This window comes from Castor canadensis, chromosome 2, assembly GCF_047511655.1.
Source record: "Castor canadensis chromosome 2, mCasCan1.hap1v2, whole genome shotgun sequence".
Classification (NCBI taxonomy): Eukaryota; Metazoa; Chordata; class Mammalia; order Rodentia; family Castoridae; genus Castor; species Castor canadensis.
This window is the reverse complement of record NC_133387.1, coordinates 86,746,022-87,322,737: the sequence shown is the minus strand read 5'-3', so window position 1 is coordinate 87,322,737 and position 576,716 is coordinate 86,746,022. Positions and strand designations below refer to the sequence as shown.

Sequence of the window (576,716 nt, the reverse complement as noted above, 5' to 3'; positions counted from 1 at the left end):
TAGGAAAATATAGCATGCTCCACTGCTGTTTAATTTTTCTTTAGGACACTTTTCTATTAACATAAATTGCTTGAAGAAAAGCATGGTGTAGGTAATATTTTTTTCCAAACATAAAACCTTATTAAAACTTCAAGGTACTTTTTTTTTTTTAAAGACATTGTCCTGATGCTTCCTATTGCTCTGGGTACCTCAGATGCAATCACAGGCCAAGTGGACTTTGTCTCATTCCACACCAAGGGTCCACAGCAAGCAAGCGAGTTAGGGCTAAAGGGTTTGGCCAACACCTTCTCTGTGCTGCCAAGGTGTGTCAAACAGGTGTGTTGTCATCCTAAGAGGGCAGAAGCCTCCGAGCTCTGTCTTCCGACCATTGGTATGATAGATGGACTGTAGACTTTTCTTTCTCTTGCTAGAAGAATCCAAGCAGTATAAAGCCTGTCAGAATGCAGTAAACCCTCCTGGGTGGGCTCAGAATACTTTCCTTGGGGTGTGTTTGGATGTACTTTTGTTACTTGCTTAACAAGGCATTTGGAGGTAGCTATGCCCCATTGATCTGGAAAATTCATGATGTTGTTAGGGGCCCAGACCCTTTCTATCCTTCTGCCTCTAGGCATCCAACTCAGGTATGTCCCTTCAGGGTCTGAAGATGGCTTTGGATTTCAGGTTTCAACATAGCCTCCTAGATGCTTTCTCCTCTTATCAACAAGCTGAACTCTTCCTCAGAAACCCAAGACAAATCAGTCCATTCTGCTTCCTCTGAGGGGGTTTTCATGAAGATTGTGACCCCTGAAATTGTGACAATCACCTTGTGATCTTGAAGCAAGCCAGCCCAAAGACAAATTCACACAGCACAGCTAAACAAAAAGACAGAAAGAATCCAGGTCCTTCACAATGCCAAAGAAGAAATATACTAGTCCTTCCTGATGCTGGTGGCTCATGCCTGTAATCTCAGCTATTCAGGAGACAGAGATCAGGAGGATCTAGGTTGGAAGCCAGCCCAGGCAAATAGTTTGTGAGATCCTATCTCAAAAAACCCATCACAAAAAAAGGGCTGGTGGAGTGGCTGAAGGTGTAGGCCCTGAGTTCAAACCCCACTACCACACACACAAACAAGAAAGAAATATACCAGTCCTGCTGCCACCCAAACTGTCACCTTTTGTTAAGGGAGACAGTGCATTTCTTTATTACTTAAATCACTTCTAGCTGATTTCTTCTTCAGTTGTAGGTATGAAAAATATCTTGGGTAATACACTCCCTGTGAGGACTATCAGAATGAAAAGAAGCATGGGACGCATGATTCAGCCCAGAAGAAGGCCCGGATACACGATGTCAATCACCGACAGGAAACTCACCATTGAGGAAATTGTTCTCAAAGCAGCACAGGCCAAGGAAGACAGTCGTGGGGGATAAATTCCTTGAAGGAAGGGATCTTGTCTGAGTGAAATGCCGTCATCTCCGTCATTAATTATCTAGACCAATGCTAAAGACTCTATGAAGAAAAATGAGAATAATTTTTATTATACCATGGAAGTTCTGTGCCTGTCAAATAGCACCAGGATATTAAGCCTCAAATTGTGTCTACTTAAAAAAAAAAAAAACCTAAGGTAACTAAAATCAGATTCTTTTAAAACTGGCAATTACAACTACTTGCATGTGGTTACCATGAACGGCCCAGTTTTCTGAACTGTCTGATTTATTTGGGGGATGTTAATTTACATTTGTCTCTTTCACTCATCACTGTCCCTTTATTACCAAACTTTATTACTGTGGACTATAGAGTCCTCCATAACATATGGACCACATAACTTTCTTGGATACCTAATTAACAAGGATTTTTTTTTTCGAAACCGTAATTATAACAAAATATGGTACATTTAGCTTAATTTTCAATTTAATGCTTGAAGGTGCATAGGAAATGTAGCTTCATAGCTCAGAGATGGGGAAAGCTGCCATGTATATGCTCCATTCTCAAGAGCGGGTCTGCAAAACAGATGTTCATAGAAGCAAAGAGAGATGAGGATAATGAAAACGTATATATGAAATGATATCGATGATTAAAGGCCAGGATGTAGTTCGTGCTCATTAATAGATGGAGCAAAAGGAATAGGCATGGGAAATCTCAAAGTTATCAACATAAAAGACACTCCACTCTTGGCATAGGCAACCTGCCTTCCTCCTGGCTCCTTCACAAGTATCTTTTTCCTCCGTTGTGAAGCCCAGCAGTGTGATGGCACCTAGTGTAGGTCCTCAATAGGACCTGTCACTATGAGTAGACAAGAACATGGAGTACTTTGAAAAACCCAGTGTTAATAACTATATGGTCTTACAGTTGTTTTTATGAGAGAATTGTATCATGAAGCTATTCAGGAGAGTGGGAGTTCTTCCAAAAGTCATACATTATAAAAGCATCCAAAATACCTTTTCCACTCACGCATTGGTTCAGTTCTTCCTCTCCCTGCCATCCCAAGCCACTGATGACAGTTGTTAATTTGTATGAACAGAGATGTACATAATCCACCTTTGGAAGGAATTTTACTTCTATTGTTACATAAAGGTATCTGAAGAAGAATGGGGGTATAGCTGCATTGTAGAGTGCTTGCCTAGCATGGGCAAGGCCCTGGGTTCAATCCCCAACACCACAAAACAAAAGCATAAAGGTGTCTGATGGACGTTTATAAGGCACATTGTATAAATGGTAGCTAGGAAGAGCTCAAAATTCAAGGACCCTATTAGGACTCTTTATGTCATAATAACTGATACAAAGCCCAACTCAAACAGGCTTAAGCAAAAAAGGCAATGTGTGCTAAGCATGGTGATGGAGGTCTGTAATGCCAAAATTAGGGATGTGGCTGCAAGAGAATCTGGAATTTGCAACCAGCCTAAGCTACATAGACAGACCTGGTCTCAAAAATCGCCACCCCCCCCCCACAAGGAATGTATTGGCTCACATGATTGGAAATTCCAGAGATAAGGCTTACTTCACATAAAGCTTGGTCTAACAGCTTAAACAGCAATACCAGAGATCTAGCCTTTCTTTTCTCTGTTCTTCTTTCTGCAATTGACTTCATCCTTAAGTCCCTCACAGTGTCTTCTCCTCCTTGCCTCACCCCCGAAGCTTGGGGTTCTTATTGGAATCACAAAAGGAATGACTGGTTTCCATTTTTACACCCCTACCCCACCTCACACCATGAAGTTCCTAGTAGATTACATGGCAGGGAGAGGAATTTCTTTCCTCCAGAAATTTCCTCCATCTCAATGACTCACTGGATTAAGGGATTTTTCCCTAAACCAATCACTATAGCCAGAGGAAACAGATTTGGGACAATAAACAATTATTGTCCACTTCTCTTAAGTCAATTAAGACTCTCCCATGAAGTTTTTTTTCTAGGTTTGGGGGTGGTGTTTTGGGTTGGGTTGTTTTTTTGTTTGTTTGTTTGTTTTTTGAGACAAGGTCTCAAGATGTAGCCCAGGCTGACCTCGAACTCTCCATCCTCCTGTCTCAGCCTCTCCAAGTGCTGGGATTTTAAGGCATGTGCCATCATGCCTGGCAATTTTCCGTGCAGTTTTTTAGTAGGGGAAAACATGACAAAAGTGGAGGAGAGGAACCTGCCCAAAGGGAATTTGAAGAACTATAAACCAGGAGGAGAAAAGAGTGCTGAGCAAAGAACAGGAACACTTCTGCCCCTCAGGAAGTGTTACCCTCAGCTGGCCTCTCCTCCCTCACACGGAACATGGAATGAGGTACTTGGAGGTGTCAGATTCATGACTCTGTTAAATCAATCTAGAGATGCATTTGGATATGGACACAGATATAGATAACGTAGTGTATTCCTTAGATCAGCCTTTCTCATTTTGTCTCTGAGAGACAGAAGTAAGCACTTTGGGCTCCATCCTACCAATACTGGTTAAACAACTCTTATCTTTAGGGGAAATTCAAGGGGTTGGCTTTTCTCTCTAATTACCTGTAGCACCTAGGCTATGACTTTAAAAACTTTGATTAGAATCAAACAGCAATAATTTGATTAACTAGTTTACCTGTAAATAAGAATTGATATTTTCATAATGAGCATCACACACCTACCTTTCCCCAGAGCCACGATGCAGGGAACAAAACTCATAGCAATCTCTCAAGTGTCACATGGAATAAATATGTGAATGAGTGTTAACCTGATTGAATGAGTGAAGAAGATACAAACATAGATGTCAAAGTAAAAACAGAACTACCAACATAGTCACACTTCCCAGTCATACATCATTGTGGTGTCCCTCCATCACTAGAACTAAGGTCACTGATTAAGTAGATGACTATTCTCACTGGCATGACTTTTCAAAAATGAGTTTCAAAGCTGGTTGTGGTGCAGCCATGAAGAAGAACGAAATGTTATCATTCGCTGGTAAATGGATGGAATTGGAGAACATCATTCTGAGTGAGGTTAGCCTGGCTCAAAAGACCAAAAATCGTATGTTCTCCCTCATATGTGGACATTAGATCAAGGGCAAACACAACAAGGGGATTGGACTATGAGCACATGATAAAAGCGAGAGCACACAAGGGAGGGGTGAGGATAGGTAAGACACCTAAAAAACTAGCTAGCATTTGTTGCCCTTAATGCAGAGAAACTAAAGCAGATACCTTAAAGCAACTGAGGCCAATAGGAAAAGGGGAACAGGAACTAGAGAAAAGGTTAGATTAAAAAGAATTAACCTAGAAGGTAACACCCATGCACAGGAAATCAATGTGAGTCAATGCCCTGTATAGCTATCCTTATCTCAACCAGCAAAACCCCTTGTTCCTTCCTATTATTGCTTATACTCTCTCTACAACAAAATTAGAGATAAGGGCAAAATAGTTTCTGCTGGGTATTGAGGGGGGGAGCGGGAGGGGGTGGAGTGGGTGGTAAGGGAGGGGGTGGGGGCAGGGGGGAGAAATGAACCAAGCCTTGTATGCACATATGAATAATAAAAGAAAAATGAAAAAAAAAAAAAAAAAGCTGGTTGTGGGCCTACTTCCTCACTTGGTTCATGGGACATAAGAACTCTGAGTAAAAGCAAAATTATAAAAGTTCACACCTCTCCTATTGGCCCTTTCACCTAAAATAAATGCCAAGGCTTACATCCCCTCTTTCCCTTTTCTGACCATGTAAGGATACTAGATGGGATAGGATGGGGAGATTTTGGGTCAGGAAATCAATGAAGTCCATTACATCTTAATTGTGGGCTAATCTGACTTGGAAACTAAGCAAAACTAAGAATAAAGGTGTGTTCTATCCATCTTAGCTTCTTCAGAGGAAAAGTAAATTAAGATATTAAAGACTGCAGATAGTCATAGACACTCTTTTATATGTTGCTTTAACCTCTGAACAAATGTCTCAAAATATCAAATTACAGAAAGATCAAACCACTCTTCTCTTTCCCGGCTACGGCTGGTGTGCAGTGGATGGTCTTCACTTAGGGTAGCTATTGTCATGCTGAGCCTGGAATTGCAGAGCTGACAATGAACTGACCAGACCCAGTGCCACCACTTTGGTGAGCCTACACCTGGCAACGCTGGTCTGCAAAATTGTTTGCTACACCACATGTCTTTCCCCAGCACTAATACTATCATTTAAGAAATGAGAAGAAGAACTGGGCCAAAGTCAGGTCCATTATTTATGGGTATGCCATAAATAATCCCATGTTCAAGGCAATTTATGCAGCTGCCTGGTGAGCCAGCAGAGAGGCTGGCACACACACCTCTGTACACATGGCCCAGCAGGGAGCATTCTGTGCAAGGAATGTGGCTGTTGGCACAACTTTGTTCTCTACCTGGACCAGCTTGAATTGCTGTCACCTTGCCAGGAAACCTAGCAGACCTTTGGGAACCCTTTAAGAAAAAAGCCATATATTTCATGTGACTTGTGAATGGAAAGATGGATACTGTCAGCAAGCCATTTCACTGCCAGATCGGGCATAAGACATGCATAATGGGAATTTAGATTATACAGAAAGACCCTTTTCATAGACCTCATTTAGTAATAGCTAACAATAACAAGAGCTTCCAGTATTGAGAGGCTGCTATAGGCCAAGGAGTATGCTAGCTTTGATTTGCAGTCTACAGATCTACAGTCATTCCTTCATGTCCAAGGGGGTTGGTTCCAGAATGACGTGGGATACCAAAATCCTAAAAGGCTCAAGATCCTTATATAAAATGATCTCATATTTGCATAGAATCTACAATATTCTCCCATTTATTTTAAATATCTCTAGAGTACTTATAATAGCCAATACAATACAAACACTATTAGATAGTGGCTATACTGAATAGTTTAGGGAATAATGATCAAAAAAGTCTGAGCATGTTTAGTATAGCCATAATTTTTTTGAATAGTTTTGATCCATGGTTGATTGGATCTGTATATTCATAACCCTCAAAAGGAGGGCTGGTTTTATTATCTCTAATTATTACCATCACCCCCGCAAGGGATCTGTGTGTGTGTGTGTGTGTGTGTGTGTGTGTGTGTGTGTCTATTTATCACCATTTTACAACCAAGGAAGCTAATGTTTGGAGAAGTGATGTGACTTGCTTGAGGCTAGCACTGTGCCAGTGATAAGTTGCACACCCATTCTCTTTGGCTCCTAAGCCTATGATTTTCTGCCTGAGTCACATTGTGTACAGCCATGCCCTGAATAAGATGCTAGAGGGATAACTGGTGACCCTACACACAGCAAACCTCTGGCCTGACCAGTGGGGATGAACAACACACAGCATCTCAATACACGAGACTGACTTTCCCTAACCCAGGCAGCATTTCCTCCCTCACCAGGAAATTCCCTTTTCTCACAACTTTACTGGCTGGAGCACCACTTCCAGGAAAGCCTTTCAAATCAAGTGGACAGTTTGGAACACAACAGCCCCTCATGGACTTCAGTCCTCCCCAGCTCAGAATGGAGGGCCCTGCTAACAAATGTTTTAAATTACAGGGAATTTAAATGTGTTCCCTTGTCTTGGACAGAGTGAATGCAATTATGAAATAACCCCATTTTTAAAGTGTGTTGTCCATATGTCACTACAGCTGAGTCTTTTCACGAACAACAGACGTCTGGCCATTTCATGCAGAGTCACACCCCACATGCAAAGCGGATATACATGATCTAGCAAAGGATTCTGAAGAAACATGGAAGTTATTGTACTGAAATGTCAAACTATTGAAACCTAGACTGTCAGGATGATGAGGGGGCAAAGTTAGTATTATTTAGAAAAGAAACAACAGCTGTTTAATGAAATTCTGGGAATTCAAAAAATCTCATAATTTGCCAAGGTGGCCCAAATGTTGTGACATCTTAAATGCTAACATTGAAACATGCTCGAATATGAGTTCCTTGCTGCTTACTCACTTCATTTTTTAAAGGGGAATTTCTGTTGTTGTTTTTTTAATATAAGGATTTCCTATTCCTGAACTTGATCTAAACATTTCCCTTCCTTCCTACCTTCTAAGTGATATTAAATCAAAGACCACTCAGCTTTGTGGTGAGGAGACAGCTTTCTCTAAAAATAAATTAATAAAATCTCCTGCCCTGGTCTCAAAGTGCAAAGTGGCTGGAACAACACACTGCAAATCTTACAATAAAAGAATGTTAACTTAAGTCTAATGGACAAAATTGCTTCAGTGCCCTGAGAAATATTTCCTAAAATTAAAGCTGCATGTTTGTACATGAGTCTATTTGGCTGCTTGAACATTTTTATAGTGTTATAAGGCCCAGGGCCACGATGTACACGATCTGTTAGGATGAACAGGGAGGAATGTCCCACAAATATTTGCAGAGGTTTTATTCCCCTCTGGCTGTCTTTCTCAGTTCCCCACAGCTATAATCACTGATTTCTTAACCTGTGCAAACTCAGCTACCTTTGCCCTTCCCCAACCCCAAGGTCCAGAGCAATTGGTTTCTAAAAAGGGAAGTAAGCAAACTGTCTTGGCCAGTTCCTTCTATTCTCCCCCACCCCCATCTAAGGCCAAATCTATGGGACTTAATATAAGATTATTTCTTCCCTTTTATACTGATTAAAATTCTAAGATCCCAGTTCTATCATTCATGACAAAGGGGAACTCATTTTCCTCAGATTGTAGCTTGTGGAAGATATTGGGATACACTCCCTAAATCCCTTTTCAGGATAGAAGGACTTATTTCCAGCTTCAGGGAACATAACTAGAAGATGGCCCTCAGCTGTTAGTCATTTTGATAATCACTTTTCTTGGAAAAAGTGCTTGGCCCAAAGTCATGCCTGCTTCCACAGATTAATGTGGACGGATGAAGAGAAGGATAAAGGCCTGAAGTCCTCACTGCCCCCCCCAAAACTCAGGACAACTCTCAGAGGTTCTCCAAAGTTTCCTTATGGAGTTGGGGAAGGTCTTTGTTCAGACAGTGCTATGGTCTGAATGTACTCACCAAAAATTCACATGCTAATTGCTAAGATAATGGGTTTAGGGGCCTTTAGGAGGTAATTAGGTCAGGACAGGATGAAGCCCTCATAAATGGAATTAGTGCCCTTGTAGAAGACACCCCAGAGAGCTAGCTAACCCCTTCCACTACGTGGGGACACAGTGAGAAATTACCATTTATGAATTAGAGATCAACTTCTCGCAGACACTGAGTCTGACACCTCAATCTTGGACTTTCCAGCCTCCAGAACTGTGAGAAATAAATGTTTATAAGCCACTCAGTTTATAGTATTTTGTTATACTAACATGTGATAATTAATCTTCATTGTCAACTTGACTAGATGCTTAAGAGCATCTAGTACAGCACACCTCTGGGGGTGTCTGTGATGGTATTTCCAGAGACAACTAGATCATGAGGACTCTGACCTAATGAATGGATTAATCCCTTGATGGATTTATGATATGACATTTTTAAGAGGTGGTGAAAGGTAGGAGGTGGGACCCAGTTGGAGGAAGTATGTCACTTGACTGGACTTTTCCTATATCCCCTTTCCTGTGCTTCCTGGCTGCCGTGATGTACACTGCTCTGTCCCACCACACCAGACCTACCATGATAGACTGAACCCTTCAAAACCATAAGCCAAAAAAAAGTTTTTCCTCCCTTAAGTTTCTTTTCTCTGGCATTTGGTCACAGACATGCAAAAAAACTTGGTTCAAATACAGCCTAAACAGACGAAGACAGCAGCTTAGCATTCTGACTCCTCCCAGCCTGCTTCCCACCACTTCCTTCAGCAAGTGTTGATCCCAACAGCATTCACAAGGACACCTCCTACAATTACATCTCCAAATCTGCTTCCAGGAACCCAACCAGCGCTCTGGTGCCCCCTTCTGGTTTGGATCTAACTCTTAAACAGAGGCTCCACCCTGCAGTCTGTGAGGCTGACCTTCTGCTTGGTCCGCCATGCTAGAATGGTCTGTCCTGTACTGAAGACAAGCCCCTGCTGTGCCGCCTGTCCTCATCACTAGCACTATCTGGGCTCCTTCATATTGTTTGGGCCATATCACTTCTGCACGAGGCCAGCCCTGCATGCTGTGTGAGGATCTGTCAGACTCCTGCTCCAGCCTCTCTTCGCCTGGCATCGGCAGTTCTTATGCTTCTGTGAGGCCTTCGCAAAGGCCAGTACTGACCATGTGCCAGAACAAGCCAAGCTACTGCTGACTCCTGCCTCTTGACTGTGTGCCTTATTCACTCACTGGGCTAAACCTCTGCAATGAACAGGACAACACCTGCCCCTCAACACCTTACTTGCCCTGCCATCGGGGTAAATTAGGACCAAGCCTGGCTCCTCTCAACACACAACAAATCCTGCTAGGCTGCCAGTGACACCAGTAGCTCAGTGGGTGCTCAAAAGTGACAAATGAAACTCAGATATGGTTTTGTTTCACCTGTAACCTGTGCCAAGCAAGAGATAGGACAGAGGGAAGGGAGGCAGATACAGATGGGGTAAAATTCAAAGACACCAAAAGCTCTCCACAATGTTGCAGGACCATGAACACTGAAGATGCGAGCATTTGTTGATTTCAGTGTGGCTTGCTAAACACCTACAAATCCCTTTCTTAAGTAGTCAGTAGTTCAGATTTTGACCTACATCTATCACTACAAATGAGTCTGGTCAATGAGTTATGATTATTTTCTTAGCTATTCCCAGCTCATGATCAGATGAGGATTCTGCACAGTTTGGTCTTCCTCTTCACCCACCTATCCTTCACACTGTGGCCAAGGAAACAGCCACATCCAGGTAGCAAAGTGGAGCAAGAATGATGATGATAAATACATGTCTACATACTGGAGGCTTTCATTTAAGGATCACAGGTGTCATCCATGGAGAGCAGCAGAAGAAGGCAGGACATTCTCTGCTTATCTTATTACTTTCTTTTTTTGCAAGGATGTCCGGTGCTCACTCAGCTGAGATTTCACTAACACAAAACTATGCCTTATGTCTGTGAACAATTCTTTCAATCACATTTACTGAAACTCTGGCTTCCAAATGTCCTCCTTCTCTTCCCTCCACTCACATCACACCTGTCCATCAATGCCAACTCAAAGCCCTCCTTCCTGCCCACAACTTTCCTGGCTGGGCTCCTGACTTTCAGGAAAGAGGTGAAAAGGTAGATGCAATCCTGTGAATTCCAGAATTGATTACTGAATAGATGTTTAAGAGAACTAGCTGATTGCTAAGGATTATGGGGAGCTACCAGGTACAGGTCCTATCTTTGGGGATAATTCAATGTAAACCAGCAAACAGCTATTGGGAACCTTGTGTTGCACAACTGACACTGTATTAAGAATGACAAGGAATGTGAGACAAAGTAGGGTATAAGCCGTTTGTTTCCTAAATGGTCCCAGACAAAAGCCAATATTATCAGATAGAGGTATTATGTATGAGATTAAGACAAAATACTCTCCGAACATTTAGTATAAACCAGAAGGGAGGTATCTTGAGGAAGGGCCAGAGTTCATCTCTCCCCTTGAACTAGTCAACACAGCAATCCCTAACACAGGAGAAAACATAAAATACTTGCCTGTTAGGTGTGAATGATTGGTATGGTGGAGTACAAAGTTTAGTTCCAGAACTATCTCAATAAGTTGAAGTGATCTAGGCACCAGTGGCTCACGTCTGTAATCCTAGCTACTGAAGAGGCAGAGATCAGGAGGATCACAGTTCAAAGCCAGCCCAGGCAAATAGTTTGCGGGATCCTATCTTGAAAAAAAACCCATCATAAAAAAGGAGGGCTGGTAGAATGGCTCAAGTTGTAGGCCCTGAGTTCAAACTCAGGTACCACAAAAAAGAAAACAATAAGTTGAAATTATGACAGAAAACCAATTTTCCCAATAATTTTCCCCCAAATTTCCCAATAATAAGCAAGGATAAATGTAAACTCTCAAAAGTTTAAAGAAAAATCACAACATAGGAAGGATGTTTATGACATAGAGTTAGAGTCAAAGGCAAAAACAAGACCATGCCTAAACTCGTGACAGTTATTTGCCTTTTTCTTGTTTGTTTTGTTTGTTTGTTTGAGTCATGGTCTCACTATGTAGCCCAGGTTGTCCTAGAACTCATTACATAGTCCAGGCTGACCTTGAACTCTTGATCTTCCTATCTCAGCCTCCCAAGTGCTGATATTACAGGCATGTACCATCATGCCCAGTTTTCTGATAGCAGTTATACATATAAAAATCCCACATGACTTCTTTGGAGAATACATATAATCAGCTATTGAAATATAAGTTAGGAGCACCCCCACTGTACAGATGTTTAGATTAAACGATGTAGAATTTAGTTAATGACATGGTCAAAATAAAATAGCAATCTGCTATCAAAAGAAAGCAGCAACTACCTGGCAAAACTAACAAGATCACCAGCCACATTAAAATAAGTGTAGTGTTCAAGTCAAAAGCAATAATAGTCTCACTAGATTGGTGAGGCCAGATTTATGATATCATATGTCAAAATGGCTATTCCATTTTAAGAGGGACATTAGTATCCATCAATAGGGGATTGGTTAAATAAATTACAGTAATCCACACAATGGAAACCAGGTAGCTATTAAAATGATGATGTGTAGCGACATTTATTGACATAGAGAGATGCCTATGACAAGCTATTTAATGCAGAAAGAAAGCAGGCTCCAGAAGAGACTGTACAATACTATCCAGCTTGTACGAAATTATGTCTATGTGTTTTAATATTTGTAACAATTATTTCTGAACATAAAATATAAGATATGGTGACAGTTCAGCAGGCCTAGGAGGAGACTGTTGGGAAGTGTGGGGAGAAGAGAAGGTGTGGGTGGTCACTGTCCTCACTTAGCCAAGGAGGTAGCAAGCTCAGAGTCATTACCTACTCTCTGTTGCTACCATGCAAACACAACTAAGGATATTCTACGTGCTAGACATCGGCCTAAACAATCTATACAGCGGGAATGCATGGGTAAAAAGGATGCTGAGCTCTTAGGAGTCCAGGGAGAGTGGAGGAGAAAGATACTTTATTCCTTTCCTAAGTCTGTCATAATAAATTACTACCAACTTGGTGGCTTCAAACAACAGAAATTTCAATCAAGATTCTGAAGGCCAAGGGTTCACAATCAAGGCCATACTCTTCATTGAGTCGCCAGGGACAACTCTCTCCCGGTGATTTGAGCTGTGGATATTCTGGAGCATTTCATGGTGTTCTTTGTCTTGCAATAGCCTTCCAGTCTCTCCCTCCACCTTCATATCAGCTTCTCCTCTGCGTCTCTTTCAAATCCCCTCTGCCTTTCTTTTACAAGGACACTTGTTCATTGAACTAGGTTATATTTAAATAATCCCAGGTTGATGTCACTCCCAAATTCTTAATTAAATCTGTCATGACCCTTTTTTCATTTAAGTTATGAATGGGTTTGGGTGGACACATGTTCTGGAGGAAACCATTCTATCCACTATAAGTGGCTAAGCAAACAGTTAAAATGAACCGTGATACACTTTCTAGAGGTATGTACCAAGTCTGGTTGTAAGAGAATTGGGGCAGAGAGAGGGGATTTTGGCATACACTCAGGGATTTAGCTATCTGTTCAAGTACGTGTTTCCCACTAGACTCTGCATTAACAGTAGGGGTGCTAACACCCTCAAGGAGAAGAAATTGATTCATGAGGGCCAAAAAAACCCTTTTATGTAAAAAACACAGATACACATCAACACACAGCCAGATATACAGTGTATCTATGGCAGACGTTTTCATGGGATTACGGGGTGATTAGGGAGAAAAAAATTTAAAAAGACTCCTTTAGGGAGCAATAATAAATAGTAAGTGAGGAACACTGAGCATGGCCAGAACCTCCACAAAGCCAAGAACCATGTCACAGTGCTCAATAACTACTAATTCAATAATTGAATAAATAAGGGAAACTTCAGGAAGGCAAAGTGGACCTCAGTGCTGAGGAGAAGCATTCCAACTAGCAGAGCTGACTATTTGTGAACTGGACCTACCCCATACCATAGTAAGCATCCTTCTTCAGAAGCATCCAGCAGAGGTGAAATGAGGGTTTTCATGAGAAATATGCCAGGACTTATATGGAAATATTTGTTAAACTTCATCAGTACATGAGACAAATGTCACAAAACCATGAACAACCTTGGCTGTTTGTCCAGCCATTTTGGCTTTTAGACCAACCAAGTCCAATTATTTGCAGGTCTCAATGCCTCAAATGTAAGCCCTAAACATAATTTAGAATTTCCACCAAAAAAGAAAATTCAGCAACCTAATGAAAATTCAGCACTGTTGCCTTCAGCTTGCCCTTCAGTTCAAAGACTCATTTCATTGTCTCTCTGTAGTTCTATGGTTCCATTTTGCTATTTCCCTTTCACTATCTTGTTTTGCAAAGACCCTAAAATTAAATTAGCTATCAAAGATTGTGAATCTTAATAAGTCACTCTATTACTTTCAATCTGTCACTGGTATCATAGCTACAAAGCACTATGGGATTTAATATTATTAGGAAGAATTGTCCTCACCAATAAAGCACATTCAATAGGCAAAACAGGAGTAAGTCTCCATCTATGGCACATGCTAAAAGACTAGATATTTTTAACTATGTCTGTGTTTATCAAGGAGATAATTAAACCTCTTTCTGATTATCTAGAAATTGGGTAAAATGATGCAATAATTGATCAAAGGGTCTATAAATTTGAATTACTTAGAACAGCTGGTGTTTCCTAGCTGATGTGTGATACCAAGGAAACCTTCAAAACAGGAAATATCAGACTTGACTGAGAGTCTAGCTGTGGTGAATTTGTACTTTTCGATTTTGCACAATGATTTACAGATGTCCTCCAAAATCTATGGCCAAGTGGTTTGGGCAACACTCACCCTTGAGTGGACCTAACCTCACAGGCATCAGAGGGAGGCCCTCTGGACCTGCTCAGCTGCTGCCAACATGGAGAAACTTGGGGAAAGGTGTTTCAAATTATTTTGTCCTTAAGAGAAATAGCTCCACTTAAGGATCTGCTCTTATTGAATGTGTTTGGTTTGATTTTGCTTCTCTGACCAGAGCCACATGGGAGGGTACAGCCATAGCTATGAGCTCAACTCCTGAATTATCATCAGGAGAATTTATGCCCCTCTGTCCTATTAACACCATAAGGTGCCAAGGGCATAAATCATCATATGGGGTTCGGGGGGAGAACTGGGTCTTATCATTATCAAAGAGCAGCCTCCTTCTCATAGCTCAAAGTAGACCCTAAACTTACCAGTCCTGGCGGACTTTTTCCAATGGGAGGAGGGAGGTATTGTCTCTAAAATCTCACCATATTCCAGCCATTCTATTTAGAGACAGAAAGGGAAAGAAAAGAGAAAGAAGGTTAAACGAGCTGGCAGCAGGTCAAAAGTACCGCCATTCTGATTTTTATGAATGTTTAAAATTTGAATCTGGATCTGTTTTCTGAATGCAGGAGCCTTGGGCACAGAGCCAGCCTGAGAGGAGCAGCCTCAATTCAAAGCCTTTTCTCCCCAGTGCTCCCCCACTCTAGTGGGAAAGCCAGCATGAGAGTGAATGCAGGAAACTTCTGGAAATACAATCACAAGCACAGCCCATTCCAGTCTGTGACCCACTAGCAGCACGACTTTAACATCTATAGGGAAGAAGGACAAACAATGCAGGAGAAGGGTGCCTTTGGCTAGTAGACTTGACAATTGTCTTCATCCCATGAGATGAGAATTGTTCCTTTGCTCCTTGCCTCAGCAGAAGAGCAAATAGGACATATGTGCCTCTCAAAAAGAAGATTGTAAGTCATGGCCAACATTCAGCATGCTTCACCATGACAGTATTTTCTCAGAAGATTATTTATGCCACATAGGTGTGCATTGTGACATCCAATAGCCCCCTCCATACTCTAAAAGGTGTTTTTCAAAGGATGGCTGAATCATACCGGGAGCTTATGAGAATTCAAACTTTCTAAACACATAAACCAGTTCTCTAGTGGTGATCTACATTCAAAACACTCTCCCAGGATGGTTAATTCTGATGATATTTAAGAACTGCTTCCCAAAAAGCAGTGCACCTCCCGACAGTATATGACTCTACTTTAAGATGGACTCTGCCGAAACTTGGAAGAGTTATGCATATAAGAAGTGCTCAGCATATATTATTCTTACTGTTATTGTATTTGAAATGAGCACTTTAAAGCCTTTGAAAGTCAGGACATCTTAATAGAAAAAAAAAGAAAGGCCAGATGGAAAGTTGGCCACACCTTACAAATATACTGCACTGTTCATTCATTCATATGCCTTGTTTGAAGGGTTTTCTCTTGCCATGAATATTTGAAACTCTTTGAAAATCAGTTCTGTCCCTCACCAAAAAATGGCAGCTGAGATGCAGTTGGAGCTCTTTTGTGCTTGGGAACATCTCAATTGCTGTGCTTCTCAGTTTTTTCTTATGGGCCAACCATAGGCATGGTGGACAATGAAACTAAAGTTTATAAATTGAATCGTACTGAAAAAGAGAGGCTAAAAGCAAATGCAAGCTTTAGGCTAAGATGAAATACAGTTACGGAAGGTTTCCATCCATATGAAGCAGCTTGTTCCTCACCATTTTTTAGGGTTCACTTGATATAACAGACACCTGACTGGTTTGTAGGAAATCCTAGAAGCAAATAGAAGATTGGCCCACATGTGTGAGGGGTGTTGCAGTTATTTAAACAGTATGCTTCAAAACAGGAATGCTCGTTTTTATATTTTGATCTTTCAGCTAGTAATTTTGATGGATTATGAGAACAGAAGCTAAATGTAATAAGAGGTCTGAACAAAACCAGACTTGTTTTTTTTGAAAAAGGAAATGGAATATAAAGTAACCCATTTATTCCCAAATTAAGTCTCGAAGAAGCTATCTTATCTACCACAAGTCAGGGCTCATAAAGCATTTCTCCTATCTGTATTAGCATTTCCTCTCTCAGGGGGAGGTGTAAAAATTATTTTAGTGAAATTCTAAGATCCTATGTTTACAGATGTTAAAAGTTAAAGAATGCTTTTGCCAAGACTATCCAGTACAATGTGTGGTCACAAAAAATAGAAAAATGAAAGAAAGAAGTAAAAGCTGTCAAGGGATCTGACTGGAAAGGCAACAGAATTGTCAAATCATGGGAGAAGTGAGAAGGGTAGACAAACAAAACTGCTGTTAATAGGGGCCTTAATCAACACGTCCTATGAGGTACATAAATTATATACTAATGAACTTTTAATCCAAATAACCAGTTTTTATCCAACTCCTACCGTGTATAAGGAACATTGTTGACTTTCAGATGACTATTGGGGCTGTAAACTTAAATCTCCTTTCTTTTTGAGCAGCCTGTTGTGTTTTATTACAATGTATAAATCAGGTCATCAAGTCACTCTGAGATACATGACAAAATGCAGATTCAGGGGCTGAATGCATTTCTTGGAACCAAAATTTATAACTTTTGAGTAAGGCTAATGCATCACATACCAGAGAGAAATAAGCATTGCTTCCTTGGTTATGCCTGCTCTGCATTTCAGAATCAGTCAGACAAACTCTACTAAATATGTGTTTATATGTTTATCTGCCTATATCTACATTTGGGCATTCTTTAATTTGAGACTGCATGGAGACAGCAAGAGGGTATATGAGAAGTAACTCAGCTCTAATTTTATAATAAGAATTAAACAAGTTTAATAAAGATGAATTGTCCAGAGCAGAGACACGTGGTATAGCGTAACAACACTGGAAACAGATAATCTGGCTTCCTTATTCATTGGTATATCCACATTTAACATTGTGCCTGACATAAACTAAAAAGATACTTTGTGAATATTTTAGACATGAACGAATGAATGAATGAATGCCTATGGACAGTTATAAATGGTTAATATCTAATAACAGTAGGTCTGGGAGCATGGACTGTCAACAAGCTAAGGCTTGTGTGAATCAACTGTGACAGGGTTGAGGAGACAGTCCATGTGACTAGGAGATGGGCTACATACAGAAAGTGAGAAATCAAGTATATCAAAGATCAGGGTAGATAAGATTCTCACCATTATGGGCGGGGGAGGGGGTGGGAATGAGCTGCAAATATGAAAAGAGGATTAGCTAGAATAAAGTATGTAGGGTTGGATTAGAATTGTATTGGTGTGGGTTTCCTGGTTTGTAAAATAGATTATAGATATAAAGTTAGTTAGATACATACATACATAGGTGTGTGTGTGTGTGTGTGTGTGTATGCATGCATGCATGTGTGTGTCCTAGTTCTGATTTAGTAGGCCAAAAGGCAATGACACCTCAATAGCAATGGGCACATCTAGGATCCATATCTTGGTTACTAAACCCCATTCTTCACTAAAATGAGTTGAAGCTCCTTAAAGAAATAAATGGTTCCACAGAAAATATATAATGAACTTGAAACATCTTTTTTGTGTACAAGCCTAATAAAGGACTTAAAGAATGACAGAGGCATGTCAGAAGGTCACCGGAATCACCTCGAAGCAACTCTTATTAGCAAAGTTTGGACCGATTAGAGCACCAGAGGAATATTGATAGCATAACTCACTAGATAAGTAAAAATTTGTAATTTCATCATAATATAGATAATAAGAGTGAAATTTAAGCCAGCATCTGAACAGGAAGAAGCTGACTTAATGGAGTAGAAGCATGACCATTTGAGGCAATACGAACACTTGCACAGGGTCTTTTGGTTAAGATGACCCTGGCATGTTTGAGGAATGAAGAGAAGGCAAGTATGGCTGAAGTATTTATAGTGGACACAGTAAGAGTCATATGAAATAGATGGAGAAGTTGTCAGGGTCTAGACCAAGTAGAGTTTGTAACCAGTACAAGAAGGTTGGATTTTATGCCTAGTGCCATGGAAAGCTTTTGGAATGGTCTGACATTTATTTTAAAATATCTCTGTAGCTACTGTGTAGAGAAAGAATTATCAGTGTGCAAGAGCAGAAGCAAAGAAATCGGTCAGGAAAGTTATTGTAGCTGTTGAGAAAATAAAAAATGATGGCATGTGATAGACTGATGGTATGGAAAGTGGCAGCTTAGGGATGTGTTCTAAAGAAAGTGTTGGCAGGTCTTGCTGTTTTGACATGGGAAGATAAAGAAAGAAGAAAAGCAGAAGAGTCCTTAGACCTTCAGCTTCAGCAACTAAGTGGATATCAGGGCTGTTTACTGAGATGGAACAATTGGGAGAGAAGAAAATGGTGGTGAAAAGATCAGCAATTCTTTTTGCCCATAGCAAATTTTACCTCTCTATCAAATATCCATGTGAAGATGCTGATATGCAAGTAGAGGACACAGAAAATCTGAAATATGAAGAAAAGGTCAGAGAGCTGGAGACACAGATTTGGGAGTCATTGGTATATCAATCATATTGAAGATCTTAAGGTTGAATGACAGGAATTCCAAGATGGCTGCTAGAGGGAGGAAGCAGAAAGCGAGCCTCCTATAGTGAAATCTTGGAGAGATGCTGGAGACACACTTTGCAGGCATAATCACTGAGAAGAGGCATAACTTTGACCCCTCCACATCTCCAGCCGGTGCAGAGAATCTCCACTTCACGTTAAATGGAGAAACCAGAGGGCCCCCGGGCTGCCAGTTGCCCGCGCCCAGATGGCTTGGGAAGATGCGGACCAGGTGAGCTTTGCTGTACTGTGGTACCCCCACAGACAACCCTGGGCCAGAGCAGCATAGCCCCCTGGACAGACCAACCTCCACCCAGGGAAAAAAAAGAGAAACTGAGTAATAAGCAATAAGAACAAATAAGACACGCAGGAAAGAGGGTGGGGAGCCCTGAGAGCTGAAGATTGGGGGAAGGGAATCCTTCCTGGGACTGTAAATAAACAAGCCGGGCAGGCCGGAGAGCCTCTGGCGGGAGCGGGGGCGCGCACCCAGCAACCAGGAGCGGGAAAGCTGGTGAGAGTGGCGGAGGGAGGAAAACTCCACAGGAGAGGAGGGAAGACCCACTTCCCACGTGAGCTGTAAACAAACATGGTGGCTGGCAGGAGCAGCAGCACTGCACAGTAAGCAGGAGCAGGAAAGCTTGTGAAAGCAGAGGTGGGAGGAGAACTGCACAGGAGAGGAGGAAGACCCACCTCCCACATGAACTGTAAATAAACACACAGGCCTGAGAACATGGGTGCAGTGTCACCTTTCCCAGTGCCTGGAAAGGGGAAAGCTTGTAGCAGAGGCTCACGCACAGGAGAAATCTGAGCAAACAAAGCCTGCGGGGCCAGGTGAGTGCTAAGCTCACCCCAGAGATCTGCATAAATAACGCCTCCAGCAACAGCAGGCGGACAACAGTGGGCAGGCAAGCCACAGTTGCAGAAACCATTCTCAGAACTGTCTCAAGACTCTTTTTTTTTTCTTTGTCTCCCTACCTTTGATGAGAGAACAACCGAATTATACCTGCAAGCTGAAAAACTTACTGAAACTGTATTGCATTTGAACTTGGGACACTTGGTGAGGTTATTTGTGTGTGTGTGTGTAGTTTTGTTCTTCTTTATGCATCCCCTTTGATGAGACAACTACAGAACAACATCTGAGGCACCATCTCTAGGATTGGAGACTGTGACTTCACTGCATTTGAACTTGGAGGTATTTTGGTTTTTTGTTTTTTTTAATTTTCTATTTTTTCATTTTATTTTAATACATTTTTATAAATAGATTTTTCTTTCATTTACTTATTTTTTATTTTTATTCTTACTTTTATTTTTTTATTTTTGATTTTCAATCCTCTGTCTCTCTAATGTCTGTTCAGCTTACTGTCGATTAGTACACTAAAGCTCCCTGTTTATACCTTTGAAATCTTCTTGTCTGACACTTTGTTCTGTTTTCTCCCTCCAGTCTGTGTATTTGTTGTTCCCATTTCTTTAACTTCTTGCTTTCCATCTCAGCTCACCCTTCCATTCTAAATATTACCATTGTTATTATTACAAGCTAGAAAATACTTAATTGCACACAGTACAGGGACAGTAACAACACCAAGGACAATGACGGGAAGACAGAAAAAACAGGGAAACCAGTTTCTCCACAGCAAAAAATTAGTACAGGAACCAGAGGGGAATGAAGAGAACAGAAACTCAGATCCAGACTCCAACAAAATGAAGATAAACTATGCCAAAGGACCCAATGAAGCCCACAAGAATAATTTAAAAGAAGACATACTACAGATACTCAATGAGAATTTTATAGAGATGATACTGGATAGGGTCAACCAAAATGTACAGGAGACACTCAAGAAATTCCAAGACAACAAAAATAGAGAATTTGAAAAAGCAAAAGAAGAAATAAAGGAAACCATAGAAGCACTGTATAAACACCAAAGTGAAAGAGAGAACACAATGAATAAATGGATAAATGAACTCAGGACAAAAATAGACAACATTAAAGAGGAAAACTGCCAGGATATGGAAAACCTCAGAAAAAAGAACGAAACAGAACTGCAAAACAAAACGGAAGGCCAATCCAGCAGAATAGAACAAACAGAAGACAGAATCTCAGAACTTGAAGATGAAATTGTAATTAAAGGAAAAACTGAAGAACTATTAATTAAACAACTCAAGACCTGTGAAAAGAAAATGCAAGAACTCACTGACTCCATCAAAAGACCAAACTTGAGAATCATGGACATCGAAGAAGGAGAAGAGGTGCAAGCGAAGGGAATGCGTAATATATTCAACAAAATAATAACGGAAAATTTCCCAAATCTAGAGAAAGATATTCCCATACAGATGCAAGAGGCCTCCAGGACACCAAACAGACCAGATCAAAATAGAACTACTCCACGACATATCATCATTAAAACAACAAGTTCAGAAACTAAGGAAAGAATATTGAAGGCTGTAAGAGAGAAAAAACAAGTAACATACAAAGGTAAACCCATCAAAATCACAGCAGACTTCTCAACAGAAACATTAAAAGCAAGAAGAGCGTGGGGTGAGATCTTCTGGGCACTGAATGAAAATAACTTCAACCCCAGGATACTCTACCCAGCAAAACTATCATTCAAAATAGATGGAGCAATAAAAGTCTTCCATGATAAGCAGAAACTAAAACAATATGTGACCACAAAGCCACAACTACAAAGGATTCTTCAAGGGATCCTGCACACAGAAAGTGAAACCCAACTTAACCATGAAAAGACAGGCAGCACCAAAGCACAGGAAAAGAAAAAGCAAGAAAGTTGAGAGTAACCTCAACTTAGGTACACACAATCAAACCTTCAAACAACTAAGACAACTGAATGACAGGAATCACCACATACCTATCAGTACTAACGCTTAATGTTAATGGATTTAATTCACCCATCAAAAGGCACCGCTTAATGAAATGGATTAAAAAGGAAGATCCAACAATTTATTGCTTACAGGAGACCCATCTCACTGACAGAAATAAGCATAGGCTTAGGATGAAAGGCTGGAAGAAGATTTACCAAGCCAGTGGCCCCAGAAAACAGGCAGGAGTAGCAATACTTATCTCTGACAAAGTAGACTTCAAACCTACATTGATCAAATGAGATAAAGAAGGACATTCCATACTAATAAAAGGGGAAATAGACCAAAAGGAAATAATAATTATTAACCTGTATGCAACCAATGTCAACTCACCCAATTTCATCAAACATACCCTGAAAGACCTAAAAGCATATATAAACGCCAACACAGTGGTCGTGGGAGACTTTAACACCCCATTATCATCAATAGATAGGTCATCCAAACAAAAAATCAATAAAGAAATCCAAGATCTAAAATATGCAATAGATCAAATGGACCTAGTAGATGTCTACAGAACACTTCATCCAACCTCTACACAATATACATTCTTCTCAGCAGCCCATGGAACCTTCTTCAAAATAGATCATATCCTAGGGCACAAAGCAAGTCTCAGCAAATACAAGAAAATAGAAATAATACCGTGCATACTATCTGACCACAATGCAGTAAAAGTAGAATTCAACAACAAAAGTAAAGACAAAAAACATGCAAACAGCTGGAAACTAAATAACTCATTACTTAATGAAGAATGGATCATCGATGAAATAAAAGAGGAAATTAAAAAGTGCCTGGAAGTCAATGAAAATGAAAACACAACCTACCGGAACCTATGGGACACAGCTAAGGCAGTCCTGAGAGGAAAGTTTATAGCCATGAGTGCATATATTAAAAAGACTGAAAGATCCCAAATCAATGACCTAATGATACATCTCAAACTCCTAGAAAAACAAGAACAAGCAAATCCCAAAACAAATAGAAGGAGAGAAATAATAAAAATAAAAGCTGAAATCAACGAAATAGAAACCAAAAAAACCATACAAAGAATTAATGAAACAAAAAGTTGGTTCTTTGAAAAAATAAACAAGATCAATAGACCCCTGGCAAACCTGACTAAAATGAGGAGAGAAAAAACCCAAATTAGTAGAATCAGGAATGCAAAAGGGGAGATAACAACAAACACCAAAGAAGTCCAGGAAATCATCAGAGACTACTTTGAGAACCTATATTCAAATAAATTTGAAAATTTTAATGAAATGGACAGATTTCTAGATACATATGATCATCCAAAACTGAACCAAGAGGAAATTAATCACCTGAATAGATCTATAACACAAAATGAAATTGAAGCAGCAATCAAGAGTCTCCCCAAAAAGAAAAGTCCAGGACCTGATGGATTCTCTGCTGAATTCTATCAGACCTTTAAAGAAGAACTGATACCAACCCTCCTTAAACTGTTCCACGAAATAGAAAGGGAAGGAAAACTGCCAAACACGTTTTATGAAGCCAGTATTACACTTATCCCAAAACCAGGCAAAGACACCTCCAAAAAGGAGAACTATAGACCAATCTCCTTAATGAACATTGACACAAAAATCCTCAACAAAATAATGGCAAACCGAATTCAACAACACATCAAAAAGATTATTCACCACGACCAAGTAGGCTTCATCCCAGGGATGCAGGAGTGGTTCAACATACGAAAATCAATAAACGTAATAAGCCACATTAACAGAAGCAAAGACAAAAACCACTTGACATCTCAATAGATGCAGAAAAAGCCTTTGATAAGATCCAACACCATTTCATGATAAAAGCTCTAAGAAAACTAGGAATAGAAGGAAAGTACCTCAACATTATAAAAGCTATATATGACAAACCTACAGCCAGCATTATACTTAACGGAGAAAAACTGAAACCATTCCCTCTAAAATCAGGAACCAGACAAGGATGCCCACTATCTCCACTCCTATTCAACATAGTACTGGAATTCCTAGCCAGAGCAATTAGGCAAGAAGAAGAAATAAAAGGAATACAAATAGGTAAAGAAACTGTCAAAATATCCCTATTTGCAGACGACATGATCCTAAACCTTAAAGACCCAAAAAACTCTACTCAGAAGTTTCTAGACATCATCAATAGCTATAGCAAGGTAGCAGGATATAAAATCAACATAGAAAAATCATTAGCATTTCTATACACTAACAATAAGCAAACTGAAAAAGAATACATGAAAATAATTCCATTTACAATAGCCTCAAAAAAAATCAAACACCTAGGTGTAAACCTAACAAAAGATGTGAAAGACCTCTACAAGGAAAACTATAAACTTCTGAAGAAAGAGATTGAAGAAGACTATAGAAAGTGGAGAGATCTCCCAAGCTCATGGATTGGTAGAATCAACATAGTAAAAATGTTGATACTCCCTAAAGTAATCTATATGTTTAATGCAATTCCCATTAAAATTCCAATGACATTCATTAAAGAGATCGAAAAATCTACCGTGAAATTTATATGGAAACATAGGAAGCCACGAATAGCCAAGGCAATACTCAGTCAAAAGAACAATGCTGGAGGTATCACAATACCTGACTTCAAACTATATTACAAAGCAGTAGCAATAAAAACAGCATGGTACCGGCACAAAAATAGACATGAAGACCAGTGGAACAGAATAGAGGATCCAGATATGAAGCCACACAACTATAACCAACTTGTCTTTGACAAAGGAGCTAAAAATATGTGATGGAGAAATAGCAGCCTCTTCAACAAAAACTGCTGGGAAAATTGGTTAGCAGTCTGCAAAAAACTGAAACTAGATCCATGTTTATCACCCTATACCAAGATTAACTCAAAATGGATCAAGGATCTTAATATCAGACCCCAAACTCTAAAGTTGATACAGGAAAGAGTAGGAAATACTCTGGAGTTAGTAGGTATAGGTAAGAACTTTCTCAATGAAACCCCAGCAGCACAGCAACTAAGAGATAGCATAGATAAATGGGACTTCATAAAACTAAAAAGCTTCTGTTCATCAAAAGAAATGGTCTCTAAACTGAAGAGAACACCCATAGAGTGGGAGAAAATATTTGCCAGCTATACATCAGACAAAGGACTGATAACCAGAATATATAGGGAACTTAAAAAACTAAATTCTCCCAAAACTAATGAACCGATAAAGAAATGGGCAAGTGAACTAAACAGAACTTTCTCAAAAGAAGAAATTCAAATGGCCAAAAAGCACATGAAAAAATGCTCACCATCTCTAGCAATAAAGGAAATGCAAATTAAAACCACACTAAGATTCCACCTCACCCCTGTCAGAATAGCCATCATTAGCAACACCACCAACAACAGGTGTTGGTGAGGATGCGGGGAAAAAGGAACCCTCTTACACTGTTGGTGGGAATGTGAACTAGTACAACCACTCTGGAAAAAAATTTGGAGGCTACTTAAAAAGCTGGACATTGATCTACCATTTGATCCAGCAATACCACTCTTGGGGATATACCCAGAATACTGTGACACAGCTTACTCCAGAGGCACCTGCACACCCATGCTTATTGCGGCACTATTCACAATAGCCAAGTTATGGAAACAGCCAAGATGCCCCACCACTGACAAATGGATTAAGAAAATGTGGTATCTATACACAATGGAATTTTATGCAGCCATGAAGAAGAACAAAATGTTATCATTCGCTGGTAAATGGATGGAATTGGAGAACATTATTCTGAGTGAGGTTAGCTTGGCCCAAAAGACCAAAAATCATATGTTCTCCCTTATATGTGGACATTAGATCAAGGGCAAACACAACAAGGGGATTGGACTTTGAGCACATGATAAAAGTGAGAGCACACAAGGGAGGGGTGAGGATAGGTAAGACACCTAAAAAACTAGCTAGCATTTGTTGCCCTTAATGCAGAGAAACTAAAGCAGATACCTTAAAAGCAACTGAGGCCAATAGGAGAAGGGGACCAGGAACTAGAGAAAAGGTTAGATCAAAAAGAATTAACCTAGAAGTTAACACCCACGCACAGGAAATCAATGTGAGTCAACTCCCTGTATAGCTATCCTTATCTCAACCAGCAAAAACCCTTGTTCCTTCCTATTATGGCTTATACTCTCTCTACAACAAGATTAGAAATAAGGGCAAAATAGTTTCTGCTGGGTACTGAGGGGGTGAGGGGGAGGAGGGAGGGGGCGGAGTGGGTGGTAAGGGAGGGGGTGGGGGCAGGGGGGAGAAATGACCCAAGCCTTGTATGCACATATGAATAATAAAAGACAAAAAAAAGGTCGAATGAGATCACCCACAAGAATGAACACTGGTTGAGATTAGAAGCAGTGTTCTTGCTCCAGAACTGGTGGAGTGGCTCAAATAGGAGATTGCCTTTCTAGCAAGTGTGTGGCTCTGAGTTCAAATCCCAAAAATACCAAAAACAAAAAAGGAACATGTTCCATAAACCTCCAGCATTTAGACATCTCTCAGGAAGAAAGAGCCAGCAAAGAAAACAGAGAAGGAGTAGCCAATGAAGTCAGGAGGTAACCAGGAGTGTGGGATCATGGAAGTTAAGTTTTGGAGTTTATCACCAAAAGGAAGTCCACTGGGTTTGGTAGCATGAAGGTAATGGTGCCTTTGACTTGAGCTGTCTCAGAAGGAGTAGTGGGGACAGAAACTCAATTTGAGTTAAGCAGAGAGTATGAGGTAAGGATGTGGAGATAGTGGTTGAGGACAACTCTTTAGGGAGGTTTTCTGTGTAGGGGAGCAGAGAAATGGAACAGAAGCTAGAAGGATAAATGGGGTGGAGTAAACGTTTCTGTTTTTTAGACAGAAAATAGGACATTTTTTCTCTAGCTTTGTATCAGACAGGGTAGGGACCTTGGAGATACAATGAGAGGATATTTGTCAAAGTTAACTAACTGAAAAGTGACGGGACAGGTACAGAGTACAAGCAACTCCTTGACAGGAGGAAGCAGGAATACTTTATGATATAAGGAGGAAAAGGAAAGAGGATAGGTAGATTCACTGGTGAAAAAAATAAGAGAATTATTGTGTACTTGCTTGTGTTTCCTAGTGAAGAATGTAATAGGGTAACAAGATAAGAATAGGGAGGGGTGAGGAGGGGAAGAACTAATAGTGATTTTGAAGAGTGGAGAAGTGAATGTTGTTGCCATGTTGAGTGTCCATTTGAGATTTGAAGGCAAGAATTAAAGTCTGTACAGTTGTGAGTTTTTACTCCAGACATACTTATGTTTGCCTTTCCACTCATAAAACTTTTCTTAATTCAAGGATTGTTTCTGATTTGGTGACCCACAACCAATGGAAGTGCTGAATAATTTTGACTTTCTAGGGGGAAGTGAGAGTTCTGATATTTAAAATGTCTTTGTTTCCATTAGGCAACAAGTGCAGACAAGTATGATTTATTCTCCCACCAATAACTATCTTGGCTGAGGATATGGGCCTGCATTTGGCCTCTGTCATAATGTAGAACAGTCTTCACTGTATTTCTTGGATCCTAAGGCTTCATGCTAGACAGGTTGTTAGGACACAGGCAGGATTGGGAGCTGTAACTCAGCAGGGGGTATGAGCAAGATGGTGACTCTAGACTTTTGACACTGACAGACCTGTTGTATGAGCTTCTTTCAAACTGCCGGCTTTTATCTCTACAGCCATTGGCTTCCTGGGATAGAATCCTCTAACACTGAAGGGCCCTTGGAGTAACTGTTAGTGAATTTTCTCCTCTTCGATTGAACCGACAGCCTTTATAATCTGTGCTGAATTACATGGGTTGGTGTTGTGTCAAGATTGCAGAAGAGGGAAAAAGTAATTTGTAGTTTTAAGAAATTATAAACAGGAATTGTTTCCATGTGAATAAATATTCAAAAAGTTTAACTACCATCCCAACCCCCTGCCGTCCATTGGTTTTTGTGAATTAACACTATCTCCAAATGCATAGGACAACACTTGAAAGAAATTATGGAAATAATAAAGAAGCAAACACTGGAGGTAATCATTCCTGCCTTTATGGTGTTGACTTTGAACTTAAGAGGGAGATTCTGGGACATCCCTGAGGAGAGTGGGTTAGGCAGTGAGGATTCAACCATGTCCACCTTCATCAACCCCAAATGGTCGTCTGAGGGCCCCATGTAGATTAAAGGCCAGAAATGGCATCTTCATGAACGCTTGAAAGTCCGGCTTCTTCAGATCTTTCATTCAGAGAATAGTCACATGAACTCTTTCACTAGGAATCTGGGAATCACAGGATAGCACACCTCTGCTGTCTTTCACCCTAAGCTGCCTTGCATCCAACTTTTGGCTTAAGTTATCATCTGTACATGAGTGATGCAGTAAAAATAAATAAATAAGATATGCAAGGATTAATCTAGAAGACAAACAATCCTTTTTTGCCTCTATTAGGTTGTTCAGTTGCCCTTTGACCCACAAGCCTGATACATAGGCAGACCCATTAGATCTGTGACTTTCTTCCTTTCCTTCTCCTGAGGTTTTCCCCCAAGGCTCTCTGTCCTTCTCAAGATATGGACTGGGTCTTGAGGTATGTTCTAGATCCTGACCTCAAAGAAACAAGAAGAGAGGACAAGAATTCCCCCATGTAGCTATCGCTCAACCAACCAAATTAGCACATTTAACATGCAGATATGCTGGTTTCCTTTAGTTGCATGAATCAAAAGGATTCAACTGAAGCTGGGCATCGTGCTACATGCCTGTAATCCTAGCAGTCATAAGGCTGAGGCAAGAGGGTTATGAGTTTGAGGCCAGCTTGGGCTACCTAGTGAGGCCCTGTCCCAAAACTTAAAAAAAAAAAAAGTAGCAAGAATGTCAGCCAGCCTCAGAATCTGTTGAGCAGATGATGTTTGGGAGAACTTGTCTGATACTTTACATTTTTCTTCCCCACATAATCGTATCGTTTCATGGTGTTATAGTATCAATCTGTAAAAACTTACATGGATTTTGGTGAACCTTGAAATTTCTTCCTTTTCAACATAACAGCTCAGAATTTAGCTGTAGATTAAAGGTCAGAAATGGCGTCCTGTGCCTCTTCTAAGAGTCCAGTGTTTAACTCTGTGTGAGTAGGTGCAGGGCGCTGTCAGTAGTCCTGGATCAGAGACTGGCTCTGCTTCTGCCTCTCCCAAGCTGTAATCATGCCATGGAGTCCAGCCCTTCTCAAAGGTGACTCTGACCAAGAGGCCCTGAAAAGAGTAAGTGAGGTCAAAAATGTGTATTGTTACCCATATTTTTAAAATAAATAATACCTACCTTTCCAGTATAACATATCATGCCAGAAGGGGTATTGTAAGCATATTTGAGACTTAAAAGAAATTCATATACTCTCACAAATAGCATCTATTCATTTTTGCAACACACTTTTGTGTGGAATGGGTATTTCTAGAACATCTGCATCTTATTTGCTGAGTCATCATTATTGCTGCCTGTTCTTGGACCAATACATTGCATATTGGCTACATTAATAATATAACATTCACATATCAAATTGAACCTCTGTAGTAACCTGAACTGAGGGAATGAGCCTCATATCAGAGGATTTATAGAAAAGAAATGTATGTTGTGGTCAATTGGAATGTCAAAATTAAAAGAAAAGTCCTACAGATAAATACTGAAAATGTCTGGTAGGTTTTAAAACTAGATAACTTCATAGATTTGAGAAACAAATGACTAGAAAGATAAGAATTTATCGGAAATTCTGGAATATTGTTATGATATTACTGGAAAATTCCCGAAATGTATTTGCAACTTTAAAAATGACCTAAAGAGCCTTAAGTGGATTCTACGTCCATTCTGCCTCTGCTAATGGTTGACTTTCTCTTGTCATGAGAGACTAATGTTTCAAATATTGAATGACCATCAACAGTGTGTGCTCAGTCAGACCTATGGAAATCCCAGGTGGACCTCAAGAAATAAAGACCTAGTACCTCTAGTCTAGAACTGAAGAAACCAGCCTGAAGTGTGAGGAACAATAAATAACATAAGACATTGTGTATAGTAATACTGATTAACATTTATTGATATTGACCAAAATGCAATGCACTGTACTAAATAATTTTCCCATATTATTTAATTTCATTCTCACAAAAACACAAAGGAGGAAGATGTAGAAATGGGTATCAGAAAACACTCAGGGCATGTGGTAAGTCCTGAGTTCAATCCAAACAAGAAAAAGAAAAAAGAAGTAAACAAATATGCCCCAAGTCACATGATTCTGAGTTTTGAATATTCTTTCTAATAAATATGAGGCCACTGCTTGGAGCTCCTGTGCTTTTCCTCTCAACCCTCTGCCCCAATACAGGTAACACAACATCAGCTTTGCTGCTGTAAGAATCCAGAGAGGCAGGAACTAGAAGGATGCCTCTTCCTCTTCCATCTCAAAGTATGTTTTGAAGCTTGAAGTTTAAAGTGTTTTGGGATGCCCCAGGAGGGATAAAGGAGAAACCAGTTGTTTGCTCTTTTGACATATGGGAATTAAGAGCCAAAATTCCATCTGATTCAAAGGCTGCCACTGCTTGTGCTCAGTCTGCTCTCATGCTGGTGGAGATTTCTCCACATGACACCACCATGGGGTCATCTGAACCTGTGGACAGCATCTCTCAACCTTTTCTGCATGAGATGCCAGTTTATACTTTGTCACAGGGAGAAATCGAAAGAGACACAGGAAGCAGAAAGTGAATCATGGTTAAATAAATCCTGTAAGGGGACAAGGTGGGATGGGTCTCCTTATATAGTCCTGCCAAATACCTATGTGGATGTCAGCCCCATCAGTATGCCAACCAGAGAAGACATCTCTTAAATCAGGGCTTATCTCCTGAGTGAAAAGCTGAAATTTTGGGGGAGACAAAGTCATGTTTACTGTTGACCTAACAGTGAGCCCACTCTCAACAAACTTGCAAGACAAGTAGCATTACCCCCATTTTAAAAACCAGGCTAGTGAAGCATGGAGAGGCCCCAGGCACCCAGCTGTCTTCTACATCAGGCTGATTCATATGAATCAGCACATAAATTTTGAACATATTTTTCAGTGTAACCATGGAAACAGCTATCGTATTAGGCAGCAAAAATGCCTGCTATAAACTAGGAAGTGACAAAGAAAGATGGAACACCCTCATTGATGAAATCTCTGAAGCCCTGTGCTGGGAACTTCCCAGGCCTTGTCCCTCAGCTACAGTCAGGCTGGTGGCAGGAACAATCCAAGATGCCCAATAGACAGCAGACTCTGCCAGGATGCAACAGTGCATTTCTGTAGCTTTCATTTCTTTCTAACAAAAATGTTATTTAATCCCCAAGAAATCCAGATTCTGATTGACTTGTCTCTCTTTTTTTCGCTCTCTACTTTTAAGTGATAAACTATTTATTACTGGACATCCTTTCCCCCTGGCCCACATCTCCGGGGTGAGTTTTTGGCTCAGGCTTTCCCAGATTTGGGCAGGCATTTCCCTGCCTTCAAGTGTTCATGTGTCTGTCTGCAAGTACCCCAGGCAGATGTCTGAAAATCACTCACTGACAGATTTATGTTGGCCAACCTCTGCAACACCCTCCACCCCCACCTCAAACCATATCATACTTGTGGGCAAAAGCACCTGGAGGCCAAGTTCACCAAGTCCTCTCAAGCACATGCAAAGCTAAGAAAGACTTGCAGCATCATCTTGCCTGCCTTGCCTCCCTCGGCTGTGATTCCTTACAAACCCCGGGTTCCTCAGAAACACACTCTCCCTGGCTTGTTTTCTACCCATGATCTGGAATGACTTGGGTCTCCAGGTTTTTGAAATAAGATTAAAAGTTCTCTTTTATAGCACTTGCTGAAAAACTCCTAAGAGGAAACAGGGTTGGCAGGTAGAAAAACCAGGTCCTGTCTTCTTGAAAATCACAGCTGTGTTATCTTTTTCTTTCACTGATCACTTCCAGATTATCACTAGGGCAACCTGCCAACGAGCCAGCCCTCCGGGTCCCAGAACCGGGCCCTGGCAAGAGCTCATTTCCCCCACAGAAGGGAACACATTTGAAGATGCATAGCTAGCGATGTGCAAAGCCCAGGGAGGGAAAACTTACAAGTGAGTTGTGACCCTGCCGCCCAGCAAGTCAGCACAGGGTGGTGAATCAAGAGCTGGTAAGGCAGGAAGTTTACTGAAGCATCGAAGCATTAGGAAGAGGCCAAACACAAAAGATCCCTTTCTGAAAGGAAAGGAAAAACAAAATGAAAACACACCCGTGTGACCCTGGCAATGATAAAACTTTCTGTGGGAAACAGAGTCCTTTATTCAGTATCTCTAACCTGAATTTGCAGAGCAAGATTTCTATAGAGCCCAGCTGACAGCATCTTCATCTTCCCCAGGGTCCTCTGATACCTGCCCATTGCTCAGGTCTGACCAACAGAAGTTAGCAGAAGGCAGCCGCCTTGGCTTTAACAACTGCTACCAAAAGGCATCACTGTGACTTCTTCAGAAAGATGGAGAAGTCTGTCCAATAAAATTCACTCACCTAGCACAATACTTAGAAATAGAGGCTTGTAGAGGAAAGACTTGTGCTGTAGTTCTTATTGATGGTTACAATGCAAACAAATTGTGCCCACAGGAAGTTTTGGGGCAAGAATCATCTGGATGTTGACATATACATTGAGCCATTTATTCAACCAGGCTAGGACAACTCCAAGTATCAAGGACAAAGTATTTTCCCAGAATTTAGAGGGAGAATTTAGATCAGCAACTACCAAATCACGTCTTGAAGAATCTCAGTGACCTACAGGGTACTGATAGTCTCATCAGGAAAATATGTTCCTTTCACTGGACTAAGCCAAGTTGAACAGGTTTTTTTAAAGCAGGGCAGTTCGTAGCCTTTAATATACCACTACGCCAGCATCAGCCAATCTGTTGACACAGGTTCCCTTTGCATAATGTCCTTCCTATGAGCTAATTGGACATCAATGATTCAGGACACACTATTTGGGAAGGACTACTATAGGTTCTCAGTGAAGAGATAGTGGGGACCTGGGACAATATACACATTCAGAAAATACCCATCTGCTTTTCTTTTCCCTGTGGCAGGTATGTAGCTGCTCACTGGCCTTACCCCAAAGTGCATGAAGTATTTCGAGACAGGTGTGGTTCAACAGGCCACTGTGCTGACAGGGCTGTGTATAATATCACACAGTAATCTATAGGACAGCTATTAGTCTTCTGTAGAGAAAGACAATGAAATGAAGCTAAGAAATAGTAAGGTAGGACACAAAGGAGTGGTACTTTATAGAACTAAGATGTACACCCTACAATTGTTAGCAATCAACAAGTGGTGAAGGGTGAAGATGAGTAACAAAAAGTGCCACCTCCAGGGGAAAAGTGCCCAGATGTGTAATACAGTCATGTACCATATAATGACATTTCAATCCCTGATAGACTGCATATTCTGATGGAGGTCCCATAAGATTATATCATCTAGTGACCCAGCTGTCTTAATTGTGTAAGCACATTCTGTTTGCACAATGACAGGGTCACATATGCATCTCCCAGAACATATCCTTGTTGTTAAGTGACAACTGGCTGTACTTTTAAATTTCTAGTCTTTTAGTGTAGAAGAGCACTTCATTTCACCTTGAAGTGTATTTCTAAACTATGTCTTATTTAATGTGGCTATTGTACCTCTAATTGATAATTAGGGTTTTTCATTAAGCTTGAAGCAACACTTGTGATCTTCCTTCATATAGCTACAAGATTCAGCAAGATGGCCTCTCTTCAAAGGCAGAAAATGCCTGAATTTTCCTTGGAAACACAGATTTGTTTCCTTAAAAATGAGACCTGGCTGACTCTCAGGAGAGAGTCAGCCGGCAATAATTCTCTGATTCTTTTCTGAAACATTCTGCAAACTTTTATGGGGGTTGCTTTGGCATGGCCAATATTTTTTCAGTGGTGTCAACGTTTTGTGCTTACCTATTTCTATTAAAATTATATATTTTAGCAGTTCCCAATAAAACTCATTGTATGGTTCGCTAGAATAAATCTTGAAATCTCCCTAAAGTGCTAGAAACTTTTAGATATATGTCTATTAAATTTTTATTTCTTCAGCAAGTGGTTTGTGTGCCAAAATATGCATTTCATTGCTAGAATGGTCATGAGCCCTCAAAGGTATGGTAAAACTCTGGAGGAGTACTGGGTTGTCCATCTCTAGGACATCACTAAAGCCATCTAGTTGGGAGTGGGAGTGGCCACAGGAATTCCTGAAGTGGTTGTTCACCTAAGTATTTCCCACCCCCAAACACCTTGTACACTTAAAATACATTTGTTTGATTGGAGTTGTTATCCCAGGAATAGATCATATTTTTTATTCTCCTTGGAATGTCTAGAAAGAGATTTTCTGCCATATTTTCAGAGCCAGCAGCCTCTTTTTTACTCTGAGAATACTGAATCACTAGCCAATCAAATAAAAAAGGCTTTCTGTTAAAGCTATGATGAATAATTTTTAACTTTATTGTTAAAGGGGCAAGACAAAAAGCCTAGGGGTTCTAAGAGTAGGGAGGCAGAGTTTGGATTAATATGAGAAAGACTTTTCCAGCAGATTAATCATGTTAGTGCATCAGGTGGGCTGAGAGCTTCGGGAGGTAAGGAGTTCTTTAACTGAGGAAACTCAGCACTGTCTAGATCAAAAGTATAGTCCCCAGACAAGCAGCATCAACAAACCTGGGGACATGTTAGAAATGAAAATTCTCGGGATCCACCCTGCCTTTGATTCACAAACTCTGTGACTGAGGCTTAACAGTCTGGGTTTGACCCAGCTCTCCAGGTGATTCTGATGCCTTCTAAAATTTGAGAAACACTGGCCTAAACTACAATTTGGCGAGAATATTGCCCAGAGGATTCAATCAACATAAGAGTGACTGAACGGGATGGCCATCAACCCTGTAATTTCATAAGTCCATTCTTCTGCATTATTTCCTTTTTGGAAATGAGGAACTCAGACCTAACCCTTGGGCAACACTGTGCATTATGTAAAGGCAACTAAAATATATTACCACAACTGTTATAAATCCTAACATTACAAAGCATGAGGAGCTTTTAAAAAAGCAATACTTGAGACTCACCCAAGATTTCTGAAAATGGAGCCTGGACCTACTTTTTACCAGGTACTTTCATGTTAATTACCTCATTCATATCTTATGAAATAGATATTATTATCACCCCTATTTTTACAGGTGAAAAAGGCTTACTGTGGTTGAGTGACTTGTCCAAGTTCACATAGCCTGCAAATGTCTGAACTAGGATTCAAACTCGAGTTTGCAAATACTCAACACCCATGTTCTGACCCCTTCCTGCCATCCATGCCAGAGACTTTCTGGTGCATTTGTTCCCTCCCCCTCTCTGCCAAGGTACAGTGCCACTGTCTGGTTACAGCCCTCTAGCTCCTGCCCAACATACCTATTACCTGTCCATTATTCTGTGCCTTCCCCTCTATGAAGTCTCGAGAGCTGTAGTGATGATTTCATTCTCACATGGATGCTTTCAGTTGACTACCCTCAAAACCTACCATCCATGACCGGAAGAAGAAGCCACCTTCAGGTTGAAACATGAGGGCACCCAGGAAGGCAGGCCCTTATTATCAATTAGGTAAATATTTTCTTCCACTCACAAAATAAAGATGATCCCAAAGGAGGAGCACAGTAAGTTGGTAGCAGCCAATTAGATCTCTGAGTGGGAATGCACTAATAGAATTCACCACTTCATGTTTTCTGGCCTGAAAGTGGGTCACTATGTGAGGCAGAGGAGCAAAGGGGTAGAAAGCCCAGGGGTCTTTCAAACAGGACAAGCTTTGAAGAAGGTGGAAGGAGAAGGGAGAGCAATGGTCCTAACAACCAAGAGCATGGTGGAAAGTACAAAGGGCCTGTGGGAAGGGATCATCAAAAAGAAGAGTATCCCAGAAATGGGGGAATGTGGACAGGGGAGACCTAGCCAGTCATGTGACTTTTTTTTTCCAGCGGCAGAAAGATTCTGGTCAGTTACTCCATGTTCTGATTGTTTCAGTCAGAGTCTTCAGTTACAAGCAGCACAAGTCCTGAGGTGACACGCCTAAGCCAGGCATTGGCAGAGCCAGGACCAGCTCCCAGGGCTTCTCCCTTTCTGATTTCTAAAATAATGTTCCTTAACTTGGAATTAAATCAAAGTCAGCAGGAAACTGGCAAGAATTAAAGAAAAGAGACCCAGTACATCAGTGGCTACACTAATTTACGGGGGTAGAATAGAAAGTGCTTTCTATAGGACCAAGAAACTTTCTAAGTTAGTAAAAGGAGGACAGCTGCAAAGGTCTGTTTCTGATCACTGTTCCACAAAAGGGTGAGGAAGGCATGATGGGGAGATGAATTCAAGGCACCACACAGGGTTTCCACTGCTAAGTTCTCACTGGTTTAGTGAAATAGCCACTGCTAAAGCTCTGCGTATTTCTTGGAAATAGGTCCTAAGGGCCAAGAGTTCAGGAGGGAAGCTGACCAAGAAGGACCTAGTCACAATGATATTTGTCTGCTTAGGTTCATCCTTGTCTGCTTTGAAAAACACATTCACATTTAAAATATCTGTTCTTTAGAAGAGATTAAAGAGACATAGCCAAATGTCACATGTGGACTCTATCTAGACCCTAACTCACACAGAACAACTGTCAACATACATCCTCAAGACAACTAGGAAAATGTGATTATGGTCTGCACAGTAGATGCTACAAAGTTCTTTTCATCAATTGTAATAATGACTTTGTATTTTTTAAGTCTGTATATTTGAGAACACTGAAGGATGTAGAGATAAAGTGACATGTTGGAGCTTTAAAATAATTCAACCAAAATGGGGGGGAGCAATGAATAGATGAAGCAAATGTGGCAAGTTCTTCATACAAACATACTTTTGTGTATGTTTGAAATTTTATAATTAAAAAAATTCTTATCCAACTATATCTATAAATATATAACTCTTCTCTTGTAATTTCCTGAGAGTAACATTTATGTCAAACTCTTAAAGCTGCATAGCTATAAAGAATGTTAGACTTCATCCAATGTACCCTACCAATACCTGTCTCCCAGATAAGGGGTCTGACCCCCCCCCCAAGCTCTTCAAGTTGGCTGACCCAGGACTAGGGTCTTGGTCTCCAGCCAGAGCTCCTACACCAAATAGCCATCAGAAAAGTATAAGATGTGGCTTTGTAATCCTTGTGTTATTAAACCCTTAGGTACCTCACTAGAATTGTCTCACAGAAGCCAAAGGACACCTCATTTGCTCATCCTGAGTAGATATGTGCAGCAAGAGGCTCTCCCCATTCTCTCCAGTCTTGTCCCCTCTTCCCACTTCCCTTCCTTTCTCCATCCCCAAGGATGCCCACCCTCTAGCCTCCTGGAATCCTTGGAAGCTCTTGAGCTTATACCACTGTGAGGTGTCTGTTTCCACTCTCCAATGTTGAGCCCCTCTTGTTGAAGTGCACTTAGCTTCAAAGCTTAGCACAATCAACCATGCAGTCTTTTCCTCTCCTCCAGTAGAAAGCATTCCCTCCCCTTTCTGGACACCCCTAGCCCTTGTTCTGAGACTTATGTAGTCCAGATTTGTCTCCTTTCTTCTTTATAGTTAGACACCTGAATGTCCTGCCTTTCTGATGGTCTCACAGCAAGGATCCTAAGACTCCCCAAAGAGAAGAAAAGGAGGAAGCCATGACCAAAGGGTCCCAAGCAGAACCAGGGCCTATCACCCAGGGGTATGGCTGGCCCTGGTGATCAAGGGAGGTAGAGCTTTGGGCTGAAATCCAAGCATACTTTACAAAGGCTGCAAAAGACACCTGAGCTTTTTCTAGCTGGGAGCACCAAGATCTAAGAGGACTCAGCCTAGGAAGGGAGGGCTGGCAAGTGGTCTTTCCTGATATTGGCAAAATCAAGTCAGGCAGCCCCATGATGAGGGACAGAACAATACCAAGCCAGCCCTTAAATTGGCAAAATGGTGAGGGATAATCATAATGTCAGCCCAGAGGCCTGGGTCTGGGGCAGGCATCTACCCTAGCAGAGGAGAGTGGGCATAAATCAGGAACACAAGCCAGAAAGCCAGGAAAACCAGTCAGGTGTGCTTGATGGGATGAGGAAAAAGGAAGAAGGACATTGTGGGCAGACACCCCAGACTTATTAATTCCACTCAGATTTATTAAGCACATACTCTGAGCCAAATGCTGGGGGCACAAAGGTGTTTTAGCCAGGGCTCTCTAGAGAAAGAAAACCCATAGGATGTATATGTATAGAGGGAGAGGTTATAAGAAATTGGCTGACAGAATTATGGAGGCTGGTAAGTCCAAAACTCCACAGAGCAGGCTGGCAGACTGCAGATCTAGGAAAGCTGATTGGTATTCCAGATTGAGTCCTAAGGAAGTCAGCAATAATGTTCTCTCTTGCTCAGGAGAAGCTGATCCTTCTGTTCTATTCAGGTTTTCAACTGATTGGAAAAGGCCCACTCACATTATGGAAGGCAATTTGTTTTACTCAAAGTCCACCAATTTAAATGTTAATCTCATTCAAAAACGTAATCACAGAAATACTGCTTTAATAAAATTCCTTAAACTGAGACACAAAAAGGGACTATTACCACAGAAAGCCACAGAATAATGTGCATTTGAGAACTCAACAGTCCAGCCTAATTTGACATAAAAAGTTGACCAGAAGAGATGAGCAGGAAAGGTCTCAACTAACTGCAAAAGTAGAAGAGTAATGACAGAGCTTACGCCTAGTGAATAAGATGTCCTGATGGGATTCCTGCAACGGGCAAGAGAGATGGTTCCAGATCTAGTGGAAAAAGATTGAGGAGCTGTGCTGGGACCCTGGCAAGAGACAAACCACTTTGTCAGCTCTTGGAGAAGGAAGAATGGCCTTTCATGCCTATCACTAGAGCCCAGACACTGGAGCCAGACCACCTGAATTTGAGTACAAGGCCAACACTTACGATCTTGGCTAAGCTACTTCACCTCTCTGCACTTCAGTTTCTTCCCTTATAAAATGAAGCCGGTAGCAATATCTAAATCAAATTTAGTTTCTAAAATCCTTGGGTTAAATATTTGTAAAGCCCAGAACAGATGTGGTTAGTGCTATAGAACCATTTGCTGGTATTAGTTGTAAGTACTAGAGCAGCTTAGATATGGTGCTCCCAGCACCCTAGAAAGTTCAATGTGAAACTTCTTCAAATAGTGAAAAATGAGAAGGGACTCATTCACTGAAGCCTCTGCCTGATGTTTTAGTCCATGCTTTTAAAAAGGCAAATCTATTTAAGTGGCCTAATTAAAAGTCATCTAAAGTTTCCTACTGCCTTAGGAAACAAACCCAAATCTCTACCAAGGCCTCTCAGGATACCTAATTTGTTGGGGATGTGTCTTGACATAGATTCACCTCTTACTTCTCTCCTCCAGTATCCCCAGACCCAAACACACCACATTTCCCACATTCCTTGGAAGGTCTTCAGAGCCTCTGTGGGGCCGTTACCTGTGTTGAAGCAACCACTCTTAGGCTCTGCCCTGTCTACTGGCCAACTCCCACTCACCATTCAGAAGATCAGTTTAAGAACAAGTCTTGGGCTTGGTGCTGTAGCTCAGTGGTAGAGCACTGCCCAGCAGGTGCAAGGCCCTAGGTTCATCCCCAGCACCACAAAAACATCTCCCTTACTTGAGCTCCTGTAGCCCATGCTCCTCTCAGTGAAATTATCAGCAGAACTGAAATTAAATGTTCCACTGATGTCTTCCTCCTCACTCAATGAGCCCCTCAGGTCAGGGACAAAGTTTACATTGCTTACAGTTAAACCTTTGGGACCAACACAGTGCCAGATTCACAGAGCTCAACAATGATATGTTGAAAGAACTTAATAAATCTAGATGTGACAGAATTCTAACCCTCAACCAAATTCTGGCTTATAGTGGCCACCAGAAATGCCAGATGAGTAAGTCCTTTTGTTCTGCTTTAATAAAATACCTTAGGCTCAGTAATTTATAAAGAATAGAAATTCATTTCTCACAGGTCTCATGACTGGAAATCCAAGATCAAAATTTGGCATCTGGCAATGGGCCCAGTTTCTCCTTCCAAAATGGCACCTTGTTTGCCACATCCTCTAGATGGAACAAACCCTGTGTCCTCACATGGTGGGAGGCACAGAAGGGATAAGCTCAACTCCATTTTTATAAGGCAGTAATTTATTCATGAGCATGGAGCCTGATCACCTCTGAAAGGCCCCACTTCTTAATACCACCACAGCAAGGGTTAAGTTTCAACACAAATTTTGTGGAACATAATCCAATGATAGTGTTGGGTGAGTGTTATATCAGGAGCATTTGGGGAGGATCAAGAGCACCTGACATCCGTCTATTTGCCTGCTGAGAGTTAACATGTCATGTAAAACTGTGTCAGGCTTAATGCCTAACAGTAAAGTTAAAAGAAAAATATAAGAGGGACTCTTACTGAACAAGACGAAGATCCTGTAGATATACAATAAGAACAAGGAAACCAGTTTGGCATCCATCAGATACATCCTTCCGTCATCATCCTCACACCTCACACGTATCCAGGAATCCTTTTCACTGTCTATGAAACTGAAACTTCATGAATGAACATTGATTGTTTTTACATCTCCCTTTTAGAATCTTGTGCCATCGTGAGAAATAAAGATTTTTAATTTGGGAAACTTCCCTGGAAGACAATAACCCACTGCAGAATTTAGAGCTGCAGAGTTTAGAGCCAGCTTCTACAGAGTTGTGGATGGGCCACAAGTTACAATCTCTTGGGAACTTCAGTGTCCTCTTCTGTGAAATGGGACATAAAACCAGACACATAAAGAGCACTCATCAAATGACAGGTAGTACAGTTAGCATTCAGTTTGGCAATGTGTGGGTTTCTGCCTCCATAAGTGTGAACAGCAAGGGCTACACTTAATAGCTGGCTCTGGCTTTCTAAAACTGGTAGCACAAAGATAGTCATACAGAGATGTCCCTGCAACATTTGTTATAAAGTGAAAAACTGGAATTAACCTAAATTGTTATGATTAGAAGATTGACTAAACAAAAGCAAGTTGTAGAAAAGAATGATCCCATCTTTGGAAATAAATATAATTTTAATAAAAATCTGTGTATATGTCCATACATGCATGCACACACACTGTTTTAGATGTGTAGATAGAAATCTGGATGGGTTCACACATGACATATCAATAGTTGTTACCTTTGAGGACACTACATACTTCTATATTATTGGAAATAACTAACAGGGAAAATGCGTTACTTGAATAAATCAATATGTGAATGAATGAATGAAATATTAAAATAAAATAATGAGGGCTTAGGATGTAGATCAGTGGTAAAGGTCTGAGACCCTCAGTTCAATTCAGTGCTGTAGAAAAGTAAAATAAAATAAAATACTGAAGTTTTTTAATCAATTGAGTCAACAGCTGACATTCATCATGAAAGCCAATACTGACAAGTCTAGGAGAGGGTGGGACATGGGTGAGTCACCACTGACTCAATGAAGTCACTTTAGGAGCCACCAAGTATCAGTTAGCCCCTTCCTATAATCACACTCTTCACTGTGTCCAGCCCAGGATGGCCAAAGGGAAGCCTACAGCAGCAGGTGAAGTACCCACTCCTCAAAAGCTCTGGCACAAGCTCTACCTAGCTACAGAGCGGGAAGTCCTGGGGTGACCAGGTTACTTTGACAGCTGCCTTCATATTCAGGAATAAAGAGCTATCCTCCAGACTTTGCTTAGTAGTGGACAACAGGTCTTCCTGAGATGTAGGGATGTGAGTGAAAGAGAGAGAGAGATTGAGACAGAGACAGAGAAAGAGATTAAGAAGAGAGAGACTGGAGAAGACACACCAGAGAACCAGAGATGAGAAAAACCAAGGGTGGATTCAGAATTTTGTCCTACCTGAAGATTATTGTAAAGTTAGTTTTTCTACCCAAGAAGAGCAGGAGAGACTCTGGGTGCAAACTGTAAGAGAAGGGAATTTGAAGAATTTCATGGAAAGAGAGACGTTAAATATTCCTAGGTGATGTATAGGACAGAATTGTTACCGCAGAGCTTTGTAATTTAAAGCAGGAGGCTGGGAAGATAAATTTTTTTAAAAGGTGTATTTCTTCCTACTTATGAAATTTGACAAACATCTTGCAAATCTGGAAATTGAGACACCTTGGTGAAGAGTCATCCTTCCACGTACTACCTAGAGACCATCACTCTTTTTGATAGTGCTGAGGTTTGAACACAGGGCCCCATGTTTGCTAAATAAGCACTCTATCACTTGAGCCATACCCCAGCTCAGGTCACCATTCTTTTATTACTATGAATATGTATGTGTTTTTCAGCAAAATCAGAGCCACACAGCCTTTACTGTCTTGCTGCCTGGTTCTCCCCACTTCATAGTTAGTATATCAGGAAAATTTCCATTGAATCATCCACACTGCGAGTTTTAATAACTCTAGAGTATGCTATGGTAGAAGGATATTATAATTTTCTAGTTTCTGCTTGTTGTTTATTTTTTTTTAACCTATAAAAATTTTAATCTTTACATATACTTCTCATTGCTTTCTTAGAGATTTCCTAGGTGAAACATATGCACACATTTGCGGGATTCCGTAGCTATTGCTCATCTGTATTTCAGAAAAGCATCAATAAACACTTCTACAGTCAGGCATCAATGGCTCACACCTGTAATACTAGCTACTCAGGATGCAGAGATCAGGAGGATCACAATTTGAGGCCAGCCCAGGGAAACAGTTCACAAGACTCAAAAATATCCAACACAAAAAAGGACTGGTGGTGTTGCTCAGGGGGTCAAGCACCTGCCTAGCAAGCATGAGGCCCTGAATTCAAACCCCAGTACCAAAAAAAAAAAAAGCCAACAACAAACCCACCTACTTCCACCAGTGGGTTAAAAAGTTTGTTTCCTTCTATCCTTCTACATTCATCAAAACTGAGTTGCCACATCTGAGAGGGGAGATGCAGAGAACAATTTAATAGGAAAACAAGAAAATATCTTGCTTAGAAGACTAGACAGACATTATACATACCCCCTGGTGCTGTAATTCTATGTTCGAGACAGAGGCAGATATATTCCTTCACTTTTTTCTTTTATAAATTTTTATCTATTTCCATAATAGGTGGATGCATAATTAAACCAGAAACTTCTTTTGTCTTTTGTTCATATAAAAAATTATCAGGACCCCCACCTATTTTTCCCTTAAGACATGGAGATGTAAATAATAAGGAAGCCTATGTCTGTCATTGCTTTCATTAATTACTGTGATAACAGTATATATTATATATTTGAGCTACATTACAGCATTTTGAATGCCATATAGAAATTATCAAACAGCAGCTGTTCTTTTGAGCTAGCCTCTTAACAAGATTGTCCAATTTTTATTCTAAAAGTGTATTTAATTTCACTTTCATTGCCAATGTAAATTAAATGGGTATTTTCTTTGCATATATTTAAATTTTATTTTTGAACACGTGTGCAAAACTATTATAAAATCCAGTTAACGCTAATCAGATCCACATTTCTTGAATCCTTATTTGCAATAACATTAAGTTAAATATAGATGCATATGTGTATGCTCTGGAGCCTATCCATAAGGTTTCAGAAAGCAAGGAATTGACCAGAGGGAGACAAAACTGGGTATTTCTAACAATCCTATTCTTTCAATGACTCATAGAATTTCCAACACAATATACAATTCCAAGTCATCTTCAGCAACCATGCAAATATTTGTGTCAAATAATCCAACCAGAGGCCATTTATTAGGTGTTGGTATACTTGAACAGAAAGTAAAGCAGAAAGCCAAGGAGAATTGTCTCTCTACATTAAAATGCTTAAGTATTAACTAGATAAAGCCTGGATAATTCCTCCTTCTTGATTTATATTTAAGGTATTTTAAAAGAAGGTCTACTGCTTCTTTCTTATGTAAAATAAAACTATAATCACTTGTTACTTTGTTTTTCTATTGAATTTTAGTTAACTGTGCCAAAATATAAGTGAGGGCCAAAATTTCACCTGGCTTCAAAAACTATGCTTAAGTAATGAACTGGTCAACTATTATATTCTCAAGAGCCAGTAACCCAAACAAATAAGGTTAACAATAGTTCTTCTTACTAAACATATTGTATAAACATTTGGACCTAGATAACTTGCAATTAATTCTTGGGTTAGGACTAGAAATTTAGACCTGTGAACTGACTTTAAAAAGAAAAAAAGCTGGAGGTGGAGGTGGAGGTGGAGGTGGGGGAGAGCTCTATATTCTGCCCTCATCTGGTAGAACAGCATTCTCTTTCAAGTTTGATTTTTATAGTAATTTAATCACCATAATTGGTGGGCAAAAGAAGAGATGATTTCTATAATTCTTATGGGTCCAAAGCCAAACAGATGTGGTTTTCAGTTCTCCTAAAGTGATTTTCCACATCGGTCTTTAAAGGTGGTACTTTAAAACCTTTTATTCTGTGCTGGAGAAAGGACTGGCTCTCCATGGAAGGTGAGAGGTCGCACCCAGGGGACCGCACAGACTCCATAGCAGAACTTTCATGGCTTTGCCTGCTCCTCTTGGCCCTGGCCCATCACACACTAAATCCTGCTCTCTGGGACTCTGGAAGAGACATGAGACTTTTCTGGCTCTCTGTTTCCTCTTCTATAAAATGAAGGGATTGGATTCAACTCTACAATCTCTTCCAGCTCTAAATTCCATGAATTCATTATATCAAAATCCCACAATTCAGATAATTATATTCTATATATTCTAGTTTGCTATTTTAAAAATAAAAACAACAAAAATCCATTAAAGTTTATTGAAGATTTGTTTTAAAATGTGTGAATAATTCAAGTGACAGATTTTAATGTGTGATATTGACTAAAGACAACAGTATAAGTGTTAGTTTTTTAAACAATTTGAAATTGGTATTTCTTCTCAGTAGAAACTGAAACTCAGTTCTCCCAAACCTTCAAGTTATTAATGAAATATTTAATGTGATGTGAAATAATCAGCTTTTTATTTGCTGGCTCAAAACTAGAGGATTAATATTTTAATGTGGTTTATCAGGATACCGAAATTTCACACTTCATTATTTTTAGCTTAAATAATATACCACATTTATTATAAAATAAATTAAATTTTCTAATGATGCATAGGTCATTTAAATATTCATTAAGTATATCTATTTTTTAAAGTTTCCAGTCCAATTGCTTAGTATTTTCTGAAGCAGCTTCAATTTAAAATTCCCTAACAAGTCATTGAAACTCTAACTTCACTAAGTCACTTTACCTATCTAGCAAACCTCTAGAGATTTTTGTCTCAAGGTAAAAACGGTTAAGAACAGATGACAAATCCAAAGAAATCATTTCTTAACAAGTGTGCTGTCACATTAGATCTTAACCCCAGGAAATCTCTGCACCCTCCTCACTGGGTTATACCAAACCAATTTATGCACAACAGAAATTCATATCAAGGCTGCGTCTTCTAGAGGTTAGAATGTTTTCTTTTTTCTTGAGCATAGAGTACCTTTAGATAAAAGGAATCTTATTACAATATAGGTCCTGATTCAGTAGATCTGGGGTTAGACCTGAGTCTTAGTTTCTAACTTACTGTTCGAAGTCCCAGGGTCAATGGCATCAGCATCACTTGAGATCTTGTTGGAAATTCAGAATCTCAATCCCATCCCAAACCCACTGGTTCAAAAGCTGACTTTAACAAGATCCCCAGATGTTGTGTATGAGCATTAGTGCTTGAGTAACACTGGTCTACCTCCATATGGGGATTATCTCCCAGTGAGTTTTGTTCAACTCTAAGTTTTGTTCCGACACATTAGTCTAGAATGAATGAATTCTTTTCCTCATATACATGAAAATCCCTTCCAGACAGTTTGACAACATTCCAAAGACAGCTGAAACAACTGTTTCTCTGATGTCATACCAACCTGAACAGTTCCCAACCAAAAGGAAAGTTGGAGCAACTTTCCCCACAGAGTAGTGGTTCTCAAATCTGTCCACACATTACAATCACCTGGAAAGCCTTTTAAAAGGAACAAAACTTAGACCATACTTCAGATCAATTAAGTCAATACCTCCAGAGCAGTGGTTCTCAAATTTTGTCTGTATCCGAATCACTGAAGGGCTTATTAAAACGCAGACGGAGGGCCTCAAACCTAGGCTCTGATCCAGTGGGTCTAGGACTGGGTCTGAGAATCTGCACCTCCCACACATTCCCAGGTTTTGTTAAATGATGGTTGTCTGTGAACTACATTTTGAGAACCACTATTCAAGGAGTTGGCCCTGAGTGTTAGTGTTTTTTTAAACTCTACAAGAGAATTTAATGTGAAGTCAAATTTGATAACTACTATCCTAGAAAAGGATGAGATGAGTATATAAAATAATGACATTGGTTCCCATCCATTTTGTGAAATCTGCTTCATCACAGTAAATCTTACATACTAACACTCAACCAATTTTAGCCCAGACTATCCAAGTTCTAAAACCTCTTGCAAAATTAAATGTTTGGTAGGGTTTTTATTTACTTACTCACCACTAACACACGGACCCCTCAAAAGCAGGAGCTAGATCTTAAGTACACTTTTATACTCTAGCTTCTAAGCACAGGCCAGCACATATAACAGGTACATTAAGGGTACAACTGAATCTACCTATTGTCCACCCAACCTCAGCCACATGGAGGTAGGCACTCACTCTGTTGAGAAAGGCCATGATTGCCTGAAATTTTCATTTTTCACCAAGCTGCCTTGACAGTATATAAATGTAACCAACTTTCTGAATGTTGCCACAAATATTAGATCAGTAAATTATCTCCTCACAATCTATTCAGTCAACATACAAATGTGATAACCTCAGTGGGAGCCAAAACTTGAGAACTGGCTTCATGCGCAAAGGTGGGAAACAGAGGTCAAGCAGGCTCTAAAGAAATAATGGGGAAGGTGGAGGAAGGTGAGTGTCTTCCCAGGATGACTGAAATGAAACACCTAAGGTTAAAAAAAAGGGGCAGGGTCTATAGAGAACAAAATGGATAGCAGACATGACAGGGATCAAAAAGACAACATAGTACAAATGCATAAATCTAGAAAGTTTAGGAATAACTGAATAATTACATTTAACTACCAAAATCCTGGAGATACAGATTCTAGGCTGATTCTTATAATATGCAATATGATTTTATGATATCTTTGATGTCAACAAATATGTCATCTGATGTGTTTATTAATTTACCCTAGCCCCTAAACATTGGGAATGCAGCACTGCAGGACTGTAAAATTTATCTATTTAACATAGGGTGAGTGGTAAGCAAATGCGTATTGGTTTGAATTGCACAATCAATGCTAGTGAGTAACACTTCCAACGTCTTTAGGTAGCATGACCAAGAACATCTAGTATTTCTTTATTCTTTTGAGGACAAAAGTGAAAGGATACAAGCATCCCTCTCAGACAGGACTTTCTGTGAGGATGAAAATGTTCTATATCTGTATTGTACAATGAGGCAACTACTAGACACTTAAAGCTACTGAGAAATCAAAATGTGGCTAGTGTGACTGTCTAAACTTTAAATTTATTTAATCTTAATTAAATTGAAATAGCTACATGTGGCTGGACCTCCAGAAAGAGAGAATAGTGGCAGAGCATAAATGCTGTAGCTACTTTTTCTGTCCACAAGTTCATAACCATGTGCAAAATCAGCCTCCTGCTCCACTCCATGCATTCTCCAGATCAAAAGGAAGACAAAACCTAAAAACTACTCCAGTTAATTTCATACAGAATAATAGCACAAAGACTTTCAATGTGAAATCCACACTCTTTGAAAAGCCACAGACTTCCTCATTCTTATAAACAGAGCCCCCAAAAAAGCAATCACAAAGAGCAGCAGCTTTAGTGTTTATAAATCCCAGTCCTTTGGATAGAGGGAAAAGGGCTCTTTTAAGGGCCAGACTTCTTTACAGACTTCCAATTGTGCCACCCAGTGGCAGCACGCTTGGTTGAATTTCTGACTGCAACTGGGTCTTTTTGGTCAGGAAAGAAGACTCTGTAGTTAGCGTGCTAAGCAGTGCGATTTAGGGGTTGATGACGAGATGGGAGACCAAAGCTGTTCACTTGCGATATTACCACAATTGTTTCCATGTTCAGTCAGTCCATGCTTTTTCTTCCACTCTTTCTTAGAAATCCAAAGCAGCAATGCCCTTCTTGGTAGATTGTTAATTGCATTTTAGATCTGAGAAGCTGCTCTATGAATTCCTGTAGCCCAATATATTTATATTAGAAGAAATGTATCTCCCACTTGTCAAATTTTGTATGAAGGTGTTGGATGAGTCTTTGCTTTTGATTAAGAGTTTTTAAAAATAGAACATTTGGTGAGCCAGAAACATTTGGTAACATCATTTTCTGAGGATTTAAAAACACTTCAACATAAAATTAAATGCAGATGTATAATTTGAGAGTTCATGAATCATCAGTTTATGTACATTTATAATTACACTAAGCCTAAATATTCCAAGAGCCACATTTCTCTCTGGCTATTGCAGCTAATCCTCTGGTAAAGAATACAGTCATGCTCGCTATCCGTGCAATTGATGATGCTCAAGTCCCTTAAATGAAATGGTGTAGTATTTCCATATAACCTAGGAACATCCTTCTGTGTACTTTAAGCCATTTCTAGATTACTTATAATACCAAAGACGATGTAATGCTATGCAAATCTTTACACTGCATTGTTAGGGGAAAATGATGGGGGTAAAGTCTATATATGTTCACTATGAATGCATTTTTTCCCAAATATTTTCCATCTGTGCTTGGTTGATCTGTGGGTGAGGAACGCAGAGATATGATTCATATTGCATTTTACCTAGAATATACTGCTCCAGAATTGTGTGTTGGATTTGTAGATTTTATTTTCCAATTAAGAATTTCCATGGGAAAAAATGCTCAATGTGAAATATGGGCAAGTGGCTTACAGATGTAGATTCTAAGGAGCAAAACGAAGAGCAAAAAGCTCTTATTGGAACTAAAAATAATGGATGCTGTTCAGTATTCATTGTCATTTTCAGGTGAGCAGATGGTACACCTCTGGTTGCCATGACTCAAGAAGGCAGAGTCTGTACTCATTTTGGCAGAGACATTCCTGGTGCTTAAGATCTTACAAAATGTAACTCCAGGGGACATTTTAAAGTGACAGAAGCTGCAAATCTTCCCTGGAAGAAAAGCAGAGAACACAAGCATAAACATAAGGAAATAACATGACTTTGACATTGGCCCAGTTGGCATGAGTTGACACTTTCGTTGGCAGTTCTAACAGAAAGACAAAGCCTGAAGAAACAGAGGAAGTCTAAAAGCAGACTTTCAGAGCAGCATTTTGTGTACTGAGATCTGCTCTAGATAAGCAATGCAAAGCTGTTTTTCCCTCCTCAGGATTTCCAAGTCTTCCTCAGAAGAGCCTCTCCAGAGGCTGTTCTCAGGACACACTGGGAACTTGGCAAGTTTGTTTTTGACACTGCAACTCAATCCTTCATTGACATCACCACTCACTGCCCTACAGCCTTTGGCAGGCCCCTTATTCTAAGCAGATTGTGTGGGAGGCCAGGACCAGAGGGAAGGCAAAAACCATCCCAGGAAGCTCTTTGGATGGTTTACAACACTTGAACAGGTAGAAGAAAGAGATTTTTTTCTGCTGTGAGTCCACATGCCAGTTCTGAGTTGAAGTAAAAAGCACAGACAGCACAGTCATCCCTCTTTGTCCATAGGTTCTGCATCTCTGGATTCCCTGTTTGTGGATTCCACCAATCTTTGATCAAAAATATTTGAAAAAGTATTGCATCTGCACTGAATACATCGGAGCTTTTCGTGATTCCCTAAACAATGCTGTATAACAACTCTACATAGTATTTACATCATATTAGATATTATGAACAACCTAGGGATGATGTAAAATACACAGGAAGATGTGTGCAGTTCATGCAAATACTACACCATTTTATATAATAGACTTGAGCATGAGAGGGTGGTAGCCTCAGGGAAGTCCTGGAACCAATTCTATGCCAATCCCAAAGGAAAACTGAATTCTAAGAGGCAAGAATTGAGAAGGAGGATTCCATGAGGGCCTCCCTGTGTCCCTTGCTGTGGACCTTGCATTACTTCTTTTGTAGCATTTATCTCAAAGTCTAGTGGTTGCTTATTTATTCTTTTGTTTTCACAAAACAAAAGCCTTATCTTAGTCACACTTTTATTTCCCACAATCCCCTCAACATAGAAGGTAATCAACAAATGTTTCTGAAAAACATTCATACGACATGAAGTCCTGACTTCTGGATTTTTAAATAGTAGCATTATTTGAAAAGCTCACCATCTTTTCTTAGGTTACATTTTTCCTTCAAAATAGATCCTTGAGAATTTTGTGGCTAAGTAGAAATATAGCTGGAATATTCTGGAGAAGTTCGTATAGCTGAATCAGAGTAAAAGAAGGCAGCTATGAAGAAGGATCATGAGAAGAACATTCAAAAAAATGTCTATACTCCCAAAAGTAATCTACATATTTAATGCAGTTCCCACCAAACTCCAATGACATTCATTAAAGAGATTGAAAAATGTACCGTTAAACACCCACTACTGACAAATGGATTAAGAAAATGTGGTATCTATTCACAATGGAATTTTATGCAGCCATGAAGAAGAACGAAATGTTATCATTCGCTGGTAAATGGATGGAATTGGAGAACATCATTCTGAGTGAGGTTAGCCTGGCCCAAAAGACCAAAAATCATATGTTCTCCCTCATACGTGGACATTAGATCAAGGGCAAACACAACAAGGGGATTGGACTTTGAGCACATGATAAAAGCGAGAGCACACAAGAGAGGGGTGAGGATAGGTAAGACACCTAAAAAATTAGCTAGCATTTGTTGCCCTTAATGCAGAGGAACTAAAGCAGATACCTTAAAAGCAACTGAGGCCAATAGGAAAAGGGGACCAGGAACTAGAGAAAAGGTTAGATCAAAAAGAATTAACCTAGAAGGAAACACACACGCACAGGAAATTAATGTGAGTCAACTTCCTGTATATCTATCCTTATCTCAACCAGCAAAAACCGTTGTTCCTTCCTTTTATGGCTTATACTCTCTCTTCAACAAAATTAGAGATAAGGGCAAAATAGTTTCTGCCGGGTATGGAGGGGGTGGGGGGGAGAGGGAGTGGGCAGAGTGGGTGGTAAGGGAGGTGGTGGGGGCAGGGGGGAGAAATGACCCAAGCCTTGTATGCACATATGAATAATAAAACAATAAAAAAAAGAATAGGTAAAAAAAATTTATATGGAAACACAAGAGGCCACGAATAGCCAAGGCAATACTCAGTCAAAAGAACAATGCTGGAGGTATCACAATACCTGACTTCAAACTATATTACAAAGCAGTAACAATAAAAACAGCATGGTACTGGCACAAAAGCAGACATGAAGACCAGTGGAACAGAACAGAGGATCCAGATACGAAGCCACACAACTATAACCAACTTGTCTTTGACAAAGGCACTAAAAATACACGGTGGAGAAAAGACAGCCTCTTCAACAAAAACTGCTGGGAAAAACTGGTTAGCAGTCTGCAAAAAACTGAAACTAGATCCATGTATATCACCCTATACCAATATTAACTCAAAATGGTATATCTTTTGATATACCATTATATCTTTGATCTTAATATCAGACCCCAAACTCTAAAGTTGATACAGGAAAGAGTAGGAAATACTCTGGAGTTAGTAGGTATAGGTAAGAACTTTCTCAATGAAACCCCAGCAGCACAGCAACTAAGAGATAGCATAGATAAATGGGACTTCATAAAACTAAAAAGCTTCTGCTCAACAAAAGAAATGGTCTCTAAACTGAAGAGAATACCCACAGAGTGGGAGAAAATATTTTCCAGCTACACATCAGACAAAGGACTGATAACCAGAATATATAGGGAACTTAAAAAACTAAATTCTCCCAAAATTAATGAACCAATAAAGAAATGGACAAGTGATCTAAACAGAACTTTCTGAAAAGAAGAAATTCAAATGGCCAAAAAACATGAAAAAATACTCACCATCTCTAGCAATAAAGGAAATGCAAATTAAAACCACACTAAGATTCCACCTCACCCCTGTTAGAATAGCCATCATTAGCAACACCACTAACAACAGGTGTTGGCGAGGATGCAGGGAAAAAGGAACCCTCTTACACTGCTGGTAGGAATGCAAACTAGTACAAGCACTCTGGAAAAAAATTTGGAGGCTACTTAAAAAGCTAGACATTGATCTACCATTTGATCCAGCAATACCACTCTTGGGGATGTATCCAAAAGACTGTGACACAGGTTACTCCAGAGGCACCTGCACACCCATGTTTATTGCGGCACTATTCACAATAGCCAAGTTATGGAAACAGCCAAGATGCCCCATTCTGACGAATGGATTAAGAAAATGTGGTATTTATACACAATGGAATTTTATGCAGCCATGAAGAAGAATGAAATGTTATCATTCGCGGGTAAGTGGATGGAATTGGAGAACATTATTCTGAGTGAGGTTAGCTTGGCCCAAAAGACCAAAAATCGTATGTTCTCCCTCATATGGGGACATTAGATCAAAGGCAAACACAACAAGGGGATTGGACTTTGAGCACATGATAAAAACGAAAGCACACAAGGGAGGGGTGAGGATAGATAAGACACCTAAAAAATTAGCTAGCATTTGTTGCCCTCAACGCAGAGAAACCAAAGCAGATACTTTAAAGCAATTGAGGCCAATAGGAGAAAGGGACCAGGAACTAGAGAAAAGGTTAGTTCAAGAAGAATTAACCTAGAAGGTAACACACATGTACAGGAAATCAATGCAAGTCAACTCCCTGTATAGCTATCCTTATCTCAACTAGCAAAAGCCCTTGGTCCTTCTTATTATTGTTTATACTCTCTCTTCAACAAAATTAGAGATAAGGGCAAAATAATTTCTGCTGGGTACCGAGGGGGTGGGGGGAGAGGGAGGGGGTTGAGTGGGTGGTAAGGGAGGGGGTGGGGGGAGGGGGGAGAAATGATCCAAGCATCGTATGCACATATGAACATTCAAGGCCTAGCATAAAAGGAAGGAAGGGAAAAAAGGAGAAAGAGAAAGATAGGAGGGACAGAAGAAGGGGAGAAAGACAGAAAATCACATTTATGAACATCAACTTTTTGAAAACCTGAATATAATATGCAAACAATACCATTTTAAAAGAATTAAGCCAAATCCAGAAGGGGTTAATTTGAGAAAGGCAAGAATGATTCAGTGTTAGATGATCTATTAATTTAATTTATCACACTTTTAGATCAAAGGGAAAACTCATATGATCCTTTCTAGAGATGCTGAAAATATATTTGAGAAAACTTAATATCCATTCCTGTTTTTATTGTGGTAAAATACATAACATAAAATTGAACACTTTAACCATTATAAATACACGTTTCAGTGGTGTTAAGGACACTCCCATCACTGTGTAGCCATTACCATCATCTCTCTCCAGAGCTTTTTTATCTACCCAATCTGAAGCTATGTCCTATTAAATAATAACTCCCCACTCCTTTCAATCCCAGCACCTGGCAACCAATGTGCTACTTCCTGTCTCTATTAATTTAATTTCTCTGGGCACCTCATATAAGTCGGATCATACAGAATGTGCCTTTTCCACTTAGTATGTCTTTTTTTTTCCTTGGCAGACTAGGTATTGAACTCAGGGCCTTGAGCTTGCTAGATAAGTGCTCTACCACTTGAACTATGCCCCAATCCAGTATGTCTTCAGGGTCCATCCATATTGTAGCATGCATCAGAATAGTCTTCCTTTTTAAGGCTGAATAATATTCCATCATCTGTCTATACCATGTTTTGTTTATCTATTCATCCATTCATACATAGTTGGGTTACTTCTACCTTTTAATATTGGAATAATGCCTCTGTGAAGTACAATATTCTCCTTTCAGATTGACAAAAAGAAATCAAAAGGACTCATATAATCAATAGCATACTATATTAGAGTGGGTATAGACTAATAGGCATTCTTACATATTATCAGTGAAAAAGTAAATTTACACAGCCCTGTGGAGAGCTACTTGTCAAAATTTATCAAAATTTAAGATGTATCTACTTTTGGACTTAATGATCCCAATTCTTGTAATTAACCCCATCAATATATCTATACATAAGAAAGACGACATTTATGCAAAATTACCCACTATAAATTGTTGGTAAAACCCAAGGCAAGAAACAAATCCATCAATGAGAAACTGCTGATATGCAAGACTCTCCAAGAAATGGAAGGAGAGAGACAGAGAGACAGAGAGAACAAATAATATATGTTTTGACTTTCATATGCACTTAATTTTTTTTTGAAGGATATACAGTACGGTGGATGCCTGTGAGGACAAGAGTGGGAAAGTGATAGTTTAATACATTCCCTTTGACCTCTCTGGGTTTTAAACATATGACAGCATAGGACCTTCCTTTCTTTCTTCCTTCCTTCTTTCCTGTCTTCCTTCCTTCCCTTCTTCCTTTTTGTGGTGGTGCTGAGAATTGGACCCAGGGCCTTGCGCAGGCTAGCCAAGGACTCTCCCACTGAGCTACATGCCCAGCCCGATGGGTTTTTTTTTTTTGTTTTTTGTTTTTTTTTAATTTTAAGACGTATCTATCCAGATAATGACCTAAATTGCAAAGAGAACTTGCATCCGTAGTCAATTGCTAAGACTAGTTTTGGATTAGATAGATTCTTTTATTTGACTTTTTCCAGACTGTTGTCAAGACAACCTGTTCCTTCTCCACAACATTGAGAGAATTAGGTGTCAACCTGGCATCAAGGCAGAAATAACTGCTGAATTCCAAACATGGATGGGTTATTAGGAAGGCCACAAAGTTATTGTTCTTCTAGGTTCACGTAACACCTTGTAAATAACTTCTTGGCCAGTGGGGACTCAATAAACATTGCTGACTCATCTGTCACAGAGAAGCAGTATTAACTCTGAAGGACTCACTGAAGTCATTAAGTCAGAAAATCAATTTAATTTTCCTTGTCATGGGGAAAATATTTCTGCTAAGTCGAGAAAAATGTAGAAGTAATTATATTGTGTCAAAAATTCAAATGGAAAGCCAGGAGTTAAAATGGTGTGAACAAAACAGATGCAAATCAATTTGCTTTGCATTACTGTTGGTGGTATTGAGCACCCTCGGCCACATATGGAAGCCATGTTTTCTATTTCAAGGGTATCACTACATAATGTTTAGCATTCAAAGTCCTACATTGCATTGCTTTTTAAAAAGTTTTTTTCAAGCAATTTCTGGGTCAATGTTTGGCATTAGGGTTGCTAGAACCCTAGAATAATTGCAAACTTGTTTCCCTCCCCCAGTCCTTCACTTCTTGTGGTCCTAAAACCAATGTATCCAATGTTAATCTATGACCCAACCACCAAATGGATTTTATTGAAGCTGCTGTAATTTCACCACCAGAAAACATGACAAATAGCCAATATGTCACTGAAGATTTATGTTTGGTTTTGAAACCTATTATCTTTTAGGAAATATTGCATAGTATGATTCACTGAGTGGTAGCAGGCTCATATAACCCAAGGTTTTTCTATATTGATTTCACAGAGTCAGTATAACAAATCTGAGTGTCTGCTTTGCTAGGCTTACACGATTAAAACCAAAATCAGCTTCAGGGATCATTAGCAAGAAATAAATGTACTTTGCCATGCTAAGACTCTCAGGCTGAGCTCCCCATGCTGGGAATAACAAAGCCCACATTTCTCCCTTTGCTCAAGGCAAATTCAAGAAGGGAAATGCATTGCTTTGACTGCATTGATTGAAGATCTGGTTGCCATGCTGCTTCTCCCTGCTGGCAAATGAAATGGAACCACTTCAGTCTATACAATATTGAAATCTGAAGGGGCCTTAAAGATCCCCAGTCCCCATCTTTCACGTAACATAAACCAGGCACTCAAAGGGCAGTTGACTCAATGGCAAGGCTTTTCCCTCCACCATGGCTAAGAGCTCTGCCACCCCCACTGTGGCGAGGACCCAATAGAGAAATGAGGCAGTTCAAGCCATTGCTGAGCGAGGCATTTGAGCCTCCTGATCTTTCTCATTTACATTTTCTGAGTTTTGGAATCCAACTTCCATCTCTGCTGTCATCAGACAGTTCCTCCTTCTTAAAATCTTTTCCCTTTTTTGCTTCCCTGACCCTGCAGTCCCTATCTCATGGGCAGCTCATTCTCCATCAGACCTCCTCTCCCTAGCCTCTTCTTTTCTCTCACCTGCTTTCTCCACTTATCTGTTAATAGGTATCTTATACCTAACATCTCCAAAAATAATTTCCATTTATTGTCTCCACCACACACTTCATCCTTACTTTACCCCCATGCTATGACAACACCTCAGGAAACCAAGGTCTAAGCCCCTAAATGTGTCTCATTCCTGACCAAGTGGGAGGGAGAGTGTGCATACAGCTGTCTGGGCCCCCAGTTGGGTGAAGGCTTTGATTCCTCGGGGAGTCGGCATTGACCTTCAAAGATACAGTTCCTGCTGCAATGTCAACTATTTGCTGAGCGTGTCACATTTGTAACACAAACTCAGCCTGGCCTGATGCAGGTCAACAAATAGCTCCAGATCGTAGAGCATAAGCACTCCCAGCACTAAGAAAAGGGACCAAAGAAACTGCTTTTTTTGTTGTTGTTGTTATTGTTAAAGAAAGATTCCTTCTCCCCAAGAAACAATAGCAGAGTAGGGTTTATAACTGCTGAGGAAGCACAGGAAAGCCTCAGTGAAGAAAAGCTATCAAGAAGGAGGGCTGCTCCAGGTTTTCCAGGGCAGCCAGCTGTAATTGATGATAGGGGCCAGGTGCAGAGCAAACTGGTATCAAGAATCAGCAGATACAGAGGAAGAGTAAACACGGCTGGGCAAGGCAAGGTGGGCTCAGTCATCAGTGTTCTGTTAACCTTTAGCACTGCTTGCTGATCTGAATTACAACACTTAATTTCCATCATGATTTGTGCGTGTGTGTGTGTGTGTGTGTGTGTGTGTGTGTGTGTGTGTGTGTATGTGTTACTGGTGATTGAACCCAGGACTGGTGCTTGCTAGACAAGCACTCTCTTGTTTGCATTTTGTTTTTAAGATAGGGTCTCACCAACTTTTGCCCAGGCTGGCCTTGAATGGAGAACAGAGACCCTCCTGTCTCTACCTCCCACATGGCTGGATCATCATCATCCTTATACTTGAAAATAATCATGCTGAAAATATTTCTAATCCAGGCTTTCTCAAACTCAGCACTATTACACTTTGGACCGCAAATCTACTGAGGAGGGCTGTCCTGTGCATTGTGGGATGCTTAGTAGCACCCAGGAGATGCCAGTAACATCCTCCCTATAATACCATCCTACTTGTTACAGCAAAAAAAAACGTTTCTAGACATTACCTAATGTCCCCTGAGTAGAGGGGCAAACTCACTCTCCTTCCCCCATCAAGACCACTGCTCTCAGATTCCTGAAGCTCTTGGGTGATTCTAGAGAAGTGTGTTAGCTCATTCTCTACATAGGAAACCTGTTGGGAAGAAGACAAGCAGTTCCCACAGGGAGTGAAGGAGGCAGGCTGGGCAGACAGAGAGATGAACAGACATGCAATTACAATAAAGATATCAACTGACCCCATGGGGAGTTCTGGAGCTCTTCATGGTTGTTCCAAATCCGGACAATAGCCTAAACCCTCCCTAGACTAGTCACTGGTCTCTGGTCAAGGTATCTCCCTTCCATAAGGACAATTCCTCATGAGAAACTCAGCTGTTAGCAGAGCACTGCAGAATCCACTATCAAAAGAGAAGAACTTTATCTGCTTCAGGACCATGGTCATAAAGATTAAACTTGGCTGTCTGTAGAATAACCTGTTAGAAGGCTTCAATTTCACAATCATGATTTTCTTTCATAATCCAGTGCTATCATAGCCCAAGAAATTAAAAGAACTACTTCTGATCCCAGTCATTTTTGATATGTATATATCTTGAATGTGGCTTTCATAAATTGGTTTTTTACAGGTTAGGTGACAATCAAAGTCTCAGGGAAGGGACTTGGTCAGTTAGCTACTCATTGGTTCAGGTTCTGCCATGCTCAGCCTCTCCCCCACCTGTTCTTTTAGCATGGCTGGAAGATGCTCCCAGGTCATATTCTGGATAAGTCTGTGCTCAATTCCAGTGAGCCAGGGGGCTTTTTCCCCTTCAGGAAAACTCTTTCCAAAATGAATTCAATTTGCAAGGTGGCCAGAAAGTCTTCTTTACCACTGGCCCGATGTTTGGAGACATGTTAACTACTTCAGCGTTTGTTTCTATGGCACCTAAAACTAAATAAATATCATATCAAACTAGAACAGGGTGTAGAAATGTTTACTTTTGGCTTTGCTTTCCACTAATTGCATAAATTGTGCAATGGAAAGAAAACATAGAGAAGTACTTTGTCAGAGGCCACACGACCAGGTAATGGAGCAAGAAACAGAAAGCGGGCCAATCCACTCTGTTGCTTTGAGCCCTGCTGCCCCAGCCTAGAGTGTTCTGACTACAAGATGCAGGCTACTTGAGGTTACAATTATGAAGATTTTGCTCGTGATTTATGACGAAATGCATGGGATTGGGAAGGAGAAGGGTAACTCTTGATGAAATTGTGATGCTCACATAAAAACTATTTCTTTTGTGTTGTTGTTTTGTTTTGTATCAATCCTACTGGCCTCAATCTCATGATCCTCCTGCCTCAGCCTCCCCAGTGCTGTGATTACAGGTGTGAGCCACTATGCCAGGCTCCAGAAACTATTTCAATCACTAAAAGGAGAAAAAGAAAATGGTACAACTTTGAACCTCAAAGATGTGAATGTTGCTATTACAAGCAATAGAGCAAAGTAGGAAGATGTACACACACACACACACACACACACACACACACACACACACCGTGAATGTTAATGCTTCAACAGCCTATAATTTTGGTAACATTATTTTGTTCATGTTATCACACAAGTGAGGAAACTGATATACAAAGAAAATAACTTGACCACGCATGATTTCTAAACTAATAAGCAACAGAGCAGACACATAAGTCCAGATCTCCTGGCTCTAGATCTACACTCTTAACCGCCATCTATACAAAGATGATTTCCTTGCTAGGCACAATACCCACTGCATGGGCCCACCTCATGGGTATATGCCTGGGTAGTTGGCAGAGCCCTGGGCTCAGGAGGGCCTGAACTTGTATCAATGTTCTACTCTCACCGTCTTAAAAGTCTCAATAAGAAGGGACTGTGCATTTTCATTTCACACTGCACCAGACTTTATGTAGCTGGTCTTGTGTAAGTAATGCTGGTTAGCAGTCATTCCTTAAGAACTCAATATTCGAGTTCTTCTGCTTCAATTGTTTGGGATTTCTTTTAATTGAATTCTTCTGCTTTTGTATCTGCCATTGACGCCTTTTGGATGTGGTTGATTTTCCACAAGTATTTTAAAATAATGTAAGCTTATAAGGATTTGTCTTGCCAAAAATTTGAATTCTAATTTGGCAATGGTTTCTCACTCTCAGGCATGAAGTTCTTCTCAGTCCCAGGCAAGGGCATATAATCGCCCAGAAGATAGGCCCTAGACAACCTTTCCAGGTTCACATTAGTCTTAGTAAGGACCAAAGAGGAAGAACTAGAATGGGATTCAAAGGATAGCTTGTCCACACTGTCTAACTTCAAAAATAATCTAGAGGGAAGGAGGGCTTCTAAAACCTGGTCATTCACTAAGAAATCAATGCAGTAAACAATGGTCCCTTCCCAAAGTTCTTGCATGTGTTTTGTGTGTGTTTGAAGGACTGGGGTGATGCCCCATTACGTATGGACAGGAATAAATTTTATATTTGATTAAAGGTAAAAGCTCCTCTCAGCAAAAGTAAAGGGGACTGGGGGTTGCCAGAGGAAAATGTGTCTCTCTCCCATACAACTCATATACCAAGATGGGTCACTGTACTGAGAATAGTCCTACCGACCTGTCTCTTATGAATCCTCCTAGGGATATTTTGGGTGAGCTGTGTCTATATTTCAAAAGGAGAAGGGAGAGATGAAGAACTGAAATAAAAATTCACAAAATCTAAATGCTTTCCTTTATTTAATTGGAAGGAAAATTGGCTGAGCACATGCCAACCACCATCTCTCATTTAACTCTCACAGAACTGTCACTGAGGGCATAGAACCTGGAACATATGTAGAGAGTGCTGGAGGCAGACTTTATCACAGCAACAAGGTGAGTATTGTTAACTACTAACTTGGAGTAAGCACCTTGAGAAGGTACAACAGAGGCCATCCATGGGGGAGGGGCAGTATTAATTTGGTTGGTTTGTTTGAACTTGGGGATATCTCTAAGAATTTTCTCCTTACCCACTCATTCTCATACAGTTCCTCTTTTCTCCTAAATCATTCGTTCCTCCACCCCTAAAATAATAGCAGACAGACTCTGAGGAAGGAGAAAGAAATTGTATAACCAGAAATAAACTGAATTTAGGTTTGGTTTTTAAACAAACTTTTTAGGGTATTTCAGGAAATAAGGATCTAAGATTAGATAGAATTTATCTCTGAGATTTTTCAAATGATAAAACTCATCCATATGTTTACATAAATTTGGTCCAGAGCCCATTTTTCTATGCAGTATTTGGTCAATACAGTAGAATGTGTTGTTTGGATTCCTGCCAAAGTACTCATTCAGCAGAAGAAATTGAAGATTCTTGCCTTCCATTCTTATCCAAAGCCAAAGATAGAAAGCAAGCAAAAAATCTCTTATATAAAAATCAAGAGTTCATCCAAGCCAAGAATGGTGGTACACATCTGTAATCCCAGCACTCAGGAGACTAAGACAAGAGGATCACAAGTTTAAGGCCAGCCTGGGTTATATAGTAACACCCTGTCTCCAGCAAACAAACAAACAAAAGAGTTCATCCAACAAAAAATACAGAATAACCTTTCACCCATGGAAAACAGTGAATGGCCTGCGGTTTAACTGCAGATGGGACTTCTTGCATGGAAGTACCTGACGGTGTCTGAGATCCAATTGGTATTTTCTAATATTGTCCTTCGGACTGTAGCAGTCATTTTTCTTTTTGGTAGGAGTAAGTCAGAAATTCAAATGAAACATTCCAGTTGACTGGAATCCAATAATCATTTGGATTGCTTTTATTCTTCCAAATGTACAAGAAATATCCTTTTTATGGGATGTTTTTTAAACATATACAAGAAAGGGTAAGAGTGTAGCTCAGTGGTACAGCACCTGCCTAGCATGCGCAAGGTCCTGGGTTCCATAAAGAAATAAATTACATATAAGAAAATTTTAGATAAGTTAAAAAGGGAGGAGGGAGTGACTCAAGTGGTAAAAGAGTGCCTGCTTTGCAAGCGTGAGGCCCTGAGTTCAAACCCTAACACCACTAAAAAAAAAAAAGGAACCACAGTTAACATTTTGGTACATTTTTCTAAACTTTCTTCTAAGCATTGCAGAACAATGTAAAAAAATATAAAATAATAAAAATAAGTGAAACAAAAATATATAACTTATTTTAATGTCAGTGAATATATTTCTACAACATTTTGAGAACCTACATGCTATTACTTTGAATGTACAAACCACAATTTATTATACCAGTCATTTTTAGACACTTATTTTTGTTCCAATATGTTGCTACTACCTACTTTGTTGTTATTCATGTCACAAAATGACTAGCCTTGACACGTGACTATAATTATTACTGATTGAAAGGCTTTACACATGTCTGAGCTCGTTGGCCTGTTTTTGCCAAATGAGTATCCATTTATTCAGCCAGCAAACCAACACTGATTGCCTCCTATGTGTTTGGGTCTAGATCTGAACCTGGGCTGCAGTGGTGAGTAAAATATAGTTCTTGCCTTTATGGAGTTAACTATCTAGACAGAGAAAGGACAGTAAGCAAAAACCCACCTGTAATAAATCATGAGGGAAAAGGATGGAGTACCATGAGAAAAAAAGAACACAGGGACCTAACTTAGGCAGGGTGGGAGGAGGTATGAAGCTATACTGATAATTGAAGATGAGACCTGAAAGTGATGAATGAAGGGACAAGCATTTTGAGAGAGGGACTAGCAAAGCATGCAGGCCATGGGACAAGAGCTCTACAAAGGAACTTCAAAAAGCCATGGGTTGGAGCTCAGTGACAGGGAGGGTGGAGACTCAGCCAGTGGCAGGGGCACACAAACAGTAGTGAAAACTGTGATTGAAAAGTTTTTAGCAGAGGAGTCACATGGTCTCATTTATGCTTTTTAAAGATTCCTCTGGCTGCTCTAAGCATAAGTAACAACACCAAGTAGAAGATTAATTCAATTGTCCAGAAGGTCAATATCAGTATCTTGGAAGAAGACAGTTGCAGAAGACAGAATTGAAGCATTTAAACTGCATTTGGGAACCAAATCAACAGCTGAGAGTGGCCCAAGCACAGGAAGGGACCAATTTTGCTAAACTCTCACACTATATTTTATGTAATTAAAAATAACAAATAATAATAAAACAAAAAGATAGCATTTAATGTTACTTCCACTTGTATTGCTTTGATTACAAGCCCTTGAACATTCTTTATGCATGAGCGATTTGCATTTCTTCTGTTCTGCGCTGCATATTGGGCTCTTTGCCCTCTGTGCTACTAAATAGTTCTTCTTGTTGCTTGTGGATTAGCTGCCTAGGGCTGTTGTAACAAAACACCACAAACAAGATGGCTTAAAACCACAGAAATGCATCTCTCACAGTTCTGAGACCAGAAGTCCAAATCAAGGCATTGGGTAAAAGACCTTTGAAATCTCAAAGGCAGGAGCCTACTGTGCTTCTTCCAGCTCTGGCAGCCCAGGGGCTCCTCAGGCTGTGGCAGTAGCTCCATCTACATGTGAGGCTCTCCTGTGCACCAGCTATGTCTCCTTCTCTTACAAAGACACTTGTCAAACTGCATGAAGGGCCCACCCTTCTCCATATGTCACCAACTGATTAGATGTGCAATGCCCCCATTTCCAAATAAAGTCACATTCTGAGGTATTGGGAGCTAGCACTTCAATATGTATTTGAAGGAATGCAATTCAACCCACCCAACTCATAACAGATATTAATATGATACAAATATTTCTCTCCACTTGTCAATTGCACTTTCATCTTATTTATGTTTGGGACAGAGAGTTTTAATTTTGTGAATTTAATCTATCCATTTTCCTTCTATTCAGTAAATATTTGTGGAGTCCCTTCTCACTTTACCAAATACTATTCTAAGTCCTTCATCCCAAAATGAATGAAAGCTGGGCCTCTTATTCCTATGTGTTCGGAATCTAGGAGGCAGATATGTAAACAAATATCATTTGACATGATGACTACATATAAAGACTTGAACTACGTTGAGGTGGCAAAAAGACAAGTGCCTGCTCGGCTAAGCTGAAAGTTGCACAGAACTTTCCTTGGGCTGTAGTTAAGGAACAGCAAATTTCACTAATTATGCATTCAGCATGGAGTTTCCTGCTGGCCATGCATAGAGCATGGTACCCAATATGTGGCCCATGACCACAGCATCTTCATCATCTGAGAGTTTAGGAATACAAAATCTCAGGCCCTACCCACATCTACTGAATTGTAATCTGCATTTCAATGGCGACCCTGGGTGATTTATGCACCTGAGCATCTGAGAAGCACTGCCTGTTCTTTACAAATCTTTTTTTTCGGGTTCATAGTCACCAGCCTCACCAGCCTCAGTCTGTGATTATAAGGACATAATTAGAAAGTGCCCAAGGAGCCTGGCAGTATAAAGGCAAACTTTTGACCTCTCCCTGTGTGTTATGTGAAGATGCTGATTAGAACATCAGAGGAGCAGCCTTCACCAAATAGCTTCACAATCCATGGGGAAAGAGACCTATTTGCACATTTCAGAGTAAGCTCAGTGGAAACCATGGGGACATTTGCTTTAGGGATGACCCTGGAACGACCCTGTGATTCAGACAGAAGATAAGCCTCCAGATCCATGCCCTGGATCAGCTGTTCCAAGAGGACTTGTCTTGTGGTTATAATTGGTCTCCTGCGTGCATACTGAGCAGGTGCTGGGAGAGGAGTGGAGGAAGCTTTGCTTTATTTGTGTAAGCAGTCTAATGAAGTATCTCCTTGGGAAAGGAAATGGGAAGGATTTCTTGCATGGAAATTGGGTAGAGTAAGCTGGAGGAGGTGGGGGTAGAGGACAAAGAGATGGGAAGAGACATGAGAAGCAAGAATTGTGGGAAAAGACAAAGCTCTCTCCAAAGTATACCAGCCATTGGGCCCGAGAGTCCATCTCACTGAATGCTGGAAAAGTATAAAATGAGTATTCAATACAAACATTAGTCTGGGCCAGTATTTACTGCCTGCCTCCTATGCATCTTGACACCCAAAATCTGTCACTGATTTTGATTAAGACAAGATGCCTATGTTGAAGAACTTACTATAAGTAGCTAGGAAAATACATTTAGGAAAACCCCACAAATTTCTTATGACCTCTGAAAATAGGAGCTGAAGACTTGAATTCATCCTCACATAATGCACATAGAAGTTATCTATTATTCATGGACTACTCTTGAATAGAATATATTTTTAGTTGGAAATTTCAAAACTCTGTTATTTGGGGGTTACCATTTTACTTAAAATCTATTACCTAGATTTTTATGATCCTTTTAGCTTTCTTATGAATAAATGAAATTTTCTTAAGGCAAAACACACACAGAACAATCAGAATGGAAGGAATGGAATGCTCTGTGATGTAGAATTCCTCAGGCAGCAGTCATCTGACAGCCCCATCTTATAAACAGAAAAGCCATAAGGAAGAATGAAATTATGTTGTTTGCAGGGAAATGGACAGACTTACCATGTTAAGCAAAGTAAGCCAGTTTCAAAAAGTGAAAGGTCACATGTTTTCCCTCATAGGTGGAAGCCAGACCTGTAAGATAAGTGCGCACATTGGTACATGCGTGGTCTTATGCACACACATGTGTATGTATGCATATGTGTGCACATGCATATGAGCAGGGACGGAAACTTGTCTGCATTATCAGTGGCTCTGTCTGAGGGGACTGTGCAGCGGGAGGCAGGAGAGGGAACGAGAACGATAAAGACTGAAAATTACAGAACTACACCGTGTCTGCATAGGAAGAAAATATAGTACAATGCACTGTGCGCTGTTGAATAATAGGAGAGCAGGGCCATAGAGAAAAAGTAAGTAATGGGAAGTAATGGGGGAGTTGATCCTATTAATTATGATATATACATGTCTGAAATACCAAGGTGAAATCCCCTTGAACCATTAATATACACTTAAAAAGCTTAAGGACAGGAAGGTAAAGCAGGTCCTTTCTGGGGGTGGGTATAAGTGGGAGGCAGAGGGCATAAGAATAAGGTGAAGGAAGGCAAATATGGTGGATGTAGTTGTATTCATATATGAAAATACTGAAACCTTTTGAAGAGGGGGAAGGGGCGATAGAGGGGTTGAATCTAATAGATTGTAAGCACATATGTAAGTGTCACAATGTATTCCCCCATACAACTATTATATACTAATAAAAAATTTTAAAATAGAGGGAAAAATCTCATGTTTTCAGTTTTATTTCTCTAATTCAGTCTAATGATGATCAATTTAAGCTTCTAGCCTATGGACAAATTTTGAAGCAACAGATTTTAGGAGCTTGAAAACTGTTAGTTCATTGTCATTATAGACTTGTTTTCAAAATAGTCTTTAATTTCATTATGAAAAATATCATATGCCTCTATAACATGCAAAATACAAAAACACTAACTCAAAATGGATCATAGATATAAACATGAAAGTTAAAACTGTAAGACATTCCTAGAAGAAAACATGGACATAGATCTTTATAACCATGAATTAAGTGATGATTTCTTAGCTGTAACTACAAAAGCACAAGGACAGAAGATAAATTAATTGGATGTTATTAAAATAAAAAAAGAACTCTCATGCTTCAAAGAACATCAAGAAAATGAGAAGGCAACCCATAGAACGGGAGAAAATATTTCAAAGTATTTACCATACATGGGAATTTTGTCTAGAATATATAAAGAACTTATAGCTCAACAATAGAAAAGTAAGTAACCCAACCCCCCCCTCCAAAAAAAGTGGGCAAAGAATTCAGACATTTCTCCAAAGAAAACATAGAAATAGCCAATAGGCACATGAAGAGTTAACATCAGTTGTCATTATGGAAATGCAAATTCAAATTATGAAACTTCACCTGCATCAGGATGGCTGTAATAAGCCAGCATTAGTAAGGATATGAAAAACCTGGAACACTCTTACAGTGCTGGTGAGAGGATAAAGTAGTACAGTCATGTGGGAAAACAGTCAAGTAGTTTCTCCAAAAGGTTCCTCAGAGTCTGGGGGTATGCTCAAGTGGTAGAGTGCCTGCCTAGGAGTTCAAACCCAGTACTGAAAAAAAAAACCAAAAAACAAGATTTCCTCAAAAGGTTGCACATAGAGTTACCATATGACACTTGTACTACAGATGTAGATACAGAGATTGAGACAGAAATAGAGACAGAGGTAGAGATACACCAGGAGAGATGAAAATATGTCCATGCAAACTGTTCATAGAGGCATTATTCATAATAACCAAGAAGTGAACCGCCCATGTACCCATTAATTCATAAATGAACAAAATAGAATGTATTTATATAATGAATATTTTAACATGAGGTATTGACACATGCTCCAACATGGATGAGCCTGATAGCCATTATGTTAAGTGCAAAAAGCCACACGTGATTCTGTGTCTACAAAATGTCCCAAATAGACAAGACAGAAAGCAGAATCAGGGGCCCCTAGAGACTACAGAGAGGAAAAACTGGAAGATTACTACTAATGGGTAGAGGTCTTTTTGCCATGATGAAAATGTTCTGTAAGTAGGTTGTGGTAACATTTCACAATGTATGAACATACTAAAAACCACTGAATTGTATATACACTTTAAATACATGAATTTTTTTGTTCATATGTACTTACAATGTTTGGGTCATTTCTTCCCCCTTCCCCCCACCCCCTCCCTAAACCACCACACCTCCTCCTGCTCCCCCCTACCCTCTCGCTTCCAGGCAGAAACTATTTTGCCCTTATCTCTAATTTTGTTGAAGAGAGAGTATAAGCAATAATAGGAAGGACCAAGGCTAGTTGAGATAAGGATAGCTATACAGGGAGTTGAGTTGCATTGCTTTCCTGTACATGTGTGTTATCTTCTAAATTAATTCTTCTCAAACTAACCTTTTCTCTAGTTCCTGGTCCCCTTCTCCTATTGGCCTCTGTCACTTTAAAGTATCTGCATTAGTTTCTCTGTGTTGAGGGCAACAAATACTGTCTAGTTTTTTGGGTGTCTTACCTATCCTCATATCTCCCTTGTGTGCTCTCACTTTATCATCTGATCAAAGTCCAATCCCCTTGTTATGTTTGCCCTTGATCTAAATGTCTGCATATGAGGGAGAACATAGGATTTTTGGTCTTTTGGGCCAGGCTAACCTCACTCAGAATAATGTTCTCCAATTCCATCCATTTACCTGCGAATGATAACATTTCATTCTTCTTCATGGCTGAATAAAATTCCATTGTGTATAAATACCACATTTTCTTAATCCATTCGTCAGCAGTGGAGCATCTTGGCTGTTTCCATAACTTAAATAGATGAATTTTATTTTATGTGAACAATATCCCAATAAAGCTGTTGTTTAAAATTTGCTGTGTCCATTTTAGAAAAAGAAAGAATAGACCAGGGAAAATTCATCCCAAGTTCCAAGATTCAAAAACCCCACTATAAATACTTCTCTTTCAGAAAAACAAACTGAAAGGATGTGTAATTGGTCAGTGGTTCAAAAACAATCAAGTAACTCCACAAATAACTCACTCAAGTGAATTCTATGTGGAAATGGGTTGCATCTAGCAGACTCTGAAGTTCTTGCATGAAGCTTCAGGATGCACTCCAAAATGAAGCCCCACAAAGTGCATTTACACACTAAAAGGTTTAGAAGTTAAGAATGATGACATTTATAATATATTCTCAAATTCTTCAACAGTACTAACATAGTCATGAGTGTGAGTAGAAAGATAAAACAAAGGTGGCAATAATTAGTGAATCTAGGTCAAGGGTATACAGTCGCACAGGACTTTTCTCTAAATTGGAGGGGTTTTGTTAATAAAAAGTTTGGAAATGAGAAGGTGGATTAGACCTCTTCCTCAGTGCTGCCTACAAAGGCAAACTGGCAACCCCCAGACCTCTCATGAAGCCCAAGACTGTGAATAGGATTAAGAAGTTTATCTGACACCAGTCAAACCCATGTTTCAAAATAACATGTAAGTGGCAGACACCAGAGGTATTGACAACAGGGTGCATAGAAGATTCAAGGGCCAGACCTTAACACCCAGCATTAGTTATGGAACCAACAAAAAAGCAAAGTGCATGCTGCCCAGTGGCTTCCAGAAGCTCCTGGTTCATATCAAAGAGCTGAAAGTGCTGCTGATGTGCCACCAATGTCCCTGTGCCAAGCTGGCTCACAGTGTTTCCTCTGAGAAGAGTCAGAGTGGCCCAGCTGGTCAGCAGAGTCACCAGTCCCAACACCAGGCTGCTCAGCAAAGAAAATGGATAGACAGCTCATGTGCATATTGTATTTGTGTTTAAATAGAATCATAAAAGCTGCAAAAAAAGGTTGAATAAATGCAGTGACTCTCATTTGGGGGGACCCTAAAGCAAGGTCCCTGTATTTGCTGTGAGCATTCACCTGTTACTTGAGAAATGAATGGGAATGAGGGACAAAGGGCAGTAAAAGGAGTGTTCTCCCCACACCATCTTCCCATGCTTGCTTTCTGATGTGAGTTCTTGGTGATGGGTGGCACTTGAAGAGAATGCATCCTACCCTAACCAGTAACTTGGAGGATCACAGTTTCTCTCTTGCTTTGAGGTGCTAGTTTGGGACTTGGTCATCTGTGCTTGCTTTGGGGGTTCTTCTCCTGTTCCCTTGTCCCCAAATTATTTTTAAGTAGTGAATCTAAGCTATAAAAATTATTTCTATATACATGGGAGACTGACTGAAAAGATATCTACTGAACTGGCAGAGGGCAAGGGAGGGGTAAAGGGAGGGGAAAGGGAGATTTCTACTTCCTAATTTATGTGATAGACATATGGCAGTATTGCACTCTACATTTTTACAATTGCATTTGCATATATTTGAACATTTTTAATAATTTTCTCTCTCGCTTGCTCTCTTTCCCAGTGCTTGGGATCATACCCAGGGTCTCTAGCATGGTAGGCAAGTGCTCTACCACTGAGCTACATCTCCAACCTTATAAGAAATTTTTAAAATAACTATTGGAAAAAGATATTTTTAAGAGCAGGAGAAGAAAAAAGTTGAACCCATTCCACAAAACTATATGAAAACAATTTTGCTGTTGTGTTTTTAAAAGATATTTAAGAGTATTAGAAAATGTTTATTATATACAAAAAACTGACAAGTTTTTTGATAAAGGGAAGACAGCAAATATTTTAAGCATTATAGTCCTATCGTCTTTACCATAACTACTTAATTCTCTGTTTGTGTGTCTGTGTGCATAGACAATTCCTAAATTGACTATACATGACTGTGTTCCAATAAACCTTCACTATGGACAAGGAAACTTGAATTTCATATGGATTTTCACATGTCACTAAATATTAAACTTTGATTTTTTTTTTTCTCACCACTTGAAATGTAAAACCATTCTTAACCCCCAGGCTGTACAGGCCCTCAGACTTGAGCTGAGTTAGGGCCATAGGCGAGGCCTTATCTTGCCAACCTCTGCTCTGCACTACCTGAAAACTCGTACTTTACCATGCATATGATGCAAAAATGTATGTATAACTTCCCTCTATCAGAAAACACTAGGAGGAGTTAGCCTGAAACTTGCATAGTGACTCTCAGGGTGATAGGGTTATGGGTGACTGGTAGTTTCTTCATTATATTTTTCATATGTTCCAAATGTTTTACAGTTTCCATATGTTTTTGATAACTAATGTTTTTAAAGGATCATTTCACTGTCCTTGAGGGTCAACAGGAAGAGAGAGCACAGAGATTAGGATCCTGGCCCATCTGTCCTGGGTGTCTTCTAGAATCCAGATTGGCTAAATAACTTCTGAGGGTTTCCTTCCTGTTCTGAGTCTGCCTCCTCACACAATCAAATGTCTGTAACATAATTCCCTTCAATTTGGAAAGCAATCCTCTCTCTCGATTCACTCTGAAAGTAAATTTCAAAAATAGGTCCCATGGGTTGAGGGATCTCCCACTCCCCCACACTCTCACCCCCTACCTCCCCCACCCCCAATCTCAGCAAATGTGATCAGCAGTCCTGTCTCCTGCTCAGGGAGCCAGGCAACCTTCTGGCTCTCAAACCAGCCTCAAAATGCACAATAGTATTAAACAAAAAAAAAAAGCACCCCCGGGGAACGCCACAAGGGGGCAGAGAATCTACAACCCAAAAAAAATGCAGTTTGGCCTTAGCCAAAAATACTTTTTTGTAAATTGTCCAATTATAGAAATCCCTTTCAGAAACTAATTAAGATTTTTTATAAAGACTTCATTATGGTCACATAAAATGGTAATTCACAAAATTGACCATGCTTTTTTCTTGGAGCCTAGATAACTAGGATCTTTCAAAAGGCCCCAAGCCAAAAGAAAAAAAAAAAAAAAAATCTGCCTCTTCCAAGGTAAAGGTTCTGGAAAGTTTACACATTTTCCTTCCCAAAGAGGGAGGATTTCTTTTACTAGTTCACAAGCAACTATTGATTTACAAAAATAGTCTCAGTTTTTCTAAATATGTGTGTGTGTGTGTGTGTGTGTGTGTGTGTATCACCAAATCAAATTTGAAGGGGGAAATTCCTGCTTATTACAATTCCCCCATGAAAATTCAGGAATAAAATGGAGAAGTAACTAGGCTGTGTAATCATGCAAGTCATTCTAATAAAGTAGCCTATACCATCTCCTAAGTAATTCACAAACTTGAAAGTAATAAAAACTTAACTTTGCCTTTTCCAAGTAGCAGATAATAACTAATAACTGTACCTAACATTTATTCAGCACTAAACACCAAAGAAAGAAAATACTTTTCATGTATTTTTAAATAGTCACCATTAACCTACATGTAGATAATATTATTATTCCATTTTTATAAGGGCAGAAACTAATCTAATGATCTCTCACCTGGACATTCCTAACTCAGGCCTACTGAATAGACACCCAGCTCTCACAATCTTCCCATTAGAAGAGAGGGAATTACCGCCATCTTTCTTATTTGGATAAACATAATTCTTTGTAAATATACACAGACATGCTAGGATCACAAAACAAAACATTCTTGCTCTCACCTCTACCTCCATCTTTCTCCTTTCTTTCACAGGAAAATTCCTTGAATTGAATTGTTCCATACTGCTCCAATCTCATTCTCTCATTCTTTTTTTTTATTTCTTCAATATTAATTGTGATAATTAAACATTTAAAATTTGACATATTGTGTGGGAATACTATCAAAGTCAATTAGGTCTGTCTACAAAGGTGGTATAAGGAAACCCACCAAAAACTGTTAAAAAAAAAAAATAAGGGGAAAGGAGCAGGGGAAAAAATACAAAATGTGTATGCTTGAAAATTCTATAGGTAAAACCCCTTTGTACAATTAATATACACCAATAAAAACTTTTTAAATTTGCCATCTTAATCATTTTAAGTGAATCATTCAGTAGTAAAGTTAACAGCAACAGTGCAATCTCTGATCAGAGATTTCCAAATTCTTTGTGTCCCACGTGGAAGAATCTGTGGCAGGACATGTGGGTAGAATGGAGTTTATTAAAAGTTAGGGAAGGGAATTACAAAAGGGGGCATGATGGGACCAGATGGAAGCTGGAAACGGAGAGAGTATCTTTCTCTTTTCCCTGTGCTTTTTTAAAACCTCTGCTAACCAGTGGGCAGGGACGAACTTGGTGATTCCTAACCACCAATAATAGATGAGAGGAAGGGCATGGGAGTCCCTGGGCAGAGTGAAGGTAGTTAACCACCACACATTTACAGCTGAAAAGAAAGCTCAGAGAAAGAGAAGACTATTCAACCAGAAATACAATATTAAGTCATCTATGTTCTAAGAGACCCAAACTTTCCCAAAGTCCAGCCTGCCTCAACATCAAGTATATTCACATTATAATGCAGCCAGTCTCCAGAACCTTTTCCTCTTGCAAAGTGGAACTCTTGTACCCAGTGAATTATAACTTCTTATTCAATCCTTCTCCCAACCTCTGGCAACCAACATTCTCCTTTTGTCCTTATGAACTGATTACTGTATGTACTTCTCTAAAATGTTCTCTGCAAGTTTATATTTCTCCAAGTTTTCTTTTTCATATGAGGCTGCCTGCCCGAAATAAAATTTAAAATTACTTTTTTGCCACACGACTGATGTTATCTAAATAGTCACTTTTGCTTCTGTTCATCAAAAGAAATAGTCTCTAAACTGAAGAGAACACCCACAGAGTGGGAGAAAATATTTGCCAACTATACATCAGACAAAGGACTGATAACCAGAATATACAGGGAACTTAAAAAACTAAATTCTCCCAAAACTAATGAACCAATAAAGAAATGGGCAGGTGAACTAAACAGAACTTTCTCAAAAGAAGAAATTCAAATGGCCAGAAAACACATGAAAAAATGCTCACCATCTCTAGCAATAAAGGAAATGCAAATTAAAACCACACTAAGATTCCACCTCACCCCTGTTAGAATAGCCATCATCAGCAACACCACCAACAACAGGTGTTGGCGAGGATGCGGGGAAAAAGGAACCCTCTTACACTGTTGGTGGGAATGTAGACTAGTACAATCACTCTGGAAAAAAATTTGGAGGCTACTTAAAAAGCTGGACATCGATCTACCATTTGATCCAGCAATACCACTCTTGGGGATATACCCAAAAGACTGTTACTCCAGAGGCACCTGCACATCCATGTTTATTGCGGCACTATTCACAATAGCCAAGTTATGAAAACAGCCAAGATGCCCCAGCACTGACAAATGGATTAAGAAAATGTGGTATCTATACACAATGGAATTTTATGCAGCCATGAAGAAGAACGAAATGTTATCATTCGCTGGTAAATGGATAGAATTGGAGAACATCATTCTGAGTGAGGTTAGCCTGGCTCAAAAAACCAAAAATCGTATGTTCTCCCTCATATGTGGACATTAGATCAAGGGCAAACACAACAAGGGGATTGGACTATGAGCACATGATAAAAGCGAGAGCACACAAGGGAGGGGTGAGGATAGGTAAGACACCTAAAAAACTAGCTAGCATTTGTTGCCCTTAACGCAGAGAAACTAAAGCAGATACCTTAAAAGCAACTGAGGCCAATAGGAAAAGGGGAACAGGTACTAGAGAAAAGGTTAGATCAAAAAGAATTAACCACACACAGGAAATCAATGTGAGTCAATGCCCTGTATAGCTATCCTTATCTCAACCAGCAAAAACCCTTGTTCCTTCCTATTATTGCTTATACTCTCTCTACAACAAAATTAGAAATAAGGGCAAAATAGTTTCTGCTGGGTATTGAGGGGGGGGAGCGGGAGGGGGTGGAGTGGGTGGTAAGGGAGGGGGTGGGGGCAGGGGGGAGAAATGACCCAAGCCTTGTATGCACATATGAATAATAAAAGAAAAATGAAAAAATAAAAAAAAAATAAATAAATAGTCGCTTTTGTTTTATACTAAAAGGTCAGTCTTTGGAAACCTGTTTAGAATTATAGTATATCTACTGCAATGATCCACTTTTGTAGACATAATCTTATGATGTCTATTGCCACCAGAAAGATAAATAGAAATAACATTCTGTATTTAAACACACAGAATTACCTTAACAATATCAGGCAAAAGTGAGATGGACAATTCCTTCCCAAGAATCCTGAATCTTTGCAAAAGTGAGTGAAACTACTTGGGAACTTCTCTGAAATGTGGTTTGGAAAGTGTATGTTTCAAGGAAGTAATCATAAGAGAAAGCATTGCATTTGCAATATTTAAATATATAAGATGAATTAGAGTTTCCTTTGCCTAGAGGTTATATATAAACAGTGCTGAGAGAGAGAAGAGGAAGACAGCAAAACTCCCCAACAACATGTGGGCAGAATCATGTCAGTCCCTCAAGTTCAAACAAATCAAAATACTCTGGTAAGTTGGCCTTCAATCATGTGTGATATTATTAGGTGCTGGAGTGAGGCAATTGGTTATTTGGCTGTCTTGATCTGATCAAAATTCAAATTCGCCTTATTCGCCTCCCCTTTTTCAAAACAATATTATCTTTGTGAATTGCTATTATCCTTTTACCTTTACTCTTTAAATGCAGGCCTCAGTTTCACGTTTTGTTAATAGCCCACATTCATTGGACCATTGCTCTGGACCAGAAACTACCCTAAGGACTTCTCTGACATCATTTAGCTTGGCTCACAAAGCACTCTTATGAACTGTGAGATGATCCCTTCTTTGCACAAAAGGAATGGAAGATAGGTAAGGAAACTCACCCAAGTTACACTATAGGAAATTGGCATAACCACCATAAGACAAACAAAAAATACTCGTCTTATGCAAAGTTACTGTTCTCGTGCTCTAAACCAGCAATGAACTAACTGTCTGGGAAGAACTTGCAGAGATGAAGTAAGGAGACAATGGAGACTGTAACTCACTTAAAGGGATAAAGATGTTTGAAAGAGCATTACAGTTTCCAGGAAATTGTAGGAAAAGAAAGGAGAAAGAGAGGACTTGTTCTTATAGAATTTCCAGGAACTCCTCAGATCAGTAGAGCAGCAGTTCTCAAAGTGAGGCCCACAGAACAGCAGCAAGGATAGCATCTGAGAATTTGTTATAGAGGGATACTCTAAGGGTTTCCAAGGTTGTTGAATTACAGTCTCTGGAGAGAAGCCAGCAACCTACATCTTAAAACGCCCTCCAGAAGACTGGTGTGCATGCTCCAGGTTGAGAATCTCACTCAAGTTCAAGAACTACCACATTACAGTTTATTTTGTGAACTCCCAGGAAAACTGATCAGTACAACTTACTCCAAACAGTGTTTGCATGATTAAATATTGGACTTGCATGTTTAAATATTGAACACTAATATTAACAAATTTAAGAATACTAATCCAATTCAGCAAATGGTTTTACCTAATCTAATGCTTTGATCCTCTAGGGTGAAAGTAACAGTAGCCAACACATTTCAAAGATATATTTTGTGCCAGGACCTGTTCTAAGTTAATTCATTTCATCTTCATAAGGACCTATGGAATATGTACTATTTTTATCCTCCTTTTGTAAATGAAGATACTGACACTGAGAGAGGTTAAGTCACTTATTCAGGTCATAGAGTGAGTTAAGGATGGTTGGCATTTAATCCAAGCCACGACGAGTCCAGAGTGCCTGTTCCTAATTGCTAGACTAACTTAAACCCAAATTTTTCTTTAAATTCATTTAGGAGAGATTTCTAAGCCCAAAAAAAAAAAGGAAAAAAATTAATTGCCCAGGAAATTTGAATTTTGAGGATTTTTAAACTTACCCATCAAACCAGTCAGCATATTTGAGGCAATAAACTGGGTCCTCCCAATATGTTTTTGTGACCCTTAAAGTGTCTGCAAAAACCTATGTTTGTTTCTTGGGACATTTCAGTTGATTTTTTTAGATCTACTGATTTTAGGATCCCATGGAGGCATTTCTGAAGTAATTTCTTTCTCTTCTTCTATTTCCAAATTATAATCAATTTCATCCTGTAGCAGTGCTTTTACCTCCAAGAATAGTCAAGAACCACATCAGAAATAGATGAAATAGTCCCTCCATTTGCCAGATTTTTGATCTAGCCAAGGAGCATAAGCAGACAGAAAGGTTTTACTACAAGCCTCACAATTTCTATCTTCAAATATTACTTATTGGAGTTGTCAGCCCTTTTCTGGATATCTAGTTTACTGGCTCTATGCCAATAATAGTTTTTGCTTTATTAGCATAGATGTAGTTAACCAAAAACACGAAGTGAGAGTTCTGCCATGACTTCCTGCTTCCTCCATGGAATTTCTGTGGCTCTGCCCAAAAACGAGGGACAAAACTTTCCCAGCATTTTGACCTCACTGATGCTCAGTAGTTCTTAACATGGGGTGCTTAGACAAGCAGCATTAGCATCTCTTAGGAGCCGTAAGAAATACACATGTCTTAAAAACTTTTCATTGCTACTACTTTGCAAAAGGGGTTAGTGTCCTTGTGATTGGGGAAGAGAGGAAAGGCTGGGAAAGAAGATGGGTGCCAAGCAGGACGTAACCAGGTAGTCCCAGGACAACCATCTGTCCACATCAACAAGAAGGAGCTAGAACTTTGCTTAATGGAAAGACATACCAAGAATAAGCTTATTTAAAATAATGTCTTTGCTTTTTTACATGAAAAGAGTATTGACTTTGCAAAATGCCCACCACTGCTACTACTCTATTAGGGACTCCTTGAGACCTAGTTAACAAAGGTATGCAAGACCAGATGAGAAAGAAAGTGGTGATAATGTGCAGCACTCATCAGGATTAGAAAGTAGAGAGGCCTCTGAAGCCATGTGTTTCATCTCTTTCCTTCAGTACACTCTCAGTTCCCTGTCCTTCCTGAGAGTTCAGCTTTCCCACATCCTCTGTAAGGTCTCTGGAGTCTTCTTATTGCAAATGAGGGAAAAAGTTATCTTCCCACATCAGTACCTGTCAATGACTTGCTCTGGTCCCACCTGGAATATACTCGGAGCATGTCACTGTCATAGCCAAAAACATTGCCCACACATCCATTTCCCAAAACACAACCAAATGATGGAGGTCTTGTTGAAGAGTTCCAGAAAGAGGAGAAAGGAATTTCATGGCACAACCTGGGCGAGGGTAGGTTAATGCCGACCTCTTTTAAAGGAGGGCATTTGAGCTGCAGCAAGCCTTCATGTTGAGAAGGAGGCAGGATGAGACCATCTGGAGCACAGGAAATGCAGAAAGAAGAAACAGTGGGTGCAAAACCCTGAGACAGAGAGCAGATCGGTATGTTCGATAACCAGAAAGAAGGTGAGTGTGGCTGAGCAGGTCTGCGCCAAGAGTTGTTCATCTGCAGCAAGGGAAGAAATTGTGCCAACATGTAAATCAGTGTCCTACGCCTTCAGCAAGAATGTCTTGTCAAGAATGGATTAAGAAAACGTGGTATCTATACACAATGGAATTTTATGCAGCCATGAAGAAGAACGAAATGTTATCATTCGCTGGTAAATGGATGGAATTGGAGAACATCATTCTGAGTGAGGTAAGCCTGACCCAAAAGACCAAAAATCGTATGTTCTCCCTCATATGTGGACATTAGATCAAGGGCAAACACAACAATGGGATTGGACTTTGAGCACATGATAAAAGTGAGAGCACACAAGGGAGGGGTGAGGATATGTAAGACACCTAAAAAGTTAGCTAGCATTTGTTGCCCTTAACGCAGAGAAACTAAAGCAGATACCTTAAAAGCAACTGAGGCCAATAGGAAAAGGGGACCAGGAACTACAGAAAAGGTTAGATCAAAAAGAAGTAACCTAGAAGGTAACACCCACGCACAGGAAATCAATGTGTCAATGCCCTGTATAGCTATCCTTATCTCAACCAGCAAAAACCCTTGTTCCTTCCTATTATTGCTTATACTCTCTCTACAACAAAATTAGAAATAAGGGCAAAATAGTTTCTACTGGGTATTGAGGGGGTGGGGGGAAGAGGGAGGGGGCAAAGTGGGTGGTAAGGGAGGGGGTGGGGGCAGGGGGGAGAAATGACCCAAGCCTTGTATGTACATATGAATAATAAAAGAAAAAAAAAAAAGAGAGAAGACCAAAAAAAAAAAAGAATGTCTTGTCAAAAAAAAAAAAAAAACAGCCAAACTGAGTTGTGCACTACTTGGTGCTATGACTACTGATTCTTTTATGGTACATAGTCTTTTGGGAGAGTGGTGGATGATTTTTGGAAATATGTAAAGAATATTAAAGAAGTTTAGTTTTAGATTATATAAATTTGACATAATTTTTATGGTTTGCTAATCTAAAGATGTCTTTAATTTTTAAATCTAATGTCTTTTATAATCAAAAAGAAAACATCGATAAAAATAATTTAATATTTTAAAAATCTGCCATCTAATCACCATTATGCTTCTATTTTTAACGACCTTTCATTCTTGGTGCCTGTGCAAATGTATCTTATGTAGTTTCACTCATTTTGCTTTATAATCAGCAGCAGATCACACAGAGTTTATATATCCATGCATAGAAATAGTGAACAGCATTTGAACAACTGTGTAATAGCCCACCCGATTTTTACTAATTGATTTAGACTCATCTTTTATGAAAAAATTATTTCCTTTTTTACTGTGATAATTAACCATGCACTGGAAATCTAAGTACATACTCCTTTTTCTTCTTTTGGATTATGTCCTTTAAAAATTCCAGAAGTTGAATTACTGTGTAAAAGTGTGAACTTATACTTGCTCTGTATTGCCTTGTTTCTTTCTAAAGGACTGTGGATATTTAATAATTTAAATTTTTATCTGCAGAGCTTTTTATGCAATGCTAACCTATTGGTGCCTATTAAACTTTTTCTTTAGAATTCTCAGTTCTGAAAGACTTGCCCACAAATGAACTTCAGCAAAATATTTTATTATATATTCTTACAATTCAGTTAATAAAATAATCAATACAATTTTCTATTGTGACAATTTCTGAGAAACGCTTTTATTAACAGCTGAACATTTATATATGCAAAAAGTAGATACAAGACCTTAATAGCCACTGGTCCTCTGGAGCCTTTCTGTTACCCTGCCACTTAAAGGCATCCAATCCCACGTGCCAGTTACTAGGACAACCTCAGGTTGTGAATTCACTGCTACAAAAGGGACAAGCTGGTACTTACAGAACTTAGAAATATCTATACATACTTACCTATATATACTCAGGGGGAACCAACCCATCAGATTTTAAAAGAAGATGTATTTACTCAATCCCATCGAGCTTTTCGAGTAACATTTAATTTTTATTTATTTGCTAGATTTTAGTTATTCACAGAACTGAACATAAAAATTCTTCTATTTACCTTTCCTAAGGCCTTAAGATCTTAGCCATTCTTTTCTTTTATTTTTAATTAGCATATTGTTGTTCTACTTGAGGTACATTGTGACATTTACAAAAGAGCTTGCAATATATCCTAGTTAAATTCACCCCTTTCACCATTCTCCTTTATCATCCCTCACCACTTCAAGATCCTTGCATTCTTGTCTTGGCAACAAGAATGCAGTTTCAAAGTGTCTTCTTTCTGTCTTTCTCGTGATTTCTCAGTCTCCCACAGTCATGGGAAGTCCACAGGGGCAGAAGTCAGAAATGTCAATGACCCTGTGTATGGTTCTTGTCCTCTATGGCTTTAAAAATAAGACGTGGTTTACGGAAAGTCAGGCTTGAAGCCAACGTATGATTACACTGGGTTGCCTCTTCAACAGCATAGCAACCCATTTTGACTTTTTCAGGCCTGAAAAGGTCAAGAATTTGGAGCACGTAGCTGGCAGTTTGTGAAGATCCATACTGAGCATTCAATAAAACCTTTGCTCTATGTGTGACTTTCACACTAACTCTTCATTAAATCCAATATGTAGAGGGTAGAAAATATCCCTCTTCCTTCCATTGTTTACTTGTGTGTTGCGTGCCCCTCACCACCTGCAAAGGTGATCATTTCAAATTGCAAGTCATACTGCTTTAAAGAAACTTCCCAGCAAAGGGGGGAGAAATGACCCAAACATTGTATGCACATATGAATAAAAGAAATTTTTAAAAAATGACATGAGTGTTAAAAAAAAGAAACTTCCCAGCAAAAGCTGACTAGAGGGCCAGCTTTGAGAGAGCTAAATGGAGTTGCTGTTTGTAGACCAAGACTTCAGGCTAACATGAGTGTAAGAGGCAGCAGCAGCCAGGGGTCCTTGCATAGCAGCCTGTTCACTGTAGTCACTAAGCAAAGGACTGGCTCCCCTGTACCTAGGAAGTACAAGAGCCTCTCCATTTCCATTAGGTCTTTTCAGGCACATAGCAGCCCATGAATCTTAGTAGCAGGCTTCAAAAGATGAGGGAAAAACTAAGGTCCACCTTCTACATCACTTGGCCTTGCCGTGGACAAACAGATTATCACCAAAAGGAGAAGCTGCCCTGAAAGTTTATATCAAAATGAGTCTTACTACATGTGATACATTATAAGAACCTTTGTAAATGCTACAATGTACCCCCACCCAGCACAACAATTAAAAAAAAAGAAAAAATGAGTCTTGTTATCAAATATCTCACTGGAAGGCATATTTTTTTAAATGCATTCACTGACCAAAAAGGAAGTTTAAGAAAAAGGAGATTAGGAAACCAGTATATCCACTGAAGTATTTAAAATACTGTCTATTTTGTTAGATAGTTTGAGACTCGTATTTTCTACTCAGCAACATAAATGTTATTATATTTATAATCAACATTTTCTCTGTACTTGGAAATATCTGATAATTTGCCTGCCACCAAGGAAATTGGCCAATAGGTGGATTGCTTGATTTGTGTGGTATATATTCTGGTTAAAAAACAACAATAAAATTCAGAAACTTACTTGGGAGAAATAATCCGTATTCTGTCATTTAAGAAGACAAAAACTTCAAGATGTCACTTATCTGTGGAATCTAAAACAGCAGAACTCATGAAAACTGATAGTACAATGGCGCTGACCAAGGCTGGAGGAACAAGGGAGAGGGAAAGGGAGAAATTGTGGGACAAACGGCACAAAGCTCCAATCAGACTGGATTTTAGGAATCTATTGCCCAGCATGGTGACCGCAGCTTTGATCATGCATTATATATTTCAAAACTGCCCAAAGAGTATATTTTAAATATTCTCATCACCACAAAATAGGTAGGTGAGGTGCTGGGTATATTAATTAGCTTGATTTAATCTTCTACAATGTATATTTATATCAAAACATCACTATACCACACAAATGTAGATAGTTGTTGTCAAAAAAAATTAGAAAAATACTGGGTTTATCACCTGTATTTTTAAGAAAAATAAATTTTAAAAGAGCAAAGAAACCAAAAATTTAAATAACTGAGATATATATCCTATGTAAGTAAAAGTAGAATATTTTGTTGCTAAAAAGTTATTTGCTTGATTTCTTACCATATGAAAAAGTTAACTTGTAATGAATCAAAGACCTTATAGCTAAGACTATTAACATCTGGAAGAAAATCTTTGTGAATCTGGGTTAGGAAAGAATTCTTAGATAGGACACAATAAATGCAATCCTTTTTAAAAATTAATAAATTAGATATTATAAAATTAGAAACAGCTACTTTCAGAGTATATGATTAAAAACATTAAAAGGTTAAACCATAGACTAGAACAAAATATTTGTAAACATTTACTAATAATACACAAAGAACTCTTACCATCTAATAATAAGAACACAACCCCTCCAAAAATCCAAAACATTCATTTATAAAGATGAATATTTCATAAAAGAAGAGATATAAATGGTAAATAAATATTCAAAAAGATTCTCGATATTATAACTCCAAAAGAAATGCAAGCCAAAACTCTACCACCACACACCCGTTTCAAGAAGAAACCCTATAAATGAAAATACTAAGTGCTGGTGAGAATGCAGAGCTAGGTAAATCTTTTATATTGCTAATGACTATCACCCAAAACAAAAAGCAACCTAAATATTCTTCAGTGCTTGTAGGGATACAAAAAACTCTGCTACAGCCACACAGTGGAATACTATTCAGCAATAAAAATGAACAGAACTGCTGAGTCATACAACATGGATTAATCTCTCAAATGCATCTTACAGAGTAGAAGAGACCAGATTTAAAATGCCATATATATTTGATTTTGACATTTATAAGACCTTATAGAAGCTGGAGGTATGGCTCAAGTTGAGGCCTTAAGTTCAAGCCTCATTCCTACCCAAAAATAAACAAACAGACAAAAACTAGAAGACCTTATAGTAGAGGAAAAGCTATAGAGACAAAAAGGGATTCTTGGTTTCTTTCCAGGGATTGAGAGCAGGGGGAGAAATTAATCACAAAGGAGCATTAAGGGGACATTTTTAGGATAAAGAAATGGTTCTATCTCCTGGTGATGGTGGTGGCTACCCAGCTGCATTTGTCAAAACTCTTAGAACTCAAAAAGGGGAATTTTACCAGATGTAAATTAAGCCTCAAAAAATTAGATTTCTACTTCATGACATAATAAAATCAATTTCTGGAACATTAGAGATGAAAATATATAATGAAAAATAAAAATTTTAATAAATAATACAGTGAAATATATTTTGAGATCTTACAGTAGCTAAGAGTTTCTTACATAAAACACAATATGGGAAAAGGGAACTATATTTATTATTTCTGTCTTCTCCACATTAAACAATACCAAAAAAAAAGTGAAAAGTCAAGTCACGAATGTTGAGAAGATATTTACCATACATATAATTAGCAAAGGATTCACAGTCAGATCATGTAATTGCTAAAAAAGAACAACAAAATCAAGTATAAAACAGGGAAAATGCCAAGTCAACTGACTTTAGTTATGACTACACACACCTGAATGTTGGGGTCTAAGGACACGGGTGACAAAAGCATTTCTCTGGGGCCCGAATGATGGTGATGACATTAGGAGGAAACAAGAAAATGAACTGAGAATGGCAAAATTTCTACAAGAGAATTGGCTTGTTCTCTCCAAAAATGTGACACCATGGATCAAAAGTCCCAAGGGACTAGATTAGGAAGCCAAAGACATGTATTAACCAAACATACCAGATAAAGCTTGATCTACTCCTGTTTCCAAAAACTAAAATATCCATAGAGGACCTGAGACAATCAGGGAATTTTGAATAGGGATTGGCAATTAGATTATATTATTGCACTGTTGTTGAGGTCCATAGTTTCAATAATGCTTTGGTGGTTACACAGGGGACCGTTCTTGTTTGGTATGCTCAGCTCTTTAAGCATGAGAAGCTGTGATGTCAGCAACCTGCAGATAGCTGAGCAAAATGTTTCTTAACTAAGAGACTGATCAACAGCCACATTCTGGCGGTGAACAGGTTGTAGTGAACAGATACTCATTCATCATTTTATTAGGAGTATAAATTGATAAAAGAGCAAACAATTAAACAATGTCAAATGTGCATACCCAGAAATCTTCCAAAGCAAAAATTCCTCCCCTGGGAATTTATCCTACAGATTTATGGTACATTTGAAAAGTGATTCATGTCCATAAATAGGGAAATGATAAAATCAACGATAATCCACACATGCAATAAAGTACTATTCAGGGAAAGAAACCAGAAAGTTTAAAGATGGTGGTATAAAAATATCTCTGACACTTAACACTAAGATTTTTTTTTAAAGCAAAGCTCTGATCAGTATTGAAGTGTGCTTGTATTTATTTGATTCAAAGATGAGATACATTTATGCATAAATTCTTTTTCTTTTTTTTTTTTTTTTTTTTTTTGGTATTACTATGGAAGGAAAAATTTTCCTCTTCCATTGAAACTGGATTTCTCACATATTTTGTTTTGGCCAATGGAGTATGGCAGGTGTGACCTAGCATCTGAAGAGTGATGACATGTTACCATTCATCCTCTGAGCAGACATGTTCCTTGAAACACTGAACCCAAGACATAAAGTGACACCTGTGGAGCAAACCTAAAGATGGCCTCTTCCCTGAAGCAGGGCTGCCCATGACTTGAGCAAGAAATAACTGCTCACTCTTGTAGGCAACTGAGATCGTTTTGAGCCATTTTTTATGCTGGAAAAGCCAACTGATCAAAGAGGTTATTTCTGGATGGTGGGATTATGAGTGATATTCTCCCTAGATTTGTGCTCCTAAGTATTTTCTAAAGTTAATATTGTTCATAAGATTATAAAAACAACCTAGAATATTTCACACCAAATATTAATCATGTTTTTTCTAGTTACAAACCACATATTTAAAAAATACTTTCCTTGAAATTTGTTTCAAAATGAGTATGTCTTACTTTTATAACCAGGGGGAAAAGAACAGATCTTTTTTCTTTTTTCTTTCTTTCTCTCTCTCTCTCTCTCTTTCTTCTCTTTTTCTCTTTTTTTCTCCTTCTCTTCCCTTTCCTTCCCTTCTCTTCCCTTTACTTTGTATTGATGGCAATGCAAAAAATCCCAAAGGGAACTTCAGGATTTAGTAGTGAATCCAAGTAGAATAAGGATACCATATCTTTCTTTATTGTTGCCTGGGCTGAGAGTAGAGGTAGAAAGTTGTACATTTGTACAACTCTGTAATTTGCTGAAAACCATTGAGTTATATACTTAAAATCAGTGGGTTTTCTAGTATATGAATTGCACCTCTATGAATTTTTTTAGGAAACATTCTTCTTTCACATAATGATTTAAAGAAATAGGCTTTAGTTTCAAGAACTGGAGCCAAAGATAACTCCCCAAATTGAAAAAAAAACAACAATAAAAACAAAAACAAGTACATACACAGACTCTCATTGAAAAGGTAGAATCAGGGTTGAGCCCTCAACCTCAAGTGTAGAGAATTCTCAAGTATAGAGAATCTGCCTAGCAAGTATGAGGCTCTGAGTTCAAACTCCCTTACTACAAAAGGAAAGAAGGAAGGGAAGAAGGAAGGAAGGAAGAAAGGAAGGAAGGAAGGAAATGAAGAATCATTCAGGCAAACCTGAATGAAGCAGTCTCTGAGTGACAAAAGAAAAGCTGCAACCCCATATTTAACAGGAATGTTACCAGATGAGGGGAAAAAAGGCAGCTTCTCAGTTTCCACACAAAATCACAGGAAGTTGAGATTCACAACAAAAAGAATTTCAAAGAATCTCACAAAAAAGGAAAGTCTCACAAGGTAGAAGGTTTACCAAAGGGCTTATTTTAGTATAACAGGATAAAACATGGAGAAATGGAAAAAGGGAGAAATATTAAGACTCCAAATGGCGGATCTTACCTGAGACGTTATACTTTTGAACTGGGGGAATGCTTGTTTCTTGTTTCATGTTTTCTACAGCCCTTAATCTGTAGAGACAGTGGTTCCCAGAGGCCAAGATGGCTGCTGTTTATCATTCTTATTACCATCTAAGGGTACAGGTTCTTTTTCTCTGCCTGGATAAAGAAACAAGAGGCAGGAAAATTGTGAGAGAGTTTAGCAAAAATTTATTGTGCAAACAGAAAGTGAAAGGAAAGCAGGAACTTTTCCAAGGAGAAGGGGACAGAGAAACCAGTAGTTTACTGGTGTCCTCTGGGATTTCTCCCCTTAAGATCCTTCCTTTCGAAATGTAAATCAAAACCACACTAAGATTCCACTTCACTCCTGTTAGAATAGCTATCATCAAAAATACCACCAACACCATGTGTTGGGGAGGATGTGGGAAAAGAGGAACTCTAGTCCACTGCTGATGGGAATGCAAGCTGGTGCAACCACTCTGGAAAAAAATTGGAGACTTCTTAAAAATCTAATCATAGACCTGCCATATGATCCAGCAATCCCAGTCCTGGGGATATACCCAAAGGAATTTGACTCAGGTTACTCCAGAGGCACCTGCACTCCCATGTTTATTGCAGCACTATTCACAATAGCCAAGTTATGGAAATAGCCAAGATGCCCCACTATTGATAAATGGATCAAGAAAATGTGGTACTTGTACACAAACGAATTTTACTCAGCCATGAAGAAGAATGAAATCTTATTATTTGCAGGTAAATGGATGGAACTGGAGAACATCATTCTGAGCGAGGTCAGCCAGGCTCAGAAGACCAAAAATCATATGTTCTCCCTCATATGGGACTTTAGATCTAGGGCAAATACAACAATGTTGTTGGACTTGGATAACATGACAAGGGGAGAGCACACATGGGAGATAAAGGAATAGGTAGAAAACCCAAAACATGAAAGTGTTTGATGTCCCCACTCCAGAGGAACTAATACAGAACCCTTAAAGCAACAGCGGTCAACACGAGAAGGGGATCAGGAACCAGTGCGAAGATCAGTTAGAGATGAATCAACATGGGTTGTAACATATGTGTACACTAAAGCAATGCTAGGAATATTTCTGTGTAGCTATCCTTAACTAGCAAAAATGCTTTGTCTTCCCTATTATGCTTATGTCTTTTCTTCAACAAAATTAGTGATAAGGGCAGAACAGGACTGCCAGGAACTGAGGGGAGGAGGTGGGGGAGGGGGGGCAGAGGGAGAAATGACCCAAACAATGTATGCACATGTGAATAAATGAATAATTTTTTAAAAAAAAGATCCCTCCTTTCCCCTCCCCTAGGTGCATGGGATATACCCTCCATTTCAATTTGCAGGGCTCCCATCACCCTCTGTCCACATGGTCTTTCCCTGTGCCTGATTGGATCCTTGCCTGCGTGTATGAGGGGTGAAGTGTCCTTTTGGTTGGTTCCCCACCTGTGTGCATGAGTAGGGAAGTATAGGGGCCCCCCATTCCCAGGGCATGTGGGGAGGAAGAAGCCCCTGTGCCACTGGTGCCATGTGGAATCTGACATCTTTCTCTAATTGACTATATTCTACTATCTGTCTCTTATTCTGAACCATGGAGAAGTGATCTAGGCCTACCCAGAACACAAGGACATTAGGTGAGTCTCAGGAGTTCCTTTTGCCAGACATGCCTTTCAATTTTCTGTCTCTCTACTTGTTTGTGAAGAATTTGCAGCTTCTTAACATCTCAAAGAAGGCAGATGCAGATAGCCCCTTTGTTCTTCCTATTCTTGTCATTTAAGATCTAAAAGGAGATGGAAAGAGAGGCGCTTGCTGCTCCGGTTATAGTTTACTTCCCAGTTCTAAATTCTGAGTTTGGTCCTTTTAATATTTATTATTTTTAATTTCCCTGTCACCTTATCTATCTGTCCTGCCTCAAGAACACATTTTCACTGAGAAAATTAGGATCTGCTAATCACATTCTTCTTAATAGTGGTCCCAACAGTATGTAAGAGACTGGGTGGGGAGGCGCAGAGGATTAGCAGTGGGATAGACCAATACTTCAGAAGCCAGCACAACTAGATGATGGGTTAAGAAATATGTGAAGTAAAAACACCTGCACCAAGCTTGCTAACAGCTGCAATGTGCAGACAACTTTCACTCTCCCTAGCTTCAACTACTGGCTAACTAGTCAGCTACTAGTTGAAACTTGCAGAATATAAACCACTAAGAGTGGTTTCTTCTAGGGCCTGGGATGCAACCACACATTCCATTGTTGTTCAGAGATGAGCTTACTTGAATCAAAATGATTTTCAAGTTATATAACCTAGTTTAGAGTACAGTAAAAACCCTGTGCCCCAGTGCAAATGTCCTAAATCAGCTGCTCTGTCTGGAAGTCATCTACTTGTCAAACTTGTAGGCTAACATCAAGTTCTTGCAGTATGAAAGTTGCCATGACAACTGAGGGGAAAGTTTTGGTCAACATAATATAATCCAAAACTTTTTTTTTTTTTTTAAGAAAAATAACCCTTTGAGTAGCTTCTCTGAACCAAAGGGGAATCTATTGATGCATACCCCAAAAGAAAAACATGTCACAGTTATAAAGCCCGGGGATCATGGGTCGGAAACAGAAAACTAGATGGTACATTTAAATCAACAAAGCAGGAAACGTGGCTAGCCCAACCATCTCTCTTCCCAAGAAGAGATGCCCGAGAAATGTTTGGTGGTTTGATTTGATTGGGAGAGCTCCAAATTCTTATTTCATGTCCCAAAGAAGAATGAGCTTGTTTCCTCTGAGTTGAGACCCAAGCACACCAGATGGATATAGAGGACCAGAAATCCCAGAAACTTGAAATGATGGAGCTTTTATTGTTAGGCTTTCTCAACCACCCTTGAGTTAGTATTTGCTTTGACATATGTTCAACAAAAAACTGCCTTTGCAAAAATTCAATTAAGATAAAATAGAACATAAAACCTTTTAAAACAGTTTATCTTTGAAGTGTATTTCAGAAGAAATGGTTTCTCCATTTATAATAGGAATTTTCTTATTTTTCTATGTATCATTTATTCTCTGTTTTGTGAACTGGTCCATTTTTAAATATGTAGTTCAGGAAGCTGATTGCATTCCAAGTGTCAGAAGTTGGCTATGACTATGTCTGGCCAATCAGAAGCTTTATACTTCCCTGGTTGCAATGACTGGTTCAGGGTTGTACATAGGATTTAATCAGAATTAACAGGATCAATGCTGGAACACTCACTGAAAGAGTCCTAATATACTGTCATGCCTATTTCTCAGGCTGGAAGGTACTATGGTATATGACAAATAACACTGCACCAGAAGGAATTGTTTTAAACTTGGCCCTGCTTCCTATAAACTGTGTGACCTTAATCCCTTATACTAGCCCTCATTCTGCTCATCTACAAAATTCCTTGGGAGTTTCTGTGAAGCTCTCATAAAGGATGCATATGTGAAGGCACATCCTCAATTATAAAGCGTTATGAAATAGAAGGACTTGCCTTTGGCCATCAACAGCCCAAGCTAGACTAATCATATGGAGATATTGCATCCTATTCAACACCCTCGAAAACAAAGCAACAACAACAATAAAAATGTCCCAGGAGGAAGAGACTCTGAAGCCACAGAACCAAAAAGGACTTAGAGAATATCCAAGTCCCTGATTTCAGAGATGAGGAAACTTGCTCTGTCTACCCTTGAAAGAGAGGAGATGAGATTACGACAACTATTGCAACCATTCAGCTGGGTTCCCCCACATTAAATTAAAGCAATCAGATGATAAACTGTGGCCTTTTCACCCAGAGACTATGCCTGTCTTTTGATAATGTGGTTATTTGTGCCCCATGGTAAACAGGTCCCCCCGCAGAGAAATGGTACCAGTTTACAAACAATATATCTACCTAACAGTTCACCTCCTCCACACAGCTCAGTTCTCTGAGTTCTAAGATGGAAGGAAAAGAACTTTGTAGTTGGAAAAACTGCTGAGCCATGTGTCTGAAATGCTTCATGCATCACAATGGGGACTTTATTTAATTTTTTTCATTTTTCCTGTTGGTGAGAACCACTCTTGCCAAGAAATAATCTGCCAAATGGTGACTTCATTTATGATGCTGGAGATGCAATATTTAACAGCTGACATTTGACAACTTCTAAAAAATCTGTCCTTTGGCTTACATAGCAAAGGAAGTGTGCAAAAATTCAGATATGCTCACGCAGTGTTCAAGAATTTTGTCTCAATTAAGGTTATTGAAAAAAGTCATGTCCGGTCAATATTTTTAAAAGTTATAATAACAAAACCCCATAGCACTTACTAGATACAAAGAGCCCTCTATGTACATTAAATAGCTTAGTCCTCACAATTTCTCTAAAGGTAGGTGCTACTTTTATGATCTACAAGTTTGAAATTAGGCCCAGAGAAGCTGAGTGACTTTCCCAAAGCCTCACAGTAGATAGGCATTTGAGTTGGAATTTGAACCCACAGAGCTTGGCTCTTATAGTATAACTGCTTAACCACTCTGCTTTCCTGACATTTCTGTTCATCTCATGTATAGAATGACTTAGATTTTCTTTAACAAATAACTTGTGCATGAAATGCAAATAAATTGGAATCTCTATTCAAATTGATCTTTCTCCAACACTGTTTGGACCACAGCAGAATGCAGGCTTTGGAGGCAGGCAGTGGAGTCAATTACTGACTCGGAGCAGTTATGATCTTTGATATTGCTTGGGCTTCTCTATGCTAGTTTCTTCCTCTGTAAAATAGGGACAATAATGGTACCTTAATCCCAGAGAGTTTGCTGGGGTGAAGGGTGACAGTTTATGTAAAGAAACAAAAATAACCGAATAAATATCATCCATGGTCACGATCATTACCGATACCATTATCACCCCATGTATCAGATACCACTTCAGTTCTGTTTTGGTTCCTGTCAGCCTTGCCTCCAGCTACCCTCCCTTCCCCACCCTTTAGCCCTGCAGCCACAATTGCACAGGCTGCCATCTGTTTCTCACATCTGCCACCAACCAGGGCTTCATCTTAGGCACAGCTGTGCTTCTGCCACCTCCTGCTCTGGGGCATCTGATGACTCCAATGCGTGAGACTCCAAGGGAAGTCGCTGAACACCCAAGCAAATGTGACTCAGACATGCTGGGCAGTGCCCCTTCCGAGAGTCAAAACTCAGAGTCTTTCTTCTCCTTTGTCAAAGAGTGTATGAGTTTGGTAAACCTGCTATAACAAATCACTACAGACTGGGTGGCTTAAACAACAGAAATTAATTTTCTCACAATTTTGGGAGCTGGAAGTCCAATATCAAGGAGTCAGGAGATTTGTTTTCTCCTAAGCCTCTGTCCTTGGTTTGGCTTTGTCCTTGCAGATGGCACTCTGCTTGCTATGCCCAGACATGGCCTTTCTTCTGTGCATGTGCAGCCTTTGTGCCTTTTGTCCAAGTTCCTCTTTTTCTAAGGGCACAAGTTATATTAGTTTAGGGCCTAGTCCAACAGGTTCATTTTTGCTTAATTATCTCTTTACAGAGCCTAGCTCCAAATACAGTCACAGTATGAGATACTGAGGAGTCTGGGCTTCAACATTTGGATTTTAGGGAGACACATAATATATAAAACACATAGCATACATTTTAGACATAAAATACATAAAAATGTAACACATAATTGTGTCTTAAGGGACCCAATTCAGTCCATAAAAGAGTGTTCCTACTTGATTTTCATTAGGTTCCTTACAAGGTCCTGTGGGATAGAGTAACAAGTAGGTCTTAGTGGTCAACTTGTCCTTCTTTCCTGGCTTAGAGGTCTGTCACTCTTTGGAATCATACTCACCAACAAAGTCTTCACACACCTTAGTTTTGGGCCTTCTTCCTGAGGATTTGAGACTAAGACACACAATGGAAACTGTGGATGGATCCTACTGTAGGGCCAACCAGATCCAGCAAATGTGGCCCCCACTGTGCTTTCAGCCCTCCCTGGGCTGTACTAGCTCTTGCTGTGTGCATGACACAGGGTCCTCATCTATAAACAACTGGGCTGTGTCCCTTCCTCCCCCTCAAATTCTAGAAGAAGGCCCCATTTCACCTTCTAATAAGTAAACTTTCTAATCTTCCTGAGCAGAGTAGACCTTTAAATTGGCAAATATCTTGGGAAAATTGGGTAAGGAAAAATGTACCACCTTAGTACAAAAAGGAGAGTAAAAATCACACAGTACTTCCAAAATTACCTAAATTACTACTCAGATATTATGTATGCAAAAAGTCAACAGATATTCAGCTAGTCAACCCCAGAATTTAATTTCATTTGTCAAAACACGTATGGCAGCCTGGTCAGAAGAGAGAACTTCATTAGCACACACGTGACCTCACACACATGCACACACACACATACTTGGTAACATTCTGTTATTTTCTGCCACGTGGAAGCAGCAGGATGTGGATGGCGGGCTTTTTGTGTATTTCTCTTGGACTTATGGCCATATTTAATGCAACATTCAGGAAAGCAGAAATTTTAATTAAGTTCGTGGCCTGACCATCTGTATTTGCTTGGAATTTCTGTTGCTTCAAAGCAAAAATGTGAACCTGGCTTTAGACCTGGAAATATCTCAGGCTGCAATCAAATGCATCATCAACACACTGTGAATGTGTGGTCTGAAATATAAAATAAGATGGGAACAGACTGATGCCCATTATTCAAATATCATCAAGTATCTGAATGTTAATTACATAGTTACACTTTATGATGGTATACTTCGAGGATGATAAAAGGGAAATTTCATATATTTTCAATGGAAGAAGATGTCTGAGCATCAATAAGCTGCCAATGAATTATTTAAATGCAGTTTGTTTATTTCTTTGGTTTTGTTTTGTTTTTTTCTTTTCTTTATTGGTTTTTGGTTTTTCTTTTTTTTTTTTTTTTTTTAGTACAGGAGTTTGAACTCAGGGCCTCCTGCTTGCTAGGCAGGCAGTGTACCACTTGAGCCATACTCAAACCCATTTCTCTGGGTTTTGGTGATATTTTCCTTTTAGTTTCTTTTGCATTTACAAATGGATATGACCTATGTTTTTAAAACAGTAAAATTCACTAATGTACACCAAATAAGAATAAATGAATGTGGCTAATATAAAATACTATTTGTGTGTATTTCAAAGCAACAAGAAAGTGCTCTTCTAAATATTCTATACTGAAGACATAATTTAGACCTGCAGTCTCTTACTTGCCCTTTGGAGGGTGAATCAAGTTGCCCATAGTTCACCTTTCCATTCCCTCTGCCATGTTTGTCAAATAAATGAAAGGTATAAATAGATGCCCAATTTGAAGTGGCAGATCTAGATGGAAACCCTGAAATAGCATTGCCTGACATCTTGTTAAAATTCACAAAATTCACAATACTGAAAACAAGGGCAATGGGTCTGCTGCTAGAATCTGGTAGGTCTTCCCAGTTCTTTCCCCCGGAAAAGAGAGCATCCAAGCAAAAAGGCATTCATCCTGCATTCATCTTGCCCTACAAAGTCAAATCCAAATACAAATAGAAGTTCCAGGACAAGCAGAAAAAGAGAAACTCTGTCCTATTATAAGACTGCTACTTTTGGTACAGGGTTTTGAACTCAGGGCCTCGTGCATGCTAGGGGTGCTCTACCACTTGAGCCACACTCCAGCTCATTTCCATGAGTTTTGATGTTCTTTTCCTTCTAGTTTTAGGAGTGAAAGGACTCTAAATCAGAGTGAACAACAACACAGACAGCTCTTGTGAAATGTGTTTTTAAGAGGACATCTGTAAGTTTTACATCCATTTAGAGACTGACATTCTGAGGAAACAAGTTGCCAGTGGGTAATAGGAGAAAGAAATAGCACATTACACAATGGGTGATGTTGCCACCATAAGAAAGGGCTGTAGTAGGAACCAAAATCCCAGTTTCTTCATGTACCATCCATTCAGAGTGAAGACCAGGAAGCAGGTGTCGATGCAGTCGCAGGACTAGGAAAAGTCAATGGGACCACAGAGAAGCAAACTCACCCACATCACGTGGGGTAAGTACTGGGGAGAAAAAGGAAGCAGAGTGAGGGGAGCAGGAGTGCTGGGGTGGCATGGGAGTAGGCACAGATGGTCAGGGAAGGGCTTCCTGCAGAGGTGCCACAGAGCACTGTCCTGCAGGGAGGGAGCAGGTGAGTGTGCAAACACATGAAGAAGAGCATCTGTTCCACACCCTGGGATTAGCACAAGGATTCACTGGTGGCCCCTGCTCCTAAAGTGACTCTTTCTTCCCTCTCAGCTGTCAGGGCCCCATTGTTTCTGCCACCAGCTTCTTCCTAACATTTCTGTGCTCTAGAACTTTCTTTAATGCCAATGGCCCCATCCTTGGACAATAGACTTCCTGGCCCAGTCTACATGATAAAAGGCCTACAAGATAAAGGTAAACAGCCTGGAAAATATGGACAAAAATATTCAGAAGTTTATACAAGTAGCAATCACACTACACATAGTCTAGAAAAATTATTAAAGATGAAGAAAAATCCAAAACTTTTTGTTTAGTTAACAAAAAGTTAACCAAAAAAACAACATAAATTGGCTTCTGCAATAGTAAATTCCAGAAGACAATGAAAACGAGATATCTACAGACTGTGGAAAGGGTCATGACATACTTTACACACACACACACACACACACACACACACACACAGGTTGAGTTTAATATCTCATCCAGAAGACTTTTGGATTGTTTATTTCTTTGGATTATGGATATTTGCATATACTTAATAAGATGCCTTGAGGACTGAACCCAAGTCTAAATTCATTTACACTTCATGTATATCTTGTACACGGAGCCTGAAGGAAATTTTATAGCAACCCACCATATGAGGTCAGGTGTGGAATTTTCCACTGCGGTGTCATGTCAGTGCTCGAAAAGTTTCAGATTTAGGAACATTTCAGATTTGGGATTTCAGTCTGATATACTTCACTCATATATGAAAGCAATCATAAGTCATTGTCCCGCATGTGACACCTGTGACATGCATGAGAATATACTCAGACGACCAAGTTATTGAGGAAAATTAACAGCTCCATAAAGAAGATGTTGTAGCTGAAAGGCCAGATGGATCCTCATCTACTCAAGTTGGGACCCGAAATCAACAGCTCCCTCTGAGGACACACATGTCGGGAACAAAGCATGATACTCTTCATGCTTCCTTGGTCTCTTCTGGGGCAGCTCCCTCCACTTTCCAGTGCCCAGAAATGGATCTGTTGAACCATACCGTTCAACTCTCAGTTCAGAGGAAATCTTCTGCATATTTAATGTTCATGCAGAACAGTACTGAATAGTGCTCCCTTCCAGCACTTGCTATTAATAGCTATGCCCGTCACTGCTAAGAAACTGACCCAGAAGAATTGCTTTTCAAAGGTATTTTCCCTGCCTCAAAGCAGAATGACCTAATGTGACATAATGACTCTTTATTTCTGCCATGGAACGTGAATGATGGTTTGCTGCACCTTTAAAAGCCATACCGAAGAGACCTGAGTCATTGAAGTTTAGTTGGGAAATACTGTTTATCCACTAAGTAACACATGTGATCCGGCCAGCCTCTGTGCATGTTTCTGTGCTAACAAAACTTTAATTCACCATATTTGCAGTTATGAAAGAAGAAGAGGAAGAGAAGGAGGAAGAAAAAATATCTGGGAGATGAATTTCTGATACTTTTCCTGTGTCATCTAGTTAACAGATTTTTTAAAGCAGACTTTAAAGAAGCCAGTATATACAATTTTATGAATACCATGTAATTGCAGCAAGACCCCATCTCAACAAACAAGCCAGGCATGGTAGAAACATGCCTGCAATTCCAGCTACATGGAGGCATTAGAAGGAGGATTGTGGTCTGAGGCCAGACCGTGCAAAATGCCTGAGCCCTTATCTGTGGGGGCCTGGGTCAAGTAGTGGAGCACTTTCCCAGCATGTATGACGCCACAAGTTCAAAACCCCAGAACCTCCCAAAATATGAATAAATTAGAAGGAGGGAAATACATTACAATGTATGTGTGAGACTATGAATAAAATTCTCCTTTCTCTTTACTTTTATTTTCTAAATTTTCAGTAGGAGCAGGTATTATATCTATTGTAATGGAGATAATTTTTTCTGAAATTAAAGTAAGATGGTGATGGATGTGAGGTAGCTTAAAGAGAGCAAAAGACTGCTTTGGATACAAAGAAAGTCATTACTAATTATGAACAATTCTCATTTTACCCAAACTGATCAGGTGGTTTCTTCTTAGATTTCCAGTAGAAGCCAATGTTTTTAGCTACAAAGAGCTTAATTTCTTTCATAATATTTTAAAGTTCAACCTGCACATGCAAGTTCTCCAGGGCATTAATAAAAATGTGTACTGAGTGAGTCCTAATTAAAAATGATTTTCCATGGGGGGGTAATAAATCATCAGTTATAACCTCAACATGGATTAAGTACTCAGACCTTTCTAGAGCCAAAAAAATTCCACCAGGTGCTAAGAAAGAGTGCAGACTTTTTTCCTTCTCTCTCTGGGGACTGAACTCAGGGCCTCATGCTTTCTAGGCAAGCATTGTACCACTTGAGTACCTTCCTCACTTTTGCTTTGAGTTTGTTTTTTGGCGTTTCACACTTTTGCCACCACTGGCCTCAGACTGTTATCCTCTTATCTCTGCCTCCTTCCCAAGTGGATGTGATTACATGTGTACAACACCATGCCCAGCTTGTTTTTGAGATTGAGTCTCACTAACTTTGCCCAGGCTGGTCTCGAACCACGATCCTCCTACCTCTGCCTCCTGAGTAGCTGGGACTACTGGTGTGAACCACCACATCTGGCCTCTTGTGCATCTCTCCTTATACAACCCTGTCTTGGATCCAGCTCGTTCCTTAGTTTCCCTTGGACCTCAGAATCTAAAGTTAGAAAGAAGCCCTTGAAGGTAGGTCATTTGTCTACCAAGGTCCCAGACATGTTTTAGAAGGTGGCAGGTACTTAATACCTGTGGAAGTGAAAAATCTCAATGTGCCCATCTTCACTGAAGGATTAGAAATTGCAAAAAGAATCGAGTAAAATCTAACTACTGGCAAATACCTTCAATGCAAGCTGGATGTCACTGCCCACAGAGTCATAAAAAGAACCCCTCCACTGGGGCATGGCCTAGTAGCTCCTTTTCCTTAGTCTCTTGCCAGTGGTTGCCATTTTGAAATGGCTAGTGTTTCTTCCCCAGAAAGAACATCCTAGGCCAGGTTTCTTCTCCCATAACCCAAGTTCCAGCCAACTGTTCAATAAGGATTTTTCAGTTCAGAATCTTCTACCTTCCAAATGGCTGACCATCCAAGAAGCTCTGACCTTCAGGAAGACCCAGCTCCATGGCCAACAAGACAACATCTCAGATCCAACCACAACACTAGCATTTCACTTTATTCTCTACATTTGGGAACACTTGGTCTGAAATGACAACAAGAGGGAGTCAGGCATAGAACTACAGGTGCTGGGTTTTGATCCTCTTAGACCTGCCTGTTGCTGCCTTTACATCAGCCATGAGGAACTGGACTCCTGCTCCTGCTCTTCTGGTGGAACTATTTGGGAACTCTTGGGGAAGCAAATAATGTCCAGATTCGGAGTAATCTAAATCTATATTAAGAACAAAGAAACATTTCTGAAAGGAAGCACACTGCCAAGATTTCACTGCACAGTGAAGACCGGCTTTTATTTTGCCAATCAGTGTCATCGTTCATTGTCTTAAATCTTTCCACCTCTGAAAGGAGTTTTGCTTTGCCTTTGCATTATCAAATAACCAATGACACAGAGACTGTCCCAAGCAGGCTGCTCTAAAAGTGAGAATCAAGGCACTTTTTCTCCAGCCCTGTGTCTCCAAATGACCAAGAGAGCTTTTGAAAAAATGTAGATTTCCCTGGGATCTGCCAAAGATCTCTGAATCAGAATTTCTTAGGAATGTGGCCGAGATTTTACATTTACAAAAAATTTCCTATGCTCACTTTGGCTACTCGTATGCTGAAATCAGAGTGATTCAGAGATTAGCATGACCCCTGAGCAAGGATGGCATGCAAATTTGTGAAGCCTCCATATTTTCAGTGCTTTCCCCACAGTCGTGCTGCTTTTATCATTTTTCTCACTTAATAGAAAGAGTTCGGAAAATTCACAAGTAAATGAATTAATAAATAAAAATATATTTCTGAAGGAAACATATATACAGCTTACAATATGTTTGCAGTTCATAAGTGATGAATGAATGAACAGAGAAGAGGGGTAGGAGTTCCCTGAGTGATTCTGATGCAAACTAAAGAACCTACAGTTTTACTCCAGAAGAGTAAGCTCTAGTTTAAAAAAAAAAAAACTAGTCTACTCTTCCCATCCTTGCTTCCATGTTTTTCCATTAGTATTCTAAATTACTCAGACTCAGCTCTGACAGGTAGAAAAGGGACACAGGAAGTGCTTAATTATGAACTCAGAATTCACTAGAACCTTAGCAATCTGGTCAAAGTCAACCAATATTGATGAACCACTTAACGTGGTCATAGACGTTACACACATTATCATACTTAATTCTCATGAGGCATATATAAAATGTTATATTATAAAACAGATATCATTATTCCCATGATAGAACTGAAGAAACAGAGGCACAGAATTTGAATCAAGGTGCAATAGTTGGATGTTAAATGTTCTCCAATGGTCTGTGTGTTAGTCTTTGTCCCCAGGGTGGTACCTTTGGGAGGTAGGGCTTTGCAAAAGTTTTCTTTGTCATTGGGGCATGTCCCCAGAGGGGATTTGGGAACTTGGTTTAACCAAGTTATTCTCTCAACTGCTTCCTTGCTGGTGAGGTGAGTGGTTTTACTCTGCTACACATCCCTGCTATGATGTGTTGCCTCACCATAGGCCCAAAGCAACAGGGCCTAGACCCTCCAAAACTATAAGCCAAATAAGTGTTTTCTCTTTATAAGTTGATTATCTCAGGCATTTTGTTACAGTGACAGAAAGTTGCCTAACACACCAGGAATGTCTTCTCACCCAGAGCTTGGGCTTTTCCTATTGCATTGATGCCTCTTGCCCCCTCAGGGTTTGTCATTAGTTTTTTCTTATAATTTATTTGTTCCTGATTGTACTGGAGTTTGAACTCAGGGCCTCTGGCTTCCTAGGCAGGTGCTCTACTATTTAGGCCACTCCACCAGCCCTCTTTTTAATCTTGAGTTATTTTATAGATTATATTTATGCATAATCTGTTATGCTCACCAATACCTAAAGTACTTATTTGGAGTTTATCCCTTTCTTTTAAAGCTTTGTTTTCTACCAAATTCATGACTTTGGTTTCTGCTGAAGTTTGCATTATATTATACTCTGGGCACTAACCAGTTTCTGAAAACCTTTGGATAAGGAAAGAATGGCTAGAGTGTGATGCAAGCTGCAGGGGGTCGGAAGGAGGCATTTCTCCACTCCACGGAGACAGCTTGGAGCTGTTACCCTCACAGTGCTACCCAGGACCAGCCAGCCGGGCAAGTCTACGTGACATCTTAAGATCCACAGTCACTTATAGACCTATTATACTGATACACAAGCTTTTCAAAGGATCTCTTACAAAATGGGGGGAAATGTTAACCACCTTGAGAGACGCTAAAAATAACATGTATAAGCCTTCAGTCACTATAATGAAATAACTGACATAATCAACTTAGAAAGAGCAAAGTTTGGTTTTGGCTGTCAGTTTTGAAGGTTCTAGCCCAAGGTCAGGCAGACCCGCCATTTTGAGTCTCTCAGGGGGTGTGACAGATGGTGATGTTGGAGAGCAAGTGGTAGCACAGAGTGCTCACCTCATACTAGGAACTTAAAAAGAGAATGAAGAAGGGGTCAAGTTCCCACAATACCCTTTGAGGGTACACCACAAACAACCCAAGGACTTTCCACCAAGCCCCACCCCTGAAGGTTCCACTAGTTCCCAATAGTGCTACCTTGGGGACCAAGTCTTTAATACATGGGCCTTGGAGGGGGACAAATAATGGTTGACATTGATTAAATTAGGTATGCTTGTTATTTACATTACTTTTTTATTGTTTTTTGCTATAAAAATGAGATGCATTTGGATTGTAATTCAATTTGGTAAATCAATTTTTTGAGCTTTTCCTTAATCATATGCCAGTACCAGGCCCCTCATTGTTCAGAAAGGAAATGACACAAAGAGGTTACCATCTGAGAAGGTGACAGAGACTGGGAAGTCATACAGAAGCTTGGGCATTCATTTCTTTCCTTATTTCTACCACAGTACGATTTTGATTGCAAGTTCTATGAGGATAGGGATGGTGTCTGTCTGGTTAACTGCATTGTCTCTGGAGCCTAGCACCACAACTACAACAGAGAAGGCACTCAGTCAACATTGTTGATGAAAGTCGAACTCGAAGCCTTCAGAAACCCTATGTTGGCTTCATTACAGTGATTTCATATTTTCACATCTCTTACAGAGAAATAAAATTGAATGGCTTAACAATGTTTTATACTTGAATACATATGCTAGATTTAAAACATTCTTTTTTGTCAGTAAATATCTGACTATAAAAATGGAATAAAGCAAAGTAAGATAGATTAGGACAATGTTGAAGAATCAAACAAGCCCAAATTCAAAAATATCACAATGCTTGTTACTATTTTTCTCTTTTCTTTTGTTATAGAATGATATTATTTTGCTCCAAGAACAGCAAGTCATTTGTCATTTGCATTATAATCTCTTCCAAATAAAATAGCTATATAGGATGAATGTATAGACAAAGTCTTCTTGGGCTCAAAGGCATGTGAGGATAATATACTTAAGGCTAGCAATTAATGGCAGTTATAGTATAAAAATATGTCAATCTTCAGTTTACTACAAGTTTCTTCCTATGGATCATAGATATGGGGAAATTGTTATTTATTTGATAGATTAGTTAAAGAAAAAATGGCTTTGTTTTGTTTTCAAAAGTGTGTTCCAGTCAGAGTTATAGTGTATAGAGTCATAAGCACCCTATCTGTTTATTGTCATTTATGTTAATCCTACAAGAATCATTGATAATTCTATATTAGAATGACAGAATTATAGAATAACAAAGTTAGAAAAGACTTCAAAAGGTCAGAAGTTATGGGTTTTGTTGATACACATACGATAAGCTAAGCAACATTTTTAAAAAAGTGTTAAATATATATATATGACCCAGTAATTCCACTTCAAGGAATTTATATATATATATGAAGACATATGTACAAACATTTACATCCTAGCCTTATGTGTAAAAGCATAAAATTGTCAATAGCTTAGGTGTGCTAAGATTAGTAAACTGCTATATGCTGTATCTAATGATTTTCAACCCCTGAAGTGCTATTTTCTGCTATGGAAAATGTTCACCATTTCTTGTCAAGTAAACAAAGAAAAAAGCCAAGGAGAGAACGTATGGTTGGTAAGGTGCCATTTCATAAGTTCAAAGCTGTGATTTTGTGTGTGTGTGCACACACACATGGGAAAGAACTCTCAAAGCATTCATAGTGCTTGGATTGGACACCTGCTGGGCTTCCCATCTCCTCCATCAGCCTTGTTCCTTCAGTCACTGTGTAGAGCCCAACTGCACAGGGGTACCTGACAGAAGGAGGTTGAATTAGCTCTGTGGTTTGTTTGCAGAAACCCCTTCATCTTCTGAGGTCTGTGCAGACTTGGAGGAACAAGGAAGTCTGTGGTCCAATGGGTGACCCTGGACTGTGAAGCATGGGAGAGAGGTAAAAAAACATTGCAAGTAGTGTGCCAGTAAAGTTTTACAATGAGCTGTCTGACATAAATACTCCTAATTTGTAGTGTTCACCAATTTCCATTGAGTAAATATCCCCAGTGTCAATATCAAGCCACCAACCTGATGTTACTGAACACAAAGTTGGTACACACTAGGCTAGGTCACTCTGACCCAAGCAGACTTCAACATCCCACTGGATCATACTCACCTCTTTCATGTCTCACGTGGGCAATCTGAAGTACATGTGAGGAGACCCAAGCAGACTGGGTCTCCTGGTCCTGAGTAGGAAACAATTTCATCAAACACCATCGAATGACTTTTCCTTCCTCTCCTGCTGCCCTTTCTTTCGCCCTTTATTCTCATTTCCTGGGAGGACTTCCCCAAGCAAAAACCTGCACATAAGCAGGGCTTCGGGGTCTTTCTGGAGAAACCCAAAGAAGACAGAGATCACATGGGATATGACCGTTCTGGGTGATTTGGATTTTTTTAATTTGTGCTTTTGAATTTTCTCAATTTCTTACATGTTGCATAAAAGAAATTAAGCAAATACCAAGGTGAAATTCCCTTAAAAAATCAATATACAGTTGAAAAATGAATGACAGGATAACACAACAGGTCCTGTCCAGGGGTGGGTGCCAGTGGGAGGGGGTGGGCATAAGGAAAGGATGAAGGAGGATGAATATGGTGGCTATATTTTGTATTCACGTATGAAAATAAAATGAAACCTGTTGAAATTGTTCTAAGAAGGGGGGAAGAGGAGATAAGGGAGAGAAACAGGGAGTGAATCTAGTTAAGACATATTTTAACTCCATATGTAAATGTCAAGATGTATCCCCATGCACAACTCTTAAATGAATAAAAATATTTTAATAATTTTTTTAAATAATAAAACAATTTTAAGGGAAATAGCATTATTTAAAATTATAGGTGAACTGGGAGCAGTGGTATGCACCTGTAGTCCCAGCTACTTGAGAGGTAGAAGAAGGGAAGGGGATGGCTTGAGCCCAGGAGTTCAGGTCCAGTCTGGGCAACACAGCAAGACCCTGTCTCTTATAAAGTATGAATTCTATATACCATAGTAGGGTCCCTTGACAACTGGAAAACATTGTACAGTTTAGGAAGAGATAGCTGGTCCCAAGGGCACACATGTGTCATTCTCCACACCTGTTGGTTCTGTTACCCTGTACTGCAGATATGAGACTGGAGAGGAATGAAAGAAGAACGGAATCAGAAAATCAAGGATTAAAGGGAAAGGTCAACTTTCCTTTGTTGCTGTCAACTTATTTTTTTCTTTAATCCTGCTCAGGGTCACATGTAGGTATTCACTGAGGGATAGTGAAAATAATGGCTACAGATGAAAAAGTTGGTTTACAAAGTCTAGTGACCAGAAAAAGAATTTTGGCATACTCTTCATATTTAGAGGCAATCATTATATATAACTGAGTTCTAAAACTTGTCAGTTAACAAAGAGTCAATGTCATTATCATTTTCAGGAAATGTTTCATTCTGAGAAAGCCTCCATGGAGAACAAAAACTTATAATTAAGGGAAAAGAACTTAGTTAAGCATCAAGATGCAAAGAAAAAGTATAAAAATCTATCGAAATTAGAAAGACCCAGGAAAGGCTGGGGATTTAGCCATGGTAGAGTACTCACGTAGCATGCATGAGGCCCTGAGTACAATCCCCAGCACTGCAAAAATAAATTAATAAAGTAAAGAAATGGTTGAGCATGGTGGTTCAATCTGTAATCCCAGCTACTCAGAAGGCGGAGATTGGGAGGATCACAGTTCAAGGCCAGCCCAAGCTAAAAGTTAGTGAGACCTCATCTTAACAAACAAGCTGGGCATTTTGCTGTGTGTCTGTGGTTCCAACTATGCATGAAGCATAGGCAGAAGGATTGTGACCTGAGGCCAGCCCAGGCAAAAACTCAAGGCCCTATCTAGAAAATAACTAATGTAAAAAGGGCTGGGGCAGTAAGTTAAGTGGTGGAGCATCTGCCTAGCAAGCTCAAGGTCCTGAGTTCAAACCCCTGTACTGAAAAAAAAAGAAAGGTAAGAAAGGAAGGAATGGCCCAGGAAAAATATAATAAAACAAAAATTTATGTTCAGAATATTTTCAAAAAACATATACAATAGTATTAACTCCATAAGCAATGCATAGAACCCATCTATAGAAAACCTACAAAATTTTACTGAGTGATGTAGGAAAAATGGGAAGATTGCCACATGAAAGGACTTGGAGTCCTTTCCATGATCACATGGATGTGGTCAAAGAGACTCCATTAAACCCCTGCGTCGTACTGAGGGTAGCAGAGAATCTTTTCAGCTTACTTCCTTCTCTTTGGCTTTGTCTGGAGTCTGTCTCTGAATAAATGTATCTGTATACAGAGTGATATAGATATAGATTTGAATAAACACAGATATAGATGGCTATAGATAAATATAGGTGTAGATAGTTATACATATACACACAGCCATGAGCTGCTTAGTGACTGAATGCATTCCCAAAATCCATCAGTAGACTCGATTTCATCGTTGTGTAAGCATCAGTGTAAATTCACACAAACTGAGACGGCTACCTCACTAGGTGATAGAATCCTTTTCTAAAACTTATGTGTTGTTTATTTCTGGAATTTTCCGTTTAATGTGTTCGGACAGCTGTTGACCACAGGTAACTGAAACCATAGAAAGTAAAACCACAGATAAGAGGAGAAACTGTCAAGTCACGTTCATTGGTAGTTAGGACCTGGGCATATGTCATAGGGTAGGGGTCACAGCAGAGACCTAGTCTCCTCAGTGTATGCCTCTATAAATTGGGAACCATAGTGGGTGATAGAATTTGATGGCCACTGTGGTCCGTCATTGACCAAAACATTACAATATGGCACCTGACTACACACATGCATATTAATAATTATTAATGCATTATTATGAAAAGAAATACACTTAAAGGCTTAAAAATTTCTAGTGCAATGACTTTTTTTCTAGTACAGGTTTTTATTTCCTACAAGAAGACTTATATATTACTTTTATAGTCAGAAAAGAAATTTAAAATCAATCAAATTGCATTTTTTAAATTTTTTTACTGTATATTATTGTTGTACTAGGGGTACATTGTGACATTTACACAAGTTCTTACAATATATCATAGTTGAATTCACCCCTCCATCATTCTCCTTTATCCCCCCTCTCCATTCCTGGAACAGTTTCAACATGTTCATGAGTATTTTAGTTACCGTAAAATTTTTTTAATCAAATTCAAATTAAGTACATATTTAGACTCTCAAATATTTAGACCTAATTTCTCTCATCAGGACTATCACCACTTCATAGCAGCAATCAAAACCTAGTCTTCTAGTGAGATGTGCTCTTGGGACCAGATTGATAAACCCAGCTTATTTCAGAGGTGGCACTTGTCACCACAGGGTGCTGAGCAGCCCCAGAGCTGAAATGAAGGCCTGACTTAGCCTTTTCTGAGGGCTCAAGGCAGGACTGAGACAGAAAATGCTGTTCTTCGCCTGGGTGCAAGGTGTGCCTTGTCTGACAGACTCTGCAGCCAGCGCTCATTTTGCTTTCCCTGAAGAAGCTCACAATGAAATGATGTCACACTTTTTCCCAACTCCCTGTGACCTTCCGTATGCCCTTAGGGAGAACTTGATTTGCTTGTTCATCCTTTCTCTTTGACTCAATTGCCTCTTGACTCTCGTGTGTCATGTACTGTGTTTTATATCTCTGTATAACCCACCTGTAATCATTTTTGTAAGAAAAAGGACACAGAAATCATAAACTTAAGTGGAGTCAGGAACACTCCAAGTTCCCTCCTGTCCCTCTCTGAGAAGCACAGCTCCGGATAGTGGAAGAAAGATTCACTGGAAAGGGGACGATGGGTTTTTAAATGCACCCTGCTCTCCAGCAGGGCCTGATCAAGTCACCTCACTTCTCTGGACCTCGGTCTCTGAAAGATTTGATTTCTTCCCTAAATTCTTTGGAACTTCTTCTTGTTCTAGTTTCTCTGTTTTGTAAGAGTCATAAATTTTGCCTACCGTAGTGTATGTATACATGTTGAGGTTCACTCACTATGTGTTTTGGTTTTTTTTTTTTTTTGGTGGTGGTACTGGGCTTGAACTACTCAGGCCTCTGTACTTGCTAGGCAAGTGCTCTACCACTTGAGCCACACACACACACACACACATACATACACTTTTTCTCTTTAGTTGTTTTTCAGAAAGGGTCTCATATGTTTTGCCTGGCACAGGCCTTGAACCACAATCCTCCTACTTATGGAACTATAGAAATGGGGCCTAACTAACTTTTTGCCTAGGCAGGCCTCAAACCTTGATCATCTCAGTCTGTCTCTTGACTAGTATTAACTGGTATTGCAGGCACAAGTCACTGAACCAGCAAGGCTCATTCACTTAACAAACTTTTAATGAGAGTTGACAGAGAATAGAAGACAAAAAAAAAATTGCACAGATCTTAGTACCCAAAAATCTGTTAAACCATAAGTTTTTCATCAATGGATCTAATCACTTGAGAAAACCCCAAGGAAGCTTATTGCCTCCTGAACAACTTTGGACTACTTACAGTTTTAAGGTGTCAGTCTTATTTTGGCTTTAGCAAAATTAAGTTATTTTCCAATGGTTCAATTGCTCCTGCTGTTTATTCTTTATTATAAATCATAATTCTATGTTTTTGGCAAAATAACTATTTCCATAGCAACCAGCTGGGATAGCTGAAGGAGAGGATTAAGACGTCAGGAAAGGAATTAACGGATAATGAAAATAATCATGATTCTTATTCCCAATATGAACAGAAATGATACCTGGATGAGAGTGCATGCTGCAGCTCTTTCAGGACGTTTTCAGTGTTCAAAGCAATTGCTTCAGATCAGTTCTGCTGGAGATCAGTCACTCTCCTACTGCAGACCATTGTGTGCATAAAAGGTGAGGGAGAGTTTAGTTACATCTCCATGACACTCTCCTTGGGTACACCCCAAGCTCACAGAAATACACTGTAATTTATCTGAGCTATTTTGTTTTTTAATATATTTTTCCAAAAAAAAAAGGTCATGGGGATTAGTTTAGTCATGTGAAGAATTAATTTAAATGAAGCATGGATTAATATGTAGAACGCTTTTCCTACCACAAAACATTTCGAACAAGTACGAAATAGGAAAAAGATCAACTGAAGTTGCTGTGTTGCCTGTATTTTAGAGTTAGTATGACATAATAAAGTGAATAACATGGCATGTGGGCAGCCCTGTGTCTATTGCACCCCAGTGTTAGCAATGTGTGTGGCACGTGATTTGCCCTTCTGACCCCATGCTAGACATACCTATGTGGTTAGTCTCAGCTTGCAGAGCAACATGCATTTGGCCAATTCCAAGGAAAGAGCTCAAGGGAAAGTCAGACAATGTTTTTGGAATATTTTTTCACTGTGGTATAACTTACATATGGTAAAATGCACACATCTAAAGCATGCCACTCTAGATTTCTTTCACAAATGTCAAATGTGTATGTCCATATAGCTAACGCCAAAATCGACACAGATGATACCCTAGAAGGTTTCCTCTGACTTCAGTCTTCTCCTCTCAGCCCTACTGATACTGGATCCTGAGTTCGAATCTGGACAAAATTGATTATTGAAGATGCTGCACCAGGAGCAAAGCAAGCACAAGGTTTACTGAAAAGACAGCAAAGCTCCCGCCTGGGAGGGGCTTAGGAAAGCTAAAGTCGTAGCATAGCTGAAGTCTAGGAGTGATATAGGGCTCTGGGTGGCCTGAGTCCAACTACTCTGTCTTGAAATTTACTACTTTTGTGATTGGTTGGCATCAACTTTTTGCTAAACCTGGCCATCTGCCTGTCCCCATCCTTATGGAACAGAAGATTCTAAGAAAGTCAGTCAGCTTGACCTGGTTTTGGGGCCCACCACCTACATCTTGCAACTGCATTCTGTTATCTTGGTAAAAGTCTTGTTATTTCTCCGCGAAGACTGTTGTTTTTCATGTCCCTTCAGATGTCTGCTTCTAAAATGTCTCCCTCATCCAAAATGGAGTCACTACTGTCATTCATTCCCCTCACACTACCAAGGCAATCACTGTTCAGATTTGTTTTCATCTTACATGAATCTTACCTGTGTGAAAACATCATATAAATGGAATCATACAGTAGATATTCTTTTGTGTCTTCTGCTCAATAAATTTTCGAAATTCATTCACACTGTTGCATAGATCAGTAATTTCTTCTTTCCCTTCTGTTGCTGAATAATATTCCAGTGTATGAATAGACTACTATATTTTATGTTTGCTGATGGCTCATTTGCTATCAGTCTGTATAATGTAAATTGTAAATCTTAAGCCAGTTTTTATGAGCTATACCTCCTTTCTCAGCTTATTATCAGTAAATATTTTTGCATTTCTAAGCATGAAAGAAAAGTCAAAATCTTATAATTTTGGGCTAATAGAAAAGACAAAAATGGAGAATTTTTGTCAAAGTAATGAGTTGCATTAATTTCATATCTATACCTGAACTACTGGTCAACCTCAGTCAGTACAAAGTCAAGATTTTCTCTTGGTTGTCTTAATGAATCTACATGGATTTTAGTTAGCACAACATTTATTTCAGGACTACCACAGGGCAAGTTTTGGAGAGCAGGTAAATTTCGATTTGGACCTGCTTCCACCTTGACTCTCCTTTCAAGGCCCCCTTCTCCTTCTCAGGGCCTCGCTCAGGAGAGCTATCCTGCCTACAGTCTCATGTGGCCTTGATCTCAGCTGGCTGTGACAGATGGAAATGGCTCTAATAAGTTAATTCTAGAGGTTGGATAATGAGGGCTTAAGGGTTTTTCCATGCCAGAGGGAATTTACATTTTGAAAGGGGACTCTTAGAAGGCGATACCCAGCATGTAGAAGATAATCAATGAATGTTATCTCCATTCCCGTGAAGAGCCAAAGTTATACGACTTTAAAAGTAAAATTAGAAAATAAGAAAGATCTTTTCAGAACCAGACGGACTTCGTAGCATTCACTGAACTCCACTGACAATGTCATGATAAAACTGCCAGTGTTCATCTTGCCATGAAATAAAGCCAAGCAGGAGAGTCAACTAAGAGAAGGAGCAGGCTGCAAAATTATTCGTATTTAGACACCTCTTGGACTGCCTTACTAAAGTTTCACTAATGGCTAAGTGCAGTCTCTTGTAGAGGGGGAGAAACAGGATTTTGGAATATTAATCTGTGCTTCTTTTCCCCCAGTATGACAAACAGCAAGATACACATGTGGGTGCACACAAATGCAAGGAGATAGAAAAGAGACAATGAATCTGTATTAGTTTGTTCATGCTGCTGTAACAAAATACTACATACTGGCAATTTATAAACCTTAGAAATTTATTTCTCACAGTTCTGGAGTCTGGGAAGCCCAAGATCAAGATGTTAGCACTTAGTTTCTGGTGAGGGCCTTCTTACTGTGTCCTCACATGGCAGAAGAGACAAAAGGACAGAAAGGGACCTAAGCTTGTTCCCTCCTGCACTTTGGAAGGCACTAATCCATTCATAAGGGCAGAGGCCTCATGTCTTAATACCGCAATGGGGATTAAATTTCAACACATGAATTTGGGGAGACAGTCAGATCATAGCAGATCTTCAAAATAGACTTCCATTAATCAACTTTCAGTTACTATAAGAAATACTTGAGAAAACCAACTTGAAAAGAGAGAAGGTTCATTTTGGCTAACAGTTTTGGAGGTTTCATCCATGGTTGGTTAGCCCTGTTCCTTTTGGGCAATGACAAAGCAGCACATCGTGTCAGGGAGTGCGCGACAAAACCAAACTATCTGCCTCATGGCCTGGAGTGAAAGAGACAAGAGGAGGAAGAGAGTGAGGTTCCCAACAGCCCCTTCAATGGCATGTCCCCAGTGACCTAAAATCTCGCAGTAGGATACACCTCCTAAAGTTTCCATCACGGTGCCACAGACTGGGGATCAAACCTTTAATATACAGACCATGGAGACCATTCTTGATCCAAATTATAGCAAGACTTTTGAAACTAGAGACAATAGTTAAAGATTTTTTAAGTGTCAGAAGTCTGGACTATCAGGATCAAAACCAAGGTTCTTAAGTATTAGAAGCATGCAGTCTATATTATTATCCACTAACTTGGAGAAAAAAAATGCTTTCCAAAAGAGATACATGCTGAGGGAGGTGGAGGAGGAGGAAAGCTATTAGGTCACTGAGGAATGTTCCAAAGGAGCAACACCTGTCCCTGGCCAAATCTGGATAGGTAGAACCCCTGAGTAGTTTAGGAATCTGAGAGTAATCAAGGGCTGCCTCACACCTTATATGGGACTACCAGAAGGAACACATTTTACTGCATTGCCCACACAAACACAGCAGAACAACAGCACTAGAGATCAGTGACAGCCTGTCTAGGCACACAGAGCTTTAGGAGGCCTCGCTCTTGTCACTCAGGAGAGTACTGGAAGTCTGTGGCCCACATCCAGCGTCATGAGGGAAATGAACTTGATTCCACGGCAGTCGCCATACTACCAGTACCCTGCCAGGCAAGCTATGCCAGAGGAGCTAGATCAAAAAGTTTCAAAGATTAAATTAAGATAATCAAATCACGTAATTTATTAAATCAACTTAAGATACACAGCAAGCAATAGAGGGGAGTGGGGGAAGAGATGAGATTGAGTAATAAACTTAGGAAAGGGTACAAGCAAGGCTGAAGACCCATACTGTCTGAAGCCTCGATTATGCAGTCAATGCTTATAGGTGTCCCCTTAGCTTTCCTTGTAATGCTGTGGCTGCAAGAACCAAAGATGAGTAAAGAGGTCCAAGGAACAAATTATGCCTAGGACCAACACAGATCCTTGGAGTTTTTTGTAGGAGAAATACAGGATATTAACTAGTACACCTGGCTAGAGCTGTGGCTCACCAATTAGCTTGAAAAGCAGTTAGCCTTAACAGGAACCAGAATGTGTCACCAATGGGTGGCCAATTCCAGACATCATGCATAGAGAGTGCTTCATATGCCTTATGTGTATTTAGTGCCTCATGAAGATTAAGTGCCTCAGCTACCCGGTGTGTAGTTCATGAAAATTAGGTGTCTCTTAGTTCTTCTATTTTTCCCTATCTGTGTATGCACAAGCCCTAGTTACTTTATCTCTGTTTAACATGCCTTGCATGTTACTAACTTCCTTATCTGTATTTAACACATTTTATGAGTGTTACCACCTCAATTATATTTTCTATATTAGAATTAAATATCTTCAGATATTAGGCAAATACACACTTACCCAAAAAAACCCCTTCTCCTAGACATAAACACACCATTAGATCACAAATGATACTCATGGGATGGCCAGAAAAACAGAAGATATGATCACTTGAGAGCCCAATGACCAGAGAATGAAATGAGAACTTGGACATTCAGTAGGTGGTGCTGGAGCACTGAAATCCAGAGACCCTCTGGGAGCTTTCAAAACTTAGATGCAACCTGGGGATAAAGAGAGGCAGTGGGTCCCCTGAAATGACTGGAAAATCCTTGGTCTGACCGAGTTTACCTTACACTGATTCTGTTTTCCTCCACTGAGAGAAATGAGGGCACCATTTACCAAGATGGTGGGTGGCTTCTCTGTTTGACGTTGTAGATAAAGAACATTTCTATCATCACAGGAAGTTCTATAGGATAGCATACCATACTAGATATAACCTGAATTATAAAAAAATAAATAAATCACATCCCTTAGGAATACCTAAGAATATAAACTGACATTGTTACTTGCTATACATCTAAACAGTCATCATTAATGGATATTTTTTCACTTTACCTTTCTTTAGGTTTTTGTTGATTGTTTACAAACAGATTCAGTCACTTACTTTCACCTAATTTTCTCTGTGTTCAGTGGCCTATATTTTCAAGACAGCTAGATGCCAGAGGAGGATTTATCAAAATGGACTGAAACCAACTTTGATGAGGGAAAAGTGAACCATGGCATCGTCTCCTATTTGTGGTTGTACCTCAAGGGAAAATGGGAGACTTAGCTTTTTCTATTAATGAGAAGAGAGTCTCTAAGGGTTTAAACAGGAAACAGCTATAATCCAATGCATCTTTTAAGAGGCTCACTCTGGTTGCTATATGGAGAATTCATTGTAAGGACACAAGGTAGACATGGGAGACCACATTGCAATTATCCAGGTAGAAATGATGGCTGCTTGGCCCAAGGTGGAAGAAATGGAGCAGTTGTGGTGTTCATCTTGAGAATATACCTATGACAGCTGAAGTATTGCTGACAGATTATAACCAGGGTATAAAAGGAAAAAAGGAGTCCATGAGGTTTGGCCTAGGCCAAAGAAGAAAGATGTCTCCCTGTATTGAAGTAGATAAGGATTGGCAGAAGCCATGTTTGGGAACATTTCATTTGAAATGACAATTTCAGCATCCAAGTGATAATTCCAAATACACAACTGGAATTATAAGCTCTGAGTGGAGGGCTGTAGATATATAAGTTTGGGTGTCACTAGCATTTAAAGCCACTAGACTTGGATAATCATTTAGGGAAGGAGTAGGATAGTGAAGCCAGAGAGGAGAGGGGGTCTCAGACTGATCACTGAGGCATGCTAATGTTTGAAGTTGGAATCACTATATATAGTAAAAAGAAGTGATCAGGAAAACATGCAAACCAAACGTGGGGCCCAAGTAAAGACAATGAATGAATAAATGATCTGCTGAGATTGATAGGTGACATAATATGTGCACCAAGAATTGACCTTGCATCTGGAAACACAAAGGTCATTGGGGCATGAAGGGATAGATCTTTGGAGAATAATGGGGTTGGACGTCTGAGTGGAATGTTTCCTACACTCCCTGGGATGTCTGCTCACCTCCATAAAGAATAAGAACTCAAAGGAGTTAGTCCATTGAAAGAACCAAGCAATGTCATTGATTTGGGCAGACCAAATGTAGCAAATCTATTGAGGGACATGTTTTATCCCTGAGAGATAGGACAGCAGAATGATCTGCCTCACTAGAAGGATATTTGGAGGGGGAAGAGGATAATAAACATTCTATTTTGCACGTTTTTTAAAGTACAGAGGATATATAATTAAAAGCCACACCCTGACTACCTCATAAGAGGAAATGTCTTCTATCCAGTTCTGAGTTTTGTTCCTCCTTACATAATAAATTTTTATTTCTTTTCAAAAATTTATTGATCAGTTTAACAGATTATCTTTCAAAAGATTCAAGATCACTCAAGAGATTGACCAAATGGATGAAAACTTAATTAATTTTTATTATTCTTTTTCTGCCTTCCTCCAACATGTTGGTAGTGACCATTACTTTAGTTTGTTTTTAAGTTACTTCATAATACACTCAAGTTTTTCTTCATCAAATCTGGCCCTTCCTGACTCTACTTTGTAAGATAACCATATTAGGACTTATTATCATTTGCATCTTAAATGTCCCCTCAAGTTCCATATGCTAAAGGCTTAGTTGCAGTCTGTTGGGATGTTGTGGAACCTTTAAGGGTTAGGGCCTAGTAGAAGGAAGTTGGAGCCAGGCACCTGCGGCTCACACTTGTAAGCCAACTACTTGGGAGGCTGAGATCAGAAGGATCTCAATAGTTCACAAGACCCCATCTTCAAAATAACCAGAGCAAAATGGACTGGAGATGTGACTCAAATGGTAGGAGGCCCTGAGTTCAAACCCCAGTCCCACCAAGTTGGGTCATTGCAGGTGTACCTTTGAAGAGGATATTGGGACCCCCAATCCCTTCTCATCTCTCCCTTTGTTTCCTGGCTGCCATGAATTGAGCAGTGTCCTCAGTCATGTGTCCCACCATGATATACTGGGCCACCACAGGATCAAGAGAACATAGACTGACAGTTTTGAAACTGTGAGGCAAAATAATCCCTATCTCCTTTTAACTTAATTTATCTTACTTGTCCCAATGACATAAACTTAACACAGGACTTTCTTTTTTTTTCTGAAGTCTTTCCAGTTAAACCAGGTAACTCCCCATCCATCTCTTCATCTCTCCTTCTGTTACCTTATTTCAAGCCACTAAGGCTCACTCTGGCTTGGATTGTTGAAGCAATGTCTCACATACTTTCCCTCCATCTTTCCATGTTCTAATCCAGTAGCTATCAAATTTGAGTGTGCATTAGGATCACCTAGATTTATTTAGACAGATTTCTGGGTTCTGCCTCCAGGGTGGCTAATTCAGTAGGTGTGGAGGAAAACCCAAGAATTCTGCATTTCTAGCAGGTGAGGCTAATACTGCTGGCCCATGATCATGCTTTGAGAATCACTGATCTGAGACATTTTAATTGTGATGCTGAACTCCAAAGCATTGGCTTTATAGGATCCTTCATATTCTGACATAAATTATGTCTTTTTAAACATAGGTTTATTGAGGTGCAATACACATACCATACAATGCCTCATTTGAGTGTACAGTTCAATCATTTTTTGGAATATTCACAGAATTGTGTATACAGCACAATAATTGATTTAGGAATTTTGAAGAAATGTAGCATCCTTTAGTCATCATTCTTCTTTTTTTTATTATTTTGATGATGTTGTATTAGTCCACCTTGTATTGCTACAATGAAATGCCTGGGACAAATAACTTTATAAAGAGAAAAGCTTTGTTTAGCTAACATTTTTAGAAGTTCAAGTCCAAATCAGGCAGCTCCACTTATTTGGTCTCTGGAAAGGGTGGCAGATAGCAATGGGCATGAGAGTGTGTCAGAATAACTAGTCATATGTTGAACTAAAGTAGAAAGAGAAAGAAGAGACCAAGGCCCCATAATTCCCTTTGAAGGCATTCACCTAATCACCAAAGGACTTCCCACTAAGATCCAGCATTTCCTAATACCAAAGATCAAATATTTCTAAATGGACCTTTGGAGGACTCTCAAGTTACATTCAAACCATAGCAGATGTCCTAGTCATATTGTCTTATTAATCTTTGGATCCCTAGCACAAAACACAATGCCTTGCATACAGTAAGCATCAGCCAGTGATTGTTAAGTGGATGCAAAAATGCAACCAATTTAGTGAATAGGCTATAGCTAACATTGTACCATAAAATAAAGAAGCATAGTACAGATTAGAGTAAGGACTGCTAATTATCTCCTGATATTCAGATTCCTTAATAGAATTTGCATTCGGGCAAATTGGCTTCCAGCTAAAAGACCGAATATCTCACTCTCCCTTGAAGCCAAGTTGACCATGTAATTAAGTCTGACCAATGAAATGAAAGTGGAAGTCTGATGTGGAATATCAGAAAAGCCTTCCCAAAGGAAAGAGAATACAGCCCTTTCAACCTTTCTTCCATCCTGCTGCCTGGAACTAGAATGGCAGCTAGAACTCTAGCAGCTATTTTGGACAGTGAGAGAAAAGCTAAAAGAGCCTCTGACCCTGAAGACCAAGGAATTTCATAGCACTCTGTACACAGGAAAGATCAATATATTTCTAATTCTTAAGTCACTCTTTCCAGAATTTTAATTATTTAGAGACTAATCCTCACTGATTTATGAAAGCTTACACTTTTTCCACCACAGCACAGGACTCAAGGCACAAAATGCTTTTTGTCATTATTATTGGTTTTAGAACACTCTTTGTTGTCCCCTGTTAGTGCTCCTTTGGGCATACCTTGGACTTGGAGTTAATACCCAAGTTTTTCAATGTCATATAGTACCACTGATTCATTGAAAGAGAATGGGATCTGGAGTCAGACAGTCTTACAGTTATCCAGGCTCTGTCTCTTAATAGACTTTGCTGAGCTCCAACTTTTTCCATCAAAAGGTAATCACAAAACCCTACATGAAGGCTGGTAGTAAGATAAAAGGTGTGTGACACAGAAATGTTTCTTCCTGCTCACTTGAAGTCTCCCTTCAGAACTCCTGTCAGAAATTAATTAATTTATGACATTTTGATTATTTCATTGAATCCACAGAAACCATGAGCCATCCTGATTTAGATGAATCTGCGCCAGGGAGGGCAGGAGCTATACTTACTGCTAGTGTCTCAAAAGAGTAAGCATTCAAGAGAGAATGAATAAAAACATCCTTAGCACCACCACCTCAAATGCCTCAGTATCAACAGTCCCTGACTGGAACCCAGACTGTGTAGAGACCTGTTACTGGCAAAGTGACCAACCAGACCTTATGAGGCTCTCCCAAGGCGAGTGCCAAACCAACCTCCAAAATATTCAGACAGCTGTTTCAGGTCCTTGAACTCTGCAACCTAAAAGAAAGGACAGTAAGCAGCAGGCAATGGATGCAATGCAGCATAGCAAAACAGAAGCAACCTGTATAAAATCCACGTAATCCCAGGGAAGAGTCAAGTTCCATTCCCAACACACACACATCCTTTTTCCTTAGGGAGAACGTGACCACTTGGTAAACTCTGCCCAGGCCATGGCTTACACATTCGGTTACTATAAAGGAAGTCCTCTCTCTCTATGCAGAGCTCTTATGAGCTAATTACTGAAAATTACGATGAGATAACTTTAGAAATGTAATATCTTTCTTGTGATTCTAACAGATGTCTTAAGGGAAAGCAGTATTCCCTTTCCTGACTATTTTTGTATTTTAAAAGGTTTAATGAAGCACCAGTGTTTCCCAGGAAATTCCCTTCTGTAGTCTGTGAAACAAGCAGGAAACAAATTTCTAAAACTTCAGATTTTCACTTTGAGAAACAAATGCAAGCGCTATGTCCCAGAGATCAAAGACAAGCACCCACACTGATCCACCAACATCTTTAGGAAGCAGATTTTTCAGAGCACCTAAGTTTAGTTTGTCAAAAAAATATTTGGAGTGCAAACCATCAGAAGATATTGGCGCCCCTGCCCAAGACAGGGCAGTTTCTGTCCTGGCTGGGTCTCCTTGTCCTGAGAGGGAGTGTCAAGATGTTCTTCATCATGGCGTTCACAAGTGGAAAGCACGCGATTCCCTTCCTGACAACATACCACTCTGCTTTTGTTCATTCTCATCTTCCTGGTCTTCTGTTGATCTTCCAAACTTTGTTGCTAAAACATGAAGAAATGACAGTTGCAGCAACATGAATCAACCTGGAAACCACCATGCTGAGTGAAAGAAAGCAGTCACAAAAGGTCACCTATTATATGATCCTCTTCATATGAAATTTCTAGAACAAGCAAATCTAAAGAGGCTGAAAATGGGTGGGAAGATGAATAGATGGGGAATAATAGTTAAAGTCATCACCTTTTTTGAGGTGATGACGATCCTCCAAGATTCACTATGGTGATGTTCACACAACTCATTGAATTATACACTTACAATTAGCTTATGGTATGTGAATTATGTCTTTACAAAACTTTTTTAAAACCCATTATGACTAGTTTTAAATCACATTAGGCTTTATGTAAAAGTTTACATAATTCTTATTGTAACTCTTCCAGAGGGACATTGGGTGAGCTGGACAAGTGACTATACTAATTGACATAATTCAGTTTCCTGATGGTCACTCCAAGGCAGAGTAGGTTTTTAGCTGTAACAACTATTATTTTAGGTGTAACAACTATTATTCTTCTTTTTAAAAATATTTTGGTGATACTGGAGTTTGAACTTGTGCTTCCCAGGTAGGAGGTCTACCACAAGAACCATGCCCCTGGTCCTGTGTGCTTTAGTTACTTGTAGAACAAGTTCTTGTGTTTTGTCCAGTCTGACCTGGGCAGTGATCCTCCTACTTACACCTCCTGTGTAGCTGGGTTAACAGGCCTGTACCACCATGCCCAGCTTTTCCCAGGCTTGCCTGAAACTTTTATCTTCCTGATCTCTGCCTCCTGAGTAGCAGGAGTTATAGGCATTAGCCACTGCGCCCAGCTAATAACTACTCTTTTTGGTTTTTTTGGTGGTGCCAGGGTTTGAACTCAGGGCCTCATACTTGGCTAGGCAAGTGCTCTACCACTTGAGCCACTCCAGTAACTATTTTTTTTTTAAAAAGTTTTCACAGTCAAGGAAATTTGGAAGTGAAAAAGTTAAACAAATTGCAAGAGGGTCTCTGCTGTTAGGAGTACTTGGAGTCTTGATAGGGCAGACATGCACTGAGGATCTACAGGACTGGGAGGAGAGCATGTGTTGGATACCAAACTGGGTCATCGTGGGGCATTTTGTCACAGAGCAGCATGCAGAATCAGCCTTTTGTGACATGTATGCTGGTGAATACTGGGATCAGTTTCTAATCTCAACAGGAACCCTGGAGACAACTGTTATCATATAAAAATTAGTAGAAACCCTCACATAGCTGTAATATTTTCACTTATGTGTCTACACCCATTTTGAAAAGTTCAATAACAACCATTGTTTCTGCTTTCTAAATTCTTTTCATTTTTATATAATATTTATAAATGTGAAGAGTGTAATTCAAGAGCACAAATTCCCTTCTTTACTAAATCAGATGTATTTCTGTAGTGTAACTCCTGCTTCTGGGAGGTGGAATTGGTGTGATTTTCCTCCCGAAACAGAAAGACACTGTAGGAACATATAACACAATCCTTAGTAATCATTCTGTCCCTAGCCCATGGATCAAATCATTCTCTCAGAATTCCACTTTCTGCATTTCTCAGCAAAGATGAATTGGCAGACTAAACTAGAAAGATTTCAGATTTTTCAGACTTTATTAATTTTGAAAATGCTTTGAAGTAGTATAATAAATAATTAAAAGTAAACAGCACAGTTGAAATAGTGAGCAAATACTTGCCACCATTAGTCTTCCTTCCCCCCACACACACCATCTTTCCCCCACTTTGAAGCATCACAGGAAATATGGCCATCCAAGTGGCCATCTTTCTCCTGTCACTGCCTCGCTACTTAAGTTCAATGGCCCAGACTTAATTTTTAACATATACTGATTTACTTAAAAATGTTATCACTGACAGAAATGGAGAGATTTAGGGGAAAAATTTCTTGCTTGGGAAAGAAAATTGGCTTTTACTGGGAGATTTGAGATGATAGCTGGATTGACTCTTTTTTTGTATTGCACAAAAGACTGGCTTTCGTTGTGACATTTTCATACATGTATACAGTATCATATTCACCCTCCCTTAACCTTCTGTTGTCTCCCTTCTTTTCCCCTCCCTCTAGTTCTCCCCCAATAGTTCCCCTTTTACATTCATGTCATGTGTGTGTATTTTTGTGTGTTTGATTGTTTTGCAGACCTACATTTCACATGAGAGAAAACACATGATATTTGTCTTTTCAAGTTTCACTTATTTCACATAACATGATGCTATCCACTCCCGTCCATTTTCCTGCAAATTTAATTTCACTCTCCTTTATGACTGAATAACACTCCATTGTGAATATAGGCCACATTTCTTTATCCATTCATTTGTTGATGGGCACCTAGACTCATTCCATAATTGAACTATTGTGAATCGTGCAAACTTATATAGAAATAATGATGCATATGTAACAGAATCCCAAAAATTTATCTGGGGACGATTCACACTAACCTGAGGTTAGTTGCGTGTTGGGGAAGGAAAAGAGAAAAGGCGTGTAGGATAGGGTTTTAGCTGCTCCTGTCTTTAACCATAGCTGTCACATTTTATTTCTTTAAACTACATTGTTCTACATAATTTCAAAATAAATTTAAAAAAAAAAAAAGAAAGAATGCAAGAGTTGTAGTGGAGTGTACCTGTGGTTCCAGCTACTCAGGAAGCTGAGGCTTACTGGAGCCCAGGAGTTCAAGGCCAGCCTCTGAAACATAGTGAGACTCCTCCTCAAAAATTTTTAAAAAATGAAAAAGAAGGAAAGGAATTCAACTAATAGTTTGCTGAGCAAAATAACTGCATAGAAAAATCAGGCATTGTGGCTCATGCTTGTCACCCCAGTTATTTGGGAGGCAGAGATAGGATAATTGTGGTTCAAGGCCAGCCCAGGGGGGAAAACGTTAACAAGACCCTATTATAAAGAACAAGGTAGGTGTGGTGACTCACACCTGTAATCCTACCTACTTGGGAGGCAGAGGTAGAATGACTGCAGTGCAATGTCAGTTTAGGCAAAAGTGCAAGGCTCTACCTGAAAAATAACTAGAGCAAAAGGGCTGGTATATGGCTCAAAAAGTAGATCATATGCCTAGCAAACATGAGGCTCTGAGTCCAAACCCCAGTACCACCAAAAAACCCTACTCTTTTAAATCCTACCCAGGCCATCTACCTACATCTGTTTAGGTCAGGTCCATCAGGCAGTTCTATTTACAACTCTCTCCAGGTGACTCTAATATGTAGCCAGGCTTGAGATTCCCTAATTTATAACTTTACTAAAACAATTTCAGAATGAAAACTATGTAAATTAACTCTAAATTCAGGTTGAAGTCCTACATAAATTCAAAGTAAATGAGTTCCTTAGGGTCTATAATGTGACTCATTTAGTTATCTTATATTTCAAAGACATTTATGGTGAGAGGGAGAGAAACTGTCTTTACAAAAAATTAGATGAATCTGAATAATGTGAATATTCCTAGCTAGCTTAATGTCTAGCTAACAGTTGGGAGAAAAATGCTTTTGTGATACTTTGTTCTCTCATGGTTAGAGTCATTACTCTTCCTTGCTCTATTGAAATGATGAGTAGTTGTGTGACTTTCTTTAACCTGTAAATAGTGAGCAAAAGTAATGTGTCCCTTCCACGAGGAGGTGTTGAAGAGCTGCTCATCTTGTATTATCCCCACCACCATCCTGTGGTCCCTGAAAACTTATGTTGAGATGGTGCCACCCTAAGAGAGAGAGAGAAAATGTGGTCAAACCAGCCAGGAATACTGAGCCACGATGCAGAGTACTCACCTTGAGGAGCCACTCAGAATATGTTGTTGTAAACCAGTAAGATTTAGGGTCTTTATTACCGCAACATAACTTAGCCTCACGGAATAACTACCTTCTCAATCAGGAAAATCCCTGAGTCTTGCATTTTCTCTCCCTGATCCACAGACTTTCTACTCACATAATTTTCCATGATCAGTATTACCATTATTCTTTTATATCATTGTATATATTATTATATATTTTTATATGTTATTATATATTTTATATATTATTATATATTTTATATTCATTATATCATCCTTTCCTTTCTCTTTCACTTTCCTTCCTTCCTTGCACAAGCAAGGACAGCCAGAAAAGAGCTGAGAGGATTTGTTGTATACAGGGCGATTTGAGCAGATTATAGAACCAGGTTTCTTGCTGTCCATAAGAGAGTTTTAAATGTAAAAAGGAGGATTGTGTTTCAACTGAACTAGAGTATGGCTATGAACTCATATATATGTATGAGTATATATATGTATATATATATTTCATGTATATGTATTTCATTTGGTAGATAAATATAAAAATGAAGCTTCTATTCTGCATAGATTCATGCACTGAGACCCTGGAGGCAGCAGTAGTCCAATAACAGTCAGCACGCCAAGCATACAGATTGCTAAGAACTATTTTCCACCAACAAAGGAGACCTTAGAAAACAGTGACTGATTCCAGGGCTAAGGCAGCAAAAGCCCAAATTGCTTATGCTTTTTTATTTTTTTTTTAAGTCTGAAAGACAATTCAATGCTGGCAGATAATGAGGTATTTAAAAATGATGGAGAAATGTCAAAATGACATGAAGACCAGTTTGAACCACTGGACAAATCTCTTGACTACTTGAGCGTTAAAATAAAGAGTGATAGGAACTGATTATAACCCATGAATAAAATATCATTGTGTACATGCAGACTTCAGCAAACCCAAATAAGGATGGAGAAGAAAACTTCTTTCTTACAATAGTATGCCAGCTAGTAAATGCAGAGGAAATAACAGGAACAAAAAATCCCCATTTGGCCACAATCTTATAATAATTAGTTCAGGCAAGAAACATCAAAGGCTTCTAAAATTTGCAGGCAGAAGTTAAAAGACACATGGAATATTTACCTAGTCTCAAGGTATCTTTCGATAAGAGACAAATTCATTATAAAGGGAAAAGAATAGCTTTCTAGTGAAGTAGCGTAACGGAAACCACCTTATTCAAGTATAGCATCAAATGCAACAGCATGAGATTCAAATCTTGTGCTAACTGATAGGATGCTAGAAGAATTTATCATTGTTTTAAATGTTCCTATCAAAAGTGTATGCATAACCTGACTCTATGAGGAAACAGTCTGCAAAGTAATTCTCCTATTATCTTAAAAAATGTTATATTCATGAAAGTCAAGGAAGGACTACGAGACAGTTCTGCATTAAAAGAGACTGAGTGGTGTGACAACAACACAATGCATGATGCTGTATTGGTTTATCTTACTAGAAAGACATTATTGGGACAACTGGTGAAACTTGAATGGGGTCTCTGAGTGATGGATATATGTAGGAATGCTTGCAACTTTTCTATAATTTTGAAGCTGTTTCAAAATTTTTAAAAAACATTGCAGCAATTTGCAAAATTTTTATAGACTCCTACCTCTTTTATAGACTTCTGGTTCTGGTGTATAATGTAAACTGAAAAGATGTGATTGGTTTGAAAGGAATCTTAAGTTATATAGTATCTGCTGGGCCAATAGAATATGACTCGGGCAGCCACTAAATTCAAAATATAAAAGGAAAAGAGGCCCCTGGCACTGAGCTTTTTCCTCATATGCTTATCACAAGTAAATTCCTTTAGCCAGAAGAATATCAAAAGAAGAGTTTTCAAAATCATCCTCAAAAAATGCAAAATGTTCTTTTTCTTATCATAAGCAGCCTGTAAAATAAACAATACAAAATGTTATCAAGCAAAGAAAAGTTACTTTTCTATTTCAACATTTATCAAGTTTGCAGACTATGCTCTTCAGCCTGCTGCTAAACAGGTGTCCTGTGGGCAATCCCAGCATACACCTCCTGACCCCATTTTCAGGGCCAAATTTCACCCTCATCTATGGAAAGAGCCACAGTGGAAGTTCAAAATCTTAGTTTAATAAGTCTAGGGGCTAGTGTCAAAGTAAGCCTTCTGAGAAGGATTTGGGTTCCAGGTCATGTCCTCAACAGAAGCATGTACAATCTGTAACCCAACTATTAATGTTCTAAAATCTAATGACCAACCACAGAGTGAGGCATCCATAATGAATGTCTACCTGTACCAGGACCAAAGGCCAATCTGGACTTTACCTTCCATGATGGAGGAGTCTAGTACACAGAGAAATAGAAGTCCTGCCCTACCTAACTTCCAATCATATTGAATCCCTCATGCTATTTAAATCATATTGCTTTCATAAAAAAAGCATTAATAGGGAAGTATAATAGTTTTAAAAGTTTCACAAGATGTTTTTCATTTATCTCAAAATAGAATGACTTTGTGGACTACTTAAGGACTATATTATTATTATATTATAGTAATATAATAATATTATATTATTTAAGCAGAGATAGCAAGTAAGTTATCAAATAAACTTCTACTCACCATGTTTGCTTCATCCCAAAGCTATAGGGAGTTTAAGTCAGATATTATGAACAATTCCATGACAATCTCCAGCTGTTTTAGTTTGTCATGGCTGCCATTACAAAGTACCACAGAGTGCATAGCTTAAACAACAAAAATTTATTTTCTCACAGTTCTGGAACCTGGAAGTCCAAGACCAAGATGTTGGCAGGACTGAGGTCATCCATGGCCCTTTCCCCTTGGTTTGCAGATAGCTGCCTTCTCCTTTCTTTGTCTTCACATAGCTTTCCTGTGTGTACATCTACATTTTAATCTCTTTTTTAAGGATGGCAGTCACATTGGATTAGGACCAATTCTAATAACCACATTTTACCTTAATTATCCTTAGTGGCTATCTCCAAACACAACTGCATTCTGAGGTATTACAGGTTAGGACCTCATCATATGAATTAAGGGTGGATATAACAGCCCATAACACTAGAGACTGTTTAAGGATTGTTCTTGTTGTCTGTATTGCAGTCTTTATTAATGCTAATATCTATACATTTTTGAAAAGAGCCATATGAGAATTTCTAGAAAAGTTTCAGAGCCGTGTGGACAACTTCAGTACTAGAGAAGTAATCACCTAGCCTACTAATTCAGAAGCTGATCGTGTCTCCCTGTGCCATACCTCTGAAATATTGATACTGTTGTTATGTTCTGTCTTGGTCTCTGTCCTCTATGGATTTCCTTTTTTTCTTTTCTTTTTTAAGTCAAGATACTAGGTGGCACAGGTTACTCCAGAGGCACCTGCACACCCATGTTTATTGCGGCACTATTCACAATAGCCAAGTTATGGAAACAGCCAAGATGCCCCACCACTGATGAATGGATTAAGAAAATGTGGTACCTATACACAATGGAAATTTATGCAGCCATGAAGAAGAATGAAATGTTATCATTTGCTGGTAAATGGGTAGAATTGGAGAAAATCATTCTGAGTGAGGTTAGCCTGGCCCAAAAGACCAAAAATTGTATGTTCTCCCTCATATGTGGACATTAGATCAAGGGCAAACACAACAAGGGGATTGGACTTTCAGCACATGATAAAAGCGAGAGCACACAAGGGAGGGGTGAGGATAGGTAAGACACCTAAAAAATCAGCTAGCATTTGTTGTCCTTAATGCAGAGAAACTAAAGCAGATACCTTAAAAGCAACTGAGGCCAATAGGAAAAGGGGAGCAGGAAGTAGAGAAAAGGTCAGATCAAAAAGAATTAACCTAGAAGGTAACACACACACACACAGGAAATTAATGTGAGTCAACTCCTTGTATAGCTATCCTTATCTCAACCAGCAAAAACCCTTGTTCCTTCCTATTATTGCTTATACTCTCTCTACAACAAAATTAGAAATAAGGGCAAAATAGTTTCTGCTGGGTATTGAGGGGGTAGAGGGGAGAGGGAGGGGGCGGAGTGGGTGGTAAGGGAGGGGGTGGGGGCAGGGGGGAGAAATGACCCAAGCCTTGTATGCACATATGAATAATAATAAAAAAAAGATATTGGTGGCTGAACCTTCTATTAATACTTCTCAATGACAGACCTTAAAAACAACCATGTCAGCCCCACTAGGTCCCAAGTTATCACAAGCCTATGGCCCTAATTTCTAGATAAGCCAAGATAACATTGGAGGACATGGCTTTAAGAACTGTCTTCCCCCCAAATCCAAACTGTTAGGAAGGAAGGCCATGGTGAACTCTAAAACACTGCTGGAGCTTTGGAACGTTACTTGGCCATACTCTCAAAACTACAAAAAAGAAAGAAAGAAAGAAAGAAAAAACAGAGTAGAATACAGTTTGACCTGAGATCTACCATACACAAAAGTTCACTTACCATACCCAAAAAAATATATATATTACTATATTTTATGTAGACATACACACCTATATACATATAAATAACATATATGTGATAGATGTGGAACTCACTCATTATAGTATTATAATAACAAGAAGATTTTAAGAAACAAATGTCTATCATAATAGATTGGTTAGATAGCATTGATATTTGCATATGACAGAAAAGTATGCAGTTGTTCAAAAAACATTGTGCTGCTATTTTTGGTAATGGCAAGTAAGGTTATTCAGACCAACTCTCCCACTGAGAGCAATTTAAAATGCTGGATAAAATATTTTAAAATATGTATCTGAAGAAGATCTGACAAATGAAAAGGCTAGCTGAGCAAAATCAGAACCCAGAGAGATAAGGGAATGTTCAGCCACTCCTATTCTGAGATCATTTGTCAGTCCCAGCAACTTTAAACTTTCTATTTGTTGTGGTGAAAGGAAAGAAGTCAAAACCCATACCAAGTGGAGAATAGAAAATCCCCACCATAACTTTGAGGTACCCCAGGATTAAGATGAACCAGAAATAAAACCAACACTGTCCTAACCTTAGGAGAATACAATGGAAGCTGCCTTGATGCTGGGCTGAGAAGGGGGGAATCCCCATCCTGAGTCTTTGTAACCACAAAGTCACCCTCACAGAGACTTTTACCTCAAATTTACATCATGTGGGTGGTTCAACAGAACCTCAAGCCATGAATTTAGCTTAAAGTGATAAGAAACTAATAGCATAGCTTTTTAATATCGTTATTTATTTGATGTCCTTAATGTCTTAATTTACCTAAGACAAACCCTCTGTAGAGGAGGCCACCCTGGCCATTGGCCTTAAAGCTCACTCAAATATAGTTTTTCAAAAGCCATGAGAGGCACACAGTCAAAAGTAAGCAAGGAAATTGGACACAAAGAGGGAGAACAGCACAAGCAATAGGCAGGCCCAGCAGACCCACAAAGAACTGATATTAGAATTATTACACATAAACTTGAAAGCATGAGTAGATACTGAAAATATAAAAAGTAACCTAACGTATTTGAAAAGGAGCTAAATTGAATGTCTAGAAATGAAGCCAGTTACTCAGATTAAAACTCAATAGAAGAGTTGAACAGTAGCCATAGGCACAGAAAAGAGTACCCACAACACAGCAAGAAAAAGAAAAAAAGGAGGGGTGGGGGAAGATGGAAGAGAGATTAAGAATGAACCATACAGTAATCAGCGCTAACATGCATTTAATAGAAAAGATTTTTTTTTCAAAGTACCTAAAGAAACTACCAATGTAGAACTTTATATATTTGTCAGTGATGACTTTCAGAAATGAGAGCAATAAAGACCTTTATATGGGAAAAAATAACTTATTGCCAGCTTACCCTCACACAAAGAAATTCTCAAGAAGGTACTGCAGTCAGAATGTAGTGAACACAGTTGGGAGGTTAGAGATAAAAGGCAGAGTTAGACGTGAAAAGGAGAGAGAGTGAGAGAGAGAGAGAGAGAGAGAGAGAGAGAGAGAATATAAGCATGATAAGTAGAAGGAGAAGAAGGGTGATGTCATAAGAGAAGGGAAATAGGGCAGTGTTGGACAAAATGTCTGGGTGACCCCAGCCCACACTTATACCATCTTCTTCCCCTGCCCCACACAACTTCCAGAGAAAGATTGTCAGGTATTTCAATGCAGAATTAATCATAACAACAGTAAAACAGATTCCAGTAAACAATGATGTTGATTTGTAGGTATGAGGAAAGGAGGGTGTCAAACATCTTGAACTGATAATACGACGAAGGGAATAAAAATGAAGTAGCTACCAATAATTTTATATAAAAGTGGATGTGAAACTTGACACCAATAAGTTAAAAAATCTTTGTCCTTCATGGAAATAAGAGAGTGAAGAGATGGAATGACAGCCATGCAGAGGTGGCTGGACTTGATGGAGTCACCATCTCTCAGAGTCTCCTCAATTCCACACGTCTCAACACTCAATTTGTCATTGATCCCTGAAGTGAGCAGACTTTTGGTGATTGATTGTTGGCTGACCATTCACTAAAGCAAGACTTTCCTGTGCTTAGAGTGCTAATTTCCACCTTGAAGGTCTCTATGCCAGAGTCAAGGTGAAATAAAAATACATATTGGTATTTTCTAGAATGTGGCTTAAGAAACTTTGGGCCATTAACTTTTATATGCTGAGAATTGGTCAGCTAGACAGGAGTGGATCAGACTTTTATATATATACTGTTCAGAGGGTTTGATAATTTTTGAGTCATGAAAATTACCAAATTCAATTAAAAAGCAATTGTTTCCTCTATTCTGAAAACTCTGAAAGACATACTATTTAAAGGGCAACTTGTTGCCTCACAGAGGTGGACTGTGATGAATCCTCTCTTCTGTTCAAAGCGTTGCCATGAATTTGCACCACATCCACCTTCCTGCTTTTATTACACAACCTGACCCCCTGGCCCTCAGGCATATCCCAAAAAGTAGCCTCTCTTGAGCCAGGAATAAACTTACAATTAATGTCCCACATGAATTAGAGATGAGATGCCACTGGGCTGACCATCTTGTCCCACTACATCCAGGACTTTCCCCAGCATTAGCATCAAAATTCTCATTCCCAGGGAAACTTCTTGGTCCCAAGAAAACAGCAATGGTCTCCTTGTGCTTGTGGTGTGGCTGTTCTGTACTCTTAGAATTCAACTGACTTCCAGTCGATGAAAAAGCTAACCTGGTTGAATAGAATAATAATAACAATAACAATATCAAACAATACATATGGGACAATTACCTTATGCTAGCCACTGTTATAAGAAGCCTATTTAATGTAGACTCATTTAACTTGTCACAATAACTTTGTTAATCCCATTTCATGGATGAGAAGATTGAGGCCCAGGGAAGGTAAGTAAGTTTCCAGGTAGCATGACTTCAGAACACATGCTTAACACCTGCACTCTATTGCCTTTTGTTATATTATGCTCTCCACATAATTTTTATTCTCCAGATTTTGTACCCCCTTCTTCCATTTCTTCTCTCTGCTGTCCCTTTTACTTATATTCTTGTTCTGATATAAGTATCTCCAAGAGGAAATTTATAAGTCACTTTGCTTCTATTCTACTCCTCATTCATTCATTCATTCAACAAACACTTTTGATGTCCTTACTTTGTGCCACCAGCCCTCAGAAGCTTGCAGTCTAGAGGGGATAAACAGACATGTAAATATACAATAGCACAGTGCATAAGTTCCCCAATTCTTTCAGTTTATGGTGCCTTTAACATCTTAATAATCTTTCATATTGTCCCTACATTGAAAGAATGGCTTTAATTATTAGTTTAATTCCAAACAACTTACTAGCAGTAGTTTATGTTGTATCTGAAACATGTATCCTTGTTTCTCTCAAAAATTAAAATATCCTACAGTGCTATTTATTCCCTCTGGTCCTATGGAGCTCCATAGTTTGGGAACCGTGGGTACAGTAGTTAAGTGGTTAGCTCCTAGAGTCAGTTGACTGGGTTCAAATCTAGGCCCTTCCTTTTGCTTAGGCAAGTAATGAAGCCTCTTTGAAATTTAGGGAACTATGATAGTAGCTACTTTGATTTGGATCTGGAATGTCCCCAAAGGCCCATGCGTTAAAGGCTTGGTCCCCAGCCTGTGGTGCTATTGTGAGATGATGGAAACTTTAGGAGGTAGGCCCTAGTGGAAGGATGTTAAGTCATTGGGGGTGCTCACTTAGGGAAGAATTAGGACCCTAGCTCTTTCCTGTCTGTCTCTTTTTTGCTTCCTCTCCACCATGAGATGAGTGGCTTCCTCTGGCATGTGCTCCCACCATGATGTGCTACCCCACTACAGGTCCAAAAGCAACAGGCCAACTTCTAAAACTATGAGCTAAAATAAACCTTCCCCTCTTTTCTTTTTTTTCTTTAATTGTTTTATTATTCATATGTGCATACAAGGCTTGGGTCATTTCTCCCCCCTGCCCCCACCCCCTCCCTTACCACCCACTCCGCCCCCTCCCTCTCCCCCCCACCCCCTCAATACCCAGCAGAAACTATTTTGCCCTTATTTCTAATTTTGTTGAAGAGAGAGTATAAGCAATAATAGGAGGGAACAAGGGTTTTTGCTGGTTGAGATAAGGATAGCTATACAGGGAGTTGACTCACATTAATTTCCTGTGCATGTGTGTTACCTTCTAGGTTAATTCTTTTTGATCTAACCTTTACTCTAGTTTCTGGTCCCCTTTTCCTATTGGCCTCAGTTGCTTTAAGGTATCTGCTTTAGTTTCTCTGCGTTAAGGGCAACAAATGCTAGCTAGTTTTTTAGGTGTCTTACCTATCCTCACCCCTCCCTTGTGTGCTCTCACTTTTATCATGTGCTCAAAGTCCAATTCCATTGTTGTGTTTGCCCTTGATCTAATGTCCACATATGAGAGAAAACATACGATTTTTGGTCTTTTGGGCCAGGCTAACCTCACTCAGAATGATGTTCTCCAATTCCATCCATTTACCAGCAAATGATAACATTTCGTTCTTCTTCATGGCTGCATAAAATTCCATTGTGTATAGGTACCACATTTTCTTAATCCATTCGTCAGTGGTGGGGCATCTTGGCTGTTTCCATAACTTGGCTATTGTGAATAGTGTCACAATAAACATGGGTGTGCAGGTGCCTCTGGAGTAACCTGTGTCACAGTCTTTTGGGTATATCCCCAAGAGTGGTATTGCTGGATCAAATGGTAGATCAATGTTTAGCATTTTAAGTAGCCTCCAAATTTTTTTCCAGAGTGGTTGTACTAGTTTACATTCCCACCAACAGTGTATGAGGGTTCCTTTTTCCCCCCGCATCCTCACCAACACCTGTTGTTGGTGGTATTGCTGATGATGGCTATTCTAACAGGGGTGAGGTGGAATCTTAGTGTGGTTTTAATTTGCATTTCCTTTATTGCTAGAGATGGTGAGCATTTTTTCATGTTTTTTGGCCATTTGAATTTCTTCTTTTCAGAAAGTTCTGATTAGTTCACTTGCCCATTTCTTTATTGGTTCATTAGTTTTGGGAGAATTTAGTTTTTTAAGTTCCCTATATATCCTGGTTATCAGTCCTTTGTCTGATGTGTAGCTGGCAAATATTTTCTCCCACTCTGTGGGTGTTCTCTTCAGTTTAGAGACCATTTCTTTTGATGAACAGAAGCTTTTTAGCTTTATGAAGTCCCATTTATCTATGCTATCTCTTAGTTGCTGTGCTGCTGGGGTTTCGTTGAGAAAGTTCTTACCTATACCTACTAACTCCAGAGTATTTCCTACTCTTTCCTGTATCAACTTTAGAGTTTGTGGTCTGATATTAAGATCCTTGATCCATTTTGAGTTAATATTGGTATAGGGTGATAAACATGAATCTAGTTTCAGTTTTTTGCAGACTGCTAACCAGTTTTCCCAGCAGTTTTTGTTTGAAGAGGCTGCTATTTCTCCATCGTATTTTTTTAGCTCCTTTGTCAAAGACAAGTTGGTTATAGTTGTGTGGCTTCATATCTGGGTCCTCTATTCTGTTCTGGTCTTCATGTCTGTTTTTGTGCCAGTACCATGTTGTTTTTATTGTTATTGCTTTGTAATATAGTTTGAAGTCAGGTATTGTGATACCTCCAGCATTGTTCTTTTGACTGAGTATTGCCTTGGCTATTCGTGGCCTCTTGTATCTCCATATAAATTTCACAGTAGATTTTTCAATCTCTTTAATGAATGTCATTGGAATTTTAATGGGAATTGCATTAAACACGTAGATTACTTTTGGGAATATAGACATTTTTACTATGTTGATTCTACCAATTCATAAGCATGGGAGCTCTCTCCACTTTCTATAGTCTTCCTCAATCTCTTTCTTCAGAAGTTTATAGTTTTCCTTGTAGAGGTCATTCACATCTTTTGTTAGGTTTACACCTAGGTATTTGATTTTTTTTGAGGCTATTGTAAATGGAATTATTTTCATGTATTCTTTTTCAGTTTGCTCATTGTTAGTGCATAGACATTCTAATGATTTTTCTATGTTGATTTTATATCCTGCTACCTTGCTGTAGCTATTGATGATGTCTAGAAGCTTCTGAGTTGAGTTTTTTGGGTCTTTAAGGTATAGGATCATGTCGTCTGCAAATAGGGATATTTTGACAGTTTCTTTACCTATTTGTATTCCTTTTATTCCTTCTTCTTGCCTAATTGCTCTGGCTAGGAATTCTAGTACTATGTTGAATAGGAGTGGAGATAGTGGGCCTTCCCCTCTTTTCTAAGTTGAGTATCTCAGGTATTTCATCACAGTGACAGAAAGCTGGTTTACACAGAAACTATCTCAAAGATATGACAAGAATGTAATGATATCTGTAAAGCTCTCAGAAAAGGAGTTGGTATTCAGCCATTAAAATTTAAGGTCCACACAGGTGGGGATTTGGGTCTTTTCATTTACTGCTGTATCCCCAGCATCAAGAACAGTGGTTGGCACTCTCTCTTTTCTTTTTTCCTATTTTAAATAAACCACAACAAAGGGAATCATAAAATCTTAAATATGATTAGCAGGGAGCAAACCCTGGTGAAAAATGGGAACCAGGTCTACAGGAAACTTTATCTCCATTGTGGGCAGGAGAGAGGTGTAGTGCTTTATGTTGGTGCTCCTGGCACTCGGTGTTTACATCGTACTTGGAAAGCAAGCCTGGTTCTGGGCCTTTTTCTGTAGGTTTTATCAATGATTCCCTCCTGTGCTATCTTAGTTTCATCAGGCTAAATCAGCCCAGACAATGTGGGGGAATTTAAGGGGTGGGACACCCAGAAGTGCCATCGTCTATGATGGACTTGGTGCAGCTGCCATCATAAAATGGAAAAGTAGTCCTCTGACCTCAAGATGAGCTAGGTTGTTGTTTTCCATAGCTTCCGTTCTCCAGAAGGGCCTCTTGATGAAATTCCTATAGTAATTCTGTTTTGCCTCATGATTGACTGAAAGTAGTTTTCTTTTGAACTCCAACTGCACTGTCATTTTTCTAGTTTACTTTTTCAAGTCTACAATTAAGTGGTTTCTGGTATATTCACAAAGTTGTGCAACCATCACTACTATTTCCAGAACATTTCATCACCCCAAAAGAAATCCAATACCCATTAGAAGTCATTCCCCACTATCCTCTCTCTCCAGTCTCCTAATAGCCATGAATCTACTTTCTGGACATGTCATCAAATGAACTCATACAATATCTGATCATGTGTGACTGATTTTTTTCTAGCTGGCATAATGTTTTCAAGGGTCATCCATGTCATGACATATATCAGTACTGCATTACTTTTTCTTGTTCAATGATATTTTATCATTTGGACATGACACAGTATATGAATCCATTCATCAGTTGATGGTCATTTGAGCTGTTTTCATTTATTGTCTATCATGAATAACACTGCTATGAGCATATATGTACAAATTGTGTGGATATATTTTTTCAATTCTCATTCATATTTTTCTTATTCTTATTTCATTTCAATACCTAGGAATAAAAGAGCTGGGCCATTGTAACTGTATAACATTTTGGAAAATCTTCAAAATATTTCCCAAAGTGTCTGCACCATTTTACATTCCTTTCTTATGTAAGGAAGGGTCTAATTTCTCCATATCTTTGCCAACAATTATTATTGTCAGTGTTTTGTTTTTGCTTTTTTAATACCTATCCTAATGGGAATGAGATAGTATCTTCTTGTGGTTTTCATTTGTGTTTTCCTGATAGGTAATGATTCTGGGCATCTTTTCATGTGCTTATTGAGCATTTTAAGGTATTCTTTGGAGAAATGATGACTCAAATCCTTTACTTTAAAAAAAATTGGATTGTTTGACTATCTATTGTTGAATTCTAAAAATTCTTTATGTATTCTGGATACGAATCTTCTATTGACTACATGACTTGCAAACATTTTTGCCCATTTTGCATATTGCTTTCTCATCTTTGATGGTGTCCTTTGAAGTACAAAAAATTTAATTTTGATGATACCCAATTTGCATTTTTTTTTGTTGTTTCTGTTTTGTTGTTTGTTCTTTTGGGATCAAATCTAAGAAACTGCCTAAGCCAAGATCATGAAGATTTATTGTCTTTTATAATTCTTATACTTTTACTTCTTACCTTTAGGTCTTTGGTAACTTTTGAGTTCATTTTTTATATACGGTCATTCTTTTGCATGTGGATATCTAGTTGTCCCAGTACCATTTGTTGAAAAGACTTATTTCCTGCATTCAATTTCCTTAATATCTTAGTGAGAATGACTTGACCATCGATGTGAGCATTAACTTTTGGACTCTCTGTTTCGGAATATCAATCTGTATGTCTTTCTTTTGCCAGTCCCACACCAGCTTGGTTAGCACAATAAAGAGAAATATAATTCCTTCAACTTTGTCCTTCCTTTCCAAGATAGTTTTGATTGTTCTGGGTCATTTTAATTTCTGTGAATTTTGCAATCAACTCATCAATTTCTGTAAAAAATGACAACTGAAATTCTGAGAAATTTAGGGATTATTGCTTTAGATAAATTTGGGGAATATTGTCATCTTAACCATATTAAGTCTTCAGAAGAAGTCTTTTCCTTTAGTTAGCTTTTCCTTAATTTCTTTCAACACTATTTTCCATGTTCAAGCTTTGTACTTCTTTATGTTAAATTTATTCCTAAGCATTTTGTTCTTTTTTTTTTTGGTGCTATTGTAAATGCAGTCACTTTAATTTCATTTTCAATTATTTATTGCTAGTATATAGAAGTACAATTTTTATATATTTATTGATCTTGTATCCTGTGATCTTGCTGGACCCATTTATTAGTTTGAATAGTTGTCTGCATATTCCTTAAGATTTTCTATGTATAAAATAAAAAATCATGTCATGTGTAAATAAACAATTGGTTTTTGAACATTTAACTTGGCGGTCAAAAGTCCTACGAGCTTTAGAGAGAGTGGTAGAAGTCTTGCCTATCGGTAGCAAGATGCTTATTTGGACATGGTTTCTATCTTAGGGTATCTTCAGGAACGTTAGATCAGGCATCAGTTCTTGCACAGAGATTTTGCCTCAGGAACAGCTGATAATATCTGAAGAGATTTTCAGTTGTCACAATTTAAGAGCTGGGGGCAGAGCAATGCTAGAAGTATAAAGAAGCCTGGGATGTTACTAAATTGCTTACAATATGCAGGACACCTCCACCTGAATAATATCTGTCCCTAAATATTAGTAATGATGTGACTGAGAAACTCTGAATTGAGGGAATAGTTTCTCAAAAGTGTCCTCTTCTCTCACAGGCACCTGGGCTGCTCTTCCCTAAGGATTGTGAGAGGTGTGGGATTAAGCTCAGATAACATTTCTCAGCCCACAGAGGCTGTCTGGCAGAGGTGGAGATGTGTCCAAGGCCTGTGACAGCAGCTCCGTGAACAGCTGAACCAAGTAATGTCTAATCTCCAGCACAGCAGAGATGAACACTTGGCACAGAACTCCCTGCAGCTGTCCACAGTACTAGTGGCCATGTGTGGTAATTACTATAGCACCCATGGGGGACATTAGATCTTGTGGCAGTTGATGCTGATATATCTGATGGTGTGAACTCTTTAAGAAAAAAAAAATACAGGGCTGAGGATGTAGGTCAGTGGTAAAGTGCTTACCTATCATGCACCAGGCCTTGGGTTTGATCCCTAGCACCATAAAAGAAAATAAAACAAAAGAAATACAGTATTAGACACAGGGCCTTGGAAGGGACTCAAGCACATGAAGGGCCTAAAATGGGACTAAGGTGATCTCTAATTGCTTCATCTTCTCTGCTTTTCCAAAGAGCATTTTGGCTAATTTGCATGAAGGAAAATATAAGCAGCAAGGTGTGACTTGGTTTTATTCTTTCTTTTTTTAAAAGAAAAAAATTGTCAACTTTTCCTTTAGTGAAAACAATAGAAAGTTCTGCCATTTACCTTTAAGATGGAAATTGGCAGTTTATAAACAATTGTCCAGGTCTCTTAAAAGCAGGTGCTAAGTGTTTATTCCACACAAGTATAATGACTTTCAGAATGTGTTTTTCCAAATGTGTCAGGCTCACATTGCAACTCACATTGTAAAATAGAGAAGCGAAATGTACAGTTTTAAAATTTTTTATCATTGTACTAGGGATATATTGTGACATTTACCAAAGTTCTTACAATGTATCATAGTTGAATTCACCCTCTCCATCATTCTCCTTTATCCCCCTTAAAATATGCATTTTTATAACTGGAGGCATTATTCCATTTTTAGGTAGTCTTTGTATACTCTGAGAGTTTTCCAGCCTTTAATTATTTCTGCTGCTTATCTGATGAGGCCAATCTGGTGGGTGCTATCATGACTGCAAAGGTGGAAGAAAGAGGTAGAGGCTACCAAAAATGATTCAAAGGACAGACTCAAAGAAGCAGAAATATTGGAAGTCAAAGGAAGATATGAGTGAAATGACTGCAAGTTGTGACCCTCATAGAAACCTGAATCTCCAGACTGTGGCAAGGGGGTATCTTTTGGAGCATCAGAGGGAGAGTGTCAGAATCAATAAAGGACTTATTACTGTCTCGCTCAGAAATCGGCATGTGGAACATGACCAGATTTATAAATGACTCACCCATATCTAACTGCTGGGAGAGGCAGAATTCCCTCACTCAACATCAGCCAGGAAACACAGGCTCCTTCTTGCCAGTTCCCTGCTTGCAAATTATCACTGTCTCAAGAGGAGGGCAGGGGACCTGAGGCAGAACTGACAGGCACGTGTCACATCTGTCTCACCAATCTGTCAGCTCTGAGTGGATTTTTGCAAACCACTGAACCCCTGTATCATCAATTCAGAACCAAATGAAACATTATGACTTTCTGGGTGGCAGAAATTTCAACATTGTGGTTCTTCATGTTTAGAAAAATAATGGTGGTCAGCACTGAGTACTCACAAAGTGCCAGGCCCCATCCTAAGTATTTGGAGACGTTAACTCATTTACTCCTCCCAACACACTGTGAGATAAGCCCTTAACTGACAGATGAGGAAACAGAAGCCCAGAGGAGTAAAGCAGCATCACACAACTAATAGAAAGTAGAATCTGGACTTGAACCCTGTGCAGTGTGTCTCCAGAGCCTGTATTATGATTGCTTGTCTATAATGCCATAAGAAACTTTCAAGCATTTTCTCATTGTATTGCTTACATATGAAATGCTAATGAACCTGTCAACATTTCAATAGCATTAGGAAAATGGACAATAAGCAAGCTATTTTTAAAGATGGAAGTAACTTCTATATTTCTGCCTCTAGGATTACCCACACACTATATGTACTTCTTTTGTTCTCCCAAATTGCTTTGGAACTTCTTGTACTTGTTATTTTGTAAGTTATAGTTATTTGACATTCCTGGATCAAGTCCAGCAAACACTGCTGTTGTCTCCATTGACTTGCAACCTGAGACAACGAGCTAAAAAAGAAAATTGTCTTTATGTCACCTGCAAGGCATTTAATACAACGCCTTGGACAAACTAGGGATTTAATATATGTTGGCTGAATTAATGGTGTCTTAGTCTGCCAAGGCTGCTGTAACAGAAGACCAGAGATTGGGTGATTGACAAACAATAAAAATGTATTTCTCACAGTTCTGGACAATGGAAGTAGAAAGTCAAGGCATTGGCAGGCTGGTGTCTGGTAAGGGCCTGCTTCCTGGTTCATAGATGGCACCTTCTTCTTGTGTCTTCATATGGCAGAAGAAAGGGATGAGAGAGTTGTCTGGGGTCTCCTTGATAAGGTCCATCCTCATGAGCTAATTCTCAATGTGATGGTATTATATGAGAATTAGGTTTCAACATGTGAATTTGGGGGGACATAGCATTCAGCCTATAGCAAATGGAATTTAGCTAAATATAGTCCAGGCAATAAATTGGTTCTGATTTGACAGAGGATCAAAAGATCACCCTGCAGCAACACTGTCCAATGGCTCTTTCTGCAATAAGGAACGGTTCTATATCTGTACTGTAGCCATCAGCCATATGTGGCTCTTGGGCACTTAAGTGATTGAGAAGCTCATTGTTTAACTTTACTTAATGATGATTAACTGAAATTTAAATTTAAACAGTCATATCTTTAAAGTATTGAATTCTTAAGCAAATATAGTAATTCAAGACCATGTTTCTAAAACCATAGCCTGGAGACTCAAAGACTTTATGTTTAAGTCAAGAACCAGAACTAGCAATCATAGATGAGAGGCAGAAGAGTAAAATTATGTAAAATTATTCACTTCTGAATAGTTTTATGATATTGTGCATTCAGAATTCCTCAAGTAAAAGGAAGATTTTTAATTGCCATGACTAAGATTCATCAAACTTTAAAATGTACATGCCCTTTTGAACTTGCAATTCATTTTGTAGGAATTTCTTTTACTCCAATGCACACCATAAAGACTATTTACAAGGCTAGTCATCGAACAACTGCTTGTAGTAAAAGACAAACTATAAATTCACAGGAAGGAAGCAGATTAAATAAACTAAGAGACTATATTAGGCAGAATAATGGGCCCCAAAGATGTCCACATCCTAATTTCTGGATTCTCTGAATATGTTACCTTATATGGCGAAAGAGACTTTCCAGATCCTATAAAGTCAAGGATGCTGAGATGGGGAGAGTATCCTGAATTATCCAGGTGGGCCCAATGTAATCACAAGGGAGACAGAGACGCGTAAGAGTGAGGGAGATTGAGTTGGAGTGTAGATACAAAAGTCAGAGTGATACAATTTCCAGCTGGAGACCATGAGCCAAGGAAGGGGACTGGCACTCTAGAAGCTAGAAAAGGCAAGAAAATGGACTTTGCCCCAGAACTGCCAGAAGGAACACAGTCCTGAGAACATCTCGATTTTGGTTGGGATACCAATTTTGGACTTCTGTTACAGAACTGTAGATAATGGTTGTGTTTTTTTAACCCACTAAATTTGTGATAATTTGTTATGAAGCAATGGGAAGTTAATAAAAGTACTCTCATATATAAAATATATAAACAGTGCCATCATTTAAAATGATAAAGATCTTCAAGATACATTATTATTTGAAAAAAATAAAAGCCCAGAGCACTGCATCATGATATTGTGTGGTCATGAGGGATGTATACACAGGCCTCTGTATTTCTGGAAGGTAAAACAAAAAGTTAGCGTAACTTGAGTATCCCTAGTCAGGGAATCCAAAATCCCAAACTTTTTAAAGTGCTGACATGATGTTATAGGTGGAAAATTCCACATCTGACTTTATGTATTTGGTCAATGTCAAAACACAGGTTCATTAAAAATACTGCATAAAATTACCTTGAGGCTACATGTATTGGGGAGATATAAAACGAATTTTGTGTTTGAACTTTTCTCATCCCCATGATAGTACATATCTATCTATCTATCTATACACACACATACACACACACATAAATGTTCCAAAAATCCTGAATCTGAAACACTTCTGGACCCACGCATTTCAGATAAGGGATCCTCACCCTGTCATAGTGATTATCTCTGGGAAGGGGTATACTGGGGAGAGAGTGACCAGTGTTAGAAGGGCGACCCACTTTTTGCAGTGTACTCTCAAAATTATGTTTCTGGAATTGTCTGTGAACAGAAAAATAAGTTTCCACACCAAATTCTTTGGGGGACAAGATAAAGAAACCTTATAGTAAGCCTGAATGGCCTTTTGCAGGTGTGTTGCTCTGAATTTCTGGGGAGAGTAGATAAATAGTATTTCCTGATATAAGCAATGAGCTGCCATGTACGAAAACTGCCAGTGTGGGCCCCAGAGCAGCCACACTTGAAGGTCAGATGGAAGCTGAGAGAAAAGACCCCAAGGTCATTTCAGAAAAACTAGACACTAGCTCCATGCCCAGAATTAGGCCATTCCGAAAAAGAGATAGTGCTTCTGTCCCAGTAGCTTACTGAGAAGGCATGTCAGGGGCAGAGTTTAGTTTTGTGAACAAGAAACCTAGAACAGAAAACCTAAAAGGGTGGTAAGGCAAGAGCTAATTATTAAGTGTGAATGTAGAAGAAAGGGAGCAGCCCAGAGCTACTCCTGCAAATTGGTGCAGTTATCATCCAGGGCAGCCAACTAGCCCTATAGGTGTTGCTCTCAGTAAGGACTGTGTCCTCTTTCTGCGTGGAGCCACAAGGATCTGTGGGAGAACCTGGCATGATTTGGTCCCAGGAAGAGCCTAACTGTGGAGGAATATTAGGAGTTTGCCTGGGAAAAGGTGAAGGGATGCAATTTCCATGCAGGTTTGAGGGGTGAAGAGATGACTTGTAAAGCCCAACATGGAATTGGGAAGTGTGAGTGATATGTTAGTCAGCTTTCTGTTGCTGTGACACAGTGTCTGAGAAAACCACCTTAGGAAGGAAAATTTTGGTTTTGCTCACAGTGTCAAAGGTTTCAGTCCTTGGTAGATTGGCCCATTGCTTCGAGCCTGGGTGAGACCAAACATCATGGCAGGGAGCATGTAGTGGAATAGAGCTAACTTACCTCATGACAGCCAGAAAACAGAGAAAGAGAGAGAGAGAGAGAGGCTAGAGTTCCAATCTCTCCTTCCAGGGCACACTCCCAATGACCTAAAAACTAGATCAACACTAGGCTGAACCTGCTAAAGACCCTGCCACTTCCCAAAATGCTATCTTCTGGCAACCAAGCCTTCAACACATGGTCTGTGGGGGAAAATTAAGATCCAAACCGTAATAGGTGATGACTCCTGACCCACAGAATCCAGAGCTTCTCAAAGCAAAGGAGAAAAAGAGAGAAACTCTCAGGTCCTCAAAAGCACAGTTTCTTGACATTTGAAACATTTAATCTTCCTAAACTTCAGTTTACCTACCTGTAAGAGAGGAATAAATAATAGGACCTGCCTCTGTGGTGGGGACTCACAGAGCTGGTCCCCACGCTCGGCATTCTTTGTCTTACTTGTTGTGGGCTTCTCTGAGTGCTCTGACATGAACTGGTTTCCCTAATCTCTACAACAACCCTTAGGAGTATCCCCATTTTACAAGTGGAAAACTGAGGTATAGAACACTCAAGGTATTTGCCATGGCTACACAGGAATTTGGCAACAGAGGCAGGCTTGACCCCAGGTGATTTGGCATAACAGGTTGTGGGCTTAACAGCTAAGCCACGTTTTCTGTAGTAAATGGGAAAAGTTGGTAGTTGTGGTTGTGGTGATGATAATAACTGTAATATAGAGGTACCATTATTTGTTCCCATCTTACAGACATATAAACTAAGTGACTGCTTTTGTAACCTTATGCGTAAGGCTTAGAGGGATGTAGACAAATGTCACTAGGCTGTCTGCTACGTTGACAGCTCTTGGGGTGTGTGTGTGTGTGTGTGTGTGTGTATCTTTCCTGGTGGGATCCAGAGAAAAGAGACCACCTGAGCATGTTTGGAGCGAGAACAGATCCAGGGGCAGCCCGAGGGGCCCTGTACTTTGGGACCTCTCCCATCCCATGTTCCCAGGGTAGAGGAGGCCAGGTGGGCCTTGTGTGGATCCAGGGCAGGGATCAAAGCAGAGCTTCACTGAGATGGCACAGAAGAGACCCCCAGACTCTCCAGATGGGACTGCCAGGGACATGACATTGACACTTGGCAGGAATGAAAGTGTTACAGAGCCCTCAGCAATCTCCTGCCTTGTTGGGATGAGGAGAAGATTGTGGGAGTGAGACCCGGAATGACAGCTTCATCCCTCATTAACACTCTGAGCTCACACCTAGCACACCAGTGAGAGTTCACTGAAGCCTGTAACCTGACCTTCTACAGAGACTCTCAGAGTTCACTGTCTTTGACAAGCTGCCTCTGGTTCAGCTTAAGAGACCACATGAAGCAGGGCATCAGTAGCTTACATCTGTAATCCTAGCTATTTGGGAGGCTGAGATTGGGAGAATCACTGTTTGAGGCCAGCCCAGGCAAAAAGTTCATGAGACCTCCATTTCAAAGAAGGGGGGGAGGGAAGAAGAGGCATGGTGGCACACACCTGTCGTGCTAACCTACAGCGGGAGGTGTAAAATAGGAGGATCCTGGTTCAAGCTGGCCTAGGCAAAAAGCAAGATCCTATCTCTAAAATAACCAGAGCAAAAGGGGCTGGAGGTGTGGCTCAAGTGGTAGAGCACATACCTAGCAAGTATGAGTTCATATCCCAGCAGCACCAAAAAACACACACACACATACACACGAGAGAGTGCAAAGTGTCTAAACTACACCATTGCTAATATGATGACAGTATTAAGGGATACAGTTCAGAGAATAATTGGCACAGCCCCAAAAAAATGCTTTTTGGAAATGGGCTCATTTATTTGCCAAGCAAGTAAACCCCATTTCCTTCTTTTCTTCTTCTTCTTCTTCTCCTTCTTCTCCTTCTTCTCCTTCTTCTCCTTCTTCTTCTCCTTCTTCTCCTTCTTCTTCTTCTTCTTCTTCTTCTTCTTCTTCTTCTTCTTCTTCTTCTTCTTCTTCTTCTTCTTCTTCTTCTTCTTCTTCTTTCTTCTTCTTTCTTCTTCTCCTTCTCTTTCTCCTTCTCCTCCTTTTCCTCCTCCTTCTTCCTTCTCCTTCTCCTTCTCCTTCTTCTCCCCCTACCTTAATCTTGAGTTGGCTTTAGTTTTGAATGTCTATAAATTACTTTTGGGAAGTTGGTCAAAAATGTTTCAGTATGCAATTGACCTGTTTTGGTTTCCATGAACATTTTCTATTGGTAAGTACTTTGTTTTTATTAATCAAATGACTTGGGAAAACAGAATAAGAAAACAAGATAGCCCTTTCACAGGGGCTGTGGGATTTCTACAGTGTTGGGTAGGGTAGGGAGCTAGATCATCCCCAGTCCAACACCAGGCAGAAAAAAGCAGAGGCAGTGAGAAGGTGTCCATGGGCTGATTATAAGATATTTCACACCTGCTAAAAGATCTCAGCACTTAGATTCTGGGGCTTGGTTAGCTTACTGGGTAGGCCTGCAATCTTTGTTCGAACACACTGCCATAAATTTCTCCTTCCTGGTATGACAACAGGCTGAGAGCTCTGTTATGAGGACCCTTGGGCCTCTACCTTTGATTCTACCTGACATCACCCCAGAGAAAGACTTGCCCATGCTGCCCAGCCCAGGGATCCACAATGGTTTATTTGGCTTAGAGGAAACTTTAAAGCTGAGTTGGTCATGATCCAGGTCAGGGAACTTGAATGAGCTGTACACATCTCTGTTGCATGCACTTCCATTCAAAGACAATTGTAAAATGTTGAACAAATAAAATGGAGGAATATACTTAATGAATACTTAGAATACCAGAAATGCATTCAACTATGAGTAATAGAAACCTGAAAGGCAGTGGTTTAAATAAACAGGAGTTTATTTTTCCTACACAGAATGAAAATTCCAGAGGCAGGCAGTTCAGGACTGATATGGCAGTTCCAGGATATCATCTTAGATATGGTCCTCATTTTCATGTTCATAAACTAGCTACTGTAGCTCCAGCTATCACATAGTGTATTCATAAATGCAAAGGAAGAAGGGCCAAGTGCAAATGGTGCCCAACAGTTGAGTCAGTATGTTTTTAAAGCTGCTTCACCAGAAGCCCCATTCAACAACTCTTATTGACTTTTACTTATAGTTTAGTAATCAGAATTGCTGCAGCTATCTATAAGAAAGACTATAAAAAGTTGGGCTTATTTTGGACCCCTTGTTTCCCTTGACAGAATCTGTTACTAAGGAACAAGATGAGAATAGCTATTGGATAGGCACCTAGAAGTCTCTGACACATATCTGAATGGACAAATACAACATGGCAGGAGCAAGGTGATAGGAGAAACCATAGAAGATGCTTGGAACTCTGAGCTCTGGTCACCAGTTCCCAAAGGCTGGCAGATGACACTGACTGTTAATACCACCACATAACTAGAATGTGACAAACCTACACAATAGAAGGTAAAAGATGTTGCCATTGAGAACATGGAAACTGAATCATGTGACTGCCACTCCCTAGCCCAGGATGGAGCCCACAAAAGGTAGCATAGGGATAGATTAGGTACTAGTTGAAAGAGCATGCATAGTCTAATTTTTAGGAAACTCATATTTAAATGATAATATTAGGTCAAGTAAATCTAATATCAAGTATTTACTTGGCACCTTCAAGTAAGTCTTTCAAACTTAACAAGCTGGGACTACGGGTTGACTAAGTCCAATGGGAGGAATTGTTTAGGTTATGGAAACATTCTTTTAAGCCCCAATGAACAAAATATTAACTAGCAATAGTGGAAATTATACTAAATCTTTCTACTTGTTTCATTATCACATATGAATTTCACCTATGGTATTATCTGTGACTGGCTGGTACTTGTATAGGAAACCACCTTTCTTACTATCTCCCACTCTTTCACTATTACACACACACACACACACACACACACACACACACACACACACACACACTCCTTCTTCCTTCCCATCCCTCACTTTACCATTCCCCAAGGAAGGGAAGTTCTGACAGGGTGCTGAGGTACCCTATGCATGGAGACAAGTTTAGAGCTAACAAGTATCTTGGCACTTGGGTTGTACTTGCAGTTTTAAAGAACTGAAGAGATAATTTAAGTGTACTTACTTCTAAATCATCACCCCAAGCGACAATGTGACTTGAATTCTTGGGGTGTGTGTGTGTGTGTGTTACTCTTGTGGTGTCTTATTCTAGTAGCAGAATTTTCATTTACTATTTGCAAACTGCTCCACTCTGGTAAAGCCACAACCCCTCCTTTATTAGCTTGTAGATGAAATGAAAGTAAAAGTCTCTGGGTCTGCCACACCCTGAAGATGGGTACTTAATTTAGTCCTTCTGCTTTGGAGAAGGGTTTGGCAGCACCCACTTAAACTAAACACAGGTATATTCATGGACTAAACCTGCCTCCATCAACTTAGTGACACAGCTTTACTGCCAGGCTAGGGCCCAGTCCCCCCTTCCTTCCTCTTTGATAAATGCAGGCCTTGTTATGGACACCTCTCTCCTTCAGAGTCCTCCCCAGCAGCGAAGACCCTCAATGGAAAACATTAAGAGACTTGAACAGCTTGTCTGCAAGATCCATGAACACTGCAAACTCTGTACCACTTAAGATGACTTCCACTAGTTCTAGCATGATAAAGCCCAAAACAAATTGGTTTATCCAATAAAGAAGAGGCATTGGCTCATATAACTCCCAAGACCAATGGTGGCTTTGGGTACAGTTCTATGAGAGTTCCAGACTAGTTTCTCTGAGTTCTCTCAACTCTGAACTTTGCCAAGTCAGCTTTTTCCTCAAGCAGAAGTCCTCCTGGTCTGAACATGCCTGCCAACATCTTCCTTGTGCTGGTGAGGAGAAAAGAGCAGGCCTCTGTCCAGACAACCACTGAAAAAAAGTTCTGAGCTGTACTCTGACTGAACCTTTTGGCTACATATCTATCTCTGAAGCAATTATTTTGGCAGCAAGACTCCATCTGCCTGAAGTTCCAAGCCCTAATCAAACAAAATAAAAATAAGCAAACAAACACAACTCCTGTACACTTCTCCTAGAATAAAGGGTGCTTTACTCTAGCTATGCGACTCAGAAGGTTCCACTCAAAGGGCTCATCTCAGAACAGAGAAGGTATGTTATGCTCCCAAATGATCTCACATCTTCATGATGTCTTTTAAACAGTAGTGGGTGGCTATTTGAAATATCAACTTTCTTCCTAACACTTAAAGTTCTACCTCACTGCTGTACCTGACTGTGCACCCACTCCCTCCTCCAAAAATACTAAGATACCTTGGTTAGAAGAGGTGACCCCAGGCTGTAGCACTAGTAGCATTGGATTCAGAAATATAATCACAAAGCCTCACCTTTGTTCAGCTTTGTTTACTTTTTTTACAAGCAACATCTAATTTTATCCTTGGGAGCTAGGTAGGAGCTGTACTGTTATATTCAGTTTGAGATAAGGAAATCTCAAAGAGGTTGCGTGAATTCCTCAAGGTCAATGTCTTGTAAGCAATGGAGTTCATTTTAGGACCTAGGCCTTTTTGATGCTAAACTTCTGCGGTGCTCTCTCTTCTCATTGGTCTTTTGGACCATATATATATATTATATATATATATATAATAAGAAATATATAATATATAATAAGAAAGGTAAGATGCAAACTTGATTGTGGTTCAAAGGGACTAGAGTCTGAGTGTGAAAGAAGAACTCTAAGCAGGACTTTATGCACAGGAGAGAGAAGACAGAAAGATCCTTTCAACCTTTGCTTCTGCTCCCTTCCCCTCTTTTTGTTTTCTTTCCCAATTTCCTTTTACCTATTTCTTTTTCTCAAATGCTCTTATCTGGTGCAAATTTGTTAAACACAATAATACTGAACACTTTCCATACCCAGGTTCCATTTAAGACGTCATCTCGAAAAGGATCCTGGATAGATAAGAGAAGGGAAAGGGAGATTGCATAGGATGGAAAGGGAGAAGAGAATGAGTTTGATGGAGAAAAGAGAAAGGAGAAACTAGAATCATGACTTGGATCTTGTACCAAAGATTAACTGTAATCTAAAATGTTAGATTACCCCATACATTTTAAAGGGAAGTCATATAACTTCAAGGTGATGTGACTTTGAACAATGGACCCAACATTGGAGATATCCAGACTGGACAGCCCAAACCTACCAACTGAAGGGTTTTGTTAATTATTTTAAAGGATATATGGAGACTTCTCAGATACTATGAAACATTATCTCTTAGAGGACTCACTTTAGATCAATTTGGAGTGCTCATGTACTCAGCCTGGTGAAAATTAATTTTCTCATCACTCTGACCTGCATAGGGAAATATAGAATGCTATTGAGAACCAAGATATGTTAGAGCCTGGAAGCTGGAAGATCATCCTTCTCACCTATTTCTCACTCCCCCTTCTCCCCCACCATATGAACATTACCTGAACAGCAGGTATATCAGCTTAGAGATTTGGTTAAGAGGCAAAGGGTCATTTTTGAATTGTTTGCACCAAGAAGTAAATTGCCTCTAATTTCATGACGATGATAATTTGAGAGATAATCTGGGTACTTTTGGGCTATTGTGGCAGTAAAGAGCGATCTAAGTTTTTCACTGTGACATAGGAGACTGAAAACTGGTGAGCTCATAGGACAAATGTAAGCTGCAGGCAGGATTTGCTTGCTTTCCAGTGTTTTAAGAAGAGTTCCAGCAGGCCATGGTGGTGCATATCTGTAATTCTAGCACCCAGGAGACTAAGGCAGGAGGATCACAATTTTAAGGCCAGTTTGGACTGCAGAGCAAGTCCCAGGCCAGCCTGGGTTACACAGCAAGATCCTGGTGCAAAAAAAAAAAAAAAAAGGAAAAAAAAAGACCCCACTGGTCCCAGCCATTCACACAATACATACATATCTACTCACATGCCTCTTTCTCATTACTTCCCCTGCCTGTCCCTTAAGGCTTCTGCATTTGAGGCCTCTAAGATAAGAAAAGTCATTAAATAACATAAGGCAACAGAGATAAGAATGAACCATTTATCTTGTCAAACACATGATAGGATGAAAATTATAGAAAGGTAAATTTAGTTATACAACCAAGGGGAAAGTCCTTCCTAGAGAAACTACTGGAACCTGGACCTGTTTTCAGGAAGGCAAAAGAAGCCTCTTCATAGGTCTAGCTCTAGAAAGGGGAATGGAGTTGTAGAGCCATTTGAGATGGCATTCAGTGCGACCGTTATTTTACAATTCTGGGAACTAAAACTGCAATGGAAAATATAAATATGCTAAGCAATTGGTCAAAAAGCAACATGATTACAGCCATTACAGAACAAGAGACAATGACAAAAGCAAAAAGGGTCACCTTTCCCCAATGATATGTGATGCTTGTGCTCCCACCTTCACCCTAAAAATCAACAGAAAGAGGGCACAGAATGAAGATTACGCCAAGAACTGACTGAACAGCAAAATAAGGGCATCTTTTAAACTTCTCTGTAAAGTTTAAAGTATTTGTTAGCTTTCAGTCACTCTAATGAAAACCTGAGATAATCAACTTCAGAATAGGAAAGGTTTAGGCCTGTTGCTTTTGGACTGTGTTTCGGTAGCATGTCAAGCTGGGCACTCATAGTAGAAAAAGCTCTCAACTTTTAAAATAAAAAGCAAACAGAGAGGAAGAGGAGTGGACAACTCTCTAACATCCCCTTCAAGGGCATGTACCCCCAATGACCTTACTTCCTTTTACTAGGCCCCACCTCCTAAAGGTTCTAGTACCACCCAATAGTGTCATAGGCTGGGGACTAAGCTTTCTAATACATGGGCCTTTGGGAGACATTCAAGATCCAAGCTCCAGCAGTATTTAAGATCAAGAAATAAATCTGGCAACAGCAATGAAAGGACCTCCCAAAGCAGAAGCAGAGGAAAACAGACAAGCCAAAAACCCCAGATCCTGATGGAGGCCACACAACCTATCCATCACCCATAACCCTTCCTGCTCCTTCATAACCTCACCTAAGTGTATTTGGCCAAGTAGAATGCTTTTACTACCCTACTTGGTGTGATATACATGAGCATGGTTCTGTCTATGCAGAGTCCAATTTCTTTCCAGATTTAAGAGAAGAGAAGTAACATGTTCTACGACCTACAAATTCAAGTATGGATAGTAAGTTAAGGGCCAGCTTCTGGAGTCGGACAGAACTGCAATCAAATCCTACTTTCAGCAATTATTAGCTGTAAGGACTCAGAAGTTACCTTATTTTCCTGGGTCTTGTTTTTTCTCATCCATAGTTTGGGCATAATCACATTTGTCTACCTCATAGGGTTATGTTAAGCCATCTAATTTCAGTGGCTGGGGACCAATGCCAGGCACAAGAACAGGTCCTCAGTGCATAACAGTGATTGTTATTTAAAATAATTATTAAAATGACCTTGAGTATCTGTGGAAGAGAATGTTATCCTAGTCAGTGTATAGCAGGGCAGTTGGTGTCAGATTTCACGTCATGGCTGAATGCCTTCCTGCTTAGCTCTGTCCAGTCCAAATACTTTGTCTGCATCAACAGAGACTAGGAAACCAGCACTAACAAAACAAATGAGGTGAACATTTAGTAAATGAGTGTCATACATGTAGCACAGTGACACGGTACTGGACCTTAAAAGAGGTTCTGTCAAAGGTTGGGCTGCAATCACCGGAAAGAATAACTGTTGTAATCTATCCAAGCTAAGAGATGACTAAAGACTATCTTTCATTGATGCCATGTAAGAGAAGAACAGCAACAAATTGTTAGAAATTGCTTGAGCATTGAAAAGTGAAATCTCAGCATACCGCCTTATCACAATGCTGAGTCATACCCCCATGTAACTTTTAGTGAACACCATGATGGGCACAAGTGACAGATAATCTTCTTTCTCAAGGAGGCACGCTCAAGTGCAATGGCCTCTGAGAATGGCTTTGCCCCAGGCAGGCAACACTCTGGCGCATGGGGTGAATATAATAGACCCTCAAGTTCTGTGGTGAATAAAAGTCAACTTTTTAAAGTGTCTGGTTTATTTTTTATCATGCACACACTACATTTGAAAAGTAGTATTTGTATATAATTTATGAATAAAAATATAAATATTTACGAGAGGGTGGTTCAAATTTTCTTATTGATGGGTTTCTTGATCAAAAAGGCTTGGGAACCTCTGATCTGGAGGAGATGAGTTGAGCCAACAGTGAAAATCTAAGGGAATTTGACAGGGATACAGATCACAGCACTTAGTTCAGCAGGGAAGGAGGAGGAGGCAGGACATAGCAAAGGCTTCCTGGAAGAGGTGTCTGGCTAAGTTGCTAGAATGAGTTGGTGGAGGGAAAGGCTGCATAGTATATGGAAAGGCAAGGTGGTTCATGTATGAATAAGTAAGTGCATTTTGAAAATTACAATAATTCAGTACATCTTGAGCTGTCAGCCCATGTGGGAACTGCAGGAGGGAACGCTAGGAGGCTCCTGGAGAGCAGGATATAAAGACCACTGAAGAGAAGGAGGCTTATCTTGAGAATAAGGGTCACTGCTAAGGGATTCAAGCAGGAGAAGTGAGATCATGCAGCAGTGTGCCCAACTTGGTCCTCTGGCCCAGTCTCCACTGGCACCTGAATCCTAGAGGAAATGGATTGTTATAGTGGGAGTTGTGAAACCTCGAAAAGCCAGGCCAAAACCAGTGCTGGCAGCCTCGGAAGGGAAGGGAAGAAATTCCCTTCTGGGAATTGTTGGGTGAGCATCAGTAACAACTATAGATACATCTATGGGCACAAAGGCTTATCTTTGACAAGCATTGGTGCCTACTGTCTCCATTATAGGTGCCTAGTGTCTCCATTATAGTCAAGAGCTTCAGGAGCTAGCACATGAGTGGGGGAAAACTGGAAAAGAGGGAAATGGTAAACACCACAGCAGCCAGGAAGGTAGCACATGGAGTCAACTGAGCCACCCCCAGCAAGCTCCTGGTACTAATTTAAGAGGACCTTTCAAAACACCTGTTCACTCATGTAAAGAGAGGCTGGATTTGTCTTCCTCAAATTATAACCCATTCCCACATGTGCACAAGTCCTGGGGCCACCCTTCATAGAGTTGCCTATAGAAATAAAGGCACTGGAGCTGTGTAGTAGGAACCTTACCTAGAGGTTCAGTTAAGATATGTTAAAGGAACAAATGAAATACCACTTGCTTGGCTGCTCTTATAAACCTTATTTTAAACCTCAGGGTGGGCTGGGTTGCAAGCAGAAGTTCCAATCAGTTTTGGATTCTGAGCCATCATCTGGACATGGTGTGGCAGATGACAGCAAGTGATTGGACTCTGAAACTCAGTTAGAACCGCAGGTATTGGCTGGGTATTCTACTAATTTAGTTCTGGGGAAGTACTGCGAAAACCTGGAAATGAATAGCATCTCGTTGTATCTATGTAGTCAGTTGGGCAGAAGTGGCCAGGTAGAGCCAACGGGTAATGCCCATAAAGACTGTTGACCTGGAGTGACCCACAAGAGAACTCCTGTTACTCATTCTAAAGCCAACCTTTAGTCCTATGCAAAGCAAGACTGGGAGACAAAATGAAAGTGAAATCACCAAATAGCAGATGAAGCTGATTCATTTTTGAGCTGGAATAAGATCAACTTGAGGATTTGGGCATACATATTAAACAAGAAAATCTGGAATAGACATTGTCTTCGTTGGAAGAAGGTGGGGTCAAAAGATAACATCCCATTGAGGCAAAGGTTGCTGTTGGTAGAAGTTCAGCCTTAGTCTTCAAGAGCTGGGGAGCATCAGACCTTGTTATATGTGCCATGGACTTGTGTGATCTGAAGATCTGGACTCATGATCTGTTTCTTCTGGCAGTAAAAGTAATGCCCAAGCCACTTAGGAGACTGTTTATAACTGGCAAACCTATGAGGGGCCTAAGAAAGGACCCAGAGAAAGCTAGAGTCGAAGACAGTATAGACAGTTAGATCAAAATAGAATCCAATGTTCATACAGAGCCTCTTGTAGCACTAACAGATGTCCACATAGGGCACAGAAAGTGCTCAGTTTTGATTATACTGAGTATATTTCAGTATATTTTGTATACTGAAATTAACAGAATCCTGTATGTGGAGACCATACAGCTGCATGAAGCAGGACCCTTAGGTAGCCTCAGGGAGTTGCATTAAACAACTAAATTTATAACTGTCTGGCCGCTGCCTCCATCCTGAGGGTACTGGCCATGCTGTTTTGGGAGACTGCTATTGGATCTCAAGTCATTTGTAACACTAAGTACCATTCTAAGGGACCAATACATATCATATTCTGTTGGCCTACATGCTGAGAGGAAGGTAGCTTTAGTGAGAGCCAAGTGGCTCCCAAGAAAAGCATCTTAAATGCAGGGAATGTTTCCAGTCCAGGATTGCCGTCTTATCTTTCTGACTCCTCAGTTCTCTCAGTGGCATTTTCTTTCAAATATATTTGCTCCCTAAACAAGACAAATAAATGTTCCCCTCCTGCACATACATACAGAGGAACATAAGCCATCACTTTCTCTTGGAAGAAGTAATAGGTTGATGTGTTTGTTTTACATATTTTATAGCCTAGATATATTGACTTATGTAAAGGGACACCCATGAAACAAACATTTTTAAATGTAAGTATACAGAATTAAGCATGTCATTGTAAAGCAAGTTTTTCAAAGTTTGCCTGTGGTTACTCTTTGTCCTTTTACTTTTATGTCTATTAAAAATGTCTTATTGAATACATTGTGAATACAGAGACAAAACTGGCTATTCGCACCTGGGAAGGACTTGAGGCCTCTGGTCTCAGTTTACCACATCTACAAAATCAGTGGGCCTGACGGCAAGAGTGTTTTACATATTTAAGAGATCAGGATCTGATAGAAATGCCAAAAAAAAAAAAATGCTTACTGCACAGATCACAAAAAAAAGGATGAGCAGAATGTCATACAAGCAAAGCTTCAGTCATATATGAAGAGGTAGTAGGGGGAGTTATTTCATGAAAAACAAACTGATTCCTTACAAAATACAATTGTCTAATGTACAGAAAATAATTTGTCTTAAAAATCAAAGTCTTGATTTATTTTGTAAGCTATTTTGGTTCCCTTCATTTAAAAAAATCTATTTATTCAGTTTGGCTTACAAAGCTTTTACTTCAAGAATAAAATTGTGTGCTAGGAGGTAGTGGAGAATGGAGGTAGCAGACAGCTACACATCAGTGAAACCCAGCCAACTTCCTTCATCTTTCACCTGCAAATTTCCTGCACTTCCCTCCCTGAACTCTCTTGCCTGAGCCACCTCAGTGCCTTTCCACAAGCTTACTGGAGTTGACAATTCTGTAATCATAGGTAGTTATTTCTCCTGTGGCCTTCTTCAGAGCTCTCCAGTTACTGCAGAGTGGAGGTGCCTAACACTCCTCTCTAGGGAGCCTCTTTTGGCATCATTTTTGGCTGAAGTTTTTGCATTGCATTTCCATGTCACTCGGTATGGGCCAAATATTCTGCCTGCTCTCTGCTGAAGGCCTTCCCAGACTGGGAAGCTTAATTCACCACACAGCTGCCAAAATTCTAATTCAAGATCTAGAATTCTAACTCCTGCTCTTTAGACCCTTATCTGGCCTTGGCCCCAGTCTCCAGCCAAGAAGGCTTATTATCACGCCCATGGTGGGGACATCCAGATGGGGGTGCTGCCCTCACTCTCACTTGGGCCCAGGAAACCATTCTTGTCAATCAAACACACTGCCCCAGCCCTAACCCAACCCAATGTTCATTTTAGCAAGATTGTTACCCTGTGAGGTAGAAGACAAAATTGATGGGCCAGGAGAGAAAATGACACAGGCGAGGCAACTTAGTCCTAACTGCTGTTATGGTGAGAACACAAAACTTTTTGCAGTGGCAGAAATGCTACAAGTGCCTGTACATACATGTACATGAAAAGCCTTAATAATGCTATTATTAGAAATAATACAGGAGATGCATATAGTTTATAGATAGGGAAATACTATTTTTATATGTATCTGCACCAGAGGGTAAGAGAAATTTGTCCTGAATTTAATGCTAAATTCAGCATGCATATATTAATAAAAAATGCACTCATACTTTATAAGGTGCTTTAGGCACCTGGAAAAGTGCTATTGGAGAATATACACTTTACAGGTGAAAATGTGACTGCAGAAATATGGGGGCGGGAGTTGGAGACAGAAAGTAATTGATTCTTTTTTTTTTGTTTCAAACTGAAAAACTCAGCTTAAGGGTTTAGCTGGTCAACATTATGGTTTGAATGCTCAAGATAATAAATCTTGATTGCAGGAATCTTTACTATTAAGTGAAGACTAAATATGTCCTTGGACACCATTTCCACTCCTTGCCTAAAACCAATGTGCTGTGCTTTCTGCTGTGGCAGAAACATACAGATGGGTTAATTACCAGACTTGAGACTGGGCAGTGGGATGCTGCGACAAAATTTGGGGTAATGAAATTATTTTGAGTTTTTGTTTTCCCAAAAGGGACAGGGAGTAGACCCAACGTGGTACATATGTAAAACAGGCAAATGCACTTGACGACCAAGCACTCTATTTTGAAATTTAAATAAAGTTAAGATTTTCTTCTGGCCTAGAGGGAAGCTTCATTAAAATCAATTAGTACAAACCTCCAGAGAATATGGACTTTTTTTTTTTTTTAAGAGAAGGTTTAAAGAATAAGGTGCACACAATTACCTTTCCTGGGTCCCCTGTGACACCTAGACAGGTGGCCAAATGCAAACAACTGTCCCCTAGAGGGGCCTGATAACTCCCTGAGTGCTCATCGCTGGGAAGTAGGTGTAATTAATAGATGTGTATCTATTAGGAATGTAATATACATAACTAAAGAGTCTCCAAACAGATTGCACGCATGGCAAATGTGAAGGACAGGCCTAGGGAGATAAAGTTGGTGGCAGGCGCTGTCAGGTGAGGCCTCGGTCCGGAGCGGAGGTTGGGGCCGCACAGCTGTAACCGCGCCTGGTCCCTCCTCCCAGCTGCGGCGGCTGGCCCCCCCCACCCCCCTCCCCCCGCGCTCCCGACGCCGCCGCCGCCGCCGCCGCCGCCGCCTCCCCTCCGCCTCCCCTCCGCCTCCCGGTGGCTCCTCGCTCTCCTTCCATCTCTCACCCCCTCTCCCTCCGTCCCGTCCTCTTCGCTCCCCTCACCCCGCCTCTCTCCCCTTCCCCCAGCCCCTCCTCTCCTCACCCCACCCGGCCTCCCTCCCTCCCTCCCTCCCTCCGCCCGCCCGGCGCTCGCAGAGCTGACACCAGGGGGGCTCTCGATGTAGCACCATGACAGGCATCGCCGCCGCCTCCTTCTTCTCCAATACCTGCCGATTCGGGGGCTGCGGACTCCACTTCCCCACCCTGGCCGACCTCATCGAGCACATTGAGGACAACCACATCGGTAAATGACCCGGGGATGGGCGGGGGTGTCGGACGCGCGGAAACTCCTGCCCCGGCGACCAGCCCCAGAATGGCCAGGGGTGGCCGGGAGCGAGGGAGGGAGGGAGGCGGCGGTGGGGCGGGGACGGTGTGTGCGCGACCCGGGGCTGGGGGTGGCGGGATGCAGAGGTGCGGAGGAGGGGGGGGCGAGGAGCGGGGCGGGGTGGGGGAGGGGGTCGCCCCCGAGGTGCGGTGGGCTGGCTGGCCGGGGGACTCAGGGGGCGTGCACGCGGGTTGCGAAGTGGTGGCAGTGCGGGTGCGGCGCGGCGGGCCGGCGGGGATGCGGCGGCCGGCCGGGCGCCGGGGAGGGGGGCGCGGGCGGAGGGCGCGGCGGCCGCGGCGGGCGTGAGGCAGGGGCGCGGAGTTAGTTGGCCCGGTGGACCGAGCGGCCCGGGGCGCCGGGGGCGGGCGCTGCACGCCGCCTGTCGCTTCCGCCCCGGCTCGAGCTGTCAGGGCTCGGCGGCGGCTGCAACTGCGGGGAGGTGGGAGGGGGGGCGGGGGTGGCTCCACCGCGGCAGCCATTCCGCTTCCTCCTCCCACCGCCGCCGCCACTGCGTCCTGTCAGCGCCGGTTGCTAGGTGTGGTGCGTCGGAAGGGGGCCGAGGCCGGCGGAGGACGCTGCGCTGCCCTCTGGTCGGGAGGCGGCAGAGCGGACCGGGGGACACGCGGGACCCAGGCCCTGGGCGCCCCCACTCCTGCCCCGGCCTGGTCGCGGACGCCGGGCGCTGCGGGCTGAGGTTCCGGGTGCGCTCGCGGGCCGCGCCCAACGCCCAGAGCCGGGGCGCAGCGGAGGCCCCCGCGGCTGCGTCCGCTGGAGAGCAGTGTCCCCTCCGGGCCGCGACCGAGCGTCCTCATGCGCCACGGCTCCTCGCTTTGCCATTGGAACGGTGCTAGGCCCGAGGTGCGCCGGCTGCGCTCAGGGATCCGCGGCGGCCTGCGCGGCGCCCCGGCGCGGGGACTTGGGGGAGGGGCTCCCCGCGGGGCGGCCCGCTTCCCTCACACGCAGGACCTAGGGACCTTTGAACAAGTCCTCTGATTCACAGAAGTCCTTGCACACATTTGCACACTTGTATCCCGAGCCTCTGCGAAGGGAGGGAGATGGGTCGGGTTCTCCTGACTTAGGCGATCAGCCACCTGCGGAAGGCGTGGCCGGCTCCCGCAAGCTGTCCTGTGTGGGCTGGAAGGTGAAGGGCACACGTGTCGTCTCCCTCTGGGGCTGTCTAACTTAGAGAACCTGGAAATTGCCCCCAGGAGGTCCAAATGAATGCCTTGGATTCAGCCATGTGGATGCAGCTCACGTTTCTCCAAAGTTGAGAGAATAAATCACGACTGCTGTGTATTTATGCGGGAATAAAATGAGGCTGAGCCTTACGCTCTTTGGCTTCGTTTAATGCTTTCTTTGCACACAGGGTGCTTAATAAGTGTGGAAAGCCTGTTGGGAATGGGGTTTGACGGGTCATCCAGAATGGGAAATAATCATGGAAAATGTCTTTGAAAAAATAATTATGATGAATATATTTGGCCAGGTTTTGCAACTTTCCAAGTTTTAAAATATCCTTCTGTCATCTCTTCTGATAACAATGTGACAGAAGAGCGAGGTGCTTAAGTTTTGGTGGTCTTAAAAGCGGTTTAATGGAGCAAACGAATTTGCTGATTCATATCATGTTTGAATAGTCTTAATTCGAAGTGTGCAGAAGTATAAATCAAGGTTTTCACGATGCTGGTTTAGAATAAAGCTGAAACTCCAGTAATGCAAAGTTCCAGTAGAAATTTTAGTTCATGTTCCTCCCCTTACTCCCAATAACACATGGAAAATAATAAATATAAAGAAGTGCTAGGTAAATATGTGTAAGTAATATAAGTAACTATCTCCTGACCTATGGAAAGCTGTCATTGCGTGTCCCAGCCAGTCTCACTAACAGTTATATCAGGTAAACAATAATTCATGTAAGCTGAGTAATAATTTTATCCAATTGCATGCCTACTTGGACTATACTAACTGATTAAAAGAAAATATACATTACATTTGTTAAAATGTGTTCGAGACAGTTACCCTTTCTGAGGATTTAATTTGTAATCAGATGATCTAAAACATCTTACATCATAAGATATGCTTTAAGTTTGCAGAAATTTTCTCAATATTGTGCAAACATTTTTTAAGAGGGTTAAAAATTTTCTAAAAAATTTTTAAGAGGGTTAAATTTTCTAAAACTCAACTTTTAAGTAATGGTATCTTACCCCCAAAGGGCTAATGTTTTCCTTTTATGATAAAAGTATTTAAAAATTAAATTTATAATAATATTTATGTCTTAGGGCAATTGTGTGGCATGACTAACAGTTACTATACTTTGGACATAGTTTCAAGCAGTGAGCTTTATGAAAAGTAAATGTTAAAATGAACAAACATTTGAAATCCCCAGGTTGAAGAGGCTCACTTAAGCTACTTCATACCTGTGCTGAGGAGAGGCCCCTTGCTTTCAAAGGCAGCCCTGTATGCAAAAGAATTAAGAATTGATCTCATGAAGAATAAAAACATCTTGACTAGCAGGCCATGTCATATTAGTATACTTTTGGTGAAGAAACAAGACTGAAAATATATCTGGCAAAGCATTTAATGAAAGTTCTGTATTTTTATTTAGTATTTATTTTGATTCAGTTATAAATTTTTGTACATAATCAGATGGTTATTTTTAATGATTTACTGATTTCCTGTCTTTGTTAGCCATTAAAAAGATTCATGAAAAGACTACTAAAAAAATGTATGTTGTTCTGCTTTTATTCAAGGGTTTTATCATTTAGCTACCATAAGAGGGTAACAGATATGTTTTTTGGTTTTTTTTTTTTAAGTGATGATAGGGACCAAACCCAGGGCCTTCCAAGTGCTAGCTAAGCACTCTACTCCTGAGCTACATCCTAGCCCCTTTAATGGATTATTACCATTTAAGTACCAGTCAAAATCCTTAAGGAGTGATGAAATGAAGGTTTCCAGTATGTGTGGGAGGGGGGGAATATGGCATCTGTCTTGCTTGACAGATTGCAGTTTTCATTATAATTGTAATGTATCTAATTAAAAGTAAATATATAAAGTTGTGAGTAGTGGTCTTCATCCTCATACATGTGACACTTAACTTTTTTGGGAAGAAGGGGTATTTCTGGGAATCGAACCTGCGGCCTTGCACATACAAAGCAGGAACTCTACCACTGAGCTGTGTCCTCAACCCATGGCTCTTGTTTTTAACTATTTTCCTCTTCTCATAAGGAACAAGGATCTGGGGCTTCAGAGAGAAGGGAAGTGCGATTTTCACCACTGTCTTAGCTGTTTTTCCTCCTTTTGGAAGAGTGATGCATTGGTGTTCCTGTTTGTTTCCTTGCCTCTCACTGCTAGTTCAGTACTGGAGCACCTGTCTCAATGAACGACCCAAATACTCCAGCTGCAACCCTCCCCCAACCCCTACTTAAATTGCCTAGAAATCCCACAGCCCTGCAACTGTCAAGTGCTTCTCTACCAGCTTTGCTATCAATTCATTCATAGCCCTGGTGCTGTTTCCTGGAGACAGGAAAAGCTGGCCTAGTTTGTTTGCTTCTCATTGTGAGCAGACACTTGAGTTTGTAGAAGCACTCTTGGCATGAACATCCTAGATAGGTGAAGTTAAACTGATAACTGGGAATCTTAGAAACACCAAGAGCACTAAATTTAGCACCAAAGGTCATGCCCCAGACTCATGAAATGAATGCCTACATCCTAGTGCTAGGAAATCCTTTAGCTTTGGTCTCAGAAAGCAACTGTGGAATCATTCTTAGCAGACTTGATCTTTTGGTACATTTGTAAAAGGACCTCAGCATTTTGAATTTATTCATGCAATAATGTATATTGAGCATTTGCTATGTGCTAGGCACAGTTCTAAGCCCTTGGTATTACTTGGTGATGGAAATAAAGATCCCAGCCTTTGGGGATCTTAAATTCTAGTGGTGAGAGAGAAAATAAACAATTCAAGTCAATGATGCCTTATGTTGACAGATGGTTCGTGATACAACAAGGTACAATGGAGTGGGAGGAAGAAGTGTTGAAGTTTTCAATAGGTTGGTAAGGATAGGCCTTTTGAGAAGCTGATACTGGAGTCAAAACCTTAAAAGAGGTGATGGAGTTAGCCATGACCACATCTGTGGAGCAGTAAGGTCCAGACAGGGGAAGCAGGCAATGCAAAGGCCCCAAGGCAGGACCGACCTGTGGAACAGAAACACAGAAACCTGACTCCATTAAATTCTCAAGATGGCAGTGAACTAGTAGATAATTTAAAACTTTCTGTAGATGTTCGGGACCTCAGCTTTGCTGTTATCCATGCAGATTTTCCCTTAGGAGATGGAGTCCCATTCATTGGGAGTGGCTCTCCTTACCTAGGACTTAAGTTTCTTGACCCTACATATCACTTGTTAGTTTCTTCGTCTCCAAAACCCACGTAATAAATCATGGTGCTTCATTTCATTGACTGTGTCTGTAAATCATCTAATTAATAAAGGTCGAAGTTTCTGGAAAGAAATATAAGGGTAGTTACTATCAATATTGTGGAACTTAGCTCCAGAGATGATTTAGTAAACATTTGCCTTCTCAAAGAAGCACTAGATGGTAAGCAGGTTGCACACCATCCAGTAGGCCCTTTTTATTCCAGCATTTCAGGTGAGCAAAATGAGGTGGTAAGTGTGAGTCAGATTTGAATTCCACATCCATTTACAGAATTGGGCCTGTGCCAAATTGCCAGAGGTGAAGAATTTGACAGTACCCTCCTTGTGTCCTGTCCACATGCAATTGGTCTGATTCCCCCTTCAGAAAGTAACTGAACTCAAGGATCTTCTGAGAAGCAGCATAGTGAACCTGGGCTGCTTGGGATTGACTGCCTTGCCTGACTACTTAACATGCTGTGCATCCTCTATAAAATGCAGATAATAATGCCTACCTCATGGAGTGGTTAATGAGTACTAAATGAGATTGTATATGTAAAGTACTCATTTAAATATTACATTTTCTGCATTCAATTTCTCACTATTTGTGTATTTACCAAATAAATATGTTTATAATCCTCTTGTGAAGGTTTTGTATTAGGGGCGAACAGAGTATAGCTGTGTCCACCTACTTAGTATGCTGATTTGGGCACTTGACAACTATGTAAAATCCTCAGCCATCCTGAGAATAGGAAACAGGTGTTCCTTCTTAATCCACATTGGTATTGCAACCTCTGGTTACTTTCTCTTCCCTGTGGCCAGAGGCACTTCAGATGCTGGCAAAGACCTTGGCCGCTGTGGACTGGGAAAGTGGTATCAAGGCCAGCTGCTTCCAACTTGGCCTTTCCTTGTGGCCTGAGTTTATTTGAAAAGACTCAGCACCAGAAAGAGGCACTGTGACTGTGCCTGTGGGTATATTCCCCTGAGGACCTTTCCTGTGGGGAGAAGGAATGACTGAATGAGTAAGTGAATGAATGAAAGACTTGTTGCTGTCTGTCCTGCTCTCTGCCTGCACCTTGTGGCTTGGCGGCAAGAACCTGTCCCTCTCCCTCCCCCAAACCAGGATCCTCAGAAGGCCTCAGGTAGAGAGCCAGGGAGTTTGAAATGTTCCCATGTACACACAGACACTCATGCTGCATGCAGTGTAAAGGAACCCTGCGTCTGAAACTTTGCTGCAGTTTCAAAACATTGTCTCCAGGTAGTTTCTCCATTTGCTCATTTCTCATCTGGCAACAGTCAAATCACCCTGTATAAAAGATAACTTTTGAACATGAAGATAGCTTTTTGAACAGTTTCATGAACTTCTGATTGTTTTCCTTTTTTACCCATGTTTTTGACATGTAACTGAAATGTATATGCTCCAAAACTCTGCTTGCAACTGACTGAGAGGCATAAGCTTTCATATTCTTTAAAAATGGTTTCCTATAGAGTTCCTGTGTTCTGGGGACATCTCCTACCTAGAGAGTCCTAGAAATGCAAACTGACAGTTGTTTTCAGAGAATTTGCTTTTCCCATTGATGACAGTGAGGAAGCCTGGAGGCTGAGACTGCTAGAAACGCTCAGAGGGGCATTTGATGGACTGTTTGAAAGCCAGAAACCCTGTGTTTTAGATCAAAGTCTGAGAGACAGGAGGCAATGCCACTGAATCCTTTTAAAAATCCTCCTTTTTCTAGTTTTTGGTCCATACCCTCCATTTCTTTATGTTCTCTCTCACCCCATCCCTGCCTCTGCCTTCAGATCTTGAAGGCATATATCTTGAAGGGTTGCATATATGCATTTTGTTTCATTATAATATAACAGGTAATAGATTTGTTCCATATTGACCTGGTTAAAGTGTTGAATCACAAATGTTGATTATTTGGAATCTGAAAATTAGAAAATACCCGTGTCAGAAATTTAGTGTGTGTTTTTCAAAATGCCCTTTCACTTCATATACTAGGTCAGTTTAAATAAGATTATATTTTCCCCATACAGTAAGCACAAGAATGCTGCAATAGTTTGCATTTTTTAAAGGCCATTTGCAGACAGGGACTGGGTTAGTGGATACTCACTTTAAGGATGAAATCTTTGCAGTAACTCTTTGCACTTGGCAGAAGTCAAAGGGACTCTTCTTGGGTCACTAACTGTAGACTTTCTGCCCAGCATCAAAGAACATTGACAATTTGCTGATGGATAGTTTCCCTTGCCTGGCTCACCAGCTGGCCTCCAAGAGGAAGCTCTATTTGTTGTCTGCCAGGCTACAATAGTGACTTTCTCCTGATACGGACCTTCTTGATGGGATGAAGCCTGGATACCATCATATTAACCTGAAATGCTCTATATTAATATATTAGATATTATTAGATATTAGATATCTAATAATATATCTAATTATATATAATTAGTATATAATTTATAAGGGTAGTAGAGAGGGCCTACTGTATAATACACATATAAGTAGTATATGTATAGTGTATCTGTAAGTGGTATATACGTAGTCCTTCTCTATGTGGGAAATACATTCCAAGACCCCCAGTGAATGCCTGAAACTATGGATAAAACCAATCTTTCTGTCTCTCTTTCTCTCTTTCTCTCTATACACACAGACACACATGTGTACCATGTTTTGTCCTGTACATTGTCAGCAGTCAGAACATATTTTCTGTTCATGTCTTCTACCTTTTCCATCTTAACTAAGCACTTTTTACATCTTGCACACTGTGGCTATTAACTTTTACAGTTTGAGGTGCAACAGTAAAAGTAGCACGAAATTTCTTTTTCCTTCTTCACAATGTCTTAGCGATCTCAGCACTGACTTTTCTTCTTATTAAGTTGAGAACTTTTACTTTTCACTTATAGGTGTCACTGTTTGGCTTCTCTTAGACATGTCTGAATTGCCAGTATCACAACTCTTGGACTTTGGGGCCATTATTAAATAAAATAAGTGAGACCTAGACAATTGATACCAGGCTACGGAGTGACTAATGGGGTAGGTAGTATATACAGAGTGGATATGCTGGACAAGGGGATGACACACGTTCCAGGTGAGACAGCGCATAGCACAAGATTTTGTCACACTCATCGAAGAGTGTGCAACTTAATACTTAAGAACTGTTTGTTTTTATGATTTTCCATTTAGTAATTTCAAACTGCAGTTGACTGAGGGTAACTGAAATTGTAGAAAGGAGGGACTACTGTAAATAATGTATAATACATATATGTAATACATTTAGCTACACATTACATGTATGTATATAATATTTGTTACATATGTGTATGTAATATATACTGTCTAGTTATGCTTGCCCATATACATCTGATTACATGTTCATATATCCATATATCTATATGGTGTACTTGTATGTGTGTAGACACACATTTGTTTCTCTCTCTTGACCACTGTGCATAGTGAGGACTACCACACATATTTTCAAGTGTCCTGTCTCCAAGGAGTTGAAATTTATTTGGAGAGACCATGTGTGTTACAGACAAGATAAATGATGAATAACATTAGGACCACAGATGCAAATTTATTGTAAAACTAATGAAGCTGAAGCCTTGGGGCTACTCCCTGTACAACACATTTTTTTCCAGTATTGAATATATTGCTAGGGCCTATCCAGCCCTTTCCAAGACCCTGGAGGTCAGTATATATAGTAATTCATTCATAGGATCAAAATTGTAAAATTTGAAAAAGATTTTAACAGCAAACACTTCATATTTTTCTTTTCCATTCTAACTTCTGTCACATTTCTCTGTACTCAGTGGCATTGGAGTTGAGAGTGTTTTTGAAATACAGCAAAGGGGAAGTCGAATTGAGTTTGGTGGAGTGGCTTAAGTGGTAGAGCGCCTGTCTAGCTAAGCATAAGGCCCTGAGTTCAAGCCCCAGTATTGCCAATAAATGAATAAATAAAAAATAAACCCACCAACCTCTTTTGGGTTTGGTGGGATGTATTAATGCAGTTCATAGTCATTCCTGTCTCTAGTTACGTTATCCCAGGCCATCTTAGTGTAGGAATTGCCTCCTAAGAATACCTTCCACTGTGTTAGCTCACCTGGGGTCCTTAACATGTGAACTCTGACATCTGTCATGGGAATATGGTTTGAAATGTGTGAAGCCCAAAGCTAACCTGTGGATGCAGAAAATTCTAAGTGGAGGCTGACTGTGGTGGTACACATCTGTAGTTCCAGTTAGGCAGGAAGCAGAGATAGGAGGATTGTAGTCCAGCTTGATCCAAAACATGAGACACTATCCAAAAAGTAACTAAAAAGGGTGGGGGTTGGTAGCATGACTCAAGTGGTTGAATGCCTCCCTAGCAAACGTGAGGCTTTGAGTTCAGATCCCAGTACCACCAAAAAAAAAAAAAAAAGTCTAAGAGGAATATTGCAGTTCTTACTTAAGTGTGGTCATTATAGAAGTTTTCTTCGGTTAGGAATATTCTCAGTAATGCAAATATATAATTACAGAGGCACCATTTTTTAAGGCAACTGCATTTGAGTTTGTTGCTCATTTGACTTGAATTTATATATCTATAACAATAAAAACTGGTGACAATAAACTGGTGAGTATAATCAGTGCAAAGGATGCTTAAAATTAGGCCATGCATAAGAAAACTTGAAATGTCCTGAGTTTTTATGGCTCATATGTGAGAGAAAATTGATAGAGGTATCTACAAATTTGACAATGCTAAAAATTTACCTGATATTACCATGATATATGAAGCTAAAAGAAAATTTTCTGAATCGTCGGTAATTCCAAAGAACATTTGATCACCCATACTTGAGGCAAGACTTATTGCCCTATAGGTGATATTCATACAAATAATTGTCATGTGAGAATTCATCAGTGTACAAGCCCCAAAGAATTACTTAGGATTGTATGTCAGGCAGTCAGTTAACATGTATGTTGGTTGTTTTCGTTATTGCCTGCTTATAAAATTTCTTAGCTTAGATTTCTTTGCTTAGATTTCTTAATCTAAATAAATAATCACTTTTGATAGAATTTTGTGTTTGTAACATTATTTTTTTTTATTATTAAAGAGGAATTAAAGCTGCAGGCCCTACAAAACTTGAGTTAATTCCTCAGACTCCCAGGTAAGGAGTCACTATCTCATGCTGAAGACTCTGCTAAACAGTTTTCATACAGTATTTAATTTACCCTCCCTGCATACTTACGAAGTAGACATTATGACTGTCCTGGAAGTACTGCCTTCTTATTTGGAGTTGAATGTACTACCATACTAATTAAGTAACAGATTTAGTAAAATCTGAACTAGAATGTTTATCTTGGTAAGATTATCTTCTTGTATCTCAATAAACATCATTATTATAATTGAGCCTTCCCTCTGTCCTATAGTGCTTGCCCATGGCTGCACCAGAATGGGTGTGCTCATACTGTGTACACTTGCTTCATTCCCCAGAAACGTGGCTCCTTCCTGAAGGTCAGGGTCTTGCCATTTTCCTCTCCTCTTCCTCGAGAACTATTTTAGAAATGGAATGAAAAAAATCAAGCAGTTTTTGGACTGTGAGAAGAATAAGTTATAACAGTACCTTTGGGCTGTGGATAACATGTTTGAAACTAGTTTCTGGAGGTATATGTATAAGAGAGACACAAACTTATGGGTTTGAGTATTTATGGCATACACACAAGTACCAGTTTGCAGTTAGTCTAAGATACTTTATATTAAGGGAATCTGAAAAAGATTGCTTTAAATGGAGATTTAAAAGGGAAATTGATTCTATTTTTAACATTTGGGAATAGAAATTTGTGCTTTTCAGGTTGAGGCTGTTATGAAGGTGAGTTATTCCTTGCCTTTCCTACAGTGTTTGGCTGTATGGCCAATCTAAACAGTGACAGGACAGAAGTGTGTCTCTTCCTTCTGAATCTTCCTTGTCTGGGCATTTAGCGTAAAGGAGACAGGGGCTGGAAGCAGAAGTATAAACAGAACTGAATTTTGAATCCTGATCCCACCACCTTTCAGATTTTCAAACTTGAGCAGCTCTGACAATCTTTGTGTAAGGTATGACCACAGTTATTATTTATTAAGTACCTGCTGGTGATGCTTCATTGTGTACTGTGCAGTAAGAGTCCCATTTGACACTAGAGGAAACCCAGTCATAAATCAAATAATTAGCCCCACATACAAGCCCCCTTCTGGTCAGTGAGAGGCAGGTATCCCTGTATGTCCAATACTTGCTCTTCTCAGTCGCAGTTGTAATCTTTTACAAAATGCTTGTGATTTTTCTTTTCTTTCTTTTTATACTTTTAGGCACAGAGGCTCACTGTGTAGCCCAGGCTGGTCCTGAACTCCTGGCTTGTGGAAGTCAGGCTCACTGATTCTAAGTCCCACCACAAATGCCAGTGGAGTTTACACCAGTAGTTTTTGGCATAGATTGCCATGAGATCACTGGGGACCTAGAGAAAATTGGAACACCAGGCCTACAACCTTAGACATCCCAAGTAATTGGCCTGGAATGGTCTGGGCCAAGCATCTGTTTTTAACACTTCAAAGTTGAGGCTAATGCATGTTGTCAAGGATGGAACTCATTAGTTTACACTAATGAAATAATTAGCATCATGAAGATTATGGCATTTTTTCAAAAGGAATCAAACTTTTAAAAGGGTGTGACCTTGCATTTCTGTTCTATTGATTGTAGTTTTCCTGGAGGCAAGCATTTAGTATATGGCAAGTTTGAAGATGGGATTCTATCTCACCTATGCAGTCAGATTAGAAATGTTCAAACTGGGGAGCCTGTGGCCTATGCATTATAAACTCACTGTCTCTTAGAAACAATAGATTTGTGACCTGGCCAAATTTAATTTGATTGGCTGGCAAACCAGAGAGCCCTTGCTTGCCTTAAAGAGGCAGCTGTGACTCAGCTTCAGGCCAGTGTTGTTGTGTTGGAGAGTAAGCCTTTGGTTGGCAGATACTTTTGTACTTATCATTATCTGAGAGAGAATAATAATGGGAATTATTATTCTTAGAATAGGGATTATTATTTTTATGTGAAATCTATCTTTAAATGTTACAAAGTAATATTGGTGAGTTTAAGACATTGGGCAAGACAACTATGCCACTCAATCCTGATCACCCTATTGTCTAATAGGAAATATTAATGCTAGGCCATGTGTTGTAAGGAAGCACATATGATGCAGTCATCCTCAAAGACCATGGCTTCCAGCAAAGAGGGGCAATACTGACTATAGAAGGCATAATGGAATGGGTAGTAGTTTATAGTTTTTGAATTTTCCATTGGTCTTTATAAAATGGTTAACTGTTTTTAAAATGAAAACTTTTTGATCAGTTTTTTCTTTTAAACCAGATTGCAAAAAGATGAACCTTACCCCTAAAAGTGTGCAAATGGCCCCCAAATTTGCAATTTTTTGATAATGATGTCTGGAAGCAATACATTTGCAGTAGAAACTTACTTGGGATTTTGAATGTGGATCTGTCCCAAGCTAGCAATATACAGTATGATATTCTCTCGGTTTGATCCTCTCTCACTGTCACAAGGGAAACACCTGACACTCTACAGTGTGCTGTGGGGCTAAGCTAGGCTGTTCCGTGGGCTAGGTGGACTAACTGCATCTTCCTCTTAGGGTATTTTTCCCTCAACAGTGGGTTTATTGGAGGCAACCCCGTCACCAGTCAAGGAGCAGCTGTATTAAAGAGCATCTGTGTCGTTATCAGTTGCATTTCTGTCCTCTGGGAGAAAAGCAGGACACAGAAATTCCCCTGAGTGTTTTCCTCATGGCAAACAACCTTAGGCAGATGAATTGTGCATCCTATTGCTCAAAAGCTAGAATAACACTTCCAGGTGATCTAGCCTTTTGAGCTAATTCCAGGGATAAAGAAGTCAGCCAGGGTGATTGAAAGGTGTGAGTGAGAAGGGAAGGGGACAGCAGTGAGCAGTGGCTCAGCTTGTGGGTCCTGTAGCCATCTTGCCTCATTTGGGATCCTGCCTTTGCTCCTCTGTCAACTTTCATAGCCTCTTAGCACCTCCTTTTCTTCATCTCTAAAATGGAGAAAGAGTCTGTCCTTTCTAGGGGTTTTGTGTGATGTTGGCATGTTAGTGCATTAGCTGGTGAGTTCTGAAAAAAATAATGTTCCTGATTAGTTCCCTCAGTTGTCCTCTGCAGGACTTATGCTGACCCTATTCTATGGATGGTTCTGGGTGGCATATGAACTTGACCAAGCTATTTAATTCCTTTAGGTGTGAACTTCTATTGGATGGGGATGGGAATAGTACTTGAGTGTTTTATGAGGACTAAGTAAAGGCACACATCTGAGGGCCTGGCAACTAGTACCACTCCATAAATGTTATGATACGATTGTGCTGTCTTCTCACCATTGTCCATGGTGTTGCTCTGAACACAACACACTCCTCAGATTCTTCTGTCCTTCTCATCTTTCCATAACCCAGAGAAAGGATAATATTCAAAACAACCTCATACATTTCTTTTTGGGGTTATTTTTACTTGGAGGTCTTTGGTAGGCATTGATTTCCCTGGTAGAGTTTTGGTTTATATTTTGTATAAGTCATACTGAGTGGTCCTAAGAATCCATGGGGTGCTCAGACATTCCATACACAAATTCTTGTTGTTTCAAAATATGCCACCAGCCTTAATTTAGTACTACTTATGCAGATTTAAGTTTTTGAGATATTAGGTCATGTGATTAGAAAAATTACTTCCACATTTAATAAATATAATGGTCTACTTAGGAAAAAAAGGCATTTCAAGAGTCTAGAGAGATTTATTAAACTATGTAAACAGAAAACATATTCTTCATCTTGTAACAACTAAGCAATGGAAAAACAGGAGCTACTTTTATACATATTATTTGTAAAGGTTTATTGTGAAAGGACTTGTTATAGGGTTTTTATGAAAAAAAATCCAAGAACAGACTATAGAACTAAAAAAATTTCATGCTCCTCTCTTTAAGTGCTGTGCACCTCTCTAATAATAGTCTTTGAAATGTCACATACTCAGATGTTGGAAGCTTCTCAGGAAAGCCTCAGGATAGGCCTTATTTGAAAAACTCAAGTAGTTGAGCTGTTTACTTACTATAGAGAATATTTAAAAGCCTTCATTCCTAATGGTACTTAACAACCTTACTTGAAACCATTTTCATTCTTATAGGATATATACCACTGTTTTTCCTCTTTAGAAGGATGTGCTGTGACCCCACAGATAGGCAGCTGGTCCAAGCTTACATGATGTAGCAGTAGTTGGATAAGAAAATGGTTCTAACCTTTTTATTCCTGAGGGCCCTTTTGTTATTTCCCTTCTTCCTTCCCATGGGTTCTGTTTCGAAAGATTTTGTCTAACAGGCTGATTTAATAAGCAATTAAATGCTTTATTTTTCCATTTTCCATGTAGCAACATCTAAAATTTACTATTTATATATTTTGTAAATACTCACTGAGTGCCAACTATTCAGATCCTGTCTAGGATCCGAGGATACAGTAATGAGTTACATAATTAAAGACCCTGTGCTCATGGGAGAAGCAGACAAAACACAAGATAATTTGAAGAGTCATAACGCTGTGAAGAAAAACAAAGCAAGTGAGAAGACAGAGATTGTAAGGCCTGTTTGAGATGAGGTAATCTGGGATGGCCTCTTTGGAGGAAGCCATCTCCAAGGAAACCTGAATGGAGTAGGGGAGCGAATGAGCCATTTGGGTGTGGGGAAGACTATTCCAGGCAGAGGGAGTAGGGTAAGAAGGCAAGAGGGTGATCAGGGCCTGTACATGTGGACCTGTATGTCAGGTACTGTCTCCACATGGAGTGAAAATAATTCCAGGTCCAGCAAGGATGTGGGACAGTGTGTTGTTTCACTAAGGTTAGCTTCCACTAGGCTTTTCTGTAATGTTCTCATAACTTAAAGACCCATTATTGCCTTTGAAGCCCTGAAAGAATTTAGAAAATCCTAATTGACATTCTAGTCCCCTTAAATCTAGTTTGCTTGTTTTTTAACCTCAGAAGTGCTATTTATTTTTGGAAATCATAATGAAATAAAACAATTTTGACTAATATTGTTCATTGCATTAATACAGATCATCAGTGTTTGCTATTTTATTTTGAAGCAGGCGTAAAAACAGTAAAGTCTTATCTGTTATTATGATATATGTAAAATGATGTTTGATACAGTTTCCAAATGCTAGGGACCTATAGATTTCTTGAAAATTTTTCCTTAGTAGTTTTGTAAAACTGCACACAAATGTGATGGATTGTAGAAGGGTAGAAAAGAGAAAGAGGAAGGTCTTGAAAGCAGTAACTTAAAGACAGGTTACTAAGAAGGCTTATGTATACCGCACACCTAAAAATACTGCTTTACCATCATAGTGCTGTTTTCATTCTGAAAGGTAGTATTAATGTAGCCCCCTCATGAAAAATAATCTCTGTTTTTCCTTCTATTTTGCAGTTTTAGGATGCTATACATTAGTGAAGATCAAGGGGGTGATTAAGTATGTGCGACGCATGTATTCCTACCTGCAACCTAATCTTCTCAATTAGTATAAAATAGTGCACTAGTTAACCACTGCCATGATAATGCAGTATCATAAACCATCCCAGACTCTGGCTGTGTTAACTGTCTGTCACTGTGACAAGTACCTGAAATCCTTTAAAGGAGGGACAGTTTATCTTGGCTCACAGTTCAGATGTTTTAGTCCTGGTCACTTGGCCCTGATGCTTTTGGCATGTGGTTATACAGTACATCATGGCAGGAGTGCATGGTGGAGGAGATCTGTTCACCTCATGGAGAGTGGGAAGCTAGGAAAGAGAGAAGAAGGGCCCAGAGTCCCAATCCCCTTTAAGGGCACACCCCCAATGACCCATCTTCCTTTCACTAGTTTTTACCTCCCCAAGGTTCTACCATCTCCCAACAGCACACGGGCAGGCCAACAATTCCTTAACACATGGGCCTTTGTGGGATATTCCATATCCAAACTATAGCAGTGGTTTTCAGCAATACACGTGTATGCTATCTGGTCTACAGGGGACTGTGGCTTGGCTAATTGAGGAGCCTGGTTCAGCTGGGTGGCTCTGCTTAAGGTTGCCAGTCCTCTGGTCAGCTGCAGGTTGGGTCATCTGCTCATGTGTGCATTCTGACATCAGGTCGAAGCAGCTACTGGGGCATGCATGTTTTCCTCATCATGGACCACCAGAACACAAGTGCCAAGCCATGCCTGTCATGCCTATAATAATTCCTTTGACCAAATCAAGTCACATGGCCAAACCCAGAGTTGATAGAGCAAGAAAGTATATTTCTGCCCAAGGGAAAGAGGAAGAGATGAGTGTGAATAATCATCCAATCTGTTACTGATGCCTTTTATCAGAAATGGAGAGTCTAAAATGATATTGCTCTGTAATGCAAAGATACAAGTTTCCCCCTAAAATGATCATAGTTCACTATCAACAGGAGGTTATACCCCTACAATACACCAGAGAGTTTAGAAGTGTACATTTTGACTCCCCACGGAGCAATGAATAAGCATTTTAGATAAGAAAACAGACTTTTAAAGAGGGGGAAAAGCAGTGAAATGATCTCTGCTCAACCACAAAGAACGGGAGAACCTGCTTCTCTGGTTAGGAATGACACCTTTTCTGTCCTTAGGGTACTTAAGAATCCAAAGGCTTTAATTTGGGTTGCCTGATGGCCTGTGCTTATATTCCAAATTCCTGAGCCACTTGGCAAGGCCAAAGGGGTTGGGGACTTTTTCTTTGATGCCCTGTCCTAGCACAGAGTTCTTCAGAAAAGCTTTGGGAGGTAAAGCCTGGCCGATGGATCTGGAGCCCCTTTGCTCCCTCCAGCTTGAGCGGGTGTGAAAGATGGTAAAGGGCTGCCCAACCACTTGAGAACCTCCTTTCCTGTTCTCCTGCTGTGCATCACACGGTCATGGGGCCAAAAGAGCTGTCGCTACTGTCAGAAGCTCAGATCTGAACCCCTCTGTGACCTTGGGCAACTTACTAATGCATAGTTTTCTCATGTGAAAAAATGAGAAATGGGATAACTACCACACAGATCTGATGAGAGAGTTAAGTGAGTTACCTTGTAACAGATCTTAGCAGTGTCTGGCATATGTTAAACTTTTAATGACTGTGAGCTGATATTGCCTTTATTATCATCTGTTATAACAGGCACAACAGATATTCTATTGTTATTCCAGTAATTTCTATTTTCCTCACTCACTTGTAAACCTCCAAAAGACCTGGTTCATGGCTCTGTGTCTCCTCATTGTGATCCCACTCTGTAATCGCAGTACATTTATGAAGAACTTAAATTGATGCCCAGCAAATTATATTCTCATCTGTGTCTTCTACCATAAAGGCTTCACCTCCAAGTACCAGATTAAATAGCTCCTAAAAACAGTTAGTCACGTTCATGTTTTGCCTGAAGTAAAGACTTTAGAAGCCATAATAATTTAAAAGCTTTGAGTTAGTCTTATGTTTTCCTTTTATTCAGACCCTTTTACTCATACAAGGAAGACCTGGCCTCTTTCTGTTACATTCAAAGAATTGGAAGAAATATGGCTGCTAATTTTCATGGTGTGCCTACAAGACTTAAGAGTTATTTAAAGAATATTTACTCTAGTATTTTTCTAACTCCTGTTCTTTGAGTTGCCTCTCAGGTTGTGACTGTGATCTTACCATTTAGCTTGTTCAGAGATACTGTAAATTTTCAGGGATGTCATGGCTCCCAAGGAGCAGTCACTCCAGCATAATAGGTTCAGTATTATAACAAATAGGCCCAACATTGCATGGATTAAAAGTTCAGGAAGTTTATTTCTCTTTCATGTAGAAGTCCAGGCGTTCTACTCAGGTCCAGGTAGTCATTCAGGGCTTCAGGTTCCTTCATTGTGGCTTCTTTCCCTATGCTAGAATGTACTCCTCTTTTCTGTGGTAGAAGCTAGATTCTTTTGGGTCCTTTCCTGAAAATATACCTTTGTATTCATCTTGGGGAAAAGGAAAAGAGTGTGGAGGGGTACATGTAATGTGTTATGACCCAGACCTCCAGTGGTATCATGTCACCTCCACTCCTAGTCCATTAGCAGGAACTGAATCACAGGTCTACCTAAGCTATAAAAGCACTGGCATGCATAGCCCCCAGCAGGCCCTCACTACACTTCTCTTACTGTGCAGGAAGGGAAGGCCTGATATGGATGGACAGTTAGCAAGTTCCTGCCTTGTACCAACAAAAGAGAACTTTGCCTTTCATTGGATAGCTAACATAGCTTAATAAAGAGTGGACGGTTATAATAACAATTTATTGAGCTCCATCAATGTACTAGAGACTATTAAAGAGAGGTGAATGCATTGTCTCACTTGATCCTCTTAGAAAAGCTGCAAAGGAGGTACTGTTGTTACCTATATTTTCTAGATTGAGACACTGAGCCTTCAGGAGGATAGGTAACCTCCTTAAGGTCACACAGCCAGGCCTACTTGACTCCAAAGCCTCCACCATGCCACACTTGGATGGGAGAATGCCTGGGAAGTAAGGAGTGGCATATACTACTTCTGATTCTGGCTTTTGTAACCAGCCAGCAGCAAAGGTTGTCAGGAAGAGCAATAGGTTCTCTGGAGAGTTGAGCAGAGGCTGTGTGACTGTCAGGGATGCCATACAAGAACCTTCTGATTTGCACCATGGGCCATGGTGAGCTCTGTGAAGGTCATGTGCACTGGATGTTACCGGTGACCTCTCATTGCTTTGGCAGTGGAGAGGGGTGGGAGGGTGAGGGGGTAGGCATTAGCAGACATAGTCTGCACTTCTTGATAACAGGCAGCACCTGCTCACAGGGCATGAAGCCAAGAGTTCTCGGTGACCTTGACTGGTTGCTTCAGCCTGAGTCCTCCATCTCTTTGGGAATAAAATAGGTACACCAGGTTTAATTACTGGTTTTTCAGAAAGATTTGTGGGGCTGTAGAGTCTCTATACAATTTTCTTTCCCTACATATAGGACTTTTGAGTAAACTTTTCTTAGATTAAAGGATTTTTAAGTTTTAAAAAGTGTGTAGAAACCAAATGACTGATTAAAGTGATAATGACTAATATTCATTGAATGTCTACCATGTGCTAGAATTCATCATTGCTCTCACTGCTTTTCATGCATTAGTTCATCTGTGGGGTATACCAGTTATTATTCCCAATTTGCAGATGAGGAAGCTGAGCTGCAGAGTGATCAAACACCTTGCCTATTTTCATTCAGTGGAAGGTAATCAGAATTCAGACTTGGACTTTGAGATATAGAGTTACCCTCTTACCAGAATGAATGATTTTTGCTTTCCCTCAGACCTAAAGAATGCTGTTTTTATACCTGTTGCTGTATATAGATAGCTCATAAACTTTTCAGAGATCAAAACCAAATATAAACTCCCAAATAACTCACCACCTCCTCTTTGGCAATTTGAATCTGAGTGTGAGTGGGTCCATATCTTGCCGATGATTTAGAAAGCCTGAAATCTTTTCATCGTCACCTGGGACAGCATAAAGCTCAGTATACCCAAGTATCTGACCTTGGTGCTGCTTTGATAAATACATGGAAGTCTTCCTAAAACACAGCTGGTCCTGGGAGTGGGGGGTTCAAAAGCAGGGTGCCATCTCCTGATGAGATGCTTTTGGTATGCAAGGAATGGCCCCCTGAGAAGGATCTCAAATAGTGCTTTGTAGCTAACCATGGTATAAGGGCCTCTTAGAAAACTAAAATTTTGCAAGGGAAGGAACCTTTGAGAACATTTTACTCAGTAGCTTTCTTTCACACCATGAGCCTCACCTACCGTGTGCCAGGCACTTTGTAAGTGCTGGGGATCCAGCCACAGAAAAAGCTCTCATGGAGTGTATGTTCTAGATAAGAGCGAATAAGCAACAGAGAAGCCATATGACAGGTGCTAGGAAGAAATGGAAAGCAGTGTAAGGGAATAAAAAAGGATCTGGGCTCTATGTTGTGTTTTAGAGGACTATTTGTGCAAATTAGCATTTCTCAACCCTTTTTTCCATTATGTCCCCTTGCTGTACCTTTTTTTTGACATTTTTCCTGTTTCCATCCTTCTCCATGCAATTTTAATACTATTGATCTTTTAATGTACTGTGCTGTATACATAAAGAGTGAAGGGCGCTACCCCTACCTTAGGAACAGTTTTTAACCTCCTTGGGGGCGGCAGCATCACCTCATCATTCTGTTACATTCTGCTTTTTCGCTATTGTGAACAAAATCAAACTCAAAGCACTTTATTTCCTAATTGCCTTTTACTTATGAGGAGTATCAGGGTTTTGAGTGAAAATTTTAAAAATTATTTAGGCATTAGGAGTGAAGCCTGGTACTGTACCATCGCAGTTTTCTGAGCTTAAGGTACTGCAGGCTATATGGACACTCCGAAGAAGGAAATTCATTAGCATGCCATTAATGAGGAGATGGAGACGCTGAAACCACCTTCATCTAATGCTGCAGCCTCCCCCCTGTTCTCCCTACATCATTTCACTTCCTCCTCCACCCCAGAATGTGTCCTCCACAGCAGCAAGAGTGGTCTTTAGGAACTCTCAGCCCAAGCAAACCACACTGCTTCCAAGGGCCTCCATTGTGTCCCACGGCTTGCAAGTCTCAGCACCTGCAAGCTACATCCAGAGGAAGGGAGGGAGGAAAGGAGGGAGGGAGACACAGAGGGAGGAAGGGAGGAAGAGAGATGGGGTCCAGCTTGGGGGTCTATTGGAACTGTACTGGCTGCTAGTAGTTTAAGTAAAGGATTCTGGATGTAGCTTGTTGTTCTTCCTCCTTGGCCAGGATTCATGTGCCAACTGAGATCTCTGCTGTTTTCTTTGTCTTTGTTTCCTGGTTCCAAGAGCTCTAGTTAGCACTCCTGAGACCCAGACTTCCACAGCAAGGGCAGAAAGACCTAAAGGGCTTTCTGGGAAGCCCTTCTGTATTGCTTGCATTCCATTGGCCACCTCTTCATGAGCAGGAGTTCTGCTTTCCTCCTCTCAGTTCCTTTTGAGCTCTGGTTTTGGAGTGAGACCTGGGCAGCACTGGGAACTGTGTGTGTGTGTGTGTGTGTGTGTGTGTGTGTGTGTGTGTGTGTGTACACACATGCACGTGTATGCTAGTCTTTTTCAGCTTAAAACCCGTTTGTGGTTGATCGAAAGCTGTCTTTGTTTCTATGTAGTTTATGAAGTCTGATATAAAATATGGAAAGTGAGTCATATAAAATATGGAAAGTGTGGTATTATGGAAGGGGACTTATTTATCTGCTCATCCATTCGTGCATTCATTTTATAAACATCTAATGAGAGTGATTACACCCTTAGCTTTGGTTCTAGGATCTGACCTTACCTTTCCTAGTTAATGAGGCACTCGTCTTACAGAGCAGAGGTTCTAAAAGTCTGGTCCCCAGACCAGCAGCATCAGCATCTTCTGGGACTGGATTGGAAATGTAGATGCTTAGTACTGTGTGTCCTCTTGCCCTAGATCTACAAAATGAGAAACTAAGGGGTTAAGTCCCAGCAATTTATATTTTAACAAACTTCCAGGCAATTCTGATACACACTTGAGAACCACTGTTACAGAAAATGTAGCATTAATTCATACCTGTCATGAGCAAATGGTCCTTTCCCTTCACTGAATGAACATTTTGTGCTTTCAGGGAAATCAATAAACATTTTCTCTTCTTATCAATAGGCACTTATACTCAGAAAATGTACACAAGTCAAAATGGACAGATCGTATTTTGGATCCAGATTTATTCTAGCAGACAGTGGCAGACTTTGCCAAAGCCACACAGTGACTCCCCATGAAATTGACCAGGCGACCACTACCACCACACAGAGTGTTCTCAGTCCTTGACTGATTCCCCTGTGTGAAAGGGGTCTTTGGCCTTTGACCCAGTGACTCTCAGATCCTGAGAAAAACAGATACTTGATGTCAGTCCAAAGTCAACAAAGCCCAGAGAACCCTTCACAAGTGAGGAGTTGGTTAAGGACCAGCCACTGGACCTTGGCTGGTCCTTAACCAGTGATTTGGTATTTAAGTATCTGGTTACATGGCTCTTGGCAGCCATTAAACACCAATCAGCTTCAATTTGGGTTGAATGAATATGGTATCTATCAAGGGCATGTCTGTATACAGCAGGTACTATGCTTTGGGCATACCCTGTATTCACTTGGATAACCTCAAAGCCACCTTATGAGGTTGGTATCCTTAATATCATTTTACTTGTCAAAAATTCAAGACATCATGAGGTGAATTTGCACAGGGTCTTCTACCCAGGAAGAGACAGTGTTTGAATTTGAACCCAGGTAGTTTGTATTTTTTTGTATTTCCTGTGCACACACACACATACACATGCATATTCTGGGCTGTGAGAACCTAGATGTGGTTATTTCTCTTGGTCTTCTTTGCATGGGTCATTTCTTAGTGTGATAATTCAGAATTTAGGTGGAGGCTCTACCTGCTGCTAGGCCCTCTCTTTCTTCAGCACCTTTCTGATGAACCCTGAAAGGGGAAGAAAGCATTACTTACTTACTGTGGGCCACAGAGCTCTAAGAGATTCCTGTATTACTCATTTCCCTGCTGAATTTCTCCTCTTGCCTCCAAAACTAAGACACACTTTGCAGGAGAAGAAAGAAGACTGTGCAGCTCAGTGGTAACTAATGGACTTGGGCCTCACTCAGAAGAGTGATGCATGCTTCCAGAGGCCTGCAGAATGAGTTAAGCCCAGAGTGAGTTATTTGATTAGACTGATGTGTCCAGTAACTGAAGGCAGCTTATTATTGGGCCAGGTTTCAATCTTCTCTCAAAATGAGTTCTCCTTGTATTCTGCCCAACTGCCCAGTCTCTTTAATGGCCTGAAATTGAGTAAAATGAGAAGGTGCTAAAATAGTTGGAACCAGAGTGAAACCTTCTGTTTCATCATACATTACAGAAAATGTACAGTATATTTTTACTGCAGCCTCTTTTCCATTCCCCCTCCCAATCATTTTTATTAGTGATTGATGTGATTACAGAGTGGTTGGTGGGAAAAGTACTTGTAACCAAATTTAGTAAACTTCAGACCAATTTTATTTTTAGTTTTAGTGAACAAGGGCATCTAGAAGTTACAAATAGATTACTGTATTTGTGGCTAAGCCTTTTCTCTTTTAAATAGTTTGCCTCTTGCTCTCCCTAGTATATCTTATCTATTTTGAATATAATTGATTTGAGGAGAAAAAAACATTATTTTCTTCTACCATAGCGATCCCATTTTTCCAGTATTTAGGCTTCACTATATTTATGATCATTGATGTTACAGAAATTTTGAGGCTGAAAAAGTAAGTATCATAATTAATAAATGCTAGGTATGGGGAATTGTAAATCATGTTTCATATACTTGTAAATATCCTACTGTTGCTCAGGGATAGACTAATCAGATACAAGCAGAATAATAGAGGGTGCAGTTGGACAGGGAATGTGAATGGGTTCACTTTTCACCTGTATGTTAGTGACAGGCATTCAGTAAATATGTTTTGGTTCCTCGGTTGATTGTCGAATGAATGATATAGTATTGGAAATAAGGTTAACTCTGTCCAGATCTTGAAGGAGTGACATAATGATTAGACCTTAAATACTAGAAGGTCATTTGCAAACTACATAATCCTCTCCTGCCCTCCACCTGCTTTCCCTACTTCTACCCCAGAACAATTACAAGAATCTAAAAGAAGTCACCATTGAGAAACTTCACTGAGAAAGTGAAGAACACTGGGAAATGGCAAGAATTCTCAGACTCCCCACTTCTGTAGGGACCCTGACCAGTAGCCTTCTGCCATGTTTGAATATTATAATGACTAGGTTCACATTGACCCCTTTCAAGTCCATTCTGGTTAACTTATTGTTGGACAGCTCTGATTATGGGGTCAATTTGTGGGACTGCAGCAAAAGATTGACTGTGCTTTACAGACTTTCCCTTATACAGGCTTGTTATTTTCATGGCAGGAGGGGAGAGGCATCAAGGGGGACAAAAGTTCCAAAAATCTTGGGAAGCCTGTGTTGGGGTCTGTCGTTTATATACTTCTTTCATCCCTTTTTGAAAGGACTCAGGCTGAGCATTATTGGCATTTCCTAGTGATCTTCACATTCTCAGTGAAGTTTCTCAATGGTGACTTCTTTTAGATTCTCATAATTGTTCTAGGGTAGAAGAAGGGAAAGCAAGTGGAGGGCAGGAGAGGATTATGTGGTTTGCAAAAGGGTTTGGGTGTTTGGTTCCTCATACACTCAGCGTGAGCCCACATTGTTGCAGACACCCACAAAACTCCCTTAAGAGGAGTAGGGTCTCAGCTATAGAGAGTGATAGCTTCCCACCCTCCACCCACCATGGTCATTGCCAGACCACATCAATGCTGATTGTCACATATAATGAAATAAATCTCTGCAGAAGGGCTATCAGGAACTGAAGGCTTCAGAAACCAGAATGAGAAAGAGAAGCGAGACTGACGGTACTTGGCTTGGTGAAGAGAATACAGATGCAGATATGAGGAGACCTGTTTAAGAAAGGGAAATAGATTTGTTTAGTATGGTGCAGAGAGTGAAGGCAGGGTCAGAATGAGTCAGTAGGCCAGGTTTGCCTCACATAGAATTCCCTGGCATCTTCATCTAGAACTCACCAGTCCCTTTTTGTGTTTTTACTTTTTATTATAATTACAGGGAAAATACTGCAAACCAGTTGTTAATGAAAATTTCCCCAATAGAAAAGTTGCTCATTTGTTTGTAAAAATCATGATGTGAATACAGACTGTAGGGAAAGATAATTTATAAAATAAACATCATTACCAATTTTTAGTATAATAGTGATGCTTTTCAATTGCTTGTAAAAGAGCTAGATTCTTCCATTTAATTAATTTTATTTCAATAAACATTTTCTAAGAACCCACCACTTTTTGGTTGATGGTATCAGGAACTGTATGCCGAGTATACCAAGGTGTTTGTGGAGGATACTGGTGGCCAAATGCTGCTCATAGGGCTAAATCATGAGGGGTGGGAACATGGGTGAGAGTTAGTGAAAGAAGGCCAAATCTCAGGGCTGCCTTTGAGCAGGATCTAGGAGGAAGAGTGAAGTCAAAAGGTATAGAAGGGTGGACATTTCCAGTACTGGTGACCATGTGTCATGGCATGGATTTTTGGGAAGGGCAAGATGCATTTGGCTTCCAGGGAATAGCATTGCATGGAGGTGGGTGCATGCCAAGGGGACAGGGAACTAAGGTTTGTGCAAAAGGTGGGCTTCCTTCTCTGTTATGTGGCATGCTGGGAGCTGACCTGGCAACCCCAGCCTACACAATTGAGTTGGAGGGAGACTATCCTCTGCTCAAATATTTTTTTCTCTCTCTTTACTTCTGAATCAAAGAAGAAATCATAACGAACTAAAAATGGCCTCTAAAAGTTGGAAATTACCCAGACAGTTCAACGAACCTTTTTATGATTTATAAATTTTCAAAATCCTTTTAGAAAGTAAGAAACTGTATAATACTGCTCTGTGACTGTTGTTTTGAAAATGCAACCCATATTTTAAATAATTTAGTCATCATAGTCATGAAACTCTTTAAATTCAAATATATCTTTGTGTATCAGCAGCTGAGTTGTTTATCTGTGTATCCTTTTTGTGCATTTTCACTGTTACTTTTCTCACGGTCTCCCCTTTTCAAGCTTTCTACCTTCTTTCTTTTCCTCTCTCTATAATTCTTCCTCCATTCCCTACTCCCTCTGCTGTTCCCTCACTCATTCCTACATTTCCTGAGCAGAGTAAAATTAAGATTCACTTGCTACTTCTGTGGTCTTTCACTTCTGTGGGAGACAATGAAGCTTGCACAAGGCCTTTTAGAGAAGAAGCGTCTCATGAGTTCTAGAAGAAGGCAGTGGGGTTTGGGAGGGAAAGGGATATGCTAGCTGGTGGTTAGTGTGTATGTGTGTGGGGGTGGGTAACAGTAGGTGGGGTATCAGGAGATTGAGAACTAGATTCAGTTTTCATAAGTGGTGAGTCAAGTCCTTTGTTTTGGTTCATGCTTATAGAACTTTTAGGAATTCAGAAACATCTTTGTGAAATTGTTGGAGCAATTAAATATGGGAAAATAGTATATCCAGGAGGTTGAGCAACCCTGTCATAAAACCACCAAATCCAATAACTCAATTTCTTTTTAAACTCACCTATAGCTTCTTTTTTAAGTATAAGAGGCCATCTGACTCTTACAGGTCTAAATGAATTTTACTTCTACCCAATGAAATAATGAAATCAGATTGGAACTCCCACTTCATCATGTCAGAACAAAATTGCAATAATACGTGAACTGCTGATTTGTTTGGGATAATCTATAAATAAAATGATAATATGTGGTAGGTAAATTAAAGCAGGAAAAAAAGTTAAGTATACATCAACATGAGCCACAATTCTTTTTTTTTTTTTTAGTTTTAAAGAGTATTACTGCAAATCTTTACTGAATTATGGCAATTTATAACAATTTTTAAAATTCAGGGTCTTTTCAATTTTTAATTTTATCCCTCAGACTTCTATAAACAAAAAGATTTTATCTTCTAATTTTGAAAGTATTATAGAAAATGTAGAAGATATGGCAAAAATGAAAGTATATTATAGAAAATTTAAAAGACAGAAAAACATAAAGTATATTCATAATCTCCCCATACCCAAGGGCACTGCTATTAATGTTTGGACACATTTCATTTTAGTCTTACTTTATTTACCTTGCTCATTAGACTATTTATATAATTTGTATTATGCTTTTTCCATGAACCTCATAACAAAACATTTTTGCTTCTAGTATGAATTCTTCATATGTGAAATTTTTATGACACTCTCATATTGAATCCACACATTTCAATTTAAAATAATTGATTGTATTTCACATTTGGCTTACAGTTGCCTAAGTAACCGGTGGAATTTTAGACCTCAAGAGCTGGTCTCCTTTGGGAGTCAGGCCATTGAAGGGGGATTGGGGCTTCCTTTTGGGCTCCACCTGAGAAATTCCTGATTTCTCTCCATTGTGAACCTGGGGTAGGTTTCTTGGCATTGGAGGAGATGGATAGCTCTTCCTGTTCTGTAGTAACCAGGCCCCAAAAGATGATCCAGTGCCAGACCATGGCAGCATTTCCCTGGTCTGTAGCATAATGAAAAAAAAAAAAAAAAAAAAAACAAATAGACACACTAGTGATTGTTTCTTCAAGATAGGTGTGTCATTTGTGTTCCTTATTCTGAGATAATGCCTTTTTTGAGTGTGTGTGGTAAACCATTATTTTATGAAATGAAGTTTATGATAGCAGACATCTTTCTTCTGGTCTCTTCCTTGGGTTATTACTTTTCTTTCATATCCTGCTTTGTGAAATCCAAAAATCTAAAGGAAACTTTTCTGCAGGCCAGCTGTGACAAACTATTGGTAATTCCCAACTGTTCCCAGGCATAACTTTGTTCACCCTGTTCATTCTTTCTTTACCCACCTTTTGAGAGGATGACAGACTCTGTCAAGATCCTTAGGGGTCATCCCCTAAGCTTTCTGGACCTTGTTCTTAACCAGATGATGGTCATTTCCCTTTGTGGGACAGGCTCATTTTGCTTAATCGATTCCCCTCAACATCCTAGAAGTTTCCTTGAGAAGTGCAGTCCTCTTTAGAGATCTTCCCCTGGAGGAGCCAGAGAATACTTCTCAAGGTGTTCCTGACAACAGCATGCAGAAAAGTAAAGCCTCTGCAAGCAGAGGCAGCTCACATGAGCACTGTTTGCTTTAGCAAGCGCTGGGAGGTTGCTGCCAAAAGGGACTTTTCCAATCACCATTATAAGACTCTTACAAACTATGTGTTTATTTCATCAGGGCAAGAAAATGTGGCAAAGGCAATGAAAAAAGAAAATGAACAAGGAGAAGAAAATAAGATGACTGCTAAGAACAAGTCAATTGTCTGATGTCATTTAGCTTGTTGCCATGTTATGTGTTTCAGCAGATGCATTCAAATCTCAGGTTTAAAGATAAGTGATCCCTGCCCCATGATTCAAATAGAAGAAAAATGTGTGTTTGCATGGAAATTTATTTGAACCTGTAAGTTTGAGCTTTCCCATCTCTTCTTTTTCTGGCTCTCTTACCAACTAGATTCTTCTTCCTATTTTTTTTCCCATGGTACTAGGATTTGAACTTGGGTCCTACACCTTGAGCCACTGCACCAGCCTTTTTTTGTGATTTTTTTTTTCAAGATAGGGTCTTCAGCACTGTTTGCCCTGGCTGGTTTTGAACTGAGATCCTCCTGATTGCTGCCTTCTGAGTAGTTAGGATTACAGGCATGAGCCACTGGTGCCTAGCTTCTTCCTATTTCTTATACTGAAAAATTCACCATTGAGCGAGGCATGCCAAGGAGGACCTACCATAGCTCCAAAAGGAAAGGCCCCATTTATCTATGAGGAGTGGAATAGTGACCCAGGAGTTTGATTTATACTTTTATGCTTGCCTGCCTTTGCCAGCTTGCTTCTGTTTTGATCTTCAGAAGAAAAAAGAATATGAACTGCCCACCTTTCTTTCCTCATGGACATTTTTCTTGACACTAGAGCTTAATACTTCTTTAGCACTTTTTCCAGTCTGATAGGCATGAAGATAAAAAACAAAAAGAGGCTTTCCAGGCATGTGTTAACAGAAGAAGGAAAGGGATATAGTTGTCTGGTTTAATTGCTAAGATGTGAGAGGTTGGGCTGTGTGAGGAGAAGAAACAGGTTATAGGCTATGTAACCCAGCCAATAGGAGACAGTTCCCTGGTACCCCAAGAAAGGGTCATCTTTGATTTCCCCACTGAAAATGACAGAGCTTAATGCTGGGAAAGAAAAAATTACTATTTTTGCTCTACATAACTTTAGATTAGGAGAAAAGATTTGGGTATTATCTCTTTGTGAGTGTCAGAGTAATATAAATGTGCAGAACAAAGCTTGCCTATTCATAAAATCTCCTCCCTGGCCATTTCTGATTGCATAAGCCCCAAGGATGTTTCCTTCTGCACATGGAGCAGCACAGATCATCAGGTACAATGAATCAGTGCAATGTGCCCTGTTTCCTTGCTGCTGTCTTGTCATTTCCAAGCATAGTGAATTTGTCTCCCAACTAGTTGGTGAGCTTCTTGAGAGTAGGGATAGTGCTTTCCTGTCCTTAATTTGTTTTACTAAAACTAGATCTCTAGTCTTAAGTAAGAATTTGGCAAATGGGTTTTGAATGGATGAAGGACTGAATGAATGAAACCTGTTTTTGGACCTTTGTCTGATGATACCAAACAGCCACTTTCCTTGATAAAGGGAGGATACAGTAGCACTTGGGTATGTCTTCTGAGTAGATTAAAAAATCAAATTAGACTATATGTGTAAGAATATTCTATGAAGTCCATGTACAGTAGAATTGGAAATACCCTAGGTGAGTATGAGGTGAGGTGACTGGTGAGATAATTAGTCCATTTACTTGCTCTACAATGAATCCTCTAAAAAATGATAGTTATGTAGGAGCCTAAAGAAATACATGTGATGGGGTGTTATTATAAAAGTGGCATTCCAAATTATATGTATGCTCACAAAGGTTTGGGAAATGCATTTTCATAGGAAAAAAAGAAAAAAAGGGTATTTCATCAAAATGTAAACCATGGTGTGGTAGATTGTGATTTCTGTGTCATCCAAATGCCTTGAAAGATGGGTAAACTATTTTCATAATGTATAAAAAAAGTTTTGTCCTACTAGAGAAGAACAGTATGTCAAATATGAATAGTTGTTAAATGGGAGGGTCACTTTAACTTGGAATACTTGGATACTTAATTCTTTGGGTTGATGGAATATTTTGTAATTACAAATTTTTAAAGGAAAATCAAGTAGTAGGTTAGAGACAAGAACATATCAAGTATGAACAGTGACTGTCAACATTATAGGAAGAAGATGGGAACTTCTATTTTAAAATGATCATGGAGCCATTTAGAATAGGGAGACAGTAATCTGCCAAATATGGTAAGTAACCCCTGAGGACCTCTCTGTTTAAGAGCTTAGCATAGTACCCAGAATATTTATAATGATTCTGCATCATTAAGTAAATGTTTAGATATTCAGTAGACTCTGTTTATAGGCATATAATTAGCACCTTCTTTTACTGCTTAACTAGAGCGTAAGACATTTAGTAAGTTTGAGTTATTTGAAAATTCACTCATGCAAAACACCTGAAGATCTTGAATCATCAGGTGTCATGGGATAGCTCATGTACCCCATACAGTGGACTGGTGACAAAGTGTGAGGTGTATCACTGTTCCCTATGACAAAAACACTAATCAATTGGTCAGTGGAGAAATGGCCTTCTTGAAGTTAGAGTTGATCCAATCTTTTATAGTCAAGAAATTTCTTTAGAATGTTGGCCTTTTGTTTGCAGGCATTTTTCCTTAGTATGTCTGGTTGTTTACAGTGACTCTTGTTGGCTTCCCTGGCTTGGCTCTCTTAACAAGTGTTGTTTATGTATTTGGCCAAACGATCAAAACCATGGTTGACATTTCTACATAGGACAAAATCAAGGAAAGTCAAGAAATCATATTTGGATTATTAGCACAGAGCTTGTATTAGGGCTTCTACGAGGAATATATAATTGACATGGAGAAATGGAGTACTGCTCTTGGACTCTGCATTGCAACTTGTATGAATCTCAAAACCATAGTACTGAGTTAAAGAAGCTAGATATAGAGGCTATCTGCAGTATGATTTTATTTATATTAAATTCTAGAAAAGGCAAGATTATAAGGACAAAAACTAATTTCTGGTTGTCAGGGTCCTGGAACTGGAAAGGGGGTTTGCCTGCAAAGAGGCACCAGTGATGGGAAGGTTCTGTTTTGTTTGGTTTTTTTAGTTTATTTATTTTTTCTTTGTTATTGTGCTGGGTGGGGGTACATTGTGGCATTTACAAAGGTTCTTATAATGTATCAACTATATCATACTTGAGTTCACCCCCTTTTTTCTGTGGTAGTAGTTACCCAGCTGTGTATATTTGCTAAGACTTATAAAACTGTATACTTAAAAGTGGATAAATTTGATTTTATATGAGTTCTTTTTTTAGTAAAACTAAGTTGATATCCAGAGAGCCTCCAATCACTTCTCTTGTTCCTTTGAATATTTCCAAGCCATTTTCAGTCTTGCTATTATTTATTGGATGCCTACAAGAAACCACAGGGTTGAATGTCTAAAAATGCTTCACCTATGCACGTATGGAACTATCACACACAGTGAAACCCCTTTGTATAATTAATATGCACTAACTAAAAAAAAAAGAAAAAAATGCTTCACCTGACATTTCTTAGGGTTAAGATTAAGTGATTATTAAGCCACAGGTATGCCTTAAGGTATGATTAAGTCAAGGGTGTATGTTATCCTCAGCTTTGGATTTTCCTTGTCTCCATTTCAATGTGTGCTCAGGTGTGTGTTTGTACTTATCTGTAGCATTTTGGGAGTCCTGACCTCCTAATATCATGGCCACAGTGCCCGGAAAAGCAAAGATTAAACACATGAGTCTTATTTCACAGGCCTTTCAGAGCCTAGCACATTTTAGTTACCTTTCCCTTGATCCTTCCACATGCTGGGAGTGTGGATCAGGCTTCAGAGGGATCAAGGAAGGGAACGCTCTCGGGTCCTTCATTCCCTATTCGGCAGTGCAATTTCACTGTGACTTCTGTCCCTCTAACCATATTAATATGTTTTGATGTTTTAGTGGGAAATAATTGTCAAAACAGAAGAGAGTGATCTCATTTCCCAAACTAAGCAAAGGTAAATTGAAAAAGACCAACTAGAATTAATTTCTGACTTCCATCAACATTTACATTTTGTTCTCCCTTCTTGGAATATGAGTAATAATGCTGGGAAATCAACTGTCATTTTCCAGCAAGTTTAATTTTGATTTAGAAAGCCCAAAATAGAAAAATTAGGAATCTTTATCCATCTGTCCATGTTCCTTCTTTAAAAAAAAATTAGTCTCATTTATAACACAGATGAGCACATTTGCTGCTAGATGACTCTAATGTGACTGTGCATTTATTTTTAGTCACTCTTGCTTATTTGGTTTGATTTTTATTACATTAGTGCTTTATTCCCTTTTTCATCTCCAATCTCTCTGAAAGAGCCTGTAGGGACTCTGGCCTTGAGGAGCCCTGGCCTCCTTGACAGAGGCTGTCACTGCTGACTGGCAGGCAGGGCCTGAGACTCTGCAGCAAGATTGCAGCAGCCATTGTTTCCTGCAAATGTCTTCCTCTCAGGGCTGGGAAAACTGATGACTGAATAATGCAGTGTACACACACTGAGAACTTACCATTCCAGACAGAACGGGCTGTTTCTCTTTTGATGCAGTGTGCTAAGAATATACGCAAAGCTTCCTGGTCCCATGCTTTCAACTATTTCATTTCCACTAATATTTCAACCTTTTGGAAATCAGCAGTATCTTTAATCTTATTCTTACTACCAGCAAGAAACTAAAGCATTGAACTTGAAGCTGATTTGCTGCATGACTTTAAGTTTGAGTTCCCTTATCTTAACATTGGGAGGATAGTACTGTCTGTATCCTGGGAATGTGGCTCAGAAAAGCTGATTTGTGATTTTAAAGCAATTTGTAAACATGCTTACCAATTCAGAACCTGTTCCAAGTTCTATCTGTTCTTCTGAGGTGTCCCCCTACCCAGCAACTTTAGTCTCTATGAGCTTATTTGTTATTTCATTCATTCCCTTATTCAACGTTATATAGAGCACCCAGGAGGATCCAGGTACTGCTTTACATGCTGGGAATTCAGCAGTGAATGGAATTGACTCTGGCCTCGTGGAGCTTACATTTTCATAAGAGAGATAGATAATAAATAATATACATGATCTGGCTTTTGTTTTGAAAGGTCAGTCTGGCTGCATTGGTTAGAATATGCCATAAATTCCATTTATGATTAGTACCATCTTTTTCTTTACTTAAAGACTATCTGTAGTCCTGAAGGCTGGGCATAGTAATGTCCCATCTCTTTGATAAGGTGTGACATTTCAGTGACTGCTGGAGGGTAGAACAACAGTCCTCCTCTTACTAATTCCCTTAGTGAATGCTCATCATGCTGTGTACCAGTACTGTGCTGTCAGGGGAAAGCTTGTGGTATCTATAGGATGTGAAAAGACAGACACAGGGCCCAGAATTACCTCTCAGCATTGTACCTGCTCTAAGGAAAGTGCCTATGTTCTAGGTGTGGTGGTTAGAAGCAAGTCCTGAAGGAGTCAGGGAAGACTTCCCAGGAAGGAGTAACCTTGAACTGAAACTTGAAGGACACAGATGAGTCAGCAAGATGCACAGGTGGCAGGAGGAGCTTTCCAAGTGGGGAACAGCACTATAAGTAAGACCAGAGGCATCACAGGGAAAGCCTGGTGACTTCTGCAGGTAGAAGTGTTTCAATCCATTCTGAGGTATGTAAAAGGAGTGGAGCTGTGGGAGATGAGGGTAGACCCAGAGGGTGAGCTAAGATTCTTTGTTGTGTCTCTTGGGGACTGAAGACTGTTCTTTGTGTGAAAATACCTGGGGGGTGCTGAAATCCAGCCTGTTTGTTGGGTCACATTCCTACCCAGAAGAGGAGTCCTGTTTTCTGAAATCCCACAAAGGGCTAAGTGAGCTAGTGGGCTCCTGGAGGACCTGCTGAAATGTGTCCTGGCTCTGAGGGGAAAGTGCAGCGAGCAACTTCAAATCAGCACCAGGGACTTTCTATACCTGGCTTCTCACTGCATTGTCTTCTACAGCTGATGATGGAGGCACCCATTTTGGGAAGGTGCCCCCAGTGGGGAGGCCTGGAGTGTTTGGGAAGTACTTGTAGGTCAATCCTCCAATGCTCACAGAACTTCGGATTCTGGGAGGTTGGTGCTCTGAAGTCTTCATTTTCCATGGAGGCCTTTCAGTGAGCCTCATAAAGTTTGTGCCTATTCACCTGGCTCAAACACATCTCACAGGTGTTGCTATGATGATCGTAGTTATGGTCTAGAACCTGTCACCGAAGTTATAGAAGTGGCTCTCAAAGTGTGGTCCTCAAGCCACCTGTGTTAGAACACATGTGCATGCTCCTGAGGGTGGGAGGTAGGAGCACACATGAAAACACCACATTCTGAGCAACACTAAACCTCCCATGTCAGAGTCTCCGGGGCTGAAGGCCAGGAATGTCATCAAGCTCCCCAGATAATGTTTCAGCAGTAACATTTTGGTAATTTTTTCATGTCCTGTTGGTAAAGAAGGAGAAATGTTGACCATCATTAGAAAGTCAACCTTAATATTTTGAAAATAATTTTCTTTTATGTAATAATCTTTCTTATAAACCATTCTTACCAACAGGAGTAGAACTACCTCGTTCTTTCTAATGGCTAGCTATGGTTTGGATCTTGTATGACCCTGCCTATCAAAGGCCTGTGTGTCCAAGATGGTCCCCAGCCTCTGGCATTATTGGAAGGTGGTGGAACACTTAGGAAGTGGGGCCTACTAGGAGGAAGTTATATCATGGGCACTGTGCCCTTGAAGAGGATCTTAAAAGTCTGATCTCTTCCTGTCTCTTTTACATTGCGTCCTGGCTGCCATAAAGTGAATAGGCCTCCTTTGCCCTGTGTTCTCACTCATGATGTGCTGTGTAACCACAAGCCCAAAGCAACAGGGCCAAGTGACCATGGACTGAAAGCTCTGAAGCTGTGTGTCAAAATAAATCTCTCCTCCCTTTAAGTTACTTATCTCAGGTATTTTGTCACAGTGATAAAAGCTAACACATAGCTACATAGTATTTCACTCTGTAGATGTACTATAATTTAGCTAACTAGTATTTTTTAACTGCAGTCTTTTTTTAACTGTAAACTCAGTAATAGGTTATAAGTAAATATGATCATTAATTTGTAAATTTTTTAATGAAAGAATGGGCTAGGGTATAGCTCAGTAGCAGAGCAGGTACTTAGAAATCTTTAGGACAAAAAAGTAAGGAGGGAAGAAGGGAGGGAGAGAGCAGTGAAGAAGGGAGGAGGGAGGGAAGAAGGGATGGAGAGAGGAAGAGAGGGAAGAAAGAAGGTATGGAGGGAGGAAGGAAAGATGGAAGGAAAAAACAATGTTTTGTGAAGTATATTTTTGGTTTTATTCATGTAGGTTGGCTGAAATAGTAAAAGTTATTTCTTTTTTTAGCATATATTCATTGTACAGGGGGATTCATTGTGACAATTTCAAATAGGCTTGTATTGTACATGGTACATTGTTAGATAGGTTAGATGCACCCTACCATCTCTCCTCCTCAACTCCTCCCTGCCCCATTAAAGCATTTGCAAGAGGTTTTGTTGTTCTATTTTGTGTAAGTATATGAAGTCCATCAACCATATTCCCTCACCTTGATCTCCTTTATTCACTCTCCCTCCTTCCCACAAGTACCCCCCATTGTATCTATTTTACAGTCCCGTCTTTCATTATTAATTGATAAGTCGACGTATCCCTGCTTAAAAATTATTTCTTACTGCAGGTTATGGTCAAAAATATGAAAATTAGGGATGTAGGTGTGGCTCAAGTGGTAGACCACCTGCCTAGCAAGCACAAAGTTCTGTGTTCAGCCCCAGTACCAAAAAAGATCTGAAAGTTACAGATTGAGATAACTGTAATGTGTAAAGTATCTGTCAAGCACCTAACACTGAAATTTTTTTAAGTTTAGTCTGCCTGAACCTTTCAGTTCTTAACACATATTTTTATTGAAGACACCTAGTTTGATCTTGGGACTATGGATAATATAATAGCATAAAAGTTGAATTGACAGTCTTATTGAAATTAACTTGACATTACTCTAAATGGAGCTTTTTGCTGAGGAAACTGGCCAGTTTGAGTCTTGTTGGCTTCTTACCAATACCTTACAGGAATTTTCCAGCATTCTGTCACTTTACCTACAGAACCCACCTCCACAGAGCTCAGAAAGCTGAGTCTTTGAAAAATCCTTTCTGTAAACCTCTCTGGCTGTCAGGACTTCCATGTAGGAGCTGCTTGTTCGTTTTGTTTGTTAACTTAAACTTTCTAGAAGTCACATGTCTCTGAGTTGTGTCAAGATCAACTTTCTATTTAACATTTGGCTTGGGATTTCACTGTAACAGGATATAGGCTGTGGCTACATCTTTTGAGCCTGTGAATTTTTGTTCTACCCCAAATTAAAAGCTAGACCAGCGTAACATAACCAAGAGCTTCCTAACTACAGGCCATGAATGGGTTTCACATGTGACACCAGATAGTCATAGCTGTCAATTTCTTTCTATGTTAAAACACTGGACATTTCTCCAACCATTCACCAAGTTTCAAGAGTTCAAATTGTATTTTAGCATCACTTGTGTGGCTCCCTTTGTAACCCTCTTTAGTTTAGTGATTTCCAAAAGTTGTATTTGGAATATTTATTTAAAAAATCATTGCTTAGCATCTTCCCTAGTATTTTATTTTTCTTATCATAATGATGTGATATAAAGAGTGAAAATTGATGGTTTTTACCAATCCCCACATAGATATTGTAAAGTACTTCTACTTTAATTCACGGTGTTATAGACATATTATCATTTACCATGCCTGCTGTGATCTGAGAAATGTGGGGAGGAGTCAGCAGTATCTGCTGGATCTCTGAATATTAAAATCCCCCATGGAACAAGTAGGGGCATACATGATCTCTCCTCACCCCAGATCTACCAAGTCATAATCCCAGTGGGGTTTGGAGTAAAGGGTGGGAGATACTGATTTCCCAGATGGAGGTAAAAATATTGTGATGAGTATTTTTGTCTCTGTGAGCTTTTGTTAATTTTGACACCTCGATCACTTTGCTTTCTCCTGTGCTCTGGGCTACTAGGACTACAACTTCATTCAGCCTTGCTAGGAGCTGGAACCCTCAAGGTATCATCTTGTCAGAGTAGCACTTTTTTCTGGAACCCTTTTTTGGTTACCTCTGCTACCTTCTTCCCTTTCTGAAAAGAACCAAGCCTCTTTTCTTTTCCCTCTGACACTACTTGGATCAGCATGTGGTATTCTCTTGAGTGCATGACTGTGCTCACATGTCTCTCTTTCATAAGGTTGCCAGGCATATTGGGCTAGGGGTCCACCTTAGTGACCTTGTCTTAACTACATCTGCAGTGAACCTATTTCCAAATAAAGCATATTTTGAGATACTGGGTGTATCTCACCCATACAGACTCCACAGGGAAGCAGTCAACTCATGTTACAGCCTATTCCTTGGCCTTCTAGCTAGTGCAGAGAAGGAGTGGGTCTTGTAGACAGCTTCTTTGGATCTTTTCCTTGAAAGGCTTGGCCACTTTATGGACTAGTGGGTCACTGGTCTTCAGGGCCTCAGAATATAACGGGAGCAATATGCAAAATCAGTGTTCTGTGGCAGATCATGACCAGGGTCACGTATCACTATGGACAGTTGGGAAACTTGTCTCTGATAGTGAAGTAAGAAGATTAGAATCAGGTCCCTGAGAGGTGATCAGAGCTGGGAGCAGGGTAGTGATTTAGTCCTTCTACTTATCTGCCCTGACCTAATTAATCAGTCAGGTAACTGATTCATTCATGCCGATGTGCTGTTAGTTCCAAACAGCCTTCATGTTACCATCTCACTTGAGCCTCCGGCTAACCCTGGGAGAGAGATAGGTGCCTCTATCTTATAGACCTGGAAACTGAGAACAAATTCCCACATCTCATAGCTGTAAGTCTGGGCAATGAGCCTAGGGTTTCAGGACACCTCATTTAGTCCCATTCATGGACTGTCATCTTCACAATTGTGCACACAGCACAACAGTGAAACCAGGACCCTTTGGAGAAGCCAGGAGAGGACTCTTTTTCAGAGACCAGGTTTGGATCACAAGCCTAGTAGGATTTATAAATCAGATTTTTTTTTTTTGTTCTCTTTGGAAAAGTATCATTAGTCTAGTCTGAAAAGCTTGTCATGCCTGTCAAAAGAAGCTGGCGACAGGTGAACAGCAAAACAGTCTGAAAATGAGAATAAAAGGGTGTTTTATTCGGGAAGAAAAGCATAGCAACTTAATAATTACTGTTCAAACAGTCACAGCAATGCTGAAATGTCTCCATAATTTAATCTAACTTAATGCTAACTGCCTCTTCCCTGGTGGCAATACATAAATTAATTAATAGTAGGTTGGATTTGAAGCTGTGTCTCCATATTTAGACCATTATTAACTTGTTCTCTGTTCCTTTCTTACTTAAATGAATCTCTTCATAGGGCCCTAGAAATGAGGGTCGTTTCTGTCTCCTGTTTCCATTATGACTTCTACTAGTATCAGCATTTTGAAACATATGCTCTTATATCACATTATGTAGCTTTCTTGTAATAAACACCTAAGCTCCACAAAGAGGTTACACCTATTTTATAACAGTAGGTTATAAACATCTGGAACACCTCTATTGTTTTTCTCCTGAGTGACACTTAGCAGAGGATAGTAGACTCCCCTATAAGAGGGCTTAGAGTGAGATTACCTGGAACTGAATCCTGGCTCTACTGGTTACCTACCCTGTAACCTTGGGTAAGGGGTATAACCTACCTATAAGTCTCCTTGTTGAGAAAATGGGTAATAATTTTATCTACCCATAGGGTTGTTGTGACAATTGTATCAGTCAGCTTTCCATTATATGTCAAAATACCTGAGAGAACCAATATATAAAGAAGGAAGGTGTATTTTGGTTCACAGTTTCAGTGATTTCAATGCATGTTATTTGGCCCTATGACAACACAGTACATCATGGTTGGAATGTATGTTGGAGGAGGTTTATTTTGCTCCTAGCAGCTGGGAAACAGTGACAAAAAAGGGGCTAGGTTACCACTATCCCCTTCAAGGGCGCACCCCCAGTGACCTCTCCTCCTTTCAGTGGGCCCCACCTTCTAGAAGTTCTACCACCTCCAGTAGTAGGACTGGCTGAATTGGGGACCAAGCCTTTAAGACGTGGACATTTAGGGGACATTCAAGAACCAAACTATAACAACAATTAAGTGAGTTAATATGTGGAAAGTTCTTAAAAAAGTGTCAGATACATTTAAGTATCAAATGTTGGTTAGCACTAATGATAGGACCTTTGAAGGCTCTTCATGCCCAGAGTACTGACAGAATATTCTCTTGCTTGTTGCCAAGTCATTCCCATTGATTAGGTGGTCTCAAAGGATCCTAGTTGACTGTCCTCAATTCCTATCTGCATGGCAGATACCAGTTATGAAGTGACTACTGAAAAACGGCATCAGAGGAGAAGGGGAGGCACCATTGGGAAAGCATTGTCATCTATGTGCTGGGAATGCACACAGGTGACTTGTGCATAGTTCATCAAAAGCTCTTCATCTAGAGGGAGAAAAGGACTTACAAGGAAGCATTTGTGCTCCTGGCGCAGAACAGTGTTGTGATTTGCTGCAGATCACTTTTCCCAAATAGACTTTAGCTGCCTTATTTTGGAAAGCCGGGGGTCTGTGAAGTGGAGGATATGTTCAGCTACAGAGTAGGTGCTGTGTTGCAGCAGTTGGTGTATCTTGTGCCTCTAACCCACCCTTCCCCTTACTTAGTAAACTACTGCAATGGTGGCATTCTAAGACCCACATTGAACTATGTCACAGCTTCAACTCCTTTATGCATTGCTCCTTCTTCCCCTCAGTCACTCACTGTATCTATAAGACCACATAACAGTGGTTCACTGAGGGCTTTGGAGTGGAATGTTATGCATTTCAGGCCCAGGACCACACCTTGGCCACTGAACAACCATGTTCTCTTCACTGTCCTTCCCATGCCTCTGCTGCCACTGTAAGATAGCATCAGGATGCCTGGCTTATATGGGTTTCTGGGAAGTAAGTGCTTTTGTACAGGACTGAGCACAGGGTAAAAACTTAGTGTTAGCTGTTGCCATTTTCTGGCCCTGTGGCTTCATCCCTGCAGACTTCTGGTGGGAATGGCAGTCTTGTCCACTGGCCCCCAACTCACCTGCTTATCATTAAATGCCAGTTCCCTCGGGGCTACTCTGGGAATCCTTCTCACAGGCCCTCTGTCCTCTGGGGAGTTCATACACGCCCATGTGCCTGAGCAAGCAGAACTCTGGTCAGAATTGGATTTTATTATGCAGTGTTTTTATTACTATTCCTACTGGTCTCTTTCCCAAACCCAAATGCAAACTCCATGAGGACAAGGAATTTGTTACTCATTTCTGAAATTTTGGCATAATTTTAAGTGGCAGGTACTCATACGACATTGATGGAGTTGAGCTGTCTAACCATACCATGCTTAGCCCTGTCCACCTCAACTGAGGTGTTGTTTACTAGATTCTAAACACACCACTGTTTCTAGACTCATCCTTGCTGGAGGGGCACAAGCAGTGTCCCTGTGTGTAGCCAGGGAATTTCTATCTTGTCCTCAAGGGAGTTCGGCTTCTCATTTAAGAGACACACAAGAGCAGGAAAAAGTTTCATGTGGTAGTTGCGGGTTTGAGGTTAGAGTTAGAAAGACTGGGACTGAATTCCAAGTCCAACACTTATTTATAGCTATTACTACTTAAACTCTCTATGTCCCAGTTCCCTCATCTGGAAAATAGGAAAAAATATACCTTGTCTGTGGAGTTGTTATGGTTCTCAGAGATCATAAACACAAAATGCTCAGCACAGTGTCAAATGCAGAGAGAACATTCACCTGCTGTGGTCATGCTCAATGTTGTTGTGTTTTTGGCCTCCATGGCTGCATTGGAGATTGCAATGCTATCCATACATTTAGGAACTATATGAGATTTTTTTGTCCCCTGAGGTGAAATGGTGAGAATGGAAAAAGGTGTTCATACAGTTGCCAATCTCAGCAGCTTTCAGAAACTTTACATAGTGTTGCTTAAAATAAGAGGCAGTACAATCGCACAAGACGTTATACAGGAAGCAGACTAGAGATGCATTGGGTGATAACCTCCGCCTACCTAGCATAGTCACAAAGAATGTTATGTTGGTGCCACCTACTTAGCTAGAATATCACCAACTTGTTTATCAGTATTTTGTTCTTAGTATTGCTGTAAATGTCACTTTACCTTACTCCGAAATGAGTTTTTAAGAGGTATTTTATAGTTCATGTTCTTCACTATTGATCAGACTTTAAAAGTAATTGCTTCTTTTGAAGCTGTCTTTTGCCCTTGAAACATCTCCTCCCTGTTATTGCAAAACAGTGCCTCAAAATGCTGTCCCCAGATGTCCATGTGTGGGGGGCGCTTATCAGATAAGATTTTGGCAGAAAGTCCTGAGTAAAGTTATTTTGCTATAAACCCAGGCCAGCTCTTATTAAAATAGCCAGAGAACATGTGAAAGAACATGTGGTTGTGAGCACGTGGTGGGTGCTGTTTGCTCTGATTAGCAATTAGCTGACATAAGAACAATTGTAAAACTCATAAAACTTGCAGCATGCAACAACTCCTTCCATGTTGAACGATATATTTTGTGCTGCAGGGCGAAAGCTTTGTCTCACAGCTGCCTTTTAGCTCATGTTTGTAGTAGCAACATGATCCTGTTGTTAGGTTTGTGGCCTGTTGAGGAGAAAGCACCCTTCAGTTTTGGGGAACACAAACTTTGGGACTAGAACTTTCTGCATTTGAATGGACAGGTTTAATCTTTTATTCAGACCTGTGTCTGGGTGGATGCAGTGTAACATATACATGTTTATGTTTAAAATAGTCTGTATTTCTCAATAGTAATTTAAGATGTTACTGTGTAAGGAAAATATTGCTTTTCTTGAGTTACCCAGATACTTGTAGATGAAATAGTTCATAGTTTGAGTCACTTCAAATAATAGCACACATGTCATTTGTGGGTTCGTTTGAAGTTTTTTGAGCACATTTATCCATAAAACCCAATTCTAGACAACTGGAAGGTAGAAAGATCAGATATGAAACACACCCCTCAAGGAATCTACAATCCAAGAGAGATAATATGAATATAAATAATCATAATACAAAACAGAAGATTACAAGTGATAGTATAAAAAGGATTGAATAATGTGCTATCAGAGTCATAAACCTATATACACATATTTTCAATTTTCTCATATTCTTGGGAAGTCCTTTATCATGTGGCCTGTATTGTCTCTATAGTGTTCTGTTTTTGAAACTAACTTAAATGAGCTCATTTGGGCATTAAAAAAAAAAATCACTTAGACTGAGCTTGCATTGATGCTGCTCAGGAACCAGGGTCCTGTTGTAGTTCTTCAGTAAAAGCTAAAATGCTGATAAATTTAAAATAGTGATAAAGGCCAAACTCAGACTTTAGGGTCACAAATACCTGGTTAGAGATTTTTATTGGCTGTGCCTTTGTTGCTGTTCATAATGGAACAGTCCCCAAGTTTAAAAAAAGGTTGTGTTCCACATAGCAGTAGTTCAGATTCTTTTTTGAACAATCAGTGTCCATGGAGAGTTCGTACCAGCTAGCTGCTTTTTATACAAGGGTAGATTGCAGCAATCAAGAGACTGCAGCCTGCTTTCATGGCATTTGGATTTTAGTGAGGAAGACAGGTGATGCACAAGTAATTAAATAGACAAGATAATGTTTCTGATGGGTTTTTTTAAGAGCTCAGAAGGAAGTAAAACAGGTAATGGAACCCATAGAGTCAGGCAGTTATGTGTGAATATTGGAGTGGCAGGTGGGACAACATTGGTTAGGGTCAGGGAAGTCACATCTGAAGAGGTAAAATCTGTTCTTGAAACCAGAGTGATGTGAGGAACTCTGAAAGAAGACTGTTCTTGGCAGAGGAAGCAGCAAGTGCAAAGACCCTCAGGTAGGAGCAAGTTGGCCTGCTCAAGGAGCAGAAGGCAGATGGCTATTGGCTGAGTCACTGTGAGTGAGCCCACAGTGAGGTTGGAACAGGAGGAGGAGCTAGAGCCCTACTGGGTCACAATAAGGAGTTTTTACAACAGGTGGGTCTCCAGATCTGCACAACAGACATTTATGTTAAGGTGAAGCACAATTCTAGTACTAATCTTAGATTGAATCCTCGATCCTGAAAGTATATGCTACTAAGTAAAGAAGTGAAGAAGAAGTAATACTTTCCTGGATCCTCCTGGCAGATTTTGAAAAGTAAACATAATTTATGCCATGTCTCTCTTTATATCCCTTTATCTAGGCAGACCAGGAGCTTAGAATTCTTTGATTTTCTTACCCCCTTCCCTGCTAAACCCTGTAGTTCTCCATTTTCTAAATTTAAGGTTTGTATTTCCCCCTCTTTTAGTCATTCTGAATCAAAACTCATTTCTTCAAGGCAATCGATTATAGGTGGTGGTTGGAAAATAAATCTGATTCATAGTGTAGATAACTGATATGATCTGGTCCATGTAGAAGATTATTTGCATTTTCAAAGGTTGTTTTTTGTACCAACTGAGTCTTCTGTTTAATGAGTAGGGTGATAAAATAGAGACAGTAAAGCATTTGACAGGTTTGGAGGAGGAACTTTTTTGGAAAGGGAAAGTCCAGCTTTGCTTGCTTGGGAGCATGCCTCAGTGGTCAAAGCAGTTTCTGCTTCCTTCCCTCCACTCCAAGGTTCTCCGGAAGGTTCTATGGACATCCATAATGATTGTTCTGCTGCTACTGCCACGCAGCAGGGAGTTCATATTCAGAAGATAGAGAGAAGGGTCAGAGATGGGATGGGAGTAACAGAGGAGACAGTTTGTAAATTAAAAGCTAACTATATTTGGGTATTTTATTTGGAAAATTTCACCTGCAATTAGAGGATTAAAAAATTATTATGGTGCTTTTTCTTCCATGTCTATGTTTAATTTCCACTGTTTATGCATGTGGATGCAAGGTAATTCTGAATAACAGTAATGATGAAGGGTCATCACTACACGGATCATTCTGTGCTCCTAATTAAAATTAGAGCTGGAAATTGCTTCCTTATGTGTAGCTCAAATTGCCTTTGCAGTAATTTCGCTTTATAACTTCTAGTTAATCCTCTCCTTACCACCCTTAAGAATCCTTCCCTGTCCTTGAAGTTGACTCCTTTGAAATCTTTATGAGCAGTCCTGTTTCCCCCTAAGCTATGGGTATCCTGATACTTTGTTCCCATAAGTCTTTAAGCTTCTAAGCAAAACCTTCTTTGCTCCCTTTTCTCCCACTACACTTTTAATGAGTTCTGGTTCTGGAACATGACTTGATTTCATGTTGCGGTCAATATAAATTAGCTGAGCCTTGCCTCCTCCTCCCTAATGAGTTCATTGCTAACTGTCTTTCATACATACTGTTTACCCTAATTAGTATTCTCGAATGCTAATCAAGTGACCAGTAACTCATGTGTTTTCAAAATGTGCACATTCCATTTCATCAGCTATAGTAGGAAAATTACATATAATGATATTCTCCATGGAATTCCAAGTAAGAAATGTTTTAGCCAAGAGACATCTGGTCATAGGGGCAGTTTGATCAAAAGGACTCTTTTTTTTTAAATCAATACTTTCTGTGGTCAGTCTCTGTCCCATATGTTCCAGGCTTGATAGTTTAGTACAATAAGTTGAAAGATTTGTGCATTGACATTTTCCATTCTATCAAATGTCAAGAATCACATCTGACAGTATATTGAAAGAACTGTTCTGTCAACCTTTCTGCAGCAGAGGAAACTTTTGAGAAAGAATGCTATGGCAGAATGACAGCCCAGTTTCCCAACCCAGAGGTTAGAAAAATAAGGTAATATTTGACTCTAAGACAGTGGTAACAAGATTCTGTGAAAATTGTAGGATGCTGCTCTGGGATAAGCCCTCTAGCTTTGTGGTTGCATTGACAAATGCTTATTTTGGTCATTTGTTGAATGAATAAGAGAATGTCACGTACAGAAACTTAGTCTTATGTTCAAACACCAGGCTGTAAAACCAAACATCAATCTGTTTTGCTAATGCATGTAGAAAAAAAAGAAGAAGAAGAAAGAGATGACATTGTATATGACCTTAAGGGTATTTTTAAAAAATTCTAATTAGTACATGTTATGATTTTACTTAAGTAGGGAGAGTAGGTTGTGGTGAAATACAAATTGTTTTGGAAAGTTATGGGAGTCTTTTATTGCCTTAACCATAAGCAAAAGGACTGGGCTCACATGCAGATTCAGGTAGACTCATTTAGGTAAGTGATGGGCAATAATTTAGGAACCTTCTGTCTTTGTGAATAGTTAGATCATTGACACACAGCTCAGTCATATTTTACTGAAGGTTCTCAGTCTGACTGAAACTAATGCACAGATTTTAATACCCAGAATAATTTGGCCTAGAAACTACGGTGACAGGTTAAGGTGTACAAAAATTTTGCATAAGCTCAAGTTAAAAACCTTAACTAGAATTTAACCAGGGTCTTTATTTCTAAGAAACTTCCTGGGAAAGGGTGATACTGGGCCCAGTTTGGGACCATGCCCTATCATTTACAGAGAATTGTTACACAAAATTCCCCAGAGTACAGACTTGACTTTTCATGAGTGAGGAGTAACTGTGGGTCTAATTCAGTCATAAAGTAGTTCACAGGCCAAATATTAAAAGGTTCTTTGCTCTTTAGGTAACATACATACATTTACTATTCTGTACTATCTGTTGGATTCAGGAAATTGAGGGGTACTGTGGTAGACAATGGACTAGGGAATGGTGAGCCAATCCCATTTCCAGAGAGTGAGTTGCTAGGTGGACTCCTGATGACATTGGGATACTACTTCAGAGTATTTGTGGTACTTCATGTCCCACCCCTGGGCACTCAGAAAGCCCTTTGTAAATAAGCATACAGTTTATTTATTGGCATCCTTGTGTTCCCGAATGGGGAACTGAAACTTAAAAGATTTAAGTGGCTTGTATATGTTCTCATGACAATTAATTGTTGAAGTTGTCTCAAATTTCTGATGCATGCCTTGGTCGGAAGGGTGGTTGTGGGTACTCACCTAAACTTACTTTTTTTTTTTTCTTTTTTTTGGTGGGACTGGGGTTTAAATAAAGGCTTTGCCACTTGAGGCATACCAACAGTCCATCTTGCTCTAGTTAGTTTGAAGATGGGGTCTTGCTAACTAATTACCCAGGCAGGCCTCAAACTACAATCCTCCTGATCTCAGCCTCCCAAGTAGCTAGGAGTACAGGAATGAGCCACTGGTGCCCAACTAAAGTTACATTCTTTATACCTCATTTATAAACATGCAAGAATTCAGCTCTCGAGTTCTGATGAGTGTATTATATGAAATGTACATATGCTTTGACCACTTCCTGGTTGAAAAGAATTAGTTCATAGTCTCTCAGGGCATGTTTAAAAAAATGGGGTGAGTGTCAGTATTATTCCAGTGGTCTTTTGGTTCTCTTTGGATTTAATGAGAAAAATTTCATCTAATAAGTTTGTTAATGTGAATGCTTACATTAGAACACTGTATATGTGTCTATAGAGGCCTCAGGTAACGTCTTACATTCACTAAAATGAGTAATGAACTAGTAAAAGTTACCAATAAACTACATTGTGCTAAATTACTTTTAAAAAAAATAGTAACATTTTTAGCAGATTTATACAAGTGACACGAATATTTGCATTTATGTACTGGCTGCATAAACAGTATTTTAATTCCTTGATTTTTAAAAACTATTATCAGTACAGTTAATATTTAGGCATTCTGTCATTTTATATCTAATGAATCAGGAAGTGGTAAATAGATGTTGCTAATATTAAATGTAAAAAACACATAACATAATAACTGTATATATTCTCATCCCACTGTTTAAAGTGTGTGTGTGTGTGTGTGTGTGTGTGTGTGTGTGTGTAAAAAGCCATTGTGTTATCTGAAAGAATAAAGTTACCACCTTAGTACTGGATGGTGAGATTATAATTATTTTATACTTCTTCCCTTTTACTTTTCTATTTTTTCACAATGATTATGTATAACTTTTGTAATAAAAAGTTACTTATTCAAAATTACTTGAATGAAAGATACATACAAACTTTCTGAAGTACTTTAAAGTGCATTTACAGAAAAAGGAACTTGTAGTTCTTTTGCTATAGTATTGCTTTATTATCTTAAATCAAAAAATACTCTCATTATCCTTTACTAAAGCCCTTTAACAACTGGAGAAGTGACTAAATTGGTAATTTAAATCCCTACATCAAAATCTCCTGGGCATACTTATTTAAAAAAAGCAAATTCTTAGGTTGGAGGCATGGCTCAAGTAGTAGAGCATCTGCCTAGAAAGTGTGAGGTTCTGAGTTCAAACCTCAATACCACCAAAAAAAAAAGAAAGAATCCGCAACTCATGTCAACTGAATTAAAATGTTTGGTAGTGGGCAAAGAAATCTGCATTTTTATTAGGCATTACAAGTGGTTCTCATATGTAATTAAGTCTAAGCTTCACCCTTCTGCTCATAGGTTTCTTCATTCATAGTTATCTTGTAAGGGTTAAAGCATCTTCTCAATTTTTTTCATCTTGAAAGCTTGTAATAACTTTCTGCATAACATCCATTTTATTGTAGGAACACTAAAAGAATAAATGACTCTCTGATTCTCTTTAAAATGGGAGAATTAGAGTCATCCATTCAGCAAGCATTTTGGGGCTATTTATAGTGTCCTCTATTATGAAAACAACTTTCCGTCCATCCCTAGTGAGCTCCTTTTGTTAAGATGGAGTCTTGACAGTGCTGGCCCAGAAGGGTCATGGAAGAGAGTCTAGCATTAGAGCAGAGAACTTAGTGATTCTCAAAGCTTCTCTCAGAAGGCTGCCCCACACCTGAGTTTGCTAAAGAATAATGTTTTTCTTTTTTACTTCTTCCTTAATCAGAACAATCAGTTATCTTAAGGAATCAATAAATCAGTATCTTGTTTTCTGAATGGGTGCCTTCTTTTAAAAAAGTCATGTTAGTGCATTCACACGATTAGTGTGTTTATTTTGAATGAATGCCATAATTCAGAAGATACAGTCCAGCTATCCCTGGTTTCCTGTTGATTGAAATAATTTACAGAAGAGGGTACTGAGTACAAACTCAGAGTCATACCATCTTGCTGTGTTGGCCTTAGAATGGTGCTTCTCAAATTTAGCAGAAGCACCTGGAGGGCTGGTTAAAATAGATTGTTGGGTCTGCTGCCAGATTTGTAATTTAGTAAGTCTGGGACCAGGTCTGGGAATATACTTTTCTAACATGTCCTAGGTATGGCAGAAGCTGCTGGTCCAGGGACAACAGGCTGAGAATCACTGGCCTAGAAGATATGTTTACTTGACTAGGAGTTCAGTCACATGGACAGCCTGTTTGATTTTTAACTCAAGATTTAATGTGGCCTCCTGGAAATCTGACTAAACACTACCAAAAGAGGATTATCCTCTTTCTAATTAAGTGGTAGTCCATGTTTTCTTTCTTTTGGGCATTTACCTCCACTTCGATGAAACCAAACTCTAGCACTATTAATTTTTAGACCCCCAGGTTTAATGAAATGCTAGTGGTGTTTCTAAGAGTTAGCAAGGATTTCATAGGGCAAGCTGATGAGATGTTTGTATCATCCAGTCAGGCATCACAACTCTCCTTCCAAATCATGCCATTGTCTCCATTCCCAAAGCAGGTCCATTCTAGGCCCTAAATAGATAGACTAAGTCCCACCCCACTTCACTGAGTTCCTTGCATTTGTAATGCCCCAAATTAAGCAATCAGCCGCACCATCCTCTGAGAGGACCTATACCTAAGGTGAAGTACATTTCTCAAAAGGGCATTTACCCTTAATAATAATGCACAAAGCCTTCAGAGACACAAGATCTGACTCATCTGACAAGAGTGACATGCTTTGAAGGAAGGAGCTGTCCATTTGCCCTTGACCTAGCCCTCATAAGATTAGTCTGAGGATCCTTAGCCTGGTTATGCAGCTGTAGGTCAACTCTTTTTTTTTTTTCCTTTTTCTTTTATTATTCATATGTGCATACAAGGCTTGGGTCATTTCTCCCCCCTGCCCCCACCCCCTCCCTTACCACCCACTCCGCCCCCTCCCTCCTCCCCCTCACCCCCTCAGTACCCAGCAGAAACTATTTTGCCCTTATTTCTAATTTTGTTGTAGAGAGAGTATAAGCAATAATAGGAGGGAAAAAGGGTTTTTGCTGGTTGAGATAAGGATAGCTATACAGGGAGTTGACTCACATTGATTTCCTGTGTGTGGGTGTTACCTTCTAGGTTAATTCTTTTTGATCTAACCTTTTCTCTAGTACCTGTTCCCCTTTTCCTATTGGCCTCAGTTGCTTTTAAGGTATCTGCTTTAGTTTCTCTGCGTTAAGGGCAACAAATGTAGGTCAACTCTTAATTCTAGACAAAAGCAAGCTTCAGGACTTTCTGAAATATAGGTCCTGAGCTGCTGACTACTGTCTGGGATCTCCTGGTGTCTTAATTTTGTGTCTTGAGCAAATTGTTCATTGATTCTTCAGCCTTTAGAGGCTCATAAGCTTTGGCCAGAAAAGCTGTCCTACCTCCTGCAGGGTAGATCAGTTCAAGAATGTAGTTTCCAACTGGTTCCACAGCTTTTCATGGGGTTGAAGGGCAATGGGCCTTGACATGGAGAAGAAAGGATCTTTAGGGTTCAGTGCATTGACCCCTCTTTTTTCCTCTCTTATATAGCAGGCATTTGTTCAATCTGTAGTCCTACAGTATACCCCTAAATTGGCTCTGGAGACAGTGATGTCTCTGTAATACCTCAAGTCAGGAATGCAGGTGTGTGGTGTTGTTGGAATGGTCTAGGAACTAATCGAAAAGATGCTCTTGGCACATTATTACTCCTTCCTTCCTCCTCTTCTAACTCAGTCCTTCTCATCTCTGCTGGTCCAAGCTCATTCCTGCCTCAGGATGTAGACTTGCTACCCCCCACCTATGCTTCATTTGCTCCTTTTCACTTAGAAGTGTGCAAAAGGCACCCTTATCTAATGTGGCCATGAGCCCTACCCACTACTCTCTCTTCCTTAAGCTATTTTTCTCTTCCTAGCTCTTCTCACTACCTGAAATGTTACTGATCGTGTATTTAGGTATGTATTTGTCACTCCCCTGCATAAAGAGAGGTGAGAATAGAGATTCTTGCTTACTCTCACTGTTATCTCCAGCACCTAGATCATTGCCTGGCAAATAGTAATTGTGCAATAAACATTTGTTGCATGAGCAAGTCAAAGTGTGGCAAGCACATTGCTTTTTATTAGGGTAGCTTTGGCAGCTGATAGTGACTATGAATGGGCTACATCTATTACCAAGCCCAGGTCCAGCTGCTTACCACTTGAGAAGGACAAGTTGTTAGGGCAAAGAAAAAGACTTACTTTGGAGAGCTAACAAACCAAAGAAGATGGGAAGCTATCATCAGCAAAGATCATCTTAGGGCAGTCAGGTATTTACATACCTCCCTTTCCTTTATAGGAAGGCAAAGATGGAGCAGGAAGCAGGAAAGAATTGATGACTTGGAGACCTCTAGGCACTGCCCTATGGCCTAGAATGGAACATTGTCCCATTGTTACTCTTACCTTGGTGTCTTCAGCCTTGAAGGGGATAAGAAGGATTAAGTAAATTTGGGTCAACTTTGTTCTGGAGAAAACATTTCTTAAATGATTACTATATCTACATGCAGAGTTGAGCAGAAATCTGACCCAAAGGTTAAGGCAACAAAGGAGACAGATAGAATATAAAGGTCAAGTTTGGGCCTCCTGTTTTAGTCACCTACTGGACATTCACAAGTCCAAGTACAGAGTCGGTGCTTTCAGCTAAGTGGCCTTCAAGTCCCTAAAAAACAACCTAGGTTAACTGTTATCACAACCCACATGTCAGAGGTGTTATCTGCAACAAATCTAGTAGGAGACTATATTGACTTAGCTGTTTGTCTTCCAAAATTTAAAGTGATTCTTTATTAAGTCAACTAAAAGCAAGTGAAGTTAAAGGATTTTGTTCTGTTTGATTTGATTTTTTGTGGTACTGGGGTATGAACTCGGGGTCTCATGCTTGCTGGGCAGGTGCTCTACCACTTGAGCCATACCCCTAGCCCTTTTTGCTTTAGGTATTTTTCAACTAGGATCGTGCATTTATGCCTGGGACAGCCTGAACCACAATCCTCCTTCTTGTGTAGCTGGGATGGCAGGTATGTGCCACCATACTCAGCTCTTTTTATTGATTTGGTGACTCATAAACTTTTTGCTCAGGCTGACCTCGAACTGCCATCCTCCTGATCTCCGCCTCCCAACTAGGTTTATAAATAGGTATGAGCCACAGTACCCTACTGAAGTTAGAGGTTTGTTTAGATTTTTCCTCAAATATACATTCTGCCTACCTCTAGTCTCTTTTGATACCACCACTGACTATGGAACATGCTACTCTTGAACCACTGAAAAAGGCTGCCTTATTTGGCAGAATTTCACTGCTTGGCCCCTACTCTGATGGATTCACACAAAAGTCTGGATTCATCTGCAAAACTATACCGAGATCAACTTTGGTCTTGGGCTAGCAGTCCCCTTGCATCATTGGATTGAATTCTAAACTGAAAGTATCATCCATCTGTCATGTACCACTAGTGAGAAATCCACAAGACCCAGTAATATCACTTGCTTCACCATCTCTAATGCTCACCCTGGAGTGAGGCAGTGCTGAGACCCGACAGGGAGGACAGGTAAAGGACTATGGCAAACAAGACAGCAGCCAGGCAGCTTGAGGTCTTCCAAGGGAAGGTTCTGGGCTTTGGTGCTAGGAACACCGGAATGATGTTAATCGGGGGATTTTTTTTTTTTTTTTGTATTAGCATTGTCAACATTTACATTCACTTTACACATTGGATTTGCATCTGAAAGGAACAACTATAATCAACATTTAAAGGATAACACTCAAATTTGCATCTGATTGAGCAGACATATTAAGTAATTTTAGCCTGGCTGTTGCTAGGAAACCAATTAATAATGCTCCACATTTCATTAAAAACTGGGATCTGTCTTTGCTTTCATTTATCTTCACAGTTCAGCCACTTATGCTGTATTTTTTCTCCCTCAGTAAATTGTGACAGATAAATTATCGTTTTACTAAATGTATTTCTGTGATTACAATTGTTAGTCATATCTGTCAATACAACTTCAAAGCAGTTTTTAGTGCTTTAGGGTGGGAACTGAATCATTTTTCTTCCTTAATAGCTTATGGGAACTGAAATTGTAATTTGTAAAGGCCTTCCAAATTGTGGGTTAACAACAACAACAAAAAAATTTAAACCAATCTTCCCTGTTCTATAATTGTCCCGTCTCAGTGTAGTGACTAATAATTAGAATATTAGGCACTATTCAGAATGTGACAGACAGCTGGTTAAGCATTCAGCTGCATTTTATTTCTCTGTGCCTTTCATAGTTTGTAGGGTAGACCAGGTTCTGTCCTTTATCCAGTGCAATTAAAAATTTATGAATTTGTTTTACATGATAGATTCCTGCTCTTTTGAAGAAAACAGTACATTTTAGTTACTATTGTACCTCTTTGAGCCAATCATCAGGGCAATTGCAGTTGATAAGAATGACATTATGTAGTTTAGTGTTTTGTAGCATTGATCTGGTTAAAATGTTCATTAAAAAAGCAAAATTCATTCCTATTCTCATCTGTTTCACAGTATTTCACTTTCTTTGGGCAGTGCATACAAACGCATCTGGTTATTCAACTTAGTTACATGCTGATCTCACCCATTTTTTTAAGGGCTAAAATGGCAAAAAGAATATGCTTTTGTATTTTATGGTTTATATCTTTGGTCTTCTGGTTCTGAAGATAAAGAACAAAGGAGTATATAGCTCTATGTCTCCGTGTCCTTACTTATCAAATAAAGAAGATAGGACAGGGACAGCACTGGGGAGATCACAGCTAGAACTGGAAACCAGTGGGTGTCCTTTCCCTTTTGCTCAACAGCAGCTTGGGTACTGTGCTAGTGCATTAGGGCTAGGTATTACCTTAAGCAATCGAAACAGATTTTCTTATGTATGAGAAGTCCAAGGTCAGTTGCTGGCAGTGTTGGTATCCTCTGAGGCTCCCTCTTGCCTTGGCTTGCAGATAGCTGCCTTCTCACTGCATTCGCATGTGGTTGGCCTGTGTGCACGCACAACCATGGTCTCTTTTGAGTCCCCTCTACACTTGCTGTAATTCAAGTTGAATTAGAAACCATGCTAGTGACCTCATTGTAACCCAGTTGCCTCCTTACAGGCTCTATTTCTAAATAGATTTACATTCTGAGGTACTTGGCTTAGGACTTCAACAAATGAATTTTGGGTGAGCAGTCAGCCCGTAATAGGCACATTGCACATTGTTAACTCTCATTCACTCTGTTTGGCTCTTGCTTAGCAGTCAAAACAGCTGAAACATCGGCTGGAAAGAAGGCAGGAAATGGGGTTCTTCAGTTATGACTTTTCTATTAGGTCAGAGTTGATCATAAACACTCAATACTACTCCCCTTAATTTTGGTTATTATTTCAACCTTTTTGGACATATTCTAAGGTCATGTTTTCCTGACTTGAGTAATATTTGAGGAACATCAATCTTAGGATCTGAAAATCCTTATTTTTACCCTTCCTCATTTTTAGATGTGGATATACAAGGTGTAAGTGATAGGGATAAATGCCCACTTCTCTTTTTAAATGAACTTTGGAAAAGTGTTTGGCTCTGATATGGGTAGCATGGTCCAGGCTTTGGGGCCAGTGTACAAATGGGAAACTGAGCTAGAGTAACACAAAACAGTGTGGCAAATGTCCTTAGTTCATTTAGCTAATCCTTACTGAGTGTCTGCTGTATGCCACTGTGCTAGTTACTTTATGGAGCTTACAATCTAGGGAGAAAAGACTTTAATCAAATAATATGGTCTGCCAGTGTGGCTCTGACAATGCAGGGAAGGAGAGGCATATAATGCTATGAGGGAAAATAATGGTGGGTTACCAGGGAGGTTGAAGTAAATTTGGAGGCAATGAGACTTCCATGGAAGAGTGAGCTGTTTGGGGCTGCAGTGTTGAGGCTGGGCATGAGTTGAAATATGGACAGGGGCATTTCACAAGAGTTGATTGCCTATGCACAGGTCCTAAAACAGAGAGGAGCTTAACATGGAAGGAGCAGAGAAAAGGGCAGTCTGGTGAGGAGAGAGTGAGGAGAGAGTGGAGGGAGATGCAGCTAGAAGGTCTTTTTGAGAAGACTGGGGCAGTTGGAAAAGGCTTCCCAGAGAAGTGATATCTGTATGTTTTAGAATAAATAGAACTGATTTCTGCTGGTAGAGGAAAGAGAAGCATTTTTAGGCAGAGAGAATATCAGTAGATTGGTGTGTTCAGGAAATGAGAAGTTCGTTGTGCCTGAAATGTCACTAACATGAAAGAATCCATCATTCCAGGATGGAATTTTTCATACTTCATTGGGTTCTAGCAAACTGGGTGTTTGCCATGTGGAGGTGGAGCTGCCTGCGCTTACACAGGGGCTCATGACATAGAGTAGGAATGAAGAACAAATGAATGCTGTCACTGGCTGATGTTCTAGGATTAACCTACCCTTAGAAGCAATGGCATGTTAGTATTTCATATCTTCAGACCTGGTGTGCTGAGAAAAGGCAGGCTGCATGGACAGCTCTGACCCAGCTGCTCCCCCATCCTGTTTCCTCTTCCTTTACACATCTGGAGAGGGTCCCTTAAATTCTGTTTGCTGGCCCAACCTTACCCCTGGTTGCCTGAACCAATCCCACTTGCAGCAGGAGAGTTCCAAAAGACCTTGGTTGGGGTCAGCAGTTACTGTCAGGCTGACCCAGGTCACAGTGGCCAAGTTCTGGCAAGCAGGGTTCAGATACTCATATGAGCTGTGCTGCAGAACACGTTCCAGACATGGTGGGCTGTCTGGATCCAGTGGAAGATGTCCTGTTCTCAGGGGAGGAAGGAGAAGAGAAGCTGGAACTGGATGTTGCCATTTGGTCTGGACTCAGGCATACTTTCTTTCCCCAATGAAGCTACAGTCAGATGGAAGAAGATTTAAAAATGGGAGCTTAGAATGGTTTTATTTCCCCTTGCTTCTCATAGTTCATTTAATGAAATAGATATAAACAATGCCACTTGCTGGCTGCTGCTAGATAGAAACTCTCTATATTCCAAAGATTTTCATTTAAAAAAAAGTACAAACAATATCAGTTAATAAAAAGAGAAAAAAAGATTTTCATGAATGCAAAGAGTATTCTTTGATCTTGAAGAGTGTTCTGTCCATGTGAAAATTGGCACCAAAGTCTTCTATAAGTCTGAAGCTACCTTGGGAGAGTTTTGACAGCTTCCAAATTTGTGGGACTCAGTTATACCAAAAGACCACAAGATCAAAGTATTATTATAAATTGAGGATACAGGTTTATTTGTGAAAACTGGAACAGCTACCTGAAACAACACCTGCAAGGTATCTGACTCAATGACTGTGGGGTTCATAATCTCTCCCTACTGAATGCTGTAATTTCTTCTCGATCCCACAAAGAAATAGACAAACATGGGATGTTCTTATCTACATTGGCTGTGTGCACAACTACTCCTCTGTTACATTTGACTTTTTTTCAACTGAAGCAAAGGATAACTGGCCTTTCACTTTTAGGAAACTGAAGAAAAACCTCAAGAGACATTATTGATATTATAGATAATCCCAGCACTTGGGAGGCCAAGGCAGGAGGATTGTGAGTTCAAGGGCCAGCCTGGAAGGAAGAAAGAAGGAAGGAAGGAAGGAAAAAAAGGAAGGGAGGAAAGGAAGAAGGGAGGGAGGGAGGGAAGGGAAGGAAAGAGAGGAAGGGAGGGAGGGAGGGAGCATAAGGTGGGAGGTAATGAAAACATGACTATACATTCCTCTTTGAATTTCATATGAGTGATGAGGAAGAAATCACATGGATACAGAAATGTAGCTCATGTTAAAATTTTAACATTTACTCATTGTGCTACATTTCACAGATATGTAGATGACTTCTGGATTCTGCCAGCCCGTTCTTGGTTATATCATAATAAGGTTATTCATACTTGCACTTGCATATATTTTAAATTGCATTTCCATTTTACCTCCACAGGGTGCACTGGCTGCTTCCTTCAGGGAGTTGTGTGGTTTTCAGCGTGGGCATCTCACCAGCCATAGTGGGGTGAGGGAAGCCCTGACTGCATGTGGTAGGAAGTAAAGGGAGCAGGGCAGTTTGGTATCTGGAAAATGTATGGACTTTGGATCTAGCTTGCTGGCACCATAGAAATTTCAAGTACTGCAGGAAGTGAGGCCTGCAAAGAGGGCAGCAGATAGAGCTGGACAAATCTGCCACTTGGCGTGACTTTCCCAGCTTAGTTAGGCCTCAGCTAGGCAGGAGCTATGTGCAATTCATTGGACAGCTTGAGGTCACATGCATGAACACCAGGAGGAAGAACTGCATAGAATTAATTGTTCAGACATCTTTGTCCCTAGGGAAGAGTGCCTGCTAGTCTGCCATTCATATTTCTGTTCACTTCTTTTTAGCACTATTATGATTAAGCTCTCTATGTCTCAAGTTCCTCAGGCAGATGGGTTTGGTATACTGGTTTCAAAGGTTTCCTTTAGTTCTGTCATTATGGGATTCTAGGGGGTGCAAAGAAGAGAACAAGTGTCCTTTAAGACCTCTACTATAATTACAGAGTTTCATTAAACCCATGAGAAGTAAAAAAGCCAAACAAACAAAAGCCATTAACACTTTTTTAAGTGCTATTCCAAGATAGAAAGAGACTGACAGTCCCTGCTATGGGCTTGGGTGTTGGGAAGAGTCTTTGTGGAGGCTGGAGGGTTTGAGCTTTGTATTTACAGTGTCAGGGTTTAGAAGAGTGAGGAAAGGAGTAAGAAGATGAAGGAAGGTCAGAGGTGGGGTGAGCAGAAGAGACTATATCTCTCTTGCTCACTACTTAATACAACATGTTAGGTCTTTGTAGGGCATTGTTGAATATGTTAATTCACTAGAATATAACTGATGATGTAGATGCAGTTAGGGTCTAGTAGAGTGAGGGGCAGAAAAAGGGTAAAGATCAAGATTAAGCAGGAATTTTGGTCAGTTCATTGATTTTCCTCAAAGCCTAAAACAGTGAGTACCTAAGAAATAGTTTTTGAACAAATGAAATTATTAATGGTATGATTTCAGTCACTCACATAAGTAATGGGGAATCATTGAACATTTTTGAGAAAGTACTAGTTAGGAAAGGTAAATGGCAGGCACATGTAGAATGGAGGAAAGAAGAAACAAGAAAGCAGGTAGGAGAAGTAGATACAAGGTCACAAGAAGGACATGAAATAGTGGTAACTAGCAACAGAAGGGGTGGAGGATGGTGGGGGTGGGGTGGGAGGTTGTGGGGGGCGGGTCATTAAGGGGGACTTGGTAAATGGTTATCTTAGGATGTCAAAGGAGGATTGAGTCAGGAATACCCAATGTCTGAGGTGTTAAGGAATCTAGGCAAGCTGCAAAATGCTAATATTATTGACAAGGATAGGGGAAGCAAGCTAGGGCCTTGTTGGAGGAGAGAGGCAGTGCATGTTGGTGGTTAGTGTTAGATACTTAGGTGTGCTAAAAGATGAGTTACCTCCATTAGACTCTTGCAGGCTGAAGAAAGGTCGATATTTAGAAATCATCCAAACATTGGAGAACAGGTTTCTGAGAGGTGTCCTGCAGATAGCCTTGGGAAGCAGCAACTTCTTGGAGGGTGGGAGAGGGTTAGGAGATAGGGCATAGCCCAGGAGTAGCATGGTCTCTTGGTTCACAAGGCTCTTGGCCTCCAATTCAACTCTTGTTTCTTTGAGAAACCTCCTAGGTCTTAGAAGTTATGCTTTGTCCATGACTAGTAAGCTTCTACTCCTGGAATTCTCCATGCCCCTTTCCCATATTTCCTTTATTTCCTATGTCAGATTGTTCTGTTGTCATTGTTATTTATCTGGCACTAGGATTCCCTATGGAAAGTTTCTAGTTTGTGTCTAATTCATGAGTGATCTCTATAGGAACCGATCCCCTTCCTATTTTTGGAGGATATGCTGCTTATAACTCTGTGTGTATGTGTATACATGAGTGATAATCTTCTAAAAAGTAATCTACACTAATTTTATAACCTTTAATGACAATATAACATGTACTTTATGGATTGAATAAAGCTTGAAGGATGCTAAGATAGATGAGAATTAGTGTTGAAGTATAAGGGCATTTGCCATAGAACATTATAGCTTTCACATTTTTACTTTAAAAATTATAGCTTATGAGAACATTTTGAATAAAAATAATTGGGAATGTCAAATCTTTCTTTGAAAAATACCATTATGTGTGCTCACTTTGTAGCATGTATACTAAAATTGGAAGAGAAGATTAGCCTGGCCCTTTTGCAAGGACGACATGCACGTTCATAAAGTGGTTCATCTTTTTATTTATCCTTGTGAAAACCTCAAAAATTGTTTTCTCACTTTTCCAGCTGAGATGGACCATTTTCAGATTCAACTTCCTGTTTTTCTCTCCTTTCTTTCTCACAATTCTTTTTAATACCGTACTGATGATCATATAAAATGAATCTTGGTAAACCAGAATTCTGTCATCAATGAGAGTTTTGCCAGACTTCCTTTTTAAACAAATTAATTGTGAAAAAAGTAATTCAGTATTCTCTAAATTGCAAACCTCTGAATGGTAATTTATGTCTCTGTATCTCTCTTCAAGTCAAGAATCTGCCTAAAAGGTACAATGATATAATGATGATGTAATGAATGCAGTTTCACAAAACTTGGCCATTCCTCTAAATAATTGAATAGTATAGTGGTTTTTACCTCTGTAGTGTCTAGAGTATTAGAACCACCAATTTTTTAAAAATCCAGGTTGCCATTTACACAAATAGAATAGTATTAAAAAGTTACATTCCCACAATTTTAAACATGGAATAATGATGACATTTTTGATGTATGGTATTGGGCCAAGTAGGTAACTAACTGGAGAAATATGAGGTGTGTTCCATTTCTTGTTCCATTCAAATAAACTCCAACTTGATCAATGAATTGTATGGGATTGTCAATGACCATAATTCAAGAGAATTATGACAAAGAAAAAAGGAGGAAGAAATCAGGAAGGCAGTTTAGAAAATGCATGGTCTACCTTAGTTGTAAAAAAAAGGTAAAAATTGATTTGTGTGTGTGTGTGTGTTGCTTGGGATTAAACCTAATATCTCACAAGTGGTATGCACTCTACTGCTGTCCTACACACCCCCAGCCCAAAAAGTTGATTTCAGAATATTAGTATATATTTGTATCTGCTTAAAATAATAAAAGGACTATGAGAAAACATGAGTAAAACTCTTTATAACCTTGAAGTAAGAAGAGCTTTTTAACGGTGACTCAAAATTTAGAAGCCATAAGAGAAAAAAAATAAATTTGACTACATTCAAATAAAATATTTTTATCTTATAAGAAATATGTTAACAAATTCAACACACAAATGACAATCAGAAACAGACTTTGCAGACTAATAGAAAACATAGGTGAAGGACAGGAACAGAATATTCACAGAAGAAATGCATTGTCTTTAAGCCTATGAAAAGATGTTTGACCTCTCACAGAATAAGAGAATGCAAATTTAAACTACACTGAAGTTGTGCTTTTCATTTGATCAGATTGGCAAAATTCTAAAGGGTGACAATTAGGTACTGTTGACCAGGTATGGGAAAATTGGTGCTGCATTTCTTATGAGAGCACAAGATGGCACAACCCTTGTGAAGGTCAGGTTGGCAGTATCTGTCTAGATTACAAAGGCAATTACCCTTTGACCCAGCAATGTGGCGCTGGGAATTTTTCCTCCCAAATACATATAAAATGACGTATATAGGAGTTTTTCCATTGACCATTGTTTATAATAGAAAAAATTGGAAACAATTCAAATATCCATTAGCAGAATACTGGCTAAATACACTGTGATGCATCCATATAATGAATGGAACACTGTGCAGCATTTTAAATAGATCATGGAAATTGTTTATATACTAATGTGGAAAGAGCTCCAAGATATGTTAATAAGTGAAAAAAAGCAAGGTATACAATAGAATATGCTTCCTTTGATGTTGAACAGAAACAAAATTTGAGTATGTTCGTATCTGCTTAGATCTACATGAAGAAACACTGGAGGATGTATTTCATGCAAGTAGGCACTTTAGTTGAAATGCAAACAGAAACTGTCAGTAGAAGTGATTCTTTTAGGGGGTGGTTGGAGGCTGGCATGGAGGGAAGGGGTAGGTTGAAGCAGGATGGGAATAACCATGTTCATTGTACTTTGTTGTATTTGTATTTTTGAACCATATAAGTTATTACCTATTCAAAACAAGTTTCTAAAGTTAACAGGTTTTTAAAATTTCATTTCAGTGACTGTTTATTGTATGTCCAATGTCCAGAAAGACCTGCACAGAGCTTGATCATCTGTTTGGACTGTGAGCTATTGCCTCCTCACTGGGTCATATATTTGGTTTACCTAGAGAAGTACATCTGGCTTTTGAGTACTTGGAGTGTGGCTAGTCCAAATGCACATGTCCTGTGAGTGTGCCTGATTTAGTACTTCATATGAAAAGAAGAATGTAAACTACCTCATTCATAATTTTAAATATATTGATTACATGTTGAATGATAATAGTTTGGGTTTGGGGACTTCAAATATACTATTACATTAATTTTATTTGTTTTTTCCTACCTTAAATGTGGCTACTAGAAAATTTTAAATTACATATGTGGCTTGGCTCTGTGGCTCACATTTTATTTCTTTTGCACAGCACTGATGAGATTCCTGCCCACACTCAGCATGTCTGCCAGAATTGCTTTAAAATATGCAGCCTAAACATGTCATCATTGCCCTGCTTTAAACCCTCCTTCGACTCCTAAAGACCTTTGCAAATGTCTAAGACCCTCCTTTACCCATCCCCATCACCCCTCAGAAACACATATTGCTTCTCCTTAATCCCCGAATTGCAGGCCACTTCATAAATTTGAGTCTTAGAACGCACTGTTCCTCCTGTAAGGAATGTTGTTTCACCTCCATTTCATTGCCTAGAAAACTCCTACTCATCCTGTAAGTCCAGTTCATGTGGCCCATTCTTTGATGAAGTGTCCTACCTTCCCTCTTGTTTCCTTTTTTTCCTCCCTTGTTCCCTCCCTCTGTTCCCCCACTATCCCTCACCTCCTTCACTCCTCCCCCCTGCCTTTTTTTCTTTTGGCAAGTGCTTGGAATTAAACCCAGGGCCTTCTGCATACTGGGCAAGTGCTCTGCCCCTGAGCTACACCCTCTGTCCCCTGTTGCACTTTCTCATAGCCTCTAGTAAACTGTGTTTGCACACTTACTGCCTGATACCGCTGTTACCTTTTGAAGAGTATTCCCTCCCACGCTAGACTTGAACTACTTAAGGGCCGAATACATGTTGTAGTTTTGCATGTCCAGACACTGAAACTTCCCATAGATAATCTCGAAAATATTACTAGGAAAATTAAATTGGTCCTATTTTGCCCAGTATACCTAACTGGCACTTTTGTTTGTCTGATCTCTATGCTGAGGAAAGCAGGAACCCATAGTTCTTTCTTAGTTATGGACAGACCTCTTTAAAACCTTGTAGCTTTTCACAGGCAGCCTTTGCACTAGCAGAAGATGACAGACAAACTGCAGAGATGGCAGGAGCCCCAGAGCCACAGTGGGTTCTGCTTTTCATAGCTGTGTTCACACTGGAAGATGAGAGGTATTTGTGTTCAGTTCAGACAGCAGAATTCTCCAGGCTGGCTGGGTGCCCAAGCTTCCAGAAGGTAAAAGTGGCAGGTGGTTGCCGGAAGGTGAAAACATAGATGGAGACTGGCCAGCTACAGGAAGGCCATAAGCTGCAATAATGGAGTTCTGTACTGTCTTGTGGGCGGCTTCTTGCTCCAGTTACCCTTTCTGTGGAGAGTTCTTCTGCTTGCTAACCTTCCCATCATCTTTCTCTTCTGCTTGTGAGAATTTAAACTTTTGCTCAAAAGAGAAAATAAGAATAGTAAAGAACAAGTAAACTGTACACCCAGATTTTAGAAGCATCGTTCCCACTGCTGAAGATCTGCTTATTTCTTATAAATGATCCAATTAATTTCACCATGCAGTTGCTGCTTGGGAGGCTCTTCTCTTGGTGAGCTGAATAAGGAACTCTTACTTTAGCAATACTTTGAGAGCTAGTAGTAAAGTGGAAACTGCTAGAAAAACTGGCATGAACCTAGGACTGCTAGTGACCTAGTAATGTGAGCTTATGCAAGTTGCTTCAATTCTGTATACTCATGACTCAGTAAAATGGGGTTGTAGGCACATCCTGGCCTTTAATCATTGCAAGGGTGAATAGACACAGAGGCCTAACATGGTGCCTGGTCCTGGTAGGTTTGGAAAATAGGATGTATAGTTCCAGTATGAGTAACATTTTCTTTTGCAGCTATCTGGTGCTGAATCACAAGAAAAGCACATCTAAGCCCAGAGAGGAGCAATGTCCTCCTGTGAGGATGATGGACTCCTGTGAATGCCCTTCAGTGGTCTTTGGTGATGATTCCTTAGAGCCTCATAACATTCCAAAGGAGAAAAGGGGGGAAGTCAGTCAGGATAACTGTGCTGAAGAACGGGCTTTGCTATTAGTGAGTTCCACAAGGATTCACTCTACCTCCTGGGTCCTGTTTGTAAAATGGAGGTGGTGAGCATTTCACATCTAAAAGTCTACAGTTCTGTCTCCATTAAGCAGCAAAAGGCCTGGCAGTTCATGGCATTGTTTGTAGGATAGCAGTTCACTAGTGTAATCTTGGAGCACTTGAAAACTGCACAACATGGCTTTGTCACCTCAGCCAGAGGTGGGGTCCTCTTTCCATTCAGGATTATGTCCAGAGGCCAAAGTTCAAGTTGTCCCTCTGGGCTGCATTCCCTGTGCTCTGCTTACACATTTGCCCAGGATCAACCTGGCTCTATTTCTCACCAGAGATGCTTTGTTTCTTCTGAGGGGCCAGGATCTGCTCCTCATCATTCTCTGACAAGAGAAAGAGAGGAATCATTGGTAAGAGGCTCGTTTTTTTCCAAGTGAGTTTCGTGCTTGATATAAATTTTTATGAACATAGTGTCTAAGCGCTCAAGATCTGTGTGGTCTACCTCCTCTGCCCCATTTGCCCTCTTCCTTCCCCTGCTTCCATAGTATCTGACTGCCAGCCTTCAGTCCTGCTGGAGATGGATGGACAGCACTTTGTGTCCTTTGTGGACAGATCATTTGAGCTGACAGGAATCAAGACTTGAAGCTAATTATCATTAGAAGGTAATTTCGTGCTGCCCATAACTGACCTTGTCTTAAACCCACTATAGCATTTCTTTTGTCTCATGATTTTAAAAATGCTTTAGACAATAAACTTAAAAACAGGCTTCCAACATGCAGTTCTTTTTCAGACCAACTTTACAAACTTCAAAGGTACCTTTATTAATGTGGTAATTTGCCTGTTTTCTAATACTGCATATTCAAAATAAAAGAAAAATGAAACAGTTCATCACGGAAGTGAATGTTACAAAATCAGCATCTGGTTTGAATAATGAGGCTTTTTGTCCAAGTTTTGCTTCAGTGAATGAAGCGAATGACACTGCCCTCCATTGTTGTATCACTGACGTCCCCTTCACTAACTGCTGCTTCCTTTCCATTGCCAGTTGGGAGACCACTAAGGTTTCTTTCACAAAGTCCTTTCCTAATAGTGCTTATCTTCAGTAAATCTCTGACAGCCACTTAGTCACTGCAGGAGGCAGGCATCGACCTGTCATAAAATCATAGGTTTGTGACATTTCTAAAGTCCTTCTTTCTCTACCAGTCAAGCTCTTGAAACAAGAGCAAAGTGCAAAAAGAACTGGAGAGTTAGAGTGATTGAAAATTGGATCTTGGCATAGCACCACAATGTCCACACAATTTAGGGTCAGGTATTTAGGCAGCTGCCCCAAATTTCATTTCGACTTTGAACTCTGATGCTTACAGAAACATAGCTGCACCTGGGTAATGCTAGTACTACCAGAGGAGCACAGAGCCATTCTTGTTGCACTTGATGATAGCACACATGTAGCATGCTTGACACATACACACACCAATAAGAAGTCTTGTGAAGGTAAATGCCTTACTTTTTGCTACTTGGTTTCCCGATGCATAAATATATGCATGCTTATAATTCATCATAATACCCTCTGGCACCAATAAAGCACTTTCAGATTCATCATTTGATTTGGCTTTCAGAATACCTCTTTAAGATGGATAGAGTAAATTTTCTTATCCTTCTTTTATTAATGAGGAGCCTCTTTAAAGAAGTACTTTGACTTCTTCAAAGACATAGTTATCTACATCATGTGGATAACTATGTAGAAAGAAGTGATACTGTATAATGATCTAGTTTCGTATTTTAAATCAAAGGCAAATCCAGTATTACACATTCTATCTCAATTTTAAAAACTCTGTAAATGAATGAATGAATCAACAAATATACTATTAGCAAAACTATGAACAAAATCCTAGCAAATAAAACAAAACCCTAAAGAAAAATGTCTCCAGTAAAAAGGTAAAAAATGGAAGCAAGTATTTTCTTGAAGGGAGGTCAAATAATCCGATCAAAAAATTAATGGAGCTCACACCTATAACCCTGTTTACTTGGGGGGCTAAGATTGGGAGGATCCTGGTTTGAGGCCATCTTGGGCAAATAGTTCCCGTACCTCCATCTCCAAAATAACCAGACAAAATGGACTGGGGTGTGGCTCAAGTGGTAGAGCACCTACTTTGTAAGCACAAAGCCCTGAGTTCAAATCCCAGTCCCACAAAAAAAAAAAAAAGAAAAGAAAGAAATGAGCCTGGATATGACTGTGTCCACTAGGGAAATGTGATAATGAGCACAGTGCCTGGCACAGAGTGTTTGTTGACTGAATAAATGTATGTGACAAAAATGGTATAGAAAACAAGTTACAGAATGGAAGATGTGACTCAGGTGAACTGTCACTCTGCCTCCTGCAAAAGTCTGTCCTCTGAAGAAGAATTATTGCATCCGTGTGCTGGTCCATTCAATGGGCCTCTCCAGCTGGAAGATCATTTTTTTAACCCAAGCATGTGCTTTCCTACCTCCTGGTGCCTGGGTAAGATTCTGTATGCATGCCTTTATGGTATGCCTCTTTGGTTTACTTTACATACCACTGTTAGTTTAATAAGTTATCCTGATGAAAATGTTTTAGTTCTATCTTAGGACCTGGAAAATAGAGTTCTATGTGCATTGTTTGACAGTAAACTAAGTTAGATATGAGTGTCCAATAATGATAATGGTAACTCTGTTTATTCTTTCCTTTGAACCACTATCAAATAACATTTTGTTCTGATAAGGTTGCAGGCTGTGAGGTTATCATGTCCTTAATTTCTGTATCTTGGGCTGTATCTTTTATTTAACCTGCTGGTCTGCCACAGTAGTCTCTGACTTGGACTGCTGTGGGGTAAGTTTTGGCTTGAGAAGCCAAAAGAGACACCAGATCCCTGTATTCCTGGCCATTTGATCATGAGTGAGAGGCTCTGTGATTACAGATACCAAGAACATTTTCAGCCCTCCATGGTATTCTGTTCTAGGTCATATGACACCACAACTGACGCTATTCCTGGTTGTGTTCTCTACAGGTGACTTGGCTCAGCTGCTGCACAGTATGTACAAGATTTTAAAAATACACAAAAGTTATTCAAGAGACTGGTTGTAAAATGGCACGTGATGAGAACACAATGGAAACTTCTCTGGGGGAGGTTTGTGGGTTGGTTGGTATTTGGGAGACAAGTTAAAAAGCACACCTGTAAGATTGGCAGATTTAGGTGACTGATTAATTTTATACTTACAACTTGAGCCATTTGGAACTGCTCAAAGTTTAGATGCTTCTGCTGCAGTTATAAATTTTAGTCACCTTTGTTCCCTCTTCCAAGGATAAAGCAATGGGGTTATAATTTAAATAAATTTCCCCAACTTGGAATCCATCAGGATATAAGGAAGTCCTGCAAGCTCTCAGGTTCCTTTGGACCCAGCTTTATGCTAGTCCCCTAGACCATGGGCCTGCATGGGAGATGAAAGTGTAAACATAAGAACCTGTGTTTCCAAAGTCAGTGGAGTTTTGTGTCTCTTGCTCACTGTATTTTGTATTAGAGTGCCTGGTGTTCAGAGTTGAAAGGAGTATTTATATGCAGTCTGTCAGAGGTATGCTTGGTATGAAAACCATAAGTGATTTGCCTCACTGGTTTGTTTAAAATTCTCAAGCATATTGCTGTACTAACATAGCTTTTATTCACTAAATCTCCTTTACAGTGGGGAGGAAATGACCGTGTGATCAATGAAGTAAGATGCTGGGCTTGATCCTCATCAAGAAAGGCCTATCGTGTTTATGTTAAAAGGTGATTCTGTGTTCTTTCTGCTTGGCTAAGGCCTGGATGTATAGTAAGGTATTAACATGTGTCAGATCCTGTGTCTCCCAAGAACCTGATGTTGTCTTGTAACACCTGAGTTCTGTTTATTGAAATGAAGACATACTGCAGTTGGTGCATTGATGCCAGGTGCATGCCTGCGGGAGAGATTGTAGGAAGAGTGGCTATTGAGCATTAACTCCAGATTTCCTGACTCATCTGTGATGAAAATATCAAACCCAATGTGAAGTTAAATTAATATCAAAAGCAAGTGAAAGGGCTGGAGGAGTGGCTCAAGTGGTAGAGCACCTGCCTAATAAGCATGAAGTCCTGAGCTCAAACCCCAGTACCACCAAAAAACAAAAAGCAAGTGAAAAAAAAAAACCCAAAAACCATGGCTCTTTAGAGGAGAGTATCGTTTGTCATGTGAGCTATTCTAAGGAATTCCGTTGGTAGGCCTTTGGTCTGATGTGGAGTCATTCTCTTTCTCTAGTTCCCCCAGTTCATAGGCTGATGTCAGTGGTAACACACTGCCCACCGTGAACATTAGTCTCTTTTTTATTTTTGCAAGGCTGGGGGTTGAGACTGGGTCTCCCTTTGTTGCCCAGACTGGACTTGGAATTCGCCATCCTCCTGCCTTCTGAATGCTGGGATTACAGGCATCAAAGCCATGTCTAGTGTGAAGATTGTTCTTTATACTTGCTGAAAGCCAGCACATGTGCTTTGGTCGGGTCTTAGCAGAACCTGTCATGAGCTTGTCTTGTGTGTCATCTTTAAAGCAGTTTCCCGTTCTATCTGATCCTTCCTGGGAACATGTTACTACTGGGAGGGAGTCCAAATGCAGAATGACTTCTTATTGGTTTTGGTTTTAATAAAGAAGAAAGAAGCCGGGTTTAAGAGATGTCATACTCTCAGCTAGTCACTCATAGAAGTGGAAAATCAAAGCCTTTCTCAAGATACTTGTGTCATTCTTTTTAGTTGACTCCCCTTCCTCTCATTCCTTGAGACTGCTGTCTCAATGTAGTGATGTGAGAGGAGCTAGTCAGGGTTGGCATGTTGCCAACAATGAAAAAACTCTTTCAATTAAGCTGATTAAGTCTTAACTTGGTCAGTTTTCCAACTTTTATGTTCAGATCTTTAATAGGATATAACTTTATAAAGTGACTTCTTTTCCAAAGGAGCCTAAGGATATGAGGAAGGAAATCCTCTTATAAAAGCCAAAAGGTGAGCTCCACACAACCACCTCACCTCCTCACTGCCAATTCCTCACATTCATTCCCTCTCCAAAGCAGGGTCCCAGGATGCAGTTTTATTCGTTTAAATCCTTATCTGTTCAGCTCAGAGTAATTGCCTTCCTCGCCAGGATTCCCAGTACTTTGCAGTTTATCTGCAGTAACTGCATGCTAATTTTGCAAGTAAAAGGTGCTATTGTTGGCCTGGCAAGAGCTATGGTTTATTTGAACCCATGGAGAAGAACTTTAAACAACCATTTCTAACTAAGATGGAATATGGGATAGCAAAAATGTCTTCAAGATGAGTTTTCTGCTGGCTGTGTGACTTCTGCATTTAGAAGAGAGTGCCCATCTGTCTTCTAACTATGTACCATTTGATTGGTGTCTCTAAAAGTAATTCTAGGGGTGCCATTATATAGCATGCCATTTTCTGTACCTCCTGGAGTTATAGCATATTTTATGTCCTCTTGGTTTCTGGATGGAGGTCATTGAGAGATAGTCTATTGAATTTACACTGAAATCCAGTGGGACTTGCTTGTACAATCATGACCAAGCAAAAGTCAAGGACAGAGTTCTTACCCCCAGCAGCCTTGAGTTGACGTGGTATTTCTGATATACAATAAAGGAACATCAGGCATTCTTTGTAGTCTTTTTTTTTTTTTTTGATGGGACTGGGGTTTCAACTTAAGGCTTCATACTTGCAAAGCAGGTGCTCTACCAACTTGAGCCACACCTCCAGTCCACTTTGCTTTGTTATTTTGGAAATGGAGTCTCAAGAACTATGTACCTGGGCTGGCCTCAACTCATGATTCTCCTGATCTCAGCCTCCCAAGTAGCTAGGATTGCAGGCATGAGCCACTGGCAACCAGCACCGTTTATATTCTTAAGGGATCACACTTAACCTAATCTGTTATCTCCCCTTTATCTTTCTTCTTGGACAGACAAAAAACCCAACTTGTAATTAAGAAAATTATTTATAGGTTAGACATTGAATGGATCTGGGGACCTTATCTTTTCCAGAATCCTAGTGCTCAGGAGTTCTCAGTCACAAACCTTTGTACAGAGATACAGAGGGAAGTGGGGATCATAGTTCAAGCATGACTAATTCAGGCCACATCTGGCAGGGTTGGGACACATCTTCAAAATAAAAATAAAAATATTATCCACATATTTATCTTAAGTGTCAAATTATTTGGTAGTTACTTTCACATTCTTTATTTCATGGACTATAAAGTCATTCCTTATATAACTCTGGGAGGGATAAAGGCAGGTCATTAAATCCTGTTTATTTATTCAGTAAATTTTTTTCTGCATCTGCTCTCTGCCAGGCCCTGTTTTAGGTAATAGGGATATAGTTGAGAACAAAACAACTAAATTTCCCTATTTTTGTACAATGTATGTATTAGCTGTGAGGCGACAGACCATAAATAAATGAAGTGAATGAAATACAAGTTATGCTGGGAAGTGAAACTACCACGGAGGGAAGTAATGCAGGAAAGGGGAGAGGAAGTGAGAAGGTTGTCACAGTTACTAACTAGGGTAGTTGAGGATTTCACCTAAGTGGAGAAGTATTTAAGTAATGACGTGAAGGAGGTGAGAGGGTGGCTGTCTGGGAGAATAGCATTCCAGGCCAAGGAAAGGCTAGAACAGGGGCCAGGAGGTAATGACCTGCTTAGTATAATAGACAAACCACAAGGAGTCCTTGGGCTGGAGTGAAGGAAAAAGAGGGCAGTGGGACATTAGGAGGGATGTGGGTGCATATATCAAGCAGCACAAGGGCTTGGACATTTTATCCATGGGAGATGAGAAGCCATTGGGGATTTGGGCAGAAGAATGATGTCATAGATGGGACTCTATACAGTGTCACTATGGCTTCTGTGTTCAGAATACTCTGAAGGGGACAAGGCTGGAAACAAAACCTGATTTGGAGGTTATTGCAGTAACACAGTGGCAAGATGATAATCCCAATAAGGATGGTGGGAAGTGGTAGCATTCTGGGTGTATTTTAAAGGTAAGGTCAATAGATTTGAGTTTGGGGCATGAGAGAAAGACAGAAGTCATGCATGACTTGACTTGAGTGTTAGACCAAATCAACTAGAATATGGTTATCATTCACTATGATGACAGTGACTGGCAGGAGAAGGTTCTGGAGGAAGAAAGACACCAGGATCTCAGGTTTGGCTATGATAAATTTGAGATGCTTTCTAGGCTTTCAAATAGTTTTCTCCGGTGGGCAACTGTTGGCATTTGAGTTTGGAGTTCAGGAAAAAGGTCAGGACTGAAGATAGGCACTTAGGAATGGTGAGGTTATGGGTGGCATTAAAGAAACAGACTGAATGAGATTTGGATACCAGTAAAGGAGACTGAGATGTGCAGTCTGTGGTGTGCAGTGGGAGGAAGGGGGGCTGGAAGTCAGGTCAAAGTATTCAAAGAAGGGAGAAATCATCTTTGTCATTTTGCCAGTAGGTCAAAAATGGTTATGTGAATTGATCATAAGCTGGGGCCCAAGATAAGTGGGCCTAGTCACCAAAGTCTGTGACTAGGAAATAACTAGGTGAAGACTCAAGTCAAGTTGACTGTCTTTCCACAAAGAGACTCGTCTGGCTGTGCCTGACCTTTGTGTGCTATTTTGTATGTCACCATGTGCTTCTCGTGCTGGACGTAGTATTGTAAATGTATTCTAGTATTTTAACAGCAGTATCTATGCTTTTGATTTTTAACTTGCATGAAAAATTTGGCTTCCTATCTCTTTTATGCAAATAGAGAATATATGTTTATTATAGAAAATTAGTATTGGCAAAAGGAAAAAAATTCACACCTTTAATAATATCACACTACTCAGAAGTGACATACAACAATTTACTTCTAGACTTTTCCAACCATATATATGTATATATATATTTTTTTTTCAAATAATGATTATTAAATATTTTAGAACCTTTTTCACAACAATAGTTCATGAGTATCTCTCACACAATGGAACCAACCCAGAAACGGAAGAGTGATAATCATAGAAACATAGGAACACACACACACACTTTACCGAGCCTTACCATGTGCTAGGTGCTGTTGCATTTTATTCACATTATGACAGTTAATTCTCAGTCCTGTGAGCTAGGTACGTACTATTAATATCTCTGTGTGTGTGTGGTTGAGACCCTAAGAGATGAAGACATTCACTCCTGGTTACAGTGCAGTAAGCATTGGAGCTGGGATGGATTTGGACCCAGTCAGTCCTGCTCCAGGATCTACAGCATTCTCCACTGCCCATCTCTTCTCTCTTACTCTGTACCTGTATTTGAGCTCAGGCTGAACTGTCCCACCAGCTGCCTGCCTCTACAATGCCTTTGCAGGTCCCTCCAGGCAGAATGGTGGCACATGCTGGGATGTGGCTGGTTGGTGCCCTGCTTCCACCCAGGGCAGCACTTCTTGCTGAGGTGCCATTTATTCTTCAGTGGTTCACAAAACGTAGAATAACAGCAACTTAAAATAGCAAATTAGGGTTTTGTTCCTCTAGATTTACTCTCTTAAAAAAAAGTTCTACATGTAAACTGATCATATTGATCCCTTTTGAGCTAAGAAAAAAATGACACTATGTATTTTGATTTTTACAGATTCTTGGGTACACTAGGCACACTCTTGAAGTATGCTTAAGCTTCTGGACCTTTTGTGATTCCCTTCCAGAACTTCCTGTGCATTTTAATCTTATTAGATAGTCTTATTGCGGGATAAACATAGTATGTAGCATATAATATATAAATAACATGATATAACTAAGTGTGCTTAACATGTTGTGCATAGCAGCAATTAAAAGGCTGAAAAGCTGCAGTGGCAGAGATAATCAGGTTCACTGTGTTTGCAATCACAGTTGTGGTGTTTCCAAAATTCATATGACACAGAACAAAATGAGGATTCTTATATTTGCAGTGTCTCTACTGTTATCTGTAAAATTGAAAAAATTAACTGTTTGCTTCATTAAGTCCTTAAACACTATGCTTTGAAGAAATACTGAAAATGCAAACTTCCATACAAATCACTTTGTTATTATTATCTTTTCAGGTGTTTCAATCACATGATTGATGATTGATACCTCATTATTTCTGCCAGCTCACTATGAACTTAAGAGAGAGTTTTGTTTAAACCTAACACAAAAGCTAGTTCTTCCACACAGCTGCCCTAGACCTGTTCTTGGTGGAGATGTGACCACTTCCCACAAATGTGGTCCAGCTGTTCTCCTAACTCCCTTCCTCCAGACTGACCTTTGCTTCACAGAATGTTGGCAGGAGATTTTAAAGCAATGCCTGTTGGCAATGATTTTTTAATTCTGTTTTCTATTCTCACACTGTCTCAAGTTTGTCTAGACTGATCAGAGGGCACTTATGGGGTGAATTTAGTTAAACTAATCCCTTTCCCAGGAAACTAATCATACCGCTTATAGAACTCAAACACACAAAAGAGTAAAGTAAATCTGAAGAATCATCCATAGCATTCACCTGTTGTCTGCAACCCATCTTCCATTCATCTGAAAGTCTCCATTTCTGTCCATAGGGGAAACCTCCTCATTGAATAAGATTACATCTTCTTAGTTATGTGTACATAAATTTGCCCTCAATAATCAAGAGATTCAGAAATAAAGCATTATCTCAATTGTTATTTTACCAAAGCTCTAGGCAAACTCAGAGATACTAATCTAAAACCCAGAGTTTGGGTCTGGGGATAGCTCAGTAATACAGCAGTTGCCTAACATGCATGAGGACCTGGATTCCATCCCTCAAGTACTAAAAAAAAAATTAAAAAACAAAAACATAAAACCTGGCATTCATATAAGGATTTTGGTTTATAATAAAAATATTTGACCCCAATGTATTGTTTTAGAAATCTTGGTTTATAGTTTATTTTAAACTTGATTTATGAGAACTATGGCACTCATTTATTAAAGTTGATGTGTTTCTCTGCTCATCCTGTCTTCAGAACTTGCCTCTTTTTTCCTTTTAATAAGTTGGGAGTGTGGAACACACTGTCCACTTCTACACTTCATTCCAACAGTGGATTTCAGACTAATTAACAGAATAAAGCAAACATCTTTCAAAAACTTGACTTTAAGTACTTGGATGTATATCATCAGAACTATTAAAAAGAACACAATGTTTAGTGCATCTCTCTTCTTAGCACAAAAACTTCCCTTGGCTGTTCCCAAGATCAAGGCCAGCCAAGTATAGCTCTGAGCACTGAAATCTTGGAGACTACAAGGCCAAATCGCTTTGTTGGAAACTGAGGACCTCTTCTTGTTCATCAGTTCTGTTTTTGTCACGGGGAGCTTTTAAAAATATGTTAAAAAGCTGTTCCATCTTGCATACTCTCTTTCCCCCATTTTGGTGGGGTTCCAAAGCTTAGAGGATTTAACCTTTCTAAACTGGAATTTATTAGCTGTAAAAAATGTGTTTTAGTCTTGCTGTAAGTTGTGAATAGACAGTGAAAATTTCATGACTTTTTTCACTCAGTCCAAATACAAGTTTTCTTTTCTTTTTTTTTTAAAAAAGGGTCTGAGCCTTTTAACACTGAAATTTGAGCATGGAGCTACAGCTGACTATAGAATAAGAGATAAGACACTAGACATTTGGACAAAGTACATTATACTCATTGAAAAGAAGAGGAAAGTTTCCATCCCATAATGCAAATAACTCCCCATAGTATTCTAAGTCATGATGTCAACGGTAACAGGAAGTCCAGAGAAAGTGGGCTGGCAGCCCTCAGTTCTCATCCTAACTTTCCTTTTTGCTTATTAGGAAAAGGCAGAACAGCTCATGGATGCCAATAATGGCCTCAGAAGAAGGACACTTGGTTAAGAACATTCTGCTTTGTTCTGTGAATAATTCCACAAGTTTGGCCTGAGTAAAATGGACTTCCCCTAAAGGAGTCTCCGGTTGCACTCTCCAGAGGCTAAGAGTAACTTCCATGGAGTTTTTTTTTGTGATAATTAGATCAAGCACTGTGTGAGATACACTTTGTATAGTATCTGACATGTCAGCTGTTGCCATTGCTGTCATTACTAGTCATCCATTATCATCACAGGTTTAATCATGAATCTAGCATTCTCTTATCCCTAGTGGGAAATAGTACAAGGGATCCCAGTATATGCTTAGTGAAAGGATGCTCAGGAATAAAGAAGCAAACATTGTTCCATTGTAAAGCAGATTTGATACATGAAGAGGGAGATTGTGTTTATTTATTCATAAATAGTTACTGAGCATCTGCTAATAGTCAGGTGCTTTGGTAGGTGATGAAGATACAGTAAGCCTGCCTTATACACGGATTTATTACATAGAGTTTTGACCAATCTTGGTTAAAATTTTTCTTTAAAATCAAAAGAAACTTCAAAAACAAAAATTTGAAATGCCTGTGCACATATTGACACAATTCAGTGGATGCAGAAAAGCTGTCAGTTCTGTGTTATCCTTGGTATTGTTTAAATTGTGGTGTGATCTGCTGAGTGTTTCCCTACCCTTAATTTTGTGAAAATATGCCTCTCAAAAAGAAAATGGTGCCCCAAAAGTAAGATAAAAGTGAATGTGCGTAAGTTTAGTGATAAAGTGAAATACTGAGATGCCTTTAGCAGACATTTAGATGTCTGGGTGGCATTATGGGAACACTGAGCTCTGTGTACTCTGAGCACTCACAGTTTTTCCTCAATGGCATCTCCTTTGATCCATATACCTGCAGATGCCAAGGGTCTACTGTATAAAGATGAGGAAGACAAACCTTGTCCCTGTACCCAGGGGTGTTCCAGGTCAGGCTGCTATAACAAAATATCACAGCCTGGGCAGTTTTTACAACACACATTCTCAAAAGTTTTGGAAGTTGAGAAATCCATGGTCCAGGTGCTGGCAAATTCATCCTTGTTTGCACATGTCTTCCTTCTTGCTTTGTCTGCAATAAGTCATGAGAGAGGAAGGGAGGAAAAAAGTCTCTCTTGAATCACTTATAAGGACACTAATCCGTTATGAGAGTTCCACCTTCATGACCTACTCTCAAAGATTTTACTTCCAAATATGCCCACACGTTGGGGATTATGGCTTCAACATGAATTGTGGAGGGGTTCAGACATCCAGTCCATGGCCAGGAGCTTCAGTTTTCTTGTGGTTGGAGATAAGTGAAGAGGCAGTTGCCATGCTAAATGACTGCAAAATACATTGCTGGCTTTGGTGCAGACTTGGAGGGTTAGGGAAAGCCCACTGGGAGGAGGGTCATTTAAGCTAGGACCTGAGAAATGAGTAGGAGTGAGGCCAGAAAGCAGGGGAATATTCCAGCACAGGGGCAGGATGAGCGTTGGCCTGGAGCAAGGGAACCATGGTGCATTAGACTTAAAGGAATCTGTCGTGGCTGTTGTGTAAGGAGGGAGGCAGGAGCCTGCAAGCCTTGGTGAGGAGAAGGGAAGGAAGCAGCTGTAAGCAAGAGAGGGGCATGGCCAGGTTTATGTTTTAGAAAGACTACCCTGGCCGTGCTGTAGAGGCTGTATTGGAGGGAAGCAAACTGTAGAAAGGGAGGCCAATTGGAAGGGGCTTTGAAAAGGTGAAAAGTGCAAAGGACCCGGGGCCAGGTTAGAAATGATGAATATGATAACACAATGACATCATGTACTATACACAGCATTTACTGTGCCAACCACTGCTCTGAGGGCTTTGCCTATATTGACTCATTTAATCCTCAAAACTATCTTAGGGGTGTACTGTTATTATTTCCATTGAACAGGTAAGGGCAGGAAGATGTGCAGTCTCATAGTTGTAAATGGCAGGGGCAGGATTTAAGCCCAGATAGATTGGTTCTTGACCACCATGCATTTGTGATCCAATCCAAGGCATACTGAGGAAGCAGAATGGATAGGACTTGCTAATCTTGAGGGTTGAAGATGAACCAAGGTGATACCGGGTATTTGGCTTGGGCATCAAGGTGGATGGTAATAACCAGAACTGAAAAGGGGAATACATGATAGGAACAGGCTTCTGGTTGGAAATGCTGAAAGTCCATCTGATTAGTGACATTCTGATGGAAATATATAGGAGTGGGGCTCAATAGAGTGATACAAGATGGGATACAGACTAGATGGCATCACCATATAGGTAGGAATGAAAACTATAGGAGCAGATGAGGTTGCCCAAAGGGAGAAGAGAAGAGGACTGGGAAGGGAATGAAACAAATACCTGCAAAACAGGAAGAAATGGAGCATGAAGGAGACTGAGCCAGAATGGCTGAGATCTAGATGGCAAGGCATATATAACCTCACAGCCATGGGAAAATGTAATTCCAAGAAGCTCATGTACTGCGCTTTCCAGTAGGTTCCAATTGATTCAGGGATCCTGTCAGATCTGAAGTCATTTGTTGATGGCTGAGAGCTGTTTTATTGGACTAGTGAGTGTGAAGTCGAAAGCTCTGTGGGTGTGGGCAGGACTAGGAGGGACTAGGGGAGGAACATCTGGGAGGTCGTGTAAAGCTAGGTGGGAGAGAACTGATTCTGATAGGCAGAAATGGGACTGGGTGGGGCATGATTGAGGCCCCTAAGGAGGCTGGGGAGGGCCAGTCCTGCTGTAGCACAGGGAAGGAGAAGAGCAGGTGTAGATGCTGGAATGTCCAGGTGGGTGAAGAGGTGGGGACCAGGGAATCTGCTGGCTTCTGCTTATGGCTGGTGGGAGTTGGAATGCCTGCTGAGATTGAGCAGAGAGGTAGATCTCTAAGAGGGATTGAAAACACCTGCTGGCTGCCATGGGTCGCAACACCCAGGGATGTGCACAGCATCATTAGGAAGAAGGTGAACTCAAGGAACAACTTATTCTAGGACAGCGTTGATTGATTTGTCAGCCATTTGAATCCCCAAGGTTCTCACTAGCCAATAAGATATTGTTGAACTTTACTTTCTATAGCTCATGTTGTTAAAAGCATAACAAGCAAAAAATTCTTGTTTATTGAAAATGCTTTTTGAAATTGACACCTCTGCCTTGGAGACTGTTAAACATTCCTGTGAGAAACTTTGACTGCTGTTTCTAATTCAGAATCTAAGTGTTTGGGGATTATAGAGCACAAAGAAATATTTTACACAGAGGAACTGGTACTTACCTAGAAAAGTATGTTAGGGATAGGACTGTCTGCATATTTGCCATTTTAGGAGAACTTCCTGTTTACGCTGATCCTCATCTTTGCCACACAGCTAGTACTCCATGTCCAACACATGGTTTAAAAGAAAGAAAAGACCTCCTACTTCCACTTTAACTCCTGACTCTAACTTGGACCTGTCCTTCTTTTATGGTTCTCATCTTCAGTCTTTCCTCCTGGGCTTCCTCCCTGACCAGGATCCTCTGGGGCTAGCTTGTGACTCACTGGATTGCAGTGATTTTGGCCCTTGCTCAAAATTGCTATTCCCAGGCCCATTTCCAGTGGCATCTCATTTAGCAAAAAAGAGTGACCCTATGTGAAAAATAACCTCAAAGCAAAAAGGGATGGGGGTGGGGTGTGTCTCAAAGTGTAGAAGTCTCTTGAGTTCAAACCTCAGTATGGAAGAAAGGAGAAAGGGAGGGAGAGAAGGAAGGAAGGATGGGAGGGAGGGAAAGAAGGCTGGAAGGGAAGGAGAAAGGGAAGGAAGGAAGGATGGGAGGGAAGGAAGGAAGTGGTTTTGACCTGCTGACTTGATTTCATTGTAAAAAGCCAGAAAAATACTGTCTTAACCTTGGTTCTTAACATACTTGTTAAATGGCACAAGAAATTTTGCCTATTTTTAGATAAAAGGAGATTTAAAATACATGAAACAGAGTGGTCCCCGTTCCCATTCAAATGTAAGGTCTAGGTTTGGTAACATTTTTCATTGCTGTGCCATCGGTTTGCTCATGTTTACTGACACCCCACAACACTAGGCACATTTTAAGTTAAGAATAGGTGTGAAAAGGGAGGAGCACAGAGCTAATGGCCAGGGGAGCTGGGCACAGTTCCCAAATGCTTGCAAATTGATTACATGGCCTTGGACAAGTACATGTCATCCCCTAGCATTTCAAATTCTTCCTATAAGATGCAGTGCCTGGACTAGATATTTTGTTTCTATTTTTTCAGTTCTAAGATTTCTTAGTTTGGATTAGGGATGTTACTCAGTGGTAGAGCACTTAGCATTCACAGACCCTGGGTTTTGATCCCCAACACTGAGAACAAAAGACTTATTCATAAAATATCTTGGAGAGTTAAATACACAAACCTAGCACTGCTCAAATATAAATGGTTTCTCAAAATCTGAACCTTTCAAGTATGTTCTTTTCTGGTATTTTTTTTCTAGTTAAAAATTTAAATTTCCCATTCACCTTTTAGAAGTCAGCAGAGAATTATACTCTGACAATGACATTTTATTGAATATTCAAGTGCCAGACCTTTTTTGTGGATCATCAAAATTACATTGTGAAAGTTCTGCTTTCAAGCAACACACAATCATATTTTACTGATAAGTCACTCTATGAAAAATAAAAAAATGTTGGGGCTTAGGTCTAACCTGGGGGTGGGGCAGTGTTGTGGTACAAGGGTTTGGACTCAAGACTTTGCACTTGCTAGTCGGGCACTCAATCACTTGAGCCATGCCCTCAGCCCTTTTTGCTTTGATCATTTTTGAGATAGGATCTCGCATGCCTGGGCTGGCCTGGACCTCAATCCTCCTATTTATGCTTCCAGTGTAGCTAGGATGATAGGTGGATGAAATGGGGTCTTGCAGATGTTTTCCCCAGCTGGTCACAAACCTCAATCCTCCCCTGAACCTTGATCTTCTTGATCTCTGCCTCTTAAATAGCTGGGATTGCAGACTTGAGCCACCACACCTGGCTGGCCTAAGTCTTAATAGACCTATTAATTCAGTGCTTTATAACATGGAGCTGGTGAGACACATTCATAGGACCAGCCTTTGTGTTGGTTTCTTCATGTCCCAAGCATAGGACACCTGTTCTGTACAGCTCTGTCTAGAAAATGTCCTTTTTCTAGGAATCCAGGCTCTGTGCTCCTGCTCGGCCAGAGGCTATCCTAAAGAAAGGAGGATTTATTTCCTTCAAGATGCACATTTCTCTCCTTGTTCTGTTAATCTTTCCCAACTGAGGCCCTCAGCAACCTATTTGGTTGAAGACTTGTATGTTTGTCATCATTGTCAAGTTTCTGAATGTGTGCATGCACGGGCTTCCCAACTTGAGAGAAAGGTTCTACTTAGTGAGTGCTTCTGGAATGGAGGCCCATGTGCATGAATAAGTGGATGCAGCTCCATTGGGTGCCTGGCTCCATTCAAAGCCATTACTGCAAGTAGAAAAGCAATCAACATACGGATACTCTTGAAAGTAGGTATGTGTGTGACAAAAATATGACACTTTTATTATAATTATTACTTCATGTATTTTCCTGATAGTCTTTTGTGGTAGTTTTGCCCAGTACTTCAGTTCTCCCTCCCTTGGCACATAGTAGCCACACACTTCCCAGCCCTTTGGTTGGTGTTGGGTCATATGGTTGGTTTAGATGGCTGACTGTATCAAAAAGGCTGAGTTCATATAATTGGTTTTAGTCAGCCAATTCCAAGTAAGAAATGGCATGTGTCCCTCTTGGCCAGAGTGTGTAATTGATGACATAAGGGTCTCTGGAGTCCACTTGTTCCTTTGGCGTGGGGATTGACAACCTGGTGGCTGATTCATCAGCCTGGATCTCTAAATGATGACAGTAGACCGAGCCCTTGGTTCCCACCAACTTTGAGTGGACAAGTAGGGTGAGAAGGAATAAAGCAGTGTTGCTTCAAGCCTCTGGGGATTGGGGGTTGGTTGTTTTCTCTGAAGGACTTAGCCTATTTTGGCTATCCTTGGGGATTCACTAATAGTATCTACCCAATGGGATGGTTTTAAAAGTTTAATGAGTTAGTAGTATTTGTAAGGAGATTTGGGATATAGTTAAGTGGTTGTCAAGAAAAATAAGTAAATATATCAAAGAGCTACTGACTCAAGGCCTTGCCATCTGCAGGCAGGGAGGTGTGAGCCCTTCAACGTAGCCTGTGAGGCAGGTCCCTGGCTGAGGCCACCTGGACACTGGGAACTGACTGCCCACCTGCATCTGAAATGTTTCCACTTCTTCGTAGCTGAGCAGTCCAGAGCCCAGGCCAGGCTTGCCTGTGCAGAAGCACCGTGTCCTGGGCTTGGGTAATGTATGTTGCTAAGTGGGAAATGGGACTTGTGAATCTCTGAGATCCACTTTCTTCATGGCAATGTCCCATTCCTCCATGCACATGGCCCCCTGGTCGTGGGTGAGGCCTGTGGTACCATGCTTGGTTCCCAGCTCCAGAACCTTCTGCCTCATTCAGCTCCCTGAGTCCCACCTCCTCCTAGAGTCCTTGCTGTCTGGTCATTAGACCACTGTGGTTCCTTCTTGTCTCACTCTTTATAAACACCCAGCTTATAGAACTCCCACACTTATTTTATCTCAGGACAATACATAGGTATACTCACTTAAGTTAATATACCTGTGTGTGTGTTCCGTGGTGCCAATGTGTGAGTCTTTATTTATTTTAGGAAACAGGCTCTGAGGCAGGGATTTGGCTTAGCTCATTTATACAAGGCTTAGTCAGATGGTCTGCGAAATTAGAGACACCTAATAAATGTTTTAGACTTTAGAATGATGCTGTAGTCATTTTGATGGGGCTAATGTTATGTATGTTTAAACAAATGGAGTGTTTTCCAGCAACATTCTGGCAAATTAGCAGCTTCTAAATTAAAAAAAAATCTATGCTTAAAAAATAAATTGTGTAAACTGTGGTAACACACAGCTATTTATTACTGAGTTGATTTAAGCAGAGGCCAAAGTGCAATGGTGGAAGCCAAGATTGAATTTTTTGCTATATTTGTTTCTTTTTTGAAAAGTTAGTTGGCATGGCAGGAGTTGGGTGGGTAAGGGAGGAAAGTTAAAGGCGTTATTGTGAATTTAATGCATATTTTAAAGAGTTAGTTAAAAACCCTCTGTATTAGGTTAGCAGATGTGATTTGGCACCACGTCTTCCCACACATGTGCCCTTTTCATTAGGAATGTGTGCCTGATGTGGTGCAGATGGCATTTAAGATGCTTGGTAATATTTTCCACAACCTGTTTTTAGTAATTAGTCTTGCATTTGCTGATTCAAAATAGTGACTCTTTTGGCAACTTTGTTAGCTAAGGAACTTGAAATGTGCTCCCCATACCAGCAGAGGGCAGTATAAGCCAGTGTTTTATTCCCAGTCAGCCTCCAGCTGCTGTTTCTACAATAGAGAACAAGAAAGTTCCCATCAGTTTGAAATGTGATTTGAGAGGGTTACCTTTTGCTGTTTTTGTTGTTTTGCAATACTGGGAGTTGAACCCAGGGACCTCGTGCATGCTAGGCAAATGCTCAGCCGCTTGAACCATGCCTGCCCTCCTTTTGTTTGTATTTTGTTTATGAGACAAGGTTTTATATGCTATCTTGAGGCCTGGGATTGGCCTGAAATTCATGATAATGAGTTTTTTTAAAAAATTTCATTGAAAATGACAAAGTTTTAAAATGTCTTTTGTTGACCATTGTTTAGTAAGAAAATAAGTTGTCCAGAACAGATTTGAGATGTGGCTTTATTTTAATGGATTCATTTTTTTTCTAGATTCCTCCATCAACAAATCATAAACATGAAGAATGTAAGTCTTTATAAGCCATTTCATTCATGCACTTAAAATATATTTAATATTTTTTAATATTTTACTCAGTTCAGTAGTGGGCAGCTACTTGCTTTTATATTCTTTCTTGATTAAAAAGAAAATACAAATGCCTATTGCCACAGAGAAGATAGAAGTTTGACTTCTATTTCAAAGGCTTACATTGCTGGTTTCTGAATATTACCACACTTCATAGTCTTATCACATTTTTAACACTTATACTTCTTCCTACCTCTAAGACCTGGGGACATTTGTTACTGGCTGAAATGATCCTGTTTATGTGCATACATGTTATTGTCTTTCTTTTGCTTTTGCCACAAAGAATGTAAATTCTGAAGGCCAGAACCCTTGTGAGCACCTCAGCACTTATGTCACGCTTGCAGCATTTGTATACATTTGTGGGAAACTGAAGAGGAAGGTGTGCATTTTACTGAGTTCATTCTCCCTTCTTTGGGCTTCTCCAGCCTTACATTATTGACATTCTAAAAGACAACCATGTTGTCATCTTGCTTGCAGGCATTGCCACAGGGGGCACTAAAACATATGAAAAGTGTACAGTCATCTGTTGGATGCTGTCTGGGCTCAGCACAAAGAAATGCTCTCTTTTTTCCCCCTGAAGGGGCAGTGTCCTGCCAACTCAGTGATATGTCAGCCAAACAACCTACAGAACTCACTGCCTGGTAGACTGACTGGATTTTTAGCAACCTGAAATGACCATATACCAGGATAAATTGTTAACAAATTGAAAAGGAGGTATCTAAATGGCGATTGATCAAAATTTGAATTTTTCAGACAATTAAGTTTGAAGTTATTTACTCAGTAATTTTTGCTTGTTTACAACACCAAATTTACTGATTCTAACTAATGGGAAGTAGAGGGTGATAAATTGGAATGAAGTAAAAATTAAAGATATTTTTTTAAAGATGTACTTTTTTATATTCTTCAAATTCACATTGCTATTCAAACAAGGGCAACACCTAGTAGAAATTCTTTAAGGGACATATTTTAATAAAGAGATTAAAATTACATGAAGTAACATGTCGATCACTTATCTATGAATGGGAATTTCTAAGAGCAGTTCTATGGAGTAGTTTAGGAGTCTCTTCTGCTTTCTGAACAGACAGTAGAACATTGAAGCTCAGTTCTACTGTGTATTTTACTAAGTAGAAGCTAGATTTTCAAAAGTAATTTGAAATCAAAGTTGGTAATTTAAATATTCATTCCTATCCATCAAGTTCCCTTTATAAATATTATAACACAATACTTACATATACATGAGGTCATATCTAATACCTCAAATATGTCCTCAATGAGAAGAAAAAGAAAATAGCAGAGACCTTCCAAATGTTAATGTTGCTATGTATTTGTGTAAATAAGTCATTGCAGCAAATTTTTTTCACAGTAACACACTTGGACTGCATAAAATGTTGTTCAGTTGATTTTACTTATTGACATGCTAAGATAAACACTGTGAACCCTTTAACTTCTATCTATGGGATTCAATGACCCATTATAACAAAACCAGGGAATAGTTTCTGTGTATTTTCATATACACTGACTATTCTGTCAGAGATCTGAATGTTGAAGTATGTTTCTATTTTAAAACTCAAAAAGAATAAACAAATTTAACATTAAGCAAAATTTCTTTTGATCTGGTTATGTATGTATGTTGAAATCTTCATTTAGGGTTCCTTTATTTCAGGTTTGTATTAAGTTGATTTAAATAGCATACAAGAAAGTAAACTCTTATTTCCTTTTCCCTAAAAGTGAATTTAGTGGGAGTAATACCTAGGTAAAAGAATCTAAGCTATTTTAAGAATGTTCTTAGTAGTGAAAATTGTTATTGTAGCACATTAGAAGCAAGGGGAAATGCCTCATAAATACCTCATTTAACAGCGGTGGCTTTTATTAATCATGAAAAATGACATGACTACTAGAGGGAAACATTAAATAGTCACAAAAATATAGACTTCTATTTGAGACATAATGAGAAATTGAAGTACAATGTAATAGAATAAAGTATAATTCTCAAAAGTGTGAAAAATAAGACTAATGCTATTTTACCTATAGAATTAGAAAAAGAGTAATAATTATAATTAATTTTTAAATAAAACAACTAAAAAACCTATTAAATAGAAAAAGTAGGGACTTGAATAGGAAAAGAGGAAGTCAAATAGGGGATGAGGAGACATGGTTAAGAGTCAGGGAACTTGGCTTCAGTACCAGCCCCATCAATCACTAGTCTTGTGGCCTTAGGTAAATTAAGCAGCAATAATACCTGTCACACAGAAGGTTGTGAAGCTCAGAGGAGATGACTCTAACCCAAAATGAGTTCTTACTCTTTATGTAAATGGAATAGGAGGATGTTAAATGCTATGAATGCATTTAACCCTAAAATGGTCTTCCTTTGGTATGTAATTGGCTCAGAATGTATCTATATTAAAAGTTAACTATAGATTTTTATGCCTTGACTTGGTAATGTTTACAGGTCTGAGAAAAAAAACAAAGAATGGACAAACAGTTATTGAGGACAGTGAGGAGAATTCAATACAAAAATTGCATTTTAATGTGACATCAATATCTTTGATGAGCATAGGTTGGTTCATGATGAAGAAGATGATGGTGATAATGACAGTTAACATTCACTGAGTTTATAAGGTATGCTAGGTACTGTAAGTGCTATATAGGTAGTGTCATATCTAATCTTCTCTACAGCCTGATGAGGTAGATTCAGTCACTAAGATGATTTTAAAGTTGAGGAAATGGTGGTCTAGAGAGGTTAGATAACTTGCCAGGATCCACAGTGGATATTAGGTTGAAGGTTTTGGTAGGCTGGCCCTGAGACTTTGACTTGTGGTAGACATAAACACTGTGAAGATAGAGGGTACCTATGATTAGATTCTTGGGGACCCAAATCTAACATGAACTTTTGGACTTGAGTATCATAATCTCACCAGTGAGTTTCTTGTTTCCTTCAGTTTTTCTCTTCTCATATTTTGACTATATGTAATTAGGAAGAACCAAGCTGCTCCTTCAGCACTTTGCTTAGAAATTTCTTCAGAAATGTCCAATCCCATTGCTTGTTAGTTCTACCTTCCTCAGAACATAAGAACATGAACGCAGTTTATTCAAGTTTTTTTTTGCCACTTTATAACAAGGATTGCCTTTTTGCCATTGCTCAATAATGTGTTCCTCACTTCTGTCTGAAATCTTATCAGAATGGCATTATTTATGTATTCTCTAAAAAAGACAGGAGCTTTGTGTATGTGTATATATATACATATATATATGTATATATATATGTGTATATATATATATTCCTTTTCTTTCTGAGCCCTCACCAGAGTTGCTGTTCAAAGTCCACTCATAGCAGTATCAGCTTTTTCTAGCATGTATTTTCTACCCTCTACCTATTAGCCAGTCCCAAAGCCACTTTCACATTTGTATTGGTTAAGACAGCACCCCACTTCTCAGTACCAATTTCTGTCTTAGTTTAGGTTGCTGTAATAGTCCAACAGGAACCCACATGGTTTGTTTGAGTATTTACTTATTTTTCACAGTTGTTGATAGGCAGTCTGAGATAAAATAAATGGGTTCTGGTGAGGGTCCTTTTCCTGGTTGCAGATGGCAGTGTTTTTCCTTTGTCCTTACATGGAGGGAGACAGAGAGGAAACACACTCTCTCTCGTGTCTCTTCTTAAATGGGTACTAATCCTGTATGAGTGAGGACTCTGTTCTCATAATGACCTCCCAAAAGCCACATCTCCAGATTTTACCACATTGGAGATTTAAGGATCCAACATCTGTGTTTTGAAGAGATTCAAACATTTAATCTGTAAGACCTCACCTCTTCTTTTTATTTCACATAGGCATGGTTTTGACAAACTGTGGGTAGTATATATGTAAGCAGCAAGAAGCTATAGCTGCTTATGTTTATTTCAGGTTCCCTTAAACATCCAATACTAGTTATTGCTTTATTCACAGTTTTTATTATTTTCCCCCCTCCATTGCTCACTGGAATGTAATCTGATAACTGGGGATAGACAAATTATGTCAGATCATGGGAGATTATGTCATGGGTAGCATTTTTCTTGTTGAAAACTAGTGGTGGCTGAAAATATGATAAATATGTGCAGTTCTAACAATGTGACTAATGTCCTAGGTTGGATATGTTAATAAAATAAAATTAGGAAAGAATAGATATAAAAATCAATCCCCTTATTAATTTAAGAATTAATTAATACTTAGAGAAACTATATAAGCTCACGTAAACAACCACCCCTCCATTAAAAAGGAAGGAAGGAAGAAGAGGGAGGGAAGGAGGGAGGGAGGAAGGAAGGAAGGAAAAGATATAAGACAACAGAATGCAAATAGTGATTAGTGGAATAATGATACTTTGGCGAGTGGAGATAACAGAGTTCCAACAAAGGAGGACCAGACACCAGAAACAAAGACAAACCCCCTTCCTCTTGGGGGATAACAGGACAAAATTTAGAAGCAGAAGGGCTAGGAGACAGTCCTTAAACAAACCTGGCTAGACTTCCTCACACTCACCACACTTTGATCGTTGTGGCGGAAGTACTACCATTAAAGTAGGGACTTACTGAGGATTCTTTGTGTAATTAGGAAAAAGAAAGATGTGTTCAACAGTGCAGGCTTTGGGTTTAATTACCTACAACTTGTGCCTTCATGGCAAAAAGGGAGTCACCAATAGCATTTATTAGTGTTCTGCTGAATTGCTTTATAGAACGTAGGGAACCAGTAGGGAAGCTAGATCCTAACAGCAAAATATGTCAGAATCCAAAAGAGATTAAGCAAGATGGAAGAGAGAGCTACAGAAAATGGAGAAGTTGGAATTTAAAAAGTGATGAAACTTTTGGAACCTAATACAGTGGCATCTCCTCTTGGTTCCATTCCCTGCATTACTGTCCCTTTCACAGAAAAGTGTAGCCATAAAGATGTTAACCCTGCATAACTATAAGGCTCCATTAAAGGACATGTTTTCAGAACTCCACCCCTTGTTTTCCAAGAATCTGTCTGCCAACATAGGGCATCTAATCTCTAGATTAGTGGAGGCTACAGGTGTAGTTCAAAGGCTGGCAGGGAGATATCCAGTGAGAGGAGGGATTTGTCTGGGTAATTACTTGCAGGAAATAAATGACACTTGGTCAAACCCCTGCCTTTATACCACCTCCACCCCCTGCACATTCATATTTCCACCAGGAAAAAAAAAAACAAGAAAGAGAAAGAGAAGATGGGTTGTGACTATGTTTCCCCCTTTAGGTCTGACATTTAAAAGTCAGGAGGATAGTCATTGATCACGGGAAACAAACAAAAGGAAACATGACAAAGACAAGTAGGCTAGATCTTCCTATTCTATGTTTCATATCAACAAAGGCCTCTTCCCTGCATTCTTCCTGATCAGTAACTTTGAAAAACCATGTGTCAAATGGTTACATTCTGAAGCGTGTTACCCTATGAACAAGTCCCCATTAAATTTTTCTCTGCTTAGAAGGGAGACATGATTATCTGTATGCAAAGGGTCTTCATTTTATGTAACTTTTTCCTCAGAAAATGGGGAGATTGGTTATTAATGGTAACTAATGTTGCATTTCTGAACCATGATGTTTGCTGAAGTAATACTGTACAACTCCAGCTTCTATTGTGGTTAAGTGTACATTTTCTTCACAACCACACACAAAAACAGCAAACAAAAGGGAAAACATAGAAATGAAAGAAAATTAGGTATCACGTTTGGGAGCTGTTCTTATAGATCTGATCGTATATGTTTTACCTTCTAAAGTACAATGAAAAAAGAGTGACCAAGTCACATCTCCAGGTTTACTTCCCAGGATGGTTCTGGCTAGTGTGAGCTTGAATCCAAAATGAGACTGTCAATAACATGATTTATCCAGCTTCTGAGGATGCTGGTCCATGTAACTTTTTAAAAAACAAAACACAAACCTAGGTAAGTTCATCTTTTGGTATCACAAAACTAATTGTAACATTCAACTGTTTTTTAAAAACTGAACTAAGTCAAATTGATTAGTGTGAATTATAGAGTAAAAAACATAATAGGTTGAATAAAAGGATCTGTGATTGCTGAAATATAGGAAAATTGCCCAGGGTCCATCACCCTTATAATACTACCATGGGGAAGTTGTTAACTCTTTTTAAAATTCTACTTCTCAGGGTATTTGTCATCATCAGAGGTAACCTTTTCTCTTGCTTCAGATGTGTTAAGTCTTTACACTTATTAATTCTTTTATGTAGTGCTTGTAGTTTGTAGAAGGAAATTGATTTTCTTGTAATGGGAAAATCATCGCTCCTATTATGACATAAAACTTTAATTTGATGTCTCCTCTATTGACCCAAACTAATTACAACAAAAACATGTTAACAAAGTGAGTAAAGTTCTTTCTTTCATGCATCAATTTTACTACTCAAGGCCGCCCCCAGAAAGTCTTAAATGAAGGTGCAGCTCTGTTTCCCTGGGAGAGAGAGAGAGAGAGAGAGAGAGAGAGAGAGAGTGTGTGTATGTGTGTGTGTGTGTGTTAGCCATTGTGACAGGCTGTAAAATATGAATGCTCTTGGTAAAACTTAAAATCCTCAGATCATCAGCTTCTAAGGAGCAAAGAAATATTAAAGGGGTTTTATCAGTAATGGTCAAAACACAAAACAGCTGAAAACACAGACGTAGCTTCCTCTTTAATTTGGGCGGATTGGAATGCACCTCCCCAAATCAAACGGAAATAGTAAAATTTAAAAACTTTTATGAGTACCTAGCTCAGCTGCACCTGGCTTCCCTAATTGCCTTCAACCAGGTCATTACTGGGGAGGCAAGATGTTTAGCCACCAACAGCCCTTATGAATGTATAATAGGAATTTACTTGTAAAACAGAATTATTGGGATGGCATGATGTCATAAAGACAGAGTGCTGACATTTTAGATTGTTTTATATGGAGATGTTGAATTATAATTTAAGGGTGGAATATTCTTTTGGTAATTAATCACAATTTGGTACAACCTCAATGTGGGCGAGATTATGGATTCATAAAAGCTATTACTGTAGTGCTTCTGTATTAAAGGCTGTGTTTGTGCAAATGTGTATAATTCTCACGAATTATCCATGGGAAATAAAAATCGCCAGTAGTTTGCAGATGTGCAAAATGTGACCACAACAGGTAGAAATAAATGAAATGTTTCAACAAGGCTGCTTCCCTATTTCTGTAAAACAAAACAAACAAAAAACAAAATGCTGAAACCCTAAAATTATAGTTTTTAAAAAGGCCCACAAATTTTCTTCTTGGTAACAATGATTCAATAAATGGACTACATTTTAATTTTAGTGGACCTCAAACTTAGAAACTGTCAATATGGCTGTGTGATTAATGGGTACAGACTTTTACCTGCCTCATAAATATAATGAGCCTTGATTGCTGGGCTCAGTTTGTAGAGCAATAGTTAACGTGATGTCAACACTTCCATTGTAAACCCTCTTTTTGGAGGGGTTTATAACTTGGTCATAAAAAAATCACTCGGGATGACACTTTGAATATAAGGCCTTAGTCTGGAGGAGCAAAGATGTTTTAGGGAATAGATTTAAGTGTTCCATTGACCTATTTCTAGGTTTATGAAGCCCTAAGCTACAATATAAAAATGCAAGTTGTATGTGCTTTAAGTATAAAAATTTTAAATCATAAGTGTGGTTTCTTATTACTCATTTTTTTTAGTTATTCTAAAGACATACCCTATAGTTAGATGTTAGATCATTCATTTTAAATCAGAAGAGAACATTTTAAAACATGATTGTTGTACATTTTAGGAGACATTTAAGAAAAAACATTCAGTATTAAATTCATTGGGATTGTATGCCAGTTAACAACAGAAAGTCATATGTTTAGTTCCTAATCAATAAGAATTCCAGGACAAGCAGGTCACAATGGTGTGTACGTGTGATCTCAGCTACTTGGGAAACTGAAATTTGAGGCTATTCTGGCAGCAGAGTGAGATCCCATCTCTTAAACTTAAAAATAATTTAATTGAAAGAAGTACAGGGATAGAGGGGTGAATTCAAGTATGATACATTTGATACGTTGTAAAAACATTTGTAAATGCCACAATGTACCCCACCCAGCACAACAATAAGAAAATTTTTTAAAAAAGAAGAAGTACAGGACAAAGGTTAATATATGCAAGTGTTAGAAAGTATAGTAGTACCAAGCATGGACCACCTTGGGTAAGATGACAAACATCCTTTCTGGGAATGTCACTAAGTTCAGGACATGTCCTCCCTGGCCATGTCATGGAAGGACTAAAGGATCCTTTATGGTTTTAGTGGGCAAAACTTCTTCAAGTTTATGAGTGCAAAGACCAAAGAAGCCAAGATTAACTGTTGGGATTTGAAGGAGGATAAATGAGAAGCCATGGTGAGAACCCAGGCTTTTGAAGTGGGGTGTCCAACTGCCACTGGATACGTTGGTCAGCTAAAGAGCTTTAATTTTAAAAGTCATTTTAATGTACTTTGCAGTGTTTGAAGCCACCAGTTGACCTGATTGAAAAGAGGTGGGTTTTTGTTTGTTCGTTTGTTTTTGCCTTTCTGGGGGTATCGGAATACTCAGTTATACCATAAAATTAGTAAAGCAAGACTCTGGTCTTTTTTATTATTGTTTTTATTTGGGGAAAGGTTTTTGTTGGTTTTTTTGGTTGGTTGATTGGATTTTTAAAAAAATTTGTATGCTTATTTTGAGACAGGGGTCTTGCTATATAGTGGAGGCTGGCCTCAAACTCAAAGGCCACCTGCCTTAGCTTCCCAAGTGCTAGTATTGCAGGTGTGTACCACCACATGCAATAAGACTCTATTATAAAGTCCACAGTGAAACTGGCATATTTTAGGTTTTTCTTGCGCCTCCCTCCTCCCCTTTATAGACAGTATATTCCCTTTAATTAGCAGTAACAAACTATTAAAAGGATAAAAATAATCTTGTAGCACCCAGCAGCACGAGGAAGGCAGCAGAAAATGTTGTGGTGTGGTAGTTACAAGACTGGCATATATTTCAGACTGTAATGCCTGAAATATTTATCAAAGCACACACATAATTACTTTCCATCCTCATGCAATAATCCTGGGAAGGAAGAAACTTCTTTACATTGTTAGACTTGGTGCCATAAAATGTAAAATGTAGAAACCATACCCATAATCCTTAGGTTGACAGGCATTGTCAGCAGGTACCTGAGTAATGCTCACATAAAGAAATTCAGAAATGTCTTGGAGGGCTTGAAGGTTAAGGCATCAATACTAATTGATACTGTGATACATAAGTTTGTGGTACTGAATATTGAAAAATACAAAATAACCCAGTACACTTCATGTGTCGTGTGTTATTTTAGTGTTCACAACAACCCTATAAAGAAATGGTTTATTGTGCTCTCGCATCTTTGGAAACCAGCCCATTCATTTTCTAGGTTCCCATAGCTTGTGGGCTCTTTAACTGGCATGGGAGCCTAGGCTTGACTCATTCTAAAACCCACAATGTTTCCATTTTGTATCTGAGGTCAAGTGCTCCTTAGTAAAATATTCATAATTATCAATTCATTATTTATTGAGCACTTCTCATATGGTGGGCCTTGTGCAGATTTGGGGGTAACAATATGCACAAGACAGCCTTTAAGAGTTTGAGTGGGGCGGGGTACTAGGAAGTAACTGGAAGTTACTGTCTAGCTTGAGGGTGACACTGGGAGACATAAAGAGAGCCAAAGGGATCCCAGGGAAGGGGCAGCTGTTCTAGATTCAGGGGTTCAGATAAAGCTTTCCAGGAACGTACTCAGATAAGTGGAGGGGATTGGAGTGTGTATGTGGCGGGGGGAGAGTGGGGAAGGTGTCCAGCAAATGCCAAGAAAATGAGGAGAAGTATTGAGCCTGGAGTGCTGGGCAATGGTCAAGACTTGGAATGGCTTTGTGCACTGAGCTTGAGGAATTCCAACTTCTTAGGCCTGGGAGGCAGGAGTTTTGAGTTGGAACTAATGTGATCAGATTAGCATTTGAAGCTTGCAGTAGCAATGGGGACACTGAAGGTGAAGGCCCAGGTGCCTTGCTGTGGCTAGGGTTGGGAATGGAATCTAGCAGTGTTCACAGGTATATTCACCATCCTTGGTGATTTATGGACTAGGAGGTTTAAGGCCCCAGGGAGGAGTCAAGGACCAACAATGGCTGATGGGAAAATATGTGTCTCTCACCCTGGAGAAAATCAGAGGAGGGAGACCAGGTGCTGTAGCCTAGAGAGCTATCAGTTCTTTAAGTCCTAGAGTCATTGGGAGTCAGAGGAAGAGATTTGTGATTCATCACTAAAACCACAGAAAGGTAAGAACTGATGGAAAAGAACATACAGGAAAATCCCCTAGGACAAGGACCTTCTAAGGCTAGGCAGCAGAAGGAGCCAGCAAAAGAACAAAACAAATGGGCAGAAGTGAGAGAACAATGGGAATCTAAGGGAGGTGGGTTCCAGTGAGTAACACTGGCCAGACCAGCCATATATTGCAGAGAAGCCAAGTATATAGGGAGTGCAGTGGTCAATGGCATCCATTCCTACCCTTACATACACACACACACTTTACTATTTTGAAGGAGGTGATCCTCTGAGATGATCTATCTAAAGAAAATACCAAATCTTGTAATTTGTCAGAGGGGACCTAAGGAATTTTAGCAGTCCTTAAAATTTTAAGTCTCCATGTACTTTCTCATAAACATCAAATATACTTTATTCAAATAACCTGGGGCTTTTAGATAATAAACTTATTTCAATCTCAAAAATATAGTGTTTTTACATTAGAAGAATTTTTTAGATCAACTTGTCAAGTCCCTTTATATAACTTTGGTCATTTACTCAATAAACATTTACTACTCTGCTATTGGCCAAGTGTGTAGATTACTAGGATCCTTGCTATGTTGACCTTATTAAGAAAGTTTAAGAGTGCAGTTTTGTTGTTATGAGAATATCATAATATAGGAATCTATAGAAATTAAGAAAATTCAGTCTATTAATGTTTTTCCTACCTGAGAAGAAGGAAAATAATGGTTTTGAGTATCTCAAGCCCCTTGACCTTTGCATTTTCTAAGTTCCCACGTGTTGTGTTGTCTTAGGTTTTGCCCCACATCCTGTCTTGGGGTGAAGGGCTTCTGGCCATGGTTAAGGGGCTAAGGGGTATAACAAATAAGCCACTCTTAAGTATTCCAGGTGCCACCAGCTTACCCAAGTACATGGACATCATGTTCTGTAGCCCCAAGTCCCTTCTAAGTCCCTAAAACACTGACTAAGTAGTATGGATGAGCCAAGTAAGTAGTGGAGTTACTTGCCTCATTGATTCCAGTCATGATCAGCTCTTGAAAGAAAGCTCTGGTCTTCAGTAGCTCTTGCTGCTTTCCCTCCTGCTCATGCTCTGCAGGTATAGACCTCTCCAAGGCTTTCTCCCGGTTGGAGCTCATTCCTCCAAGTTGGTGGCACTGTCTTCCACTTACTGCTTATCTGCATTGTATTCCCCATCATAGTGTGGTCATCATGGGCGGGGGGAGGGGGTCCCCAAGCCACATTTACCTAGGATACTCTGCTTAATCTGTCTAAAACCTTAACTTGACCAGGTCACATCCCACCTGCTGTCCTGAGGTCACAAGAATGCAAAGCACCTCCCTCTCTGCCAGCTGCTTCTCCCAACAGGTTTTCAACCACTTGTTCGGTTTCTTCTGAGGATCCTTTGTATGTTCCAAAGGATCATTGCTCTGACCCATGGTGCAAGCTGAACAATGAGTGTAGCCTGTTGCAGTCAGTGAAGGCAATTAACAACATGTTGGGTGTTTCTAAGATTATAGGAGCAATGCATGTAAAACAGGGTCTTTCACATAGCAAGTATAAGCAAACATGTCTGAATTAAAATTTTTAGTGAGGAGCCAAGTTCTTGAATTCCTTCTCAATCCATAAATGGTCATTCATTGATTTGCTTTGTTACTTTAATATTTGCTAGCCCATGGGTAACTTCTTAAGTCATTTTTTGTTTTGGAGACTTACAGTTCATAATTTCTCATAAAAAGTTCTTTTAAGGGTTGTTAATATTTTGATTTGCTCCCTGTGGCTTAGTTTTCCAGCATTGCTTATTGCTCTGCACCAGCATTTGAGAGAAAAGGAATGAAGGTGTGTTTTGAGCAGTGGGCCAGGATGGGTAAAAGCAGAAGCAGAAGGCAGCTTGGTGTGATGGTGGGGGAGGGGAGGGAGGTAATGGGATTGGTCATCTGAGGCCAAATTAGGCAAGTCTTGTGAATGATCGGGATCTGAGATTTTTTTTCTACAAAGGATGTGGAACAGGGTGTCGTGGGTACGTACTAGTTCTAAGGTTCTATTATTCTAATTTTAGAGTACAGGAAAATTTATGGATGGCTTTTGGATCCTGTAATTCATGAGCAATCTCACTGGCTTTTGAATATCTATGTTCAAAGTAGAGGAGAGGGTGGGACTTTCCACCAACACTCAACAGATCTCTTTCTTTTCCTCTTGTCTAATACTTTCCATTTCCCCCAGATTTTCATCATTGTCTAGTCCTTCAATAAAATGGGCAGGACTATAGCATCTGGATCCTCTGTTCATAAATTTAGGACTTCTTCTCTAAACTTACTCTCTGTTCTATCCCAAAATGCAGACTCTCAAATGGCATGAAGGAAAAACCCCTGTCAGATCCTTTGCATTGTATATCCCATAACCCTTTCTCTATTAACCTGACAGTTAAGAGTTGGTTATGTAAAATAGTTTTCCTTGCCTTTTGAGTAGCATTGCAGCTTGCTTGCCGCAAGAGGGCAGCACGGACAATCGCATGAAGGATGGAGTCCATGACTTTATTGACACTTAAAATTTGTGACACTAGTTTCCAGCTCACTAAGCATTTTCACATGTATATGTGATGGTTTCAGCTGTTCACCTTGAGAGGCAAAGCAGGCATGATTATTCCCATTTTGTATATGGATAAGTGAATGCTAGAAAGGCTTAATGATGACTTGCATAGAGTTACACAGCTAGTAAACGACAGCCAGTGTTTAAATCTGGGTATTTTCCACTATAGTGCCCTGTCCATAAATGGTACATTATCATGGTCCTAGTGACATCCCAAAGTAGCTGTAAAAATCTAGAAAGCCATCTGTTCTGTGGCAGCAGTTTCCTTTGTTTTACATTTGACACAGCAACTTGTGAGATCCCTATGTTTTCTTCTATTCCAGAAAGATGGGAAAGGCTAGGAATCGCTTGCCTCTTAAGTACTACCATGTAAGCCTTCATTGCAGCCTCAGTTGTTTTGAGGTAGACTATATAGTAGATATTAAATAGTTAAGAGATAGGGAGAATAAGGAGAGGGATCAAGGTGAAAGAGAAAGCAGGACCTGGCTCTATGTAATCCAAAAGACCGTTTCTCAAATTTCATGGTGAACTTGGAAATTCTTTATGGGTCCTCAGATCTCCCACTCTCAAGTGGTTTCAAAGGAGACAGAAGAATGTAATAATGGTACAAGCAAGACAAAATTGTTGCAATACAAGATACCCTGTGATTTAACACCCAGATGAAGATTTTTCTAAACTCCCCAACTCCAAGACCTATGACGGGGTGGCCAGCAGGCAGTCAGACAAGTGGTCACTTTGCCGGGCAATTTACATATAGAATTTATTCCAATGGAATTTTGCTACTGTTTTTGTAGTTGAGGTAATTCTATTAGGTAATTAATTTTAAGAATGTTTATTCATTTGTTGAAAGAAAGGAAAAAGATTCAAGTAGCAGCCTGTGGTTATACCAGTTGTCCCATGACTCATGAATTCAGATCTGAAACCAGAGTTGGTACAATCAATATGTGAAAAATAGGTGCTGTCTAATTGCCTTTTTTTAAATCATTAAAATAATTAAAGCCTTTACAGTTTGCCCAGTTAAGGTATTGCACATCTGTATGGTTGGCTTAGTAAGAAAAATGCTTCGGAAAGATAAAATTCTAATACTAAAAACAACTAATAGCTGAAAAAGGTCTGTGCAGTGATTAATTGTCCTCCTTTTCTCTGAGGAGACTAAACTTACTAAATCCTCCAGGTCCTCATATTTCCGGTTCCTCAGCATTCCCATTGTAAAATGCCAATGTTAGAATTTTTCATTCATCAGTTTCTTAGAGTCCAACGTAAGAGTCATTGTTGTGTTTAGTTGAAGAATACAAATATTTATTTTAGACGTTTCTTTAAACAAATTCTTAGTGGAGGGCAGAGCTCTCTAATGCTCCACAGCTGGGTTGCAGGGCTTTAAAATCGGTGTCGTCTGCATACAAAGTCCTCTGCAAATACTCAGACACAGAGAGCAAAATCCCACTTGACATGAAGTCTCCAGATATGAATTTATGCCGTAGGATTTAATGTTTACTTTGGACCTATCATCTACCTGGGAAAATTTCCCTGTTACATATTTACAGAAGTCCTAAATACATATTTGTGTAATTTTTTTATGGAAACATCTGTGTAAAGATTCATTCACTTATTTATTTCCATAAGGGAATTTTTAAGTGCAAGAAAGACAGAAACAAGGAACCCAGAGAAAAGATGAGCAGAAGACCTTTAGAGTGCTCTGAATTTGGCTTGAATTTCCTTTCATTTTCATGTTGGAGCATTGAGATCACATAATTGTTATCCTAAGCAGAGTTTAGAATCCATATCTCACTCTGATTTTCTTAAACATTTCTGGAATTTCATAGTAATTTTAGTTAACCCTGTCACAGGAGGAGTTAGGTATTGGCTTTTTTCTCCTTTTTCTTTCTGGTTAGCCTTTGGCCTTACCCCAAGTGTATGGGTGGTATATGTTTTTAAATTGATATATTAATGTTGAATTTTTATTGTCACAGTTTCTGTTCATGCTCCTTTCAAACCTTCCATTTATTTGTTTCTGAACCTTGGATATCTCATAAAAATGTCACCATTGTGGTTGAACATTAAGCACCTTCCCATTTTGCTTGGGGCCGTTGAAATAAATTTGGACCAGGTGCTCTGCTCATAATGGAGTCCCTTGAAGTGCTCTGATAATGAGCCGGGAGCGGAAGCTGTCAGCCTTCAGCTGGCCTGAAGAATGCAATTAGAGCAGTTTTAATACTGCTGCAGGACCCCTGCAATCAAGGCCATTTGACTTAAACCAAGTCTAGAACCCTAAACATGTACTTCACGCATGTCAGTTTTGTCTCTGTCCCAAGAATAGGGAGATGCATTCCGGTACAATTGATCCACTTGGAGCCAGAGAGGAAAAGATGTTCTGATGTCAGTGGCGTTCTCTCTTATCGCTCCTATTAATGATGTCATCATGATCTCATTTATTATCTCCTGTCACTGTGATCAAAATGACCAGTGTCAAATTAAGTTTCAAATCAATCAATGACATAGCAAGGCCATTTCTAGAAAGCCATGCAACAGCAATAGTAGCACAACCTTTTTTTTAATGGCAAAAAAAATTAGATTCACCGAAATATCCATTAATATGGGGAGTGCTTAAATGAAGTATATTCACCATAGGAAACACTATGCAGCCACTAAAAAGAATAATATTGTCTATTTAATATTGTTAAGTTAAGCAAGTTGTTTACAAAACAGTTTGTATAGCATGCTATATTTTTTGGGAAAACCAGCCAACTACAATATACATGTATAGGTACAGAAAAGGTTGGGAAGAAAGCACAGCAAATTGTGAATATAAAAATAAGGAAAAGTGAGGATGGGGAGGTTACATTGTTGTCTCTATATAGGTTTTTAATTTTTTTCTGATACTCATACATCAGTAATTTATGTATTCTCAGCATGGGTTGGTTCACCATCAGGTAAATGAGTTACTGTAAGTAAATAAAGGAACTTGGTGGACCAGGAGAAGTGGGAGGAGTTTTTGCTACCAGCAGTGCTGGGCACAGTGGTGATGGGGTCATTCCTGAGTGGTAGCTTTTTATTCTTCATTTCAAAAAATCCTTCAAATGTTCCTACTCAGTAGATGCTGCTGTATGCACTTCATGCCTGAAGACATGCGGGTTTAGAGAGTCTTGTTAATTTATCAGGACTCTGCTTTGAAGTGAGAAATCAGGATGTGAACCCAGGCCATCATGGCCCCAAAGGCTGAACCCTTAACCATCATCCCTGCTGGGTTCTGAGGAGAGTTCCTAAAAGCAGATTTTATTTTGAGAGCCACATTGTCTTTCACCCTTAATTTCTTTCCAGAAAATGAGAATATAATTCAGGAATAGTTGTTGTTTTTATAAACATTTCTTATACATGCTTGGAGTAGTCCTTAAGAAGTCTCACTCTGTGACTGTGGGATTCACAGCAGATTCTCCAGTGAGTAGACACCTTTGTCCTCAAGTGATACTGTGTATAATGACGTCAATTCAATCTCATTTAAATTTTCCACAGCAGGCAAGGCAAGGGATGTCTTCATTAATGAAAAATAGTGTACAAAATTTTAAGATCAAAATAATTGCAAAAGTATTATTTTATAAATTCCCAAATGCTGAGCAGTAGCTTACTCATCTTTTAACATCCTTCCCCCGACACCTCCATCTTTAGTTTGGATTGCTGCCTCCTACAGGATAATGCTTTCCTGTTGGCCTTTTAAAATGTTACACACAATATTAAAATTTTGTTTCAAGTTTCACCTCTATTCCACATGTCAGGTTTTAGAATTATTGCTATAAAAATGATTAATATTATCCACTTACTTTAATAAGCCTCATCCAGTAATCTAAACTAACATTTCATGGCCCTTCCGACATTGTGACACTGACTTGCTATCATATTTAGGGGAAAGTACTGAATTTACACCAGACGATTTAGATATCCTTGATCTGGAGAAACGGCAGTGCACAGGCAAACATGAGGCACTTAGAAAGTTTTGCTGTGGCTCTTTGTGTAATACTTTATGTAGCTGTATTTTTCAAGTGCAGAGGAGTTAAAAACTAAAGTGAACTTTTCCTTTCTGAGCACCTAGATCAACTTCCGTGATCACATTTACTTGGCACTTAAGTTCTTTTCTCTTATACAATTTCTTTCTTATTTTGATTTTAAATTTTATTATGCCATGCTTTTTATCAACCCTTTAACTATATAATCAGGAGACTGAACCTTTCCTTCCTTTGCTGCAAAGAAGAATTCAGGAATCCAGGAACTTCTGTCCTAACAGAGGGGTCAGCCCTCCTGGGGCCGCCAACCAGCATTCCCCAGGCAGGGAGGACAATCCAGACTGAAGTCACAGACATAGACAGGTACATTCAAGGAGATGAGACTTGAGGGACCCCTATTCCGCCAAAGGGAGTATGCCTGTGTGGTTTTAAGTGTGGCTTGCGAAATTGTCTAAGGGTAGAATGCTTTTTGCAAAATCATTAAGAGGCTCGGCCCAACTAACTGCTTTGATTTAAAGTGAAAATAAAGTAAGATGCAAAGGTTCATGCCCAGAGAGTCAGGTTAGGAGTAAGATGGTCCTGCCTAGTGTGTGAAGCTTGGGTACTTCCTTTCTGGAGACAAGAGGGTGGGGAGGCAGCTTGAAGTCACCACACTCTGCTCCTAGCAAAGCTGAGGACTCACCCTGCCTCAGAAGGGAAGCAGCTAGAAAGGAGCCCAAGGCAGGAATTCCGCAGTCCAAGGCCAGGCTGTAGTCAAGAGCCAGCATTGCTCCTTGTGCTGACTCAGGCCCTGTGTATCCTCTCTGGATGGTGGATGACTGTTTAAAAATGTTGGGGATTGCAGTTTCCTTACCCACTCTCATGAGCGAAATCTAGAAAATAGTAGTATTGTAATTTGTGAGAGAAAAACACTGTGGTCACACCTTGCCCGCTGCTCTCACCTATAGTTAGCACTGGTTATTAGTCACTTGCCTTCATACTGATGAAAGCAGGAGGTTGGGGAGGATGGGCACAGGTGAGAAGTTGTCTTTGTATTTTTCCTAAATGTAACTATTTTTATGTTGATCACACAGTGTAATCACAATTTCAGGTTTTAAAAATACATGCTGAGAATAATGTCTGGATGGTGTGTGGATGAATAATCATAAACTAGTTTTATAATCTAGTTTATAAAAAACTTAAAATCATAATATGTGCACAAGATCAGTAAAATTTAAATAGTACAAAAAAGGTAAACTCATATGTTCTTCTTTCCTCTAAACCCATTCCAACTTTTTGAAACCTCTATCAAATATTTTTATCTTTACTTCTGAAATGTTAACCATAGATTTTTTTTGGAGTGTGAAAGAGAACTGAATTATGGGTGATTTATATTTTTTGTGTGTATCTATATTTTCTGATTTTTCCAGTTATTTATAGCTTTTAAGAAAGTTTTGTCTGGAGATATTTATCTCAATGACAATTCATATCAAAGGCCTCACTTTAGGACTTGTTTATGCTGTGTAAGTGTAGAGTGGCATGTAATCACAATCCATACAGAAATCTGGCAGCTATTATTCTCAATGAACTTTACTCTTCATCTTGGACAGCTTACACTATCATGGGCTCATGCCATTTCCTTAATTGCATTAATTATTTATTACATACTGCCCTTTTGTACAGTTCAGTGGGTTGGAAGAAGTTGATTATAGCCATTCGTTTCAAGTCAGTTTTACACCCAGGGTTGACAACATCATCACACGTTCTCACTGAAATGAAAGAGCTGGAACAGTGCTTGGGGCTAGTGAGCAGATGCAGGTGAGGGTTTCAGCGGCCACCACCATATTTGCACTGTGACCCAGTTTATGCAAGCAATCTGTACTTCCTCCAGTTGTCTGCCCAGAAGTCCTCCACGTTGGTATATTTTAGAACAGAAGATTGATTTAATTCAGGAGTTTTGTTCCCTCCTATACTTCAGACTGTGACATTAAATTCACAGCATGAGGAATTCCTTCTATAATCTAAATTTTCTATCTTCTGACCAAAACATTAAAACATTAAAAAGGTTAAAATCAGCTCCTTTTTATTGTTAGTAATTTTATTCTATATTTTTGAAATAAGCATTAAGGACCTCAGAAGGCTGACTCGTGCGACCACTTGGAGTAGCACTGTTCTCTCCCTGCCGCCGAGCCTGGGCAGTAGTGGTGCAAATCGAAAGCAGCTTCCTCCTCTGCACGTTTGTGCCTTTTTTGATCCCAGATGTGCCCTTCCATTCCATGTTTCCTGTTTTTGTAAACCAAGCATATTTTTGTCATCACCTCCGAGCCCTATAATCAGCTGCGAGTGCCCTCACTGATGGAAGGTCCACTCATGGGTCTGTGTGTGGGTGGCAAATGGTGAGTGAAGGGTTCTCCTGACATCTTGGCAGGTTGAGAGCTGGGTTAAAAATACTTTTATGGAAAGTATTAACTTTTGTGTGTTAATATGTTTATTAAAATACCAAAACCTTTCCAAGTGTTTCTGTGAGAAAGAAAAGCAAGAGTTTAATTGTAAGAGTTTGGGAGGAGGATTAAGATTTTTGAGGGGCAGTTGAGACAGGACTTTCAGAAGAATTCAAACTTAGCTATTAAATAGTTGATGGAAGGGTATCCACTAATGGTATTATGTCTTTGTCCTGGAGAGTGAAAGTGGAGTGATCTAAAGTGTGATCTGAACTCCTTCCATGACATGTAGGAGCCTTTGCCTGACCTGTGTCTTGTAATGTTCTGTAAGTGTCTGTTGGGTCACCCTGCACTGCTGTATAGAGGGGTGCTGGTCCTCCAGACCTGAGTCCTTATTAGGCAGCTGCATTTGCCCAGCAGGAGCTCTCTGTTTATCTTTCTTTTACCTGGCAGCCAGTTCCAGTCAAGATGCCTGCTGGTCATGGCCCTGTTCCCACAAAGGTATTCGGAGCTTTCATTCCAGTCAATCAAATTTATGGAGTGGCTGCTCTGTGCGTGCAGTATGCTAGTGCTGGGGTTGCAAAGATGAATAAGAACACAGTCTGTGCCCTCGGAGAGCTCGTGTTTTAATAGGGGATTTTGGTTGACCTACATGCTTCAGGACATAAGTAAGAAATAAACCTTGTACTTGTGAAATTGCAAGCCTTCTGGGTGCATGTGGTGGAGAGAATTTGGTCTCTTCCCGTTCTCCTCACACTTTGCCCTGGCCCTTTCTGCTGCTGGAATGCCAGAGTGTCCTCTTAGCAGTCTTCCTGCTACTGCTATGAGGCCCTCCATGTAACCTCCCTACATGGTGGGGGGGTGCGGGATCTTGTTCTAAAGTTCTAGGAGGGTTAGATGATTTGGGAAACTTTCTTCAGACCAACTGCCAGTGACAGCCTGCCCAAGAGCCAGACACTGGGCAGAATCACACTGGGACTGCAGGGACTGCATGGTGGAAAGTTTTGCAAAAACATCTGTTCTATTTGGATGGTCCAAATATCTTCAAAAACATTTGCTTAGCCAAAGCTCGTATTTCATAAAACCTTTGCAAATATCTTGAAGCATTTTTTCTACTTTTCCATGTGGACATGGAAGCAAAGGAGAGGAAAATGTGGCCGCATGTATGTTTTCAACTTCGCATTTCCAAGTATTTGGGTTTTTTAGGCATGAAAACAAATAAGTCACTTTCCTGAAGTATGTGGTGTATCTAGATGGTTCTCTCTCTTTTGGATAAAGAGGTGAAGTCTTAAAGAAGGAACAATTCCACTACATACATTGTAGAGAGATTACAGTAATGATATCAAGCTGTAATTTTAATTTCTTGAAAATAAGAAAAATGTTCAAAGCTGGGCCCTGTGGCCCAAACCTATAATCCTAGCTACTCGGGAGGCAAAGATCTAGAAGATTGTGGGTCTAGGCCAGCCCTGGCAAAAGGTTTGAGATATCCCATTTCAACCAAAGGCTGAGCATGGTGGTACCTGCCTGTCATCCCAGCTGTGCAGGGAAGCACAAATAGGAGGATTGAGGATTAGACCAACCCAGGTATCAAATAAGACCCTATGTTAAAATGATCAGTGAAAAAATGATTGGCTACATGGCTCAAGTGGTAGAGTGCCTGCCTAACTAGCATTGGGCCCCTAATACTGTTCAACCCCTAATACTGCCAAAAAAAGAGAAAGGTTCACAGCTGTTTGAGAGTGAGGCTCAATCAAGGGCACCACAACCAAAAAAAGCTCCCCTTTCCCGGGATTGCTGGCAGGGTGCCTCTCACTTCTGAAGAGACTTTTACAAAAGTGCACTTTTGTAAAAGTACAAGCAGCGGGGAAGGGAGGCCATCCAGAGTAAGCATAGGGCAACTGGGAGATGCCTTGGCTCTGGCCTTATTTCAGGTTGTAGGCCCCTAGGTCAGGTGTGTAAAGCTCATGGCCAGGTAGACTGTGACTTCAGGTACTTCTCTGGGGACAAATGTGAGTTGAAACTTGGGAGGATGAGGTTTTGTGAAAACTACTCACATGGCAGCATGGTGCGTACTGTGAACTGAGCACAGAGTGCCTCTGGAGAAAGATGTGCCCAGAGTCTAACACGGGTTACCTCTGCCCTCTGCCCATGATTGGCTCTAAACCAGGGGAGTTGAACACAAGCTTATTTCACCCTTGTGAGTGTCTCAGAGATGTACAAAAGATGAAAACAAGGACTGGGAAAAGATCCTGGGATGAACTGTAAGAGTGTATGACTTTGGATCCCACTGACTGGCTTGAATTTAAGGTGATCCAGATACCCAGAACTTTGCCCCACCTCCCCATGATGGTCATCAGATTGCTGGGTCATTTGGGAGGTGGGTGGAACCATGATATTTGCAGTCTTTGAGTAGTCTCTTAAAGAATCTGTGAACTGGGAACTTTATGTCCGGAGCCCTGGGATCATCTTAAAAATGGGATAAATCCCATGGAATTTCCCAGTGGAGGACTTGATCACATTTTGTGCGACACTTATTCATGTGCAGTTGCCATGATATCATGCAGCATTTTTGAAACCTTACACGGGGATGACTCAGGCCATCTGTCTTTACTATTAGAGCCAATGTTTCTTCAGTTCCATGGAGAAGTATCCAAAATTTTAACTGCTATGTTTTCTGTATTTATCCTGCTCATGAGATTTTCATGTGGCTCTGGTTAAAATTTTAATCATCTGTAGAGTCCAATTGTATGAATAGCATTTCAACAAGTGGGCACTGGTCTCAGTGGCAAGGTCTGTGGGGAAGTTTGACTTTGCATAATTTAGGAAAGATTTTAATCGAATGAATGGCATAATTAATATGACAAGGGGAACGTTTAACCTCTCCCTAGACAATACTCATGAGGCAGGGAAACAATTTCAATGACGATTACATTTATTCTAATTTAGTTTTGTTCAAACCCAGCCTTTCCTTCCCTCATCTTCCCCAGCCTGGGAAGTGACAAGCTCTGCTTGGTTTGCCGGCTGACACAGATGCTGGAGTTTTCTCTACTGCTTGTTATCTAGGTGTTTCCAACAGCTGACCATGGTTGGCTGCAGCTTAGCAAAGACCTGTTCAAAGGTGAGGCAAGTGCAAGGGGGTTAACCAGCAGGAGCATCAGTCTAGAATAGGACCTGGCCATGTGCAAAGATTTCATAGGTACTTGCTGGTTCTCTGTGGTTCTGGATGAGCCAAAGCCAGTTTTGGATGGATTTTGTAGGGTTTTTTTTGGAAATCATTTGTTTAAAAGGCATTCATCTCCTTAAAGAAAAAAATGGAATTATAAAGTGATTTTCTCAATCAGAATTCAACAAAAACAAAATCAGCAACAGTAGCTGTCCTCTGTAGAGTGTGCTCTTTGTGTGGGTAGGTAGTGACAGTGAACAGTGTGGGGAACACGGATGTTGCCATACTTGTTAGTTGAGCATCATGATTTGGTTTGCTGTTTGCTGCCATCTTCCAGCCCTGACATGCCTGTGGCTGAGCCTTTTCAGTGCTCTTTTTAGAGAGCATCTAGTAAGTTTTGAAATGACCTCTGGTGAAATTCTATAGCCCTGAGGCCGGCTACAAAAAAGAAAAGTTTGGGGCTCATTTAGGTTGCCCAGGGATGGCCCAAACCACCCTCACCTGGTCAGGAACCACCCATGCCCCTCCCAATCATCAATTATTGGCTGGGAATCTCCTCCCCTTCCCATAGGTTATCATAGGTTTTAAAAGTACCTAAAGGGCTTCCACCTGGGCCCCACCATGCTTCCCTTTGTATTTCTTGTCCCGAACTTTTAATAAACTCCCATTACACCCACGTGTCCTGCCATGAATTCTTTCTGGCAGAATATGAAGTATTTGGAATTCTTGTGATCACAGACTGAACCAGCGCTGTTAACAGCCCTAGAGATTTGTTTCTGTAATTGTTAGAAGTCAGCACAACTAGATGGTAATGCTCAGGAAAGGTGCTAATCTAATATTGAAATCTGCCACAGGGTGATTGTCTTAGCCTTTCTAAACTCTTGGTTCCAGATGAGATAAAAGTAAAAACAGGGATGGAAGAGCCAGCAAGTTCCATGATTGCATTACTAGTCCTCCAATGAACATTTCTATGTGTTCTTGGCAAGTTTTGTCATCCACCTCGTCACAAATAAAAATTTGCTTGATGGAGCTCAACTTTCTTCTTCCACCACACCCTCCCCTTTCTGTCAGATAAGAAAGGAACGTTGTTTAGAAAAGGCAAAGAAAGGAAAAATAGCCCCTGGCTGTATATCTAACAGATATACACACAAAAAAAGTTGTCATTTTATTTTCTCTCCCTTTTCCCATTTAGAAAGAAGGATAAATGTGAGACACATATAACTTGAAATTTTCTAGGAAAGAAAAAAGGTATGAGATGGTGATATTTTTTCTTTTTCTTTAGTTATCACATTAACCCATTTGATTTTACCACCAAGCTAACAAGATTTTCAGCAGAATTAAAACATTGTTGGACATTTTTCTGAATAGTGACAATTTCCAGGGCATAATGCATGTTGGGGTAGGATAGTGACATTCACAGCCTGCTGATTGACAGGGAAGGTCTATGAAACAAGGTGTTTCTTCCCTTTGCTCCCTCACCTTGCCTTCCAGAATGCTCTCTGGGGACTCCTTCATCCCTTACCCACCCACTCCCCTATTTCTCTACCAGAGTGATTTTTTTGTTGTTGTTGTTCTCTCTCTGTACTGGAGTTTTGTTCAGGTCTTAGATAGGATATAGGATCTCACTTCCCCCCTCTCCTGGCCCCTCCAGGGTAGCCTCAAACCTAGAGCCTCCCAAGTAGCTGGATTACAGTCATGAGCCACTGCACTCAGCTGTACTCTGCTTTTTTTTTTTTTTTAAAGCAATAATTTTGTCAAGAATTCCGCACTATTTCTCTCTGATCCAAGTCTGGCTTCTTTCTGGTGTCTCCTCCTATCCAAAATGTACTCTCAAAAAAATTATGAATCAGCACCCAGGGAGAAAGTCCTCTAGCTGATGACTTGACCATTTTTACCAACATTTTGCTTTGTGGGTTGTTCTCTATCAGGCTTTTGGACCACAGATGTAAGGGAGAGTTGAATATTTCCCTAAAAGGAGCTAACCTACATGTAATTTAGATGTGCTCTTGAGTGAGATTCTCACATACATAATCCCATAAAATGAATATCAAATGGTGGAACTTGAGATATCCTGTTAGGCTGGTCAAGACATTTGAAATGCAGTGTGATGTCCTTCCTAGTCCCACTTCCCATAAGATCAGTAATGGACATTTTTAGAGGAAAAAAGAAACTTCTAGAAGATTCTCCATTCCTAATCTGTGAAAAGAGACTGAGTTGGATCATAATAACATCTCTTTCTGCTTTATCCCAGATTCATAACATTTTGTTTGGTAAATACAAGGTGTGGGGGAAGCTCTTTGATGGTTTGAGTGTTGTGGGAGGTTTGTTTTCTCAACTGTCATTGTATTAGGTTGAAAATTTATAGAAATTTTATAACCACATTTTAGAATGCATTGGTTAGGTTTTCAGTGTCAAAACTAGTTTTTGCTCAGTGGGCAGTTCAATAGGTCTGTATCTCTTTTCCTTTACTTCTAGTTCATAATCAATTTCCAGAAGTGTTTTCTGCTTACTGGATAGAGTTGAAAAAGCATTTGCTTATATAAGATTTTTACGTACTTTCCTTCTCTTAAATTTTATGTTGGTTTCCTGCTGGCTGCTTGACATAGAAAGTGCTGAGGTTTGAATGTATTTCTATTTTTATGAGAAATAAACTTACTTAAAATTAAAAGATGGAAATATATAGCCAGATTTTTTGTTAGTTCCCTATCTTTGGTTTTTCTCGATATCCATAAATTTTGCCTACCTCATTCATTTGTACTTCTAAAGGATTATAATTTCTAAAGTGCCTAAGATTTTTTAACTCTTGACAGTTACATATCATCACTAGACCACTCTGACCTTTTTATTTGGGGGAGAAAGAATAGAGCATTTCCTGTAGTCCTGCTAAAACTCTGTGCTTAGATATGATATGCAACTCATTACATTTAAAATTCCATTATGATAACTTTCAAATGGTGACATTTTTGAAGCCTCCCTCATGTCAAAGAGACTCTAGAAACTGGAAACTATTTACTCAGAGACTCTCAAATGCTTCTGAAAATATATTCGTAAAATGTCAAATTACTTGGAATCTGTGGAATCAGGTGTCCTAAAAAAATTGGTAACACAAGGTGTTTGCTTGCTTACGTTATCAATTAATAAGAGATAATACTTAACGTGAAGCCTGCGGCATATTCTTTTTGTTTCTTTTGGTTTTGTATAGTATCTGCTATATTATTGGTGGTCTTATGTTTTAATTTAATTCAGCTTCTACATTTAAGAACTTAAGTCCAAATGGATATGATATGAAACTTCTTTATTTTATTCTTGAAGATACTTGATTATTTCTTTTTCCTCTGTATATATGAGTTTAAAAAGGTGTTTAATATATTGGTTGGTGATTACAGGGGTGGGTCTAAAGAGGAATTTTTTTCTTGTCTTTTGCTACCAAGTCTCCCTTCTTTTCTCCTCTCCCCCTCCCCCACCATATTCTTGTCCTCTTCCAGTTTGTGGAAGATGCCTCTTTAATCTTTTTATGCCACAGTTCCTAATCTAGGATCTGTCTAATTCTGGGCCCTCAAGGATCACTGAATAAGTAGATAAATAAACCATATTCATAAATATGTTTTTAGTGTCTTAGTTGTACGTTATTACCCTGGCAGTAATTAGAATCTGCAAATTCCTAGGAAATAAAATTATTTAGCATAAGGCATGGTGAAATATTCAATTATTATTTTGAAGTTATGAACTTAAAGACTAGTTCTTCTTTGTTGAAGGAAGAAAAAACAGGGTGTGAAAAGAGGGTGAAATAATTAAATTGACTTTAAATCCTTGGGTAGGTGAAGTGTCTAGCTTAGAATTAGCTCATGTGATATGATATAAGAAAAAAATAAAATAAGCTGACCAAGACACCCCGGCATCATTCAAAGCTTTTCAAAGCATGTGAGGACCAGGGCATTTGGCCAATATTTCAGCTGAAAGGACTCCATTTTTTCATTGATAGAGTCATTGGTATGTGATGAGGGAAGTCCTCATGACTATGAGTTCAGAAGTGAAGAGTTAGCCACAATATCAGTCTTTGGGTCATACCAAAAGACAGGAAGCACACAGGAATTTAAACAAGGGAGGTTTAATATAAAGAATCTCTGGCTATATATTCCTTATCCAAAATGCTTAGAACCAGTCATTTAAAAATATTTTGGATTTCTTGGATATTGGAATATTTGCATATACATAAGTCTAAGCATGAATTTCATTTGTGTTTCATACATACTTTTATAAATTGAAGGAAATGTTATACAACATTTTTAGTAATTTTGTACATGAAATTTTCCACTTGTGATGGTCGTGTTGATACTTAAAACTTTCAGATTTTGGAGCTTTTCAGATGAGGGGTGCTCAATCTGTGATAAGCTAAGACAGGAAGGTAACTATTAAGAAGAGCACTAGCTGCAAAGGATACTTAAGTATTAAGAAGACTATCCAAGAAGGTGTTGCTCCCCAAATCTGGGGTTCAGGTTGCTTTGGAAGGGGTGTGGACAGAGCATACTGGGGATGACAGGGAAGTTTCCTGGCCCACAGCTGGTTCACAGTTGCTAGGCTAGCAGGAAACAGTCCTCTGGGGCACGGGCACTCTAAGGCTGTTGGGCAGTTGGGATACCACTGTGGGCCAGGTCTGAGGCTTTCAGGGTAGGTGTGGGAGTCCCATGGAGAAGAGGTTATTGGGCCAAAGACAGAGCCATGCTATCACTAACAGACTGAGTGCTCTGAATGCGTGGCCAAAGCAGAGTGTCACCATATGTACTTAAACACATGGACTGTTTAGGGACCCAGAAACAGGAGCAAGAAAATGTGAAAACACAGTACACGGCAACCACTGCCATGTCTCTGCAGCACCCTCTACTGGCAAAGACTAACATGGTGCTCATTGTAAAGATAAATGGTTTGGCATCCAGTCCATTATCACAAAGCAGCTATAAAAAGGTGAATCTGGAATTGAGCAATCATAAGCCAATAATTGACACAACCCCAAATATCAATTTACCCAAATATTTTCCTTTTTATTGTTGTTAAGAAAAATTATAAACAAATCAAAAGGACCTCATTTTTCTTGCAAGGCTTGCTCTCTACCTTATAAATGAAGAATCCATTAACTCTGGTATAAAAATTGAGTACTGAATTTAAAAATGTGTTCACGATAGTGAGATTGATTTACTGCTAAAATATGCCACATTAAAATCAAGAAATACCAACTCATCTTACTAAAATGATCTCTGCTTCTGATTGTATGGATGATACGTGTCTTTTTACATTATTTGTAATATACTGGCTTTTTACCTCTCTAACACAGACACTCTGGGCCTGAAAATTCTAATACCTCTTATTTGTCTATATCTAGCTCATATGGTTTAGTAAGAACAAGGGACAATGACATTCAGTAGACCCCATAATATGCCACATAACTTGTTTACCTTCACACTTGAGGACAACAGCTGACTCCTTCCACCTGATGCTAAAATGACTTTTTGGGTTATTTTGATTTGTGTTCTTTAATTTCATTGTGCCCCCTCTTGGTTGTAAATTATAAGAGTGGATAAGTAGTAGCATTTGGTAGAGTGTATCTACTATTCTTCATTATACATACATTTGTGTTTAGTGTGATTTCTTAAATAGAAGATTCGTAAAAAGTAAATGCATTAGCAGAAATGTTAATGTAAAGTTCAGTTTTACAGAGCTAGGGTTTACAGCATGATAATACAAGACAGCAGTATTATGAAGCAGAAAGTCAGCATTTTAAGGTCTCTGGATGGCTCCATAATCTAACAGTAATGGTACTAATAACACTTTTTGCGTGCTGACAAGTTCAAAGTGCCTTACATATATTTACTCATTTAATCCTCATAAAGCCCAATAGATAAAGCAAGTACTATTCTTATTTCCATTTTTCAGTTAGAAATACTAAAGCAGATTTAAAACAACTTCTCAAGACTGTGAGGTCTATGCAGGGATTTGAAGTTTGGTTTCAAAGCCTACATTCTGAACCACTTCCTGAAGAAACAATGAAACGGGTTCTTTTTCAGTGCACTGTCATTTCATCAGAGAGGAAGAAAGACTCAGATGCTAAATACCAGAGAGATAAGCTGAGGGCAGGAGACTGACTTTCACCCTGAACTTGCTCTTAGGTTTTTACAACCTCCAGACCCACAGAAGGTGAGAACCCTGGGCCCACCCAAGTTGGACTGTATAATTAGCAAACTCCTCTTTGCCATGGATCTGGTAATTCTAAACTATAGCCTCTTGGTAATAGCAAGCTAGGAAAAAAACAGAGGCTCCTGCAAGGAAAATTTTCTGTCTTGAACCTTAAAGCTGTGTGGAGGAGCAAAGAGTAACTTTCCTTAGAAAACTTGTAACCTCAAAGCAGCTCATGGATTTACAGTTAGAATTCCTACTAGCTGAGTGGTCAGCAAAACATTTGGCTAAGAATCTTGGCACCTAGAAGAAGTAAATACAGATTCTTTGTGGAGAAACCCACCTTACTTTGGCATAAAGAACCCTCACAGAAAGTTTCTCAAATGTATTAGCTCCCATTCAGAAATCTCAAAACATAAGAAAACAAGTCATCATGAAAGACAGTTGACAGAATTAACCTGCTAAGATATCAGATACCCAACTTATCCGTAAAATAAGTGTACCTACCATGTTTGAAAAATGGAAGAAGAGATTGAAAATATGACTAAGGAGAAAGACTATCAAAATTTTCAAAGAAAATTTGAAAAAGAGCCAATATAACCTACATAAACAAAAAATACAGAAATTAAAGCTCTAAAGTTAATGACAGATTAGACAGAACTGAAGAAGGAATAAGCTAAAAGTAAAATTGAATAAACTATTCAGAATGTAGTATCAAAGGACACAAAATAAGGAAAATATATGAGAGCTGCATGACAATTTATGGAGCATATATGAAAGACAGAAGAATAGTGAAATTTCCAGAAATGATTATACAGATTTTCCCGCAGATTCAGGACACACAGCAAATTTCAAACAAGATTAAATTTTAAGCTGGCAGAGTGGTTCTAGTGGCAGAGTGCCTGAGCCCCTGAGTTCAAACCCTGGTGCCTCCAAGAAAAAAAAAATCCCCAAAGATTATATACAGGTTAAGATTAAATTTTAAAAAGTGATCTATACCTTCATATGACATAATCAGACCACAGAGCACTCTCACAAAAATAAGAACTTAAACAGCCAGAAAAAAAAGACAAGGGAACTGTTAAGCAGGCATCAGCAGTGACAAAAGCAGAAAACAGTGAGGAGGTCTTTCTTCAGCATGCCAGGAGGAAACAAGTCAAGCTATGGTTATGTGTCTAGGTAAACCTGTCTTTTAAACTTGAGGGTGAGATCGAGCCATGTTCAGACCAGAGGAAGCATCAACAGACCCTCATGAGGGGTTTGTACAATCTTTTCTTTAGAAAGAAAGAGATCTCAACTAAAAATACTACAGCCAAACAAAGGAATAAAAATAAAGAGGGAAATATGTGGGCAAATCTAAGTTGACATTAATGGCTCTGTGAGTTTACACCAGCCCCCCCAAATGTATCAACACTAATGTATCAGGAGGTGGTCAGATTTAACATGTAATTTGGGAAATATAGTAAAGAAATTGACAAAATTTAGGCTTCAATATGTATACATTTCATTATTTCTAGAATAATCACTAAATTATATTTGGGTTAAGTGGTCAAACTGTTCCAATTAAGAGACAAAGATTGTTAGATTTGATATTTTTAAATTCTAGCAATGTGGTGTTTACAAGAATCATGTCAATAACAAAAAAGTAGAGAAAAATTGAAGTTAAAGGTATGATAAAATTACATTTCCCACCAAAAGAAAGCTGGTATGATAACAGTGGAACTTAAGGCAAATAATACTATTAGTGATAAAGAAGGTTCTAATAAATTCCTTTTACCAGAAACATAACCAATTCTAAACTTTTATACCTTTATTACATTAATACTATGACCTCAAAATAAATAAAGTAAAAATTATTGACTACACAAAGAATAAAACAGTTCATTTTCATTGGAGAGATTTTACACACACACTCACGCACACACACACAACACTGTAATTTGATAAAAAAAAAAAGCAGACAAAAAATTAGTAACACAATTAACTCAGTTAGTGCTAATCTTAATACAGAAGAAATATAAAGAACCCTGCATCTGGCCAAGAGCAGTGCTTCACAACTGTGATCCCAGCTACTCAGGAGGCAGAGATTGGGAGGATTGTGGTTCATGGCCAGCCCAGGCAAAAAGTTAGCAAGACCCCATTTCAATAAATAAGCTGGTGTGGTGATTTGCTCCTGTGATCCCAGCTACAAGAGAGGCCATAGGTAGGAGTATCTTGTCAGGATGCCCTGGGCAGAATACAAGATGCTACCTGCAAAAAAAGGGCTAAGGTCACACATACTTCTTAAGGACACAAGAAATACTTACGAAAATTTACTACAATGAGAATGTTTAAGAAAATTGGACTATAAAGCCATTTCATCAAATTTTAAAGGACTGGTGTGATAAAGACCAAATTCTCTGCAAATTGAAACTCAGCAACAAAAACTAACTGGGAAAAAAACCCTACATGTTCAGAAATTATGAAGCATGTTTTCATTTGAATACAGTGAATACATTCATTTGTCTCAGGACAAACTAGATATTATGGAATTTATACAACATCTAGAAATAAATAATAACAATATTACATAGAAAAACTTATGGGATGCAGCTGAACAGGACTTAGAAATGTATAGTGTTACAGGCTTATTTTACAACAGATGAAGGCTGGGAATTTTTTAAAAAGCATCAGTGCTAAGTTGTTCTTTTGTTACCTTGGTGAAACTGGGAACTGCATTTCCCAGAATCACCTTCCTTGTATTGTTCCAGATAGGTGGGGGCCAAAAGAGGAGATTGTAGGAGACTCTAAGGTGGAGGGAGTAATGCAGCTGTCTTTATTCTCAAAAGACTTCTGTTCAGTGATGGACAGGAGCAGAGACCCTGTGGCAGTTCTGACCTGTCTTCACTTTACTCCCTCTGTATCCAGTGCTCTCTCTTCCCTTGGCTGGCCACCCTCAGACTCTTGACTGTGGACCCTCATCGGCAGCTTTCTGTAGACCTCTAAGAGGGTCCTTATGGGCCCTCTTAAGGACTACACAAACTAAGCTTATGCAAACTCTGGCTGGGGCTTCAGGATGACTGACCAGCACCCCACAGGGCAGCACTGCCCACTTCATTCCCCCCACAGGTGAGGCCCCATCCCTGTACCATTTCCTCCTGGCCTCCTTTCTCACAGTGTCTCTACTTCCCTGACCAGCACAGTGTCCAACCTGTGGGAACTACATAATTAACCTGCAGAAATCAAAAGGAAGGAAACAGTGAAATAAGAGCCAAAATTAAGGAGGAAATTAAAATTTTTCACTAGATAAGATCAAGAAACCCAGAAGTTGGTTCTTTGAAAAGATTAATGAAGTTGACAAAGCAATCCTAAGATTGATCAAGGAAAACAAAAAGAGAGAAGGCACAAATAATGTTAGTAAAGAAAACCCTTCATGTCTATAGCCAGGTCAGAGATTTAAATCTTATCAGAGAGTATCTTGAACAAACTAAGACTAGTTCATTTTAAATCTTAGATGAAAGTTAGGACAGACCCCTGACTTACCAAAAACATAGCTATGAAGCTATGTGAGATTTGGATATCCCTTAAAAAGGAAGTTGGAAATATCCTCATAGAGATAACTCCACATAGTTCTACTGCACAGGATGGCTGACGGTGAAATGAGATAACACAGAGTGCTTAGATTTGCTTGGTATGTATGTAAGTGCTCAGTAAATGTAAGCTGTTATCAATCCTTGGGCTTTTTGGGGTCTCTTTTGAGCCTGTGCTGATGACTAAAGGTAGGGTGTAGAGTGCAAAAATCTCTGAAAAAAAGTCATACAGGTGGACACATAGGCTAGAGTCATGAAAACATATTTTATGTACATCTAACTAGGCCACAATTTTCCTTATACTATAATTCATTTATTTAGTAAAATGTTTCCCAACACCTGGATCAAAGAAACAAGTCAGTTTACCCCTGTCCTTGGTAACCACTCATTAACGTACAGTAATTGCCACACTTTCTAGTTACTCAGTGATGAGGGCCGTGTAGCATAAGGGCTCCATGCTTTAACTCACTTTCTATTCTTGAGAAATTAAGAAAAAGAGCCAAATTGCTGTCATTTTTTACACATTACAGAATGCACTTAGTGAACTAACATTTTAACATGCACTAGAAAAACAATTCAAAAATCTTTTCCCCCTCCAAGGCACAAGCATTTTGATATGTATGTATTCATAAAGAACACTAGAAGCAGTCTCCAACTTACAGAGGGGTATGTTTGGAAATGCCATCGTACACTAGTTCTTGAGTCAAGGGACTTGGGACAAGAGTGTGTACAAGGAGCAGTTAGAATAAGAAAGACTCAAAGTAGGGTCAGACTCAGCCACTGTGTTATAAAATAGAAAACCTCACCCACATTTAAAGCTGGAGGACTCTCCTGGCTCTGTGAGCCATGTTTGCTCATAGTTTAATCCACCAGCTGAGCACTTGTGATATGAGGACAAGATTCTTAGGGAAGAAACCATTTGGAATGACTTTTTCTGTGAAATTTCATGCTCATTCTGATAATACATTCAGTCCTCTTTTTTTTTTAAACAGTTCAAGAAATGAAGCTGACTTCAATGTAGCATTGCCCTTTGAGTCTTACAGTTAATTTTTATATGCTAAAGACCTGTACTCCCAGGAGCCCTGTCTGACAGAGGGCCATTTAGTACTGTCATGTATGTGTGGGGTGAACTGCTTCCTTTTACTCATTAACTTGCCTCTCTTATTAATTAGTGCTCATTGACGCTTTGGTTTACTGCATACTCCAGGTTCTTTTTAAAGAGATGTTCTCTAAATCATATCCCTCCATCCCTTTATTGCCTACCCTTTGGTGACTCACTGGGTATCTAAGGAGCCCCAACCTGTGAAACTCCAAGTGGGGCTTTAGAGGATACCATGATGGGAAAACCTTTCCCTGTTCACAAAGAGTGGAAACTAGAGGAGTGAACAGGCTTGTATACAACTTTAGCGTTAGACAGAAAGTGAGCTGCACCATAGTGGTGTATTTTCTGAGACTTCAAAGGAGGAGGAGATCAAATATTAACTGTCCTGAGCTGCAGGGCCTTAGACACCTTACTTAACATTTCTGAGCTGCAGTTTCCTGATGCTTGACTTTTTGTATAAATTTTGCAGTGGTACTTTCAGGGATAGAAATGACTTGTACAAAGAATGTTGTATAGAAAACAAGCTCTCATTCATGAAAGTTGGCATTTAATCAGCAAATATGTGGCACCTGCTGTGTGCCAGGCACTGTTTCAAGCCCATAGGATACATCAGTGAATAAAACATGAGCTGTGCCTTTGTGGAGCTTATATTCTACATAATAAATAGTATCAAAACATTACTTATCAGTAAATTCACGATCAGTAAGTATTTGTTGCTGCTCATATTACATTAATCCATGTGGAGGAATCTAGAAAGATACAGATAAGGCTTTAACAGTCTGAGGTGGAAAATCAGGGATAGGTAGAGAGAGGGGAGAGCGAATAATACACACCAAAGTGTGAAGTAGGAGATCTTCATGGGACAGACTTAGCAGTGGCCATCAAGGGGTGCGTTGGGTCAGTTGCACTGCTGACCCTAGAGAGGTCTGAGTGCCAGGCACTCAGAGACAGTGACAAACTGTGGAGAGCCATCAGGGATTTTTATTCAGGGAGCTGCACTTTAGGGGTTTTAGTGTGTCAGTGATACAAAAGGGAGTGAGACTGTAAGTTAACACCAGACCATTACCTGAGAAAAACAACATCACATGTTCTCGCTCATATGCAGAATCTAGACCAAAAAAAAAAAAAATGAAGAGTGTAAAATGGGTGGATTGTTCGGGGGTGGGAGCCAGCAGGAAGGGGGATGGTGAAAGGGGAGGGTATAGGGGGCAGGGTGAATATGGTCATTTCATACATATGTATGAAAACAGAATCATGAAACCTATTAAAATTGTTTCAAAAGTGGGGATAAGAGAGTAATAGTGCAGGTGAATTTGATCAAAATACATTATATGCATGCATAGAACCATCACAATGAAACAACTTTGAACAATTAATATATGCCAATAAAAAAATCAGGTCATTACAGAAGATAAGCAAAGGAAAACCCCAAAGGATTTTGAAGCAATCCTCTGTTATTTATTAAGTCTATATTGGGAACTTTTATTACTTAATTGTTCCAAGTCTTATAAGATGTATGTGTCTTATAAGAAAGATATGCAAATTCTAAGTTTACTGAGCTAATTCTTTTAATTGTGTGTTTTACAAATACTCTTGGGTAAACATAATACAGAATGTTGCCAACACTGATACTGGGGACTTTTAACTGAAAATGCAAGGAGTGTGTCATTCATGGCAGCTTATTTAGGGAAGGATGGTACCCAAATCCACTGGGTAAATCCGCCCAGTGCCAGCAGTCTTCAGGCCTTCCGGCTCTGAGCTCTCAGACCATCTCCCTCCCCTTCCTCGCCCGGCAGCCAGTTGCTACATTAACCAGACAGCAGGAAGAAAGGCAGACAGTGTCTAGAGTCTGCACCTCTTCCTGCATTCCCTTTTTAAGTGGGATGCACGGGGCACATTTACCCGAATGGCCTCAAGCATGAGAGGCACATTTTACACCAAGCCTGGCTTCCTAAGGGGAGAAGGTAGAAATATTTACAAGTACCTTTAGTGTGCCCAGAACAAACCGCTAGGAGAGTGCCTTCATCAGTGCACAAGGGGAGGCTTCCCTGGGCCAGGGCACCATCAGGGAGCAGGCCCCTGAGGGCAGCGTACTCACCATTTTCCCTCTGGTGGAGTTGTGCACTGATCTCTTCCTACATAGAAAGACCCATCTTTGTTCCATTGCTGGGAATTGCATTGCCATCCACTATTACATACCTGTGTATCATTGCTATAAAATTCACCAAGGATTGGTCACATTTAGATCATAGTGTGTTCCTTCAACTCCTGTAATTACTGCGGAGTTGGTTTCATGCCATAGCAAATGGGGAAGGCATTCTAGAAAAATGGTGTTGATTGAGCAAGTCAGACAACTGAAAGTAGCATTTTGTATATTTAAATATATAGAGGAATGTGTACTCTGGAAAACAATTTGAAACTTTTATTCTGCTTGATTAACTGGTTTATGGATCATTTACTTTTCAAAATGAAGATGGAGGATTATTTGAGGGGCTCATATGCAAAGTCAGAGAGGAAGAGACACAGAACTACTCTGATTTCTACCCTAATTGAAAAAATTCCATTTTAATCCTTGGAAGAGAAAAAGAGGTTTTCCTTTCTCCTTTTTATTTTTGCTTTATTCAATAGATTGCAAAAATTAAGATGAATGTGGAGTTGCCCAGCTTGAGGGGTGGGTGGGAAAGCCAAAGATGATAGGGTCCCCTCAGGCACCCTAGCATCTTCCCAGTATGCAGGCATTCAGCCATGTCTTGTCTTTCTTCTCCAGTCCTTTCCACAGAAACCAGGTGGAAGTTCAGAAAGCTGTTTCCTTTCAAACTCTAAGCAGTTGAAATCTGTCTTTGAAATCACAACATATTTTGGGTCTTTGGGATACTTTTTGCCAATAAATATTAGGAAAGCACTGTTTTATGTATCACTTTCTTTTGCTATCTAGAAGAATAGATTATCTTTGATTATTTCCTGAATGTATCCCTTAAAAAAAAAAAGGATTCTTCCTTCTAACTGTGTAATTGGCATAGTCTTGCCCAAATCGGTTCACTTAATTGTGAACCTTGAAGTTGATAGTGTAATGAATGTCAAATGCAGTAAATTCATTTCCTCAGCAAGTGTTCCAGCATTGCACAGATAATTTCAGTTTTTGAGGAATTGTAATGTTTTATCTACATTTAAAATAACTCACGAGCTAGGGCTATAGCTCAGTGACAGAGGTTTGATCCTCAGCATGAGGTGGAAGGGGGCACTTCAAAATGGATTTAAGACCTGAAAACAGGAAGTTTTAAGGCATTGAATTTGGCAAAGTCTTCTTGGATATGCATCAAAAACATGGCAAGAAAAGAAAAAAAAATAGACAAATGGGACTACATCAAATTTTAAAACTGCACAGCAAAAGAAACAATCAATGGAATGAAAAGGCAACCCATGAAATGAGAGAAATATTCTCAAATCCACATATTTGATAAAGGCTTAATATCCAGAATATAGAAAGAACTTCAATTAAACAGTGAATAACCTGATTTTAAAAATGGGCAAAGAACTTGGATAGAAAATTCTCTAAAGAAAGCTAAACAAATGATCAACAAGCACATAAAAAGATGTTTATCATCAATAATCATAGAAAATACAAACCTCTAGTAGAGGCCAGATATAGTGGCTCTTGCCTGTAATCCCAGCTACTCAGGAGGAGATTAGAAGGATTGCAGGTCTAACGTGGGCAAAAAGTTAACAAGACCGCATGTCAACCAACAAATAAGGCAGGGTGCTGCATATCTGTAATCCCAACTACACAGGAGGCATAGGTAGGAAAATTGAGGTCCATGGCCAGCCTCAGGCAAAAATATGAGTTCCTATCTGAAAAATAACTAAAGCAAAAAAAAAAAGTCAGGGGCATGGTTCAAGTGGTAGAGCACCTTCCTAGCATGTTTGAAGCCCCAAGTTCAAACTCTAGTACCCTCATAATCGAAACAAAGCCAAACATTATCAGATGTTACCTCATACTCATTAGGATGGCCACTGTCAAAAGAACAGAAAAAAACAAGGGTTGGCAAGAATGCAGAGAAATTGGAGCCCTTGTACACTGTTGGTAGGAATTAAATGCTGTAGCCATTATGGAAAACACTTCTTTACAAAACATTGTGGAAAGCAAGTTCCTTAGAAAAAAATTAATATTGTAGTGCCATATGATTCAGCCATCCCACTTCTGGGCTTATATCCCAAAGAATTCCAACCAGGATTTCTAAGATATAGCTGTACCCGTATTCCTTGCAACATCGATCATAATAGCTAAGGGGTAGAAGCAAATCAAATATCTATGAACAGATGACTAGTGGAATCTGATACATAAAATATAGCAGAATAGAATTCAGGCTCTAAAAAGAATGCCATTACTACAGCATTGTGAAACCTCAAGGACCTTATGCCGAGTGACATAAGCCAGTCACAGAAATACACGTACTCTAAGATGCCGCTCATGGGAAGAATCAAAAGTAGCCAAAATCACAGAAACTGAAGGTAGAAAGGTGCTAACAAAGAGCTGGGGGGAGGGAGAATTTGTACTTAATGGGTACAGGTTTTACTGTTGCTAGATAGAAAACTCTGGAAACTACTGCACAACAATGTGAACATAGGTAACACTGTTGGACTGTGCACTTCAAAATGGTTAAGATAGTAAATTTTATGCTGTGACATTGTGGTTTTATATCACAATTAAAACAAAACGACCAGTCATTCTCCTCTCACTGTTTCTTTGGCTGATAATTCCTCATCTTTGTGAGTCTCCTACATTCTAAAACTAGTGTTCTTAGCATGGTTTTTTTCAGGTTTGATTTTAATATCCTGGCTGATCCAGAAACACAAAACTATATACAATTTTGCTCTGCTTGTGAAGGTGGAGAGACTGAAGGTTTTTGTTTGTTTGTTTTAATTTGTGAAACATGCCTCTACTTCTTGTTCTCCTGATGGTTTCATCTTTCTCACAGGTGAAAGGAGAAACCTCTTGCAGGTGAGGGCTTGTAGATTATTTCTGTCTCCTTCACACTGAGCTAAAATGACAGGGTCAAGAGGGATTGCATTCTTCCAGAAGTTTTTATAAGAGATTTTTATGCCTCAATATCAATTATCAAATTATCAAATTGATTCCAGAAGCTCAAATAAAAGACCAGTGAAATAGAAACGAAAGGCATGTTGTTTCCTTGGTGCTGTTCATTCTAAGAGCTGGAGCACACAATTTTTAATACGAGCAGTTTATAGCCTCTCGTTGTTAAATGGTTTATAGGATCCTTTGTAACAAAAGGTGGTCCAGTTACCAAGAGAAGAGAATATGTAGCCAGGTTATTTACAATGTGTGACTTGCTTAAATTATGATCCTGTTAACTATACAAAAATGACAGAAAGCAGAAACATCAGAGCAAATTAAACATTTTTGCTTTTTCATTAATGATCTTGAATATAGGAGGTGTGCACAAGGTTAATTTTTTTCCCTTTAAACATTACATGAGGGCTGCCCTCAGGGTGAACCTGCAGTTTCAGAGATTCAGTGCATGGGCTTCTAAACAGGAAAAAAAAAGACAGTATTTTTTCTTTTCTGCTAGGCCACACTAGCATGTTTAGTTCCTGTCAGTAAATCACATGGTAGGGTTTCTAATGCGCATCTAAATCAATTTTAGGTGTGATTTCTTTCCTTGTGATTTTTGTTTTACTCTGAGTTACTAGTTGATTTTAATTGTTATTATTTGCAGGCCTTAAATATTGATGGACTATGTCACTTACAGCACCCTTTGGTGGCACTGACCTTTGCAGGGAGTTGGCATCTGAACCCCAGAACATTTGGGGGAATGTGAGGTTTCTTGGGGAGATGCATTGGTTTTAAGTGAAACAGATGAAACAGTGAACAGGAGCTGGAAATGTAGGTTTCTGAAGTCATTTTGCAGAAAACAACATTTCACTGGGTGAGAAACATTTTTTATAATAAGTGTATTATATTCACTTGAAATACAACAAGCATTTTTAATTGTCCCAGTGGACTTTAACATGTCTGTCAAAGACGTTGATGAGAGAATTGGTAAGATACAAAAGCATACAAAAGGTATCAATAATTCAGCTAACAAGCATGACTTAATGAGAGTATTTGGAATTCTTTTTTTACCCATCAATAAAAAAAACACGTATTTTTTTCAAGTACTCATTTGGCATTTACAAAATCAGTTATGGGCTAGGCCCCAAAGAAAATCTCTGTATGTTTCAAAAGTACCACACCACACTAGGCTATGTTCTCCAAACAAGACAGTAAATACTAGACATTAGCAGCAAAGACAGTCTTTCCCAAGTCTAATAACTTGGAAATTTAAAAATACTCCCTTTAACTGTTGCTGCTGTTCGAGAAATACTTCATATAACATCAAATTCATCCATTTAAGTGTTTAGATCAATGTTATTGTATATTTAGAGTTGTGCAGTCATCAACTTTATCTTGTTTCAGACATGTTTATCATCCCCAAAAGAAACCTCATGCCCAGCAGCAGTCACTCTCCACACTCCCTCTTCACCCATCCCTGGCAGCTACTAACCTATTTTCTGTCTCTTTGGATTTTCCTTGAACATCATACATGCACACATGGGTAAATTGCATGTGTGTTTATGTATATATGCATGTGTGTATACATGTACAGTAGACCTTGTGACCACCACTGAGGAATCCTCGCATGCACAGGATGTGTAGAGTTCAGTGCTGCACTGCAGATGTTTGGTTCATTTTTCCCACAGTGCCACCAAGCTTCCACTAAACATGCCATCTTTCAGCAAAACTCAGATATTCACTTGATTGCTTAAATTAAGAACATTCACTTTTACCTTGCTTTTGAGGCACATATTTGGTGTCTGCTGAAAAATGGGAAATTGCTTAGCACGGGGAAATTGTGCATACATCCGGTATCAGAAGTAGAGTATCGAGAGCAGCAGTAGAGAGGAAATGAAAACACCAGACTATTAAGAAGTCAATGAGATGAGAGTACTCTATATAGAACCCATAGGCTGTAGCCAAAGCAGTTCCCAAAGGACAAATTACAACCTTAAAGTCATTAATAAGAAACTTGGATCATTTATTTCTAGCAATTCTAAGTAGTCAAGTTAATATTTATGAAAAAAAGCAGCAAAATAAACCAAAATGTCAGTTAACATAGAGAATAACTATAAATCCTGAAATTATTAAAAACAAAAACCTAATGGATTTCATAGATAAAATTTTAAAAACATTTCTTTGGGGCCGGGTACATAGCTCAGTGGCAGAACATACATATGCCACATGCAAGGCCCTTGGTTCCATCCCTGGCACAAACAAACAAAAATTGATGAAATAGGAATACCTCTGGCAAGCTTAGTTAGAGGAAAGAGAGGTATACTACCAAATATTCACAAGAATTTTCTATGCATTGGTCATTTTAATGATGAATTTGAAATTTTAAACAATTATAAATTATCATTATAAACATTTTATAAATATGTTATAAACTATAAATGGGCTCGAGAAGGATGCTATGAGTAGAAAATAGCCATAGAATAGTTACTCTTCCATTGTGTCTGTCCGTCTATCTATTGTAACCAACTATCTAATTCTTTTTTTAAAGTAGTCACATCTCTTACCTCCTGAGGGCACAAATTTTGTTTCTGGCAATTTGTATGCCTTTCAAGCATAAAGAAAGATAAGAAACTCCCAGGCCTATTTTACAACCATCTTAACTCTTTTTACCTAAACCAGAATAGGAAAACATGGAACCTTCTCACTTATCAACATAGGTGCAAGTCAAGTACAGCAAAACACACAAAAAAATCATATATCATGATATTTTAAGTTTAGTCTAGGAAGACAGGAATAGTTCAATATTAGAAAATCAGTGTAATTAACTAAATTAATAGCATAAAAGTTTAAAATCCATCTGTTTATCTCCCTACAAATATCAGAAGCAATGGTATATTAGTCTGTTTTCTGTTGCTTCCACAAAATGCCCAACACTGGGTACTTTGTAAAGAAAATAGGATTATTTAGCTCATTGTTTGGGGAGGCTAAAAGTCCAAGATTGGGCAGCTTCATCTGATTGGCCTCTTGAGGCCTTTGCAGCTGCTGAAATCACAGAGTGTAGGAGTACATACAGAAGAGGTTACATTGGTGAGAGAGGAAGTCAGAGAAATTCAGGGGTCAGTTTTGCTCTTCTTATTAGAATTTGCCTTTGTGGGAATAAAAGATTAATCCTTTTCAAGGTTGGCATTCCAGTGGCCTAATAATCTTTCATTAGGCTCCATCTCTTCAAGGATTCACCATCTCAGTGCTGCCACACTGGGAACCAGCTTCCAGCCCTTGAACCTTTGGGATACACACGTATTCAAACCATATCCACTAGAGCAAATGGGTTAGAAACAGTAAAGCGTCAGTAAACTTCACTGGTCATTACAATATGAATCTACAAAAATGAGTATTTTCCCATATGATAGCTTTAGCCATATATACAATATTATAGGAAAAAATACTTTTTACAATTGAATCACAATCTAGAAAAACATAAAATTAACATGTGAGACAAGTGACAGAACTTTACTGAAGCATGTGAAAAGAGATATTGATAAACAGAGAGAGATAACATTTCACCTCTGGCTAGGAACTCAGTGTTGTGAAGTAAACTCTTGTCAAATTAATGGAACACTTCTGTGCAATTCCAGGAAAATCCTCATAGAACTTTTTAAAGCATGAAAGGTTGTTTCTAAAGTTTACACAGGAGAGTAAATCACTAAAATGCCAAAGATATATTTTTAAGAAGAGAAATAATCAAGGGGTATTTGCCTTACCAGGTTTTAAAACATGTTATGGAAAATCCATAAGTAGATCCATGTGTACATGTGAATTTAATATATGATAAAGGCAACTTTCAGATCAATAAGAAAGGATGGGCTAAGTAATATAGTGTTGAGTCGACTGGCGATCCTTTGGGAAAATAAACATTAGGTCCCTAATTCATACCACATACTACATTTCAATCTATAAAATATTAAAAGAAAATAAAGCAATATATTTTTATAGTCAAGGAGAAGGCCTTTAAAAGCATAACAAGAAGCCCTGAAGTCTTAAAATGTTCAACAAATTCAGTTCCATAAACTTATGGTAAAAGAAACTATAAACAAAATTAAAAGTATGGAGGCCAACTGGGAGAAAATACATGAAACATGAGTAACAGATAAAGGGTTAATACTCAAAACTCATAGACTGCTCCCACAAATCAGTAAAGAAAAGAGGACACAACAGAAAACTGTGGTAATCACAAAAATACAAATGACTAATAAATATATCAAATATCTTCTACTTCAATTATGATCAGGGAAAACAACCATCAGGTGCAGTTTCATCCTATCAGATTGCCAGAAATGAGAGTGATTGGTAATGTCCAGAGCTTGGGAAGGGCCACTCTCACTGGAAGTTTAGATTTACAGAGGCCATTTAGGAGGCCAGCACCCATCAACACTGAAATCATGTTGCTTTTGATGGACTAATTCTACTGCTATATCATGGGAATTCATCATAGCAATATTTATAATAGAGAAAATTGGGGACAGGCTAATATTCCCTCAATAAGGTATGAAGTTAAGTGAAATTTGGAGTATTCTTTGTATATAATACCATGCAGCCTTGAAAAGGAACAACCTAGTTATCCATGCTTTTGACATGGGCTGATCCATATGTCAGCATAATGGTTAGCAGCCTACGTCTGAAAACAGGCCTGTCATCAAGTTATCTTGATGACTTCTCCAAGCCTCAATTTTGTCATGTATAAAAATGAAGCCATCATAGTACTTGCCTCCCGGGGGCTTTGATGTTAGCCTTAAGGCCCAGTAGGATTTTTGGGGGGAGGGGCATGGGAACTAAATAGGATAATTCTGGCATTATGCTGGGCACAGTAGGAAGCATTCAATAAGAAACAGATATAAAATGCAGCAGAAGCAGCTCCATATTTACTTGTGCTTTGAGATGATAGGCATCCAGAAGGATGCCTATCATAGTGCTTATAGCACTTAACCTAGGGGAGGTCGTGGGAACTGATGGATGCTCACTTTTTAACTTGACATCTCTGGATAATTTTGTTTAAAAATTGCATAGTGGTTCTCTACTTTTTAAAAATTAGCAAATGTCTTGTAGTTTTTTCAGTTAATAAGATGTTTCTTTTTAAAGCAAAAACACTTTCTGTGAAGTGTTCCTGACACCACCACAATCATTATTCTCACTCTGCTTTTAGCACCGTCTATACCATATGCACTGAAGTCATAGGTGTTTCCTGTCATGGCTATAATCACACTCCTGAGTTTGGAATGATCAGAATGCAGGCAGAGTGGTGGAGTAATAGCTTAATTCCAACTCAGCAAATCTTTTCCTCAAGTGTCCCTTATACAATCCTTCTGTTCCCAGCAGCTTCCTGTTGGTGTGTGATTCAGCACAGGTTGCCTCTGTGAGGAGGAAGGGAAACAGCCAGAGACTGTTAGGAGAAAGTGTATTTAGGGTTTTAAGAAAACTGGGTTTCTGTAGCCACATTCCTGTCTCCTGTCTACCTCCTGTGCCTGGCCTTCTTTGAAGAAGAAGAAAAGCAAATGACTTTCATTTATGTCTAATTTTCACCTTCCTCCAGCCTTTCCCCTTCCTTCCTTCCTGCCCCTCAGGCTAGGCACTAGTCTCACCTCATTGTAAGCTGGTGACCCCGGTGTCAGAATTGTGTTTCTCTTAGGGCTGAATTCCATCCCACTTGCTAGAAGCATTCAAGGAAAAGCTGAGATTAAAGTGTCCAGAGTACCCACTCCAAATGGGTTTCAAGGCTGGGCTGGTCATTTGCTCAAGTGTGATTATAATGTCTGTTAATCTGTGTGCGCCCCATCCCCTTCCCAGCAATTAAGTGGTAATATTTAGACCTACGAATTCCACGATGATTATAACCTTTTTCATTGTTCTGTCACACTGTTAGTACCACTAGTAAATGACATCGTTTTTCATTACTATAGCTGCCTCCAGCCATTGATTCAGAAAGGTCAATTTTAATTAAAAACTAAAGAAAAATACATTTTGTGGGCTTTTTACCCCGTTAGAAGAGTAGGTTATTAGCTTTCTTTGTAACTCCTGGTATCTTGCTGAACTTTCAGAGAACAAGGACAGACTGTTAAAATCATTTGGCATCTCACCTCATCAGCAAGGATAGGAGATGGGGAATGCTTATCCCTAAACCCTCCCTTCTGTGGGGTATGTGGGTGTCCTGTCCACAGGACCTGCTGCCCCTCCCCCCCGCCAATAATTATTAATCCTTACGTGTTAGAGCAGACAAAATTGTAAAATAACTACCTTGGTCAGATGAATTCGAGGACTGAAAGGTTTACTTGGCTGGCCTGAGATTTCCAGAGAGCTGGGATTAGAGAGAGAAATGAGGAAGAGAAGAGTACTGGAGGAGAGAAAGGAGAGGAAGGCAGGATTTATGGATCCCCAGCATGCTAAGAAGCTTCACTTATTTTTGGTCTTTTTGGGGCCTCTTGCTCTACCACTTGAGCTATGCCCCCAGCCTTTTTTACTTAATTTTTTCAGATAGGGTCTTGCAGTTTTTGCCTAAGGACCACAATCCTCCTATTTATACCTCCTGTGTAGCTGGGATGACAGACACATACCAGCATGCCCAGATTGTTGGTTGAGATAGGGTCTCACTAGCTTTTTGTCCCGCCTCAAATTGTAATCCTCCCAATCTCCATCTCCCAAGTAGCTGGGATTACAGATATTAGCCACTTTGTCTCGCCCAGAAAATGTGTCCTTTTTTAATTGAGGTAATAACATTACAGGGTGATCACCTTTTTAACCACTTTAAAGGATGCAATTAAGTGGTTTTTAGTATGCTCACAATGTTGTACACCCATCCCCACTATTTTACTCCAGAACATTTTCAAAGAAACCTCACCCATTAAACAGTAGCTCTCTCTTTCCCACCCACTGCACACCCTGCTCCTGGCAACCAGTCGTGTTCTGTCTATAAATGTGCTTATGCTCGGTTTTCATATAAGTGGCATTTTGTGTTGTTTCTTTCACTTCACATTATGTGTTCAAGGTCCATCACGTTGTGGCGTGCATTCAGGCATTTATGTACTCGAATAATATTCCATCAAATGATTATGCCACATTTTGCCTATTGGTCAGTGGACACTTGGGTTCTCTCCACTCTTTCTGTTGCAGATGGAGATGCTTTGAATACTTGTGTACAAGTCTTTCTTTGAACAACCATTTTCAGTTCTCTTGGGTATACACCTATAAGTAGAATTGTTCAGTGTTCAGTAATTATATACTTAACTCCTGAAGATCTGCCAGACTGTTTTCCACAATGCTTTAATACTTTTAACACAACATTTAACTCACAATGTTTCTTAAAACAAACACCAAGCTACATGCCAGGCACTTGACTAGTCCATGAGAACAGAAAGCTGAATAAAAAGCAGCCCCCATGCACAGGCAAGGAAGTATAGGGACTGGATGTGGAGGTCCAGAGCACAGAGGCAGGTAAGTCATGCTCTGGCCCTTGGAAGAGGTGGCACTTGAGCCATAAGATGTTGGTGGTTAGGTCCCACAGGAAGAAACAGACCCACAACACTCAGGGTTCTCACATCCAATTAGCACATATCATCGGGTGAAGAGACATGATGGTCTGCCTTCGACAGGTGGCTATTTGCTGGCCAGGCTGTTGGTATCCTAGTTGTCCTATCACCACCTTCATTGCTTAGCTTCTTTAGTATTCCAATATACTTCCTGGTGCTCTCAGGTCTTTGCTTCTTTTGCAGCAATTTCCCACCCGTCTTCTATTTTTGCAGGGTCGCAGTTCCCCAGAGAACCCTTTCATGTGGGGTGCAGGCAGAGCACACATACTTAATAGAATTCATTACAGTGCAGGGGAGACAGCAAAACAATAATGTTTAAAAACAACCCCTGCTGCCAAACAGCAGTATGAAGTTGATTGTTTGGTTTTGTAACTCAAATTAATTAGAATTACTTTATCTTTCTACTTTGGTTCCAGTCTTGGCACCTTCCCCAGCTGTACTTTAATCCATGCTTCAACTGCTACCATTTAAAGTGTTCTTTTTAACATCATTCTGAGTAAGGTTAGCCTGGCCCAAAAGACCAAAAATCGTATGTTCTCCCTCATATGTGGACATTAGATCAAGGGCAAACACAACAATGGGATTGGACTTTGAGCACATGATAAAAGCAAGAGCACACAAGGGAGGGGTGAGGATAGGTAAGACACCTAAAAAACTAGCTAGCATTCGTTGCCCTTAACGCAGAGAAACTAAAGCAAATACCTTAAAAGCAACTGAGGCCAATAGGAAAAGGGGACCAGGAACTAGAGAAAAGGTGAGATCAAAAAGAATTAACCTAGAAGGTAACACCCACGCACAAGAAATCAATGTGAGTCAATGCCCTGTATAGCTATCCTTATCTCAACCAGCAAAAACCCTTGTTCCTTCCTATTATTGCTTATACTCTCTCTACAACAAAATTAGAAATAAGGGCAAAATAGTTTCTGCTGGGTATTGAGGGGGTGGGGGGGAAAGAGAGGGGGCGGAATGGGTGGTAAGGAAGGGGGTGGGGGCAGGGGGGAGAAATGACCCAAGCCTTGTATGCACATATAAATAATGAAAGAAAAAAAAAATGAAAGGCAGTTATTGCCAAGCCCACCATTTGAACTTTAAAAAAAAATAAAGTGTTCTTTTTAATTTTCCAATGGAAGAAGTACAAATGAACAAAAAACATATGAAGAAATGCTCAGCATTCTGAATATAAAGCAAATGTAAATCAAAAACCACTTTAAGATTCCACCTCACTCCTGTTAGAATGGCTACCATCAAGAATATAAACAACAAATGTTGGCGAGGGTGTGGGGAAAAAGTAACACTCATACACTGTTGGTGGGAATTAGTACAACCACTATGGAAAACAGTGTGGATCCTGAAGCTCTTCCTGACTTACCCTCACTACTCCACACTGTAAGCAGATGGGGATACTTGTTTTCTATCACACTTTCAACCTTGTCTCCTGTGTTGGCTTCTTCTCCAAAATGCTGTCTGCATCTCCCAGGCAACCTAACCTCTATTCATCCTTTAAAACCTGCCCTGTGTGTCCTCAGTACATTCCTCCCTTTTGTAATGATTGTTAACTTTCTTGCTTCTCCAATAGGACTATATCTTTCAGGTACCCAGACCTTTATTCTCTTTCATTGACCCCACCATCTTGGACTGGGCTAGAGAACATGCTTGAGGACAGGACTTCACAGAGTGAGCTTAACCCTATCACCCAGTTAGAAAGACTCTGTCTTCCTGTAGGACAAGAGGCAAACCATTGCTCAGAATTCAAACAGTTGTTAGGGTGACTCGTTAGTGGTCTCTCAGATAGAACAGTCAATAGTAGCATTTATGGGTTTAAGAATACTGTTTCTGGCGTACTCAAGATGAGCTGTGAGGCTGTGTCTGTCATCAGACAGCAATGTTACAGGGGAATTCTCTGCTCAGAAATCCAGTTAATAAGGAGTAAGACAGCCCTTTCCTAAATGCTAGCAAGGAGACTTAGAATCAAAACTCTAGATCCTGGTATGTATTATAGTCATACTCTGTAAATTCAAATCATCTGAAGTATGTACGTCTTTCGTTCCAGGCTGATGAAGTTTAGGCACAAAAATTTCTTGGAAAGTAAAGAGGCACAAGAAGCACTGGTGTTTTATGGACTTCTGGAGGGCTGGATCTTGGGGAGGAGATATGGGTGGAATTCTGTACTGCCCCAGAATTTTGCACTTTGCTAAAATGTCTAGTTTTTTCTCCACATCTGCGTCACCTTTTTAAAAATAGTTTATACCAAATCCATCTAAATTCAAGCTCAAACAATCCCAAGTAAGGAAGTGTAAGCATTTGGGGCAATCTGACTTGGAAAGAAGGTATACTCCACTCCTCTCACCATCAGCCTGCAACCAACTTGTTACACGTCCATGCCACACACACACACACAAATGTGCTCCAATGGATGCTGACATTTGCCAGCCATGTAAGAGTTCTTTGTGTTGTGATCCACTACTAAAGTTCTCTTGCTTTTAATTTCTCCAACCCAACTTCTATTGCACACATTTTAATTTTCAAAATCTTTCTCCGCATATGTCTAAGGACACCCATTTATTGGTATCCCATGAAAGGATTCGTGTGTTTTAGAGCATGCTGTGTGAGCTATACAGTAGATATAATCTGTATGGGTTTTAAAGGGATTTTCTTTAATAAATAAATGTTTAATATATATATTAGTATATATACTATATATGTTCACTCTATTGAAGTTGAGGAATTTTAAATATTACGTGTGTAAGCTGACTATCTAGAGTGACTCATGGAATCAAACTCATTACAGAACTACAAAGCATTCACTCCTGAATTCCTCCCTTCTTTATGGGGAATTATGTCATTGCTATAATTTATTACTTTATCAAACCCATTCTTTTAAGTAGGCATCTATAATTCAACATATCCAAAATACAACTCTTGAACCCCCACACATCCACACTACACCCTCCCACTTCCTCCCAGGCTTCCCTTTCTCAGCAAAGGGCACCCCCACTAGGGTAAGGTTCAGATTCTGTGGTTTTTTCCTGCTCAAAACTGCTGAGCTGTTCTTGCCTCAGCATTGAGACACTAGAGGCTCAGCTGTCACAGATGTTTGCCCCAGGATCTCCAGGTAGCCACATCCTTATCATGTCAGATCTGACCTAAGTTCTTCCTCCTCCCAGAGGAAAGTATCACTTCCATACGTTCTTGTTTATTTGTTGTTTGTCAGTTTTTCATCTAGACTATAAGCTGCACAAGAACAGGACCTTGCTGGCACTACTCAGAGCAGACCCTGGTACATATTTGGTATTTATAAATACTGGAACAAGTGAATGAGTGAAGAAAGAAATGAAACTGGCTCTAGATGGTGGTTTTTTTTTTTTGGCAGCACTGGGGCTTGAACTCAGGGCCTCATGGTTGCTAGGCAGGCACTCTACCATTTGAGCCACTCCATCAGCCTAGATAGTGTTTTTTAAGTGGAGTTCAGAGGACCCAAATACAAAATAAAATGGAAGCCTTCGTAACAGCTGAATTTGTTTTTAATGAAATTAACGTTTTTGCTTTCATGTGTAAAGAATACCCTTTAGTAATACTTTAGATTTGCATTTATCTGGACTCTCAGCATTTTTTAATGTGTTGGAATCTTCAGTTCGAGGACTTTCTGAAAGGCTAACTTTAATAACATCAGATCTGCCATTTCCACAGGGCTTAGAATAGATTCCAAAATGCCAGAGAAAATTAAATGCAAAAAAAGCTCCAGTTAATTAATGTTTCAGAATAAATTAATGCATTCTGTCTGACTTTAACGGGCAAGGATAGTGAGTTTCAAAGTTAAAACTGCTACCCTTTTCCATGTCTGTATTTTGTGCGGTGTTCAGTCATTCCCATTATTTATTTCCTGAGGGGAAGAAAAGGACACATATACACATTGAATATTAAATTAAAATAAGAAACATAATTGCAGTGGTTATTCTTGGTGGAGTGGATTTAGAATAACATATAACTTAAAAGTTTCCCAATAGTTATTTAGAATAACTTATAACTCCCAAATTTTCGTAGTTGGAAACCAGTCCTAAATATCCTTGTCCTGGGGATGCTGGAAAGAGAGAAAGTTAATATTTAGGTATATACTGTGCTCTAGGAACTGCATTGCCCTACTGTGTACCTCTCAGTAGGTCAGTTCCAGATACTGATGGCATGGGGGAGGAGAGGCACATTTTCATCCTATCTGGCCAATTTCTTTATCCTTGCATCTTCATCCCTAGAAAAGAATTTGTAAAATCTTGTGATACTGCTTGTTCACTTTTTCTTCTTTTTTTTTTCTGTCATTTTCTGAGCCTTGGTTTCATCAATTACAAGACAAATATATCTATTTTATAGTGACTATTAATGAGATAATGACATGAGCATAAATGTGTATGTCCCTACTAGACTAATGATATCAATGCATTTTTAAAAGCACCAGAATGTTCATGGAGAATTCTTGCACCAAGGAGAACTAGATAAATATCTAAGGTCCTTTTCTCATTTTTTTGGTTTTTTGGTGGTACTGGAATTTGAACTCAGGACTTTGAGTTTACTAAGCAGACACTCTACTGCTTAAGCCACATCTCCAGGCCTTTTTGTTCTGGTTATTTTTCTGGATATTTTTGCCTAGGCAAAGAGATTTTATGCTTCCTGCCATACCTGGGATGACAGGTGTGCACCACTACACCCAGCTTTTTTTTTTTTCCATTGAGATGGGGTCTTGCAAACTTTTTTGCACAGGCTGGCCTAGAACAGCAATCCTCCCAATCTCACCCATGGAACTGGGATGACAAATGTGGACCACCATGCCCAGCTATTGGTTAAGATAGGATCTTGTGAATTTTTTGCCAGGACTGGCCTAGATCTGTGATCCCTCAGATCTCAGCCTCCCAAGTAGCTAGGATTATAGGCATGAACCACCAGTGCCTGACTGTAACCTTAAGATTCTGTGATCTTTGAACTGAAGGTGCACCTCAGTGGTACACAGGTTCAATTCCCAGAACCACAAAAGAAAAAGAAGAAGAAGAGGAAGAGGAAGAGAAGAACTAGAAGAAGAAGAAGAAGAAGAGTCTGTGATCTTACATCACCATCACAAATGTTTTAAAATTTAGTTTGTTCTACCTCCGTTGTACTACAGTTTATTAATTTGTTCACACAAATATTTCAGTGTGGTCTAATCGATGTGCTAAACAGTAGAGTTATGGATAAAAGATACTATCTATTTATATTCTATTTTGTTCAGCAAAAGAATTGAGGTAGAGATAAAAAGTACAGTAGTTTACCTTCCATCACAAACGTGTCTTTGGGTTTTGGTTTTTGATTTTGTTTTTTGTATACTACTTTAAGTGAACCAAGTATAGACATGCTGAATGTGTACTGACATGTAGATAAGTTCAGCAAGTCTTTTGCTTTAACTACATTTTTCTTTTTGTAGTTTCCTACTTTTTTATAAAAGTCATGTGGGGAGGACAAGCTCCAGATAGTCTGGAACTCTGTTTGAGTTCTGGCCTTCAGTTAATTGTGGATTTCTTGGAGCTATGGAGTATGTGCATGGTTTGTTGTTTTTTTTTATTTTATTTTATTTTAGTTATGTAATATATGCAAGTAATTCTTGGGAACAAGGGTTTCAAATGCTGAGTGTTCTTAAGAAATAGCATATTGTAAAAAGCAGATGTTAAACAATTTTGGGTTTTCTTTTTTAAAAGAAAGATTATCTCCATTATTTATAAGTGATTGAAAAAGCCCCAACAAATTCAATAGTAGAATTTTTATCTTTTCCTCTCTTCTGTCCTTTATTTAGTCCAGTTATGTAAACAAAATTATATGAATCATTTGCTTAACAAGTTCATGTCTACATTAGATTTATAGTGTCAGAACCATAAAACCTTGAAAAATGAGCTTGTTTCTACTTGTTGTCCTAATCCAAGCACAGGAAGAAGCTATTTGCTAGGCACTGTGTAGCTAGGATTCTTACTTATGTTAGGCCTGTTGATCTGATCTTTGTAAGAACAGCTGCAAATCCTTGGTGAGCCTGTTTTTGGCTAAGTAAATGAAACATGGACACAAACAGTATTAGAGTAATTCAACTGAAAGAAAACATGCTACATATAAACTTGGGAGGTGGGGTGGGGTTGGGAGAATGATTGTGGCCAGCTATGAAGGTACATAATCTCACTGTGTGGAAAACTTCCATTCTTCTTTGTTCTTTTTGGGGTGTTACATTGGTATATTGGTTTGGGGTTCTTTCCTTCTTTGTTTCTTATTATTTATGAGAATTATCAACTGAGTTTCAGGCCTTTTCTACTGGAAGGATAAAAACTTTTATTTTTTTCCTTTTTAAAATTGAGACATTAGAAGTGAAAATCCCAAAATCTCCTTGCATGTTCACAGTGAAGCCCATTCAAGTACACATGTGACTATAGGAGAGACTGAGCTGTGGGTGGAAGATGTAGGAGGTTATGAGAGGCGCCTTGTCAAGGAGAAGTCTTAGAGTTATCCAAACATGGAGTGACCTACTTCAGCAGAAGATTCTGCATCACAGGAAGTGTCCCAGATGGAGTTCCTTTCTAAGCTGTGAACTAGGTTAACCTCCCCATCCCACCCAACTCGGTACAGTGAGATCCGGTGAATCGCAATTTAGAAAAAGGGTTGGTCTTTTAACTGAGTGTGGGCCTAGTTTTTAATGGAATTTAGATAAAAGGAATCAAGGCATGCAATTACAGCTGGAAAACTCCTTCCCCTTCTTCTAGATGAGGAGACTGAGGCACTGGGAAGTGAAGTGACCCATCCAAAGCCATAAGCCAGTCACATGACTTAACCCTCTACTTTATCTCTCTGTGGACCCTCTCTTTCCCTGAGTCATTTTCAGAATGTTTTCTACGAAGCATAAGATTCACCCAAGGTTAAAATGGGGTCTGCAAAATTCATACAATGTGCACAGACCAATCATCAAAGGACTGCTTGAGAATTATATTAAAATAGACTTAATTGATCCTGCCTAGAAAACTGAAAAAGAAAACAAAGTAACTGACTTTTCTGACCGTGTGGATCTCTTGGATGTGTTCTTCAGATTCCTCTGCTCTGTACCTCATTGCTGATTACGCTTGCAAGAAAGCATAACATTTACTGTGCTTGAGTACGTGTAGCCTTGCTGTTTTTTCTTGTCCTGCAGTTATAATTATGTTTCCAGGCAGAGGGAGACAGAGGCCTACGTGTACCCAAATAAACCTTAAAGAGGTTGGTTCCCGCTGTACCCCAGTTAGGATTTGTTCAGCCATCTGTCCATGTCCCAAAGGTCCAGAATCTTCCTACAGTGCCCTGGGCCACTGAACTGTGCAAACTGGAGAATGGGAACATAGACATTGTGTGTGCCTTGGCATCAGTGTGCCTATGGGGAGCTCATGGTTAGCTGCAGATGCTCTAAGGGTTGCTGATACACTTGCTCTCTGCCGTCTCGCCATGTGTATTCTTTCCAGGTGCTTCTCTCCGTTCCTGACCACACTTCCTTCTCCTTTCCAAGATCCCAGCCTCACCCCAGCACCCCGCACCACAGAGTGCCAAGGCAGGGTTAGAAATCTTCAGACGCATCTAATAAAGAATGGTAAAAGCCACTGGCCAATGTCAGCAAGGCAGCTTTCCTTTCTTTCCTGTGTTTGCCACAAGATATATTCTTGGGCAGGCCCACAGAGTATCCTGTGTGCCAGGAGGGAGCCCCACTACCCTCCAGAGGTGATCCTACCTCTCCAACTGATGTTCCCCATTTCCAAAGCCATCTGCAGAATTGGGCTGCATTCACCCACCACTTGTACATGCATGCTAGTAATTTCCACAAAATTTGAGTGGGGACTGTGGCACCAGATGCACCAGATGAAGGACAAGAAAGAAAACCAATTTAATGCTACCAGTATTCTTGACAAATGTTAATGTCCCTATAACAGTATGAAACCTAAGAAAAAAATTCACTACAGATATTAGATAGGCTTTAGTTTGTTACTGTGTCAGCTGACTTTAACCTGATTCATTCCAATAGGGCAGGGTTGCCCTCCCAGCAGACTTTAATATGTAGTAGATTCTTAATTATTGCAAAGAGCCATGTGTTCAAATGACTGGTTTGAAGAAGGTGTTACTTAGTTTTATTTTCTCCCACAGTTATTACACACTAGTGCAACAAGACAAAGATTAGGCATTGTAATTTAGTGAGTAGAGTTACCAGGGTCCTCAGCCATCCTCTCACATGCATTTACTTACAGAGGTGAAAGCTGCTCCATTTGGCTTTATATTCTTAGGAGAAAAGATGGCCTTTTCTGAATTGTCGCAGAGACACCATTCCCAGTTACAGATGTCATCTGTGACAGCTGCATTTGCTTTTTTTTTTCTTCTTAGTTTATTTCCGTGTTTATTGTTGTAATATCTGTGGTGTATTCTCAGGGTTTCAGTTTTTGTTACTTTAAGAATTGAAACAGAATTGCTCAGAAAGCTTTGTGGGTTTTGAAAACTCAGGAGGAAACTATGAGATATAAAATTTCTGATCTATTTCCTTTCTATTCTGCATGTTTACTGATGAGTACATGTTGATAATTTCTGAGCATGAAGAAATTATTTTTGATAATACTTTTTTAACCCTTTAAATTCTTAAATTTCTCCAATTTTTCCATGCTTTTTTACTTACTTGAGATTAATACCATGCTACTGTCTTTTGACCTGTCAGCAGGAAAATTGGGTCTTTCTCCTTATATGTACATACAACATTGCAATAGAAGACAGCCATGTTTCCACCTCCATGTCCCGAGCTTCCCTTTGCCTGTCCTTCCTCATTGGCTGAGGTTATGTTTCATAACCACACTGTTTACAGAGGCTGTAGAATGTTTACTCTTCATTCAATAACAGATTTCTTCCTGAGCAAACAGGGAAACCAGCTTTCCTCTTTTGATATTTCATTCAATTTCACATTTTTCCTTAAGGAAGATGATGATGTGGTTTGTATTTAAAAAGATAATGGCATTTGAATTTAAATGACCTTGGTTCAGAGTCCAATAGCCATACACCTGTCACCTATACGTAAGTGTTTTCCCACCTGTGAGCTAAAGGCAAGTCAGTCTCTTTTGTAAATCCTTTTTGGAAGGAGACAGGATTAGGTATAATGAGATTGTCTTCCATTTGATGTTTCTGTAAATGTGATATTGTGAGTATTAAATGTTACACTATATAAATACACCGTGTGTATATATGTTATCTTCTTTCAAGCATCATTTTTCATTTGTAATTGATCACCTCAAGGCTGCCAGCTCATATTCAAAATAACAAGTCAAAGAAAGGTTCTCTATGTTTTAGAAAATTCTTCTTCCTGTTGCTTGTGTTGAAGATGTTGGGGGTCCCAAGTAGATAGAGTCTTTTAGGTGTGGGCCAAGGGGAGCAGAAACCACCGTAACCTTGCAGGTCCTCAAGTTCACTGAATCATGTCACTTGAAGAAAGTTCTATATAAATTTCATGTGCAAGTATGTGTGTATATGTGTGTGTGTGGTGTGTGTGCATGTGCATGCACGCAAGTTGTCTTGGAGTAATACATAAAATAATTTGAAATAAATATGTATGATGTTTTATTTTAGCAAGTCAAATAAAAGAATCTTTTTTGGAAGAGAATCTTTTTTGGAAAGGTTTTGCTATTCTTTATAGGTTAAGATTAACCAATTTGAGAAAAAAAAATTAAAAGATCCTGTAGAGTGCCATAGTTTTAAGCTCAGAAATTAGGGCTCTTTCAAAAATCAGGGAAGAGGGAAATTGCTGTAGTAGTTCTCTAAAAGCAAGAGTTGTTTCTGCAACACCTGCAGGACAGCATTGACAAAGATAGCCAATACACTTTGGCTTCCACCAGCTGGGAGATACCCTGTGTCACATGGCATTAGTTCCTCATGTCTCAAGTCCTGAGCCCTCAGTGCTCATTAGTGGGATGTCCCGTCCTTTCCAGAGCTCCACCTCCCAGGTACTACAGAGCCTGGACAGGCATACAGATTCAACCCCTGTGTCCAACCAGTTTGGGGTTCTGGAGTGTCTCATGTATCATCAGAGCCACCATCTGCTACCCTTTCAGCCCTGCTGCCATTGTCCTCTGCTCCACATCGCTGGTTTTCCTTTTCCACTCTTTGGAAATGTTTTCACTTTTGTGAACTTTTGACCATCATAATAGATGGTCAGTGCCAATGACTGCACTGTCTCCTCACGTTTTCATGACTCTTAGTTCACTACCAGACCAGCATTTCATTAGTTCGCTACCAGTAAAGATAAAAAAGAGGCACCCACCATCTAGACTGCTTGTCTTTGTTATATTCAACTTGCAAGGTGCTGTAGTAACATCTTGAGAAAATAAAGATGCACAAGTCAAGGACTGAGAAATGCTGGGACATATACCTGTCTCAAAGCTGCCTGAGCATCCTGGCGGGTAGCTGAGGAGGGGGAAGGCAGAGCATGCAGTGGAACAACAGAGACATAGAAAAGGAGACAAATGGGCTTAATTATGGGTTGCAGGTCAAAGGACAGACCTTTTGTGATAATGCTGCCTCTGTGCCAGTTCTGACCCCTGCCTGGTCACACTTACCAATCTCCAGCATGTGAAGCTGCCAATCTTCTTGTGTGAATCCCAGCCCTGGCTTGAAGGCATGAAGCCCTGCCTATATTCTGTGGGACAGATTCTTGTTAAACTGAGATAAGGTTTCACCTCTCACAAACATAGGAGGCAACCTGATCTAGCAAGTGAGGCAGTGGGCCTAATTCTCTTAAGCTGTCACTCCCACCAGCAGGGTGAAATACGCTCTTTACCCAGAGCAGAGCAGGGGAAGCCTCCAGAGGCACAGTGGGACTTCACTGCTTTTTTCTCTAATTCCCCAACCGTAAGATGCACTTGTATGTGATTCCTACAAAGAATGCCGAGTAACTTTTAAAAATTACTAACTTCCAAATTGCAGGGCCTATTTATTTAGCTCTTGCTCCAATTCCTTTAGAGAGTACATATTTTCTTTCTTTGGTTTGTATCTAAAATGTGGAGAGTCTGTACATACAGAGAATTCACAGTGCTCATTTGGAGATTAAAGTAGAGGAAAAGTAGAAGGAAAACATGAAAACAAGAATAAAACTGTTGTAACTAATAATGCTTTATGTATACTATTTTTACATATCCAGGATAAACTTCTACAAACTTAGGCTATGCTACTTCTAGAACTTGCTTTTAGATTTGTCTTAAACATTAGAAACAGAACCGGCCCCTTTTCTTCCCCTCTGGTTATGTGAATCCTTTTGCATGTTCTTAGAAAAGCAGAGCCTCCATGTACAGAAAGAATAAGGTCTTCATTCTGTCCCACTGCAACTTCTGTGTGAGGAAGTGGAGATGTCTCCCTCTCCCCACAGCATGGAAATGGTCCATATCTTCCAGTCCCACCTTCCCCATATCTACTTCTGAAGACACTTTTTTCATGAGGTCTGAGAAGACCAAAGGTAACTTCTGTATCGAGTGAATGTAGGTGAAAGAGAGGAGGTAGAACTGGAGTCGGTGGGATGTCCGGATAGCCATGGGGGATGAACACCCATCCCACAACAGGAGTTTTAGGAAATGTTTCTAAGTTGATATAAAAACACTTCACATATAGCAACCAAGCTTTGCCAAGATATTATAGGTAGTTGAATAATTGATGATGTGCCTGTGAACTCTAGCTTCTTTTAATGGCAACTGTACCCTTGTTGGTGTGAATTATAATGCAAGAATGAAAATGATGGATATATTCATCTGAATAGATCATGAGAAGGTTTGTATTTTCTTCATGCTAGGGCAGTTAGGTCAGGCTTAACAATTTTCTTAGTAAATTGTTTATGAAATACTTTTAGTGAGGACCAAAATAGAAATCAAAATTTTTATTATCCTTTTCCCCTAAACCAAAGACACAAAGACATTATTTAAAGTTTAAGTTTTAAACCAACACAAAGAGAAATAAAAACTATTTTAAAGTCAAGTTGGTAACTGACGACCTGTACTTAACATTATAAATAGTAGAGAGGTTCATAGTAACTCATGCATTTTTTTTTAGTGGCACAAGTCTGAATCTGACAAATAGATAAAGCAAAGTTTACCAGATCTTCCCTACTCCCTTCCAAAGGGAATGAAGCCAAAACTTGAAAGGATCACCACCCCTTATTTCTGCAGAGTTATCCATAACAAGTAACACTTACCTGGGTGGCTTACCTGCATAAGGCCTCATTGCTTTTCTCAGCTAAGGAACTGCTGAACTTGTATGGTTTCAGAAAGCTCTATAATTGGAATAGCCAAACCAAAATTTTCCAAGTCTCCCCTTTTGGCAGTGAACCTGACTACAGAACCATTTTAGTTGAACAAGACATTTAAAACTGTTTATCTCTTACTCCTGTCCACATTGATTTGTTTGTATTCCATGCCTGCTTTCCACAAGTCTATAAACTTGGCTGTACTCATCAGAGCTGAGGCTCCCTTCTGGATCTGTATGTTTAAGCTGAATACTCCTTTTTAGTTCTTTAGAAACACCCTATCCTGCACCAGCCCCGCCAAGGGCTCTCACTCCTTCTGTTTTCTCAGATGTACAGCTGGAGGCATGCAGACTTCAGAGCTCTTGTCCTTATTCTCTGAATCTCATCAGCTCACACGCTTGTACATTCGTATAATGTAGTCAAGCTGTGTTACTAACTCTTGCCATTCTTTGGTTTTGAAAGTAAGGATGCTTTAATCTAATATTTCTGAGACTTACGCTTCTTCCTAAAAATTCTCTATTCAACACAACACAACTACCTGACTTTGTGTGTGTGTGTGTGTGTGTGTGTGTGTGTGTGTGTGTGTGTGTGTGTGATACTGGGGTTTGAACTCAGAGCCTCCACTTGCTAGACAACTATTCTACCACTTGAGACATAACCCAAACCTTTTATGCTTTAGTTATTTTTGAATTAGGGTCCTGCATTTTGGCCAAGTCAGTCTGGACCCAATTCTCCTATTTACCTCTGGCATAGCTAGTATGACAGGCACACACCACCATGCCCAGCTTTTTAGTTGAGATGAGAGTCTCATTCACTAACTTTTCACCTGGGCTGACCTCTAACTGCAATCCTTCTAGTCTCTACCTCCTCAGTAGCTGGTACTATAGGCAGAAGCCACCATACCCTGCCCAACCCCCTTACTTTCAAGAGTCGTGTAGCACTTCTACTGTACTCCTTGTATCTGCTTTCCAACTAGAAGTGAACTGCCATCACTACTTGGGTACTGACCTTATCATTCCTCAACTTGCCAGCAAACTTGGTTCTAACTATTTCAAGTGAAAAGAAACCATGTGTGGTGACTCATACTTATAATCCAGCACTCAGAAGGCTAAGGCAGGAAGGTTGTGAGTTCAAGGCCAGCCTGGGCTACATAGTGAAACTGTCTCCAAAAAAACCCACGTGAAAATAACAAAAGTAATATTGCTTTCTTTTTAAAAGCTTCAAGAAATATTTAGCTGATAAAATGTAAGAAAAGATCTCAACATAAGTTGAAACTTTTTTATATATTTCAGTTGCCTCAAATATTTAAAACAGTTATTTTATGCAGTACATCATTTCCTAAGAATTCCAGAGATTTCCCCACTGCAGTCTATCACTCTGTACTTGGGTCTCTATGTTCTACAGCCGTTTTTACCCACCAAACATCTGTTCAGGGTAATGAAAGTTAGCAGTTGCCTTTGTAGTAACTTCCCATATGATTTCAGTATGTTCTGTTGCATGTGTTTGATAACTGATTATTCAAGAGGGGAGTTTTAAAGAACTTGCTTTTCATCTGTTAGCAATTCCTTACAACAAACACAGTGAGATGTGTCAGTTGCTCACTCTTGATTACATTGCCTCATCCCACTTTTCTTTTTTCATTCCTAAGATAGTTCATGAGCTTCCACCACAGTTTTCTTAGTAAAGCATTACCATATTATTTAATGGTCCGGCATAAAAGTGAATTGTGGGATTTTTAGGAGGTTTGTTGGAAATTGTTGGGTTTTTGATTTGGCAGAGCATTTCAAGAGAGAATCTGTGCTGGGAACCATTCTTCTCCCTGGAGCCATCTTCTACAAAGGACTTGGCAGAGCCCTTGAATCCCTCTAGCCCTGGAAGTGAAAAAAAAGCAAGGAAGATATGTGAGGAACGTGAATATTAACAAAAGATGTCTGCATGGTTTTGCTTTAAGTTAGGTATATTGCACTAAGTCTTTTTGCAGAATAATTTTCTCCTAGTATGAAGAAATAAAGAAATTTTAAAAATTCATATGTGGGTTCTATTTTCAAATGGGAAATTAGTCCTTTTAAATTTAAAATTTCCACAGAGGACAGGAAAGTAAAATTGGTTCTGAGTGGGGGTTGGTACCACTAGGAGGGGGAAGATGTAAGGAAAGGGTAAATATGGTGGAAATGTTATGTATGCATGTATAAAAATGGAAAAATGAGCAATGTTGAAACTATTCTAAGAATGGGGAGAGGGGATAAAGGAGAATGATGGGGAGGGGGTGAATTTAACCAGCATATATTGTAAGCATTTTCGTAAACGTCATGATGTACCTCCAGTACAACAATAATATGATAATAATTTTTTTAAGTTTCGATTTTAATTTTAATAAGTAAAGCTTCTATTGTTTATTATCACTCTATTCCCAACTAGACAGAAACCTTCATAATGGTGAAGACTTTAATCTGCATTTTTAATTCACTTTTGTGTCCCCATCACCCTGAATAGTGACTAACATTTAATAGAAACTCTGTACCTATTTCTGAATGAGTGAAGGATTGTCTAACAGAGTAGTTAAGGCAAAGGAGACATTCCAGTGATAAGCAAAGTCCAGTAATTATTCATTACAGTTAAATGCTAATACCTGGGGGTCTTTGATCCTTATTTGTATGTGTTGTTGATGGATGCATTGTTGATACAGCTTGGAGTAAATTACTTGCTTTGCGTCCAAAAGCTGGAATAGGCAAGATAGATAGGTGGGAGAGAAGATTTCGCAACATCTCTCTAAATATTGCATTTAGTAAATTAGATAGATACAAGAGGATTGTAGATTTAGTACTGAATGCTATTTAAGAATGCAGCCAGCGTGTAGTTTGTGCCATTTTGAGAAGTAGCAACATGGTTAAATTAAATCCACAGATAATATTCAGGTGACTTCCTTAGTCTTGGTATTTTTCAAAGTCCTCTCATTTAAGCCTTTTGAAGTTTTAATGAACAGTTGATTTAGTCCATCCTAACCTATTTCGGAGTGGCAATAAACAATAGAAGGTCTCGAGGAAAAGGCAGATAATGACTACTTGGGTATTTTGGATTTGGCTGAATTATGTTACTTTGCATCAACATTATTTTTATGAAATAAACATTGTGATTTATTTTGTATTGAACTTGGGCCTATTTTGATGAAGATACTTTCAGAACCTTTGTAGTACCTGAGACCATGTTTTCAAATAAAACAACTACAGAGAGAAAACAAAATTCCTCTGTAGTATCTTCACGAACACTTAGTGATTGGCTCAGTTCAGAAACAAATCCCCTCCACAACTGGTTAACTAATTCAGAATCTCTGTTGGGCTTGTTCAGTAAAGGGGTGAGAGTCCTGTCTTCCCATTTCTACTCTACAGTCAGGGAAAGAAAAGCCACACGGAGTTGAGGCCCTTTCTCCCACTAACTGTGTGTTACCTTGGACAAGTGCTTTGCATCAGTATACCCGTTTCATTGGCTGTCTTTGTAGGGTGGTTATGAGATCTAACTGAGGTGACCAAATGCAGAGCCTGAATAGATCAAGAGCTGAAGATATCTTTGTCTTTGTCCACTTTTCTTGTTAATTTAGTGTTTATGTTGTACCAGAGATTGGGGGTCTCAGGTGAGTGTGGTCTATCTGTGCTCTCTATCCACATTTCCCTCTCTACTCTTCAGAAGCCATGGGAAGGAGCCTGCTGAACCATTTTCCATAAGTTGGCATTTCACAAGACACTGAAATTTTACCAAAAAAACCTTTATCAATGTACTGAGGCTCTTTATCTCACCAATTAAAGACTTAAAATAAGTCACCTCCTGTTAAAAATCACTTCACAAAAGGAAGGATATTTTGAAAGCCAAATGAGAACATATCTTGCAAGTAAAAGACCATCCTTATCAGTGTATCATCTCCTGTCAAATCAAAAACAGGCCAGAGAGGCCCATTCTTTCCAACAGCAGACACAAAGAAGGATGATTTCCTTCTTCAAGGTAGAATCAACAAGCACACTGCCCCCAAGCGAGCCCCTTTCTTTTGGGCAGTCCCCAAAACAGTTATGGGGCTGGAGCGGGGGACCTGGGCCTCACCCCTCCTGACAGGCGGCTCAGCTGTTACCATTTAGGGGCCTACTCTGTGGTGAGGCTAGAGCTTGGAGTCCTAAATGCCCATAAATTAAAGAGCCTGTTTTTAAACATGGGTAATGGAAAAAGACACACTGGCGAATAGGAGGAAAGGTGTGAAGCCCACTCGGGGCAGCAAATCAAATCTGTGCTGACCTGATGCAGTGGAAAACCGAGGTAAGGAACAGAATAAGTTATGTGCCTTAAATGGCTCAGTAGACCCTGCTTTTAACATTCCCCATCCAGCAAGGAGCCTCTTGCTCCCATCTCCAGGACTAGTGACTGCAGGAATACTTAATTTGATTCTATTCAGCTGAAAGCATTTACTAAGTGACTACTATGTATAGTGTTGTGAGTTGGGGCCAAGTATGGAGTCTCTAAACTCTGGTGGCTCCAGTCTCTGGGTGGAGCCAATGGTTGGGAGGAAAAGTTGCTGATACAGGTTCAAAAGTAGGGTATTATTGGGCCACCAGTGTCACAGACTGTCCATTTGGCGTCTAAACAGTTAAGAGTTCTTATAACTGCACTACATTCTCTTTCTTTCTTTCTTTTGGTTGTTGTTGTTGTTATGTATGTGTTCCTCTTTGTGGAGGATACTCTCGAGACCTACAAGTAAAAGACAAACAGGCTATCTCCATGATAACCCACCCACTCCAAGGTTTAATAGGGCAGGTGTTTTGGGGTTAGCTCTACACTTTAGAGAATACTTTTATGGTTTTCTTCCCTCCCATCAATTTTCCTTACATTCATCTTTAGAAGCCACTTTTTGTAAGCCTGGTGGGGCTAGACCCAGCAAGGCCCAGTAAAATGTACAGTAGTCTAGGCCTCAAACTCTAGAGTAAGGGGGCTCTTGCTGACCTGGGTGCCCTGACCCAGCCTGGTCTGCACATTTGTCTTTGTGTAATTATAATAGCACCACTTTTCACTCTTAGAGGTGTCCTAATGGTTTGGACAATAAATTATGTGGTCATGCTACTAGGATTCACTGGCATCTAATCCACCCATTTTCCCAGAACCTTGGCTAAATATGAGCCAAGCCTCAGAATGCTAGCAGAATGCATTTGGCTAGAGTAATCTAGGACCACCCCATTGTTCGTGGACCTGTGGCCAATGTAGAAGGCTGATATAGAACCTGGGGCTTTAGAAACCTGGCCAGAGATCTGTCCATTTCTCAGCTGTCCAATGTGCAAGGCCATACTGATACACCCAAACACATGGCCAGGCCAGAAATGAAGGGTTAGGGGTTGTGGGGTATAATTTCAAAAGTACAAATGCTCTTTGACCAATTATGTAGATTATGGCTTTTTTCCTCTCATGACTATGTAGCTGACTAGGAGCTGTGGTTCACTACAGGATCATATCACATGTCATGAGCCCAGGAAAAGATCCACATTCAAAATTCAAAGTATTGTTTCTACTGAATACTTCTTGCTTTCATACAATGCTAAAGTTGGAGACCACCTGCAGAATCCTAAACCCCTCACTGGTCTCTTAACCAATCTCCTCCAGCAAACACATGATCTTTCAACTTGAAAAAGGGTCTTTTCAAATGACCTGTTTTTCTTTCTGAATAGTTCAGTGAGACAGTAGAATGAGGCTGGACTTGGAGTCAGAATTGGGTTTGAAGCTTAGCCATGTAGGGTAAAGCAAGCCAATTGACCTTTTCCAGTGTTTTCATCTGTTTTATGAGGATGAGCATATTTTTTTTCTTGGTGGTTCTTGTAAAGCTTTAGATATGGTGTTGCTGTTTGTAACCCATTAGGTACACTGGAAAGCTTGGCTTAACTTCTATTCCTCAGAGCTTGAAGAAAAAGAGAATAAAGCATTAACTGGATTAAGAATGAAAATTAGTCTCTTTTAAATAGTATCATTGGTAAGTGGCAATTCTTCAGCAAAGAGGTGATGAAGTAGCTAGCCTCCAAGAGGCGAGGAGAGAAGTCAAGCCAGGAACAGCCTTGGACAGTTGCAGTATTACATGAACAACATTGATAGGAGACCAGGTGAGGACAGGGGTTGCAGGAAGGTATGATGGGACAACTGCACAAGTCCTGAGTGTCAGAGAAGTGCTGGAGCTCTAGCTGTGGTCAGTGTTGCCCTGTGGACAAGGTTTCCTCTTCTTGGAAGAACGTTGGCCACCATGCAAGGAAGGAACCCTATCCCATGATTCAGTTGGACGTGGACGTGGTGCTTTAGTTGGCCTACAGGATCCTTGTCAAGCAGTAGAGAAATCTTCTGGTGCCAGCATGCATGTTGCTTCTGGTAGATTATAAACTCACTATCTTACATGTCACATGATCTCTCAGCTTGCAGACTCAGACGTTGGTGGGAAGGGGGAATAAAGGAGAGAGAGCAAAAGCTCTTTAATCTCTCTAGGAAGTTTGGTGAAAATTTGATCCTCACCTCCTAACAGACCTCCCAGCTTCCACTATGGACCCCTCCAGAGCATCTCTACACTGTGTCAGCAGTGCTTTTCCAGCCATGAGAAATATGTCATGTTTCTGTCCTTGACTTCAGGATCCTTGGCTGCTTATTGTTTCTCAGCAGCTGGTGCTCTTATGCCTCAGTTGCCATGTCTCTAAAGCAGTGTTGTTTTGAGATCTACATGAGTGTGTGTGTGTGTGTGTGTGTGTGTGTGTGTGTGCACGTACGTGTGTCCCTTTGTATGTATATACACATACACATCTCTCACTAAAATCCTACTTTGACCACTCTCTGACCCCGCCATTCTGAATGTCTCTTCCTTCACTCTGGACAGCCTGTCCTGTAGAACTTCTAACATGCTGTTCCTGCTTCCTAGTCATCTCTTTTACTGTCTCACCTGACTATCTGCTTTCTTCCTTCAACTTCAATATCATCACTGCTGAGAAGCCTTGCCTAACTCTCCAGGCCTAGGCTAATCTAGTGCCCCTTCCTGGTGCTCATTCCTTAACATAGCATTTATCCATAGTGCGTGTATTCCTTCAGGAAACTTAATTTATCCATAGCATTATTCACATTGCATTATAATTGTCTGTTACTTAGTCCCTTTCCTACTAAATTGTCCATTCTATGGGGCAGGAATATTGTCCACCTGGTTCACTTCATATTTGTGTCTCCAGCACTCACTCCAAATATTTTCTGAATGAATGGATGGATGGATATAAGCCTTCTAGTTTATTTTAAGATGTCTATAGCGAAATACCTGGGTCTGGAACTTTATAATGAAAAGAGATTTGTTTATTAGTGCATAGTTTTGGAGGCTGAAAGCCAAAGAATTGGGCATCCTTATGTGTTCAGCAAAAACCGAACAGCTGCCTTAGCTGTGTCACAACATGACAGAGAAATGAGAAGAGAAACATACAGAAAAGATCAAGCTTGTGAGATGACCTTGCTTGATTCCAACTCAGTTTCCTGTGAATAACTGGGGTCCTGAGAACTATATTAATCTCTTCTGAACGTGATGTCTCCATGAGCTAATTACCTCCAATGAGGCCCCACCTGAAGACCAAGATTCTAGCACATGAACCTTTGGGGACAAACCACATCCAAGCCATAGCACAGGCTAAGCAGAAAATTCTTTCCCCAAGCAGTAAGCTTGAAAGATAAGTGGTTCCAGTCATCCAGATCACATGTGGAGTAGACTCTCACTAACTCTCGCATTAGGTGTTACTTAGACCTGGAGTGTGGAGTTTCAGAATTTACTTCTAATTCTTCAGAATACTTTTTTTTAACTTTCATCCAAAGCCCTGGTTTTCATCAGGAATTAAAACACAATTGAAAATTTGCTTTGAGTTACTTTTGGGGTCACTTATGGTATTTTGAAAAACAGCTTTGGCAGGAGCTCAGTTTGGTTCCTGATAGCAAAGGTAGAGCAGTGGGAATGAATGACTTCAGCAATGACATGTATCGTTCTGCACATGGAAAAGGAGAGGCTAAGTAGTATAGCCATCAGCAATTTGACCCTGTCTGTAGAATTATGCTGCTGTTTGGTGGGACTCATCTTGTCATTCATGAAGTCCTCTCAAGACCAGGGTGGGCTGTAGGAGTCTCATCTAGATCTTGAGTTCCTTGGAGACGTTTTTGTCTGCACTACCCATCTTCAGTCGGCACTTTAGACGCTTACGTATTTCTCCAGCGTGTTTGTCACAGATCCTCAGTTAAGCCACAAGCCTCCAGAGGACAGAGACTTCAGCTCACATCTTTCAAGTCCTCTGAGTGTCAAGCACAGCTTTACTTACTAAATGGGTGCTCAGTAATGTTTTATGAGTAATGAAATATAAAACAAAATCTTTAGGTTATAATTAGTGAAAGTATAAAACTGACCCAGTTTTTTTGAAATATGCAGAGAAGACTACAAAGAAATACCGCAAAAAGCACAAGAAGATTTTTGAATTATTGATTCTGGGCATTTTTTTTTCTATAATTTTCTGATTTCTCCATAGCCATCTTTGTGTGTGTGTGTGTGTGTGTGTGTGTGTATGGTGTTAGAGTTTGAACTCATGGCTTTGTGCTTTCTAGGCAGGCACTCTACCACTTGAGCCACATCCCAGCCCTTTTTGCTTTAGTTATTTTTTGAATGGTTCCAAGGCCCCTGGCTGGCCTGGACCTCAATCCTCGTATTTATGCCTCCTGCGTGGCTGGGATGACAAGTGGGAACCACCACACCCTGCTTTATTGGTTGAGATGGGGTCTTGCTGACTTTTTGCTTGGGATAGACTTGAACTGCACACCTCCTGATCTCTCCCTTCTGAGCTGAGATTACAGGTATGAGCCACCATGCCAAACTCCATTCATTATTTTTTATCAACCAAAAAACTAAATGTTGTTTTTTTGAAAAAGGTATTTTTGTGGTCTTCTTAGTGTCAGAAACCACAAGCCACACTGCCCCCTGTTGTTTGGCAGCAGCAGATGTTGGGCTAATCTGTCTCATTGCAGCACTGGTACTGAGTGAGTCATTCTTACAGTGGAAATTTGAAAAGTTTTGGCTAGAAAAGCAGATAAAGACAGTGCTCCCATAGAGTGCTTTTAGAAACTGTGTTTGAGATCTGGGAAGTTAAATGATGCTGAGAAATTAAGACGGTAACCAATTAATACCTTAGAAAATACTTTTTGTGGCAGAGTTGGGCAGAACCCTTTCATTTATGTTAAGCATGCACTGAGTCTTTGAGACTAAATTTCAGTGACTGTTGTGTAAAGTTGGACAGATAGAATGTTAACTACTGCAGCTCTGATAGCAGTTTTCTTTTGTGACCCTTTCCCATGTCACTGGCTTGCTTTATCTCATTTAATCATCACAGCAAACAAAGGAGGAAGGTACAGTAAGCCTGTCTTATTTGAAGGTTTATTGCACACATGTTTGACCACAAAAAATAAACACAATCAGCAAGCATTTGGCCTGATCCCTTAACATGTGCTGGGTTACTTTTGGCAAGTGAATTAACCTTTGTTGGTAGGCAGGGGTCTACCACTGAGGAAGAACTGCACATGCTCAGAGTTCAGTGCTGTGCCATGGATACAATTAAACATGTTCAATTTTACCTTGCTTTTTTGGGCACCATTTGCTTTGAGGGGGGCAGGAGGGGGGAAGGTGGCCCAAACAATGTATACACATGGGTAAATGTAAAAATAATAAATTAAAAAAAAATTATGTATGCTTTTGTATTCTTTTATGTGTTGATTAACTTGAAATTTAAAATTAAATAAATCATGTGTTTCTCTTAAAAAAAGAAAAAATGCAAAAGAAATTTCAAAAACAAAAATTGTTCATTTCCGCCTGCAGCTCAGTGGACACAAAGAAGCTCTCACTCAGTCCCACATTGTTGTCAATTGTGTTAAAATCTTTGTATGATCTGCTGAGTGTTTCCCTGCTCTTAATTTTGTGAAAGTCTTCCTCACCCAAAGCAAGTGGTGCCCACAAAAGCAAGGTAAAATTGAACATGCTTAACTGAAGTAATAAAGTGAAAATCTGAGATTTGTTGAAAGGCTAAATGTCTTTAGCAGAAATTGGGCAACACTGTGGGAAAAATGAACCAATCATCCATGGCACAGCACTGAACTCTGTGCACCCTGAGCATGTGCAGTTCTTCCTCAGGGGCAGACCCCTGCCTACCAACAAAGGTTAATTCACTTGCTAAAAGTAACCCAGCACATGTTAAGTGATCAGGCCAAATGCTTGCTGAGTGTCTGTGGGTACCTGGCCATCTGCTGGGCACATGCCCATGGATGTGGCCTGTGCCTTCATGAAGTCAAAATAACCTCTTTGGAGAGAGAGGATGTAAAGAGGAGAAACAAAAGCCCTAAGTGATGAATAGTCAGGTGAGGCTTTGAGGTCACAGTAGAAGCAAGACCTGGCCAAAGGCCTCTGCCTGGCATTCTCCTGCCCTCATCTCCATGTGTTGCCTTAAATCCAGCAGGCTTCCTGGCTCCTGTTGTCAGCCAGTGGCAGCAACCTGTGCTGCACTCTTCCTGCCCCATCTAGCTTTGAAGATCCATCATTTGTGTGTTCCCAGTGCATGCCCAGTCAGCACTAAACTACATCCCTCACTCCTCACAACTACCATAGACGACTGGAATTATCATCCCTGCTTTTCAGGTGAAGGAATGAGGAGCTCAGGGAGCATGTGCAGATAGATGGATAGACAGGAAGTGACAGGCCTAAGAATCAAATCCTCATGAGGATGAGTTTACCTTGCTCAAAACACCTTTGTGAACATCTTTATTTGCCCCAAACTACTTGTACCAAAAGATCAAATGCTGCACTCCCACCGGAACCTTTCCTAGCATCTCTCCCACCAGCATTGCCTCAGCATGGGTCAGCCTCTCTCCACTTCTTTGCTGTGTGGTGACAGAGCCCTGTCCCCTCTGGCATGCACCAGTGTTCCCCCAGTGCTTTCAATGCAGTAGGCACTCACTGCCATATGGGATCCTGCAAGATGGAGGATTGCTGGCCTACATCCATTCCTGAGTAGCTTCAGGGTATATTGTGAAGAAAAATTTAATTTTGAAATTCCAAAGACCCAAGTTCTGTTTCTGTTTCCTCCTTTCTTCTCTTAGAACTCATGAGCGGGGAAATTAGGTTGGTATTTGAAAGCTCCAGCTGCAGTTTTCATTTCACTTTTAAAACAACCAATAAGTTTTAGTAACTCTCCTGCCCGGAGTCTCAGGTGCCAGATAAGAAAAGTGCAGCCAAGAGTTGCAAGTGCTTGGAAATTGTGGCTCTGATTAGAAGCACCAGCATGGAGGCAATTGAAGTACAAATGCCAGAGCCACCATTAAGCAGCAACCACCTTCCCTCACTTCTGCTTTCATGGTGTGAAAACAGTGAACTTGTGGTTGAGAAAGCGTGTTAAGTTTTTTAAATGCTGTAAAATTAAGAGACTTGGGAATATTCATGTGCATCTGTGTCTGCTTTGGGGCAGCCAAAGTGTCATGAAACTTGTAACCACAAGATGTCAGTATGGTATCAGTCCTGGCTGCCAGAATTAAAATTGTGCCTCCCTCAATTTCTAAATCCTAAGAGGGTGACATAGTGGGGGCTGCTGGCAGGCCTGCCTATTTCCTTCTGCCACAGTATCATCTCTTCACTGGCTGTATTTTCTCTTAATTTTGCCTATGCACTTCTCCATTGGCTCACAGCTCATCAGAAGGCTTTTCTTCTCTCTAAATTTAGTTTCCTAACTCCTACTTACGTCACAAATAACCAGAAATTCCCCCATTTGGTGATATCTCAGTGCTCTACTTTAAAAATTTGCAAGAAGTTATAACAGTTTTATCTCTTATCTAGTATTTTAATGGTTTAAGATGTTTGGTAAGAACCACCAGGGATTTAATTCTTTCTTTTTTTTTCTTTTTTCTTTCTCTTTCTCTCTTTTTTTTCTTTCCCTCCTTCTTTCTTTTCTTCTTTTTCTTCTTCTAAATAGTAAAAACTTAGCCTATAGGGGAAAAAACTGAAAGTTATATTAATCAAGAATAGCAGTGGTGCTCAGGGAAGAACTTGTACCTGCTGAGGCCTCCTGAGCAGCATGTGTTAAGTGCATTCAATCCTCGTAGAGAGAACAAGTGTATTCTAACCATTTTTCTGATGAGGAAATGCCATGCTCTCCCACATCAGTTGACTAACAAACTAGTGGCAGATTCTGGACTTGGATTTGAGTGTTTTTCCCTAGGGCCTGTGACCATCTGAAGCCTAGTGGCATTACTCTAATTTGGGTATCTGTATCATAAAACTAACCAATGGGAACCTTAAGAGCCCATTCGGGCATTTGCTGAACGGATATCTCCACAGAGTTCTGCTTACAAGAAGACACCATGTTGTAAATAACACAATGACCTACTAATATGTTTTCTGCCCTCAAAAAGCTAAATAAGTCAAGGGAGTGAAAAAAGACATGTATGTTCAAGTTGATATGAGGCAGCAGCTTTTCTTAGAGTGGATGGAGGGGTCTCAGCAGAGAGGAAGGCTCTGATGTAGGTGAGCTCCAGCTTTCCTGGGTGCTGTTCATTAGACCTTCAATAAATCTACTGAATCAGGAGAGTATTGCTAAGGTCACTTCTACTCTGACGTTCTGTGATTCTGAGATGGAATATGAGAAGGAGGTATAATCCAAGCCGACAGAGGTTGCCACCCCTGTGTGCCTGTGGAGCCCAGACATGCAAAATTATGCATAATCCTCTCTTTAGGTGGTCTGGGCTGAGGAGGACAGGTGGAAGCGACCCGGAGGAATAGCATGGTTTGTCAGGGCTGTTTCCGGTTTCCCAGTCCCTGGCTTAGTAGAAGCAGAGAACAGATCAGAAGCTTCTGGAAACATTCTGAGGGGAGCATAGCAAAGGGCTTCTGAACTATGACTTGAGAAGTACTGTGTCGATGTGAGGAGCTTGGCAGGGAGCAGTGGAGGAGCCACAAGGATGACTGCACATTTGAAAAACAAGACCTGAGAGGAGAGGTTAGGGAAACAGAGGTTATATAACCTGGAGCTCCTCAGAGGGACATTGGCAAGCTTCTGCGAGAACAGACTCTCAGTATCTCAGCATCTCGAGCAATGATTGACCCTTTTTGTCTGTATCAAGCAAGGATAGACTCCAACTGAACCATGAAAATTTTAGATTTGATCTGTAGAAAAGTTTCTCCCCTACAGCAGCTGCAAAATGTGGAATACATCCTAGAGAAAAGTTGATAGAATTTTCTCTTCTTCCTTTCTTAAAAAAAAAAAAAAAAGAATACAGTAGAACCTTTGTATAATTAGGATGTAGGAGGATAGGCTTAACATACTACAGGATAGGTGGAATCAGTTTCTGCTCCATGTATTTGGGAGGACATGATTAACCCAGACAACATCAATTTTCACAGAACAGAGACTCATATAGTGATAATAATGGGTTCTGAACAAAGTGACCATGTAATTTTTCTTTTAATCTGCAACACTTTGGGGAGTGAGTGGGGTGCTATTAATAATTATGCTGGGATAGCAGACATAAAATGGCTTTGTCCCTGTCAAACTGCAACATGTTTCTGGGGCTGTCTTGTTAAAGCAATCTACTTAAAATACAAATCTCATGTTCTCTCCTGCTTAGAACAGCCTGTGGCTTCCCATTGCAGTTAGAATGGAACCTGTGCTCTGGTGGAGAGACAGCCTGTGTTCCCCTCTCAGTCTCCTATGCATGCTGATGTGGCTCCTTACCACGCCCAGCATGTGCCACCTCCCGGCCTTTGCCCCACAACCTCCTTCCTATACAAGAACCTTCATGTGGTCCCAGCTCGTTCCTTCCTTGCCCTTTGTCCAGCTAGCTCCTTCTTGTTTATTAGGTCATAGCTGAAATATTGCCTTCTGAGAAAGGCCTTCCCAGCTCAACCTCCTTATTATCTTTTCATCTCCCTTCTTATCTCCTTCATAGAAATGATCATGGATCATTTAGTGGATTTTGTGGTCCTTTTCATCAAAATGTCCACATTATGAGGACATGATTTCACTGGCTTTGTTAACCCATTTTGAAATACTTGAGGCAGGCTAACTTTATAAAGAAACAGGTTTATTTAACTCAAACTTCTGAAGGCTCAGGGGCATGGTGCTGACATCAGCTCAGCTCTGGTGAAGCTTGCAACTGATGGTCCATGCAAGGGTGTGTGTGGAAGGAAGAGATTGCATCTCAAGATAGGAAGCCAGAGAGCAGTTCAGGGGTGGGATTCACTTTTATAACAACTCACTATATAAAGATCCCACAAGAAATTACCTTAATCCTTTCAGTGACAGCACCCACAATGACCTAAGGACCTTCCACTAGGCCCATCTGTTACAGGTTCACACCACCTCCTATATCACCACTCTGAGGACAAAGCACCTAACACAAGAACACCCAGGGGACACACAGCACTGCCTCTTTGCTTGCATCTTGTCCATGCTGTACCCAGTATTCGGGACACAACTCTGTGATAAATAGATACAGAATGAAAGGCTTGGTATACATAGCTCAGGGTAGACTAATCCATCTCTTTCCCTTCTACCCAAAAGGTATAAGGTAACGTGTGAGTCGGCTGCATAATATGAGTTCTTTTGTTAAGCATAACTGGTTGAACATCTACTGTGTGCATAATCCTATGCTAGAAGCCTAAAATAGTCCCTATCCTTCGAGAACAGAGTAGCTAGCTAAAGAGGCAACATGGAAACTTTAACTGAGTTAAGTAATATCCTGTGTTAAGTGCCAATGAAGGAACCAGACAGCTGTTACTCTCTGTCTCCCTTTCCCTGTTCTGTTTTTCTTCCTAGAAGTTACACCTGGCATAATAGTATATATTTAGTTATGTCTGTATTGGCTCTTTCCCCTCCCAGAATGTTAAACCCCATGATAGAAGAAATTTTCTTCTCTTGGTTCACTGCTATATTTCTAGTGCCTAAGTAGAATCTGGCATATACTAAGTGATCAAGAAATATTGGTTGAATGAAAGATGAGTGATGCAGAAAAAAGCAGAGACCCTACTCCCACGCTACATTTAGGATTTCCATGGGCCTTTTAGTGAAGAGTTGGGTTTGATTCCGCTGAGGGGTGGAGGGAAAACAATAGAAAGTAAGATAGTGGCATTGACAAGGCCAGGAGGAGCCAGAAGGTATGTGCTGTTGAAGTGTTTGGTCCAGAAAGCAAACCATTGAGCTTTTGGTTTTGTTTCTTGAACTCAAAAAATAATGTCCCCTCAGCCCCTCTCCTCTCACTCCTTTGGTCTGGGTGACTGCCAAGGCAAAGGTGTTGGGGGAAGGCTGACTGCTGTACACATTCCTTGGTGTTGGCATTAAAACAGCAGAGGCAAAAAATAGCCAGTCTTAGGAACGTGTGGGCAGCTGTGAAACCATCCCACTAGTCCAGGGTTTTAAATTCAGTTTATGGGTCATCCAGGCTTCTTAGCCCTCCTTCCCCTACATCCCCATTCTGGCAATTTAACTGCCTGTTTTTTAAGTTCCTCAGACACTGGAAAATGTAAGATAGCAATAGATAAATGACTTGACATGGGAACCAAGAGCCCGGGGCCAGCCTCAGAAGCACTGTTCAGTCAGAGAGGCTACTGGGGCGTGGGTTTACCTCTGACCCAAAAGAGTCCAGTTGGCAGCAGAGAACAGGGATCGGTAGATGGCCATGTTACTTAGCCTGAAGTTGCAGGGGGCCATCAACCACACAGTTTGCGTTTGCAGGACTTGGAGGCTATATACTGTCCTCATTAAAATGCCATTGGTGCCTAGAGAGGCAGCATCTGGCCATCAGCCACCATTCAAAGAGGCCTGGCTGAGATGCAGGCCCCATGAGAATAAATCCACTTGTGATGAAAAGTCCAGGCCTGTGATGTGTTTGGGGAGCAGTGAGCCTGGGTGCCTAGGGAGGAGGGGGGTCAAGTTCATCTCCTCCACAGTTTTCCTTCAGGGAGAACAGTGGCTCCCCCTGAAAGGATCCACAGCCATGGTTGGATGACATACATTTCAGGCCTGCTGGGAACTTAACATCCTTGTCTACACGACTCATCTCTTTCTGGCAAAAAAGAGAAAAATGTATGTACATTTATAATTTTTATTACTCAATTACAAAATATTTTAAATTATAAAAATTTCCAAAATATTTTAAACATACAGAAAGTAATGCATCTGTGCATCTACCCTCTTGCTTTTAATAAGTGTCTCTGCACCTAGGTTTCCTAATTTTTAAACAATCTTTTTAAAATTTTAGAATAGTTATAAATTTACAGAAAAATTATAGGTAGTACAGCTTTTATATATTTCCACACCCAGTTTTCCCTGTTATTCACATTGTACATTAGTATATTTATCACAATTAATGAACCAAGTTGATACATTATTAATTGCAGTTCATTCTCTTTTTTTTGGTGGTGCTGGGGTTTGAACTCAGGGCTTCACACTTGCTGGGCAGACACTCTGCCACTTAAGCCACTCCCCCGGCCATACGTTCTTTATTAAGATTGCTGCAGTTTTTACCTGATGTCCTTTCTTTGTTCCAGGACCAGATTTACATTTAGCCATTATTCCTCCTTAGACTTCTTGGCTGTCTCTGTTTAGTTCCGTAATTTTTAAAATGAGATGATACTCTCATCCTTACATGATTGTCAGAATTGCCCAGGAAAAGGTATGCCAAAGTACTTTGAGGACTCCAAAGCCCTGTGTCAGTAGCTCTGAAACTTTAGCTCCATCAGAATTTTAAGTGTAAGATTCATTAAAATGGTTGCAGTGTCACCCCCACCCCATGCATAGTTTGTGCTTTAGAGATGTCTTAAGAGTGGGGAGATGTGGGATATTTAACAGGCTGACATCACTGCCTGTGGGCAATCCCTCCATCTTCATGCCAGTCTCTTCCTAGTAACAGAGCTTTTTCAGAGGTCATGATTTCCTGTTTACTTCTGCTCCAGAAACTCCTCAAAGATAAACTGTCACACAACCCAAAAGTATTCAGTTTTCTGACACTTAGATTTATCACTACTGGCTGGAGTCCACAGGACAGATCACCAGCAATGCAGAGAGAAGGGCTGCCTGGGTTACGTTGTGACTCTGTGTCACTGGTCAGTGGCTTGTGCAGTTGAAGGGTTACTGAGAACCAGAAAGCATTGTCCTCTTGGGAAAATCTAACGCACCTGGCCTCTTCCTTATTCCTTTCCTTTGTCTCTTAGGGAAAAAAAATCTCTCAAACTGACAGTAGTTGAAAAAAAAAATGTACATTTTCCCCTATGTAGTTTTAGTATAGCATCTATTTGGGTGGCTATTAGAAACTTAGATTTTAACCCACTGTATTTTTACAGCTGTAGAGTCTAGTGCTTGAGTTGATTTAACAAGCAGCCTTGGGTTTGTTTTCTGGCTTGTATCTGCCACTGGTTGCTTTTGGAAAAATTGATCTTGGGCCTGTTTCTTGGAAAGTATGCTGTGATCTTCATTTAAATATTAGTGGCAGTCCGCTGCTCTTCCTAGCCAGACCTTAGTCCTGACCAGTAGTGGACACATGATGAATGAATGACTCACATACTGAAGCCTTGAAAATTAAAGACTGTTGATTGAACAGGAGTCAGAATCCAATGGCCCTGGTTGCTGTGGCTGGAAATCAGATAAGAGTAAAGACTTGTACATTCAGTCACCCCTTGGCTGTATTTCTGTCCATGGACACCCAATTGGAGAAGCTGGAGTCCCTGGTTATGTTGCTACGAGTCACCTAATAATTTTGGTACAGTGGTTCTGGAAACTCTCCTGAGGTCAGCAGGATCAGCATCACTCGGGATCTTATTAGAAATGCAAATGCAGGCCACACCCCAGCCCTGCTGCATCAGAAACCCTGGAGTGGGGGCCAAGAAGCCTGAGCTGGAACAGTGACTGGAATTCACACTCTAGCTTGAGAAGCTCTTTATTACTCTTCCAGTGCATAACCCATCCTGAATGGTCCTTCTGTCTTTCCTCCACTGTCTTCTTCAGTCACTGAACAACAGTTTGATTCATTCAATTATTATTTAGGCAATAGGCTCTGTGCTAGATGCTGGGTCAAAAATGAGTAGCCAGAAGCTTGTCCTCAAGTCTAGCTACATGTGCACATTAGAATCAACTGGGATGCACTACAGGTGCATCCATTGGTGGGTCTTTCATCCCAGATCAGTTAAGACAGAGTTGCTGGGCCTGTGCTGAGTTGTAACTACTTTATAAAACTCCCAGGTTGAGAACTGCTGGGCTAGTAAGGGAGAAAGTGAACTGGGATGGCTTCCAGCAATGTGGAGATAAAGATGGGGCAGACAGGTTTGTGGTGGGTGATTCACTTTACCCAGGACTGGGTTTGGGGTGGCAGGGATTAAGAGAGAGGAAGTACCTCCAAAGCTTTTCTTCAGTTTTATTTAAGGGAAACTAACCAGAAGATCAAAACATGGCTTAAATGTGGATTCATAAGTGATTGCAAAGCAAGTGGTGGGGAGAATCTCAGGAGATGCAAAATCTCTACTTGTATCTCAACTTGCAGTGGCAGTGCATAGCCAAGGGCCAGATGTGTCACACCTGAAGAGCTGTCATGCCCTCAGATCCACTGGAATGCCTATCTGGGCTTTATCCTTAGGACCACCAAGACACATGATTTTGGGTCTTACTTTCTTTTCACGCTTTGACTGAGAGGGCTTTTGTTTTGTGTGTGTGTGTGTGTGTGTGTGTGTATGTGTTTTTAGGAAGAGACTATTTACTTAAAAATAATTCCTTATTCATGAGTTTCTCCATCTTTGACTCAGAAGGTCAGGTGGGGAGATTTAATGTGAAATATTAGCTGTCTTTGCCAATTGCTGTACTCTGTTACCAGACCATAAGCCAGAAATAGAAGTGACCTGTTTTCAATGACAGATGAAAATTTAGTGCTGTGTTGATGGTCCAGAATGAAGATTTTTGACACAGTGAGTGAAATACATACCAGTCCATTTCTGGTTGTGATTTAGCTGACCAAGTAGTTCAGTTATAATTATATTATTTTTACTCCTGGAGATCATTACTCTGAATGAAAAATGCTTCAGCATCCAGACCTAAAGATGTGGATAGTGAACAGTATGTAAAAAATTATTTTTTCTGGACTGTGAAACCGCGTTATGGGCAAGTAGAGGCTAGTATATGGTTGTTAGCATTGAAAATCAAATGGAAATGTTTAGGAGGCTTAAAAAACTGACAGTTAACTGTATGCTGCCTTCTGTGACCCATCTCCTGTCCCTTAAGCGCCTTATAATGTAGCAGGGAGACACGTCAAACAAATAATACAGTCGACATAAATCTGAGGACATGAATATTAGAAAAGGGCATTGAGCAGAAGGGCTGTGGGAATCAGGCTGGAGGGGTTTGTTTATCATTTTTTATGAGGGGCAATGTTCTCTGGGATTGAAGTGTCTTTTAATACGAGGTGTAAGTGTGATCTGATCTCTGGAGCACTGTGTTGTTTTCTGCAAATATTTTCCTGGGCTCTGATTAGCAAGGTGCCGCAGACATCCTCCTACTCTTAGGTTTGAAAAGCTGAAAAGGGATGAATGCAATCCACCAAACTGAATTCACTTTCTTCCTCCCTGCCTTTAGTAAATAAAGCAGAGGCTAATGTGCATAGCATTCAAAAGTCCTGAAGTGAAGAAACATTTTAAAGAGACTGAGTATGAGATCCAACATTATCTCCTAATGATCAACTACCTTTTGTGCAATAAAATTATTAAATAATCCTGTGCAATGCATTTTTGGGGGACAGTACTGGGGTTTGAACTCAGGGCTTCACTCTTGCTAGACAACGCTCTACCACTTGAGCCACTCCACCAGCCTTGCAACATGTTTTAAAACCTGAAAGTTTTAAACCAAGACTTGAACTGAATGGGAAATGTAAACTTTCAAGAGACTGTAATTGAATAGACTTAACCTATACTTGTGAAAAGGAGAAATCTCTAGGTGATTATCTTCTGTCCTCTCTGAGGACCTTTTTCCTAAACTCTGGAGGTCTCTTGATATAGACTTGATTAATGAATATTTTGCCCACTAAAATTGGCCATTAATTATTTCCTTGGGTTGCAACAATGATTACATCTTTCAAGTAAAGTACAATTAGCATAATAAGCAGAAAACACCCTGCCAGGTGATGTGGGATTGTGAGGAAGTAGCTAGTTACCAAAGAGATAGCTGGTTCACCATGCCCTCATCAGCAATTGTTTCCAGCTGGATCCCAGTAGTTTCATTTCCAGAAAATAGACTGGATCAGCCCAGAATGGGAATTTAGATGAAGTAGCTCTGTGGACACTTGTTAGAAAATACTACCTACTGTCATATAACTGTGATGCCATTTAATAACTAATAGTCCTATTACCGGGATCCCACTTACTAGTTCTTTGAGTGATCCACAGTTACTTCCCACATCTGTTAAATGCTCAAAACAGAAGAGAAATAGGGTGCTTGCTTTGGAGAAGCTGGATCTTTTGGGAACAGAGGCTCTTTAAAATGAAATTCATCTCTTTGCTAGATGGGTATACTAAGGCAGATTTTACTATGTAAGGTCATGGAATGATGGCTTTTGGAAGGTGAATCTAAGGATGACCACAGAAGGAAGTGAGAAGTGTTCCAGGTAGTGGAAACAGTATACATCACAAAGGTGTCTCACTCAGCAGCAGAAGAGAGGTAAATAGAGGCTACTTATGGGAATGTGGCAGGCTAAGGGAGCCTGAAGTCTAAGGCACCCAGGACCCAGCAGCAGGAGGATGCAGAGAGGACAGGGAAGGTAACACTATTACCAGAACCTAGAGAGAATGGCAGTTTGGAAGAGGGATCACGGCCAGAACTATGGCTCTAAGTGGAGCATTGCAGTCATTGTCCAAACCATGCCTGGCCAGAAGGGGTTGGACAGATGCCCAATTACCTGCTCCTTTCACCCTGCGATACTCTCCTGGTGCTACCTGTGCAGAGCTTAGCTAAAAACCAGTGTCAAGAGAATCCTGCTAGCTGGGTGCCAGTGGCTCTTGCCTATAATCCTAGCCAGTCAGGAGGCAGAGATCAGGAAGATCACAGTTCGAAGCCAGCCCAGGCAAATAGTTCAAGAGACCCTACCTCGAATACTCAACACAAAAAAGGAGCCAGTGGAGTGGCTCAAGTGGTAGAGTGTCTGACTAGTAAGCGTGAGGCCCTGAGTTCAAACCCCAGTGTCCCCCACACTCAAAAAGAGTCCTGCTAAAACAGCACTTGGGGTTCAGAACAGTTCAGAAGGACAGATAGGGTAATCAGAACAAGAGGTATGGAACACAGTGCACAGAAGACAAGAGGAAGTTAGGAGTTGCTGTGCTGCAGGGGCCAGGTGGAGAGCTATTGAAAGATGAGCCTGAGGAATTTGATGGAGCCAACTTATAAATGATGTTCTGTATTTTTCACCTGTTTTTTTTTAATCACATAAGTAATAAAGATCCACGTGTGGGTATGGGCTTAATGCGTGACATCACTGATTTGTAATTTAGTAAAATTGCCATTTTAAAATTACCAGTTGGGACTCATTAGTAGGCCATAAAATCAGTTTAATGAGTTGCCCCGATATATCTTTTAATGGAATGATGTTGTCAGGGTGCATTGCATGTAGTGAAGTCGAATAAGGTTTTCTGAAACTTTTGTGGGGGCAGTGGGCTAGTTATCATTTAAAATGTATATCTAGGTTGCAGGGAAAATGTTGAAAAACAGATCTGTGGCTAAAGTATGAAGGTGGGCTGAGAGAAGAGAGAATGATGGTAGAGCGGTTGTAGACATTCACCAACATTTTTTTAAGTGTATATATGTTATCTCTACATTCCTTTTTAAAGCCAAGCCACAAAAAAAAGAGGATTGAATATCTTTATGATATTGGGTTCACATCTAGAGTATTAAAACTCATCTCAAGTAAGCTGAGAAAATCCGTTAGTCTCTGCCTTCTATTTTCTGAGGCTCAACTGATAGTAATGCTTCCAAATCCCCAAGGTCTACTGAAAACCTCTGAGGAATCTGAAATCTTGTGATTTCTTTGATAATGTCTATTTTACTTAAACATTTTTCACATTTGGTTCAAGTGTGTGATAAAATTATTTAAATGTGCCTTGATTTATAAGTTGAAAGGCTTCCCTTTTATGTAGAAAGCAAGTTAGTTGATGACACAGTTCTTCACAAGTCAGATGCCTTTTAATAACCTCAACTGAAAGGTAGCCAGCAAGTATTTTCTCTCCACCAAAAAGATATGTGGCTCTTTTGGAGAACTTTCTGGTGAAGGTCCATTCTCTTTCAAGAGAAAAATCTTAACCGATGTGTGTGTGCACGTCTCGTCCCCCAATCTGGAGCAAAGAGATGTAAAGGAAATTGAAATCTAAGTTCCTTATACAAATAATACAGGTCTCTATTGTAAAAAGTTTAAAATCTTCTTTCTCACAGATTATTTGCCAGAAAGACTGAAGCTGCTTGGTGTTATTCCTGGAGAGATAACTGGGAAGCCACCTTATTTTGGCAGTTGAAAGTAGGGCTGTAGCGTTCACACTGAGATTGTGTGGTTAAAATGTGTGATTCCCACTGGAAAGCTGAGATCAAGAGGATCATGGTTTGAGGCTAGCCCAGGCAAATAATTCTTGAGACCCCATCTCCAAAATAACCAGAGCAAAATTAACTGGAGGTGTGGCTCAAGTGATAGAGCCCCACCTTTGTAAAAACAAAGCTCTGAGTTCAATCATCAGTCCCCATCCACCCCCCAAAAGTGATTGGGAACAGCTTGACCTACCACCCTAGCCCAGGGACCATCCAAACCCCTCCCTACTCTGATTATTGGTGACCAAGCTATGGGGCAGCTGAGTCCTATCGTTAAGGTTGACTAGCACTCAAAGAATAGCAGGTGTGGAAGGCAGGAATTCCTAGAAGACCTCAATGTGTTTCTGTGATGTATGAGATGATTCCAAGCCATACAAGAACAAACTTTTTATATGTTAATAGTTACATAGTGCTTATTTTAATTTTGCTATAAAAATTTGTGTTCATTTATGAAAGAGATTTAATAAAATCATCATTGAATAGTATCATAAGACTCAATGCTGTGACACAATAAGTTATTTCCACTTAGAGGAGGTAGCAGGAATTGCCAAAGAGTTTGCACTTGGAAGTCAGATAAACCTGAATTTGAGACCTTATCTCCTAGTTGTGGGATTGGGGCCTTTTCTGAGCTTTGTATTTTCCTTTGGGAATGGAAGTGCAAGGTGGATGAGGACTGCACATGGAGAGCAACTCATTCAGTTCTGACTCAGAGTAGGCACTCAGGGATGTAATAATATCATTATAATCTGTTTCATTACTGCTGCTTAAGAATTATTGATTGTTCACAAATATAATCCCACAATGTAAGCACTGACTGGCTGAAATAATAGTAATTGAGATTTATTAGGTATTTACCATGTACCAACCTCTGCTCTTTGCTGTATGTGTGTTCTCTCTCTTATTCCCCTTAAGAACTCCATAATGTAGAAGAGCTATGAGTCACTGGCTTCCATATCAGAAAATTGAGTCTTGGGCTGAGAAACTTGCTTAGGTCACACAGTAGGTAGGAGACTACACCGGTAACTACAATATAATGTTGTCTATCTAAAGAAAATTGAAGCTTTATTTTAAAAAATGTATTAGAAAGCCCAGACTTCCCCAAAGTCCTTCCACAGAAGCCAACATCACCAGGAGCCATCTGCGAGATGCCAGATAACTAAGAGGGCCATTCCCAATTCCCAAATTCACACCATTGGCAAGATCACTCAGAGTTACAGCTCAGCACACACCTGTGCTCATTAGCCAGTAGAGTGAATGCAACCTGCACGGAATCCGAAGCCACAAATCCCCAGTCAGTGCATAGCCTCTGAGGCTTGTGAACTTGAACACTGTGGTCCTCACTACCATCTGAGCACAGAGACAGCATGTGTGATGCCATGGAGGGGCAGCCAGAGCCCCTCAGACCCAACTTGGACACAGAAAGCTATAATAGATATGCACTAGGTCTGATGACTTATAGACAGAGCCATCACCTAAATCTGTGTTCAGATGTTCAGCTCTTTCTCTATGTGGCTTTACTTTTTTTAAAGCAATAATTTTGCTCCCTGGGAGACAGGAAGTAATGAAGGCAATTTCTCTTGACAAACCCTATCTAAAACTGGCTTCCAAAATGCAAAACTAACATGGATGGTTATGGCCTGATTTGTTAGTGAGGTACATAATAGCCCAGGAACACCACATTGGTTCAGGCCAATCTTACAAAAAAAATTCTGAGCCCCAGGACTCAAATGATACAGTCTTATTAATTTTAGGCCACAGTGAAAAGAATCAATGACTAAAAAAATAAATGGTTTCTGTGATTACAAAACTTAGCATTTTTTGTATAGTAAATGAAAGAGGATAAGGCTGAATAAAAGGAAGCCTGAATTTAAAAGATTTCACTAGTCATTGGATGTTTTATAAAATCTTAAAAGCAGTGCCAGGCACCAGTGGCTTATGACTGTAATCCTAGCTACTCAGGAGGCAGAGATCAGGAAAACTGGTTCAAAGCCAGCCCAGGCAAATAATTCATGAGACCCTATCTCAAAAATACCCATTGCAAAACAAAGGGCTGAATTAGGCCCTGGGTTCAAACTCCAGTACTGCAAAAAAAAAAAAAATCTTGAAAGAACTTTCAATAGTTTCCAGTGTTACAATTGCCTTTTTAATTTGGGGAGAAAACATAAGCTGTTTGGTTTAATAACTTTCCCAACCAGTTCTCTATCTCTTTCAGTTTCTAAGCCTTCTCAGAGTCTGTAGAAATTGTCAACTCTGGTTGCCTAGAAGAATCTTTGCTGAGACATGTGATACTAACCTGAAGTTCTAGCTGAGAACTACTGGTCTCTAGGTACTTGGTGATGTAGGAATAACTGAAACCAAAGGAGACAAGCTTGCTGATAGGATTCACAGGGGTTGGACTCTAGAACAGCAGTCTTTTCTCAGCTTGGGCGACCTTTTCTAGCTGGCTCATCAGGCAGCAGTCTCCGTTGGTTATTCCTGGCATTTCTCTAAAGTTCTTTTAGGTTCTAAAAAATCACAAAACATGAATACAGTGAGCAATTCCTGCATGTGGAAAAGCAAGTATTTTTAATATTAGCTCATCATGCTTTCATATCAATATGTCACGTCTTCTAGAGTCTGGTCTAATTGAGGAAACTTTTTTGGAGGGGAAGGGGATGTTCAATACCTAGCACCCATTACTTGACATATATATTTGACCTTCTATGAATATCTGTTATTGTTGGTTATTTTCATCTTGATTATTTTGTGTATCCCTGAGATTTACTTCTTTCTCAACTTTTCTCCTCTAGAATCCACGCTTATCCTAAATTTATATTTTGGCCAAGGGAAAGGGAAGGAAATTTCTTTCAATGCATATAGGAAAGATGTTTCAGTGTATGTAGATTTCAGGTAAATGCAATTCATAGTGTCAGAGCTGCCCTTTAAAGAAAAAAAAATTGGCATGTGGGGGTAGGTTGAGTTACAAGAAAAGAAGAAGAACAAATGGGAACAGATCTGCATTAATAAATATTCAGACTGAGCCCACTCCAATGTCAGTGTTTGTAGGTGGTGTTAGTACATGTAGTTTGGGGTGATAGAAGTTGTGCATACTCTCATTTTTCACTTTAATTGCCTGCCTGAAAAGATCCTGACAGCTTCAAAGGTTACTGCTGGTTGCATTGTTCATAACTCAGAGGCAATATACATGTGCGATTTGCTTCATTATTGCTCACTAATAACCAGTTCTGGAGAAAGTCTTAAAGGGACCAGAGGAGCCATAATTTGACATGATGGTTTTCTCCTCCTCTTTCTCCCATTCATTAACCATCCCACTGTAGAGTTAGCCACAAATGGCATAGTGTGATTTTTTTTTACTCTGATTTTCATTCCATGAGCTTAGCATGATCAGTTCCCAGAATTTTTTTTAATCCAAAAACATAAAGCAAACATGAACTATTTCATGATTTTTATCAGAGCTTTGGGTCCAATAAAATAAACTAGCGTTCTGGCTTTAGGTTTTGATTAAGATTTGGTTTGACTTCACATAACTAAGAAGCCCTCAAATAACAATGGCTTAAGTGGAAGAGAATTTATTTCTCTTACTTTCAAAAAGCCTGGAAGTAGTCAGTCCAGGCACAGTGTGGGACTTCATCTGGTTAGCAGTATTGCTATGCTATAGATGACTTCCATTCCCAAGATTATCTCCTACCCAGAGTAGACCCAGGAGCTCTAGTCAGTCTTCCAGTCACCTCAATGGAAAATTATCATAGAGAAAGGCACTTGTCTTTAAAAAGGTTTCTTATTCAAAGCCCTGCACCCTACTGGCCAGGATGTAATCACTTGGATGCACCTGATTCAAGGAATGCTGGGAAATGTAGTCTTGTGCCAGCCAGCCATGTTTCTAAGCATTATGGAGAAAAAAGGGGAAATGATTATTGAACAGCAACCAGCAGTCCCTGCCACACTTAATTAGGTGATAAGTTTTTATATTTTTTTCCTTTGGAGTGTGGGGGAGTGGGAAGATGTGGTACTTGGGACTGAGCTCAGGGCCTAGCACTTGGTAGGCAAGTGCTGTACCACTTGAGCCACATGGTAAGTCTTTTTTGCTTTTAGTTTGTTTTTCAGATAGGGTCTTGTGTTTTTGCCTGGGCTAACCCTGAACTTTAATCCTCCTACTTCCACCTTCCAAGTAGTTGATATTACAAGTGTGGACCACCACATCCAGCTTATTTTTGAGGTAGGGGCTCATTAGCTTTTGTGTAGGTTGGCCTCAAACTGTGATGCTCCTATCACTGCCTCCCAAGTAGTTGGAATTACAGCCATGTGCTATCACACAAGACTGAGTTTTTTAGATTTTCTGTGCATTGTTATGCCATTGACCTAAAAGTGGAGATAGTCCACAACAGTATAGATCTTCATTTCAAAACACTTTACGGGCTAAAAAAAGAAAAAAAACTGAGTAATTACCTATACCTCACACATTGCTGATTTAGTCCTCATTTCTACCCTATGATGAAAATACTATGCTTATTAATATTTTTCAGGTTAAAAAACCCCTAAGACGTGAAGAAGTTTCACAGCTAGTATTGAACTGAGGCGGGTCAACTTGTGTGGAGTGACATTGTTATCCTAACCAAGACCAATAAGTGGGTAACAAGGGTTCCAGTGAGAGTGATTCCCATAGTGAGCCTTGGTGGTTCAGGTATCAGATCAACTAAAACACTGAACTGAGGGCCCATTTTACTCAGTTCTTCCCCATCTGCAACCTTTTATATTCACTTCCTTAGGACATCTATCAGTCACTTGGTTTCAAATGAAGTACAACTCAGGCTTTTCCTTTTCCGTGCTTGATCTACTAGGTTCTCAGCAGATAGTTGGCCAAGTTACATGATAACCAAGTCTTTAATCAGGGTGGTTGGGTTTTTGCTATGTATCACTGTCTTGAGGGCCTAGCTTTGGTCCAGTTGCCTGTTGGAATGCATGGTGTTGAGATTCTTTAGTGCTTCTGTCCTATCTGTATCATGAGTCCCTTATCTCTCCAAAGCTCTGACTTCTTGGTTCTGCATAATGTCTTGCCACACATCAGAAGCATGCCTCACTTTGTCTATCAAACCATTTCCACTTTTTACTTTCTTTTTTTTCGGTATTGAGACACTCAGATCTATAATGTAAGAAATACTTGTATTTCCATTTCTACTTTCATCAAATCTTATATTTCTGTATCCCATCTTCTCCTCTATCCTCCACACCACTTCCAGTTATTTTCTAAAACATGGACCATCTCAGTTTATATTTCCTGGGGCTCTGCAATGTCTGCAATTCTGCAGAATGCCTGCAGAATTAAAGCTGAACTCTCAGAGCAATTCTCCCAGGAGGAGGCCAGCTCTTTGTTGTAGGCTGTTACAAACAAGCCACACTGGACTACTTGCTAGTCCCTGTTCTATTTCTGTTTACCTGATCAAACTATTTTCTATTCAGACTCATCATTTCTTCACCTTTCCTGACTGTGAATGAAATTTAAGACTCTTGTAAATTCTTCTTTCAAGAAGTTTCCTTGATTCTCATAGAATCACGTTTTATTTTTGGAGTAGTTAGTGTATTTATGTTGATACACATCATAGTCTGTCTTGGATTTACCAGGAATTTTTGTTGATACCGGGAATTACATTCATCTTGTTCAGTTGTGAACCTACTGGAAGAATTTCTCCTAAACAATGAGAATGTGGCAGGAACTCAGGACATCTTTTCAGAAATGAATTTAATTTCTTTGTTTCCAGTAAGAATGTACTCTTCTCTAGGTTCTAGCAACCTCTGTGTCATTGTGTTTTTGTTTCCTTCTAGCCTCTTGCTTTGAACCACAGAAAAGAACAGAAATCATAATGTAGAAGCAATCGCTCCATTTCTTCATAGTCATGAAGCTCTTCCACCAGCTTTCTCAGCTTTGGCACTACTGACCTTCTAAGACAGATGATTGTTGTAGTTGGGTATACATTGGATGATGTTTAGTGGCATCTTACCATGGGATTGCCTACGGTTCAGAACCACTCTCCTGAAATCTCTTTACAAATATCCTATAACTAATGAGTTTTGACTGTTTTCATACTACCCACAGACTTTAAACCTGTGCTTCTGCCTCAAACATAATGCCACACTTAGGTCTCCAGCCCTTGCCTCTGAATGGTTCCTTATTCTTACTCCCTTCAAAACCTGCCTAAGGTCTCGTTCATCAGTAAAACCTTCCTAATTAGCCCTATCTGCCTCTCTTCCCTAGTATTCTGAATTTTATGTCATTTTTTAGTGCTTCCTGAACATCTGTGCTAGATTGTCTTTATTTTTCATCTTAGCATATATGCTAATACAGTCACTTACACTTGAATATATGCTCCTCTCCTGGCTCTCTGACTGTCTTAGTCAGAGTTGTCTGCACTGGATGATTATCTTTGTGTCCTTTGTGTTTCATCCAGCACATCCATTCAGTTATTCAGAATCCATCAGAGTGAATACTGATTTTTAACAGAACCCTGTACTTAGATTTGTGGCTTTTAAGACCAAGTTCTTTAAAGAGCTACCATTTTAGTGGGATAAGACAGATTTGCATATATAGTACAACATAGAAATAATAAATATGGGCAAATTCTTAGAGGATGGATTTCCCTGGGCAAATAATGCTAGGCAGAAGGAAAGTCTCCTTTCCAGAAACCCTTAATCCCTGCCATCCTTGAAGAGTAATTCCAGAGCCTTGTTTTCCTGCTGTTTCTTCTGTCACTGAGCCTCACTCACTAGCAGCCCTCTTTTCCTACACATGCCTGCTTATAGGCTTCTCAATGGACATGGGTGACACAGGATGCTGCTTGATGTTCTTTGGAATTGCATGATACATGGATGAGCATGGGGTTTGTTTCTAGAGAAAGCAAGAGTATATATCCATTTGTGTATGAGTCTGTGTGCATGTGTGAACATGCTTATAGGATTGAATGGAGCTGAGTTTGGGCCATCCTCCAGTTCAAAAGGATTTTGTTGTTTACTCCCAGCACCCCAGTCTCCAGGGCTACCATATGCAAATATGCAGGCAGTGTACCTCCAAGCACACTTGGCAGTCATGGTTCTCTCTGGCAACCTCTTTTCTCACAGGTAACCAGGATGGGTCAATAATACCCCATCTCCACTGAGGAGTATGAACTACTAGTGTCATTTTTATAGGCTTAAGGCTATACCACTTATACAAGGGGAAAATTCAAGCAGTCACTCAGTGACCATAGGCGTTTGATGGGTTGAGAAAAAGTTGGAAAGAAATTCTTCTTAGAACAGTCTATTGCTAAGAACTCTCTGGCCATGCCAGAAATAGGGAAGGCTTCAACTACTGTGTTTGTTTATAAGTCATCTCCTAGAGCATTATCCAAACAGTTCTTGGTTGAATTGTGTTTATTTATTCACTTGTAGCAGGAAAACTCAGGCTACAAATGTGAACATGAAAGCTTTTTTAATAGATTGTGTTATTGTATTGCACAGTGTCCCCAACTTTTAGATTTTTAGCTCATAAAGTTTACAGCAACACTTAACTGCATCTGGATTTCACATTGAATTTGGAAAGGCGGGGATCTCAATATAATTTGCACTGACTTCCCTGTAATAGAAATTATGGCTTGGGAAAAGTTTCAAATGACGTGTCTATAAACTAAGGAAAAGTTGATCCATTCAAAAGCTGGTCACATGCAATTGTAAGGTTTTTTAAAAAGACTATTGCCAACAAGAAATATTTATTTCAGCAGATGAAGTAAACTAGTCATGAATTAAAAGCTGGTCCTTGTAAATTGTTGGTTCAGTCTTGAAAGTAGAGTGAAAGTTGCAGCAAAACTATGCTGGCTTTTAAGAAAGCCATAAAGATTATATGGAGTCCACTGTTACAACTGGACAGTAGCAACGAACTTACTTCAAAGAATGAAGTAGCTTTTTGGTGGTCAGAATACTAGCCCAGCAGGACTCAGGACACAGGGCTTCTGGTTCTAGTACAGGATTTATGTAAGAAGGCATGTCATGTAACCTCCCAGGCCTCCATTTGTTTGCCCTTTGACTTGTCTGCCTGCCTCCTTTCTTTCTTCTTCTTCCCCTCCTTCCTTTCCTCTCTCCCTTCTTTCCTGCCTTCTCCATTTGTTTTGGTCTCTCTCATTCATGTTCAAGACATTCTCTCCATTGCCTAGCAGTAATTCCTTGACTGTTCTTGGCTCAGTAGAACTTGTTGACCATGTTCTTAACTACAGGAAGAGCATTTAATTGGGAAGTTACCAGATGTCAGCATCTGGTGGTCTTTTCTCTGCACCCATTTAATGGAATCAAAGAATCCTTCTGATTGTCAGCCAGTGTTCTTGGGAGCAATGAGATGAGTACATTTCCACCATAACCCTCTGTTTGTACTCTCCCCTCTCTCTTCACTCTGTTCCTTTCTTTATTCCTCCACTAGGCTTGGTGTCCTGCTTCGGTGTTCCTAGATAATTCACCTTTTTGACCACCCTCCTGTTTTCAGCCCTGAACCACTCCTTGTTTTTTATTTTTGTTTTTGCCATAACTGGCACCTCCCAAGTCCAAGGCCTCTCAGGGGCTCAGCTCCTGGCTCTTGGTGTTCCCCACGACTGGCACTAGAAATAGTAACTTCATTCATACTTGAGGTTTCTTTCTGGTCCTGTATGACTTTTCCATGTTACAAACAACAGATCAAAACAACTTGTTTGTTATGTCTGTTCTCCCTTTTTTCTATCCCTTGCTTTCCACCTTAGTGGGCCATGCAATGGTGAAGAATACAAATGCTCTTGACTATCCTACCATGTTTAATCCAAAGTCTTCCATGTTCTCATTATAAAATTAACTGATCTGTGTTTCCACTCAACAATTATTTTGCATCTCCTACAATGCCAGACACTGGAGAACCAAGTGCTGGAGAGATTTTTTAAAAGTTGAGACATATTCCTGATCTCTGGAGAATGTGGGAAAGAAAAAGGATATTCCCAGGCAACATGCATTCACCCTTCAGTGGTGTAAGCACAGTGGTGGTGCAAGGAAGGAAGCGGGGTGAGCAAGGAGGAGGATGTGACAAACCCCACCCAGGATGCAGTAGGAAGCTATGCTGAACAAACTCTGACTCTATCTGGCTTTGTAAATTCAACAGCTGGGGGAAAGCTGAGAACAGACTACACCCGCTAATTAGTAAGAAAAGTGGTAAATCCAGCCCTGATCTTCAAAATCACTCATCTGACTGGGTGGGTGTTTGCCTCTCCAAGGTCTTCCAGTGCTGCAATCCCCCCATGCTTTCCCACCCACATCCTCTCAGGCTCCCCACAGTTGCTATACACACTTAGAAAAGAAGTAGTCTTGGGGAATATAGAATTTGAAGGCCTCTCGAGGGGTGTGACAGTCTTCCCCTCACTGCTGCCTCCCAACCTACAGATCGCTCACTGCTCATGTACAGAGAGGCCTTAATAGTTTAGTGGCAAGGCAGCACGGCTGGTTTCTAACCTTAAGTTATAAGCACTTCCAAGTATACAGAGCCCTAGAAAAATAGACTAGCTAGAGCCTAGCCAAAACCTATGAGTTTGTTAGTCTTGATTGACCCAGAAAATAACTCTGGTGACAGTGTTTGGATAGACTTGAAGATAGCACTACAAAGGACTATTTATTAGAAGTATCACAAATCCATACCCTTGCTTGCCATCCTATGCTAGAGACAGCATGTACATGGCCCTTACAGAATGAACAAAGTGGGCTTTGGTGTTGGCTCTTAACTGGGTTTCACTTCCAGTTCCTACTGGAAAAGGTCTGAAGGCTCCTTTCCTGGTTTCTGCCATCTCCTTCCTTCCTTTTACTGTTGCTTGAAAAGCAATGGAAGCTAGTGCTATGGCAATGAGCCCTTTGCAATTCAGTTGAGCTTATAAAACTATGAGTGGCTAGGATCAAGTGACCTGCAAAGGCTTCCACTTTGTACCTGGGTGTGGTGTTAAACAGCAAAGTGTTTATCATAGAGCTGTATGCACAAAATATTACCAAGATAACAGAAGACACACATTGCCAGCCACTTTAGAGGATGTGCTCTTAGAAACTTTGAGGTAATCTGATAGATTTATTACTTGAGTACTTTTAAATACATTTTAAAATTTGAATTTTTCCATCAACTTGAACTCTGAGTGTGCAAGGGAAAGAGAGCATACAAAGGGTGGCCTGAGGATGAAACAGTATCATAATTTTTGTCAGTGCTGTGTTGGACTCTGCCCTCTCCTGCTGAAAAAGTTTGGATTTATCTTTCTGTCACTGCTTAGTGATATAGAAGCAGCAGAGCTGTTATGTGTGGCTACATTGTAGAAATTGCCCAAGTTGCTAGCTTAAGGAACATCACGTGGCCCTGAAAAATTCAAGTGTTTCTACCCACAAACCACTTTCTGAAGTGTAGTGTATCTCTGGGCAACTGTAGTCAATGTTCCAGTTTCACATTTTATTGGCACTTTGAACAAACAAGTCAGAGAAATATTTGGCAGATGGTATGCTGTGGCCATTTCATTTCTTATTAGATTCCTTATTATAGCAATTCATATGCGAAACTATTTCTGAATTATTTGACACATAGTATAAGGAAGTTTTTAATTGAATTCAGCAATATCCAATGGACACTGAAACTCTTTCTAGTTCAAGGTGATAATGTTCCTTCTGTCTTCATAATCCTGAAAAGGAGAATGTCACCATGCAGTATCTGGAGAGAACCACCTGACTGTGAAAATCCCAGGCTCCTGTCTCTAGAGTCCTTTCCTATAGAGAGTGTTTAGCATCAGACAGTTATGTTTCTGTCAGGGAGGGAGAAATAATGAAGGCAGCTATTGTACTTTTACTGAATGTGAAGTGCTCAGCAGCATAATTAAATCCATAAAATGGTGAGTCATGATCACCACACAGCAGCCAGCCAGGAAGCAACTGACAGACCAGTGTTTATTTGGGACCAGCAGCTGATGTGGTTCCTCCATTAGCACTTCTGCAGGCCTCTTCTGGTTTGTGGCCACCAAGTGCATCATTTCATTTTAAGAACTCAAAACTTTGATGTATGTTCTAAAGGTTGTCTGAGGAAACAATCTAAAAAAAAGGATTTAGGCCTGGGAGATGTCTTTCCAGAAGTTTTGCTGTCTTGTTGGTTATCAGGGTCTGCAATCTAACAAAAATGAAGAATTCTGTCTAAGGCAGAAGTGGTCTCTTTTTGTCACAGAAAAGGTGGCATTTGGAAGCTTGTAAAAGTCTGTCTCCCACTTATAATTTGAGGATATGTTACTGTCAGGCATAGGTTATAGAATGTGGTGAAGCAAAGTAATCAAAATTTTAAAATCTTTCTTTGCAAATAGAGTGCTGAACATTCTTGATTCTTTGAGAAACAAGATTATAATGTAGTTTGTTTGAGTGTCAGGGCCAACACCATTTTTTTTGAGCATGAAAGAACTGCAGAATTTAATATAAGGTACTTTCTGCCCCTTTGCCAAAGAGATTCTGCATGAATCAGCTTTCTGTTACCGTGAGAAAATACATGAGCTATCAACTCAAAAAGAGGAAAGGTTTATTTTAGCTCAGTTTCAAATGTCTTAGTCTGTGGCTGGTAGGCTCCATTGCTTTTGGGCCTGTGGCAAGGCAGAAAATCATGGCTTTTGGAGCATATGGTAAAGAAGCAGCTCACCTCATGGTGGCCAGGAAGTAAAGAGAAAGAGGAAGGAGCCAGGATCCCAATCTCCCATTCAGGGACATATTCCCAGTAACCTAACTTCTACTAGGCCCCACGTCCTAAAGGTTTCACCATCTTCCCATAGAACCACAGTCTAGGTACCAAGCCTTTAACACAGGCTTTTGGGTGACATTCAAGATCCAGACTATAACAACTTTGAAGTAGAAAAGAATATGCTTGTGTGTACAAGCATACACACATGCACAGTAATAAAAGAGAAAAAAAAATAAGGATAGCTTGGAAAGGTAACATTTAAAATTAGTTTAGAAATTAACATAATGTGAGAATAAAGGGAAGCTTTAGAAGATGGTTTGTGGGAAAAACTCTTAGGTTGGATTCCAGTTACAGAAACAAAGACAAAAATAAAGGATCTAATAAGCGTCCACTGGCATCTTAACTCTCTACCCCTTTGTACACAAATTTTAGACTTGAAATGGTGCTTTTTTCCTTCAAAATTAACTTATGTAATCATATACCATATATCCCTTTGTAAAAAATACATACAGTGAATCGAAGACCCTAGCTCAAAGGCAAAACTCCTCCATTAATAACTAAACTTGATGTAGAATTGTTTTGTGAGCACATGAGAAATTTTCCACAGGGACATTTGCAATCATTGCCTTGTTCTTTCTTCTCTTCCTCCTTTCTTCTCATTTTCTTGGATTTTTGTCTCCAATCTCAGGTCTTGCCTTGTTAAGCACTTAGGCCTCGCAGGATTGCTGTGTCACTCGCCATTTTCCCCCATGGCCACCCAGCATGCCAACGGATTGTATCTCTAGACAAGACACCATTCGCTTTTAAACATAGCTCTGCAGACTCCTCCCCAGTGAGTGCCTTCCTCTCAGAAATGCAGAGTTACATTGGGATTATAGGAAATTTTAATGAGTGTTAGGATTATATTTGAAAAACGGTTTCCCCTCAAAAGTGGTTTCCTTGTATTTAGAGAGTCACTAACTTTATCTCTGTAGACCAAAGAGCAGCCTTGGTTGCATAAGTAATCATTGTGGTAGGAAGATAAAATGTTAAATTACAGATCTGTTCTCATCTGTGCTGATAAAACCATGAGACCCAACTCCACAGAGTTTTTGTCTCTTGTTTCAGAATTCAGCCTTTCAAGGACTTGCAATGGCAGAGACCTAAGGAAGAAGGATTTCTGAATAGTGTACGCCTGGAATTCTTAGCTTAGGAAAAACAAAAAGTTAACATGAAATTCTTAAATAGATTATCCTGTTATCATTTTTGCCACCCATATTCTCTGATGCTGTGTCTGCTCCTGTCCCCCATCCCCTATTAATGCATGTTGAAGTTAGTGTGTATATCTCACATCTACCACATGCAGTAAACACTTCCTGTACAAAGGTGCTTGAAACAACATCTGTCATGACATCAAAGGAGGTGTTATGGCCAAGTGCAGCTGGGAGACTCTTAATAATGCAGTGGTTTATAGATGAAGCTGTAAGGGAAAGAAATCTGTGTGATGTCTGAACCTTTTCCCAAGAAAACACATTTCCTTCCTTTCTGTTTTTATAACAGTGTTTTGCATATATTTATGCAATTTCTGCACATCAGAAGCTTGAGAACGTTTCATAAGAAGTATAGTTTTGGTTCTGTGCTTAGAGAAGTGCCATTATAGTGTGTTGCTATGGTGTTAAATTCCGCCTCTTTGATGGGAAACCCTTCTGTGAATGTGCTGTTTGTTGACTCTGAACCAGTATGACAATTTCTGATTGAGGGTCTAGAAAAGTTATAATAAACTCATTACACATTTAAAAAGGAGAAGCTCTGCCTCCAGAATATGAATCCAAACTCAGAAAAGTGTTCAGTGAACAAGAACAATACTCGGTAGAGTTTCAAATTGATAGAGCTTTCCAATAGAAACTAATTTGTTCCAGCATTGAAGTGAACATAATTAACAGAGACTTTCTTTCTTAGGCCTATTAACCACTGAAAACCATGCCAACATTGTAACTGTAAGCAGTGAAAACCAATATTTATGAGGGGGATTGTGCAAGAGTTTGTGTGACAGATGGGCATTTTATCACTGTTGATGTTTGGAATTCCCCTGAAAAGTAATGCAATATCTTGTTATTTATGAATGAATGAACAAATGATTGTGCCTTGCTGACCACATTTTCTTTAAAAAGGGGTCTAAATTAATCTTTCTCTGTTTAGCCTCTGTGACTGTTAGGTAGCCTCACATATTCTGATGCAAAATCTGAAAAGTCATAATTGTTTTTATTGCAGATACAGATCCACGTGTTTTAGAAAAGCAAGAATTACAGCAGCCAACATATGTTGCCCTCAGTTACATTAATAGGTAAGTCATTTTCAGAAATCTAGCAACCTCATTTGCCACTTATTTACTTTCTACATGTATCTTTTTAGAAGTCTTAAAATTTGTTTGTATGAGATTATCTTGAAGCAATCTTTATATGGAATTTTCTGGTGTCTGTTGGAGAGATGTAGAATTGTAGTCCTCTATGCGGCTAACTGTGATTTGGGTAAAAACTGTCATCTGTTAACATACAAATTCATGTAATACTAAGCCTTACTGCCTTAAACATATTCTTTATAGCTGGTTTGTCTAGGTCAGTGTCCCATCCAGAACATAGCATTGGACCTGGGTGTTTTGTTTTTGTCTCTCATGTCTCCATTAATTTGATACCATTCTTTTGATTGAAAATGACTTCTTTTGCATATAATAGTTGTACAAGAGGGTGCATTGTGATATTTACATATGTGATTACAATATATCTTAGATTTACCCCATCCATCATTCTGCCTCTTCTCCCCCTCTTCTTAGAACAATTTCAACAAGTATCATGGTTCTATTTTCATATATGGTTACAAAACACATCCATCATATACACCCTCAGCCCCCCTTTCCTCATGCCCACCTCAATCCCACTGGTACCCACTCCTGCCCTTCATTTAAATTAAGTGTATATTGATAGTCTGAGGGGGTTTTGCCTTGGTACTTGCAGTCTATATATATATATATATATATATATCATGCTTTTATCAAATTAAACCCCTCGCCTCCATTACTTACTCATTCTCTATCAACGTGCTCCCCTAATATTCAGCAGTTTACTATACAGTGCATTATATTCATATAGAGATGGGCTGTTTCAATATTTTTCATTCTCTAACATTTTTTTACTCTCACCTACCTCTGTAGCCCCCTCAGACTAATACAGTTTTGTTCTCTCTGTCACAATATATATATAGATATATGATCATATGTTTCTATATATGCATTTAACTTATCTAGCTCCACATATGAAAGAAAACATGTGACCTTTGATTTTTTGAGCTTGGCTTACTTCGCTTAACATGACGTTCTCCAGTTCCACCCCTCTACCTGCAGACAACATAATTTCATTCTTCTTTATGGCTGAATGAAACTCCATTGTGTTTATATACCACATTGAAAATGACTTCTTGATGAGATGGGCCAGTTGTCTCACTAAATGCTCCCACCCTCTCGATTTTCTCTTGATTGTTTCCCCTCAGTGCCTTTTAATGGGTTCCTCTGTCTTCTTTACGTGCTGTAAACTAAAAGTCAGACTTTGAGAAGATGGGTATTGAACTGGACACCTCATTATAGTTGGAGGCCTGAGAAAATAACAAATCTGACAGATCAAGTCCTAGCTGGTAGAGAATATGTACTTGACCATATGGTCCATATGTACTGAACCAGTAAGTTTACTAATGATCTTTCTGTGAAGAAAAGGACTGTGAAAGGTTGCCAGGTTACTCCTTATGCACAGGATACCTTTGTGGGGATGGTGCCACATTCAGAGCACCATACTTAACACACAATGAACCCCAGATATTTGTTTATTGTTGGTAAGTAAAAATCTAGTGAGCAGAAGAGAAGGCCATGAAACCAAGGACTATCAGCCTGTCCATATTGAAAATATAATGCAAGAGCAGTCTTGAGGACCTTTGATAAGAGAAAAGAAACATTGCAGCATCAAAATTAAGATGAAGTCAGTCCAGAGTCAAGAAGAGAGAATTAGGGTTAGGTGATGTGAAAAATCCAGCTTGACAACAATATCCTGAGTATAGCAGAAGAGTATTGTTTTTAAAAATAATATTGAACAAATATGAGGCTTCTTTTTCCTTAAACCTCAGAGGGACATAAACTCAAATTGTGCTGAATAGTGGAGACGTGAGAGTTAATGTTTCCCTGTTCATATATGTTAAGGCAACCCTGAACATTTAGGCATCTAAAATTTGAGATGAAACTTTCTTTGGCAATGACATTGACTGATCAATCAACAGTGTTATGGACCTTAACATGGAGCTTGCTTTGGGGGTTTCTTTTTTAAAGGAAGAAGATAATTGAGTAGAAAACATTGCCTTTATTTAACCTATTTCAAATTGTTCTACACTACTGACATAATGTGTTGAACACAATAAGTATTTATAGATAGAAAGAGAAAATCTTCAATTCCCTTAAAAGTGGATCTATCTGGGGTTGGGGGTTTGATAGTACAGTGCTTGCACAAGGCCCTGGCTTAGGTCCCCAGTACCAAAAGTGTGGCAGAGAGGCAGGTTTATTTAATGAATGGCTTTATGGCTTTTGGATTTTGCATTCAACCTGCTGCAATACTGTGTGTTATATATAGCTTCCAGAAAACCTCACAGCATACTTGTGAGAAAACAAGAAAGAAAAAAGCAAATGATGGAATTGAAGGGCATTAGGTTCAAACCCACAGGTAGATTCCTCCCAAATCTAACCACTGTCCAGCCAGACTTGTTGGTATCAGAGAGTTAAGAACTTGTTAAGAAAGAGGGCTTGCTCTGGCAGCACATATACCAAAATTGGAGCAATACAGAGATTAGCATGGCCCCGGCACAAGGATGGGTGAAAATATGGAATGTGAAGTGTTCCATATTTTAAAAAAGCATTTGGAAAACTAACATTGGGAAAACAAGATAGGACAACTAAACAGAGGGGACAAAAACATTAAAAAATGCAGAATAATTATCATGCCCTAGATAATTGGAGGTTAGCAACCTAGTAAGATAAAACAGTAGGATACTACAGAAAGTAAAAACCCTGGAAGAGAGGTGAGTAGGAACTCCTTCATAATATATTGCTACCATGGAGTTGGAGGCCATGTGCAAAGTGAATCCCAGCATAGCAGGCTCCAGAGACAGTGGGAAAGGACACCCTAGCATCTACAGTCAATAGGAAAGAAAGGCAGAATACAGTGAGCCTGCAGGAAAACTACCTCTACTATGACTCATCCATGAATCTGCATCAAATGCTTGCTGAGAAAGCATGGGCTTCCTCTGGGTATTTTCTTCAAGCTATTATCCAAGTAATTCAGGTAGCTGCCTTGAGGTGACAAGTTAGCTTGTTAATAAGTGACTCTCCAGAAAAAGAGGAGTTAGGTAGCTTAAAGACATGATAACATGCATGGCCAAAGTTCTTAATCATACTACATCCTCTACAAAATATTTTTACTAAAATAACATAAATTAGAATTTCCAAATTAACTTTAATTTTAAAAATATATTTAGCATTTGGCATAAGATGTAAAGAGTTACCCTTTGTAGGTACAAATTGGTATTTTTTCATGTTCAATCCTTATCATTTACTGCTTAATGAAAATTTAGTATTTCCCTATGATTATAGAATAGCTCTAATTCTTTTTACAGGACTCCCTGCACTGCTTGGTGTATTAGTTGTAGGTTTGACCTCCAGAAATGTTTTTTTCTTAGCTTAATATTTGCTCTGAAGGTTAAACACAAATTTTATAATGTGTTCATAGATCAGTAATTCTGAGAGATTCAGCAATCCTCCCCCATCCACCCACCCACAACTCATTTACTTGCAGTAAGATACTGTGGTAATTAAGACTGGGAAATCATGAGTAAAGTAAAATAGATTTCTAAGCTGGGCACAGTGGTACAATCCTGTAGTCCCAGCTACTTGAGACACTGAGGGAGAATGATCTCCAGTTTGTTTTTTCCCATACTTCTGACGTATTTCTCTCCTCCCTTTCTTTGAGATGTAGAACTCTTAAGTGGTTGAGAGTATGAGAAGCAGAGTCAGACTGTTGAGGTTAGAGTCCATCTGCTGCTCACGAGTCATGTGATAGAGTTGGCAGCTCTCTACTTCTGTTTTCTCATCTCTAATAATGCCTCTGAGTATTAAATCAATTAGTGCTAACTGTAAAGTACTCAAGCCAGCACCTGTGACATAAGGCTATCTAAGTAAAAGACTTTTTATTTCTCTGTGAAGTCAATAGTGAGAGGAAGAACTGCAGAGAAGCACTGCTTTGGAATGGAACCAGAACATTTTCCACAGGTAATAATCTCCATGAAGGCAGGACATCTTCTGCCCCCACCGTTCCCCACAACTGGGGAGCCTCCAGAACACTGTCTTGCACATTGCAGACTCTCAATAAATATTTATTTAGGAAATGGGCAAATTTGGTTTTTGAGAAAGTAAGTGAATGAACAATTCCAGAATGGCTAGGAGTGTGGCTCAGGGGTAGAGTGATTGCCTAGAAAGTACAAGGCCCTGAGTTCAAACCCCAATACCATACACACACCCCAAAAAATAAATAAAATGGTTTCAAAAACTACAGAAACACTTCTAAGAGAAATCAGGACCCTTTCCTGCCCATGCACATAGAAGGACCTATGGACAAAAATCAAAGTTGTGTATTTTTTTTCAGCAGTCATCTGGCTTGCAGCATAAAAAACATTAAATGACGGCTGTTACTAATTGTCCCCCATAAATACTAGACACATGTACATGATAATGGCTTTGAGGCTCTAGACGATAGGTAGTACAAGACTGCAATCCCTGAGATGGAGCTTAGGAGGCAAGTTCCATGGTCACCTGGCTCTCACTGAGGATGGCGTAGTATAATGAGCTGTAGCCAAACCACAGCCCAACAACCCCACTGAGCTGAGAAGGCAAATTCAGAAATACAGGTGCTGTAATCTATGTATTAGAGTGGAGGAGAAGATGACCTGGGATGAGAGAGCTGTGCAGGCCTTCCAGAAGTCTCCACAAGTGTCCTCCATGAGCACATGGCTGAGGGTAGGTAGGCTGCCCATGATCAAGGTAAGTGAACATGATCTTGGTGAATTTCATCTGAGAGCAGCCGCTATAGGGTGGGGATGGAATAGAGAGACCATATAGCATCCTGGCCAGCCTGGAAACAACTAATAATACCCTAGTCATGCAATTAAGATAACAAATAAGACCTCAGATTATAAACAGGGACATTGCTCTAGATTATGGTTTGGTCTAGACTTACCCCCAACAGTGCCTAAAGCCAGACCTCTGTAAGACCCTCTGAGGAGAGTTTGGAGGTAAGTCCTGACATGTTAGAGGGTTTTAGGGAACATCTGAGGTTTCTAGAGGTTTGGCCTAATGAAGTATAAATAAGGCCTGCACAAGTTCAGCATGAACAGTTTGAGATTGAACTGCCTGCTAGGACAAAACCCAGTAGTCTTTTATAGTAATGAGTCAGACATCACAATATCTAATATACAGTGAAAATTATTAAACATGAAAGAAACAGGAAAATGTTCCCTTTGACAAGGAAAGCAAAGTGGTCACTAGAGACCTTTCCTGAGATAGCCTAGATGTTGGATTTAAGGAACAAATACTTGAAAGCAGCCATTACGCATATGTCCAAGGATTTTAAATAAAAATATTGAATAAGAGATTGTTTTGAATGACAATAAAATAAGTCTGGTTTCTTTTTTTTTTAATTCCTCCTCACCAGAATGTGAACTTTTTAACAAAAGCTTTCTTCCTCTTTCTTCCTTTTCTTCCCACTCCAAACCTCACCTAATCCTCCCAAACTCTCACTCTTGCTGTTTCAGTTGGACTCATTTTGACCAGATTATAATCAGTCATATCCTCATAAAAAATGCTGTAATTAGCAAAGCTTGGGCTGGGCTTCTATTTATTTCATACAAACAAGCCTGAAGTATTTGATTTTTTTTAAATCTAAAAGCAGTGATTTTCACGAAACCACCTGTTTATGGTCCTCTAAGAGCAGTCGTATTTATTACAATACAAAACATGCTTTTCTATTTCCTTTCTTTGTCTACCATATCTGTAGCTCTGTTGTGTGCCCCAGTCCCAGACCAAAGTTTGGGGCCTGATGCATGCCATAAACATGGTGCATGCTGTTAGGTCTCAAACACCAGACATCGTGCTACTATTTTCTTGGCCTGTTTTTATGGCTGTCTGCCAGATTTTTTCCTCGGAATATCTTTGACCTGATTTAGCCTACTAATTGTATTCTGCAAAGACCATATATATATATATGTATATATATATATTTTTATATATATATACATATATATATAAATATATTAAAAATATATATATATATATATTTTTATATATATATACATATATATATAAATATATTAAAAATATATATATATATTTTTTTTTTTTTTTTTTTTTGGTGCTAGTACTAGGGCCTCATACTTAATAAGCACCACTTGAGCACTTGAGTCACACCTCCAGCCCTAAAGACTGGGAAACACAAGGGAGCCCTTATGTGACATGTTGGCTTTCCCCAACAGATTAGGTTAAATTGCTGGCACAAAACACATTGTAGGAAAGGTGAATGTTGTCAGTATTGTTGATATGATTCATTTGCTAGGCACCAGAACCTAGATGTCTTTATAGTCTATGGTTTGTTCCTGGGGTAATTAGTGTTTTAAATGGGTTGCTCATACAACTCAGAACCCCTCAGTTGACTTTATTTTTAGTCTTTCTTGTGTTGACTCATTATCTATGATTGATCTTATGTTGTATCTTTGAACCCAGTTCAAAGTTGCATTACATCTTTTCAAAATCTTCAAAATTCGTTAATTACTGTCAATAACACTTCAGTGATACTGATGAAACCATTTAGAAATACATGGGTTTCCACATAGAAGAAACCCATTTCCTACACTATGTCCTAAGCAAGAGCTGCTATACTTTCATTATCTTAAACCATGAGATTTCCCATTGGCCATGGTCTCTGCTGCCCCTTCTTGTGTCCTTTCCCTAGAGCCACATTGGCCTTATAACTTCTAGGGTCTGAGTTCTTCCTGTCTGACTTGTCTCTGCACCCAGGCTGACTGCTGGACAGTGACTTTGAATTTACCAGTTAATTCTCTTGTCCTCATGACCTTGCCCATCATTATCTTCAGTCCTTAGCCTTAGATAAATCTCACATGCACCTCTATCCTGCAACTGCTAAGAGTTCCACCAGAAAAGTAGATGGCAGTGTGACTCATCCCAGTGCAAACACAAGCTTCCAACCTCAGCTGGAACCTCAGGATTGTTCCATAATCCTTTCTTCTCAAGTTGAAACCTTGCTAAGCTTATCATAGTCCATTTTCAAGTGTTTCCCACTATGCTCTAGTTCCCAGAGGAATTCTTCATCCCCCCTTCAACAGCAGAAACTCAGTTTCTGAACTAAGAACACAAGGCCAGTTCTGTGTCTTGTCTCAACTTTCCTCTTTTTCACCTCTAGATTCATCTGGATCTTTTATGCATGTTCTTTTCATTCTCCTTTGTTCAAAGCCATCACCACAGCCATCATGCCACATCTATTTTTCATCTCTGTGGCTTCAATCCATCCTCTCTCAAGCTCCCTTCAGTCACACAAAGGTCTCATCTATCCTAAGAATTCCCTTCCTGTTTCTATTTTCTTTTCATAGATAACTGGTATCTTCCTTAAGACTTTGACCTACCTTCATTGATGTGGTTGGCTACTTTCTGTTACTGAAGCTCTTTCCTTCCTTGGATCCTTTAACTTGTTCTATCCTGGCTCTTCTCCCACCTCTTTACCACACAAATAGTGACAGTACAGGCTGGACTCATCCAATGATCCAGAATGGATTCTTATTTTAAGATTCATGAGGCTTAATGGTATCCATCTATTCATGAGTCTAAGAAGCATGAAGTTAATTATCTTCCAATTTTCTCTCTCTTTTACCACCATTTTTGAATTCTCAGGTACCAAATCCGTAATCTATATCCTCACTACCTTTCAAAGGCTTTCTTTGCTGATGTTCTCACCTGAGGCTCCAACTTCCTATTTTGGATTTTCCTAAGAGTTTCCTAATCTCCTTTCCTATTTCCATTCTCTCCACTGCAACCCTGTTGATCACTTGCCATCCAGACATCTGTCAAAAGAACTCCTACGTCAGCTCCATGTGCAAACGCTTTTCAGCCTGTGGTATCCTTCCTTTTACCCCCACTCTTTTCTGACTGTGATAATCCTGTTGTATATATTGACATTAACACTATGTACTTTATGAAAGTTCCCCAATCTCCAGGAATTACTTAAATTTTTAGCTAAGTTCTTTTTTCAAAATCATAGCATCAATACAATTTGGTATAAATATTAAATTATATAAATTTTTAATTGTGTATTGTATATTTAAGAGCAATAGCTCTTCTCCCAACCTCCAACAAGCCCTGTACATCAAGATTATAAATGTTACTGCCATGGTCAGTATCTCTCCACATTCTTCCCATGGGCAGACATGTGGACAGGGACTTGATTGTCACTAAAATTTGCTTTTATGAAAATGGGAGCATATACACATGTATATTTCTCTCTTGTTTTTCATTTAACATCCTTCCAGATCAACAGAGGTAAATGTAATGCATTCTAAGTCAAAATTCTAAGATATGGACTATGATGTATACCACCATTCCACTATTAACTACTGGATATTCAGATTGATTCTAGTTTTGTTTGCATGTGTTTGAGTTCTTCACCACTAAAAACAATGCTGCAAGGTAGATCAATTCTTATTCTACAGATCAATATGTCTTTGCTTATATTTCTACTTCAGTAAAATCTGATTCTGATAGCCTCCCTCTCCCACCAGTGTTTTCCTATTATACTTAGAATAAAAGCAAAACTGCTTACTATAGCCAACAGAGCTTTTGTGATTAAGCATCCATTTCCCTTCCCATCCAACCTAACCCCTTCACCACTGGCCTCAGCAAGAGCTCCAGTTCCATGGTTTATTTAATTGGTGTGTTGCGTAGCTTTCTCCCCTTCTGGCTTATGAGTTCCACTGGGGCGGAGGCTTTGTCCATCTTCCTCATCACTATATCCTCAGCTTCTAGAATCCTGTCTGTTACACAGCAGATAGTCAATAAATACATTTTAAATAAGTGCATGAATATCAATCACAGCCTTGTGTGTGTGTAATCCTGTCTCTCTTCCATTATGTGATTTTACTCATCTATTTCCTGCCTCTTCACACCTGGCTGAATGGTAAATTCTTTGCACATGGTATAAAATTAAATCACAAAGTGGCAAATTATATCATGAGAGGGCCTTGGCGATCCTCCCCCTCCACCCGTACCATACCCATTTACAAAATGACTCAAGGCGCTACACCTCTCTTATTTCATTTGGAAATTCAGATTGCTGGCAGTAATCTACTTGATTTATCATTTTCCCCTTATGTGCGGGCACCTTGGAGTTAATTAGGAAGACCATGAATCTTCCCTCTGTAGCTGTTTTGCAGTCCCATTTGCAGGATACTCTCATATTGCTGAGACTGTTGATTTGGGACTCAGGTTGAAACATTACTTAATTTTCTCACAATTGAGGTTCATTATGCTGAGTCTAAAGACTCAATCTGCCTTTGAAGGCCCTCTCACTTGCAAGTTTTTAAATAACCTTCGTGTTCCCAGTTTCTAAATAATTTGTTCTCATTTCCTTCACCATGGCCAAGACCTTGGTCACTGGCTCAGAGGAGTGCAGACAAGTCACCCACACTGAAAGACCTCAGCCATAGTGAAGCCTCTTCCCTGAAGTGTCTCACCTTTGGCCTGCGCAAAGGTGACCTCCACCAATAGCAGCCTAGACTTAGAAAGAGAGAACATCCACATAGATTTGTTGTGCCCAAACAACACACACATCATCTAGCAGATGAGAACAGTTGAGTAATAAGATAGCATTAGCTTAAAATCCTTGGAAGACCAAGATCCATTTTATTGACTCTGTCAAGCTAAAGAGGTTAAAAAAGTATTCTACAGATAATCACTTCCCTAGTCCCATGGTTTTCAGCAGATGAGTGTCAGTTGAACACCTACTATGTGCAGGGCACTAGGTGACGTGCTTTACTATGCCCTTAGTCCTCACAATGGCCCTGCATCACACCCCTCCTCTCCCTCATACCTAAGGAAATAAGTTCCCAGGGAGGTTGCAGGACCTCTTACCCTTCTTTTCCCCTTTGGGAAGTTGGTAATATTTGGATTACTTCTCAAAATAATGTTTCTAAATTTATGAACTAAAATATGTAGGATTACAAAGAAAATCAGTTCATTAAATGCAGTTGTCAAAATGTTAAAATGATGAATTTGTGATATAATAACATATATGCTTCTTGACTAAAGTCTCAAATGAGAAAGCTTAGGTACTGAGTTAATAGCTTCCATAATTTCATGTTAATGAGTACAAATGTCTTGAGATATCTACTGCTGTTACACTGTGATATCAAAATATCTGACTTCTGCAGTTGCGAAATACTGTAGATATTGTGGAAAAAACTGATTAGTTCCATATACACAGAATTGAAAAAAATCAAATGCTGCATTTGTTAGAGGTTCAAAATGCTTGTGAGGTGTCACAGGTTTTAAGTAGTCATGCCTTTAGAGGTGGGTTCCAACACAAAGTTGTATGTTCTCAACATCATTGTTTTTAATAGGATGTCATGGTGCCTCTACATACTAATACCTTGTTCTCTATAAGATTTTTCCATGTATTTTACACGTCATCAAATACCAACTCAAACCCTTTTAGGGTAGGTCAAGGCAGAAGCAATAATAACCCCTAATATGTGTATAATACTTTCCGTTTTGCAAAGACCTTTCACAGATACTTTCAGGTGCCTGGTTTCTTCTGAAATAACACATTTTCTCAAGTGAGCTATGATTCTACTTTAAAAAATTGCTCTTACCCATTTTTTTTTACAAGGATCTGAGTCAGTGACTTGCCCAAGTTTGCATGGCAAGTAAATAACAGATTTGAACTCTCAAATCTTTGATTGTATGTATAGCTGTTCTTATCATTATTCTGGATCACCCAAAGACTTAAGTAAAAAGAAGTTAGGCGATTTCTCTCAATTCTGTGCCAAATAGAGACATGGCTGAGACAAGGCCCAAATCTCCTAATCTCCAACTCCATAGTCATGCCTAATACATTTGCCCCTAAAAAGTATGGCTCAGATCTTACATGCACATAGTTCTCTAATGGACATGTGCAGACCATGTGGAATTACTAGACTTGAATAATTTAAGCACAGGTTATATTTTTTGTCATTGTCTTCCTTGCTGATAAAATCAAACCAAACAATGAGCAAGGAGGAGGATCTTTCATTCTACCCTAAGCAGGTGGCAATTTAGTCTCTGGTCTTTGCACTCATGTCAGCCCTATCCCAGGGGCTTTCTTTCCTTGCTTGATTTCAAGTTAGTGCATTTTCCTTGACAGTTAATTCACTCTGCACCATTGCTAAGGCCATAAACAGACTGTTCAACAAGGAGAAGGATTCCCAGAGAAGCCTTCCCAGTGGCTTCTATCTTTTGTGATTGAATATCCCTGAATATTTAGACGACAACATGGACCCATGTAACTTACAGATGGTGGGGTCAGCATGGAATCAGTTCCTGCCAACTCCCTCTCGCCCCTAATGAGATTACCTTGGTAGGCCAAGACCAGAAATGGAACTGGCTTTTGGAGCTGGCCCTGTAGCTCCTTGGCAGTATTTGCATACATCTTTTCTTGATTGTGCCAGGCTTTTGAAGTCTCAGTCTTTCATTTCAAGTTGACAGAGTTTAGCAATGGCCAATAGTTGTTCTCCTCAGGAAGCACAGTATCACTGGGGCAAATTGTATGCTTTACTTCTGTATAGCAGATGATGTCCACATTTGCCTTTTGCCCAGACTAAGTGGTGTCATCCTCCCCTCTTCCAGAGAAACAGTGCTGTGGTATCTGTGGGCCATACCAAGAAGCCTCCATAATGAAAACTATCAGAAAAATTAAAGTCCATCACTGATACAAAAAGGATTGATTGTCTTTTCATCTTCACTGTTGGGATGGATGCATTTGGAGCAAATTGTCTGACAAGTTGCTTAGCTTTGTTCTTCATTGTGCCATACGAATATTCCTACTTTTTTATTGCCTATTTTATCACTGGGTTTGGCACCAATGAGATTTACTGATATACAATTCTCCTGGGCCAAAAAATATTGCATTAATCTTTGTTAGGCAGTAGACATATTTTTGAAACCTCAAAGCCAGAAAGCTTTTAATAATAAAGGCATATTATGCTCTTAGCTCATTTACCTTTTTTGCAAAAAGCAATTTCTAGTCTTGGCATAGATTTTTCTTAAGGGCTAAGACATCAAGGTCTTCTTTTTGTAGAGGAGTTCACACATATTTGTGTATAATATGAAAGTAAAATTAAATTGAAAAATTATTGTAAGCCCTCCAATTCCTAATTCCCTAGGCGCAAAACACCCTTGTAGCCACTAAGAGATTCGGAACGCAAACAGATCAAGTTCTGGCTCCAGGGTCTGCCATGTAGCAGCCTTTTTTTTTTCATCTCAAAATAACAGTGTTTCACCCATTCCTGGCACCTCTCCCATTTGTTAATAAGTGTGTTACATGAACTGTGAATTATGGGACAAGTTTTATTTCGTATAGAATAATTCTAGTTACGGCAAAGCAAATTAATCTGAAATTTCAGGTGGTCTGCTATTTAATTTCAATTTGTGTCTGATTTATTTTTTCAGCATGTTTTTTACAAACTGTAATTTTTGTTAGAACTTCAACATATAAGAATTGTACAAATTAATGGCATTCACTATGATATTTCCATACATCATGTGTTGACCATATCCATCCATCCATCCTTCCTCTACCTTCTCCTTCCCTCCCCTCTCCCCTAGCATCCTCTCTAATCCCTAGTAATCCTTGTACTTTCAGGTCATTTTTTTTTTTTTTGCAGTTTCCACATACAAGAGAAAACATGTGACACTTTGTCGGTGTTGGCTTATTTCACTTTAAATGATCTTCAGTTCTATGCATGTTGTCACAGATGCTGGGATTTCATTCTTTATGACCACATAATCCTCTGGTGTGAACATGTTTTTCAGACTCACCCATATTATTGCAGTGTTAATACATATTTTGTTTTTGTTAGAAGGTATCCCATTATATGAATTACAGTTGCTACAGTAGAGAAGCCTTGAATATCCTGATGCCACTTTTTGTGTGCCCATAGCACTCACTTCTAATATATTAACAGAAGTGGAATTAGAAGTAGCACTCACTTCTAATATATTAACAGTAGTTGTGTGTTTGACTCTTAAAAACAGCCAGTGTTTCAGAGTGCTTGAACCACATTATTCTCCTACTAGTAAGGTGTGAGACTTCCCATTGTTTTGCCTACTCACCAACATTTATATTATCAGTCATTTTAATTCTAGTCATTCTGGTGGTCATATAGTAGTGTGTGTATATATATATATATATAGATAGATAGATGTACATATATACATCTATCTATATATATATAAATTTCTTTTTGAACCATCTTACCTCTTTAAACTTTTATATAAAAATACTAGCATAACAATAACAGGAATAAAGATGGAAAGAAATGACACCCAGATTTAATCAACAAATGTGTGTTTACATTTCCCTTCAAATATTAATTCACACGTGAAAAAATAGCAACAAGCTTAAATTTTGCTTTCTTTTTACATTGCTGATCAGTAGTGATATCATTTTAACAACCTTGACCAATTTGAATTCACAAATTTGACTGGTAAGAAGATGTTGTTCCATCTTTGTACAGATTAAAGAGTGAGTCTGTGGACTCTCTACCTTTTCCCATGAGAAGGTATGGACAGTCAGGAAGCTGAGGCTTGCTCTATTCTGTTTTCTCTTCCTGCAGGGAGGTCCATCCAGAGGACACCACAGGTGTCCCTGAGCTGGTTCTGCTCATGTCAGAACTGGGTACAGGCAGGACTATAATGTCTGCTCCGTAGCTGTCAGATGCCCTTATACTCAGCTTGGCTGCTGGTGGCCCTAAACTATTTCCCAAAGCCATCTTGAGGCAAGCACAGCTCAGTTAGATTTTTTTCTTTCCCCGCCCCAAAAATGAGAGCATCTTTATTTTTTTCTGAGACTAAAAACAATGTGCCTATATGTGTAATAAAGAAGTGCATAGAATGGAGAAATGTAAAATTCAGAACTATGGTTCTCCCCAGAGTGAATGTATGTGTACATAGGAAGTAGAACAGAGGACCTTTACTTACCTGTGTTGGTAGCACTTTGTTTCTTAAACTGGTCCTATGTCACAAGTTTCTGTTGCAGTATTTTTAAAATCACTTTTAAAAATCTTGAATTCTACAATGATACAGTCTCATTATTAGTGATTCATATATCAATGAAATATATAAATAAAAATGAAAAGCACTTGTATTTCTAACTCTATACACAGATAATATCACTTTGTCCTTCCAGGATTTTGCAGTTGCACATATATTTTTAACTTTATATCTATAAATGGGTCATACACTATACTACCTTTTTATACCCCCCCACCTTTTGAAAAAAATTTCATTGTGAAATATTTGCACATTACTAAATACAGCTATATGTTATCATTATACTAGGTACATATATATTCCATTGTTGTAATATTTGCCTATTTGATTCAATCTTATTAAACTATTTATACAAGTCTCTTTATACAAGTCACATTTAATCATTATGGAAATTTGGCAAAATGAAGGTGATAAATACTTAAATATTTCTATCCACATTTAAACATGGTTAATATTTCTGTGTTATTTCTTTCTATCTAATTGTGGGGTTTTATTCCCTGTGCATATTTTTTCCTCAAAATTAGGATTATGCCTGATACAGAATTTTGTCATCTGCTTTTTGGAACTATATTATAAACATTTTAAATCTCTAAATTTTTTTAATCACCATTTGGCAGTGTTAATGACTAGCACATGCTTAACAATTTCCTGTTATTTCATTGAAATGTTTTCCATTTTTAGAAATGATAGTATAATTTCTTTCTAAGAACATTGCCTGAGAATTTCAAGAGTATGACACTTTAGTTCTGTTTGATACAGATTGTGAAGTTATTTCCATGAAGGACAGGGTCACTTGTTTTCTTACAATGATGACTAGGAATAGTGTTTCACTATGTCCTTGCTGCTGTCGAGGATTATTTAAAATTTTTGGCCAGTGCAACACTAAGCAAAACTTCAGTGCATAACATTCATGAATCACTAGTGTGAACTTCAGTTTTACATGTAGTTGGGCCATGAAGGTAGGGAATAATTTCCAAACTGTCTTCTGGAATTCTTTCCAAAGGTAGCTGACTATAAGATCCAAATTGAAACCAAGGCCTATAGTCCAGTCCCTTAAAACAGTGTGCAGTGAGTCACATAAAATTAGTTCTTTATTTGAAAATGAATGGCTAGGTAAAAGTGTGTATGATTCTTGAGGAATGAAGATCATCTTGTGTTTAGATTTGTCCTTTCATCTTTCCATTTGTGGTCAGTCTATGAAAATACAAAGGCCCTAAGAGACTAGAGAGTCAGATGTAAAAAGGTAGAAAGAGAGAAGTGTGCAGACTAATTTCTGTTCCCCTGTCTTTTCAGTAACCCCCACTCTAGCCCCTCACTTTCCCTCTCATCCTCCCAAATAAGCAGAAGTCTAAGGTGAAAGGACCATAGTAAGAATGACAGTTGGGCCTTTTAAAACCTCTTGGTTAGAATTGACATAGATCCTGACTAGCCTAGTTCCTCAAATCTTTGAGATCTGTTCCTTCTCACCAGTTGACCTGGCTGCCAGAGTCAGTTCCATTTTCTTGTCCGAATTTGAGCAGCTGGCAAAGCCACTGCCTCATCCTTGATTCTTACGCTGCTTCTTTGCAAGTTCCCAGGTCAGAATGCCAGATCTCTAAAGAAATTAAGAAAGAACTTTCCAGGCAGAGTACCATGGGACTGTCAGACAGGCAAGATCATCCCTTGAGAGTTTCCTAAGAATTTTGTTTATTCAAAAGCTTCAAGTAATACAAAAGCATGGAAATAAACCTGCCTTTCCCACCAGAGAAGTTTGGCTACCAATTACAGTTGCGGCACTGTTACCCTGCTTTTCCTCCACACTTACAAAGGCTCAGAAAATGGGAAAACAGTGTATGGACTTTATCTCTTTCTGGGCATGACCACATACATACACCATCAGTCCCCTTCCTTTCCCAGGAGGACCTGTGAACTTGGCTCTGTCTGGGGTCAACCTTGAATTGTGTTTTTCTCACTTGCATGTCACTCTCCACCTCCACCCATTACCAAACCATCCATTCCTTCATCACCACTTCAGTCCACACAAAGTGAGATTTCATTACTGTATTTGTAATAAAAAGACTATAAATCATATGAGGCTGGTGTCAATAGAGTGGGTGGGGATAAAAGAAAAACAGCACTCTTCCCAGGCTAGCGTCAGATCCAGCATCCATGGCAAGCTGCTCCTTGGGAGACAACAAAGTCTTGCCCCTCAACAGAGGACTATTGATGTACTGTAGTGCTAATGTATCGAATACTTCTTTCTTTAGAGAGTCTTCTAGCACTGGAAAATGATGCCAGCATGTGGCTCACAAAGCATTAGCTTTTCCCACTTCCAGCACCATGCTTTGCAATTGCAGGGGAAAGAGAATTCTGATACTTCCAGTAGCTTTCAGGTTGAACATCCATGACAAAATACAGAAACATGTGCATCCAAGTGATATGTCACTTGACAGTTAATATTTTCCTGTCTCGTCTTGTTTTTGTATGTGCAGTGGCTGCATTACTCATGTGTTTTTATTCATGTAGTCATATCTCTATACCCTGTCGCCTGACTTGTTCTAGAGATGGAACAAGACAAACTTCAGAAGTTAAATTCAAACAAGATGTGCAGGAATGAGGTTCTTTTAGGGATAAGGGAGGAATTCCTCTGGTCAGGAAGGATTTATGGGTTTTGGCTTTGTTTTTCTCTTTCGTTTTTCATTAGTCTTAGGCTTTCCAAAATCTAATGTCCTTGAGATTTATAAAATATAAGGATCTACCATCTCTCATCAGGAGTAAAGATCAAGAAGGGTTAATTGGCTCTCTACCAAATACACTCAAATGCTTTCTAAAAAGATGCATCACATGGAAATGCAACATTTTTTAAACAGGGATATGATTGCCAGTTTTCTTCATGGAGTCAAATTTGGGGAGATTTAAGGATGTTGGGGTCCACAGCCCTTATTCATCTCAAGGAGCAATTGCAGGATGTCAGGAGGCATTAGTGATAGACATTTATGTGTGTTAATATTAGCTGTAAGAAAAACATGTGTATCAGTGAGACAACCTGTCTATAAAATAAACATGTTCAGATCTTCCTTTAATACTTTTCACTAGTTCTTCTTTTTCTTAGACTTTGCATAAGTGGATGTATATTTATTAGATGCTTGAGCTTTTGTTTGCTCATCTGTGTTATAAAAATATCAAGGAACAAAGTTATGTTGGGAATAAAATAAGAAATGCAACATTTTGGTACTGTCAAGAGTTATATCTTCAGCTCGATTGTGTGCTGAAGAACAGTATGTACATATTTTAACCTTTGTGTCTAATATGTACTGAAATGTGCAGTGTCAGTGTCTAGAAACGAAACCTTGTAGCTGTCACAGCTGTCTTAACTTCTGAAAAATCCACAGCTCTCTTCTAGTCTTTCTCATGCTGATAATGTTAGAAAGAAGAAACCCATGCGAATGTGCTCACACTCACGGACGCAGATACTGCAATAAATTCCAGACCTCAACCCACATTGGGAATGCCTCTCACTTGCTCTCCTTTTTTAATGACTTTTCTGTAGATTAGCTTCATCATCCCAACCAGTATTTTAAGGACTAACAGATTGATGAGTTACCCAACCAACCTTCCCTAAGATGTATGGCTACTAGAATAGACTGGTTCCTTTTTCTTTTGGCTCCCTTAGCTATTTTTTTGCTTAGGTCCCTTTATAAAACTTAATACATTGTATAAGTCATTAAAAAACCCATTTCTAAATTATTATGGAAATAGTAAAATTTTTAAATGATGGAATATGGGTGGGTCATTTATATTATTCTATTCTTGCACAATTTTATGTGCATTCCTTCAATAGTTTGAGTCCCATTCTAATTTTATAAACATTTGTATACTGTTAGAATTGGGACGTTTAGCTGTTATTTCACGAGCATTTTCCATGTTGCTATTTTTCAAGATTACTATTTTTAATGGCCACACAGTATACCATAATATAGAGGTGACTGAAATATACCCCTCATTCTGTCATGCTGTCTGCTTACCCGCCTTTTCATTATTATAAATTGCACTGGAACATACACACTGGAAATCTTTCATTCGGCCAATAGTTTTTTCCATTTAGATTATTTTCATAAGGCCTTTTCTCAGAAGTGCTTTGACGAAAATGAATATAGATGTTTTAATGCTATTTCCTGTGAGTCTCCGACTTTCTCTGCCACAATGTGCATTTTGGATGATAATGTTGATTACACATTCCCAAGGGAAAACATTGAGGAGCAGCAGTAGAAGCAGTGTATAGGTGAAGTACTAGAGAAACTCTCAGTGGCCATCAATGTGCCATCAGTGACTGGCATGGCCCCCCCATGCAAGGAATTCCATTAAAAAGAGAGAAGTGCTGCTGGGATAGTTGACCTTCAGACCACCTCAGTTTAGACAGTCATCAACTTGTTCTCATCTGGACAAAGCAGAGCAGTGTGCTGGACTCCAGAATTGATAGCTGTCCCCACTCAACTGCCTTAATGTAATGAATGACCCCAGGGAACAGACATGGTCAAGTCAGAGTTTGGAACAAAATAAAGATCAACTTTTTTTTCTAATCCGGAAGTTAACTCTGAACCTCTCAATAAGTGGAAATAAATCCCAAAAGTTACATTGTTTCCAGCTTGGAGCTAACTGAAATGTATCTGTGATTGGAAGAAAAAGACTATTCTCGGAATTCTACACTTGTCATTGACTTACATAGAGTAAGTTTGCAGAATATGTATGCCAGACTCTTCATAGTATATAGTAGAACATGTTCCCCTGAAAATTCTGTCTGATTATTTGTCCACCTACATTCATAGAAGATCAATCCAAAGAATTCCACTTTGATGCTCAATGGAATTTGGAATTTGGATTCTCTAATTCTGAAGGCTCCCTCTGATCAGTTCATGGGTTCATTAAGGAAGTGAATACTAAACCTGTACTGTGATTTTGAGAAGGAACAATGGTGGAGAACTTTAGCCTGATAATTAAAAGGGGACAAAAAGAAAAAAATTTTTTTAAAAAAAGGATTTGCAGTTTATTTTAGATACAAATATGTAAGATCATTCCACAGCAAGGGCCAAAGGTCAAATTCCCTGGGATTGGAGTCGTGGAAATTCTCCGTTGAACATGTTACCGTTTTAAAAACAACTGCCCCTGTGGCTGATTAGGAGTGATTTTAACACTAGTGCTAAATACCAAAATGAAAGCCACAGATAGGGAAGCTTTTACATGTCTACTTGCTTTTACCCAAAGCCTGACCAATAAAGGTAATTAATTTATGGCCTGGCAAAGCCTGTCTTCTTCTTCTATGGATTTGTCAGTTCTGCATTTGATATGGGATTCCAAAAGGTGGAGTCCCATGTATAAAACTCAAGAATCTGATCCCTTTGGCTTCTGTGGTCCTCAGAGATTCTAGGATGAATGTGAAAACTTTCTGTTTTTAAAAGAACAAACCCTGGCTCTGTGGATTGGGGTGTACTGAATCACCAATCTGCAGAGCCAGTTGGTTAAAGTTTTCGTTAGGGATGCATGTGAACCGTGATGCTTGGCCTTCTTAACACTTAACAACTATGGGCCTCAGTCATTTTCCAAATACTACTGATCACTTCATCCTTCAACCAAGGTTCAGCCAAGTCACATACATTCTATAATCAGAAACTTTTGAAAATTAAAAATGACTATCCACATGTGTTTCCTTCTCCATCTTGTATCTGACAAATTCTCAGTAAGGTGGGTAAAAACATCCACTTTGTAATGAATGTTGTCACCCACAGTGATTTGTCAAGAATTCATATCCACCAAAAGTTGATATGAAGAGAATGCTATACAGTTGCTTAGGTAACCTGTCATTATGGCAGAGATACCATCTCCATTTGATAGATGAGGAAACAGACTAGCAGAGGTCACTCACTCATCAGCCATTGAGCTAGGATTTGAACTTGAGTCTTTTGGGTTCAAAGCACTGGACCAAAATAGTCTTGATGGCTAGTGGGTAACAGTGAGTTTTTGACATCCTTAATGAAAGGATCAGGGTGCTCTCAGAAGAGTCTAACCTGCCCCCTTAAAATGTAGCATTTCCCTGGCTAGGGCTCCTCCTGAAACTATTTAATGGGGATGTTTTCTTATTAGACGAGTGTGCAGTGGCCAACCTAGGTAGCACCAAAGTCGACATTCCATTCTTTAACCAAAACCAAAATTTTTCTATAAAATGGCAAAAAAACTATCACTTTTTCCTTCTTTCCTGCCATCACTGGCTCTCGTGGTCAGCTTTACTTGAGGAGAATATTTCCTAAAAAATAAACTCTTTAATGTCTTCCCCAGACAAATGCTGGTGTAAGTGTGGTAACAGCAGGAACCAACTTCTCCTGGTTGTGCTGTGATCTGAGCAGTCAGCAGGGCTGAGGTGATGCCTGTGTCCCTCACTCCCACACACCAGCCTTGGTAAGGGGTCTCAGATGAGAAGCCTGCCTTGAGCAATTGCATATCATAGGCAAATAGTATATCTTACATTATAATTCCAGCAAGGATCTATGGTAGATGGTAAACTTACTGAGGAAAAACAAAGTCTCTGGAGACAGACTACTTTAGTTCAAATATCATGCTTCCTTCTGATTAGCTGTGTGGCCTTGGGCAAATTAGTTGACCTCTCTGTTCCTTAGTTTTTCTATCTGTAAAAAGGGGGTAATAATAGCTACCCATAGAATACTATACTAAATAAGGCAATCCTCCCAAAGCACTCAGAATGATGCCTGGCCCTTTGTAAGAACTTTATAATCAATAGCTATTATTGTCCATCTCAGCATCTTATTCCTTCTGAGCGTGGCTATGCTCAGGTCTAGTCGGGAGGAAAGAGCATTCTGATAGTGTTGTATGATTTAGCTATTAACATCCCCATTTTGTAGATGGGAAAATGAAAGCAAAATTCAAAGCTATAATATTGAACCTTAACTTTATTTCTAAGTTACAATGAGTAAAGAGGAGCTACAGGGAACTAGACTTTCGAGTTAGCGACAAGGTTGAGTCAGAGCTGGCCTGGACTTCGTGCGTGTTCAGCAGAGCCATTGTGGGCATCTCTGAGATGGCCAGCCAAACTGTGGCTGGCAGAGTGGTACCACCCAGTTTGCCAGGTGGGTCTGGTGGAGCAGCAGCTCCCAGTACTTGGACTAGGTTGGCCCATAGCTCTGTGATCCTCCTTCCCCTTAACTTAGCACTGGTCATGGAACTTTTTTATTTTTTAAAAAGAAAATGCTTTCTGTCTATTTGCTTTAAAAGGTATTCATTTCCTTCCTCACAAGGTTTAATCTGCTCTTCCATGGAAACTTGTGTCTATGACCTGAATGGGGCACATTTTCAGCATTTTCTTACAGAGCCCCCCTGAACATCAAAGCCTCCCTTAAGGGCAGGAAAATATGTCAAAATATACAAAGTTGGTGAGACTCATGTAATGTCTTTTAAATATGCCTGTATGCCATCACAGAGACATAGATCTATAAGGGAGTAGTGGGCATAATAAATGTGAGTGTAAATTAATACAGGTGACCCCCATTCCTTGCACCTGATCTCTGTGTGATAAATAATAATTTGCAGTTCTCACTTACGTTATATTAGGCCATGCTCAAGGTTTCCATGGGCTGACCTATTACCTCATTCTTATTTTGCTTATCAAGGTCTCCTAGTGCATAGATAATGAGAATGTATCTGGTGGGCACGTTAGATATGTGTTTTATTGCTGTATTTGGAGGTCTGGAATATTTTACATGCTATTCTTAGAATTTTCAATTAGCCAATTTTAATTAACTAATTGAGGCTTCTTATTAAGAAGCTTTTATGATTTGTCATAGTAGTCTAGCTGTGTGTGCACCCAGTTCTATTAAGAAGTCATTAAATCCTTAGAGTCTGCCTGTGAATTCATTAATTTTGTCATGTAACTGCAGTAGTTTGGGTACAGAGCAGTAGCATTTGTAAGTTAGTGTCTTAGAGTACAAGGTCTTCCAGATGACAGAATGGCACAGCCATGGAGTTGGGCCAGGCAGGAGGCTAGAACATTCTCGGTCCCACAGAGCACCCCATTTGGATTTAGTTGTGAGTCCATTTTTTACTTATCCCTTTATTAAAATGTTTCTGGTGTTCTGGACATTTCCAATACTTCATGCCAGCTGCACCATTTGAAATCGAACAGATAAGACCAGGTCTGGGTCTTACTGGGGAGGTACTTGCTAGTGGTATGCAGGAGCCTCAGGTTCATTTCCAACACAAGGAAGGAAGAAAAGGACAAAGAAAGGAATCCTGCAGAAACATCCCCAGGGAGGTGAATCAGCTGAAGATGTTGCTTCCTCCTTGAATGGCCCCCTTGTGTGACCCTCTTCCAGAAAATGAAAAGCAAAAACTATACCTCTATTCCATACTCCGAAAAACCACTCCTTAAGTGCCAGACAAGTCTAATATTAAGGACACAAAGGCTAGAATTTTCAGGAATAAAGATGGCCAGGTAACATCAGGGTCCAATTGCTGTCCCCAGAGGTGCACAGGAGGAGGCATGCTTTGAGAATTTAAATACAGTCCACTTGCCTGGGGAGAAGCAAGGGAGATCCAAATAGGCCTTTGTCCCTAGGGGAACTTCCAAATTCAAAGCAGAATGGAACTGAATTCAACTTCCCATCCATGAACAGCTGCAGTAGTTAACCCACTGAATTTTTCTGTTGAAACCCAGAAGCAAGATTTGCTGTTATTCCCATACAGAATTCCCTGGTGTGAGCTCAGATAAATCCTCCCTCATTTGCAGCATCACAGCAAAGTTTGCCACCCTTTGGGACTTCCAGTCCCCAGGGGGTTGAATTTACATTATGTACATTTTCTCCTCACACCAGTCCTGTGTCAGCAGCTAGGCCCTAGCCAAAACAATGCAGTGTCGTTTGGGAAGGTTAACATCACTGTGCATTCACTAGTGTCCTGTGTAGGCCCTTCCTCCCAAAAAGCTCTGTTTGTGAGGAGAAAAGAGCTTTCTCCTCAGTCATTTTGAGAGGCTGTTGCGGGGGTGGGGTGGGGTAGAGAACGGGCATTAAGTACAGATGCTGAGTAGATGAATATTAAATGATAATAAGCCACTCAGGAGATTCAAGGGCATTAGCCAATCACAGCTTAGTGGTGTTGCCTTCCCTGATAACATTCCCATTTTAAAATCTTTGGGGGGCTCAGCAGTGGATTGTGTGTTTAGCATACATGAAACCCTGGGTTCCTATCCAGCACTCACAAAAAAAAAAGTCTATTTTGAAAGCCTAGGTCACAATCTCCAAGAGCCCAAAGAACATGGTCTCCGCAGGGTTCTGCCATATTGGCAGAATCAGTGAAAGAAATGATGGAGTGGGAGGACCCCTGGTTTATATGACTAGATGGTCACTTGCTTCCGTGGAAACATGGAGGATAAAGGGTAGATCCAAAGTGCTAAGTTCCTCTTATCACACCCTTCTCTGTCCTTCTCCATGGTAGCTCTCAGTAGAACAAAGGTTTAACCCTTGTGAGTGCACCCTCCCCAAAGGTTTCCTTGACCCCTCACCACTATGTCATTCCTGCTACCCTGACCCACCCCCATCAGAACACAGGGCATCTGCTCCTCCCCCCACACTGTTAGTTCCATAAATGAAAGTGAGTTCTTCAGTACCTCCACCCTGCGAGATGCCCTCCAGAAGAGGGGTTCCATGATTAAGTAGGTCTGAGAAGTGCCATATGTACCTACTTACAGTGCAAATTTAAAAGGTTCACAGTACAAATTTTCATCTCTGAGACTTTCTTCAGTGAAGAAAGTTTAACCCTGGCATTCTCCCACTTTTTGACCACAGAACCCTTTCAGAAGTGCTGCATCAGGTCCAGGTTATGCCTAATTGCAGCCTCATGTATTCTTACATTCTCAGCTGGCATTTCTGTATAAAAACATGCCTTTAGTGATATCCTCACAATCTGTTGTAAAAATAAAAATGTAGTCCAATCACTCATCAAGTTGGGGACTGAGCTGAGAGGTCCACATGACTTCGAGGTAGTTTCATGAAACACCAGGTTGGACCCACAGAAAACCTAGAATTCAAAGAATCCCTGAGAACTTCTTGCTCTGTTTCAGAAGTCAGGAAATGTACAAGGCTTTAGGGAAGCAATGTCCAACAGGAAAATACTCTAGAAGCTAATTAAAAGGACTTGAGTACAGAAAGTGTCTCAGAGAGACAAATCATTGCAGTGTGATCAGTAAGGCCCTGCCACAAGCAGCCAAGAGCACTAACTCAGTGCCATTGTAAATGAAGTGACATAAATTATGCCTCTTTTTCTAAACACACTCAATTTAGGAAATGCATGTTGGCATCATTTTCATGACTTACAAAGGATGTGTTTCACTGGTGACCATGCTTTTTGTACACAAGTCTGGCAGAAACCAATGTTGAATATGCAAAAGGCTAACATATATTTGAAGAGTATAGGCCAAACCACAGGAATGTATTGGCTAGGTTCCTTAATTATTATTGAGTTAGAAGTACAGCTGAAAGTCAAGTGTGAGACTTAGAGAGTGATTGTGGGGGAAGCTGCCTCGACTCCACTTGTGATTGTCAGTCACCTTGTTGGCCATATTACCAGTCAATATGCTAAGCCACTTTTCTTTGAGTTGCTGAATTTGGCATTCGTGGATGGACTGACCCCATATAATATGGGGAAATTGGTGGAATATAAGGCTGGGCTTCTTTTTAATGGAGTGAGGGACAGAGCTGATACTGCAGATGGACAGCCATACTCGCTGCCCACCATGCCCTGCTGCAGTCAGTGTTCCTCTGCAGGGGTGGGCAGCACCAAGCTTCCTGAAAGCCATCTTGTTACTAGTACTCAGTGGGGCTTCACTAAGCTCAGCTAAATGGGCAGAGTAGAGGAGGTAGGGGGAGGAGGTTAGATCCAGTCAATAGAAGCAGAACAGAAACATTGTGTTTCTGTTCTATCCCCACAACCCAGGATACTCAGCTATAAGAACTAGACTGGTGTGGTCCCCTGAGGTGACAACTTCTGAGGGGTCAAAATTGTGCCGAGGCCTCAGGCCATCTGCAGTGAGAAATGTAGAGACTCTTGCTGCTTCTTTAAAAGACTGACTGGGAAAGCTGTGGAGGGACTAGTGGAGCAGGGGAGGAGAAGTTCTGTGCGTTGCTACTTCAAGACGTGCAACTCCAAGTTGTGCATGTTGATTCGCCACACTGGGTGGTGGAATGAGGCACAGTTGCTCCCCTGTGAAACCACCAGCAAGAATCTGCCTGTGTTGGGATCATCCAGGACAAACAGCCTACCTGTGCTCTACATTGTGGGAGCAGAACTTCACCTTCTGTGGACTCAGCTCCTGACTTATGATGGGTCTGTATTTCACAAATGATCTGACCTGCCAAGGAGGTTAAATATCAGTTCCAACCTACTTATTTTCCAGTTCAACTTTTTATTTTTCTGGCCCTGGTTGATTCTGAGGTCAAGTACCCCAGCCAAACCACAGGACCTTTGAAAGCCTCTACCCTCCCCCTTCACAAAGCTGAGCTTGCAGAAAACTGCAAACATTTCAGCTAAGTGCCACGTCAGAGGGCTGGATTTGTCATTTGTCATCATGACTGAAATGGCACATTTCACAGCATAAAGTTTGTCAATCCTTTCTATACACAAAAATTTTAATCTCTAATGTCATCTTCCAAATGACTGCCAGAATTGGGTTTGGACCTTTTCTACCCTTTGACTCTAGTTAACAAAAAGCCCACCCCTTAAAATGTTGTCCAGGCTTAAAATTTATCCAGTTATGCATAAAATTAGAGCAACTTGAACATCACTGCCGCTGGCTGGGGATTTTTTTGTCCATGGGGCTATATAGCCTTATATGACTTTCCAGACTATGGTTTGCCAGCTGCAAAAACTTGAATTTGGTAAAATCTGAGGTATCATCAAATATTTGTTCCATGCTTTTAAAATAAAGTCAGCTCAGGTTGTGTTAATGCTGTAATTGAATATCTCATGCCTACTGCCATTTGAGCAACCAGAGAAAACTGCCCTTTTCTCTCTTCTAAAGATGATTTTGTTTAACATTATGAAACTCTTTGTTGATCAGGATATGGCTCCATTTGGTAACATTTAAAGGATCAAGTAGGTAAGACTTTTTATATTGAATATTGATAGCAGGTGCCTTCAAATCCCTACCATGCTTGTACTCTCATAAGAATAAAAATATCTTAATGTGTTTTTTCCTGAACATGTTTCAAACATGTTTTAAATGCATTTCTGTGTCTGTGCTTATAAAGAGAAGAAAAGAGTATAGTTGATAACATCTGATTTTAATAGAAAAGGAACATGCTTGTCATTTGGCTCCCCCAGCCCTGTAGCTGGTTATAGTTTGCCCCAGTCCCTTTTCCCTCAGTGATTCATGGCCCAGAGAGACAGCTCCACTCCCAGCTAAAGCTCAGCCACTTTGGGAAGGCCTAAAGGGATTTGCCTTCTTTTAACTGGTCTTTATTTCAGCTGTTGGTTTACTTGTGGGACCCATGAAAGAATGCAGGAGAGAATTGGTGGATTAGAATGTAATTGTGTGCTTATGGGCTGCATCTGTGTTGGCACAGCTCTCATGGGAAGTGAGGAGGAGTCCCCTCTTGGAATGGGTGGCACAGATGAAGAGTAGGAACCATTTTACTGGGTGCCAAGATCAATCCCTAATCCCTTTTTCTGGCTGATAAACTCCAGTTGATCCTCCCAAAACCTGCCTCTTCCAGAAAAAAATTTCCCTGGCCCTTCCCCACTCTTTCTACTTCATTTCCCTCTGTGCAAAGCACTGCCTCCACTTTGTGCAAAGAGCTCAGGTTTCTCTGACTCTGTGAACCATCTTCCCTAACAGACTTTGGGCGCCTTGCAGGCAAGGTCTGTTTCTGAAGACAGAAATTCATGATAATGAATTGAATTGCTGGTGACACAACTGCTTTGAGCACTCAGCCCAGTTGTTGCTTAATTGTTACTAGTTTTTTTATCCTGCAAGTATTTATTGAGCATGTATTTTATGTAAGGAACATTCCGTGTTGGGTGTGTTCCCCAAAGAGCAGGGTTTTGTAGCAGTCTACAGGAGGGAACAGAGTAAACATGGAAGGAGGCAGAACTTACTGCCCAGCTCAGTGGTTTAACCTGAAGACCTCAGGAAAAGGTGGGAGGAGGCTGAGAACATCAGCAGTGTGCACTATAAACCATCGGTCCTTATACCAGAGGTCTTTCCTGATGTATTGATTCCAAAACTAGGGACTACCAGGCAGCATTTTTTTCTTCCTCCGATAGGGTGCAACTACTATTCTGCTCTCCTCCTTGATTGATTTTTTTCTGCCATTTGGAAGAATTATCAAGTGTAGGCAGCAATAGTAGGTCCTAAGTACTCTAGTGAACTTGTAAAAGGATTGAGAATTCTGAATGTTTGCTAAGTGAACTAATTCATTTCACAACAATGGGCACACCTAGATCTTGCAGGTGTCAGGCAAGGATGATTGCCCAGGAAAGATGACCACAAGCAGAAAACCCAGCGTAAGAATACTGGTTTAATATCTAAAACGCATTATTTTGCTTCTTATTTACATTCACTATGGTGGTAAATATCTTAGAGACTGATAAGAAATCACATTATTAAATAGTGAGACCTACACATTTTATTAAGATAATACTTCTCTTTTGGTTTAGCCAAGCTAATGCCATTAGGAATGCCAAGGTAAGGACCATTATTGAACAAGGGATCTGGTGTGAACCAGTGTAGTATATATATCAGGGAAGTTATCATACCCAGAAGACAATGAAAGAGCATTTTTAAATAGGGAAAATACACTTAGTAATAACAACTGTCTGTTGAGCCCTTCTATGTGCCAGGCACTGGGCTAAGTCTGCTGAGTAAGGTGGGGTAATAAGAGTCAGTTCAGGTGGCTTTACTGTCATAAAAGAATGGGCAAGGTTGTGCAACACATACATTTATTTACATGCCACTCAAAATGGAAAATGTAGTTGCCTCATTTTGCATTTGTAGAAAATTAAACAAGAAAGGGTAAATCATCTTGGATCAGGGGTTGTCTCTTTTGTCATTGAAATTCATACTGTTCTAGCCATCAGTGCATTTCTGGTAGAAGCCTGTATCTGAGTTGTAAGTATTTTGTCTTACATGGAGCCTTCAGATGAACATTAACCTACCAATGCTGTAAGCAATCACTTAATGTAGTTTAGCACAGGGCAGGCAAATTATTGGATTAAATAAAATATATGTCATAGCACATGATGAATACTCAGTAGGTCCCAGGGAAAATAACAAAATTCAAGTTTTGTTAACTTGAATTGGTTCAAGGTTAGACTATTATCATAAATACCAACCCAACATTTGAGCTATAGTTTTTCAGTTACTGTAGGTGAAGATTGTTGGGGCCAGTGTCACCAATCCAGTTCTTAGGAAAATGATTGCCTACCTAGACTTACTTAAAGGTCTCATGGACATGATAGTTGTTCATCATGGAGAGTCTTCATAGATGTGTTTTCATCATGCCAGCTAGGATCAATGGGAAATACATTCCCTCTTTGGGATGGATGGAATTCCAAGAGGACACCGGGCCATCTTGAAGATGGAGTAGCATTGCATATTTAGCTCCTCAAATGATTCACTGTGAACTGTCCAGGATGGCAGCTGAAGGTCCTATATGTGTGTAGAGAGGAGCTTCAACAGCTCTGTACAGATAAAAAGAAATCTCACACTAGAGATGGCTGACCAGGTGACCACTTCTGTAGCACTGTACAGATTACAAGGCATACTAATGTCATTTGCTGTGTTCATGATGGTACTATGAAGGCTTGAACCTTAGAAACCATAACAGATGCAGAGCTCTAGTTGCCTCCAACAAGAAGAGGTACAGTATGGGTCAGGCTTGTGTCAAAGCATCATGATGAGAAGGAAAATTCCCTCTTAATCTAGGTCTGAAGCTGTGAGTCCAGAGGCAACAGGGAGAGAATTTTGGCCCCTATTGGAGGAGTTAACTTGAGATTCCTGACATACATTCTGTGAGGCTGGCAGCCTTCTTAAAGTCTGACACTGGCCATGAGGTCAAGTTCTAAATGCATACAAGAGCCCATATTGTGGGTCAGGCCTCACATGGTAAAGGTAGATGTCACACCACACATGGAGTTTTGGAGTGCTGGAATTAGATGTGCATGCTGAAGACCAACAATGTGAGACCTCACCTACCAAAAGGGAAAGCACTGTGCAGACACATGGACATGACTATGCAAAGAATCATAGAAGTCCAAGAAGCTAGAGGAGAAGTGAAATCAGCCAGCATACTCCTGCCAGGAACTGGCTCATATCACAAGCCCTTCCCTTCCCTGTCTTCCCAAATCTCTAGGTCTCCTAAAATCCAGGTGTGGAGTGGCATTGTTGTTCTGCAGAATTTATCTGATTGCCTATTGATCTTGGGGATTCCATAAAATAGCATCTAGATAGTGACAGGAAAGACATGATGGAAACAGTGAGTAGCTTTTGCATGATGTGTGTGTGTGTGTGTGTGTGTGTGTGTGTGTGTGTGTGTGTGTGTCTTGATAAGTGCGGGGGCCTTTGAACTTGTCCTCTCATGCAGACTTGTTAGTTGTGAATGCCCATTTTGGTATACATCAGGATCTCCTGGGTTTCAGAAATGGGTATCTTCTAAGGACAAATAGCAGTCCATGAAGCTAATTGCCCCTTTTCTAATTGCTGACATAGGGTGGAACTCTGACACAATTGGGCTGTGGGTCTGAGTGAGAAAGCTCCAGAACTTAGCCACTGCCTTCAAGTGTGGCATTTTAAATCCAGGATGCCCCCTTCTCCTTTCAATCTCAAAACAGTGGGGTGGAAATCTATCTGCAAACCCTGTGGATTGTCAGCATACAGACTGTTACCACAATCCTGTTCTGGACCCCTTGGCTGTAAATGCTCCCATGTGCCTCAAGGTGGTCCTCAGCATGTGGACTGCTGGGGTTACCAGAGCTGCTACAAAATACAGGATGCACAAATGCTAAGTCATTACTGCATGGTCATTAGAGACCACTAAGTTTTTGGTTATTTTTTTTTGTTTTGTCTTGTTTTTTTGAGACAGGTTCTCACTAAGTAACCCATACTGACCTCAAATTCACCATCCTCTTGTCTCAGTCTCCTGAGTCCTACAGTTACAGGTGTGCACACCACATCATAATTGATTTGGTTTCTTTTTCTAGAAGCATTTTGGTATAGTGGGAAAAGGTGGTATAGGAAAAAGCAATTTTTCATTTGGACCTTAAAGTTGGTAATATTTATAGCCAGATTCATTTGATTAGATAAGACTCGGGTGGGGGTGGGTAAAACAGCTGCCCCTTGTATAAATTTTATCAAATACCAGCATGTAGTTTTTATTTGACCATCTTTGGGGCATAAGCTCAAGAGCCGTGGCATGAAGCAGTCAGGAAAATGCTCAGAACTCAGCACAGATGTAAACACCCCTGGGTCTGATAAATCTCCCACATTAAGCCCCTCAGTTTTTTCTGCCCAGTCACTGATTTTTCAGCCTCTCTGGGTCCCCTCAGTGTCCAGCTATCCTTGTCTGTGATGCAACACCATCCATCATCCTGGTACTGCACATAAGCCATCTGCAGCCACACTTTGTCCCCAACATCCTCTTGGGCTTTCCAACATTGTTGGTGGCCTCTGCTACAAAGGGACCAAAGACCTAGGTACAATGAGGAAAGAAAAACAGGAAAGCCAGTGGAGGCCTGCCATGGAGGCTACAGGCATAGATGGCTGGTGGAGACACCCAGCTGTTAATGATCAGTGTCTGTCTCCAAGGCCAAAAAGACTGAGCAGCCAGGTGGGAATCAGTGGGCAGAGCGTAATAAATTTTCATCCAGCATCCCAAGGCTTTGATCCATAGTGAGTGTGGATGGTGCTGGCAATTTATGACCATATGTCACTAGCAATGTAAATAGCCAAACAGAAGGGAGGGGGAGTAAATTCCCCTACATTTAGAATTTTATAATTTTTTGTTTGGTTGGTTTACAGATGATCATGGATGAAAGGGAAGAAATTAAGGAGTGTTGACTAAATTACATGAAATGTCAAGAAATGAATGCTGTCCTAAAGCAGATTCATTTGAAAGGAATAGCAGAATATCTCAGGAGCACAAATACCAAAAACAGAAGACAGAATGATTGTGAGGGGCAGATTCTTAGTAAACCAATTGTTCCTATTATTCTTTATGAATGGCTCCTATTACAGTGGTTATAAATCCATGAGAGAAAGAGTACATCCAGAGATGAAATGAAATTGAACTGTCAACACAGAACTAAATAACTCAAGACAGTCATTTTAATCTTGGAAGTATTTGAAAGTATTCAAAACTATTTTGCAAGTATGTGACATGATGAGCATCTGTCCTACTCAAAAACAACAAAAGCGTATACTCTCTGAAGATAATCAAAATGCATTCTGTCAACTACCTTATTCAGCACAAAAACAGATAGATGCACATCACCAACATAAGGCTTTTTACTTTCACTTCAGAGAAGGAAAACAAATTGCTTTTCAGTTCCACTCTGAAATGATCTAGACTCTAACCAAGTTTGCCTGAAAACAAAGAATACAGAACCACTTTTAATTGAATGCAGTGAGTATAGCATAGCCACCCAAAATATTTTGAATTATTTTTCCTCCTTAGGGCAGTAGCATGTGTTAGTAGAAAATATTGAGTGTTATTCTGCCCTCAACTTACTGAATTAATGAATAGATCAACAGAGTACTAACCATCTAGGCATAGTTTCAAGCACTGACACATAGCCAGCAAAACCCTTCTTCTCCCAGGGATTCACAACCCTACTTCCCATAAATTTCTGTGTATAAATCTGAGCTCATGCATGTTAAGTAGCAATGATAGTATTCAAGTCACCTTTGGAGCCACTTCAATGTTCTAAAATAATGATTCTCCTTTATGACCCTTCCACAGTGTCACTTAGGGAGACCTTAAAACCACAAATCCTTAACCCCAATGTATAGAGATCCTGGTCTTTTTGGGATGACAAGTGGCCCAGAACTCTATTTATAACCTTCCAAGTTGGCTTCTAGAAGCTACTCACAACCTTGTGATTATTGAGTAGGCCACAACCAAAGGACACTTAGTTGGTCTTTGAGGGAAACATGAAGACTCCTGGAATCTTTTCCAGTAGAACTTAAGGTAAAACAGACTATGTCATCTCTCACCCATTAGCTGATGCTGACTATGAGTCATTCCAAGATCCCAGAGCACCTTCAGAATGGCATGGTAGGCAGAGCTGCTTTAGGTTCTTTTAGCATATGTATGGGTGTGTGTGTATTCCTATTTGATATATGTGAATATTTATTTTCCTTTCTAAACAAATTTACTGCAAATGTAGACATATCTCCTGGATATCAGAGTAGAATGAATGTTCCACCTGTGATTTAGAAGGTAACTGGTTTTCAGTATTCTGAGGACTGTCCCAAATTCCTATATTACTCATGAGCTCTCAGAAATTACTTTTAATAAAGCCCTACCAGTTTTGACCAGTGCTTCCCAAGCTTCAAGTGCAGTGTGGGGTGGAGTCCAGGAGTATGCATTCCTAGTGAGTGCTGGGCAGTGCTAACATAGAGAACCCCTAGCAAGAGGTACAGTAAACCAGAGTCCCTGGTGAGTGTTGCTTAGTGGTCTGGAGGGAATCAGATAACCATAAAAAACTGACAGGTGTAACCAGACCTGGATAGGGAAGTGGTGCTACGTTTCAGAGTCAGAGGAAGAGGAAAAACTGAAAAGATTGAACTTCTAGGCCTCAGGAGGCCTGAGGCTGAGTGAGAAGGTGCAGTGTTGCTGCTGGTTTACCTGGAGAGCAGGAGGCCACAGAGGTGGTGGGGGAGGGGGAATGATAAGAAATGCTCTTCACAACACAGGAAACATTACTGGGCATAGCTCACCCCAGAGGCCTGCATTGGATATTTTATACACAAGCACTGTTACAATTCTGTGTGAAGCTGACCCAGACACAGAGCAGTTTGAAAGCATGTCATCTGATTTTACTTTGGTTTCTTATGTGTGCCTAGCAACTGTGTGTTTAACCTATGACCCTGAAACAAAGATTTTTTTAAATGCTTTTTTTTCCCCTCAATGTAGTACCCCCAGAAATACCAAGTGAGTTCTCTTCCAAAGATCCCAGATTACAGAACTATTTTTTATAGGCTTAGTGATAGTTTTAAGATGATAATGCATGGAGGGGAGATGTCAAAGATTATTTTTCAAAATCAAAATGTATAAAGGTCATCCCATTGCTGATGATAGTTACAAAAGGGTATGGTTTAAAGAAACAGAAATTAGGCAAAGGATTTCCTGCAGGCCCAAATGATCCAAATTCTTTTTCTGCCCCTTGGAAGACCAGAGAGGCCCCAAAATAGAAGTGAAGCTCCCCAGGGCTGGCTTTGCTCACACTGCTGGAGTGCCGACTGCTGACATGTGTTTTTAGGAATATCGTTGCTAATGGAAACAGCTTCAGGCAAGGGGCAGCGCCCAGGATTCTCATGTGACCCTTGCATGATTTTTAGAACATGACTTTACCAAAAGTCATCCATATGTTTCGTTCACATTCAAGGAATTATTTTGTTGGCCTGAGACCAGAACTGTGAAATTAATAGCAGGCATAATTAATTTTTAAGATGTGGTCAACAATATAAAAATTTTTGAAAAGTAGGTAATAGCTATTCAAATCTGGCAGCTACATACAAAACAAATTATAGTCTACCACTTAAGTCACAATTTGTGTTACAGAGTATTTGAGTTTTCAGTAGAGATGCGTCGCCAGGCATCATCTTCAAAATAGTGTGCCAAAGGGAAATGGTTGCCTAACCAGAAAATGAAGGGATCGATCTAGTCTTCAAGCAAGCAAGGGCCCATTAAAACCTCATGCCTTGTAGACACAGCCTTTTGCCACATTTTTTGCTGAACTGGACTCGTGTTTAGATTAATTTGCAATATAGGGAATGCAAGTATGACTAACAGCACACTGGGCACACGTATTTGTTCCTTATTACTAAAGTGTTTGGAAATATTTAATTCCCTTTGTAGTGTTCAGAGGGAGTTAAATAGGATCAGGCCATCGGGCTCTTCTCAGTGGGGCAATAACTTTCATGCTAAACTTGTCTGTAGAAGATGTGTTTCCATAGTTCCTGCAAAACCTTATGTGGAATTTGAATGGGTGTTTAAGGACGCGCCAAGGAGGGATGTGGAACATTAGTGATTTCCACATCAGCTTTGTGTTGTGTCATAGGGATCAAAGGAAGTGTGAAAATAAGGAGATAGACTTCAACCCACAGGGTTTTATTCCCAGCAGAAAGGTGGGTTCACCTTGACAGAGTAAGACAATGAGATGCTTCAAGCTGCCTCAAAGGGGACCCCACATATCTCTCTGGAATGCATTAACTCTCATCAGTACCCTAAAGAGAAAGCTTTGTACCTCACTCAAAAAGACAATTAGTAGCACTCATCAAAGAGTTGCAGGCATGCTTACTTTATGGAGAACAGTGAACGCTCATGAAGAAAAGATGACTGACTGGAGAACCACTGGAAAGACAATTAGCCCCCACAGTGTTTATGATTTACACTCTCATTGTACTAATTTTGCATCATATTGAGTGGAGAGATTGGCTTTCTCACTTGGGATCATATGTGGAGGAAGTTGTGAAGCGGTCTTGAAGTGTCAGGGAAGAGAGGCACATCATTTCAGACGGAAATGATCACATTCCACTCTTACATCTCCCCGGATCTGTCGGGAACCACATCTGGGCCTCATTAGCCGTCAGCCTCCCAGCCTCCAGCTATAGCTGAGGCATCTAGACTGTTTGGCTTTCCCTGATTTTTTTTCCCACAATCTGAATTCTTTCCACAAGTCATCAGGGTATGACCATTGGGGAATCACCATTTTGCTCCTCACAGAGCAGTTTGATTCTCATCTTCTCTGCAATAGCTGGGCAATCCAGATGTAAGTGATGGGATGTATCTGTATTTTAATACGGGTCCACTTGAGGCCGTGCCCTTCTAATTGAGGAAAATTCAGAATGTATCTGCGGAAGCTGCCTCAAGGTATGCTGAGAACCGCTACTGTACTGTGGGCTCTTGTCATGTTGGCCTGGGAAGGGTGGGCAGTGAGGTAAGATGTAACAGATTTAAGCAGCAATAGTGTCTCAACTTGAAAAAGCAAGGCTGTGTGGAGTCATAAGAGCCACAGGAGTTTTGTGCCCCCAGTATAACTATCTGAGGCTGAAAAACACTTGAGGTCATGTAGTCAAGTCAATCTCTTCTCTCTTCCCTCCCCTTCACCCCTGCTCTTATGAAAAGGCTGAGGCTTCTGTTTCAGGCTTGCTTCCTGCTCTGCTACTTCATGGCTTGTTACTGCAGATAGCCAAACTGGTACATATTATTTATTGTTCCACATAACTAGAATGCTCCATAATCATGTAGTGCAACATTCCAAGGCCACTGTCACCCTCCCTTCCTTTGTACTAAAAGCATGTGTGGAGGCAAATGAAATACCTCTAGTGTCCATCCTTTTATAGAAAGTAGTTGCTGTGGTTCTTGGCCCTCTACTCAGCCTGGGCTCTGAAGCTTACTAGCCGTAGATTTTGGGCTGTCATTTAACCTCTCCTCACCTGTTTTTTCTTCTCCAGCGGGAAGTGATAAGAGTAGCCACTTCATGGGGTGCTGTGTGGATTAGACACACAAGCTGTGCCCACGGTGGCTGGCACACTGTGAGTGCCCAATTCAGTAAATGCTGCTCCTTTTGTTATTGCCAAGGTTGATTATAAGCCTTTTGACTTGTGTCCCTTTAAGAGTCCCCTTGCTTTTGAATAGTGTAAGGCATTTATACTACAAGTAGTAAACACTGTGGGTTAAAGAGGATGGTTGAATGACAGGCTCCATGGATGGCATTGTGCAGGGCACATGCAGGAGCTTTATAAATGGCACTGGTGACTGCTGTTGTTATCGTTCATCTTGATTGTTGCTTAAGGAAAGGGGCCAGTGAGGGGAAAGTAGACAGATACTCAGCATCTGTAAGTAACAGCACTATGGGAGATATTTGTCCACTTGTGACCTTGGTCCTCACTCACCTGAGCCCCCATACTGTGAGCTTCATTGTTCAGATGAAATGACTCATTAAAAAAAAATCACAAAGTGAATATTGATTGAGCTGAAATTTAAACTTAGATTTGATTCTATATCCCCTAAAAAACTGTAGATATGTATGATTCCTTGCCTCTACCCCTCCAGACCCCCCACTTTCCAATAGGATCTCTCCTGTGGGCCATGCTTAAGCTGGCATAAATTTCAAAAACAGCTAATTCTTCCTGCTGGACAGGCCATAAGTAAGATGCATCATAATTAGCTATGTCTGATTGCCCTCCTGTTGTCCTAAGCTGTAGCCCCTAATTGTATGGTGGTGGGGGTTTTACTATGGCTAGTTTTATCATTTTGACAGTTTGCTAATAAAAGGTCACCACAGGTACAGAGCGCTCTGATTTACATATGGCAAGTAAAAGGGCATTATGGGAAGTCAGCGTCTAAGGTAAGCCTGTGCATTTTGTTGCTATTGACACGCATGCTGAGATTCCATAATTGACAAGAAATGCTATTATTAAGCAGGTCTGTTGAGATAATTAGCACTTGGGGTTGCATTTTTAATCGGACTTGAGTCAGATAATTTATCACAGTAGTAGCAAGCTGTCAGGGTCACACAATAAATACTCATTAAGGCTGAATAAAGATTAACTGCGGGCTGAAAGAAAATTAGGCCAAGTAGTAACATTTGATTTCAATATTTACCGTGCTAATTTGAACTGATATTGGCAAAAAGATCAGATCCTCAAATGGAGCTCATTTATGAAGGAAAAAGGAAAGAGGATGCTCTGTTGAGGTGCCTGAGTGGGAATCTTTTTAAAGCTTAAAAAAGTTTTATTCCTAATTGATTGCCAAAAATATTAATTTTGAAACGTTCATTTGGTGCTGCTGTTCTAGGAACCCTGGCATCTCTGCATTAATAAGATGACAACTCCAAACAGAGAAATTGTGCATCTTGAAGGCATGACCATGTTAGCATTGGTCAGATACTGCACTTTTCATTTAGTACAACTCACTTGTCTTTGGTTCATACATGGGCAGTTTATGGCACTTCAAGTTAATTAAAAACACCTACCATTAAAACATGCAACATCCTTAAAGGAAAAAGGAAGTCATTTCAGGCCACTATATTACCAGGCCAAGACATTTATGTACTTGCTTATAATTTACAGTACACTAAAGATAGGGAACCAAATGAGAACATTAGTATTTATGAATACAGTAAATTTTGTTGACAAAACCAGTGTAAAAGGTCAGATACAGAATCCACAGTAAATGTGCAGTTTGTTTATCAGACTGAGAAGCTTAGATTTTAATAGAAAATTAATTTCAAGGGCTGTTGCATTGGTGTAAAAGTATTCTAAAACCCAGGAGACCATTTCTGCCCAAGCACCCCCACCCACCCAAGAGAAACTGCCTCTCATAGACTGTGGCATCTCTCTGCCTTTGTCAGACTTAAGGGATTTCAGCCAAATAACTATCATCAGAGAGCTTTTGTTGGAAACCTAATTATGCTGTAGTCAAGTTCTATAAAAAAATGAAGCCTACCTCCTAATACAGAGGACTTTTGTTTGTGTGTGTGTGTATGTGTGTGTGTGTGGCAGAGAGAGAGAGACCAGAGAGAGAGAGAGAATACATGTGGGTATTAGAAATGCCAGCTATAGTGATCAAATGATTTACAGAGGCAGAAGGGCTAGTTGGTCTGGACTACAGAGCCTGGGGCCAGGCTGAGAGTGTCAGGCCATGGAAGAGGTCAGGAACAGTGATGAGGAGCTTAACTGGAAAGGGAGGTGGAGAGAGCACCATCCAGTCCCAGGACCCAGCCCTATGAAGGCTGAGAGCATTCGGTAGCCACAGCCAAAAGGTGTTGCCTTTTCCACCAGCCTTTCCAAGGGACTAACCAAAAATTAACATGAAGAGGCTCTGTGTTCCAGGCTCACTTTGAAGGGCACAACTGAGCTATAGGGAGCAGGTGAAAGTTAATGGGTGACAGGAACCAGGTTCTATTCTTCCTACGAGATAGGGACCCATTCTCAGCCATGTTCAGGGCTCCTGGTCCACACCTCAGTCTAACCCCACTGTCTGCCCTCATCCTCAGATCCTCCTCACTGGTCAAAACAGCCATGGAAAAGCTCTCAATTGCTGTTAGGAAGCAGCAAGTTTAGTTACATGCAAATAGGGAAAGAGCTACCAATGCCAGCACATTCATTCACTACAGTTATACATATGTGTAGACCCCTTGGTGGGAATACAGGAAGAAAACCAATCAAACCCTGATGAAGTTGGGAAACAGATCATTGAGTAAACAGTAAACCAGTCTTCAGGTGGTGAGTGCCAAACATAACAGCAACAGGTCCAAGTCACTGATGACAAGATGGCATTGGCCTGGGGCCTTGCACATGGGTCATCACACCTCTGAGGCCTCTGAGGCTTCCTGTCTAATCCTGCTCAGTGCTGCAGCTGCCTGAAGAGGGATGTGGAGGAGGAAATAAGCTGAGGCCATAGCTGGCAGGAGGACAGGCACAGAACCATCTCATCCAAGGGACACACAGCTCCTTGCCTTCTCTTTAGGTCCAGAAGCCTCTCATCCTTGCTTGGTGTTCTCAGAGTCCTGTGGGTAGGGTAGGACCTGTGAGCTCCCCTAGAAGGCATAAGGGATTTCTCCTTCTCCCTTCCCCCCATGCTATTTTTCACCCTGGTACTCAGTCCTCTCCTACCCCAAGCCATTATTTCCACACCTTTTGGCATTGCTTCTTGCCAGCTCATCTTTGCTAAGCTGTGAGCTGGTGACTGAAGATTTTCTTCCTTCCAGGACTCTTGGTATTTTGGTATTTTAAGCAGTGAATGAATTCCTGATAACCAAATAGCTTCCAAGGTTTAATGAATTTCTAACTGTAGTGTTTTGTTAGTATATTTCAGAACAGAAAAGTCTGCTCTGAGTGCCTCAAACCACATTACATAGCTAGCTACTCTGCATATGGACCAAGTTTCTGGTTTCTAGCTAAAACAGTCATGGCAGCAAATGAGGCAGAGTGCAGCTAGGAAATCAAGAGGGGGCAGAGATCAGTATTTTCAGGCCCTTTAAGAAACATTAACAGTAGGGCTTGTAAAATAGTTTAAGTGGTAGAGTGCCTGCCTAGCAAGTGTGAGGCCCTGAGTTCAAACTCCAGTGCCACCAAAAAAAAAAAAATTAAAGAAATATTAAAAGCAACAGTGTAACTTTCTAGCTGCTATTTATTGAATATCCCTATTACCAAGCAGAGCTTAAAGCAGTTTACATTGTATTAATTCACTTAATTCTCCCAATGTATTACCCCACTTCACAGATGAGGTAACTGGAATGAGAAGCAGTTTGCCACAGGTTGTAGCACCAGCCAGTGGGGAAGCTGAGACTGCTGTGGGACTGCCATGGGAATTGCTGCAGAGCAAAGAGGGATGGGAAAGAGAAACGGGCTTTAAAAGGATTTTAACATAAACACTGATGTTTTGTTTTGTTGTTTTGGGTTTTTTCAGGGAGGAATCAATGTTGGAAAGTTAAAAACAAAACAAGTGAGGCTCTTATATACAACATAATCTAAACTTCCCAAAGAGAAAAAGACATAAAATAGAAGTGCTCACTTGAGGATGAATGTTATCATTCATTCCCATGGATGAGAACCTTTCTTAAACATCTAGAGACTGAGTAAGATTGTGAACTGTTAAGAATTTGGTCCTGTTATAGAAAAAAACAAACAGGAAATAACTAAAATTTTCTTCAAGATAGGTTCAGTAAATTAAGCATATCATTCTTCTTAAGATTGTGTACTGGCCTGAAAGATGTCCACAATACATTACAGATAAAGCAGTTTTTTAAAAGTAAAGAAATGCACAGAAAATGCAATTCAGAGTTTTCCCCAGGAACTGACAGTAATTGCAATGGGACTGTGAGAACTTTCCCTTTTTATGTTATGAATAATTCTATAATGTTTTGATTTTTATAGAAAGATCTTGCTTTCAAATTCTAAAGAAACAAAGAGATAGAAAACAAGTTTTAATGGACAGTCCTATTTAGTTAGGTATATGATATTTCCTAATGGAATATAAAGCTTTTTTACCATATTGATTCTCTTGTTATACATCCATAAAAGCAAGAGAGAACACTGATTGCTTAATTTTTTCCCTTATGTATAAGCAATAAACCTACTCTACAGATTTTGGTGTTTTCATATCAGCAGTGTTTTCTTTTCCAATTAGTATGTGTGCTCTAGAAGGAGAAGGATTATATTTTGGTTACCTTTGAGCAAACTAGAAGAAGAAGATGTCATGGGAACATCCTAAAGGCAAAAATTCACTAGTAATAACAACTGCTTCACTGAGTAACTGGTATGTACTTGCTTTAATCCTCACAGCAGCCTCATGAAGGAGGTATTATGTTGGTCTCAGGTTTTCAGTTAAGGAAAACAAGCAGAGACTAGGGTAAAAAATACACACAAAGCTAGGAAGTAGTAGAGTGGGTTTCAAACCTTGTCTGCATTTTGTGGAGTCCTGGTCAACCATTGAGTTTATCTGCTTCCTTGGGGAGCAAGTGGGTTGTGAGAGCTTCATTCCTAATGCAAAATCTCTCTGGAAGGTAAACCCAGAAAATCAAGTTGGCAAGGCTTCGCCAATTCTAGGTGACACCAAGCAACATAAGTGCGTGAAAAGAGTCCAGTTCTGTTGCAAAGCATCATGTGAAGATTTGGGCATAATCAAAATGTTTGGGGAATAAATAGAGCAAAACTAACCACAGAGCTGTAAAACCCAAACACCTGTTTAACTTGATGGGTAAAGGGGTACTTCAACTTGTAGATAGCAAACATGTCCATGATTTCAAATATTTGGCTATGATTAAAGAAGGAAATGGTATGAAAATATGTAGAGCTCATTCTGGAGGGGATAATAAACAGGAGATATTTGACAACAATAAATAAATCAGAACACATAAATAGAAAGACTGACCTTATGAGCCGTTTTACACCATCCACAGGCAAGATAGGTTATCAGGAGAGACATTCGTTTTAATCTTGAACCACTATCATCAGTTGTCAAAATCATGTAGAAGTAAACAAATGAACCAAATAAAGCTGAAAGCTTATGTATTCTTTCAGGAACACTTTGTCCCTGAGGTTTTGTGTTGGATGTAAACCAAGCAACATGCAGAGTATGTGCTGAGCATATCTTAGAAAGACTGCATTGATGTGTAAATAGGAAAATACAAGATTGTCAAGTAGCAGGAAGTCTACACTTTTATCATAGCAGTTACACCATGTTCACTGTGCTGACTCAAGGAGGCTGGCAAATATTGGTTGAGCTTATGCAGCCAAAGACCATGCCAGACAAAACACTTAAAATGAGTGATGTTCTGACTTCCGGTCACCGGAGGAAATGTGTCCTCCTGGCAAGCATGTCATTTTTCTCACTTGGTTTTCTTTCCAAGCTCAACTTAATCTCTCCTTCTTTGGGTCATCTCTCTTTTCCCTAAAGTAAAAGAAAAGGAAAAACTTTTAGTTTTCTTTAATGACATTTTTAGGAAAAACAAATGAGGAATTATGGTTGAAGCTTTAACAATTGTGTTCCTACTCACAGATGGCCTGACCTTCCCAGGGAGGTAAGTGGAAAAAGAGAACAAGGGCTAGGACCAGAGCCAAGCCAGCAAGGCCCCAAGTGAGCTCCTCCTTCCATGTGTGCCAGTGTCCTGCTTGCTTCACCTGAGTCCTGGCCCTGCATGCAGCTTGGCAGCCAGGGTCTGGTCCCACCTCTGCTTCTGTGTGCCCTTACCATCTCATAACTGTTTCCCCTTTGGAACATGCTAGATGCATTGGAACTACATGAGCACAGGCAGGTGGGGGTAGCAATTGAAAACTATTCAACCGAAGTTTTTAACAACTTCATTGAGATATAATTCACATTATTATACGTTTCACCTTCTTGAAGAATATAATTTAATGGTTTAGTGTATTCACAGAGTTACACAGCTATCACCACTATCTAATTTTAGAGTACTTTCCCAAAGAAACCACATACACAGGAGTTGTCACTGCACATTCTCCCACTTTCCCAACCCCTGGCAACCACTAATCCACTTTCTATCTATATAGATTTGCCTGTTCTGGACATATCATGTAAACGGAGTCATAACAATGTGTTTTGTGTCTCACTTTTCACTTAGCATGATGGATGGCGTGCGTGGAACTTTGTTTTTATTGCCAAATAATGTTCCAGTATGTGGATATGCCACATGTTGTTTATCCATTCATCCGTTGAAGTACAGCTCCAGTTTTGAGGGTCTGCCACACTATTTTCTAAAATAGCTGCCCATTTTACATTCCCCCAGCAGTGTATGAAGGTTCCAATATCTCCACATCCTCACTGTTTGACTTCAGCGGTCCTAGTGGATAGGATGTGGAATGTCCTTGTGATGAAGTTCGTATTTCCCTAATGATTGATAGATGAGTATCTTTTCAAATGTTTATTGGTCACTTGTATATCATCTTTGAAGGAATCTCTTTTCAAATCCTTTGCCCACTGTTTTAATTGGGTTGTCTATACTTTTGACAATTGAGGAGTTTTAAAAAGTTCTTTATGTGTTCTGGATACAAATCCCTTATCAGATACATGATCTGTAAATATTTTCTCCCATTCTGTGGGTTGTCTTCACTGATGGTATTGTTTGCATCACAAAGGCTGTAGTTTTAAGGCAGTTCAATCAATTTTTTTCTTTTGTCATTTGTGCTTTTGGTGTCATAGCTGAAGAACTGTGGCTAACCCAAGGTCAGGAGGACTTACTCCTGTGTTTCTTCTAAGAGTTTTACAGTCTCTGACCTTGCAGTTAAATCTGATCGCCTTGCTGTTTGAGTTTATTCAGCTGAATTTGATAACAAATGATCTTTTCTGTAAAATGGATTGGTTTTTGGTTTTTGGGTTTTTTTTTTTCAGATGGGTTTTGGAATCAGAATATAACCACGACAGAGATCACCCCACAGTGTGCCATCTGGCAAGCTGCATTTATCCTAACAGTCTGATAGACTGTTATTTATAGCTTATGTATATGTGGTGTGGGTGTGTGTGCCTGTGCCTGCAGCAAAATGAAATCACTTTGCTTAGTTTTTATTGCTGTTAAAATGGCCTTTAGGTGGCGCTATTGCATTTCCTCTTTTTTTTCTTCCTTGGCTTTACAAATTAAAGAATTTACATACTGCTTTGGAAAGCCAGTAATTTACGAGAGAAAATCATTACACCAAAGTCAAAAGCTAAAATATCATATTTAAATGAAATTTACCTGATAGGCCTTTTCCACTTGAAAGTCTGAAACCATGACCCAGTGAATAAATGCACTTCTGCAGCTGGGTGATTCGGAATGTGCACTTTACTGTCAACTGTGCATGCCAGCTTCTGAGAACCTGCTGCTAACTGGTGAGGGCTCCATGTGGCATTAATGATGCTCTCCAGCTCATGCTTTTTCAACTTGCATGCAGCTAATTAAAAAGTAAAACTTTCAAGTGGTTGACTTCCTAAAGAGAAATGCATTCTTGATGTTGGCTGTTTGCAAAATGCCTCTTCTGTGAGGGAACCTGTGTACAGTTTTTACATCTCATTTCCTGGATTATCTTTCCTGTGCCAACTCACAGTGTGGGACATTAGGAAACGGTATGCCTTTTCTTTCTTTTTTTTTTTAAACCACTTAAAAAATTCCCAGGAAGGTTTTTTTCCACTCCAACTGCCTTCACATTATGTTCTACAGTCTGCCAAGCTTGCCAGAACTCAGCAGGTAGCCCACATGGTATGCGTGTCTGTGTGAGAAAGCTCCCCTGATGTGGACAAGATGTTAGTTGTAAAATGAAGCCAACATCTTGTCCACAAGTGTGCAAAAATACAGTGTATCCACAAGCACAGAGGCCATAAAGAGCAGTTAGCCAAATATAGCTTGCTTAAGTGACTCTTGTTGTAAATGTGACTCAGAGATCAAAACTTCTAGATCCATAGCCAGACTACTTGTTTTTATTTTTACTTTTTCCTAAATACAGAGCATCATAATATTCTTGTGTGTTGCCTTTTTTTCTTTTTTTAGTAAACTGGAGGGTCCCAAAGGAGGGCTGGGAAAGATTTTACTGTATATTTTCTGCTATAGAAGCAGCTCTGCTTGTTTTCTGGAGTTTGCATTTCAGTTGGTTCTTCTCAGAGCTTGAGTATTGTTTTAAAAGAATGTCTGGTTATTATTATCATTATTGGTGTTGTCTTCTGCTTTTTTCTGTTTACATTCATGATTATTATTACAGGTAGTACAGGTAGGCTCAGCGGTAGAGCACTTGTCCAGTAAGCACAAAGCCTGGGTTCACCGTAACACCGCACACACATTATGCTGTGGCACATGTCTGCTTGGACCAGTGGTTGAAAGTTATCCTAGTTCAGCTTTTAACCACTGATTTCAGAGTATTATTCCGAGTAAACAAAGTCTTTAATCCTCTTTGACCTACTTTTACCAGGAACATTTTGAGCCACATATAAACAAAATCTTAAGAGTGACAGTTTCAGTATGTGTGCTACAAAGAACATTAGAATTTCAAAAGTGAAGCATTCAAAGGGAGCATGTAACAGTCTTGCTGTACTTATGTTTGCCTTGACTTTTGGTCTCTCCCCCAGTGCCTTGAAGTGAGAGACCCCAATTTAGTTCAGTGTCTCACCTAAGATGCCCCAGCAGCAGCCTGAGGAGGTACGTGGTACTGTTTGTGGGATTGGATTATTTTCAGTTGTCCTGGAACAGAAGCCATAGCTAGGAACAGACAGACCAGAAAGGACTGCAGTGACTTTTCATTTAGTCCATTACTTAGGAACTTATGTGAAGGAGTGTTCTCATTGAGGTTCTTCAACCTGAAAGTCATCTTTGGAATTATAACAGTCTTTTTGAAATGGAATTCAGATGTGAAGTGAAAGGGAGGGGAGTGAGGGTGGAATTGTACTATGGGTCTCTGTTCTGCTGCTGTAATCCTGCTTTTTACCAACCTAAAACGGAAGTATAAATTTCTGTTGGCCCCTTGACCCTGTCTCCGACTTTCCTCTCCACCACTTATTGGCCTGGTCTGCACAGCACTGGGAGGTGTCCTTCATTAGTGTATGGGAACAATACCAAGAGTGCACTGCTAACTTGCAACTGGCCTTGTGCAAAGTCTTTGAATGGCATAACCACAGAATGCTAAACCAACCCAAAATGCCAACTTCTACTTTTTGCACTTCTAACTTACAGATAGGCTGGGTTCCAAAAGTCCATTTATAAATCAGTGTGTTGGAAAACAGTGCACTTTCCTTGCAGCGTTACACTTGTGTCCACAGTCTGGATTGCTCCAGAAGCTTATCCAACTGGGTGTAGCCAGGACATTATACAAATGAAGAGAGCAAGGCCATATTAATGATCAATGTGAACCTGAGTGTAAGTGTACATTGTTTATTATGTTGAATGTTATCAAAGGTCTAAAACATTTTAATTAGAAAGGATAGAGAAGTAAATGGAAATGGAGATTTTATAAATAAGCTCTAGAAATATTAAGAAAATACTAAGGGAATAAAATAAGAGATTCTGAATAGTAGAGAGTGGGAAACAAGAGGAAAAGCAGTAAGTAACAGGTATATAAATCTAGACATGGAGGACAAAAAAGGACTCAGGAGGTTTCTGAGCTTCAAGGAATAAGCCAATGCAGGGAAGAATTTCTTAAGCATTCTCTGGTGACAAATGAATAGAGTGCTTACTGAAATTTCCAAGGCTCCCACACCATTTTTTTCTTTTTATTCTAATTTATTCTTGTTCAAGAATTGGGGTGAGAGCTTGTGAGGCTGCTATGTGTGAAAAGTATAGTATTTTGAACTTAGAAAAAATTTTAAGTGCAGATTGGATGTTTATGGCACATGTATTTCTTAAGCTGGTACTCGCTCACTTAAGAAAAAAAACCATATTTGTAATAGGAGGAAGTGTTGTTCAATGAACTTTGAAGTCAGGCAGGCCCAGGTTTGAATCCTAGATCACTATAGAGGACCTGGATTGCTGTGAACATCTTTACATCACTGAGCCCACCTTCCTTGATTCAAAAATGAAAGTAATGATGCTGAGGTCACAGAATCAATGGGAGTGTCCATCCTGGAGGCATTGTAAAGTGCCTGTAGCATGCTTGGTGAGTGATAGCCATCCTTACAGGTTTAACACATATGTCAGATTTGTACATGCTATGTACAACCCTTTTATGATCATATGGAATAACAAAAGCATTGTCCGCATAAATTTCTTTAATGTATGTAAGTGTATGAACTCCAAAGCCAGAAGAAAAGGATCATTGTTTTCAGTAGCCTACCTGATCACCACACAGTGAAATTGTTCCAAATCCATTTAGTTTGTAGGTTTACAGAAGACTAAGCGAAGCATCTTTGAATATATCATCACTGAGCTCATTTTCACATCTCAAAGACTTTGCTTTTTTTTTTGTCTTTGGTCTTAATTTAGTTCCAGCTGTAGTTATTTAAAGAAAAGATGAGTTTTCAATAAATGAATACATATTAAAATGATTTGGGATAAGGCATGTATAACTAAAACCTTTACTCAAAGTCTTCCTTTAAGTCTGTTCATGTTGAGAATCACAAGTTTCATTTAGTGTTTCCAGCTGATTGAGAGCATAAGATGTGCCCTCTCTTGCCTCATGCCCAGTTGATAGTTGGCAGTATCGTTGATTTTATATAGTGATAGTCTTTATAAGGTACTACATTATGATGTGGGAACACCTATTAAACCCCAAAGTTTTCTCCAACCATGTTGGCTGTACAGCAAAGATTACTATACTTCAAGCAGCATTCTAAGTAGACATGACTGACATACTCCATACATCATTTTTGCCCATGATTGAACTCAAGAACAATTGGGAAGGTGCCTTAGATAATAACTAACTGCCTTAGTACCCTCCAACTGCAATGCCCTCCTCAACTTTTGATTTTCTTTTTCCCTTCTGACTCTCCATACACATAAAACTCTTCTCCTTATTCCCTTTTCCTTTGGCCTATTGCTCCCCCTTCTCTCTGCCAAAATCTCCTTAAAAATAAAAGTGGTGCACGGCAGTAATCTCAGCCACAACTATTTGGGATGTGGAGGCAAGAGGACAATGAGTTAGCTCAAGGCCAGTTCCAGAAAAGTTAGTGCTACCCTTTCTGAAAAATGGAATGAATGAATAATGAATAAGTGCAAGCAAGCATAAAAGGGCTAGGGGCGTTTTGCCTGGCATGCATAAGGTCCCAGGTTCAGTCCTCAGTGTCATGCTGTTAGTGCATCAAATAGGTTTCTGCTCATGACTCAGCCATGGGTCAAGGAAAACTCCTCCTAAGCACTTCCCAAAAGTCACCCAGTGTCCACTATTGTGTGCTGCACAAAAATATCCCAACTCTCACATGCAGAGTTTTTTCTCATAATGGGTGTCATGTGTTTTTCCTTTTGGGGATACAGATTTTAAAGAATGGTTTTATAATTTGGCATTTTGGTTCTTCGACACTAAGGACTGGTAAAACTATGACTTGTGAGCCAACTCTGGCCCTCCATCTGTTTTTGTAAGTAAAGTTTTATTGTAACACAGCTACACCCATTTATTTGCAAATTGTCTATGACTGCTTTCACACTATTACAGCAAAGTAAAGTCAATGTAATGGAGACTGTGTGGCCCACAAAGCCTAAAATTTTACTCTCCAACCCTTTACAGAAAAGGTTTGGCCACCCTTGCTGTACATCTAATCTCACTATAACGACCTTCCAGATGTAGTGCTGCACTAAGGCGTTCTCCTTTGCCACAGACTGACGGAAGGGACTTAGACAAGTCACTTAATCTCCTTAGATCTGGTTTCACATTCTGTAAAGATGTAACTGTTAACACCTGCTTTGTTTTTCTGAGAGCAAAGTGACAGAAAAACTTTCACTTACTGTTCACATTCAATTTGAAGATTTTGAGATGCTTGTATTGGATGTACAGCCACTTCCCTGGCTACAAATGTGACCATACTTAGTATATACTCTTTCCAACACTTGGCTTTTCTTTTTTTTTTTTTTAATTTATTGTCAATTTTTAGGAGAAATTTTGTTGGAATATTTGTGTTGCAGTGGTCCAGTATGAATACTTTGTTTTAAAAGAATAAACACAGAACTTAAACTATATGAACATTTTCTTTGTAATAGAGCAAATATTTGCCATTTCAAGTTCTTATGAAAGCATCTAAAACATAGTATTTAAACCATGTTATTTTTCTCAAAGAAAAACTTGATTTTCTCCTTTTCTTTAAATATATCTCAAAGCCCACAGAATTATTAAAAAACATTGTCATGACATTTTTGTACTGATATAAATGTACCTTTTTGCATTAACATCAGTGTGAGCACTTGCAATGTTTTTCTTGAGAGAAAAGGAGGAAGATGTTGGAATATTTCAGCAATAGTGCTGGGAAGACAGTGGTCAGGTTGTAATAAACATTTTCCCACTTTGTTCTTCATAGTCATGTTCTTTATATTTTATATAGGACAGATTTAGTGTTAAAATAATTTTTTTTTTTTTGGTGATGCTGGGGTTTGAACTCAGGCCTCATGCTTGCTAGGAAGACACTCTACCACTTGAGCCATGTGCTCCACCCAGCCCTAGTATTGTAATAACTTTATTCTGATCAAAAATACATCACTCTGGAAAATATATTTAAAAAATACAGAAAACGGCCCAGATAAGGGGAAAAAAAAAAAAATCTCCTGGAATTTCACCACCCAGAGATATACACCAAAATATCAACAGTGGTTATCTTCCCAGGCTTTTCTTCATATGCAGTCTATGTATTTTTTAAATTGCTGCTACACTTTCTTAAGAATAATAATGCTACCATTTATTATTTGGTTTGTCAGCTTTTTGTGTATGACATCATATGCAGATGTAATAAGTCTCAGTTTTCCTATGACAAGCTAAGACCTAGCAGGTCAAGTCACTTGCCCAAACTCACACGGCTCATGCTTAAGCTGTCTCAGAGGCACTGTCACCTCCTACCTACCAACTTTTCCTCACAGTCAGTAAGCCAAAGAATGCAGCCAAGTAGGTAGCCTCTTTGTGGTTGGGGTATTATTTAGTAAAAGTAGGTCTTCTGCAGTGTGTGTTTTCGTTGATGATTCCAGACTGGCCCTCCCTTCCTACTGGGGACCTGAATCTCCTTCACAGGGTCACTGGACGCACTCCATGGCATATAGGCCACCAGGGCAGATGCCACTTGGGCTCCCTCTTCCTGCTGCCCACAGCACACAATGTGCTGGCCATGCCACAGGCCCCCGGAGCTGCTCTACCCTAAGTCACAGGAAAATATTTTAACCGCTCACTAAATCACAAACCCAAATGGAGCAGCTTCTCTGAAAGAGTTGCTTCTGGAAGCCTGCTTTATTTGTAAGTTGGGAAGTGGAGTTCAAAGGCCTAGGCTACCTAGAATGCTTTCTGTTGCAAGGAAACTGAACTGCAGATTTAAATCCAGTTTTGAACACAGCCCTGGCCCTGCTTAGATAAGGCCTTCAGGTGATTGTGGTCCCCCTCTCCTGCATCTAGCTGCCTTGTGCTTGGTTAAATGACAGAAGCTGCCAGATGGTTGAGGGAGGTAGCTGTTCAGTATTTAGGGAATGCACTACAAAGCACACAGGAAAGAGTGAGTGTCCTTTGGAGCATTCTGAATTAGAACTTAACAAAAGCAAGTTTTTCATAATTATGTTTTCCTCTGGGTTAGAAAGTAAATCTAAGATTGGCCACAACTTTCTGGAATGAGAGTCATAAAGGGCCTTGCCTGCAACTGGGGAAGCCTAATAAAAATTTGTTAATGCAATGTGATTCAAAATTACTATGAAAGTTAAGAATAATAAAGCTGAACCTAAATAAAGTGCATTAAATGTGTTTATATCTGCATTAGACTTAAGCTGTCCTGGCAATGAAAAGTTTTTACTTCTCATTGTTCAACAGTTTCAAATGTACCAGAAAATGCAGCCCAAAGACTGTTGCCTAACTGAAACCAGATAGGGTCAGACTTCCAAAAGCCATGAGAAAGAAATAAATCCCTCTGTTCAAAATAATCTGAACATTTTAAGTATAGAAATCACATGCCATTTGGCGCAATTTAGTATGACTCTGTGTTACTTTTCAGTAAATACATAAATAAATACAAATGAGCTATTCAAATAATATACAAACATGTTGACGCAAAGTTATATGACCTTGGGTTGCATATGGGTCTTGTAGATTCAATTATTACTTCATTTTATCACGAACATGTAACACAAGAGGTTTACATTGTAGGGTCCCTGAAAATTGATTCAAGGGTAGAAAATCTGCCTTCCAGAATTGGACCTGACCTTCTCATAGAATATAAATTAGCCTTTGGAATGATTTAAGGGTGCTGAGAAGCCCTTACCCAAGCCGTGTTCCCAGTTCCTCCATTATGAATTAGTCCCTTTTGTAACTGCTCTCCATTGTTTTCGTGTAGGTGTTCTTGTGAGACTATTACTCACACAAGAAGTACATACTAATGGCTCTGAGATCCTGTTCACAGAGGGCTTATGGTTTGCTTGAAAAAGGAAAAGGGCATTAAAATGTCATCACTTGTGGCAGGCTATATGTGGTGGTATACTATGACATCATCATTATCACATTTGCTACGTACTGTATGCCAGACACTATTATAAGCACTTCATTGTACCATTTAATGTTTATACTGTCTTATAAGGAAAATACTGTCATTTCCATTTTACAGATAAAGAGACTAAGGCACAGAGATGTTAAGAAACATGTCCATAATCACACAGAGAGTGGATAGATGGTCCTGCTGGGATTTAAAACACAGCAGAATGGTTCTAGAGCACATCTCTTAGACCTGTCTCTCAGGGACATTCCCAACAGTGAGAGTTTCTTTGTTCATTTCTGTAGTAAATACTATAAATACAAGTTCAGGGGAGACATTGGGATAGGGAACTCCAAAGGGAATCTCATTTAAGCCAGAGAAAGCTACAGCTGCTGCCCCTGGGAATCTTGGGAGCGCTGGAGAAGGAGATGGGACATCCTGTACATCCTCAGCTACTCACCAGAGACCCCTACACCTTGGGGTATGGGGACCAGACTCCTAGTTTCTCCCTTTCCCCTGTCTCCCTCAGCTTTGAGAAGATACTATCTGAATCAGTTGACAGAAAAACTCACCCAAGTCTTTGCCTCATGAAAATGAAGCAAATGAAATGAATGAAAGACAGGAGTAAATCTGTCCATTATAAAATGAAGACCTCTCTGGGGGACATCCTGATGCCTGAGAACCCACCAGGATGTGGTCTAATCCCCCAAAGAAGACAGCAAGGCTGCTATTCCTATGTGAGTGCTAGCAATACATAATCTGTGGTAAAAACCCTTCCTCTCTGTTGCCTCCTGCCTGTAAACCTGGACCTGGGTGAATCTCCAATCACTAGCATGGACTGGACTGAAAAGAATACCCAGCTGAAAGGATTCTTGAACTCCTTGTCCTATGGGCAGCCTCCTAGCCATGCAGTGCCTTAGGCCTCAGAGTCCTTATCTGTAAAATGGGTCTTATAACACTTCTCCTGTTGTCATTTCTGGCCATATTGTAAGCATCATGAGCATTTCATCTGTATTAACAAATACTTGCAGAATGTGCGTCATGTACAGGGGAAAGAAAGAGATGATGATAGACTAGTGAATGAATCAGGGGTTCTGAATATGGTGACATTTCCCAGTATTTCCAGTTAAAACATTACCAACATCTTCTTAGCAAAAAGTCTCATCTCTTTGTGACATAAACAAATTACCCAAGAACCCAGAGGCTGCTCAGCCAAAAAGTTAGCCTCCCTTTCTAGATAGCAGGAGGAAATGAGAAGGCCAGGATCTGAGTGGTTCTCTTTTGCCACCTTTCTTGCACAGTACTGCCACTGAAGGTGTGTCCCACCAGCCTGAGGTTAGCACCCCTTTAGGGTAAGCTTGCTCAGAATCATGCTTTCAGCCATCATCCCTTAAACCCAGTGCGGTATCCCAGAGGCTGGGCACAAAGGAGCTTCCAACACATCACATCCTGTTCCTAAACCAGCCTTTCTCCATCTTGAGCCTGGACTGCCTGTCCATACCCTTCCTGTCCTGCTGATGACCTCACTCACTTTTTTGGGACTCTCCCCACCCTGGATGAATGGTTCACTTCTTCCCTAGCATTCAGCTTTACACAACCTGGGAGACTGGCCAGGCTGACCATGGTGAGGTTTCCAAGGCTTTTGGTATACCCTTCCTTGTCATGAGGTGTCACTTATGTGTCTCTCCAGAATAAAGTGTTCTGCCTCCAGGTGACCTCAGTGGAGACTCCTACATGTAGAAGTTGCCAAGACTTTTAAGGACTCCTCTGGTGGGCATTTTGCTATTGTCCACGAAAGACATATACACACACATACGAGAGTCTATACATCCAGTGATGCTGCACAGTGGGAGACGTGCACAGACTTATTTCAGTGATTCTACTGTGTCTCAAAATATGTTTCAGTTGTTACTCTTTTTTCTTTTTTCTTTTTTTTTTTTTTGGTGCTGGGATTGAACCCAGGGCCTCGAGCATGCTAGGCAAGCGCTGTACCACTGAGCTACATCCCAGCCCAGTTGTTACTCTTTTGAAGTTGTCTCCAGTGGCAATTTCCATTCCACTTGGATGAGTAAGACTCATATTTAGCTCACCTTATTTGGTTTTGGTGAGTTTTGCCATGTAATGTTTACGGGATTCTGGGGCTGAATTATCTATTTTTCAAACTTGGCCCTTGACTCCTCAGTGAGAATTACTTTAGTGGTGGGGCATAGTTCATGCCTGTAATCCCAGCTACTCAGGAGGCAGAGGTGGAAGAATAAAAAGTCCAGGCCAGCCTGGGCAAAAATTAGATCCTAACTCAAAAGTAAAATATGGACAAAAGTGCTGGGAGCATGGCTCAAATGGTAGAGCATTTGTCTAGCATGTGCATGGCCCTGGGTTCAATCCTTAATAAAGAAAAGAAAAAAAAGTTAGTGATAGTCCAGAGAATTGCAGGCATTTCCCAAATACTCATTTTCCTATTTGCAGAAGTCTATTCTGAGTAATAAATTGGCAGTATGGTAGATTAAATACATCCAGCCACCTCAGATAGCAGCATTAAAGAAAAAAGCCCTGTACTTTTATGTATGTTGTGGCATTTGTCATTTGAGTACTTTGCTTACTTTCTAGTTAAACATCCTATAACGTTCCTGTGTTTATGATGAATGGCATTGTTTTTGTCCTAAGCAGTTCTAGGCTTGTGTCTGAGAGGAACTCATCATTGTTTTAGTGAAAAAACAACTAAAGCAACTTATGCAGATTTGCCCAAAGAACACACCCAGGACCTTGCTGAATTTGGGAGAAACTTATAATGATATCCATTTTTATAGGTACCTCTGTATGACAGCAAATTGAAGTAACATTGTCTCCTACCTTCTTGCCTCTGCTAATTATAACATAACCATGTTGTCTAAATACTTGCTTAAAAAAAAAAATCCCCTTCCTTCTTGGCTTTCCTGAAGGCAGCAGCTCTAGAAAGAAGGAGGTAACCACACAGGCTCCAATTCAGTCTTTTCTCATTCACTTTTGTGAGAGATGTTGGAAATGTCTCAGTTTATGCTCTTTATAATGTTTAGTTTTGTACTCGTATGTTCAGTTTCTGAAATAACCTAATTATCAGACCATTTCTGAAACTGAATGAAATAAACAGAGTGTGATCCGGGACTATTCAGCCATGACAGAGCTCCCTGAAAAGGTGAGGATGACAGAGACAGTCCCACCACTGCCAGCCCCACCTAGCAAGAGTGAGGCCAAGGTAGCCTTCCTTGTGCCCAAGTCTAAAGCCTGTTCATGATTTGTGGGTGAATTTTAAACAACCAAACTCATTCATGTCTTTCCATTTCTTCCACCAACCCTGGACTCGCCCATCCCTGCCATATGTGTTGTATTTTACATCTTCCTTGGTCTCCTGGTACTCAAAATGGTCTAGGACTTTCTTTTTTTTTTTTATTTCTTTTATTCATATGTGCATACAATGTTTGGGTCATTTCTCCCCCCTTCTCCCTGCCTCCTCCTTTTTCCCGCCCCTTCCCTCCCCCCCCTACTCCCTTGCTACCAGGGAGAAGCTATTTTGCCCTTATCTCTGATTTTGTTGAAGAGAGAGTGTAAGCAATAATAGGAAGGACCAAGGATTTTTGTTAGTTGAGATAAGGATAGCTATACAGGGAGTTTACTTGCATTGCTTTCCTGTACATATGTGTTACATTCTAAATTACTTCTTCTTGAACTAACCTTTTCTCTAGTTCCTGGTCCCCTTCTCCTATTGGCCTCTGTAGGACTTCCTTAAGTTTAAGTTTAGCCACTAAATCATGTCACTGTGGTGTTAATTTCCTTCCCTGTGCTGAGGATATGCAAATATGCTTGGCTTAATCCTCATCACCTGTCTCTCCTGTGGCCGGGGGAAGGAGCCAGAGGAATGACCATAAATGTAGCACGGCGCCAGGCCCTTGGTGGTGCCCCCATTTCTTGGCAGCCCCACATCTGCTGGGAAGCGAGCACTTCCATCCTGGCGGCCTCAGCCTCTCAGTGGGAGATAAGCCGAGTGAGGGGGCTGAGTCTGGCAGCCGGATTCCAGGCCTGGTAGAACGATGTCTGACATTGGACTCAGGAAGGCTGGGATGGGCTGTACGGAGCGCACAGAGCAGCAGCCAGCAGCTGCCCTCTGTTAACTTGGGCTGTTGACAGTTCATGCTGAGAGCACTTGTTTCTGAAATCAACAAATCTGGAAGCTAGACATTTTAATTTGGGGTTTTCATTTGGAAGTATCATTTTACTGGAACCAAAACCTTTGCTGGCATCACCCTGGGGATGTGCTGGTCTTGTCTAGAGCACTGAGTAAAGAAGACTAGGAAAACCTCCCATGTAGAAGGCTGTCCTTGGGAAAGTAGTGTCAGATATGCCAGGTAATCAGAGCAGGACATGCGGATGCTGCCAGGATCCTCAGGGAGCCACTGAAAATCCTGTGTAGAGGCTGCAAACACCCCAGCCTGGGTTCTCACCCCCTACCCAATGCCTCCTCTGTAATCCCTACTAGCCTCTAAGATCTGTGAAATGATCATAGTGCCATGAGGAAGTGGTAATGTACACTGTAGAAGACTATTCCACAGCTCTTCCCAGCTACTCTAGGCAAGTGTTGGCTAGCATGTTACTACCAGGCTGAGGGACTCTGCCAAGACAGACCCTTCCTTTGTGGATTATTAGAAGTATGTGTCTCTGGGGGCTCCCCTAGGTTTGTAAATTACCTGGCGTAGATTAACCTCAATAAGAGGAAAGATTGTAGTGAACTGTTTCCTCTTTTAATTGAATACTCTCAACTAGTCTGAACAGAAAGTCACCCACTATTAAGTTGTTAAGTACTTCTGTTGACTTGAGAATATCATGAAACAATTCCTATTAAAAGTTGTTGGTTATTTGCTGGCTTTAAGTAGACTTTATAACTAATATAAAATGGATTGGAAAAGCACTGTCAAAATGAAAATAAGACCTTGTTTTATTCTGTTTATTTTTGACACACTTCCTCGTTTTTATCTTTACATAAGGATTCTTTCAGTAATGATTTATATCTATTCCATCCAAAAAGTTTAAAAGAACATAAAATGCTCTGTAAAAATGTATATTAAGTTCCCTAAAATACTTGAGAAATTCACTGCATTTTGCTAGATATATACTTTATTAGAATGAAAAGTTTGCCAAAGAAATCATAGTGTGTCTATATAAATAACTTCTAGATTCTTCCCCAGATTCAGGCCTCTAAACATCAGGAATTGCATTTTTAAATCCTGTTTTTTTAAGAGAGCCCTATATTCTACATGAGTAATCTTTTTTTTTTTTAAGAAAAAAATGATAGAAAAGTTTATTAGGACAGGTGCATACTTTCAACAGGCTGAAAACGGGGTCATCTCTAGAGTGAGAAAGATACCTGTGAATAATCTAAGAATGATAGTGATAATGAAAATAATATGGTCCCTAACATTCTACTGTGTGCTATGAAGACATCCCAGGGGCCTACAGAAATGTTGCTATCCTAAACAAGTTAGCAAAGGTATTCTTTCCTAGGGGGTCTTGTGGAAGATTCAGTGTCAGCCTGCCCTCAGAACAAACATCTTTCCAGTGAGATCTGATTTGTGCAGTTTTGATGGTCATGATTTTCCCCCTTCTCTTCCTAGTGAGAAACAGTGCTGTTAAGCAACTGTCAAACTTCTGACCTGCAGAGGGCGCTAGAACACCGTATTTTCTGAGGCCACACTTGTAAAAACTGGGAACTTGCTGGAAGGGGGAAGGGGACACTCCCAGGCTTCATAATGCTTCTAGCAGTCGGTCTGCTTGCAGTCTGGTAAACAGACTAGGAATTGTGGCAAAGGCCTTTTCCTTGAGTTTTGTACCAAGCATGAGATCAGATGACTCTGTCCGGACTCATTACTTTCATAGCCTAGAGCAAGTTCACACAGCAGCAGGAGTCCACCAAAAAGGCATTTAATTATTGAAACTGAAACTGGTGCTTGTAACTGCCGATTAGTAGTAGTCAGATTTTTTTTTTCAGTATTTCAAGTAATTTATAAAGCGCTTACACACATAAATAGAAAGCTTTAAATGCTGATATTCCATAAAAAGTAAATAAAATCTATTTTTCTGCATTAAGACTTAATTAAGTGGCATGATTTCATGTTACAAATTTAAGACGGGGCAGGTGAGACTTGCCAACATTACTACAGCTGTGTTTTACATTAGGAAATTAATTAAAATGGTCATTTATGCTTTTTTCCACTTACAGGTATTTAGGGCTCTCTGTATCACACCATATATTTTCCCTCCAATCATGTCATTACAATTTATCTTACCAGGCAATAGTTTAGTCTGGTGTTGGTGGAAGAATAAGGGGGAAAGTGAGTCAAATGAAAAAGTTGTCCTGTGTTAACTGAGACAGATCAAATTTGGCTGAAGATTCTTCCTGCTGGCTGGGAAAGAGGGTGTTGCATCACATTTTTTCAAAGGCACCCCGCAACACCACCCCATCAACAGAATTTCAGTTTTTGTTTCACAAGAATGAAGTTTTTTTCTGGTGTCAGGAAGGAAAGCAGGAAAATAGTTGAGACCCCATGTGACACATCTTCATTTAGACTTAGCTAAATTTGTGACATGTTGTGTGAGATCTTATTTTTGAAGCTGACCTGCTTACATAGTTCAGTTATGGGAAGTGCTAAATCTAAAGCGAATGAAAAATGCCCAAGTGAATACCTGATCTGCAGATTGCAGTACAAATACTGTCCTGCTTTTCTATGTCAGAGCTAAATAGTGGCTCCCTTGAGATAGCAAGAACAAATTGATCACTCTGTACTTATTTTCTGCAGTTATTTATGTTAACAATTATAGTAAAATTATTACTTGATGAAGTTTTAACGATGTAAGTAATTTTGCTCTCCCAGAGGCATGAGTTGCCAAATGAGGCTGAAGTTTTGACAAAAGCTAAGGAGGTCTCAGTGTCCTAAAATGTCACATTCATATGTTTACTATTGGATGTAATTTACAATACGGGGATCAGCCTTCAATCGGGGACAGGGGTTTTTGGGTTCTTCCAACACCAAAAAGACTTCCCTTGAGGCATTAACACCTGTGAGACAATCCCAGTGCTCAGATTTTAGGGGTGCTAGACAAGGATGCCAAGGTACAAACAGTTACACAGGTGTACATGGGAGATTCGGAGGGGGAAACACTGCCACAATCTTTATTAATCTCCTGTTGGAAATAAGGAGTGAATTTTCCTCTATGTGGTCTTTCAGGAGTTAAGAATCTGCTTCCAACTGGTTCTGCTTGAAATTATTGGCTAATAATTTAATAAACAACAAGATAAATTGGACTGCTGATCACCTGAATCTTCCTTGGCTCTCTGGAACACTTCTATAGTCAAACAGCACCAAATTGAGCCCACTCTTTCCTTTTGTAACCTTAAGTTACCCTCTTCCCTAAGATATCACCCAAGCCTGACATATACTTTCCACACATTGGGCATTACTTCAGTTACTATAAAGTTGTTATTTGGTGATGTTGTCTTGTAATCACAGCACATACTCTCATGCTTGCTCTGTTCCCTCTAGCCCTGATAGCTACATTATTACAACAGAATATGTCACTCAGTACTTTATGGCATTACAGGCATGCTTGCATTTTCCAATTGCCTTTGAAAATTTAAGTGATAGATTTTTTTTAAACTCTCATCACAGGTTTGAGCATGAGTGACTTATGATTTTTATTACTTACTACTTTATCTCCCAAAGTTTCTCATTTTAGTTCCTATTTACAACTTCAGCCCAGTTCCAAAATATTTCCCTCTGCTGAGAGCTCAAAAGCTGTAATTCTACAAAATACAGTTTTACAACCTGTCCCAGTGAGATAGTCCACCCACCTACATTGAGCGTTTAAAGTTGCCTGTTACTGGACCTGTGTGTCAGTGCCACCCCCATCACTTACTAAGCAGGCAATCTTTAGTCAGCTCTGCTGCTTTTAAGAATCACAACACTTTTAGTGTTTGAGAACAAAAATCTAAAGACAGAGAGTGAACCAGATGACTTGATAAGAACCCATGTTCAGGCTATTTTAACTAGTTTCATTAAACTTGAAATTGACCTGAGCATTCCTTCTTAGCAATCTGTCATTTTCCACACTTTAATATCAGGTCACCAGATTAAGCTTTAAATTCCACTAGCTGATTTCTCCCCCCAAGTTATCACCCCTGTGTTCCCTTCTACTCCTTGGTTCATGTTGGAAAGCTGTAGTCAACAGGCCATATAGACTCACATTGTTTAGGAAAATGGAAGTTTGCATAGGTGGTACCCATTGTGCAGCAGCCACATGGATGCTTCCAAGTCTGCTCTGCTCTCAATTTTCCAGGAGGGCTCCAGGCAGGCAGTGTGTGCACAATGCTTGCTGATTGTGTGCAAATATTGCATGGGAGAGATCAAATAGTACAATATATTGACAGCTCCACTCTTCAGTTCCATGCTATCTGGAACCTGCTAACTTCCTTTCTTGGCTGGTGACAATTCAAAGATGCCTGCATTATGCTCTCTGCCCTCCAAAATTCTCTCATCCAGTCAGAGGCATTTATTAATATATACAGGCAATTATAAAATAACCAGGTACTGAATTCTGTGATTTTCTTTTTATAGTTGGAATTGGTGTTCACAAAAGAGATAAATGTTGGCTGGAGTGATGCTGAATGTATAAATTGAATCAGTTTGAAGGATCAGTAGAATTTTTATTTTAAAAAGTATATGAACTAGAAGTTTGAAAAATTAAAATGCAGTATAAAAACTTTACATCTTTTATAGTAGTCAGGATGGGTTTAATTATATTGCTGTAACAAATAATTTCCAAATACCAATGACAGCACAATAAGAATTTGTTTATTCATTCCTCATGTTCACCTTGGCTCATTAGGATGCTCTACTTTTTATAGTCACTCAAGTACCTTGTCTGATGGAGACTTTATCTTGACCCATGGTCTAGAATGACTCCATCAGGAGGAAGTACCAATATGAATCATCACTGTCATATCCAACCTCAAGAGGATCAAAGAAAGCCAGGAGCTGGTGACTTGCACCTATAATCCTAGCTACTTGAAAGGCTGAGATCAAGGTCAGGATGATTGCAATTAGTTTGGGAGACCCTCATCTCCAAAATAACCAGAGCAAAATGGACTGGAGGTGTGACTCAAGTGGTAGAGTTCTGCTTTGTAAGCTGGAAGCCCTGAGTTCAAATCCACTAGAAAAACAGAAAAAGAGAGAGAAAAACAAAGAACTATATTCCTATAATGTGCCAAAAATGTAGAGAGCCAGAAATACTTGGAGAACAATATCAGTGACCACATCTTTCTGTGCAACTTTTAAAGGGATAAAATGTTTGGTATACTCAGTAAATCATCTTTATGCTAGATGATCATGGCTTGAATATCTCTAATTTACTTTGTAAGAATCTCAAAATAATTTGCTTGGCTTCATCTTCCATTTAGAAACTGGGAATATATGTTGCTAGTCTTACGTGAGTTCCCCAAGTACCCCAACCAGCAGTAACCCTGCAAGTGCCCTAATCAGTGTCTCAACAGACATGCTGTGTCTGTAAAAAGCTTATATCATAGCCCCATGGCTAGTGTCCACCCTAAACTCTTTACCTCCTTCCTCTTTTCTGGAAGGGCTATAAAGGTATTCAGGTAGTAAGCTCAGTGGTTCTCATCATCCTTTACCCAACACTTTTATAGTAATAAATTCTGTCTGAATGAGGTTATTTGCAGCAAAAAGTATCCCAGCTGTGGAACAAGTTCCATTCTTCTCTCTGCTTTGCCATAATTCTCAGGAGAAGTATCTTCCTTTTAGGGGACATAGAAGACCCAAATCACTACTAGTTTGCTACAAGTTCCCCTTTCTTCTAAATGATTTTCCAGTTCTTTACAACTCATATCAAAATCTTTGCTTGAAAGCTTTACTTTTTTGTACTCTACACAGTCACCTCTGTGTTAAGGAGAGCTCCATATTCAAAACAGAACATTTAACAAATGTCCCACTGTGTCAAGTCCATGGCATCAGACTTCTCTGCTTATAGCCCTACTTACATCCAGGCTGTCCTTAAACAGGCTTAGGAACATATCGGTAGGTTTTGGTCCTCATTCCATTGTCATCTGTGAAGTCTGGAACAAATAACACTGGCATTAGTTCAGAGATGTCCCCATTGCCGGAGGATATAAACATGTTCCAAATGCAGGTAAGTTTGAAGAACCAGTCAAGACTATTCAAAACTCACTGCAGTATATTTTAAAAGAAAGAATGTGACAAAATAAGGGTCCCTCTGTGTAACTAGCAATATGAGAAAGTCTCTTCCCCAAATAAATTACTTCTTCCTATCCAAGTAATTAAACTGACAATCTTACAATCAATGCATCCTAAGCACACATCTACCCCAACACTCAACTCCCTTGCTGCACAGTTTCTACACAGGAGAACCTGACTGTTATCATCCCTTGCTGACCTATATTCTCTTAGAGCATTTTGAAATCTCATCCCTTGGGCTGGTGGAATGACTCAAGTGGTAGAGCGCTGGCCTAGCAAGTGTGAGACTGTGAGTCCAAACCCCAGTACCACCAAAAAAAACAATCCCTCATCCCATCCGTAGTTGCTTTTTTTTTTTTTTTTGGTGGGTTGTTTTTTGGTTGTTGTTTGTTTTGTTTTTGTTGTTTTCTGCCCATTTCAGGTTCTCCAAATTGGATCCAGGCCTGTTTGGCTATTCTTGGATAGCCTGACTACCTAGCATATAGTAGGTATCTTAAGAACCATTTGTGAAAGTGGCTAGGAGTATCAGGCAAGTGCCTTAATGAGTGGAGTTGGATGGATTCTAGAAAAATAGGGAGAGAGTTTGAGAGCCTGTGGCCCTTTTATAGAATCAAGTTTCTTCTCTGCTTTCAGTTCGTTGTTGCTAAGTAGGAATTTAGGCCCAGTGATACCAGAGCTGCTGACTCTGACAAGAATGTGGAAGTCTGGATTGTTATGTAAGATCTAATGTTTTCATTCTTGGATCTGCACCTGCGGGTCATCTGTTTGTGATCTCTGGCTCAGCTCCTAATGTGGCCAGTAAATGATTTTAAGTAAATTGAACCTTTCCTAGGTAGAAATGTTACACACTACTCATAAGGAGAGGGTCTGAATACCCTTCCTGTGAAGGTAACAGGCAAGAAATCTTCTATATCATAAATTTGATTGAGGATTTGGAGGTATGCTATGATTAAATAAACTCAGGCTGTTACTGCCCTTCAGTTAAATGAAGTCCTTCTCCAAAATATGCAAATAAGAAAATGTTGAAACATTTCTTGAAATGTCCCCAAAATGTGTATTACTAGAAGCTTCAATTACTATTGCAGTTCTTGTAGAAGTCAGTAATTTCCAGAAATTAATTTCAAGCTTTACTAAATAATGAGTGTATATTCTGGCCCTTCCTATGAAATGAAGGGCTGAGATTACCTGTAGGTGAGAAAGAATTACAGTAGATAAGCAAATATGCATGAGCAAATGAATAGTAAGAGCCTATAATATAGACCATAGTCAATACTCATTATTCAAAGATTAGGTATTTGCAAGTTTGCCTTCTCAAGACTTGCATGTAACCCCAGAATCAACACAGACCACACTTTCACTGTCGCCCCCAACTGAGGTCAAAGAAGGCAATGCCCTGCCTTCTTGTTTCAGCTCTCCTACTATCACAGCTCTCCTACTATCCCTTTTCACAGTCTTGGTGCCACATTTTTTGCATTTTTGTGCTTTTTGTTGGCTTTTTAAAAAAAATGACCTCCCAAGCATAGTCCCAAAGTGCTGTCCAGTATCTGTGAACACAAAAAGACTGTGAAGTGCCTTATGGAGAAAATACAAGTGTTAGATCAGCTTTCTCCAGACATGACTCATGGTGCTGTTGGCCTAAAGTTCAGTGAATCAACAATGTATGTCACATAAAGAGACTTAAACAGAAACATACATAAAACACCATTATGTTGATTGGGTGATGAAAACGTGACCAGAGGCTCACAGAACCCTAATCTTGTGTTTCCTTCGGAGTAGTCAATTTTCTGTCATTCGGTGTTCACAGCATCCCAGTGCTATGCATAACAAGAATCAACTATAATCCTATTTGAAAGAGGGAGAAAGAAAAACATTTTGCTAATTCCTTGTATACTTAATGAGTTTTTTTTTTCCTGTCTCAGAACCATCACTAACATGTGTCTGCTAGTTAGACTATGGACCTTCTTTTAGGCATAACCAATGCCCTTTTGGTATTTTATTTATTATCTGCCTCTTTTGGATAGAGAGTAAGATGATCAAAATAATACTGCTTCCGAGAGAGAATTCCAGTTTTAGATGGCACAAAGTGATACAAAATAAGGCCTCTCATAGGTGTTCTACACACAAACACTGGGTGTGAGTGCACAGACACACAATTTAAATTCTTTAAGCAACATGTGAGATACAGGGATAAGAAGTATAAGATCAGATAGTTCTCAGTAAGAACTGAAATTTCATTGGAATTCTAGTTAATTTTTCAGAATCAAATATTCTCTTGTAAGAGCTACAGTACTTACTAGACAATATTTCACCATTATCTTGAATAAGTCAATAAATCAGGTCCATCATGTTTCAAATTTAATAGCTGTCTTATTAACCAAAATTGAGTATTAATAATAAAGTCAACATATTTACTGCCCTTTTTTCTGTGGAATGATTTTCATTATTCATTACTCAATTACTTTTTGCAGTAAAAAGAAATGAGTTATGATTTGTTTTGAATGAGCATGTTATTAAATTAATGGCTTGTTTCAGATGTTTTAACCTAAACGTTGTAGTTGAAAAGCATCAGTAAAATTTTGCACTTCACCTTATCCAGAACAACAAACCTGTTCTAATTAAAACATTAGAACTCACTCCAGTTTTAATTACTCTACAATAATATCATATTGTTACATTCAGGAATATGAAAATTTTTAAGAAGTGGTAGTGATCAAATCATGCACCTCAATTAATTAGGCAATAACCCTTGAAAGATCTATTGTTACCAGTGGTAAAGACTAGTTTGCTATTTAATGACCCAGGCTGAAGGCAGGCTGAGCTAAGCTGAAAGAAGATACTCGTTAACCACAGGAAGGATGAATTTTGAGAATTATAATTACCATAGTAAGTGGAATTGGGTGGTTTATTACAGCCCTCTTTTGAAACATAGCATTAAAAAGAATTCCTGCCTTCAGCAGGGCAGGAAGCTTGATGCCCTCCCCTGTTTAAATTATAATCATGCAATAAAATCCAGGCGAAATTAGTTGTTACCTGTAATTAATGGCCAGTTTAATAAAAAAGAAGGGAGTCTAACAGATGGTGATTATTTTTAATGGGGTCTGCGTGAAGACAGCATCCTGATAGTGAACTCTTACAGCAACTTGTAGCTAACATGGCTGGCGGTTGCCATCTTCCTGGTTACTGAGGCTGGGTCTAAGCTTGCTTAAGGGCTAGGTCTTGCTTCTTAACCTGTTAAAATTCTTTAGATAAATAGTGCTCTGGTTATACCACAAATAAAATCTATTAAGATTCCAGAACAGGGATTCTGTAAACCAGGAGCACCGTGCATGTCCTCAGGGCCTCTTTCTATAGGGATTTGAGCAAGAGCTGAAGTCAATGATGAACGGATAGGTGACATTCTGAAAAGACCCTGCAAGAAAGTGAAAGTTCACTCAGACTGAGGAAGAACTGCAGGGTAAACGCTGGCCACAGGCCCCTCTCCTCCTTGGCTGGCAAGCAAGATTTTCCATTTTTAGTGGAGGGAAGTAAAGGCTGCTTTCCCATCAGTTGTGCATAAAATGTGAGAAAGTCAGAAATGCAGTCAGACAGCACAAAGGTGCCTAGAATTTCAGTAGTCATAAACGTAGCAGAAACTGGGAGTAGTAGGCACACATATACATAATGTCCAGGACTGACGTATATCCCTCCGGCCCAACCTTTGTCATCCTCTGCTTTGAGCCTCCTCCTGTTCATAGCATACTCCTGCCATGTGCTCTGTAACCCACTGTACCTCCCTTAGGCACCCTTGCCAGACAGGATATGAAAGTAGAGTTCTGTCTGACTCACATCCATGTCCCTCCGCCTTGGCTTAGTGAGCCCTCTGTGGACACTTGGTATATTGAGTTATAGCTCACAGTAGTCCCACTCTCAGTGACATCTCAATAGCTGCTGAAAATCTAGAACTTTCCAATTTACAAGTATTTTCAGGTACTTCCAATCCACAAAGCAGTTCCATAATGGGCATTTCTTACCCATGTGTAGTTTCAGCCTAAGCCTGCCTAGATGCCTTGTCCCAGCCTGGTTTTATCTCTTATGCCTCTTATCACTCATTCTACTTTATTGTACCTTATCCTAATAATGACTTTATCTTCTTTCAGAATTGGTGAAAATAAGTGAATAAATAACCCCTCATTTTACAGATAAAACTGAAGCCCAAAGAGGATAAAACTTTGGTCACAGACATATAAACTGGCATGTGGCAGAGCTAGATGCTGGCTCTCTCTTGGCAGCAGATACACCTCTGTGCTGCACTTCCCTGGGAATGAGTGAGAGAAATGAGCCTTCAGTCCTAGGGAGGGGAGGAGAGGTCAGAAATAACCATCCAAAGTGTGTCTTTGCATTATAATATAAGGGAAAGGAAGCATCTGGAAGGCTTCCACAGGTGGGCTGAACTCCTTCAGGAGATGGAAGGCAAGAATGGATTCAAGCTGCACACTGACTCATCCTGGGAAGTAGCCATGGCCCAGCCCACCCAACTCTGTTTATAGGTGGAGTCTCCTTCCCAACTCCCCCTCTGCCTGCACCCTCAGAACAGATATCAGCCAGGCCTAAGGAAAGCCTCTCTCCTCACTGTTTGACTTGTCCAGAAATGTGGACTTCTCCACTATTGAGCATTTTCCCTTTTCTTAACATGTTGCAGAATTAGAAAAAGTCAAATATAAAAAGAAGAAAATCTGAGCTGTTCTGTAATGACCTCCCCTCTGTCTCGTTAGGCCTGATGAGGAGGCAGATTCTCAGGCCCTCAGGAGGTGAATTAACTCTTCCAAGACACTGGGGTTCCATTTGGTGAATTACCCACTAAATGTCTCCCCATATCCTGCAAGATAAAATGTCTCCGTACAAATTCCTCATGTTCTCCCAGGGAGTGATGGAGACAGGAGAAAGTGTGGTTAATTGCACAGATGAGGCCAAAGCCAGCTGTGTAATTGAGCAGTGTGATTGGAAACACTGCCCTCACCCATCATGCACCAGGATGGGCCATGGGGGCTTAACTGCAGCCATCCCTAGCCTTCCCCCCAGTTTTATTAGGCTGGAGTTCTGTTTGCACGCTTTGTGCATTTCAAGTCCCAGAATTCTTTCCCAAATCTTCCATTCTGTCCTTAGGGCCACATGTGCTGTGAATAGTCACCAAACTCCCATTGCAAATTATAAAGAGGGAAAAAGTTGAGAATGTCTTCATTAGTTTTTCATAATTCTAAATTCCAAGTTTGTTGTTGTTTTAACTTGCACCTTGTTCTAAGCAGCACATTTACCACCACCTTCTCTTCCTCCTTGCCTCTTCCTCTCCACATCACCCACCTCCATTTACAGGGGTGAGTGAGAAATTTCCTTTTGAAGTCAGGGGATGTTGGAGCCTCCGATCATCCCATAAGATACAGAGGACCAGAGAAACTGGCCCAAGATTCTTCTCACCCTTTTCAAGGGAAAACAAGAGCTTGGTCTTGTTTGTATGGGAAAAGGTATTGTGAGCAGGCTTTTCATTCCTAGTAAGGAAAAGGATTGAACTTTTTCTGGGTGGCTTTGGTTTCACAGTAAGAAATACAGGGTCAGATAGAAGAATCCCCCAGGCCACTGAACGGGAGGTGTAAGGAAAAATTCTTCATAAAGTTCCCTTGATAGGAGGAACCTATGTCAGTTTTACTTTAACACATTGTTAGGCATATTATTTAAGGTGGGGGCGGGTGTTGTGGCAGTTCGAAATTGAATTTGAACTACTTCCTTCTTGTTACATCAAAGCTCATGAGCCTATGTTTTATTTTAACATTTTTCATCACCTAGTGTACCCTAACTTGAGCTGGAAGATATACAGGCTTTTAAATGACAGCCTTTGAATGTGCCTCTGAAAGAAAACATATCTTTGCACAAACAGCTGAGCAGATAAATACATTGTTCATTACAAAAGGTAGCTCTTCTAATCTTTGAACAACATATGTGTGCCAAAAATCCTCATCTAAAAACCTAAGAGGAAAAAATAAGATATTAAATCTAAAAAAAAAAAATAAAAGGTATAAGAACCCTTTTTTGTTGTTGTTTTTGTTTTTGAGACAGGGTTTTACTGTGTAATCCAGGCTGGCCTCAAACTCACAATCCTCCTGTCTCAGCCTCCCAAATGCTGGGGTTACAGATGTGTGACACCATGTTGTTGTTTGTGATGCTGGGGCTCAAACTCAGGGCCTTGTGCAGAGCTGTTTCTCCAAATTTCTCTTCTCAATCTCCACCAACCCTTTCTTGCTTGCTCTTCTTGGTCTCCTTGGGTGGGCAATTCCCAAATCTGATTGCTGACCTGTTTGTTTAACCTTTTGGAGATCCCACCACCATTTCAAACGCAGCACATCCAATTGAACTCTTCCTATTGACTAAAACAGTACTGCCAAAAGAACTTTCTGTGAAGATGAAAGTGATCTGTTTCTGGCTATTCACTATGGAAGCTGTTAGCCACATGTGGCTATTTAAATTGAAATGAATTAAAATGAGAAATCCAGCTCCTTGGTAGCACTAACCACATTTCAAGTGCTCATAGTCTCAGCTGACTAATGGCTACATACTGAATGGCACAGATCTCCAGCATTTTTGTTTGTCCCTTTCCTGTGACATTTTGTTAGCTGTGGGTCTGTGGGCAAACTAATGTCTCTGAGGCTGTTTTCTCATCTGTGATTGGGATTAGTAATAGCCCCTTACAAAGCCGTTAGGATTAAATAAGGAGTAGTGATCAGACACCTAGCATAGTGTTTACTGAAAAGACTTCTTCAAAATCCTACATCCTTTTCCCTTCTTCCTTCTGTAATATTAACTTCCCATATATCCACCTGAAGTTTAGATAATGCAGGCATTCCCTGGGGCCATTTTTAAAAATAGGTCAGCTTGCACATTGCAGGAAACACCTAAGAAAATTATTTAAATTGTAGACCTTGGGGTTGGTTACTGGGAAAGTTCTGAACTATTTTCTGCAATAGGGTTAATACAAGAATGTTTGCAGGTTCCAACAAGATGCTCCTGGGTGGTTTGGAATGGAATTATTTGAGTTAGGTTATGTGTCTTGCTTCCCAGGGTTAATGACCACAGGGAGGAAAATCTCCACTAGACGATCATCTGTTGGAGTGTTAAGAGGTATCCTCAACTGGGATCCTGTGGCTTATGCCTGTAAATCCTAGCTACTTAGGAGGCAGAAATCAGGAGGATCACCATTCAAAGCCAGCCTGGTCTAATGGTGCATGAGACACTATCTCGACAAAAAAAACCTTCACAAAAAAGGACTGGACGAGTGGCTCAAGATATAAGCCCTGAGTTCAGAAAAAGAGAGAGAGAGAAAATAAAAGAGGTGTCCCTATCTGAAAATGCCCATGGCTTCAGTAGACATTTTGGGGTTGGGGCAGGCAGCTTGGTTTGTATGTGGGAGCCTGATAGAAGAGGCTCCCTGGTCACCAGAAATGGCCTGGGCATTGGATGCAGAGGTGTCTATGGCCTTCAGTCACCCAACAACAAGCCTTTGGCCTGGGCCCATTTCTGCACATTCAAGAAGCAATAGGTTTTAAAGCGGTTGCATGGTTTATATCCCTGCTGCAATCCATTAAGCTTTAATTACACTAATTAGGGATTTGGGATAATCAGGTTGGCCTGAAATGGGGCCCTGTACTCTCTGTGAAGAACAGCTTTGCTAAATAAACCAGCAGGATGGATAGGATTGCTGGCACTGGTGTTTCTGGGAGCCAGCTGATGCTGGGGATTAGTGCATGCCTTTGGCATGCAAATGAAGGCTGCTTGCTGTAAACAGAGAGGAGATGGAGGCCCCTCCAAAAAACACTTCATTAGCAGTTAAATATGGGGACATTCTTGAAAAGTTTAAACACATAACCTATAAATTCCCAGTTTGTGGAGCCTATGCATGGGGTGAAGCATGTGGGAGTAAGGTGGCTGGGGAGCTTGTGAAATACAAATTCGTTTTAAAGCATTACCAAATAGCAGGAATGACATTCTTTTTTTATCCCCTTCCCCAGCAGAAGTACCACTATTTGACATTATAACGGGGTCCCCATACCAAAAGAGCTGGGGACCATTGGCTCAGGCCTTCCAAAATAATAACCCTTGAGTGTCATTTCTTGGTATATACTGTATTCAGTATATCAGGAGTCCATCTTTGCAAGTGTTGTCATTTAGCTGTGTGCATACATTGTGTGGGTCCCTGGGAATGATGCTACTAACTAAACATCTCATTCAGCTTTGCATCTGTGTTAAGTATTTCTCAGGGCCTGTGTTGAAAATTGTTCCTTTCTTCTCCCTTTTTTTTTCCCCTTCCCCCTCTTTCATTATTCCTACAAATTTTTCAAGTGGTTATGTGAACACAGGATGAAAAGCATTTGACTGATCACTGGTCACTAATCCTGGTCTAAAAAGGGAGAAGGAAGGGAGAAAGTTAGCAAACAAGATGCACCTAATGTGCAGTTCATCCTACTGATCTCATGTTGTTGAAATTATTTCTAATGTTTAAACCTTCACCATTACCAGCATCCTCACACTCTTGTGCCCAACATTTACACGGGCTTACAGTCTTAGCACTTCTAGAACTACTGTGGTCAACTCTGAAAGCAGGAAGAGGAGAGGGGACACTCACATTTATTTGATTTTTTTAAAAATAATATTTAAGTGTATACTTAGCTGAATAACCAAATACCTGAACACATTTGTCAGGTACCAACCTCCTGGAAAGAAAGCCAAACTCTTGCAAAAGGCTAAACTATGACCAATTTAGTTTAAAGATCTAATTCGTTTTTATCAACAGTTCCTGAATTGGGCAACAACTCAATAGAATTGAGTGTTCCAATGAGCTGAGCCGAGAAGTTGGCTTTATAGGCAAAAAAGGACTGAAGAAAGCAGAAATAGAACAAAAAGCAGATTGGTCATTTTATTTTTTTGGTACCACTGGGATTTGGACTCAGGACCTCACACTTGCTGGGCAGGTGCTCTTACCACTTGAGCCACTCCACCAACCTCAGATTAGTCACTTTAAAGTTACTTTCCTTGTAGGATTAAAACATAGGAGACTCCTTGGCTCTGGTAATCTGGCCCCTCCTGATTGGTTGCAGTGAATCTTCTATTTTTTCAAAAACTGTCCTGTTTCAAGCAAGGTTCAGTTAGCTTACGGGGCACCCAACACCTAAGTAACTACATTCTGGTTTGGTCAGTCTATTGGAGCCTAGTGCAGAGTCTTAGTCCAAAACAATGGCCTCCCATGGATTTGACTGAACTTTAGCAGAACTTTTGCAACAAAAGGAAAAAAAATCAGTTGGAGAAAAACCAGCTCCCAAGGCCCATGAAAGTAGAGGTCTGTAAGCTTGAGAGGGCCACCTGTGTGTACTTTTTGTCTAGGAAGAGCGCATGGATGGAGCTGACTTTGCCCACAAAATAGTTTCACTGACTAAATTGATTAATCCATTTTTTTTAAGAAAAAATGCTGTTAACTCCACTCTTGTTCCTAAACAGTGCCAATCTAATGACTACTGCTATGTGCATAAGAGAGCAGATATACATAAAAATAGCTTTGAGTGAGCAGCTGGCCTTATGAGTCATGAATAGATGCTAGCTTAATATCCTTGCTGCTTTGAGGACAGCTCTGTCTGGTCTTAGGCATACTCAGCTTTCTGTCTCAGATATCAACAACCATATTTAGTACCTGCTTCTCTGGAGAGGCTCAACTATGTCCACTGAGTTATGCCCAAGCTGACAGTCAGTAGAAATATCAGGGGGTAGAAAGGAAAATACATGTCAGATATGACACCAACTTTCAACTGTGTGTCCTGTCATTGATTTGTGATGGCTAACTAAGGCATGGCACTGAGGAAAATTCTAATGAGGAACCCAAAGGCAGCCCAAGCCATGGTTCCGTGGTCCATTATTGCTACATCTCTCAACATAGTACATTAAAAGCAGCAGCAGAGTCATCGGATGTATGTAAACAAAACCTGCCTATTTGAGACCTCCCTGTACATTGAGGGTCATCTACCATCTCATTTGCTTCCCCTCGCCTGCTTTCTCAAGCCAGTGTTTCACTATCAAGAGGCCCCTGATGCATTCTACCCCTGGTGCTAGATTCACAGGGAGTCACTGGTTCTCAGCTGAGTGTTGAATGGCACCCATCCCACCCCATAAGAAGCCAGGTGGCATACACCATTCAGAGAAGTACTTTTCTTTGAAAATAGACACTTTGGATCCCACACTTAGATACTTATCTCAAAATGACCTCTTCTGTAGGAATTCTCCAACCAAGTGGCTGTTGTAACATAATATATTACGGTTTCTCATAATTCCTGGGTGAGCCAATACCCATAGAAATGCCAAAACCAAATGACTTCCTAATGTGTATTGAGTGTTATGGGCCAAGTGCTTTTTGTTCATTTATCTCACAAGGTCTCAACAAAAATTCCCATGAGTGTTAGGATCACCTCTGTTTTATAATGAGGGCCCCAAGTCTAGAAAGGGTAAACAATCTGTCCACATGTGAACACCTAGTAAATTAAATTAGGAGCCTGCCTCCAGACCCTTGATTTGCAGCCACCAGGCGATGTTCCCTACCACACACTACAGCTAACACTCTAAAAGACCCCAACTCTAATTTTTTTCTTTCAGCTTTTACACTTCTTCCAGTTTACAGGGGAGAATTATGCATCTCATTAGCCATTTACACTGAAACCTCAGTAAGTCATTTAATTTACTTTCAGAGGGGGCAAAATTTTAAAAACTGAAAAGCTATTTGTAGTTTTATACCACAAAACCTCATAAAATGCAACTTCTTTGTTTTGTTCATTGGTTTTTACACAGATGTCAAATTAGCAATGAAAACCATGTGTGAGAAATGCCATAGTTACTCGAAATTCAGTGAAGGTAGAAAAGGAAAGAAAGGATGATGGAATTGCTCAGAAAGGATCTGGCTTCCAAACCAAAGGCCGTGGTGTAGCTTTTAGAAGTGTTTTTTTATTATTTTTATTCTTTATTTGGACTAAAGTAAATAAAAATTAATTATTCATTGATAATTTACACTGACCCATGGCTTAAAAAAGAGGGGTTGCTGGACCCAGAGCTACTAAGCTCACTCAGATGGGCTGATTCTGTTACTCCACTGTGGGGAAGAAAATACCTAATGATTTTTGAGAATGTTCAAAGTGATATGTCTTCAGGGATGGGATTCTGTTTATTTCAGTTGCTTGATTTTGGTGCATGGATTTCAATTGAGTGCTAAAATTCAGGAAGATATTTAAATAAATAAATAAAAGTGGTCCCTAATTACTGTTTGCAGAACAGCTGGGCTGTTTATGAGGCTGTGTCTATGCTGTGAGTTGCCTGGGTGAGCTGGCCAGGGAGCAGGGGAGTCCTGCACCCACTGCCCTCCATTTGTCACAGGACACTCAGTCTTGCCCTCCTGGAGGAAGCTCCTAGAGCTGTTTGTCACTCGGACTTTTTGTCATCTTTCCATTTTCCCAGTGCATTACATTTGATTTCACCTAAATGTAAGTATTCCTCCTTGGTCCATATTCCTTGAACTGAATTTTTGCAGTACTAGGTATTGAACTCAGGACCTTGCACTTGCTAGGCAGGTGGCTCCACCACTTGAGTCCTGCTTCCACTGCAACTGAATTTTAACTATGATAGAAAACTGCTGTATATTTTTAATTCCTTGTATCTAGAGAGTAATTAAAAGCAATATATTATTAAAAATGATGTATCACAATATACATATGCAATTATAAAACAATGATGAAATGAAATTTTATACTATAGCCTCTCCGCATAAAAAATTTAAGTGAAGTTTTCCTATGTTCTATTATTATCTCAGAACAAAGAAGAGCGAGAAAGAATCCTTATAAAAGGACTATTTTAGAAGTTGGAAGGCTAACTAGCTCAGTGGTAGAGGGCTTGCCTAGAATGTCTGGGGCCCTGAGTTCAATCCTTAGCACCACACCACACACACATACACACACACACACACCAACTAGAAATAAAGAAAATATGATTGTCAGAGACAGTAGACAGAGGTGGGAGCAATGTAAATAATGTACAATATGAGTCTAATTGGAATTATCTATGAATCCCCCCTTTCAATAAATATATCCTAATATATTCATTACATTTTATTTTATATTCCTAATAAAAAATTTATAAAAAATTTTTAAAAGACAGTAGACAAGAGAAAGATCACCTCTTGTCTTTTTATCTTTATACCCACCGCCTTCTCTTTTTTTTCTCTCTCTTGAAAACGAAAGTGAACATTTATAAGCAAAATTAGCTATGAGCTCTGATAAGAAATTGGCTTGTCCCCATGTTCATATATTAAGTGCAAATTAGATTGAAACTACTCAAAAACCGGGATTATATCTTTCCACATATGTCAGTAAAGAAAAGTAGAAGGAAAACAGTGTCTCTTACTATAGCTAGTCCCACAGCTTTGGTGTGGTATCTAAGAACAGACCCTGACCCACTGGCAGGTCCTTCAGCTGGTGTGCATATCGGGTGAAAATCACACATCTACAAAACCCGCTTGCAAGTGCAGATCTGATCCAATCAGATGGAGAGGCTTTTTCCTGGTGCTGCCTTTAGTTTTATTATTTTGCATTAACATTTTTATAGCAGCATGTTAAAAGAGGCTTCAAGTTTTGGTGATACTGCAAAAAGTTTTATGAAGCTTCAGAATCCATCCCAGGGACCTCAGATTGTCAAGTCAAAAATAGCTCTAGGATGAGCAGTGACACATAGAATTATTCAAAACGTTACTAGAAACTTTCTGAAATTACTTTTATTTATTGTCCATTGAGAAGAAGAATCCTTATTAAGTTCTCAGGTCATGAGAAAAAGGCATTCTGTTATTGAAGGAACACTGGCAAATGCTTATTCCACTTACTGGTTTCAAGGTCATGTTTCACTGGCCAGCTGTTTTAACCAAATACTCCTTCAAGGGCACTGTGGATTCAAGTTGCTGCTAAAACGAGAAGACCCGCCCATGAATTTATTAGCAGATGTGCATTCTGAAAGCAATCATTACATCGAGACCTAGAGCGGCCAGATCTTTGATATGTGGGCCACACATGAGCACATGCTGAAATGTACCCATTATTCCAAAGCATTTCCCATGGTCTCTGCTCCAATGTCCCATGGATTGATTTGCTGACTTAATGGCTCTCTGGCCATCAGTGTTCTGGATGGCACATAGTACTAGCCAGAGAAAAATCCAGAATCTCTAGGTTGGACTTCCCACTGAAAGGGTAAATGGTGTCCATGGCATATGAGAAATCTCATTGTTTAGAGACGAGTTTCCAGATTTAGGAGTGCTGGGAATTTCATAATCTGTCCGCCAGCTCCGTGGCTTCTCTGAGGCTTTCTGGGTTTCATGAACTTGCTTTGACTGAAAAATGGCAATGCCAAAGAAAAAGGCAGAATGAATGAAGTTTTGGGTTTTGGTTCTTTTGGTTTTTTTTGTTTTTTTTTTTGGTGGGACTGGGGTTTGAAGCCCTAGTGGAACTAGGTCTTCATGCTTGCAAAGCAGGCACTCTACCACTTGAGCCACACCTCTATCCATTTTTGCCTTGGTTATTTCGGAGATGGGGTTTTGCTAACTACTTGCCCAGGGCTAGCCTCAAACCACATTCTCCCAATGTCAGCCTCCCAAGTAGTAAGGATTACAGGCATGAACCACCGGCACTCAGGACAGAATGAAGCCTTAGAACCCCAAAGGAAGTGGAGTTGGCTGTGGTGCTTTCTGCAGTGGGTCTGATAGCTGATTGCCCAGAGCCTTGTGCAATGTGTTACCCTCCACAGCAAGACCTGCCCTCACGGGATTGGGAGATGTCCTTCCAGATGCTGGCTGTGTGAAGGCCCTTCTCCAGCTGGAAGGGCCCCCCATACTTCAGTTCTTCCAGAATCAAGGCAGGGAAGTGAAGAAGAGGAGATGATGCATTTCTAGATGGTCTCTAATGAGAGGATCCATCATCTCTTTGGATTCCAGCCCCAGGACCTCTTCCTGAATCTGCCATGATTGTAGTAGGTCAGTCAGGAGGCGCCTTGCTTTCAGCATCAGCAGAACTGAAGATGGCAGTCCTGATCCTGGTACTCAGCATCTCAGCTCAGAAGTAGCCAGATTGCTGGTGTTGATGTCCAAGATGAAAGAGTAGAGATTTGTGCACATCTGCTGTAAACCAGAAACCTGACCCTTGTCGAGCACAGTATCAGGGCCCTCACCTAACTCACACCACCCTAGAGGGAAGACCCTGCCCGTTACTGTCACCGTTTACAGGGGAGAAAACAGAGGCACAGAGAGGTTAGGTAAGTTGCTCAGATCACACAGCTAGAAAGCATAGATCAGGCATTAGAATCCAGATAGCCCACCTCTAAAGCCTACCCTCTTACATGCCACAGTAATATTTTAGGCCATGACTTGTTAGTATGTCAAGAAATCAATGTAGTGACCAAAATATAACTAGTGTTATTTTGTTAAAATGAAGAAAATAGGAGAATATCACATGTAGTAAAGACTGTTTCAAGAAATTTCTATTTCAGATGTTCACATAAAAATTTCTTATCCATGACTCCCAGTATATTTCATAACTCATAAGTTTTCAGATTTCATAAAGGTAATATGGCACAAATACTCATGCTGTGGTTATAGGATACTCCCAGAGGGTCTGAGGCCGCATCACTTAACCCAGCACATTCATATTTATGCCATGAAGCAAATGAATATTTAAACCAACTACAATAAATTATATAAGTAGCCTAGCAGCAGTTCAGGTCAGGGTTTGTCTTCCGGTGAGTTTTGGTACCAAATTTGCTTAAAAATTTTCAGTTTTCAGAGCTTTGGAGATTTCAAAATTGCAGGTTGTGGGCCTGTTTATACCTATGTGTGTAGCAAATCCTAAAGTAAGATACAGTTCTGATGTTGGATTGAGAGCATAACAAGGCATGAGGAACACCACACTGTGCTATCACTGGAATTCCCCCACTGTGAGAGTGAGAACTGAGAAGATGGTAGCAGCCATAAATTCCATGTACCCCAGACGAAAGGCCTTGGATTTGACAAGTGGGAAACCCAGAGCCAGAGAGGAGAGTGCCATGACTTCTGGAGAGAGGCCTCAGAGCCAGGCTCCTGACAACACACAGCTCAGACCTCTGGACCACATGTCCCCTTGAGAGTCACATAGCAATCCAGCCACACTGCACATCCCAGATGTTGGATTCTTTTCAGGCTTCTCCAAGAGACCCTGAAGTTTCGAGCACTTGTTTCCCTTTCTGGGTCCTCTGGTGCTGCTGAAAGCCAAGTGAGTTTTTTTTTCCCCAGAACACTTGGACTCAGGTGTTTTGGCCATGGAGCGAGGTTCCAGCAAACACTGTAAATTTCCTGAGTTTGTGGTTGGAGCTGGTCTCCCTGGACCAGCAGCTGACATTTTCCCCCTGTGGCGTTACATTCATGTTTCCACGTTTAGCATGTCAGACTGAATGAACATTGTGGTCTAAGGATTTAAAAGATTTATAATGGAGTCTTGAACATTTACTTAAGGAATATGTGCTTCCCCCTAGCAATAACAAATATTCCTACAAATGACCATATTAAATTAAAGTCACTTAGGCATTTCTGATTTGTAGGAAAGTTAAAATTAATCTTACTGCAGTTTCAGTTTCAAAACGAAAACATTGCTTTGCCTGACCGCAGATTTCCAGGCTGTTAGTCAACAGTGAATGGAGTCTCCAGTGACCATTTTTTTCTTTAAGAAACATTTAATTTTCTCTATATGTAAAAAAATAATGTTAGAAGGAAAAACCCTGAAAACTCAACCACAATTTTATCTGGGTGATACTTCTCTTACTGGGGGGAAAAAAAGTTTTAACACAAGAAACTTCAAGGCTGGATGTGGTGGTATACCCATATTATCCTAACTACCTGGGAGGCAGAGACAGGAGGATTGCAGTTAGAAGCCAGCCTGGGCAAAAAGTTAGCTGAAACCCTATCTGAAAAACAAGCCAGGTATGGTGGCGCACAGTTGTAATCCCAGCTATGCAGGAGGCCTAGGTAGGAGGATCACTGCTGAGGCTAGCCCTCGGTAAAAAGCACAAGACCCTAACCAAAATATTACTAAAGCAAGAAAGGGCTGGGGGAGTGCCTCAAGTGGTAGAGCACCTGCCTAATAAGTGTGAAACCCTGAGCTCAAACCCCAGTACTGCTTCAAAAAACAAATTGACTGAATCTTTAAACTGTGCATGCAAATACATACACCCATTTGCATATGCAGTCCATAATTTTTAAAGCACAGTCATAAACTCATAGAAATTTTTCTGTAAGTGTTCTTTGATGAGATGTATTGCTTTTTATAATTACAAAAAGGAAAATAATGGCCAGATATGCTGGTGCACACCTATAATCCCAGCACCAGGGAGGCAGACAGGAGAATGTAGAATTCAAGGCCAGTCTGGGCTAATTTCAAGACTGCCTCAACAGCAAACAAAGAAACAAAAAAGCAAAAGCAGCTTTCTTATCTATACTTCAGCCCTTCCCTGATTAGTTCTTTTAGTCAGCAAGGAGCCTGATTCACCTGTGTTTCTTCCCACACTAGCTCCAAAGTGGACTGGCCAATATTTAACGGCTCTTTTCAGTAGTCTTCAATTTCCATGACGTCATGAGCCCACCATGACGTTACTGAGCACAGAGTAGCAGCACATGGTGACATAGTCGTTCTGCCCAACAGAGACAATATTAAGGTAAAGAACCTCATAAATGTAGGTTATAGTAAAATGCAGTGAAATAGAGGTGACAGACCTTGATCTAAACACCTTTGTTTTTAATATACTTGATTTAATTATAAGTTTACATAATTTAATTGTTAATGGCTATGTTTAACGGGCAGTTTATAAGTTATATGGTCAGCTCTCACAAGCCAGTAGGAGCCAACTTGGTGCTGCCATGGACAGATCTGAGCAGGATGGGTAAAGCAGAGAGAATTGGGGGAGGCCAGCACAGTCAGCCTTTCCCACAGCACACCCCACTGGGGCCTCAAATTCTGGGACATCCAAGAGCCAAGCAGCCCACATATCAGAGCTTGGTGACACTGGGAGCCTCCTGCATTGCCTGCCGTGCTCCCTGCACCACCCCACTTAAGCCTATAACCTCCAGAAGGGTTCTTGATGCGCCCCTGTCTCCTCAAACCCTCCTACCTTGAGAACTATGGCCTGGTTCTGAACACAAACAAGGAAGCCGAGGCTTCTAATTCTGTCCTTTAATTCAGAGTCCTAACAATTCTTGTGCCAACTTTGCCACTAGCCAGCCATGTGACCTTGCACAGGTCACCCCACCTCAAAAGATACCATGAAAAACCAGGGAGAAGACTGGATGATACAACATAACCAGGGTTCCTCCAGCTCCGAGTCCCACATCCCCTGTGGGTACCACAGGCCTCAGAGACCACTGGTAATGGAGCCCTCTTTAGAGGCTCCCCAGACCAGAGGACAGATGTGGCGTCCTAAGCCTGAACCCCTCCTCCCTTCCTGGCTACAGGAATACAGAGAACATTTTCAGCTTGATCATGGAAAAGTCTGGGCTGTGGACTTGCAAACAAGCAGGTCACAGCATGTGACCGCACTGGAGCTGGAAGATGGCTTTGTCTGGTTCCCCTGCTCAGAGCCACTGAGTCCCCAGATTTACCTAGGCTTATCGCCATGTCTACATAGTCATCTTCCCGTACAGGTCCTTACTGTGGGAATCTGTCCACCTTTTGGCCAAAAGCTGTTTTGAACATTAAACTTGACTTAAACACTGAGTCTTAATAAGCCTCCAAAAATAGGTAAACCCAGAAGACTGATGCAGGAGGATGGTGAATTTGTGGCCAACCTGAATTACAAAGTGAGATACTCTCAAAAACAAAAAAAGTGAAGTCATAGCCAATAAGGAGAAATGGAAGACTAGTGCAGCTAGCTGTGTGGGGGAGACAGGAGCCCATTTCAGCCAGCACTTCCACAGCAGTGGGGTGGCACTTCACGTGCGTGCATGTATGTTTTGTCACTAGGAGTAGGTTGTGCAGCTATGTCTTGGTGTGGCAAGCCTGCCATGATTTATGGCTGAATGTCCGAGTTCATCCTCACCAATCCCAGAGAGGAGAAAGGACAGGCTTCTGGCGGGGCTTTATGAATGTTTCATGTTTAATGCTTTTAATGTGGATGCCTTGTTCCCACATCTAGAAAGCTCTTAGACAATGTAAACCAAGATGGCTTGCCATCTGTAGCCAGCCTAACCCATGTGCAGGTAAAGGTGGCTGGGGTGTGTTGGGGTGTGTGTTCTATGGTCGTTTACAGTTGTTTTATATCTGAGCCATAGGAGGGTAACTATTTTTAAAACTAAGCATAAATTAATATTTTTCAACCCCAGAGAAAATGGAAATACTGCTCTTATTTTGACAAGAGTTTCTAACACTAGGCTGGGCTCAGTGGCTCATGCCTGCAATCCCAGCTACTTGGGAGGCAGAGATTGGGAAAATCTCAGTTTGAGGCCAGCCTGGGCAAAAAGTTGGTGAGACCCCTTCTCAGTAAAAAAGCTGAATATGGTGGGGGCATGCCTGTCATATCAGCTATGCAGGAAGTCTAGGTAGGAGGACTGAGATCCAGGCTGATCCTGAGCAAAAATGCAAAAGTCTATTTGAAAAATAACTAAAGCAAAAAGATCTGGGGGTGTGGCTCAAGTGATAGAGCAATTACCTAGCAAGCATGAGGCCCTGAGTTCACATTTTAGTACCACAAAAAAAATTTTTTTCTGACATTAGACACGCACTCTCTGGGCCCACTCCTAGTCACTCAAGAGGTGGAATTTCTATTCTACATGAGGCTTATACAGGTGCTTTCAGAACCATAGACAGGCAGTGTATCCTCAAAGAACATGGAGTTGAGTAGACATTATAGTGCTTTATATAACAATAACAGCTCACACATACACACACTGCCACTTTCTATATAATGGGCAAGTTACCACACTTAGTCTTCAAACAGAACTCTGAAGAAGGCACTGATGGCTTATCTACCAGTAGTCATCATCCTAGTGAATAGACTCACAAGGTGACCAGGGACCACAGAAGACACTGGATTCATTCAGAAGGTTGGAGGACAGAGACACAGCTTGCCAGGAGGGCAGCACCAGCTGCTCTAGTGCAGAGTCAGATTCTGTCCTCAAATAAGGCCCCCTCCCCAGGAGTCCAAGCTTCTGTAACACTCACAGGCATGAGGGACATGCCCAGTTACAAGGCCTAAGTTAGGACACCTAGCTTCCTATCAGTTCCTCCCAGTCCACGTAGGGCTCATTGTTATCACCTAAGTAGTGTCAGCTAGTAACATAGGTGACATGCCATCTCTTAGCAGGTTGCCAAAGTTAACCAAAGACCAAATTCTCATGCAGTCAGTACAGGTTAAGCATCCTAATACAAATGCTCCAAAATCTATAATTTAAACTTGTGATTTTCAGATTAAGGGTGTCCAACTGCTAAAGTCTATGTAAACATTCCAAAATCTAAAAACTCCTGAAATCCAAAATACTCCTGGTCCCAAACACTTCGGATAAGAGATGCTCAACCATAATAAAGCTGAGGTTTAGAAAGGTTTATCAACTTGCCTCAAACATAGTAAGTACTTCAGCCAAGGTTTAAGTCCTGGCCTGTCAGACTGTAAATTCCATGCTCTGAACTAAAATGCAAGGTATAGTTTTTCTTTCTACTGCATAACAGATCTGTGTTTATTTTACTGCTTGAATCAGACACCACCGAGGACAGTTGGTCTTTCTGCGTGTTTAGCTTTTGCTCTGCCCACTCCCTGGTCCACAGCATACCCTGACTTGTGCAATTCAGCAGTTAGTGGGGCATTTGGAATAATGAAAGCAAGCACTCATTACTGCCTTGTTTCTGAGACTCCAGCTTTTGAGTAGAGGTTTATGAGGAGGTAAGTAAGAGTTGTAGAAGCTGTGAATAAATGAGTACCTAGCTCCCAGGTGAAGGCAGTTCTTTTTTGCATTGACATTCCTTTCTCTTTTTGGAATCATCACCATCTTGTAGCACAAAACCTGAGAGTTCAAGGCAAAGCCTGTATCTTTGTAACAGTTCAGTTCCACATATAAAACCCAGTTTATGTATCTGCCTTGTGTTACAGAGGTCATTAAGAAGTGTGCATTTGCTTCAGGTATACAAGTAGGACTTTACAGACGCTGTAGCAGTATTACTGTTGTTTTTTAGGGTGTCTAAGCCACTCTAAGCTTGCACCAGACAGAAGAGCTATCTGATGGCTTCCAAAACTTCATATTGTAGTGAAGAAGAATATTGAGGAATTTTTTTAGGTACCATGTGAAATAGGTTGGGTAGAATACCATGATTAAGTGCAGTGGATTCATTTTTGATGAATTGTATTGAACTAGTCAGGAGTCAGGTAATGGGGGAGGTGTAGCGAAGATTTGAGCGGTGGGTTAACATTCTGCCTCTCAGCCTAGGTGAACACTTTCACATACACTGTGTTCTCCATCCAGTGCCCAAAATGCAGCTGACAGAGTCTGCCAGCCAATAATATAAAAAGATATATGCTCTTTTGGTAAGAGCTACTGTTTCATAGATTGTTGTTTTTCATCTCATATTACATGAATTTATAAGATATTAGATTATACAGGGAGCAAACTTTGTGAATATTACTAGCATAAGAAAAGTGTTGAGACAATAACCTTGGGTTTATTTACTTACTTTTGAGACAAGGTCTCACTGTGTAGCCCGGGCTGGTCTCTCAAGTGCTGGAATCACAGGCCTACACCACCACACCCAACCGGGAAGAATCACTTTGATCTTTCCAAAGTGAAACTAGCAAGAGACATGACCTTCTCTTTCTGAGTAAGAAAGTTGGAACATGAACAGGTCTTTGGCAATGGTCTTCCTCCTTATACTGCTCATGTCTCCTCTTCTTCACTCTGCTTGAGCAGTTGTACACAGCCGTTCTGCTGGTATGTTTACCAAGGTGGGCTTGCCATGTGCTTGGCAAGATCTCAAGCAGCCAAGAAAAGGTTTAAAATTCAAATCACAATCTGAGAATGTAGAGAAACACAAGTTAAGATCAAAGTGTTCATGAGGCTGTGTATGTTAAGTGTCAGGTAAGTGGTTCAAGCACTGCTACTACAAAGAAAGGAAGTGTCTCACTCTGGAGTGGCCAGGGGCTTAAGGACAGGTGAGAAGAGAGAGGGGACCTTCCAAGAGAGAGGCAGTCTTGGAAATGAAGGCATTGAGGTAGGTACAGATCTATTTTGTTATTTGGTATGTAGAAGTTTCCTGGAAGGAAGATTTATTTGCCTAGAGAAAAAATGGGCCCAACTTTGAGGAACCTAAAAACAACACTGAAGATCACTTCATGGCATAGGAAAAGGGACCCTGTTGCGAGATTTCAGATGGGGACTGGTCTGCCACCGAGCTCCTTTCCCACAGGGCTGGCCAAGCATCTTTCAGACTCGGCTGACTTCAGGCCTCCTCTCACTCTACAAAGGCCCAGGCAGCTGACATGTGCCATTGTTGTTTCAGATTCATGACAGATGCTGCCCGCCGGGAGCAGGAGTCCCTGAAGAAGAAGATTCAGCCAAAGCTCTCGCTGACCTTGTCCAGCTCTGTGTCTCGAGGGAGTGTGTCCACTCCGCCACGCCACAGCAGTGGAAGCCTTACTCCCCCTGTGACCCCGCCCATCACCCCCTCCTCTTCATTCCGCAGCAGCACTCCAACAGGTGAGTGGCCTGGCCCCAAGAGACAAGGAAACAGAGGGAGACAGAGAGCAAGGTGTTGGGGACAGAAGATGACTCAGACTCGCCACTTCTTTGACCCTTTACTGATTTCTGCAGTGTGTGGATTTGTTCTTCTATTTATTATTGAAGAAATAGTTATAGATTATCAACATGTGTGTGATCATGGTTTTATAGATATTTTAAGGCCTTACCGTTACAGATGGATGGAGTGATGTGATGTCTTGGCTTTGCTTTGATCCGGTAAAGGAATAGATGAAAGAATATTGACGTGTTGGGTATTGCTATGTTGAAGCTGAGTGGTGGGCACATGGAGGTTCATTATATCATTTTCCCTGATTTCGTTTATTTTTTAAAGTTTTCATAATAAAATGATTAAGACCAAACCACATTTGTAATGTCCCACTTGTGCCAGACACTGAGCTACAAGAGTGAGCAGAGGGGCCTCTCCCTGTCTTATACCTGGTGGAGGATGTTGGTGTCTTCCCAAATATGAATGTGATTAAAAACTGAAGTAGGGAATCACAGGTGAAGATCAAAATACCAACTCAGTTACTGCATAAAGCTGAATTGCAGGATGGAGCTTGGATCTGTAACCCTTGGGCTTCTTAGTGTGTCTTCCCTGAATTCAAGGTATTACCCATACTGACCTTCTAAGGTCTCCCTAGACAGGAGCAGACCAGAGGGTACCTGGGCCCTGAACTGAGCGTGTTGCATGCTTCATAACAAGAGTGTAAAGATGGGAGAAGAGGCTGGGAAGGTCCTTCTTCGTCCTGTCTGAGAAGCAGAAAATAGATTTCCCTTCCCCGAAATAGGTATATAAGCAGTCACTTACCAAATAAATACACAAATAAATTTAACATTGTCATCATGACTTTGTAGAAGAACTCAGTGACATGCACACCTCCAGAGAGATGCTGCACTGGATCAGAAAGGCTCCATGGAAAGATGCAGAGGAATCAGTAAGCAAGGAAAGGAAGGAGGAGCAACACAGTGGGAGGGAGGGAAAGAAGGTACACTCCAGCCAAGAGACTAACACTGTGCAAAGGCCCTGTGGCAGGGGGAAGCCTGCAAGTCCCAGAGCAGACCAAGTAGGCTGCAGATGACCAGGCCCAGGTGGTTCAGGCCTATAATCCTAGCTACATTGGAGGCTGAGACTGGGAGGATCATGGTTTGAGACAGCTTAGGCAAATAGTTCATAAGGCCCCATCTCCAAAATAACCAGAGCAAAATGGGTTGGAGGTGTGGCTCAAGTGGTAGAGCATCTGCTTTGTAAGCACGAAGCCCTGAGTTCAAATCCCAGTCCCATAAAAAAAAAAGTAGGCCACAAAGGTATAGGGCCTAGGGCCTGGTCTTATTAGAGATTTTGGTCGATTCTAACAGCAAAGAGAAGCCACTTAAGATCACACCAGCATCTCTTCAACATTACCATCTCTGTGAGTAAAACTTTTTCTCACAAAACTCTTTGCAATTTATATATTTCCTTTTTACCTATCTCCCATCAAGGGAGGTGACCGCAGATAGTTCTCAAAATGTGTTTCAGAATATTAATTTCAAGAACTGGGGGGCGTGACTCAAGTAGTAGAGTGCCTGCCTACCAAGCACAAGACTCTGAGTTCACACCCAGTACTGCAAAAAAAATCCCAGAATATTAGAGTAAAAGGATTCCCTAATATGTTTGGGAAATGTTGGTTCAAACTTCTTCAATGCAGGGGTGTTATTTTTCATAAGAAAGATTTGGTACGTTTCCCAATTTAGTTGCCCTGATAAGAGGCCTCATTTCCTGTGGGGTCACAGGAACTCATGATTACACCCTGAATTCAATGAGGACCGAGCACTTTGAAGACAGGATAGGTGTGAGAGGCAGAGGATCAGAGTTCCCACCTGAGCTCCTTCCTTTACAGATGGTGTTATCTTGAGCTACTCACTAATTGTTATAGTTTATATCTGGATTGTCCGAAGGCTTCAGTGTTAAAGTCATGGTCCCCGACTTGGTGTTATTGGGAAGTGGTAAGGCCTAGAGGAAAGTCTTAGGTCATTAGGGTGTGCCCTCAAAGGGGATAGTGGGACCTCAGTCTCTTCCTCTTTCTCTTTGGTGTCCTAGCCATGATGAAAATGGCTGTGTGCTACACCATGTTCTCACTGTGAGGTGCTGACCAGTGCCAGAGGCCTAAAAGTAATTGGCCCACCCATTCATAAACTGAACCCCTGAACCCAAATTAACTTTTTCTCTTTATAAGTTGATTATCTCAGGTATTTGTTACAGTAACCGCAAGTTGGGTAGCACACTACACACACTATATAGAGAATTTTGTGTAAGCATTAACTATAGTAGCATGTGTATGCACCTAGCATTCAATAAACGTTCATCTCTTTGTTGGGAGTTTCAGCTAGCTACCTCAGGAACAAATCAGGTCATTGTCCTAGAGAATAAATTGCTTTATTTGTGTTGATCCTTTTTCCATTTCCATAGACTGGCCATCATGTGCCCCTTATATTTTATTTGTGAAGACAAACTAAGTAGAATCTTTGTGTAGCATCGATGTAAATCTAAGGCATGAAAAAGAATACAACTTTGAGCATGTAATGTAATGCTCTTTTCTGGGTATTTCTATAATATTTATTCATATGGGATATGAATTGTGGGGGCCAACAGTCTCCAACTGGGTGTGTTTCACACCTGAGGTAATGTGACTGACTCATGTCCAACACCAGATAAACAGGATCCAATTAGTGATGGGGGCCTCAGAGCCCCATGAAAATAAGGACATTTTAAAGTGAGAGTTTATTATTTTTCATGTAAGAATGTTTGGAAGAAATGGAATCATTTCCTTTCCTTCAGACATAAAGAAATCTTTATGACACCCTACCTATTTTAGCAATTTCCCACTGAGAGAATTAATTTATATTGCGGTAAAGGTGTATCATTTTCAGTCTGTCAAGATCATTGGTAAGCTATTTGATGCATGAAGAACGTTCCATGTAGACATCAAAAATTAGCAGGGGAAATAGTTTCTTAAAACTCTACCCTGCACAGTTTTGATTGTGTGCATTTCTCAATGTTCGGAATGTTATTTTACCTGTAGTTAGAGAGATCAGCTTATTTTGCTTGACTAATGTGGTTCCAGTCACTTTCTTTGCCAGGCTATAAATAATAGTCCACATTTCTGCCTCCTAAATTCATGCTTCCAAATTCCATATCCAAGGTGCATTCCTGGGTCAGAAGTAACAGTCACCTTGTAGGAAAATTAATTTATGAAATATTCTTTAAAACATGCTTTCTTGACTAGACTGATTTGTAGGTCAGCTTCATCCTAGAGTTTCAACTATCTCTTAGGTATTCCTGGAATTAACCTTTGTTTTACAATTTATGAGAGAATCTACTTTTCTTACCTTTTTCATTACGTACCATTACTTGTTTTGTTTTCTTTCAACATAGTAAAAAGAAAAATATTCACTGAAGAAAAGCTTAGAATGATGTAAATGATGGATACACAAACTTTTCCTGTAAGGAACCAAATAATACATGCTTCAAGCTGTGCAGGTCTTGGGATCTCTATGGCAACAAACTTTATCACTGTCATGTGAAAGCAGCCTAGCTCCATGTCAACATTGAGCATGGGGTGTCCCATTAAAAGTAAAGGTTTCCGTGTGAGACATTATTTACAAAACCACGCCAGACTAGGCCCACAGGCTATAGTTTGCAAAGCTCTGATTTAAATAATAAAGACGAAATTTAAAGATAAACATGACTGAATTACCTGAAAATAGTGTTGGAACATTTCCTGTTCACTTTAGGAGTAATATTATCTAGGGTATGATTTCTAAGGGGAAAGGCAGCTAGCATTTGTGAAGTGTTTATTGTGTTTATACTGTATTCGTTCTGTGTAATACATTTAATCTTAACATCAGCCCCACAGAGACAGCATCATTATTGCATGGAAAGGGGTAGAGCCTTAATAGGGTCTCGGGGACCGGTCTGTATCTGTCTCTTCAAAGATGTCTTTCTAGTGTGCTCACTCCTCATTAACTATTATTACATTAATATCTTTCTAAAACTTCTTATTAAACCTTCTGCAGTCCCAATGACTGTTAACTTGGCACCCCAAACTCAAAATGCAGACATACATGAGGGTGCTGGAAGGGCTTGCTGACTTAACTCGCAGTACTCCACTTCTGCCCCACTCCGCTGTTCACCAAGCTTATTATGATGGCAGGATTTACCAGCTTAGTTGAGCCAACGTTTTCTCTAAGGGTGAGCTGACTCCAGAAAGCCAATAGTTAAATATTCATGTTTGTGAGGCAGTTGTTACATTGGTATCTTGAAATTGGCATGGACAGTATTTACAACAATGAAATAGGCAAACACTGCATATCAGGAATGTCCTCACTCTTCGTCTTACCAGTGTACCATTGTTTTACCTTTCCAACACTTACCAGATTAACATTAGTTTATAGTTCAAGGAATCATGGTCTGAACTGAGTCTATGAAAAACCTAAAGTAGACCTCAGCCACTAATAAGTAAATAATGACCATTTCAGACAGTGGCGTGCTTGGCAGTCACTCACAACAGTGTGGTGGGTCATTATGCAATGGCATGGAAGGTTTCCACATTATATTAAATGAAAACACCAGGTTTCAAAACTGTATGTGCAGTCTGATCTCAATTATATTTGTGTACTCCCCAGAAGTTAACCATGGTTACCTCAATACCATAGGGAGTTAATGATTATTAATTCTCTCCTTTCTCTTTTTTCATATTTTCTAAAATAAGTCTATATTACTTTTAAACATTACAGCAACTTGGTTTAGTACATATAATGTGAAGATATACCACTGCTAGTCAAAAGAGTTTAATGAATTTTGATTTTTTTTTTTTTTTTTTTGCTGTACTGGGAACTATTTCCTGGGCTGGCTTCAAATCATGATCCTCCTGATCTCTGCCTCCTGAGTAGCTAGGATTACAGGCATGAGCTACTTGTCCCCAGTCCTTCAAATTAATTGAATTGATCTTTCTGGGGAGAGGGCTGAGATCATCCTACAGGAAGTACCTCCTTGGCTTTTGCATCCATCCCCTAAAAAGCAGGTCATCTTGGTTATTAATGCTTATAGCCTAGTCAAGAAAGTAACTTCAGGGCTGGAGCAGTGGCGTAAGTACTAGAAAGGCTGCCTAGCAAGCAGGAGGCCCTGAGTTCAAACCCCAGTACTGACAAAAAGAAAGGAAAAAGGAAGAAAAGAAAGTAGCTTCTTTTGTCTCTACCCCATATATCCATTGAACTAGAACTTTCAATCAGGCTGAACATTAAAATCACCTGGAAAAAATTTAAACTCTATCTACCTGGGCCCTGCCCTCAGAACCTGAGATTCAGGGACTTGAGTTTAGGGAGTTTTTCAGAGCCCTCTTGGGTAAGTGATTATAACCTATAGCCAGAGTGGAGAAACCACCCTTGTACAATGTGACCCACATAGTTGCAGCACCTGTGTCTGTCTAGAGAAAGATTTGCAGTGCATTTACTTGGACTCCAGAGACAAGTCCAGTAGGACTGAACTGATGGTCACGTGTGTTGTGATGGAAAAGCCAGGGAAAGCCATGGCCGTATTACTGGTTATAATAGCACTGCACAGTTTCTCCTGGAAAATAGTTATGTTATATACTTTGACACACCTGGTGGGAGGGGAGAATTCAGAGGAAAACCAGAGAAAGGCACCTAACAAAATTAACCAATGTTTTTGTTTTCTTATTTATAATCTGAATGTAAACTAGTTTCTACACGATTTCATTTTACTTCCTATTCCTCATTATAGGCTCTCTAATATTTCTTTATGACTTTTACAATAAGTTCTAATCATAAAGATTTTAAAAATTTCAGAAGTCACTAATATACAGCCAATCATTTTAAAAAGTAAAGTACTAATTTTTCCCTGAGGGTGAGAATTATTCTGCCACACAGACTTACAGAGCAAATAGAACATTTCGGACCTCTTTCTGAATGGAATTTAAAGTGGACTCTGCCCGCATGCCTTTACTTTTAGAAAGCAAAATAAACCACCAGGAAAAAAAAGTAAGTTCTAAGCTAATATACCTCCCACACCCATCCATAAGAGGAGAAGGCAACAGAAGGGGAAACCACAAACAGAGAAGACTTATCCCCTTAATAGTGGAAAATGAGAAGAGAAAAATGAAAATACTTCAACCAAGTCAGGCTGTGGTCTCCCTGCAAATTCCTGAGGCTGTGGTTTGGTTTTTCTAACAGGTTCTGCCCTAAAGAATTGACTGTCTGGATGGTGCCTAAGAAACAGTCCCTAAAATCTTCATATTGCAAGAATGGACTTGTTGTATATCATATATTTTCATTTTCATGTAAATGTACGGTCTTGTACCTAGAGAATGACAAGAGGGTGCTCTCTCTTCAGGGTCACTGTGGACCCTTTCCTGACCTAGCTGCTGTTTGCTTCTTTGTTGATACACTACTTTGTTCTAATCCTCATCTTTTCATCTACTCTTTTGTTTGAAAAGGAAAACCTTTACGGTGCTGCCTGAGAGTCATGTCTAGTCTTATGGCTAATTCCCCTCCCCCCAGAATCTTCTGTGACTTTTGTTGTTACTGTTTTAGTTTTTTCCATGGTGAGAATGGAACCCAGGGCCTCTGGCATATTAGGCAAGTGAGCTATCACTGAGTTACCCTTCCATCACATGGCTACTTGTTTTTAACCTCTTGTTACTCAAAGTGTTGATGGCATGAGTGTGGCAACAAGGAGGTAGTATCTTCTTTATTTCACTACTGATACCACTTATAAGAAACCTTCCCAAACAATACTGTACTTAACTTGAAAACCATTATCAAATCAGTAGTGATCTGTAATAATAATAGATTGTATCTATCTAGGTTATCTCTACAAAATCATTCTTCAAGTAGGTGAAGGATCTCGAGTCTGAGGCCAGCCCAGGCAAAAGTTAGCAAGACTATCTCAAAGGACTGGGAGCATGGCTCAAGTGGTAGAACACTTGCTAGTGAGAGGCCCTGAGTTCAATTCCCAGTATCAAGAGAAAAAACAAAGCATTCTCCTTCACCATGTAATTTGTTCCTTGTTAACACATGATAGGACACAGGACAAGCATTATTAATCCCACTCTGAAGACAAGGAAGCTGAGAAGTTAAGGCTGACTTAAATAACTTGCTCAGTCAGCTGTTTCCAAGAGGAGTAGCCACTGTTTTCCACAGGATCTTTTTATTGGTTGTAATTTACTGCACCTCTATTCTGTTTATAAAGCACTGTTCCAAGTATTATTGGGCATACAGAAAAGCATGAAGCAGAGCCCTTGTGGGTTACACCCCTTAATAAAAGCAGGTTAAACACATGTAGAGAGACAATGAATGCTGTATATGCACACAAGGGCTACCTTACCAGCATGATTAGTGAGACATGGTAGAGCGGCACTCAGGGTTCTTCTCTCCCTGTTGTTTTAGTGTGATAGGTAATAAACTGTACCTTCACCTCCATGAAACATCTTAGATAATTATAAGTCAAAAATGAGTTCCAAAGGAGTTGAAATAAGGTGAGATTGGAGAAAAAGTGATTTGGGTGATTTTATAGCCCAGGCTCCTTGTGGAATGTCAGTTTAGGGCATAGGTGAGCAGACCTGGATGTATTGACAAAAAGTGGCATGTGAATCTGAAATTTTTGGGGTGGCTCCTACCCTGGTAGTATGGAGGTAATATGGCAAAAGCCCTTGACATCAGAGGAGTCTATATTCAAATCTTGATTCTGCTACTGGGGAGGTAGATGGCTTTATACTTTTCTAAGCCTTAGTTTCCTCATCTGTACAGTGGTGGCAATCCCTACCTACCTCATTGTGAGGACAAATGAATTGAAGACAGGGCCAGGAACAACTGCCTATGTTAACATCCTCTGTATTTAAAGGACATCAGCTTAGGCAGGGCCTGCTCTGCTCCCAGACAACCAGCACTAGTAAATAAGCCTGTGTATCCAGGAACCTTTGGCTGGCAGTGTGGACATAGCTGCCATTGTCACACTGCTTAGGACTTCTTGAAGTAGCTATGCAGTACTTTCAAAACAAAGAGGACATTTTTTGCTCCTAACTGAATCCTGCCCTTTTAGGCAGACAGCATTTCTCCAGCATGGCCAGAACTGCTTGAGTATGTTTATTTTTGGTCTGCAGTAACTTCAGAGAGGGGCTGATTCCAGAATGTACAGTACAGGTGGGTTCTGCTAATGACCTGCTCTGGCATGGGCACTTTTCAAGGGAAGGAGGACCAAACCCTTTTCTTGTCAGAATGGATACAGATGCTATATCTAAAGAGTCTATGGAACCAAAGGGAAACAGAGACAATTTGTACTTCATCAAAACTACAAAAAAAAATTGTACTTAAAAGGACACTATCAAGCAATTATAGAAATATTTGCAAACCATGTATCTGATAATGTTCTTGTATCTAGATTACAGAAAGAATTCTTAGAACTCTACAGTAAAAAGACAACTCAAAGTGGGGGAAATGACAGTTTATTCTAATTAATATGGGAGCATTTAAGATAACAATTTTATAACCAAGATGGTAGAAGTAAAGATTTAGTAGGTTTACAGATGATGTTTTATTATTTTGGTAAAGATAGCAGTTATCCCCCTTCATTGTGGAACACTGAGCGTTTCCAGGAGATATAAACACACATGTGTTCTTTTGCCTCTAATTGAAGGATGTGCCCACATAAGCCAGGTTGCTACCACAGAAAGTGAGTGTTACCCACTTTGTGGTCCTTTTACATGTCAGATGCCCTTTAAGATGTGGCAGAGCTGAACATCTCACTCATTAAATTTATATTGAGGTCAGGGCCATGTGAACAGCTTCTCAAGATCTTTAGGGTTCCACAGGATCTCCAAAAGTCCCCATCCTCCTAACTGGAAAGAGTAGAGAATGTCTTCCAAGCTACTCTGAAGGAGAGACAGCCAATGTCATTGTCCCTCTACTCTATTGAGGAGGGTGAGGCCAACAGAAAATATGTAGTTTCTTCAAGGTCACAGAACTGCATGATGTTGACCTAGCAAATCCACTGGAGGCACTTACCCAAGAAGAATGGATATAAGTATCCACAAAAGGATGTACAGAGCAACTTTATTCACAATGACCCCAAACTATTAAGTAGTCGTTTCTCAGATAAATGGATAAGTAGACTGTGATATATTCAGACAATGCAATACTGTTTTGTGTTAAGAAGGAACAAAGTACTGATATACAAGAAAACAAGATCAAGTCTCAAAACCATGATGCTGACCAAAAGGAAGGCATACACAAAAGAGTGCATATGAAGTTCAAGTACAGACAAACCCATCTATGGAGACAGAAATCACTACAGTAGTTGACTCGGGTAGGGGCCATACACAAGAGCTTTCTGAAGTGATGCGTATATTTTATATCTTGATTACAGTGTTGGTTACACAAATGTACACGTTTGTCAGGCTCACCAGATTATACACTTAAGAGCTGTACATCTCACCATAGGTAAATTTTACTCAAATTAAAAAATAAATAAAGCTGGAGATATGGCTCAAGTGTTAGAGTGCTGCCTCCCAAGTGCAAAGCCCTGAGTTCAAGCGTCAGTACCACCAATAAATAAATAAATGTATGTGGTAGCTCAGGCAGAAATTAGGAACAGAGGCCCACAGCTTCAACTGGTTCCTTGAACCAGCAAATAGCATTTCCTTTGCCATAAACAATCCATTTAGGAACAAAGGAAGTAAATGTAGGTAGTAGTTTGAGTGGTAAAATCTCTGGAATTTCCTCTCCATTGAAGAAAGATAGTAACTAAGCAGAATCCATTATCCTTGGCTTTCAGAGCTTAGGAACATTAAGGAAGCAGTAGTATGGACAAATAAAACCATTACAATGCATATTAAATAAAGAGAGAGAAAGGAAAAGAGAAAAGGAAAAGGAGGAAAGTAGAAAGATCAAAGCTAAGTTCCAATGCTCTTTTGACACAGTTAAGAATTGGTGAATGACTTAAAGTGTTTCATAGAATGTTGTAGCACTTAGATCTACTAACCAAAGTATTTTGCTTCTTGTGAGATACTGAGCACTTGAGAATTTTATAAGACAATTCAAGCTGTCCATTTCTGCCCATGTTCAGCACATCCTCTGACACTAAGTGAACACAAAAACCTGGGATGGGCAGCCGGGTGTAGGCTTATCCTCAGCGTTACTCTTGCAGTCACAGAACGTGTCAATGATTTAATTTGTAATAAAAGTGTTTCTGAGGCCTACCATTTTAGCAGTGCTTTTTAATATTCATGCTAAGTAATGCTCCCGAACTTAACAGTTTGTTAAACCTAAATTCTTCTCTACTACGAACTATGTTATTATTTAAACAAACCCAATAAAGGTAGTATGTCCACCATTAAGAATTCCTACCAGAAATCTGGAAGGTCTTTACAGTCATATTTCACCCATGCTAAAAACACAGTCAGGGCTTTGGCTTGAGATCCTCATTGCTTTTTCTTTGTCCCAGCAGGGGTCTGTGCTCTGGCCAGAAAAATGTGCAGAAAGATCAGAAGGTAAAGTTGCTTGAAAGGGCACATGTCGAGGCTGTGCTGCTCATACCCACTCCCTGAAAAGAGAATGCCATACTTTAAGCCAAGGTTCCCCAGTTCACTCGTGCCTGCATCCATCCGCACATGCTTCCCAGCACATTTCCTTTGGAACCAAGTGCCAGGCCTGAGCTACTCACAGTCGAGGCCTGGGAAATGGTGTGCTCAGAGAAAACACGAATAAGCAAGCAGACCCTCAATGCTCCCACACACCTCCAAAGTGAGCTGAAGTGGGTTTAGCACCTGCCAAACACGCTTCCAAAGAACCCTCCTCCCACACCACACCCCAACTGTCTAAAGCACAGCACATTAAAATCAAAGAAGCCCTTTCATCTTTGTGGGTATCATGGCTGCAAACCTATTTTAATGTCTTTCCCATGTGTAGCTCCAGTTTTAACAATAAAATGATCCCCAGGCACACCCAGCTGCACAGCATTAAAGAAAAACTCTGCAGGGAGGGAAAAGAGTTTTAGCTAATTTGGTGTTGCTAAAAAGACAATCAAGATACAGAATGTCATTGCTCCTGTCCCAGGACTTTGTTTAGACTTCTTGGAAATGTATTCAAAAGGAGGTGGAACCTTCCTGGTGCCAGAGACAAAAAGGTTGTGCACTTTTAGCACCTTGCTAACATAGTTCCTCCTTGGAAAATTGGGGACTGGTGTTAATTTATGTTCATCAGTTGGGTTGATCTTACCATATCAAAGGTGTATTTCATACTCCACTCTGCTGAATAAGTATTTCTTTTAAAAAATCAAGCCAATTCTGGTTCTATTTGCATGAAAGTATATAAAATCAACCATGAGAAACTGAAGTTGCTTGAGGGGCAACTATGTGAACTTGACATTTACTAATGTCATAAATGTACTGTTTTCTGTCTTGATACCCCAATTGTGAAGTTTGGTTTTTTTTTTTTTTTAAGACCTCCAAGCTGTGGTGAGTGTCATAAGGCTCCAGAACAAGTCACTCCCAGGGAAACTGAATAATTTGAGTAAAGTAGCTAGGTATCCCCTGCCATCTGCCAGCTAAGACATATCCTGATAGCTTGAATTTGGGTGATTTAGTTTTCAAAATAGATAACATATTTCAATATTACCATAATTTTCTAATAAAAAGAAGAAACAAGAGTAAAACAGATTTCTCTTCTGGCAAGTAGTGAAAATGATGCTTTCCATGCAATAGAGTCTGAGCTCTCTAAGATAAGCCATGTAGTTAAGATTCTCATCAGATAGCTGGGCTTGGTGCTACACACCCATAATTCCAGCTACTAGGAAGGCTGAAACAAGAGGATCACTTGAGCACAGGAGTTGGAAGCCAGTTGATTGACATAGCAAGATCCCATCTTAAAAAAAAAATGATTATCAGAATGTTACAAGTATGATGTTCTTGCATAGAATCTTAAGTTTGGGGTGGAATAGGCTTTGGACATGTGTTTCTATTGGCTCCTCCCTGGGTCCCTTTCTCCAAGCAGAATCATCTGGTGTTATCTGGGTTGAACCACAAGGCACTAGCCATTAAGGGGACTGAGGCCAGGCAGGCAGTTTAGGATGATGTTTTGGTGACATGATCGTAATCCCATATTTTGGACAGGTACCCCACCTGCTTAAGTGGTTATTAATATTCCATGAATTCTAGACCATTATTATGTTGAAAGCCCTACAATGCTACAGTCCCCCTCAGTGAAGTTAGTTTGAGTTGATCACTATGAACAACATTTCACTGCCACCCCAAAGGAAATAGTCTTTGAAAAAAATGTTTAATTTTAATTAAGTGGCTTTAGCCACTTGATTTCTAGAACATCATAATTTAGAATATGCTGTGTTGTGTGTGAAAGAAAAATATTTTCTTAAGTCTAACAAAATTTAATAAATGCTTAACATACAAAAGCAAAAGATTAAAATGTCCCAAGCAGGTTATGGCTGACCTGCTAAGGTGGATCTTGCTCGGAGTTGGTCATGGAGGGCTGGGTGACTTCCTACCACCTGTACTATCCCACCTGGAGGGATGGTTCTTCTGGGAGGTGAAAAAGTCCTTTCTGAAAATGAAAATCATAAAATTAAAGTTATAAAGTAACTACAAATATAAAAATTTGGGTTTTTTAACAAAAAAAACAATGAAAGTTTCTGGAATAACTGTATAATAATTATCCATTACAGAAACATAAATACACTGTTGGTAACTAATACATGATTCCTGGCAAATAAATAGTAAATTAAAATCTTAGTAGAATATAGCTAAAACACACATGTAAATGCAGTCTGCCCTCCATATCTGGACTGTGGGTTCTGCATCTGTGGAGTAAACTAACCTCAGACTAAAAATATTCAGGAAAAAATGTTGCATCTGTACTTAACATGTACAGAATTTTTTCCACTTGTCACATTATTCCATAAACAATAGTTGTTATGCTGATAACAACTATTTGCATAGCATTAACACTGTATTGGGTGGTATAAGTAATCTGGAGAAGATTTAGAGTATACAGAAGGATGTGCATAGGTTATATGCAAATATGGCACCATTTTATATAAGTGTTCTGGAAAAATCCCCCACAGATACTGAGGTAGGATTATAATCTATAGAGTCCTGTTTCCTAAGATAAATAAGTGATATATAATCTAAAGGATTTTTCTTCTCCCTGTTTTGCATTTCAACAAAGTTCTATTTCTTGGCATCGTCAAAAGAAAAAGGTTGGCCAAGACTAGAAGCGGTCCTTTCTCATGTGGGAGACCTTCAGCTAAAGTTATAAATGTTGCAATACAAATGAACATTGCCATGTGAATTCTGTCAAGTAAGGAGGGCAAACTGGAAAATTAGTTATGTTATATATAAACTTCAAAGTAACTCTGGCTTCGTGGAAGCTGTGCCTCTTAAAAAATAGCAGTTTACAACCTCCTAGAATTTATTTACTTTGTGTTATCTGTTAGGTACTAGTGTATTTTGGAGAAATGACAGGGCTGAGAAGTGAATGAGTATTTCCTCAGTGCATTTTCTCTCTTTTATCCTTTTCCTGAAGATGGCAGCTTGTAGCTTCTTCTGTCTCCAAGAAGTCACTGTAGGACAGGTATGGCCTCTGGGGTTCTTAGAGAAGGTCACCTCCTGCCAGAACTCACTTTGCTGTTGGATGAGAGGCCTCCATTCCCCTCAGAGGCTGTTGGTAGGCTGACTAGAATCCAAGGCTCTCTAGGCAGGCATGGGCCTGAGGTAGATGAAAATTATTCTTCCAAGTACTGAAAGAGCTCCTGAACTCTCCTAGCTCTGCTGCCCATAAAGCTGAGGTGAGAATAGTTGCAAGTTATTCTGGGTTTTCCCACTAACATTTTGGGAGGAGTTTTACCCACACCTGGTTTAGACCATGACATGCTTGCTTCTAAGGACCAGAAATATGTAGCAGAGAAATGGTTGGCATTTCCCTGTTTCTCAGAGAAGGCCTGGCCCTCAGTCAGAGCCATGAGCAGCCTTTAGTTTTTATACTCCCTGTTAACCTGGAGTTGGATTTTCTTGCTGGCACTCTCCTTCCCCTTTCCTGTCCTTGTTTTGACAGGGAAGAAAATAAACCTAACTGGTGATAAAGCCGGGAGTGCTGGCTGTTGACCACAGCCTCTCCCCAAGTCTAGCACCCGCTCAGTAGCAGCCGGCCCTTCTGATTGGTAATTAGTTGGATGGGAGTTTTCACAGGAACCTCCCCAGGGAGCCATTTCACCAAAGAGTAACCTCTTGTCTAGACCATACACACCATAAAGTCATTGCTAGCTGGGATTTCCACATGACAAAGCAGCCATAGAAACGACAGCCTCTAGTCTTCAAAGGCCTGAGTATAGAGTGCCCATTGTGGAACCCTACCACTGCACCCAAACAGACCTCTCTCCAGGACCGAGGGAAACTCTCCCACCAGATCCAGCATCCAAGAGTAGACACTTTGCTCATGATTTCTAAGTTTACATCAGTCTAAACAGCCTCGTCATCTCCTTGCATTTAACCCCCATTCCCTACCTGGCATTTCACTCTTACAACTAAGCTTTAAGAAAGATCCAGCTTTGCTTGGCAAAGCTAATTATTAATTAATGAGATAAAAGCAATTTAATACTTGACATTTTTTTAAAAACTAAGCTGGCAAAACTTACCTAAAGAGAGATTAAAAGGATTCAGATTTCTAATCCAGTGCGCTTTCTGCAGTAGGTACTTTAGCAGAATCCTGACAGTTGTCGTGATGACAGTGTTATTGGGTCTGGAAAATGAAAGTGGGTGCACTTCAGAAGACGAAAGGCAAAAAGAGGGGGCGTGGCCCTTGAAGCCCTGGTCAGGTGCTCTCCTGAGCATAGGGACAGAATCACATGTCCAAAGCCAGGCCACAGGCCAGTAGGTAGAGCTGACTTTTCAGAAGTGCTGTTAAAAAAAACAAGGTGGCCCACAGAAGAAAATAATCAGGAGTTATGATTCATTGAATAAGACAGTCACAGCAGCAGGTTGAAGCAAGACCCTCTGGTCCTTCTACCCACTGTAGCAAGTGGCATTAGTGAGCAAGCCACTGGAGTTGTAAGAACAGCAGTAGTCACGATGTGAGGCTTCCAGAATGTGTGAGGCACTTTGCTAAGCAGATTGAGCATCATTTGATCCATAATAGAGACAGGAAGATGAGTGATGTAAGTATTTAGCTCCACGTCACACTGCCAGTACGTTCTGGTGAGTGGGTCTTAACCCAGATCTGCCTTGCTCCAGAGCAGCTCCTGGGGTCTCTCCACCCCCGCCCCTCAGAACTTAGGAGGGCCATAACTAGGAGTGTGATTCTTTGGTGTGGCCTTCCATGGCACCAGTTCATCCTCTACCCATTGCTGGTTTTCAGGTGTAACTTAGAAGTATTTGAGCAGACATTTGAGTTCCTACTATGTGCCCAATATATGTACAGACAGGGGTAATGGACAGAGAGACAGAGTAGCCCAGAGACATGTGGAGGAGACCCATGGTAAGATCCATGCGGGGGACTGAGCTTTCTGATAAAGACCATCTCCGTGGACTTTCTTTAGAATCAAGATGTGGACCACCTCTGCCATGGCATATGGTGTTTCAAACGGAGTTCCCAAACTCTTCCCAGTGACCTGGGGGCATCTGAAAACTGTGGCTCCTTGGGACCCAAGACCCCAGATCTAGCGGGTCAAACCCAGAGCTAGCCTGGGAGTTCAAGCCTCCCACAGCACCTGGTGCCCCAGCGCTGCCTGTCAACACTAGGCCATCTACTTGCCAAGTCCTGCTTGTTCAGGTTTCCAAGGCAAGTCTTAATGACCTGCCTCAGAAACCAGTTTCCTGCCCAGGGGCAGAGTCAGTCCTACATCCAGCCATCTCTTGCAGGTATCACTGTGCAGGATGCTCTCATACAGTCAGACTGAGCGAATGAATGAGAATATGAAGCACTGGCACAGGCCGTGCTTCTCTGGTGTTTTTCCCTAAATGGCAGGCGTGTCCTCCTAAGCAGGGAACCTTGAAAGAAGAACATTTCCTGAAGTGACAGGAGCATTCCCATAAATCAGTGTTCTTCACAGGACCTAAAGCTCGGATGTCTGTCCAAATGGTCCTGTCCTCATAAATCGGTGGGTTGGTTCTGGAAATCCCACGAGTCTGGGCTTTCTGGAGAGATTTATAGCACTTCCTGCTCGCACTGAGGCCAGGAAAAGCATCGCGGCTCCCTCGGTACTTCTGGGTTTTGTTCCTGTGGGGGTGGTGAGGGAGGGAGAGGTGTGCTGAACCAACACCCCTTTGAAAGAAAACTGGCCAGACTGATTTTCCAAAAAGCCTCATGTTCTACAAAGAGTATAACAGCTTTCTGTCCTCTGCCCATCTCTCTTTGGGGAGTTTCCTGGACTCAGCCCCTTCACCCCAGTGGATCCTGTGGTGTGGGAACAGGGCCAGAGCTGGCAGGAGCTCCCAGGCCCGTTCCAAGGCAGACCCAGCCTCCACGGCAGTTAGCCTTAGACCTCTAGCAGCAATGTCCTGTGCTAAACTCAAGATTAATTCATCAACACTGAGTTGTACAAGTTCTTCTAAACTGTTAACAAGTGGCAAATTAATTACCTCTTAGCCTGACCAAGAAAAGGGAATAATTAAGATGACCATTCCAGTTAGAACCCATGGCTGGCAAATCTGTTTGACCAAATTGCATGTTACAATATATTGATAGAGTTGCATATGATTAATTTTAGTCATAATAATTGCATCAAAGTGTCTGCAGCTACTTAGCAACCGCATATCAGACAAGAGTTAGAAAATGTCTGACCAACTCTCTGGAAGACAGAAAAGCAACTGACAATAATATTAAGGGAAGGCCCAGTGTTGAGAGCTATAGTGCAGAGATGAGTGGAAAAGAATGGCTGCCCACAGCAGGTGGGAATATGGCTAGGAGGAGAGTCCTCAGAAGACCAGGCCAAAGAGCATTAAGTGCTATCATGGTCAAAAAAGGCAGTGACATCTACTTGGGAACAATTCCATTAGCAATTACCTGAGGAAAGTAGCATTTGAGAGAGGTTTGCCAGGATGAGTACAGGGAATGGTGGGCATTGTGGGTTCCAAGCCAGAAAACCTAGCCAGATAGCTTAGCACAAAGACGGCTGGGGTCCTGTGTTGGTGTAGACACCAGTGAATTAGTATATTAGATTCATAAAGCATACATAGAGATATAAGACTTACATGCCACATTAGGAATTTGTGTTTTGTGGAGTTGGAGAGGAGGGCCATTTTTAATATGAGAAGTAGCTAGTGCTACCAAAGAAGCAATATGAGGATTATGGCTATTTGTGGGAATGTTAGCATGGCAGCTAGAGGACACAGAGCCTGGAGCCTAGTTTATCAGTTAGGAGGTTATTTCGATAGCCAGAGTGAAGACCTTGTAGGAAATGGATTTGACTTTCCTGATGAAGTTTCTGCACTGGTGACGGGAAATGACTTGATGTGGAAGGCTTTTCAGTGCTGTTATGCATAACACACAGATCCCTCCCAGTTGATAGAAACCTGCCCAGTCTCTCAATATAAGTAAACCTCGTAGACGCTGGAATGTTTATGTTTGGCCCAAAATGGCTCTGGTTTTTTACACAGCTGTAAAATGTATTTAACTCCCAAATATAAAGCACTTCTTGACTACTGTTTCATAGCTTCATAAAAAGAGGCTGGGTTGCGTAGGTACTTTTTGTTGTCATCCCCTATCTTTTTACACAAATCTGTTTCCTGATATTGTTATTCCAGCAGAAAATAATTGAACCCAGTGTAAATACCTTTTTTTTACAAGCAGCCATAAGAAGAAAGCCCCTAAAGACAATAAGGAGCCTCTGCGTTTATATTTTTAACCCAAGATCACAGATCTCACTAACAGGGAAGCAAAATTGCTTTAATTATGAATGTTTTTCATTGTGGTTGTGAGTGTCAGTCAGTAACAGATGTTCATTTTCCCTAGCTCAACTGTTTTTAATTCTTTCTCAAACATGGAGAGAGAAATCTTTAAACATTTGCCAAAGTTCAATTAACATCCCCTAGCTAAAGGTGGAAAATGCCCTACTTTGTTTTTTCTCGGCCGTATACCTGCTCCGACTGCCTGTGCCACGGAGCCCAGGGAATGATTCCAGCTGGCATCAGTTTATGACTGCAAAGTTAATTTGCAGAGAAAGCTTTTGGCGGGAGGGGTCTGCTCGCCTTTTATATATTTACTTATTTACTTTTTTCAGTTATAAATAAAATTGCACTATAAAACATTGCAGCTTAATTGCAGGAAACCCAGTGCATTTGGGGGGAGGGGATTGTTGTTCTGCAAGTGGTTAATAGCTTGTTTTTGTGTATTTGGAGTTGTAGGAATCATGTGTAAGAATATATTTACAGCCCAGGCTCTGTGACTTGGTTTATCATGTTTTTTCTGTGCCATGTGGAACAGACGGCTGTTCGTTATTGAAAGGCCTTTTTCTGTAGAGAACAGGTTGGGGAGGGGTAGTTGATACAAGAATACCTGAGGACTTCAGACACCCTGTGGGTATAAAGCTTGAGCAGCAACAGTTTGCCTTAGTGCCTCGGAAGTATTTGAGCTGCATTTGCTGAATTGAGTCCTGTGTGTGGAGAACATGCAAAGATAGGTAGCTCCGGTCCTCTAAGGCAGAAGAAGGTCACCCACCAAACCACACACTCTTCATACACTTCTAATTCTAGAACCCATCCCTCAAAAATTGGGGCACCATATAATTTACATTGGGGGTTTGGCTTCCTAAACCATCACTCTTTAGGAAAATGTAGTCATGAAAAACTTTTTTCTTGGATACCCAAACTTGTAAGTGATGTCTCTGAAGCAATTGGATGTGACCACTTACAAACGCCTACTGTGGAGTCCTCTGTAGTCTCTGAGGATGCAGTCCAGTCGGAGATCTCTTGTCTCCATAAAGACTTGCTGATTATCTGTTCATTAAATCTCATGTGGGTAACTGGAAAATACCTCCTACATAGGCTGTCACACATTAAATCTGTGGGACAATGACTTAAAGAACTTGCAAAGACTTGATGGTTTGTCTTGAGACAAAAAGGAGCTCTCTGCATACAGAACAAAACAAAGCATGGGGCCAAGTAGCCAATGGACCTGAGCTGATGGACAGGAGGTTGCTTAAGGTGCTTGGAATGTCTGTCACCTTACAGATGTCATGACCCCATTGTCACACAGGGCTGCCTTTGCTTCCCCAAAGTCAACCTGCATGTTTCTGAGCCTGGACCAACTTGAAAAATGAACCATTTAGATTTAGTGCTGGTCACAAATCAATAAAACTCTAAGCCATTGTTGAGGACAAGGATGAAGCAGTATTCAGTTTGCAATGATGTGAGAATTTAGAATTGGAAAACTTTGCCCTTTTTTTTTTTTTTTTTATTTCCCTTGGGACCCAACTTCCACCTTCACATTGGAAGGACCGTTTACATGAAGGGTGTAAACCTCCCTTACTTATGTATTCATGGAGCTCCATCTACATGCATAAGATTATCACTGGGAGCTTCATGAACTTGGTCAAAGTTATCTAGGAAGCTTTGCTGACTACTCCGCAGTTTTCAAAAGCACTTACCATTTGAACCTCACATTCAAAAAAATAAAGTGGTGCTGTCTGCATAGACAAAAATTCTGGGCAACTGGGTGAGTTTGGAACAGCTCACGAGCAGCCTCTGTGACATGGGGAAGGCTGGTCACCTGACTGGCAAGTGCTGGTTTCCCATTTGTGTGACCTGGGCAGCCACTGGCTAGACCTTGAAGGGCACTGGTGAGCCAGTACTGGACCTCCACCCCTGCCTAGGCCTTTGATGAGTATATGACAGGGATAGACCTCTCTAGACCTGACTTGATTTCCGTAAAAGGGGAGGTTGGCACAAAAGACCTGAGGTCCTTTTGGGCCTTGGGTATGACCCACTGGTGATACCACGTACAGTTGAGCATGGATGCCTTGACCACAAGAGGTGGGCTGATGGCAGTCTTGGGATCACAAGTATAGGAAGGATGCACACAACAGAGTCCAGGCCCTCTTGGAACTTAAACCTGATGTGGAGGACTTACCTGATGTGAAAGGCCACATTGTGACGAGAGTAAAGGTAAAAGGCTAGGAGCAAGGGAGACACGCATGCCTTGGGCCAGAGGAGAACAGAGCGGGGAGGACAGACCAGCAAGAACCCAAAGAACAGTGTTGCTGCAGAGGCTTTATAAATATGGTTAGGGAGACAGGGCCAGATAGCAGAGGGACTAGAGAGTGAGACACAGAAATCCAAAAAATCCACAAAATTTCCCTTCACTTAGCTTGGAGGGTCAGACTTGGTAGAAGCACCACTTCCTAACTGCAGAGGGGAAAAAAATGGCAGGTCAGTGAGATATCCTTTGTTGCTGTGGTTCTATTTCTGTTTTTCCTGGACAAAGCCTACTTCCTACCACAGGCTGAAGGTGCTGGGTGTATGTCTTCCTGGCCTGCCCTCTCTTGTGTGATTCCCAAAAACAAGTCAAAAACAGCCCCTTAGGTCTTCCGTGGGATTGCCACACAGGGAAATGACCCACACAGAGGGCCCTACTTGGGCTCAGTGATCTGACTGTAAACAGGGGGAGGAAATGGTGGGGAGGTGCAGAGCTGATGCCATGGCTATTTACTCTCCAACTCAGGGCCAGGGAGACCAACTGTCTAGGATTGCCAAAGTATCTGGTCTAGCCTTGTCTGTTATAATAAAAATTGTTATCTAAACTGGCCACAAGTACTTTGGGCAGATGAGAATTTAGGCAGTGGATAGCTTTAGAGTCCTACTTCTAAATATGGCATCCATCACACTTCACCTAAGTCTTTGGATGGAGTAGGTCTTCCCTTATTTTAATTGTCACTTGGGAACTGGTAGGTGTGGTTTATTTTCAGATTTTAATAGATATCTAATAATAAACACTTAGTCTTATTATTAAGCCATGGGAAACCTTGCTTATCACTGTGTGGCATTTATGTGGCATCCTCTATTTATCAAGAGACTGTGTAAACAGTCTGTGGATTTGCAGGTTGATGGTGCATGTGTCCAGAGCAACCCTGAAGGTGAAGAAAGGTGAAAGTGGAGGAATGGGACCTGTAGTCTGGGGAAGAAGAAAAGCTGTTGTGCTAGAGGCACAATGTAGACCTCAGCCCAGGTCTACATTGAGCCCCTCCCTCTGCCAGACTCCGAGAAAGGCTGTTCTGTGCATTAGCTCTGTCCTTGTCATGTTTAGCCACTGTCGTAGCAATCACCTTTCATGTGTGCTGACTGTGGTTTGAAGGAAGCCAGTACATCTCAGGTTTCACTGTTGGCAGTCTGAGTCCAGGGCTCCTGCTCTGATCCCAAGCCCACTTCTCTGCTACAGGTAATGTTTGTAAGTCACTGCAATAGGGACATCTCAGAGCCACTTTTGAAATCAGATGGGTCCAGCATAAAGAAGAATCCAGTCTTCTGAGAAAGAGGCATCATTCCCTTGTCACAGAACACATGCCATGGCTTGGCAGGGAAGTCGATGGAGCCACTGACCAGGCCTGAGCAAGCAGCCTACATGGGGTTGGACAGCAGGAAACACCTGTGAGGCTGACCAAGCGCATCAAGAGAGGGCAAATGGATCTGGAGGTAGTGCAGGTGGCAGGGTTAGAGCAAGCTCCAGTTTAGACACAGCACAAGTAGGCCAGCACAAGCCTGGAGGGAATGGGGAAAGCCAACAGGAGCCAACCCCAAGTGGGGCACAGCCACCGCATGAGAGCTTAGGTGAGAGCCTGGCAATTCACAGCTGTGGGAGCAGAAACAGCCATGCCCATGACAGCGGGCAGGGGAAGTTGGTCTGTGGTGCCAACTCCATGGTTCCTGGGGCTCTGCCACTGATCTCAAAAAAGCCACTGAGTAGCGTCCATCATCCCACCTGACTTAGTGTGAGAACAAACAGGTTCAGTAAAGAGGCTCACATACAGAGCCAAATGTGAAGCAGTAACTGGTCTGTGCACTTAGGTCCCTCACTGACTCTTTGGATGGGGATCTTTAGCAAGAAAAGAAACAGGGAAATGTCTAAGATCACTGAGCCAAGCTACTGAAAGAGCCAGCCTTGGAACCTGACAGTCAGGCCCCAAAGTGTATTCTCTTGACTGCGTGAGATCCTGCCAAGGACATAGAAATGCAAGGAAAAGAGAAGCACCATCACAGTAGCAGGCACTCATACTAAGACCTTGACCTTCCAAAGCCTGACTGACACTGTGCATAAGAGACACTGGTACAGGAAGAAGGAGCACGTTTGAGAAGAGCACCATGCATGGGGCAGGCAGCATTGTCTGCCTCTTGCCTGGCCTGTGTTTTCACCCTCCCAGTTTCTCCCAATCACTCTTATGAAAGTTGGCCACCCATGTGACATTTGACCAGATTTAAAAGCAGCCCTGATGATCATGAAATCTGCCTGGTATGAGCAATATGTAAAAATGACATTGCAGTTGCTCTTAGGAAGTTGCCTGTTACAAAGCCAAATAGCCTTCTTAAAAATCAGAAGCACTCTCATAAAATTCATTTTTCACACGGCCCCTGCTGTAGCTTCCACATGGAACCAAGTGTGAAACTTGGCTTTTATGGCAGACCTCTGAGATCTGCATGAACTTCCAGTGACTCTCACAACATCATTCCCCTGTTGTGGTACATTTTCATGTTGTGTGCTGTGTCTGGGAAGAGACAGTTACTTGGATGCAGTTGAAACTGGTGTCTGTTGGCAGGCCCTAATTCTTTCTCATTGTGCCCTTTGTCACAGTTTTTCAATATCCTCCGTTCTCCCCTTGCCAACCCTCCTTTTGAACTTTCTTTCACTATAAAGATACTCACCTTATCTGGAGGGATGAGCCCTACAAGTACAGAAGTGTTTTTTTTTTTTTTTTCTTTTTTCACAATTAGGACGGGAAACACCATACCAATAACAAGCCCCAGAAGGTGCTTTGGCTGCAGAGAAAAGACCCAGAACTCTGACAAAGACAGCATGCGTTCTGCTTGCATTGTGCTCAGATTTCCTGTCATTAAAAGTGGGCATTCCTCTTGGATCTGGGCCCCCTCTGACCTCCCATTGCCTCCACAGTGTGTTAACAAACTGTCTGGGTGCCCAAGTCTTGCATTGCACACCTCAAGGCCAGAGAGACAGCATGTCTTATTCATCCCCAGGTCTCCAGTATTGTGAGTGAATTAAGGAAAATATATTTGGCAATATTAACCTAAATTTGCATTTTATTTTCCAACAGCTTTCAAAGTGAGGATCCTAAACTGCTGTATTAGAAATGTAAACTTGTCTTAGGCATTTTGTTTTGTTTATTTTATGCAGATTATTTCTTTTTGGGGGGCAGGGGTGGTTTCTGGGTACTGAACCCAAGGCCTCGTACTTGTGAGCATGTGCTCTACCACTAAGCAACACTCCCAACCTCCTAGCCAGATTATTTCTTGTTAGCTTTGTTGTTGATCATTTCTTTTAGTCCCAGATAATTTTAAATAGTGGTTGAGATAATAATGCCAACCAATGCAAATAGAATAGATACCTATGTGCCAGAAAGCAGTCTGAACACCTTAATCATACTACATCATAGTCTTCGTAGCTGCCCAGGGAGGTTAACTCCAGTATCATTCGCACTTGCAGATGAGGAAACATAGCATAAAGAGCAGTCTGAGGCTGCTGGGTGGCCAGAAGGAGCCAGAATCCTCACACTGGCAGCTAGCCCAAGGTCCTGCCCTCAGCACCTGCTCTCAGCCCCCTCACCACAGCCTCTGGAAGGTTTGGGGTTTTTTTTGCAACTGTCTTGTATTGTGGTTGGCAGATTGTGATCTCCGATCTCATCATCAATGCAGTGATCCCTTTCATTTTATCATATAGAAATAGCAGTATCTATTAAATTAGCATAATTAGACTAAGCTAGCCTTGTTCACAGATTTATTACAAGTAATTTTGACCACATGCAGTCAAGAAATAAAATCAAAACAAATTTCAAAAACAAAAATCTTAAATTCCCACACATTCTACAGCTCAATTGATATGGAGAAGCTCTCAGTCAGTCCTGTGTTACCGTCCGTTATGTTAAAATCATTGTGTGATCTGAGCATTTCTCTGTCCTTAACTTTGTAAAAAATCCATCTCTCCAAAAGCAAAAGCAAGGTAAAGTAAATGTGGGTAATTCAAGTGATTTTAGTTTTGTTGAAAGGCCTCATGTTTTTAGAAGAAGTTGGGCATCATGATAGGAAAAATGAACCAACCATCTGCAGCACTGAACTTTATGCATCCTGACCATGCGTGGTTTTTCCTCAGCAGGGGTCTCCTTGAAGCCATATGCCAGCAGATATCAAGGGTCTGTTTGTACCAAGAACAAAATAAGACATTTTGTATATAAATACCTAAATGTGCTGCACCATGCAGCACCATTGTTCCATGCCTCAGGCTCTGCAATGGATTTCTGCCACTCCACAAAGATGAGCTGAGGGTCTGCTTGGGCCAGGCACTGGGCTAGGAAAATGGAAATAAGTACTTCCCTGTGGAGATTCCCTGTGAGTAAGAGGAAGATGGAGAAGAGAAGTCCGCCTGCCTCCCTGGTGCTCAGCCAGCCACATCTCTCCTCCTATGAAGACTCCAACTCCTTCACCGTTAGGGCTGGGCGCTGTGGTTCCCCCAGTGGGCCTGGAACTCTGGCTCTGGGAGACCACTCATCTTTCATGGGCACAGCCTGGGCCTCAAGGTCTGAGAAGGGTTTCCAGGACAAATGACAACAGACATCAGGTTAAAGAGGACAGAGGAAGGCCAAAGAAAGAGTGACAATGCATGGAGAGGAGAAATAAAGACAAACCATGATGTCTCTTCAGAGGGGTGACAATGATAACAAGAAGTCCTAGGACATCTCATAGCAGAAATGAAGACCTCTGTAGATAAGTCAAAAAAGATTTTAGAAAAGTCACCCAGAAGGAGAAAAAAAGGAAAATCAGAAATAAAAAAAATTGTAAATGAGAAAATCTGCAACCAAAGAAATGACAGAAAATATTCAGACACATGGAGGCTGAACAACACATTGTTAAATGATGAGTGGGTCATTGAAGAAATAAGGAGAAAATAAAAATTCCTAAAATCGAATAAAAATGAAAATACAACTACTTGCCAGGAACTTTGGGACATAGCAAAGGCAGTGCAATGCTAAGAGAAAAGTTTATAGCTATGAGTTACCTTAATTAAAATGTCAGGTTGGGTGTGGTGGCCTATGTCTATAATCCCAGCTACTCAGGCAGCAGACATTAGGAGGATCACAATTCAGCAAAAATTAGCAAGACCCCATCTCAACCAATAAATTAGCTGGGTGTGGTGGTCCACTCCTGTCATCCCACCTATATGGTAGGCATAAATATGAGGCCAACCCTGGGCAAAAAATGTGAGGCCATATCTGAAACTAAAGCAAAAAAGGGTTGTGGTGTGGCCCAAGTGATAGAGTATCTGCCTTAGCAAGCATGAGGCCCTGAGTTGAAGCCGTAGTACAGAAAAAAAAAAAATCACACAGATCTTAAATAACCTAATGATGTACCTCAAACTCAGAAAAACAAGAACAAGCCAAACCTAAATGCAGTAGATGGAAAAAAAATCATACAGATAAGGGCAGAAATCAATAAAATGGAGACAAAAAGAATGATGCAAAGAATCATTTAAACAGAATTGTTTCTTTGAAAATATAAACAAGATTGACAAATCCTTAGCCAAGCTAATCAAAAGAAAGAAGAGAACACCCAAATTAATAAAAGCAGAGATGAAAAAGAAGATACAACAAATGCCAACAAAATTATAATCTCATTAGGGAATTCTTCAAAACTTTACATTCTAATAAATTGGAAAATCTAGAAGAAAAGGATAAATTTCTGTATACAGATGATCTGCCAAAATGGAGCTAAGAAAATATAAACTGCTTAACAGATCTATAACAAGCAGTGAAATTGAAGCAATAATAGTCTCCCAACAAAGAAAAGCCCAGGACTGGATGGATTCACTGCCAAATTCTACCAGACCCTTAGAGAACTAACACCAATGCTCCTCAAGTCACTCCATAAAATAGAAAGGGAAGGAACATTACAAACTCACTCTGTGAAAACCTGATATCAAAACCCAATGAGGACACACAAAAATTATGGACCACTTTCTTTGATGAACATAGATACACCAATTCACAATAAAATACTTGCAGACTGAATTCAACAACACATTAAAAAGATCATACACCATGATCAAGCTGGTTTCATTCTAGGGATATAAAATGGCTCAACACATGCAAATCAACAAACATAATACAGCACATACACAGAATAAAGAAAAAAATCACATCATCTCAATAGATGCAGAAAGAGCCTTGAACAAATTCAACATCCCTTCATGACAAAAGACCTGAAGAAACTAGGAATAGAAGAAATCATCTCAACATAATGAGATTATATATATATATATAATATATATATATAATAAACTATAGCTAACATTGTACTAAATAGGGAAACAATATAACCATTCCTTGTAAAGTCAGGAATGAGACAAGATTATTCACTGTCTCCATTCTTGTGCAATATTGAGCAATAAAACAAGAAAAAAATAAGAGGAATACAAATAGAAAAGGAAGAAGTCAAATTATTCCTATTTGCAGATGATATGATTCTGTACTTAAAAGACCCTAAAGACTTCACCAAAAAGCTCTTAGATCTGATAAACACTTACCAGAGTACCAAGATACAAAATCAACATACAAAACTAAGTAGCTTTTCTATATAACAACAGTGAATAGGCTGAGAAAGAAATCAGGGGAAAATCCCACTTACAATAGCACCCCTCAAAATTAAATACCTGGGAATAAACCTAACAAGGAGGTGAGAGACCTCTACAATGAAAAGTATAAAGCATTAAAAAAACAAATTGAGAAAGACAATAGAAGATGGACAAACTTCACATATTCATGGATTGAAAAAATCTGTATTACCAAAAGCAATCTACAGGCTCAATACATTCCCCATTTAAAAATCCTAATGTCATTCTTCACGAAAATAGAAAAATCAATCCTAAAGTTCATCTGGAAGCATAAAAGAGCACGAATAGCCAAAGCAATCCTGAGCAAAAGGAGCAATGCTGGAGGTATCACAATACCTGAGTTCAAATTATTCTACAGAGTAGCAAAAACAGCATGGTACTGGTACAAAATCAGATATGAAGACCAATGTAATAGATCAGAAGACACAGAAATAAACCCACACATCTACAGCTGTCTGATTTTTGGCAAAGGAACCAAAAATACACACTGAAAAAAAGGCAGCCTCTTCAACAAATGGTGCTGGGAAAACTGGTTTTCTGCATGCAAAAGACTGAACTAGAGCCTTACCTTTCCCCTGTACAAAAATCAATTCCAAATAGATCAAATATCTTGATTAAGACCTGAAAATTTGAAACTTCTAGAGGAAAATATTTGAAAATATAGACATAGGCAATGATTTTTCTGAGTAGGACTCCAATTGCTCAGGAAAGAAGAGCAAGCATCGACAAATGGGATTGCATCAAACTAAAAAGCTTCTGTACATCAAAGGAAATAATCAACAAGATGAAGAGACTGCCCACAAAACTAAGAAAATCCTTGCAAACTGTTCATCAGACAAAGTATTAATATCCAGAATATAGGAAGAGCTAAAAAAACAAAACCCACAAAAGATGAAATAATCCAGTTAATGAATAGGCAAATGAATTGAATAGATGGTTCTTAAAGGAAGTACAATTGGCAAATAAAGAAATGTCCAGCATCCTTATTTATAAAGGAAATGCAAATCGAGATGACACTGAAATTCCGTCTCACTTCAACTAGAATGGCAGTCATCAAGAAGACAAACAACAAATGCTGGCAAGGACTCGGAGGAGGGGAAAGAGCTCTTACGGCGGGTGCTATGTGGTGAGTCCTCAAAAACTAAAAGTAGACGTAGCATACGATCTGCCATACCATTCTTGGACATGTATCCAAAGGAGTGTAAGTGAGCACACAAGTGATACCTGCACACCCACGAATAACACTATTCACAACAACCAAGTGTGTAATCACCTAAGCTCCAGACAATGAATGGAAAGAGAAAATGTGGTATAGATACACCATAAAGTATTGTGCAGTCACAAAGAAGAATGAAATTATGTTGCTTGTAGGAAAATGAATGGGAGTGGAGATCACCATTCTGAGTGAGATAAGCCAAGCTCAGAAAGACAAATACCACGTTTTCACTCATGTGGGATCAAGACCTAAAAAAATAAGAATATGACATGATTGCAAAAGGGGGAGTGTTTGAGGGCAGAAAAAGGGGGATGGATATGATCCAAGTACATGATATCTATGTATGAAAATGGCATAATGGAACCCACTAAAAACCGTTTAAAAGGAGGGAGGAGAGAAGGGAGTTAAAAAAAAAATGTACTAGCAGGGGTGAAGTTAATCAAAGCACGTATTATTATGCATGTGTGGAACTATCACAATGAAACTCCTTTGTACAATTAACTTATGCCAATAAAAACTTACATGATTTAAATTTCAGTATCGGCCTTCATAGCTTTATTGGAACACACACACACAAATAAGGTCTGGTCCCCCCTTTATCAAGTTTATCATCTCTATCATAAGGATGTAGTTGTATTTTAGTGTGCATTAATGACTTAATTGGCAATCGAATAATAAACTAAACTGGGAACTTTAGGGAAAAAATTACTAAGTGCAGGCTGGGGGTGTAGCTCAGTAGTGAAGCACTTGCCTAGCATGAGTGAGACCCTGGGTTGGAGCCCTAGCACTGCAAAAAAAAAAAAAAAAGGAAGTGATAAAAATATTGGAGGATAATCCAAACTTCTTTGAATAATCAAACCTCTTTGAAAAAGCAGTTCCACAAATGAAAGAGAGGAAATTATGTACATATTTTTTTAAATCAAAGAAATCCCTAGTACTAAAGGGCATGAGTTGCAGTGAATGAGTCCCCAGGACTACATGGCAAGGAGGGTGACAAGGAGAAGAGAAGCTACTGGGCCTCCCAAGTTAGGAGTGTGGCATGGGACTCCTAGCAGCCCCCAGATGGGAGACTTGGAGCCACACCTGGACCCCAGGGGCAAGGAGCATGGCCTCCCAGGCATCAAGCAACCAGAGTGAGGGGAAGACAACGACTCCCAGACATTCCAGGTGGCGATTTGCCTCCCATTCCCTAGGCAAGAGCAAACAAAGAAGAAGACCTCCGGAAAACAGTCAGGCTTGGGGAAGAGGGCAAGGGAGGCCCCAGAATGGTGATAAAACTGAACCCTAGGACACCAGTTAGGATTGGAGCAGAGAGCATGGAGGATTCCAGGAAAGAGTCTTTAAGGGAAAACATAAGGGAAGGAAGGAAAGGGAGTTTAAACATAAGGACCGTTTGGAATGAGTTCCAGGAAGCAGTGCAGTGCACTGGATAGAAACCCAGGCTCAGAGCCAAACAGCAGGCTCCTCAGTCTGTCGTGGAGAGCTTTGTGACCTTAGATAAGTTACTTTGCCTCTCTAAGCCTCTGTTTGTCACATGAAGAGAGTCTTGCTAGATGTGATGATGCATGCCTGTAATCCCAGCATTTGGGAAACTGAGGTAGGAGGATCACAAATTCAAGGTCAGCCTGGTCCATGGTAAGACCTCTCAAAAAACAAATAAAATTCCTGTTGATGAAGCAAGCAAACTTTGACAAAAATACCCCAAGTTCAGCCCAGACAATAAACAAAGGCTCCGTTTGAATCATTTTGTTCTGACTGACCTGACCAAGAATGAAAACCTCCATTTTCTGCTGGCCCAAGATCAGCTCTTCTTTCTTTCCTTCCTTCCTTCCTCCCTCCCTCCCTTCCTCCCTTCCTTCCTTTTTCTTTTTAAAAATTATTGATTGATTGATTTTTATTGATTATTTTTGTTCTTGAGATAGGGTCTCTATGTGTAGCCAAGACAGCCTCCCTCCCACACCAGGGGGAGCACTGGGATTATACATGTGCACAACCACACTGGCCTCCTCTTTCATTTAGGTCTCACCAGGTTCTTTAATCCCAGGAAGATAAAAGCTAAGTATTGAAATAATGAAAAAACATGTTGGATTGCTAGAACCGATGTGTGTAATAGTACAGATTTTGTAGTCATTGTGATCACTTGTTTGACTTGTCTATTTTTAAGATATTTTAAAGCATAGCTACTAAAATGTAAAGTTGGTATCATTTTGTTGAAATTTATAAAATTTGACTCAGGTTGTAATTAACATTTAAATGTATTAGCATTTTATTTTAAAATTATATTTTGACTTGATCATTTAATAATATCTGAATATTTAGAAATATTTGTTAAATAAATAGGTAGAAACATTTAGCATTAAGCCAAGTACAAATAGTTCTTAACTTTTCTTATTTAAAAGCACAGTCCTTCAGTCATTAAAGATATAGGTGTTAGGTTGCTTCTTGCAGTGAGAAGTCATTTGGGGTGCTTAAGCAGGCAAGTGAAATAACTTAAGATCGAAGGGGGTCAAGAGTGGAGGCTGTATAATCTTGGGTCCTCTTCTACTTCTAAGCATATTTACTCACTATTCATTCAATACACACATGACAGTTGGCTCCTTATGGTGCAGGTACAGCCCTGGGCACTGTGAGAGAATCAAAGACAACGACCAATAGCCTGCAAACACTGCAAGAAACTAGCATAGGGTCTAGCAATCAGAAAGTGTGAAGCCCTGTTCTGACTTGGAGAACTGGGACCAATTCCTCAGCTAAGGAGGAGACAGGGAGAACAGCATTCCAGGATTGAGCTGAAGCCCAATCCTCACCTCCTTGAGGAAGTGAAGAATTTTCCAGGCATGGCAGAGCCATTAATGTATCATTCATCATAATCATCTGTTGGCAATTCATTTAGACTATTGTTGCTTCAGCTCTGATAAAGTGGGTCAGTATCAATAAACCTAAGTTACAGTGACGAATCTGTAAGCAGCCAGGCAAATGGATTTGCCTGAATTTGACACCCCAGGAGAGTTGTAATTTGCTGTCACTGCAGTTCTCACTTTGGCATGAATATTAATGATCTGCATTATGAGAAAAAATGTGGCATATTGGATTTCCAGAAAGAGTTGACTTATTTACATCTACATGTCACCATCTCATGTTTAGAACAACAAAGAATAAGAACAGAGTTGAGCCATCCGCAGAGACAAAGGCTTCAGCAAAGGGAAGCATGGGCAGAGGTTGGAGGAGGGCATGACACTTGAAGTCACACTTGTGGCAAGAGTGCAAGTGGCAGAAGCAATGACAGGGCTCAGGAACAGTGCTGTGATTCCAGATGGGCAGCCACCAACAGGTGTGCATAGCTGTGTATGGTGGTTCCAGGCCTCCTTGGTTTTTCATGCAACTCACAAAACTGATGGTTTTTTCTTTTTGCCTCCTTTGCAACAACCACTAGAAGTTTCCCAGCTGCCTGTGGAAGGTTTTGTCTTATCCCAGAGTCTTCTCTACTAGTCCTGCTCATTTCCCAAACTGAAATGCCTACTGGTCAACTGGACCTCCCTAAGGCCTCTCAGCTGCCTTGTTCCCAACTCAGTCCTCAGTGGGGGCTATGAGATGTGGTGTGGGTACAAAAGTGGAATATTTAATACAAGAAAGATTAGTGGCTGCTAATTTTTACACAACATGCCACATTAAGTCACTTTTCCTGTAGTACCTCTAACATTAGTGTGGCCCTGTGCGACTCCACACACTGTACTCATTTTTCTCACCCTAGGGCATCTCCAGTCTTGCTTTATCTGTCACGTTGTTGTCCCCCTCTTACAGACTATGCAATCTGAAAATAAATCAAAGGAACACAAACTTTGGAACCAAAGACTGAGAAACAGTCTGAGTTGGGCCTGTGTCCAGCCAGTGACATTAGGTGCATCCCAGCTTTTCTGTTTGGTCAGGGCAACAGAGGCTGACAACCTGGGAAGCCACCCCTCCCAGATACAGGCTCAAGGTAACACCCTGGACCTAAATAACAAAGGCATCTCTCAACTCCCTCTGTTTCAACAAATTCACAAAATTTCCTCATTCTTAATCAGCTACAATTTTAATTTAGTAAAACAAGTAAGAGCAAGTAAATTGAAGTTCAAAGGAACAATTTAAGGAGCAAATGGTTTAAGCAAAAAGTGGACAAAAAAACCCAAAACAGCCCAAAGGTCATTGTGCTCTAAGCACATGCCTAAAACCTTCACATAAAGTCCGTTTGTGCATTAAAAACTAGCAGGGAATATAGGAGAACTAGGTCAGACCCTCAAAACCATGGAACTTTGTAATCAGCTCTCTGGCTTCCAGAAGAAATAGCTGCTTCAGGCTGTGGGACAGTTCTCTTTGATGAAAGGGTAGCATTTGGGTACAGTAGGACAAGTAAGAGGAGTGACCCCCCACATGCACCTCTATTTTAAAAATGAGACTGCCCTGGAGAGCAAGACAGAAAACTGCTCATGTGATGTTTTGTTTCTTTACCAAATACTCCTTTTAATGTTCACCATATGCATGCATAAGCACTTCTGAAAACAGGAGCTCAGTGATCTGAGGGGAGGAGGTACCCTTATTGGCCCATTTCATAGATAGGAATCTGAACCTCAGAGAGCTGGTGTCGCTTCCCTGGGCCCACACAGCTTGTCAGTGGCAGCACCAGGGCTCCCTCGGGCACTTAGGCCTCAGCCAGTGTCCCCAGCCTCCCTGGAGATGGGAGTTGGGGACATACTTTGCTCTACCTTACTGAAGAAGAGCCAAGGCAGATGGGGCTGGTCTTCACAGGCAGTCCGTCCTGTATTCTTCTAGTAAGGATTCCCAACCATTTTAGAAGTATTTTTTAATTTCAAAACAAGGTTTTTCCTTTTTTGGTGATAATGTTGGTTTGAACCCAGGGCTCACTTTAGCAAGTGCTCTCCTACTTGATCCACCCCCCAGCCTCTTTTTTGCTTAAGCTATTTTAGAGATAGGGTCTCACTTTTTGACCAGGATGGCTTACACCACAATCCTCCTATTTTATGCTTCCTGCTGTCACTGGGAGGACATGTGCCTGGCACCATGTGCCATCGAGGTGGAGTCTTGCAAACTTTTCTTTTTTCCTCAGGTTGACCTTGAACCATGATCTTCCTGATCTTAGCCTCCCAAGTAGCTAGGATTATGGGTGTGAGCCACCAGCACCTGGCTTTAAAACAGGTTTTTATAAAAACATTATTTTAGGACCACATGCAATGTTTCACACCTGTAATCCCAGCTACTCAGGAGATGGAAGTAGGAGAAACAGAGTCTGAGACCAGCCTGGGCAAAAGTGTGAGACCCCAGCTAAAAAAATAAAACAAAGGCTTTAGAGGTGTGGCTCAAATGGTAGAGCACTTGCTAGGCAAGCATGAATCTCTGCTTCATACCACCAAAAAAAAAAAAAAGCCACTTTATTTTATATGTGATATGTATTTATGTTACTACAAGACTGATTTTCTTACATGGTCTTTTATTTTGCGAGCACTTACTACACGTCAGTCCTCTTATGCAGGAGTTCTATAGACATGAATTCTAATCTTGCACCAATTTCATGGAAGAAAAAACAAAAGCCAAGTAGCCTGTCCCTCAGCTAAAGGCCAGCATGTGAACCCAGGGCTGTGGTGGCTCGTCTTTGTTCTAGGACAGAATGAAGTATAAACAGGTCCATCCTAGGGAGGCGATCTGTTTCACCTAAGGGCCTCGTAGTGTGCCATGACTGGGGGTGCGCGTCACAGTTGGCTGGGTCAGTATCCATTTCTGCCTGCTGTCCTTGAGCCGTAAGTTCTGTGGTCCCTGCCTGCCCTGCTTGGGACTGGAGGCCATATGGTTTCCAGGCAACTGTGTACACAGGTCAGTCCTCAGGGCTTGGTTCTTTTTGATCCAGTGGAGTTTTGAAGTTTATCTTCTGCCGGGCTTCATTAAACCTCAGTTGTTGGAGGTCCCCCAACCTGTAAGCTGTAAATGTTGCATGGCTCTTGGTATTTCAGGTTAACAAATTAGCCCAATTAGATGGGAAATTAGTCACTCTGACTTTCTGAAGTCACAGTGCAGGAGATTTGCAAACTAGCATTTATAGTTTTCTAACAAGCAATTTAAAGGACACCGGCATGTGGCACTTGTTTAAGAATAAAATGTCTTCACCAGTGCCCTACTCAGAAACAGATTTTGAGATTTGCTTGCGGACAGACTGGAGAGCCATGGCAGATCCCACCTCTTGTTGTCTGGCACCAGCATTTCCAAGCCTGGTCTGCACTTGGGGACTGTCCATCAAGTACAGCAGGGTGACTGAAACCCACATCTAATTCTAAAGCCTTATATTTGCCAAAACATTGTTTCTGCACCCAACCATGCTCCTGTGTGTAGGCTTTAAAACAGACTGAATTCCACAAGTGGTAAATGGTAAGAACCAGCAACTTGGAGGAAGTTGAGAGGGATTCAAGGAGGCTGGCAGGCTGCTAACTTTAGGGACAGAGAAGCAATGTGGGAAAAAAAAATGGCATCCCTAAATAGCTAATTGAGGACGTAGCAGTGTCTTAGGCTCACGGGGCTGTTCCCTCGTGTGTGGATCAGTGATGGTAATCCCCACCTTGTAATGCACATAGCGTGCCTAAAACATAATAGCCACTCAATAAGCATGAGGCCCCTTCCTTCCTGGATCCTTTCAACTTCTAGCCTCAGATGCCAGCATCACTGTTCCTGGCTCAACTGCTCTTCAAACAATCTTATTAATGCCTATTAAAATGAAACCCAATAAAAGTGCCAATATTTGGTGTTGAAATAATTAATGTAGCAGAGTGAGCCCATGAAGCACCCAGGCAGGCTCCTGGTGCAATTTAGCCTCACACCTGGGGGATGAATTTCACAACTGTAATTGCTACCATATAATTCTTATTAACGTCGTGCCATAATTCCTATTTATTCCACGGGGCTTGTAAATGCATTAGGACTTGTCAACATATTATTTTACACTGTTTATGATCGGTAGAGTTATGTCCTTTGGGGCTGGATTGTGCAAAAGCACAAAGTAAATGGCTTTGGGTCTCATTAAAGAGCACAAAGTGGCTGCTTGTTGAAGTGGTTCTTGTCTCTGCTGTCCTGGACAGAAGTCAGTAAAGTCGGTTCCTAATGGAATTCTGAGCAGAGCCCTCCACCTTTCTGAGTACAGAGAATCTGTCTTCTTGTCAGAGCTGCATGGCTGTGATGGCTCAGCCCTGCCATGTAGGTGACAGGAAGGTGAAGGAGACAGGTGCATAAGGAAATGTGTCCCCCTCAGAAGCCCGACCTGCCTCCTGGCACTACAGCTTGACCTCTGCCCCCCTTGTTCCATTAGAGTATCCCCCTTTTGATTCCAAAATACTTCATAGACTTCCCAGCTTATAGAGCAAAAGATCCACAGTTTATCTCCAGTTAAATGTAAGTACCTAAAAAGTACAGAATGTCATTCCCTCAGAGCTATTTGCATTTCAAGGCTAGGAAAGCATAGAACTAAGGGGACAGAATGTGGATTGGGACATCAGGCACTGGATGAGTGTAGAGAGGGGTCTGATGTCGCTGGTCGTCTGTGGTCGGGGCATCCCCGGCCATCCGACCCAGAACTGAGTTGAAGGCAGTCCTTGCTCAGCTGGGAAGCCTTGAACCTGCTCTCTTCCCCCTGGGGCTGTCTGAGGAAGAACTGCAGTCACTCAGAGCCTGGATGCCCTGTCCATGCCCTGCCATTGCTGGTCCTCCCATCCTGGGGCAGCAGGGGAACGTGTGGGATGGCCACCAGTCCTGACAGCCCCGGTGCTTCTCTCTGCTCCTGCAGGCAGCGAGTATGACGAGGAGGAGGTGGATTATGAGGAGTCAGACAGTGATGAGTCCTGGACAACCGAGAGTGCCATCAGCTCCGAAGCCATCCTCAGCTCTATGTGCATGAATGGAGGAGAAGAGAAGCCTTTTGCCTGCCCGGTTCCCGGATGTAAAAAGAGATACAAGGTAAAAGAGGGCCACTTGGTTGGCATAACCTCGTGGAAAAAGGGCAAGTTTTTGTAGGAGAGCCACCCCTCTTAGTTCTAAAGAGAACTCATGGGCAGCAGGCCCTCACACACATGCACCTGGTACGGCCCTCAGGGGAATGCTGGCTTGGGGTGAGGTATTTGGTGGGGTTTTCTTTTGTTGGCCTGGGTGGGAGTTGAAAGTCAAAGACATCATTTGTTGAAGGACCATGTCTTTGACATTCTTCAAGTTCATGTCATATTGGGAACCTGTCAATATATTAATGTGGTGCTAGGCGCATAGCTCAGTGGTCCAGCCTGTGCTTAGCAAGCATGAGGTCCTAGGTCTGATCCCCAGCACAGCAGAAAAAGAATATCAGATGTGCCAACCTGCTTATTTGCCAAACACCCTCCCCAGTAGATAGCTGTCCAGGTGGTTCACAGACCACTTTGAAGTCACAAAAGCCCCTGCGGCTCACAGATTTCTTTGGAAAACATGGTAAGGTGCTTCCTTCCCTCACTGACATGAAGGGGATCAGGAGAAAAAAATGGTTTGGTTTTTCCTCCAGACTACCCACTTCCACTTCCACTCTACCCACCCGTGTCTCTGTCTACAGCCATAACTCTGCAAGTCCTAACAGTTGGGGTGCTGTTTTCTATTAAGAAAACTCCTAACAACAAAACAAATGCCACCATATTCAAAGTGGGGGCATTTTAAAAAACACAATTGCAGGGCTGGGGAGTGGCTCAAGTGGTAGTGCGTCTGCCTGGCAAGCATGAGGCCCTGAGTTCAAGATCCAGAACCACCAAAAAAAATAATTAAAATTGCAAGCTTTTCCCACAAGGTGTTAGCAACTCTAAATTTAAACTCCAATCCTGAGATAGAAGTATAAAAAAATCACAAACATTCCTGGTACTCAGTTTGGAGAAGAGAGCCTGAAAATCTCTTCTCCAAACTGAGTTTCCCAGCCGTCCTTCACAGCTGGGAAGACGTTTCAAAGCCCACCAGCTGGTTGTTTTAATTACCGAGTACCTAGCAGTTTAGGAAGTTATGTGAGGAAATGAGAACAGGATTGGCTCTCTCTGGGTTCTTGTTCCAGTTCTGTCATTCAGCAGTTGTGAGATCTTAGGCAAGTCACTCATGAGTTTAATCAGCTGACACAAAGTACCCAGTAAAAGTTCTTGGTAAATGTTAGCATCCTTCCCTGCCCTTTCAAAGCTCAATTCCCTTTTCAAAGACCAGAGGAATGAGGACCAGAGCTAGGCTGGGGGTACGGCTCAAGTGGTAGAGCACAAGCTCCACGCAGAGTTTAGCCTCTAGTGAAAAAACAAGACTTGATACATGTTGCTTGCCATTATGTCTTTGATATTTTTGGAAGGTCAAACTCATTTCAGGATTGATGCGGTCGTAAACTTCAGGGCCTCTTTCTAGGGCTCTGCCTGCGTTCCCATTGCTTACACGTGAACCATCTGAATTGACTTTGGGCTAATCACTGTGATAAGGGTACCCTGTGACACTTGGGAACATACTCAGCCTGAGCACCAGAGAAAGGAGTGATGACGGTGTGGCAGGTTCTTTGGCCAGATGTGCACCTGGCTTCCCATTTTTTCCAGAGTAATAAAGCTGATGTGTGAGTTGCCGTTTTCCTGTCTCACAGTCAGACACCAAACACAATGTTCACATTCAAGCTGGGAACAGGCCGCAGTCTACTGGACTCGCCTCCACTCAGCCTTGTCCCACACCTGCTGAACTCTGGCTCTGGTTGCACATTGGCCTGGCTTTAGCAATGTCTGGTTTCAAACCTCCCCTGACCTAATTAGTAATAAAAGCTCAGGCCTGGATGGAGTTATCTAAGCTCCGATGCTGTTGCAGTCACTCTGCCTTGTTGCATCTTGGTAAATGCTTATTTTGGCTTTCTCTATTTTGACAAGGTGAGCAGTAGCAGGCATGGGGCTAAGTGTATTTACGATGATCCATCTTGCAACACAGTCCCCATGAAAACAAGGACATGGGATGTTCAGGACCCTTTCCCCACTGAAAAGTGCCCTACTCCGTGCTGAGTGACAGTCAACAGGCAGATGCACATTTCTAGCATTTGGAAGCCAGGGAATGACTTTCCGCCATGTGACTCCCTTCCCAAACACGCTGCACAACTAACAGCAGTTATCTTCCACAGTCCTTGGAGCTGACCAGCCAAGCAAGCTAGTTCTTACCTGGATGCACATGCTTTAAGCTGGCGGCTGATGGCCCAGGTGAGCTGGGTACAGAGGCTGTCCTCCTCACCTGGGCCTCGGCTGGATTGACGGGAACAGCTCAGGGCTGCAGCATATCTGCCCCTCAGTGTGGGTCTGATCCTGCCTCTCTGCCTCCCCTCCCCACATCTGAGAAAGGATGGACGCAAGGAGGACAAGGGCTCACGGTGCAGAAGGCCAGAGGGTGTCTATGCTTCTGCTCTGGCTTACCTGGACAACCGTGGGGCAGGAAGCAGAGCCATCTGGTGGCTATTCGGCATCACTGGGTTTACCAGTCAAGCAGGGTCTCCACCACAGGAGAGCACTGCGATCTAAGGGAAAGTAATACGAAAACCCAGAGAATGCATCTTTTTCATAGGAACCCTCTCAGCTTCCTCCTGAACAGTGAGCCACGCATCGGGAGACACCTCGCTAACAAATTCCTTCTCCCCCAGACACTTGCTGGACATGTGTGTGCCAGGCACTGTGCTGTGAAGCAGCAGCAACGGGAACACCGACCCGCACCCATCCTACCAAGTGGGCAAGACTGCTGGGACTGGATTTAGGTAGTAGAGGAAACAGCTGACTCTTTCTAGTGATCTGTGCTCAACAACTTAAGTCTCAAGCTGTTTCCTGTTTCTTTATTCCCTTATCTGGCAATTGCTGACTTGAAAATTAAGATTTCTGCTGAAATATCTCTGCCATTTCTTTCTCCAACTGTCCATCAGTTAAAGCCCTGCGCCTGCTTCCTCTTGTTTAATGGGACAAGCAGTATCAACTGTTTAACTTGTTAAATCCATACAGTCTAAATTTAGGAATGGAATCTCACATAGAAGATGCTAGTGAACCAGCAAAACCCAATAGAAATCAAGAAAGGCTGGATGTGGTGGTACGTGTCTACAATCCCAGAATTTAGGAGGCTGAGTTCAGAGGATTGTGAATTCAAGGCTTGCTTCAAGGGCTAGCTATATAGCAATACCCTGCATCAAAACAAAACTGACAGAGTGGCTCAGTGTTTGTTTAGTAAGAGCCAGGTCCCAAGTTCAAATCCTAATACCACAAAAACAAACAAAACCCCCACAAAGCTAGAAAATCTAGAAATCATTTTCATAATCCAGATTCTTATCATTAGGATATTAAGAAATCCAGTCAGCATCTTGTTGCCAAGACTAACATCATATAAATAATCTTTTTTTTAAAGCACATTGAATGTTTGGGATGCAGAACACTGATAAAGGCAGGGTGTGGTGTCTCCACTGGCTCTTAACACCAGGCTGTGCTGGGTTAGGACAGGATTTGGGCAACAGGTAGCTAGTTCCCAGTGGACCAGAGACGGGCTCACATGTAGAAAATGGACAAAAGTTCCAGGTAAGGAATAGTGAGAACTCTTATCACAGTAGTCTCAAGTTTCTAAATTGAAAAACTTGAGATTCAAGTCTTGCACTGTTAAGATTTGCACTGACCTGTTTTTCTTTCTCTAGAAAGGTATTTTGTTGATCCTGAGAATATTTTTATAGTCATCTATTATTAACTCTCTTCAGAGTGGAAAAATGACGCACACAGAAGTTCCAGGCTGAGGGAACCATGCCTATTTTCTTAGAGTTTGTGAGTCTGAAGTGGGAAAATTACGTACAATTTGGAGAAAGCAGTACTTTTTCAGAGTAACTGGAGCGCACCTGAAAAGCCCTTCCATTACCTTTGAGACCCGTGTGCACAGCCCACGGTGAACACACCAGACTCTTTAAAGGGTCCCGGTGACTAGGAAAGCCCCCCCACAGGTGCCGTCTGGACCCCAGTGGAGGTTTGCCCCAGTTTGACAGACATCCTGTGACTCCATCTGATTGGTAACACTGTGTCCTCTCCACAGAACGTGAATGGCATAAAATACCATGCGAAGAACGGCCACCGAACACAGATTCGAGTCCGCAAGCCATTCAAATGCCGGTGTGGGAAGAGTTACAAGACAGCTCAGGGCCTGCGGCACCACACAATCAATTTCCACCCCCCGGTGTCGGCTGAGATGATCAGGAAGATGCAGCAATAATACGCTGGTCATAACTGTGCCAAGAAATCCTCACCAGCAGTTGCTGATTTTGAAAACAGCCACCTTTTTTCAGGGGAAGCATTCAGCAACCCTTTCAAGAATTAAATGCATGCTTTAAAGTTTTCTGTAATTTTGGAATGATGTATCTTTGTAGAGTTAATGATTTTGTACATTTGCACATGTAATCATCATACCCATTTTCATTACTTTGATATAAGGTGCTAAACAAAAAAGCGCTAGGTTCTTCAGCACATTTCCCCCAAAACAAACTAAACCGGAGGGCATGTTGCATATTGTTTAATTGTATTGCAGTGGCATCAGCGGGGGAGGAGGGCTGGCATGGAGGTGTTTTCCAGGTTGTAATGTGATTGAAATTTTTCAACACATCAACTCACATATGTTCAAAACCAAAATACCTTCGTCATCAAACTGGTTACCATGCCTTACATAATGGAGTATTTGTGAGTAGAAAGAGTTTAGGTAATGGAGATATAAAGGAGAATGTTTAACATAATATGCTAAAATATTTTCATATTTAAATAACATGCATAAAAGGTGTGCTTTTTGTGTTTTATATTACCTTGCAAATCCTTTTGCCCTTTAAAAAGCTGAAAACCTTGCCATCTGACTTACCAATCACTTTAGTGTTACAAATGGCATTGCTGTATTAAAAATATTCTATTCAGTTCACTTGTTAATTTAACACACGCCCATTGAGTGCCTGTGGGGTGCAAGGGATTCAATTTATACCTACTGTTATTTGTGGACCAAGATACCAGTTTAGTAAAAATACTTTTCCCTGAAATCTATTAGGAAACACTTTGAAATACAAAGTGCAAATTCTGCATGTGAAGTTTAGCAGTAGCTTCGTCCTCACGTGAGGTTCTAAAGCACTTTGCAGTTCTCTATTGCCAACAATTTAATGCTTATGTGTTGCCAATCCTTGCAACCACACTGTCCTAACGTACCTGTAGGTTGCAAATCCTGTGGGTTAAAAATTCTAAGCACGTTTTAAAGACATTTTTGTGAAGACCCCACTGCCTCCTCTTCATGCTCACTGTTTTTTGAAACTTCTTTTAAAAGCACTTTTCTCACCACACTGTACATGTCTGCATATCATTGGAAATGTCTGTTTAGCTTTATAAAAACATTTTGCTGAAATATGAAAATGAGCCTTATTGACATTTAAGTGCTTCTTGCAGCAGGTGGTCAAAGAAAAGTGACTAAGATGACCTGATGAAAGCGACCTGCATCTGGACCATTCCTGGCGTTCTGCTCACCGACAGTACCATCATGCCTTGCGTGTTGTTTTCTCCCAAGTGCTATTCCTTAAACACGAGTTTACCAGTTGCCTAATTATGCAATAAAATCGCTCCGAGACAGCTAACTGCCCATAGTACAAACTGGTGAAAAGCAAACTCGAATTTCCTATGAAATAACTTGCTTCCTGTGTTCCCATTTGATGAAAAGTCTTACACATGGCTGGGAAGCAGGGAGTCCCTCCTCATTTTTTCAGACATTTTGAAATGGTGACAGTTAAACAGATGGGTAAGCTTCTTTATTCTTAAGTTGTGGATTCCTCACAGTGAGGGATTTTTTAGGTACTTATAAAGACACTGCCTGCTAACTTTCCTCAGATCTGTGAAGAGTGGTCTTGGTCCTGAATTTATGTTTAAAAGGGTGATCCAGACTTAAGCCTAAGTCTAGTTGGTGCATAAGGAGGCCCTACTTGGCTATCTCATATTTACCTTCAGTTGACCAAAAAAGTTTTAGGCCAGCAATTATTATTTAGCTTTGCTCCTTCTAGTGCAAGAAACTGCAGGCTGGATCAGTAGTTGAACAGCTAAACAGTCATAAAATAGTCATTGTGCATGTTAAATTTCTTTCAATGATAATAAAACAAATTCCAATTTCTATTTACTTACTTATTCATTGTAACAGTATTACTAAACAGGTATGGATGGGAATATTTTGTTATACCGTGTATAGTGAATGTATCGTACCGTGTCTGTGAAAATTGTGCTTTAAATTATATTTTCATATGTTTTGTTGGGGACAGAGCACATTAAGTTTGGAAGAAACAGATTTTAGAACTGAAGGCAAGTTAATCAAAATCCTGTCAAGAAAAGCTGCTTAAATAAGTGTAAATGAAATCACATTTAAAATAAACTGCCTCTGACCCGAAAGAAACATGGCTCTTTCATTAGTGTTCATTTTGAAAACCAGTATCAAGTTTACCATGGGAACTAACATATCCATTCAACGCTGCCTTGTTCTGTCTTAGGCTCTGTGTTATCTTCCAGGAATTCAGATGATGCATACAGATTTTATTCCCTTAATATTTTGCTTACATTAGACTATATTACTTTCCTGTCTATAATAAATTACTTTTTATAAGCTTGGGCAAAGCACTATTTAAAAGTAAAGTCTAGAGATGAATAGTTTTTCATAATCGTAAGCAGTATTCTAATCATCAAAGTGTGCTTTTAGGTTAAAACAGTCCCTAATTGTTAACCCTAACAAACATGCTCACAGCGTGGAGCGTATTTCACCTGCATATGCTCACAGGAAGCTGACACACGGAGTCTTCAATGCTGCTGCTGCCGGGACTGCCAGAGCCTAACAGCTGGCATCTGAATGCCTAATACTTGTTTGCACTAGGCTCAAAAATCTTTTCAAGAATTCCACTAATACAAAGTATTCCATAATACAAAGTTCTGTTCCTACAAACACAAGTGACATATACATATGCAGTTCACGTACAGCACACCGGAATGCCAAGTCTGAATATTAAGTTAACATCTTAAAAAGCTAATTTGCTCAGCATGAACCTGAACATTTTGATAATTACCCAGAAACAGGAGTGGGTGTGTGTGTGGGGGGGGGGAACAATGTATACACATGTGACTAAATGTAAAAACAATAAAATAAAAAAAAAAACATTTTGACAATTAACAAAGCAGCAAAATAATAAAATTCTTTCATATTATAAAAAAGAAAGGAATAAACTTCAGAAGTTTTTTTTTTTTTTCCCCCTAAGGCACTAAGAAACGATCCCTAAGATGGTGGGTTAACAAATTATTGCAAATAAATTTGACAACAATGGCATTCCGGACCTCTACCTATGCACTTCTTTAATGTTAGTGAGTACTATACAGAGAGATAACTAAAGAAACACACTACTTTGATTTAGGATTATGCATTCCGTTTTTAATCACTGAGAATGTTATTTCAAATTTATATTCTTATCAGGAAAATGTGAAAAAGATACTGCTACATATTCTGATTTTATGCCACAATCACCACTTATGAGCTCATTTAATATGAAAACAAACTGTACTGACTTATCTTGTTCCACTTTCTCATGTTATAAATACAAATTCAATAGTTTAAAAAATCAGATTATTCTAAAAGTTTTGTCAGAAAATTTGTAAAATATGCCTTAATTCCTGAAGCCACCATTTCGCATATAAAAAGGATACAAGCAAGCATGTCCAGCTCCATTTCTAATGCAGATTTAAAAACTACCATCTCAATGGGCCAAATTAAGGACTTTCAAAGAATTACCTCGCAGAACTGTTATGATCAATGCCTTTTATTACATAATATTTAGTAGCCATGCTCAATCAACAAGGTCAACAGAAACTTGTAAATATTCTGCTAAGTAATCTGGTACACTATTACAGGTAAGAGTTTTCAGTGCAGTAACATTAAAATAATTTCTGCATCCTTTTATTCATACAATTTTGCAAACTGGGGAATAAATAAAGATACAAACACACAAGAACTACTTTTCTAAGAGCGGGTAAGATTAACAGAAGTTAAAACTGTATTTATTGATAAGCTAAAGACTGACCCTGACACCAGTTAACACCAAACTAAAAGTAGCTCCTGGTCAGAAGAGTGCAACAGAAGGTGCATGAAAGTGAATGTGTGGTCTCCTTAGTGGTCTGAGTGACTTTAACTGCTAAACTGCATTAGCTCAAGTAAAAGCTAACTAGTCAAAGTTCAGAACATTCTGATCAAAATGTGTCTGGACATGCCTTTCAAACCCCTGCTGGTCGTAGTCAGGAGGGAACTGCTCGCTGCACATTGGGCACACCTTCCAATGACTTTCAACATGTTCTTCGAATTTGCTCTGATCATAGTTGGGAGGGAACATTAATTCACAGAGGGGACACTTCTTGTGAACATCAAAGCTTAAAGAAAGAGGGAAATGAAAGAATTATACTTTCTCAAATTTATAACGGCAGTAATTGTCAGTTTATGACAAGGTCACATGACTTTAGCTAGCTGACATTCACACCAAACAACACATCTTGCAAGTCTATTTAGTTACTCCAGAAACCTCTTTTTGTACTAAAGAAAAATGTTTGCTGTAGATAATTGTTGGTAACGAAAGTCTCTATAAAGCCTCTAAATTTAGTTTTACAATTAGATTGAAAAAGAAAATACTTTCTTGTTAAAAGCCACAAGAATCTAATGCATGAAATGAGATTTAATAGCGAAAATTCTTTCATTTTTAATTAATAGGAAATGTCTTTATAAAACTACAATGATGAACACAACTCACAATTTCCAAGTGTTCATTTGGTTTAGTAGCTAGGAGTTTTTATGACATTGGTTCTCAAAAGAATTACACACATCACAATCATTCAGAGGGCAGGTTAAGATACAAACTTCTGGGCCCTACATCTGGAATTTCTGGTTCAATATGCCAGGCTCCTGAGTATTTACATTTCTAACAAGTTCCTTGGAACCAATAGTCTTAAATAATCCTGTATTAATCCTATAAATGAAAGAAAAAAATTTACCTGGAATCAAAGCAAAAGCCTGTTCCATGCACACGTAAATGCTGACTTGGCGGGTCAGAAGCAGTGAGCACATTCTCCTCTTCCTAGGCAAGAAAATAAATAAAAATTTAAAAGTTGCAGCTTTTTGAGAAAAGCAAAGCCAAATATAAAGTCTTTAATTCAATTAGGCACATACATAATATAAAGGAAGTAAAATTACCCAATTAAAACTGTCACACAGATATATGTTTGAAAGCAAATTTTTATAGATTATGTCACTATGGACTAGCAGTTTGGCCTTTTCAAATATGGTACACCCTCTAACCTATGGGACATTCATTCCAAGATTCATTTGGATACTGAAGATAGTATCCAAATGGCACACATTCAACATGTTTAATGTTCTCTCCTATACATCCACATCTATGATAAAGTTTAATTTATAAGTCAGGCACGGTAAGAGATTAACAATAAAGTAAAATAAAACAATATAATGTAACAAAAGTTATGTAAATATGGCCTCTGTTCCTCTCAAAATATCTTATACTTTTACTTTTTTACTTACAGGAAGCTCTTTATGGCTTTCTCTTTGGCATATCCAAATGGCCAGCATAATTTCTGTAGTACTTTTACTAAAGAAAATATGGTTATTTTCCTTAGTGCTTATTGAACATAAGCACTACGATATGTGGCAGTCTGAACACCAAGACTACTAAGTGAGTAACAGGCAGGTAGTGTATACAGGGTGAATACACTAGAAAGAGATGATGTCTCATGAGATTTCAACACACTGCCTAAACTGACATGCAACTTAAAATTTATAAATTGTTTATTTCTAGAATTTTCCATTTAATATTTGTAGACCACAGTTGTGTGTAACTGAAACCACAGAAAACATTCATGGTTTGGGGGTGCTACTATAAAAAGCAGTGCTCAGTGAAATGCAGTATTTGTGAATGACGCTGAGACAAGTAGAACTTCTCAAGCCTATATATGTAGGTAGTTTTACTATTTTTATCATTCTAGAGACTGGGTGACCACTTTCATAAGCATCTTAAGCCTGCACTGTATTTATTTCAATTCCCAATAATTGTAAATTTTCAATTTTCAATTGAATTTCAATTTCAATTTCTAGGGCAGAAAATAATCTAGTACTCTATTTAAAAAAGATTTCTACCCAAAGTTATTAATTTCAGAACTGAAAATTGCAAATCCAAAAGGCTTAATACTATCAATGGCTAGTATTTAAGCTAAAGTGCTAATATAATCTTGTAAGCAAAGTTTACTTGGAATTCCATACTGCAATCTATTTAGGAACACTTAAAAATTAAGAATTTCTTCTTTAGGGGGGAGGGGAAAAAGGAGAATGATGGAGGGGGTAAATTCTCAAGTATGATATATTTGATATATTGTAAGAACTTTTGTAAATGCCACAATGTACCCCCAACCAGCACAACAATAAAAAAAAGAATTTTTTCTTTAGAAAAAACTTTGTATTAACAGTATTTTAATCCCTTCACAGGTCTAAGTCTCTTACTGTTCATCTGCCTTTAGACCAACTCATCAGCATAATACTGTTTCTATTATGAGTTGGTTTTTAAGCAAAGGAAAGAAGTAAATATAGTTGTATTTGAAACCCAAAACTTCTCAAACTCAAAACACACTCTACTCACACACACACAAAAATATTTTTATATAAAATATGTAACAAGCTTGGACACTTGAAGTAGTATTAAAATAGGTTACTCTTAAATAATAAAAAGTTACTTTACACTGTATGGTGGTTCCTCAAAAATTAAAAATAGAATGCCTACACTATCTATCAATTCTACTTCTACATATACACCCCGAAGAGTTGAAAGCAGGGAAGTAGACAGGTATTTGCATGCTCATAGTAACATTATTCACAACAAGCAAAATGTGGAAACCACCCAAATCAAATCCCTAGCGATGAATGCATGAGAAGCCCGGTGTGCTGGCTCAAACCAGTAATCTCAGCACTCAAGAGGCTTAAGCAGTAGATTTAAGAGTTCAATGCCAACCTGGACTATATTAAGACCCTACCTCAAAAAAGAATTAAAAAAAAAAGGGAGAAGGAAATTTTGACACTTCACAACATGGATAACCTTGAAGACATTATGCTATGTGAAATAAACCAGTTATAAAAAGAAATACTATATGATTCCACTTACAGAGGTACCTAGAGTAGTCAAATTCAAAGAGATCAAGCAGAAGGGTGGTTTTTCAGAGGCTAGAAGCTGAGGAAGGGCTGTTTAATGGATGTGAAATTTCAGCTTTAGCAAGAGGAAGTTTCTGGAGACTGGTTGCACAACAATGTGAGTGCACCTACTATCAAACTGTTCACTTAAAGTAGATAAAATTGTAAACTTTATGTTATATGCGCTCTACCACAATTTTTTTTTTAAAAAGCTATCATAAAATCAAATTCTAGTCATATATATTCAGAGTATAACAACTGAGTTATACTATCTGAATCATTAGTAACCAGTCTATGGGAATATATCTACACAGTATTTCCCAAACTATGCTGAAATTCCACTTTGCTAGAAATTATCAATTGAAATATTTAAGTACATTAAAAAATTAGTAATGACAGCACTTGAGAGGCTGAGGCAGGAGGATTCTGAGTTGGAGGCCAGCATGTGCTACACAGCAAGACCAGCATCAAAAATCCAACCTCCCTCCCCTCAAAAATAAGAACTAGCAATGAATATAAAGGAAGAAAGGCTTTCCAGTTATAAAACTTTTACTAAACTGGTATTTATAACTCTAATTCAAAAAGCATGCATTAAGACATTCATATTCACATATCTGCAAAGACTGGATAACATTTTTTAAAAACCTTTGTCATGACTGAGCGCTAATAGCTCATGCCTGTAATCCTAGCTACTCAGGAGGCAGAGATCAGGAGGACTGTGGTTCAAAACCAGCCAGAGCAAATAGTTCGAGAGACCCAATCTCGAAAATACCCAACACAAAAAAGGGCTGGTGGAGTGGCTCAAGAGGTAGTGTGCCAGCCTTGCAAGTGTGAGGCCCTGAGTTCAAACCCCAGAACTGCCAAACAACAACAACAAAAAAAACCCAGCAAAAACAAACAAAAAGTGAAGGCCCACAAAATGGGGGAAACTCTTTCAGATAATGTAATGGACCTAACTGAAAAAGAACCAAAGGATCTGAATAAACATTTCTGCAAAACAGATAAATGAAAAGATGCTTAATAAGGAAAATGTAATCAAAACCACAACAATATACCATCTCATACTCGATATTAATCTAACCCCTTTCCCAAAAGAACAAAAGGTGTTCAAACAAAAATGTGACACAAATGCTCAAAAGAGCACTATTCACAGTAGCCAAAAGGTAAAAAACAATTCGAATGTCCATCAACAGATGAATGCATAAACCAAAATGGTATATTCAAAAAATGGAGCATTATTCAGCAATAAAAAGGAACAAAGTATATTTTCATGCTAAATATGCATACATGCATGCTGAAATCATGGATAACTTTGAAAATATTACATTAAATGGCCGAGAAGACTATGCATTATGTGATTTGATTTATATAACTGAATGTTTACACCTATGATTAAAGTAGATGAAGGCTAGGGGGTAAGAAGAGAAAGATGACCACTAAAGGAGGTAAGATTACTTGTGAGAAAAAATTTCCAAAATTGATTGTGGTGATTGCACAAGTGTGTGACTATATTAAAAAAACACCAAATTCTATCCTTCTGGTAGTGAACTATATCTCAAAAATACTACTTTTCTAAGTGACCTGAATTTTAAACAATTTAGTAGGCAAAAAATAGAAACAAAAATTTTATTTAAACTTAATCACAAACACTGTATATTATGTGAATTTCACTTAACTTTGCTGTACTGTATATTGTGTACATACTGGAAAAATGAGTCTTAATTTTATAATATCTAGTCTCAAGATATTAAAGAGGTTGCTGATGTATGACAAAAAAAAAAAAATCCCACAAACACTTACACAGCCCTCACTATATGAAAGCTATCACATGGCTATAGAAAGGGGAAAGTCAACATTAGAAGATGCCAATCAAGGTGGCTGGAAATATAGTTCAGCTGCACTTTCCTAGCATGAATGAGGCTCTAGGCTTAATCACGATCACAGCTCTAAGAAAGAAAAAAAAAAAAGACTGGCGATGTGGCACAAGTGGTAAGAGAGCCTGCTTTGAGAGTTTGAGGCCCTGAGTTCAAACCCCAGTCTCACCAAAAACAAAAAAAATTTTAAAAGAGATAAAATAGTAAAAAACCAAAAAAATAAAGGACACCAATCTCATATTTAATACCAATTAGAAATAATTCTATTAAAAAGATGCTAAAGGAACAGCACCGAATTCATTTAATCCTTACATAATGTCCAATTATCTATTATCTATTTTTTGATATGTTACTTATGTTTTTGGTGTCATATCTAAGAAACCACTGACTAATTCCAGATAACAAAAGAAAACATATGTTTTCCCATTTAGGCCCAATTTGAGTTAATCTTTGTATATGGTGTGAGGTAGGGATATTAAGTTTTCCCAGCAACCATTTGTTACAAAGATTCTTTCCCCATTGAACTATGATATTCCCAATAAAGATTAATTGGCTATAATTATATGCTACTTTCATAAACAAAAAAAAATTTTAAATGGTAAAATCTGAGAAAAGCAAAACTCAAAACAATGCCCCGTGACAGATGGGAAATGGCTATGATTCCTTCAAGATGTGATTCTCAACCATTTTGGAATCCTAGACCCTGTGAGAACCACAGACCTTTTCTGAGAATAAATGCTAAAAATGTGCCACAAAAAATATTTTATCAATAAAAACAACCTTTAGTTTGGGGGTTCATTGTGAAGGACTTACATGGAAAGCTACAAGTAAGCAGCATATTAACAGAGCATGTGAAGAGGAAAAGAAGGGAAACCATCAACAAAGGTGTGGAAAATAGACTACACATTCAGGGAGGGTTTTAACCAGTGCAACTCAAAACTTTCCCATCACATGACCACCTAAGGATTTTGTTAAATGCTGCAGTATGAGTCTCAGAAGGTCTGGTGTAGGAGATTCTGCACAGCTGTCTCCTAGAAGATAACAATACTATTCGTAAACAAACCACATTTTTTGAGTAGCAAGGGATATTAGTTTTCTAGGGGTATTAAGTGCACAAAAATACACAGAAATTCGGTATTTGTCAAATATGGTGTGAATAACCAATTCACGACACCTGTTTCAATGCTAGACAGTACTACATTCTTTTCAATAACATCCTACCTTTGAGAAGTTGGATCTTTGACAGTTGCTGTGATATAAAGCAAGTGCCATGAAAAAATCAACAGGAAACAAGAAACAAAGGTAGCTTGTCCAACATGATTTCAAAGCTTGAGAAGGTGCATGATGGCCAATGGTCACACACATCCATTAATAACTGTGGTTATTTTTTAAATGAAATAAAATCTTAATTTTTAACTTAGGTTACCAAATTTGTTAGGAAATAAAATACTTGTTAGGTATTTCTTTTGGCCTATGAGGTACTATGAAAAAACAAAAATAATTACTAAAATGCTAAGGGTCCCATGAACTGCAAAAGTATGGGAACCTGTGGTATAGCCTTATCCAATAGATTTTTAGGACTATAGCTTCCACAGACAAACTGACAAGATTCAGTCCTATCTCTACTTTTACCAGCTGTGTGATTTGGCACCATCTATTTAATATGTAACTCACTTTCCTGCACTACAAACTAGTGACAGCGATATCTCCCAACTCTGAGCACTACTATGAGAACAAATAAGTTACTCTAAGTAAAGAGCTTATCATTAGCTGGCTTATCATTAATTATTGCAATTATTATGTAAATGGGAGTTATAAAAGGATTTTGAAAGCTGACCAGTTTCTAGCGCAAAAGAGAGAAGGTATGTCAGGTGTAGGAACTGAGGTAGGTTGAAATAGTAGGGCAACTCTGATCAAAGGTGCCTAGTGGTGCCTATGGCTATTAATCGCTCCCAAGGCAAAGAAACAGGGAGAAGAACAGGTCAACTAAAATTTGCTTTCCACATTCTTACTTAATTTGCAAGTATTCTTTTCTGTTATAATGACAAGAATTTAAAAGGTTTTGAATGTACAAAAAGCTTCTGTTTATGTGAAAAATCTTTGATAACAAAATACAATTACTACAGGTGTGCACATTAAGAGTCTTTCTAACTCATTACCAAGTCAAAGCATGTCAGCAAATGAGCACAAGATTCTAACACTGCTTCTCATGGGTTTGCAGGAGGGCAAAGCACACAGATCAGAAAGAACATTCTGCTAATTAAACTGAAGCAGATGACTATGGAAGAGAAGGGCTTGTCACATGTAACATCTGTGCCAAGAATGATCACATTAAATATGCAAAATGTAAAGTAAAGGTGTGAAAAACTAGTCAGATGATACTCTAGACCTTAAATAGGCTACAAAAGTTCTGACAGTTTTCCTAATTATTCCCAGTAATGGACACAGGAGGCCAAAAGGCAGGAGGGAGAAATACATTTTTCTCCATTATGGGTGTTGAACACTAGGGCTAAAATCATGCCTGTCTGAACACTGATCAGTTTCTGCAAAGGTTAATAGCAATTAAATGCAGCAAACTAGACTAAATGAGAAACAGGTCATGATACCACTGTACATGCAAAGAGCACAATAAAGCATTTCTTTTAAATTTATCTTAATGCATAGGAAATCCAAAAAGAGCTGCTATGAAGAAAAGAATCTATTTTCCAAAAAAGGGCTGTTCTAAAGAAACGAACCTATTTAGTGAAAAAAGTCTCTTAAATAACAAAAATTTTAATGACATGCTATATAAACAAATTCAATTATCAGTATTATGTTGTTGTCACAGAGTAAGAAATCGTACATGAATAATACAGGTATCTAAAAGAATACTTCTCAAAAAAGAAACATAATGAAGATAGTAGAGACCACCTTAAAATTTAAACTAGGACATAAAATACTAAATCAAAAATGGCATATTATGCTTCAACATATACTGTAACATTTTGCTTCTTCCATTTATTACATCTACAATACAAAATGTAGTTATTTAGTAAGTGATAATTAAGGTTAAAGTGATACCTACAATATCCTGAGGTCGTTCTCTGAACTTAATTTTCTGCCTTAGTATGTAAGTCTGAAGCATATCATTTGAGTTTTCAAATTTAAATATAAGGAAGCTTTTCCAAAAGTGAAGTAGACAAACAAACATGGACAAATACAAATGTATGCCATTTCCACATACACACATACTCTTTGTCCTCCACGTAAGACAGAAAACAAAAAGGGACAGGGTCAGACAATGGCAATTCAATTTACTTTGCTATCCTCAGGGTCTTCCAAACCATCAGGGCGACTAAGGTTTCGAGCAGGCTGGCTACAAACAACATTGTCTTCCCAAGAGGGGACTCTGACAGGTGGCCTTTGGATTTCATCTGGGTAAAAAGCACCATCTGCTCCATCTGTAATGAAATTTTGGAAGAAAGTTAAAAAAAAAAAAAAAAAAGGAAAGGAAAATTTGGGGAAGGGCAGGGTGAACCAGTTACTAAAATTAAAATCTCTTTATATACATATGATGAACAGGATGTAAAGAATGGTATTAGGGGACAGGAGTGTGGCTCAGTGGTAGAGCAAATGCCTAGTGTGCAAAAAGGCCCTGTGGGTCGATCCCCAGCACCTCAAAATGAACACAAAACAAAAAAGAATGGTATCTGCATTAAAAAAAAAAAAGCAGCAGCCAGACATGGTAACATAAGCCAACAATCCCAGCACTCAGGAAGCAGAGGCAGGAGGATCATGAGTTCGAGACCAAACCTGGGTTACTAGATCCCGCCTCAAGGAAAAAAAATAAACTTTTTACTTTTAACCCACATGATTCAAACAACTGATCCATGTGTAATAAGCAAAAAGAATACACACTCATGCCGGCTGCCAGTGGCTCACAACTGCAATCCTAGCTACTGGGAAGGCAGAGATTAGGACTGTGGTTTAAAGCCAGCCCAGGGAAATATTGTGCAAGACCTTATCTCAAAAACACCCAACATAAAACAGTGCTGGCAGAGTGGCTCAAGTGGTAGAGCATCTGCAAGCATGAGGCCCTGAGTTTACACTCCAGTGCCACCAAAAAAACCCCCCCCCAAAAAAAACACTACACATTCATGATACATCACTTGTACATGGTCCCAGGAACAGTATTAAGACATTAAAACTGCAAGTTATACAAATAAAATATTTCTGTTAGAGTAGATTATACCAGCAATTCTCTAATCCCATGAATATAAGCAAAACAATCTCCAAATTCAGCAAACCACAAGCCAAAAATACTTTAATAACCTCTTGTTTCCTGTGTTGCATAAGGATTACCAAACTGCAGAACTGGTTGAGCATTTGGGAGTGTAGGAACGTGCCCATTTGGCTCTGACCGTGTGCTGCGACACTGTGAGACCTGATGGGGACTCTGACCTTCCGTTTTTCTTTCCATTTGATGTTCTAAATTCCTTTTAAGTTCCTAAAATTAACAGAAAGATGAATAAGCAAAGCAATCAAAGATTTTACAAAAGCAGCATTCAACATTTGGTCAAAATATAGCCACATTTTTATTTCCCTATTATATTTCAGGCATGCAAATGGAAAGACTGGTTCTCAGCTTCTCATTAATGACCCTTCACATTTACCAAAATGTATTATTTTAAAACATATTTTTAAATTTTTTTGTGCCAAAAGTACCCTTGTTATTCAACTAATTTAGGGAAAACTGTGAAACTTTTACTACTTAGCTATTAACAACATATAAGAGTCTTTTAAAAAACTCTTCACTTCCCTAGTGAATTCTACCAACATTTAAGATTAAAAAAAAAAATCCTACATATATATGTATATGTTTTATACATATATATATATAAAACCTTTTTCAAAATATAGACAAAGAAACATTTCCCAACTTATTTTACAAGGTAAATATTATTCTATCAAAACCAAATAACATTTTAAGAAAATTATAAACCTCATCCCTCACAGAAGTAGATGCAGAAGTACTTATTCACAAATTAAACCCAACAATACTAAAAAATGAAACATCAAGACCAAATGAGTTTTATCACAAGTATGCAAAGCTAAACACAGAAAAACCAATCAATGTAATTCACCGTATTAACAGAATGAAGGGTTGAAAACCATAGAATCATTAACAGATGCACAAAAATTTTTTTTTACAAAATTCAAGTCATTCAAGTTTTTCTAAGTCTCAGCAACCTAGCTCTTTTTTAATCTGATAAAGGACTCTTAACAAAACCTATAGAAAACCTTAATGGTGAGAAACTAAATGATTCTACTGAACCTCGAATTTAAGGAAAGGATGTATGCTGTCACCATTTTTGGGGAAAAAAAAACAGTAAATTAAGGCAGACTGACAAAAATGAAGAAGTAAAACTTTGTATTCACAAATGACATAATTATGTATGTAGAAAAGTATTATGGCATTTGCAAAACTAAGAAAATGGTGAACTACAAGGTTGCAGTTCTACTTAGAGCACAATCAATAGCTAAGATCAAACAAAAATAAACTTAACAAAAGATGTAAAAGATCTATACACTAAGAACAACAAAGCAACACTTAGTGAAATTAAAGACAGCATAAACAAATGGTCTGGAAAACAGTTTTATGCTATGAATTCCCACAAAACACTGTATCTCTAATGCAATCCCAATGGAAATCCCAGAAGGCTTCTCTGTAAATTGACAAGATGGTTCTAAAACGGAAATGCAAACTCCCCAAATGAGCCACATTTAAAAAGCAGAACATCTAAGCTCTGGAGAGGTGGAGGCAGGAGGACTGTGAGTTTGAAGCTAGCCTTGAGCTCAAAGCAAATTTGAAGCCCCTGTCTCAAAACCTCCCCACCCCTGCTCCCAAAAAGCAGAGCGAATGACTCAAAAATATCTTAATCAAGTTCTCTGTCAATATACAGAAGTATCTAGTGTTAAAGAACACTTTCTCAATAGTTTTTTCTCTAGAAAGTTAATAAACAATTATAATCTTTTTAAAAACATTATTTGCTATGTTGCTTTATTTTCCTTCCTCTACCCTTTTCAAATTTCTAGTAAGGGGGTTATGCAGAATTAGCTGAAGTAATATGGACATAAGAAAATGATAATTCTAAAGGTGCTTTTAAAGTAGCATGTGAAAATTAAAAGGTACTTTACTATCCCAGTTCTAAATTTAAGTTGATAGGACCTTTAACCCTACAGTATGTACTAAATTACTTCATAATGCTAAAAATTATTTTTTAAAAACAAATTATGCTTTAAAAGTACCAGTGAAGCCAATTATGGTGCAATGAAGAAGTTACCTATCAACAAAATAGTACGTATAATCTGGATTACAACACTCTGAATAAAACCGGGACTCATGAATCTATACTAACAAAAATCAATGCACAAACAAATGAGCTCTTTTTTTAAAAAAAAATTCTTAGAAGTCAATATAAAAAAAAAAAAAAGATGAGTTAGAAGATCATTAAGGATCCTAAAAATACTGGTGAAAGTTTGATGACAAACACAATGTTTACATAGTCTCAGATCATCTCCATACAAATTATTAGTATCAAAAAGGAAAGTATCAATTTTACATTAGCAAAATCTGGTGGATACTACCTTTACCAAGTGATCAAAGTTAAAAAGGATGCACAAATTCTGTGGATACCATTTCTCACCTATCACGTATGCAAAAAGCAAGCATGCCTGATTCCACAGGGAAACAGATACACTTCTCATACACTACTGTACAAACATAAAATGGAAGGGAATTTGGCGATAATTAACACAGTACACATATATTTTCCCTCCTGTTCAACAATCACACTTCAAGGAATTTATCCTGAACACAAAACCCTTCCAAACAATAGAAAACTACATATGCATAAAATTATTCATGGTAACATTATTTATAAAATATTGTAAAACTATCGAATGTCCAAACACAGTTTATTGAATAAATTATATGTACAAACAATGGAATATTCTTCAGCTGCAAAAAAATTTTAAGACTATTTAAAAAGATCTATGAGGCTCGTATACAATTTTTTCAGAATATATTGAGAAAAAAAGCAAGAATTAGGCAAAAACTTCAGAGAACAAAAAGAGAAATAAGAAAACATACATATGCTTATTGTGAAAAAGAAACAAAAGGATAAAATAGATTGGGGAAGACAGAATGGAAGGGGGTATGAAAAAGAGTACACCCTTTTGTATACTTTGGACTTTGGGAAAACACATTAGTGTCTTACATATTCAAATAATAATCACCAAGGATGGGGAGAACATCTGAAACCAAATCCAATCAAAAACAAATGTACCCATAATACGTACTTCAAATGGGGGGCAGGGATGTAGAGAGGAGGAAAGAGAGAGAATACAAATAAACACAAGTTAACATTTGGGAGCAGGAAAAGACTTGAAAACAACCTTCAACTCTCTTCTTAATAGGCTTCCTTCTCATAGTAATATGACTAACAATTCAGAAAAGCTTTATGTGGTCTATTAGGTTTTACAAATGTATAAATGTGTTGATTTATGTAATTGGAAACAAGCAATCTCACTGTAGACAGATGCCCAAATAGGAAGTAAGCTATACAAGGAAGAATTTCATGGGGTTGGACCAGAACTTATGACACCTAAAAAATAGAAATTTTTCCTAGCTCTGTCCATAGAAAGTATGTAGAAGCAATGAGCATCAGCAATATTAAGCATAACTAGAGCCCCACAACTTTGGTGCCTAAATTCACTCTCCACTGAAAAGAAACCAAGACTCCTTAGAGTCAACTGATTCCAAAGTTGGACAAGAATTTCTTTCTCACAGAAATGACTGATTCCAACAAAAGGAAAAGAAAAACAGAAGATGACCCTGGAACATCTTATCTTGAAGTGTTTTTGATACCTGACATATCAGGAATCTGAAGGTGCTCCCATTGATCAAATGTGAAACTATATGAATGTGAAACTGAGGATGGCAATAAATTATTATCCACTGTCTAAAAAGTTTCAGACTGATGATTGTCAAGACAGATGACTGGTAGGTAGACAGAAGGATAGATATCGTAGATAGTGGATGAATAGACAGACATAAACAATGAAATAAAATTTACAACATACATAGTGGTATAAATAAATACATATGTGCATGATCATGTATGTACGTTTGATCTTTGTCCTGGCTCCTGACATACAGTGCAAACCTTTGAAATTTCCTAAGTAGTAATTTTAGCCCATATTGAAGGTTATGATAATAGTGTGAACTTGGCAGTAAGCTCTTAGTTTTAAGGGAGCGGCTAGTCACCAGAAGGATCAAGAACATAACGTAATTATAAGGCTGGAAATGTCTGGACATTCCCCCACTCCCTCACCTCCTGACTGACTACAAGGTAAAGAGAGTGGCTAGAGATTAAATCACTTGGTCAATGACAATTTAATCAATTACGTCTACATAAGGAAACTCCGCATAATAACTCTAAGGGCTTGAGGAACTTCCTGGTTGGTGAACATATCAATGTCTAGGGCAATGATAACACCTGGAAAAAACATGCAAGCAGCTCAGTATCATCACCACCTTGCCCTCTGTATTTCTTTAAATTGGCTGTCTCTGGGTTATATACATTATGGTAAAACTATAATCGTAAGTACTATGATACTATACACTGTTTAATACCTTCTCCTTGGAGAGGTTTTCCAAATGTGAAGACAGACTACTTATTTCTTTGTCTTTCTCTGCCAATTGAAGCTGAAATTAAAAAAAAAATTATAAGTAAATTTTTTTATTTGTTTTTTGTTTTGAGACAGGGTCTTGCTATACAGCCCAGGCTGATTTCAAGTTTACAATTTTCCTGGATCTACCACCCAAATACTGGAAGGAATTACAGACACAAACCATTCCTAACTTAGTATTTTTCATTGTCTATTTTCTCATACCTTGAGATCTATTTTATACTACTCTATCAAAATAATTCCTATTATACAATCAAGTGTTTGCCTTAGTTCTTAGTCTTTGACTTCTCTGAATTACTTGTCATTACTGACCAACTTCTCTTATTAAAACTATTCCATTAGCTTATGTAAAACTGTATCATTATGGTTATTCTCCAGTCCCTTTTTTTTTTTAGCATATACTTTTTCTTCGCAAACAAAAATATGAGTTTCTTTTCTTGGCTTTTTCGCTCCACATTCTCTTTGAAAAACTCTCTTCCATACCTTCAACTATCAGTTTCATGGAAATAAATCACAAATATTAATTTACATATCACTCTTTCTCAATTTCCAAATCTGCCTTTTTAACTGGTGGCTATACATGGTTTCATTGCTACCTTTCCCATATCAAAGAGCAAAATGTCCCAAGTCTACTTTCCTACATTTCTTAACAGATTTCACCAAAATCAGAGCATACTGTGCCTAAAGCTTACTATATGTTAAAATACTTGTTCCTTCTCCTTTTCCATCACTCACCAACACTTTGACCTAGAGAAATCATTTATTCATTTAATAATTACCATAACCTATTAGATTTATAAGTATTAATGGGTACAAATACAAATAAAACTATTCTTCAATAGTTCCTCCCTAAAGATGTATTTCAGAATTTCTTTTCTAGACTTATATCCTTTCGAAGGAATAGTATCCAAAAGGAGGTGGCCTTTTATTTTTAAGAATATTTTTACTGATTTTCTCACCTTCAAACCCCTCCCACCTATGAATCCTCTTCACTACCTAATTATTTTCAAAGGGACCCATTCCTGTTGGGATATTAAAGCCTATTAATCAAGACTGCTCATAATTCCCAAGCTCTGCTCTGTACTTCTGATTTCCAGGCCTGTATTAATGCTTTCCATCTACTTAGTGCTAGTGCTTCTTTTTCCTAGTTCTGTATCTCTTCCCAGCCCCTCCAGTTAAGTCTTTCAAAGGTTTAGTTTCTCCATAATGCCTTCCTCTTAGTATCTGACTGGAAACCCCAATCCTAGGGAACTTAAAATGTTTCATGTGGGAACTTTATCACATTTTACCTTACCTTATAAGTCTGTGTTAAAACAGGGCAAAATAGAGGAAAGGGCACCAAGCAGTCTTCAATAAATATTTACTAAGTCATTTTCTCAGCAATATGCCAATTTTTAATATATTCATTATTCACACTTTACAAATAATAGGAAAAACTGCCAACCAGTGAAAACAATATCTACAAGGGTACCAGAAACATTAAGAACCTCATGAATCTTCATTCAGACAATAAAAGATAAAAAAGGACCACCAGCAAAATTATCTTAGCCAGCTTCTCCAGCTCCCACAAGGGAAACCTAAAGTAATTCTAATTGAAGAATTAGATTGTAGATGAAATTAGCTATGTGTAACAATGTTTAATCACTTGAAACTTCCTGGTTTTCAGTCACAAAAACAGGTAAATTGTTTATATATAATATATATCACATTACACTTTATTCCTTAGAAAAAATATTTTTCTACTTATTAATTAGGCAGGCATCCTGCTATTTCTTTTTTCCTCTAACATTCGTACTGATATCACTCACCATTTGGATTTGTCTGTTGCTAAAGTTGCACTGGCAAATATAACTTTCATGTAAAGCTCTGATTCCAAACACCAATCCCATCAAAAAAAAAATATATATATATACATATTTATATATATATAAAAATTTTTGGATGAGAGGCATGGAGGATAACTTGCCTAGCAAGTACAAGGTCCTGAGTTCAAACCCCAGTACTTTAAAAAAAATAAAAATAAAAAAGATGTAATTTTAAAAGCCATCTGAACTTACAGAATTAAACCACAATACCAGTGAATGTGAGTATTCGTTTCCTCAGTTCATAGTGAATAAACTATATTCAAATACATGTTATATTTTAATTTAAAGAAGAAAATTCTACTTTAATTCAAGTATTTTTATTCAAGTCAGGTGTGGTGGTACATGCTTACAATCCCAACACTAAGAGGCTAAGCTAAAGCAAGAGGATCTCAGGCTCCAGGTCAGCCTGGGCTACACAGCCCAAATATTTGTTGAGTAATACATTAATTTAACATTAAATATTATTTGCTCACTGTAGCCAAAATCCATATTCAAAACGTACATTAGACTGATAAACTTAGAAAACCCATCTTCAAAAATCCCAGGTACAATTAAGTGTTATGCCTCATGTTTGCACACAATGAGTGCTAAACTTACTTTATAATTGTCCTCTACTTCAGCTAGCTCAAGTTTCACATTTTCAGCAATTTTTACTTGTTCCTTCCACTTCAGCTCCATTTTTGCAAGTTCATCAGCATATTTACTGCATTTGGTCTTCTCATCCTAAATGAAATTAGTATAATTACCAAAAGATTTTAAATCCAAAGAAAGCAAGCCATCTATATAAACACATTTAGATGTGTGCTGAATGTTTAGTATAATACTTTTGCTATAGACTCAAAATTGAACTGACCAAATGTCTATGAACAGAAGACTGGATACATCATTTTATATCCACACAATTTAACAGTATGTATCTATTTAAAAGAATGATATATGCATAAGTTGACAAGAAAAAAATGTCAAGCTATTTTACTGAAAATAACATGTTGCAAAAACAATATATAGTATAGCCTCATTTTTTTTAATAAGTTGTTTTACACAATTATATATGATGTCTATATGGCCATGTGTAGAAAAAATATAAACCAAAATACTAATAGCTCTTGTATTTGGGGATCAGGAACATGGAAGTACTTTTTACCACCTCTACTCTGTATCTGAAATGCCATAACATTTCATCACAAGGGTATATTACTTTTGCATAAGGAGGAAATAAAAATTATGTATTTTTAATGACCATTTTTTCCTTACAACCTTAAACATTGTAAGAAGTAACAAATCATGACAAAAAGATAAATAAGCCAATTTCATTTTGAATTGGTTTTTCCAAGGTGAAGTTCAGAAATGTACTTTGAGCAATTAAACAGGAAAAGAAATGCCTTTTAAACAAAAATGCTACATCAACTTCATACCATACCCCATACCATACACAAAACTTAACTCAAAATGGTATATAGACCTAATTATAAAATCTGACTATAAAACTTCTAGATGGGCTTGGAGTGTAGCTCAGTGGTAGAACACTTGCCTAGTGTGTGTGAAGCTCTGGGTTTCATGCCCACTACCACAAAAATAAAACAAAAATTGCCCAGAAGATAATACAGGAGAAAAATTTTACCACCTTGGAGTAGGCAAATGTTTTTAAACATAAAAAAGCACAAAACATACAAGAATAAACTGATCAACTATATTTATCAAATTAAAATTTTTGATTTTGTAAATACTGACCATTAAAGATATGAAAAGGCAAGCCACAGATTAGGAGAAAACATTCACATGGGTATCAGAGAAAAGAACATGTATATAAAAATAAAAACAGTTTACATGGCAAGTTAACTCAAATTTTAAATACGATTTGAATACACACAAAATGTTAAGATGGCCAATAAGCATTAAGAAGGGAAACTCAGTACTGTCATTATAAAAATGCAAATTAAATTTAAAAAACAAAAAAATGCAAATTAAAACCACAATGACATCATCATTACATACTCACTACACTGGTTATGTAAATGAAGTAACAGTACTATTCAAAACAATTTGGAATTTTCAGAATTAAACATTCACCTCCATATCACCTCAGTATTTTAATCTCAGATATTTACCCAAGAGAAACAAAACCTTGTATACAAATGTTCATAGCAACTTTATCTGTAGCAATCAAAAATGAACCAGACTTGATGGCTCAAGTCTGTAATCCTAGCAACTCAGGAGTCTGAGATCAGAAGGTCTCCTTTCCAGGTGGGTTCACCAGACCCCATCTCAAAAAACATTGTGCACCTGTCATTCCAACTATAAAAGGAAGCATAAATGGAAGGCATAAAGCAAAACCCTTTATCAAAAATTACCATTGCAAAAAGTGCTGTTGGAGTAACTCAAGTGGTAGCATAAACTGCCTAGCAAGCATGAGGCCCTGAGTTCAACCCCCACTACCGCCCCCTCCACACAAACCCAACCCCAGTTCTCATCCCTAGTAAATGAACAAATTATGATATATCATCCATACAATGGGTTACACATTCTCAGTAATAAAAAGGAACAAACTAACAACATAAGCAACAATATGTAAGTCTCAAAATAATTATGCTTAAAGAGCAGGAAAAGAGTACATACTATAATGACTCCATTTTAAAGTTGTAGAAAAAGTAGGTTAATTGGTAATGGCAGAAAATAGGCCAATAAACTTCCTGAGGATGGGGACAGAAGAAGAGACAAGTGGCAAATGGGCACTTAAAAAAAGGTGGATGTGATGAAAATATGTTTGTGGTAATATTGTTGTCAAAACACTTCAAATATGTGCAGTTTATGTGATTTCAATTGTATGTCAATACTGGTATGTAATAAATTTTTTAAAATATTCAGAGTTTTTTCATTCCTAATAATAGTTTAGTGCCTCATAAACTAGTCATGTGTTGCTTAATAACAGGAATACATTCTGAGAAATGGGAACCTGTGTTTGTGTAAACAGGTTTCATTTATACTGAAGATTTGCTCTGGGAAGTAATTTTCTTCCATAATCAGTTCATCTTCAGTTTCCAAAAATTCTTTAGCTATCTTCACATCAACAGTTGCAGATTCACAGCTCACTTTCACATTATGCAACGAAAATGATTTCTAAATTATTTAATCCACCCAGAGCTAGCGGTAAATTCAACTTAGTTGGGTCTGGCCTTTTCTTTCAACTTTTGCTTTAACCATGATCACTGTGCTGACAGGATATGCTTCTGTATTGGGTCTTCTAGAAGATTATTAAATCTTTCTTCAAGTTGATGTACAACCTCCTTGAAATATACATGTCTTGTTGACTTCAATGAAACAGATCCTTCAGCAGCTTCTGTCTCTTTGCTCTTGAAGCTGTGGCGAGCAGTAACAATGACTTTTTACCTTCCTAGTCTTTTTTTATTTGTTTTATGTGGCCTCTTACTAATAGTATTAGCAGGAGATTGGGTGCACTTAGGGTCCATGATGAACAAATGGACAGAAGTTGAGCATAAAAGAATATGATGCAACCAAGAGATTCAGTAAACACAAGATGTGAGGCTGCTTCTGGCATCACATGGCATATTGTTTCACGGCACAGATTTTTTTGTGTAAATAGAATATACTCTAAAATAATGGTAATATGGTAAACACAGTATAATAAACCAAAAACAGTCTTGTATTATCAAGTACCATGTACTAGATATGTATGTGCTACGCTTTATGACTGACAGATCAGTGTATTTCTTTACAACATCACCACAAACATGAGAGTGAAGCATTCTGCTAGGTTAGTACTGTTCTAATCAGCTCTTCTCCAGGGACACTCTCAAACAAAAAAGGTAGGTGTGGACGTTCACATCTGTAATCCCAGCTAAACAGGCAGACTGCAATTCAAAGCCAGTCCAAGCAAACAATTAGCAACACTTCTATCTCAATCAACAGATTGAGTGTGGCAGAGCACGTCTATGATCCCAGCTATGAGGGAGAGCAGAGGTAGAAGGATCGTGATCTGAGGGCAGACCCAGGCAAAATTGGGAGATCCTACCTGAAAAATAACTAAAGCAAAAAAGGGGCTGGGGGTGTGGCTCAAATGGCAAAGCTTTTGCCTAGCAAACACAAGGCCCTGAGTTCAAATCCCAGTATTGCCAAAACGTTTTTAAAATGTATGAAAGTTTGATTAAAAGATTTTAATAAATTTAAGCAAGTAGCAAACGATATTTTAAGTTACTATGGTAACACTAAGCTATAAACCTCATTCTGCACATGAAGTACCTTCACCTCCCCATATGCAAACACAGACACACGATACACGAACACAAAACATCTTTCTTCTCTACCTCAAATCAGATACAAATGAAAAGAATTTCACTTATCCTTCAAATACTTCAAGAGTGGAATGAATATTACCAAGTTTGCAAAACTGAAAAATCTGAATGATGCTGGGTTTTTTTTGAGGCAGAATCTCACTCTATAGCCCAGGCTGCAATTTCAGCCTCCTTTATTGCTGGGATTACAGGCGTGTGTCACCACACCAGAACAATGCTACTTAAAGATAATCAAAATAATATCATAAGAGACAGCAACTCATTTAGTTAATATTCCCTTTTTCTATTATGCAAATCTGATCACTTTAAGATATGTTAAAATTCTTTGTGATTATTAGAGTAAATTTAAGAACACTTCCATTTATTATAAAGTTCAAATATTTTCCATTTATCTTTATAATAAGACAGATAAAAATTTCCAATCTTCATTATTTACTTATTATACAAAGAAAGACATGTTATATGAACAGAAATTAGTGACTTTAAGATACTGATTTTTGCAGCCTGGTGCTGGTGGCTCACACTTGCAATCCAAGCTACTCAGGAAGCAGAGATGAGGAAGATTGGGGTTTGAAGCCAGCCAAGGCAAATAGTTTGTGAGACCCTATCTCAAAAATACCCAACACAAAACAGGGCTGGAGGAGTGACTCAAGCAGTAGAACAAGTAAGCATGAAGCCCTGAGTTCAAACCCCCCTGCCGCGCGCACACACACACACACACACACACACACACACACAAAAAAGATGATTTTTATACACAGGCCTATATGCACAAGTACCCAAACGCGCCACCTCCCCTCCATCATTTCAAAGGCAAAAGTGAAATTAAATACCAGTATATGAGAATGAAAAAGAAACCCTAGGATATAAATAAACACAAACAACAAAGGTAAGCTAAGACATTTACATTTGATAAATCTTTCACTCAAAAAGGAGCTAACTTACCTGCAAGAGTTGTTTACACCTATTATACTTTTCTGTTTTGTCGGCAATTTCTTTGGTCATTTCACAGACTTGACCCTTTGTAAGCATGTCAAAATCTGTCTCTGCTATAATGAGGCAAAAAAAAAGACTGTTAAAAAGTATTATACCTATATATTATGCTCCTACCCAGAAAAACTTAAGAGTCAGTAGATTGTGATATACAAAAAACAGAAGACTGAGGAAACATATTCATATCCTAAATAAACAAAAAAGATACATAAACTATGTAAAATTTTTAGATGCCAGTTTTGGCCAGAACCAAGTTCACATTCAATAATGAAAATGTCTTTTTTTTTTTTAATAATTTGCTGAAAATAGTTCTAAGATGACACAAAATCTGTTCTCCTTATATAACTGAATGGCCAGGATAACAAAGCCATCCTCATGAGAATACATTTTATATCATTTTCCCAGTCCTTCATTGCCATTCACTAAGTCTTTATTAAGTAAGTACTCTACTCTATACTGTGCCACGCTGAAGATTACAGATCCTAAAATCTGAAATTAAAAATGCACTATAAACAAACTGCTCCAAAATCTGAAACTTTTTGAGCACTGGCATGATCCTAAAAAAGCTTCAGATTGTAGAGTATTTCAGATTAGGGCCAATCAACAGTAAAGTCTATGCAAATATTCCAACATCTGACAAACTAGGAAATTGAAACCATTTCTGATCCTGACCATTTCAGAAAACGGATATTCAAACTATGTAGAGGGCAAAGAAATGGAAGGCTGGATTCTGTCCTTCAGAGGCTGAACGAAATTATTATCTACGGCATATTTATGTTTTTTAAAACTATCCACACACTAAATGAGAAAATGTATTCTCTCTAGCACTGGATTTCTTTGTTATTCAATCTTTGATTTATATAAAAGTGAAAAAAAATTAGAGTTAGTGAAAACCTAGAGTTAATTCAAATTTTCATTTAATCATGTGGTAAGAATTATATGTCTATGATTGTTTCTATAAGGAATGGACAAGTAAAAGTTTTAACTCAGCAGCCAACAGGTATATTAATGAGAGAAGTATCCTAGTGATCCAAAGCAGCCAGCAAAAAAGGAAATGGGTGAGGGATGAGAACAGGTACTTTTTCCACTATAGAATTATAAAATTAAAAGACTACAAATCAAATGCCTCAAAATTGCAGACATTTAGAGGAACATAAAATACACACTCAATTTTAAGCAATAGCAATTCTTCAGTTTCATTATATGGGCCACTGTGTCCCATGGCTCAAGAGAGTCCTCGCAGCACCTTTTTTATTTGTAACACTTGTGAATATTCTCATGAAGGTAAGTTTACACTCACACTATGTATATTCACCACATGCACAACATGTTACATTTATACCTTTATTCTCCCCTTTGCCTCAATTCCCTCACTCGTAAGGATTTTATAAGGACCCTGAAATTCTCCCGTATGGAGAAAGGCAGTGTAAAATAGTATCAATACTTTATAATGCAGGACACCCTACAGAAAAAGTAAATTTTTACCTGCAGACTGTAGTGATTGCTTTACATCTATAGCAGAGGCAGAAGTGCCTGGGTCTGTGTTTATTGAAGCATCACTGACTTTCTGCTGATTCCCAATCTTCTTTGTGAACATGCTACTGTTATTGGCCTGTTCAAAATGTCAGCAAAAAATGGTTTTTAAATGATTCACTAAATGAGTCATATTTCTTTCCTTTAGTAAATATGTAAATAATAATAAAAAGAAATCCTGAAAGTTCACAAAGTTACTCTTGTTTTAAAAGCCAACAAAAACTAAGTTACAACATCATTTTCTTAATTGATCTAAATGCTGCAAAAGAAAACTACTTTGCTTTTTCTTATGAAATCACCGAAGTTTGCCATTCATAGACATCTCACAGTCTCTCAAGTTTTCAACTACAAAGTCAAAAAGCCACAGACCAAAATCTGGACATGTGAACAGCAATTAAACAACAACGTTTTTTCATAAAAGCCTTCCTACTTTACTATATACATTTCTAGGTCAATAACCTAAACTCAAAAGGTAAATTATACCCAAAAGGTTGATATTCAAAATATTATAAATTTTATTTACAAACAAAAAAATATGTAAGAATGCAATGATACTTACTGACTGGTCAGAAAGTTTGTTTATTTGTTTTTGGAGTCTCTGGCATTCCTTAAATTTTTCTTTATAATGATCTGCAGCCATTTGAAGACGGAGTTTCAGGTCTTCAACTTCTCTTCTTAATTCATGTTCCAGTGTATCAGTCTTTTCCTAAAAAAGAAAGAAACACTAACAGAGAAAAACCCAATACCTCATAATGTAATAGTAAATTCCAACTTCATTTTCACATTTTTCTTTCTGGCTTTTTATTTTTATTTGTTTTGTGGTTTTGGCTACAGAACCACAATAACTTTCCTAATAAATTCAGCTTTATATTCTTAGACTAAGATTCATTTTTAAACTAAAGAAAACTAATCCACCTCCTGAGGAGCAATGATTGCTCTCATAAATAGCCGTAACACCATTTTATATAGGTAGTAAATAAGAAATTCCAAACAAAGCAATATGTACCTTAATATTTAATACAGCAGCTTGTACTAGCATTAAGAATTATGCTTATAGAAGTTTTTCTTGATACTTACATTAACTTCACCCAAGAAGTTACATTTGCTAAGTAAAATGAATAGAAATTTAAAACAATCTAATCAGGAATCTGACCTGACTTATTTAAACATACAGATTTCTTTTTCATGGGCTTAGAGTGGTTTTTGGATCAACACAGAAATTTAAAATGAACTTGCTTTACCTGTTCTTTTTTCACAGCATTTAGTTTAAGTTCTGCCAGTGCATCAGCTAATTGCTTTTTCACTTTCTCATTTTCCAAGCGTGCAGTATGTAGATCTGCCATTGTTTTATCTCGAACATTTACAGCATCACTAAGTTCTTTAGCCAGAAACGCAACTTCTTGTCGAGTTGCCTGAACCTGTTCCTCTGCTTTCCGAAGTTGCTCCTTTAAAAAAAAAGTATCTTCCTAAAGAAAGATCATTACAGTGTAATTAAACCATTCAAATAAAAAAGCAACAGAAACAATTTTACATTATTTCAACAGGTCCAAAGTTTTAAATAATGCTATTCTATTCAGGACTAGATGAAGTACATGTCAATAAAAACTTAAAATGAGACTTGACTTTAGATTCCCCATGTAACTACTGGGTACACTGCTGCTACTTTATAAATGAAGACACTGAAGGAGAGGTAGTCAGCTGACAACACCCAGTGATTAAAGACCTAGCTGAAATATGACTCAAATGAAGAGCTGGCGGAGTGGCTCAAGTGGCTGAGTGGCTACCTAACAAGAGTAAGGCCCTGAATTCAAACCCCAGTACTGCCCCTCTAACTCCCAAAACAAACAAACAAAAAAGACTCAAATGAATGCCATTCACCCCTAATCTCTCCATCTGAAACTACCGAGTGTCCTATTTTAGGATTACATTAAAAATTATTCAAAAACTTCTTTGTAACACCAAGAATTACAGTTAAAAGATGTTTCTAAGGGGTCAGGCATGATGGTGCATACCTTTAATACCAGATACTCTGGAGGTGGGGTAGGAGGGTTGCAGTCTAAGGCCAACTCCAGATAAAAGTGTGAGACCCTATCTGAAAAACAAACTAAAAGCAAAAGGACTCAGGTATGACTCAAGTGGTGGAGTGCTTGCCTAGCAAGTGTGAGGTCCTGAGTTTAATCCTCAGTACCTCAAAAGAAAAAAAAAAAGTTGTTTCCAACCTTCCAACCTATGTCATATCATTATGAAAACACAAAACCGATTTAGAATTTATTTTAAAAGTTTTAAACCCAAAATATTGTTATGCAAATAGTAAAATGAGGTAGTAAGAAAATGGAAGCCCTTGCCACTAGTGGGTAAAAAGCTATTGGAGAACAGGATGCTCATGTGATCTTAAAGTGTTATCCCACAAATTACTTAATAATCAAAAACTTTCAGAGAAAGAAAAGGCACCTCTATAATAATAGGCAAAAATACCTTTAAAGAAATTATCAAACCTATCATCATCGAAATGAAACAAACCAGCTGGGAGAGGTGGTACATGCCTGTAATCCTAGCACTCGGGAGGCTGAGGCAGTAGTACTGCAAGTTTGAGACCAGCCTGGGCTATATAACATGAGACTATGTCTCAAAAAAAAAAAAAAAAAAAAAAAAAAAGGCAAAATGTTTTACAGTATATAGCTTTACTGTTCTGTTCTTCCAACTTTTTGTAGCTTAAACTTTTTCAAAACAACTGGCAAGGAAGAATTTAAAATAAAACAATCAAATAAATAAGGGCAATCATATTACATACACTTTAGAGATATATTTTATAATCTTCAAATACATATTGCAGAAGGACTTACTTTATTTGAGGTAAGCAGGAAAGCCCTTTGCAGATTTTCCTTTTCGGTCAAACACGATTGTAGTCTGCCAACTTCTTCCTTGAAATGAGTAATCATGCTTTCTTTGTTTCCATCTAAATTCTTTAAAGTCTGGACTTCTGATATCAGCTTGGTATTTTCTATTTCTGTATTCTTCAAATGCACCTGTAACAGTGTTTGAAAATGTCAAGAATATATGCATTCCACTGCCATACCTATGTTTGTCAAAGTTGAAAATGCCATTATTTGTTTCTAATTCAAAAATGATAAAGTTGCTGGGCAGGTGGCTCATGCCTGTAATGCCAGCACTCAGGAAGCTGAGGCAAAAGGTTCTCAAATTCAAGGCCAGCTTGAGCTACATAGGAAGTTCCAAGCCAGTCCAGCCTGGGCTATATAGAAAGACCCTGCCTACAAAAAAAAAAAAAAAAAAAAGTAAAATTAAAATAAAGGAAGGGACAAGGTGTCAGGAGGCCCAACTTCTCCAAGTGACTACATAAGCATACAGGTACCAAACTCAGCTTTTCTAAGATTTTTTTATTTACCAGAGAGATTAAATCCAAAGTCTAACCTGATCTCTAAAAACTTTTAATTTAATGACTGTAGATTCTCTTTCAAAATGTATATGGATGTGGTTGGTTGCTAGAGAAACATTATCTTATAGGTATATTTACATATAACAGCATGACCAAATTCCAGGAAACTAGAAGGTGTACATTCAAAAACAAATCTCAAGCAATTCAATTTTTTGCTTGTTTAACTTTCCATGTGTCTACAGACATATTTATTAATTAATTAACCCAACTGCATATATATACATACATATATATAGGTAGATTTTTCCCATAAACTTTGGGGGCTGATGATTTGCTCCTAACAGATACACAAATCAAATTCAATAATTAGAATTTTAAAGAACATAGACAACTAATGTCCACCAAACGGGTATCTTGCCTTAAGGGTACTAGAGAGGAATGAATTGTTTCTTGCATGTTACTCTTTAAAATGTCAAGAAAGTTGAAAACTAATTCATGTTCCTAAGGATAGAAGGTAATGGATTTTTGAAGGCGTCAGTAGCCAACACCTTTGCAGCATCACTTTTAAAACTACCTACTTTTCATAATCGTCAGTTCATGACAGTGACTTTTTTTTTTTTCTTTCTGCTTTTTTTTTTGGCAGTACTGGGGTTTGAACTCAGGGCCTCATACTTGCTACAAAGGTGCTCTTACTGCTTGAGCCACTCCGCCAGACCTCATCAAAGTGACCTGACATGAAGCTGACAACTCATAATGTCCTTGAAATTCTTCATCTGGAACTTCCTACATGAAATGCATACTAGCTACTTAACAAAATCTGTTTCAATTTTCACCCATAACATTATTGACAATTAAGTTAACTTACTCTCTATTGCCAGAATGCTTAAAAAAGAAAATCTTCAGAGGCTAGAGGTATGACTCAGGTGACAGAATGCTTGCCCAACAAGCACAAGGCCCTGAGTTCAACTCCAGTACCACACACACACACACAAACCCAGGATGGAGGGAAAGAATGAGGGAGGGAGGAAGGGAGGGAGGAAGGGAGGGAGGGAGGGAGGAAGGAAAACTTCAGAAGGTGAAGATTAATTAGCAGCGGCAATATTTTTGTAAAATGACAATCTCTAAAGATTATTCCAAAATCCAACAGGGTGCTGGTGGCTCAAACCTGTGATCCTAGCTACTCAGGAGGCAGAGGTCAGGAGGGTTGCAGTTCAAAGCCAGCCTTGGGCAAAACAGTTCAGGAAACCCTATCTCAAAAATGCCCAACACACAAAAAAGGGCTACCAGAGTGGCTCAATTGGTAAAGCACCTGCCTAGCAAGCATGAGGCCCTGAGTTCAAATCCCAGTGCTGTCAAAAGAAAAAAAATTATTCCAAAAGCCAAACTCTAAAATACGATCACTGAAGACACTAAGTATTCAAAATTTGGTTATGTAAATTTTGATTAACAAGTATCTTATTATCATTAAACCTCTCACTTGTTGTACAGTACCTGCTATATATCTAAAATACCAGCAAATTACTTCCCTAAAAATTAATTTTAGGAGCAATTCCCTTCCCCTCTTGGACTGCTCACTCAGAAGGAAATTGGCTGCCATATTGTGAGGACATTCAAAGAGACTTGCAGACAGCTAAAGGGACTCCTGCCAAAAGCTACGTTAGCGAGCCATCATGAAACCAGTTTCCCAGTCTCAAGCAAGCCTTTAGCTGACTGGTACCCTTGCAACATCCTGACTGCAATTATATGAGACCAAGAGCTCAGTTAAGTTATTCTCAAATCTTGACCCACAGCATCTTGGAGTAATTTGTTACAAAACTGCAATAATAGAAATGGAAGGAATTACCTTGTAAAGTTCCTTCTCATCCTTTTCTGTCTTCAACTGACATTCAAGTTGTTCTCTTTCATGTTGTGCCTTTCTGAGTTTATCCTTTAAACTGTAAGATGAAGTAACATTAATACAAACCAAAAAATTTTATTAATCATTGAAATTATTTATCAAAAGCATCAGAAATACCTGTCTAATTCTGTTTCTTTTTCAATTGCTTTATGTGTCACTGAAACAATATCTTCCTCAAGCTGGAGAGCTTTACATGTAGCATCACTGTATCTCTTCTTAAAGTCTTCATTTTCCATTTTTAAACTTTGTGATATTTCAATAAGACCCTTGGAAACAACAAGGTATTTTCAGTAACATAATCAGTAAAGCAAATTCTCACATCTTTAAGAAACCTCTATATTCTTTTTGTTTTTAACTTTTTTAAGATACAGGGTCTTCAGGATGCCCCAAACTCCTGGGCCCAAATAATACTGCTGCCTCAGCTTCCCTATTGCTGGAACTACAGACTTACACTACCATGCCTGGTTTTTGTATTCTTAAATTTTTAATGCCACATTTATTCCCTACAAAATGTTAAGCCAAGACTATAAAAATCTAAAGCCCTAACACACAATTAAATTTCCATATACTGAACTATAAATAAATCAGTAATACATATATCCCTCCCAGACTTTTCATAGACCCTGTGTGTTGATTTCACTAACTTCTCCACCAGAGGGCAGGCACAGAAGTGAGACAAAAATTTAAAACAAGTCATTTTTGGTTTTCAGTTTATTTTCCATTTTCATCGTTAACCCAATGACAATTCAGGTCACAAATGACACTGTCAATGTTCACCCACTTCTGGGATAAGTGCTAGAAAAGCACTACAATAAATACCTAAAGCATTCTTCCTAATGTTTTTGCCAGTGTGACTGAAAAAGTCTAAATATCCAAATATACTGCAACAAATATCAAAGAAATAAATGGCTTTTATTTAAAATAGAATGTTCTACTTTCAAAAGATAATTTAAAATTAGGGTAAAATATTTACCACATCAATTAAGACAAGTAACTTGTAAGACTTTGAGCAAACACCTCCCGAAGCTTCTATAATAAGGTCTGGCTACTTTATAAAATCTTGAGACTCAAGTGTAACTATGTATACACAGATGCTGTTATAGAAAATTATACATCAAAAGAATTGATGAACTAAGTCAAATTATTTTCGTTAAAAATAATTTTTAAAAAGCTGGACATGGTGATACACCAACCTCACCATTCAGAAGGCTAAGGCAAGAGGATCATGAATTCAAGGGTACCTAATCTACAAAGCAAAATCATGCCTCAAAAGAAAAATTTTAAAAATCCCCCACCTAACAACAATAAAAATATCACAATCCTATCAATTTAAAAATCAAACAGACAGTATTTTTAAGTCATTTAAAAGTAACGTAGCCAATTATTTTTACTCACAGGTGCAGTGTCACTTTAAATATCTTGCTAGAATATGAAAACTGCTACACTGCATCTATACTTGATTGAAAAGTGTATCACAATAATGGTAGAATGACACCCTACCAGTTTTATTTTAGTTCAAAGCAAATGTTTGCCTTTCTAAATTTGCAACAATAACAGAACGCTTTTCTGGCTCCAGTGCCTTAATACCAGAGAAAGCCAGTAATACTTACAATATCTCTGCTATAATTTTTGTCAATAAACAGTTCTTACAAAATCAGACATTTTCAATGTCTTGTTAGTTTATAAAGACAAAGAATTTTCTAAGTAGATTTTCATAATTTTTATTTTCAGTTTTACCAAATAGTCTCTTGGTACTGTAAATAGGCTGTAGATGTGATCCAGGTATTTCTTCCCAGGACAAAGACTAGTTTGCCCAGAAGCAAAAACTAATTTTTGATTCTATACATAATGGAGTTCTATACTGCATAAACAGCATTCTAAGAAATGTATAGAGAAAGAATCAGAAAAAAAATCATAGGCAACTGAATGGAGAATAAATTAATGGCTTCATTTCTGAGTCAGCTAACTTTGTATTGAATCACAAACAAATTCTGACTATAATTATCTTGAGAGTCAGAATTTTTCTCTGATACCTGTAAAGACACCTGATAGCTTCTCAGCATCTCAGCATATTTTCAAAAGGCATGGAAAAAAATACAGATTATTTCTTCAGGCCTCTAGTTTTCATGTCTTAGCTAAACATAAGCACCGTCACTGTGGCTAAGTCTTCCTTAGCATGAAAATTTCAAAGGACAGAAACTCACGCTTTTTTCTTTAAAAAAAAAAAATTTAAGAGAACAAAATCTATAATATAATTATTGAGGAACTGAATTTTGTGATGCTAACTTGGTAACCATTTATAAATCATACCAAAAGGATATAATTATTCTAATATTAAAAAAGAAAAATTTCAACAAATAATTAAGTCAACTACATTTATACCAAAATAAGAATAATCACAAAAACTGGGGTAAAGGAAGATTCAGAGATTTAGGCATTTCAGATTCAAGCAGGGGATTTCTCTCCTATTTTCCTAAACTTAAAAAAATCACTATTCCCATAAGCCACTATTACAAATTCCCACAAGTCTAAATTGCTAATCCTCAGACATGAATAACTAGATAAAACGATTGTGAACAACTCATCTGGCTAGATACAACACACTAAACATAGTTAAAATAAAAGTACATCTATTCCTATGTTTAAGAAAAGAAAGTATTAATTTTGATTATAAACAAATACGTTAAGTAGAAACCAAATACAGTATAGCAATAATCTAGAAACAATTATAGCATTCTAATTAGTACCAGGATACTTAAAGTAAAAAAATTGTTGTCAAAAGAATTGTCATTTACGGAAAATGCTAGCCAGATTGTAAATTCAATCATACTCATTTAACTTAACTGAACTATTCTCAAACACTTTGCTTCTTTTTCTATTATTATAATTAATGTATTTTAACCAAAAATGGGCTTTGTGATACTTTCATAGACATATATCGATATCGAGCTTTGACTATATCCCTCTACCCTTTATTCCCTTCCCTCTTTCCCACTTTCCCACAATACCCTGCTTCTTGAAATCAACTAAAATAAAAAGCTATGTAGATAGCTACATACAATACAAATGCATCTTCTCTGATTCCAGAAATTTACCAGGCAAAAATATAACTGACAATATATAATAAACTGATCTTTTAAAAATCACTCCAATGGAGTGATTCTTGCAATGGAGCATATGCTCCATTTTTAGAATACCAGCAGAGAGAAGCAGTCTCTGCCAAGACTAGTGACTATCATTAAGACTTAAGCTGGCCATAGTGGTATACACCTGTAATCACAGCAACTTGGGAAGCAGAGGGAGGAGGATCAGAATTCTTCCTGCCCAGCCTCGGAAAAATTTAACAAGACCCTATCTCACAAACAAACCAAGAGACTGGTAGAATGGCTCAAGTGGTAGAGCATTTGCCTAGCAAGCTGAGGCCCTGGGTTCAATCCCCAGTACAACAACAACAACAAAAATCAAGCCAGGCATGGTAGTACATGCCTGTAATCATAGCTACTTGAGAGGCAGAGATAGGAAGCTCTTGATCTGAGGCCAGCCTAAGAAAAACAACCTAAAAGCAAAAGAAACTGGAGGAGTGGCTCAAGTAGTAAGAGTGCTTGCCTAGCAAACACAAGGCTGTGAGTTCAATTTCTAGTACTGTCAAAAAAAACAAAACACTTCTTTTAAAGAGTTGCCATAGAAACTACTAAAAACCTCTCCTGCTATCAAGACCACAAACTCCCTCAAGTTTTGCTTCATTAATCCTCAGGCCTCAGTCTACCATTTTCTCAACCTCATTCTGTTAAAATTCAGCCTTGTCTGAGTATTACCTGGACAGAGAGAACCTGAAACTGTTTAGAGCTCAGTTAATACACAACTATTATGTCCTGATAATCTGAGTACTTTCACACAAATGAAAGCCTATCATTCTGCCATTCCTATTCCCCAATCATCCTTTCTTCCCTTGAATTTCAAGTGACCTCAAAGGCCACATACTACATACCAGAGTATTCTTGATTTCATGGGGTTAAGACATGTTGAAATGGGTCTTTCCCATGGGTCACTTTCTATCTTACCCCTACCCCTGTGATTTGTAATAGACTGAAAGAAAAAAGACTGGCATTCTACTTTGGAAAACTGCCAAATCTAGATACAATTAATGGGAGAAATATGTACAGAATGGAGAAGAGTAATAACTACACAAAAATAGCAAGGGAGCTAGACATGCTGGCCTATAAATTCAGCACTCAAGAAGCAGAAGCAACAGGATCAAAAGTTCAAAGCCACCATGGACTACATACTGCATTTCAGGCTAATCTGGGACACGCAGTGAGACCCTTTATCAAGAAACAACAACAACAATAAATAGCAAGAGAGTTACAAGGAAAAGGTAAAAATTTTAGCTAAATGTCCTAAAAGTAAATACATTTTGGTAAATCTGTTTTAAAAGTTCAAATGAAAGAAGTGGTTCCTTTAGCAAATAAAAAACCCTACTTCCTATAGCCTACTACAAGACGCTAAATGTTCCCCCAAGAATAAGTGGGACACGGGGAGACATATTTAACTAAAAAGGCTAACAGAGGACTGGAGGTATGGCTCAAGTGATAGAGCACATTCTTGTCAAGCATGAAGCCCAGAGTTCAAATCCCACTAAAAGAAAAATTAGAAAGTCTAAGAGTATTAAGGGCAGAGTGAAAACTTTCAGACATTTATAAAGAAATCTGTAAACATACACATCACCTGATGTTGTGCTTACCCTCTAATTCTTACCCTCTATTTGAGCAATCCTCAAATAGAACAGAGCAAGAGAAATCTTTTCAGAATGTACCTATTTGAACATCACCTCTACTCTGGTATATAATATATAACCACTCTACTGGAGTATAAAAATGTAAATCAAAAGTCAGGCGTCAGTGGCTCATGCCTGTAATCCTAGCTACTCAGGAGGCAGAGATCAGGAGGATCACAGTTTGAAGCCAGGCCGGGCTTCAAGAAGATAGAGTCGAGAGACCCTATCTCAAAATACCCATCACAAAAAGGGCTGGTGGAGTGGCTCAAGGTGAAGACTTGAGTTCAAGCCCTAATACCACCAAAGAAAAAAAAAATATGAAAATCACTACACTAAAAGTTCAATTAACAATTATTAGCCAATTGCTCTAGGGTCAAGACCTTGTTAGACAAAAGAACAATAGAAAAGACCTTCACTTCAGAGAACAATAGTTCAATCCTGTCACTAGACATATGGATATCCAACTAGCTATAATATATATGATATTGTGAAGATATAATAGATATAATCACAACCTGTATAAGGTTTGTCAGAGTAAACCATTCTTCTGGTGAAAATACTAAATAAACAAATTAATGGCTAAGTACTTTTTTTTTTTTTGTTTCCAGTTTCAAACTCAAATTCATTTGTATTTCAACTGAAGCCACACAATTTTCTATTTATACTTCTTTTTCTTTGCTAAAGAAATGATGCCAATTTTAAGTAGGTTTCTTTAAAAAGATAATGTATAATATTTCTCACATGAAGAACTACAAATTTTCAAAGCTTGGACTGTTTTCCTACAGCTCCACCCACACAAGACTCTCTGCTTTTCTCCTCTGTTTTCCTTTCCTAATAAAACTGCTGTTGCATCTCAAAAAAAAAAAAAAAATTCAAATTCTGCCTAATACTATGTTTTAGACACTAAATTCTGTTTTGAAAAGCAATTTTAATTTACTCTATCTTCTTTTCATTCAGTTTATTGTTTCCAATTGTATTTTCAGTGGAACCCCATCCCCTAAAAGAATCCAACAAATATCCTAGAATTAGATGTAAAATATCTCGAAATAGTTGTCAGGGACTCCTTCATTAAACCTGGTACCAAGAGTCTAAAAGTATTTTAACCATCTTCAAACACAAAAGAAGCTGTGGCAAAAGGTTAATAGAAACTGACTTATTCTTCCATAAATATCTTTTAAATGCTATTTTTTGTAATACCTGTTTTTCTCTTCCTTTAATTGGTTCAGTTCTTGGAAAAGGTGTGTTTTTTGGGTAACATACTATCAATTCTGATCAGTTACATAGGACACAACTAACCTTTTGCTCTGCTTGCAGGTGCTCACATCTTTCTTTCTCGTGGTTAAGTTCTATTTCCATTCTTCCAACTTGTTCCCGAAGTTGTGCCGTTTCTTTTTCCAGAACAGCAATTAACTTTAATAATTCTTCTTTTTCTTTCAGGGTTTTCTCAATTTTCAACTGTAAAGCAACAACAGAAAAGTAACCTCGAAAAAAATTGCTTTTTTTTTTTTTCTTAATCATGATACTACAAATTTAGTTTTCCATTTCAAAAAAAAAAAAAAGAGAAGATATTCACTAGAAAAAAATTTATATTATACTTACTTATATCAATCAGTTTTCAGTTAAAAAAAAAATTCATGAATCATAAATCTGAACATTTATTTGGTTGGCCAAGGAGGAAATATTAAAAGAAGGCATAAAATAAATGAAATACATTATAAAGATGCCTGCTAATCACTTTTCAAATCAATACTGAAACTAAGGCATATAAATTTCCTAAATGACTTAATTACTGGGATTTCTTATCCACAGTAATAATTAAACACATAAAAAGAAAAATGTGTATCTTTTTTTTTGTGGGACTGGGGTTTGAACTCAGGGCTTTGTGCTTGCAAAGCAGGTATTCTACCACTTGAGCCTCACCTCTAGTCCTGTACCTCTTCATGAATGCAAACCTATAGGAAATCTTGGAATACTGAAGAATTTACAATCAATGTTATGTAAGAAATCTATGGCATTACCATTAAAAGTTTTGGTTCTTAAAATATTATGTCAAAGGGTAAACTTCATATATAATATATATTTTGCATAATTTATAGATTCAATATACAAATAAAATGGCTACCATTTGGCTAAACAAAACAATCATTGTAGGTAAAAATGTAGATTTTAGAATATAGATTACAACTATAATGTATTAACAATATAATTGGCTCTTATGGAAGCACTAATAATCACTCAGTTCAGGAAAATCTGCACTTCTGAAGTTCAAAAAAATTACTAAATTAAAAGAGCTAAGATGGTAGAAAACAAAATGGTTAGTATTTCTCTTGCAATAAGAAGTCTTTGCTTTTAACCAGGGGAAGAAGGGAAACTCAGAGAGAAGACTTTGCAAAGAAACCATTATAAACTTATCTGGTAAAATAAAATGTTTTTCCCCAGTACACCACAAATTTAGTTGTGGCTCAGTGGTAGAATGCTTGCCTAGCATGCACAAGACCTTTGGTTTGATTCCCAGCACCACACCAAAAAAAAAAAAAAAACTTTTCCAGGGTCATAGAATCATAGATCAAAGTGATTAAAATGGCTTATATGAAAGCTGAATAGCTGAAAACTTTTAGAATGATCCTTAAATATCTGTACCAACATACCAATCAAACTGCCAGGAGAAATACTCTCAAAAGGGAAAAGTTTATTTATTTAATCATTAAACTTCTTTAATGCCTTACCTATTTAAAAAATGATTTATGGTAGATTACAATAAATGACATTCCATAAAGTCAAAAGAAAATTAGGACCATCCAAGTATATTAACCCTTAAGGTTAATAGCATTGTTAATTTTGCATTAAATCTGGCTCAAAAACTTTCTGGCAGATTTAAAATGAAGATTAAGTCTTGGCCTAGTACAACAAACATTATCAAGAAACACTTTTTTCTAGTGTTTTATTTAATTCACAATGCTTTCTACAAGGAATAAGCAGGAAATTTTTAAAAGAATTTAAGTTATGTAACGATGAACACAAATCCAGGCCTGGAGATATAACTGAGTGAAAACGCCTTGCCTAGCATGCGCAAGGCCATGGATTCAATTCCCAGCACTACAGAAATATATATATATAAGTAATCTAATTTCTGCCCACACATTTGTATTCTGAAATAAGTCATACAAAAAAGTTAAAATTTTACAATGAACACACATATACTAATTATTATTTTGCCATGTTTATTTCGTCTCTCATGTATTGCTTATTTATGCAATTTTTTTGTTTTGTTTGTTTTGTTTTACTAAACCATGTGAAACACAACTACAGAAATTTTATCCCTAAGTACTTCAAGATAAGGGCAGTCTCCTTTTCGACCACTGCTACTACCATAGCTAAGAAAACACTAATAATGGTTTTTATATCACCCAAGAGATACATACACCATAGTCAACCATCTCTTACTATTCCTAAAATGTCTTTTTTAATCTATTGCCCATTCATGTTCACAAACTGCAGGATTATGTTTCATTAAACACTTTTAGTATCAGCAGGAACCCAGATAGTATCTCACAGTTGTATTAATTTTGTAGAGTATTAGACAAAATTACTGATGATTTTAATGAATGTGAAAATTTTAAAAACTTTTACCTCAGAATATTTATCTGAAAAAAGACAACAATTTAAATTTTCTTTATATCCTTTGTGTGGAAGGAGGAAGTTAAATAGATTTGTGCTATGTCCCAATTTACTTGGTAAAAAAGCACTACAGAGATATGGGTGCCAAATTGGAGTGCTTGAAATCAGGGTGGTCTAACAAGTATTCAAAAAACTGCAATATAAATGCTAGTTGCATTCTTCTTAAGACCAGGGCTTGTTTCAGAATCTTTGACTAGCATTCAAATACCAGGCTAGAAACACTGATAGTCAGGCAATTGTCACTACAAAATGTTTTAGTCACCCTATAAAAGTTACATTTCTTTATTTAAGATAAGAGAGGAATTTCTGGAAAGAGGAAGGAAAGATATGGGAGAATTCACAGTAAAAAATGATTGGTTCCTTCTAACCTTCTAGTTCAACTGTCTTATAAAAGTAGTATAGTATAACCTCTTGTCATTTGTTCTCTGGTCTCAGTTCTTAAAGGTAAACAAAGTAAAATTAAAGGCATGAAGTATTTACATGTTTAAAAAGATCCATCTGACTATAAAGAAAAAGCAATGATCTACAACAGACAAAATGATGCAAATTGGCAAAAAATATATAGTAAACCAATCTAAAAGGCTATTTTTCTAATTATTGCAACAAAAGGACTAACTGTAATTAATCACAATAATTCAAAATATAGCATTCTAGTTTTTCAGGTATAGGATAAATATGTCAGAAAATGTGACCTTAAAAATGAGAAAAAAATGTTATTTTCTTTTCTTTTCATGGCTACTAAAAATTAAAATGTAAAGCATTATTAGATTAGCCAGTGACTTCATAATATCAATTACAAAAAAAAAAAACACCAAATAGTGAAAGATCTTTCACCTTTTCTTTTCAAATTATTATTACTCTAAGTTTACTCATTTAAATCAGATGAAAAAGGAAAAGAATCACTCTAAAGCTGTTTAACCTAAGTTAAGAGACGGGTATTCTTCCTGACTTGTTGCCATGCTGATAGAGAGCGAGCATGCTCACAGTGTAACGAAACACAGTTTACATCCAATTACTGCACATGCTACTCTTCCAACCAGCTTGATCCCTCAAATCTGTACTATTCGACAACCAGCACATTAGGAAAGATAACAAAAGCGTTAGGTCTAAATTCTCTAGACAGGTATTTACTGCACAAAATACCCTTAGGCCAAGGACAGTCCCTATCCCAATGGTAACCAAGAAAATAATTATGACCAAAATTAACTTTTAAAGTATTTTTAAGAGATACTCTAGGTTTCTTAATTTAGTTTAAAAACATTTGATTTTGACACTCTTTTATAATTCAAATATCAGCGAATATGAGCTTTATCTCACTGTTGGTACCAACCTCAAGAAGGCCAGCTTTTGTGGTCACCACCAACATGTCAGAATTTCCTTCATCTTCCATAGTAAGCAACTCTTCAACTGGAGAAGAAGCTCGAAATTGGAATGGTGTACTTGCTCCACGAATTTCACCCTTATGGGTAACGTAACAGAACTGATAAAACTCCCCATCATCATTTGGAAGATAATACCCTAAGACGTGGTTAACAAACAAAAATTATTAAACTAGTATAAAATGTTATTTCAATTTAATTACAATACTTTCCATCTCTCATTCCTCACACTGTTTAAGCACAAATCTGGAATATGTCTTTCCTCCTGGGTTTCACAAACTTATCTGACAAAACTAGACTCTTTCCTTCCCCCTCAAACATACTCAAAAATTTCAACTCCTAGTTCTAAATATTTTTATCTAGAATATGCTTTCCCCTCCATCTTAACTCAGGCAAAACCAACTCATGTGGGAGGCACAAATACTTCAAAATGGGAAACAGGCTATAGGAGGAATAAGGGAAGACTCAATATAAAAATCTGAGGTAGACTGGGAGTGATGGGGGTAGAAATATGTTATTTAAAAAAAGATTTCTCTCCAATTTGACATTCATTACATGTAAAAAAGGAAACATTAACTACAGGAATATGCTGCACAAATTAACTATATAAGGGGAGAAAAGAGGATGAGGCCTACTAGTGTAATACAACAAAAATAAGCTTTGGAACCACACAGATCTATTCAAGAAATCCAACTCAACAACTCTTTATTAACCTCCCTGAGACATATGTTCTTATCTGTATAAATAAATAGGTCATTTATCTCAGAATTACTAAGTAAACAGATAATGTACACAAAACATTTGACAAATAGTATGTGTTCAATATTTGTTTCCTTCTTTCTTCAATTGTTACCCACCCTTTTAAATTTTGCTGGATTGTACTTACTCAAAGTTAATCATTATCTCCTCTCCAAATTTCACACAAAAATACCTCAATAGTATATTCTGCATTACTATTCATTATACACATGCCTTTGCAAGGGGTAGGGTGCTGGAGAGTGAATCCAAGGCCTCACATACAGTAGGTAAGTGCTCTACCACTGAACTACCTCCCTAGTCCTTTTCCTATTTTTCTTTTTTGAGACAGGGTCTCATGAAATGGTCCAAGCTGGCCTCAAACTCTTGATCCTCCCAACCTTGGCCTCTCTAGTAGCTGAGATTACGTGCTACAGGCATGTGCTACCACAGCCAGCTTTTGGTACATGTTTATATCCTACAACAGGCCTCAAAACTACTGAGGGCAGATATAGATACACATAACTGAGTGCAGATGCATGCACCTGCATGTGTGTGTGTGTATGCATGAGTAAATTCCAGAGAGTGTGTGTGTGTGTGTGTGTGTGTGTGTGTGTGTGTGTACATGCATGAGTAAATTCCAGGGGGTGTGTGTGTATGCATGAGTAAATTCCAGAATCACTCACAATGCCTTGTAAAAAGGAAGCCTCCAACTATGCATAAACAAAGATGAAAACATTCACCTAATTAATATCTACTCCCAAATCTACTCTCAATATGCCTATTCTTCCCTGTCCTAAAATTTTCAGCCTCTTTTATTATAATAACTACACTTCATTCTTTAAAAAACAGTTGGTTTTGTGCTTAGAAACAGAGGACAGACAGAGAATACACAAAACAAGTCAGAAACTTCTTGTGGTGCTTGAAAGCAAATAGTAAGTCCTCAAAAACAAATTTGAAAGGGGAAGGGGCATACCAAAAAGTACTGGAGCCCATCTGAAGGAGCTCCCAATGGCCAAAGCCAGAAAAATTCAAGCAACAAAAATTAAAGAGTATCAGGCTTTATTTCACAGAAGAAAATGAGATCATGGAGAAAAGGGCAACTCTTCCTAACATTGTAATTCCAACTAATGCACAAGTAATGTTGTTAGACAAGTACCATGATTGCTGTGGCTGAAAAGATGAAGAAAAACAATTTTTCTAGTTTCAAAGTAGCTTCCCCATAATATTCATTACAAAGAGAAAACTAACTTTATTTATGGTGGAAAAACCAGATGATACCACCTAACTAATGATCCAAGATTATTAGCGTAAGTAGTAAGATATGCGGACATCAAGTACAATGCACTAAGAAAGGTACATCCCTTCAACAACTCTCTTCAAAATTATACATTAATCTAACCATGAGAAAATAGCAAACAAATCCAAAATAAGAGACATGCTAAAAAAAAAAAAAATCAAAGATAACCACAAACCAAGGAAACTAAACAGATATGACAAAGAAATGTAACATACCGCATTGGAACTAGATACAAGAACAGAAAAAACAATGGTGGAAACATTGGTGAAACTTGAATTAAAATTTGTACTTTATTTAGTCAAGAGTATTGTGTCAATGTCAAATTACTATTTTTAAAAATAAATGTACTATGATCATGCAAGACGTTAACACTAGAAAAGGCCAGGCAAAATGGTATATACGGTATAAATGAGTTATTGAAAATTTTGTTTCTAAAAGTTATTTCAAAATATAAAAAAAATTTAAGTGTCACAGGTGTACATCTTGCAATTAAAAAAAAAAAGTCTATACCTAGCATCTATTGCTAAATTCATTAATGCAAAGCAAAGTAAAATTCCTCATACCCACTAAACTTATTTTTAAAACTTAAACAGGAAACAAAAATAGTCTGGTTAATTAGCTCTCATATCATGACATTAGAAATTCTATAAATTAGCTGATCATGGTGGTATACATCTATAGTCCCTACACTCAGGAAACTGAGGCAGGAAGATCACTTTCTAGGCCACTGTGCATTGCATAGTGAGACCCTCTCTCCAAAAAAAGAGATTTTATAGACATTCAAGATCTAATAATTTAGAAAACAAAAATCTCATTACAATAACCTGCTTAAAAAATAGTTCAAATACTATTTGAGAGAAATGTGATGATTCAGAGGTGCATGTTAAAATTATTTGTCTAAAAAATAAAAGAAAAAGTAAAAATCAAATGAGTCAAGTTGTATAACCTATGACATTAGCACTCAGTAAAATAAACAAAGGAGTCCACTGAGAAACCCCACTGTTTTTATGGGGTTTAACTCAGGTCCTTGTGCTTGGTAGGCAGGTACTCTACCACCTGAACCTCTGCAACAGTGCCTTTTGCTTCAAGCTGTTTTTCAGGTAGGATCTTGGCCAGGGCCACGAGGCCTCCCACACAGCACAAGCACGCACCATCATGTTCAGCTTATTAAGATGCTAACTCTTTATCCAGGCTGCCCTCAAACCTTGACCCTCCCAATCTCCACATTTATGTATTTTTGTTACCTATTTTGAGTTCTGCATTTCTGGAATCACGAGACACATTCAAAATGAGCAAGATTTAGACTGTATTTGATAGCTCTGCTAGCTCTAATAGTCTATGACCAAGTTTTCCCATGACTCTACCCTGACTTCTTTATCTGACAAACAAAAGATTTCTAGGCAGACAAAAGCTTTTTTGGGTGCGGGAAGGAGAGGTGGGAGGGAGCCTCTTGAATGCTGGGTATGTTTACCATTGAGCTACATGTGTAGCCCAAGGTAGAGGCTTTTATTTCTGGATTTCAAAATTCAAAATAAAAAATAGTAAATTTAAAAACTTTATAAATTTCTTACATTTATGCTTAACTCCCACGAAAATGTTTTTAAGGTATAAACAAACTGGATGCTTTTTTTTTTCCTTTTTGTTAGCTTTTAAACTTCTTTACCATTCTGCAAAAATTGTGGCATCTTTCTAATAGGGTATTTTTTTCTATTTTTTAAATTATGAAAAACACAGAACATAAAATTTATTTTAATCATTTTAAATTATATAACTCAGTGCTGAGTGCATTTATTCACACTGTTGTGTAACCACTTGCACTATCCATCTCCAGAACTCTCTTTGCCTTACAAAACTGAAATTCCCAGTCCATTAAATAATAACCCCATATTGCACTCTTCCCTTAGGCCTTGGCAATCACCGTCTTACTTTCTAACTCCACAAGCTTGTCTACTCTGGGGATTTCATATAAGTGGAATTATGCAGCATTTGTCTTTCTTGACTGGCTGATTTAACTTGGCATAATGTCCTCAAGATTCATCCATATTGTGAGCTTATGACAAAAATACCTACATAACAATACCTTTAAAAAATCTGTATATAATGCTAAGCTAAGAGTGAATTCTCCATTACTCATTTGTATCCATTTTACAGGAACCTTCAGATGGCAATATAACTACTCAAAATTCTGTTTATCATCTGTGATTTTCATCTGGATTACTTTCCTCACCTATAATTTGCTACATTCTTGGCTTTTTTTTAATGAGTCCATTTTTCTATTAAATTCATTTTTTAACTGATACATAAAAATTGTACATATTAATAAGGTGCCATATGATGTTTTGATGTATCCACTGTGAGATAAGATTAAGTACTTGTATCTCCTCAAAATTCATCACTTTTTTATGGCAAAAAACATTCAAAATTCTTTTTCCTAGCTTTTGGGACATAAAATACACAATTGTTATTTATAGTCATTCTACTGTGCAATAATAGCATAACAAAACTTTTCACTTCCATTTAACTGCAACTTAGTACCCAATGATCAACCTTTCCCCATGCCTCCCTCCCCTAATATTAGTAATAGCATTATATTTTCTCATTTGACAAAATTTTTTAAAAAGTGAAGATCTGGAAAGAAACCCAGTATCTTTAATCAAAGTTAAACAAAAAAAAAACCTTTCTAAAACTATTAAAAATACCATGTGACCTACACTTGGTATTTACATTATGACTTCTGCTCAACAGTTCCCAGAATATGCCTAAACAGATCATTACAATTGGGTGCAACATTTTAACAGCAATAAGACATCTAGTTTTGTTAAGTTCTACAGTTTTCAGTCTTTACCTTGAAATGCCAGCACACAATTGACTGTTGATCCTTCTACATAATGTTCAGGCATAGGAGACCACAAAAATGTGTAATAATCACGGGCAGTACTCCATCCAACCTAAAGAACAACAAAATGGGGTGAAAGGATTAAGCCAGGTGTGATGTTCTCAGTTTACATGAAGTTAGCCATCAATAACACATGTGACAGACAAAAGGTTTTTATGTAAATATTTTCAAATCAAGAAAAATACAAACTGCTGAGAATGGAAGATCATGCCTCTAAGTCCAGCTCTCGGGATGCTGAGGCAGGAGGATTGAGAATTTGAGGCCAGACTGGGCTACACAACAAGACCTTGTCTCAAAAATGTTGGGGGGGCGGGGAGGGGAAGAATCTAAGCAAATAGTGTAATATTATTAGCCAGGTATGTTATAACATGCTGGGTTTTTTTTTTATTATTATATCCTAGAGTTAAAACATGGCAAACGTATTCATTTATAAATCATGAGTGTTTTAACTAGCATGTCTACTTATGAGTTTTTATTAAGCTATGGGATACAGCTGTAACAGTCTACATAAATCAAAAAAGTTTCTACTATGTATTCAAATGCAATTTGCTATCTAATTTAAGGATAATCTGTACATAATTATGATCCAATATAAAAACTTCTGTTTTGCTTAAACCTGACTATTACACAGTGAATTATCAGACATACTATTTTTTACCTCAAAATTTAAATTTTGGGGATTTTTTTTGGGGGGGGAGCTGGTGTTTGAACTCAGGGCCTTGTGGTTGGTAGGCAAGCACTTCACCACTTGAACCACACTTCCAGCTCAAATTTAAGCTTTTTGTTTTGTTTAGTTTTATATAGGCACCCTCCTCCTCCTCCTTAAAGCCAGTAGCTAAATTCACTTATCTCTCAGCTCTGGCAAGTCTTGCCTATAGCCAGGTCATAAACTCCGTAAAAAGGTCTATAGCACTTATATATACATCAACCCTATTGCTAAAATAGTTGAGCCTAAAGCAAATACATATATATATATCATATCTTAATCTATACAGTCCAGACATATTATACTGTATTAAATACTGCATATTACAGATGCTTAAAACAGGTACTAGATATCCTTTTGCTATTATAAGAAATACCACAGAGTGTAATTAGATATGTTCTATGATTCTGATTGGCCTAAGATTATAGACAACAGAAAAATGAAGCCAGTGTGCCATTTATTTGTGAAAGATAACACATAAAACTGTTAACATGAAGACTAGGAGTGTACCTCAAATGGTAGAGTACTTACCTAGCAAGTAAGAAGCCCTAAGTTCAAGACCCAGTACCCCCACCAATAAAAAAATTATAAATGGCAGTAAGAATTTGAGCCTAAAATTCAAGTTGTTAACCACCAAAACACCACTCACTCCTATTCTAGCAGAATAAAAAATACTCTTCAAATTTTCTGAAACACCACCTCTTTCCTTCTAACTCTGACACTATGAATCTATAATTGTTCACATGTAACTAAATGTAAAAATGATAAAATTTAAAAAAAGAACATCAGTGTTTAAAAAAAAAATCAACAAAATTCAAAAAAGTAGCAAAAGAGAAAAACAGATACAATATACCTTAAAAGACATATCGAAAACAATTAACAGGGCCTAGTGGTAGCTCAAGTCTGTAATCCTACCTATTTGAGAGGCAGAGATAAAAAGGACTGACTTTGGGGCCAGTATCAGCAAAAGGTTCAGGAGACCCCATTTCAGTAACCAATGGCTGGGCACGAGTGGTACATGCCTGTCACACTCAGCTACACAGGGAAGCACAAACAGGAGGACAGCAGTCCAGACCAGTGCAGACACAAAGCAAGACCCTATCTCAAAAAAAAGGGGGGGGGGTGGAGTAGCCAAAGAGGGATAGGCAGAGTGGCTCAAAAGCACTGAAGAGCCTGCCTTACAAGCATGAATCTCTGAGCTCAAAGTTCAACCTCCAGTACTAAGAGAGAACAATTAACAAAATGGCAATGGTAAATCCTCCTTAATTAGCAATGAATTTTAAAGTAAATGCATTAAACTTCCCAATCAAAGGCCCAGAGTAACTCAATGAATTGTAAAAAATAAACAAAATCAAGGTACAACTACATTCCGTCACAAGAGACCCTACTTTAGACATAAGGACAAAGGCTGAAAGTCAAAGAATGTAAAATGCTATTCCTTGTAAGTGGTGACCAAACATACATCACATGAAATAATTTAGCTCAAAAACTGTCAGAAGAGACAATAAGAACATTATATAATGATAAAAATGTGAATTCAACAGGAATATGTAACAATTATATGCACCACACAGCAGACCACCCAAATACAGAAGGCAAACACTGACAGAATTAAAGGAGATAGAAATAATAAAACGGTAATAGAAAATTTCAACACCTCAGTTTTAATACTGGACACATCAACCACCAAACAGAGTATCAGTAAGGAAACAGAAGACTTGAACACTACAGACCAACTGGATCTAATAGATATATACATGACACTCCATCCAATAACAGAATATACATTCTTCTCAAGCACACCATGAGACACTCTAAGACAAATCACATTAGGCTACAAAACAAGTCTTATCAGGAGTCAGCAGTTTTAGCTCAGTGATACAGCACTTGCCTAGCATGCATGAAACCATGTTGGGGGCGGGAACATGGGACAAATCTTTTAGGGAGCAGGAAAGTATTACTGGGGTTTGAACTCAGGGCCTTGCACTTGCTAGACTGTAGTGCTACCACTTGAGTCACACCCCCAGACCTGAGAGAAAACAAGTCTTAACAAGAACTTATTTTTTCCAACCACAACAGAACGAAACTAGAAATCTAATCTATAGAAATATTGGAAAATTCACAAATATGCAGAAAATTAAGTAACACACTACTGAACAAATATGCCAAGTAAGAAATAACAAGAAATAAAATTTAAAAAGGAAATCAAAAAAGAAATTAAAAAATCTGCAGGTAAGTTAAAACAAAAACACACCAAAATTTATTAGATGCATCAAAAAGCAATACCAAAGAGTTTAGAGCAGTAAATGCCTACTTTAGGGGTGAAAAACAATCTCAAAGCAACCATCAAACTTTACATCTCAAGAAACTAGAAACATAATTTAAATCCAAAATTAATAGAAGGAAGGACAAAGGAACTAATAAAGATTAGAGCAGAGATAAGAAGATATAAAAACAAAGGAAAAATCAACAAAACTAAGAGATTTTTTTTTAATAGGTCAACCCTTTAGCAAGATGAACTAAGAAAAAAAGACTAACAAAAAATAAGATATGAAAAAGAAGACAATATGATTGGTGCCAAGGAAATAAAAAGAATAAGAAACTACATACAATTGTACACCAGGAAACTGGAAAACATAGAAACATTGGATAAATTTCTATAACTGGATGGCCCATTAACCATGAAGAAATGAAAAATACCTGAACAGACCTATAACTGGTAAGAAGATTGAATCAGTAATTAAAAATCTTCCAACAAATAAAAGCCTACGGCCAGATAGCTTCCTCAGAGAATTCTACTAAACACTTAAAGAAGAAGTAACATCAATGTTTCTCAAATTCATCCAAAAAGTTTAAGAGGAGGAAACTTTTTTTTTTGGGGGGGGGTGCCAATACTGGGGTTGAACTCAGGACCTCATGTGTGTTAGGCAGACACTCTACCACTTGAACCACTCTGCCAGCCCTTTTTTGAGTTGAGTATTTTGAGACAGGGTCTATAGAACTCTTGGCCCAGGGATGTCTCAAACCTCAATCCTCCTGATCTCTACCTCCTGAGTAGCTAGTGAGCCACCAGCACCCTGCTAGGAGGAAACATATTCCTAAATTCACAGTATGAGGGCAATATTACCATCATACCAAAACGAGACAAAGATACTCTAAGAATATTACAAACCAAAACCTCTGGGGAATACTGATACAAAAATTCTCCACAAAATACTAGTAAACAAAATTCAACAACTTATTAAAATTATTATGCACCATGACCAAGTGGAATTTATTCCTGGAATGAAAGAATTGTTCAATATATGAAAATCTATCAATATGCTACATTAACAGAAGAGGAGGAAACTCTACATGATCATCTCAACTGATGCAAAAAAAAAAAAGGGGGGGGGGACAAAATTCAAAGCCAAAAATAAAACAAAAAACACTGAACTAATTAGGTTTAGAAGGAAATGACCTCAATTTGAAAAGTCCACATTTAACATCAACTCAGTGGTGAAAAAAACTGAAAGCTTTCCCTCTAGGATCACAAATAGGGCAAGACCTTTACACAGTAGTAGAAGTTTTAGCCAGAGAATTTAAGCAAGAAAACTAAATAAAAAATTTCCAAAACCAGAAATGAAGTAAAATTACCTGTTCATAAATGACATCAATGTCATATATAGAAATTTCTAGAACTGGCAGAGTGGCTAAAGTGGTAGAGCATCTGCCCAAAAGCGTGAGGCCCTGAGGTCAAAACTCCCTCCCCACCCCACACATACAGAATCCACTGTTAGAATAAATAAAGTCAGTGAAATGGCAAAATACAAAAAAATCAACACTCAAAAATCAGTTGCATTTCTATATACTAGCAATGAGCAATCCATAAAGGAAATTGAGAAAACAGTTTCATTTATACTAGCATTAAAAAGAATAAAATACTTAGGAATAAATTTAATCAGAGATAAAGGCCTGCACAATGAACACTGTAAAACAATGAAATTTAAAATGTCAATGCTACCCAAACTGATCTACAGATTCAATATAATCCCAATAATTAAGTTCCAGTGGCCTTTTTTGCAGAAATAGAAAAATAACTGTAAAATCCTTAGGCAATCTTAAAGGACCCCAAATAGCAAAACAATCCTGCAAAGAAAAACTGTAACTAGAGACTCTGTACTTCCTGATTGGGAAACATGCTACAGAAAGCAACAGTAAACAAAACAGTATGACACTGGCTTAACAGCAGACATGATGTCTAACAGAATAAAAGGTCCACAAATTAACCTTGACAAATAAAGCCGAATTATCTTTGAGAAGGGTGCCAAGGCTACCCAATAAGAAAAGGATAGTCTCTTCAACAAAAGGTATTGAGAAACAAGCTTGAAACAAAATCTTCAATTGTAGTTTAGTCTACTTTCCACACCAGTTAACTTAGTTTTTGATCTGGTTGGCAGCATGAAGCAGTTAGAACAGTACTATACACAGAGGTTTTGTTTCCTAATCCACAATATACTATCACCAATTAGCTATGTGATTCTGGACCCATAACCACTTTCCTTTCCCAATTTCAACTCTGAAACATGAGAACTGTTTTTTACTTTTTAAAAATAAAATACTCAGGGACTTTTAGTGTTATTATAAATTATTTTAATTCTAAGGTAAATTAATCTGTATAAACAATATAATAAAGAAACTTCTTATGCTTATGTATTTATATAAATAAGACTAAATCAACTTCATGAATGAAACTCAAAAACGTGACGTTTGACTACACTAATATTGGATTTAATGATAAAGATATGCCCATCAGGTACAGTTCTTAATCATTTCCTGTACTTTTAATTCTATCACTGCAGAAAATGCATGTTGAACTTATTAGCAACTCTGCTGCTTATTTTGTTTCATTACATCTCTTGCTCAAGCAAACAGAACTTATTTTTCCCCCAGTACTGGAGTATAAACTCAGGGCCTGAACTTCTACTACTTTGGCCATCCCCCAGCCCAGAGACAATGTAGGTAAATTTACATTTTTTCTTTGTTTTTTTTTTTTTTTTTTGGAGGGGGAAGGTGGGGAGCACAGTACTGGGGTTTGAACTCAGCCTTGAGCTTGGCAGTCACTCTGCAACTTGAGCCATGCCCAAACTGAGAGAACAATTCTCAAATGTCGAATTATATGACATTCAGATCTCCAACATTAAAAGGATCATCTTGAACAAGTCATTTTTCTCTCTGGACTTTTTCTCTCCCACTGTAAAATGGAGGGTTAACACTCAGATAAGAGATTTCTGTAAAATACAAAATAAGGGCTGGAGGCCCTACTCAAGTGGTAGAGTGCCTGCCTAGCAAACATGAAGCCCTAAATTCAAACTTCAGTACTACCACCCTTCCCCCCCAACTATATATATTTAAAAAAATTATATATATATATATTTATGTATAAATATAAAATAATAAACACATTGCAGATTTGTTTTACTTAAAATTAATCAACATTAGAGAACAGTTAAAAAAAAAACTAGGTATATGGTGCTAGGGATTGAACCCAGGGCCTTGAGATTCCAAGAAGTGCCCTACCAATGACCTACACATCCCCAGCCCTCAGAAAAAACATTTAAAATCTGCAAATCACTCTATATCTCCTGTCCAGCTTTACGCATTTTTTTACCTAACTTGGATTTCACAGTCAGTAAATCATTCTAATAATGTACTCCAAATCACCATTACATCCCTTGTATACGTGACTTCCCTTCCCATTCGCACTTTACTCCAAGGCCCAATCTGAAATGATAACCACTTTCAGCACTCTTCATTCAAATCTGGGTGCTGAACCTCTCTGGAGAAAATGATAAAACTCTCCTCAGTAATCTCCTGGTTACCTACTCCAGTTTCCTATGCAATCTTCCACAGTCGCAAGGCCAAATCTCTGTACTCAAGCCCACCAACTCTCAGCACATGACCTTGCTCTTCCTTACTGAGATACCATGGAATGAGTTCCAGTCCCTATTCAACTGACTGTTGACAGGTATTCAACTTACGAATTATTACCTGCAATTAATTCCTCTTTCTATGTTAGTTCCTTCGTTATTTCACAAAGAAAATTTTAATAGTATAAATGTTCACTTTACCTGCATCTCTTCAAACTCCAATTTATCATATCCTGCAGTCCAAGATTAAAGTTCACCTCAGACTTTATTGCTCCTTATTTAAAAACTATTATACACAGGTTGTGGTTGTAGTTTAGTGGTAGAGTACTTGCCTAGTATTCACATACAAGGGCCCTGGGTTTGATTCCAGCACTGCAAAAAATAAACTCTTTAGTGTGTGTGCGTGATACTGGGGTTTGAACTCAGGGCCTCATGTTTACTAGGCAGGCACTCTACCATGGTTTTTTTTTTTTTTTTAATTATTCTTCAGCTGGGTACCAGTTCTCATGCCTATAATCCTAGCTAGACTGAGATCAGATGATTCGAACTTTGAGGTCAGCTGCGGCAGGGAGCTCTCAAGACCCCATCTCAACCAAGAGTTGGGCATAGTCCAACTATGCCCTTGGGATGCACCAGTCATCCCAAGCTACAGGGGAGGCTGAGACTGAGAGGATCACAGTTCCAGACCACCCTTGGCAAATCAGCTTGTGAAACCCCATCTTCACAGAAAAAACCTGGGTGTGGTAGTTCTCGCCTATCATCCCAGCTATAGCAGGAAGCTTAAAATAGGAAAATTCAGTCCAGGCTTGCCTGCGCAAAAAAGCAAGACCTTATCTTCAAAATCATCAGAGCATAAAGGGCTAAAGGCATAGTTCAACTGGTAGAGCACCTGCCTAGCAAGGGTGAAGCCCTGAGTTCAAACCCAAGTACCGTGAAAACATAAAGATTCTTCAGTTAAACATTAAGACAATACACAATGTGATCTAAATTAACCTTTCCCACTCATGTTCTAAAATTGACTCTCTGCCTCAGGCAAATCAAATTCCTTAACTCTTTCTCAAGCATACCACACATTTTCCAACTTCACTACTTTCCCCTCACCTGAGTACTTTCTACCTGCCTATTAATATGCTAATAAAATATTATGAAGGACAATTTGCAGTACACATATAGTATTTAAAAGTATGCAATGTCCATAAGCATGGCAATTCCACTTCCAAGAACTGAGCCTATGTAGTAGTACACAAATGGACAAAATAAAATTAAGTACAGAGATCCTCAACATTAAGAACATAGAACTCCTAGTTATTTTCACCTCTGTGTCTTTGTTTATACCATCCTTTTGCTGGGAATGCCCTTGTTTTCCTTCAGTTGCATTTCCCTGTTCTCATCTTTCTGACTCATTCTTGCAGAAAACTCCAATTCTCATTTAACATCTTTAACTTGATAGTAATATCTCACATAAAATCAAAACAAGATTTCATAAAATGCTTACAATGAATGTATCTCCATTTTGGAACTTGACAAGCCTAAAAAACAGGCACAAAAAGTAAGCAGGGGCAGGAGGTATGGCTCAAGTGGTACAGCACCTGTGAGTTCAAACCCCAGTACACTCCCCCCACCAAAAAAATTAGTAAACAGCAAATGCTCATCTATTCATGAGCACCAAAGAATGAAGGATTCAGTAAAAGGAACTGAAATACCATTAAATGCCAAAACCCTGTTTTGTCCAAATATAGTTCTGCTGCCTTCTATCAGTGGACTTTCACTCCTAGAGATTTTCAATGTGCCTGATTTGTCTAGCTTATTTCTTATTTCTTTCTACTTCGCTGCTTAACTTATACAGCAAAGCCTACTGAAATTTGGACATTCATAACATTACTTTCACTGCTCAAAGGATAGTAATGTTCTCTACTACATTCTGAAGAGCTAAAATTTCTAGCAAACCTCTAGCAGAGTTAGGTACCACTGTTACAATGACCATTTCAACACAATTTTTAAGCAAAAATTACGAAAAAGATTGATAAACCACAGGACTGGCTATCAAAGAATTTGCTATTCAGTCAAATGAAATAGAGTAACAGTATGACACAACATGAACAGTATTTAAGCAATATTGAACAACAGAAGAAATAATACATGGCTATAGCACTGTGAACAAAATAAGTCACAAATGCCCGGAAAAGAGAGCAAATAATTTAGGAACCTAAAGAAAACTATTTTTCTTTTTTAAGTAGAAAATGGAAAAAAAAAGAGGGAAAGAAAGATTCTGAAACAATTTTCACAAAACCTTAGCCAAATTGGACCTTCTGATTATGCAGAAGAAAATCTAGTGAAATGAAGCTCTCAACATTTGTTTTATATTACTGTGAAATAATTTTATGGCAACGTTTACAAAACTCAACCTTACTGCAGACTTAAGACAAAACTAGTATAAGCTTACCAATCTGTTAAATGATAAAAAGTATAAGCTTACCAATCTGTTAAATGATAAAAAGTACCAACATGAAAGATATATTCAGAAAGTTTTCTTACCTTGAATATACCAACCCAATCTTTTGGATGTGGATGGATATATGGAGTTAAGGTGTAATGACATTCCAGATGTGTATTAGGAAGATAACTCTTAGCCACATTTTGAAAGATGACATGGGCAAAATTGGAAGTCTGCAATGGAACTTCTTGAAAGGATGTCATTGTGAATCTGAAACAAGTAATACATACAAGTTCAATAGCTAAGAATAAACTTACACCTTCAAAAATATATAACTTTTAATGCAAATTTCATGGTTATTCACATATCACAATTATTGAGAAGATACATATTTTTTTAAATATTGGAACTTCTTAAAAATTAATATAAAATAAAATTAAGAAATAACTAGAGCCAATATAGCTCAGAAAGTTACATGGGGGTTAAAAAGTCAAAAATAAAGCCAGGTATAAGGCAAACACCTGTAATCCCAGCACCCAGAAGGCTGAGGTGGGAAAACCATGAATTCAAGGCCAGACTAGGCTGCATAGGCGAGTCTCTGTCTTTAAAAACGAAAACTTCAACTCTCCTGCAGAATCTAGACTCTGCTTCTATTCTAACCAAAAACAAATGAACCAGAGTATTTTAACATACATGCTGCCATATAAACCTGCTGGCATCTAGTAACAGCCACTAAGAAACAGAAATCAGGACAGTTAAACATCAGATTTCATTGGTTAACTTTGTGTAGTCCCTTTGAACCTCATCATTTTCCTCCTGAATCAAACCCACTCCATCTCTCTGCCTAGGTTCTAGTCTGTTACAACCAAACCTAAGCTAATCTCTCTGCCTGCATTCTCAACCCATGATGTGATTCCCTGGACTAACATTTCTCAATCCTAGTTTCACATTAGAATCAAAAGGAACCTTCTAAAGAAAAAAAAGATATGACTTTCTTAGAGTGGATATGTGTGTATTTACATTTCTCTCCCCAGTCTCTCCAAATAACCTCAATCATATTTGCAGCCAAGACATCCAATACTTTGCCTCTAATTCAGCTCAACAACATAAGTCTCCACTACCAGCTCTCACTCATTTCCATAGATTTCAGACCCCGCATGTCTTTTTGAGCTTGATACAAGCTTTTCAAATCTCTTAAACCAGGCGCCCATGATTCACACCTGTAATCCTAGCTACATGGGAGGGAGAGACTGGAAGGATTGCAGTTTGAAGCCAGCCCAGGCAGATAGATCTCAAGACCCTATCTCGGAAATACCCAACACAAAACAGGGCTCAAGTGGAGTGGCTCATGTGACAGAATGCTTGCCTAGCAAGCATGAGGCCCTGAATTCAAACCCCAGTACTGCCAAGGGGGAAAAAAAAAAAAAAAGTCTCTTAAACTATGTAAAACTCTCTATTTGAAACAGCTCTATTTGTTCCTCTCAACCTGTATCAATTCTACCCTTTCATTTTGGGTTTAATGATCCTATCCTGGCTTCTAGTACTCATGTATCCTCTATTCATGTATTTACTGATCAAGAATAAAACGGATAGTAAAAATAAAAGTATACTGTCAAGAAATACATATTGCTGCTGAAAATCTATTAGAGATTCAGTGAATGCTCATTAGCTTAGTAAACATCAAGCACTAGGTAGCAGATGAGTGGTAAAGATGGATTATAAAACCTGCAAAGTCCTAATTCTCTCCTATTTTGTGCTCTACTTTTGAGAAAAGGAAACTGGGGATTTACCCAAAAAAAAGCAACCTACAGAGTATTTCACAGGTTCAGTACAAAGACTAATTTTGCAGTACAAAAAAAGAAACTATGACTGGCTTTCTGGCACTTGCTTCTGAGTCATTAAACGAGAGCTCCTGTAATAATGGGAAAAACCGAGACAGTATTTTTGCTAACCAAAGTAAACCTAATTTACTTCAAAGCTCAATGAAGTTTCTACAGAGCAAACACAGCAGTACTCTACTTATGTTTTAACAAACCTTATTGTTAAACAAGGTGCAGTACTCACACCTGCAATCCCAGCTACTCCGGAGGCAGAGATCAGGAGAATCAAAGTTCAAAGCCAATGCAGGTAAAAAGTGAGGGGAGACCCCATCTCAACCAGTAAGCTGAGTGTGGTGGTATATGCTTGTCATCCCAGTAATGCAGAAGGAATAAATATGAAGATCTGAGGATTGTCATTCAGGCCAGCCTGAGCAAAATCACAGACTCTATTTGAAAAATAACTAAAGCAAAAAGGGCTGGGACATGGTAGAACACCTGCCTAGAAAGTGCAAGGTCCTAAGTTCAAAGCCCCAATATCGCCAAAAAAATAAATAAATAAAATCCATAATCCAACCTTACACTTCTACTTCACTGATATTTTATAGGTACAGAAAGGCTTTCAGGTATAGACATGTGTGTGTGCCAATTAAATGCTGCATCAAAAGGGATTCAAAGTATACACCATACAGTCTTTAGTTATGAGGGATGTGTATGAAAAGAAACTTTAGCAGGCAGGTGTGGTGGCACACACCTATTAATTCCAGCACTGAGAGGCTGAGGCAAGAGGATCACAAGATTGAGGTCAGCTACACATAGATGCTGTCTCAAAAAAAAAAAAAAAACAGAAGTGGACTATTAACTCAGCACCATTAATGTTAACCATTTATTGCTTGAATTTTTAGATAGATACACACATTATTTTTGTTTTACATAACTATGTATTAGCATAAAATCTCATTTTAATCTCTCCTCCAAAATTCAAGTTTTTAATAGAAAACACTAACATTGCACTTTAAAATATTCATGATGCTTGTAAGTCAAAGAGTAAGAAAACTTGTGATCATTCTTTTAATAACCTTCATGAATCTTTCATCAATACTTCAATCTTTTCAATGCTATTTGTAACTATAGAGTTATTTTACAAAATGAGACCCATTGAAACTACTCTAAGAATAACGGGAAAGGAATAAAGGAGAATGATGAACTAAGACATATTACAAGCACTTTTGTAAATATCCCAATGTACTCCCAGAATAGTAATATAATAAAAAAATTAAAATAAAAAATATTTTATAAGTCATTCCACTATCCTTGTTGTTTCTCACTTTTATTAACCTACAAATAGCTTCTAGTTATTTAAAAAGTTAACATGAATGACTGCAATCTAAAAATTACATCATGAATCAACCCATTTTAAATTAATAAAATTTCTACTTCCCACACCATTGTTCTGCTTCACTTCTCCCACAGATAAGAAATACAACAAAGTGATGGAAAAGCTTATAAAAATGTTGGAATGCAATGAGAGTGCCAAAGCTGCACCAGCAGTGGCCCAGTGGAGAAGTAATATGCAAAGGTACTGCATCACCTTGTGGTAATGGTGGGGAAGTGTAGCTTCACTAACACCCTGAGAAAAAGTATAAGCACTGCCTCAGCTGGAAAGATGAAAAAACAGCCCCTGCACATACAGGGAAGTAAAAGCAAGCAACCATAAAGCTACCATACCAAATTCTGCTTCCCATTCTCCACAGTACATCTCCAGAAACAGGAGTATAGCAAGATCGTAAGCCAAGGACAAGGAAAATTTTTCCAGTCAACAATTAAAGGCCAGACACATTTGTCTAGGAAACAATATATGAAATGCATATACATGCTGGTATATACATGTAATACAAATGCACATACATGTTCCCTTTTCCAGGTTTCCTACTGCATTTCCTAAAGTTCTACTACATCTAGAATTCCTTTATGTCATGTTGCAAACTACATTATAAAGTCTTTGACCTAAATTCCAATGTTATTTTGGGAATTCATTAGTATCTAAAGAAAAGTAGTATGTAGTGGGCACTCAGTTAAGTATATGGCTAAAATAATCTTAGGAGGGAAAAAGCATTTCAATGTTATCTTTACTTTCTCCTCATGGACTTTTGTATGCCCAAAACAGATCTGCCTTTTGTGGTAATATTTTTTCCAGTGGCCCGATACTGGTTGTACTTAACTAACTCAAGAATGTAAGCCTTGGGGCACCCTCTCTCAGGACCCCTCCCAGCTCTACAAGCTCTACTCTTTGTTACTTACTCTTCTATTTCAATAAACTCTCCCACTTTACTAGAAAACGAAAGAATGTAAGCCTTTGCCAGGAAGGGGTGGCTCACAACCTGTAATCCTAGCTATTCAGGAGGCACAGATCAGAAAGATCTTGGTTCAAGGCCAGCCCAGGCAAACAGTTCACCAGACACTATCTTGAAAAACCTCAACACACACACACACACAAAAAAGATAATAAGCCTTAATCAACTTAATAAAAAATAGATCATACTAAGAACATGATAAACATGATTTTTTTTTTTTTCTGCAGTACTAGGGTTTGAATTCAGGGCCTACACCTTGAGCCATTCCACCAGCCCTTTTTTGTAGTGGGTTTTTTTTCGAGATAGGGTCTCATGGACTATTTGCCGGGGCTGGTTTCAAACCACAATCCTGCTGACATGTGTCTCCAAAGTGGCTAGATTATAGGCATGAGCCACCGGCACACGACAAACATGATATAATCTAAATATTTAATATATTTTGCCAATCCCAACAACAGAATTCAAAAAGAAGTGGTTTTGTTATGTGTGATAATAATTATGATTTTTAAGTCCTTATCAGTTAGGGATACTAATTATAGGTGAAATATATTGAATTCTGGGATTTGCTTTGAAAAATCTAGGAGGAGAAAATTAGATGTGCTGATGTGAAACAAGAATGGCAAAAATCTTAGTTCACTTTATTGTTCCTTTTCCTGTTGTGTATGGCTGAGATTTTCCATAATAAAATAAGACAAAGCAAATAAAGAAACAGACTAGTAGTAAGAACTTCTGTGTATCACCTACTGCAATAGAAACACACTGTTTTTTGTTTTGTTTTAGTTTGTGTTTCTTTTGCCAGTACTGGGGTTTGAACTCAGGGTCTCATGCTAGCAAGGCAGTCTCTCTACCACTTGAGTCACTCCACCAGTATTTTTGAGACAGGGTCTGCTGGCCTCGAACCTTAAGCCTCCTGATCCCTGCCTCCTCAGGGATTACAGGCTTGAGTCACCAACACCTAGCTTCATTTCTTAATATAAACATTTTGTGTCCTTAAAAGTGCCATAATTCAGGTAGTGGCTGACAGCAAAAAGTGCTTTTAAAAAATCTTCATTTAAAAAAAATGAGACTTTAAAATTGTCTCCAAACTCTGGTCCTATAGGACATAAATGTTTGAAGAAAAAAAAAACCTGACATTCAAATAGTTCACAACTACTCACTCATCAGCTGGAAGACTCTCATGCAGACATTTACTCCAGAAGAAAGTTACTGGCAGTCTTTCTGGGAGGAAGAAGCCAAGCCCCAAGTCCATTCATTTGCACTCTTGCAGACATCCCTATTTCCATAATCCTTTAAAGCTGAGCATCCCTACACTCTACCCAGTTGTATCCCACTCCACTTTACTTTTCAGATTTTTTTATAACTTAGTTTCTAAAATGCTATGCTCTTGTCCCATCAATTACAGAGAGAATTTTTTATCTGCTTCTAAAGATTTGGGGGCAAAATAAATTTTAAAAAGCCAGAAATACACAAAGCCCAAACTTTACATAGTAATATCCATGCCAAAAGAACACAATCCAATAAACTTTATTCTTGAGATACTTCCTCCAAAGAAGAATAAGAACATAAACAGGATCTCTCAAATAGAATCTTAAAAGATTGAAACTTAGAATTCCAAAATACCTATTATTTTTGCTTAGGAAAAGGTATTTACTGGCTAAATTTTACACACCTGCTTGCACTCTTAAGTGTAAAAAGATGTGCGGCCGAAGAATATGGTGACTAGAAACAAATACAATAAGGTTTTATTTGAAGTTTAACAGACTGCAAAAAAAAAAAAAAAAAACTAGCATAACCAAATAATCCTTCAAGAAGCTCAGCCAGCATGGTGGTTCACACCTGTAAATCCTAGCACCAGAGGCTGAAGGGAGAAGGCTCACAAAACCACTGGTTAATTGACTGTCTCAGGGGGGGAAAAAAAAAAGAATCAAATTTCCCTTTAAGAAGAAGAGAACCAACAGGGTTTCTCCTCAGCCCCTTCTTTTCATCTTGAGGATAAGCAGCCCACGTCAGATTAATATATTATTCAAAGGATCTTAAACACTTTTGAAATTATAACTGTTCCTGCACAATTCGAAGAAATTTTACCACTAGCAGAATACGTAGTTGAAAAGTTAAGATGTTCTCCTCTAAATCCCTAACTTATCAATATAAGCTACTCTATAAAACCGAAAATCCACGTACAGTCAAACGGCACACAAAGGAGACAGACACACACACACACATTTCTTAATAGAGAAATAGGCAGGGACACACCAGCTAAGCAGTAACCGTACAATTCCGGAACCACCTGGGGGAGCGGGCGGAGTTGTGAAATCAAAGTTGACCAAACAAAAACAATACCTGACTGTCCTCCGAGACTTCTTAAACACTTCTCAAGCAGCAGGGGCAGAACCGAAGCCCAGGAGGAGGCGATCCGGCCCAACAGCTAACTCCGCCCGCCGCCCTCTGAGGCAGGCGACGCAGGAGGCCCCGCCTCCCTCACCGCTGGCGACTTAAACCAAAACAGTCGGTCTCTCAGGGCACAGGCAGACCCAAGCGTCCTTCCCGACTCCACCTAGACGTTTTCCCCAGCTCACCTACGCGGATAACACTCACGCTATCCTCAAAACGGTCACCTGAAGTTAAGCCTCGGACACGAGTGACCCCAGCTCCGGTCACTCGTCCCCAGCCAAAAGGCCCGAGTCACACACGCCTCCCCTAAACCGCAAAGGCCTCTCCGCAGTGCCAAGCGGTCACCCTACTCCAGGACTAACCCGCGCCGCCTACGCACCCGTCACAATCTCAGTCCAGGAGGGAAGGTTTGTCCTCGGGAAGGAAAACATCGTCATACGGCAGCGGCGTCACCAAACCCAAAACCCTCCAGACACCTAGATTCTAGGGACTGAGGGGCGTACCACGAGTCTCTGAACAACTCCGGCTAGGGTCAGCCCTGCGCAAGGCTATAGGACCGACCGGAAAGACGTCTTACCCAGTGAGAGACTCCCGAATCGAGGGGAATGTTAAACAAGTTTCCAATTCTGAGCCGCCATCAGCCGCCTAACCTCTTCCGCCACCTCCACCGACCGGCTAAACCTTCCCTCAGCCGGCGCCACGTCACTTCCGCCCATGGGGCGGGTCTTTCCGCCGCCGCGCATGCTCGGCATGCCCGGTCGGGTCAACACATACCCTCCACACACACTTCCGCCCGGCCCTTTGCTCCTCTAGTGGCTGTTTCTCCCTTCTACGGCCTTGACGTTTTCGCCCCGCCGCGTGGTCGCAACAAACAGGATCCCTTTGATACTTAAGTAACTTATCAGCGAGGTGGAAAGGGTTGCCTAGAGGCATATAGGCCATTATCTTGTCACTGCCTGGATCGTAAATACCTGTCTAAACTAATTCACCTATTTTATAGATAAGGAAATAGATGCTGGCAGAGTAGCTCAAGCGGTAGAGCGCCTACTTAGCAAGCGTGAGGCCCTGAGTTCAAACCCCACGCCGCAAAATATAATTCTAACAATAATATAGATAAGGAAATAGAAAAGCAGGGGAGTGCAGGGAGCGACCCCACGGTTGGGCTGCAACCCTTAAACCTCAAGGCTTTTTCCCAACCCTTAGTCCAGTCCTGTGCTGCTTTGAACTATGAAGTTTTGTTCCCTGTAAAATCCTGTTTCTCCTAGGAGCTTTTCAGTTCTAACGCTCCCACAGTGACCCGTTTCCACACACATTTCTTTTGAGTTGTTAATTGCTTTTAATATCTGTAGTATTTCGTGTGTGTGAATTTTGTCCTGTGTTTCTGTTCATTTATAATTTCTAAAATCGCTTTTGACTGTTCTGTAGCTTACCTTTCTGTACTAGGCATTCGGTTGGAATCCTACCTCCCCAGAAGCAAGTGTGTTCTATTCAAATCCATCTTATTCCTGTGTTGCCATAAAACCCTGATAAAATTTGCAATACCACCAGTGAAGAAAGGGCAATAAATTAGATCACATTAAACCTGGGAATGAGTTGAGGTGGTAGCTCAGTACAGCACTAACCTTGCAAAAAAAACCTTGTGTTCTATCCCCAGCACTATTGGGGGTGGGGGAAGTTTGGAATGAAACCTTGAAACACCCAAAAAGCACATGCAAAATCCTCTTTCACATACTTCCACATATTCAAACTGACAGCTTCCATAAAATAGGCTCTCAATATTTTCTGACTGATTCGTTTCCTATATTTTGAAATCTTTGAATTTGGTCTTAGGCTGTGTGATGTACTTGATCCTAGAATTCCAGGAGAACCTTAACACATGGTTTAGTACCAGTCCCAGATCATGAGTTTGACGTTGAAAATAGGAGTTTTGAGCTGGGAACCAGTAGCTCACACCTGTAATCCTAGCTACTCAGGAGAATCATGTTTGAAGCCAGCCCAAGCAAATAGTTCACAAGACCCTATCTCAAAAAGCCCTTCACAAAAATAGGGATGGTGGAATGGCTCAAGGAGAAGGCCTTGAGTTTCAACTCCAGTACCACAAAAAAAAAAAAGAAGAAGAAGAAGAAAGAAAAAAATAGGAGTTTTGAACCCAAGGCCCAAACTCCTGGGATTCCATATGCCAGTTCAGGCCACTTGTACCTATACACCAAATAAACAGGAATGGTGAAGGGCAGAGAAAGGAGATCTATTACACAGCTCCAGACACACCATGGGACTACACGGGAAGAGGCAGAGTGAGAACTTGGCCCATCTTTGGGGTGTAGACATGAGTTATTAGTTTAAGCAGACAAAAGAACTGGAGGCAGGGGACAAAAGGTATGCATAAACAGTCCCAGTCACAGATGTGGTCTGGTTGGTCATCTCAGTTCTTGTTCAGGAAGAGGTTTCGGAGTTGTTATCTGGAATCATTTTCAACTGGCAGGTGGTCCATCCTTAGGAGGCTTTACTCTTGGGAGTAGTTGACATACTTGTCATGAAGATATTATCCAAGGTGATTGCAAAGTAACTGCAAAGAGCATGGCTTAGAGCAAAGACAGATACAAAATGGAGAGCTGCCCCACTTTTCTCCTGCTTTTAGTTATATGTGGGCATGAGCAGGGAGTCCATGCTTTTCAGAAAGAGATTATCACCTTCAAAACCAAGCATCCTGCCCAACCTCCTTTTCTTCTAACATGCTTATAAGTTAAGTAGGCTAGGCAGTTAGCTAAAATTAGATCGTGTAGCTAGGACAGAAGGGCCCCTGGAAACCTCTATTATGACTTCCCTGTGTGAGAAATACAGTTTGAGTTCAAACTCAAAGAATGGACTCAGAGACACGTTGAGTACAGTGAATGTGAGACTTTAATGGCAGTCTTGCAAGATGGGGTGCCTGGTGAACAGACACACCCAAAGCCATTGCAAGAAGCATTATGTTCTCTGATGTGCAAGTCCCTTCCCCAGTTCTTCATTGGCTGAATACTATGGGGCATACATTCCTCCTCCCTCCCCCACATCATCTAAATTTCCTGTTGGTTTATTTTAAAATATGCCTGTCTCCGGATTGGCCAAATTTTAGAAGCGGGGTTTAAGTGGCATCCGCCTTCCTTTATGGCAGGAAGGTCTCCCTTGATATGTGCTTTCTGGCATATACACAGTTTTTACCCATTTCCTCATTCTATCATGTTTTACCCCTCCCAGTTTAAGCTCCCTTATCAGTTGGCCTCCCCCAACATCTGCAAGCTGATATGCAAGCCTTGCCTTGAAAATGGACCACCACTGACTATTTCTAACACCTGTGACCTTAAAGGGTGGAAAGAAGGAAAAGCAGGACAGACAAGAACGAAGACTAGGGCATGACCAATCAGAATGTTGCAGGCACAGACTACAGGAGTACTGCTTTCTACACATCTAATTAGCATAGAGATTGAGCAACACTGAGGTAAATGGATAAAAACCTTAGACCGGTCACTTCTCTAATAACCCTCTCTTGGAACCCTCCCAAGGGGCTCTCCTCTTTGCTATTTTTCTCTCAATAAACTCTCCTGCTTTACTCTCTCTTGTTCTCTGTGATTTTCATTCTTTGAAATTGCAAGACTAAGACCTCAGGCTCAGACCAGCAAGTCTGGTGACACTTATTCAAATATACTTACTAAAGCTATTTTTCAAACTCATCAAGAGCTCTAATCCTTTAAGCTTACTTCTTTTAATACTTCCCTCATTATTCAATTTAGAGGCCTGTGTACTGTCATCTCATTACCCATACCCTATCCTATAGCCATACATTTCCAGTACCCATGGCTTCCTTTGTTGCACATTAAGTACAGCTTCCTCTATCATCTCATGCTTTACCGCCAAAGCATTACCTCTGGGAATACTAGGCAAAATTTTTGAAGTTAAAATTGAGTGTCTTGGTAAGTTTCTTGCACTCTCAAAGAGAGAAACTGTGATTTATGGAGAAACAGAGTCTGCAGAGATTCAAACTTCAGTAAGACCTTCGCCCACCTAGCTCGTAACAGTGTTCTTTGTTCCTGGTGTAACTGAAATGTCACTCCAATGTAAATATTCTCTAACCTCTCTTCTTTGTCGTACTGGAATAGCCAACATAGTACTTTGTATTCTTACAGTCCTTTGGTCAACAAGTTTCTTTCCTCTAGGTGTTTCTTACTAAATTTCTTTACTCTGTGAGTCACTTGGGTATCAATGGTATTCAATAATAATAAACACATTTTAAGAAACATCGTCAAGGTAATCTTAAGGTTTGATTTTAACAAAAGCTCTAGCAAAGTTTTAAGTTGAAAAGTGTTTTTATTTATGCAGGTCCCAAGTCCTCCCACTGTCTTGGAATCTCTCCAACTCCATTATCTTTTGAACATTCTCAAGTCTTTTTCACTTTTTTTAACTTCCCCAGTTCAGCATTTCCCTCCAGCTCTATCTTTTTCTTCACTTTCACAAACTTCTCATTTCTAGAAAGAACTGTCCATATCGCACTCCATCATTTCTCACCCATTTCACCCCACTTCCTTTTGGATGCTTCACCCCATCAAAACAAACCAGCTTGCATTGATGTCATCATGTGCACCATGTGCTCCAGACAGACAAAGCCATTGAATACTCAGGCACATCCCATGGATACTCACCTGAAGCCTGACCACATCTCATGATTTCTTCAGGAGTCAGGGATCCATGAAAAGGACTGTGAATTTTATCCATGACTGGAGAGCTCAGTCATCTACCTGACTGATTGCCAGCCTACTTCTAAAAACATTCTTGAGTGCCTAAAAATTGCAGCAGAGAGAGGGAGTTGGGGAATTATGGTTGCAACAATTATCAGTGCCTTCCAGTTCTAAATCCATCCATTATGCCTGTTCTATGAAAATGCATATTGGTCTTTTAAATATTTGTTCTTTGCCAACTGGCACAATGTTAAGCTTTGTCAGTGAAAAGTGTTGGAGAGATTGCAAAGGGAAAGGATTCTGGTTCCTGGTTCCTTTGTACTCAGTCAACAGACTCCCATTGTATAGGTGGGTTGTCAAGTGTCCAGCTTCTATACCCACTCAGCTTTCCCAGTGTCCAGCTCCTTCAGTTCTGGGGACTTCTTCAGGTACCGATTCCTGTAGTGCACAGAAGCTAGCAGCACCCAGCAACTCACACTCACCATTCCCACTCTCCTCATCACTCATATTCTCCTCTGTGCCCTTTTTTTAATGTGCCCTCCAAAAAGATACAGCTCTGTGAACAACTTCCCCAGAGCCCTAGAGGGCATATTTCCAACAAGTTCCAGATGATGCAGAGGGCAAATTATCAACAAGATGCAGGGAGTAGATTTTCAGCAAATTCCAAATAGAGGAAGTTCCAGGTGATGGATTTCTGGCAAATCCACCAGTTCAGTGACACAAGAATTTCTCTGTAGAACTTCTTCATTCAGTTCACACACACACATGTGCACATGTACCCCAGCCATGTCTCTCCAAGACTTAGATCTCAACCCTTATTGGGCATTCTATCTCAGCTCCCGAAGGTAGTGTTTGCTCTTTATACCTGCCATTGTTACATTCCTTTGAGCTCCCTTTATACCTACTAACCTGAGCCTGATATAATTAATTCTTTATATTAAATTTTCCCTGTTCAAATCACTATGTGGTTTCTCCTTTTGCTTGGACCCAGACTGATGCAACATTCCTTTTACTTCATTGGTAGAATCTGTCTTGATCATTTTTCTTCCTTCCACTTAAGCTCGGTGAATTAATATAGTTCTAATCAATTGGAGTTACTGCTATGTAGCCCTTTGTTACACTGCTATTTTGCATGGTTATTTGATGCTAATTATGATGCATAAGGGCTTCAATTTCTTTTGTAACATACAGCTTAGGTTGTAAAATTCAGTGAATGATGATTTATTGCCATTTAGCATTGGGTTTAGCAAATGAAAGAAATGCCTTTGTTCTCAAAAGACACCATGGGATATTAATCTTGCCACAAGGACAAAAGGAAATATGAAATTATTACTAAGAAATTAAGCTGAGTATCTTTAGAAGGGAGTTTATAATATCTTTTATAGTAAATTGTGCAAATTAACTTTTGATATTGTTTAGTGTGATACAGCAAATTCTAATGCAAGCTGTGAGGAGACAAAATTTCCCCTCTTGAATCTTTCCCTATCTACACCTTTCCTTCCCTTTCAGGTCTCATCCCAGATTCAACAGCTCCTATCTCATCAATTCCAGGGAATCTTATCCAGGGGAAAAAGAAAACTCATTCGCAACCATAGCCTCTGTAACTCTGAGGTTTAATGAGAGTATGATTATCTCAAAATGAGATGGACCAGCATGAAGCAACATCACTGTCATCTAGACTTGCTTTAGCAGTGGGGGAGATCTCTTCAGGTAAAGGACCCCAGGTGCTGTCATTGCCAGAGAACCTTCTTTCCTGCTATATCCTCTTCCAACTTGCATTCTAGTTTCTTCCTCCTTTCCCAATTGAACTTTAAAGACCAATCCATGTGTCATGATAATATATTTGATATAGCAATCTATTTTTTTCTTGGTATTTTTTCCATCTATATTTTGCTACTTCCCCAACCTTCCCAACTTTTGCCCCTAGAAACCAGTATGATTGCTGACTTGGTGAAGGGACATAGAAAGAAAAATCTTTCTGGCTTTATTTTCCAAAATCTCAAGTACCACAACAGGGCGAGATTTAGGTATATAGAAAATGGATTGAATGCTGGAGGCATGGTTCAAGTGGTAGAGCGTCTGCTTTGTAAGCATGAAGCCCTGAGTTCAAAACCCAGATCAGAAGAAGAAGGAGAAGAAGGAGGAGGAGGAAGAGAATATCTTGAAAGGAACCCAGAGCAGAAGCTTACAGATGGAGAGGGAACATACAGCTCCTCCTTCCACCAACTCTAGCAATCACTTTCTCTGTGCTGGAAAGGTTTGGAGAGACAGTTCATCTAGGTAGATAGAAGCTAGTCTAATTTTCACGAGTCTCCAAATATTTCCTACCCCATTTTAATATTGAGTAATACTCCAAAATCCTGAAAAAACTAGAATTGGGGTTCTCAAAATAGAAATTGAGAGGTGGGAGCATGGCTCAAGTGGTAAAGTACCTGCCAAGCAAGCACAAGGCCCTAAGTTCAAATCCTGGCACCATTTAAAAAAAGAAATTGAACTGGTAGATTGCATTAAAGTATATGTTTCTTTACAGGCTTTAGCTGTAGGCTAAAATTTATAATGCTACATGTTTAGTAACTTAGCCTCCCCCCCCCTTTTCCTTGACTATTTTTGACTATTTTGACTATTTTTTCAGACAGGGTCTCTCTATGTAGCCCAGTGTAGACTCCTGCCTCAGCCTCCCAAGGGCTGGGATTACAGCTGTGACAGGCAAGAACAGCTTAAAATACGTCACTTCTTTTTTGAAAAATACATTTATTAAAGTGACTTTGCCATTCTTCCCTCACCTTGTACCCCCCTTTCACTGGTATTCATCTTCTATGCCAATGGAGGTCCTGACTAGAAACAGAGTAAGTAACTAATGAGAGGTTATTCAAGAAATCCAACCTTTTCTAGCAACAGAGAGACTAGCAAGAGAGGGGAAGCTTGAAAGGGCCAAGTGGATGAACTTATGACCTAAATGTGGCAGAAACTCTGACTATAACCATTAACAAACTCTGGCCTCCATCAATTTTTTTTTTTTTTGCACTACTGGTCAGAGCCTTGCACCACTTGCTAGGCTACCACTTGAGTCATTCTGCCAGCTGTGTGTGTGTGTGTGTGTGTGTGTGTGTGTGTGTGTAGAGCCTGTGAGAACTGGACAAAAGCAAGGTGAGATGCAGTGCAACTGCTTTTCCTAAGATTATCTGTAGGCTGAGATTGGCACAGCCTCAGCCACAGAAGAGGAAAATGCAGAAGAGCTATTCCTAAGTTTTTTACTTTCAGAGAAGCAGTAACACAAGTTTCTCCTGTTACAATGTCACACCCCTCCCCGAGAACTGCTGCTCCACCCTGTTTATCATTGGGTATAAAAGACACTGAAGGAGGATGCCAGGCTTTTGTTTTGGGGCTTTTGGCCTTTGCTTTGAGGCTTTTGCTTTTTGGCTTTTTGGTTTTGGAAGGGAAAAGAATTGCTAAAGGGAGAAGATTGCTGAAGGGAAATTGCTAAAGGGAAATTGCTAGCAAGCCTGAAGACCAAGACTTTAAGAAAGCTAAAGAGAGAACATGGGACTGTGCAAGTCTGTACTAAGTAAGAACTTTATAGATAGGCTTTAGAAAAGCTAAGCTAAAGAAAAGCTAACCAGTGCAAGTCTAAGGACCAAGACTTTAAGAGTTATGCATACGCAGATTTTAGGCATGGCTGTTGTTGTTTGCAAGTCTGAGCACCGAGGCTTTAAGAAAGCTAAAGAGGCAGTGCAAGTCTAGGGGCAGAGACTTTGAGAAATTATGCTAAAGAACAGCTAAGAGAAATCATGGGACAGAGCAAGTCTAAGGAAAGAGCTTTTAAGCAAGGTTTTAAATAAGACTTAGAAGCAAGGTTTTAAAGAACTGTAAAGAGTAAGCCCTTAAAGAATAAACATAGAGAAAAGAAGCAATGAGTGTTGTGCATCTCCACCCAAGTGCCCAACACACCTGATTCTGCTTTCTGTCTGTCTGTCTATCCTGTGTCTTTTCTGCATCTCCAGAATCCCAGTTAGCCCCAGTTAGGTTCAGTAATAACCAGGAATGAGAGAAAGCTTGCTGTAACAAGGGAGAGAGAAAAAAGCTCCCTCCGTGTGTGTGTGTGTGTGTGTGTGTGTGTGTGTGTGTGTGTGTGTGATTGTGGTGTTGGATATTTTTGAGATAGGAGCTCTCCAACTGTTTGCTAGGTCTGGCTTCAAACCATGATCCTCATGACCTCTGCCTCCTGAGTAGCTAGGATTACAGGCCTGAGCCACTGGCATCAGCTTCTCCATGATTTCTTGCTGATATCATCCATTGACCAAACCCAACCTGAAAGCATAGATCTAAGGAGCCCAGGGATTCATTCAGAAATGTCAGCTTCCTGGGGCAGAAAGTAGTGAGGTAAAGGGTGAGACTAGATGGGAGTGGGGGTAGAGGAGATAGAGAATGACCAGCCTATGGCCTCAGTAAGCTATAACACCAAGGACCTAGTTTCCCTAACCAGGAACCTTGGGATTATTCTTAACAATTCTCTCTTGCTCCACTATATCCAGTCACTTAACAATCTGCACTTGCTACGCTCTGATGTTCCTCACATGAGGATCTGCCTGCCAGGTCCTGATTTTGTCTCAGCTTGGTGAATATGCACAATTCTTCTCTAGTCTCTCAGCTTCTAGTGTCAAACCATCACTCCACCATCCCTCCATGTTGCTACTGAACATCTTTTTAAAAGGCTAAGTACTAACAACTTTAATATGAGAACCACTTCTTTTCTCCCAATGTTTTGTTCTTTAAATTTTAAAATTAATCACCAAATAAATCAAATAACATAATTCCAAGGAAAGCCAAGCTATGTTGAAGGGTTTTAAATAAAACATGAAATTCTCTAAAGATGTAACCATTGTCAGCAATTTCATTATATTTTTCCAGCTAGTTTTTTTCAACTTTTTATTTGTATAGGCTCACAGAAAGTAACAAAAAAATAAAAATAGTACATAAAATAGTACAAAAGCCCCATACCCTTCACCCAGTGTTGTGAACTGAATTGTGCCCTCTGCCTAAAAAAGATAGACTACAGCCCTAATTTCAAGTGCCTGTGAATGTGCCCTTATCTTTTTGGGTGTGATCAAGTTGAGATAAAGTCATACTAGATTAGGGTGGGCTGATCCCTTGTAAGGAGAGTAAATTGTGGGCACAGACAAACAGAGAATGAAAGCCATGTGACCTCAGAGACACACATTGGAGTGCTAAATTTACCAGTCCTGGAGCACCAAGGACTGCTAGCATCTGGGAAGAGGAAAGGAAGGATCCTCCTTTAGATCTTCACAGGATATCCCTGGCAACACCTTGACTTTGGACTTCTTACCTCCAAGACTGTGAGGAAGTACATTTCTGTTGTTTTGAGTCCGTCAACCTGTGGAAGTTAATCACAGCAGCCCTAGGAAATTGATATACAGAGCTTCCCCCATGGGAACATTTTGTTAAATTATAGTACAATACCAGAGAAGAAAATGAGGAAATTGACATCTGTACAATGCTGCTAACTGGACTATAGGCTTTGCCAAGATTCTACCCCAGAATAAGTTTTTAAATACTCAGAAGTGCACACTCATACATACAGACAACATTTCCAGGGAGTGTGTGTGTGTGTGTGTGTGTGTGTGTGTGTGTGTGTGTGTGCGTGAGTGTTTGGTACTAGGGATTAAACCAGAATCTCATGAATGCCAAGAAAGCCAGCCATGTACCTCTGAGCTGCACCCTCAGCTCCTCCATTGCTTTTTCTCCTCCTCCTCCTTCTCCTCTTCCTCCTCCTTCTTCTTCTTCTTCTATAATTATTATTATCATCATCATCATCATCATCATTATTCTCTATTAGTTGCATAGGGAAGATTTATTGTGACATTATTGTATATGCTTATATTGATTGTATCTTGGTTAGGTTCACCCATCCCATCTCTTTCCTTCATCACCCTCCTCCACACACAATTCAAATTATTGCAAAAGATTTCATTGTTCTATTCTCCATTGCTTTCAAAATTGCTTACTTCTCAATAACATACGTGACAGACAAATGGTTTTTTATATAAAGAAAACCCTCAAATCAAGAGCAATACTAACTGCCAAGTGTGGTAGCACACACCGGTAATCCCAGCACTCAGGTGAATGAGGCAGAAGGATCTCAAATTTGAGGCCAGCATGGGCTACGTGGCAAGAATCCTTTTCAAAACAAACAAACAAACAAAAACTAACCAATGGAGGAGATAGATTTGGAAAAAGAAATAGATCAGGGGTGAATTCAACTATGATAAATTTTAAGAACTTCTATAAATGTCACACTGTACCCCTAGTACAACAATAATAAAAATTTTTATTTAAAATTTTTTAAAAGAAATAGATCACTTGTCTAACAAATACAAGCACAAGTCCCTAAGTTCAAAACACAGTACTACAAAAAGAAAAAAAAAGGAGATTCATAATTCATAGAAAAAGCCATAAGTGGCCAGGGAACATATAAAAAGATGCTAAGCTGGACTAATGATCATGGAATAATCACAATGAAACTTTTTTTCATCTTTAAATTGATGCAAATATAGAGACTGATGAGAAAAAGAAACACTTATACTTTGTTAGAAGGATGAGTTACAAATTGCTACAAAATTTTTTACAAGACAGTTTAGGAGTATACATAAAATTTAACATGTTCTATTTGATCCAACAATTGCACTTTTAGAGCTCCTGGACATGTCGTATATGTGCTGAAATATAATATCTAAGATGATTTTTTGAATAGGGAAAAATTGGGCAAGACACATGTTGGATAAGATTGTGAAGTGCCCTTATTATACAGTCTTTAAAGGAATGAAGTAGACAAATAATCATATTGTTAAGTGAATGAACAAAATAATAGGACAATAGGTATTAAAAGAGGATGTGGTGGCCTGGTATAGTGGCTCATACCTGTAATCTTAGCTACTCAGGAGCCAGACATTAGGAGGATTACAGTTCGAGGCCTGCTCAGGCAAAAAGTTACCAAGAAGACCCCATCCCAAAACCACAGAATCACCAAATAGTAATAACTATAATAAGCTGGGCATGGTATTGCACTGTTGTGCAGGAGGCCATAGGTAGGAGGATCCTGGTCTGAGTACAGTTTGGGCAAAAACACAAGACCCATCCAAAAAAATAACTACCGTGCAAAAAGACTGGGGGTATGACTCAAGTGGTAGAGAAACTGCTTAGCAAGTGCAAGGCCCTGAGTTGAAACGTCAGTACCACCAAAAGAGAGAGAGAGAAAGAGACAGAAAAGCTCTGTATATAAGGAGCATAAACTCTACTTGGATTAATAATCCTGGCTCTGCCATTTACTGCCTCTGGGAACTTGGATCCTTTAAATACTTACTTAACCTTTGGAATGTCAGTTTCCTCATAGCAAATGAAAATGGTAGCATTAGTATCTATCTCAAATCAGTGTTGTCAGCATTAAATGAGTTCATTCATATGAGCATATTTTAAAATGATATCTGGTACATAATTATTACTCAGTAAATGTTAGCTGCTACCACTATTCTTGTCTATGTAAAAAAAATCTATATATTCTTACCAATACTTACATATTTATTCATTTGTATGTGTATATGTATGAAAGGATACATATGTATATATCAACATGTGCCATCCTCTGGAAAGGAGCTAGCTTTCATCCTCAAAAATACACACTTCTACATCAGTTGCAGAAGGAGTCAACCTTTGTTATTGTTCTAGCCAATCAACATCTGAACCACCTTGCTAGGTTTGGAGAATATCCTACCTTATGAAGTAGACTATGAGTTCCCCTACAGAAGTGGAAAATGTAAGATAAGTGTTTTCCTGGACTCCTGTGTCATCAAGGCATGGGCTCTACCAGTCACCTGCTCACACAATTCATCCTAACCCACCAGAGGCAGCAGCATGGTGGCAGCTAATGTTGGCTCTCCAGAGAGAGACACAGCAACAATAGAAGGATCAGTGGTGTCAGCAGAACCAGCCCTGTAGTCCATGGGGACAGGGTAACTTGCTCTTCACAGGACTTGCCCCACTGTGGGATTTTCAAGGCTTGCCTGGGACCTGTGAGCTACCAACTCACTGTCTTTTCAATAAAGACTGATTACTTTCTTTACTAGATGCTAAAGCATGCTGATAGTTTTTGAAACGAAAAACCTGTCCAACCTTTTATTATGAACAATTTCAAACACACAGAAAAGCTAAAGGACTAATAGAATGAATATCTGCATAGCATCCATCCAAACTCAGCAAGGATTAATGGGGTTTTTAAATTTGTTTTTGTGTACATGTTTACATGGTTGTGTTTTTGTTTTGTTTTGCACTTTTTTTTTTTTTTTTGAGAAAGGGTCTAGCTATGTAGCCCAGCCTGGCTTCAAACACACCATCTACTTGCCTCAGCCTCTGGAATGCTAAGAGTATATACAGGCATGTGCCACCACACTCAGCTAGTAATGTTTTGATACATTTGCTTTATCTTTATGTGTAGGAATGTATTTTTTCCTGAATGTTTGGAAGCTACTTGCAAACTCATCAAAAAATGAACAATAATTCCCAGATATCTTCATATATCTGGGCCATATTCAGATTTCCCCAAATATCCCAAGAATACCTTTTGTACCTTTTTTTTCAAGCAAGGTCCAGTAAAACACATTGTAGCTGGTAGTGTCTATTTAGTGCTTTTTTTTTTTTTGTAACTAAAAGCAACTTTTATTTGGCAGAACTGGAGTTTGAACTTGCCCAGGGCTGGGCAGATGCTCTACTGCATGGGCCACACCAACAATGCTAATTTCTTTTTTTTTAAGTAAAGGATTTGGATTTTTTTAAGTATAAGTAATTTCTTTTTTTAATTTAAGTAATTTCTTTTTTTTTAAGTATAGGATTTGGATTTCCTAGTGATTGAGAAAACAAATATGAGAACTAACAGCTGTTCAACTTAGGTGCTGTGCCTGTTGCATCAATATAAGTAGGACAAGGTCACCAACCTCGAGAATGTTGCTCTTCTATGTCTGTGTTTATTTAATTGCACACAATTTTCTGGTCTCACTTTTAACCAACATAAAGAACAAACAGGGACAGGGGATGTCAGAATTAATCATTTCCTTGGCTCTGAGCTACATTACCGGGAGAACTGAGTAGAGCTGATGCATACATTCATTAATTGTCTTTCACTACAGTCAGGCACCAGCACGAATGTCTCAGCATGACAGTCAAAGACTGTCACAGCCTGATTTTAATCTAATTGTCCAGCCTCAATTCTCACCACTTCCTCTTACTAGACCCACATTTTCTAGAATATGTTTCTTATTTACCCATCCCTCCATTTTATTGAAATGCTTTTGCTTCTGTGCCTGTCTTTAAACTCCCATTCATACTGCAAGGCCCAAAATGTATGCCACAAATTCAGGGTAAATGTTCTAGAATCTACTTCTAAAAGAAGAATGATTTCCTTCTTTTGTGTTCTAGTTTATATATCTCTTTTGCTTATCAAATTTTGTTTTATAGTATCATATCGGCTTTTCTCCTCTACTAAGTAAACTCATTAAAGGCAAGAGCTTTAATTATTTTGGTACTTTCCCACCCTGTCCGTCACATAGTGGGTACTCAATCAATTTTTATGAATGAATCATACAGTTTTGAGAGTAACTAGGGAGAAATTTCAGTAAAATACTGGTTATTAAGAGAAATTCTAATGAAAATGAGTTTCAAATGGTTAATTCTATACACCTGTCTTTCCTCAAAAGAACTATATTATCGCTTCCTCAAGGAAGATTCCTGAGACCCTGTCTAAGTAAGACAATCCCCCCATTATACCCTTTTGACACTAATACTTTTCCTTTGTTCACATTTTATATTATTAATTAATTTTGTGATTATTTCATCAATATCTTTATCACTAAACCGAATTGTCTAGGAGGTAATAGATTATATTTAGTTTTATCCATCATGATAGTCCCAGAACCTAACAGACGAATGAATAAATGAATGGATATAACACCGTCATGGTACCTAAAAGTCAAGAGTTTATAAAGGGAAATGCTAATGACTGCAAAGGAAATACCCCAGAAGAGTGACCAGACCCTTAAGCTACCAAATGACACAAGCATATTATGTTCTGTGCAATGTGCCATTCTTTAATCATGATCATAATTATAAAGAAATTACTTGTGAATTAATCTACCACAAAACCACTTCAACAAGTCTGTTTTGATAAACCTGCTGCTACATATTCAAAGCCTAGTAGGCAGTGTTTTAAAAATACATTTTCCATATATGTATGTATACCAATATGTAAACACACACAGCCTTCTTTAATTGCTTTATTAAAAGTTATTTTTTGGCCAGGTGTGGTGGTACATCTGTAATCCTAACTACTAGGGAGACAGAGACAGCAGGATTGAAGTTCCAGAATGGCCTAGGTAAAAAGTCACGAAATTCTGTCTCAAAAATAAGCCGACATGGTGGGATATGCCTGTAATCCCAGCTACTCGAGAGGTGAAGGTAGGAGGATCTTGGTCCAAGGCTAGCCAGGCAAAACCTCAAGAACCCTATCTGAAAAATGCTTTTTTAAAAAAAGAAAGAAAAAAAAAAAAGAAAAGAAAGAAGGACTGAAAATATGCCTCAAGTGGTAGAGCAAGTGGGAGGCCCTGAGATCAGGCCCCAGAACCACAAAAAAAAGTTACTTTTTAATTTTCAAGAAAATTACCTTGTAGTTTGGATCAATTATTGACACTGTGTCTAGTCTAATTTGGGGAAAGCTAAAATGGAGATACAGCAGTTATCTGATTCATGTGATTAAAGAAAACATTCAATTGCCAATATAAAGCAAAAATGACAGGTGTCAAAATCACCAGTTTATTTACACTAATCATATCTTCTAGATGATTTATAAATCTTCATTTCCATTGTTAGAAAAGCAAGCATAATTTTTTATTTTCTAAAACTTATTACTGGGGCACCAGCAGCTCAGGTAATCCTAGCTACTCAGGAGGCAGAGATCAGGAGGATCATGGTGTGAAGCCAGGCCAGGCAAATAGTACTCAAGAAACCCTATCTCGAAAATACCCAACACAAAACAGGGCTGGCAGAGTGGGTCCAGTGGCAGAGCTACTGCCTAGCAAGCATGAAGCCCTGAGTTTAAACAACAGTACTACAAAAAAAAAAAAAAAAAAAACTTATTTAAAAGAGTGAAAAGACTTCTTTTTAATACTCTCCAAAACAGCCTGACACCTTGGGCTCCTGCTAGAAAACTGTCTCTGCCGCACAACTAAGATCAGATGTTGTTAATATCCCTTATTAAGGAAAGGCCTCTCTGTATGTTCTTAATGTTCACTTCTGACACTTAATTTAGAATTAATGAAGTTACTCACTTGCAGATGGCAAGAGCTGCCAGGACTCCTGAAACTGAACTAGAAAGATTGACGAAATTTGTGACTTTTCTCACGAGGCCAAGTGAGATCAGACACTTTAAAAAAAATTTTTTTTAATTTATTTTGAAACGGGTCTCACTATGTAGCTCAGGCTGGTCTTGAACTCCATCTATAGGCCAAGCTGGCAAGACCAGATACTTCAATTCTACGCGTGTTGTTGAGATGTGTGCGTCTCCGTGTCAGTGTGAATGGCGTAAAGTGAACCCAAGGCGTGATCTCTGGCAGCTTTATGCAACACGATGCGCATGGAGAAAAATGTTTACAAAAGGCACATTTGAATCCCTTCTACCTCCCGATGGGATCATTGCGTGGTCAAACTGTAAAGGAATGTTTAAATACACATAAATTACGCTTTTCCTGAATGGAGTCTACTCTCTGGTGCCTAGTTACTGGATGTGAACTTGGGAGTTCCAAGTTTGAGCGAGTGTTTCATTTCTCATTTATGGGAGTCAGTTCACCTCTTGGCACCCATGATGCAGTAAACAACAGCATTCAGATGTCAAAGCACAGTCCTGCCAGCAGCCAGCAGATGGCTGCATGGATGGCAGGCACGACGCCTTCACATAGCTCCAACCGGGCTGGCTGCCTTGTTTTGTTTACTTGATATTTGACACATACAAAAGAAACCACATAATTTATATCTGATCTTTCAAGTGCTATAATAAAATAAACAGCCAAGCACATATCACTCAAACTTAAGGGACACTAGAATATTAACCTATGCATTGTTTTTTTTCCCTCTATTTTATTTGTCTGCCTCTTCTTCAGAGGTAACTGGCACTTTAAATTTTTTGTGTTTCCTTTTCTATGCTGTTTTTGTCGTTGTTGTTGTTTTGTTTTGGTGTAGTGCTAGGGATCAATTCTAGGCACATGGTAGGATAACACTTTACCACTGAGCTACATCTCTAGCCCTTATTTTTTGAGTCAGTCTATGTAGCCAACGCCAGTCTTATGACCCTTCACTCTCCTCCTCCCAAGAACTGGGATTACAGATGTGCACAATTTCTTTTCACCCTAGGGTATGTCGCTAAGATTCATCTGTTGTTGCTTGTAGTGTAATTCACACTTCATTTCCACTGCTGTATAAAGTTCCATTGAATGATGACAGAGAGCACGTCTTAGGAACACATTCTGTTCTTGGATATTAAGGTTGCTTACATTTGAGATCTTTTTCTTTGTCTGTTTGTTTTAGTATACTGAATGATGCTGCTGTGAAAAATGTCTCCTGGTGAACAGGTGCAAAATTTTTCTAGGAATTAGTGAGTAAAGCAGGAGAGTTCAAGATAGAAAAGTAGCAAAGAGTAGAGCTCCCAGAGCTAGGGATCCAAAGAGAGGGTGCCAGAAAAGTGACGTGGTCTAAGGTTTTTACCCATTTTCTCCAGGGCATTTCTCAATCTATATGCTAATTAGGAGTAGTAGAAATGAAATTTTTAAATTTTAGAATATGTGTACAGTCAACTTTATAAGGTAATGCCAGACTTTTGGAGTATTTTTGGTGGTACTGAGGTTTGAACTCAGGGCCTCATGCAGGCGCTCTACCACTTGAGCCATTTCTGCCAGCTCTTTTTTTGTGTTGAGTATTTTCAAGGTAAGGGCTCATGAATGATTTGCTCATGCTGGCTTTAAACAGAGATCCTCCTGATCTCTGCCTCTCGAGTAGCTAGAATTACAGGCAAGAGCCACCAGTGCCCAGCTCTTCAGAAAACTATTCTAAAATGGTTGGCTCCATTCACATTTATACCAGCAATATATAAGAGTTCTTATTAATCCACACCTTCATCAACAATTGACATTATTAGACTTTACTGTTTACTAACATAGGAGGTGTAAAACAGTGTCTTATTTGGAGTCATTCCTTGCCTATCTTCATTATGCCCAACCCTGGGTGGCATTCCAAGTTATCTGAAAATTGTGGATCTAAAGGAAAAAGGGTCAGACAGAGCAGAGAGTTTCATATTGAACCACAGAAATGCTAAATTGTGTATTGTGGATCCTTGCAAAAGCATTTCCTGTGAGACATGATGTCATAACATGTACATTCATTCCTTGAATCAGTACTTTGGGTTTCTCCTCTGTATGTGCCAGCCACTTTTCTAGACTCAGGAATATCAGAGTGAACGAAACAGACAAGGTCCTTTCATTTCTGATGAAGGAGGAAACAGATAATAAACAATGAATGTAGGTCACAATATCTGAATGTGAAGGTAAGTTTTGGATCCAGATAAACAAGTGTGCTCAAATCCATTCTTCACACCATACCAGACACTTGACCTCTCTCAGCTGGTTTCATCTTTTATAAATACTTGCAGGGTTCTTGTGAGAATTTGGAAGAGGAATTTGGAATTTTGAAGACTGGTATGCTCTCCTGTCTGGCTACTTTAAGATGTGTCTGGGGGAAAGAGGATGCAAGGATCTCAAAGGTAGGGCAATGTCATCTCCTCAATGGCTTCTCCTGGGACTGGACCACAGGGTCATAGAGACAGAAGCCTGTACACCCCTGACAACCAACACTAGCCTGTTCATTGCATCCTGATAACCACTGTTCACCTTCTCTTACTTGTCAAACTGATATCTTAACTCTGACCCTGCTATTGTTCTCCTGTATGAGGCTGTGAGCCTTGGTATGGAGCTGTGTTCTTTCTAGCCATGCTATATCCTCCTTGCTATTTTTCAAATGTTGTAGACAACCTTATTTAAATATTCACTTGAACAAACCAACCGGCAAAAATGTAGTCATCCTTTGGCATTCATGGGGAATTGGTCCCAGGACCCATTGAGGATACCAAATTCCTCAGATGCTCAAGTTGCTTATATAAAATGGCATAGCATTTGCATAGAACCTATGCATACCCTCCCAAATTACTTATTTGTTTACTCACTTACCTACCTATTTTTTGAGAAAATGTCTCACTGTGTAAAGCCCAGGCTGGCCTCAAATTCATAATCTTCCTGCCTCAGCCTCCCAAGTGCTTGGATTACAGGAATGTGCTAACACTCTTGGCATCTCTTATATAATCTGACTCTAGATTGCTTATAATAATTAATAATGTAAATGCTATGACAAGAAAAAAGAATCTGGGCTGGCAGAGTGGCTCAAGCGGTAAGAGCGCCTACCTAGCAAGTGTGAGGTCCTGAGTTCAAACCCCAGTGCTGGAAAAAAAAACAGTCTGTATATTTTCAGTACAGACAATTGTTTTTCCTAAATATATTGGATTATTGGTTGGTTGAATATGTGAACATAGAGCCTGGGGATATTAAGGACAGATTGTGTATGAACCAATCTGGGAAAGTTGAATTATTAGATAATTATTAAATAATTAAAGATTTTTTGTGGTACTAGGATTTGAACTCAGGGCCTCATGCTTGCTAGGCATGGTGGCTCACATCTGTAATCCCAGCTAATCAGGATGCAGAGATAGGAGGATCACAGTTAGAGGCCATCTGTACAAAAATCAGAAAGACTCCATCTCATCTTGCATCTCTGTAATTTCAACTACCTGGGAGGCAGAGGTAAGATGCCTGTGGTCTGAGGCCGGCCCAAGCAAAAGCACAAGACCCTATCTGAAAACAAACTAAAAACCAAAGGTCTGCGGACATGACTCAAGTGGTAGAGTCTTGTTTAGCAAGAATGAGACTCTGAGTTCAAGCCCTAATACTGTAAAATAAAAACAAAGCAAAACAAAAAACCAGAATCATTGAAAATTTTTCAAGTATGATAATGATATTGTATCAGTTCAAAGAAAATTGTTCTTATCTTTAGAAATACATACTAAATATCTGGATGAAATTATAAGATGCCTTGATTTGCTTTAAAATAATTTAGTGGGTAGGAGGGGTTTGTGGATAGGTTGGAGGCATAGCAGCAGAACAATGTGATACAATTCTATCTACTTTTGTACATGTTTACAATTTTTCATAAGATGCAAATATGCTGCCATTGCCAGGAATGTTGGTTTTCCAGATAGCCACATAACTTACTTGATTTATTCTTGTCTCTGTTTAAATATTATCTCCTGAGTGGGGCCTTCTCTGACTACCTTGTACCAAACAGTATTCTTCTTTGTTTTTGGTGGGACTGGGGTTTGAACTCAGGGCTTCACGCAAGTGCTCTATTGGTTGAGCCACACTTCCAGCTCATTTTGCTCTGATTATTTTGGAGATGGGGGTCTTGAGATCTGTTTGCCCAGGCTGACTTTGAACTACAATCCCAGCCTCTCAAGTAGCTAAGATTACAGGTGTGTGCCGGTGGTGCCTAGTTCAGCATTCCTCTTATGCTTTAATTTACAGAATTTTGTTTTGTTTTCTATGGGTCTTGCTATGTAGCCCAGGCTGTCCTTGCACTTTTTTTCCTTATACATAGAGCCTTTCTGTCTCTTTCTCTCTCTCACTCTTTTGGTGGTACTGAAGTTTCAACTCAGGGCCTTGCACTTACTAGGTAGGTGCTCTACCACTTGAGCCATACCCCCAGCTTTAGTTATTTTTTTGGATGGGTCTTGTGCTTTTTGCCCAAACCAGTCTCAAACCAGGATCCTCTTACCTATGGCCTCCTGCACAGGAGTACAAGACCATGCCCAGCTAATTATTATCATTATCATTATTATTATTAGTGGTGGTGGTATTGGGGTTTTGAGATGGGGTCTTCTCACTAACTTTTTTACCTGGGCTGGTCTCAAACTGTAATCCTCCTGATCTGGCTCCTAAGTAGCTAGAATTACAGGTGTGAGCCACTCTACCAGGCCAACACAGCCTCTTTTAATACCTATTGCTTATTATTGTTCTATTCATTCACTTAAAAATATGACTATTTGTCTACTTCATTCTTTTAAAGATGCATAACAAGGGCACATCACAGTCTTGTCCAACGTGTATCTTGTCCAATTTTTTCAGTTGTCCAATATTATCTTAGATACTACTCAGCACATGTGCAATATTTCCAGGAGTCCTAAAAGCATAAAGCATAATTGCTGGATCACATCGTACTACAGCTCAATATTTTTTTTTTTTTTGATGGTGGTACTGGAGTTTGAACTCAGAGTCTCACATTTGCTAGGCAGGAACTTTTACCACTTGAGCTACTCCACCAGCCCTTTTTTTTTTTTTTTTGTGATAGGTTTTTTCAAGATAGGGTCTCAGGAACTCTTTGCCTGGGACTGGCTTCAAACTGTGATCTTCCTGATCTCTGCCTCCTGAGTAACTAGGATTATAGTCGTGAGCCACCAATGCCCAACTCCAAGTGCTAGAATTATAGGTGGGTGGTACCATGTCTGGCTTTCTTTTCCAGCCCTTTATCCTGCTTTCTCTTTCTTTATAGCACTTCTCACTTTCTGATATTTGTCATATTTTCATTTGTAAAAATATAGTCTTCATCAGGGCAGGGACTTTGCTTTATTCACTGCATTGTCCACATGCCTGGATCAGTGCCTGATTCATAAAAGAAACTCAAAAAATTTAATTAAATGACTACATGAAATATTTTACAACTTAGAGTCCACATCAAAGCCTGACCAATTATCCTGCTATATTGAGTTCCTTTACCTACCACCAACTAGTTCTCTGTCTAGAGTTCTACTTACGCAATTAAGGGTGTGAGAAAACACTTTGAAATGCCAAGGCCCTGTACAAATTAGTTATTATTCCCAATCAAGTTTGGAGGGACTAAAAATGAACTGCTGGGTTACTTCACTGAGGTCACCAAAACTAAAATATTTTAGAAAGTTTTCCATTTTGTACTCAGCTCTTCTCAAAGCTTCTTCCTAGAATGTACAAATGTACCCTAGATAAGTTAACCCTTAGAAACATAGATCATTGTGGTATTCCACATGAGAACATAAGTTCCTACTTTTCCTAAGTTAACTGCTCCATTCTTTGAAGGATTTAATTGTGACTTGCTCCTCTGACAGTAGTGAATTTATTCTGGGTATCTTACAGCAGTAGACTGTACACATTCCCACAAGACTGAACAGATCTCTGCCCATGGAACCAGTGTCCAGCTTCAATTGTCAAATCACAGAAAGGATGCATGCCCTAGTTCTCCTTCTGTATCTTTCTTACCCTGTTTAATGTGACAATAGTGATTTCTGTATACTTTTGGGAGACTTTGACTTCCTGGACCTTGGTTCTGCTTCTGGTACTCCCCACATGTCTTTTTTGGGGGAAAGGGATTAATGGAAACAGCTACTGAGCCAGCTCCCCATTCCTCAAAGATTGACCCAACATCAACAAAATGTTGTCTTTTATGAAGCAACAAATTTTGAAAATCATGAGTTTATTTAAGGATTTCAGATTTGACCCATTTTACTTCAGAGAAACAAGCAAAACTTCTCCAAGATTCTATGAGTACTCACATTGGAATCATTATACACAGTGCACATGTAGCCATCAAATATGTGACATCAAAGACTTTTCTTATCTGAACTACAGTTGTGCTGGATGTTACATAATTATTGAAATAATATCTAAAATTTTGGAGAACAAAATTTTAGTATGAGAAACTGTTCAGTGTACTAAAATTTGTGTAAAACAGTGATAGATAAGCATTTGTAATGTTGCTTTAATATTTGCCTTTGAAGAGATTTTCTTATTTGTTTTGAGAAGAACCGTGATTAATTTCTCACATCTTGTTAAGGCTAATCAATGTGGACTCTAGCCTTTTTTGCACATACTTTTTTTTATGGAAAAGAGCCTTGGACTCTGCGAAGGGTCACTCCCATGTAATAACAATGCCACATTAACAATAGCACCTATGAGAAAAGAAGCATAGAACAACAACTATAACAAAAATGCAGACAGCATGACCAATTTCTGCTTTGTTCAAAGGTAAGGCTAGGAGGGAATACACAGATGTTGAGTAAGAGGACAGAAATGTTAACCACAGTGGACCTTGGGAGAGACCAGGAGATCCTACCTTGTTTTTTAGCAACTTCTAAGAATAAAATGTCCCACTTCATGTTCAAATGAGATCATTTCACATGAGAGTTTGTGTGGAAAGCATTTCTCCTCATCTAATAATTAATTCCTAAAATTCTGAGCATAGGTGACAGTGATCAAGAAACATTGGAGGACCCAAGAAGCAAATGCAAGGAAGGATGCCTGATTAAATAGTTCATCGTTACTAAGATCTATGATGTAGAAGGGTATTTTGAGCTTCATTTGCCCTGGCTAAATGAACTCATGGAAATTATATGTACATATTTAATTTATCATGAAATATTTCAGATATCCAAAGAAGTATAAAGAATAATAAACCCTCATGTACTCTTAAAGCAGCATAAAGAACAAAACCTAATCAATATATAGTTGGGAGCCTCTGTGCATCTCCCAGAAATTGTTACCCCTCCACACAGAGGTGTTACTATTCATCTCATGTATTTCTTGGGAATTGTAGTTCATGCCAACCTCATGGAACTTAAGAACATACTCTTTCAATTCTGAAGCTGCAGGGTCCTCTTTAAATTATGCTAAAAATATCTGTTATTGCTCTAATAAGTTAATATTAAAAATATTTTTAGCATAACATGAAACTTTCTACAGTACATTATTTTAAATGAGTCAACTAATTGGTAGTAAATATCCCAAGTTGAATAATAATTGCAAGTAATCTGGGGACTCTGTGGATTAAATTTATAGTTTTTATTCTACCTTTTTTTAAACTAAAAAGTAAAAAAAGCAATCATTCAAAAGTAAAAGGAACCCTTGATTACCTGGAGCTGTGCCTATGTTCATGGTGTGTTTAGCCACCTGACAGTAGCCAGATGGAACACTTTAAAGGGACTAATGCCTAAGAGGTATACTCTGTACTCTTCAAGGTGGGCAAAATTCCCAGTGAACTCAGCCTTGTGCCTGACCTTTTCTGGTTGCAATTTAGGCACATTTCAGAGTTGTGTATAAACTTATTAATAGCAGAGCACCATTAAATAAATCTCTGTGCTATTATAGTCATCTAAGAGGCCTTGTCTGCTAGACACCAACCACTTTTGCCAGAGTGGTAGAACAATAGATGCATTTAGAGTGTTGTTTTAGTCTGCCTCAGGAAAACATGAATGGGTCAAATGAAGCACACTTTATTTTGTAAAGGGCCATAGCAACGATGGATTGGTAGAAACCAGTAGTGAATGATAGCTATTGTTTAGTGACTTGGTTTTTGGCACCTAACACAAAGACAGTATTATTAATACAAGTCTATAATCTTTAATCTGAAATTCTGAAATCTAAGCAACTCCGAACATTGACAATTTGCTTCAACTCATTTCATCCAAAACCTTAGATGACTCTAAACTCATTTGGTGACAAAGCATCATGTGAACTGACATTAGACTATCTGAATCACTTACTGTGACTATGTTTCACGGCAGAAGTATTAATGTTTTTAATTAGAAGGTTTTGCTCCAGACTCCCTGGGTAGGGGTGCAACATAATGTATCAAATTGCCATTCTAAAATTTATAACCTTCTGAATTCTAGAACGTTGGCCCTATGAGATGGAAAAACAATGGCTACCACTGATTTAATGGATACTGTGGGCTGAGGCTATTCACTTGTTTACCATCCCATTTCAGTCTCATATAGAGATGATTACGATGGATGTATTTCCCCACAATTGCTGTTGCATTAGTGTACACATAATTGAATGTTAAATCTGATTTTTCCTGTTGCCTCTGAATAGCTGGGGAAACCCCAAAGCTGAGAAGCTAAAATCAAGGAAAATAAATACTTGTTCTTCCCACCATCAATTCTCTAGAAAGTCTTAAGATATGTGGCATTTGAGTTGCTAAAAGCAAAGCTAGATTTTCTCCCTCAACCATCACCTCTATCACCAGAAACTTTCATATGAACACAAAAATTCCAAGAGAAGTACTAAGGGTGTGAGTTCCCTTCCTTCACACTTTTTCTTTCCCCAACTTGAAAGCAAGCCAAGTGAAAAAGACACTAAAACAGCTGCTAGTAAACTGGGAATTTGAGAAGGATCTGTAAGAAGAGAGTCATTCTCTGGCTGAAGTTACACTTATGCCTGAAATTGTGGACTTATTCTCTATACTCATGTGAGCAGAGAGAAAAGGAGTTGGGGAGTGAAGGCAAGGAGGACACAACATGGCATCAAGTACTGGCCTGCCTTTTTGTCCTAACCTTATCCCTAGTATAACAATTGAGGCTCTGGGAGATAGCACTATTTTAGGCTTAAATGGTAAAACACAAATGGGTCCATTGAGATACAGTTATGTGTTTTCTGTTTTTGTTTTCTTATAAGCGTAATTGGTCAGATTATTGTTGGGCATAGCAAGAATGTAAAAGTCTCTTTTTGGCCAAGTTGTTAATAAGGATGATAGGCAGGTTTGAGCCATCTTGGAGGAACCCCATCCAAAAAGGCTTCTTGGAAGGCACAAAGACCCAAGATCAAGGGGCAGGAGAGTGAGGGAAAGGAGAGGAAGTTGGTAGATTTTATAAGATGTCAGGCTAGCTTCTTCCTAGTCAAAGAACAAACAGTTCTTTTTTGAGGTTCCCAATAGGGGACCTCAAAAAATCCATATATGCTCCACCAGAAGCCTGTTTCACAGAGGGCATTTACAATAAGAGAGGACAAGCACAGGAGGTAAGTAAAAAAGATGTTTTCCCCATTTTCATTGCCACAACATATGGAGAAGCAACAGACCCAGAAGCTTGCATGTGCATATGGGTTACTCTTTTAGACTCTCACTTTGATACCCACTGTTACCTCCCCTATACCTACCCCATCCTATTCCATCTTTTCTCTCACCCTTGACAAAGAAATTATTGTTCCTTCCTGGCTCCAGCATGAGCAACAGAACATTGTTTCCCTTCACACAGCAAAACAAGTGGAATTTTCCATAAGAACTTGATTGAAGACAAAGGGACATACTCAAAGTAAACATGAACTTCAAAAGTACCATGATGCCAACACAGTACAGGTTTCCAAGCCTCCAATAGCTAAACAACATCAGGCTCTGTTAGGATTTGTCCAGTGGAACTATTGAGATAATCCACAAACTCTGTCCCAGTTGTCTCCATGCCTTCTTAAAGATGGCTTCAAGGAACATCCTAGTTGGATAATATGTGACACATACATGGATAAAGAAATAGTACACTTTCTTAGCTTTGGAGTCCAACAGACCTGTGTAACATTATGGAAGCTACTTAACTTTCGTGAGCCTTAATTTTTCTCATCTATGAAGCATTTATTCATAGAGTTATGAAGTACATACATGCCTGCATGTATGTGAGTACTTAAAATAGTTTGCTTTTATAATAGACTGAATGCTTGAATTCCCTGAAAAGTCATATATTAAAATCCTAACCCTGAGCCAGGCTCCAGTAGCTCATGCCTGTAATCCTAGCTACTTGAGAGGCAGAGATCAAGAGGACTGAGGTTCAAAACCAGCCCGGGCAAATAGTTCAAGAGACCCTATCTCAAAAATACTCAACACAAAAAGGGCTGGCAGAGTGGCTCAAGTGGTAGAGTGCCTGCCTACCAAGCATGAGGTCCTGAGTTCAAAAACTCCACCTCTGCTACCAGCACCCAGTTCCACACCTTTGCCTCCAACATCAGAAGGGGAAGGGCCCTAGGAACCTATGGTCCAAATAAGGATGGGGGCCATTCCATTGATCTCATGGTGGACATGGATGCAGAACATTCAGTTGTGACCCAACCGGTGGGCCCCCTTTCACAAAAGCATACAACTATTATTGGGGCAAAAGGGGACTGGGCCCACTGCCCCTTCTTAGCATCCAGATGATGCAATCTCAGGAGTCATGAAGTAAGGCATCAGTTCCTTTATCTTCCCATTTTGCCCTGTGGGCCTGATGGGCAGGGACTTATTATGCAAACTGAGGGCACAGATAACTTTGATTTGGATGGCATGGCAGCCTTAAAGTTGAGAGGACCTGAGGCAAAGACTAATCCTCATGGTTGCATTAGAAGAGGAATGGGGGCTTTATGCCCCTGAGGGAAGGCCTCCTGAGATGCCCTTCAAGATTCCAGGTATATGGGCTAAAGATAACCCCCTAGGTTTGGCCTGAAACTTGCCCCTAGCAGTGGTGGAACTAAAGCCAGAAGCCACCCCTATCAGCCAAAAACAGTACTTCCTGCTGGCTGAACCCACTTGGGAAGACTGTTTGGAGGGGACTCACCTCCTTCTCTCTCCTTTATGGGAAGCAGGATACAAAGTCTCTCAGAAAAAGGCCCACAATTGCCAAAACACTGTCAAATATGTCTGCTTTCACCTATCCCAGGGGCAATGCAGGCTTAGCTCTGAGAGGAAACAGGCTGTCTGTTCCATCCCAGTCCCTAAGACCCACCAGCAAATCAGAGAGTTTTAGGGAGCCACAGGTTTCTGATGAATCTGGATCCCTAACTACTCCCTCTTGGCCAAACCCCTTTATGAAGCCATAAAGGGGGGACAATGGGAACCCTTAGTATGGGAAGAGAAACAAGAGAAAGCCTTTAAAGAAATCAAGAGGGCACTCACAAATGCCTCTGCTCTAGGTCTGCCAGATGAGATAAAGCCTTTTACCTGTATGTCCATTAGCTAACGGGGAAAGCTATTGGGGTCCTGATTCAGCTACTAGGCTCCTGGCACCATCAGGTGCTTACTTGTCAAAATAACTTGATGCCTTTTCCTGAGGCTGGCCACCTTGCCTTTGTGCCCTAGCAACCACCGCTGACCTGGTGGCAGAGGCAGACAAACTTACCCTAGGGCCAGAACTCACAGACTCCCCACTCTGTCCTGACTCTCATGGAATATAAGAGACAATATTGGTTGACCAACTCTTGAATGGTCAAATACCAGAGTATGTGATGTAAAAACCCATGCATCTGGCTGGAGGTTGCAAAGACTCTAAACCCAGCCACCCTATTGCTGGTAGATTCAGTCCCCCTTTGAGCATGACTGCTTAGAGCCTATGGATGAGGTTTTCTCAAGCTGGTCAGATCTAACCGATCAGCCTATTGGCCATCTGGACATTGAATATTTCATAGATGGCAGCAGCTTTCTCTGGGATGGCATACGCCTTGCTGGGTATGCAATAGTAATTTTGGACTCACTCATTAAGGCCTGCCCATTGCCAGTTGGAACTTCTGCACAAAAAGCCGAACTTGTCGCCCTCAAGAGGCACTCAAGCTCGCTATAGAAATAAAACATCTACACTGACTCTAAATACGCCTTCACAACCATTCATGTCCATGGGGGCCTTATATAAAGAGAGGAGACTCATTAACTCGGGAGGAAAAGTTACCAACTATGAGCAGGAAATCCTTAAACTGCTAGACACAATATGGGCCCCTAAATTGGTGGCAGTTATACACTGCCAAGAGCACCAAAAGGGAAATACAACAATTGCTGCAGGGAAACCAGAAAGCTGACAGAGAGGCTGAACAAGTGGCCCTCACAAGGGGACCAACCCCAACTATCCTGATGGCTGCCTTGTTTCCATGCCACTTAGCTGAATGGGCTCCACATTACACACCACAAGAACAGGCTTGGTTCAAGACTGAGGAGGGAAATTTTCTACTGGATGGATGGTGGAAGTTTGCTGATGGCTGCATTGCCATTCATGAGTCATGGTTCCTACATTTGTCAAGCAATTCCATGAAGGAACTCATTCAGGGCAAACAGCCCTCAAGACTACCCTGGTCCAGCACTTTTATGTCTCCAAACTCTCCAGCATAAGTAAGGTAGTATGTAAAAGATGTAGCCTATGTTCCAAAAACAACCCCCTGGCAAGGGCCAAGGGTGCCTCCCCAGATGCAGAGCATTGGTGGAACTCCTCTTGAAAACTTGATTGTGGTCTTCACTGAAATGCTGCAAGCTCGAGGATGCAAGTATCTGTTGGTGTTTGTCTGCACCTTCTCAGGATGGGTGGAAGCCTTCCCCATGCAGACTGAAAAGGCCTGGGAGGTGACCAGATGTCTGTGAAAGGAAATCATCCCTCAGTTTAGAATACTTGTGTCTATTGGGTCGGATAATGGGCCAACATTTGTGGCTGACGTGGTGCAGCTGGTAGCTAAAGGCTTAGGAATCACATGGAAGTTACATACGGCCTACTGCCCCAAAGGCCAGGAAAAGTGAAAAGTATGAATAGAATTGTGAAATTACAGTTGGGAAGCTATGTCAGGCGACCCATTTGCAGTGGGATCAATTATTACCCTTAGCATTACTGAGGATTAGGTCTAGTCCCATGAAGCAGACAGGACTTTCACCCTTTGAAGTCCTTAATCAAGGGCAAATGGGGGGACCTCAAAGAAACAGGTGACCTCACCTAGAGGCAACAGATGCAAGCCCTTGGGTTGACACTCTCACAAACCAATGACTGGGTCAGGGAGAGACTTCCCATTAGCCTGACAACTCTCACACACCCTTATAGACCAGGAGATGCCATCTGGGTGAAAGAATGGAATGTCCAACCACTAAAACCTCATTGGAGAGGCCCTTTTGTTATTATTTTGTCTCCCTCCACAGCAGTTAAAGTAGCAGAGATTGTTCCTTGGATCTACCACAGTTGAGTAAAGCCAGCCTCTCTCTAGTGGGAATGCATCCTTGATCCAGCCTCACAGTGCAAGATCACCTTCCCAAACACCCTTGCCCTTCTCCGGTAGGACTCTGCTCCCCAGGAAACAACAGAGGACCACAGATGATGGGACAACAACCCTGCTCTAGTCACTCTGGAAGCTGACTAGTCTACATACAGTGGAAAGTTAAGGAATCATCTCCTTCTCTTTTCAAGGATGAGTTCCTTCCATATTTTCCTTCTGTTAAACTTCATTAATTTTCTGCTCAGGGATCCCCAAATTTCTAAATCAGGATGATTCTCTTTGACCCTAGGTGGGTCTGAGCATCAAAGTGGGGAATAATGTAGCAGGGAGGAGGGCCAGAAAAGAAGCAAGCAAGTCTATGTTCTGATAATGTAGCAGGGAGGAGGAGATGACATAGCAGGGAGATAAAACTTAAAGAATCTAAACATGAAGAAGGTCACATAACACTGGGGGCAAAATAGCCAATAGAGCTGCATACAACCATATATAGGCTATACCTTGCTTCTTGCTTCTGTAACCTGCTTGCTACAGTATATAAGGTAAGGCCCCTTTGTTCTTGGGGCTCAGCCTTTGGACACGAGTCCACTGAGTCTGTGCTGGCACAATAAAACGTTGCTTTCTGCTGAACTGCCTCCATGTCCTGTTTCCCTGTCCTTGAGTATCCTGTAAAAATATCACAATGAATTTAAGCAACCAATTAAATGGACAATTTATATCAAAAGAGAAAAGGCTCTCACTTTACATAGTCTCTCACCTACATAGAACCTACTCAATAAACCACTGTTTCTCCATCTGGACCAACGTAAGAGTTACCCATTTACCTCTGAATCTTGATAAATGTCCTGCTCACCTGAGATGGAAGAACAAACAGAGCATTTATGGTTCTGGGCATTATTGGTCTGTCTTTATTGCCAACTCCCATTACATAAGGGCACAGTTCTCTGCGTTTACTGCTCCTGGAAGCCTGTTGGTTAAAGGTAAAGATTTTGATTGACTACCGATGTGCTTACTTTTCACACACATTTACTAGATGAGGCTGTGTGTCCCAGTCTCTGCAAACTTCTCCCTGCAAAGGGTAATCATTTTTGTTCCATAATAGGAGCTAAAGTGGCTAAAGTGTTTGTTCACCAATTCAGAGATGGATTCTTTTTGGGCAGAAAATGGCTAAATGTCTCTTGTTGACAAGAGACATCTGGGATGAACAGTAAGTAGTTTATGGATGGGAGGCATGACATACTTTCTTTGACTTTTTTTTCTTTTGTGGAAGTTCTAGGGTTCTAGCCCAGGGATTTGTGCATCCTATGCAAGTGCTCTCCCACTGAACTACACCCCCCAACTCCTTTTCTTTGAAACAGATTGGTAGAAGGAAGTGCAACGAACTTGTGAGTCAGAAACGTCTGGAATCGAGGTTTGGCTCTGTGTCATGCTGGAAAGAACAATTAACCTCTCAGAGCCTTTGTAAAGATGAACACAGTGGCAGTAACCTGCTCCATAATGGTGGTTGGAGGGTTAAACAAGTCCATCAATGAGAAGCAAACAGCTTTTAAGAGAACATCTCCTGCCGGGTGCCTGTAGCTCACGCCTATAATCCTAGCTACTCAGGAGGCAGAGATCAGGAGGACTGCAGTTTGAACCCAGCCCTTGCAAATAGTTGGAAGACCCTATCTCGAAAAAAACCCATCACAATAAAGGGCTAGTGGAGTGGCTCAAGGTGTAGGCCCTGAGTTCAAACCCCAGTACCGCAAAACAAGAGACCATCTCCTTAGTGCTGACCTCACATTTCTCTGTCTTGTTTTTTTTTTTTTTTTTTTTTTGGTCGGGGGAGGTAGTACTGAAACTCAGGGCCTCATGCTTGCTGAGCAGACACTCTGCCTCTAAAGCCACATCACCAGCCCTTTTCTGCTTTGTTATTTTTCAGTAGGGTCTCATGTTTTTGCCCAGGGTCACCTCAGAACATGATCCTCTTATCTCTGCCTTCTGTATAACTGAGATTCTATACAGATGTATACCACCATGCCCAGCTTGTTATTTGAGATGGGGTCTTGTTAACTTTTTGCCCAGGTTGGCCAAATCATGGTACTCACAATCTCTACCTCCTGAGTAACTGGTGTGAGCCACCATGCTAGGCCTCCCTCTTTTTCTCATTTTCATTCATCTGGGTTCTGACCAGGGATCTGCCCTGGCCAGATTGTATCTTGAGAATCCTGTTTATTTCTGGGCACTTAAGGATATCTTTGAGGGGCTAGCAGAGTGTTTTAAGCAGTAAGAGCACCTGCCTAACAAGCATGAGGCCCTGAGTTCAAACCCCAGTGCCACCAAAAATATAAATGACCTAAAAGATACAGATGGCTTTGGCTAGGATTATAAAAGTCAGAAAACTGTCATGTGAAAAATGAACTTTTAAATACTAGGTAAAAACTAAGGCAACATGAATAAAATAAGGACTTTAGTTAGTAATATTGACCTGTTAGTCATAGGCTGGTGACTTAGCCTTTCACAAATGTGCCTTTGTAGGGCCGGTTTCCGTAGTGTAGTGGTTATCACGTTCGCCTCACACAAATGTGCCTTTGTAGGACATTTCCAAACCATAGCATGCTACTATTAAAAAATAACAATGTCAATACTCTGAAAAATGAAAATTTATATGTATGCTTATAATTTATTCTTTTACATACATAATAAGAAATTATTGTGATAAAATAAAAAGAAAAAATTAAGTAGACACTTAGCCAGGAATAAGGAGCATTTTGGGATCTCTATTGCATGGAAGAAAAGATATATTCCATAGCAACCAGGCTTGGTGGTGCATGAGTATAATCCAGCACTTGGGAGGCTGAAGCAAGAGGATCAAGAGTTTCAGGCCAGCCTGGGCTATAGAATGAATTCCAGGTTAGCTTGGGCTATGTAATAAAATGTCTCAAAAGAATATAACAAAGCAAAAATATATGCTGTATAGTTCTCAAGGCAGAAATAATGAAAAAAAATTACAGAAGATCCAGTTTTACCTCAAGTAATGAGTAAAAGAAAAAAAGTACATTGAGTCAATGGTTCATGCCTGCAACCCTAGCTACTTAGTAGACTGAGATCGGGTGGATCCAGGTTCAATGCCAGCCGAGGCAAATAGTTTGTGAGACCCCCATCTCTAAAATAACCAGAGCAAAATGGACAGGGCACATGACTCAAGTAGTAGAGCACTAGTGCAAAGTCCTGAGTTGAAACACCAGTCTCATTAAAAAAAAAAAAAAGGACATTGTTGTACACACACACACACACACACACACACACGCATGCACACACACTCACACATACACACATGTTTCCTTGCCCTTTTCTACCTTCAGCCATTTGGCACATTAAGTTTTGCATTTGGAAAGGACTTCAGAGACCATCTAGCTCTTATCTGATATGTGGGTTTTCTGAGTCTTCTTGGCCTCTGGTCTTATATGCAAGTATGTCACTAGGAATCCACTTGTTCAGCATAAGCGACTAGTCTTTGTTCTTTCTAACTCTGGCTGCATATCCTCGTCTCAGACTTTGTTTACTCTGACAATCCATTCGGACACACTTCTCTAGCTCTGACATCTGAATGCTCACAGATTTGCTCTTGACCTCCTACCACACAACTGAAGCAATGGCTGGAACCACTACCCAAAATGTCCCATGCACCCACTTGGCAACAAGAAACAGAAACACATCTGCCATGGCTCACTGCCCTGGCCCTGGGGCTGACTTCCAGTCTCAGTGGTTATTTTCATGAAACACTTATAACTTGGACCATGACCTTTCAGGCTCTTGTCCAATTTGCACAAATAGCTTCTAGAAATGAAACAGAATGCAACTTGAAAAACTCATCATGACTCACAAAACAGATAACAGCAGCAAACCTTAATGCACCACAAACACTATCTAGGACCAAATTGACTTACCCTACCTCCTTCTGAATCACATTTTCCATGTAAGGCCACAGATAAACTGACTTAACTGTGACTCTGCAGACTCACGTATTCTATAGATAGGACACTGACTTTCTTAAAAGCTGCCTCATTTCTGACCAATACCTATATAAGACACACTTATCAGCTGCCACCTAAATTACTTCATGATTCACAGAAGCCCCTATCTAGATAACCTTCTCTAACTCCTCCCTTTGGGGGCACCATCATAGCTGCACAGCTTTGGAGCCAGCTGGCCACCACTGTGGACAGAGCTGTTTGCAGCTGGCCAGGGTCACCAAGGTGTCAGACAGAATCTGCTCAGAGAGACAATGCACAAAAGATGCGTGTAGAATTTATAAACTGCTGCTGCAACATCCACAGCACAAAAGGCCCCAAGGTGAAAGGAGATGTGTTGATCCTATTACAGTCAGAGGAAGAGGCCCTGAGGATAGGTAAAACTTGCTCCCAGGTGCTGGATGTCAGGGTAGACCAGTTGGCCCATGTGGATGATCTGCAACTATCAAACAACATATGCATATTGCCTGTAAGAATTAAAAATAAATCCAGCTTTGGGTAACCAATCGGGTCTCCTAGAGATCTTAGATTAATGAGTTTGATCCTTCTTTTTCCTGGTTATGCTCATTTTCTTCTTGCTTGTTTAGCATACTGTTATTCTTCTTTAAGAATCCATTGAAAAATTTCTGTGAGTCTTCCCTGGTTCCTTGCTCACCTCTCTCCTTAGTATGTTAGTTACCCCATCCTCTGTGTTCTGGTGCTCTTAGCCCAGGTTCCCATTATCTTTCTTCTCTTTTATTTATGCTTTCTTTAAGTGCTCAAGATCACGTTTAGGCATTTTTGTTGTTGAGGCGATTGAACCCAGGACCTCATGCGTATTAGGCAAGACTCTACCACTGAGTAAGGTCCCCATCCCTCCTCTTGGAATCTTTGTGTGTCCAGCCTTTAGCTTGGTCCTAGGCATAGAACAGGTACCGAATATGTGTTAATTAATCCTCAATTATTGTTCATGCCAAACACTAAGAAGAGCTTTTAGGGATACAAGTGTTCATTATTTTTTCCCAGTCATCACATATATATGTAGGAGCCTCATGTAAAGTAAATCTCCACAGTGTCTATTTTTTTTTTTAGTGACAGGTGTCTGTTTAACTGTGCACTGGGTGGCCAGGGTCACAGGGGTGATAGGATTATTGGAACCCAGGTAATAGACAATAGCAAATACTGTCTGCAATTCTATCTTGCAAAGAGGAAAACCAACCCCCTTAAGCATTTTCATTTGAAAAAATTATTATAATTATTAACACACAAATTTGATTTCTTAGAAATATGTATATAGGTTATATACCTTATAATACTACCTCCATTCTGATCCTGTCACTACTTTTCCAAACGCCTTCACTGTCTTCAGTTAACCATGCATCTTTCAAGATTATTTCCCATACAAAGGCAAAAGGTAGTACTGTTTTGTATACATGTTCGTTTTAAATTTAATCTTCAGGAACTAACCTTAGACCTTCATCATTACAAAATTTTGCATGTGAGATAATGGCAGATTGTATAAAAGATACCCATTTACTTTGTCCTGTTATTTAACCTGTGTTTTAGTAAAAATGTTAATTCAGTATATAACATTTAAATACTTACATTAATAAATATATACTAACCTTCTGTTCCTCAAATACCATGAATGATTCTCAACATATCTTAGAAGAGTGTTTTGAAGATTAAAGAGATAATTCATAAAATTACTTCAGCTGTTTAGAATGCAAAGGCTAAAAATAAAGCAATAATCTTTAAGTGATCAAAACATGTAAGTGAATGAACGCCAAAGGTCGTTTACAGAGCAAAAATAATAATCACCTTTTATTCAAAAGTCCTGTGGACAGTAGTATCCCTTATGAGCAATTTCACTTTTGATGGTTTCAGTTACATGCAGTCAACTGTGGTCTGAAAATATTAAATAAAAAAATTTAGAAATAAACAATAATTTTTAAATTGCTCATATTCTGAGTAGTGTGATGAGACCTGTGCTGTCCCACTTGTAATGCGAATCATTCCTTTTGTCCAGAGTATCTATTCTATACATGCTACCCACCTGTTAGTCACTTAGTAGCTGTCTTGGTTACCATACATTGTCATGAGTATTGCAGTGCTTAGCTTTTCTTTTACTCAACAAAGGCTCCAGAGAAAAAGGAGAGATTCTGGCATTGTGGCCAAAAAGAAATCCAAAAGTGCTTCCTTTAGGTGAGTAGGCAAAAGTGTAATAAAGTATTTTGAGAGACAGAAAAAGAGAGCACATTTATATAAAACTTTTATTGCAGTATATTACTATAATTGTTCTGTTGCTAAGTATTGTTTTTAATCTCTTACTATGCTTAACTTATAAATTAAACTTTATCATAGGTAGGTGTATATATAGGAAAAAACAGTATATGAAGTGTTTGTTATTGTATGTGGTTTCAGGGAGTTCTTGTCAAACAGTAGTAAAATCGTGAATGTGAATATCACTTCTTTTTCATTTACTTATTTGCCTGTGTAAATGGGCCATCACTCCATGTAGAATTTGTATTTTTATAATAATAATTATAATTATTATTTATCAGTACTGGGTTTTGAACTCAGGGCTTTGCTCTTGCTAGGAAGGTGCTCTCCCACTTGAGCCATGACTCTCGCCATTTTTGCTCTGGTATTTTAGAGATAAAGTCTCACTTTTTGCCTAGGCTGGCCTGGACCACAATCCTCCTATTTTATGCTTTCCACCACCACTGGTATGACAGGTACATATCACCATACCTAGCTTTTTTCTGGTAAGATGGAGTCTCTCAAACATTTTTGCTCAGGCTGACTTAGAACCAAGATCCTCCCAATCTCACCCTCCAAAGTAGCTAGAATTGCCACTGGTGCTCTGCTTATTTTGCTTTTTTGAGACTATTGTAGCTCTTGATTTGGAAACAACTTTAGATTTATAGAAAAGTTACAAATACAGTACAAAGAGTTCCGAAACCTTGAAAACTTTGTGCTGAGCAAAAGACACCAATCACAAAAGGCTGCATAGTGTGTTAGTATTCCACCACTGTGACAAAATATCTGAGATAATCAACCTAAAAAGAGGATAGTCAGCTTATTTATTTTGCCATACTGTTTCTGTGCATGACTAGTTGGCCCACTGCTTTAGGGTCTGTGGCATACTGCTCTAGGGGAGGAATCTGCTCACTTCATGGTGGCTGGAAGGGACTGGGGTCACAATACCTCTTCAAGAATACACCCCAATGACCTAATTCCTTTCACTCGGTCCCACTTCCTAAAGGTTCCCCTAGCTTTCAATAGCACCACAGGATGGGACTAAGCTTTCAACACATGGGCCTTTGGGAGAGTTCAATGTCTAGACTCTAATATATTATATGATTCCTCTTATGTGAAATATCCTCAATTTTTATCCCTATGAAGCAAGTTCATAGGGATAAAAAGTAGATTAGTATTTGTCATTCCCTAGGGGGAGGAGGGGGATATATGGTTTCCTTTTGGGGTGATGTAAATATTCTGAAATGAGATGATGATGGCCTCAAAACACTGTGAGTGACAAAATGCCACTGAGTTACTGAATTATACACTTAGTTATTACTAAATTAAATTTAACTTTTTATAGAGCTGTTACCCAGGCTGGCCTTGAACTCCGGGGCACAACAGATCCACCTGCCTCAGCCCTCTAATTAGTTGGAATTATAGAAGTGCATCACAATGCCCAGCTTGGATTGTGTACTTTAAAATGGTTAAAGTGGTGAATTTTATCTTTCATGAATTTTACCACAATAAAAGAAAAGTTCCCATACCTTTCAACCAGCTTGCCCTTGTTAATATCTTATCTAGCCAATATATGGACTTCAAAATATTTGAAGCAACATTAGAACAGCACTAGCAACTAAAGATTTCTTCACTGCTGTACATTTCACATTGTCCTCTTTTCTGAAAAGCTGCTTTGATTGCAGTTATTCTATCTATTCCACCCTAATATTATGGCAAGGGTGGTTGAGGGCAGATAATTTGTCCTTTAGTTTCTAAGACCGTAAAGAGCCACTCCCAGGTGTGATGGGGGAAGTGGGCTGCCTGCATCTAGAGATCCTGGAATTTTATTGAATATGATAACCAAAGAAAACTTTGTGGAAAGGGTCAGTATATTCTGTGTACCTGGAGAATAATGTTTAGAAATTGGATCACAGAAGGAATAGATGGTACCAGAGACCACTAACTTCATACCCACTCTCCATACTTGCCCTATTCCCAGATATAGGACTCTGATTTAATTTGGGATGCCCCAGTGTGTAAAATTACAGGACTTCCTTTTCCATGTTGTCTTGTAGTTAGATGTGTGGTTTGTCAAAGTTCTGGCCAATAAGATGTAAGCAGATGTTCTTAGATGGGACTCCCTCACTGCAGAGCTCCTTAAAATAAGGGCAAACAGCTGGTTTGCGCCCTTTCCCCATCCCATTCCTCTCTTCCTTCTTCCTGCTAGAAGGCAAACATGATGGCTGGGATATGAAAGGGAGCCGTCCACCAACAACAATGGCAGTGCTTGGGTCCCTGATGATTTTAGACTGCTATGATGTTAGTACTTTTTTGTTTTGGTGGGACTGGGTTTGAACTCTGGGCTTTGGACTTGCAAGAAGGCACTCTATATGAGTGCCTAAATGGCACTGAGTTACTGAATTGTATACTTTTAGTGTAATTTTTTATAGAGATGTTGCTGTCAATAATACAGTCTCCATATTGGGCTATGAATGGAGAGACATTAGGATGAGACTTAGTCAAATTTTTGTAGTTGAGCTCCAATTGATTCAGTGATAGCCTTGGGATAGTCAGGTTTGATTCTGAAGCTAGTTTCCAAATAGATTTAATATCCTTTCCATATTTTATACTTCTGAATCCTTTTTTTTTGGCAGCACTGGGGCTTGAACTCAAGGCCTCATGCAGGCAGGTGCTCCACCAGCCCTTTTTTGTGTGTTGAGTGTTTTTGAGATAGAGTCTCCAGAACTATGTGCCTGGGCTAGCTTCAAACCATGATTCTCCTGATCTCTGCTTCCTGCTTCTTGAGTAGCTAGGATTACAGACATGAGCTACCTGCAAGCAGCTTAACTTTTTTTTTTTTGACTGGGGTTTGAACTCAGGGCCTCAAGCTTGCTAGGCAGGTGCTCTTACCAGTTGAACCACTCTTCCAGCCCTTTCACAGACTCTTGCTCAACAAATTACAAGAATACCTTTTAACTGAGAACTGTTCTTTAATAGCACCAAAGAAATTGAATTGAGAAATGACCTGATGGATATTATAAACTGTATAAAGGAACTTTAATTACCACGGAATCAATCTATGCTGGGAAGCTATATTGATTCAGGGTACATATTATTCAAAATGCTTTTGGGTGCAAGCAAAAAAAAAAAAGATGACAAGTACCTTTTAAAATAGCTGATTTTTCCACACAACAAAACTTCAGAAGCTTCTGAGTTAGCTCTTCTACAATTATCTTGACCTTGGCCTCCTGCTATGGGATGGAGCATCACACTTTCTTCATACAATCACATTAGAAGCAGAAAGTCAATTCCTAGAAAATGTCTCCTAACATTAAAGGGAGACATCTGGGAATGGAAACACTTGGCGTTTTCTACTCTACTGTGTAATATAGATAGCCCTACCTGCAAGGAAGTGGTGTGACTGGGTGGAGAAATGACTCTGAGAAGGCAGCCGTGGAGTCTGGGAGGGTGGTGCCGGCGCGGGGCTTGTAGCTATGGTCACTGCAAAATGCTCAGTATGCTTCTATGGCCAATAAACTAAAACATGAAGGGTGTGACTGTCACACAGGAAATGAGGACCAGAAGAGTGGAAAACATGAATCTGCAGCCTGCAAGAGTCAGAGGAGCTGTAAACTATCTTTAATCTGCAAAACTATTCAAGTGGGTGGGACAAAACTCCCAGCTTAATCAGCTGAATGTTGAACATGAAATGTACTGAGAATTCCCTCAGAAATCATCGCTAGCTCTTTTTCACATATATTGAAAGTGATTTTTCTGTTAGCATTTTCCCGGTTAATGGCTTGACTAGACGTTCACTTCATATCTATTTGTTGATAATTGTTGTTCAATGGCTCTTTTGCACTGCCCTGGGATCAGCGTAATTAAGTAGCTAGGAATTCATGGTTAAAAACCTGGAAGTCAATGGGTGGGGCATTGTTTCAGCTGTTTTCTAAAGGTAATATGATCTCTTATTTGCATTTGTTAACGAGGACCCCACCCCCTCCCCCTCACAAAATCTAACCCACATGCCATGCCAGATTTGGGGTTCAGTTAGAATTCCACTTTCCCTGCAGTCTCCCAAGAGTGACTTTCAGTATTTTCCTCAGAACAAACGAGGGTGTTGACTGGTCATTGTATATTGTAAAGTGTAGACAAACATCTTTTGTTTTATTGTTGTTTTAAATAAAAACATGATAATACATTTCTTAATCAGATTTATTTTTATATTGTTATGCTGGAGGTACATTGTGGCATTTACAATATATCAACTATATCATACTTGAATTTACCCCCTCCATCATTCTCCTTTATCCTCCCTCCCCCATTCCTGAAATAGTTTCAACAGGTCTCACTTTTCTATATACACAACATTGGCACCATATACATCCTCCTACACCCTTTCCACACATTCTCCCCCCTCCCACTGGTGCCAACCCCCCCAGACAGGACCTATTCTGCCCTCCTGTTCTCCAACATCTTAATCAAATTTAAAAGGTGGGCATTTGAATATTTTTAATTAGAAGAACCAGTGCATAGTGGCACATTTAGTCAAATCTAGCCTTCCAATTTCAGGCTTAAATCATAAATGTGGGTATTATTGCCTTTTACAATACACCATTGATAGAGCACCAACTTTAAAGCCAATTAAAGGTTGGCAATCTTCCTACCATTGGCAAAGTAACACTTGTTAACAATTCCCCTTGTGACACGTTTCAGCATAATCACTGATTTCTGGAAACCTTATTTAGCACTTACGGATATTTTGAAATCTCTAATGAATTTCTTTTTATAGACATTTTTACGTTTTACTCTAATTTTTTAAAGGTGTTCAAGTAGTTTAATTTTATACACTCAGATGGTGCATGTACCCAGATATTTATATGTGAAAGACAAAATGTTAGTGTATGTAGAACTATACTCTATAAATAATAAATAGTTTGCTCATAATACTCAAATTTTAATGGTTCCATTTTTGAAATCTAAATGTGCTTAATTTCATTCAAAAAATTTTCATGGTAGAATCTAAATATGCTGATACTATTCTGGTTCAAAAAATAAGTTCTTGTAATTTAAAAAAAAACTTGTTAGAAAAAAACTGGCTAAAATAAGTAAATTCTTTCACAGTTATTTACATCAAATAAAAATGTTTTGGAGGCTAGTAAAGTCTTTTTTAATTTCATATGGAAATAATTTGATAAGCTTGGCAAAGATGTGAGAAACATAAAAATGAGCTTAGAACATTCAAGTTATTTTGGTCTTGAGTTACTAACACCAAAGAGAGAACTAGTTTCCACCAAGTAAAACAACTTGATTATATGCTATGCAAAATGCTAATCAGAAGTGGCCAATAGCTAGTTCTCACTTCAGGTTTGTATTCTGGCATGCTTCAAGTAGATCACATAAATTCAAGATGAGACAAAGTATCTAGTTCCTCAATATTAGAAATTAGGTAAGATTAAATGAAGATTATAGAAGACACCCAGATGGGCAATATTAGACACAGATAATATTAATACAAGGTGACACAATGTATCAAGATGTTAGCAGAAGATCCATTGACATAGATATAAGCAAGCTTCAAAAAAAATCAGCAACCTTTCACAAACTTCTGACATGTTTGCTTTGTGCAATCTGGTCACATGCAAGTTGAAAGTAACGGGTAAGAAGATGAGAAAGCCACATAATTTAGTATGTATTCATTGTAACAATCTATTCCTCCTCTTACACTGTGTTTACCTCAAGACTAAATATCAATATAAACATTTAGTTGCCCCTAGTTTACTTTTTTTTTATTTACTTATTTTTGAGCTCAAGAGATCCTCCTGCCTCAGCCTCCCAAGTGGATGGGACTATAAGCATGTGCCACCATGCCTATCATGCCTGTTTTCAAAAAGAACTCTACTATTGTTAACATTACAAGTTTAATTAAGCATATTTTCTTTAGCTTAGTTTAATAAACAGAAAAAATTTTCCAAAGAAGCATACTATCTTTAAAACAGGGACACATTTTTTAAAAGATTTGGAGTAGCCAGGCACCAGTGGCTCATACCTAAAATCCTAGCTACTTGAAAGGCTGAGATTGGTAGGATTGAGATTTGAGTCCAGCCTGAGCAAATTGTTCTGGTCAAGACCCCATCTCCAAAATAAACAGAGCAAAATAGATTGGAAGTGTGGCTCAAGTTGTAGAATGGCTGCTTTGCAGGTTCGAAGCTCTGAGTTCAAAACCCAGTCCCATAAAAACTAAATAAATAAATAATAAAAGATTCAGAGCAAAGTCAGGTATGGTGGTACACACCTGTAATCCCAGCACTCAGAAGTCTGAGGCAGCAGTATCTGGAGTTCTGGGCCATCTGGGTAACAAAGTGAGTTGAAGGCTAGCCTGGGCAACATAGCGAGAAGAAAAATTAGAGCAAGACACAATTTAAAAATGTATAAATGATGCTGAAAATGGCAAAAAATTAACGACAGTCCAAGTAAATAAAACTTAAGGTTTACTTTATAGAAATTATCTCTTTAGGTTGATGTGGCAGAGACTGGGGCTGTCTAACCATGTCTATTTGCCTTCTTTATTTCTTAATGACATCCTCATCCACTGGAGGTGGCAATGTATCCAGCAAAAGCTCTGTATTTTCCCTGTCCTTCAAATATGTGTAGCCTGCAAGTAAGCTCTTGGTATTGGGACAGAGCCCTGCTGGGCTTTTGAGAAGGCTTTTTCCTGGGGAGCTGATTCAGTCACCATAGGAGGCTCCATTGTACTTTTCCTCTCCTCCTTTTTGCTAATGTTGGATTCTAGCAGTGAACTTGGATCATGAAATGACCGTGAGGATCCAAGCCCCATGGAGGGTAAAAGAGCTAAAAGACAAAGGACTCCAAGTCCTTGAAGACCGCTAAAGCATGCCGGCTTCATGGGCAGGCAAACTACTGTCACAGTGCAGCGCTCAGAAGGGCCCACACATGGTTTACGGCTCTATCATTATTATCCTGAAATTCTTAATAATTTTATTTTCAAAATGATGTTTCATAAGTGAAGTTTGGTAGAATGGCACATGTGCATGTCTTCTGTTCTGTTGCCTCATTTGCATTTAGCTCAGCTCTGGATTCTGGCGCCCCATGATGAACCACCCTGAGTTCAGCAAGACTCAAATGAGCCACAGTGAGCTCAGCGGGATTCAGAGAAGGATGAGGGAAATGTGCTACTGATTAATCAGGACCCTGACAGCCCCAAGAACACAAGATCTCCATTTGAACCAGAACTTGACGTACAGGAAGAAGGCAATGGCATTTCTAGAAGCACAAGCAATCCCGGATTTCTCCAGGAATCTTTATGTTACTTCCCTGTAGTAGTCAACAAATTATTCTGAAAATGATGACATAGAAGGAAAAGGGGTGACAGACAACCCACAGTTCCTTTTATTTCAGTCCTTCCTTACTCACTAGTAACCAAAGGTAAAGAATGTGGGCAGGTGTGTGTATCAAGAAGTGTGATTATTGGTTTCCCTTTGTGCAGCATTTTCATTCTGCTGATAAGAACAAAGTACAAATGCATGCACATGCTATAATATAGTAATACATGGTTTCAGTGACTCCATGTATACATTAAATGTCTTTACATTTTGCATTCAAAATTGGTATTACTAATAATTTTTATTTTTTTGTTATTTGGAACATTAGCTAGAAGATAAAAAGAAAAATGAAAAACATTATGACAAATCAAGAGAGGAACTTCAGAAGAAAAGATCTTTTTCACTTTTTTTTTCTAGTCCTAGGGATTGAACCCAGGGCCTTGCACATGCTAGGTAAATGCTCTCCCACAGAGCTACACCCCAGCCTATGGTCTAGTACTTTTAGTAAATATTTTTTTCCTACTTTTTAGACAAGGAGCCTCACATTTTCAGTTTGCCCTGGGCTTTAAGGAACCACCACACCCTCTGTGAAGTGCCTTATTTATTTATTTATTTATTATTTATTGCAGTACTAGAGATTGAACCCAGGCTGCACACATGCTAGGCAAGTGCTCTACTTCTTGAGCCACACCTCCAGCCCCTAATTTTGTGTTTAAATCAGTTTAAATGTGTGTAGTTTTCAGTATTGCCACTAAATCACTGCCTAAGAAGGATGGTTAATTATGTGGAAATTTTTGTTAGGTTAAAAAATGAGTTATGGATAGCATTTTTTAAAGTACATGGATATATAGATACAGAAAACAAAAGACCAGAGGTAATTATATCAAAATGATCAAATTGTTCATCTCTAAGAGTTGAAATTACTGAAGTTTATCTATCTATCTATTGATCTATCTATCAATCTATCTATCTATCTATTGTTTTTTCCTGTGGCATTAAACTCAAGTTCTCCCTGATGCTAAGCACACATTCAACTGATGGGCTATGCCCTCAATCCTTATTTTCTTTTTTGTGTGTATTTTTCAATCTTTCTAAAGTGAATATTTATTACTTTTATAGTTAGACAAAATTTAGAAAATTTACAAATGCACCCTTAACCAGTATGAAATTTACTTTTGTTTAAGACTCCTTTAATAACATTTATTTATTTACTTATTTATTTTTGTGGTACTGGCATCAAACACAGGGCTTCATAATTACTAGGCAAGCACTCTACCACTGAGCTATACCATCAGCCCATGAAATTTAATATTGAATCTAAAAACTATATAAAATTCAGCCTCATGTAATTTTTTAAAGGTTTTTTAATTTGGGGCTTTTCAAATTATAAATATGATTTATAAGCTAGTTATGACAACTTAAACTATACAAAGTTATATGAAGAGAAACCAATGTTAGCTCTCTGTTCTATCTATGCCATCTAAGATAAACATGTTAAAGAATGAACATGTATTTTTTCACAAATTACGTAATGTAATCAGACCTGTATAATTTGTTCATTGCACACACACACACAAACACACACAAATGCACACACGGATGAAGAAAGAGATTGATTTTGGGATTTGTTTTCTGTGAGGAAGAATTCTCCACTTTTTCGCATAGTATGTAATAAATAAAAGAATAGACAAAATACATAAATTTATAATTTGTTATTTCTCTGTGCATATCACTTCAGTCAGGCTTGTAAACCTTCTGTGTTCATTTATGCATTTCCTTCTAAAATCCAGTTTTAGCAACCCTCCCACCCCCACCCTGATAGCTGATCAGATTCTTCATCCTCCGGTGTCACTCAGGTCAATCTGATCACCCTGACCTGTCTAACAAGAATCCTGTCAGGTCATTTTACTCAGAACTCCCCTCACTCTTAAGACATCCTTTTAGTGATTTTTCCCTCCACTGATCCTGCCCTGTTCCTTGGCTATAAATTTCCTCTGACCCAGGCTGCCTTTGCAGTTGAGCCCCATCTCAGTGCAAAATCCCATAGCCATGGTCCCATATACTGATCTTAATAAAATCTCCCTTACCATGTTTTAATAGGTATCACTGAGTATTTTCTCTTTAATTCTTTAAAATATACATTTATTAAACTTTCTATCTCTTGTGCTGTGGAAGGTGGAGGGTGGCTTGTATGGGTGGAAAGTCACTTCTGATGAGCTCACTCTACAGTGCTCAGAAGACATGGGAAGACTTTATGTTTGTATTTCTCATTCATGGCTTTCACCTTGCCTCCACTTCCTTATGCCATGTCATTTTTTCTCATATCCTACTAAAGCCTAGTCAGTCCTCTGATTTGCAATTTGCTTATGGATCCATTATCCTGTTCCTCTTAAGGCAAAATAGACTTGGTGCCTTGAAGAAGAAAGCCAGTATATAATTTAACAATTACTAGTTGAACCTTAGAAGGATAGAGAAATCAGGAACCATATGTATAACATAACCTGTTGAGGAATTGTGGGATTCGTTACTAGGCTGCAGATGTTATAAGGCAGGGCAGGGGATTAGCTCAGTGGTAGCACATATGCTTACCATGCAGGAGGCTCTGGATTCAATCCCCACCCCGCCCCACCAAAAAAAAAGGGTTTTAAAGGAGACTATGTTGACAGAAAATTATGACTATTCCTACATGATATTGAAAAAAATTTTTGCTTTTTTTTTTTCTATGTCCTTGTGCCTCTACCTTCTGAATACTGGGATTACAGGTATGTACCACCACATCTGGCTCCTGAACACAGATTTGTGAAGCATTATCTGAGAACTGATTGGTCTTGGGTTTTCTATAGATTGATTTCCTCAATGACCTTGTGTCCCTATTAGTATGAGACAGTTGGCAAGAAGGTTCTGTCTGCTCTTGAGTGCATTTAAATCTTCATTTCATCCAAGCTGGAGAAGAGTTACTTTACAAAGGAATTTTTTTGTTTTTGTTTTTGTGTTATCATTTTAAAACACGAGTCAATAAGTTGTTTCTTCTTGGTAGCAAGTTCACCTTTGTGTCATCTCTTTATAGTGAATCATACTTCAGTTTCACATATCTGTGGCTTTATTGTCATTAACAGTTATTCATTGTGCACTGACTATGGTTAGCTTCTCTGCTGAGGAGACTAGAACGGATTCTCACTCCCACAACATGTAATTACTGCTTTGGAATTCTTTAAAAAAAAATTTGGTGGAGTTTTTACTCCCCAAATGTGTCAACAACAAAAAAAAAAACTTTAAGGATGCAAATACAAGGTATAGAAGAAATAGCTACCACATTGGAAATATCATGAAAATAAAAGAAAAACAGGAGAAATCCTTCAATTTCTATAGCTAGAATATCTTTCCAGAAGCTTGATGTTTGTACCAATAGGTATGGTGGGGGCTAATTTGTTATTTTAAGGGCTTTGCCCACAATGTAGATGGGAAATAGAAATTAAATGCAGAAATCTAAATTAAAATTAACCCTGTGCTCCTAATATATATGTTATATAGATATAACATATATATACACACACACATACGTATATATATAGGTATATATACATATATATATACATGCATATATATAAATGTATATACATGCATATATCAAGAACTTACTATTCCTCCCTAAGCCAAGGTCATCCCAGGCCAAATGTGACAATTGAAGAGAGCCTTGTCCTCAAGGCTGGCATGGCCTGACCAAGCTTGTGCAATAGCACGTTTGCATACTCATGTCTCCAAACAGCTGCCTTGACCCCTTGTAGTCACCTCTCCTCCTCCTTCCCTCTAACTCTCAGGGGTCTCCCTGTCCCTGGCTAAAGTTTGCTCTCAGCTAGCAGCTAATTAATGGGCAAGAAGGTACTGTTTGTGTAGAAAGCTGTGCTATTTAGTATTTACAACATTTTTATATGTTTCGACATTTTTCAGTTATTAGAAACAGGGAGGAAAATTCTGGTAGTAGAAAAACCAGTTGGCTCTGGGTCAGTAAACCCGTCTGGCAATTTAATACAACTAAACCTCAGTCATTAATTTGGCGCTGTATTGTGTGAAATGACTCGAAGGTATCCGAGCAGCAGAGGTGGAAGAGGGAATGTAAAAGTTGGTAGTACTTTAGCAGTTTTCTTTTTCACAGGGTAGAAACAGTCATGTGATCTACCAGAGACTGGAAAATTCACTGTTTTCTTCTTCTTTGATACTTAGTGGAGGGGGAAAAACACCAGCAGGAGAACTTTATTCAGAAAATTTTGCTTCTGTTGGAGTTCAAATACAGGCTTACTAGGCTTAAATACTGGAAAAACAGTTTGGATACTAACTGCTTCCCATCTACAGCATAAACAAACAGGCAGAAAGGTGGTGAGACCGAGGGCTTCAGGATGTCCTCTAGCCACATTCTATATTTAACAGGGAGAAAACTACATTTGATTGGACTCAAGAGTTAAATAAATAAATAAACCTGAGAAAAATGTTAGCTTAGTTAAGCATGCATTTTTTACTGAGATGTTATGTTCTTTTACATTCTTTTTCATAGTTAATTGTAGCTGTAAATCATAGAGTTGTATTTCTTAACGAAGAGTTTAAATTGCTTCGAGTTATTTCCTGAAGACAGAGGTCTTCAAATTCTTTGCATATGTAATCCCAAAAGAATTTTGAAAATCATAGGATCCCTTGAACATTTTACATGGATCCCTAAACATGTTTTGTGTCAAAATTTAAATCATTTCAAAGAATGTATTTCCTGGTATATTATCATTTAACTGTGTACTTTAACTTTTTATCAAATCCTTGGAACCGTAGGTATAGCTCATTCAGTTTATGAATAAATCACTGTCAAATCTATCAGCTAAATTGGACTTTATTGCCTATCACTTTAAAGATTAAACAAATGGGACATATCCTTTCAAATCTGAATTCTACAGGAAAGAGACGGAGGAGAGATAGAAGACATGGAGTCTTGCCAAGTGCTCACTGTCTGGATAAAGTGAGGCATTAGTTTTTGCTAAGACCTGCTAGGCAGGTGCTCTACCAGTTGAACCACTCCACCAGCCCTTGCTAAGTGTGCTTTTGTGGGAAGGAAGCCCCTTTGGAGGCAGTTCCCTTTAAGGTATTCCTTTATGGGTTGTCCCTGATTTTTTTATATTCCAGAGCAATGCACCAAGGTAAGTTTCAGGTTGGGAGAGAAACAGACTTGTCTTTTGTGAAATGGAGGAAGGAGGATTGTGGAAAGGTAAATGATGGCAGTCTCAGGAGGCAGGTCTTCAGGAATCAGACATAGAAGTTCAGAATATGGACACGAGTGCCTTACCACTCTTTACGGCCATGTGTTTTTGGAAAGTCTTCATGAATATGAGTGCCCAGTTTGAAGTCTGCTATTCTAAATCCTTTTCAGAAGGAAAGCACATGCACTATAAAGATGTAAGATACAAGATAAATTTCCATTTGTGACAGCAGAAAACCAGGGCAAAGGGAACTGCTTTCTTAATGCTTCCCACTGCAGAACAGTTCACCTTCCAAGGCCTAATTTTTTCTTTTATTTTGATGCATATCTATTGAATTTTTAGAGATGAAGAAACACCTATAAGACACAAAAATGAAAACCTAAACTAGTGGAATAAATAACAAAGAGATTATTTTGCATTTTTGACTTTACTAAGTGGTATAAAGCAGGCTCTGATATAATGTTTTCATTGATGTGCCTAACTTAAGTTACAATGACACCAGCCTTAAGTGAGCATTGAAAGTAATACCATGTGTCAGAAGGTTCAAACAGCATGCAAAAATTGTACCTTAGCAACTGTATGAGATCTAAATTTCATAATAGATAAACTAATAAAGGTTGGGTCTCTCATTTGAAATGCTTGGGACTAAAATTGTTTCAGATTTCAATTTTTTTCTGATTTTGGAATATTTGAATATACACAATGAGATATCTTGTGGATGGGATCTAGGTCTGAACATGAAATTTATATTTTGTATGTTGCATAGATATACATATGCACATATCACCTATGCAAATTTTGTATATAGGCTGAAGGTAACACATACAACATTTTAAGTAAATTTGTGACAAAACAAAGCTTCGTGGTGTGGAATTTTCCAATTGTGGTATCATATTTTGGATTTTAGAGTATTTTGGATTTCAGATATTCAGATTGCAGATTCTCAACCTGTATTTCAAAGGGATGCTTCGAAGAACATCCTTCAACACTGCATTACGTTATGTTAAACATGTTTTCATTTTACCATTCTTTCCCACAAAGTATATGGTTCTCTGTTTTCTCCAGGAGTTATAAAACATCAAGGGGGGAGGGAGGGAGGAGTGAGAGAAAGAGAAAGAGAAAGGGAGAGAGAAAGGAAGAGAGAAAGGGAGAGACTGAAAGAGGGCATTTGTTGCTTTGTTCTTTTATCATTTCTATCTCCCATCTTCAGATATTTTCCTACTTTCTTTGGGTTATTTCTCTTTCCTCACTCCATGCTGTTTCAGACAGCCATTCATACTTAGTCCTCCTACCATAGAAACTGACACGTGGGACAGGTTTAATCATTTTAGTAGCCCGTCCCACTGATCATACACTGGTCCAGAGGTGAGCATATGGCCCAAACTGGGGCAATTAGAGTCCTTCCCTGGGATATTTACACGAAACTCAGGACATTTCAATGAAATTGCCCGAACACAAAAATGCTATTTTGTTGGATGTTTATGGAAGATGATAAACAATGGAGTTTTCCCACTGGAGTCTAGTGCTTTACACTAGACCACACAGATAAAGTGAGCAGTGAAAGATAGAAAGACACAAATAAGTAAAGACACACCAATTATATGAAGAACTTAAATTTCCCTAGACCCTGGACTGTTATTCAGAAAAAGATTTACATGCATCATTGAAAGGTGAGGAGCTTCTGGTGGCTTGTAGGTGACAGAGTCTAAAAACCGGATTTTAAAAAGTAGAAGTTGCCAGAACAGTTTCAGCAGGAAGAATCTGTTTATGTAACTTTTAGACATGCAGAATACCCATTGGCTTTTTGAACCGATGGCATTTCCTGTATTGAAAAGAATCTGTGTGTAAAAAAGGACAGGGAAGCTAAGTTTTTAGAGGAGATGTATGCGGTTCATTGTAAAGTTTTGAAGGACTGGGGACTAGAAGAGCATAGCAGCAGTGGTAGAAGTTGGGGGGGGCGGTTCCTGAAGCAGCTGAAATACCCATGTCTCTATAGTGCCACCATGTGGTTGTGGCACCTGCAACAGTTTTGCGTTAGCCCAATGTGCCATTTTGGTTGACAGCTGAATTTCTGGTTGTTCTTTTCTGGAGGTGATAACGAGCAGTGTTAACCACCTAGTCCCTGAGGTGTATGGATTTTTTAGAGTGGGAGACAGTGGAGGGGGAGTGATTAGAAAGGAGATTACAGACAAGAAAGTGATGTTCATGATATCGGAGAATTATTGTTTGAGTAACAAAGTAGGTGAGTCTTCATTCTGTCCCCCAGGTTGGTGGAGTAGAGTTTATAGGTATGCTGGAGTTGGCTTGTGAGTTACTAGTTTGTGAGAGTTGATTACAAATTTTCAGGAATTTATTGAGATAGTTGTTAAACAAAAGCATTATGAAAAATGAAATACACATGTCAGATTTAATGACAATAGGTTTATTGGGAAAAGAGTTAGATTAGGATGCAGCTCCTTTTGTCAACTCATACTTCAGTTGCAACCATATGTTGGCTATAGAAACAAAAGTTTAGCAAAAGTCAACAAACACATTCTGTAAGAATCTAATGGCTATATGGGTGTTATAACAAAGTATTGCATGCTTTATTATTATTTATAAATTGTGTGCCACACATACTTTACATGATAAAGTTTTGAATAAACTTATATAAATATATAAACATATGCACATAAATATATATGTGAATATATGCATCCTTTTCCTCCTGGAGAGTTCATTGTTAAGCATTTACTACCACACCACTACATCAGGGTTATATGTTCATTATGAATTGTTGATAATAACAAACTATGAATAATGTATCATTTCATTCCACTTGCACTTAGCTCCAGATTAACCTCCACCCTGAGTCATACTCTAACAATGCTACAAAAAGTTCAGGCTGAGGGTGGGAACGGTGGTTCACACCGCGATCCCAGAACTCAGGAGGCTGAGAAAGGAGCATTATGAGTCGAGGGCAGCCTGGATGTAAGAGCCTGTCTCAACACTCCTCTTTCCCTCACCATAAAAGTTCAGACTGTTACCAGTGCCTACTGGGAATTCCCATTCAGTTGGTTCCTTAAATGAATTGGAGACACATCAACTAGTGAGCTCCTATAGGTCTCTGGTGATACTTTAAAACCATCCCAAGGTACAATGTTCCTAAGATTTCTAGAAGGTGACATCTTATTCCCATAATATTATTCAACTTCATATACTTGTTTAAAAGGTTAGATCTCACCACAAGCTTTTTTTTTTTTTTTCACAGAAAAAGTAGGCAAGTGGGTTCTTAGGTATAACAACAACCAACAGAATCTTTTGAGATTCAAAAAAATAAGAAGGGTAAAGGAGAAGTTTCCATTCTGAATGGCAAACTGAATACAGGTGCTGGATACAGGCACTATTAAGATGATAGTAACGGAGCAAAAAAAAGAAATAAAAATCACAAGCATGAAGAGAATTGAGTATGAATTACCAACTAATGAAAATTTTAATTTATGAAAGTCAGAAAAGAGATAGAACCATGTGATGGATTAATCAAACAGGAAGCCATAAGTCAGTACAATCAGGAGAGTCGATAGTAGCAATAGGAGTGAATCTGCCCAGTAGAAGTTCAGAGAAGTTCTGAAGTAGGAAAACTTGTGATCAAACCATCAAGTATGGGACAAAGATAAAGACATTTGAAGACTCAGATACTCCTTTTCTTAGGAAATTACTTGACCTACTCAAGGCAAAAAGAAGAGGGCAGGAAATCAGAAAGAAAATGACCTGGAATACAAAAAATATGGAACTAACTAGGAGTTTGATGAAATAAATCCCAAATACCTACCAGTGCTACAAGCCTAGAAAAAAAGTCTTTCCAAATTGGAATAAGAATTCAGAGAGAACCAAAAAGAATGTCTTCAGTAAAAAAGGGAATGGTTCCCATGCTATGCAGGTACTGCCACTTCAGCAACTTCTCCAGCCCTTTGGGCTTTAGTTATTTTTCACGTTAGAGTCTCCTCGTTTTACCCAGGCTGGCCTCCTACCTAAGGTCTCTGGCATAACTGGGATGATAGGCACATGGTACCTTGCCTGGTTTTTTGACTGAGATGGAATCTCATTAACTTTTTGCCTAGACTGGCCTCCAACTGTGATCCTGTTGATCTCTCCTACCTAGTAGCTGGGAATTTAGGTGTGAGCTACCACATGCAGGGGTTCCTAGATTCTTTTCTGGTTTTTTTGAGACAGAGTCTTGCTATGTAGCCCAGGTTGGCTTCAAACTCTTGATCTTCCTGCTTTTGCCTACGGAGTGCTAGGATTACCGATTATTTGTTACCATACCTTTCTGTATTCTTTGTTTTGAGTTAGGGTCTTGTCAGCCCTGGCTCACTTCCAACTCTTGATCCTCTTGACTCATCCACCCCAGTGTTGGTATTATAGGTATGAAGCACTACACCTAGCAATTCATGGATGGGATGATGGAAAGTAGACTTGGACCTGTATTTGAAATGAGGAGGGTCCCCTGCCCCATATGATAATAGAAACCAACTTGGAGGTCTGTACTGTTCTACCATACCTTGCAGGTACACAGTTGAGTGTCCAGTGTTAAGTATGGTTAGCCACAGGTAATAAATATCTTTATCAATAGCCCTATCATCACTGAGATCGACCCAGAAAAAAGGAAAATTTACAATCAAAATGCATGACATTGTTTCCTAGCAGGCTTAGGGAGCAGAAAAAGGAATAATAGCTCCTCAGAAACCAGGGATTTATCTTTGGGTCAAGAGTACCCTTCACGTTTGCCTGACTAATGAAAGAAGTTATGTTACACATGGGACCCTTAGAGTCCCTAATGAGTCAAATTAGTTTTCCTGAAAGGGCCCCAGTGGTCCTCTCAATTGCATTCTGGCACAGCAGGAAGACCTGGATCCAGGCCTTGTCTTCTGGGACATGTAAATTACTTACTCCCAGTAAGACTTCCTTATTCCCAGTCCACAAGCTGACAGACATGGTATGCCCTCAGCCTTATAAGCATGGACAGACCTAGGAATTTTGTTGTGGTGGTATTGGATGAGGTTTGCCAGTTGTAGGATCATGATTGTTTTCGAGTGGGTGGTATAGGATGGGGGTAGCTTTCTGACTTCTTCATTCCCAAGAACATTATAACCCGAAATTAATCTTTAAAAAGTGGTTAATTAGCCGACTGGCTTTAATTTCTAGAGACCCACATCTTCTCAGGGCTTCATTTAAGAGTACTGGGGGTTTGTTGTTATTGTCCTTGTATTTTTTTTTTTCTTAAGGTTGGGCCTTTAGGAGTTGAGGAGCTGTTTTTCTACCTAGTAGTTAAGCTCATCTGCTGTCCATATGTGTGAAACTACTGAGCACATGCCAAAGCACCTGCCCAGGTGTTTCTTTGGAACAATAATCGGAGGCATCAGTCTCTATTGTACATGAACACCAGGCAGGGTGTAGAGTACATTGCAGGGTCTCCAATTTCCTGACTCTACAGCTACTGCTATGGCAGTGGCTAGATTCTGAGAGAGCTCTTGGTCTTTCTCTAGAAATGTGTTGTACAATGTAATAGCCACTGGCAGCGTGTGGCTATTGAATGGTGAAATGTGACTGATCTGATTTGAGATGTACTTTTTTTTTTGGGTGGGACTGGAGTTTGAATTCAGGGCTTTGCACTTACAAAATAGGTGCTCTGCCACTTGAACCATATCTTCAGTCCCTTTTGCTCTGTTATTTTGGAGGTGAGGGGGTCTCATGATCAATTTTCCCAGGCTGGCCTTGAGCCTTGATCCTCCCAATCTCAGCCTCCCAGGAAGCTAGGATTATAGGCTTGAGCCACTGGTGCCTGGAAGACATGCACTTTAAGAATAAAATAAACTCCAGATCTTGAAGATGTAATATGACAAAATGAATATAAACTATCCCGTTAATAATTTATAGTATTGATCATATGAAGAAATGTTTTAAATATCGGGTTAAACAAAATATTGAAATAATTTCATTTGTTTCTCTAGATTCTTTTAAACTGTGACCCTTGGAAAAATTTAAAAGACATGCTGTCATATCAAGTTTCTTTTGCACGGTGCTGCACCAGAAGATAATTAGTTGGTGGGACAGTTAGGCTGGTGAATATGTGGCCAGAAGCTACAAAATCTAAAATCTATAAATAATCCTCACATATCTTTACATTCAGGCATTCAAAACTGAATTTTTCTGGGTTGGCCCAGAACGGGACAACCACATCTATTTTAGTCCAGGACTTTCTGCACTAGAGGTACATGAGAGACAAAGCCCAGTCATCCAATAAGTCTGGCAATTCAGAGTCAGAAACACATTGTTAATTAGTTGCTAGGAAACAGTAGTACTACTGAGAGCCCGTACGCAAACAGCTGAAATGGGTTTGGAAAAATTGTTTTCTTTCCTGAGAGGTACACTCAAGGCTTTAGCCTTAGTAGAGATCTCTCTACTGAGCACATCAGTGTTAGAAGTGGCTGGGGAAGAGGCTTGTGAATAACAGTATCCTAGGGTCACTGTGTACAGGCCACAGTATTTCTGACAGACAGCCTCACTCTTCTCAAGGAGCCTGAGGCCCTGCCATCCTGGTTTGAAGTGAGGAGAGAATTTTTCTCCAAGAACAGTTTGGCCACGTGTTGTGGTGATACTCTCCACATAAGTCAGCATCTGCCACTAATGCACCTTAGGTATGGTCCATGTCAGAAACTATGGAGACATTAGAACATTTCTTGTTTGGCTGGCAACAAGGAAGTCAGGAAAGTGGGAAAAGTGAGGCCCAGAAAACAATCATGACACTGGCTTCCTAATACAAGCACTCACCTCAGTAACAAGTCTCACCCACCCTTTCTTCCTAGAGGTCACCGTGCCAGGTTGGAGGGAGGGAGCAATCTGGAGAGTATTTGCCAATCTTGGCTATATGCCTTTAAGCAGCTTGATTCAGCTATGCAAGTGGAAGGGTACCGTCCAGCACCCAGAAGCACTGGGATCTGCTATGGTTTGGATGTTTAATGTCCCACAAAGTGTCATGAGTTAAAGGCTTTGTCCCTAGAGTGGTACCACAGGGAGGTGGTGGGATCTTTAGGAGATGGGGCCCAGAGGGAGGTGCTTAGGTCATGGGGGTGTGTCCTCAAAAGGGATTGTGTGACCCTGCCCATCATCTCTCTGCTCCAAGTTGGATGTGTGACTGATCACTCTAACATATGCTCCTGCCAGTCCCATTGGCTATCCTCACTAGAGGCCAAACAAATGGGGCTGGACTGATCTTGGACCAAGGTCCAATCTCCTAAACTCTGAGATAAACAAACCTTTTCTCTTTATAAAGTTAGTTCCCTCAGATATTTCATTGTAGTAGCATGAAGCTGACTAATACAGGACCAGTCACCTCTGACCAAAACAGTCAGTGGGCTTTGGGCTTTCCTTCAGTTTTTGACTGTCTTTCCCATCCACTGTCTAGCTGTAGACCTTTAGACATGACAATTATGGCTAGTAGCTCCAGCTTCAGACTCTTGGCTTCCCTCAAGGACTTGCCTCAGAACAGATCTCCTTTATTTATACTTTCTAAAATATTAAATAATAATAACAATAGGAACAAAGAATTTACATAGCGGTCCTGACTGCTACCTTTTAAAAGGCCTCCTTGCAAGGATGATTCTTGGCTGGTATCTAGGAAGTTGGATTTGGTAGAGTTTCTTACAACCCTGATTGATAAAAATGGCTAACTGTACCTAAACTCTGTGCAAACAATGTGCTTTATGCTAAACACCTGTTTTCCCTCTAGGAGTCTGGGATTCTGTGGTAAGCAGAGGGTGGTCTGTGTGATCAGCACTAAAAACTCTGGTTGCTGAATTTTTTTTGTGGTAGTGGGATTTGAATTCAGAGCCTTGTACTTGCTAGGTAAGCACTCTACCACTCAAGCCATGCCCCCAGATTTTTTTTTGCAGTAGTTGTTTTTTCAGATAGGATCTTGTGCTTTTTTACCAGGCCAGCCTTAGACTGCGATCATCCTCTTTATGCTTCTCTTGTAGTTGGGACAACAGGCACACACCACCATATCCAGCTTATTTGTTTAGATGGGGGGGGGTCTCAGTAATTTTTAACCTAGGTTAGTCTCAAAATTCGATCCTCCTGATCTCTACCTCCTGAGTAGCTAGGATTGCAAGCATGAGACACCAACCAGCCTAGATACTAAATCTATAATGAGCTCTGATAGACAATATTTGACGTGCTGCCACGACTCTTTGCTGAGGAATTAAGTGTGTCCTGTGTAACTCCACTGGGAACAGATAATTAAAATCTTACGTTTGGTTTCCTCGAGACTTTGCCCCATGTGCTTTTTATATGTACAACTTTGCTTTGTACCCTTTTGTGGTAATAAATCATAGCCATGAGTATCCTGAGTCCTCCCAGTGACTAACCTTGGGAGTGGTCTTGGGGACCCTTCAAGATACAGAACCCGCTGAAGAAAGACTTGAAGGCAAGTAATTTTTGGTTTGATTGTCCTTCTGAAAGAGTTAAGAGTTGGAGACTGGAGGTGTGTGGCTCAAGTAGTAGAGTGTCTGCTTTGTAAGTACAAAGCCCTGAGTTCAAATCCCAGTTCCAGCTGGGGTAGAAAAAGAGAGTTAAGAGTTAGGCCAGATATAGAGGCATGAGCTTGTAATTCCAGCATTCTGAAAGTAGAGGCAGGAAGATTTTGAGTTTGAAGTCAGCCTGGACTACATACTACAATCCTGTCTCAGAAAAAAAAAAAAGTCAATAAAATGATTAGGATTTGGAATCCTTGGATACATTGGGTGGTATAGAATGTAGTTGGGAGGCCCAAAGTACTAAAGCCGAGGTGAAGGGTATGTGGAAAATTGGAAGAGGATGTAGACTTCTCAAAAGACACCTGTCAGGAAAGGCTACACAGGGTACAGTCTAAAGAGATCAGTGACAAAGACTAAGAGAAATTTGAAATGAAAGAAGGACATTTTCTTAAACAGAATCCAAGGCCAGATCCCAGAAAAGGCAATAAAGAGACAAAGGCTGATCTTGTCTCAGTCACATTGGCTGACTAGGCTAAAACCAGGAAATTTGTTGAAACAAACTATTTTTGTTGAACAAAACCACACCCCCCAAAACAACCAAAACAACTCCCCCTAGTATCAGAACAAGGACCAACTTCTTTCTTAAAGAATACTACTTATTTTTTTTTTCTTTGCAGTACTGAGATTTGAACTCAGGACTGCATACTTGCTAGCCAGGTATTCTACCACTTGAGCCATGCCACCAGTCCAAGAATATTACTCTTGATAAAGCTGTGTCATTTTTGAGACAAAAAGTTCACACATGGAGAGTGAAAAATGGATGGTATTTTTGAGAAGTATTTTCATTATTCTACCCTAGAAAATGCAAACTGTTGTTGATACATGGGGTAAATTAGATTTAGCACTGAATATTTTTCATACACCTAATATTTAAAAAGTCTTAAACACCATCCTGCTAGGGCTCATTAGTTTTATCATCTCACTGAAAACTAGGGCTCAAATTACCAATAAAAAGGCAGCCCCTCAGTTTCTGAAAGACATACACAGTGGTTATGAGTATGGACAGTGGAATCAGATGGCTTGTTTTAGTTTGTGTGGTTTTGAGATGGGATCTGTCTGTGTAGCCCAGGCTGGCCTCAAACTCAAGATTCTCATGCCTCAGCTTCCCAAGTGCTGGGATTACAGTCATAAATCACCATGTCTGGTGTGATGCCTGGTTTTGAGTTTTAGTGCTAGTTACTAGCTACAGGAGCTTGGCCAAGTTAATATCTTCTTTATGCTCTAATTGTCTCACCTTAAAATGCAAATAACAACAATTACTTCATAGGGTTTCTAAAAAAGACAACTTGGATTAATCCATGTAAAGAACTTATATAGTTCCTGCCATATAGCATGTACTTGAGAAATAGTAGCAATTATTATTATTACTGTTATAAGATGTTGATTCCTGTGTTCTTAGCAAGTACATCATAGAATATTGTAAAAACTTGAGAGCTATGGAATGCCTTGGAAACTTGTAAATAAGATAAAATAAAACTGCCCTGTATTTGTTAGTCGAGTTTGTTAGTTATTGTATACAACTAACAAAAAGGAACCACCCAAAGGATAGCTTGAAGGCCCAGAAATGTCAAGGTAGCCAGTTTGAAGAAGAATATTATCAATTAAAAAAACCTCATTACTTAACTGTGGCAGGATAAGACAGTAGTTCTAGGACTCAGAGTTTTATAACCTAGTTTTTTAAAAAAAGGAATACCAAATGAAGTGTTGTCAACTTTCTAACTTATGAAGGACTGACATGAAAAAGATCCAACAGTCTATGGCCACCATCGTGCCCCAAAAGAAAAGATGTTTGCCACCAAAAAAGAAAAAAAAAACCCAAAGAAAAGACAAAGAAAAGTAATAGCATATTATTAGAACAAGGTAGTCCTTCACCAAAAGTCTACTAATCTAGGGAGCCATTTTTCTAAGAACCAAAAAAAAAAAAAGGACAAAACAAATAAAACAGGTGAAAATCTCCTGAAAGATAAGTGACATTCTCTGATCCAGTCATTGGGATGAGAAAAATCACAGAGGCAATCTTTGGTGGTGCCCATTGTCCAAGGAAAAGGAAACTGAATCATTTATGGTTTCTAGTTGCAAAAACATTTCTAAGATGAAGAGAAACATGGGAAATTTAGTCACTGATTTTGAGAACTTCCAGTTCTTAGGATCATCAAAGATACAGCATGTTCACTAGACATATGATTTGCCTGTTTCCCCTTGTTTTGATTTTATGTTCATGAAGCAACCTTCTAATTCTGCCTACAGGGAGAGAATGGGCTAACCACACGAGCTTAAAATATTTCTGGTAGATCATTGGCTTCTGAGTATGGCTTAGTTTCTCAAGTAGCTTCATTTTAGGAGACAGAATGTGCTGCTGATGCCCATGGGGGTGGGGGTATTGCGATTTTATTCCTCCTAGTATATTAGTACATTTCCATTTCAGTGACTATTTTGGTCTCTTGCAATTTTTAGCCAACTAGTCCCATTCTGTCAGGGCCTAATTACTTCTAGCACTGAGAAAATGAAATTTCTAGATTGTGGTAGCTAGCAGCTGGTCTTCTCACAGACAATGTCATGAACACATCATTCCATTTTCAGAGTCCATTTTCAGTGACGTTTACAAGGCTGCTGCAATAAGAAAACCCCAAAATAGAGAGACATAAAGAAAACAAAAGTTTCTTTCTCTCTCATAAGTCTAAGGAAAGCTCCAGGACTCCATGAGAGCAGGGGCCCAGGTTTCTTTCATCTCCTTGTTTCGTCATCTCCCTGGGTGTCAGGGAGTTGAAACTGGCTGTTTCTATGTTTATGTTTCAGTCTGTGGGAATGGGAAAGAAAATGTTCAGGGCAAGGGACTCTGGCTTTAAGGAAAGATCTGGAAGTCACACATATTACTTCTGTTTATATCTTCTTGGCCCATATTTCAACACATAAGCACACTTAGCTGCAAGGGAGACTGGAATGTTCTTCTTGGGGTCATGCCCTGTGACCAAGAATGTGTAACCTAATTTCTTTGAATAATTTGTCCAGACTTGTGACCAATCCCTCTGAAATATGTCCTAATTTTGTTATGTAAAGAATAATAACAAGCCTGCCTCTTCCTCTAAATTAAGGATAACCTCTACTTTAATACATGTATATATGTTCAGAAAAAGAATACTTTTTGTTTTACCTGTATATGAGTGCCATCTTAATATATTTATTCTTTTAGGACTTGTTCTAAAAGAATAGAATTGTTTTTTGAGGAGCAGGGCATGGTAGCACACAACTGTAATCTTAGCACTTGGGAGGCAGAGGCAAAGGATTGTGAGTTTAGCAAGATTCTGCCTTACAAAACCAAAGTGAGAGTAGAGGAGAGAGACTGAGAGAGAGAAGAGAGGTTGATCCAGGATAGGGTAGGGCAGGGGGGCAAGTGGCAGGCCTGGCCCTAAACTGTGAATCTTCCTGGCAGTGAAAGACATTTCTGTCTGTACTTGTCTGGGAAGGAGGTAGCCTAACCCTTACTGGGGCTTTCAAAGCAACTCTTTCTTAGACCTAGTTTGAAGATCATAATCTTTAAATCCATTTAATCTTAAAATCCACTTAATCTATATTCAATTCTATAATTAGGCAACACTTCATTCCATAAAACAGCATATATGTTCTGAAGAGCTTAATAGAAGAAACTTTTTAAAATTTTTGGTGGCACTGTGATTTGAACTCAAGGTTTTGCACTTGCTGGGCAGGCACTCTACCACTTGAGCCACTTTGCCAGCTCCAGAAAAGACTGGTTTTGTAGACAGAAAAGGACTTGAAAAAAGCAGAAAAACAAAACAACAACCAAAAAGTAGATTGGTCATTTCAAAGTTACTTCACTTGTCAAACAAGGACAGTCATTGATAACTTGCTAGAACTTGCTTGGAGAAGAAGCTAACACCTTGACAGGCAGACTAGAGACACAGAGAGAATAAATGTCACTTAAAGCAGGCCTATGGTGGACCTTCCAGTAACAGGAACAATATATTCCTTTTATTTCTTAAAGCATATTAAAAAAAAATTAAACATTTGTACTATGGCCTAAATGTGTCTCCCAAAAAGCAAGTGTTGGACACTTTTTTTTTTAATTGTAGTGTTGGGGATTAAACTCAGGGCTTCATGCATGCCAAGGGAGTTTTCTACCACTTAGGTACACTCCCAATCCTGCTTGGAAACTTAATACTCAGTGCAAGAGGGGCAGGAGGTGGGATCTTTTGGAAGTGTTCAGGTCATAAGGGTGGATTATTCATCATATAATAAATTAATGTATTATAAAAAGGGTTTGTGGTAGTCAGTTCACTCACTTTTGCTCTTCTGCTATATGAACATACAAAGTTCACTTTCTCCTGCCCTTCTCTCTTCCTCCATGTGAAGACATAGAAAGAAGACCCTCACCAGATACTGTTGCCTGGATTCTGAACTTCACAGACTCTAGGACTGTGAGAAATTAATTTCTACTCCTTATAAATTATACAGTTTGTGCTATTCTGTTATAGAATACCAAAAACAGACGAGGCAAATTGATATAGCATCTCTGAATTGATGTGCTATATTCATCAGAATTAAAATAGTCCTTTCTAATGTTATTAATGCTTCCTATTATGTTAAGTCCCTAACAAAAAGGTAAACATGGACCAAGCATGGTGGCTCAAGCTTGTAATCCACACTACTTGGCAGGCGGAGATGAGGAAGATAGTGATTCAAGGCTAGTCCAGACAAAAAAGTTTGTGAGATCCCCATCTCAACCAAAGGCTGGGCACAGTGGTGCGTGCCTGTCATCCCCAACTATGGCAGGAAGTGTAAAATAGGATCAGGGTCCAGGCTAACCCAGGCTAAAAGCAAGATCCTATCTCAAAAATACCTAAGATAAAAAAGGGCTGATGGAGTGGCTCAAGTGGTAGAGTACCTGCCTAGGAAGTGTGAGGCCCTGAGTTCAACCACAGACAAAAAAAAAAGGTACCCAAGTGCCAGTGGCTTATGACTACAATCGTAGCTATTTGGGAGGGTGACATTGGAAGGATATTAGTTCAGGCAAATACTTCACTAGACCCCATCTCCAAAATAACTAGCACAAAATGGACTGTAGGTGTGGCTCGTGCACCTCCTTTGCAAGGGTGAAGCACTGAGTTTAAACCCTAATCCAACTTAAAAAAAAAAAAAAAGTAAACATGCTTCTAAATTTTTTCTTTCTCAGAGGTCATAAAAATTCAGGTCCATGATTGAGGAGCAAAGTTTTCAAGGTGAAATTTAATGAGGATTTTTGTGGGTTCTAACACTTTTAAACCTTAGATGCCATGGGACTGTCTTGTTATAATGATGCTATATTACAATGTATGTAGTACATTGAGCCTCAATATTCTATGTGTATGGGGAGGCATGTGTAGGGAGGAGAAATTGTTACTGATAAGTGTTGAGGATGCAAGGTGCAGCACGTTGGATGGGTTGAGGGACAGTGGGACTGGAGTGTTAGGATGTTGGTTTGTCTCATCACAGCCTGGGGAGTGTGAAACTCAGGCTTCTTTGTGAGAGTGGGGCCATAGTTTGGATATGTGTGTGTTTGTCTACAGTTGAATAGTGATCTGTTTTCTACCCTAACATGTTTTGTCCCTTGCTAGGATGCCTCTTCTTCACCCCTTGCTTCCCAGAGCAGTCTTTTATTGGGGCATTTTTGGCTT

At 39.5% G+C, this 576,716-nt stretch overlaps 2 protein-coding genes, 1 long non-coding RNA gene, 2 other non-coding genes and 1 pseudogene across 11 annotated transcripts; 4 read left to right on the top strand and 2 right to left on the bottom strand.

Annotated features, from left to right (window-relative positions):
* Nucleotides 1-96,882: 96,882 nt before the first annotated feature.
* Nucleotides 96,883-96,984, top strand: LOC141421057 (U6 spliceosomal RNA). Its single transcript, XR_012445751.1, has one exon. It is a non-coding gene; the product is annotated as a U6 spliceosomal RNA (small nuclear RNA).
* A 55,651-nt stretch (nt 96,985-152,635) lies between these two features.
* Nucleotides 152,636-456,186, top strand: Jazf1 (JAZF zinc finger 1). 2 transcript variants are annotated; one of them, XM_074065195.1, is made up of 6 exons: nt 152,636-152,823; nt 328,506-328,578; nt 411,382-411,578; nt 447,533-447,702; nt 450,389-450,499; nt 451,801-451,939. In XM_074065195.1, the coding sequence occupies exons 1-5, from the start codon at nt 152,709-152,711 to the stop codon at nt 450,497-450,499; spliced, it is 666 nt and encodes a 221-aa protein (XP_073921296.1). In that variant the 5' UTR covers nt 152,636-152,708; the 3' UTR covers nt 451,801-451,939. The 2 variants fall into 2 exon arrangements, with proteins under 2 accessions (XP_073921296.1, XP_020035611.1); XM_020180022.2 differs by lacking the exon at nt 450,389-450,499 and having other exon boundaries at nt 152,640-152,823; nt 451,801-456,186.
* LOC141421041 (U6 spliceosomal RNA) lies at nt 210,580-210,678 on the top strand (annotated as a pseudogene).
* On the top strand, nt 331,069-331,172 carry LOC141421040 (U6 spliceosomal RNA). Its single transcript, XR_012445744.1, has one exon. It is a non-coding gene; the product is annotated as a U6 spliceosomal RNA (small nuclear RNA).
* On the bottom strand, nt 368,399-428,211 carry LOC141420717 (uncharacterized). Of its 2 annotated transcripts, none has more exons than XR_012445256.1 (6): nt 426,316-428,211; nt 424,116-424,226; nt 422,019-422,214; nt 389,578-389,652; nt 369,816-370,334; nt 368,399-369,440 (listed from the first exon to the last, which is right to left on the bottom strand). It is a non-coding gene; the product is annotated as an uncharacterized lncRNA (long non-coding RNA). The 2 variants fall into 2 exon arrangements; XR_012445257.1 differs by lacking the exon at nt 368,399-369,440 and adding an exon at nt 375,194-375,348 and having other exon boundaries at nt 369,854-370,334; nt 426,316-428,193.
* Nucleotides 455,557-514,696, bottom strand: Tax1bp1 (Tax1 binding protein 1). Of its 5 annotated transcripts, none has more exons than XM_074065191.1 (18): nt 514,538-514,696; nt 507,500-507,668; nt 498,299-498,401; nt 493,370-493,557; nt 489,658-489,816; nt 483,705-483,853; nt 483,534-483,624; nt 481,140-481,322; nt 479,538-479,762; nt 478,856-479,002; nt 478,249-478,375; nt 476,716-476,819; nt 472,058-472,183; nt 469,540-469,611; nt 465,174-465,348; nt 464,160-464,302; nt 456,792-456,874; nt 455,557-456,176 (listed from the first exon to the last, which is right to left on the bottom strand). In XM_074065191.1, exons 2-18 carry the CDS (start codon nt 507,659-507,661, stop codon nt 455,975-455,977), a joined length of 2,439 nt encoding a protein of 812 aa, XP_073921292.1. In that variant the 5' UTR covers nt 507,662-507,668; nt 514,538-514,696; the 3' UTR covers nt 455,557-455,974. The 5 variants fall into 5 exon arrangements, with proteins under 5 accessions (XP_073921292.1, XP_073921294.1, XP_020035597.2 ...); XM_074065193.1 differs by having other exon boundaries at nt 479,538-479,741; XM_020180008.2 differs by lacking the exon at nt 514,538-514,696 and adding an exon at nt 514,340-514,485.
* Nucleotides 514,697-576,716: the final 62,020 nt, after the last annotated feature.

Coding starts and splice junctions, on each gene's coding strand:
- Jazf1 (XM_020180022.2), top strand. CDS start 152,709: ATGACAGGCATCGCCGCCGCCTCCTTCTTCTCCAATACCTGCCGATTC. Junction 328,579..411,381: donor GCCCTCAGTTACATTAATAG/GTAAGTCATTTT, acceptor TTGTTGTTTCAG/ATTCATGACAGATGCTGCCC. Junction 411,579..447,532: donor CCGCAGCAGCACTCCAACAG/GTGAGTGGCCTG, acceptor CTGCTCCTGCAG/GCAGCGAGTATGACGAGGAG.
- Tax1bp1 (XM_074065191.1), bottom strand. CDS start 507,661: ATGACATCCTTTCAAGAAGTTCCATTGCAGACTTCCAATTTTGCCCAT. Junction 489,817..493,369: donor CAAAAGCTGGCCTTCTTGAG/GTTGGTACCAAC, acceptor GTTGCTTTACAG/TTGAAAATTGAGAAAACCCT. Junction 469,612..472,057: donor AAGTAGAGGACAATTATAAA/GTAAGTTTAGCA, acceptor TTTTAATTTCAG/CTTCAATTGGCAGAGAAAGA.